Source organism: Bombus huntii, chromosome 5, assembly GCF_024542735.1.
Source record: "Bombus huntii isolate Logan2020A chromosome 5, iyBomHunt1.1, whole genome shotgun sequence".
Lineage (NCBI taxonomy): Eukaryota > Metazoa > Arthropoda > Insecta > Hymenoptera > Apidae > Bombus > Bombus huntii.
Window position 1 is genome coordinate 1,174,099 of NC_066242.1, and position 545,104 is coordinate 1,719,202.

The 545,104-nt window shown below is 35.0% G+C and overlaps 64 protein-coding genes, 4 long non-coding RNA genes and 1 pseudogene across 189 annotated transcripts; 29 read left to right on the plus strand and 40 right to left on the minus strand.

Annotated features, from left to right (window-relative positions):
• Positions 1-1,125: 1,125 nt before the first annotated feature.
• On the minus strand, positions 1,126-21,886 carry LOC126866089 (sodium-dependent dopamine transporter). Of its 2 annotated transcripts, none has more exons than XM_050619204.1 (12): positions 21,346-21,886; positions 16,542-16,715; positions 10,378-10,512; positions 8,982-9,294; positions 8,517-8,655; positions 8,109-8,243; positions 7,117-7,220; positions 6,400-6,637; positions 5,962-6,090; positions 5,605-5,805; positions 5,170-5,337; positions 1,126-4,969 (listed from the first exon to the last, which is right to left on the minus strand). In XM_050619204.1, exons 2-12 carry the CDS (start codon positions 16,702-16,704, stop codon positions 4,757-4,759), a joined length of 1,938 nt encoding a protein of 645 aa, XP_050475161.1. In that variant the 5' UTR covers positions 16,705-16,715; positions 21,346-21,886; the 3' UTR covers positions 1,126-4,756. The 2 variants fall into 2 exon arrangements, with proteins under 2 accessions (XP_050475161.1, XP_050475162.1); XM_050619205.1 differs by lacking the exon at positions 21,346-21,886 and adding an exon at positions 19,157-19,274.
• A 1,852-nt stretch (positions 21,887-23,738) lies between these two features.
• LOC126865729 (RING finger protein 10) lies at positions 23,739-28,176 on the plus strand. Of its 2 annotated transcripts, none has more exons than XM_050618575.1 (12): positions 23,739-24,140; positions 24,923-25,095; positions 25,173-25,399; positions 25,507-25,597; positions 25,685-25,869; positions 25,959-26,151; positions 26,240-26,374; positions 26,446-26,698; positions 26,790-27,041; positions 27,113-27,284; positions 27,343-27,680; positions 27,816-28,176. In XM_050618575.1, exons 1-12 carry the CDS (start codon positions 24,071-24,073, stop codon positions 27,908-27,910), a joined length of 2,184 nt encoding a protein of 727 aa, XP_050474532.1. In that variant the 5' UTR covers positions 23,739-24,070; the 3' UTR covers positions 27,911-28,176. The 2 variants fall into 2 exon arrangements, with proteins under 2 accessions (XP_050474532.1, XP_050474533.1); XM_050618576.1 differs by having other exon boundaries at positions 26,461-26,698.
• Positions 28,177-29,288: 1,112 nt separating this feature from the next.
• LOC126865731 (heat shock 70 kDa protein cognate 4) lies at positions 29,289-33,220 on the minus strand. The gene is made up of 3 exons (XM_050618577.1): positions 33,061-33,220; positions 32,731-32,946; positions 29,289-31,361 (listed from the first exon to the last, which is right to left on the minus strand). The coding sequence occupies exons 2-3, from the start codon at positions 32,933-32,935 to the stop codon at positions 29,626-29,628; spliced, it is 1,941 nt and encodes a 646-aa protein (XP_050474534.1). The 5' UTR covers positions 32,936-32,946; positions 33,061-33,220; the 3' UTR covers positions 29,289-29,625.
• Positions 33,221-33,502: 282 nt separating this feature from the next.
• On the plus strand, positions 33,503-39,989 carry LOC126865735 (synaptic vesicle 2-related protein). Of its 3 annotated transcripts, XM_050618584.1 has the most exons (10): positions 33,503-33,890; positions 34,473-34,857; positions 36,982-37,101; positions 37,193-37,232; positions 37,676-37,860; positions 37,951-38,147; positions 38,227-38,290; positions 38,380-38,505; positions 38,575-38,783; positions 38,854-39,989. In XM_050618584.1, the coding sequence occupies exons 3-10, from the start codon at positions 37,099-37,101 to the stop codon at positions 39,458-39,460; spliced, it is 1,431 nt and encodes a 476-aa protein (XP_050474541.1). In that variant the 5' UTR covers positions 33,503-33,890; positions 34,473-34,857; positions 36,982-37,098; the 3' UTR covers positions 39,461-39,989. The 3 variants fall into 3 exon arrangements, with proteins under 3 accessions (XP_050474541.1, XP_050474540.1, XP_050474542.1); XM_050618583.1 differs by lacking the exons at positions 33,503-33,890; positions 34,473-34,857 and having other exon boundaries at positions 36,746-37,101; XM_050618585.1 differs by lacking the exons at positions 33,503-33,890; positions 34,473-34,857 and having other exon boundaries at positions 36,747-37,101; positions 37,193-37,340.
• Positions 39,990-40,564: 575 nt separating this feature from the next.
• Positions 40,565-44,024, minus strand: LOC126865736 (UBX domain-containing protein 6). 5 transcript variants are annotated; one of them, XM_050618586.1, is made up of 7 exons: positions 43,877-44,024; positions 42,643-42,690; positions 42,340-42,512; positions 42,001-42,147; positions 41,516-41,921; positions 41,143-41,438; positions 40,565-41,038 (listed from the first exon to the last, which is right to left on the minus strand). In XM_050618586.1, the coding sequence occupies exons 3-7, from the start codon at positions 42,414-42,416 to the stop codon at positions 40,642-40,644; spliced, it is 1,323 nt and encodes a 440-aa protein (XP_050474543.1). In that variant the 5' UTR covers positions 42,417-42,512; positions 42,643-42,690; positions 43,877-44,024; the 3' UTR covers positions 40,565-40,641. The 5 variants fall into 5 exon arrangements, with proteins under 5 accessions (XP_050474543.1, XP_050474547.1, XP_050474545.1 ...); XM_050618590.1 differs by having other exon boundaries at positions 42,639-42,690; positions 43,877-44,020; XM_050618588.1 differs by lacking the exon at positions 43,877-44,024 and adding an exon at positions 43,246-43,501.
• A 90-nt stretch (positions 44,025-44,114) lies between these two features.
• Positions 44,115-46,511, plus strand: LOC126865734 (pre-mRNA-splicing factor CWC25 homolog). The gene is made up of 4 exons (XM_050618582.1): positions 44,115-44,332; positions 44,431-44,770; positions 45,168-45,328; positions 45,412-46,511. Exons 1-4 carry the CDS (start codon positions 44,315-44,317, stop codon positions 46,366-46,368), a joined length of 1,476 nt encoding a protein of 491 aa, XP_050474539.1. The 5' UTR covers positions 44,115-44,314; the 3' UTR covers positions 46,369-46,511.
• Positions 46,459-52,682, minus strand: LOC126865727 (probable phosphorylase b kinase regulatory subunit beta). 3 transcript variants are annotated; one of them, XM_050618569.1, is made up of 20 exons: positions 51,968-52,655; positions 51,767-51,885; positions 51,545-51,680; positions 51,273-51,480; positions 50,839-51,195; positions 50,575-50,772; positions 50,298-50,436; positions 49,948-50,228; positions 49,849-49,863; positions 49,033-49,263; positions 48,785-48,972; positions 48,590-48,705; positions 48,376-48,518; positions 48,183-48,315; positions 47,967-48,109; positions 47,693-47,895; positions 47,475-47,612; positions 47,158-47,398; positions 46,940-47,047; positions 46,459-46,861 (listed from the first exon to the last, which is right to left on the minus strand). In XM_050618569.1, the coding sequence occupies exons 1-20, from the start codon at positions 51,997-51,999 to the stop codon at positions 46,685-46,687; spliced, it is 3,306 nt and encodes a 1,101-aa protein (XP_050474526.1). In that variant the 5' UTR covers positions 52,000-52,655; the 3' UTR covers positions 46,459-46,684. The 3 variants fall into 3 exon arrangements, with proteins under 3 accessions (XP_050474526.1, XP_050474527.1, XP_050474528.1); XM_050618570.1 differs by lacking the exon at positions 49,849-49,863 and having other exon boundaries at positions 51,968-52,658; XM_050618571.1 differs by lacking the exons at positions 46,459-46,861; positions 46,940-47,047; positions 47,158-47,398; positions 47,475-47,612 and having other exon boundaries at positions 47,851-47,921; positions 51,968-52,682.
• Positions 52,683-53,167: 485 nt separating this feature from the next.
• On the plus strand, positions 53,168-56,175 carry LOC126865738 (arf-GAP domain and FG repeat-containing protein 1). 2 transcript variants are annotated; one of them, XM_050618592.1, is made up of 6 exons: positions 53,181-53,592; positions 54,542-55,077; positions 55,168-55,362; positions 55,443-55,619; positions 55,696-55,814; positions 55,900-56,175. In XM_050618592.1, exons 1-6 carry the CDS (start codon positions 53,426-53,428, stop codon positions 55,951-55,953), a joined length of 1,248 nt encoding a protein of 415 aa, XP_050474549.1. In that variant the 5' UTR covers positions 53,181-53,425; the 3' UTR covers positions 55,954-56,175. The 2 variants fall into 2 exon arrangements, with proteins under 2 accessions (XP_050474550.1, XP_050474549.1); XM_050618593.1 differs by lacking the exon at positions 55,443-55,619 and having other exon boundaries at positions 53,168-53,592.
• Positions 56,176-56,484: 309 nt separating this feature from the next.
• On the minus strand, positions 56,485-61,816 carry LOC126865739 (cytoplasmic protein NCK1). 3 transcript variants are annotated; one of them, XM_050618595.1, is made up of 4 exons: positions 61,406-61,814; positions 59,244-59,476; positions 57,468-58,405; positions 56,485-57,286 (listed from the first exon to the last, which is right to left on the minus strand). In XM_050618595.1, exons 2-4 carry the CDS (start codon positions 59,260-59,262, stop codon positions 57,065-57,067), a joined length of 1,179 nt encoding a protein of 392 aa, XP_050474552.1. In that variant the 5' UTR covers positions 59,263-59,476; positions 61,406-61,814; the 3' UTR covers positions 56,485-57,064. The 3 variants fall into 3 exon arrangements, with proteins under 3 accessions (XP_050474552.1, XP_050474554.1, XP_050474553.1); XM_050618597.1 differs by lacking the exon at positions 61,406-61,814 and adding an exon at positions 61,120-61,352; XM_050618596.1 differs by lacking the exon at positions 59,244-59,476 and having other exon boundaries at positions 61,406-61,816.
• A 205-nt stretch (positions 61,817-62,021) lies between these two features.
• LOC126865733 (uncharacterized) lies at positions 62,022-65,660 on the plus strand. 2 transcript variants are annotated; one of them, XM_050618581.1, is made up of 4 exons: positions 62,612-62,805; positions 62,883-63,733; positions 63,827-63,886; positions 63,990-65,660. In XM_050618581.1, exons 1-4 carry the CDS (start codon positions 62,757-62,759, stop codon positions 64,236-64,238), a joined length of 1,209 nt encoding a protein of 402 aa, XP_050474538.1. In that variant the 5' UTR covers positions 62,612-62,756; the 3' UTR covers positions 64,239-65,660. The 2 variants fall into 2 exon arrangements, with proteins under 2 accessions (XP_050474537.1, XP_050474538.1); XM_050618580.1 differs by having other exon boundaries at positions 62,022-63,733.
• A 226-nt stretch (positions 65,661-65,886) lies between these two features.
• LOC126865740 (E3 ubiquitin-protein ligase RNF25) lies at positions 65,887-69,888 on the minus strand. 3 transcript variants are annotated; one of them, XR_007689643.1, is made up of 7 exons: positions 69,560-69,887; positions 69,406-69,477; positions 68,586-68,826; positions 68,103-68,321; positions 67,707-68,018; positions 67,238-67,506; positions 65,887-67,179 (listed from the first exon to the last, which is right to left on the minus strand). XR_007689643.1 is itself a non-coding variant. In XM_050618599.1 (7 exons), the coding sequence occupies exons 1-6, from the start codon at positions 69,583-69,585 to the stop codon at positions 67,327-67,329; spliced, it is 1,050 nt and encodes a 349-aa protein (XP_050474556.1). In that variant the 5' UTR covers positions 69,586-69,888; the 3' UTR covers positions 65,887-67,179; positions 67,321-67,326. The 3 variants fall into 3 exon arrangements, 2 of the variants coding, with proteins under 2 accessions (XP_050474556.1, XP_050474555.1); XM_050618599.1 differs by having other exon boundaries at positions 67,321-67,506; positions 69,560-69,888; XM_050618598.1 differs by having other exon boundaries at positions 65,887-67,506.
• A 357-nt stretch (positions 69,889-70,245) lies between these two features.
• LOC126865741 (PRKR-interacting protein 1 homolog) lies at positions 70,246-71,608 on the plus strand. The gene is made up of 3 exons (XM_050618600.1): positions 70,246-70,605; positions 70,805-70,984; positions 71,103-71,608. Exons 1-3 carry the CDS (start codon positions 70,507-70,509, stop codon positions 71,421-71,423), a joined length of 600 nt encoding a protein of 199 aa, XP_050474557.1. The 5' UTR covers positions 70,246-70,506; the 3' UTR covers positions 71,424-71,608.
• LOC126865728 (HEAT repeat-containing protein 6) lies at positions 71,527-76,106 on the minus strand. 3 transcript variants are annotated; one of them, XM_050618573.1, is made up of 13 exons: positions 75,785-76,106; positions 75,367-75,615; positions 75,049-75,279; positions 74,721-74,975; positions 74,150-74,573; positions 73,790-74,082; positions 73,357-73,698; positions 73,037-73,284; positions 72,723-72,942; positions 72,572-72,649; positions 72,294-72,500; positions 72,059-72,175; positions 71,527-71,962 (listed from the first exon to the last, which is right to left on the minus strand). In XM_050618573.1, the coding sequence occupies exons 1-13, from the start codon at positions 75,956-75,958 to the stop codon at positions 71,792-71,794; spliced, it is 3,009 nt and encodes a 1,002-aa protein (XP_050474530.1). In that variant the 5' UTR covers positions 75,959-76,106; the 3' UTR covers positions 71,527-71,791. The 3 variants fall into 3 exon arrangements, with proteins under 3 accessions (XP_050474530.1, XP_050474529.1, XP_050474531.1); XM_050618572.1 differs by having other exon boundaries at positions 74,150-74,975; XM_050618574.1 differs by lacking the exons at positions 71,527-71,962; positions 72,059-72,175 and having other exon boundaries at positions 72,361-72,503; positions 74,150-74,975.
• A 116-nt stretch (positions 76,107-76,222) lies between these two features.
• On the plus strand, positions 76,223-77,461 carry LOC126865742 (60S ribosomal protein L14). 2 transcript variants are annotated; one of them, XM_050618601.1, is made up of 4 exons: positions 76,223-76,314; positions 76,645-76,746; positions 76,989-77,183; positions 77,270-77,461. In XM_050618601.1, the coding sequence occupies exons 1-4, from the start codon at positions 76,312-76,314 to the stop codon at positions 77,417-77,419; spliced, it is 450 nt and encodes a 149-aa protein (XP_050474558.1). In that variant the 5' UTR covers positions 76,223-76,311; the 3' UTR covers positions 77,420-77,461. The 2 variants fall into 2 exon arrangements, with proteins under 2 accessions (XP_050474558.1, XP_050474559.1); XM_050618602.1 differs by lacking the exon at positions 76,223-76,314 and adding an exon at positions 76,492-76,516.
• LOC126865732 (KIF-binding protein) lies at positions 77,406-79,700 on the minus strand. The gene has a single exon (XM_050618578.1). It carries the CDS (start codon positions 79,654-79,656, stop codon positions 77,878-77,880), a length of 1,779 nt encoding a protein of 592 aa, XP_050474535.1. The 5' UTR covers positions 79,657-79,700; the 3' UTR covers positions 77,406-77,877.
• Positions 79,701-81,789: 2,089 nt separating this feature from the next.
• LOC126866209 (achaete-scute complex protein T8) lies at positions 81,790-84,437 on the plus strand. 2 transcript variants are annotated; one of them, XM_050619538.1, is made up of 4 exons: positions 81,790-82,040; positions 82,710-82,878; positions 82,957-83,157; positions 83,217-84,437. In XM_050619538.1, exons 1-4 carry the CDS (start codon positions 81,999-82,001, stop codon positions 83,645-83,647), a joined length of 843 nt encoding a protein of 280 aa, XP_050475495.1. In that variant the 5' UTR covers positions 81,790-81,998; the 3' UTR covers positions 83,648-84,437. The 2 variants fall into 2 exon arrangements, with proteins under 2 accessions (XP_050475495.1, XP_050475496.1); XM_050619539.1 differs by having other exon boundaries at positions 81,799-82,040; positions 83,229-84,437.
• Positions 84,438-84,724: 287 nt separating this feature from the next.
• On the minus strand, positions 84,725-86,079 carry LOC126866206 (DNA repair protein XRCC4-like). The gene is made up of 2 exons (XM_050619534.1): positions 85,705-86,079; positions 84,725-85,587 (listed from the first exon to the last, which is right to left on the minus strand). The coding sequence occupies exons 1-2, from the start codon at positions 85,834-85,836 to the stop codon at positions 84,820-84,822; spliced, it is 900 nt and encodes a 299-aa protein (XP_050475491.1). The 5' UTR covers positions 85,837-86,079; the 3' UTR covers positions 84,725-84,819.
• LOC126866199 (RAB6A-GEF complex partner protein 2) lies at positions 85,902-88,254 on the plus strand. Of its 6 annotated transcripts, none has more exons than XM_050619522.1 (7): positions 85,902-86,047; positions 86,392-86,579; positions 86,644-86,765; positions 86,903-87,010; positions 87,104-87,253; positions 87,361-87,473; positions 87,555-88,254. In XM_050619522.1, exons 2-7 carry the CDS (start codon positions 86,458-86,460, stop codon positions 88,083-88,085), a joined length of 1,146 nt encoding a protein of 381 aa, XP_050475479.1. In that variant the 5' UTR covers positions 85,902-86,047; positions 86,392-86,457; the 3' UTR covers positions 88,086-88,254. The 6 variants fall into 6 exon arrangements, with proteins under 6 accessions (XP_050475479.1, XP_050475476.1, XP_050475475.1 ...); XM_050619519.1 differs by having other exon boundaries at positions 85,984-86,129; XM_050619518.1 differs by lacking the exon at positions 85,902-86,047 and adding an exon at positions 86,099-86,222.
• A 977-nt stretch (positions 88,255-89,231) lies between these two features.
• LOC126866177 (ribosome biogenesis protein BOP1 homolog) lies at positions 89,232-92,982 on the plus strand. Its single transcript, XM_050619437.1, has 8 exons — positions 89,232-89,779; positions 89,918-90,802; positions 90,865-91,540; positions 91,601-91,810; positions 91,889-92,166; positions 92,234-92,333; positions 92,413-92,608; positions 92,681-92,982. The coding sequence occupies exons 1-8, from the start codon at positions 89,669-89,671 to the stop codon at positions 92,832-92,834; spliced, it is 2,610 nt and encodes an 869-aa protein (XP_050475394.1). The 5' UTR covers positions 89,232-89,668; the 3' UTR covers positions 92,835-92,982.
• On the minus strand, positions 92,826-96,459 carry LOC126866185 (uncharacterized). Of its 2 annotated transcripts, none has more exons than XM_050619479.1 (3): positions 96,106-96,459; positions 95,458-95,781; positions 92,826-95,356 (listed from the first exon to the last, which is right to left on the minus strand). In XM_050619479.1, the coding sequence occupies exons 1-3, from the start codon at positions 96,258-96,260 to the stop codon at positions 93,886-93,888; spliced, it is 1,950 nt and encodes a 649-aa protein (XP_050475436.1). In that variant the 5' UTR covers positions 96,261-96,459; the 3' UTR covers positions 92,826-93,885. The 2 variants fall into 2 exon arrangements, with proteins under 2 accessions (XP_050475436.1, XP_050475437.1); XM_050619480.1 differs by lacking the exon at positions 96,106-96,459 and adding an exon at positions 95,973-96,099.
• Positions 96,460-96,609: 150 nt separating this feature from the next.
• Positions 96,610-99,136, minus strand: LOC126866194 (protein AATF). Of its 4 annotated transcripts, none has more exons than XM_050619508.1 (3): positions 98,954-99,136; positions 98,309-98,608; positions 96,610-98,243 (listed from the first exon to the last, which is right to left on the minus strand). In XM_050619508.1, exons 2-3 carry the CDS (start codon positions 98,518-98,520, stop codon positions 96,890-96,892), a joined length of 1,566 nt encoding a protein of 521 aa, XP_050475465.1. In that variant the 5' UTR covers positions 98,521-98,608; positions 98,954-99,136; the 3' UTR covers positions 96,610-96,889. The 4 variants fall into 4 exon arrangements, with proteins under 4 accessions (XP_050475465.1, XP_050475467.1, XP_050475466.1 ...); XM_050619510.1 differs by lacking the exon at positions 98,954-99,136 and adding an exon at positions 98,821-98,947; XM_050619509.1 differs by lacking the exon at positions 98,954-99,136 and adding an exon at positions 98,749-98,925.
• Positions 99,137-99,392: 256 nt separating this feature from the next.
• On the minus strand, positions 99,393-122,354 carry LOC126866189 (NGFI-A-binding protein homolog). Of its 11 annotated transcripts, XM_050619488.1 has the most exons (12): positions 121,952-122,344; positions 121,230-121,778; positions 106,780-106,881; positions 106,473-106,610; positions 105,933-106,243; positions 105,329-105,541; positions 105,012-105,262; positions 101,549-101,651; positions 100,448-100,518; positions 100,174-100,285; positions 100,050-100,106; positions 99,393-99,918 (listed from the first exon to the last, which is right to left on the minus strand). In XM_050619488.1, exons 2-12 carry the CDS (start codon positions 121,540-121,542, stop codon positions 99,811-99,813), a joined length of 1,779 nt encoding a protein of 592 aa, XP_050475445.1. In that variant the 5' UTR covers positions 121,543-121,778; positions 121,952-122,344; the 3' UTR covers positions 99,393-99,810. The 11 variants fall into 11 exon arrangements, 7 of the variants coding, with proteins under 7 accessions (XP_050475445.1, XP_050475449.1, XP_050475448.1 ...); XM_050619492.1 differs by having other exon boundaries at positions 100,448-100,515; positions 105,108-105,262; positions 121,230-122,344; XM_050619491.1 differs by having other exon boundaries at positions 105,108-105,262; positions 121,230-122,344.
• A 1,616-nt stretch (positions 122,355-123,970) lies between these two features.
• On the minus strand, positions 123,971-132,456 carry LOC126866170 (protein Daple). 3 transcript variants are annotated; one of them, XM_050619410.1, is made up of 24 exons: positions 132,260-132,454; positions 131,486-131,594; positions 131,262-131,350; positions 130,863-131,172; positions 130,678-130,791; positions 130,441-130,601; positions 130,279-130,360; positions 130,023-130,201; positions 129,648-129,901; positions 129,227-129,561; positions 128,865-129,146; positions 128,396-128,502; positions 128,129-128,320; positions 127,899-128,049; positions 127,606-127,788; positions 127,250-127,537; positions 126,977-127,177; positions 126,751-126,896; positions 126,580-126,672; positions 126,401-126,464; positions 126,211-126,319; positions 126,025-126,131; positions 125,738-125,935; positions 124,291-124,827 (listed from the first exon to the last, which is right to left on the minus strand). In XM_050619410.1, exons 2-24 carry the CDS (start codon positions 131,534-131,536, stop codon positions 124,762-124,764), a joined length of 3,762 nt encoding a protein of 1,253 aa, XP_050475367.1. In that variant the 5' UTR covers positions 131,537-131,594; positions 132,260-132,454; the 3' UTR covers positions 124,291-124,761. The 3 variants fall into 3 exon arrangements, 2 of the variants coding, with proteins under 2 accessions (XP_050475368.1, XP_050475367.1); XM_050619411.1 differs by lacking the exons at positions 124,291-124,827; positions 125,738-125,935 and adding an exon at positions 123,971-124,003 and having other exon boundaries at positions 132,260-132,456; XR_007689798.1 differs by lacking the exons at positions 124,291-124,827; positions 125,738-125,935; positions 126,025-126,131 and having other exon boundaries at positions 126,210-126,319; positions 126,401-126,459; positions 126,576-126,672; positions 132,260-132,456.
• A 347-nt stretch (positions 132,457-132,803) lies between these two features.
• LOC126866184 (mitochondrial intermediate peptidase) lies at positions 132,804-136,484 on the plus strand. 5 transcript variants are annotated; one of them, XM_050619478.1, is made up of 11 exons: positions 132,804-132,987; positions 133,283-133,526; positions 133,620-133,882; positions 133,982-134,168; positions 134,251-134,330; positions 134,415-134,603; positions 134,697-134,838; positions 134,916-135,254; positions 135,341-135,562; positions 135,647-135,877; positions 135,948-136,484. In XM_050619478.1, exons 2-11 carry the CDS (start codon positions 133,389-133,391, stop codon positions 136,143-136,145), a joined length of 1,989 nt encoding a protein of 662 aa, XP_050475435.1. In that variant the 5' UTR covers positions 132,804-132,987; positions 133,283-133,388; the 3' UTR covers positions 136,146-136,484. The 5 variants fall into 5 exon arrangements, with proteins under 5 accessions (XP_050475435.1, XP_050475432.1, XP_050475433.1 ...); XM_050619475.1 differs by having other exon boundaries at positions 132,804-132,967; positions 135,961-136,484; XM_050619476.1 differs by having other exon boundaries at positions 132,817-132,987; positions 133,316-133,526; positions 135,961-136,484.
• On the minus strand, positions 136,466-143,002 carry LOC126866178 (cullin-4B). 3 transcript variants are annotated; one of them, XM_050619438.1, is made up of 11 exons: positions 142,506-143,002; positions 141,331-141,694; positions 141,061-141,249; positions 140,828-140,974; positions 140,572-140,758; positions 140,310-140,502; positions 139,928-140,229; positions 139,591-139,821; positions 139,206-139,484; positions 138,972-139,124; positions 136,466-138,896 (listed from the first exon to the last, which is right to left on the minus strand). In XM_050619438.1, exons 1-11 carry the CDS (start codon positions 142,807-142,809, stop codon positions 138,801-138,803), a joined length of 2,445 nt encoding a protein of 814 aa, XP_050475395.1. In that variant the 5' UTR covers positions 142,810-143,002; the 3' UTR covers positions 136,466-138,800. The 3 variants fall into 3 exon arrangements, with proteins under 3 accessions (XP_050475395.1, XP_050475396.1, XP_050475397.1); XM_050619439.1 differs by having other exon boundaries at positions 142,253-142,647; XM_050619440.1 differs by lacking the exon at positions 142,506-143,002 and adding an exon at positions 142,066-142,241.
• Positions 143,003-143,763: 761 nt separating this feature from the next.
• Positions 143,764-145,574, minus strand: LOC126866212 (adenylate kinase). The gene is made up of 4 exons (XM_050619547.1): positions 145,262-145,574; positions 144,941-145,177; positions 144,617-144,784; positions 143,764-144,535 (listed from the first exon to the last, which is right to left on the minus strand). The coding sequence occupies exons 1-4, from the start codon at positions 145,376-145,378 to the stop codon at positions 144,299-144,301; spliced, it is 759 nt and encodes a 252-aa protein (XP_050475504.1). The 5' UTR covers positions 145,379-145,574; the 3' UTR covers positions 143,764-144,298.
• Positions 145,575-145,900: 326 nt separating this feature from the next.
• LOC126866172 (guanine nucleotide exchange factor DBS-like) lies at positions 145,901-159,582 on the minus strand. Of its 6 annotated transcripts, XM_050619419.1 has the most exons (18): positions 158,470-159,375; positions 158,022-158,374; positions 153,905-154,000; positions 153,707-153,821; positions 153,536-153,626; positions 153,218-153,448; positions 152,897-153,156; positions 152,579-152,813; positions 152,020-152,055; positions 151,362-151,556; positions 151,122-151,298; positions 150,871-151,056; positions 150,467-150,802; positions 150,060-150,377; positions 149,786-149,983; positions 149,497-149,705; positions 149,226-149,424; positions 145,901-149,137 (listed from the first exon to the last, which is right to left on the minus strand). In XM_050619419.1, exons 2-18 carry the CDS (start codon positions 158,092-158,094, stop codon positions 148,910-148,912), a joined length of 3,183 nt encoding a protein of 1,060 aa, XP_050475376.1. In that variant the 5' UTR covers positions 158,095-158,374; positions 158,470-159,375; the 3' UTR covers positions 145,901-148,909. The 6 variants fall into 6 exon arrangements, with proteins under 6 accessions (XP_050475376.1, XP_050475374.1, XP_050475377.1 ...); XM_050619417.1 differs by lacking the exons at positions 158,022-158,374; positions 158,470-159,375 and adding an exon at positions 159,398-159,582; XM_050619420.1 differs by lacking the exons at positions 158,022-158,374; positions 158,470-159,375 and adding an exon at positions 154,327-154,426.
• On the minus strand, positions 154,958-157,552 carry LOC126866198 (uncharacterized). Its single transcript, XM_050619517.1, has 3 exons — positions 157,186-157,552; positions 156,587-156,791; positions 154,958-156,404 (listed from the first exon to the last, which is right to left on the minus strand). The coding sequence occupies exons 2-3, from the start codon at positions 156,740-156,742 to the stop codon at positions 155,394-155,396; spliced, it is 1,167 nt and encodes a 388-aa protein (XP_050475474.1). The 5' UTR covers positions 156,743-156,791; positions 157,186-157,552; the 3' UTR covers positions 154,958-155,393.
• Positions 159,583-159,782: 200 nt separating the features above from the next.
• LOC126866171 (serine/arginine repetitive matrix protein 2) lies at positions 159,783-174,661 on the plus strand. Of its 5 annotated transcripts, XR_007689800.1 has the most exons (11): positions 159,783-159,923; positions 160,414-160,639; positions 166,513-166,648; positions 166,867-167,041; positions 167,137-167,426; positions 167,537-167,717; positions 168,822-169,868; positions 170,407-170,610; positions 170,688-170,796; positions 171,255-171,357; positions 172,280-172,352. XR_007689800.1 is itself a non-coding variant. In XM_050619415.1 (10 exons), the coding sequence occupies exons 2-10, from the start codon at positions 160,633-160,635 to the stop codon at positions 170,896-170,898; spliced, it is 2,178 nt and encodes a 725-aa protein (XP_050475372.1). In that variant the 5' UTR covers positions 159,783-159,923; positions 160,414-160,632; the 3' UTR covers positions 170,899-171,065. The 5 variants fall into 5 exon arrangements, 3 of the variants coding, with proteins under 3 accessions (XP_050475372.1, XP_050475370.1, XP_050475371.1); XM_050619415.1 differs by lacking the exons at positions 171,255-171,357; positions 172,280-172,352 and adding an exon at positions 170,870-171,065; XR_007689799.1 differs by lacking the exon at positions 159,783-159,923 and having other exon boundaries at positions 171,282-171,357; positions 172,280-172,422.
• A 234-nt stretch (positions 174,662-174,895) lies between these two features.
• LOC126866203 (leucine carboxyl methyltransferase 1) lies at positions 174,896-178,074 on the plus strand. The gene is made up of 4 exons (XM_050619532.1): positions 174,896-175,287; positions 175,896-176,079; positions 176,151-176,502; positions 176,593-178,074. Exons 1-4 carry the CDS (start codon positions 175,078-175,080, stop codon positions 176,795-176,797), a joined length of 951 nt encoding a protein of 316 aa, XP_050475489.1. The 5' UTR covers positions 174,896-175,077; the 3' UTR covers positions 176,798-178,074.
• A 1,126-nt stretch (positions 178,075-179,200) lies between these two features.
• On the minus strand, positions 179,201-182,562 carry LOC126866188 (very long-chain specific acyl-CoA dehydrogenase, mitochondrial). Of its 3 annotated transcripts, none has more exons than XM_050619486.1 (8): positions 182,283-182,562; positions 181,434-181,501; positions 181,140-181,358; positions 180,640-181,068; positions 180,301-180,564; positions 179,872-180,228; positions 179,586-179,801; positions 179,201-179,486 (listed from the first exon to the last, which is right to left on the minus strand). In XM_050619486.1, the coding sequence occupies exons 1-8, from the start codon at positions 182,287-182,289 to the stop codon at positions 179,358-179,360; spliced, it is 1,689 nt and encodes a 562-aa protein (XP_050475443.1). In that variant the 5' UTR covers positions 182,290-182,562; the 3' UTR covers positions 179,201-179,357. The 3 variants fall into 3 exon arrangements, with proteins under 3 accessions (XP_050475443.1, XP_050475442.1, XP_050475444.1); XM_050619485.1 differs by having other exon boundaries at positions 181,434-181,638; XM_050619487.1 differs by lacking the exon at positions 182,283-182,562 and adding an exon at positions 181,718-181,740 and having other exon boundaries at positions 181,434-181,638.
• Positions 182,563-182,875: 313 nt separating this feature from the next.
• LOC126866207 (mitochondrial nicotinamide adenine dinucleotide transporter SLC25A51) lies at positions 182,876-184,886 on the plus strand. The gene is made up of 3 exons (XM_050619535.1): positions 182,876-183,250; positions 183,384-183,643; positions 183,727-184,886. The coding sequence occupies exons 2-3, from the start codon at positions 183,497-183,499 to the stop codon at positions 184,438-184,440; spliced, it is 861 nt and encodes a 286-aa protein (XP_050475492.1). The 5' UTR covers positions 182,876-183,250; positions 183,384-183,496; the 3' UTR covers positions 184,441-184,886.
• Positions 184,887-185,232: 346 nt separating this feature from the next.
• On the plus strand, positions 185,233-191,252 carry LOC126866195 (gamma-1-syntrophin). 2 transcript variants are annotated; one of them, XM_050619512.1, is made up of 10 exons: positions 185,233-185,687; positions 186,415-186,519; positions 186,596-186,794; positions 187,108-187,233; positions 187,317-187,478; positions 187,551-187,735; positions 187,814-187,972; positions 188,036-188,260; positions 188,337-188,540; positions 188,598-191,252. In XM_050619512.1, the coding sequence occupies exons 1-10, from the start codon at positions 185,625-185,627 to the stop codon at positions 188,703-188,705; spliced, it is 1,536 nt and encodes a 511-aa protein (XP_050475469.1). In that variant the 5' UTR covers positions 185,233-185,624; the 3' UTR covers positions 188,706-191,252. The 2 variants fall into 2 exon arrangements, with proteins under 2 accessions (XP_050475469.1, XP_050475470.1); XM_050619513.1 differs by having other exon boundaries at positions 185,234-185,687; positions 186,599-186,794.
• Positions 191,253-192,300: 1,048 nt separating this feature from the next.
• LOC126866201 (cAMP-dependent protein kinase type I regulatory subunit) lies at positions 192,301-200,224 on the plus strand. 5 transcript variants are annotated; one of them, XM_050619527.1, is made up of 6 exons: positions 192,334-192,482; positions 197,181-197,337; positions 197,684-197,993; positions 198,089-198,355; positions 198,433-198,636; positions 198,761-200,224. In XM_050619527.1, exons 2-6 carry the CDS (start codon positions 197,326-197,328, stop codon positions 198,931-198,933), a joined length of 966 nt encoding a protein of 321 aa, XP_050475484.1. In that variant the 5' UTR covers positions 192,334-192,482; positions 197,181-197,325; the 3' UTR covers positions 198,934-200,224. The 5 variants fall into 5 exon arrangements, with proteins under 5 accessions (XP_050475481.1, XP_050475484.1, XP_050475486.1 ...); XM_050619528.1 differs by lacking the exon at positions 192,334-192,482 and adding an exon at positions 194,282-194,769 and having other exon boundaries at positions 197,277-197,337; XM_050619526.1 differs by lacking the exon at positions 192,334-192,482 and adding an exon at positions 194,283-194,769.
• LOC126866223 (uncharacterized) lies at positions 193,610-194,201 on the minus strand. Its single transcript, XR_007689814.1, has 2 exons — positions 194,107-194,201; positions 193,610-194,033 (listed from the first exon to the last, which is right to left on the minus strand). It is a non-coding gene; the product is annotated as an uncharacterized LOC126866223 (long non-coding RNA).
• A 393-nt stretch (positions 200,225-200,617) lies between the features above and the next one.
• On the minus strand, positions 200,618-206,073 carry LOC126866179 (leukocyte receptor cluster member 8 homolog). Of its 3 annotated transcripts, none has more exons than XM_050619442.1 (6): positions 205,688-206,027; positions 204,739-205,145; positions 203,463-204,640; positions 203,048-203,381; positions 202,745-202,952; positions 200,618-202,145 (listed from the first exon to the last, which is right to left on the minus strand). In XM_050619442.1, exons 1-6 carry the CDS (start codon positions 205,831-205,833, stop codon positions 201,983-201,985), a joined length of 2,436 nt encoding a protein of 811 aa, XP_050475399.1. In that variant the 5' UTR covers positions 205,834-206,027; the 3' UTR covers positions 200,618-201,982. The 3 variants fall into 3 exon arrangements, with proteins under 3 accessions (XP_050475399.1, XP_050475400.1, XP_050475398.1); XM_050619443.1 differs by having other exon boundaries at positions 201,971-202,952; positions 205,688-205,826; positions 205,909-206,073; XM_050619441.1 differs by having other exon boundaries at positions 201,971-202,952.
• Positions 206,074-212,493: 6,420 nt separating this feature from the next.
• LOC126866176 (uncharacterized) lies at positions 212,494-238,415 on the plus strand. Its single transcript, XM_050619435.1, has 5 exons — positions 212,494-212,652; positions 216,441-216,955; positions 227,756-228,868; positions 234,948-235,628; positions 236,654-238,415. Exons 2-5 carry the CDS (start codon positions 216,788-216,790, stop codon positions 237,455-237,457), a joined length of 2,766 nt encoding a protein of 921 aa, XP_050475392.1. The 5' UTR covers positions 212,494-212,652; positions 216,441-216,787; the 3' UTR covers positions 237,458-238,415.
• Positions 238,416-271,560: 33,145 nt separating this feature from the next.
• LOC126866221 (uncharacterized) lies at positions 271,561-272,436 on the plus strand. The gene is made up of 2 exons (XR_007689812.1): positions 271,561-272,001; positions 272,194-272,436. It is a non-coding gene; the product is annotated as an uncharacterized LOC126866221 (long non-coding RNA).
• A 69-nt stretch (positions 272,437-272,505) lies between these two features.
• Positions 272,506-281,423, plus strand: LOC126866220 (uncharacterized). Its single transcript, XR_007689811.1, has 2 exons — positions 272,506-272,697; positions 276,025-281,423. It is a non-coding gene; the product is annotated as an uncharacterized LOC126866220 (long non-coding RNA).
• LOC126866216 (uncharacterized) lies at positions 279,024-286,521 on the minus strand. The gene is made up of 2 exons (XM_050619551.1): positions 285,758-286,521; positions 279,024-283,772 (listed from the first exon to the last, which is right to left on the minus strand). Exons 1-2 carry the CDS (start codon positions 285,863-285,865, stop codon positions 283,479-283,481), a joined length of 402 nt encoding a protein of 133 aa, XP_050475508.1. The 5' UTR covers positions 285,866-286,521; the 3' UTR covers positions 279,024-283,478.
• A 6,019-nt stretch (positions 286,522-292,540) lies between these two features.
• LOC126866217 (zinc finger protein 224-like) lies at positions 292,541-295,208 on the minus strand. Its single transcript, XM_050619552.1, has 2 exons — positions 294,992-295,208; positions 292,541-293,264 (listed from the first exon to the last, which is right to left on the minus strand). The coding sequence occupies exons 1-2, from the start codon at positions 295,065-295,067 to the stop codon at positions 292,960-292,962; spliced, it is 381 nt and encodes a 126-aa protein (XP_050475509.1). The 5' UTR covers positions 295,068-295,208; the 3' UTR covers positions 292,541-292,959.
• A 607-nt stretch (positions 295,209-295,815) lies between these two features.
• LOC126865787 (zinc finger protein 596-like) lies at positions 295,816-298,230 on the minus strand. The gene is made up of 3 exons (XM_050618686.1): positions 298,185-298,230; positions 297,476-297,709; positions 295,816-296,225 (listed from the first exon to the last, which is right to left on the minus strand). The coding sequence occupies exons 1-3, from the start codon at positions 298,228-298,230 to the stop codon at positions 295,816-295,818; spliced, it is 690 nt and encodes a 229-aa protein (XP_050474643.1).
• Positions 298,231-299,336: 1,106 nt separating this feature from the next.
• On the minus strand, positions 299,337-300,801 carry LOC126866215 (protein suppressor of hairy wing-like). The gene has a single exon (XM_050619550.1). It carries the CDS (start codon positions 299,974-299,976, stop codon positions 299,569-299,571), a length of 408 nt encoding a protein of 135 aa, XP_050475507.1. The 5' UTR covers positions 299,977-300,801; the 3' UTR covers positions 299,337-299,568.
• Positions 300,802-300,806: 5 nt separating this feature from the next.
• LOC126865788 (zinc finger protein 782-like) lies at positions 300,807-336,461 on the minus strand. Its single transcript, XM_050618687.1, has 6 exons — positions 336,389-336,461; positions 335,039-335,290; positions 334,048-334,305; positions 330,854-331,087; positions 301,845-302,057; positions 300,807-301,177 (listed from the first exon to the last, which is right to left on the minus strand). Exons 1-6 carry the CDS (start codon positions 336,459-336,461, stop codon positions 300,807-300,809), a joined length of 1,401 nt encoding a protein of 466 aa, XP_050474644.1.
• A 14,937-nt stretch (positions 336,462-351,398) lies between these two features.
• On the minus strand, positions 351,399-354,882 carry LOC126865789 (zinc finger protein 615-like). The gene is made up of 2 exons (XM_050618688.1): positions 354,675-354,882; positions 351,399-351,640 (listed from the first exon to the last, which is right to left on the minus strand). Exons 1-2 carry the CDS (start codon positions 354,880-354,882, stop codon positions 351,399-351,401), a joined length of 450 nt encoding a protein of 149 aa, XP_050474645.1.
• Positions 354,883-357,508: 2,626 nt separating this feature from the next.
• Positions 357,509-366,013, minus strand: LOC126866208 (zinc finger protein 629-like). 2 transcript variants are annotated; one of them, XR_007689810.1, is made up of 5 exons: positions 361,752-366,013; positions 360,682-360,942; positions 358,979-360,287; positions 358,144-358,456; positions 357,509-357,803 (listed from the first exon to the last, which is right to left on the minus strand). XR_007689810.1 is itself a non-coding variant. In XM_050619536.1 (3 exons), exons 1-3 carry the CDS (start codon positions 361,882-361,884, stop codon positions 359,833-359,835), a joined length of 849 nt encoding a protein of 282 aa, XP_050475493.1. In that variant the 5' UTR covers positions 361,885-366,013; the 3' UTR covers positions 358,515-359,832. The 2 variants fall into 2 exon arrangements, 1 of the variants encoding a protein (XP_050475493.1); XM_050619536.1 differs by lacking the exons at positions 357,509-357,803; positions 358,144-358,456 and having other exon boundaries at positions 358,515-360,287.
• LOC126865790 (zinc finger protein 11-like) lies at positions 364,111-371,576 on the minus strand. Its single transcript, XM_050618689.1, has 7 exons — positions 371,300-371,576; positions 370,502-370,759; positions 369,934-370,095; positions 366,679-367,062; positions 365,935-366,158; positions 365,272-365,422; positions 364,111-364,385 (listed from the first exon to the last, which is right to left on the minus strand). Exons 1-7 carry the CDS (start codon positions 371,574-371,576, stop codon positions 364,111-364,113), a joined length of 1,731 nt encoding a protein of 576 aa, XP_050474646.1.
• Positions 371,577-373,050: 1,474 nt separating this feature from the next.
• On the minus strand, positions 373,051-375,043 carry LOC126865791 (zinc finger and BTB domain-containing protein 17-like). Its single transcript, XM_050618690.1, has 3 exons — positions 374,854-375,043; positions 374,251-374,481; positions 373,051-373,388 (listed from the first exon to the last, which is right to left on the minus strand). The coding sequence occupies exons 1-3, from the start codon at positions 375,041-375,043 to the stop codon at positions 373,051-373,053; spliced, it is 759 nt and encodes a 252-aa protein (XP_050474647.1).
• On the minus strand, positions 374,746-451,121 carry LOC126866181 (longitudinals lacking protein-like). 26 transcript variants are annotated; one of them, XM_050619452.1, is made up of 9 exons: positions 449,014-449,435; positions 448,114-448,312; positions 446,909-447,288; positions 446,594-446,837; positions 446,116-446,293; positions 438,748-438,888; positions 392,903-393,085; positions 392,098-392,248; positions 391,126-391,570 (listed from the first exon to the last, which is right to left on the minus strand). In XM_050619452.1, exons 1-9 carry the CDS (start codon positions 449,232-449,234, stop codon positions 391,141-391,143), a joined length of 2,127 nt encoding a protein of 708 aa, XP_050475409.1. In that variant the 5' UTR covers positions 449,235-449,435; the 3' UTR covers positions 391,126-391,140. The 26 variants fall into 26 exon arrangements, 22 of the variants coding, with proteins under 22 accessions (XP_050475424.1, XP_050475416.1, XP_050475425.1 ...); XM_050619451.1 differs by having other exon boundaries at positions 391,159-391,570; positions 392,009-392,248; positions 438,748-438,885; positions 449,014-449,445; XM_050619457.1 differs by lacking the exon at positions 449,014-449,435 and adding an exon at positions 450,955-451,121 and having other exon boundaries at positions 391,179-391,570; positions 392,009-392,248.
• LOC126866218 (longitudinals lacking protein, isoforms A/B/D/L-like) lies at positions 397,604-398,188 on the minus strand. Its single transcript, XM_050619553.1, has 2 exons — positions 398,031-398,188; positions 397,604-397,966 (listed from the first exon to the last, which is right to left on the minus strand). The coding sequence occupies exons 1-2, from the start codon at positions 398,038-398,040 to the stop codon at positions 397,668-397,670; spliced, it is 309 nt and encodes a 102-aa protein (XP_050475510.1). The 5' UTR covers positions 398,041-398,188; the 3' UTR covers positions 397,604-397,667.
• A 2,115-nt stretch (positions 451,122-453,236) lies between the features above and the next one.
• LOC126865792 (histone-lysine N-methyltransferase, H3 lysine-79 specific-like) lies at positions 453,237-456,183 on the minus strand (annotated as a pseudogene).
• A 3,199-nt stretch (positions 456,184-459,382) lies between these two features.
• On the plus strand, positions 459,383-477,689 carry LOC126866173 (protein bric-a-brac 2-like). 6 transcript variants are annotated; one of them, XM_050619427.1, is made up of 9 exons: positions 459,383-459,531; positions 462,041-462,185; positions 462,436-462,600; positions 473,620-473,883; positions 474,015-474,228; positions 474,513-474,668; positions 475,171-475,509; positions 475,632-476,082; positions 476,305-477,689. In XM_050619427.1, the coding sequence occupies exons 2-9, from the start codon at positions 462,048-462,050 to the stop codon at positions 476,507-476,509; spliced, it is 1,932 nt and encodes a 643-aa protein (XP_050475384.1). In that variant the 5' UTR covers positions 459,383-459,531; positions 462,041-462,047; the 3' UTR covers positions 476,510-477,689. The 6 variants fall into 6 exon arrangements, with proteins under 6 accessions (XP_050475384.1, XP_050475382.1, XP_050475380.1 ...); XM_050619425.1 differs by lacking the exon at positions 459,383-459,531 and adding an exon at positions 461,506-461,875; XM_050619423.1 differs by lacking the exons at positions 459,383-459,531; positions 462,041-462,185; positions 462,436-462,600 and adding an exon at positions 465,653-468,026.
• A 427-nt stretch (positions 477,690-478,116) lies between these two features.
• On the plus strand, positions 478,117-479,404 carry LOC126866214 (adenosine 5'-monophosphoramidase HINT3-like). Its single transcript, XM_050619549.1, has 4 exons — positions 478,117-478,479; positions 478,662-478,779; positions 478,867-479,060; positions 479,148-479,404. The coding sequence occupies exons 1-4, from the start codon at positions 478,405-478,407 to the stop codon at positions 479,202-479,204; spliced, it is 444 nt and encodes a 147-aa protein (XP_050475506.1). The 5' UTR covers positions 478,117-478,404; the 3' UTR covers positions 479,205-479,404.
• Positions 479,405-479,520: 116 nt separating this feature from the next.
• LOC126866197 (mitochondrial enolase superfamily member 1-like) lies at positions 479,521-481,958 on the minus strand. The gene is made up of 6 exons (XM_050619516.1): positions 481,396-481,958; positions 481,182-481,284; positions 480,977-481,092; positions 480,710-480,864; positions 480,016-480,599; positions 479,521-479,941 (listed from the first exon to the last, which is right to left on the minus strand). Exons 1-6 carry the CDS (start codon positions 481,474-481,476, stop codon positions 479,643-479,645), a joined length of 1,338 nt encoding a protein of 445 aa, XP_050475473.1. The 5' UTR covers positions 481,477-481,958; the 3' UTR covers positions 479,521-479,642.
• A 402-nt stretch (positions 481,959-482,360) lies between these two features.
• On the plus strand, positions 482,361-484,057 carry LOC126866204 (p21-activated protein kinase-interacting protein 1-like). Its single transcript, XM_050619533.1, has 4 exons — positions 482,361-482,535; positions 482,609-482,707; positions 482,821-482,983; positions 483,086-484,057. The coding sequence occupies exons 2-4, from the start codon at positions 482,630-482,632 to the stop codon at positions 483,763-483,765; spliced, it is 921 nt and encodes a 306-aa protein (XP_050475490.1). The 5' UTR covers positions 482,361-482,535; positions 482,609-482,629; the 3' UTR covers positions 483,766-484,057.
• A 50-nt stretch (positions 484,058-484,107) lies between these two features.
• LOC126866180 (neprilysin-4-like) lies at positions 484,108-492,346 on the minus strand. 6 transcript variants are annotated; one of them, XM_050619446.1, is made up of 17 exons: positions 492,198-492,346; positions 489,580-489,631; positions 488,100-488,170; positions 487,756-487,934; positions 487,291-487,536; positions 486,955-487,160; positions 486,683-486,859; positions 486,484-486,582; positions 486,248-486,392; positions 485,906-486,120; positions 485,639-485,815; positions 485,408-485,570; positions 485,259-485,307; positions 485,110-485,177; positions 484,850-484,992; positions 484,578-484,742; positions 484,108-484,399 (listed from the first exon to the last, which is right to left on the minus strand). In XM_050619446.1, the coding sequence occupies exons 2-17, from the start codon at positions 489,589-489,591 to the stop codon at positions 484,223-484,225; spliced, it is 2,292 nt and encodes a 763-aa protein (XP_050475403.1). In that variant the 5' UTR covers positions 489,592-489,631; positions 492,198-492,346; the 3' UTR covers positions 484,108-484,222. The 6 variants fall into 6 exon arrangements, 5 of the variants coding, with proteins under 5 accessions (XP_050475403.1, XP_050475401.1, XP_050475404.1 ...); XM_050619444.1 differs by lacking the exon at positions 492,198-492,346 and adding an exon at positions 490,276-491,717; XM_050619447.1 differs by lacking the exon at positions 492,198-492,346 and adding an exon at positions 488,244-488,660.
• LOC126866192 (dipeptidase 1-like) lies at positions 492,078-495,201 on the minus strand. 2 transcript variants are annotated; one of them, XM_050619505.1, is made up of 8 exons: positions 495,031-495,201; positions 494,644-494,770; positions 493,965-494,136; positions 493,444-493,881; positions 493,020-493,278; positions 492,670-492,754; positions 492,536-492,611; positions 492,078-492,466 (listed from the first exon to the last, which is right to left on the minus strand). In XM_050619505.1, exons 1-8 carry the CDS (start codon positions 495,178-495,180, stop codon positions 492,232-492,234), a joined length of 1,542 nt encoding a protein of 513 aa, XP_050475462.1. In that variant the 5' UTR covers positions 495,181-495,201; the 3' UTR covers positions 492,078-492,231. The 2 variants fall into 2 exon arrangements, with proteins under 2 accessions (XP_050475462.1, XP_050475463.1); XM_050619506.1 differs by having other exon boundaries at positions 494,644-494,885; positions 495,031-495,199.
• A 431-nt stretch (positions 495,202-495,632) lies between these two features.
• LOC126866213 (nucleolin-like) lies at positions 495,633-499,833 on the plus strand. Its single transcript, XM_050619548.1, has 5 exons — positions 495,633-495,886; positions 496,771-497,028; positions 497,132-497,272; positions 497,364-497,488; positions 497,595-499,833. The coding sequence occupies exons 1-5, from the start codon at positions 495,779-495,781 to the stop codon at positions 497,611-497,613; spliced, it is 651 nt and encodes a 216-aa protein (XP_050475505.1). The 5' UTR covers positions 495,633-495,778; the 3' UTR covers positions 497,614-499,833.
• Positions 499,344-503,511, minus strand: LOC126866186 (uncharacterized). Of its 3 annotated transcripts, none has more exons than XM_050619482.1 (6): positions 503,363-503,511; positions 503,157-503,169; positions 502,523-502,826; positions 502,148-502,443; positions 501,141-501,365; positions 499,344-501,080 (listed from the first exon to the last, which is right to left on the minus strand). In XM_050619482.1, the coding sequence occupies exons 2-6, from the start codon at positions 503,164-503,166 to the stop codon at positions 500,080-500,082; spliced, it is 1,836 nt and encodes a 611-aa protein (XP_050475439.1). In that variant the 5' UTR covers positions 503,167-503,169; positions 503,363-503,511; the 3' UTR covers positions 499,344-500,079. The 3 variants fall into 3 exon arrangements, with proteins under 3 accessions (XP_050475439.1, XP_050475438.1, XP_050475440.1); XM_050619481.1 differs by having other exon boundaries at positions 502,912-503,169; positions 503,363-503,498; XM_050619483.1 differs by lacking the exon at positions 503,157-503,169 and having other exon boundaries at positions 503,363-503,509.
• Positions 503,438-505,178, plus strand: LOC126866210 (18S rRNA aminocarboxypropyltransferase). 2 transcript variants are annotated; one of them, XM_050619541.1, is made up of 5 exons: positions 503,438-503,567; positions 504,056-504,165; positions 504,241-504,410; positions 504,487-504,874; positions 504,953-505,178. In XM_050619541.1, exons 3-5 carry the CDS (start codon positions 504,282-504,284, stop codon positions 505,108-505,110), a joined length of 675 nt encoding a protein of 224 aa, XP_050475498.1. In that variant the 5' UTR covers positions 503,438-503,567; positions 504,056-504,165; positions 504,241-504,281; the 3' UTR covers positions 505,111-505,178. The 2 variants fall into 2 exon arrangements, with proteins under 2 accessions (XP_050475498.1, XP_050475497.1); XM_050619540.1 differs by lacking the exon at positions 503,438-503,567 and having other exon boundaries at positions 503,800-504,165.
• A 137-nt stretch (positions 505,179-505,315) lies between these two features.
• LOC126866202 (F-box only protein 32) lies at positions 505,316-511,217 on the plus strand. Of its 2 annotated transcripts, none has more exons than XM_050619530.1 (7): positions 505,316-505,771; positions 508,208-508,254; positions 508,458-508,507; positions 508,925-509,111; positions 509,189-509,364; positions 509,431-509,681; positions 509,814-511,217. In XM_050619530.1, the coding sequence occupies exons 1-7, from the start codon at positions 505,650-505,652 to the stop codon at positions 510,010-510,012; spliced, it is 1,032 nt and encodes a 343-aa protein (XP_050475487.1). In that variant the 5' UTR covers positions 505,316-505,649; the 3' UTR covers positions 510,013-511,217. The 2 variants fall into 2 exon arrangements, with proteins under 2 accessions (XP_050475487.1, XP_050475488.1); XM_050619531.1 differs by lacking the exon at positions 505,316-505,771 and adding an exon at positions 506,374-506,746.
• A 582-nt stretch (positions 511,218-511,799) lies between these two features.
• Positions 511,800-512,292, minus strand: LOC126866222 (uncharacterized). Its single transcript, XR_007689813.1, has 2 exons — positions 512,157-512,292; positions 511,800-512,038 (listed from the first exon to the last, which is right to left on the minus strand). It is a non-coding gene; the product is annotated as an uncharacterized LOC126866222 (long non-coding RNA).
• Positions 512,293-512,368: 76 nt separating this feature from the next.
• LOC126866196 (histone deacetylase HDAC1) lies at positions 512,369-517,420 on the plus strand. Of its 2 annotated transcripts, none has more exons than XM_050619514.1 (9): positions 512,369-512,535; positions 513,504-513,616; positions 513,794-513,911; positions 513,991-514,364; positions 514,445-514,592; positions 514,669-514,954; positions 515,041-515,269; positions 515,399-515,489; positions 515,571-517,420. In XM_050619514.1, the coding sequence occupies exons 1-9, from the start codon at positions 512,487-512,489 to the stop codon at positions 515,639-515,641; spliced, it is 1,479 nt and encodes a 492-aa protein (XP_050475471.1). In that variant the 5' UTR covers positions 512,369-512,486; the 3' UTR covers positions 515,642-517,420. The 2 variants fall into 2 exon arrangements, with proteins under 2 accessions (XP_050475471.1, XP_050475472.1); XM_050619515.1 differs by lacking the exon at positions 512,369-512,535 and adding an exon at positions 513,054-513,376.
• Positions 517,421-517,492: 72 nt separating this feature from the next.
• On the plus strand, positions 517,493-521,465 carry LOC126866174 (putative sodium-coupled neutral amino acid transporter 10). Of its 6 annotated transcripts, none has more exons than XM_050619431.1 (7): positions 517,494-517,975; positions 518,235-518,407; positions 518,487-518,757; positions 518,825-518,961; positions 519,037-519,264; positions 519,346-519,553; positions 519,676-521,465. In XM_050619431.1, exons 3-7 carry the CDS (start codon positions 518,502-518,504, stop codon positions 521,184-521,186), a joined length of 2,340 nt encoding a protein of 779 aa, XP_050475388.1. In that variant the 5' UTR covers positions 517,494-517,975; positions 518,235-518,407; positions 518,487-518,501; the 3' UTR covers positions 521,187-521,465. The 6 variants fall into 6 exon arrangements, with proteins under 6 accessions (XP_050475386.1, XP_050475387.1, XP_050475388.1 ...); XM_050619432.1 differs by having other exon boundaries at positions 517,494-517,705; XM_050619434.1 differs by having other exon boundaries at positions 517,497-517,534.
• Positions 521,466-521,507: 42 nt separating this feature from the next.
• LOC126866190 (mini-chromosome maintenance complex-binding protein) lies at positions 521,508-529,580 on the plus strand. 5 transcript variants are annotated; one of them, XM_050619500.1, is made up of 11 exons: positions 521,508-521,923; positions 522,296-522,573; positions 522,834-523,184; positions 523,294-523,619; positions 523,702-523,881; positions 523,966-524,209; positions 524,289-524,462; positions 524,604-524,814; positions 525,668-525,800; positions 527,792-528,308; positions 528,500-529,580. In XM_050619500.1, exons 1-8 carry the CDS (start codon positions 521,899-521,901, stop codon positions 524,793-524,795), a joined length of 1,770 nt encoding a protein of 589 aa, XP_050475457.1. In that variant the 5' UTR covers positions 521,508-521,898; the 3' UTR covers positions 524,796-524,814; positions 525,668-525,800; positions 527,792-528,308; positions 528,500-529,580. The 5 variants fall into 5 exon arrangements, with proteins under 5 accessions (XP_050475457.1, XP_050475456.1, XP_050475453.1 ...); XM_050619499.1 differs by having other exon boundaries at positions 527,792-527,907; positions 528,152-529,580; XM_050619496.1 differs by having other exon boundaries at positions 527,792-529,580.
• Positions 524,803-528,079, minus strand: LOC126866211 (protein FAM166B-like). 4 transcript variants are annotated; one of them, XM_050619543.1, is made up of 5 exons: positions 527,935-528,079; positions 526,563-526,638; positions 526,279-526,414; positions 525,930-526,172; positions 524,803-525,766 (listed from the first exon to the last, which is right to left on the minus strand). In XM_050619543.1, the coding sequence occupies exons 1-5, from the start codon at positions 528,006-528,008 to the stop codon at positions 525,537-525,539; spliced, it is 759 nt and encodes a 252-aa protein (XP_050475500.1). In that variant the 5' UTR covers positions 528,009-528,079; the 3' UTR covers positions 524,803-525,536. The 4 variants fall into 4 exon arrangements, with proteins under 4 accessions (XP_050475500.1, XP_050475499.1, XP_050475501.1 ...); XM_050619542.1 differs by having other exon boundaries at positions 526,279-526,441; XM_050619544.1 differs by lacking the exon at positions 527,935-528,079 and adding an exon at positions 527,480-527,792 and having other exon boundaries at positions 526,279-526,441.
• Positions 529,071-536,902, minus strand: LOC126866191 (uncharacterized). Of its 3 annotated transcripts, none has more exons than XM_050619502.1 (9): positions 536,431-536,902; positions 535,609-535,735; positions 535,198-535,324; positions 534,982-535,061; positions 534,696-534,874; positions 534,422-534,627; positions 533,966-534,232; positions 530,008-530,283; positions 529,071-529,898 (listed from the first exon to the last, which is right to left on the minus strand). In XM_050619502.1, exons 1-9 carry the CDS (start codon positions 536,551-536,553, stop codon positions 529,673-529,675), a joined length of 1,611 nt encoding a protein of 536 aa, XP_050475459.1. In that variant the 5' UTR covers positions 536,554-536,902; the 3' UTR covers positions 529,071-529,672. The 3 variants fall into 3 exon arrangements, with proteins under 3 accessions (XP_050475459.1, XP_050475461.1, XP_050475460.1); XM_050619504.1 differs by having other exon boundaries at positions 530,008-530,280; positions 536,431-536,901; XM_050619503.1 differs by having other exon boundaries at positions 534,696-534,871; positions 536,431-536,900.
• Positions 536,903-538,497: 1,595 nt separating this feature from the next.
• Positions 538,498-541,347, minus strand: LOC126865913 (40S ribosomal protein S8). Its single transcript, XM_050618878.1, has 5 exons — positions 541,236-541,347; positions 540,660-540,790; positions 540,037-540,288; positions 539,830-539,959; positions 538,498-538,653 (listed from the first exon to the last, which is right to left on the minus strand). Exons 1-5 carry the CDS (start codon positions 541,237-541,239, stop codon positions 538,544-538,546), a joined length of 627 nt encoding a protein of 208 aa, XP_050474835.1. The 5' UTR covers positions 541,240-541,347; the 3' UTR covers positions 538,498-538,543.
• A 325-nt stretch (positions 541,348-541,672) lies between these two features.
• LOC126865910 (N-alpha-acetyltransferase 30-like) lies at positions 541,673-544,200 on the plus strand. Its single transcript, XM_050618872.1, has 3 exons — positions 541,673-542,243; positions 542,328-542,506; positions 542,728-544,200. The coding sequence occupies exons 1-3, from the start codon at positions 541,970-541,972 to the stop codon at positions 543,043-543,045; spliced, it is 771 nt and encodes a 256-aa protein (XP_050474829.1). The 5' UTR covers positions 541,673-541,969; the 3' UTR covers positions 543,046-544,200.
• Positions 544,201-545,104: the final 904 nt, after the last annotated feature.

Here is a 545,104-nt window from a genome sequence, read left to right on the forward strand (position 1 = left end):
GTATTCGTCGAGTAGTTTCGATATGAGCGTAAATCGGCCGAGCAGGCTACCTCGTTTTCGACGCAAGGAGCTGATTTTTTATGCGTTTGGCATTGTTATGGCGGGAATTAGACCTGGCGATACAATTAACGAGCTTACCTGGTCGTTTCGTTGATTGTGATGGAGTAACGTAGCACTGTGCTGTTGTCAAAGGGTCATTGGGTGTCAAAGCTGTGTACACTGCTTAACTTGAAGGCTTAGTGCACGTGAATCCGGCTCGAAGGAAATGTTCGACCGTATTCGTCGGGAGACGCAGTATAACGCGCGTACGAGAGTCGTAAGTCAACAGAAATTTATAAGGAGTAACTGAAGACTTGAAAGTTTAAAAAATTTTTAAGGAATATGTTTATAGATATGTGATGTCAGATTATTGATTAAATACAGGATAAACTTAAAATTATATGAGATCTATAAATATTTTCTTAACCAACGCAATAAGTATGACATTTTTAAACCAGATAAATATAACTTTTAATATAATATAATATATAAATTTAATATAATATATAAATTTTAAATACTTTGCTTTTTATTTAATAAGAGGTTCGTGCACATACATGGACCGACGATTCCGTGGAAAAGTACCAAGTAAAAGAAAAGAGGAGGAAGAGAAGTCTAAATAAAGAAAAAGATAAGTGAGAGATGGGAAGGAAACAAAAGACAAAGATTATGAAGGAAACGGGAATAAAATAAAAGTAGTTTCTTTTGTATTTAATTTGTACTTTACGATTTGTCCATCTGGACATTTGGCAAATTTTTCTAACTTTATTGCTAAACAACATGTAGATGGCTACCTCCAGCAGGATACCATCTTCGAATTTACTTTATTTCTTTAGTAAGGTCAGTGGGATGTTTTCTTTTTAGTCTTCTTTTTATATGGGTTTTGCTCGTTTCGACAGCCAGCTGTTGATACGTACTTTGTCCACAATTATATCTCAAAATGCGTTAGCATCCCACTAGACACAGTCTCTCATAACTACTTAAACTTATATTAGACTGATGTTAGTAAGATCGTATATGACGTGAAAATAATAAGGGGTTGAGAGAACGAACGAAAATTATTTTGTTTAGAAGGCAATCGTTGAGTCTCTTTTGTGAATATTTATTTATTTATTTATTGTATTAACAAGGCCCGAGCTGCTACCTATGGCTGTGGTTACAACTCGGATGCGATGTATAAAATATAACATACAATTATATACGGACAGGAAAGTTTGTCTTAAACGGAACATTCGAATAATTTTCTTGATTATCGAGAACCTAAAACATGTCGACGATACAATTCCTACGTTTTCGAAACACGAATACGAACGAATTGTCTTAAAACAATCTTTTTCAAAATCTTTATTTTACTAAACATCTTGAAATTATGTAGGTAATTTTTGTAGTTTATGACGATCTTTTCACGTTAATTTACAAATCGAAGAATATAAACGAAACATTTGTCGATCTATTCTTTACACAAAAGAATTACAAAGTTTTTAGGTCAATTTCACTTCGGAAAATTCTTCGAATCGTTTAGGACGTTTTCTCAAATGTTCATAGTTAAAGAAGACATTTGGAAATTTTATCTTTGACGGTTCCCCCTGTATATATGTGTATATATGTATATGCGTATAAATATACATACATACGTACCATTGTATCTAACAACAATAACTATGAACTATATGGTACATATATGTGTATCTGCACATAGAGAATATTTTCTAACAAGTTTACGACGATAATTTCTTAAATACTTAACATACTCAGTTATTTACCGTATCGTCGATTCTCGCCTTTATGAAGATAGACAAACGTAACTTTGTACAAATTAACATTTCTATATAAAGAGACAAAGTCTACAGAAAATTACTCTAAAGAATTATTCGATAGATATTTTTGTTTGGAATAGTAATGTTATGATAGAAGGGTTAAGTAATTGTATAATATTACATTATAACATCTTTATCTTTTTTTATAATACTGATCGAGCAAAGAAAATAAAAGGAAATAGTTTCATAAGAAATAATAATATTTCAAAAAATCAAAATAACGATAAATACCAACAATGTTTAGAAATTAACAATCATAAGCGATTGACCCGCGTATAAGGAAAAAGCACTCAGGAATGAGACACATTACGTATAGACTGCAGATATTAATGGATTTATGAGAAATGCGAGCTGGCAAAAATGCACAAAATACATATAATATTTAAATATCCAAATATAAAAATCCAAAAATAAAAATATAAAAATATCCAAATATAGAAATCCAAAAATAAAAATATAAAAATATCCAAATATAAAATATCTGAAGTAAAGTGCATTTCGAAGATGAAACAAATCCGTATTTAGTACCTATTCTTTTAGTTCTGTTCATAAAAAATATGAATTTATATAAATAATCGCAGTTTAATAATATATATTCTAGCGTAACGTAATTTGCTGCTGTCAGTTATATGTAACCCACTTTCCAAATAAATTATTGTTACTTTAATCATAAATTTATGGCATTTTACGTGTTTAATGGTCCAGATCTATACGAGTATTGGACTGTACTAAATATTGTATGGGTAAAAGCGCGGTTGCTTCTTAACGATGACACATTTTCTCGATAACGCTTGAAATTCACTATTCTTTAATGTAAAATTTTACACCTGATCGGTGATTATAATTCGCGTATAGTCTACACAGCATATACGTCCGGTCGAACCAGACGAAGTAAGAGCATTCGAATAATCAAATGGAGATAGTTGGATCTGCGAACAGATTACTTCTTTAACGCTTTATTTATGTAAAACGTGTGTTAATCCTTTATTAACAAATAAGGGGCTCAGAAGAAAAATGATACAAATGACAGCATCTTTTAATACTATAAATTTAATAACTACAGATTATAAATTAAAATGTATTAAAATGTATTATAATGATGCCGTACATATTTATAAAGCCTTGGAAATTTAATAAACAAAGTCCTTTATATAAATGAAGATACCACGTATCCCTTTTTAGATTTATTTTATTTTCAGAAAAAAAGTGTACTCGTATCATTTTTCCACTAAACCCCTTGGATAAGAATAAATTTGTATTCTATAGATTTTTCTCTGAAAACTTGTTAGCGATACGCTTTCCAGATTTATATTATTTACATCGTACATGTGTACCAGCTTAAAATTTAATTTTGGTTCATCAAATTTAAAGAGTATTTAAATTTATAGGAAAGTAGTATCGAAGTTTCATCGTGAAATTTTCACTTAACCTTATAGAATATCTTTCTATGCCCGCAGAATTAATATTGTCAATCAGAATACAACGAAAGTTAAGACGCGTTAAGATACTAGTTAAGATACTAGAAACTTTTTCTTCCAAAGGACGATAAAATTGGCAACTCCACGAATGAAATATACTCTATAAATTCTATTTAATCATTTAATCATTTCTCTTTCTTTATCAATTATGTATTTATGTTTATTTTATATATTTATATATTTTATATTTTATAGATTTAACGTTTATGTAACGAAGACTCTAACTTTTCTTCGTCTTTGTTTCTTCGAAACATTCTTAATCAAAGATTAAGTTTCATTGAATGTTAAAGCTACTCAAGAAATTTCCTTGCTTCAGATAATTACAGCCTTGAACTTACTAGATCTAGAATAATATTCATGATCTATTTAACGAATTTATCGAGGAAATTTCATGAAGCCTATAATATTTACAGATTGGGCTATGTTTTACATTTGCAATGTGTTCTTTTGAACACTTTAGGAAATTTCTAAATTTGTTTTAAAAATTATCTAGGTAAAAGTTACATATATGCTACAGATAACATAAAAAGTAAGTAGAATCGCGTTGTGACTGAACAAAATGCGTAAAGCATAATAGTGAATCAACCAAAAGATTATAATGAAAATAAAGAAGCTGTTCTTATTTCCTCCAATATTTTGAGTGCTTCTGCAAACCTAAGGAAGAATTTCTCGATTATTTGTGTATAACAAATATTGTCTAAGAGATTTAACGATTCGGCATTTTAACCGATTAAAATGCGTTTTGTCTTTTCAGATTTTTGTCCGTAACATATATGTATAATAATACATTGTGAGATTGATATATTTCAAAAAAAAGGTTGTCGAAGAAAATTATTCCTTCTGTGCACTCAATTTTATCATCTTCATGTTCATAATCAAATTTAAATTCTTCCTGCCTTCTACCTTTAAATTGTGTTTCGTTTGAAGTTTGTATGCTGCAAATAATATATATACGAAAATACGATAATCTCTACACGTATTCGGATACCAAAATACATTTACTACAGATATTCTATAGCGTTATTATTGGTAAGAAAAGAGTCAAGTGCATTAAAAGACTAGTGTGGGTATGAAACAATCGAAAACACGACGGAGCTTAACACGATTCACAGGAGACATCGGAATGTCTGTTTCGGAAATTTCTCGTAAATAAATCGCGTCCCGTTAAGGAAAGCTCCTTTTCTGTTGTCCAAGGAATTTCAAAAGTTCAACGCCACAAAAGTACGCCAAATTTGGAAACCTCGTCATTCAGAGAGTAAAGAATGAATACGAAAGGACTTTTATCGTAAAATCTAAGTGGGTGCGTTCGAAATCTTAGTGATTGAGTGGAAATAATTTTGAATAAAACTATATTTCCACGATAGAATATTAGCAAAGATATACTTGGAACCGGGCACCGTGCAAAATCACAACCGCACTGTCCTAGACTGGCTCCGGAGGTGGATCTCCGTTAACACCTTCTCTGGATTGGATCATCACTTCTGTTTGTTCTTTGGTCAAATCTTGTTGTTCCTTTGTTACGTTTAGATCCTGATCTGCGATAAAACTACGACGAACCGCACCGTTCACCACCGAGGATAGATCTGCGTTTCTTTGTTGAGTATCTCTCCAGGGAGTGGTCAGAATTTTCAATCTCTGTAATTTATTACGTACATCTATCTATCGTGCGTCTATAACTCTCTACGCTGCACAGATAAAACTTATATTGTCATTTACAACATGTCGATTATAGAAATCGTATGCAAATTATTTCTGTTATCCCGTATTAAACAATATCATTACGACAAAAACGCCAAAAGGAAATAAAATCAATTGTATTAAAATCATGATATTACCTGAATGAAACTGCCGGGCGTGACGACGATCTTATAAATTGCGATGCCGGGTATCATGGCAATTGAGGAAGTCGCAATTAACCAGCCTAATACATTTGCCCAGACAGGGTACACGTAATCCTCATAAGTCAGTGGTTCATAACCCATTAAACCGTAAACGATGATAAACTGTAACAATATAAAAAATTAATTTCTTGGCAAAGGACATGTAGAAAAGGAATAGAGAATTGTGACCTATTTAACTATTGATTGATTACATTTCTGAAAGGAATACGAGTAGTACAAATTTGAAAAAATTGAAAAAAATCTGTACTTAACAAAATATTAGGTACACGTGTATTATTTTACTAATTATGCGAAAGTTAGAAGGAAAGTATCATACTAATTACAATGTACGTTGTATACGATATAGAGCTATGTGTGTGGCAGATATACCATGAGAAATATCGGAGCAACGAATTTCCAGCAGACTCTCCAGTAGATTCCAGGTGAAAACCCAATCATATCTTTAATATCTGCGCAAAATCTATCTACCCCGTAGATCCAACTAACAGCGATCGCCTCCGCCAAAACTGCAAACAACATCGAGTAGCCAGCTGCGTATCGGTCCAATAAGTGGAAAAAGTAAAAGCCACCCTGTGTATAACAAATATCATTTTTTATGTAAAGATCAATTATGCCAAGAAGTTTTTTAACGATAAAAAAAAACACGATTAGATCGAAAATGATCCAAATGAAGTAGCAGAGTCAATTACAATTATTTCATGAAATGCGTTATAGTCATCGTCTTACCTGGGAACACGAGGCTAAACCAACGAGGAAGTATAGCGTGAAAAGCGAAGCGACGAAAATTTCGCGATTATTCCCGATAATTAGAAACTCATCGCTAAGAGCAGTTATTATCGCTTCAGAGCCCCCGAACTACAAGAAAAGATTTGATTATGCTCTCAAAAAGAGAATTGATTATACATATAATATAATTGAATCATTATATTGCACTGTAAGGTGTTCGCGATAGAATATTAAGATTAATTAAGTAATTAAAATTAACACAACTAACATTATCGAATACTAACATTATCACGAGGAATGATAATTTATGTAGTCACATTTTTCAAGTTAATTACATACTGTTCTCTCGTTGTCTTAATTGCACAGAACAATATTTCATTAAATCTGCTGTATTTTTTCTAACAATAATAAACAGAAGTTATATGAATAACGACATACCGAGCTATCCAACCCCAACGTAAGCAACATCATAAAAAAGATAAGCGCCCAAAACATCGATCCAGGCATAGTAGCGATAGCAGCAGGATAAACGATAAACACTAGACCAGGTCCTTCAGTCGCTACATCCTGAATGGACTTTCCACTTGCTCGAGCCATGTACCCTAGTACAGAAAAAATCACAAAACCAGCGACGAACGATGTTGCGCTGTTTATCAAACTGGTTAATAAAGCGTCCCTGGAAAACATGTAAGCGACAAATAAATTTTACATTTATCAGTACACAAATTTATTATTTTTTATGTATTCAATCGAAATCTATAGATATTTAGATACAAATGTACGATTTTTATTTATAAATATTGGATAATAAGATTGAGAATATTTTATGTAATTGAATGAAAATAACAATTTGTTCAATGAAAAGTGAAATTTCATTATTTTCTAATTCAGTTTTATTTCATGATAGCGCGTTCGAATGAAAAGTTTATGAAAAGTTAAGACTTTATTTTATTAAATCAAGATTAAGAAAAAAGAGGAAAGTATGTTTCCATATTAGGCTAATTTTCTATCCATTCGTTCTCAATGAGAAATATACTTATAGTAAATAAAGGAGCGAGACCGTTTAAACAATTTATTATACTCATTACTTGTAAAACTTCACTATCTAAAACTAGTTAAAAATGAAATATACTTAATTACACACATATTACTTACTTGTAAACGTTGTTGTGATATTTATTATAACTTGCATAAGCCAAAAGCACCCCAAAACCCGGTCCGAGAGAGAAGAACACCTGCGTTGCGGCATCCACCCACACCTAAATAGAGATTAAACATTCAGGAAAAATCGCCAGATAGTCTCAAACGATTGAGATCGAAATTTTATCCAAAATTCAAAAAAGGCAGTTTATCTTCTTTAATAAAGAAAGATTTATTTCTTCCGTCCCTTTCTTTCCAGAAGATTACGTTTGCGTCGTAAAAGTAATCGACAAATTTATTAACTTTTAAACATCTTCCTCCGTAAAAAAGAGAAAGGAAGATACAGAGACAACAATTCGCCGTAAATTCTGATATTTTAGAAGTCAACAAATTTTTCTCGGTCGTTGTGCAAAATTTACTCGAGCGATCTAGAAACGGTATTCAAGTCGCCAGAGAAAAATGCATTTCACTTGCGAGTCAAGAGGGTGAGAACGTGAGATTTCATGGCCGTGACTGGACCGAACTCTAATAGTCATTATGACAGGTACACAGAGTTTCCATTTTCAGCGTCGTCGGTTAAACTCGGCACGTTTCTCCCTTTCCCATTTTTCTCACTATCCGATTTTTTCGACCCTCTTACGCCGGTGCATTAGCTTGCTGACCCTCGGATTCTTATTCTTTTCCATGACCACTGTAAATAGCTACATATTTCATAACGCAGCGATCATCCCCTGAAAAGGCGATTCGCTAAATTCAAGAGGCGGAGCCGACAAACTCGCGATAAACCACAAAAGTGAAACTACGATATTGCGTAATAATTTCAAGGTACAATCGCTTGTATATCGTATAAATTGGTTTCAATATATTTTTTATTATTACATAAATTTGATAATATCTGTACGTACGTTTCGTTCGTTTTAACTAAATTATTTCTGACTTATATCTATAAGATGACTTTCAAAAGCTACTGTAATAGAATAATTGTGAAATAACGTTATTTTATTTACCTCAGCTTTTGTTATAGCAGAAAAATTCGGATTAAGGTAGTAGCGTATTCCTTCCAGACTTCCTGGCAACGTGACGCCTCGTATAAGTAGGATCAGTAAAACAGCATAAGGAAATAGAGCCGTAAACCAAACCACCTGTAACAAAAGAATAAAATTGTTTGATCGTTCTATTCGATGGAACGATAATCTTAGATTGTTGATAATAGCATAACGTTTTAATACAAAAAAGTTATGGTTAACCAACAGTAGTCATAAGAAAGAGTTATAACGTGAACAAAATATTAGAGTAATAGTAAAAAGATGAAGTAACATTTTTGTTCATACTGCTTTTACAGTTATTTTTACTGTAGAATTTATTTCTAGACGACTGGTGACGTGAAATCTAAATTTACACCATAAAAAGTTTACCTTGCCAGAAGTAGAAATGCCCTTCCACAAAGAGAAGTAACAAATCAGATAGACTACCAGCAGACATAACGCAATATCCCATTTAATTGTCCCAAGATCGTGTAAACCTTCGCTTTCGTGAAGCTCCAGAATAGCTCGACTGTCAAGAAAATTACCGAATTAGTTGCTCAAAAACATGCCTTCTTCCTTATTTCGTAATATTTGATTATTTAGATTTTTAAATATGATAAACGTATTATGAAATATGTAAGTATATGATATAGCCTTAAAAAATTGCCTGAAAACAAAGCAAATTGCTATACAGGCTCCGTTTTGTTACCAATTTTCCATAAAAAAATGTGTATGTATAAACATTCGCAGTCTATTCATAAATAACGAATATCAGTGATATATGTACAACAAAACACAAGCAATATAGAAAATCCACGCTTTTAACGCAAAACAAATATCCAGAATAAAACTTACTTGAAATATTCTTGAGCAGCGCTCGTGTACCACGTATTGTTGTAGCCTTGATTTGAATCTCTACCCAAATGTTCGGCTATTAGGGAGGAATTATTAGATTCTATCGAATCGAGCGAACCAAACATATTGTCGAATGTATAAGAAATATTAGCGTCAAACGCTCGACAATGTGGCGTATTCCATGGATTGTCACAAGTGGTCCAAGGTAAAAGGCTGGAGAATGAGGCGAAGAAATACCTCAATGCCCAAGCAATGATCACATTGTAATAAAAATCGACGTAGAATGCAATTAGTACCACTGCATACCCAATACCTATGCAAACATTCGGTTGTTATATTCAATTTTTGAACATATTTCGAACTTTTAATAAACTAGTAATAAACTAGATTTGGAGGTTTGGATAAATCAATTTCATGCAACGGTTTATAATTTATATTAATTTACTACGCTAGTACTTAACTATATTTAACTATATTTAACTATATCAATGACCGAAGGTAGAATGGACGCGATTCATTTAATTTTCAGAACGATAAGTCTCTTTCCATATATAGTTAAGCAGTAAAAAGGTAATTGGCGTTTCAGAAGGATTAAAAATCTCGGAGGACATGTCCTATGTTCTGATTCCTGAGCCGGAGAATATTCCATTATCCCGTGGGAAATGTGTCTTGAGCGGCGAATCAATTACGTCGTTCATCGATGCGGATCAGAAGGAAAAAGCGCGCAGAAGACAAGAGTCAAGAAGAATCCTGCATTCCCATCGATCATCACGACGATCCTAGGTGAAATCGTCACGATCCAGGAAATCGACGGAAATGGAAGCTCTTCTCAAGTGGTCTTCCATCCTCGGATTTTCCAGGATTTATACGCGTTACATAATGTACCGTATAGCGCGATGTAGAGCAAAAGAAAAGAAAATATACCGGCCGTGTCTAATGCATAGTTCCTCGTCGTAGAAGATGACGGTAAAGTGCTTTGAAACGTTTCCAGAACTGTCTTCTGAGAGTCAATCAGAAAAGTAATCGCACACAGTGATGCTATTACCTCCATTGTTGATCTTTTCGGTGCAGAGAATCAAGTGGAAGAGGAATTTTAACGCGATTATTTCTAAGCTCGATGATATTAGACGGGGTTTCTCGAAATATGCTGTGTTCAGTTATTTAGGTTTTGAATGCGTATTTCGTATAATTGATTGTTGTTTTATTATACGATATTATACAATGTAAATGGTAAGAAACAAACATTTCTGCGAGCTTTGATATATACTTTAAATTTCTGTTAGGAAATTTATAAAATTAAAGCGTTAAAAACGTGAGTCATCGAAGAACCGTCACATTATTATTATTATTCTCGATTTAGTAATTAGCACCAAGATAATTAAGAAAAGGATCTTACCTTTTAAAAGTGGCACCAGGCGACCCCAACAAGTGATCGCACCTTTTCGATTGAACTGACCCAGAGCAAGTTCCATGTAAAACAGCGGAATTCCTCCTACCACCAACATTATACAATACGGAACCAGAAAAGCCCCTGTAAGCATAAATATAGTATAACATAAATAATAAAATAATAACTTTCTCAATAATAATCAGATATAATAAAAATTTCTAAAACTGTAATTAATGGAGAGGAGAAATGTCTGAACGCTAAAAACTTTTAAATACTTTCACGTATGGTGGTATTTAGGTATGAATAAAATAACAGCGAGTTTTTTCATTAGAAAACGAGAAAATCATGTTCATATCTTTGATCAAATTGAGCGCGTTTAATTTATTTACAGGCACTGTGGGACACGTCCGGATTCTTATCATCTTTGATGACATCTGCCGCGTGACAAGAGACCGATATGAAGAGCGAGGAAAAAAGTGATGTGCGAGCCACTCGCATCATCGTGTTAGCTGCATAACTGAATTGCAGAATATTTAGAGCACCAGTGGCAGCAAGGTGCTTTTAGGTACGTAATTCGATAGCGAACTTTTGAAAATGTAGCAAGGCAATGGCTGAAATGGTGATTCTGATAAAGCTGATTTATCAAACGGTTAAACAAATACAAGTATCATGAATTCTTAATTAGCACTCGGTATTAGAACGAAATCAAGATTATATAAAAAAAGTAAAAATAGGGTAAACAATATATAGTAAATGCATAGCATATTCCAACAAATTTTAGTATGTATTTAGTATGTATTCATTATTTAAATTAACCATTATTTAAGTAAAACAATATATCTATAACAAGTATTTAAATAATATTTTTTTTTTTGCACATGTTTTGTAGATTCTAAAAGTCAGGAACATGCATGGACAATATCTTCTATGTTTTGGATACAAATTTCCTCAGATATGTTGAACATTCTTACTCGTTGCCCGTCTTCGTTTTTTCCCAATAAATTCTTCTTAGTAACCACGGAGACGTAATCGCATTAAATAAGGATATTCCCTTTTTCTTATGCCCTGCAGTGATGAATTTTTCTCATTTCTCGTTGACGAATAAATTCGACATAAGTGCTTTTGAATGTTCTTTGTCCATTTGTATAACGAAAATTAAAACTTATTGAAACTTTAATATTTAGTAAAAAATGGACTTGTCTGTTTTTGAGGGAAATAATATAAAGCTATTAGAACTTATTTTCGTAGATTATCAAAGATAAACTGAATACCACATAATGCAGACATTAACTACTTAAAAAGTATTATGTTTTAACAAATCATTTAGACAAAAATTCAGTAAAGTGCTTCGATAAGAATAAAATATTTTTAAGAAATATGTGTTTCTTCTAAATGCTAAATACCATGATGTTTCATCCATAATTAGAAAATCACTTATTAAGTATATTATTAAATATAAGAAACCATGTAATTCGATTAATTATCTGTGAACAATTTATTTTAATTGTAATGTTTTTAATTGTAAGTTTCCTTATGAAAACGTACGATCAAGCATTTTTCATATTCAAATCTCCTTATCCTTGTTAAAGATCGATGATGTGTTGATATTCGTCGATTATATTTCTAATGGTATGGTTAGGAGACTCATCATTATATTTAATATACCACGCTATGTAAACATGAACAACGTACACATAGATATACATATGCATGTGTAGAAAAATTCTTAGAAATCGATTGCAACATTAAATGTAAAATCTCAGAACTATTAAAAGCGACTAAACTTGTTTAAATAATTACAATGTGCTTTAATGTCGTAATAGCTTCATAACAAGTTCGTAATAAACTTGCTGTATTCATATTTACATACAAGTTAAGATAACGGTCTTTCATTAAAATTCCAACAGAATTCTTTAATAATCTATTAAGGAATTTTTGTGTCTTAATTTTGTATTTGTTTCTATTTAATAATCTTATGTTTATATTTCTTTACTATTTTTATTAATAAACGTTTGTATTTCAATTTCCTTGCAATATATATATTCATATAGCATCTCTAAAGAGAGTTCTTCCGTATGTCATGAACAAATGCCCGGCTTTGAATAACATTTCCGTTTAATTTTGGTCCTTTGAAAATATAACGATTTTCAAAGACCGACACTTTGCACTTGGGTTCAACTAGATTTTAGTAACTCATTAATGCTTGTAATACGAATGACTTGAGAAATTTAAGTGTATATAAGATATTTTCTCAAGCTTTAAGTTTATTTAAAGATTTAAGCACATTACATTCATTAATCAAGTATTAATGGTACATTAACAATATATAAACCACGCAGAAACCAAAATGATCCAACTCGGTCTTTTATTAATTTCTTAATTTCATTACGTAAGCATACGATCAACAGGCAATTCTCAAAGAACGAGTGCTTTATTCCTATAAGTTCATTCATCGCACATAGATGATATAAATATTAATAAATTCTAAGGCAAACTTAAAAAATAGTATTTGTAACATATTTGTATTTTTCAATTTATAGAGTTGATAGAAGTGACTTCTGAACGGTTTATATGAATGGTTTTCCGCATTCGAAAAATTTTCTGAAATGTTCAATCAACAACATCGGTACATTTTGCAACAAAGCTTTTTGAAATCGAAAATTTGACTTCGAGTAGGAAAAAATTATAAATATCAATGAATTTATTCCTACACAGTATCCAGTCTTCTTCCTTTTTTCTATTCGCTTCATTCGTGTCTAATTGAAAATATTTCATTACCGTTTTATAAGAATACACCAATTTAAAATAAATTTTTACTTTTCAATGAAATTAATTTAGATGTAAAATAGATTTGAGATATCTCTGTGCTTCATTAGCAAATAAGGAATATTCATCGATAAAATATACAAAAGGTAGAAATTCGATTAAAACGCAGTCACTGTAACCGCAGAGAATAAAAACTTTATTATGAATGCGTATCCAACGAGAAAATGCATTATTTAAACCGTCACGTTGGATTCATGGAACTATAAATAAGTGAATTAGAACATAAAGTACATTTCCATTTTGTACTTGACCATTTGAAAATTATACATAAAACATTTATTATAATAACAAAATCTTTCTTCAATTTCATCTTATCATTTTATGTATAACATTCATCTATCTTTAATCTAAATTTACTAAATGATCAGAGTTCTGCAATTTAAGGACAGGAGTATACATATGAGTCACGGTATTTCGTTAAAAAATATGAAACCTGCACAATCTCTAATGTTAATCATATATTGTATACACAACATAGTAATCATTGATGAAACATAAAATATAAGTCTTATATAACCATATATCTATTACGTGAGGAAGTGATTCCTTATAAAAAAAATTAACCAGAAATATGAAAAATAAAGTTTCCTTATACCCGGTTTAGCTTCCTAGAAAATCGATTTCGTAAATTATGTGTGTGTGAGTGTGTGATTTCGTTATACGTAATCTATCACGATACCAACTTTACACGTAGTAAAATTCAAATTGAAAAAGCCGTAATTTTCAAAATTCCATATTTTCTAAATTCGATAAGCACGAACAATTTTTAACCTTTTGCGTAAACATACAAAGTTCCAATTACAGCTTCTATGTATGAAACAATTTGACCATTGACTCATAGATGATGAAGCTAATCGTCGAACGTTCATGCCATTATTCACCATACACGTGTATCTAAAAGTGAGTCGAAGGTTTAACAACATATTATGTAAAACCAGATCCTGTTCTAAGCAAGGATAATTACTTTTTCAAATCTATAATAATCAATCCGGCGATATAAACGTACAAAATCGATTCGCAATGTTCAGTTCAATCCACGACCTATTTTATTTGAATCATGTTGTTTAAAGCTGTTTCGTTTACAACGAGGAAATGATGACAACAAAACCGTATGTGGAAAATTTGTAAATTTTCGCAAAGAAGAAGCGTGAAACACAGGGCAAAATCATGGGACATAATGGATCGTATACGGTGTCATGCAGCAGACAGAGGCGTCGCGAACGTCCATGATCAAAGGCCGGCCCGAATGGGAAATTATAATTAATTAAGGTAATTGGAAATTAGCGACCGATCTTGTCGGTACTAATGGTGCGCCCTACTCTCCTCTTAATTGAGTTAGCAGCCGCTTTTGAGGAGGCCCCGTATCGCTGATAGCTGGTCCTAATCGTATTCCTACGAAAGACTCTATAGAACAAAAGCTAATAACGTCGTCGCCGCCATCGTCATCGACCCCGCCGTCGTCGTCATCATTGTCATCGCTGAACTCGGTCTTCAAAGTCGCTGCGAGTTGCTTATGGAAATTGTTGTTAGAAGGTTTGTAAAAGAAAACTAAAGGGTTCGAACTTTGTATGTGATAAATAAAAGTAAAACAGGTTCGTAGAATATAATACAATACCATTATATTACGATTCATAATGTAACCTTGAAAGTGAAACTGTCGTCTTAAGATTTCAACGCGGTCTTTTTTCTAACATTTCCATTTATATTCATCAGACTTTTTCGATGATATTTAAAGATTGTGCTGAATATATTAAATTGCGAATAGCGATTACAAACTTTCTTACTCTTAGTAAATAACAAAAGTATGATAAAAATAAGTATTCTTACATGTGTATTTAAAAAAAAGATACGCAAAACATATGAAACATAGAGAGTATGCAAGATAAATAGTACAAAAATCTCCTACAGGTAAAACAATTTATTTTCCAGATCCCCCGCTTTATTAACAATTTTCTATAAAGCTATGGATTTGCATAGACATCCACAGTCTAGTGATAAGTTTAAAATACGGTTTTAATTCGTTACGGTATTTTAATTGTTACGTAATAATCTCGCTCACGTTTTAAAAAAAGAGAACGTTGTTTGAAAAAAAATCTTGGAACAAAAAGTCGCTCATATCAAGACACTTCAAATATTTTCCTAAATATCACGATCGCTTAAGCTTCTTTAAATGAAATCGATCATACAATTTTATTTGAAGAGAATATATAGGAGATGATTGACATGGAAACTAAATCGAAAACATGATGTAACTAGGGCTAAGAATTAAATCTACGTGGACGCTGTAATCTTCCGAGTCGGTGCGTGACTCTTAAATTGCTCTTTCGCTTTAATTTAGGCCAATTTTGAGTCCTGCAGCAGATGCTTTCACGGATAAGAAGCCTAGAGTGAAATCTAAATCTCAGGGTCATTTTCCACGAGGTAAATGCCAATTAGTCGACCGGTTAACGCGATGTTACCTTACTGCCGGAATGCATTACTTGATGCATCCCCTATTGCGCAACTACGAAATAACGCCTTGCAACGCTATCAGATAAAATAACAGGATGTTTGACAGGATTAATATCTTTGAAAATATTTTTCAATATCTTAAATGTTTCACGGATTTCGTAATCGTTATTTCACAACCCGAGTAGTACATAAATGTGGAGGAAAAATCAAATCTTGATTTTTCTTTTAATATATTTTAAATATAAAAATGTTATATACTATATACCTATGTCCTATTAACTGAATTTAATCTACGTTGTCTTGAGAATTACCGAGATTGCAAAATTTGTTTTTGATCGCTGAAAACGCGTTGATAATCGTCGATCAAGCGTGATGTGTAGTATTGACGATTAGAAACGATCTATTCGTTGTTAAGCATTATTCTGTTGCTATTCCTACGCATATCATTATCTAGAAATATCTGGTTTATCTGATATAAAGGAAACAAAGCATCACAGTTAAAAACACGCTTTTTGTGTCCATTTGTACTTCTTGCGATTATATACAGGGTAGTTGGTAACTGGTGGTACAAGCGGAAAGGCGGTGATTCTACGCGAAAAAAAAAGTCGAAAATATAGAATAAAAATTTTTTTCTTAATTTTTCCATCGAGACAACGATCTACAGTGAGATCCGTTATAACGAGACGCGATAAAGTGCACGCGTACCGACCGAAAATTCAAAGTCGACTTTCTCGAAAACAAAGCCTCGAACGAAAAATTGTTATTCTATATTTTCGACTTCTTTTTTCGCGTAGAATCACCCCCTTTCTGCTTGTACCACCAGTTACCAACCACCCTGTATATACGAATAGTAGCTACATAATTCGAAAAAGATAGAATGTTGCGATACTCACCACCGCCATTTTTGTAACATAGATAAGGAAATCTCCAAACATTGGCAAGGTCGACAGCAAATCCAATAACAGACAAGAGGAAGTCAACTTTGCCGGACCAAGTCTCCCTGCCATCAACGCCGCCATTCATCTTTGGATGATTTTTCACCACCCTTGACGACATGTCTCACCGTTCTGTAATAAACAAATTGATTCGTTAAAAATCATTTTTCCTGCAGAATTAAGGAAGCGAAGCAAACAACAAACAAAATTTGACGATTTCTGGCTTATCTACTGACTATTTCATACTTATAAATTTGTTAATCAACAAAATTTCAGCCAACATGTAATATTATCGAAATATAGGATTATTTGGAAAGCTATGTACATATTCGATGAGATTGGAAGAAAAATTATTTGAGAGGATCAGATGAAAAATGATCTGACAAGCGACAAAATCTGTAATTTGATGAAACTATGAGTGAAATTAAACGTTAATAAAAAGATATGTGCACGTCTCTAAACATTCAAATCACGTTACTTACTCAAAAACAGTTTTGAAATTCTCAACAAAATTAAAATTTTCTCAAACTTGGTCACACATTTCCCGAACAACCCGATACAGTGGTCGATGATTTAAATTGTGAGACAAAGAGACGCACTCCATGAAAATCCTGATACGAAATACAGCAACAAATCGAAATCCATCGAATAGACAGGGATATCTCGACCGAGTTGACAAGCACAATGGGTCCTCGTTCCGCGGCGATTTTTTCTAAAATGTCCATATCTAAAAGTTCGCTAATTCTCCGTCGATCGAAATCTAATTTGTCGTTTCTCTGAAGTTTAACCAATATCATCCATTACATTTTGTTCTACCCCGACTATCGGTCGTATTAAAAAAGAAAAAAAAAAGGGAAGCCGTAAATAAGAATTTTCGATTTTTAAAAGATAATTCTTATAAATATAGGCTAATGGAACTAGTTCATCGTCAGGAAAATGCATTGAATTACATGAAAATTTCTTTGAGTAAACGATATAATGTTTCGAAAGAAGTATAAAGTTTTATTTGGAGAAAAGGACATTTCGTATACACCAGTTTAATATTATGTTTTGTAAAAGATTAAAGATACGATGAGAAGGTGAGAGAGGGAAGGTGACAGAATGGATGTGGTAGAAGAAAAGAGGGTGGTGGATGGAGGAAACGCGTGCGGGCGCGTGCGGGCGCGGTCACGTGTAATTTGGCGACGACAAGTTATCGATAGCCCTTCAGGCGACAACGCTTAACCCCCGAGCGAGGCTCATTGTGCCCTGGTGACGGGTTCCGGATAAACAGCGTATATTTCAAAGGCGACCGCGGTGCCGGCTTCGAGGGGACTCTCGACGAGGGGTTTTCTGTCACACGCACTGATCCATGCTTGTCTATAGATCGACCCGATTAATTGATATTCGGCGGTTATTGCCGAACGACGATAGAACTCTCTTTCTCTCTTTCTCGCAGTTAGTATCTCCCACTTGGTGTCTCTGTAAACAGGTGCGACGAAAAATGATGCTTTTATTTCTACTGATTTTTAATCTAAATTGTTACGACTACTAAAGTTTCATTCAGATTAGTCTTTAGGTGGTTTAAAATCAAGTAGGCCGATCGCGAGTAATATATTAAATTCATCCTTAAGTTCACGAAAAATGTGAAATACCAAAGTCGTTAAATTTCAATTACATTCGTTCGCTTTTTAATTTTAGGCTGTAATCCTGTAAACGTTACATTTTATTCTTGTTCAATTTATTTGGATAAAAAGCCCATTGTGCTTCTCTGATCTGACACAACATTCGCAAAATGGTTTCATGAACAAAATGCAAAAACCAGTTGCAATATTGTACGTTCTAACTATTTATTGGAGATCTGAGTAATGAATACAAAATGAAATAAGTAACGGGAATAAAATTAGTATAACATTTGTGAAATATTTATGAGAAATATATTCTATAGGCTAAAACTACTATTTATAATATTACCATTCAATGAATAGTATTCATGAAATTATTATTAGCATAATAGGCTCCAACGTTAAAAGAAAACTAGAAAACAACAAGCCCAAGGAAAAGTCTGTAAAATAACTACGATTTGATTGAAAATTCCATGATTAGAGTTTTATTTAATACTACTGAAGTATTTAGTTTAAAACACAAAACTCATAGTAATAAAGAAAACTTTCTCTTTTAGAACATAAAAAAGCTGCAATATGTGTTCTAAACTAAAATTAAGACATGATAACTATTAAAAAAAATGTACTTAAAATTTTAATGAAAGAATCAATTTCAGCCATTAATTCGCCATTCATTTTTAAAATTTAATAAAACTCACATACCATTATCGCTAATCGATGGTTTTAATGATTATGAATCATAAATGTTATTTTTCACTATAATATTAAACGATTTATATACAGAGAATTATTTCAAACACATAACACTGAATAACAATTGTAATTGCGACGATAAAAACAATTGTTTCCCGCACCAGGTCATCCCACAGAGTCTAGCGTTACGCATAGAATTACACAGTAAGACGTTGAAGTCAAACTAGTTTTAATCACAGACGCGTGCAATCAAACATTATGAAACAAATATCTTACCGAGAAACAAATCTAAGGCACGTACACCGCTTCGAGATCTAGAAAAGACAGCCTTGTTCGGAAAAAAGCGAACGAAACATAACCGTCGCGTGTTCCTCAAGATTTAAACGGTGACACACGAATGCACTGAAGAAATAGAGGGAGATCGAACGTTGAAAGTGTGCAAATTCGAAGAAACGGAATGGCTAACTCCGGTGGGGCTAGAGCTTTTATCTTCTATTCAAGGTAACGTTGCAAGATTGTGTCTTTCTTTTCCTGTTCTTATTATATCATTAGATTGATCGCACAATTCCGTCATTTTTTTTTCATGAAAAATAATCAATTGTTTTAACTGAAATTTCTTCTAATTAATCTTCAGTATAACATTCATTGTTACTTATAGTTTCCTTTCTCTTATCTAACAGTTCATTTATTCCATCGTTGTTGAATTTTTAATTTTTATTACTAACATATTCTTTCAATAACTCGATATTAAACATTTTTCTTCTGTCAAAAGTTTTACAAAGATATGAATAAATTATCAATCTGTCTGGAAAATCCTATAAAACTGACTCTGTAACAAATTTTTCTCTCTAATACCCGTACAAGATGCAACGTTTAGGAAGCGCTTTGCTATGAAGCGACATAATCTGTTTAACAATTCTGCAATATTACATCATTGATTTACAGTTTACGTTTTAACGATTGAAATATATGTTTCATATAGAAAAAATCTAGAGACTGAACTTTTCTATCAAGCTAATATCATTCCTCAAATAATACTCAAGAAAACACTTTCGCGTTTCATATAAAGGAATATCAGCAATTAATCGATCATAGTTTCCTTCGTTCTTTATTTTTCATATTCATTTCACGTTATAGTTTTCTCAGTTTCACACGGCGCGGACTTATTTCGTTGTCTTCCCTTTTTTAAATTTCCCTTTCTCTTTATTATATACAAGTATAGCGAAATCATCTTGCAATCACTCTTTGAAAGGAATAATAGTCATAGCTAAGTTAAATTAGCAATTTTGTTATAAATTAGCGATTTTAATACTTTCATGCAGTAGGTAATAGGAAAATAGAATTTCATTCTTAAAATTTTGTTGTATGTATATATAAATACGCTTAATAGTATAACGCCACCATTTTGATCTTTGACATAACATTTTAATAGATCTCAAATATTAAACCATTTTTACTTCTACATTCTATTACAACTTCTAAGATTTTATGTCAATATATCAAGGAAAACATATCCTTTGGTATAGAATTCTTCGTAACATACCTATTTATTAAAAGCGAATTAGAGTTGAAATATGAGAGTATAAGAAATAATTGTTGAAACCACAAACGACCATGAAAAATATAAGTATTTACACATGGAACGTACACTTGTAACGTCAAACCCGTTCAAATAATTGTTCGAACTTATTCTGTTTATAAACTTTATCTTTACTAGATTATTTTCGTAACATTTATAAAATAAATAAAAATCTATTTTCAATCATTTTTTATACCTTAAGATACCATAGTAAATAATACTTAACTTAGTGATAGGTAATTTTAATATGTATGCACCTATAATAAATCATAAAGAAAATGTATTTCGATATTCTTCCTTAACAAACTTGTTGTTTGTTCCCGTTGTTCCCCAAACAACAGATAACAGATAGTAATATTCCTACGATAGTAATGAAAGGAATTTGCAGTTATGTCCAGAAGATATTTAAAAAAAGGTTACATACAATATTTAAAATAAAAGATACCTATACTGACCTTTCTACAATTGTTAAAATGTTATCTAAAATCCTGAGAAATATAGAAAAGAAATGAAAAATATCATTTAGTAAATAAATAATTAATACAAATGTTCAAATCGTCTTTCAATATAAATTTATCGTTTGTTTCTTTTTGTTATTAATAAAATCTTCTATAATCAGAGACAGTTATATCTGGTAACTTTGATTCAAATTTTCCCTCCTTATTATTCATATTCTTCTATTTCTTGATACTAGCTCCTTAATTAATTATGACCTTGTTTCTGTGAGAGTACAAATTATTTCCCAAAATGTCTGGATCTTAAAAGATAGATGCATGATTTTTATATCTTCTAATTCATAAGAAATTAACAAATAAGTCAAGTTCTTGAATACCAATAGAAATTATAATCGACGTTGAATACTTGAGATCGTGTACTTTTCACTTACCAAATAACCTCTCCGAAATGATTAACGAACGAGAACGACGATGCTGTGGCTCGACAAGACACTGCTACAGTGACCACAAGCTTCTTCAGTCCACACGACTCCCACGACGAGAACCCGCCACAGGGTCAAAAGTACCTCGAAACTCGTATCCGTCAGACCCATTACCGCGTCACTAACCGTCCACGAAATATTTTTTTTTACTTTGCGTGGAAGATCTTCCAGACGAATTGCAACTTCAAACTAAATTCAATGATTACTTGTACTTCGAATACAGAAAAAGTTCGCGTTTGTCTTTTTTTCCACTTATTTTACTTTGCAAACGTAACAAAAGAAATCATCGAATCATGAAAATTTCTAATTATTGCTTTTTATGTACATGTTTTGTTTCAAATTGTAATTAAATAGTTTACAAAAATCACAGCAGCAAAAATGGGTGGTCGATCGCTTTGCTGGCTGTCTCCGGAAGCAATTACCCATTGGTCACGATGACAGACCATCAGAAAGTTATGGTATAAATTAGAAAAGAGAACCTTGTCGCAAAGGTTCGAAAGAATGAATGAGGAAATTTGCCGGCAGCAGGACGTATATACGCGCTGAGGTCACGTGACACTGCGTAGTCCAAACCAGACACGAACTTACGTCTGCGCATGCACGGAATTTCGCGGCATCCAAAAAGGCCTCACGCGTCGGTCCTTTGAATAAAAAATTGTAATTAAAAATTTTATTTTACATGCTTTGAAAATAACAATTTAATTTTGAAATAAATTTAATGCAGTCATGTATGCGTGTTACATGTAAACCGCGTGTATATACCTAAGAAAATGTTATAACTTCCTAAATAAAAAATAATAAATATTTAACTGTTATATTTATCGAATTCATGTACAATATAGAAAATAAAAGACCTTCCTTCTTTTTATTCCTTATCCTAGAATGTTATTTTTGATTGCTTTAAAATTAACTTTAAAATCTAAATTGATTACTTTAAAACTATGTATGTGTATTTTGAATATACAAATTCATCGTATCTTAAATGTGCGCACCATGTATGATTCTACATATATAAATTTTTTTAGTAGATTAATAAATTTATACTGCACTATAGATGAAGATCACTACGTGATCGTAATTACAGAAATCAATATCACTCAGAAATAATAGAAAGTTAGTGTAATTATTTTTCTACATAAAGAATCAAAAATTAAAATATTAAATATACTTAAAATGTAAAATTTTTAGCAATAAAAGAAATTATATACAGTTATTCATATTATTATTCGGACATTACTATCTCTGTATTTGTTGCTTTGTGTAGGAGGGTATGATTTAAATATCGATTTGCTTATTCCACGAGAACAATTTCTTTTTAACGATAATGTTTAATTATACATCTTATATAACACAACAAATATAAAGATAATGGTGTGTCCGAATAATAATATAAGTAAACTGTAATAACTTCTTACGTAAATACTAAATACATATTACTTTTTCCTTCGTCGCTGTTACATTACCAAGTGAACGTGTAAAGAACAAGCTCGCCGCGACATCTTTTAGGGCAACTTTATAATACATATGTTGTCAAAAACTGGTTAAGAATAGGCTCTTATTTTCCAGTGATTGAACATTTGACAGAACGATTTCAGCTATAATTTCAATATATTACTAATTTATATAATTTTCTAGACCTTGATTAAAATTATGTTAAGTGAATGTAAATTAATTTTATTTACAACAAAATCAACATATTTTACATGTGTATTACTATATCGGTAATTCAACTGTTACTCTATAATTATAACAACATGTAGTTACTTATCAAAAAATAAATTAAAACTGTATTGTACGTATTGAATCGCCCAGTAAGTTCGTTCCGATTTTTAAGGAATTTGATCGACAAGAAAGATTATATTGAAAAGTTTTTCGCCAAAAAACCTGAGAGGTTCTGAAAGGGTGGAATATTTAAATTGCATGAAAGATGTAGAAAGGTTATGGAACAAAATAGCACCTATATAATTCAATAAATGTATATCGAATCGAAGTGTAAATCGGAACAAACTTTCTAAACGACCCAATATTTTATTTTTTCTAAAATACAATAACATTAAATGATTATTATCATATACTACATAGGTTGTATCATAGCTTGTATCATATACTACATAGGTATACAAGAGATATGATAGAATTTGGTCGAAAGTTTTTGTAAAACGGAAGTTAAATTATGTTATCCACCAATGTCATATCGAAAATTACGCACTCTATATACATACATCATTTTTAATGTGTATCTATAGAGATAAAAAAAGAATCAAAATCCACACTAATAATATTAGCTCATCATCAAAATGTTTGTAAATTATTCTAGTATTTGATGTGTATCACGTATTACTACTTGCGCAAGTCATCAGTTTCGTCGCCATCATAGCGACGAGATCGGGATCGCTTTTGGCCGTTGAGCCAGAAATTGGGATCATCATCGTTCACGACGAAAAGCAAAGCAGAGCTTTTGCTCTGTTAACACCTGTGTTTTTGGTCACCCTAGTACCGTCACATCGGCCGTGAACTATCGGCATCTCAAGAAATTTTTCTTCACCTTTGACGATAACGAAACATGGCTTATTGAAGAAGATGAAGGGCCTGCAGAAATACATTGTTTCTCCATACGGAGGAAACCGTAGCCTCAACAAACCTGGAATTCAGCACGAACGCTTTCGTGCCAGAAATGGAAAAAAATACGAAATTTCCACAATCCTCCGCAAAGGGGGTTCCTGCTGATGCTAAAAAAAACCAAGGTGCGTTATCTGAATGTTGATTGCTTCGATAACGACGTCACCATTTCGCTGACGTCTTAGTTGCTTACTTTTTACAAAAAAGACATTTATTTCTGATGTCCTATGACTTCTTTTAGAAATACTGATCTCTACTACTCATTATATCTATTTGTAACAATCTATTTTGATAAAATATTTTAATTATCTGTATAATCCATTGAATTCTTCGAAAATTCATAGACTGATACGTATAAAACATTCTTGTAATATATATACAAATTTAAATACTAATTAATTCTGTACAAGGTGTCCCACGCAACTAGGACAAGCTATAGTTCTGAAACAATAGAAGATAAAAAGGAATTTCATTAAGCAAAATTAAAAGATTTTGAATGATGTATAATCTAGTATAGATGTCTACTTCAAAAATAGTATATATATAATATTTAATTACTGTTGAGTAATTGAATATATATCTCCTAAACTAATGTCCTTTTATAAGAAGAGATTTAATACCTCTTTATGTAGAATTATGATCTAGATCAACTAACGTGATCAAAAATATATTATTCCATCTAGAACAGCAAACTTGACCTTCATATGTCCTCTACGCATCCTCCTGTAAAAAAACTAATCACATAAAATTATATTCTCTTCAAAACATTCAATTTTTATCTGAAACATTTTTCATTATATATATGTGTATATATATTTATATATATACATAGTTTATAATATATCTTGAAATTATACCAGTGTTTTATTGAAAAAACTTAAAAAATTATAAATTATTATTTATGTAGATATTATAAACAAACTTTTTCCAAGGAGCTCGCGCAGACGTGAATCAGCAGGTACTAGCAATTTTTCAAAATCTGAACAATCAAGGAAGTGTAATGTACAAAAAACAAAAAATTTTGATAAGAGACCAAAACCTAAAGGACAATATCATGGCAGTTCAAAGGAGGATACCAAGGTTACTTCCCATATTCGTTTGTATTTGGCATATTTAATTTATATATAAAACTAGATTCAAATTATTTAAATTTTTAGGTAGTGCAAGCAGAATTAGCTGAGCCTGGCTCAGTAGTGGTCCAAGGAAGTAAAAAGCAGAACTTGAATCATCTGCTGAATTTTCATTATGAACCACGTGAAATGCAAGGTGGTTCAGGTACATGGAATCATGGAAAATCGATAAAAGGTTTGCCTCGGAACAGTAATAGATGCCTTCCACCAGTGCAACGCCATAAATACAACAAAGAACAGTTTTTGCAAGCTAGGTAACATATTTTATATTAATTTGACATAAGGTTGGTAGGATATAAGGTATGACAATGATATAAGGTTAACATACTAACATAAATCTTATTATTTTACTATTCTTTAGTTGCCAGTTTGTTGTAAATGCCAATGGGAATTATACGTTATATTTAAGTGATCCTGATGTACTAGTTGACTGGAAATTGATAGAACAAATTGTAAGTTATAAATATGTTGGTAAAAGATTTTTTAAATGCTGTTTATTTTAATAATAATCATGATAATCATGAAATTTTATTGTTTAGAAACTTCACAGTTCTGAAAACTTATCATGCCCGATATGTTTGTATCCACCAGTTGCTGGAAAAATAACACGTTGTGGTCACGTCTATTGTTGGCCATGTATCCTTCATTATTTATCACTTTCTGATAAACCCTCGCGTAAATGTCCTATTTGTGATGAATCTGTTCAAAAATCTGATTTAAAAAGGTAATTTATTTGAATGTATAAATAATAATACACTTTTTAATTAAATTTTTGTGAAGGAATTAAAATTCTCTTTTTCTTTTCTATTTCAGTGTTAACGAAGTCACTCAAAGTACGTTAAATTTAGGAGATACTATCACTTTACGTTTGATGCGCCGTGAGAAAGGGTCACTGCTTGCAGTACCTGTTGGATCTGTAATTCACAATCCAACAAACTTTTTCCCACTATCAGAAACTATTAGCAATCAAGTGTATTCAAAACTCCTTATTGCAAGTACAGAAGATGTAAGTTCCTGAGTCTTCCAAAAATCAAAGTGTAAAAATTTAAAACTGTCAATGCTAATTATGATTCGTATCATGAATTATAATTCAGGTGATGAATATCATTGAATGTGAACGTACACAGTTGAAATTTGAACTATCAGATAATCCTGATTCTCCGGAAAATTGTTATATTGAACAGGCGCTTGATGAACTTTCGAAAAGAGAAGGGGAATTATTACAAAGGGTAAAATTAATTGAAATAGACTTTTTTACTTCCTAACTTAAAGCATTATAAGTAAAAGTTTTTGCGAATAGCAAAATTCTTTACAGGTAAAATCAGAAATTCCTCTAAATGAAACTTCAACATTGGCCTACAAATTACAAATAGAAAAAGCCGATATTGAGAAACATTTATCTCAATCAAGATCTCTAGACTATGAAGAAACAAATACTTCAACAAAAAGGAATAAAAAGGACGTGGATGAAGAAATATTAAAATCTGCGGAAAATTCGTCTAACGGCGTTCAATTAACCTCAGACATACCAAAATTCTTTTATTTTTATCAAGGTTCTTAATACTTTTTATTATTTTTATTTCTGTTTATAATTTTTAATTTATTTATGAAAAATTATATTTAATATACGTGTATGATTTTCAGCGGAAGATGGGCAGCATCTGTATCTTCATGCAATGAATGTAAAAATGTTAGAAATGCAATATGGCAGTCTTGAAAATTCCCCTCGTGTGATAATGGGAAAACTTCTCGAAAAAGAGGGAGGAAGTCTTACAGAAGATCTAAGACGTAGACTAAGATACTTATGTCACTTGCCATTAACTTGCCAATTCGAGGTAGCTGAAATTGAATTAAAGCCACCAATTGTGTCAGAGGAGGTTTTATCTTCATTTCAAGGTAATTTTTTCGTTGTATTTGCAATTCTTAATTTCTATTGATATCTCAATCTATGTTATGATTTGTTATAGATCAGTTGACACTGAGGCACAAACACAGGCAACAACGAGAACGTGACGAAAGAAAAAGAGAAAAACAAATTACCGAGGAAGAAAATAAGCGAATGGGAAGATATCCAACTCCTGCTGTACACATTGATTCACGGCGACATTTTCCTCGATGGCAGCCAGAATTGTTTTCTGAGTATATATACTTACATAATACACTATCGTATGCCATGATACATTCAATATGTTTGCAGGGAAAGTGTTCTGTCACCATTAGAATCTACGGCGGCTTCAAGCGTAGCTAGTAGTCCATCTTCCAACACATTTGATGAAATGGTTGCATCTAGACAAACTGATAATGTTGCTCACGAACAGGGACCATCATTTGCAGAAATGTTGCGAAATACTGGCACGCGTTTGAAATCGCAAACACTATGGCCATCGATTAACTCCACACATAAGAAACAGTATTCTAGTCTGACTGTTCAGACGCCCTCGAGAAACACCGAAGAAGAAGATTATATCTCAGTACCATCATACAGTCAGAATTTTGGTGATGCTTTAGCAGTCGCTTTACAACAAACCAAGTTAGGTAAGCCCTATATTGTAACTATAATTATATATATTATTTTATCATTTTATTTGAGATGTGAATCATCTAATTGTATCTTTTATTTATAAATAATTAATAAGCACAATTAAAATTTGATATTTATTTATTTTTTAGAAACAGAGAAAAATGGAGGTGAAAAGAAAAAGAAGAAAAAGAAGAAAGGGAAATCAACCATATTGTTTGCAACTACTGTGGCACATGAATCTTAATTTTTTTCATGATAATGCTTGCACTTTACGTTATTTTCGAATTTCGCGTTTCCATTATGTATTTTATTACCGCGTGTTATATTTCAGATTATTTCGGGTATATGTTAGGAAATTTATCAAGTTCTAGTATAAATCGTAACATATAATTATATATCATCCTCCATTTGTGAAACTTTCATCATTATATTATCGATTATTGAACAATTGTTTCCTGTAGCATTCGGGTCTGTTGTGCTTGCAAATAAAATTTAGTTTCATGGAAAGTATTCTGAGTCTTTTATTACAATGACTGTTACAATTCAAATTGATAAAAAGATAAACAAGAAACTCTTCCTATTTCTTATTCTATAAAGAACATGATGGTTGAATCATTTATTTGGCTGTATAGTTAATGTGTATGCTATGTACATATACATATAGAACAAATTTAAGTTTCAAAAAAACTTTCCACGATCTCTTTAAAATTTTTGAATAGAAGTGAACTTATTTGCTCAATAACTGCAGCTAAATAATTTTTACCTTTTTGAACTCATTTACATTTTAATTTTTCATGCTTCTCTGTATTCTCCTTCTTTATATTTTACTATACAATTTGTCTCCTTTTTTTTTGTACAAAAGACTAAAGAATTACGAAAAACTTCATAAAATTTAATTGTTACTACCGGTTTTATTCTTCTCACCAACTTTAGAGGTACGAAATGTTGAGTTTTTAAATTACTTAAAATAAAATATCGGTTTTGGGATGAACTATAAAATTGTTTGCTACTACAAAATATATTTAATATTGAGGTAGGACGACAGCCATATAAGTGACATTCTATGGAATTGGATATTCCAATGTATTTAAAATATCATGACTCAAGTTCATTTTAATACTTAGCCAACCGCGCGCGCCACAACGAGCTATACGTTTCTCACCGCAATGGACAAGCCAACCTATACGCTGTCTACCGCGCAATTTTCCAAGCAATGCGGATTAATATTTACTATTTCAAAAACACAGAAGTCTAAAAATTACTTAAGTGGTCAATTATATTTTGCGGTAATGATTTTAACGATTTCATATATTGTTTATACAAAATATCAAATTAAAAGTATATAACAATTATCTTTTGTAGTTTATGCAAAAAATATAGGTAAAATTAAAAATTCATAATTCATTTTAATATTTTTTTACAGTATGGGGTATCGTTTGATTATAACTTTATTTAATCATAACTGATAGTGTAACTTTTTAATTTATTTTAACACCACTAAATTGGTGTATTTTATTATATACTGTACTTTATAAAAGCAGCAAAAGTGGCGCAATTAATTGGGAACAATTCCAGGTAAACAATAATTGATAATAAAAAAAAAGGTAATAAATTATAAACAATTATGTAAGTTTCAGGGATTGTTTTATATTTTCATGGTTTTTTTGAACATAGAAAATCATCACAACTGATCTGCTATCGACATTATCGGATTACAAGTACAATAAAGTTATTTTTTACGCATTGTAATCTATTGAAAATTATTTGGCTAGTTTACAAAAACAGAATAAATAAATCTAAAATAATTTTTACGACGTAGTAGAAGAGAAAACTGAAACCTAGATAAATTAATACTCGGGAACGAAAGACCGCAGCTGTGAAATTCTATGTTCTTCGAATTGATGTTATCCTCTGCATAGGAATAAATCATGGAGAAGGCAGTGGCAAGTAAGTAACAATTTAGTCGACTTCTTCGATAGTAGGACCAGATGCACCACCACCAGGAGCACCACCTCCTGCTCCTGGGAAACCTCCAGGCATTCCACCAGGCATTCCTCCAGTACCCTGATACAACTTTGTAACAATAGGATTACATATAGCCTCTAATTCTTTCTGTTTATGTTCATATTCTTCTTTATCAGCCAATTGATTGGCATCAAGCCACTTAATGATATCGTTGCATTTATCCAATACAACTTGCTTGTCACTGGCGCTGATTTTATCCTTGAGTTTCTCATCTTCCACTGTGCTCTTCATGTTAAAGCAGTAAGACTCAAGACCATTCTTAGCAGCGATAGTTTCTTTCTGTTTTTCATCTTCGCTACGATATTTTTCAGCTTCGTTGACCATTCTTTCAATGTCTTCTTTGCTAAGACGACCTTTGTCGTTGGTAATGGTAATTTTGTTCTCTTTCCCAGTAGATTTATCCACTGCAGAGACATTCAGAATACCATTGGCATCAATGTCAAATGTGACTTCAATCTGAGGAACTCCTCGAGGGGCTGGTGGAATACCACTGAGCTCAAATTTACCTAATAAGTTGTTATCCTTCGTCATAGCACGTTCACCTTCATAAACTTGAATCAATACTCCTGGTTGATTATCAGCATATGTAGTGAAGGTTTGAGTCTGTTTTGTTGGAATAGTAGTATTTCTCTTGATAAGGGCAGTCATAACACCACCAGCAGTTTCGATACCAAGAGATAGAGGTGTTACATCAAGAAGCAGTAGATCTTGTACTTCTTCAGACTTGTCACCATGTAGAATAGCAGCTTGTACAGCAGCTCCATAAGCTACAGCTTCGTCAGGGTTGATAGACTTGTTCAATTCTTTCCCATTAAAGAAGTCCTGCAGTAACTTTTGGATCTTAGGAATACGCGTGGATCCACCAACCAAAACGATATCGTGAATCTGAGCTTTATCCATTTTGGCATCGCGTAATGACTTTTCCACTGGCTCGAGTGTTCCTCTGAAGAGATCAGCACAAAGCTCTTCAAATCGAGCTCTGGTGATTGAGGTATAAAAGTCAATTCCCTCATAGAGCGAATCAATTTCGATACTAGCTTGAGTAGACGAAGACAAAGTGCGTTTCGCACGTTCGCAAGCTGTCCTCAAACGACGAAGAGCACGTTTATTTGCAGTCAGATCTTTCTTGTATTTGCGTTTGAATTCTTGGACAAAGTGATTGACCATACGATTGTCGAAATCTTCGCCGCCAAGATGAGTGTCTCCTGCTGTTGACTTGACCTCAAAAATGCCATCTTCGATGGTCAAAATTGAGACATCAAAGGTGCCACCACCAAGGTCAAAGATTAGGACGTTGCGCTCGGTGGTAGTTTTTTTATCCAAGCCGTAAGCAATGGCGGCAGCGGTGGGTTCGTTGATGATACGTAAAACATTCAAACCCGAGATGGTGCCAGCGTCCTTGGTTGCCTGACGCTGCGAGTCGTTGAAGTAAGCAGGTACAGTGATCACGGCATTGCTGACACTCTTGCCAAGGTATGCCTCAGCAGTTTCCTTCATCTTTACCAGGACCATTGAACTCACTTCTTCAGGGAAGAAAGTCTTCGTCTCTCCTTTGTAATATACTTGAATTTTGGGTTTGCCACCATCGTTTACAACAGTGAAGGGCCAATGTTTCATATCAGCCTGAACAGTGGGATCCTCGAAACGGCGGCCTATGAGACGCTTGGCATCTGAAAATAAGTAGAAAATTAAATACTTCTTTGTCCTTTGTATTCTCAATTTAAAATTTAAGTTTTGAATATAAAATTTGACTAGAATTTCAATGTCGTTTAACAACATTTTTAACGTAGTAAGCGTTTGTGCTATTTTTTATTATATTAACAATGTGAGGACTGAAGACGCAAATTTGCTTCTTTCATTTTCCAACGGTTGGGGACCAGAGACGCGAATTCATGTCTTACATATTTCATGCGGTATCTTATAAAAATACTAACTACTGTTAAATGGAACAGTAAAAAAGGCAATGGATGCTATAAACAAATTATGAATGTGTTTTTACAATACATGCTTGAATAATACGAAAACGTTACCAATATATTAAATATAATATTAGTCGGTTTAAATCTTTTCAATCGATCCAAAAACACGCGGAAATTCGTATTATATATGCTCGTCTATATATAGGCTATATGCTTGTCAGAGCAGCCGGTCCCCAACGTTATTTTTAAGACTTCTATAAAATAAAAAATCACCTTTTATGTGAAAAATTTTTATTGAAATAATTTATCACGTTAATAAAATAAATAGAAAGATCTTGTAACATTTCGAATTTCTAATTCAATAAAAGTATCATATTTATTAAACAATAATCCGAAACAAAGATAACGTAATGGCGACCACTAACCGTTATGCCCGTACATCCTTGCACCTGCGCGTGCGTACACAACGCATATCCATTACATATTATAGATCGAGCTTCTTATCGTCTACCATATTAAAAATTCTCCACGCAAATTTATAAAATTTCAAAGTAGTGCTATTTTATCATTAATTAAAACGAACAATCCATTGTCATTTTACAACCATTCCCATTAAGTTACTACAATAATAATTCAAATACTCAGAAAAATGTTGGAAGTCAATTCATAAAAATTAAAATATTAATTAATACCGTTAAAAACTAGCTTAAAATTAATTCAGAAACTGTAGTAAAAAAAATACATCTTGAATAATGTTAAAAAAGAATCTTATCCACATAATATGGAAATTTTCATTAGTATTAATTTTATAAAATTTTCATTCGAAAAAATCTCTAAATGTTTCATAACACTTAATTACAAGATCCATAAATTAGTTTTTGTATTTTTACACACGTACTAATAAATCTATTTCAATTCCAATGGATATAAATAATTTGAAGAAAATGTTTACCAGATAATGGAATTTTACAAAAATGCATTCAAGATTTCAAAAAATGATTTGTATTTCATCAACAAAAAATACAAAAACATATGCGGAATAAATTTTTCACAGTAAAAGGAAAGATTTATGACTATCCATGAGATGTAATATGAAAAATATTTGATAAAATAGACTTACCGAAGATGGTGTTGTTAGGGTTCATGGCTACTTGGTTTTTGGCAGCATCACCAATTAACCGTTCAGTTTCGGTGAATGCAACATAGCTAGGTGTTGTACGATTTCCTTGATCATTGGCAATGATTTCCACCTTCCCGTGCTGGAATACACCAACGCAGGAGTAAGTGGTGCCGAGATCAATACCAACTGCAGGTGCTTTGGCCATCTTTGCTTTTTCTGTACAAGATATAAATGGAAATTAAATTTATGAACAAAACGTTGAAATGAATTTCCAATTAGATTAATGTCAAATATTGTAGAAGCAAATACGGATACAGTGGGTACACACACCTTTCTTCTTTACTCGCTTGTAAAAGTTCGCTTCGTAGGACAGTGAAGAGATTCTCCGTTTGACGATTCGCAACGTGAGTGAAGAATCCGTATCCGCATTTCGGTATATATTACTTTCCCAGAGGACGCTTCTGGAATGTTCTTCCTATTCAAGCACCTTCTATCAACCAATCAGAAATCAGATTCTGTTAGACTTGCGTCATTACTGGATACGCGCCACGAACTACGTATATCAATGGTAGAATTTTATGTGGTTATTGATTGATTCGAAAGAAGTTTACAAAACACAAAAATTATTTTAATTTCTTGTAACTATTTTTTAAACGATCAAAGTATAAATGAAATAATTTTTTAAACAATCTCCAGCTGGAACAACAGATAATACGGAAGTAGAGTACAAGGAAGTTGGAAAAAATTTAGTAACTAGTTCTAGAAAGTGTGTAGTTACACACACAAGTATATGTGAAGTTTATATCCATGCATGGTTGTGGTTTGCTTTGTTTTAAGATTCCTTAATTTCTGTGACAATTGTGTAACCTTTATAGATTATGTGTTCACTTCATGACCGTGTCACTTTTGACATATGTATGAAAATTAAGCTGATATTACAGACAATGAACATTATATTACATTATATTACATACAATTTAAATACAATGCGTATTCACTTTGTACAGTAACATATCTCTAATAACAATTATTTATAGAATATATATGTATGTATGTACATACATATTGTACATATGTCAACGTTAAAAGACGTCAATTTCAATGAATAATAATGCTGCATCATCACAATGACATAATAACAATGAATTTGATAAAAAATCGTAAGAAATATACATATATTCTATCACATATTCGTTCTTAAATTAAAATAAAATTATGCTACATTATAAATTTAATTCATTGTCAAATTAATAATAGCCATTAATTAATGATTAATGTAGCATAAAATCGGACAAATAGACTATTCTAGAATTTTATATCTATTGTATTATTATATTTCTTTGCTGTCACATCGATATATTGATTCAATTTAACAAACATTTCTCGATTTCCATTTATGTATATACTTGAAAATCTGTATTACATGTATAATGAACATGTAACACATACATATTCTTATACCAATTGTGACGCATGAACAATGTATCTGCTTATGAGTTTGTATATATACATATATATGTATACATATAAACATCATAAGCTTTAAATAACCATGAAAATATCACAAGGTTACATTAAAAAGAAAGTCATTTATATTTCACAACTTATTTTCATTTATTTGAAAATTATTCATATTTTGACTAAATAATCAATTTTTTAAACAAATTGATATATTAAATTTATTATATTTCATGGCAATAAAAGCAGTAAATTATGTATTCATAACGTATAATTTTTTACAGCTAACATTTGGCTTCTAAGAATACACGTAAATGATAATAATAAAGATAATAAAAAAGAATATGGAATATTTTACGATACTTTATAAGCTTTTAGATTTCCTGTACTAAGTATCATTTTATTTAAGAGAGATATATGTATATCATAAACCATATATAAACGTATGAAAAGATCATAGAATGTTAAAAACTTGTTCATCGATATCAATAAAGCTGAACATATTTATTCTTTTAATCATAGTAATTATTAGATAAAAGCGATATTCTCATTTTATTCTTATTTTCTGAGGTATCGTTTGAATTATATAATTTGTAGAATTTTCTTGAAACTTTTCTTGGAAATGAACGCAGCCCATGTGACAAAGCACAGTGCATGCAATCAATGACGGTAAGCATTGCGGTAGAGTTCGCGAATTGTAGAATCTTCCAGTACGTTCCCGTGTAGTCATGCTATATATACTCGTCCAATACGCTGTATAGTTGCTACTGTACGTTAATATATGTGTGTTATTTGATCGAGACATTTTCAAATGTACTCTTTATTGCTTATTAAAGCCATTTTTACGAAAGTATACTTTTTGATATGTTTTATATCGAAGATGTATACATCCCGCTAAATATATTTATGCATGCGATCAATGTGAATCATACTTAAAGTAATCTTATATCTGTATTTAATCGATCAAAACCTCGCCTTTTTAGTTATAGAATATTCTAGCTAACTTTTACAAGAACCGGAAAAAGGTTAATTTATACGATATTAATTTATATTATGAATGAATTTATATATATATATTATGGATGAATTCAATAGAAAGATTAATAACAATAAGAATTGTTACATTATAGTAAATAACATTGGTTTCGATATATTAATAGAATTAATGAAATCTCACTAATCTTATTTAATCCATTTTAATTTATTGCATAAGAAGAAGGATAGTAAAAATTTACAAAAAAGAGAATATTGAAATATCTATCTAGTTCATTCAACATACTTACATATGTAAATATGTACATACATATACGTATGTATGTATTTTCTTTTCATGAACGATAATCATCGCACTACGTCATCAAACTGTAACGGCAAACTGCGTTATTAATCTATGATATAATTTGCGTCTTTTTTTTCCCTTTAGTAAAACTAATTATAAAAGTATTTAAAATTTTTAAGATTTTCTTTAGTAATTCATAAAATTAATTTATATTTCGAAAAATATTTTTTCAAATTCATAATGAAATTTATTTTATCAAATAACATATATTATGTATTTTGTTATAGACTACTATAGATTATTAGAGAAACTAGAAATGAGGTTGGATCTTGATTGTTCATTACCATACATTGACATAACATGAATCCTTTCATAACTTAATACGTTGTAGCGTTTATAATCGTAAAATCTCGTTATCAACAAATGTCGTCATATTAGAAGATTATCGTTTATGGTATAGCCGTAGTAAAGCTTTCAAAAGTTTAACAAAGGAAAGAAGAGGCGACAGACGATACTGATAGGCACGGTTGTATATACAGATATAGAAACTCTCATAACGGGAGTAAGGCTCGTGATATTATGAGGTGTTTTAAAAATCGACCAATAGCCATAACACTGCAATCGATTTATTAAACTTTTACAGCTTTTGTATTTAAGGCCATCTTTCGGTAAAAACAATAACTATATACACTGAAGATAAAAAATATGAACTAATTTACTTTTCATAACGTTTCACAATTTATTTAAACTAAATACATATTATATTAAACTATATATATAGTATTTTATGTGATACTGTTTTTTGTGATTATGTGAATAAATGTAACATGCAATACTTTTTCATATCCTACCACCATTATTTTATTAAGATTTATCAATGATGGCACCATCATCTGTATCCACATTACTTATTATTCTATCATATTGTACATATTTCAATTATTCTAATTTGTTATCAACGTAATTCTTTTTATAAATAATCAGTTAGAGACAAGAGTTCGAAGAATTCAGGCCTGCTGTGCAGATTGGGAAATTTTATCTAAGTCTATTACAAAATTTGGATTTCGTGTTAAAATATTTAATTAAATAAGTCAAGTTTCTTTAATGTAAAAATATTTATTTTATTGAATTGAACATGTTTTTTAGTTATTTGAAATAAGTTGCAAGATCCCCACGACCAACGACCGATTTGCAAAGCACACCTCTCCATATTAAGAGTCTTGTCCCCACTATGGGAGTTTCCAGACTTATATATATACAATGAGAGAGGAAATTTTCTCTTTGGTACAATGTATGCGATATATGACCGTGGTGTATACTGTATACGATTGTTTAATTAGTGTAATTGACAGACTGTCAAATATAATCTCATCTTTAAGGAAATATTAATGAAGTAATCTGTAAATCAATTAATTGTACTAGTGACAGTTAAATATTTGATTATTTTGTATATGATATACAAACGATCATGTCTAATGCATCACAAATGTCTAACGAACCTTATCGTGAATTAGGAGAATTACGCGGTTCGGAATTGAATGTTAATTCAGGAAATGTGTCAAGATGTAGTAGAAATTTTGGAAATTGTATTGAACGCTCCTTGGAACTTTCTTCTGTTGTAGTTATTCCAGATGGTAAAGTATTTTTTTAAGAATATCTATATCGTAACATGTGTAAATTATTATAATGTATCTTTACAATATTACTGACAATTTTTATGTACAGGATAATCTGCTTAAACTTATCTATAAAGGAGCGGGTGACTGTAAGTTATGTAAATATCTTATTATGCATGGAAAATATAACATCAGATTTTTTAAAATGGGATTGCTTTCCTTTGCATGGGTCTTGAGATGATTCAGTTTCTTCTTGGGTATGAATAAAATGTTACTAACAATTTATTTCATTAAAGTATGTGATACATACTCTTTTATAACATAACTCTAATTAACAAGTTGATTTTTTAAATCTCCTACATGTATTAAGCCTATATATGTTATAATATGAAATATTTTATACATATATATATTATATGTAAATATTATATGTAGTATTTTTTTTTAACTTGAATAAGTAAATAATTAAACATGTAATACATGTATTACATACAAGTATTATATACAATAACTACTGACAATTTATTTCTAAAGCGATTTGTTTTATTGAAATTTAATATTTCTCTTAATATTGTGATAATTTCATTGGCAGATACATTTACTGTTGTTCAAGCTATCAATGCATTAGGATTTGGAAAATTTCAAGTTAAGTTATCTTTATTTACCGGTCTCTGTTGGATGGTAGATAGTATGGAAATAACAATATTAAGCATTTTAAGTCCATCCTTACATTGTGATTGGGGTATAACTAGATATCAACAAGCTTTAACAACCACGGTATAATAGAACCATTGTTCAATAATATAGTCATATGTAATAAAATTTTTCCAATGATTTTTATCTAATACATTATTGCATTTATTTCAGGTTGTTTTCCTTGGTATGATGCTAAGTTCTACGTTTTGGAGTAATTTAAGTGATAGATATGGTAGTAAACAATCTTTAACTTTATGTGCAATATTGCTACTTTATTATGCTCTTTTAAGTGCTTTTGCACCAAATTTTCTGTGGATTTTATTACTTAGGGGATTAGTTGGTTTTGCTATTGGTTGTGTACCACAATCGTAAGTATTTGGTAAGTCCTATAAATAAAAGTATTAATGTTCTTAGGGCAGATATGAATAACATCAGTTATTATTTCAGAGTAACATTGTATGCAGAATTTCTTCCTGCAAAACAAAGAGCAAAATGTGTCATTTTGTTAGATGTAAGTTCTACTCACTCAGTCATACTCTCTCATAAATAAATTTCATGTAAACATTTACATTGCTCATATGAAGTAATTATTTTTTATAGTGTTTTTGGGCACTTGGAGCCTGTTTTGAAGTGGCAATAGCATTGGTAATAATGCCAACCTTTGGTTGGAGATGGCTTCTCATTTTATCAACAATACCACTTCTTGTATTTGCTATTATTACTCCAGTAAATATTAAAAATCAAGCATTTATAACAAGTATTAAATGACATTTTTTACCTGATACTTTTTGTTAGTGGTTACCAGAGTCTACAGTATTTGATATAACGAGCGGAAGAATGGATAAAGCTGTTTCAACTTTAGAACGAGTAGCAAGAGAAAATAAAAAACCTTTACCTCCAGGAAGATTAGTTATGGATCGCTTTTATCAAATTAATCATGGCAAATTGAAAGATGTATTAAGCAAGGAAATGTGTAGGACATCTACCTTGCTTTGGCTTGTATGGTAAATACTACATGTGGTAAATATTATATCTTGATACATTATATAAATAATGGTAATGGCGTTATTTTAGGATGAGTACAGCATTTTGTTATTATGGTGTTGTATTAATGACTACAGAATTATTCCATACATCATCTGAACAATGTAGTTTGTGGGAAAACAAAAAGGAAGATACTTGTCAATTAGATTGTCGTTTAGAAAGGAGTGATTACATCGATCTTCTTTGGACAACGTTAGCTGAATTTCCAGGAATTTTTTCCACTATTTTTGCGATTGAAAAAATTGGTAGAAGAAAGACAATGGCGTTCCAATTAATAATGTTTGCTATGTTAATCTGTTTCTTAGGTAGAGCTTGTCTATTAAACAGAGCAGCATTAACACTAGCAATTTTTCTAGCTAGAGGTTTAATTGCCGGCGTGTTTCAAGCTGCATATGTGTACACTCCAGAAGTGTATCCGACTCATTTACGTAGTATCGGTGTTAGTACTTGTAGTGCAATGGCTAGAATTGGTGCAATGGTTACACCATACATAGCACAAGTATTTCTTCAATGGTCTATTACTGGAGCAATGGCAATTTATGCTGCAACAGCATTATGTGCTGCAATAGCTACTCTTGCTTTACCTGTTGAAACGAAAAATCATACATCTAATGACACAACTCAAGAGACGCGATAAAGTTTTAACCTTTTTTCATTTTTCTTCTTTTTACTACTGAAATATTTTAAGAGGGAAGATTTCATCAACATTATAACATTTTGCAATAGTCGTTAAACTAACAGTTTTCCGGTGATGAAAAACAAATTCGTTTCTATTTATTGGATATTCGTTTATTTTGTTTTTACAATGTTATAATTACATATATGCATAACTAGTATTACTTTTTGTTCCTGACTAATTTTGTTTTATAAATTACTTGAATGAATGGGATACACTATACATCATAAGTTATTTAACATATGTGTATTTACTTTTCTGTAACACTTTAGACAGTGATAGTAAGTTTTAAACTTATAAGAAATATACAAAGACTGATATATAAAATATTAAATATTAATATATAACAGAAGTGCCAAAATGCACAAACGTGCAGGATTAATGTACACACGCTAAACCATAACTTTTGTTATCTATTTTAGTATTACAACAATAACATAATTTATTTTCATAAATAACAAAGCATGTAAAGCTACAATATATATATATATCTAAAAAAAAGCACATTATTTCTATTTCATGATCTAAAATTGAAAATACAAAATTGTACCAAATTAATAAATTTATCACAATTTTACTAAGTACGAAATTTCTTTATAGTGTACCCAAATAAAATATAATATATTTACAAATGCTGGAAGAATCCTAATAAATTGTAGAATCTTGTACTTTTTTTATGCAATCAATTCTTAATATACAGATCTCCATATAATGTAGTAAACAAATTTCGAACTTTCAAATTTTAATTAAAATTATCAATAGCATTTAATATTTATTAATTTTAGAAAATTAATAATATACACTATTATCTGTAAAGCTTTTTTTGTTGAAAATGATTTTAGATAATATCCTTTTATCATTTAAAAAATGACACTTAAAATTAATAATCATATAAATTTTACTTACAAATATTGAAAAAATATGATAGAAAAGGAAATATGAAACATTTACCTTTCTTTCATCTGCATTATACAGGACTCTATTCTCATTGCATGAACCATTAAAATTTGGAATGAATATTTGTATTACAACCGCCTTTTATCGTTTCTACCATATTAAAAGAAGTAAGCCGCATAATGATACTTATATTTATCTTTTTCAGTATTTATAATTACAATTTTTAAAGATTAGATAATACAAATTTAAGCAGGTTGTATGATAGAAAGTAACTCTTCCTTTAAGTATCCTACAGATTCGTTGTGACTTGTTTCTTCTGATTTACTTTTCCAGGAAAACATCAATATTACAGCAGGGAATAATTCTAATTCAAGTAATGTTTTATCAAAAGAATCTTCACCAAATGTTGTTTGAGGAAGCTTTTTTAAGCTGAAAGGTCTCTCATTATTTATCAAATTCTCACTAACAAAATTAACAACATTTTGAAAACTTTCATGTATAGAAAATGTTCCTTGTAAAATAAGATTATCTGGAAATTTTATACGGATCAATGAAAATTTATATTTTCTGAGTCTCTGTTTTTCGTCTCTTTCTCTCATGGCTTTTGTTCTTAACATCTGATCTCTTTCAACTGCTTCAGTTCTATTAACATTGATAAGGAAAAATGTTTAACATAATTTATTTAATGAAGTCATATTATATTTAATCTGTATGTATTAATGCATACAGTACGTATATATAATTACCGAAGTTGTTGTTCTTTCTCTATATCTTCAGCAGTTAAATTGAAAAAGCTCGATGGCAATTCAGTTCTCTTGTTTGCTTGCATAGGTAACAATACTTGAAGATTTCTGTCTAGTTCCAGTGGAATGGGCTGTGCAGTTTTCAATGCTTCCAATAACATGGTAATGTTTTCAATATCACAATTATCTGCATTACGAATTAAGAAATCATCCTCCTTATCATTATTCAATAACTTCTTCTGATGAAAACCAGCAGCATTTAAAAACTCTAATGCACCTTCAATAGGAGCCACTTTATCCTTTAAAATATTAATAAAAAGTTTATATAAATTATTTTCTTCTTAAATAAATCTATTTAAAGAAACAAAAGTATTACTTGAAATATTCTATTTTGCATCCTAATCTTCTGATACTTTTCTTCCTCTGGATTATTTATAATATTTTCTAGATATTTTCCAAGTGTTTCAACACAAGCATCAATTCTATTCTTTTTACTATTGCAATTTTGTATAATTAAACATGATATTAAACCCATATCTTCTCCTTTCAATTGTTCATATAAAAATTCTTTTATTTTTACTTTCCATTGATCTTGTGATAATATTTCATCAGATAAATATGAACAACGATAGTATACATTGGTAACAGCTAACAAAGAATTATCCTTAACTGAATTTTCAGCTTTTTCTTCTGATTGCACATAATCTTTCTCTACATTTTGTTGTGCTTTTCTTTTTTGTTCTAATTCTCGTTTCACTTGTGCTTTAATAGCTGCATATGATCTATGAATAATATATTATTAAATATGTTATTATATTTAAAATTATAAATAAAAACTATTATTTTTTATGAAAAACATACGTGTTAAATCTTTTTATGTTAGATTCTTTTTCTTCCAGTCTTGCCAAAGCTGCTTGACCAGCTACTTTAGCTTCTTTTGTAGGTTCCACTCTTTTTCTTGGCTCTACTACAGAAGTAGATCCATCATTGCTAGTTGATTCTGTCAATCTACATAAAATAATTTTGCGTTATGAAAGATATAATATATTAATGATAATTAGCTTAGTATTGAGATATATTTGAAATTTAAAACATAAGATTCACTAGTATCTCAAATGACAATTAAAAAAACTACTGAAAATTTCTATCCTTTATGTTAAAATCAAATAGTTAATTAGAATGTATTATGATAAACATTACTTGTGTCCTTTTCCAGCATTCATAAATTTCACATCCAATTTTGCCTTGTGAAAAAGTGATTTAATTTTTTCTGTCATAATTGTTATTTGGTCTATTTCAAAAGGTTGTAAAAAGCAGATCAATCGTGTAACTTAAATTTTCTGCTCAAAACAATTCTGTTGGATTTATTTAACCTAGAAAAAATGAAAAATTCTATATATATTTATTACTAACGTATTAAAGATATATATATATATGTACAAAAATAATTCCATTTCGCTTACAATTACTTTATATTTGGTAAAATAATTTATACTTACTAACCAACAAATTATTCACCAGATGAACTGTCAAAATCTTTTGATACAGAGTCTGTGTTAACAACAATATTTTTTATTAGAATTAAGATAAGAATTTTTTAAATTTTCAATTTTTAGACATGATAACTTTTATATATATACTATAAATTAACAGCAAATAATTTCCTAATCATTTAATACCATTTGTTTATTACATATACTGAACATTATACTGAAGAAAATATTTCTTTTTTACCTCTTTTACCCTTGATCTTCAACAAAAATAAAAGAATTTTTACTTAATCTTGCAATGGCATACCATTGTCTTTCATAACCCCAATTTTTTTTGCAATTATATTGATTTTTATTAATGGAGGAGAAAACAATAAAACTCCTTTAACTTCTTTTTGAACATTTAATTTTATAAACTTAAAAGCAATATCTGTGAATATTTAAATAAATTTTTTACACTGTGTCTTTTACAAAAGTTTTTGTGATTTAAATGCACAAAAATCATATTGAACTTAAAAGACCTCAATGTTCTATTTGGTAATCATAAAAAGTGTGCTATTGCAAGATAAAAGTAAAGTAAATCCAGTAAAATTAATGACAAAAATTTATACTTAACAATATGCTTTTATTATTACGCGATTAAAAGCAACAGGAAGAACAGACATATAAATAGATACTGAGTACATTGCATAGTCATCGAAAAATATGTTCCGAGAATTATATATTTATTATTAAAATATGTTTAAAAAATTATATATGTATTATTAAAACATGTTTTGAAAATGATATATTTACTATTGTAAGCATATACATACACACAATCTGTTCTACACAATAACGTGAATACGTATACATATCAAAACGAAAATATGATTTTCTTACTTGGTTCCATAAATTGTTCGGAAATTCTTGGACCGTAAATATACCAAACGATGAAAATAAGGGCCACGGTACTAACAAATGTAAACAAGAAGACTTTCAACAATTGCAACTGAAAATCGTCAAATGCTACCAAATCAATAAATTCGTGAAAAAAATCGGAAAATTTTTGTTGAAGTTCATTGCTGATTATGCTGTTGATCGGGTGAAATATTAACTCAAACGTTGTTGAGCCCACTAAGTCATCGGTAAGCTTATTGATCGTTTCCACCAAATATTCTACCCAAGACCACGAATTTTCATGTACGCTACTCATCACATGTGATAAACTCTTAATTAAATTAAATAAACGCACACTTTTTGTTCACCTTTACTTTATTATGTCACATTACCCACGTCATTCTTTGATATTTTCAAGTGTCTAAATCATTCTGATTTCCAAGGTCAGATCCCAGAATATGATGAAACTCGACCACTGAGAAAACTTCTGAATAAGCGCAAAAAGTAATATTTGATTTACCATCTTACAAGAAGAATATTCACAACTCATGGCTTCAGTAATGCCATCTTTGTAGCCATAAAATTTCAATTGTTCGCTAGAGATGTTAGTGATGTTTTAAGATCATACGTAAATATTTAGTATTTACTCGTTTTATATTGTTGTATAATGTACAGCAATACTAATATTGTTTATCAATGTTGGTAAAAGTAGCAATAATATATTTGGAATATATATAATATAATTTGAATAATATAAAAGTATATCTCTTTCACACATACATCTCGTGTCTTATTATCTGCTAAAAATGGGTGGTGGAGATTTGGTAAGTTGAAATTAAATTTTAAGTTGGAGAAGCACGTATTATATTAAATAAATAGAAACATATTGTATCTAACAAAACTGCAAATTTTGTTAATATAGAATTTGAAGAAGTCATGGCATCCATCTACTATGAAAAATATAGAAAAAGTTTGGAAAGCAGAGCAACAACAAAGTCAAGAAAAAAAGAAAATAGCTGAATTAAAGAAAGAAATAGAAATGGAGAAAGATCGAGAGGATATGAAAAAATACGCAATGGAGCAAGGAGTAATAGAAAAGAAAGATGACAAAAAGCTGGATTGGATGTATAAAGGACCAAATCAATTAGTCAATAGAGAAGAATATTTACTTGGACGGCCAATTGATAAATCATTTGAACAAATGGTTCAAACAGAAAAGGATAATGAATTAAACCAAGCACCAAGAAATCATGTTGAACACGGTATTTTATATTTTAAATGTTTTTAATCCTTTAACCTATAACATTGAGTTAGACTCGTGGTACATCCTTCGGGCCAAACACAAGAAACATGAGTTTCTTGGTTGTATTCGCAAGTGCAGATATATTTTCTTGTAAAATATTAGAAAGATATCCTTAAAAATCTTGTTCAATGATCAATTGGTAATAATTATTTATCAAACATTTTGCAACATAAAATTAGTTGTACCTTGCACAACTTCGAGCGCTTAGCTAGACCGTGAAATGGCTCGACATCTGACTGACCCTGCCAATGATTATGGCACGCGCCGTTGGAACTTAGATCGTAGGGCTAGGGGTTAATTTGTATAAGAATAGCGCAATGTTAGAAGTTTTATACATAACTTATCTGCAATTTCAGAATGTATTCCCCCGTCATTACGTTTCTTTTCTGGTAATGAACAAGTGGACTTAGCAAGAAAAATGCAAGAAGACCCCTTGTATGCTATAAAGAAGAAGGAGATGGAAACAAGAAATCAACTGCTAAAAAATCCAGTTAAATTAAAGCAATTACGACAATTGGTATGTAAATGATAATATTGGCTTATTATAATATTTTATTAGAATATTTTATTATTTATTTATTAATATCAACTACTATTTAGTTGGAACAGCAGTCAAAGAAAAGTAAAAGTGAAAAGAAAAAGAAGAAGAACAAACAAGATATTGATAGTGATGATGAAGCACAACTTGACCTATTACTGACTACTAAATATAAACAGTTAAAGGATAAAATTAGTAATAAAGATTTAATAAAGTCAATGAAAAAGATGAAACATAAACAAAAGAAAAAGTCTAGAAAAGAAAATGAAACTTCCGATAGTGAATCAGAAAGTAGTAACGAAGGAAGTGAAAGTGATGAACATATAAAAAAGCACAAGAAAAAGAGAAGTAAAAGTAAAGAAAAAAATACTGAAGTTATAAAACATAGTAAAGAAAAATATCTAATACCTGATAAAGAAGAAGAAAGAAAGCATAAGTCATATGAAAAACTTGTTAAAGCATGCAGTTCAAACAATGATAATAATGATAGCTCAATTAAAAAAAGAAGAGATAGGTCATTCAATAGAGAGATAAGAAAACACAGAGAGAAAGATTTTCGTTCAAGCAGTCCTCAAAATAGGAGAAGCAGTATTCATAAAAATACATACAATACCGAGAATAAGTATAAAGATCTTTCAAAGACATCACATAAAAAAGAAACAACATATTCTAAATTATCTTCTGATACAAATAGAAAGTATTACAAAAAAGATAAGAATCGAGATAAATGGAATTTTAAAAAGAAACAGGATCTCACAGAAGAAGAAAAAGAACGACGTAGACAAGAAATGATAGCAAATGCAACATGGAGAGATGAAGAACGAGAACGTAATGTTAAAAAGTATCGCATAGAAGAAAAGAAAGAAATAGATAGTAGAAAAGTGTATAATCAAGATTTTGTTACAAAACAGTTAGCAGCTGCTGCAGAAATAAGTACTGTTGCTTCTAGAATTAAAGCCAATATAAATAATATACAACGATCTGGAAGAGCAATGGATACAAATTTTGCTAAAAGGTGAATTCAAATAATACAGTTTTATAAATTTCATTGAATTATTTATAAAAATTACTATAATCTAAATGTGATATATTAAAAAATGTATACTGTGTAACATATAATTATGTATTTTATTGATATATGAATACAGATTTTTCGACAGAATTACTATCTTTTATAATTTTCAGTATTTTATTTATATAAAGCAAATTCTCTTGACTAAGGGAATATGTATACACACATTAAGAAAATACCATATTTTTATATAAATATACTTCTGATTATATATAATGTATTTACAAACAATATTCGATTGCACTGAAGAATTACTTTTTCCATTATGTAATTTTACAAGTTTCTCTAGTTTCAATTGCGTCGTTGATGTCATTAATAGTTGCGAAACATCCTCCAGTAAGCATATTATTTACTACAGCTCTAGCAAGATATCCTGTAGTTATTGAATAGTGAGCAGAGAAAAACAACGATTCATCAACAGTTTTTTCCACGTTATTATCCTAAACAAATTTATGTTTAATATTGAATTTACATATATAATTGTAATATATGTAAAATTACAGTCAGAATGTATGTACCTTACAATACATGAGGAAACTATCTTCGACGAGTTTGTTAAGATTTAATTGTTTCTGAAAACTTAATTCTGGATTTCGAAGTAAAATTGTTGACACTATAGTGAGTAACTGTAAAAATAGGAGCTGTATATTTATACATATTGCATATTTTTTCGTGAATATAATAATGCTCTTGCATAAATCGAAAAATAAATCAAGTATAAGTAAAAAAAGAATACCTCTACAATAATTTGGCGATATTCTGGCAATTGTATATGGTGAAGTAAAGATTCCACGGACAAAGCAAACGTGAGTTCGGAACGAGTCATATTAGACAGCGTAGGTTGTTGAGGCAATTCTCGTCCATTAACACAAATACCATCCGGACAACGCATTAATACTTCCCAAACATGATTATAAAAATGTGCAGGTACTCTACATAAACAACCTTCGATTTTTCTACGTCCTAAAACTGTAATCCTAATACAACATAAAATTAATTTATGTATAATAGATAAATGTGTACTGTATGAGAAATAAATTAAATTATTTATACTTTTCATTGTTGGCCCAATCTTTAACCGTCAATACTTTTATAAGGAATTGACGAATTTCAAATGGACTATAGTTCTCAATTGGTTTAGGATTTTTAACAAACATTTGTAGGTAAAGTTTTATTGCTTCTAAGACCCATCTATAAATAAGAAGAATATTTAATAACACTTATTCTAAATATTCTAGATATTAATGTTAAAGATGACACATAAAACACACCCAATACGAATTTTTAGTATTCCTTTAAACATTTCTGGATTTGTTCCAATAAGTCGACCGCAGTACAATAATACTTCTTGTTGAAGTACTGCTTGAACTACATTATGTGGTTGAATTGTTGAATACATAACTGACTGGATTTCTACAGGTGTCATTGGTTTATCAAATACAGTTTCTTCTTGTCCAATTACTCCAACTGTTATCTGATATTAATGATGAATAAAAAATTCTTTATTTACACACTATAAATATCCAAACAATTTAACAAAGGTACCTGTTTTCCTTTAACAAGAACTCCTGTTATAAAAGGACTTATACTATCAACGGTATGATTCAATAAACTGCTACAGTAACGAACAACCATCCAATATCTAAGACACCCTGCCTGTTGATACAATGATCTTAATTGATCTCCAACTAAAATAAAATATTAATCAAAGTAAATATCACTATATACCTATAATCTTTAAATAACAATTTATATTAGTACCTGTCATTCCATTAATTTCATAGTTAATTCCTTCTCGTTTCAATAAAATACCATAAAGTTGACACAAAGTATATAAGCTTTTATTGTTACGAATTTCATTTAAGATATTATATAGTGGTTCATTCATATAATACTAAAACACGAAGCAATTAGAATAAATAAAAAAATATAGTTATTATTTATAGATACTTACAGAATAATCTTTTATATTTTCAGAATAAGTTAAAGCTTTAGGTACATCAGTTAAACTTTGATATCCAATATAATCATGTTTTAATTGCTTAAATTGGGTAAGTTCAAGATCTGTCTCTACAGTATTTATAAAGTCCAAATGTTCTACACAACATTAGATTTGCATTAATATTTACTAAATGATAGAGAATAAAATGTATAAATATTAATTATACCAATGCATGAAGATGAAATGAGATTCTGTAACCGACCAATTCGAACTTTTGTTTTGTTACAATATCCTTTTTTTAACATAGCAAAAAGATCAAGCATTTCCTTAAATTGTGGATCCCTAACAAAGAAATTTTTTATTTATGAGTGTGATATAAAAACTACAATTTCAACATATTAATTTAAAAATTAACAAGTACCTCATATGTTCTTCTCGTATCAAAAGACATATAGTAGGTCGACCTGAAAGTCGCCAATATTTGCCCACAAACTGAAGTTCAGTTTTTATGTCATCGATTAATAGAGCCATATCTCTATACAAGTAAAAATCTGACACCTCAAATATTAGAGGATAACAAAGTACTGTCATACCACATACTCTATAAACCTATAAAAAAAGTGATATTGAATTTTCTAAATCAATTTTTATTTTATACATTGAACATACCTTACTTGTACCCAAAGACCCAATTGGTCTTGCTGGTCGGCCTTGCAGATTTAGTTTATTATTCACTCCCAATTTTTCATAAACTTTTACTAATTGTGTAGATGATAATATTTGTACTGGTTCCACTTCGTGTGGTGTTTGTGTTTGTATACCGTATGTTGCCATCATAGCTTGTAATCGCATAGATTCAGCAATAAGAACGATTTGTACTACAAGATCAGTATGAGTTCCCTAACATAGAGAAATTTTGTAATAAGTCAATCATGCATTATTATAATATGACAAGAACGCTAAAATTATTAATATAATACATTTTTTCATTCCCTAATACATTCAAAATTAAAAAAGGAGTTCAATTAAATGAAAAGAGAACTAGAAGTTTTTAGAAAAATTTGTAAATTAGACAATGTAATGATGTAATAATGCATAAACTATGTATTGTACAGTTAAGAAATAATAATGAGAAAAAGAAGATGACAGAAACAAGCATCTTAAAAAACGACTAAGATAAATCATGCCTTAATCCAAGCTTCATGCATTATAATTAAAAAATATTTACATTAATAAAGTGTGTGTATATATATATATATATATATATAATAGAGGACTAATATAATAATCAGTTACTAATCTGAGCAAATAATAGACATTCAATATTACAATATGCTACATGATTCAAGCATGTATTATCATTTGTTTAATTTGAAAGCTCAAATACATATATTATTTAAATAACATTATAAAGCTACTATCAATCTGCAAATATTAAAACAAAATACTACAAAATACAGTATACTATTTGTATCATTTACTTACAATACTCGGTTTTGCCTGCATGAAACAAACATGTACAAAATAATTTATTACAACTAATTAATTTAGTAAATGTACTAATTAAATTGTACTCTGACTTACTTGAAAAGCTGAATATCTTCCAGCTTTTCGTGGTCTGTTGTATGAAGGAAGATAACGTCTAATTGGATCTAATTCATTAATATGTAATAAACCAGCAGTGAGTAGTTGAGCAATTATAAACATAGCTTGATTCCACAAATACATGGGTCCAGGTTCTGTATCTGTAGAACTTTTCTGTCCTCTTCCTTCAGCACTTGGTACTCGATATGTACTACCAGGATCATTTCTTTCTAGTTCTAACCTATCCTCAGGTACATAGTAATACATAGGTATTACAGGATCTATTTAATTAAACAGAATACAATAACATTTTATATCATTATAGCCAAATCTATTTTCTATCTACATACCTCCATTAATATCTTTGTACATTCGTTCTTTTAATAATTTTTGATATTCTTCCACTTGTTCTGGCAAAGTCTTAAAAACGCCGTCAATGATCATAAATATGTAAAATAATGGCCATTCACATTCTATATTATCAAATTCCTATAACAAAAAAATATCTTTTTAATACCATCCTAAAATTATTAAAAGAAGTTAATGTAATTATGTAGACAGAAATTATAAATTCATTTAAGCACATTCTGAAAATAATATATACTAACAATCAAATACATCAGAGACCTTGATTTCACCAGATTTGTAATATCGTCGATCTTTGCTTTCTATAACGGTTTTGTATCCATCTCTGCCAAACCTCTTAAATCCGTAATTGCCTTTTAATCTTCGAATTATATTTGCCTTTGTTTCATTATACAACACTTCTTCGTGAGTGGCAAATGCAGGAAAAGATATTGTTGGTAGTAAAGCTGTGTCTACACTCTAAATAGTACAATGTATTAAAATTTAAATTATAATACATTTTTACATAATATGTATATTTTTTACCTTAGAACTTGACTCTCTTGGAAGCATTGTTTCAAAAATACTACGATTTCGATTATGTGCATCAATATCAACATATATAACTGACCAAGAAGCTCCTTTTTCTCCAAATAAATTGCATCCATTAATAGCTTCAAGAGCACTTTTGGCTATACCAATTGAACTTGCATGTATTTCAGGTGTACCATCATTATATCTACTACCACGTTCCCACATGCCATAATCTGGTGTACGATATGCTCTTTCCACATAATATACAAGATTTTGTATAAATGCTACTTCATCTTGAGTATATATAATTTGCAATCCTGAAGAAATCATTTGTACTAAAAATATCAAATATAGTGAAACAATATCAATCTACAAAAAATAAAATAGGTATAATAATTATTTTAAATCACTCTATCTTATCATATTTCACTATGTACTATAATTACTTGCAAATGATTGTAATCGGCATCTTTAAAAATTTCATCACCAGTATCTAAATGAAATTTACAATGCAATGCAAAGCGATTACACTGATTACGTTTAAATAACTCTATTCTAGGTGATTGTTTCACCCAACATTCTAAAATCCCACGCATACATTTTACAGCTGATTGTCCAAGTTCATAAGATTTTCCACGATCATCATCTATACGTCTAAAAGACATAATATTATTTACCATAATATAATAATTACTAGACAAACTTAATCCTTTATTACCTATATGCTTGGTACAAACTCCATACAGCGGCCGCACAGTAAATACTTTCTCTCACACTTCCAACTACTTTATCATTTGAAACTTGTGGGAAAAGACCTGTTATACAACTTTGATAACGTAACAATTGTCTTTTAACTAAAAATTATATATAATCTACTTACTTTATTGCTACATGAGATAAATATAATACAATGGAATAATATGAAAATAAATATTCTTACCAATTCCATAATAGATATCAAGTTGTCTGACTGTATCTTCATAATTTGATATCTTGAGAAACATGTCAATATCTAAATCAATAATACTACCTTGTCGTACATTTCTGATCTGAGAAGCTCTATACAGTTAAAAACTGATTATAATATTTACTTAAGATTAATTATAGTTGAACAAATTAATTATATTCAAGAGAAGCAAACCTTTTTGTGGAGATTGTTACAAAAGATGTCATCTTATTCAGATTAATCAATTCAATGGGTTTTCAACTTGATTTTATTCTTTAATGACCATATGGCAACAATTGTTTCTAGTTACTTCAATAACATGATTATGTATTATTAAAAAATTCTTTAGTAGAATATAAAACAATTAAGGTGACAATTGAAATAATAAACAACTCTCCTCTAATCCTCGTGTACGCATACGCGCATTAACCTTGACTGTGTTCTTTTGAATAGTTAATTTTACTTACACTACAATCAAATCTTCTATGTAATTGGCACGTAGAAGTTATTTACTATCTCTGACTTAAAATAGAAATCAAGAAGTAGCTATAAGTAGGTTTATTCCTAATTCATTTTAAGGTTATCTGAGATGGAAAATTTTTGAATTATGTAATTGTATTTCCAAGTATTTAATAACATATTTCCAATTTTCTAATTGAAATTTATTAAAATAAAATATTTTAAAGGAGTTTTAATTAAGATTTTAATTGTAATTAAATTCTCTCAATAATTATATTGTTCCTTATCTATTATTAAATTAGAGATGGAAGTGTCTTTCTGCGCAAATATTTGGGATCATATTTATACGTTTTATTTCTGGACGAACATGATGTAAATATTTTAAAAATATGTAATATTATATGAAAATATTTGTATGCTATGAAAGATATATAATAATACAATACATTAAACTATATACATTTCCTTTTATTCCGTTTTTATAATATGGTTAATAATTGTAATATATATAGTAATAATACTGATAGCGATAGTGATCTATCTTCTATATAATATTTATAGTATATATTTAGTATCTTCATATATATACCTATTATACTAGTATAGCGATACTATGACTATATAATATAATTTGTGATATAATTTGAATTTTATTTTGAAATTTGTAAGAGAAATAAAAACACCTATAAAAGAATTAAATTAAAAAATTATTGTAAAATATTTTACTTGAAAACGAAAAATACAGTAGAAACTTGCATAAAAAGCATAAACGTAATGCTAGTTTAACTATAGCTTTATATACTATATAATTCGACAAACGTCATAATTAGACTTTGAATGTTTATATAAATGTGTACTTATATAGAAAATTAATTACAAAACAAAAGCATCTATAACAAAAACAAATGCAAAATTATTAATAAAATATTCTATTTGAAAAAGAAAAATGCGCGAGAGAAACTTACATGAAAATAAGGACTGCTAACGAGTGAAAATCAATCATAAAAAAAATCATTGTAAATATATTATTTTATTATTCCGCGTTTCATGTTTCTGAAACATTTTTAGAATGCGTTACGGAACACGCACGACTGTCGTGACAGAAAATTGAGTCAGTTCCGCAAGCAGAGCGCGAGAGTTGTGTCTTGTGTATCTCCCGTGTTCCGTTTATAGTTATAAAGTGCATTCTCGTATATGATGGCGTCCGCGAAAAGAAAGCAAGACGAGAAAAATTTGAAAATATTACGCGAGCTGGTCTCACAACCTGGTAATAAAGAATGTTTCGATTGCCATCAGCGAGGCCCAACTTACGTCAACATGACAATCGGTTCATTTGTCTGTACCTCTTGTTCTGGTATGCTGTAAGTACTCGTTACTTGTAAGAAGCCAATAAAGTGTACCAAGTTCTTCTTCCTTATAAAAAAATGACGTAACTGTTGTTTTACTTCATTATTTTATCATATTATGAATAGAACTGGCCAAAATGTACTTTACAAATGCTTTACATAATATTTAACGATCAAATAATTATAATTATCACTGGATAAATGTCAACATTTCGAATATATTAGGTAGGTTCAGTTTCGCATTTAATGAAAAATAAAATATATTCTTATTTGTAAATGCATCAGTAATAGGTTTTGTTGAAACACGTGTGATGAATGTATTTTACTATGATGAATAGGAGATTGTGGATCTTTGTTAAATGCTCGCATTTGCGGTCAGGAAGTTAATATATACTATCGGTATCAGTGTTTTCTTTGTGCGTAGTAGTTGTTATCAATGGTCAAAATGTGTTCTATTCATAAATAATATAGAATATCATTAGCTATTTTATAGAGTCCATAATATATATTATATTAATTAGTCTGACTGGCAATGGAAAGAATAGATAAATTATTAAATATTATAAATAATGTTTAATATACACAATAAATATTTTTTATTATAATAATATTCAGTATGAATATATTATTTATAAATTACATTGTTACAAGTTTCAGTGAAATTTTAGTGTTTTTATTCTATGCCAATTTAGATTATTTTTACCCATTATTAAATGCATAAGAATATCATACATTTTCTATACATAGAATAATAGAATTGGATAGAATCATAACATGATTTTATAAAAGAGGAATAGAAGATTTACTTAGTAGAAAGTAATTGTTAATACAAAAGAAATATAATATTTAAAGGATGACCTAATTATGTTATTTTAATGTTACAAATTATAATAATTTGATCAATTAGTATATATAAAATGTAATAGGAAGAAATTTATATTACTAATTTTTTTTTAAATTACAGGAGGGGCTTGACACCACCACATAGAGTAAAATCTATTTCTATGGCAACATTTACTCAAGAGGAAATAGATTTTATAAAGGAACGTGGTAATGAATATTGTAGAAGAATATGGTTAGGCTTGATGAACCAAAATTCATCACAGACTTTAGATACAAAAGATGAACAAAAGATGAAAGATCTAATGAGTGCAAAATATGAGCTTAAAAGATATTATTTGGATCCGTCCATGGCAAATCAGAACTCAAATCAAAAATCACAGTCATCTAATCAAACTAACATTCCAAGGGTTCCACATTCTGGAACATCTACTACAACATTATCTTCTACAACATCTACATCAGCTTCGAAAACAAACAATGTTGAATCAGTTAATTTTAATAACTTTTCAACAGATTTTGTAGCTGATTTCAGCAAAGTTCCTGATCCATTTATTACTACTACAACACCTGCAAATAAACTCAGTCAACCTATTGTACCTCAGTCATTCTTTGCCAATTTTGACAACAATCCTGTTTTTGATAGCCAAAAAGATACAAGTAAATTGAATCAATATTTTACATTTCTGTTTTTACAAATTAATACAATATCATTATTATATTAATAATTGATCTTTTGTGTGTGTCTAGATATTGAATCCTTAAGTCCATTTAGTCAGACTACAGGAAATATGACTAATTCAATGAATGCAAATGGTGCACATGTACCTCCATCAGAAGATCGTTATGCGGCACTGAAAGACTTAGATTCTCTAATGAAACAAATACAATTGAAAGATGATACTACAACAACATTAAATACATCCACATGGAATACTAATAATGGTATATGCATTTATATATATCATTAAATCTTTAATTTTTAAAATTAATTTTACAAAATTATTTTATTATTCTTATCATAGCTTCGAATTCACTCTGGAGTGTAGGAAATCAAACTACAAATGTAATTTCAAATCCATTTGCAACTGGTGATTTATGGCGACCATCTAATGTAGTTAATAATAATACACAATCAATTGATACCTCGCTATATAATCCTATTAATCCTTTTAAACCAGTACAATTTCCTATGAATAATGGTAAGTTCTTATTTAAAGAATGTAACATTCAATATATTTAACATGTGAAATAAATTAAAAAATATAAATATTTTAGATCCGCAGTGGGTAGGTATCGGACCATCTAGTAACAGAGATGTAATTCAGTTTAGTCAATTAATGACAAATAAAGTATGGCAACCAACTCTTCCAGCATATCATGCAAATCCATTCATGGTATGAATATAATATTTTCGTTTTAATTTTATAAATTATACTCATATATATATCTTTGTACATCTAAATATATAAGTCTTTTTAGGTTGGTTCTGGCGTGAGCAACATGACAAGAAATTCGAACAATCCTTTCTTATGATTATATAAGCATAAGTTTTTAATGGAATTACGAACAAATAATATAGACCTAAAATATGTTTAGTTTAGGGCAATTGTTTATATATGTGACCTTATTGGCAATTAGTGCCATTAACTTTTATCTACAGGAGCACCAATCTCTTATTCATATAACAAAAAAAAATAATACTTTTATTTATGAATATAATATACACGTTAAATAAAGATTAATATTTGTTACCAATCGTGTATTATGTCTAGTAAAGTCATCCCTTGATACAATTCAATTTAATTTCATTTCACTGTGTCTTGTTATAAATTATGTTTGTATATGTAAAATTTGTACATATATAAAAATCCGTTTAATTTTAATATAATAAAACATGTACATATTTTAAATATTAGGAACAAAATTTTTAAATATTTCTAAATTAAATCATGTTTATCGGTGAAAATATATCTACTATGTAAATACAGCAGAGAAAATTTAATTTTTAAAAATATGCCGTAATAATTATACGCATAATAAATAAAGGATTGAAAAACAACTACATTTTACCTGATGCACACTTAAATATAGTTTATTTACTTAAAAATTTCTAATAAATACAAAATCACAAATGAACACTTAGTCTTTGTCATAATTCAATACCAATAGATTCAGAGTAGAGATCCACTTAACCGGTCATAATTGCATGATAATTAACCGTTATTTGATCATTATATTTGCAGTCTACATTACGTGTAGTTGTAAATATATTATTAATTGTAATAACATGATCGGTCGTGTTTTACAATTACATATGGATATAAAGAGAAGCCTTGTGTCAACTAGTCAATTGTCATATAGCTGCCGTACAAATGTTTCGTTTCTCTTAGCTTTGTTTGCTAAATAGTATGGAAGCTCCAATGAATGATAAGAACTGTTGGTGGTAATTACTTAGAGTAATAAATTATTTATCAGTGTAAATGGACAAACAATCAAGAAACACTAATATACGAGTTCACCAATTATATTAATTGTTATGTATAAACATACGAGATGTGTGATATTGATATTACTAGGCAGGCATTGCGTATCTTAAAGATACATTCGAAAGCGCATGGACCGCTCTTTCATGGCACGAATTTACCTAGCAACCATTACTACTGGGGTTGCCTTTTGGCAATGGGCGCACCAAATACAATTTCTCACCCTGCTTGTTAGTATAAATAGGCGCTCGTTGATAATGGTCTACTAATTGGTCTAGTGTATGGAATTTTCTTTGACCAATACAATATAACGCTCCTTCCACATGTACCCTAAAGTGTTTGTTACGTCCTGGAGCTTTTAAAGATACTGAATAATCTCCCACCTATATAAATGTTATAATATTTTTATTTAATGTTTATTGCATAATTTAAATTAAACATTTTATTATATTTAAAAGATTATCATAATGTATTGTTTGTTATTATCAGCAAGATGATATTTCAAATAAACTAATTTAAATATATAAGAATCGTATTAATTAAATTATCTTTATTTGTACTTACATTAGTTTCACTATCTCTAATTAAAAAGTCACCATCATGACCATGTTGATTCAATAACGTGTCACATTGCGAACGTGAAATGCTACCATAGTACCAAGGTTTTCCAACAAGATGTGGTCTATCACCAGGATCTGGCCTTCTTTCAAGGGAGTCTCCTGTACTAATCTCACTACTTGTCATTCCTCTCTCACGATATGGTTGTGTCAAATATTCACTCAATTCTTGAAGATAATTACGTGGCACTAGACCTATTTGACCTTGACTGTTTCTTGCTTTATACCATTCAGGATCTGCTGGTGGACGGTCAAGGATTTCCAAACGATCACCTTTCTCAAAGGATAATTCTTGATCATTGTTGGAAGAAAATGAATAAAGTGCAACAACAATATCAAGAACATTTTCTGCCATTGCATACGTATGAAGTGTATCATCTGCATCTCCTTCTTCGTGAGTATAATTTGATGGAAACCATCCTGCTTGTGTACCACTTTGACCCCTCCACCAACCATCATTACTTTTTTCTAATATTAAGATTCTAGTGCCTTTGACGAGTGACAATTCATCTGCTTGTTGTGCTTGGTAATTGTACTTGACAACTGCTGTACCTATTGCTTCACTTGGATCAGCAGGTAAACGCCTAGCCATAATAGGAGATTCTACGGCTCTGGATGGTGAATTACTGGATGGTAGAGTTTTTGAGCCAGAGCCCTTTTTGACTTTCTTTTTAATACTGTCAAAAAGAGATGGCTTTTCCTTCTTGACATAGTTACTTGGCACATAGCCAGCTTGTCCTCTCGCACTTTGTACTCTCCACCAGTGTTTTGAATCATCGAGAAGCAAGTATCGTTCATTTTTCCGTAAATCTAACTCCTGAGCACCTTGTGCTCCATAGTCGTATTTGGCGACAACATAGCATACGTCGTCTTGACTTGTCTTGCCTGAAAATTGTCACAATAATGAATTTTTTAAATATTATATATTTTCAATTGAAATATAAAAATTTGATTATAATAATCCTAATTCAAATTTAAAGTTATTGTAAAAAAAGCTTTTAGAAAAATCAGATCACAGAATTAAAATTTGGATATTTATTTTAACACTTAAGTATAAAAATTAAATAAGACATAAATTGTTTATATATTAATATATATATACCACATAATATATTTATTAATAATAATAATAACAATTGAAAATGGGAAACATAATTACTTAGATTCAGAAGATAAAATATCTAATATATACAGAATCTACTAAATTAACTAATCCTTAGATTACAAAATACATTAATAGTGCAGATAACTGTTATCTCTTAATAATCTCCAATTATAATATACTAAAATATTAATTTTAGATAAACTATTTAAAGCAATTTGTTACAAAATAATGTGAAATGTAAAATAAAGAATACATTTGTGTTTGGAATTTATTTATATTATGCCTTTTATATATTTTTACAATTCCTTTTTATAAATTACTTTAATTTATTTAAAATACTACACATATAAGATTTTAATATCTGTCAGCAAGTATAATTTGTTAGTTGTATTGAAACTGAAAAACATTATATAACATATTTCATACATATATTTATGTAAAATGTTATTTAATTTTTTTTGGTAATTCATTATTATCATATGTTTTCAAATATAATGAATATATGTTTAGAAATATAGTTTAAAGGTATATCAATTAATTCTTTTTTAATAAACTATAGTAATATAGACATTTAAACAAATTTACATACAAAGCAAAGCATACAAGAATAAAACGTACCATGCTTCATGGCTGCCATGTGCGAAAATGGATATATACGTCTGAGTGTGGCGTGAGTAGCTGCTACTCACACACTATTTGCATAAATGTTAAATCTGCTTGTTCTGTGTCGGCAGCGTGAGTGCAGCAGGCATTCATTCTTTAGCTTTTTGTTTAGTGTTGATATACCTGCTGATTTCTTTGCTCAGAGTCCATCGTTCTCAAGGGTAGGGCAAGCAAGTGCATTACCAACACTTTAGAAAAAAATGAAACAATCATTAACTTGACATCATATATATTGTAAAATACAATATTTAGATATACTATCAGAAAAATATTATACTACATTATTACTTAATTTTATTGTAAGTTTACTTAAAAATATATATATATAATTTACCAAAAAAGGAAAAAAGACATTTATTTATTAAGTAGCATACTGAGAGTTATTTTATATTAGTATTATTTCTGTAATTTTGTTAATATAACTAATAGCTGCTAAATTAAATGCTCTCGATATATATTTTATAATTAGTAAATTTTATGTAATATACAAACACATATATTTTTGAGTTTTTCAAAGATATTATGTAAAATTTTATATATAAATAATAAACTAAAGTATTTATAAAGAACAGATATAAAATACATGCAATTATTTTCTTTGAATAAAGTCTACTTTGCTTTTTATATAAAAGTTATCAAATTATCGACTTTAAAAGTAATAAAGACAACTATAAATTAATATAAAGCAATGAAAATTATTAATTATATATTATATATATTATTAATGCAATATTATTTATAAATGTCAATATATATATAATTATATAATTACAGAATAGGAGATACAGAATATAAAATAAAAATGATAAAGATCAGTTTAAAGTTAAAACTTTTCTTAAACGAAATATATTCAAGAAATGTTAAACTATACTAAACTTCGATGCTAAAAATGTATATAAATTATATATGTACTTTAAATACAATCATAAATTAAATATATTTTAATATTATTGATATATACTTTTAATAATAGAATTTATATACAAAATGAAATATATAATAAAATATCTTTTAGAAAATATTGATAAAGAGAACATTAAACATTCATGCTAACTACAATGTATTATAAAGTAGAATATACCTAACAGAAACACGCAAAATATTGCATTATTATTAAAATCTTTTATGAAGAAAATATGATGCAAAAGATAATTAATAAATTTGGAAAAGAAAATCAAAATATCAAAAATAACTGCAAAACTTAAATTATTACAGATAAAGCTTATATGGAAAGATTAAAATATAAACAAATGTAATGTTATTTTAACCATAGCTTTCAACATCATAAAATTTGACAGTTGTTATAAGGAGATTGCAGATATTTATGCAAATTTTCATGGAAAATTGACAATAAAGTGAGCTATGGATTTGTTTATCTCTAGGCAATATTAAGCATATATTATTCATTTTGCATATTCTATATATTTCATGTTTTGCATATTCCTTCTTGAAAAACATATGGTAGTGTGTACAAAATTTATTTTATCAACTATATTACAAATTTTATGATGTAGTGTTAATGTTGTGTCATGTGAAACAATGAATATATGTTAAATTATAAATCAGTTTCAATTACTAAAGATCTAATTAACTATGTACTGCGAATTATAATCATAGTGTATAGTTAACAACGATTCCATTATTATAGAATATTATTGCATATTTTACATGTTTTTTGCATACAGGTGATACATTTTATATTTCTATATTTTGTATATTTCATTTACATATTCTAACATATCTGAAATGCATAAACATCCGCACTCTAGTTATAACCGATAGATTCGATAAAACAGGCGAATGTGCCGCCCATTGTGAAATATTTACATACGCAGCAGAACGCGTATACACAAGAATTGTGACAATTATTTTCTGATCCCCTTCACGCAAACCTTGAACGAGAATGTGGTAACTTTCGAAGCACAGTATATAGAATATCGTTCATTGCCTTCTTGCCTACCATACTACAAAAGCAATGTAGAAGCGTGTTGAATGCAAAGGGGCAACAACTAGCACGAGTTTCAATTCAGCCGTTCTCTTTATTATTTATGAAATACTATAAAATAATTTATCGCTCTATTACTGAGAAAAGAAAACAAATAAATGCAATAGCTTACCGATTTTTAAACTTGACATATTCCTGCATACAAGCTTCGAATTTTACGTCGTTATACAGCTTGTTTTCCCCCACCCCGGCACGCAGCCATGAACGGGAGCGACTAGAGTGTATAGGGGATTGAATCTTTATGGGGAATCGGGTCGAGGGGGGGGAGGGGGGACTTGGAAATTAGGGAAAGATAGAACGAATCGTAGAGAACTCCATCCACCAAGAAGTTTTCGTCACCGTTACGCTGTCAATAAGCATCGAACACAAAAATATAATATCAACACTTTTACCCACAATATTAATCTTCGCAAGTAAAATGCATAAGCAAAATCTTTGTGTGGATATTACAATATTTTTTGTTTGTTATATTTAGATTCATTTACACGACCCCTCCCGCAAAAGAACAGACCCACCCTTAATCCAAAGACGTTGAATGACCATGCGCGCTACTGAGTACTGAGATTATCGTCTCTGTGAAATTGTCTCTAAAACGATACTAGCGCCATGATATGAATAATCTTAATCGGCCTTAATATATCTTCACTTGTACAATCGATAGGTTACCTTCTGTAATTTTTAATTATTTTTATTATAATATTATTGTGGACTTTTAGAGAGTCTAAAATTAAAAAGCATATATAGTTGATACTACTTTTTAGATTCCATTTCTAACAACAATATTATAATACCATAATTTTCCATCATAAAGTTCATTCTCATGAAATACTTATGCTCTTTCCACAAATTGTATAAATTTTGAGATATCTATATTTGATGATAAGTATTTAAGTAAAGGATATATTTGCATGTGTACTATACACGTATGTAGTCGTATTCTTATATAAATATAATATGAAGTGACATTTAAACATATATATACAAATATACATAGTCTACAATTAACATATGTCATGTTCAGTATTCTTCATATTTACTAATATAATAACAAAAAGAATACCAAATACTTTCGCAAAATAAAGTATGTATGATATATATATTTTATCAAAATACGAGATGTTCCAAAGTTAACAGTGCTGGACTAATATATTTCGATTATAAAATTAGATTACAACCTACTCATAATATGTTGCATTTAATGAGAGAAAACTTAGAAAAAATACACTATTCACATTAAATTACGGTATAATTTGGAATAATGGACAATTTATCTGATTCATTTAAAGGAGAGTTAGATTCTGTTACATCAACAGATTCTCTGCAATTGATGGCCGATGAATTTCATATTAGACACTTATCAACACCAGATGTTTCAAATATAGAATTATCAAAACGTGTTGCATTATTAGAATTAGAAAATGAGCGACTTCGAATAGATTTAGAAAATATGCGTATTGAACTCAATGCCAGAATTGCTGCTAATGAAGGGCTTAAAGGAAAAATCACAGAATTGTATGTAGAAATGCAGTTAGTAGTTCAGGAAAAACAAAAATTACAAAATACTCTAACAGATGTAAAAAATCATTTAGATGCATCAGAAGCATCTGTAAAATGGTATCAATCTCAAGTACATGGTCTACAAGCAAGCAAGAAAACATTACAATTAGAAATTGATACTTATCAAGGAATTTTGCAGCAAAGACAGCAAACAATAGCAAACATAAATGCTAGATATAAGCAATTAAACATAGATTATACAGAACTTCTTCAAAAACATAGAAAAGAAAAGCAAGACTTGGAATATGAGGTACAAAACTTAAAGACACAAAATCAATCAAACAGTATTTTAGAATCATTAGATATCAATACATCAAGTTCTCCAGATGTCTCCACAAAGTTAGAATTAACAGAAGATGAATTAAGAGATACAAAAGCAGAGTTAAAAACATTAGAAAAACGACTTTTAGGTAATGAAGTTTCCAAAACATTGATGGAAAATGCTTTGGCTAAGCAACGTATATTAATTACAACTATGGAAGAAAATATACAGAAATGTGAAACTGAGAAAAATCAAACTGCTGATACATTGCGTAAAACGCAACTTGAAATTCAAAAGTTAAAATCTGAGAATGAAGCATTACAGACTACTCTGTTGTCTTCTAAACAGGAACAAAGTCAGATAGAAGATGCAATCTTTCAATTGCGATTACAGTTAACTAAAATGATTGCACAATATAAACTTTTAAAATCAAAAAATATAGAAGCAGAGGAAAAATTGAATTCAATGCAAGATGTAATAAATGAAAATAAACGTTTAAAAACATTATCATATGAAGCTAACACTGCTTTAATCAGGAAACTTAGACAAGAAAAACGAAAAGTTAAAAGTTTAGAAAATAAACTTCATGGAATTCAAATAAAGGGACATTTAACCACAATGGTATAAAATGTTATTTTATAATGTATATATAAGAGTAGAAGACTTTATTATGGAGGGATTACTTATAATTATCTTATAACTATTCTGTTTCAGAAAAACAAAATGGAAGTTTCTTTACATGAATGCCTAAAACAGGTTTTAATGAGAAATAAAGTAATTTTTTATATTAACTTTTTAACATAGACATTAATTGTTCATTCATAATCTTTTTATTTTTATCAAGAGATTTAGTATTAAAACTGGTTTTATCCTACAGGATTTGAAAGATCAATTGAAGGCACTAGCAAAAACTTCGGATGAAAGTATTGATGAAGGATATGGTGACAACAGTATTGTTAGTTCTGTTTCTATAGACATTCCCTCACCAAAATCTATCAGTCCAGTATTATTAGATGCAGCTTCCAATATTTTGCTGCAATGTAAGGACTTTTATAAACCAGTACAAACAGAACTTGAACAGTTAAAATTAAAACTTAATAAACTAAAGGAACAATATACTACATAGTATTAAATTATTTTCAATCATTTATGATTTTATTACATATCCAATGACTGGTATTCATAATATTGATTATAAATTAATTGTAAATATACTAACTTATTATTAATTTTATAATTTTATTGTTATAAGCATCCTAAGTTGAACATTTATTTGTATAAATTTTTTTTCAAAACTAACAATTTATACATTCCTAATCGAGATGAAAATGCTATGCACAATTTTAAATACAAAATACAATAAAAAAAGAATTATTTTTATTTGTTACTAAATTATATTAACTCAAGATTGAAACAAAGATATGAATGTATTAATATTACATACATATCGCTAAATTATTATATTGTTACTTTTATAATATATCCTATCTGTTAATTTTCATAAAATGAATGTAATAAAAGAGTCAGATTCTATTTTATAAACGTTGATTCCTTTCATTTGTAAGTAATATCTATTATAAATGTTATATATATTTTTTTATGATAAATATATATATAGTCACTTCACAGATATTTTTAAAATACTTTTTACATACCTTTTTCTTGATAAATAAGAATTATAATGAAATGACTTTTTTTAAGTAGAAAAAGTGAAAATTACTATTTTGGCAACATTTGTGATATGGTATATAACATGGGAAAATAAGAATTTTATGTAAATAATGTGCTTTGTTCTAATGCAGTGACATTGGATTAATGAAATAGAAATTGCAATATCTAATGAAGTCTTAGGATTTTATCAGAAGTTTTAGAAGCTATTAACTTTGCAACTAAGCAATAATAATATAGAAAATTATAGATTTCAGAAATAATAAAATAAATAAAGGGTCAATAATAGAAGACAAATATATACTTAAGACAAATATATGAAATATAGGATTTTATAGAACGAGAATTGAATGTTTTATTAAGTCTTTTATTAAGCTGTTTGTAACATATTTTGCATTAATTATTTCGAAAACACTATAAATATTATTATATTATAATTCATTTTATTTTTAATTAGCCATACATTAAAATTTTATTCATGGGAAATTTTTTTGTTTATTGCATTTAATATTTGCTTAATATTAGTGCAATTTATATATAAAAGATTTTTTCATTGAATATTTTTATTACATTTGTAAGAAACATATATCAAGATTACAAAGATTCTATAGTTATAAATACATACTGAACTTCCAATTTTTAATTTTTGGCATAAAAAGTTATGTACATACATATTTATAAAATAAGCGTACTGAAAATTGAATTACACTTTTCTTCTCTTAAAAATATCACAGGTAAATATAGTATCGATATAAAGAAAACAACAAAGTTTTACTTTGAATGTATTGAACTAAATATAAGTTCTTTGGTACTTGTATGTATAAATAAATATTATATAAAATAAGTTTAAAAATAAAGAAATATTATTCTTTCAATCTGATTTTAGAAATACATTTAATTCATTCATTTTCATCCTTTTTAAAGGAATGTAAGTTCAACAAGAAGATACAAAAATATTTACTTCTTTATTTCATATAACAAAAATTTTGTTGTAATGAAAATTAAAGATTTAGAAGAAACTTTTTGTATTATTCCAATTACACTCATATTGAACTAGGTAAAGTATTTTAATATATACAAAATATAATATAAAAAACAAATAGCTATATGGTATATAGATTTCATTACAATTTTCAATCAGACAGTTCTTTGTTCATTTTTGTTGAGACAAAGTGAAAATAAAGGTATTTTATATTGATTTACAGTATATTACTTTATATTATTTAAAATATAATTTACAAAAAATGCATAATATTATTGTTTTATGTTGTATTTTGTTTAAAAAAGAATAAAAATAATTAATCGTTTTTACGTAATTTTACATGTGCTGAAACATTTTATCGTTTATAAAAGCATTTTCTATTCTATTTTTAGAGATCATAATTACCTTAACAATATATAACTAATGTCAAATGTATTTTGCTAAATGTCATTGCTATAAAGAAGAATTTACATTATTATAATAAAATTAATATCTTAATTTATTTGAATTGGAATGATCTGATGTTTTCATTCTTTAAAATTTTTTCCTATTTTTTGTTATTACTCTTTTTCAAATATCACAATTACAAGGAAGATTTTTACATATTAACAAAACCTACTTTTGCACCCAACAAAGAAATATTTACAATAAATCTCTTTTTTAACAAGATGTTCAAAAATAAAATGAAGAAAACAAAATACAAATAAATTACAAAAATCAAAGACTTACATTTTTTCAATGTATATACTACATGACTGCAGAAAACATTTTGCGTTGTTCACATTATTTTTTGAATAGTGTTCTTTCAGAAGTAGTGGTTGATTTATACATTAAACCAAAGTTCTCAACTCTTGAGAGAAAGGTATATTTCACATGTTAAACTTGATATATAATAGCATTACATACTTTTTCTAAAGATTTACATTGCTTCTGAATATATGCATAGAGCAAAAGTGAAATTTTCGATTCCTTTAAAAGGAATGAACAGGTATTTCTTTAAACACTGATCCATGTCTGCTCTGTTATATAGTACAATCTATATTATTAATAAATTTTTATATTAATAAATTTTAATAAATGAGTATTGTAAATTATGAAATTTATGTAAAAATGATTAATTTGAAAGTGATACATGTTATTTTTATACTTCGAGACTGCTAAATTTTAAATGACTGGTATAAAATATTTTTAGTATAACATTTTGATTGGGTATCTTTTCTTTCTTTTGCTTGTTTGTAATATGCTACAGTACTTACAGCTCTGTATACATATTTATATTTAAAAAAAGAACTAACTTTTGTACGATTGTAGATCGTTTAAAAGAGCACCATGGCTTCAGGAGTCTTAATGGATTGGAAGTCTCAACATATCCCATTTTATACACCGCTATAACAGGAATGTTGCCGAACAATGAAACCTATAATTTTAGTACATAAAAGTGATTTGAAATTAAACAGTTATTATATAATACATACACAATTATGCTACTAATGCTGTTCATATTATTGTATACACTTAGCAAAATAGAAGACCAGACAGTAAATAATTTATCTCGAACCCATTGTCATCTGGGAGTAGATTCCGTGTGCCTAACTCTGTCAAATTGACGACGATAATGAGTTCGTCCACGACCTCTGTTTCGATGGCCATGGTTATTATGACCTTGGTAATTATGATGTAGTTGCCTTGATTGATAGTGAGCATGATTTTGTGTCTGTGAGGACTGTTTTGATTGTGGCATTTGCTGAAGGAAATATTTTATTATTAAAGTATTAAAATTAAAAAAACAAAAATTACAAATTATAAATATTAGAATCTTTAGATACATATTATCAATTATATATTTTTTCATTAACAAGTAAAAAATTTATGTAAAAGTTCTATATAATTACTATTTAGTTTGTCAATACAATCTTTATCATTATTTTTAACATATAAACATACCATATGATCAACAGGTTGCATATTTTGATTTGAATATGCATTTAAACTGGTTCCTGGAGGGTTGGGTCCTTCAGTAGTAGCACCTGGCTCATCTTCTGTTCTAACCAATGTTTTCACACCTTCGGCTTCTAAGTCAATTATACCACCCCTCCGTTGTTGCCTTAAGAATAATGCTGCCATTTGTTTTTGTAATTCTCTCAGCTCTGCAGTTACTGAAAAATCAATAGCAGCTTCAACATCAATTGGAGGTGGAGCAGACCATAGGCTTTCTACATCGCAATTGATGGATTCTCTACACACAGGGCATATGGCCTGAAACAATATGTTATGTTTAATGGTAACTAGGACTGTCACAAATTTGTTTAGTTCCATATTCATAACTACATATTAGTATACCTGGAATTTATTTGTTGCATCTTGTTGCCATTGTGGCAATTTTTCTTGTTCTTCTCTATAATATCGTTCTGCAGCAGCAACATGTGCTGCTAAACAGTGTGAATGAAAATAATGATAACATTCAGTTTTTGTAAATTCATCTCCTTCCCGAAAACCATACAGACATATGGCACACTGATCCGTTGGAAGATTACTTCTTGTAAGGTGTTCTCTTATTAACTGTTATAATAATATCGCATAGATACAAAACATAGCATATAGCCAATAAAATAATAGTTACAAAAGCACAATAATATAACATAATAATATCTAAAGGAGATAATAAATGAAACACTACAAAATCCTGAAGTAACTCTGATATAAATTGAATAGCAATATAATAAAATTTAAATATAACTCTTGTACATACATTTTACACAAGCTCAATGTATACTTCAACATATTTTATTATTCATAGAACACTTTCTAATATGTGATACATACCTCAATGAGTTCAAACATAACTGGTTGACCTATGAAATCCTTACATTTTGCTTCTGCATCTGATTGCATAAGCCTCACTGTATTTTCATCTAAACCTCTGGGATTTCTGAGACTAATAGTAGGTGATATATCAGGATATCCCACAGGTAACTGAACAATCAGTGTTACACAAACATATTGAGACTGTGAATCTTCACCAGTTGAGGGAAATAACACAGTTTCAATACATTCTGGTTCACCTCTGAAAAAACATTGATTTTTCACAATACATAAATTTCTAAATTCTCTAATATCAGTTAGTTTGTGGTTCAATGAGAATTTATTATAAAGATTAATAAATATAAGTAAATCATAGAGTATTAAAAATATCAAATTCTTTATTTTACAAATACTACATATATATATATAATATATATTATATATATATAATTAAAAATACTTCTAATAAATAATAACTAATATAATCAATATATGATATTGTATAAAATTATAACACTGACAGTGTTATTAAGGAATATCTGTTAAGCCTCCAATTTCATACATTTGTATGAAGATAAATATTCTTATATTATATTCTTTTATATTATTTATATTTTTTATATTACTTTACTTTATTGTTAAAATTTCTTCCTTTCCTATATAAGTACATATATAAATATTAAATTTAAAATGCTTTGTTAATGGAACAAATATTTAAATCATAAATAACATTTTCTAATGGTACATTACCTATAATTTATAATAATTGAAAGTCTCAAAATGACAATTGATTTAGTTCATTTATTAGGTTACAAACATTACATTCCCTAAAAAAACCTACCTGTCATTTTCTTTTATATTTAATTCATCGTCAAGCAATATCGCTTTTAGTGCTTCAATTTCGTCAGTTACTCTATAAAATAGTTTAATATATAATAAAAAAATGGAACATTCATTGAAAATACATTTACTATAAGACCTTGCTCAAAAATTACCTTTCATCTATTACGGGTTCTGACATTGTTCCTAAGATATATAATAATATGCTTTATTTTGTGAAAATTACTTCGAATTTGACAGCAGATCTTTTTTCAGTTTTCGGCGATTATAGGATTCTTGATAAGCGTCAATGTGCGTCAATATTGAAAGCCTTCTGCTACTATTACTGCTACCAACTGGATCGCTTCAGAATTATTGGTAACATATTACTACTGTCACTAAGAGAAAAATTTCACTAAAGAAAATAATTTAATTCTGCTGTAGTCACAGCTAAAAATTTTGTTAAACATTTTTACTTTTTTTATAACAAGTATTTTCAGTATAACAATATATAACATATCATTTACGTAATATATAAAAATATATCGTAATATATAAATATATATCATAAAATTTTGCCAAAATAAATATAATAAAAATTATTAATTATAGGTAGTTAAATCTTAAGAAGATAAACTTTACTTTAAATAAAATATGTGATTTATATGTGTACATGTAATTATTAAAAAGTAGCACTTAACGTTTTTTAGAATCATGTATAAAAATATAGCAAACAAAATTTTATGAATAAAGTACGAAAGTTAACATTTATAACAAAAATTATAATAAAAATAAAATTAAAAATAAAGTTGGAAGCATTATTAAAAATATAATGTATACATATATCAAAGATATAAATATACAAAAATATCTAAAATTTTTTTAAATATTTTTTAATACATATATTTATGATTTAAAGTTTTTCTTATAAGACTAATTATACGATTATACTTTTAAATTTGTGTATATCTGGAATCGATGTAATTAAATCGATTTTGTTTTCTGCATATTTCACTTTTATTATCATGTACATAACCTCTCTCTGTTACCATTTGACAAGAATTGTGAATTAGTTTAAAATTGGTTGAATTAAAATTCTTTTTTTTTTTGGTAATATATTATAATGTCAGAAAATAAAGAAAAAGAAGAAGAAAAACCTGTTGTTGCAAAGACAGCAATTGATTTGCAACGCTTAAAACTTCAAAAATTAATGAAAAATCCGGTAAATATATCGAAATATTAAAAAATCAATCTTAGTTGTCTTTTTTCTTTAATTCTAATCCTAACGAATATTAAAAACATGGGTGTCAGAAATATTTTATTTTTTCATATGTAGGATACCTAGAAAGATTAGGAAAAAAAGATTAGATGTATATAGGATATCTAGATTATCATCATAAAATGTTTATTTATTGCAATAGGAAAAGCCTATCATATTACCAGAACGGCCTAAAGCTAAAAGTACACCTACAGTACCAGAATTTGTTCGTAATGTAATGGGTAGCAGTGCTGGTGCTGGTAGTGGAGAATTTCACGTATACAGACATTTAAGGCGTAAAGAATATGCAAGGCAAAAATTTATTCAAGAAAAAGGTCACAAGGTAAAATAGAAATAATTATAAAATGTAAATTTATGTAACTGAAGCTATTTTCATAATTTACTTTCTTTACATTATTAACTTTTATAATTTTGTTATATGTTTGTAATGTTTTCACTAGGAGCTTTTAGATGAAGAATACCACAGAAAGATTGAAGAAAATAAAAGAATAGCTGAGGAAATAACTGCAAAGAAAAGAGCAAAAAGATTAAAGAAAAAACAGAAATGGAAACAAAATAAAAAGATGAAGACTGGAAATGTAGAACAGCATAACAAAAGTGCAAATGCTGATTCAGATGAAGAAAGTTTAGATGAAGAAGAGACAGGAGATAAAAATGATAATGAGGCCCAAAATATATCTAGTAATGAAGTTAAAGATACAAGTTCTATAAATTTAGATGAGAATCAGTCTAAACAATCGAATACTCTTGTAAATACATAAATAAGAATGAAGTTAATGGTGCAGGAAATATGTGTAAATATGAACAATTCAATTTCTTAGCAAAGATAAATAAGATTGAAATTAAGACGCCATGTAATAAAAATATATTATTATATATATAAATTTTATTTTTAAAAAAATTCAAAGAACATATTTGTTAAATAAATTTAATCTGCGCTTTAATATTCTGTATGTACATCTTTACACGTTTATATACATACATGCTTATATACTTACGTACATGTTTATATATTGTGTAAATAAACACGTATGTATGTTTTCGGCACAATTATTGTTAGAATTTCAAATATTGGATGCACATGAATATGTATTATTAATATACAATTAATTTATTATTTTGTTAATTGTTAAGTTAAGACAACACTATCTAGGTTGTCATATCTCTTAGTTCTTTCAAAAATACTTGCTAAGACTTGAGCAATCTTTCGTTCTTCCAATAAGGAAGCACTTCTCATATATTTTTCTAATTGAGATTTTGCCTTTATTAAATCTCCCATTTTTTCAGGCACAATGATCTCCTAAAATATGGAAAGGTTGTAAAAATGATATAATAATATTTAGATATTGATTCTGTACAATTTAATTTTTTATTGATTGATATATTAAAATCATACCTGGAACTGTTTCACATAATTCGAAACATCATCTACATGTTCGCTTATTTCTGTCCAAAGATTTTGCAAATCTGACACTTCTGTACAAGTAGCCACATGGCTAAGAGTAAGGCATAACTAAAAACATATATTGAAGATATTGATAGACTAATGTTTAATGAACTATGCTAGAATTTATTTAGTATTTAATATTATTTATTATTTAGTAATTACCTATAATTTTATATTTAATTACCTGTTGAATAAGAGCGTCACGGTGAGGATATTCGATGTAACTCGGTACATGCTGAGAATTTTCAAAAGCTAAGATAAGACTCTTCCATAAAGTTATAATATACTTTCCGTATGAGTTACAGGAATATAATGCCCATGCTGCATTAGTACGCACTTTAAAATTCGGACTATCACAAATTAAGTTACACAATACAGGAAACACCTGATCCTACTAAATCAATAAAATTGTATTTATTATGATAAAAAAATTAAAGAATTTACATTCTGTTCATTACATACCCGCCAAGATGGCTGTAATATATTATCTGGGTTGTTACTTAAAACTAATCCCAGAGCTCGACATGCATTCCAACGAACCTTTAATTAACATAACAATTAATAATGCAATAAAAGAGTTATTGATGCAATAACAATCTTTTAATTTATGTACCTTCATATCGTTTCCTACAGTAGCGCAATTTATAAGAGCCTCTAATCCTGATGATGTGTCTTTCAGTATATGTTTGTTAGGACATAAGTACAGAATACTTCCAAGAGCCCGAACAGCATTGCATTTTACTTTATCATTGTCCTTAGATGCTTTAATACTGACTTGATAAATTTGTGGTAATAACATTTCCAAAGGAATAGGTTCTACTTCTTCGTGATTTCTACAAGGACAGATTTTTTATTTTGACAGAAAAAATTAAGTTGTAAGCAAATATAAAAGATATTAATTAACTATTTAATATGTTTATAACTAACGTTTCTTTAGAGAGGCAATTGCATAAATTAGCTAATGCCCAGGCGCCCTTAATACGAACGCCAAGATTTTTATCATCAGCAGATAAACAAACTATATCAGCTAAATCCATTAAAAATCCAGTTTCTTCTTTCAATGCAGGTAATGTGACTAACATTCCCAATGCTCGCAATCCAGCAGCTCTTACAGCACTTTCTTTATCATGCACTGCGCCAAATAATATTGTAATGATTAGAACTGCTTTCTGTCTCTAAAAAAAAGTTTATATGAAATGTGTATGTATAATAAATTTTAGTAATACAATTTTTATATAAATACTCACTTGAAGTTGGGCAAATATAATAGAATTAATACTGCCTAGACAATCACATGCAGCTTCTCTTATTATTGTTTGTGGATGTTGAAGAAGGGACGTTATAGGATCAAATATAATATTCCAAAATACTGAAACATTTTTATCCTCTGAATCAATATTCATGAGACAACCAGCCATAATTTCTAGAGCCCGACAAGAGTGCAAGATTATTTGTGTTTCAGAATCTTGTATGATTCCTACTAAAGTCATTGTAATTAATTCTGTATGTGGAAACACAAGACTTCCAGTACTAAATGCCATTCTACCAATTAATTTTAGTGATTGAAGACGAACAGGTGTACTCATTGTCTAAATAATTGGATACATGATTATTTATTTTCAAAAAAATTCTATGCTTTATATCATTCATGTAAAATTTTAGCTTAAAATGTAAGTATACCTTATTTGATATATTTTCCAAACAAACATGAATTAAAAAACAAATATTTGTTTCTTTGAATAATTCATTATTGTATTCATTTATCAAATTATTTTTTAGATCTTCAATATCTATCTCTTCTTCTCCTTCTTCATCTTCTTCTGTATTGTCACTAACTGAAATATTCACAGGTTGATCTGATGCTATGTTTACAGCAGATTGCTTTACGAGTATTTCAAATATTTCTGGGGTTACTGGATCACAGGAAGCAATAGCTTCAAAAACTGACAGTGCAGCAACACGAACTGTTGGATCTATGTAAGACATAATAAATATAAAATTTTATTTTTGAATAAGAAGGTATATTAACAATAGAAATACCTTTGTGAAATATGTATGGTCTACAATTTCTCATTAATTTTGTAGCAAGTCCTGTTTTCAAACGTGTATATGGTGTGCCTTGAACTAAAGCAGCAGCACATTTTAAACCATGGGTTAAAACAGCTACATTTTTTTCACCATTTAAAATCAAACATAATGTGAAATGCAATTCTTTTATCATTAGGCATACTGTGCCAAAAAAGGTAATAAAAGATGTATGATGGACATCTTCTGCATGCATTAGAAAAGGTTTAGCATCTATCAATAATTCTGTTAGTGTACTTAGCATATGTTGCTTCACTTTAGATACACATTCCTTTAAAATACTTCTAGTCAATACTCTAGCATTGTTTCGTGATCCAGTGGCAACAATTTGTGGCCAAAATCCAAATATTTCACGACTTGGTGAATTTTCAACGAGTACCTGCAGTAACCGTACAGATTCTAATCTTACTTTAGAATCCATAAAGACAGAATTATTACTTTCAGTATCTGAGGTATCAGAATCACTTGAATATAAGCTAACTCCTTTGCATTCTGGTACAGTGTTATTTTTTACTTCAGTACCAACCTTTTTAATTGGTAGTTTTCTTACTTTTGCTTTGTGATTCTTCAAATTCTTACATTTAGGAATTATATGAATTCGTTCTGGAAGATTCATTACTGCAGGACGAAGTAGCTGTGGTTTTATGGGAGGATAGTCCTTGAGACCGTAAAATAAAAATGCTTGCACTACTCCCAAAATTTCTCCCATGAAATCAATGGAATGTGGCAACATTTCATTAACTGTTATTATTTGCAGAATATGTAAGCACGAACATAATATCTAAAAATTTAATTTACCAATAATGATAATGAAAACTACACAGTTTAATTTTTATTCCATATTTATTACTCACTTTTGTATGATAATATTTATTGTCATTTAAATATAAAGAAGAAGAAACAATATCTAGTGTGATATCTTTAATGATATATATCAATTCTTTTGCTATGAAAGTGCTATTATAGCTCATTAAAATTCCTTCTAAACAACTAATTGCACTATAGTGAATTTCAGACCATTGTACATGAGATAGATTTAAATACTTTTTTAGTAACTGATCATCTTCAATTAATAATTTCAAATACTGAAATAATATGTATTGTTATAAATATTATGCATTTGTAATATTTCATTTATAGATATAAAATAATTTTAAAAAATTTGTACCTACATGATTAATATTACCAAATTGTTTATTTGTTAATAAACTTTTTAAGGTTAAAAGCATATTATTATGCGTAATTGGTAAGGCAGATTTAAAAACTTCTATAATCCATTCGTTGCAATATATAAATGTTTGTTCTTGAAGCTCAATATTGTTTTGAGCTATATTGACTAATAGTTTACAAAAATTTTGTATCAAAACAGTTTCTGCAGGCGTAATGATAACACATAATTGTTCAATCAGCAATTGTACTGTCTAAAATGTTATTGAAAAGTAAAGCAGCAATTTTTATATTATGTTTTTATGTTTTGATTTAAACTAACAGTCAACTAATATAAGCTAAATTACTTGATACATATTTTAATAAATATTATATATTAAAAAAAATTAATTACAATGAATTAAATTGTTTGTTTAAACTTACATCATTATTTAAACTTGTCAAATATCGGTAATCAAGATTATTAAGATCATAAAGGTAATTGTTGATCAACTTTGTTTCACTATTTTTCTTCCTTTTTGTCAATACAAGTAGTTTTTCTACTATGCAATCAAATTTAGTGGTATAATCTGTAGAATCAACTTGTGTTAAAGCCATATTTGTATCTTTTTAAATATAACTATAAAACATTTTGTGATGAGAAATATTTATTTCGCACAAGAATTATGTCATCACAAACGAAATTATAAGATCTCGTGTCCTAGGAATTGAAGTAGTACAGTACCGACTCGATCACATATCGACTACATAGTATATATGAAAGTCAAAAATGCGATTTAATGCTGTAAATTTAGGAACTATATCCAATATGTATTCGGGGTTTACTTATGCTACATCTAGGGAATTTTATTGTAAGACAATTTTAATAGAGACAACTTACTTTCAACAGTTGATATCATCAATGCTTTATCCGGTTATGGATTATATTGGTCTTTCGTTTCCGGTAAACCATGGTAAGTGAAGTGTGGTTTTAAATTTGGCGTGCATTGCACGTATTTTTTATAGTATTTATATATAAAGGGTGTTGTTTTAATAAGAAAATCTTCTACGTACATTATATAGTTTAATTTACATTTATTTATTTTTGACAATGTATAAGAAATCTAAAAAATTATTTGATATAACCTTACATCTATCACAGTTTTCGGCCACATGGTAGTTGTATTTGTGTGTTGCAAATTATTGTTTATACCTATACAGACAATAACTGATATAAAATTCAGCTGTAATATGATAATTGTTCATTATTATTAAAATAATAGGATTGTTTCTTTGTTCAATAGCCGTTCCAAAGGTTTGTAGAATCTGGTCGCGTCGCTTATGTGAGCGATGGCCCGTACAAGGGTAAACTTGTTGCTATTGTAGACATCATCGATCAAAATCGGGTAAGATAATTTTATAAATATGTTATATCTTTTATTAAATGTTAAATTGAAATATTTAATATTGTACAAAATTGGGTTTTTGTTTTTTAAATAGTAATACAATGATGATCCAATATCTTGATAGGAATTGCCGACTGATATTTAATTGATGTCATTATGCTTTAACTGATGCCAAAATATTTAATTGTTTCCTTTTATAGATATAATAAATATTGTATATTAAAGTTTAGTTATGTTTCTAGGTTTTGGTTGATGGCCCTGCTTCAAATGTCCCACGTTCTGAGATGAGGTTAAATGAGCTCCACCTAACTAAATTCCGTATACGTTTCCCATATACTGGATCCACCCGTGTTGTACGTAAGGCATGGGAAGCTGCAAATATTAATGACCTTTGGAAAGAGACTATGTGGGCAAGAAAGGTCGAAGCTAAGAAGAAAGTAGGTTTAATATTTTATAAAGAATATGTTCTCATATGTAGCTACATTTTGCATAGTAACTAAGATACATTTTTATTCAATTTCAGCGTTTGGAACTTAGTGATTTTGACCGCTTTAAGCTAAGAAAAGCAAGACAGATCAGAAACAAAATAAGAACCGTTGCATTTTACAGATTGAAAAAGAAGGTTAAGAAAGTAAAGGCTACTGGTGCCAGTAAAAAAGTAGAGAAAAAATGATTTTTTATTATATGAAATAAATACAAAATTGTCTTATCATAATTACATTGATTGTTTTTGCATACCTTTTATCTACATGTTAAGAGAATAAATTAAAATTAACTAGGAAACTTTACTAGCAACAAAATTTATTCATTTATAATTTTTCATTGTTTAAAATATGCAATATAAATTTTAATCTGAAAGAAAAATGAAATAAATGTACACTACATTTTTATATCATTCGTATTTATATTATCATTCTATCATGATATTATGAAGGAATTGTTACAATTACGAAAACTGAGTATTAAAATTTGTCACAACAATAGAGGTGAAAGAGATGTGGAATTGAATCAAAATGCTCTGTAAGCAATTCACAATTTACACAAATAATGTTAAATTGAACAGCTTATTAAATTACGTGTGCATCAATTAAATATAGCTTTATTTAACAATTATTTCTTCTTGTAACATATTTACTTTGATTGATAATGATTTGATTTAAGTACCGATAAATTTACCAATTCTTTGCATAGATTTAATTCTACTTTCATCACCTCAGCTGCTTTAGGATATTTTTCACAATAATCAATTATAAATCTATATGCATTAATACTTTGTTGCGTATTTTGCAATTGAATGTTTTTGTCAGGAGATATAATTTTATTGTACAATCTGCCAAGGTGGAAGTAAGAAAATAAGGCTGGTTGCATTATTTCATCAGGAAATTCTTGTATATCAGAACTAGAGTTACGAATATGTAAGGAATTGAGAAACGCTTGAAAATTCTTTATGGAACTTTTTGCTAAGTGATTAATTTTTGTTAGCATTTGCGGTGCAGGTTTTTCATCGGACGATCGTAAGCGGTCGAGTTTTATATCAAGAATATCAGAGTATATTTCTCCTAATTCAATCCAAATTTGTCTGCAAGCAGATTCGTAATACTGAGGGTTTAACTCTTTGATAACATTTTCTAATATGTCTATTCTCCTTTTGTGCATTTTTGCTTGTCTATCTTCATGCTCTTCAAAGAATGCCAAATATTTATAAGTTACAGAAATATCTTGTATAATTGATGTATGATCAGATGCATGATTTTCTAAAGTATAATATGTTTTAGCTTGCTCTAACCATTTTTGAACATTTAGAAAGACTAATTTAGCATCTTCAAAATCTAATAAATATTTATCCGTAATCTGATTAGCAATTGACTCTATCTCTTTTTCTAGGACATTGAACCTTAGGTCATCAATTATCTTTGAAGAATCCCTATTCAACTGATCATTATTCTGTTCTGATTCTGTTTTGTGTAAAAGTCTTTCTTTTGATAACATCAGAAGCAAAATTCCATATTTGGCCCAACATCTGGCAACGTCTGCACTTCTGTGATTAAAATTTTCCCACTCAGCTGCAAGTGCTTCGCTTTCTCCATTATTTTTAGTTTTCTCTTCCAATATATTTTCATATTTTTGTAATATGTAAGTTGCAGCTGCTAAATGATGTCTTGCTTGAGTAAAACTAGTATTTTCCATAAGGTATTGCGACAATGTGGCTGCGTTCAGTGCCCAATCGATATAATCTAAATCTTGCATAATGTCATTTTGACCTAATTGTCTGCACAGGGTCATGTGACAATATATTGCAGACTGGCGATGATCTTTCAAGGAACGATATACCTGAGCTAAATAATATAACGTTAAAGTATGAACTTTCTCTAACACATCTTTAGGACTTAGTTCGCATTCAACTTGTTCAATGCCAAAATTCTGGGCCATATTAATGGGGTCTCTACATGAGTTATTAGTATCTATAAAGTCATTATAGATTTTCTTTGCTTGATTTAAAAAGTCTTTTGCTTTTGTAGGTTGATTCCATTGGGACCATATAATACCCAGCTGATTCAAAGCGCTTAATACTGGTAAAACAGCTTCTGGTTCTAGCTCTTTTTTTTCCAATAATTTTATACATTTCATGAATTGTTCTTCGCCTGTTTTTAATTCTTCCGTATCGGCATATAATAAACCAAGATTTAAGTGTACCACAGCAAGCATTATTATCTCCTCCTCTTTTTCTTCCTCTGGCATATCCATCAAAATGTTAGTCAGATCTACTTCCATCGAGTTTAATACTTCGATTGCCTGATATTTTATTTTATACGGTTCGTATTTCGTTTTGTGTTTTTCAAGATCATCCAATAATTTTCGAACATCCTTGAATTTTGCTCGTATGTTTGCAATTTTATCTTTCGACTCCATGCCGTACTGTCTCGAAAACGTAAATACAAAACATTCTCGAGCATGCTCATTAGCTGGCTACATAATGATCTGATACGTCACAACATGGCGATTTGAACATTTAAACGTAGTTGCATGAATTCACCTGAATATTTTGATATATTAAGTATGAGATCAATTATTTAAAAGTATTTAAACATATTGGTAGATATTGGTAGATATATTACTGCAACTTGTATGGAATATTACTTTCCGCTAATTAATCAACTTCATAGAAATAGTTGTTAACAGAAATATAGGACTATTAGAAGTTTTGTTATATTTTTTCTAAACTAAAAGTTAATAAAAAGAAACGATAATATTTTTTAAATTATATTTCTATTTACGAAAAATTTATCAATTTAATTCAATATTTAATTTAATAATTCAAAATAATGATAGATTTCAGAAAAGAAAAATATTTTGTAAAATAATATAATTTTTACAATCATTAGATCCTTATTTAAACATATTCATTCTGACAACAATGGACAATTGATAGATATTACGCAATTTGTCATTCTCTTAATTATTATAACGTTATCTCCAAAAAATCCACGATTATGGTATATTGTTCGTGGATTATGGCAATTCTCGTATGCCTGCCGCAAGTTCGTAATATTACATGTATATACACATTCTTTGATTTTCTCATATTTCTACAAACGTAATATTTTCATATTATTTCTGTCAAACACATAGTAATGTTCGACAACATTTCAAGTTCGTTATGAGACAATTTGCGTTATTTGATAAGATCTATCTACCATATACATGTATCACACTGTATACAATGTATACAATATATGTGTATACAATCACATGTATACAACATAAAAAGATATAAGAGCATCAACTTCCTGCAACAAGATTAAGGCTTTGATTAATACCGTAAAGCAAACGATAGCATTAATCATTTTATATTTAATTACGAAAACGTCATTTATCGGATATTCACTGTGTTGTGCAATCAAAAAATGTTTCTTTTTCCTTTATCAATAGTAATAACAATAATAATAATAATAATAAAATAATAAAAAGAAAGATCATTTGATAATTCAAGAAATACAATGCTAAGTTAAATAAAATTGCTTACGGGACTAATTTTAACAATCCTCAAGCTTCTTAAAAGTCTCACAAGTTGTATTAATCTCTGTATTTATTTATTACACAATTATGAATTGCGAATTTTTTTAACGACTTATTTTCCTAGAAAAGACATTTACATTTAAAACAACTTTTCTTCTTTAGATAAAAATGTTCAGCAAAAAATGTCCAAGTTACTATTTCAAAATTCTACAACGTTTTAAATTTAAAGTATACAGCGGACTTTTATTTCAATTTTTATATTTCAAAGAGGTAATATCATGTTACTACATATATTTTATGAACGAAAATGAATGGTAAAGATGAGCTAGTTGTCAAATGATGCGATTAAGAACTCCTGTGAGAAAAATTTAATATTTTCGATATCCGGCTGATCTTCCCCCCAGACACATAAATGCTTAATTTTTCTATAATGATACAGTTTCCAACGCATTCTCGAAAATGATCGTTATTCTTCGCAATCCGTTATACTTGCATCGTCTGTGTCATTAGTATTTCCATCGAGCGGGCGTCTATTATGTTTCGATGTTTACATTCCCACTTTTATTCCGATCATCCCAGTGGCTCTCATTTGTCTTGATAAGAAGAAACTCTCGTATTATTTGTCGAAATTAAATAAAAAATTGAATATAAGCTCAAGTATGGCTTTAAAAATGATTCTCGGCAATAAAATGTTACAGCCGTTTTTTACAACGAAGTCTTTTTAAAGTCGATAGTTTTATGCAGTTTTATACAATGAGCAATACGCGTCAGCCATCGCTATATTTGAGCTCGTTCTGGATAGTTTAACAGAAAAATGCTTCCAACCTAAATTCATTAAGTATTAAGTAAAGAATCTACAATAATACAAGAAAAACTTTTAAAAATATCTTTTCTCCGCAAGAATTTAAGCCTGAATCCTTAAAGTTTAGCACAGCTTTACTTAAGCAGCTTGTACCCTTGAACTGAAGATCTAATGACGATTCTCCATAAATTGAGAATCTCTGTTGGAACACCTGAATACTTAATAAATGGATAAAATTAACATTAATAACGACTGTCTGTGACCGATCCACATCTTATCCAACGACAAACGAGTTGGACAGTCGCGTGTGATATATGCCTTAGGAAAGTTTCTCGAAGAAGGTAGATCGACAGTACCTTTGGAACTTTCTTGTCCAAATTGTCCCAGGAGCGATCAGCCGGTATCTCTATTGATAACAGTTTGATTTTTCGGCATGGACTCGGAGGAATACGGCAACGAATTGTCGAGAAACGAGGTAAAATCCTTCAACCCCTTGCTGACATGAGTCCGAAGTCAGAAGTATTCCTACGAGGAGACGTATCATTATACGAAATTTTGAGAATTTTCGTTTGGAAAAACTATACTATATAGCATCTTGAAAGTTTCTGTACATATTCATTCATATTTAAAATTTTGACATTTTTTTGGCGATTAGTACTGGTTATTAGTTAATGTATTTAAACTTTTTTGTGGCGTGTTTTATCTCTTCACTTTGCGACTCATAAATGAATTGAAAGTTGTAATATATTTACTTGATTTTAAATCAAGCGGAAAGTATATGCGTAAAGAATAATTGAGCGAATTTTCAAACTAACTAGAAAATTTGTTTTTAAGATATTAACGATTGAAATACTCTTTCGAGAAAAGCGCGTTTAAACTCGAGAGCAAGAATTAAACGAATAAACGTTTTTAGATGATTAAACCAATCGATATATATAGTAGATAAGAATTTGCTACTTCAAAAAGCATTTTTAAAAAAGAAAGGTAACTTATGAAATTATACTTATAATTATAATTATAATTATACTGAGTGAGTCACTTAACTCTGCCATCTTAAGTTGAAAAACTATGAAAGTTGAAACATGCCCTATGATCTTCATCTTATAAAATGGAATACTTGAAAACAAATTCTTTTTGTTTTTAGTCAGAAAATGATAGCACTAATGAAGAATGCGCTCATTCGCCTATATTGTTGGATCTAGATAAAAATTCTAAGCAACAGCAAGAAATTTTAAGTCAAGAAGAAAGCTCACCGTCTAAAATTCCCAACGTCGACCAATATTTGCAGAATCAATTAATAAGACATGGGTCAGGTATAATTTATATCCATATTTAAAAATAATAATTATCAAAAAATAATTAAAGAATAACAATAAAATATTTATGTATAGAAAATACAAATATATCTCGACGACACTTTGTGAGAAGATCATGGCAGGATGAAAACTTCGAAGATCGTCAACAAAATAACGATCGAGTATTTGTGATAAGAGTTCCCGAGCCGGAAGTGATAAACACTCATCCTCATCTAGAAATTCTTCATGAAACGAACATAAAATCGATCCAAAGAGAACCATCGCAAACTGAGAAAGGTGGAGAAAATAATAAACAACCAAAAATTTAGATATTACTACTATTAAATTAATTTTAGTTTTATTCTCAGATTACAAAAAATCAGCTTGCGACCGTGAACGGACAAGAATGCGTGACATGAATCGTGCTTTCGAACTTCTACGATCGAAGCTTCCGATTTGTAAACCACCCGGCAAAAAGCTTTCAAAGATCGAATCACTTAGGCATGCGATTACGTACATACGACATCTCCAAAGTCTTTTAGAACCACAATACAGTTACCCTCCGAGCGTATCTGAGAGGAGCTACTATGCTAATAGTACACCAATTACTACAAATACTTCTTTGGATATGCAACATACACCTCGATGGGAATCGTTAGCTTATTGTCGTTACGATTATCACGCACCGTTCGTTAATCCCTCGTTGTCAACGTTATCTTCATCTATTCACTCTCGAGTACAACCGGAACAAAATGATCGACAATTTTTTTACGAAGCGCGACATTAATACACTCGCAATGAAATTGCCATAAATCTTCTTAGGATCTTTCAAGCAGAAATGATGTACGATTTCAATCTCTACAACAAGAAATGGATATTTAATTAAAAGTAATTAGTAAACCATAATTACCGTATTGAATACTTTATGTGCCCGGTATGAAGTTTCTAGTACGGTCTTTATAGGAGAGGGAATGAAATACGCTTATTTAATGCATCTCTACAGAAGACCTTTGCATAAATTATTGTATTAGTCCTAGAGTGCAAGCTCTCAGGACCATCTGGTTAGTGAGGACGCGGCACCTCGGCTCTAGTTTGCAACATGAGCCATATGCTATACTCTGCTGCTTCTGTGAGTTCAAGAAAGTCGAAAACGGAGAAAAAGAGGTCCAATTTATACTTGAAATGAAATTTTTCTACTATTCACTGAAATCCATGCATGACTTATGATGGGTGAAATTAACTCTGAGGGGTTATCATATATTAGCTCGTAAGAGCCGCTGAATTAAGTAGCCCGGTTTCTCATTTGCATTGAGTAAACGACGATAATTAATATTTAATTAAACATTTAAATATTTTGGATTTCTATATTCAGGAGGATTTTTGAAGAATATTTAGGGAAGATCTTTATGAAGTGAAAGTAATCGTACCACCGCGCATCGCTGGTAAATTAATCTTTTTCGAATAAATAATTTTTGGTAATTTTACGGAATTGAATAAAAAAAACAAGTTTCACATATTCCGGATTATTGAACTTGCTTTTACGTTTAGAGGATAATACAATATTTTATAAAATTTAATGAAGTAGTTTTTCCTTTTCTAATACTCCCTCTTTTAAAAGGTAGTAAAAGAAATTTATTCAATATGTACATTACAATTATGTAATTAATTACAAGATTCATATACATCAAAATCAATCTTACTTTTAAAAAATCATTGTATGTACTTACAGCAATATTATATGTTATGTAATATTTACGTTAATAGTCCATATATACTTTATACATTATTAAGTTAAAAACATTTTAATTTAACAATTAAAACAGTTAAACAATTAAAATAATTTAATGAATTAAGTTTCATTAAATTAAGAAATACTAATTCCAATTATTTATTGCACAATCTGTGTTTTAAAATATGTACAATTGTAAATAAAAGTTATAAATAGATCAACTTGCATTATTAAAAAAATAATTCTTCCTCAGATTCTTCTTCAACAAAATTCAGGCTTGACTTCTTAGGACTACAACTTTCTTCTTCATTCTTATTCATTTCTTTTACATACTCATCTGGAGTATGTACCTCATTTCTTGCACAATCTTTACTGGTGGATGCCTTAGGAATTATTTTATCAGTAATAATATGATTTGTTTTTTTACTTTCCTGGATACTTTTTGGGTTATTATAATTAGGTCTTTTGCTAACTTTGATAATTGTGGAAATATCTTTCACAGTTTCATCTTCTTTCTCAGATTCTTCATCTGTACATGCATCAAAAACTGATTCTTTAACATTTTCTTTCTTTTTTATAGCATCTTGTAATTCTTTAATTTTCTTTTTCTTCGAATTTAAAACTACTATAAACTTCTTATAAAGATCCTGTTCCATAGTAATTTTGATTTCTATTAATTTTTCTATTTTTGAATTTATTTCTTTATTTACATTTATTAAATTTTTATTTTCTTCTTCTAATACTGTCATCTTATCTTGAATGCTTTGACAAAATTTCAGCAATTGTTGAAAACTTTCCCTTACTTGGAAATCTGAAATAACACACAATTCAATTCTTCCAAGAGTCCATAAATTACTTTTCCACTCTAAAATTTTGTCTTGGAGGAAAAACTGAATTTTTGTATCTTTCCCACATAGTATTTTCTTCGTCTCTTCGATATACTCATCAGATGATTTAGATAATTCATTAGAAAAATCATTTATATTTTTGGTGCTCATCTACAATGTAATTTGCTTGTTAATCATTTTCAATTAAGAAATAACAAAACTTATATATTTTTTAGGATTTACATTAATTAAATTCAAATTTTGAATTTCTTTGATTTGTGAACTAACCTCACCACTTAAAGGCGACATTGTTGAATTTAACAGCATTACCTTAAAATGTAAATTAAACCATTCTACGTAAAGTGTATAATATTTGTTATCAATTTGATTAAAAATTTTACATGCCGTTATTTTTGTCATTGCAATTATATGTAATTGTTATTAAGTAGGTTATGTCATTTAAAGCAAAAAATCGGTTGGAATATTAAAAAAATAAATAACATTTTGTTAATAAGTTGTATCACTGTAACAAGCGCTTCTGATTACCAATAATATCAATAACTACATGTTGGATTATCAAGTGAAGATAAAGCATATGAACAGCAAGGAAAATAAAACATATCAAGGAGATGTAAGAACACGTATTTTGATTGTAAACTGACATTTAAGTTTTCTGTATTAGGCCGTGTAGACCGTGTGTAACGTGTGTAATAGTATGTATTGGTTCTTTTATGTTCATATAGTTTTAGACTTAGATTAATGTTTGGAATCTTGAACATCAAAATAGAATATGGATAAGTAAAGTGGTGAAATAATGTTTAAAATATTCATTTTATAAATTGAAAATATATGTATGAAATTTATTTTGAATTTCGTTTGATATAATTGAATAAAAAAATTGATTTATTATACAATTTTAATATGTAGTATAAAATATTATGAAACAAATTTTTAATATGAATTAATATATTCCAGAAAACAACAAGTAATATATTGTGAGATTTACTTAAATGTGTATTCATAATTTTTATAATAAAAATCATGATTGAGATAACAGCAAAACTAATTAGAGGACCTGTATATTTTTCTGGCGAAGTTATAGAATGTTTGGTCACATTTAGTAATCCATTAAATCCAATTCATCAAATATCTCAAAGTCATAGGTAATATGTAATTTATTTATTTATATTAAAGAGCTAAATTTTTACACATAAATTATAATTCTAGTGATATTTTTGAGAGTCTCGCATGGGCTAGTGCACAAGTTCATTGCCAATGTTCCACAAATAATAAAATTGTTTTCTCGGAGAAGCTGAACATGACAGCACAGTTAGCAGCTATTAATGCAAGTAAGTCTATGGTATTTTAAAATAATTATTTCTAATTGTTGCATGAAGAAATATAGAGTTTCTTTCTTTGATTTTAATTATTTTGAATGTAACTTTCTAATTCATTCAGTTTGTTTTTTATAATAAGTGTTTTGCAGATACAACCTTTGCACCATGGCAACAGGATAATGGTCATGTTGTTCTAAATACAAAGCCAAAAATTTTATTTTGTGATTTAAGATTATCTCCTGGTGAAAGTAAAACATGTGAGTATCTAATTGGAACTTGGACATATTATAGACCAAAAATATGATGAAAATTATATAAATAAATTTTTGTTTAATGTTTAAATTTTGCAGATATTTATCGGGAGACAATTCCAAGTGATGCACCTCCATCTTATAGAGGACATGCAGTAAAGTATTCATATAAAATCACAATTGGAACACAACGAGTAAACACAGCTATAAAGCTACTTAGAGTTCCATTCAGAGTACTTTCTTTAAGTGGTAGTATATTATCTAATTTTATAATTTTAATAATTTAGCACTACTTCTACTAAATCACTGTAGAAAAATTATGACTGAAGCTACTGCTTTTATTCATGAATTTGTAGAATTGCCTGAAGTAACTGCTTGTAATGATAGTGTTGACTTGAGTCCAAATAATCCATTTATGGAAACACAACACAGAGATACTCCATTAGATGTCGCGCTACAAACTCTTCAGGTTTATTAGTTTCTTTTTACATAAAAATTTATATTTGTTGTATAAATGCAGTATTAATTAATATTTTATTTTTACATTTAGAATTTAACAGCTAGACGCAGTCCAAATTTTTATAATATTACAAACGGACGTGGGCGTGTTGTGAGATTTTGTCTTTTTAAAAATTCATATAAACTTGGAGAAGACATAGTTGGAACGTTTGATTTCTCGAATGCTACCGTTTCTTGTGCACAAGTATCTGTTGCGTTGCAATCAGAGGAACATATTTCAGAGGAGTACAGACGAGGAAAGGCCTCAACACCAACTTTAGTCAGTTACAACAAACACCACGAAATGTGTATGGGTTTAAAATATTCCCATTTGGTATTACCCATACCATTACACGTAACACCAGATTTTACTACTGATTTAATGACACTAAAATGGAGACTACACTTTGAATTTGTTACGACTTCCAAATTAGTAGAAATGCCCAATAAAAGTACTGTTAACTGGCAAGGACCATTGATCTTGGATGTTGAAACGATGACATGGGATTTACCGGTTCATATTCATCCAACAACTACACCGCCTAATACTGCACAACAAACTAGATATAATACAGTGATATAACAAATTGTAAAATTTTGTTATATTGGAAATTCACATTTTCTTAATTATTGATATAATAATGTCGAAAAAATAATGTATAATTATATTATAAATAAAAAGCATAAATAGATGAAGTGCTTTATTTATGTAACATGAATTTATCAGAGTAAATCATTTTGACAACAAGTAATTCATATATTTTAAATATTCTATTTACACAATAGTAAAGAATTTTATAAATGTATGTCTTTTTTGTATGTCTATAAATCATTTATTTAACACTTAGCCAACCACGCGCGTTACAGTGAGCTATTCATTTCCACCGCTTTCTGACAAGCCAACCTATATGCTGTCCACCGCATATTTTTCCAAGTATCGAGGACTAATATTCACTACTTAAAAAACAAAGAAGTCCAAAATTATTTAAGCGATTAATTATATTTTGCGGTAATGATTTTATTTAACAATTTCACATATTGTTTATACAAAACATCAATTAGAAGTATATAACAATTATCTTTTGTAGTTTATGCAAAAAATATAGGTAAAATTAAAAACATTAAAGATGACAAAAGATAAATAACACGACTTGAACTTGAAATTAAAAATTCATAATGCATATTAATATTTTTTTATAGTGTGATATCGTTCGATTATAACATTATTTAGTCATAACTGATAGTGTAACTTTTTAACTAATTTTAACACCACTAAATTGGTGTATTTTATTATATATTTATAAAAGCGGAAAAAGTGGTGCAAGTAATGGGGAACAATTCCAGGTAAACAATAACTGATAATAACAACAAAAAAAAAAGGAAAACGCGTTGCTAAAGTCAAAAAGGGACATCTCCCCGTTCGGTCACGCAGCGATGTTTTTCACAGAGGAGAGATTTCCCTATTCGATTGACTAAGTGTTACATTCACAAACTGAAAATTTTATTAATTGCACTTTGGATTTTAATGTGTTTAATAAAAGATATTCAACTTTTTTGTAAGCAATTAATAAATGTGATTATTATCTATTAAAACTGTCTTATTAATTTATTCTTATCAAATGAATAAAATGGGGAGGAAGTAGTAATATCGTTTTATAAAAATCAATGACAAATTCATATATTAAATAGATATTTATTTCTCTTTAGGAATCCTTTGGTATACACGTACAATTGTAAGTACTTATTCCAGCTTATTCCTAATATATGACGTTTTGAGGGGACGATTATGTATAGGATACCAAGGGATGGAATTAACCCCACACAACCTTTAATTCGTAAATACTTTCCTGGGACAGTATTCTTAGCACAAATTTAGCTTAATGCCTCACTTCTCTATGCACATGTAGTCGACCTTTTCTAACGTATTGCGCTATTCAATCTTTCTTATTACTCTTGTTCTGCAAGGCATCTTCTTTAGCTCATTGCTACGGCTTCTGAATTTTCGAAACTATTGGCGGGAAGAGCGCCAAAATCCCCTCCCTTTGTCCGAAGAACTCATACATATTATTTTATAGTTCACACTCTCATATAACTAAATTTAAAGTACTCGACAACACGTGAAACATACATAACCTCATTATTACTTGTATACATGCGGAAAAGAAGATGAAGAATCAACGAAAAACTTCAAAGAGGAAGCTAAATAACGTAAAAACTGCAAATAATGTTAGAGAAGGAAAAACGGATTCACCGGAACCTATATTTGAAGAACAATCGGTAAATTTTTTCCATCGATATGTTCTAACCTATAAGAAAACATAACCAAATTAAACCAAATTAAATTATTGTTAAATATATGTACTTCGAAAATGTCATTTATTATTTATATTTCATGATACGAAAAATATTATTTAGGATTCAGGTACCGAAGATTTATTGTCTGCTGAAGTAAATAACGATGATGGAAGTTCAGATGAAGAAATAAATGAAAATGAAGATATTCCTGTATCAGACACTGAACAAGATCCAATTGTCTTTAAATCTGATGATGAAGAAGATGAATTAAGCTTTCAGACAGATTCAGATGATCTTGGTCTTGATGAAGATTATTCTGAAAGTGAAGAAGAAAATATTTCTCTTGATGAAAGCGAAGATGAAAATTTGGAAAAAAAAAGTGAAAATTCTGAAACTCCCTCAACATCTAAAGATAATGAATTTGCAAAAATAAAAAAAGGTGGATCTTCTATGTTTAATATTAATAATAGGAATATTTCTAATACACTACAGACTAAGAAACAAAGCAAAACTCTTATAAATAAAAATAAATCAGACGAATCAAATATTGGTAAAGATATACAAAAAGGTAAGGTACAAAATAAAGAAAATTTAAAATTAGATTTAGAAAAATGTAAAGAAAGGAGTACTAAGAAGAATACAGAATCTAGTATACATAATGAAAATGCAAATCATGATAAGTTAGTAACAGATCAACAAGTAGATGAATATGAATATGATAGTTCTGATGAAGAAGATATTCGTAACACAGTTGGAAACATACCAATGAAGTGGTATGATGAATATGATCATATTGGTTATGATTGGGATGGTAAAAAAATTATAAAACCTCAGAAAGGTGACCAGTTAGACAATTTTTTGAAAAGAATGGAAGATCCTGATTTTTGGAGAACAATTAAGGATCCTCAGACTGGGCAAGATGTTGTATTAAGTGAAGCAGATATAGATTTAATTACAAGGATACAAAAACGAAAAATTCCGGACATAACTTTTGATGAATATGCTGTAAGTATTTTTCTAATTTATTAGTGATTCAGGAATTACATTTTTATATTATTATCTTACAGCCATGGGTAGAGTGGTTCACTTCAGAGGTGATGAAGACACCATTACGTAAATTTCCTGAACATAAACGTTCATTCTTACCATCTAAATCAGAAGCTAAAAAAGTATCAAAATTAGTTCATGCACTTAAGATGGGTTGGATAAAATCAACAGCGGAATTAAAGAAAGAAAGGGAGAAGAAAAATGAACCACAATTTTACATGTTGTGGCAATCAGATGATCAAGCTGAAGAAATGCGTAGAATTCATAAACATATCCCACCACCAAAAAGGCATTTACCTGGACATGCAGAAAGCTATAATCCTCCCCCAGAATACTTATTCGATAAAAAGGAACTAAAAGAATGGAATAAATTACAGACAACACCATGGAAACGAAAATTACACTTCATTCCACAAAAATATAATGCTCTCCGCGAAGTACCTGCCTATCCTAAATACGTTAAAGAAAGATTTCAAAGATGCTTAGATTTGTACTTGTGCCCTAGAGCATTGAAAATGAGATTAACAATAGAACCAGAAGCTTTAGTGCCTCAATTGCCAAGTCCAAAGGATTTACAACCTTTCCCTACAACAATGTCTATGGTATTTAAAGGTCACACAGATATGGTAAGAAGTATTACAGCAGAACCAATGGGACAATATATAGCTTCTGGTGGTGATGATATGAACTTAAAAAGTAAGTATATCTTCTATGAAATATTATACATTATATATAACAATGTTCATTGTTTTACAGTATGGGAAATAGCAACAGGCAGGTGTGTAAAAACAGTACCATGTGGGGGGATAATTAGATCTGTGGCATGGTGTCCAAATCAATCTTTATCGCTTATAGCGGTAGCTGCAGATAAAAAGGTTCTATTAATAAATCCTGGTGTTGGAGATCATTTAATTACTAATAAAACAAATCAATTATTAGAAATAGTACCTCAAAGTGATGTTATAGGTATTGTAAAATATAATTTCTATACAATACTTCATAAAAATACTTCATAGAAAAAGTATACTTGTATCTTTGTTACAGTAAGTGAAAGAGTGAAAGCTGCTGTTCAGTGGGAACAAGCAGAAGATGAATATTGGACTAATGGAATTAGGGTAATTTTAAATCATTTCAAAACAGTAAAACAAGTAACTTGGCATGGTAAAGGTGATTATTTTGCCACTGTTATGCCAGATGGTCAAAACAGATCTGTCTTAATAAATCAATTATCAAAAAGAAGATCCCAATTACCTTTCACCAGGTCAAAAGGTTTAATACAGTGTGTCTTGTTTCATCCAATTAGGCCCTATTTATTTGTAGCAGTAAGTAGAAAATAATATAAATTAAACGTAAAATTCTAAATATATAATTGTAATAAAATAATTGTAGACTCAACGAAATGTTCGAATATACGATTTAATAAAACAGGAAATGATTAAAAAATTGCTATCAAATTCACAATGGATATCATCAATGACAATACATCCAGGTAAGACTGAACATTATATGAATAATGTAAGTACTTAAATCATTATTATTTCGTTTAATAATCGTACTTATATTTCCAGGAGGTGACAATATTTTAGTAGGCACATACGACCGCAAAATGCTTTGGTTTGATCTTGATTTAAGTACAAAACCTTATCAGACATTACGTTTACATGGTACAGGCGTTCGCAGTGTTGCATTTCATAAGCGATATCCACTTTTTGCATCTGGTGCTGATGACAGAGGTCTTATTGTTTCCCATGGAATGGTGTACAAGTAAGATAACTTGCATTTATAATTATTTGACCATTGTTCATTATGTACTATTTATTTCATAATGTATTTCAGTGATTTATTGCAAAACGCATTAATTGTACCACTTAAAAGATTATGCAATCATGAATCTTATAATGACTTTGGTATTTTGGACGTGATATTTCACCCTATTCAACCATGGGTATTTTCTGCAGGTGCAGATTCAACAATACGAATGTATACTTGAGTTGTATATGTATTTATAGTTTTAGTTAACAAATAATGCAATGAAACAAATATTATGTTACATAACATAGACATTTTTTATGAACAATTATTTAGAACTATAAAAATTAGAATAAATTCTTTCCCAAATGTTTTATTTTGTGCGTGAATTTGAAATGTAACTTTTGTATTCTAATCCTTTACAAAAAGTAAACATATAGGAACGTTTGTATCGTAACAGGATAAAATACGATAGTATAATTACGACAAAAAAATCATGAAAGATTATACAATAAATATTCTATAATCAAAATAATAAAAAATTGATCTATTCCTATACATCAAAATTTACATGATTTATAAAGGCTTGATATCTAAATGCATCTTAAATTAAAAATCTTTTAAATATATATAACGCACTTGCGAAAGATCTTAGACTAGTTTCTAGACGTATGTAGAAAGAAGTTTAAAAATTTTAAAAGAAAAGATCGTTTCCATTAGTAAAATTATCAATAAATGAGTTCGAAATGTACAAAAATTATAAGATGTAAAAAAGTTATGTAATCGAATATTTTATCAAGTTCGACTTTTTATGTAGAAAGTAATTTTCTGTTTAATAAACATCGAAATAGATCTTGAAATGTATATTGCTGAAGTCTCTAGTTTACTGAAAGTAAACTTATTTAAAAATTATTTGCACATGACGATGATAATAATTTCGTTTGTAAATGAGTAAAAAATAATCTTTTTAACGTTTGATTTGCACAACAGAATTTCATATTAATTTTGTATTTATAATTTTTATATTTTTGATTGAATTACTAATGATTATTTAAAAGGCCCGAATTCTGATTTATTATATATTCATAATTTACTAACAAATGTTAGGCTAATACGAAATATTCGATGATTTACAAATAAAGTGAATATGACATACAAAATATCCTAAAGGTATATAAATTAAGTTTCTCACTATCACCTTTTACAATATAATCAACAAATTTAAAAATTATATGCACGTATTCATATACATACATACATACATACATACATACATACACATTTGCGTACGTTTAAGAAGAGGGTGGTGAATGACCCAAACATTGCCACTCAGGCTCTCCACATTCGCAAATACGACCAGCGTGTCTGACTTGAAAAACTGTTACTATACCCCTGCTGTCGTCGAATCTACAAGTGATGTGTAAATCATGAATTAAGAAAGTATAAAATTGGCTACCCCATCGTTGTCTCAGATATACCGATCTAGGATCCTCGCGAAGTACATTTTCAATGGCTATTTTTTGGTCATTTATTTTAGTTCCTAAAATCTCGTTTAATTGAATCAAAGCACGATCGTTAAATACTACACATAGAGGTGTTCGAGGTCTCGATATCCACTCTGGAATTCTTATCTCCGAAGAAATATTAGCTCCAGATTCTCTGTTCTCAGCATTTCTCGATTCAGAAGAGAATACTAAATGTGTGTCTCCACTGTCTGGTAAGCTATTGTTTGACATTGTTCTTATTACTTGATTCGGTAAATGTTGTGAAGGAGTAAGAACTTGCGGTTCTAATCCTTCTTCTCCATCAGGAGCTTCGCGTACCCCCATCCTTACAGGAGAATTATCAATTCTCGAATTTAACGATCGTCGATGAATTAAATCTATATCTGTACCACAAATGGTGTTTGGTCCATCAGCTCCATCTAAAAGTCTAGACCGAGAAGCATGTGTTTCTGTGTAATTAGATCCCACGTTTCTTGATCCGTATGTTGGTTCGATGTTAGTACGACCATTTACGTTAATATTTTGTAATCTATTATTTATATCTACTAAACTTTCTGGTTGTTCCACGTTGGACGAAAGTACGTTATGTCCTATTATATTCAAACTTGTCCGTGGATCAGACAAAGTGTCGGAAAATGTATGAGCAGTTCTATGTATATCGGTTACATCTATGCTATGTTGTAGTGCACTATTATTGTGCAAACTGATATCATTTAATTCAGAAAAATGTCTCATACTGGAATAACTTTCAAAGTTTGAATTTCTTTGGAACTCTTCAGCTTGTAACCTTAAAGCAATTTCTTCGTCTCTAGAAACATCTGTCTCTTGATTTGTTTTATTAATAACTTTTCTATAATAAGATTCCGAAAGTAAACTTCTTGTTTCATCCCCAAGACTAACATTAGTACTGAATGTGTCACATGTTTGATTTCTGGCAGTTTCTTCTATGCACTCAAATGCATCATCTACATTAGATTCTTGTGATCTGTTACTTAATTTCTCAAAATATATAGGACTATCATATTGTGGTATATAAGGTTTTATATCTAGTACAGGTGATTGATCAACCATGTCTACACCTTCAAAATAAATTGTATGATTTTCTATTGTTGTAATTTTTACTAAACTCAAACCTATTGGACATGGACGGTGTGGAGAACGTGTAGAAAATACACCTGTTTTTGTACCATTTAATCTTGGTGGTGCAACTTTGGCACGAACATGTGTTGAATCATTCCTATGAAAGTAGAATAGAACCCTATTGAGAGAAAAATGATTTTATATTAATTATTTAGGGATAAATAAAACAAAAAAAATTGTTTACTATAAACTATTTGCTTTTTAAATAGATTATCTTACCACATATGTGAAAAATCTTGTAATCCTTCAAGTGCATGATCAGGATTAGTAAATATTGAATTATATAATAACAATTTTCCTGGTACTTTTCCACAGACTCCAGTTTGTCTAGGTGTACCACGTTTACTAGGAAACCAAGTAGATATTACTCCAATTGGTTTTAATTTTATGGTATCATCATCTGTACTAGTGCTAGGTTTGACATCATCTGGACCTATAACTTTTGCGTCAGGCATAGATGGTCTATTTCTGAATGATTCCAAAAGACGCTTTATGCTGTCAACATCTTTTTCATGTATATATCGAAGACTCTTTATTTGTTGTCTGTGGAAATTACAATTAATACAATAAACTGTCACATATTAGTAAAAATAAAATTTTAATAAGGTATAAAATATAATATGAATTTAATAAATTTTTAACTTTAACAAAAATTGTAGTATTTTTAATTGTATCGTTTATTTTACGTATGTGTAATAGTCATACACTCCATATATACACGAACACATACATACACATAGTTATATGTACACTACAAATATGTAAGTATGCAGAAAACAGCATGTTTGAGTAGAACTTGTTGATATCTCTTTGAGTAATTCTTTGAACTCGTAAAGATAGGATGGGACAGAAGAATGCAAATAATACCTTAAATTATTAATTTCTTTTCTGGCTATATTTAACTGACCAAGCAAATATTTAGTGCTAAAATCTGAATTTTGACAAGCAGAATCCATAACTGCTCCTTCGAGCGAAATCGCCGGTCGAATTAGGTAGAATGAAACGAAATAGACATCAACCATGGATCAACTAAATACAATAGTGAGACTACTGGTTCTAAAGCTTGACGTAGTTGATTAAGAAAAGAACGGATGTAGAGGAGACACACAGTGATGCATTTGCATTAAAAAATTGGACAAAATTATTTTTGTACGTAAATCACGTTTAATTGATGCAGTTTATTATTTTGACACGAAATAGATAGAGGGCGCAACTCTGCTACATGAAAAAATATGCAAAATATACCTGCAGATTATATAGATAGTCACGTTTACATTAAATATTTTATACTTAACTGCCTGATGTTCTCCTTAAAATATAATAAAAAAATGAATATGATCAATCTGTTTATAATGACTTTAAATCAATTAATATATTAAAGTTACTTTATTTACTAAACAAAATTATATGTATACAACATCTTGTTGATAAGGCTAAGAAAAATAATATTCCAATAAATATCATTAAGTATAAAATTTTAAGCACTCTTGCGTTATTATATACACAATAAACAAATTTTGTTTATTTATTTTATTGCATAATATTAACTATAATTATTTTTGCCTGTATTTCATTATCAAATTTCTGTAAATCTTATAAAATATTTTTGATTAAAATATATAAAATTAACATTTTATTAATTGTCCTAAACTTAACGACCAACTTGTACATTTGGTGGTTTAATTCTGCCAAATAAAGAACTATATAATTCATCCTTTGCATGATCTGTCCATGTATCACTTATTGTAATAGGAGCCATAAAATTTACTAACTTATTATGTACATTATAACGTATTCTTCTACCTTTAGTAGCTCTTGTATCTATTTTTCTTTTCATTTTTCGCCTCATATTCTGTAATTTTATCCATTGTTTACTAAGTTGTATAGGATCAGTGATATCAGATGATTTATATTCAATTAAATCTCTTAGAAGTTGATGATAGAAGTCATCATCATCATAAATTTCAGAATCATAGTCTTGAATTCTTCTACCATCACTATCTTCTGTTATTTGTTCCTTACCAACAATTTTATATTCAGAACGTTTCAATCGACTTTTTTTAAGCAACTTTTCCTTATCATTTAGAGCGAATTCAATTTGTTTTAGAGTTGTTTCACTCATACCTTTATTTAATTTACCACTAGTTATCCTTGTCTTTTCATTCCATTTTTGTACAACAGAATTTCTATATTCTATATATGATTTGTGATTATCGTTTAATATCTTTTCATAGTCTTTAAGTTTCAATTTTTTGCTAAATACATTCTTGTTAAAGCTTTCTTTATATTTGTCTGAAATTGTATCTTTATCTTCATTTTCATCCTCTGTATCCGAAAGAATTTCTTCATCCATTGGATCTTCTGTATTTGCTATTTCATCTGTGCTTTCTTCAGCTTTCCTTTTTTTATTGGACATAGATAAATTTTTTGTTTCAGGGTATTGTTTTAAAAAGAAAGTTTGCAACTGTAACATATTATTCAATAATATTTTCAACTTATTTTTTACTTCATCAGCTGTTTTTGTGTATTCTGCATCCATTTTAAAATTTTGATAAACATCATGCTGAGGCATTTGATTACTAGTAATTAAACATTTTTGTAATTTTATCCTCATTTCTAGCAAATTTTCCCAAAGCTTTAATTGATTTCTAACACAACTACCTTTTTCTATATCTGCTCTTATATTTATCTGCGATATTGTCTTGATATCTGTCCCCTGCTTTGTAGAAGGGATATCCTTACTATCTTCATTTTCAGAATCTTGTTCTAAATTCATTTTAGTGTCATAACTCATTTCCTCATTCGAATGATCATTTTCATCATCCTCCATATTGCTATCATCATCTTCCATATCTTCTTCATTATTACTGTTGCTGATATCATCACTTTCTTGCTCCATACTATTCATTTCTTCATCTTCACTTTCTGAAGTGCTTTGTACAACAGAGTCTTCATCATCATCATCCTCATATATATCTTTTCTTGAAACTTTTTTACCTTTATATCTATAATAGAGAAATAATGATCCTATTAAATAATTCTATAATAAAATTGAAGTAAAATTTCGTACCTTTCGTCCACTTGATCCAAGAGATCCACATTTCGTCTACGTATCTCCGAAATTTGGAAATTACTATCTGAATTATCACTTTCATCATAACGATCAACTAGTTTTGCTTTCGTGTCTTCCGCTTCATCGTCGGAATTAAAAGTTACTGGTGTTGTAGTAACTAATGAATTCACTTTGTCTGCTAAGGTTTTCTTCTGTGCTTTTAAAGCCATTGCTTCGATCAAACAAATCTGAATTAATTCAACTATAAATGATGAATTTTACCACGTGCACCTTTCTATACGGGTTGATGAACATAACCTATAATAACATAACCTATAATTGTTATATCATCGATTATAAAATTTCATTGAAGTCTGTATACAATATATTTATATTTTATTTCTAGTAATTGTTAATTAATAGCACACTGATAATATTATCCGGACTCATGTACATACTACTATGTACTATACATATGTACTGTACACATGGATAACGGATAACATTTCCAAGACTATACTACTACCAACATTGTACTCATAGAGATATAAGAATAGAGTGCGCGACGGAGTCATGTCAAATCATATCATATGTTACCGTGAAAGTAGATACGGTATACGAATAGAAAGAATACGAATTGTTTGATCAGACGTGCATACTTACGCCGTTCTTTGATCAGTGTTACGCTTCATATTTACTGTACGAATGTGCATGCTTATTAGACAAAGACACAAAAGACCTCTGTGAAGCCTTCCCTTTCTATTTCAATATCGCTTTTTTCAGTTCCTTCACGTACTATATCTTTACACTCGATCACACGATATATCTCTATGACTGTACTCAATAACAGACTGTATCGCAAATCGTATAGTAGTATGTACAACTGTACTAAACTGTATTATACAGTATTCTAGTATTCTATACTGAGGAATGGATATATCATTCGTAACAGTGACAAATATGAAGATGCTCAAGAATATAGAATTCGAAGGCTATATATTTTTGGAAATTTACAATAATACAAAGTAACTACTTTCATACGTATTTATTAACTTACATAAATCATATGATAATGTATAGATTGCTTTAAAAATACAATACATTGAATAAAAAAGGTTCATTGTATATTTACAAATTTTAGTGTTATACAATACGCAATTATATTTCAGTCAACACACGCTTTTGATTTAAAGAAATTAATAGTATATACAACATCTAAAAGTGTTTTTGTAGCTTAAAATAAGTACAAAGAATTTATTAAAATCAAATAATGACCAGCGCCGTATTTTTTAACATACTTCTGTTGGTTTTATGAAACCCATTGTAACATCTGTTAATTCTAATTTTAAAATAGTTTTTGATGCAAAAATTTTACTTGTGCAGCAACAACCAACATAAAAATTATGTTATAGGAAATAACATGACAATGGTCAAATACATATAATAATACTAATTCTAATACAGGCTGAAACATGTTTCTAAGAATGAGACAACTATGATAATACAATTTTTTAACAATATCACAGCGTTGGTTTTTCGTCTGTTGGTTCTTCTTTTATAGGATGATTACATTCCATTAATGCAGGATTTGCCACAGCAATTATATTATCTCCCCGTGAAGCTATTACCTATATTTGACCAAATTGAAAACCAAATTAGCATTTACTAGTTATTATTAATTTAACTTGATATCATTATATATATGTTTCTTCAGAAATTAGTAAATAATATGTATATCAATTTAAATAAAATTTACTACCTTAAGATTGAAATCACTTTCCTTATCTGTATTATCTGCTTCAACTTCATTAGTGTCCTGTAAATAGGACCATTTGTCAACTTGAAATAATTAGTACACATATATTCGCAAAACATTTGCTTACGTGTATCGATGAAGACTCTTCATTTGAAAATGAAAGTTGACTGTCAGAGTCGCTAATCTCCTCGATACTCGCACTGAACATACCATTGTTATTCTTCTTCCTCCAAACTGGACTAAAACAATGCAAATGTCTGAACATCAATATATACTTGCAAAATTAATTTCTTTGCAATTATAAGTCAATAAAATATATATGTGATATTCAAGATTGCAACCTATAAGTATTTTACAGTGCATTATCTACTTAATAATCCATTTGAGCTCAAAGTAATCACCTTGAAGATCTGTGTCTTCTAATTGTTGAGTTACCTATATCCATTTCAGGGCAACGTAGATCCAACTCCTCCTAGAACAGTGAACTGCTACAGACAGTACAAGTAACAAATATAGCGTAGGAAATGACAGCCAGAAAAAAGCTAATTATTATTATTACTATAGTTAATAACAATTACTCGATATAACTAATATAACAGGCATACACAACTCGTAAGGACACCAGGAACAAAGCATAGAGTCCTAACAAGTGTGGAAGAAAATATTGTATGAATTAATTGTGTTTTAGATAGTAATTTAATTTTTAATATGTTAATACATAAATTAAAAAAATTCTTATTAAAAAAAGCACCTTCTACTTAAGGAAAAACAGTTTCTGAGAAGAATTTTTTTATATGTATGTACATTTATAAAATATGTAACGTTTTTTAAATACCTGTTAATTAACAAACATAAGTATACAAACATTTAGTACAAAAGCCATGCATGTTATGCAAAAGCTATACTTGACCTTTTCTGCTTGTGCTTCGCGCGTATATCAACGTAGTGGTAGTTTACGTGTTGCAATTGTTTACGTGCTGGGTGCATAGTTAGTTGTTAGCGCTCATGCGAGTGCAGCAGCTCATTAATATGCCAATGATTCCAGATCAAATCATAACTATGGAATTCCATCAAGGATTTTGTAACGTTCTTTTTTAGGCTATATATATGATATTTTGTAATATTTAAAAAAATCGTCGATTTTATTTTTGTATAATCATTACTTAGTAATTTCTTTAATTACTGATCATAAAAATTATAAATTGATTCAACTTATCTAATAATTAATATAATGTACGTTACCAAGGAAATTATTTCATAATTTTTCTTATATTAAGTTGTGATTAAATTCTTTAATAAAACGTTTGTTTTAGTGTAATTCTAAATATAATGAAAATTTTTTGGTATCTAATTTTTATGATTATACTATATAATTGATGTATCACATAAGATATGTCGTATTCAATTTATATTAAAATCCGTGACTTTGTCCCAAGTTTATAATGATTCTGAACTGGAATCTGTATGTACATGGCTTATTATGATGATCGAGGTGAGCTAACCTGCGTCGCATCTTCATTCTCACCCTCAAGCTCGAGCTTTTGTCGTTTTGTACGATCAGGTTCGTTTTCTTCGCCATTTTCACGTGGCCTTGACACGGATAAGCTAAAGCATTTTAATTATGAATATCATACTTTAATTGGCTTAAAAACTACATGTAGATTTGGCTAACCTTCTATAACACTGTGTAACTTAAAAGTCATCCCTATTTATATACAGCGTGTCCTGTTACTGCCTCTATATAATTTAAGGAGTGATTCTTGACGTCGAAATGAGACGAAAATCAAGAATAAAAAATTGCGTTTTTGATTTTATTTTTTAGCTATTGACAATAAAAAGTCGGCCAGAATATCCTCGAGCAAACTTCCTTACACAAACGAAAGGAGGTCAGCCTAAGCAGCGGAGCACACAGAGATCCTCAATTCGATCGACATATGAGCTGCACCTCGTATGAGTCGTAGAAAAGAAAACTATGGTGTTCGGAGAAGTAAACAACCCCGCGCGACGCTTCGCAAAAGAAGTGGTAGTTTGAACATTCAACCTGCTTACTCATGAAAATCCATAAGAACATATCGAAAACTACACTATGAAATTTCCGAATGGAGAGTATTAATGTTACCTCTAATCCTTTACTTCCGCGAGTGTCCACAGCAAAATCACACACGCACCGCGATTGTCCCAGCCGCGGGTGTCCACAAAAATACAATAGATGTTCGTTATGTCCCCCGTTTTCTTGTAAACAGATCCTGACTCTTCTCTGAAAATTTTGCTGTATTGTGTTTTCATGTGCCCCAGTAGTAAAAATCGAGAGGATTTAAATCTGGTGACCAAGCAAACCAAAACACAGGTTTTCTTCGACCGATCTACCATCCTGTTTCCAAAACAACTGGTTAAGTGTTCTTGCAGTATACGCACTACGCGCACTGCATATACAATACACTCAAGTAAGACTCTAACGTAATATTTTCAGTTCTCTAAAAGTTCCCTTTCGAATGTCGGAATGATTTTGTTCTTCCGAAACTATTCTAGTTTCTTGCTTCAAAATAGCTAAAACATGGCAATGTAGTGATGTAGAGTTTATTCAGGAAGAAAAATTTACGATACTCATTACCAATGCTTTCATTTTCTTTGTATAACTCGGAATTATTCAGGAACAGTTATTGTTATGCCACGAGGCTTACCACAGTCTAACCGTCGCTCGCGGTCCTACAGTGTCGCAGGCAGATCGTCTTATCTGCCCGCCGGATCATATATAATGTATCGACGAGCGCATAGTTGTCGCCAAGCAGCGAGCTCTAGAAAGGTCGAATTTTTGTCCGTTACATTTTTCCACACAAGAAGAGGCATACGTGATCATAGGCGCGAGCGATGGCGTGACCCGAGCATAGTGGGGGTCGTTTTCCAAATGAGACAAAGAAATCATCGAAAGGCGATCAGTTCCTTCTGACGAGTCAAACGTGACACGTCGAGAAATCTGACGAGCAAAATCAAATAGTCTAACGAATTTATCTAGAGATATCGTGAAGTCTAATCAGCTTTCTGTAATATATTCATCATATTATTATAAAATATATTATTTTATGTTAACCTGTTAATACAGTGTTACATTCATTGAACCACTTCTGTTATCTTAACCGAAACAGGGGAACGACTATTTCGCGGCGTCGATTAACATAATCGTAGCGAGAATTTACGCCTCTCACTGACGCGTTTTCCTAGCGACCGCGTCTCTCCGCGAACAGTTGTAACAGTTATGATATTTAAGAAGTTCTTTTTGAAAGCAAGGGTACGATAGGAAGCGAAGAGGCTGCATATCAAATGTGTTTAAAAGAACCTATTTTATGCAATCTTCAAAATTTATATAGCTAGAGATTTATTAAATATGCTCATTGGAAAAGTGGGCTTTCTGTTTACCAAATGAGTTTCGGAAATATCTCAATTCTTCAAGCCTTATTGTCTTCAATTTTTATGACCGTAACGTGTTTTAAACGTAGAAAGAAAAAAATTAGAAGAATGCTCTAAGAAAGCTCTAGTATAGAAAAGAAGCATAACTATCGCATTTATTATTTATTTTGAAGCAAACATTGTGACTATATTCGTGGAATAATATAAGATATTAATTTGACATTTTGTAGGAAGTGTGGAAAAACCGACTATAAGTTTTTCGGTAAATATTCACTTTCCATCACAAAATGTCAAAATAATATTTGAAAATGTTGTATGCAGTGTAACAGTCTTTATATTGTAGCCACATTTGTTATGGAATGTATACATTTGCAGAACTTATATATACTTTTGCTACGTTGCGGCGGACGGGAATAATGCAAAAGTGCGACGTTTATACGCCGAAAAATATCCCAACAGGACTATATTCAGCGCACAGACATTTTACAATATAGCTCAACGAATATGGGATATCGGCACATTAAAACTTGTCCTATCTGGCATACGAATTCAGTACGACGACGCGGATCTGGGAGATAGAGCACTGCACCGTATTCAACAAAATCCCAATTTGAGTACGAGAACTATTACTGCTGAAAAAGGTGTCAGCAACAGCACCGTATGGCCAGTATTGAAGGAGGAAAATCTACACCCGTATAGCATCCAGAAAGATCAACAGCTAAGAATGGATGAGTAGGAAAGTCCAACGCGATTCTAATTTTCCCGCCAGAATATTATTTACTGACGAGGCAACGTTTAACAAATGCGCAATTACAAATATGCGTAATGGACATTTCTGATCATAGGACAATCGCGGTGCGTGTATGATTTTGCTGTGGACACTTGCAGAGGCAAAGGATTAGAGGAAACATTAATCCCCTCTACTCGGAAATTTCATAAGGTGACCTTTGATATGCTCTTATGGATTTCCACGAGTAAGCAGGTTTAATGATTAATCTACTATTTCTTTTGTGAAACGTTGCGCGGGGTTGTTTACATCTCCGAATACCACGGTTAACTTATAGGAGGTAAACTGTCGCTCATATGTCGACTGAATTGAGGATCACTGTGTGCCCCGCTGCTTAGGTCGACCTCCTTTCGTTCATGTAAGAAAGTTTGCAGGGATATTTTGTCCGATTTTTGATTCTCAATAACTAAAAATTGAAACCAAAAACGCAATTTTTGTATTCTTGCTTTTCGTCTCATTTCAGCGTTAAGAATCACTCCTTAAATTATATAGAAACGGTAGCCGAACATTCTGTATATTTATACCTTTTAAATTAATATAGAAAGGATCTGTAACTAGAATTCTGGTTTTAGGAAGATAAACTTTATACATATGTGTATATTCGAAGAAATTAACAAAAAAGGACAATCTTTTCCTAAGAAAATTCACGATACTTATAGTTCTATTACCTATTGCCTTTCGTAATTCTATTACCTACATTAATCTTCAATATTTTCATTCTAAATACTTGTAATAGAGTTAATAATATTTTTATAGAAACTAAAGATACTTACTAATGATTTTTTGAATAATGATACCCAGAATCTCTCACAACGCGTCGGGCCAAAGGAAAAAGTTCATCTCTTCTAGTAAGAAGGGCAGGTACGAACCTGCAAATTTGTGCAGCAGCTTCATTTACTGACACTTCGTGCAATGTCAATGGTTTCTCCGGTTTCCTCTTACAGTCAAACCTTCCATAAATTGCTGCATATTTCCGAATTTCTTCCATTCTACGTGGATCACTATCAGGCATAGCCATTACCATCTACAAATAATACGATTACATAAAATTTATGGATCATTTTAAGCACGTACAAAAAGTGATATTTACTTCTAAATTTTTGCAAATTTTTTTCTTAACATTATGAGGTTTTGGATCAACGGGTCGAATAGTAGCGGCAAGTCTTTCAGCTGCCTCTGCAAGTCTTTGTATTTGAGATTGCAAAAGGGTTGGTGTAGGTTGCGTTGGACTCGCAGGTGCACCACCACCGCCACTAGGACTTGGTGTTGTACCACTACCACAGGATGACTCACATGTCCCTACCTGAAAGTAATGGTATTTCTCCAATAACTCATTTACACAGGACGCTTCGAAGTTATTAAAATGTTATTGACCAATCGAGTATGGAGAAATATGCATGTCTTTTGTCTGAAAAATCTGCTATAATTGGTTTGTGTCTGATAATGATAAAGTTTTAAATATACAGATTTCAAACGTCCAGAGAAGACTAAATCCGATCCAATTCGTTATACATCGATACAAATTTTTATATTACAGTATTTTATGTATAAATTGAAGCAATCAAATATTTAAATAATTAAATATTTAAATATTTTAATAATATTAAGAACAAAATATATCTTTAATATATGCTGCATCTATTGTTCATAAAACTGGAATAAGAGTAGTAACATTTTTTTTATTTGAAGTATACCTGTAATATACCAGGACTGTGAGAAGTAGTATAAGGCAGAGGTGTATTGGGACTTGGACTTTGTCGAAATGTTGTTGAGGCCACTGGTGCTGTTACACTTGTAACGGATACAATAGGGCTAGTACTTCTACATGGTAATGGTGTTAGAGATACGTGCGACGAAACATATGGAGTAGGAGTTGCTGTTTGCGAAGTCGTTGTAAAACCTTGAAGATTTTGCACTTGCGGCCTAGGACTCACGCAGGGAAATCCTATGCCAGCAGGAGCTTTACACGTAGCCGTTGTCGGTACAACTGGTGTTTGGAAAAGTGCTATAACAGAATTTTGGTAACTCGATTAATTATTAAACTTTCCGATTTACCGTAACATTAATAATATCTATGTTTTGCAGAATGTAATATATTTTTATTTTTATGGTTTCTTTTTATACATATGTCCATATTTTTATAATCTTATCATTTTCAAATATTTTGTATAATTGTTTGATAAAATGATTTAGTCAAATGTACGAAAAAATTATTTGATATTAAGGTACTTTACAAGGATTTGTGAGCCATTCCTGGAGAGCTTTTTGAAGTCTTCTGACATGGAGAGGTTTGCTTGCCATACCAACGAGCGCCATAATTTCCAGAAATTCTTCTTCTCCAGCATCGCATAATTGTTGTACGTCGTCACCACCTAGAATAGTTTGTAAGAAATGGTTCGATCTCTTTAACACGAATTATTTTAAAAGGTTTCCACTATTATATGGTATTTTTTAATTCTTTCTTCAGAACGTCAAAGTTATCGAAAAGGATATTAAGGATTATCGAAAGGATACTAGATATTTAAAAAAGAATTTCTTTACCCATTTCTAAAAGCGTGTCGTAGTAGCTCAACAGAGACGCACGTTGCATCACTCTGTACAGTTGTAGTTCCGCTTCATTTTGAGGTACGGACGTCTGCACCACTAAATGATTCACGTAAAAATTCATTAAAAGGAAACGTTTGACTCGAGTAAAATTGAGACAATTCTGATTATTTATAATATCGAACAATAAAATTCTAATAATAATCTAATAAATCATTAAACCATCTCATCTGTGATTCAAAGTATCTTTAGAATGGCTAAAATTATTAGAATTTATAAATAAGACAAGTTTCAAATTTGGTCATCTAAAGGACATAGCTTACACCTGAAATCTTCAATCTCGATAGTTTTATGCTATAGTTGAATCAATAATTGTTCATTCTTTCCTATCGCCGATGATCCATACAAGCCTTTAATGTTATCATAAATAACAGAAGAAAAACAGTAATATACAACGGACAGAATATTAAGAATATTCTCTATGAAGTCTACAAAGAATATTTGACATAATTCATATTCTTTCAATTGGATGCCTGATGACTCGTCGAAAAATAATTTCCCTGTATCTGGATATATTAGAGGGGTGAATTGTTGGTCGACTGATCGATCATTTGGTTGTTGAGTCCGGTTCGGCGAGCTGAGCTCACCTTTGCGGAGGAGAGCTCGCCTCGGACAGTATGCGACAGACGGTCGAGCCGCCAGGGTGTCCGACTAGTTTCTTGCAAATTTCGAGGAACTGCGAGAAAAAGCGGCGTGCACACACGTACAGCGTATAAATTAATACCGGTACCGCTGGCATGGCATCGGACGCCGCTCTTGAAAGAGGGAAGGGAGAGGAACAGGAGAGAGAAAGAGTGGTGTATCCCTCCAGAAAGAAAACCTGTGGTCTGGGTGCGACGAAGAGGAAAGGATAGAAATTAAAACAAAGGGAAGAAAGATGAAACGGAAGATGAACCGAGTACGAAAGGTAGAATGAGGAGGAGGAGGAGGAGGAGGAAGAGGAGGAGGAGGGGGAGAGAAAAAGGGAGATATTTAAGGGATGAGAAGAGAGAGGGCAATGGAGAGAGGGAGAGAAAAAAAAGAGAGCGACAGGAAGCTAGAAGAAGAGAAGAAATGCAGAAGGAGATACGGAGCAATACGGTAGAGCCGGGCCCTGAAAAACCTGGCCGTCAGGTCTTATTACGAACCTAAGGCCCGGTCTCACGCTTATATACACCGACCGAGATACGAGTAAGTCCCTGACAGCAGCGGGGTGACTCGTTCCGCGAGATTTTTCTGACGTTGGCCCCTGCAGCCTCGGCTGAACCCACCAAAGGGATATGTGGATCTTTCTAATGAGGCGCCGATTTCTCACTCCCCCCGCGCGCCCTCTTACGTTCTTCGATGTGCTCACTTACAAAACGATCCGCGTAACGTGCGATGATAGTAAATTATACGGTAAAAGTTCATTTATTTCAATATCGGTATAGATAAATACATATCTACAATTTAGAGCTACACTTAATTATCCAATTGTCATAGTTCCGATTATGATGCAATATGGGAAATTTTGTTAATTATTATTTCAATTGGTGCAAAAGAATATGTTTCGAGAGTTTACATTGAAATAATGTACATTTTTTTATTCTTTCTAAAACTCCGAATCCTTTCTATATATCATTATATTTTCATATATAAGTCGAATAAGGTTTCATAAGGTAATGTAGAAGTTTCAACAGTTTGGTGTCTTTAACATGTTTAATTGAGATCATTTACCTTCTTTGGAACCTTAAATTTATATAAGAGAAAGAAGTCGGTTGTTATGGAAACTTGTTTGACTGAGAATCGAGAACGAAGCTAGAATTATAGGAAATATTTACATTAAAATGGTATAAAACTAAAAATTTATCGTTAAGATCTAATTATAGAATCATAAGATTATAAGATATCTCAGGATATAAAACGTCATCGCGCTATTTATTTATTATATTTTAATTCAGATTTCCTTTAAGTTTTCATTAACTTTTTCATCGTTCATGTAATTTTTGCCACTGCTTGTCTTTAGTTTTTAGCATTCCAACGTTCTGTTTGAATCTATATTGTTAAACGTCCTCTTTCAATCTTCTTTGTAATTAACTTCTTCGACAAGTACAATTATAACAAGATACCGATAGCTTTCGTACAAAATAAATGGTCAGACTTGCTTTACAGTTTCGAGTGTTTTATGGTCATTCGTTAATTAAACATGAGCGATTTTTGCAGCTGGGTTCGTTCAAACATTCATGAGTCTCTTGATTACACAGAAATCAAACAATAATGCCCATCAATGAGAGTAATTCATATATGATTTACTGTCCATAAAGTATCGAGAGTTATTCTTTAAAAAATCGAACAAATACAAAAAACCATAAAGTTCTGATGGTAACTCTCGTTTCTCTTCGTTCCTTTTCAGCTTCTTTTATTAAAGAGTACTCAGAAAATATACGTGTTTCATAACTTTAATTTATCGGGGCAAGTTGAATAAAAAAATCAATGACTTAAAAATAAATAATTGCGTCGATATTAATTATCTAGCATTAATTCATGAATTGCTATTTTACCTTCCTATATGGCATTTTTTGGAAAAACAGATAACATTACCTTGAAGGAACAAGTACTGGTCACCCATCCCCAAATTTTTAAAATGTTTACTTGTCTATCCTATTTCACTAGTCCTCTTCTATAATACACGAATCCTATTTCGTTATTAATTCGCTAATATAAAAAAAATTAATCTTCTTTGACAGATTTCGATGTCCGTAACTACATTTATCAAAGAATATTTTTTCCACATTGTCATGACGCCTCAGAAATCTTCCCATAGCATCGTAACGTAAATCGATATAAGACGAAACAGGTAAAAAATTCAGTTTCCTTTGATTTTCGACCCAGGTCATTCTCATTGTAATCAGGCAATGGTATAGTTCCTCTATCTAGGATCCTCTCACCTTGATCAAGTAGAGTAGCTATACCTCTGACCGACAGTCTAGGACTGGCAGTGCATTTACATAACAACTTTTTTGGCACAGGATAATCGTTTTTGTCGGTAGGAACACGTACGCGAGTCGGAGGCAGAGTCGTCACGGCATAGCATCCAATACTGCGCACCAGGGACGCGCTAAGAAAAACCTGATCCTACCGTGGCCTCCTCAGCCTCCCTGGGAACGATGCGTGCTTGTTGTCTCTTCGCCACCACCGACTTTTCTTCTTTATGCCCACTGTTCACCATCGTTTCGTTGCTTTTCAGCCGACAATTCGTGGATCACACTGTGTTGTTCTGCTATCTTTAGGATTCGCTTCGTCGCTTCTTCTTTTTCTGTTCCTTTGTTTCCCTTTTTATTGTTCCTGCTAGTTTATCATTCGAATTCACCTAGGAATCGTAATTAAATTCGATTCACTATTGGAGTGCTTGGAAGTCGAAATATGATATTAAAGATATTAGGAATATTTAAGAAAAGATTATCGATAGACTGAGGATATTTATGCAGATCCAAATTTTTACGAACATAGCTAAAGAAAGAGAAGTTATACAAGGATTTTTTACTTGATATATAAATATCATATTTTGGATATGTTATATTTTTTTTTGTGTTGTCAAATTTCCTATAAGTGCATGAAAACTCGCAGCCCACTTATAAAGACACGCGTACTGTCATTATGTCACTTGTTCTGAAGCTATAAACTTTTAGCGAGTTCATATTAATTTGAGATTAAAGAGTTTGTTACTCGTATCAATATTTTAAAATTAGTTTTTACTTCGATAAATAGATGAGCAAATGAATAGATATATAAATCCAGATAGACCAACCTACTTCATCTTAAAACAACTCTCGTTGATTTTCTCTTTTTCTAATCCCTTTGCACAATCGAATCAATAACGAAACCCATTCCTGTATATTGTATATTCAAGAAAGATCAGAAGACAATCTCGAAAGCCTTCATTGATCAGTGTGGCCATTGCAAAAGTGTATGATGTGGAAAAGAGGAAGAAGCGACGAGATTTCCTCTGGGAGCACCATCAAACGCTTCAAGAAGAATCGATAAATTCTCTAACGTAATGGATAAGGACTCGCAGGAGACGGAGAAACATGATGATACTGAGGAATGGGGAGGGATTAAGAAAATAACCCTTGGATGGAACATACAGTTTGAGCGAACAGAGGTGAGATTCTTGACGTGCATGCCCCATTATTCTATTATATCGTACATACATCATTATATCGTAAAGCATTGTAACATGATAAAATTGACTTTTAAAAATTAATCTGGAATAACAAAATTGGGATCTGTAAGTGTTAAATATTATGCAATAATTTTATTATTTGCAAAGTTCTTTATCCTAGAATTCTACAATATCTAAACTAGGTTTTATTATTTGTGAAATTCATTATCCTAGCATTCTACCATCTCTAGACTAGGTTAGATAAAATATTTGATCCTAATATAAATGTGATAAGTGCTTAAATAAACAATATAAATTTGTGAACTCTATGCGTTGATAGGGTAACATGTACCGTTTTTGATTATTAATATATCATTAATCTATATTCTTGTCATATATTGTTTCTATAAATCGACTAAAGCTTTTAAATGCTTTCCATTACTTCCCGTCATTGATTATTCCTTCTAATTAATTACGATTACAAATGATGCTAATAATCTCACATAATGATGAACTAACCGACAGTTGAGATCTCCCATTTTTTGATCTAAACGCCATCCCAAAAACTTCACTTTTGCTTGGTCGAGATCTACGCACAAAAGAAGAACGAGGAAGAGAAGCAACCGAAGAAAAAGAAAAAGAAGAAGAGAAAGAAGAAGAGAAACTAGGAGGGGCTAGGCAAAGAAAGAGGTAGAAGCGGGTTAGAAGCAGCCATCAGCAGATGAGGGGGGTGGTCCAGGGTAAAAGACGTTCGGTTGGACGTGGTAAAGAGAAGAGAGACGAGGGTGAGAGCGAACGAGTGCTATAGCTTCTTTGTTCGATAGCTCACGGTGCGGACGCTCTTCCGATGCTACGCAAAAACGAGTCTAGTTTCTTAGAAGCGGCCGTTCTCGCGCGGCACCACACCAATGCCAGTGGAAGAAGCAGTGGCGGCGGCGGCAGCGCGGCGCGGCGGCAGCAGCAGCAGCAGCAGTAGCAGCAGCGGTTAGTATTTCGCTTTTTACTGGCATTGTAATCAAGGAAGGGTTAGGTGGGTTTTTGTCTAGTGCCTCTGCCGCCGCTTGGACAAAACACCGGACAGATGGACTGAGTCGCCGTTTCGATCCCCCTACCTTACCTTTCTGTCCCTTTCTCATTCTTCCCTTCTCACTTTATCTAGTTCGTGCTAAAGCTTTTCCTCCTGTCTCTGTTCTTCTTCTTCTCGTTCTTCTTCTCCATAGTCTCTCCCCTTGGTTTCTTGGTTATCCCTCTTGGCTATCTCTATCTCACCGAACAGCCCCTCTTTTTATCTTTCTAATCTGCTAGTCTTCGTGCACCACCCTTTCTTCATTCTTCCTTCTTCTTCATCTTCGTTGGGTCTATATCTGCCAGTTTTACCTTACCGTTTTCGTTCCCTACAGTTGCCCTTCTCAGCTCCTCCCCCCGATACATACGAGCACCAGGCATCGAGCTTCTCTTCTAGGATACTATTTTACTTATCCCCACTTTTTACCTACCCTCTCCTACAGCCGACCAATGGTTAACTCCCCTTCGACGAGCAGGAAGGAAAAAACTAATTTGCTGGTCAACGATCAGGCAACCAGAGAGAGGGAGATGATGCCAGGGGAAAGGACATATAGAATATAGAAGATCTTTTAACGAGGGAAACGAACGATTTCTTCGGCTTAAGTGTTGTGTTTGGTTGTTAAATTACGTATGGATTTTTTATTTTTGACGTTGTCTTAGTTTTTAATTGGAAAAGTTCTTGTGACCGTTAATTGGGCTAATACATTAGTTATAAAAATATTTCTCTCTTGTCCAATAATTTAGCGAAATTTTTATGATTATTGGTTGCAGTAATAACTAACAATGACTTATCCACCAACTTGAACATATATAATCAGCACTCTATCGTATATAATTCGTTCAACCCATTCATTAGCAGAAGTTTCGACCATAGGCATTGAAAGGTCCCTGCGACATTTAAAAATGAGGGGTAGAGCACCATGTGTGTCGAAGGAGGCAGGATTAGAAAACATATTGTAAATCGGTATTTTCGGGGGTAGCAATACCTCGGTCGAATTGAGTTGATTGGTTGAGCATCGTTTTTAAGCTCGCAGGGTGGGGCCTGAATTCCATCCTTCTTGCAATGGCCAACCTCCGTCGCTTTTCCATCCCCTACTGTTTAAAACTTCTCTCCCTCCCTTAGGTGCATTTTAAAGTATGGTCGACTGATTTTGTGCCCGCATGCCGCGCCATCGAGAAAAAACTGGCAGTCCGTTAAAATTGCAAAACATCACGACACGTAATCTTTATTTGGTGGCGGCACGAAGCGGGATGAAATCTCCTCGTCGTTGCTGGGAACGGTTAAGCTGTCGAGTACGATATGCTATTTAACGTGTTTCATTGACATTATTAACCCTTCTACGGTGCGTTCAAAGTATTTAAATTGATTTGTATACTTTTATACAGTTATTATAAAAATATATTATATTAAAGTAAATATATTCGATGTATTCAGTAATACTATAAAACTAGATATATTTGATAATAAAGTTAACTGCTATGTAGTTTTAACTATTAATTAATATAACTTAATATAAAGTTTTTGTATTATATTGCAGAATCATTTGCAGAATCACTTTATCAAGTGTTAATAAAATTATTGTAATATCAAAGTTTATTATTCATAATCTAATAATATTAGTACACGATAGAATTTGGAAGAAGTTAATATTTCAGGAAAAGTATATCAAAACCAAAAATAAACATTCACCAAGGTTTGAATAATGTAAAAAGGAATGAAACGAAATATGAAAAAAGCGAATTATAAAAACAGCTGTGACGTATGCTCGCATCGTATGTGTTGAAAAAAGTAAAGAAACTCAAAATGAAATATGCAAAAAGTTAAATGATTAATGTAAATTAGTAGAATATGTTTTTAAAGGACTTTGTTTCAACATCATGTATTGCAGGAAAGATTTTGATATTAATAAAAGTAATTGCACTCAGCTATTAAGAATATATATATTGATAGCTAATTATCACAAAAAAATTTATACGATAAACACGAAATTTATTTTCTTTTCTTGCAACATAGGTAATTACAGATTCATCCAGTCGAACAACTTTATCGCTCGTAAATGTACCCGATACTTAAAAGACACTCAATATATTATGTAAATTAGCTAAACTCGATAAATATATTGGTTTAATAAATATACGATTTGTTTTTTAATCTATACATTTACATTCACAATATTCTTAATTTATTCTCATAAGCACTATTGAATCTCTGATATATTTATGATTATTTGAATATATTTAGCGCAGTGGTCATGACTAAAAATTAAAAAGAATACTAGAAGTACATATGCGTGCAAATATTAACTGTTTTTTAACAGACGTTTGATAGTGAAATGAATAAAATAACAATTGTATCTGACGATTCGAAAAATTCTGGTTTGATGCATTTCTTTGACTTGGCAGAAAGTAACCGGAACGGAAAAGAAGATACTTAATCTAAGTTTCTGTTCGGAGAAACGATGACGCGGCCGCGTAGTATGGCGCAAAAATAGACAATCCCGACCAAGAAATAAAATGCAGAAACTCACGGTGAACAAAATGAAAGAGTTCGGAGGTCGACCAAAAAGATCGGCGTCCACGTAGCGAAAACAGATTGGATAAAAAGTCGCGCGACAGGCTTCCACCGAATAAACAGGATAAATCTGGATTCCTTCGCAAATAGCGATGAGTTTAGCGATATACTTGCATGATAATCGTTTTTGCACCATATCCTTCTACCTGAATGCAACCCAACTAACTGAATCGACATTGTAAATGCAACTGACCGAACGTTTTAGTAATACATAATAAACAGCATCTATACCTAATTTGTTCTAATTATTGCACGTGGATAGACAAAATATTCAGAATATTCAAAGCAATTCATTTTAAAAAGATTGACAGGAATCTTTTTTAAACAGATCGACAAACTTATTATATTATAATCGATAAAAGTATAATTATTCATAACTATTTATTTAACTTGATAAGTAAAGAAGTATGAATGTTTTTCCGTGACTAAAATAATAGGAGAATAAATGAGTTGTTTAGCAAGCGTTTTTAGAGGATGGGAAGATATACTTAAAAGAATCAAATGGAAATCTGTTTAGAAATAGTTGTAATTATGGAAATGCAATATTTGTAGAAATGGATAAAAAATAATTGGGTTTGATTAATGACAAAAGATTATCTGTTTCATGTCTCATTAATACTTGTGATATTGTCTGTGAAAATTTTTATGAAAATAAGTAAAATATTTAATTTGGACTAACCGAATTTTTTGGGTAATAATTAAATATTTTAAATCAATGAATATTGTTAATATTTTCTAATATTATAATATCAATATACCATTAAAAGACCAATCTACAGATAAATGAAACAATGAAATTAATCTTTAATACAAATATAAAAGAATGTAAATATTAAAAAATAACGTCAATTTAATTAGAACATTCGCTTTCTATTTATTCAAAGATAATATAAAAAATGTCTAAATCTCGTAAACCTTGGGAGAAACGTTCCCACGGGCATCCTGTGAATATAGAATTTTTTAGTAAGTTTTTTCTTAGGCCCAGTGAAGACGAAGCAAAGGGTTATAAGCAAAACATCAAGGGCTAATTTTTTTTAAATGAGAGCGTTCGCCACTTTCTGGTCACATGCATACAACCTTCGCACGCAACATTTCAACTTCTGGTCTTTCTTTTACCTCACATTTACATTACTTTTTCGCTAGACAATGTAATGTTATCAATAAAAAATTAGGATACCATAGAGATTGTATCGTAATGAAAAATTGTGCGATTTTAGATAACTTTGAGTATGCTGAATTGAAATCATATCAAATGTTTGAATTAAAATTATGTTTATATTATCTCAGACTAGATCAAGTAAAAGAATTACTGCAAATGGCGAAACGATCATCATAATCTTCTGATCTAAAATAAGTGGTAAAACATATTATATCGTATTTCTGTAAAGTAAATTAACTCAAATAGTCAAATAATTTGTTCTAACAATCATAAAGTCGTACACATACGAAAAGATGTAATAATAACAGCAATAACAATGTTACTTCTTTCGGTAAAAAAGAACCAACCAAAAAAGTAGAAAAAAAGCAACTTTACGGTTTTCCCGTGTTCATCCAACTTCAACAACATTCCAGCCGCAACGTAACACGTCGTCCAACAAAAAGAAAGACGAGCAAACGAACCAAGTGTACGCGTTCGTATACATATATGTACGTTTCCCGCTACCCAGCCGCTCTTCTTCTCCCTTGGATCGCAAGGTTGAAGACTGATAAAAACTCAGCAGAAAAACTTCTCTATCATAGGGTTGGAGGGGGATACCAACGGGGCTGAGGGTGGAGGGAAAAGTGGTGGAAGCAAAAACAGCCTGAGAAAAGAAGAGATCAGATATAACGTCGAGGAACCCACGGGGAAGAAAGAGGGAGCACACGGTTCCAATAGAAGAGAGGAGGAAGAGACAAAGAATTCTTTCCGAGCTATTTGTTTTTTTTCGTTCGTTTTCTGCCTCGTTCTTCTGGGTCAGGCTTCTTCCGAGTTTTTTTTTATGCCGTCGGACTGATGGAAAGGGTGACGATATGCATATGTTTGAGGCGGAGGGCTGGACCAGTGAGTCCGGTTGTATCACTTGGGAGGATCAACGTATATTTGTATATATTTTATTCTAGTTAGGTTCTTCATGGGAGTGTTAGATCGACAGGTAAGGCAAGGACGCGACCGCGCATCGCTTTTTGGGATTAAATCTTTTAGAACAAGAAGGAATAAAAAAACGAAAGAGTATGGGGATAGGAGTACGAGAGAAAATAAGAGGGATTTAAGCGTACCCCTTACGGTGGTAGACTGAAGAATTTCTTGCCTGTTAATTTATTCGCGAACGAGATAAAGGTCGGATGGATTCCTTCCTTGTGGGAATATTCTGAATATGTACTTCGTTCTTATGAAGGACCGAATGGCTTACGAGTTTCGATAGATAAACCGTTTTCTAAGCGATTGATTGTCTTTGGATAGAAAGGAATATTTCTTAATCCTTGACTGCTATGGTGAAATGAAAATAACTTTCTAGCAAGGCTTTGAGGTATAATCGAATGTAAAACGTAAATGTGAATCTTTCTAGGCAAAAATGGGGCTCAGTCTAATTCAAAATTACCGAGCGTGTCGCACTTGAATACCATCTGTAAAACATCTTAAGTATTTCAAAAGCCCATATTAACATTTAAGAATTAAGTTCAACTTAAGAACGGAAATTTTTGTACGCTATATAACTAGATATGATACTAATTTTATCAGGTGTTCAACTAAATATGTCAATGACTGTATTATAGAGATAGTGAATTACAATATGGAAAATGATTAATGTATCGTTAAAGAAAAAAGGTTTCATATATTTTATATCATACTCGGTATAATAGGAATTCGTTTCTAGCATTTTAAATGTCGGATCAATATAAATATTAGCAACGTATACGCAGCTGCTTATTCTAACAAGCTCTTTCATTCCGTTTGTGTACTCTGCACGTCTTCTGAACGAGTTTTCTGTGCATACCTCTGTTCCCGACGTTAAAGAGATGCCTGAATGTAATCTGAATACGATCAAGAAATTGTGCGATCCGTGGGTGGATGCACTCGAATGCGGGTTAATTCGACAAACAGGAACGAGAACTAGAGCGATTTGTGAAGATACGGTGATATAAAAGAACATAACCCTTTTTTCTGTCCAATCCTTTGAAAATGAAAATTGTGTTGCTGAAAATTTAAATAAGAAAGGTAATAAAAAATTAGAAGGTAGAATTGAAAGTGTCATTTTAATGATTCTTATTTATGGCGAGTTTTAATCTTTCAATTTTCTAATACAAATTTAAGATTTAATATTTTAATAAGAAATGGAAGTAATAAATGCAAGTATGTATATCTTTTCATCTTTGATTACGAATATTAATTAAAAATAATAATCATCTTTTACAACACTGGGAATTATACAAAAATAATATTATTATCTCAAAAATAAAATTACTTAATCGATCTTAATTTTTCAATCATCTATTAATATTTATATCTGCTTGCTTGAATAAGGAACAATTAGGTGCAATTAAAACATCAAAGTTTTCTTTTACGATCGATATCAGAAATTATTAAATTTTATTTTCGCAATTGTTAATTGAAGGACACCATATATGCACGACATGGTATCAAAGGGATAAAATTAAATATGTTTTGTTTATGATACAAAGAAAGGAGATAATCGTAAAATAAGAAACCGGGCAGGTTTGGGAATGCGAGCTATGGCTGCTATCGTAAAGACGTTTAATTTGAAAAAAATTCTTGGCTCGATAAGTTCTAAGTAAGCGCGGGAATCCGGCAAACTTGCCGCAAAAAGTTGAAGATTTTTTGTTAAGTTGCATAGCGACAGAGCAGTGAGCAAGTGGCTGTTTTTACACGAGTTTCGGCCTCAAATTTATAGCGCGCCAAATTATCCCGGTGTTTCGAATAGGCCGCGACAGGCATGCTAATTCTAAGCAAACGGTCATTCAGTTCGTTTGAAATTAAAACACGAAAACGTAGCGTCGCGTTCCTCCCATTACTTCGATAGGACAGAAAACTAAATAGTAAAAAATATAGAAATAAAGAACAACTTAGGTTAAATCTAAAAACAAAAGACAGACTTAGCCTTTCTATTTCTCGAGAATTATAAGTCGTTCGTATGACGAAAAAAGGTAAGTATGTATGTACTGTGGGACCTCCAGTATGCGAAGACTTACTGTTTAAATGTTCTATTACTATTATGCGGACAATGCGTATTTCTTTCCTCCAATAGTGCTTTATTATCAAAATAAATGTGGACGTGTTGTACATCAATAGCAAAAATTAACAAAATTAATTAATAAAATAGTTAAAATTTATAAAAATTATTGTCTCATTAAAAAATTTAAACAATAAAAAATTCATACTATTACTATCACTATTACTATTACATTTACTATTGTAACAAAAGCCTAACTACATATTATAGTATAATAAAAAAGTTAAACGTTCTTTTCTTATCCAAAAATCTTTATGCCTTTCGATCATTGCTTTAGGTAATTTTGATTTTTTACTCTTTATGAGAATAACAAGTGTTCTAGAATTACAGACACATAAATAATTAAAAAATATTACATTTACATTATACCTTACTCTTTGCAATTGTTCTTGCATTATTCTTTTTGAAATATCAGATAGTAATTACGAGGGAATACAAATGTTTGTATTCCTATTTGTATGAATATTACACACATTATTATATATATATCGAATAACAATCCGAAGAGTTCGAAGATTTCTCGAAGATGAAAATTAAAACTTCCTTATGCAAACAATCATATCTTCCCATTAACTGAAATACTAGAAGTTCTTCAAAACGCAAGCATCGCAGAAGCAAATAAGGACCAATTCTTTCTCCTCTAATTTCATATTTAGGAATTACTAAGCAATTTCTAATGTGTAAGGCCGATTCGATTCGTATAATAATTCTCTTCGATGTTTCGACACGAGGCAAGATAAGGGAGGGAAAAAATGGAGCAAAAGAAGCAGAAATTGAGAAAAAGGCAGAGGAAGGTAAGAAAAAGAGGAAGAGAAAGGGAGTGGAAAAAGAAGGAGCAGCCATTTGCAGCCAGTGGACCAACTGCCGTCTTCGAGAGATATCCTCTCTCGCAATTTCAACTTTCGGAGAAACGTCAGGCAAAACCGCGAAACCAGCGCTTTTTTACCATTTAGTCTGCAATGGTCAACTCAGCGCTCGCGATCGCCTTCTATACTGTTATATCCTCCTCCGTTGGCTGTTTCGTCTTGTAAGAAACTGACAAAAACCGTTCTCGCAATAGTTGCTCACCAATGGCGGAAGAAAAAGCGTCTTTTTGCACGGCGCGACGCTTTTTGTCCGCTTCCTGAGTCATGCCTCTTCCTACCCAGAGTAGACAAAGCACATACACTATGCGCGTAACTGTGTATCTTTGCGCTCTGTATACGTGTATCTCACAGATCGTAAAAATGGAACTTTTTCAGCGAGGAAATTGAGATATATAATATCAGGTTAGGCAAGGGATAAATAATTGTAACAATCGAGATACTGTTGGGTTATTACGGCGATAGACGTTCGTTTTTGTAATATCCGTAATTATAATTAATAATAATCGTATTTTGAGGTGAGTTGCAGTAGATTATACAAAATTAATTTCTGAGATAATTTAGGGATTTTGCAATATGAATGATGAAGTTTGCTCTTGGTATGTATTAGGAAAATTAATTATAATAACTTGAGTGATACTAATATAAGTACTTACATGTGTAATATTTTTATCAGAGAAATAAGAAACAATTATCCTTTTTTATCAATAATTATTAATTGATTAATGCCTTTGAAAAATTCATTACTTCAAGAGTAACAAGTTTTTTTTTTAAAAGATGTAAGTAAATGGCGAAAAGAAATAAAAATTGAAATAGATAAAAATGCATGAATACTAATGAATATTTTTATTATTAAACGATGACGAAAAAGTCAAATTTACATGAATTATAAAGATTCAAAGGTGCAATGACTTATCGGCCATTTATTTAACAATAACATATTGTTTGAATAAGTTAATGCAATTTGCTTTGATAAATCAGTAAGAGTCAATTTTTAGAAAATCTTTGTTTTGGTATTTAAAGAAATATTAAGACTATGTTTACAAATTTGCTACTTATAATTAATATTTACCAAGCAATCATTCAGGCATGTCAAGCTATTGATACTAAACACTATAATACTGTAAGAATACTATTTACGACAGTGATTAGACTAACTGTGTACTTATATAAATAAAATAGTATTTGTGAAGTATCTCGGTACTCGAATTTAAAGAATTATAACATAATTACATAAATTACAAAGAAAGTACGGCATTAGAAGTTAATTGAAACCGATGCGATCATTTTCTTAATCATCAATTTTGTCCAAACATGTTACAAACAAGAATTTAAATTTACTATCATTTTTCTGTTTTAGAAGAAAAACAATTAAGAATGAACATTAACCTCTGTCAATATTTGCATGAAAACCTAAGCACATACCAATAAATCTATTTAAGTACATAAGCATATAATATCATAATCTCTGAAAAACTATGAAACATTTGACATTTAAACACATAAAAACCATAAATTTAATATAGCTAGAAACTTACGCGTGCCGTTGATGTTTCTACTGAGTATCTTGGGCACAGCAGCGGTGACACCGGAAACGGATGGAACAGTAGGGACAGTAGGGATAGTGGACAGCACGGCAGCAGGCTGCTGATGCTTAGTTGGCGGGCTCGCCACCACGACCACGGGATTCTGTATGGTGCAAGTGGCCGAAGTCAGAGCACCAGAACCACCGACACCAGTAACCGTGTTGGTCGGCGCCGATGCCACTGGAGAAGATGTACCAATACCGCAGCTTGTTGTTACCGCCGCTGTCGTCTCCTCCGGCGTAGGTCCAAGCACACGATTCTCCATTTTCAACTGTTAACTCCACTTTCCGTTCTTTCCTCCCCAAGAGGATCGCACCGAGGCGTTACCTCCCACGATACTCACTCACTGCACTCGAGCAACAATGTTTGACGCATTCAAAAGTATCAAAAGATGTATACATTTATGTTATTATTACATCTCCAGCACGAGGAACACGTCATAAGACAATGTTAGTGAGAATTGTTCGAACAAGTTGAATGATTATATTTTAACATTATCGACTGATAGGCCGGTGAAAGTGTAATAGAACGATTAAATAAAATAGCGAGGACACCGAACGATTAAGATAACGAAGATACCGGTAAAAGTGTAAAGAAAGATTATCAGCTAAATATGAAAAACATTTTTAATATCTAAAAAGTAAAAAAAAGAAAAAAAGGAATATAAGTTGTACTCTTATAAGCATCGATGGAATTGGTGGCACTTGGAACGCGTGTGAGTGTAATCGTGCAAATCAGTCTAATACAGTAACTTTCTATGGAACAGTTATTTGTTAGATATTCATCTCCTTCAGAAGCACCGATAGTCTTTTTTTAATGCAATTGCGTAAACTTATCGAATACGTGTGTGTATGTGTTCTTAAATTAGTATTATTGTTAACCGAGAGAAACAAATAAAATAAAGGAGATCGTGCTAACACTTCGAAAAGCAGCAGCGAGACACTTAGAACGATGACGCAGTGCACATTGCCGGCCATCGAGTGATTCCACTACGTGTCTGTGCTATGCCCCCTCTACTCAACTACACAACGTGCAATATTACCCCCACCACTGCCATATTCACGTGCGGTTATCCCTTCCTTCAACGATTCCCCCACCATCTTGAGACAATGAGAAACGATGGACACTACTGCGTTAACCAGAGTACGTAAATCTCAAATTCTTCCGCTTCCCAATTCCCACATTAAGGTCAATAATAAATACATTTGTCTTTTTGAGCATCCGATTTATATTTCACTTAAATTTAATGTTCTGTTTCGTTCAATAAATTGCAGGCTATCGGATGTGACAAGTAGAGTTAAGAGTTCGTAAAAGTATTAAAGTTGCGAATGATTATAAGTAAGAATAACGCGCGAATATTGGTTCCCGCGCGTTTGAAAGGTATATTATTTCTTTCATTGCTGAAGATAATTATAAAGAAAGTTGTCAGATAACAATTTAATAAGATATATCAACAGGTAAAGTGTTGAAAATTTGACATTTCATAATATTTTAAACTGTTGAATTACTTCTATTTTATAACAATCAGCATTAGAACTTAGAAACAACAAATACTCTCAACTTTTAATAAATCCATACCCACGGTGTATTGTATTGTGTTTTTAAAATAAATACACAGTATTCTTCTGAATTAAAATTTGTTGAAAGAACTCATTTTGTTCAACAAAAGCTTAACGCTAATAAAACATGGAATTATTGTCCATTAACTCAGTTTTTATTTCAATATTTACTATTATAATCTAATTAACCTGCTACTTACGCGAATTTTCATAGATTTTTCTTAAATTCCCAGGACGTTGAATGAATAATATTCGTGATAGTTTAAAAAATCTTCCAACGATCACCCCATCGGCTAGTTTTATCATTTTCTCTACATAGGTAACTACATGCTATCTGTATATGTAGAACATATATGCCCCTCCTTAGACTATGATGTCGATGCAAAAAATGTCTCCCTACCATCCCTACTATCTTCACTGTCCTGGTAAACGAGTGGTGGTAAAAGAGACAGAAAGAAGATGCGTTGTAAAAAGCTATCTTACCGCCCCTCGACCTATGCAGCCCCTAGAAGGAACGTACGACCTCTTTACTTCACCATTGGTCCGCACACAGTCAACATTTTTGCAAGTTATCTCTTACAATTCCTCGAATTATCCATAAAATTCGACTAAATTTTTGCTAATTTATTTGACGAGAAAAAGGGGGAAAATTCTGAAGGAATAGTGGTTCCACGTAGAGGTAAAAGTTAATGGATTCATAGTTTTTATTACTTTTTCGTTTTATATGATAGAATATAATAGAATAAAGTTAATATTTTGTAATTAGTTAAATAATATAACAACAATATACACAAGAAATGATATTAATAAATAAAAATAAGCGATAAAGGATAAAATTAAAGATTGGGAAAATGAATTATATTTACAATTAATTTTCTTATTAATATCAGATCTTGATATCATATTCCTAGATAACTAAAAGTGCTCTACTTTATCACTACTAAAAATAGAACAAAAAATAAAGAAATAGAAAAAGCATCAAAATATATCAATTATGTGTACAATTTATTTTCTTACCATTACCATTTCTCACGATGGCGGTAGATGATTCTTCATTTTTTGCTTGGCATCATAGTTCTTTTACTAGTCTAGTCTGCTACTCTTGCTTCTGCCAGCCTTATTTTTACACCCATCCACCCACTACTATTATCACCGCCCTCCCTGTTCCTCCCTCCCGCCATACTATTCCCACTCCATTGGCCTACCTTTACCGCGCCAGTGGAAATAGAGGGAAAGATTTTTATTCTCGTAAATGGAAAAACCAGGCTGGAGAGGGAGGTTTTGCCAGTCAACCGCTGCTGCGAGCGAAATTTTTTGCTTTGCCCCTCGTCGTCGACAAGCTCGTCGAAGGGTACGTTAGGAAAGACAGGGTTGAGGAGTCTGTTGAAGTTTATCTTGCAGATAGATTATATTGTTTGTTTGGATTCTTATCCAGTAAAGATTTGTTTATTGAATTATGCGCCAATTACACATTAAATGATCACATTAGTAATATAAAAACTTTAATATTTTTAACAATGAAATAGAAAAATTTTTGTTAAATAATGGTTAAAGTAATTAGTTATAATTAATAGTAGTTAAATAGTTATATAAAATGAAGAAATATATAGTAAATATCTTATCCTTCTAAATTCAATTTATAAATTCTACTATGCAGTATATATATGCTTCTCTATGTTTAATGCTCTATTTTTTTCTAACAATACGAGTTGAAAAAAAAATATTAACATGATTTATCGATCACCGACATAATTCCTTGGATACGCGTCATATGCAAATTTCTGAAGCCTGAGAAATAATTTAGGAAGGGTTTGAACAGACGGTGGTCAGCTTTTTTTAGTCGGAACCTCTTGTTCCCAACTCGGAAGAAAATAACAAAAAATATTGAGTTACGCGTTCCCCCGACGATGAAACTCGTGAGACTTTCAACCGTGAGACTGTATCAAGGTGCATCGTTCATTTAACCCATTAATTTCTTCAATATTAAAAACCTAGTGAATAAAAGACATAAAAAATTCTCTTCTTCATCGTTATAAAATATATTGATTAAATATATATTCTGTAACAATCAGAAATTTTTAATTTGTTTACTGGTTTTGTAAAGTTTTATATAGATTATAATATTCAATAACGTTTGCAATATAAAACTGTATCCAATTCAAAAAATACTTCTGAAGATGAAAGTTTTCTTTCTTATTAAAAGAAATATATAGAATGTACAGTATTGTGGAGAAAGAAGTAATTAAGTATGGTTAAAACAATGCAATTTTTTAACATTTATAATTCTACTATTTTACGTATTTTATAAATGCGAAGGGCAGTAAAATTAATACAATTAGTTAGCGACTGATGGTTAAAAACTAATTGTACATTGACAATATTTATCGAATATTTAGGTCACCTTAATGCTATACATAGTTGTTACACTGTTTTCAAAAGAGAATACTCTCGCTTTGTTACTTATAGATTGATATACACATATATAGCACATTATTGGTTATTCATCAACCCTTTATAAACGCGCGTCAATATAAATGCATAAGGTTATGCTAATAACCTTAACCTTAAATAATAATAATAAAAGGTTATAATAATAATAAAACGTATTAAAATTACCAAATATTTAAAATAAATATCGAATTTCAAAATAAATTGATAACTTATATTACCCTCATACAAAACTTTCTAGGAACTCGCGAACACTTATATGCGTAAATTAGTACTATATGTCTTTTAAAACATTGGACCATTTATACGGATTTATGCAAAACATTCATTGAATTAAAAAGTAAAAAATCGATAAAGTACAAAATACGATTTTTTTTCGTGGCAAGTACACAAATAGATGGAAGCAGCGTAAGATCATACACAACCATATTCGTACCACACTTGATTACCTACTTTTGAATCTTTGTCTACAGGAGTTTCTATAATTGTTTCTTCTTGCCCTACATCCTTCATTCCACTATTGTTAAGATTGTTTGATTCGTTTATAACTGCTGATACTTTATTGTATATCAGAACCGGTCGTGGTTCTACTTGCACCTCCGATCGCGAAGTTTGTTCCAATAATATAGACCGTCTATCATCTCCCTGTTCCTGTAATATTTATTTCAGATATCCGAAAAATATTCCACTAGAATTAAAAGATAAAAAGATCATAGAACTGTAAATTAATAAATTCATACTGGTACGGTAGTTGATGGTGGTGGAGAATCATCAGTGTAATACACTGTTCTTCTAGTCCCTGGATGACCAAGAGACAATGTATCTGATCCAAGAGCTCTAGTTGATCCTTTAATTGATTTCATAGATTTGTTTTATTAATATTCTTTTATTTTTAACTTATACGTTTCCAATAAGATCATATTTACCTGCTAAACGGTGATCTTCTGTACTAGCGTCAGAGTCATTTCCACCAGATTCTGATTCATAAGGTTTTCCTTCTGAGTTCTTGAGATCTTCCGCCCAAGATCGCCGATTCTAATTTATGCAGAGTTTAAACATAAAATTTATAACATTCATTTGTTTTTGTATTAGATGCTTTTGTATCAATTTGCTTACCTTATTGAGAAACTCAGATCCAACTTTTCGAACTCTTCGAACGAAGTTAGCACCAAATCCTTTTCTTCAATACACATGTAAAGAAGGTATATTACAAATTAAGAAAGTGTACAATTAAAAATATATATTTTAAATTTTTCATAATAAATAAAATTGTATACAAAAGTAAATGGACTTACTTTTTTGGAGTACAACTATCTAACTTTCTATAATGTTCCATTATTTTGTCTTCCAATTTTTCTTTTTGTCTATATAAATGATTCACTTTGTCTCTGTAATAAAAATTATCGCATTAACATATTAGCTATCATAGGAATATTATTTAAATATTGTCATTTTAAAGTACTAACGTATATATTTTTTCTTCCATGTGATAATGTTCTTTATCTTCAAGAGAATGAGTCAAAAGTTCATGATATTGGCTAAACAACAAAGTAATATGATCCATCAACGATCGTCTATCATTATCTAAGCCGGAATTCATATGCAATAACACCTAAAAGGAAATGTGTAAGATAGCAATAAATATATATTAAATGCATTATTAAATAACCCAACATAAACATTTGTTAGTACCTCACATCGTTGATTTAATTTATTAATTTGAAGTTCTAAATTAGAACATCTTTCATCTCTACTGCTAAGCTCGCCTTGCATTTCTGTTAACTTAAGGCTTAGTCGATTCGTTTCAATTTTGTTTTTCCTATAATCCTCTTGTAAATTTCTATACTCCATTTTCAATTTTTCTGTAGCAGTATACAGATTTCTAAAATCATCCTAAAATAATTAAAAAAGTAAATTCGTAATTCAATACAATAATAGTACCTGCCTTTAACATTTGTTTACTACCTTCAGCTTTGAATGTTCTCCTCTCAAGTTATTCAAACTCTTTGCATCATTCACCAATGATTCCTTTTCAGTTTGTAATGTCTTATTTTTTCCTTTCAATCCTTCATAAGATTCGCGTAACATTCTAACTTCATTTTTTACGTCTCGTAAATTTGACTTGAGAGCATCGTGTTCGTGAAAAAGATTTTCATATTCGTTATTTAATTGTTCGTGCAAAGATTGTAAAGTGACTTGATCATGAACCAGTTGGGTGTATATTTGTTGATGAGCACTGCGTTCTTTCAACAACTAGAATAAAAAATGTAATTCTCAATATTCAAAAACATATTTAAAAAAAATTAATTTCAAATACTTACTTCTTCTTTTTCAACAACAAGTTGTGAATTTGCAAGTTGCAAGGCTGTATGTTGTGCTGCTAAAGAATTATTTTGAGACTGTAATGTTGTTATCTGTACTTGAAGTTTCGCATTTTCAGACAGGAGATTTTCCGATGCTACTTGTGCAGCAGCCAATTTCACATTTAAATGTTCCTGTTCTTTCTAGAAGTAAAAGTAAAAAATTATATTGTATATCATTATGTTTTGTAAAATTATGAAAAATATCTTTTTACTTTAATTACCTATACTTTATCTGTACGGCTTCAACATACCTTGAGTGCTTCTACTGTTGCTTCTAGTGTATTATGAATATTATTAGTTGCATTATTCTCGGAATTTGTAGTTTCAGATACTGACTTTTCACAACAGCAGGAATTATTTGATTTTCTTATATAATCGACGACTTCCGGAATTTGCGCGATTCTGTAATTATTAATTAATAATTGACATTTAGTAGCTTCTTTCATATTAAACTTTGTTCAAGAATTTGAAATTTCATTACTTTTTAACAATATTATCCAATGGCAATGACAACAACATGTTATCACTGAGTCCAAGTTTTTCTAGAACTGTATATAATTGTTGAGTATTCAATTTTTCAGCTACTAAATTCGATTGCAGAATTTCTAACGTTTCCCTATCAATAGCTGCTCGTGAATCAAGCTCCTTACTAGATCTTTCAATTTCTTGTAATCTAAAAATAAATAATTTTGCAAAAGATATTCCTATATTAAATAAGCATATATATTTCATGTGAAATACTTTATACCTTGAAATTTGTGTAACAGAATCATGAAGTTCCTGTTCAAGTTGCATTACTTTCCTTTCTAGAACTTCAATACTATTTGTTGCTTTATCTAATGCAACATCTTTTTCCTGAAATTTATTTCGTTAGGTAAAATTTAATTCAATACTTTAAAAAATTAAAATTATAGAATAACTTTTAACAGAAAAATTAGAACATTGTAATTTAGAATATAAACTGAAATATTATAGAATAATATAATCAAAGATAAAGCCACTCAAATTGACTCTCGTGGACAAAGACACTTGTTGCTCCCGCGGACAAATGATGTTGACAATTTTTAAAACAAAACGGTGACAACAGTGATAAGGGAACTGAGCTTATACATGCGTAACTTTAATTTAAAGTAGTAGTTTTAAAAAACTATAGATTAAGAATAAAAAATCACAGAACAATTAATCACACCAGTAAAAATATCTTATAAAATTCATACTTCTATTGTTTCTCGATATCGATGCACATCGCGCTGTGCTATATCTTTCTCTCGTTCTACTGCCACAAGTTTTGATTCAAAATCAAGACACTTGGAATTAATTTCTTTTACGTTATTTTCTATAATTTTTAATTCTTCAACTTTTTGATTGACAAGCTCTAAACTACGTTCTAAATCATCTGCTCGTCTTTGTACGCTTTCCAATAAAGACTGAACTCGTTGTTTTTCTTTCACTGCTGTGTCGCAATTTTTTTCCAGTTCTATCATTTTTGTATGTTGAGTCTAAAAATTGATAAACAAAAAAAAAAAAACGTTAAATATTAAAATATCAAGATACCATACATAGAATTTTTATGATATACTTGGAACTCCTGTTGTTGTTTCTCGGATGACGTCCTTTGATTTTGTAATGAGTTCTGTAATTTTTTGTTTTCTTCGAGTGCTTGCTTCCAAACCAATTCTAAATCCGAATTTTGTTGTGTTAATCTTTCAATATTATCATTTAACGATTCGATCTTCAATTGCAGCTTCTTCTTTTCTTTTTCTAATTCCAACACGCGAGATGAATTTTCATGAAAGGAACTTTCTTTTAAGGAGTCTATTAAATTAACCAATCGACGATTTTCTAATTCAAGTTTCAAAGCCCGTGTTTGTGCATTATTTGTCAATTGTTCAGACAGCCTATTATCAGTATGTGCTAAATAATATACAAATCTACATTATATTTATATACGATCGATAAATAAGGTGTTAATGTATATTAAAAATAATTTTCCTTATTACCTGGTTCTTCAGAATCACTTATAGAACTATCTAAGGCAGCTTCATTTGCAGCAGCTTTCGTTAATTTATGTAATTGAGTGTTTTCTTCAATTAATTCTTGATATTTTTCTTTATCAGCCGCACGTTCCAATGCCATGTCATTCACTAATTGTTTAAATTTAAGAATTTCAGACTCGAGTTCCAGTACTTTATCTGCCCTCCTTCTCGATGAATTTAACTGATCCTCTAGCATTTCCCTAGTCTCTATCAAAACTCTAAAATAAATGAGATAGGGTGATATTTCATATAAAGAAAATATAATGAAATTATATTCGAAATATATGTACAATATATACTATATACTTATATATACTAAACGAAATATATCTAAAATACCTATTATCTTCACGTAGCTCCTCTATGCGTGTTTTATAAAATTCTATATCTGTAAGTTTTTCTTTATATCTTACTACTTCTAATTCCAATCGATCGGCACGATCTGCTCTTTCCATTACCGCATCTAATTCGTCTCTATAAGACTTTGCTGTGCGTGCTTCATGCATTAATTCTTGGTTCTGAACAAGAATAAAAATTTATATATTATTAATACTTACTAAAAAAATTAATATGTACAGGAAATATGATGCTTTACCTCTTGTCTTAATTTGGTTAATAACATCTTATGGCACTCGAGTTCTTCTTTACATTCCAACAATGCTTCTGTTTTTTCTTCTCTGCAAATATATCACAAAAAAAAATAGATTAAGCATAAAAATAACTAAAAATATATATACATAAAAGAGATAATATATACAATTCTTGTCGGTGTTTTCTAACTCTCGATTTGCAGTCAGCCAATTCAACTGCATAGTGATGATTATCATCACGTTCTGATTTAACAACAGGGTTAGATTGTTGCACTTTGTTTATTTCTTCAGCTCCCAAACCTCCGTTTATAACAACATCCCTCCATTTCTGTTATATCAGTAATATTTTATACATTCATAATAAAACATTTTGTTAAAAGATAATATTGATAAAATAAAATTACCTGACGATATAAATCTAGTTCTTGACTAAGCACTCTCATTTTTGCAAATAAATATCTTATATCTAAATTATCCAATGAATCTTCATTAATAACTATGTTTTGATGATCTGTGACCTAGTAAAGTATTGTTAAATTTTGTTATCACACTTAGTGTAGACAATGATATAAAAATCTAGAAAACATACCTGTTTAATACATTCTACTATTGCAAGTTGAGTCTGAACATTTAATGCTTTAATATTAGTGATAAATTTTTCTTTGTTAGGACACTGTACAGCACAACCAAGGAGTAATAATAATAACAATTTCATTTCACCAATAAATGATTGCGGCTCCTTGCCTAAACTTATTATATCTGGTAACTTCAGGATTAAATGACTTAATTCTTCTTCATAAAATTGTTTCATATTATCTACTACGACTTGCAAGTTTTTCATGCGAGTTATTATATTTCCTTTTGAAGGTATTACTGCATTATACAGTGGTTCTGGATCTCTATGAGATATAAAACATGTAAGAATACTAAATATAGATTTTTGTAAGAAAAAAAGTCAAGACAAATTTAAATACATAGAAATACTTACATTTGCAAATATACATTATGTAATAATACACCATCCACCAAATCATTGTAATTGCTTAATAAGTTAGGATCCTCTAAGCAACTGGCGAACTGTTATATAAAAAAGTATATTTCATTAACTAATTCTCATTAATAGGATTAATAATAATAGTCAAAAATCTTTTAAAACTAATATCATGAATCATAGAAAATAAATCATAAAATTCTAGGAAATAAAAAACTTACCCATGTTACTAAAGGTCCACGCAATAGATCATTAATTTCAGAAGATGCCATTCTTACACGCTTTCACGTTAATTATTAAGACAGTACTTAATAAATAACACTACCATTTCTTCGTATAGAAAGATAAAAATATGTAATGTTAGTTTGCAAAATAGTTGAATATGAGGTAGAAAAAAATATTAAATTTTTTAATACAGAATATGTACTCGAGAATGCATTTAATTCTTTCGTAGATGAAATATCTATGTATAATACTTTTTAATTTTACGTCTCCCTAAATTTTAAACTTGGTGAAGTGTAATAAATTATATAATATTAATTTCTTTAGAAGAATTGTACATTATATATGACAGAATATACTAATATATGCAGACAAATTTAAAAAGATCATAGTTTTATAAATCTAAATATTTTTTCAAGTTTGCAATTTAGGTAAAAAATAAATTATCGACATATAATTAATTGTGCATCTGTGTATATACATTAATATAATTGAAGGATTTTGTTATTCCAAGTAACAAATTATTAGCCTCATAATTAATTTCAAACGACGCTAATTAATTTAATATTTCAATAACTTTATCATACAAGATTTCATCTATTCCTCGATATTTATTCAGTAGTCACACTTTATGTATATTTTACTATAGATGCAACTTAAAAGGGAATATAACCACATAATTCTATATGCACATTCGATATAAAATATATCGTTTCAATTTTACAACAGAATTATTTAATATATTATCGATATTTATATTATCGATATCGAACCTTATGAAACATCGTGTGATTTTTACAAACACTAAATTAAAACGATCAAGTATTTATGTATTAACTGATATTAGGTTACGGTTACACTGGTGCGTATTCGAATGACTAGCTCCTCGTTCATATACATACTTCGACCGTATATGAACAACAAAATGGATGGATATTTGGACGATCAGTTTTGTGGTACATACTATATATATAAAATGGACATAGATTCGTAGATTCTTACTATCTCATGGACAATTCTTTTCGTGGACAGTCCTATTAAAAGTGATAGATTAGAGCGGGAAGAATGAAATCTTTATTTTAAAAGAGGAGTATATCATAATTTGTTTCAAGATCTGTTGAATCAACCGAATCGATTCCAAGAATATTTTAGATTGAATATAGAAACATTTTTTTATATTCTATGTGGGTGGAACTAAAGAAAAATTTAATAAATAATCGGACAAAAAAATTAAATTGATTTGAATAACGTATACGGATAAATACGGATGACATTGGACGACCAATGGCGAGCAGTATAATGTACAACCATTGATTTTAACGCGTTTGATTCGTTGATGAACGAATATAAGCTACACTGGTTACTAGAGTGTATTCGGACTTTCAGACTGACTCGGATAACTATAGTTCGGTGTGATATAAATAACGTAACCGTGGTAGGGCTCTGGCTCTGTTTGTAGCCTTAATTATAATAAAATCATCGTACGTATAACCTCTTGCATGTATGTTATTGTTCTTTAATAGAAATTTAATTGTAACCTTATCTTATTCTAAATTTTGAAAATATCTGTCATTTTATTAATACATGCAAATAAAAACAAGTCAAACTATCAAACTAATTACATATATGTAACATATAATAACTAAGGCATATATGTATATTCGTGAAACAAAGTTATAACGATTTTTTAATAATAATTCTTTTTATTTTTTTATATTTTTATATTTTTCTTTACATTAGCATACTGCTTTTTATTTTTTGGATAAACGTCCCAATTTCACGTTTTATCATTACAGCATGCCAACTGATTATTTGAATGTTGTTTGAAGGTTTCAACTTTCATTATTTTTGAATGAACATTATAATTTCTACCAGTATAAGATATTTAGTAGATTATGAAAGATGATTCAAGTATTAAGAAAACAATTTTCAAGAAATTGTAAAAGACACAGAAATGTTAATACATGGTCATCTCTAGCAACAGCATTCAATTCCATTAGTAAAGAAAAATATGGTTTTGATTTCTTAAAAAAGGAAACTGTGAGTAATTTTTATTTCTTATGATATCTATAGCTATTTTAAACAATATATTAAAAGTTTTAAAATTCTTCTGTATTGCTATTGTATATATAGGGACTATTTGGAATACCTGAGTTAAAGACATCAGAAGGATTTAATATTTTAAAAGACCAAGCAATATCTCAAACAGATGCACTTATAACAGAATCTATAAGTCAAAATAGAAAACGAAAAATGGTGGAAATTTTTGATGATATGTCTGATACGTTATGTAAAGTTGCAGATTTAGCAGAGTTCATTAGAGTTGCACATCCAGAAAAGCAGTTTGTTACAGCTGCAGAGAATACTTGTCTATTTGTTAGTGGTATTGTAGAGAAGTAATTACCTTTTTGTAAAAACTATATAATCAATCAATATTTATATTATTTTTAAACACTATCTTTAAATAATATGAAAATTACTTAAAAATTTGTCAGGTTAAATACTCATCGTGAATTGTATAATGCATTAAAACATGTTGTGTACAATGGAGATACTCAAGAAACATCTCTAGTGGATAAACATGTTGCAACATTATTCTTGTCTGATTTTGAATTATGTGCTATTCATTTACCAGAGTCTATAAGAGAAAAAGTTGTACAGTTGAATTATTATACGTTACAAGTATATATTATAATATTACATTGTATTACATTATGTTTGTCAACTTTTTATATGTTTGTCAACTTTTATTTTTTGAACATAGGTAGGCCAGAAATTTATGGCAGGTACTAGTAATCCAAGAGCAGTAGATGCTAATTTTGTTCCACTTAATGTAAGGCAATAGTAAGTATTGCAATTAAATAATTTTGAAAATAACAACGTATTTCTTTCATATGAGATTTGAATATTTTTTTAAATGTTTCACAGTTTCACACAGAAAGATAATAAAATACATGTTCAAGGACTTTATGTAGATTCTCCTAATAATCTTGTTAGAGAAACAGCATATCGTATATTTCTATATCCTGATGAAGAACAAGAATATCTTCTACAAGAACTTTTGAACTCCAGACACATTTTGGCTAAACTATGTGGTTTCCCATCCTATGCTCACCGGTAGTTTCAAACATTTGTTGATACAAATGAAATTAATTAAAACTAGCTAACATTAGCTATATTTATTATGTATTAAAAGTGAATAATTTATAGAGCTGTTAAAGGAAGTACTGTAGAAAGACCTGAAGTAATATATGAATTCCTTAATATTTTAAATAATAATCTAAAACTTAGAGCAATGCAAGATTTTAATGAGATGCAAAAGATGAAAGACGCTGAATCGCCTGTAAAACAGGTTTACCAAATTTATTAAATTATGAAAATAAATTACACTATCTTCTGTTTTTAAACATTTTTATTTTTCGTATGTAGAAAATAATGCCGTGGGATACAGCATATTTCACAACAAAAGCAAAAAGGACTTGGTTGAATATGTCCATTACTGAATTTGCTCCATATTTTTCACTTGGTGCTTGCATGGATGGCATTAACATATTAATACAAGCATTGTATGGCATTCGATTGGAGTATGTACCAGTTTTATGTGGTGAAGTTTGGGCAAGCAATGTACATAAAATTGCTGTAATAGACGAAAATGAAGAGGTTTTGGGTTATATATACTGTGATTTCTTTGAAAGAGAAGGGAAACCTAATCAAGACTGTCACTTTACGATTAGAGGTGGAAGGCAACTTCCAGATGGATCTTATCAAGTATAGCTTAAACAAATAAGAAATATATAAAATATAAAATATTAATTTAACAAAATTTTAATCACTATTCAAATATTTGATTTCAGAATCCGATAGTAGTATTAATGTTATCATTGCCAGTTCCAACATGGTCAAAACCATGTTTACTTACTCCTGCCTCTGTAGAAAATTTATTCCATGAAATGGGCCATGCATTACATTCTATGTTAGGTAGGACAAAATACCAACATGTAACTGGAACCAGATGCAGCACAGATTTTGCAGAGGTTCCAAGTGTTTTAATGGAATATTTTGCAAGTGATCCAAGAGTAAGTTATATTCTTGCAACTTAAATAATTATTAAATGAATTTTATTTTTTTGATCATATGACATGTATTATGATATCTATTAGGTTGTATCCACGTTTGCTAAACACTTCCAAACTTTGGAACAAATACCAATAACATTATTAGATAAATTATATGCCTCAAAGAACATATTTTGTGCTTCTGAATTACAAAATCAAATATATTATAGCATGTTAGATCAAGTTTATCACAGTGCCCCATTAGAAAAGCCATCAACCGAAATTTTAAAAGAAATACAGGGTAAATACTATGAACTTCCTTATGTCGAAAATACAGTACGTATTTTTTGCCATTTTTAATTTCTATAATAAAAGAATCTTCATTTATTTATGTTATAAATTGAAGATTTTATTTGCAGGCATGGCAATTAAGATTTTCTCATCTAGTTGGATATGGTGCGAAATATTACTCCTATTTAGTATCTCGAGCAATTGCTTCTTGGATATGGCAAACATACTTTCAAGCAGATCCCTTCAATCGAACGGCAGGCGATCGATATCGAAAGGAATGTTTAGTACATGGAGGTGGAAAACCGCCTTCTAAATTAGTATCTGACTTCTTGAATAAGGAAGCTAGTGCTAGTAACTTCGCAAAATCTTTGCTTTTCGAAATCGACATAAAAATGGAGCATGTAGAAAAATTAAGAGGATAAGAAGGCCGATCGAAAATAACATTTAGAAAGGTATCTTTTCAAAAAATAAAATATTTATAAACTATTTTTATAAAAGTAAAATAAGATTTTGTAATAAAATGCTTATGAAGTATGATACATTTAAAATAAATATTTCGATCATAATTCTAAAAACATAAATAATTTTATAATATGATATATTATCTTGTAAATAAAATGTAAATAATCAATGTATCATGCAAAAAACATAATTTGAGTTTTTTTCTTTTATTTTATTACAAGTATGGAATCTTACCCTATTTACAATCTTGATAAATCTACGTACGATTACACAAAAATAAGTTTTTCAACGTAATACAGAGGAAACGCAGTATAAGGTAGCTTATAAGAACATTCAATATTTATACAATTTATTGTTTAATATTGTTCAATTTCAAAACAATCGTTGACAATTTTGCTTTAAATAGTAAAAAAAGCCTTTTAGGATATTGTTAAAAAATATTGAATAAAATAAGAAAATTCTAATATAACAATAATAATTTTTTTTCTCTGTTTCTTAAAATGACTTCTGGTATGAGTTTACCATGTACTGCGTTTGAGATGATTTTAATTTATATTAAAACTCTCCATCAGGACTTCCATTAAAATTAGCTAAAGATTCATTAACATTCTTTTTCATGTTTATACAAAATTCCATTAATAAGCTATTTCGTAATTACATCGACGTAAAACGACTGAACAAGCCACTGGATGATTCAAATCTTATTGATAGTATTAATAATATTTCTTCTTCAATCGATCTCTACATTACGAAATTCTGTTTACTTTTTTTCTGGAAGTGTTTTCTTATATAATTCATGGAATATAATTAGATATTTGTATTCACAAAAAAGCACTGGACCTTTTTTTTTTACAATAATCTGTCTTCGTTTTCAGATTACACTAAAAGAGACAGTAAGAAATTCTGTATTCGATTTAATATATGTATAGTTACAGTAATTTCATTTATATTTTATCTTCCTAGAAATTTTATTTTGCACAGCATTTACATGAATTATAAATTATTTCTTTAACAAGCATTTGTGAAATAACCTTGTAATACAGAGTTACTAAAGAATAATAATAATTAATTTACATAACAATGAAGCTTATATTGAAAATCATATAAGTTATTAGGAGGACAGCATATATTTTTAAGTTTTTTGATACTCTTCATAGAGCATAGTTATAAAGTACAACACAGCATAGTATTGAAATATGTAAATTTTAAATAAAATTAAGAAATCGCATGTTTTTAATTAATTTGAACATCATACTATGAGTAAAGCAAGTTGGCAACTAGTCATAAATAATTTGTATCACATTAATTTTCAACTTTTATATAAAGATAGGAAACACATACATTTTTATAAACTTGTATTTTTATCAAGCTACACTTAACTCAAAAGATATGTAAAAAGTAATTAACTATCATATTATTGTATTCTTGTCGAAATAGTTATCATAATTTTATGGTGAAAATTGTAAAGTTAGTGGCAGAGCATTTATTATTTTATAATAATATGAAACACTTTTTACTGCTTCCTTTTTATATTATTCAAAACAGGAAAAATTATCTATTGGTACAGAAAATTGTATTTAAAAATATCAATTCTAGTAATATGCACTTTATAAATAAAACATGTACTATGCTTGCAGAGTATTTCATATTATTATCAAATTTTTATTATAAATTTACACATACATATTGCTTTACTATTGTTTTGACAAAAATGGACATCATTTGTACAAATTATGCATTTTCCCCTTATTTATAAACTCTGTATTATAAGGTAATGTACAAAAATTTGTTATAGAAATTCATAATATTATGTTCTTAATAAGATTTCTTCAAACATTTTGGCGTTCATTTTTTCAATATGCACATACTGTAGTGTTTTATGTCTTTCTTTTCGACATTTCTAAAATTCTATAATGAAGTATTTTTTATTCAATACACGAACCTTTATTTTATAATGTATTTCCCACTTGTTTAAAATTATTTCAATGACCAATACGTTCGACATTCCACAGTACATAATATCTTTCATTTGCTATAAATTACGCATTTTTATTCACTTTCGATCATCGTATTTTTAATTCTTAGAATATTCTTATTATGTTATTTTCTTAAATCCGTATGCTGTTAAAAATTGTTCTGCATATAAAACGGTTGATATATTTTTTAAATGCTGTATCAGTTAAGATATTTTGCACATGGTCCTTTTTTAGCGAAATCCAGAAACAAAAGAAGAATAACAATGGTAAAGCACTAGTTGAAAGAGGATCTTAATTGTCCAGTATTCATTACGCACTATAAAACCAAATTAATAGAGTCCACTCTAAATTTTTTTATCAACTGACCACATGATGCAACATTGTACCAACATTCAATCAGTTTTAAGTTTTCCATTTTTTCCTTATTTAATATGTCACATTCACAATAGGCAAACACCAAAACAAATTGGTTTTTTGCTATGAAACACAGTGACCACCCAGCCTAAAATGACTTTGGCATTTGGTTCAGGTTATGCAACGTAATTGTACTCGTTTGCATTATCTTTATCTCGTTCCATGTAATCCCTATCTATGAGAGATTCAATTCTTTTCTTCAAATCTGCAGGCTGAAAATAATTTTCACACATAATTAAACGTACACAGATATTTAGAATATATCATTTTATGAGTTAATGACATACCTTTACAGGAAACTTGAGCTGATTGTACAGTTCACTAATCAACAGATTGTGCGAAAGTGTTTTTCTCATTTTCATAATTCTAACAATAGCTGCATCTATCTGATATTGTCTATCTTGATAGACTCTTTCCTCTGTAGCTTTTTGTTCCTCGTTCTGAAGAAGGATAAATAAGTAAGCAATATATTGTTGAAATTTACATTACACGAAAAAAGTAATCAAAGAACTATTCTATACCGTTTCTTTCATTTGTATTTGATTTATTTTAATCCTGAATAATTTATTTGTAAAGTCTGCGTTAAAAACAAATCTATCATTATCTGCAACATCTCTTCCTCTTGGATTTTTTTGTAACACTCTGGCTTTGCCACAAGCTAAGGATTGTAGAGTTCTCCTAAGTTCACCATCTTCTATATTTGTTGCTGCTTTTATATCTTCCAAAGACAAGTTATCAGCATCATTAAATAAGATTAACACCAATGCTTGAAACAAAGAAACTTGGAGTTCCTTATTACCCTGTTTTGACATTTAAGCAAAATGTTTTTATGGAATATATATTATTTAATATATACTATTTAATGTGACTATGTAATAAACATTTATTACAATACATAAACAATACCTGATTAAACCAAGCTTTTAATACACAATGCCCCAAAGTAGGTTGCCATTGTAATTTTCTACCGCTATGTTTTCCCAAATAGAATTTATTAAATACATCTTGATACTGAACCATTTCTGGGGGTAATGTTACTTCCATTACAGGATATGTTGGCCAATAACCCATTGTAAGTATTGAAACAGTTAAATCCAAATTACTAGCAGATAATTCGCTTTGCAAATTTCCTGCATACTAATCCACAGTATAAAATTGTACAATTAATTAATAAATACGTAATACATACTCAATATGCATTTTAAGTTGACAATATATAATTGAATATAAATATAATACTTACCTGTTTAAAAGCAATATTAATATCTTTACTAAGTTCCATATCTTTAAACATCCCTTCCAATTTACTGGTAAAGCCACCACCACATTCTTGTTTCAATTTAGATAACATGGATTTTTCAGCATCAACAGAAGCTGATTTACCAACTAACAAACGTTTGGCCAAATCTTTTTTATAGAATGCCTCGAATACATCTTTTCCATGTATAAATCTGAACAATACCATGATTTTATCTAATAATCTTTCTAATTCTTCTTCTGTCGCTTCTTTATTACCCGCCCTTAACTTGCAATCAACAAATTTCGCTGTAGGTACAGAGATAAATTAATTAACGATAGATAACACAAACAATAAATACTATTGTTTCATTAAGGAGGCTATATACCTATTAATTCAGCAGGTTTGTTCGCACGTTGATTAATAAAGGCTTCAAAAGCTTCTTTTAAACTATTTGCAAATTTTTCATTCTTATGAAAACATGTATTAACTATATTGTCCATTTTATCTTTGAAATCTAAGAGTTCCTGAACCATAGTTTTATCTTTCTCTGGATCTATAACTATGGTTTTACCTTTTTTCTGTGAACAAAAACAAAAAGTGTATCTACTCAATTTTCATAGAGTAACATTTAAAAATTCGTAAAATACCTTAATATAAGAATTAAAATTTAGACAAAGTTCTACAAGGCCGTTTTTCACTCGACTATATAAATTATAAAGTAAAGATAAATCATTAATTCTATTTTCATCCAGCAAACCACTTAATCCTTTTTGTAAAATGCTAGTAATATGTTCAGATAATAACTGCTTTTCCACTGTGTGTATCAAAGACCACCTATAACAAATGAACAATGACATCATAGTTACAATATCAAATATCAATATATTAAAAGTAAATACTTACTTTGTAGATGCATCGAGGTAATGTAACAAACGTTCGTTTTCCTCTTGAAGCCGTTTGTCTACGTGTGCTAAGTACTCAGGAACATCGTGTTCATTCATCAGTCGTTGACCTTCAGCAGCATATAGTCTTTCAGTAGCAACCAAAAATCTATAAAAATCAAAATATAATCAATAATGAAAAATATAGCGTACATATTATTTCAATTTGTGTTGATATTAAACAGAAATTCATACTTAGTTTCAAAGGCATCTTGGTAGATTTGTAGATCTGATAGCATTCTTAATAAAGACTTAAGAAGTGTTCTATCCACTGTATCACCTTGACGCTCTTTTTCAATAAGCATAAGTAATCCTTCCACTGTACGTGTTTGAACTAAGTTATTCAGAACAATATACACTCTAAACAAATGTAAACCCATATCCCTAAAACAACAGAAATATTAGGTAATGTGCATAAAGAATGTTTCTAATCATTTTTAATATTCAAAAAATTTGTAAACATACCAAATAGATAAAATACTTGGATTTTGTAATACATATGTTCTATCCAAATATAGAAAAATACTTCTGATCATAATCATTTGTCTGCAATGTGATTGCCAACATTCATTCATTTTTTTTAAGAATATATGCCTGTCCATTGATTCTGCTAAAAACTGTTCTATATTTGCTTGTACATGAGCTTCTGTTAACCTTGTTAACTTTGTATATAATGTAGATGCCATCTTATGATTACACATATTTTCAACTGCCTGATAAAGCTCTTCTAATGAATAACGAATACTTTTGCTGGTCTGGATTGCAATTACAGCTTCTTGCAACTTCTCCCATGTTTGCTCTTGGTAATTTTCAGGCAATTTTGGTTTATCTACAATGTACAAATAAAATGTACAATTTTTAATATATCTTTATATACAAATATTGTTCTTAAAAATGTTGTTATATATACAATGTATATAAATAATTTATATACATATATACATTACTAATATACAATAATTCATATATATATAATTTTCTTTGATAAAATTTAATGAAATTCTGTAATAAAATTAACATGTATGTTACAAATCTTATATCCAGTTAATCACACATATAGTGAAATTAATACAGTACAAATGTTTAATTATTAATTTAATATATTTTTATAAATATCACACACTGATCTTCCTTAGAAATAATTTATTTTAAAGGAAGAAAAAATAAAAAAGCCGAGAAATAAAATAAGATTATAATTACATTCTGATATTTCACTACTTTGTCATTGTTCAAATATTCTGTTCATAATTGTTTCTAATTAGTCATCTACAATAATCTATAAAATTAAAGACGCAAATGTATGAGATGATATTTTTAATTAATTACACAACCATTGGTAATCTGAAACTTCTAGTAAAAGCATAAAAAAACAAATAACGCGCCTTACAAACGTTTATCCATTTCGGTTTTTCATGATGTCAAGTTAGGTTATGTCAGTTTAGTTTTATTAATCGCATTTATGACTAATTTGGTCTCGGCTACGTAACGTGGGCTGAAAGAGTGTCACAAAAGTACTAATGTCGTATTAAAAATAATGTCGCAATTCACGAAGGCATATTGCCAACCATAAATTACACCACGAATCTTCACGAATGGTAGCAGCTGATTTTGAGGTTAGGATGTCCCATGGTCTTGCTTACTTTTGAAGTTTTTGATGACGAGCTTTCTAGCTGTACCAGGTTTCGCGTTTGCCAAACTTGGTGAAATCTTGTTGACGCCGTTTGGATTCCCAACGGTTAAAGCCGAGAAATTGGCCCTTTTTTGAGTATCAGTTGTGGTTGCAGCCGTATCCGTCATGTTTTCAATCTCGTTGATCTCCGTGACCGCAACGGCGGACAGCTTGCTGCGTTTTGCAGCACCAAAGTTTAACACCGCTGCGTGATCAGCGGCCGTCCTCTTCACCTGTGCTGTGGCTAGAACCTGAGTCCCCCCGAGCCTAGACATATGCGTGCATCACTCGGCCACCGGCCCTCAGCACACGGAAAACACAGTTTTCCACTGAGAAACTGAAAGAATTCTCCCTCTCCGTTCTACCTCTTTATCCCTCTGTTCGACAAGCGGAAAAACTTATTTATCCCGTCCCAAACCCTGCTTCTGACGAAACTCACGAACAATTGGCAATCTGTGCACATGCGCGATACATTTACGCGGCGCTCTCCATTCGCTTACCGCGCATTTTTAACCGTTACAATTTCCTTTATACTTTTTCATATACATTTTATTGCATAAAGTTACATTTTACATTTTTTTCGAAAGAAATCACATCAAATACTTCAGTATATTAGAAATTTTATTCTATATTCAGATATACATTCATTTCTTAAGGTGGGAATAGTGTACTAATATATATTTGAGTTACTTTGAATTATATGGAAAATAGGCTTTCAAAATATACATTGCATCTGATTTTATAGCCATCTTGGAAAGTTACCCATATCTAATTGTAAGAATACATAGGCGTCTTTATGTTTCCAGTGTATTAATAATGTATTTTAAAATTTGTTATTTTCTGTTCATATATTTTTTTATTTAAATAAAATGCCTCTACTCAAAATATATAAAAACATTTGTGCGTACAAAATTTATACGCATAATTTTATATATATATATATATATAAATAATATATATATATATAATATATATATATATATAAATAAATGAAACACTTCGTTAAAACTGTTTAATATTTTAAAATGCAGTGTTTTTTTTTATCATTCATGTTAACAAATCATGTTCTTATTAAAATCTTACATAAGAAATCACATTGAAGTAAATTTCTTTAAAAATTTTGTGTTATTTATATTTACATCACTTATATTTAAATATCTTAATTATTGGATAGATTTTTTCTCTTGTACTAAAAAAAGTTCCAAAACATAATCTTCGATTATAAAAAGTCTAAGGAATGATATATATATTTTATGCAGAGAATGTTACAAGTCTTACGAAATGTATGTCTCAAAGAAATACAGTAAAAAGAAATGAAAATATACTCTATAACAGTATTTAAGTAAGTAAATCATGTCTTCCATTATATATACATATGTTATTCTCTTATGCACTTAAATGGTTTTACATATCAAAGTATTATATCAAACTTGTTCTATTATTAAAATGTGTGCATTTGACTTATTAGCTTGTAATAGTTCTTTTTAAAACATATACATTATTTGCAATTTAACCAATGCAGTATGCACTTTTATTTTCTCTTCTTTTGTTTAATGTTTCATTTAATGTACTCTATATTAGTTGTTCAAAAAATACACATTGTACTGACTATAAGTAGCGTAAATTATTTTTAAATGGGAAATCATATACCTAGATTACTAACTTCAGTTAAAAGTCATTTTGATACTAAAGCTTTTTTCAATTAACTACATATTGCCTTTAGTTTACAAGAGAAAAACGAGGTATATTTCTTTATTCAACATTTTAAAAGAGCCAACTGAAGAAACCTTTTTTTTTCTCTTCTTTAGTTGTTTTTAGGAAAATGTGGTCAATGTCTTTAAAAACGTTTTTAGGAGATTGAGCTGCATTAACATAATAATGAACCCCTTGTAAAGTATAATAATCAATCAAAGGTTGAGTTTGTGTATGATATGTTGCTAATCGTTTCTTCAATGTTTCTGCATTATCATCAGATCTTTTAATTAATGGCTCTCCAGTAATCTATTAACAAAATATTGTTTAATATATTTTTTAATTTCATATGTAAGTTGTAATTTAATAAAAATAATCATTATTAGTTACATCATCTTTCATATGTTCTTTAGGAGGAGAAAATTCTTCATGGTACGATCTGCCACTTGCAGGATGTATTAAACGACCTGTGATTCTCTTTATCAACAAATTATCATCAATTCCAAATTCTACCACAGCATCTAACTTGGTTTGTCTCTTCTTTAACATTTCATCAAGCTGTTGTAATAGAAAAGAAATGAATTTTAATAAAAAATATCAAAATCTTACCTCAATGTCATTTCAAGGTTATCGATAATCTTCTCAAGTTGAACAAAAACAAATTGTTATTAACTTCAGTCCATTAAGATATCACTATGAAGATATCAAGCTTACTTTTTCAGCTTGTGGTACACTTCTAGGAAAACCATCCAACAAAAAACCACGTTTACATTCAGGTTTATCTAGATTACTATCAATCATATTAACTACAAGATCATCACTGACTAATTTACCATCATCTATTACTTTTTTAATTTCTGTTCCAATAGCGGATCCAGAATTAATTTCTGCTCGAAGCATGTCACCTGTAGATAGATGACATACACAGTATCGTTCTTTCAATAGCGGTGCCTAAAATACAATCAGTATTCGATTAAACAATTAAATGTTTTAAAACTATTACATCCAAATTTGCGTAAAAAGAATTAATTTCACCTGTGTACCCTTACCGCAACCAGGTGGTCCTAATAAAACTGCATTAATTCCTCTACTCGGTACATCTTTTGAAACTTCTGAAATTTCCTTTGGCACTGCTTCTGCACGCGGAGCCATTTTTTTGTTATCGCTAACTTTTTTAGTAAAATTGTCAGAAATTTACGAAAACGATTATATTAAAGATTACTATCAAGAATATAAATCACTGTTATACACAACGTGTCCAACAAATATGCACCATAAATTCCTCTGATTCTTCCAAAAGAATGTAGCGCAATGATTCGTCCTTTGTACTATGTATATACATACAACACTTACCTCATCTATCGTTCTAAATTCAAATTAATATCGATTTAAATCAAATTAAATCGATTGTACAAATTTAAATTTAAATTTCGATTTCAAACATTCTAAAATTAATTTTAATCGTGTTCATTAACGGATAGAGAGTCTTAATAATCCCTACAACATTTACTAAAGAATATGAATCTGACAAAATATAAGATAGTATTTTATACACATAGCCATATTCAAAGTATGTATATTTATACATTTCTATCGTAAAATTAGAAAATAAAGCTATAGGTTTAATAAACTTAAGTATAGACTTACGTGGATAAATTATTTTTGGAATTCATATATGTTTTTATCTTATTATATTATTTTAATAAACACACAGACAATACATTAAACAAAATACAATATTAAATACACTAGTTTTAACCTAGTCTCGAATTTTAAATACTTATTACAAACTATGACTTTTATGGCTGTTAATTTAAACATAATATCATTATTATCATTATTATTACAATTAATATTGATTGAACTAATATTAATTGATCAGAACTTCATTGTTTCAACAAAAAACTGTTACCTAAATTCTTTTTTACTAAAATTTTTGTATGGCAAGCTTATTCTTCAATGCTTAATTATATTATACATTGATGAAATATTAATATTTAAGTTAATCTCGCGTAAAAATAAATTATATTAAAATTACCTGAAAGGAACAACAAAAAGAACCCTTTATTAGAAGCTTATAGACAATATTTCAATCAGGATTGATATTTCTTTTTTGAATTAAATTAGATCTCAATTTTGTAAACAAAACTAACATCTCTAATAATATTCCTAATAATTATAGCCTATTTCTATTAATATATTGTATAGAATAAACATTTTCCTTTCTGTAAAATCATCCAGTTTTCTTTTCTAAAAAAAAATACAATAATAACATTGCTTTATTTGTTTCAAAAATTATTATTACATCCACATGCATTCATAATAGAACCATTCCACATTCCACATATAATTATTGTCTATGTATTAATGTAATATTATCTACAAAAATTCTGATAACCTAAATATTTGTTTCTTTTCTATATTAAGTACATATTGGAACACAAAAATCCAATAAAAAAACATACAAAAAATTAAAATTTGGTTATTTTTTGCAAGCAGAATAATTAATCAGATTTAAAATCATTTCCGTAACTATTTACCACATTCAAATTTTATTATCACAATGTTGCTATATCTGAATATACATAAAATCTTACGTTTTTTTAAAATGCAAAAGAAGTAAATCAAAGGTTAAATATCAAATAAAATAATTTAATTGATGAATTATTGAATCCTATAACTAGTTAATATTAGGACGGCGTAAAGGTGGGTGAGAATGATAAATAATAAACTAAAAATTAATAGTTAACGATTATAAATTAATAATGTTTTCATTGCCTTGCTATCCCAAGAAAAGATGCACAATTTTCTTTGGTCTAAAATCAACATTTTCTATTAATAAAACATTAACAATGTAGCTATTAATCTTATTTCCAAATTATTTAAATATCATATTTATTATGATATCCATATATTATAACACGAATTTATTTCAATAATAGCCATACTACTAAAATAAATTATTTGTACTCAATATATATATATCTATATATCTTATAATCACAATAGAATTTTGTTATATATAAATAACATATAAATTATAGTTAATTAACATTTTCCAAGCAATGTAAATCATGATCCCAATCATAAAAAGAATGTAATAATTGCACATTTAACTATAAAAGAAAGATATTAATTCATAACAATTTCTTATTTAGTTCTTCTATATCCATATAAATTTTCAGTACAAATTATATTATACCTATTCCATTATCATTAAATATTTAAGAAATTGATGAATTATCAATCCTGCAAAAATTGGAATTGCTTTTTTACTGGAATATTCTTCTAAAGTTTATTACAGTATTATATTATATATTGCACAATGCTTGGTGTTAATTTTCATGCTCTTGAGAACTTGTGTATATATTACTTAATAATCTATAATCGTTCATTTCTTTTTCATTAAATATTTTAAATAAGATATTTTTTACGTACTAAAATAGTACTAATATCAAGCTGTTTGGTCACAAAGACTTATTAACAGTATATTCTCTATTTTACCTACACTAATGTTTCAACAAAGTACTTCTGCTAAATTCTTATAATTCAATCGCAGAAGTATTAAACAAATACTCGTACACTCGTTATAATTTTAAAGACTTCATAATCACTCTTGAATAATTTGCAAATATTCTAAATTCGTTTTTTAGTTTCGAAAACTATGTTCTATTAAATTATTTGTAAAAATAAATAAACTATATCAATGATAATATAATACTATTATAATAAATATGTAAATAATAATTTTATTACATAATTTTACTGAAAAATATTTTATAAATATAACACAGATATATTTGATTTCTTTTTGTAACTGTACACAAGCTTTGTTATTTAAAAAATGTTACGAGCGTTGCTAATAGATTACAAAAAATAAAAATATTCCAAATCTAATATGAACTTTGGAATATTTGCATATAGTTAAATATTATACAGGTCACAAGTATAGATAAATTTCATAAATTGTAATTTTATATAACTTTTATGGAAGTAGTAACTGTGTGATTGAAATGATTGCATTTCATTGTAGTTATTTTCTTTGCAATATTAGAAAATGCAAAGTTGAATACAAATCCGTATAATTTACTTTACTATAACTGTATTATATGTATATGTAAATATGCATATGTGCGTGCATAAATTTTTTAATCCGCTATCCAAATACATTTTATACAATTCTATAAATATTATTCTTTTTGTAAGAATAAATCTAGTTAATATTATTTTTCTGTAGTAAATGCAAATTTTATTTGCTTGCGTAAAGCGCTTCCACCAACAAATTCTTTCGTAATATACTTTATGTAGTAAAAAAGTTTATGCATTTTTTCATTCCCTGGTTTTTCGTTATTTATACCTTTTTATGAAGGATTAACTAATTAGGTTAATATCTTAGATTCTCCTCATCTAATTTTCCATTTCAAAAGTTATATATGTGGCTCTAATTATTCACAGATTAATCATATAGATCAAGCATATATTGCTATATCATACGGTCTGAAATAAGTTTCGTTATATTGTATGTATATTATGCAAAATTTCTGAATTCTTGTCTATATCTTTGTATGCATTATAAAATCTGCCAATATATGATTGTTAATTTTATACTTCAACAAGTGATATTCTTTGAATACATGCATGAATCTAACACACTAGGAAAATCTAGTGTGTTAGACGCCTGTTTCATATGGTTTCTTGGCTGTTAACTGATTGTGAGCTACGTGAACTCTTCCGATTCATTGGTTCCAAGTAAGCTGCTGGTGCCCACCCTTCTATTCCAGTACTTATTAATTTTACAAACCACCAACCAGCACATCCGACTTTAAGAAGCTCTAGATTGTCTCCCTCGCGCATTGTAACTTCTGATTGACCAACTGCACAATAATCAGCTAATGCTACATATCTTCCACCCTAATTGAATACAAAATTGATAGCATATTAGCTTTCTAATTATTTAAGCATCTAACTATTTAATTACACTATTTGAAATGAAACTTACAGGAGCAGGACCAGGATTTTCACTGAAAGCATCTTCATCATCAGTATTACTGTTTTCTGAACTCCATGCAATATCATCTTCAGTTGACTGTGAAATATCTGTAATATGCGATATAACACTGCTACCATCAACTGAAAGAGTTCGTAACGATCCTGAAACGCTGCCTTGAGCTTCCCATGAAATCGTTTGCCGCAAAGGTCTACAAATATTTTGTGCAAAATTATTATAATCATTAAAGTTTTTAATGTGTCCTATAAATAATAATATATACTTGTGATTGGTTTTTCCAAGAGCAGAATTTTGTTTCCCTTTAAGCTCAGCCAATTGAGACATTAAAACGCCTTTAATTTGACGCACCCAAGACTGTTTGACATCAACTGTAGATGCTTGTATAGTATGCACTTCAGCTCGACCTTGTAGCCAAATTTCGAAACGTCTTGCATCACCTTTTACCGATTCTGTTAATCCAATTTGTGACATCTATAAAAAATAAGATTATGCTCTTTAGATATAATATAAATAAAGTGAATAAAAAATATGAAATAGATATTAAAAATTACCTTTAGATATCTTTTGAAATGGTATGTAGCTTTATTATGAGCTTGTGGTTTACTATGTTTACAAAATATAAATGCCTTTTCGTATAAGAATATATGTCGCTGTGATGGTTTTAACCTGAGAAGCCGTTCTCGTTTACTGCTACTCCATACACTGAAAGAACCTTGCAATAAGAGTTCACCTTGTGCATTTAGATCGCCCTAAAAAGGATATGCATTTTTAGTATTACATCATTGAATGGCATAAACAATTACTTTTAAATAATATTATGCCTACACCAAATCCAGTAATTGCAGTCTGATGCATGCTGTCATTAACGCATTTTAATACAACAAGCATACAATCTAATGCTTCTTGTAATTCAGTACAACACGATGGTTCGTCGCTATATTTTAAAAGATCTTTCAACAACAATTGGTATTTTGTTATACGTTGAACAGGCTTTAGAAGGTATGCAGCAAGGTGTAATTTGTGACCAAGCTTTTGTTGACAAGCTGCAAGAAACTGTGGTTCATTTTGTATCTGTTCTCGTAATTTTTCAGATCTCGGAATGTTTTGACAATAATAACTATATAATCTGAAGAACATCTCGCGCTAAAAAGATAAATGCATCTCATATTAAAAAATATGTATGTTAATATTGTATTAATTGATTAAAATTGCGTATATGTATAGATATTTACCCTTTGTACAAAACATAACGCGACAAGTTCGGTATTTGAAATACAATTTTCTAAATCTTTTAAAAATGTTTCTCCATGAAAAATGTATATATCTTCTAAGTTTCCAAATAAAATATCTCCTTTGCCGACTAATGCTGCTGGTACTAAATGAGCCATTGCTTCATTTATTAATTCCATTTTGTATCCTTTAATTATAGTACCTAACTCAGCAACATAAATTCGTTCAGTTTCAACTAGTTCCGCTAAAACATGTCCACGCTTTAAACGTAAAGCTTCTGTGTCTTTAGATTCACTTTCTGGAGATGAAGATTCCCCTTCTATAGGACTCATCTCCATCTAAAGAAATATAATCAAGAAATAAAAAAAATTGAAAATATGTCAAATTAAGTAAAATAAGAATTTACCTTCGGCATAGTGTTAGCTTTTTTAAGAATTCTTCCAGGTTTAACAATTTGAGGCAGTGATTGCAATGGTTTAACTGGTTCAGGTGTTACAGTTTGAACTGGTCTTGCTGGTTTAATTAATTGCTGTTTTAGTGTCATTATTCTTTTATCACACATCAAAGATACATCTTCTATTCTTTGCAAAACCTAATAATTTATTTTATAAGCACAACAATTTTATAAATATAATTTTATTTACATAATATACATACTTGAGTAATAAGAGCCTTAGTTTCAGGCATTACAGAGTCTTGAAAAATACATCTGGGATGGTGAAATTCTTCAGCAGCTTCTATTAATTCTTGTAATTCTTGAAGTGCTTGATCAGGTGGAGTCGTATTGTTTTGTGAGGCAAGTAATTCTATACCACGTGTACACCATGTGTTTGCCTATTATGTATATATATTTAGAAATAGACATCGTTTCAGATAATTTTAAATATAAACAATTACCTTATCTATACGTTCCATGAGTTCCCTACATTTAGTTAACATATGTAATCGTCTTTCTAATCTTTGACTTAGAATAGTACAAATCCTCTGTAGTTCCACGCACTTTGGTTCTACAACATCTGTAGGACATTGATGCCTCCCAGATAATAGTTGTTGACCAGCAGATATCACCTCCTCTGCTCGTTCTATATCTCCCTATAAATGTATGTAATTTTATTCATGTTTAAAAATATGAAAATAACATTAATAAGAAAACTACAAACAGTCATCAAATGTTTTCATCAATTGTCACTGTTTTGTCTAGAAAAAGTATTAAAAAAAAAGTACTATCTTACGTGCAGTGTAAAGTGAGAAATAATAATGACATTCATTCTCAAAGTCCATCATGCCAGTATAAGGCATGAATTAAATCCCTATTTTTTTTCGTTTTTGATAAGTAATTTTTAAGCTTTAAATGTGCGTGAGTATGCAGTTGACATAACTAAACGCTTGATAGGGATTTAATTCACAAACCCATAAATTGTTATACTTAATAATTATTTTATTGTATTTCAAGATACAGTAAATAGAATTAAAAAATTGAAATAATTATTATCGTCGTATTTAAATATGTAAATCTATCACAAAATATATGTATTTTGTTGAGTGGATTGCTTACCAAGACCCAAATCCACATGGTATGCAACAAATAGGACTATCGACAAAATGAGGAAAGCGATGCAAAATAACATTTGTGCATGATGTGCATTATATGTATGTGTATCTACATATAAATATTATTCAAACCAGAATTTTCATTAAAATTTTTTAACAATTTTGTAGTGGATATTAATTTATATACATATCTCAATTTTTAAATATCTAAAATAAATGTATTAAAATAAATGCTTTATAATACTGGTTCGAATATTATACCTTGCTGCCTTAAGTGCATTGTGAACATTCTCAAACTTAAAATATTGATATTAATATTAATATTTGTTTTTCTTTCATCATATAATTTTATTAGTTATATAGAGTTGAAAGTGATATAAACAATTATTTTATATAGAAGTATTTTTAAATATTATTGACCCAGATTTGTAAATATATTTATTTAGACAGATTAGCTCTATTTTATTGCTTGTGTACTTTTGTTGTTTTGCATAGATTAGAATATATGTTTGTTTAATATGTAATAAAAATGCATGTATATATGTATAAATAAAGGTACATACTCTACATATTCTTTGAAATGCTGATGTGTCACAAACTAACTGCTCAACCCTTGCTTGAGTTTCTCCTACTTCTGTCATTTCTTCTATAGTTTTTAGATGTTGATCTAATATTGCTTGTAACTCTCTAAAGTCAGCTTCAAATTGTCTTAATGCTAAGCAGTGTCTCAAACGAGAACTATGATGTGTCCAAAACAGGTCAAAAGTGCGTTCTGTTTCTTCTAACTGAACAAGCAATCTAAAAACAAATAATAACTTTTAATTCTTGTTCTCAATAAAGAAAAATTGTTGTAATTAGTGTTGAACTAAATTATCTTCTACCTTTCTATTGCTGCAACATTTCCTAATCTATCAGCTGTTCCCTTGCCAGTTAATTGTCTTACACTATCCAATAGTGCTTCACCATGTCTTGCAGCACTAAGAATTTCTTCTTTTAATTCATTGTATTCTACTTGTTGTTGAGATAGTAAAGATGTAGTTGCAACTGTATTATTAGGAAATTCAATTTCGGCTAAACGCCGAGTGAAAGAATCCAATGCGAGAGATACGTCTTGAGTCATTGATGAAAATTTTTCTAAACTCTAAAAAATTTTTAATATAGAGAAGTAGTTATTTTTATATTATTTTTATTATTCTACTTACAATTCTATTTTGTATCCAAGTGTGATGACAATATGGCAAGGTACCACCCAGTTGTTCAGTTAACTGATCTTTATCTATAAGTTCATGAAGTTCAGCAACATTTGCTAAAAATATAACTCTAAATTTGAAATCTTCTCTAAATAGCTTGTTTGATACTTCTGAAATAGCTTTTTGTAAAAATCCAGCTGGACGCAGAACATATGCTACATGAACTAAACCAGGAAAAAAGCCCTAAAATATAAGATAATTACTAACAGAACTATCAAAACTTTTCCTTATATTATCATTGTATGTTTTATTATATATATATATGCTCACAGAGATCTTTAATAACACAGTTTTCACAGAGTTCCACTTATCATTTCTTCTATCAATAATTAAATGGAATCCAAGATCTGCTTCTTGTAATCTAAAAATTATCAGATATTTTAAATGATTTTTCCAACATGTAACTGTACATATTAATAACACTGAAAGTTGAAATCTCACGTTGGCACAGAAGTAAGATACAGCATGAGACGTTGGTAATCCAAGTCAGATAAATTATGAAAATTACCATTATCTGGAAAAGTAATTATAGGACATCCTTCTCGAGTTTTTCCTCCTATATATGTGGAACATGTTATTTTAAAAATGCAATGATTAAATAATATATTCTTCAACGACATTAATCAAATTTTATCTCACCTGCTATAATAGCATACTGTGATTGAAGAAGGTCTGCAACATCTCGGATTGCCAAATCTCCATTTTCAATCTCACCTGTCATGCTCTCTACATCTTCTAAAAAATGTAAAATCAAGTGAATTACATATTTTAAAATGTAAATATATACAATATATGTAATATTAAATAATGTTATGACTGATTGAATAATACTATGAATCAAAGTACTTATATTTCCATTTTATAATATATAAATATTTATACATCATTACAACACATATATCTCATGGTGTATTTACATAATATTGAACATACAATTACACAATAAATTTGTAAATAAATTGTATTAATAATTTTTAATAAAAATAACTTCAACTACATAGCTCTATAGTTATTTAAAATAAGTATTTAGTAAAATTATATACAATTGTATTGATAATCACTTATGCAATATTTGCTATATGTCAAAGTGAGATCTCAGAGTGCACTTATATGACCTTGCTGATTCCAACTAAATGAAGTAGTTTCCTGCTGTATCTACAATATTTCAGCTATAACTGTAAAGCAAGAGGCTCTCAAACTATAAATTGACATTATTATAATTATAAAGACATATATACTTCTATAAAAAAACAAATCTTTCTAGAATAAAAAATATGTTAATATAATTATGATTAAGTATAGCATTATTATTATTAATAAATTATTAATAATAAATATTGTAAAATAAATATATACATAGAACACAGTTTGTTATGAATTAAATTTTCATGTTATTATTTTAAATAGCAAAGTTTAACATTTACTTGTACAGTTTCCCCTTTTCGCAATTTTTTAAAATGTATAATTTTAATATACTGTTTTCAAATTTTATATAATATTAATAGTTTAATGTATAAAATGTTAATATTTTTTTAAAGTGATTACTGATTTTCTACCCTTTTGATTTATATATTAGAATTCAGCCCTGATAGGACATACTTACAATAACTACATTTTTGTATTACTCTTATTTGTAATATGTGATTGTTCCACAACTATGCAGATAGGGTATAATAAGAAAAAAACCATAAATTGAAAAAATACAAATTATTTATTATCTAAAATATTATATATATGTGTATAATTATATATATATAATTATATTAATTATATATACATACTTGGTTTACAGATTAATCAATATGACACAACCACACATCAAATCATGATTCTTCCCTTTGTTTGTTTAAATAAAATAAATATTTAATAACTAATAAGCGGATTTTTATGAATTAATAAAAAGACCGTTAATGTATTATTTCTTGAACACTCAATCTACCTCAGGCATATTCTTTAATTGTAATAATATAAGCATATGAAGAAAATATACCTGTTTTATTGGGTAATTTATACAGTCATTTTATAAAATTTTATTTTATTTCATATGTATATTTTCAAATATATTATCTTTTTAATTGTATTTAGATATTAAATGTAAGAGACATTTTATTTTTGAACATCATCTATTTTAGACAGGTAATGCTGATTTATTGACTAGAAGTCCACTTGTAGTTATCTGATAACTCACGCCATCTTGTAGTTTGCTAATTGGTGTTAAAAAATAAGTATCACTTTGTCCTGTTTGGCTAGCAATTAATAAAGGTAATATGGCATTGCCTTCTGTTATCAGATCTGCTGATTTGGATGTTCCATCATCAATTGTATTTTTTTTCTCCAAGTCAGTTTTACTACATCCTTGATTCTGTATATTCTGATTCCTGATCATGAATTCTAACTTAGAAAATTTTACTTGTGGGAATTGAACTTTCATAAATCTTCTAAATGTTGAATACCCCATTATTTTTATATCAGGAGACATTTTTCTACAATACTGTATATATGAATTGTACACTACTTTGCGTGTAATGTTTGATGGAAGATGTAATTGTGCATTTTTTGCAACTTTCGTCTTTTGTTTTGTTTCTTGCAATTCAATAAAATTTTTTAAGAATTCTGTAGCAATTTTATAAATATCTAAGGAAAACGTATTGTGAGGAATTTTTCCATGATTTCCATGAACTCGTGGGGTAACACCATGGGTCATTAAGTGTTTCCTAATTCGTTTTATTTGATAATGTGTACAGTTTTCTAGGTATAAAAAAGCATCCAAACATACTCTTCTACCCTGATATACATATTGTGCACGTAATCTACGTCGCTCTGTATGTCGTACCGTTTCATATGGATTGGTCAAACAGGCCATGGTAACGCCCATTAAATACATATCATGTTCAGCCTTTGTTAATTCTGCAATATTTAATCTATGACGATATACTGTTTCAGGATTTAAACCTTTAAAGCACTGATCATCCTGACATTCACATCCTCTTTTAAATCTTTGTAGCACTTGAGTTAGATTATCTTCTAACTTTGTGGATTCATAATTTGATTCTCCTTCATTTTTATGTTTCTTCACTTTCATTTTTGTTACGTTTTTCTTTGGCTTGAAGGTACTACTTGTTGCATCCATATGTATTTTCTGTAATATAAAAGTTTTTTTATATATTATGGAAAATGTTGTTAATAGATCATTAATAGATAACTTCATGTCTTAACATTATACTGGTATAAAATTAAAAGATATGACGATTAATTGATATTGATATATACTACCATAAAAATATTCTTTTTTATATTGTTTTAACACAGATGTTTACTTACCTTTTCTCTTATTTGTGTATATGTCAACTCATCATTAACCATACATTGACAAGTGGATACTTCTACCTTTTGATTTTTATTACGTAAAGTATCTTGCAATGTTACAATATCTGGTTGCATTTCAATCTCATTTTTTTCACATAAATTAGTATCCATATTCCACTTAATATTATACAATGAGGTATCTTTTAACTCTTTATATGTTCTGGTAAACAGTAATATTTCAATGATAAAATTATACAAACAAAAATAAAAAAAAATCGATGATAGAAATCAAGTATTGTCTGTTTAAAAAATACTTTACAATAAAAATTTCGGATAGAAAGATTCTAAACAAGTGATCAGCTGATTAATGTCAGTTATATGTTTGTGTCAATTATAAAATTTGTTTAAATTTATTTAGCAAAAAATAAATCAGAAATTATAAAGTAAATGATAAAGAAAATTATAACGAATAACATAAATGACGAAACGAAGAGACGAATTTATTATTTTGATTTTTATTTAGAAAACTACATCCGACATCGACAAGGTTGAGAATCACTACACATAATGGCTTTCCATCTTTATGGGTATGTGGCAAGTCAAATTTTACTTACCTTTTTTTAATTTGACCTCGCGATTATTTTCACAGTCAATTATAAATATCTTTCAAAAAATACCACATTTGAAATGTATGCTGTCACGGTATAATTTTTTCGCAAATTTTAACAATACCGGGTAACATTATAAAGCACTACGTTTAATGATATGGCGAATCTAGTTCTTAATATATCGTGGAGGGGATAACAGTGCTAGTCCCGTATAAATGGAACAATTTCCATGTTATATTCGTATAAATTGCTAAAGTTGTCAAAATAATTTCAAATAATCAACATTTGTTTAAATTCTTTTTAACTTTGATGAACAAAGAAAAATCTATAATTCTGCTAATTTGTTTAATAAATAGTTATGTCATATATTATTTAAAAAACATTGTTTCAAATTTACTTAAATTTGGATTCGATTTTCATAAGAATCATTAAGTCATGATATATTTAAATATACATATTCAAATAATGAAAAAAGAAATTTTAAAACGTATTACGTATATACATATACATATGTAAGAACATATTCATATATTCATTGTAATATGAATTTGAGATATGAAATTGACAAATATTCATAGCAAGTTGTCCATTAAATTGTATTAGAAATTTATAATTATAATATTGATTTTGTGTTTATGTAATATGACTATCACTAACATGTAAACAAATCGGGTTGTCTCATAAATCAATAATCTGTTTATAGTTCGAATAAAATTATAAAAGGAAAATATAATTATCGCGCAGATCGTTTGTACTTCGAATTTTTGGAATATTTCTTTTAGTGACATTTTTATGCATTAAATTAATTTAGGAAGTAGTAGAATAAAGTGTCTGATCCAAACCTGCACATTTCGTCGAGCAGTGTTGATGACAGGGGCAGTTGCAGCCGTGTGTTGACTTTCGTCGAAGAATCATACTGTGCTTTTTTATTTCACTAAATAATCGTTTTTTACGTGTTACAAAATATCACGCGATATTATCGATAAAATCAACACTTCACGCAACAATTTGATTTATCGTCAATATTACAAGTCTACTCTATTACTGATATATATGAAATATCCTAATTTTTTCGTGTGCATTAATTTGGTGGAATTTCATTATAGTCGATTTTTATTTTCCACTCGGATATTATAGTCTATATTTCCAATTAGTCTTACGCACTCAATGCCTCGAAATAACTGCAACGCGATCACTTTATCCAAGAATAAAATGAATTAATTAGTAAATCTGTTAATAATATATAATATATTGATGTAAAAATTCTAATTATAAGATAAAGATGATTACATTGATTCGGTGCTTTTAAAACTTTATTGAATGCATCTCGCAACTTGTAATCCTGCAGTTTTATGACTTTTCACCATAAAACACCTACAACGGACGACGACCTCTATCGTAACTTAACAGAGTATGCGACGCCATAATGTTCCACAGTAGAAGTAAAGACAAGACGAAACAACCAATCACGAAAGACTTGATTCCTAAAGTGGGGTAACTGCACGTGACTTGCAGCATGTCAGTCAAAAGTGTCCGATTAAACGTGGATTACGCTAAAATTCTATATAATTCTACTATGTTATTACTTTATCATTGAATTGAAAACAGGCTGGATTATAAAAGGGTCGCGTGATAGATTTTTAACATATCTTTTCAATTGCAGCATCTATGTTATAAGAAATAAATAATATGAATGCGTATGTATGCAATAATTCCTTCATTGTACGATATAATCCTAATGAAAGTTTTGACGTATAATAATTAAACCAAATAACGTATAAAACGTCTGCTCTTTAAATATACTATAATTTTTAATTTATATCATGCAAGATAAGTAAATAAGAATGATTATCCATCATTAAAAAAAAAGTTTATACATTTAACGCATTTATGACAAAAATTAAAACAATACATAATATACTAAACTTAAGATAAGACTTACTACGCAAACTTACAATTATAATATAATTTAACAAAAGACAATAAGGAAACTATGAAACATTAAGTTTAAATGTATTCAAACTAACAATATTATTAGAAAGCGAATGTATGAAAATATGCAAGGAACGCCCAAAAAATCAATCGAAAACAGTGCAGAATTGAAAATAAGTGCATGCGGTGGAGGAAGTAACAGAAAGAGTAGTGGAGAATAACTAAAATTTGAACCTGACAAGACAATAAATTATACTGAAATTATACAAAATTCTCGAAAACTTACCAGCTTCCAAGATTTCGAGATCCAGGTTTCCACTTCGACTATGACTGATACTACTGCTACAAGCATTATAACTGGACCTATGAGACTCTTCCATTGCGCGGGAGGCACTGCGTTTGAACTGTTCCAAAAAACTGTCTATTTGATTTTCGATGCTGGTCGGCGAGCTGGCCATCTTTTTGCGCGCCACTCCTCAGTGAACGTCAACGTGCTGGAGATGGGAATGGAAGTTGATCTCATGGGTGCGCGGTTTTTCAACCGCGACGATAAATTCGGTCTAAGGTGTTCGAGCTACATTTTACGGTGTCAAACTATCTACACCATTAGATTAGAAGAATTAGAACGCACAAGCGAACAAATCGCTAGAATTTTGTCGACTGTTGTATCTCCTCCCGCTACACGAAGCATGTTTGTTTGTCGTCGAGAAACGCCCGGAACTGAAACGACGCATCGCTTACTGCAATGTTTTCGCGATAGGTGTCGCGAATGGTTGTGAAATTCGCGCATATAACGTACTAATACAAAAGAGGTATGTGATGTGATATGTATCATGTAACTATCTGTATCTCATTTGTGGTACTGCACTTGTTTATTACAACTTTGATTTTTATTCGGTTTGTACGATTTTATAAGATAAATGACCGAGTAAGTGCTCCTTTACTTAATCTCTTTCTTCTGTATATTATTTTATGCATATTTTTGTTTATTTAATGTTCACGAAGTATATAAACAAATTTAAGATGAAGTTTTAAAGTACTTAATTAAAAAAGGTTCAAACTATGTTTATTGAATATATGAAAAATTAATATTTTATTATTTAGAACAAGTTACACATCGCTTCAGAACTTGGAGTTCACTGTCATTTATTAACATTTCTATCATTAATGATAAACTAATAAACAATTGACAGAAGTTTACAAATTAAAAAATAAAAGATTTCTGTTATTATATGTACATATGCTTGTATATACACCATATAAAAGTATGTATATATATATATATATATTTTGTTCGCGTAGTAGTGCTTGCTGAATCTTCAGTCGATAATACAGAGTGAGGATAAACGGTTTTAAAGGAGGGGAGAGCGACGTGACATGGAAGGAGAGTCGCAAGTCGTCACTCGTTTTGTAGCATTGATGAAGTGCGTACTGTACGGCTTCTTGTTAGTCGTGCGGGCATCGGCAAGTGTTGAGTGTGTAAAATCGGTCCGTTAAAAAAGAAATACGAATTTTTCAATCATGGGTGGTAAGTCTAAGTTTAACAATATATGTATCTCGATCGTTTCTTTTTTCACATACTTTGCCTTAAGGTTACAGTCATTGAAAGCTCAATTGGGATGTGTGATAACGTAGCCGGTAACCGGTCTTGACCCAATGACCTTCATATGAATTATATCTTCCATAGACAACGAACAATAACCTCCTAAAACATAAATGTGGATGCATAAAAACGTGTACATTTTTATTTCATTATGACTGTCTAATTTACTATTTATGTTAGGAACAATTATTTCATTAATTATAACAACTCAAAACGCATGTGTCTCGTTTTATTTTGCGAAAATCGGTCCAATTCGCGCTCAGTTTCACGATGTTTCCTTTGGACGCATGCGCGATATCTCTTTTTTACTTTTTGATAGATTGGCGCGAATTTAATATTCTATACTCTGTGTTATGTATAGTGTTCTCACATAAATTATTCTTCGCATAATTATATTTTAAAATTAATTGTTTAAAGTTACATTATAACGAACTGAATTATCGCCATTCCTTTTTCTTTTCCAATAAAACGTGTGATTCTATTCTTATGAACATGATCGAGCGGCCATATTTAAAAACCTAACATGACACACCTTTTAAAATTAGAAGTATAAAATAAAAATATCTGATGAATTGCAATGATTTCATTTCTTATAATTACACAATAAATTGCGTTTATATAATTATGTTTAAAACATTGTATTTAAAAAATAAAATTAATTTGTAGATTTATTTAGATATATGTATACTGTATTTATTTGAAGCATAAGTACGTTTACAACACAGGTTCCTTCTTTTTTATTGTTTTGTGCATTAGAAACAAGATACCTTCTACATAAAATAAGATAACAGTCGGTGGTATTCCTGTAGGTTATTTTTAGCCGTCAGGGGAAGAAATTGCGGCTCTTTGCCAAAATCCCCTATCTCTTTATATTTATTTCGAACCCGGTAAAATTCGACTTCATGAAAAATTTGCTTCTGTAATTTTGTCTATTTGTCTTATATATTACTTACTTAACTTATCTATATGTATTATATATTTGCATTATATATTTGCATTCAATATTTTTTTAATAGATATGTACATACCGAAAAGACTCACGTTTTATTATCTCCATTTCATATTGTAAATATTTATTTTCATTTGAAATTACTCCTAATTCGTATTACTTAATTGATGATTTCTGTAATCGAGAATTACTTAATATTATTACGACGATGATATTAATGCGTTTATCGATCGACATGCTACGATGATGTAACAGGGAGCCGCAATGTATTTACGAAGAATTTTCATTCATGAAGAATAAAAAGAAAAGATAATATATTAAACGAAAATTGTGACATTAAGCAAGTAGTTTCACTCGGTACTTCTTTTCTTACTTAATATTTATCTTCTCAATAAAAATCGATTATGTCACAAAGTAACTTTTAGTCATTTAAAAAATCAGAATCGAATTACCATATTGTATGATTTGTGTATTGTAATATTGCAGTTAAAATTCTTTTACTCCAAATAAAAATGTGCACCGCTACAACTAATACAGTTACGCTAAAACGAAAGTTCATTGCACGACAATTGACGCGAAATAGCCGTGCACTATTTTTATATAGATTCAGTCTTGACCTTCGTCTAGACGGGACCCGGAATTCTAGATTGCAAGGTTCGTCTAGATGTCTAGACGCACTCTACAATTCCCACTGTACCTCTTTATAGAACGGATTTCTAATTAAATACGATCTTTCTTGTTACTTTTTCCTTCCCCTTAATTCTAAGCTCCACCTATCCGGGATAGTTATGAAACATAAAGGTGACTAGTCCCTAGTGGTCAATCTTCGTCTTTCAATTATGATATCGAAAGGGAGAAATGAAAGAATGGTTTGATAATGACAACATTAAACCTAACTAGGTAACAAGTAATTAGAAAAATGAATAGTTCAAAGCGAGAACTGTCTAAAATGATCTGCTCAGATCTCTATACCATGAACTACTCGGCATAGAATTTCACGATGTTACATCCGCATAACTGCCCGTAGCAAATAAGTTGATAAAATTAGATCCAGACAATGGACGCTCCGTCAGTACTCTACGGTTGCTAAAATTCCATCAGTAACTCAATTTTTACACTTCTATTTATAAATTCTTGAAGTTTTTCGTTAATATAATGTGTACAGGATAGAGGAAATGAAAAAACACTCATTGTTTTTTAACGAAAAATACTAAAGAGAGCGAGAAAATTTCTTAATACATATATGCTACAAAGTTAGAATTTTTGCAATGCTGAATAAGAAAGAGTTTCAGAAAAGTCATAGTAATTTCAATTTTGAAAGTTTTAGAATTTAGAAATCTTAGAATTGCTTCAATTCTAATAGTAACTAGAACATTTTTCGATATATCTAGTATAAATTCAAAAAACTTTGATATCTTAATTGTAATGGAATCTCATGCTGATATTGTGATTGAAGATACGTGTAATCGAGAAAACTATCTGGATGCACATTATTCCGAAATAAGGAACGATAATAATGGATTATTCGCGTCGTAGGAGAAGGTGTCGATTCGTATACGTCTGTCTGAAGTATAATCATGTAAAGAAATCTGGTCAGGCTTGGGAGACAAGTGCTTGACCTAAGGCAAAGTATATGAATGCATTTTGTACAAACACGAGGCTGGGTTGCTATTATAAGCTAGCCGGCTTGTATAAATATAAACCTGTGTGGCAGAACGATGCCGGCAGTTTGCCTCTCGGGTTTCGTCTGCATATTACAATATATGAGAAGACGAGCACCGCCTTTCTCATAGCCAAGATAAATGTTTTGTGTCTTTTAACACGCCCTGTGATAATGTCGGCACATCAGGAAACAAATAGAGAGACACTGTTGCCAAAATCGTGACACACCAGGTTAATATGATTCTTCCGGCCATCGACTATTGGCCAACTTGGATCCACACGTAATTAAGTGACGAAATAAATACGACGAACTGCCGTAATTCTCACAAAATATTCTTAGAAAAGACGAATCGAGTTTTCGCGTTTATCTAAAGAAATTTATTTATTTCTTTTTGGATAGATGTGATGAAATATCGAGCGTTACATTCATATTAACAAACTTGATATTCTCATGTTGTTGTGTAAGAACAATAAGCGAATATTAGAGACGAGAAACCTATTTAATGCAAAAGTATTTTTTACTGTATTTTAAGTGTTCATTCTAGGATATCGAACAATTCAAATTATTTCTATTGGTGATTATGACAATGATTGAAATTGCATTCAATTTTTATAATTTATCTAGATTATTGATTTAGTATTTCATGATCACCAGCATAAATAGTGCTAGGTAATGTAAAAGTGTATAGAAAGATTCGATGCGATTCAATGCGTTATCTTTCGCAATACACCGGCAGCAGAAATCCCAGCTTTTCTCTTATATGTATTCTCTTTCTCAATTCTCCTTATTATTTTTTTTACGTCTATGATTCACGCAATTTCTTTGCATTCGTTGCATTTAATTTCACTAAAGCCTTTAGTGTCATCTGCTTTCATATAAATTCTTTGAACCTGACGACAGATAAAGAATGTTAACAATGATATTCTGTAAGAGAAACCACAAATCAGATCATGAAATCATACTGATATTATCGGAATAATTCTGAAATGATATCAAACACTCAACATACATAGTTGATAATCAAATGTTAATTTCGTAAGTGATGTAAGTTAACATTGATCACCGCTAGAAGTACAAAAACACTAAGTACTATAACTTTGATGTGGAAATAAACTTTACCTACCCTTGCTTCATTTTTTATGAAACATTAGAAATGGACAAATATTTGTAATTCTACATTATCGGTAATTTCATTGAATTCCACGTTAGATGTTGAATATATAAAATCCATATAGTGATAACGAAAATCGTTTTCTTCATATATCCATGTAATTGCGTAATTAGATTGTAATTTAAATAGTGAAATTATCAGCACCTAAATCATGATATAATTAGATATGCAAATAGTATTCGCCGGTAAATTGTATGATAATAATTACTATATATTAATATATAATATTAATATGTAATATATATAATATTAATTGTTGTATATTAATATATAATATATATAATATTAATTATTATATATTATATATTAATGGACACTGTATCTAATTATCAATAACTAGACAATTATTGAACACCTTTAATTTGTTACACTAAATAGTGGTATTTTGCTGAAGTATCATTTCCGTGATTATAATGATAACCTCGTGAAATGCACCTAGCGCAGGAAACCTAATATCTCATTCAATGTCAATACATATAACGCAGCCTTTCCAGAAACGCGAACGGTATATTTTCAAGGCTTATGAGAGAGGGACTATATACATGAAATAATTCTAGAATTATTACGTATATGATGTAGTTCCACTTTGTGTTTCGTAAAACATGCTGCGTAATAAAGTTCGAAAAATTGATCGAGTTTAGTCAGATATCCTGTGCTGATTCTTGCGCTATGGGATGGATACTTCCGGAGAATGATTATAAGTGCTTATTTATAACTCCATTAAGGCATTTATTCCAGTAATTTATGTTAACAATTCACAGGGTTCTTTTACATACTATTTAATGTTAATTTAATCTAAATGATGATTTTTTGTAGCGAAAACTAAATTCATTACTATTTTAGTCTTGATATTTTGTTTTACCGATGTAACGGTGTTCTATAATGTTACAATTAAAAAGAAATGGGTCTATTAACTAATATTCACTCATTTATTGTATGGGATTAGGATTTATGTATTAGATGATGTTATGTAAATTAGAAATACTTATTTTCAATATTATTTGAGAACTACTTGAAGAGTAGATAATCAGTTATCGTAAGGGAGCATAGTAAGATGTTTTATCTTTTACATGTATATGATATATTCTAATGTAGTTTCTTGATCATATCCTATCGAACAAACCTATCGCTAGAGTACAAGTAGTATTCAGATAAATAGCTAAAAATAATATTTTTATTTTGGAACTAAATTTCTCGAGATTCAACAACTAGCCGGAGAGAACGACGTGATGACATTTACGAAATAGAAATAGAAAGGGTTATAAATAAAGCAGCATCGTTGGATTTCTTATTGGTGAAAAACAAGTTGAACGCATTTAAGTTCGCTTGCTTGGATCAAATGAATTTCTAGCATGTGCGTCTTCTTCTATTTTTATCACTTTAGAAAATATTTATGGATGCATTGAACGCGCACTTTTGTAACTTTTCGAATTAATTCGAAAATATATTTTTTGAAGAATATAATACACTTATAAAAATATAAATGTATAACATACATATATAAATGTAAAAAATTGGGAGATTATTTTCGGAACATTTCGAAATTACAATTTAGAATTTGTAATAGTTGTATATTATTTGTATTACTATTACAGTTAGTTTTTGCGTTAGACAATTGTTAGAATTGTGTAATCAGATTTATGTAATCATTAGGAAGATAACAAACACAACAGAATAACACCAACAAATTTCAGAATGTTATCTTTGATGAGGTATATATACTAGATGAATATATTTTTACTTGTAATGTTTATTAATGATGTAATGTCGAAGACAATTAAAAATTCAATGCTTCAACCACTTATAAACTGATGACATTTGTGACATCTATGACCACTTATTTTCACACATAAAACATGTCTTATCAATTTATGTGCATAATACTGCACACACGAACATTGCAATTTGTTTACACAATTGCAAAGAAATATTAACTACTATTTTTTTTTCTTTAATTATAATCGTTCTATTATTTTTCTACAATCATTCTGATAATAATCTATTTTAATTTCAAGGATACGCCTGGGTTACATTAGCTACCAACGACGCTTATTCTTTGGGAGCCTTAGTTTTGGCACACTCCTTGCATCAAGTTGGTACCAAGCACGAATTGGCCGTTTTGATTACTCCTGGAGTAACACAAACCATGAGGTAAACTCATTTCTGAATGGCTTATATTAGTATACTTGAATGTTTGCGTATTCTTCAATTTTCGAAAATCGTTCAAAGAATGAAAAGATAGCGTTAAAAAATTTTTTTTTTATTTAAATTGCACATTAGATGCAGTTGATAATTGTTGCTTAAGATAAACGACTATTAACATTTTTGTATCAACATACAGCTAAAATATTCTTTTTAATTGTATTTAGGGAAAAATTATCAGCAATCTTTTCTTTTGTAATGGAAGTAAATGTACTTGATTCAAAGGATGAAGCTAATTTAGCACTTTTAGCTAGACCAGAATTGGGTGTTACATTTACCAAATTGCATTGCTGGAGATTGACTCAATATGAAAAATGTGTGTTCCTTGATGCAGACACACTTGTAAGTTTGCAAAATGATTCATATTAATGAAGACATGATTATTTGGATTTTAAAAGAATTTCGTGCTTTTATTTTCTATATCGCGCGTATGTTAGGTCATCAGAAATTGTGATGAATTATTTGAAAGAGAAGAACTGTCTGCTGCTCCTGACGTTGGTTGGCCTGATTGTTTCAATTCTGGTGTATTTGTATACAGACCATCCCAACAAACTTTTGCTTCTATTACTGCATTTGCTGCTGCTAAAGGTTCATTTGATGGCGGAGATCAAGGATTATTAAATATGTACTTTAGTGATTGGGCTAAAAAAGATATTTCTAAACATTTACCGTTTATCTATAATATGTGTTCTACTGCTACATACTCTTATCTTCCTGCATTCAAGCAGTAAGAAAATCTGTTTACTCTATTATAATTCTCTTACTTCTTTACATACACATGTATAACTTTTCATGTGAGTAATACATAAGTAGAAGATAAATTTTGTTATTTGATAGGTTTGGACATGATGTTAGAATAATACATTTTATTGGTATTACAAAACCATGGTTACAGTATTTTGACACCTTGACTGGTATTGTTCAACCACCTATGGATTCTTCACACTTGCAACCATTATTGCAATTATGGTGGAACATATTTTGTGAAAAAGTTCATCCTCAATTATCACCTATTATGGTAAGTTTGACTGACCATTTTTTAAATTAATCTACTACACTGATGACTTCAATATAATTTAGAATATAATTTGTAATTAACCTTCTTTATTCTTTTCTGAATCTCACTATAGCCTTAAATATTAAGAAAACAGGTAAGGTTTAGATAATGTGCTTTTATTTTTGTTAAAATACCATATAAAATATGTAAGAATTTTTTAAATATATCTAGAAATAGAATATATAACATTTCAAAAGCACAATCATAAACATGCTTGATAAAACATAGCTAAAACTGTATATATATTGCACATAACAAATAATGTATATAAAAATTACTGTATTATAATCAGAATATTTCAAAAGATCTTTGAAAGGTTTAATCTCCTAATCTTTATTAATTCTTTTGTCAAAAAATTTGTATTAATAAAATTGAATGTGCATGTTGTTATTTTAAATAATAATATTAGCAGTGCTAATAAAAGCTACTCGATTATAAGTTATTTACAAAATTTTTATTACAAATATATTATTATATATATGTACATACATGTGTTGCAGTGGAATTCTCTGACATGATTTGTTTTTTGTTGCATTTAAAATATATTTGACTTTTTATTTATTTTTCATTTTCAATATTAATATTAATAGCTGAATTGATATAAAATATGTATAAGTTGCAAAAAGGACCAGTAAAATTTTTCGTCACATTTTTATAAATGTTTAAAATATTACAGCTATTAATGTTTAATCTTCATTTTTATATATATTTTTTTAGTAGATCAGTGTCCATTTTTTCTCTTCTATTATTATGTTTGTAACATACATTTAATATATTTTTATCATCATATAATATTATTTAATGTCTATTATAGTTGTAATTAGTACTGTATTAAATTTATACTAAAATATAAATTATTTTTAATCTATAAGTATATATTTTTTATAAACCTAATATATCTAAATACAATAGTTCAATGTTTAAGCTTATAAAATATTCTATATGATTAATTAGTTTTTAGTATTTATTATAATATTAAGTACAAGAAAAATGGACACTGTCAAATTAGTTTTCTACTAACCAATTGAATGTGCATTTTTCTGTTTTGGCATGATGCTTGCATAGGCTACCAGCACATTGGCACCAATTTGGCACAAATTTATTCCTATGCCTTCTGAATCCTTTTTTCCAAGAAGTCCCACTTACATGGACATGCAAAACAAAATACAGAATGACATATATTTAGAACCACCAGACTTCTCAGAATTCCAAGATCCATGGGAAAATTATTATGTACCAAATGATTCAGTTATCTATAAAGCAGAAAATAATAAAAGACAACAGTATTATTTCAAAATCAATAGTTCTTCACCTATATCTATATTAAATGAAAGTTCAAAATCTATATGTCAGAGCCAGTCATCACCAGAATGTAACAGGGAATTCTATCATAATCAACAATGTAGTGAAAATATGTCTTCTTCACATATGCAAAATCACCATAATCAAGTACAGTCTAATCAATTCATGAATGAAATTGAGCAACAACATTTGTTTCCTAATTCCAATGATACATCCACTTTAAATGTAGAATCTAATCATCAACAAACTCAAGACAATATAGAAAAATATATTTCTGTGCATAATATGCAATATCATCATTCTAGCGAATCCCATTATCAATCTACTAACAACCAATATATTTCCCAAAGTACTTGCAATGATAGTAATAGATTAGTATCAGAAGAAATAATGCAACATCAGCATATTGAGTATAAACATTCCTCTAATAATAGTAACAAATCATTTTCAGAAGAAATAAAACATCAACATAATGAAGCTTATGTTGATCATCATTGTAGTTATTGTCAAATGTTTGATAATTTAAATAATAAACAACTTGTTCAACATTATGGACAAGAAAACCAAACTTGTAAATCTTTAGATGTCAATATTAATCATGACCAAGCTATGCCAAATAACATAGCTTATCAGAATAATCTCTCAAATAAGCAAAATACTGAACGAAATGAAAATATAAACGTTACAGACAAACGGACAAGCACACTAATATCTACTAGTCCTCATCCTGATTCCAAACCTTGTACAGATTTCCACAATGTAGCAACGCAATCTGATTTACACATAATGGATGATCCAAATAGTTCAAATGTAAGTAACTGTTCCCATATATTTTTCTTTATATTAAAGTTAAAAGTACTCTCTTATTATATTTTAAAATATTTGCATTATAATTTTGAATATATTGCTTGTATATTTAGTATTTTTTGGGACATTACTTGCAGCTTTAATAAAATTGTTTAGTATAAAGTTTTTGTTATTTAATATTTCTAACAATGCTGATAAATATTTTCTGCTCTTTACATTTCTAGTTACTTCTACATTATCCCATAATTATTAATCAAAGTGATATTTGTTAAAAATTATTCAAAAGGTATAGTTTCCTAGAAATATAATATGTTACTATTATCATTGTGTTATCAATTTGCACTAGATTTGTATGTTATATTGTTTTATGTTTGTGGTATATGTATTTATATCATATCACTATCACATGTAAGCAAGGTAACTTTACAAAATAATTTATATGAATGTATATTCATATAATTCTAATCTATATTCCTATATTACTTCATTTTACTATCATGTTACTAGTTATTAAATAAGAAGATCTCTTCTGATTTCATAGGCTGGCCTAGCTGGTGCCTTGGCTCAAATGACATTAGGTGAACCCAGAAGCGCTGAACAAATTGCATTAGAAGAACATATGCGAAAACAAAGTTGGGAACAAGGTCAAATAGATTATATGGGTCGCGATAGTTTTGACAATATATGGAAAAAAATTTGTGAAACACTTGCTCTTGCGCCTCCACGGTTACCGTCCCCTCCTAAAGTAATTAATTAAGTAATACATAATGAATTGATAAAATTATGATTTGCACATGAACATATCTATATCATGATTTGCAGGAAATGCAAAAACCTGAAAAAGCTACAACTGACAAGACTGATGAATCTGTTAAAACCACTGAAGCTATTCAATCTACTGAATCTGTAGATGAAGTGGATAAAGAAACTGGTATGTATTACAAAATGTGTATAAAATTATTTTTTATAAATATTTTGTGATTATAAAAATTATTCAACTGCAGGTGATATAAAAATGAAACAAAAGTCTTAAGTTAGAAATAATATTTTTATTATACGATAATTACGATTACATATTGAAGCTGAAAGAATTTGAAATTTGATTTTACAATTAAGAATCTTTAATAATAATGGAAACTGTGTACAAAATAGAAAATTAAAGTGCTCATAATGCAAAGCTATTAACTGTTTTTATAAAAATGCTTTGCGATTTTATTTGCCTCCCACCCTTTTTTAATACAGCATGTGGCATTCAAACTCATATTTGGAAGTAAAGACTTGAATTTTATAGGAATTTAATTTAAACAAAATATCAAATTGTATTTAATAATATACTAGAGAATTTTTATATAATTTAAACAAGTGAAAAAATATATGTTTTTTATACAGTTTATCAAGTTTAAGTGTTTGAAACAGGAACAGAGGACAGCAACTAACAGATCCTGGCGCCATAGCATTGCTACGTCTTGTAATGTCGTTTTGCTTTAATGGGGTAAATATTTTGAGAACTCGCATCATCGATTCGCGATTTTTAAGTAAATTAAAAAAGTTTGTGGTACACAACTAAACTGATACACAGTATATGTTAAAACTTGCCTTATTAAAAATCATTTTACAATAATACTGTAATATTACATATATAATAATACATGCTGTAATAAATTGTATCATATCATTAAGATATTAATATTACATATCACTTTGATTTCTATAATTTATAAATCAAAGAAATATAAAATACATTAATATTAATTCTCTTTTATCAATATATCTGCATTGATAGATTATTTTAAATTCTTTAGAGTAGTTTATAAAAAACGCTATTGTATTTATGTAACTTATTTATATGTACTTAAAACCAAAAGCACCTCGAGCATATTTCATGCTTAATACAAATTTAATACTGCACTAAAACATAAAATAGTTATTACCATATGCATGATATCTTTACATCATCTTCTTTTTTAACATTACATTTCTGATGCTTGTGTAATGTAAAAATACTAATTCTATATTCCATGTGCTTTAAATTAATCTTAAATATTCACATTCCATATATATATTATACTAAATAATATTTCATAAGAGCACTTTTGCAATAACAGTTTCAATCGCAATCATTATATTCTTTATATTAGGATTAGAATTTTATCTAAGTATATTTTACATATGTATTTACATAAAGTATTATTTGTATATATTTTTAATATGCATTGCTTATTATTTTTATGTTCATATAGAAATTATCCAAACTTATTTTTTAAAATAGTAAAATTTAGATATAAGAATTATTAAATAAGAAATGTATTCAATTACATTTCTATAATCTATTTTATATATATATAATAGAAAGATAATAGAAAAAAAATATTTATTTATATGAGTATGTAATATGATTATTTTTTCTTATTTAGCTCAGGCAACTACCTGTAATACGGAAGAACAATCTGTAGTTAATGATGTTCCTATAACAAATGTACCTAAATTATCGGGAGATGAAGAGAGTGAAGATATTTCCCAAAAATTTTCAACAAAATCAGGAAGTGCAATACCTGATATATTTATGGATTCTTCTACAAATTTATCAATGCAAACATCTCATAAAAAAGTTGCAGAACTCAATACAACTTCAAGTACAAGTTCATTATTAAAAGAAATTCCACAACAGACAACTGTATCTATAGAACCATCTAACTTAGTTCAATCTTCTTCCATTGAAGAACAAAAAGTAATTACCTCACAAAAAGAAATTAAAAGCGAGTTAGAAAATGTAAAAATTCTTGAAATTACAGTAGATACCCAAGAAATAAAACAACCAGACCTTAGAGATGAAAAACATGCAAAAGAATTCCTAACTGCTTCTGAAATTCTAACAGTTAGCCCTGTTCCTATCCAAGTTGCAGAATCTGTATTACAAGTGGAACCAAAAGAATCTATGTCAGATTCTCAGATAATGCCGCAAGAAATTCTTTCCTCTACAATTACACCTGTTCATTTAACGGAAACAGAAGATAAGGTACATATAAATGGTTCGACATCTTCAATTAATTTTACACAAAATAAAGAAAAATTAAATTTGGATAATTCCACAACTGCAATGAGTATCGATACTGCCAATAAATTAAGCCAATTAGAAGAAACTCCACAGAGCTTATTGTCAATAGAGCAAGTTGAAACTCAACTTACTGAAACACCTATATTATCTTCAGAAAATTTAAATATACCAGAGAAATCAGTGCAGGAACAAACAATAGAATTAGAACAACAAAGTAAAGAAGGTGAACCTGACAGAGGTGAATCTAAGGGGAATATAAAACAAATAACAGAATCAACTGAAACTCCATCAGAGCATGAAGTAACTGAATCAGCACCATCAGACAAAACTCCAGTTAGGCCATTAAGAACAAAAGAATTAAATGCACCTTCAACAAGTATTCAAAAAACTGCACAGCCAGATCCAACAGATCAAGAGAAAATAGTGAAAAAGATTGGAAGAAAATCTACAGAAAAGTCAGTGTCAGAAGTGGAACCTATGGAAGCAACTGATGGTGATGGTGAAAAAAAAGTAGCCAAAAAAGTAATAAAAAAGATTACAAAGAAAACAAAAACAAAATCAGAAGAAGGACCAGATGATAGTGCAGTAGACAGTAGTTCTTCAAGTAAACAGAAAAAGCCTGTAAAAGTTGTTAAAAAAGGTATAAAATCGTCACAAACACCTGTTACTGATATCACTGTTCCTGAGACAGTATCATCTAGTACTTCTGATGCACCAGTTCCACCTAAAAGAAAAACAAAACCCACAGCTTCAAAACCAGCTATTAAAAAATCCGATGTAGAGCAGTAATTATATCAAAAAGCAGACAATAATTATTTACATATTCTATATAAAAGTTTAAAAACTGTAAACTATGAAAAGAATGAAAAATGATACTCGCTAGTCCTTTCTAATTTTTTATATTTTTAATATATCTCAAACTGTATCACTCATAGCTTTGCTACTTTTTTAAATATTTTGGAATTTTGTTAGATAACATTATATTCCAACATGTTTTCTGCTTCATAATTTATATAATCTGATTACATGCCTCTTTTTTAATGATGTGTCAGTAGTAAATAAAACTTTTCTAAATTATACTCCTATCTATTTGTTTATATATGTTGGAATGAAATTAATATCATTTAAAGTATAATCTTCTGTAATTATTAATAACATCTATTATTTTAATATGTATCTTAACTAATTTTGTACTCAATTATTAGCTTCAATTTATTTAGTAACATATATATGAGTAGCTGTGATTGATTATCTTTAAAATACATATTATTTTAACAAAGATGTAAAAGGATATCTTTACATTTTATAGAACTATTGGTCAAGAAATGTTGCAAAAGATAATTACATATTTATACATTTTATATATATTAATTTGTATCTTCGTATACTTATATACAGAAACATATATAATATGCAATCGTACTATCATTATATACATTTTTAATTTAAAAAAATGTCAGACATTGTGTTTGAATACATTCATTAAGATCAAAAGATACATAAGTCTTATTTATTACCCATTTACAGATAATCCATTTCAATTTGTAAACAAAATTTAGTAATTTTACAATTACATTTGCGTACCTACATATATGTTTCCTTATATTAATTAAATTATCCTTTACTGTATTTATTTAATATTTATGATACATAAATAATTACCCATACTATTGAAATTATACTGTTCTCACTTAATATCTAATAAATAAAGATGGTAGAAAAGGAAGAGTATTTTATTCAATATTAGTTATAATTATTGATTTCGTTTTTTGTACAAAATATTTTCAGGAAACATTATGTGGAAATTGTATTGATTAATTTAGCTCATGTATAATTAATGGTATTAATGGATATTGTAAATAAAATAAGTCATACACAATAGTAAGCTATAATGAGATACATTAATATTTTCTACAGATATGTACAATATCTATTAAGGTATAAGTTGATGGTTAGGGGATACCCCTACTGTCAGATAACCCGCACAGCAGGCGCAAGCTTGCGCCGCAAGTAGATGCGAATCTACGGCAATCTCTACACAGTCTTAAGCAGTATGGTCGCTTGTGCAGTTTTCTATGAGTGACAAGTAACGGTTTCTACATAAAGAAAACGTCGAATAATGATTTATCATAACTGAAGTGAACCAAAATTGGTGTAATGATCAAAGATATGGCTGATGATGAGGCCATACAGGCCACTAATGACGATGCAAGTGAGTGTAAAAGATATGCGGTTCAACTTGGTTACTGGTCCGATCCATTTATTAACTTTTTCGTAAAACAACCTGGTCGGAAAGCTCCGGAAATCAATCGTGGTTATTACGCAAGAGTAAAGGGGATTGAAGTGTTCGTTGATAAATTCCTTAAGGTATTTAATTCCGCTTTCTTTGAATTTCACTATTGCAATTTCAAAATTCGCATAACCTAGAACATAATAGAAACAATCCGGGATACAGCTGATTTGAGTAGCAAAGGACATACAATGCCGGAAACCTTGACCTGGCCGAGGCCCTGTCCTAATTTCCAAAGTTCTCTTTTTACCATGAAACATTAAAATAGGTTAATCTAGTGCAGACAACGCATCTTTTTCTATAAAAATAACGAACAATTGAAAATTGTGTTTATAATTATTAAACGATCTTTCGTCTCTTTTTAGTTAATAAAAGATAGAAATACTTTTATTTTTCTTCTTTAACTACTATAATTAATTAGAATCGTAGGCAATCTATGTATATGCAGCTATGTACACAATCATTATAATCGTTTATTAACTTTTATAATCATTAATTTACGCGGAATAAAGAATGTGAATGTCATGATAGGATGAATATTTTAGTTTCATTATTTATATATATATATAATAATATATATCTCAATTTTATATTATAAAATAAACATAAATTATTAATATAAATGTATACACCTAAATAAGTTTACCTATAACACACAGATAACATTACTTTATGATAAATGTAGCTATCTGGTGAAAAGGGGCAAGTTATAAACTTGGGTGCTGGATTTGATACTCTCTATTGGAGACTTAAAGAAGCAGGAAAGTGTCCAGCAAATTTTATTGAACTTGATTTTCCTAACATTACTGCTCGAAAATGTTATCACATCAAAAAACATAAACAATTAATAGATATGTTAAATACAGAAGGTAGAGTATATTTAATTTTGTAATTTTTGTCTTTATATATAGATTCTTTTTAGTTAGAGTTCACTTTGCAGATGGAGAAATTAGGTTTTCAACAACAGATCTACATGCTGCCAATTATCACTTGGTGGGAATAGATCTGCGACACATATCTGAACTTGTTAATAAGTTAACACAAGCAGAAGTTAATTTTAATCTTCCAACCATGTTCCTTGCAGAATGTGTCTTAGTATATATAGACACAAGTGCAGTTTCTGCATTATTAAAATGGCTTGCTGGAAAGTTTCCAAATAGTATTTTTGTTAATTACGAGCAAGTGAACATGAAGGATAAATTTGGTCAAGTTATGTTGTCCAATCTACGTAGTCGTGGATGTTTGTTGGCAGGTGTAGAAGATTGTGAATCTTTGGAAACTCAACAAAGACGGTACTCTAATTTTGTTATATTTCCTTTGTGTATTACCTTAAAAGTAATAACCATTTTATCAAAAATACAACTTAAAAATGTACATTTCAGCTTTACAATAAACAGTTGGGAAGGCTCTAATGCATGGACAATGGTAGAGGTCTATGATTCACTGCCTCTAGATGACCGTAGTCGAATCGAACATATAGAAATGTTGGATGAACGAGAACTTTTAGTTCAGTTATTGCAGCATTATTGTATCTCAGTTGCTTGGAATGGACAAATATTTAAAAACTTGTCTATAGCACAGGGTTAGCTTTTCTAACTCTTCTAAGTTACTCCAGGTAGTGATACTGTGTCATTAAAAATCTATAAGCTTGTAAGTACATATGTGGTAACTAATGATACAAAATCATTGATTTTTAAGTTAATAAGTTTTGATCTTAAATTTTTAATATAGAATAATACATAGCTTGATTTATAGTAGTGTATTTTTTTTATTATGTATAGATATCTCTTTCATATATATTTGAAGTATTATAAAAAACAATTCATATAAAGTTATATAAAATTGATGATTTATTCAAATAATTAATTTTATCATGTTAAATTTAAAACAAATATATTCTACTTCTATTGTGATTTGTGTGCTATAAATATCGTGAAAATAATATTAAAATGGTATTAATGAAAGATTAAAGCCCTTTCATATCTTTTTGAGCAGCTAAATATAAGATAGCATAAAAAATATAAAACTAATTTTCAGTCATGTGATGTTTATTTTATTGCTATGAATTCCATGTATTTCCTATAAAATTAGTATTTTAATTAGAGCTAATCTCAATCATTAACAAACTTTATTTCCCTATCATTTACTACTTTGTACTTGGAAGTTCTTATAATTATATTTATAAATTTCATATTAAAAAGAATCATAATTACAGATAATATTTTAAATTATTAATTAGTTCACTACATATGCAGTTTCTTATGAAGGTAATTTATGTGGAGTAACAACATGCAACGAAAGAAGGATTTTACTTAAACATAAAATACTAGAACAGCACATGTTTTGGAAAGTAATTTTTGAGTATATTGTTTTACAAATGCCCTAATTTAAACGATAATTTACATGTACAGAAAGAATTAATTAAAATACAATTACTATTCACATTTATAAAATATTATCACTTAGGATATTAAGATATAACACATTTTTGTGTATTAAAAAATATATACAGAAAATTGTATTTCCATTGTTATTATTTTCGTAGAAACATGATAGATAGACGGATCATAAAGTCGTAAAAATATTTCTCAGGAAACAAATTATCAATACATTAATTAGACAATATTTGAGTCAGTTTTATTCCAATGAATTCAAGTTGACTCATTACATTGTCGACAACTTAATAAAATACAAACAATGTTATTTTCTTATAAAGGAATATCAGGGTTGTGATATAAAAACTAAAAGTAATGTGGAAGAGTGGAGAATTTATCAGATGATAATGGTATTAAAAAATTATTATATTGATCATAAAATCGTTCTTCGTTTATACACTTTAATATATTGATTCTTATTTGACTTTATTAGTGCTTCTTTTTATTTGTGATAGTATATTTACTAATATTCTTATAAAGGCTTATTAGACCATAAGGTATAGTACATAGGGGAAACACACAAATACATATATTAACAGATTGTGAGTTTGTGTTATAGAATTCATATGTTTTTAAAGATAAGATTGCATACCTGGAGTAACACAAACACTAAGAAATAATCTAATATTCTATTTTTCTGAAAAGTTATGGATCACAGTTGTATCTGTCAGTAATGATAAATTCTTTCCAATTTCATGTTCTAAACATTCAATAATAAAATCATACCTCATCATAATAGTTTCATACCACTTTATTTACGTTTGAATGGCATTTATTATACATGTTAAATATTTTAAATAGCTTAAAGTTTGAGACTCAAATTGGTTTATCACTAATTATCATGAATTGGAGAAAAACACTGCCAATGTATAGTTGAAATGCAATACATTTATTATCAAGTTCTAAACAGTTGTAAACTTTTAGATGCTGAAAGATCAAGTATTAAATATTATTTCATTACTGATTTTTATACAATCAAAAACGTTGAATATATGTGTAATTAATGATAGTTTCCGTTTTGTAAATTCTAAAGAAAAAATTGATAATTTGAATCTCAAACTTAAGTGTAATACTTCTTATAATACGAAATACACAAATTTTGTTTTTGCATGTACTTCACCTAACGATTAATGTTATTAATGTCTTATATGGATGCTGTAAAAGTTAAATGATACAATGGCTATATTCTCTATGTGCTTCCATATTATAGACAGATAAAGAAATGATCAGAAAGTATATTCTTACCTTTGTGTAATGTTGTGATATTGTTAAATTGTGCATTTATATTACGATTAAAAGAAGATAATCAAGAGTTAATGTTAATTATAAATTAAAATACTATGGTACTTTTTTTCTTATATTTAATATCGCATTTAATGAAAACGTAAATAGGAGGAATGTTATCAAACATTTTTAAATGTATGATACAGAAAAATTCTACTTGCATTTAATTTATTATAAAAAAACCTCCACACACAAACTTACTGTACATTACTCTATTTCTTAAGCATTCAATTCACTATTTTGTGAGATTTAATGAAAAATAAACAGCATCTTCTTTCATGTGTATATTCTTTATAACAGTTTATTTACAATATCTCTTTTGTGTAAAAATATCAAAAAAATTTCAGTATTGTTACAGATTTAATATTTCTAATATTATATAAGTTGTTAATTATTGTACATTAATTATTCAATGTCTGAACGTATCATTAAAAACATAGTGGGTTTAGTTGAACACATCCACCGGCATCACACATGTTCTTTGAAATTTTGGTTAAATTAGTAAATACATTTAATTGTTTATCAAATTTCAAATTAGAATTCGCACGACGGGATGCCTATAATATAATAGTTAATTTAATAAAAATAAACTATAAAATATATATATATATAAAATAAATAAAATTGAGTATATATCAATAAGATTATATGCTTACCACAGAACACCAAGTTTCTGCCATAAGAAGTTCATGCTCCATACTTGGAAGTTTTTTGTTTGCAGATGTAGTTGCTCTGCTTAATACAATAGCCATAGTGTATATATCAAATGCTGCTTGAGCTAATCTGTTAAGAACAAATTGTTGCTCCACAATATTATTTGGTCCATATCTGACAATGGCACTTTCTATACTTTGACCAAAAGTTTCTATGCTCTGCAAAAATCAATCAATATCAATTAAATATTAATATATTTATGTCATAGTACTATGAATTAATATAAACCTTAGCACACAATGCAGCACTTTTGTCTAAATTAGGATGAACTAAGTGCATAAGATTACGCGTTGATGACAACCCAATTGTTCGCATAGCTCTTTTGCTTAGTTCTTCAAAGATCAATCCCAAATTGATGGTAGGAATTTTAAATGCTGACATTATTTGTCGCAAATGTATGCCTGCAGATTGAAGCCCAGAAAGTACAACAAAAATACGGAGGACATCATTGGTTCCTTCAAAAATTCTAAAGACACGTAAATCTCGCAGAACTCGTTCGAGACCAGTATCTTTCATATATCCCATTCCACCGAGTATTTGAATAGCTTCGTCACAAACCCACCATGCAGCTTCCGATGCAAAACACTGAAACAATTGTTTTGAACTAAAAAAATAAACAAATTATTAAATTTTATTTTTTTTGTACTAGAATCTCACTTTAGAAATTGCAGCTTCCAAATAATAATCCTGACTTCCATTATCCATGTTTCCCGCAATTGAATATGCAAGACTCTCAGCTACATAGTGTAACATCGCCATATGTCCTAATTTTTCCTGTATACTTCCGTAATAATCTATCGTGTGTCCAAATTGTACTCGTTGTGTTGCATGTTCCACTGCTTTTTTGATACAATAACGCATAGTTCCGGAAAGAGCAGCAGCCATACCAAATCGACCATTATTTAAAACATTCATTGCAACCTGATAAAATACAAAGTGTTTAATAAATATTGTTTAAACAATTTGTAAAAAAATTTTATTAAAATCTACTTATACCGAGAAACCTTGTCCTTCGCTCCTTATAACATTCTCTGCTGGTATTTTAACGTTTTCAAAATTTACTTCTGCTGTATTACTACATTTAATACCCATCTTTTTTTCTGGTGGCCCGCTTGTTACCCCACCAAAGGATTTTTCAACAATAAATGCTGTAACTTTATCCTTAGTTTCACCAGTTTTTGGATCTTTCATAGGGACTTGTGCAAAAACTGTCATTATTTCTGCTAAACCACCATTTGATATCCAAATTTTATTGCCATTTAAGACATAATGTGAGCCATCTGTTGACTTTATTGCACGAGAACGAATTGAGCCAGCATCTGAACCACTGCTTGGTTCTGTGAGGCAAAATGCTGCATAATCTCCACTGCAAACTCTTGGAAGATATTTTTCTTTTTGTTCTGGGGTACCATATAAAAGTATAGCCTATATGGATTAAATTAAATTATTTAAATTATTATTTTTATATGGGTTATCATAAATAAATAAATATATACCTTGAACCCTATACTTTGATGTGCACCTAACACAATACTAATACCTAAGTCGTGATATCCACATATTTCAACACATCTACTATATTGCGTATTAGTTAATCCTAGTCCACCATATTTCTGAGGAACTTGGAGACCAAACACTCCAAGCTCCCACATTGTCTGTAAAATTTTTCCATCTATCGATGCATTTTCATCATTCTTCATTGGATCATTTACTTTCTAAAAGAATAAAAATTTAAATTAAATTGATAAATTTCTGAGAGGTTTCTCACATTTTTGTTAGAACCTTGTTACCTCAAAAAATTTTTCTATGGGATCTATTATTAATTTTAATGTGTCAAGTTGTTCTTCATTCAAAACATCTGGAAATGGAAATGTTTGAGTAGTCTCTAATTGACCAAGGAAAATATTCTTAACAAAAGATTGAGATTTTGAATCTATATTTTTTTCCTGCTTTTCTTCGGGTGCATTTTTTACAGCAGCTTGTGTTGCAAAACATCTAAAATACATCATATTAGATAAGTAAATATCAAATAATTTATTACTTAGATTAAATTTTAAATTAAGGATTCAATTACATAATTTTTTTGTCACTTTTATATCACAGATAGATATATATATATACATATTATTAACTTTTTTTATATATAATGTATTGATAATATTTATTGCATTTTTAAAAATTATTTATATAAATATATTATAGTTGCATATAATAATGAAATTGATGATTATTGATTGAATTTGTCCGTTATTCATCAAATTGTATGAATAACAACTGTTTTTAATTTTTATGTATCTAAGTATCATCTTATCAAGTCAAAATATTCATTCCGTTTACATATATATATATCATATTTATCCAAAGTCCAATTAGTTAACATATTTTACATAAATATAAATAGTTGAAATACAAATTTATAAATTCGTATATAATAACTTAATAATAATTTAATTAACATACACAAAATAATTTTTGCCAATTATTTTAGAAAGTGTCAGAAAATGTGAAATATATAGAATATGCAGAGCAGTCTGCTATCTTCTGACAGATAATTGTTGGATACTTTTATATGACACATACCTTTAACAATAGCATAAAAATGCTAATGTATTATTATATTTCAAAGAAGAACAATTTACCTGGCATTCGAGTTAATGATTTTAATAAAATTTGAGGGTTTTAGTCCAATATAATTTGTAATTCGGAGCATTTTCAAAATTCACGTTAATACACAAATTTTACGAAATATTTATTTCCAATATAATAAAATGAACTTAGAAATTATTTTTACACCCTAAAATAAAATTTAAGACAAAACAGAAAAGAAGTAATCAACTTTTATGAAATTAGGACAAAGTTTAATTCTATGCTACTACCATTACGAAAAATTGAACTCATGTACAATATAAGAAATGGATCTTATATACATGTGGATACGACACGCACACATACACATAGATATATTTACATGTTTTTATGTTCAGAAATTTTAATATCTATAATCTATCAATAATAAAATAATATTAAACAATTTTGTTTACATGCTTAATATCAATTTTTAATATCAATGTTTAATATCAATTAGAAATATCTAAACAGATGTTTTACATGATTCATATTTTTATTTTAATATTTTATTAAGAAAAATTAATTTTTGTTAATCTAATATTTTGTCACATTTCCATTGCAAATTGCAATAGAAATTCCCCTACTCTTTCTCTCTCTCTCTCTCTCTCTCTCGCCTTCTCTCTCTCTCTCTCTCCCTTTCTACGGTCATGTTTTACAAATAAATAAAAATGTAATTAATATTCTGTGAATAACATTTTTCCGATTATGTGTATCAAGAAATGTATTTTGAAGTTTGATATTTTGTAACTTTGATTGATTCACATATGTATATAACTAATTGGTGTCGTATCTGGTTATGCAAAGAAAAAGAAAATTAAAGATTAAAATCTTGACATAAGCCGACGTTTGAATAATCAGTACTGTTCGTAGTACTTAAGAAAGAAATGCGAGTTGGAAATTTGGTGAACCAAAAAGCATATTTATGTCGGATTTATGGTACATATAAAGCGACATGGGCTGAATATGAATTGCATAAAATGTGAGTTATATATTTACAAAATTGTACATATATTGAGCGTATAAATGTTACAGGGTGTATAAAAATTACATAATATGAATAATAATGAAATGTTTTACATATTGAAATCATATTATTTACCTATTAATTACAGGTAAACGATTTATTTAATTCGAACGATGTAAGGAGGAAATGATATAAAAGATATAATTATGATTGGTTGCTACTAAATTATAGTCTGAACAAATTATTACGCAAAGTATTAATATGAGTAACATTGCTTCACAAAATGTCTCACTAAGATCATTATTAACACTTAATAATAATGATTGTAAAGAATTTGTTTGTGGATGGGGTGCTGCAGTAATTAATGTATCTATTACTTTTCCTATTAATAAGATTATATTTAGACAGGTATGTGTAAAATAAATTATTTTGTAATATTTTAAACATCAGAATATACATATTAAATAAATAAATTTCTGTTATTGTAACAGATTTTGGAAGATGTTCCAGCCAATACTGCGTTTCGTCAGATATCTAAAGAGGGAATAAGATTATTATACCGTGGGATCTTACCACCTCTTTGTCAGAAAACTCTTTCGGTTAGTGTAATGTTTAGTATGTATGAAGGTTGTAAAGAACGTTTGTGCACATTAACAAATAATGATATATTAAGTAGAATAATAGCAGCGCATTTTGCTGGTACTGTTGAGGCTATACTTATGCCCCTTGAAAGAGTACAAACATTGCTCCAGGATTGGCGGTATCATGATAAATTTAAAAATACTTCGCATGCATTTAAATATTTATTAAAAAATTATGGTATATCAGAATGTTATCGTGGATTAGTACCAATTATATATAGAAATAGTTGTTCCAATTTCATGTTCTTTATTCTCAAAGAACAATCAAAAGCATACATTGGTGAACAAGAGTCATTATTTACAAGTTTTATTAATGGTGCTTTAATTGGTGGTTTCACAAGTACTGTATTTTATCCTATAAATGTAATAAAAATACATATGCAGTCAAAAATAGGTGGTAATTTTGAGAAATTTATGACAGTTATTCGTGAAGTATATGTCGCAAGAGATAGAAGAGTAATATCATTTTACAAAGGTGTGCATTTAAATTGTATGCGATCATTTATAAGTTGGGGAGTTATAAATGCATCTTATGATTTTCTAAAAACAATCATGTTTTCATAATAAATTTATGTGAAAAGTATTTAAATTTATTTAAAGAGGAATGCTTATATGTTGTTTCATGCGTAATTTCGCAGATAGTGTTTTTTGATTAAGTCTATTAATTGCACATTTTTTCTTACAATAAAGCATTGTGCAGGAGAAATAAAATTTTTGCTATTGTTATAAAAATGTGAAATAATTTTTTATTTTAACAGATGAAAGCAAATTATAATTAATAAACTAATTATATAAAGTAACTTGTATAAAGAAAATATAAGTTATAAAGGAAGTTGTGTAGATTAATTTTATTATTCATTGTTAATAAAAAGTGAACGCTCTTCTGTTTAATTATGCGTTCATAAATAAAACCCCAATGGCACAATAAACGGCGATTCGATATAACTGTGTATTATTCTACTGTTAGAATACTTATACCTTAATAAAAATCTTATATTTTCTATGCTGCATGTGTAATGCATTTTTTATTTCGAATTCTTAAAGAATGGAATTCGATGTATTTTATTGTACAATTATGATTAATAAATAATATAGCAAATTTCGATAATGTGCAGTGATTAGAAAACATAATATTACTTATCTGCATTTGAATATCATTCTTATCGCTATCCTATGTCAATACATTTTTTATATATTACATATGTTAAAATTTTATCACTGAATTTATCAAATCACATATAAATAACTAATATAACGAAATATAAATAATATACTAAAATATTCTGTTTTCGTATTTCCCGCGATTTGAAACAAACGAGGTACCATCGATGCGCGTTGCAGTGTATAAATCGATGCGCCTCAGCCGCGGGCTTTTAGCTACTTTTAGCCCACTCCAATTTTTCTGCGTCCCGGTTAACGGGGTTTTTACTTCACCGAACGTTTTAAAACGTCACGATGGTATGGTTTGAAAAATCACGATTTTCGATAAATTTGTCACATTTTAAAATATCGTGAGTTCTTGATTACATATCTCCTGCGAGTACTTTGGTGAATTTTTTTTGATAAGAACAATAAGAATATGATCTTGGCTTTTCATTGTTCGAGTAGTACTTGCAATTGTGTCGAACGATTCGTCTAAAGCTATGTTACTTGTTATATCAACAATTTACGAAACTTTGTTAACCCCGGAAATTTGTGTTTGGCAATACGGGGGCTTGTATGTATGAGCTGCATAATTATATTAAATAATGAGAATCAACGCAACGAAAATGAGTACTCCGATCGAGGAGAAGATTGATCAGAAGCTGAAGGTAAGCAATTAATATACTTAGTTATTTTAAACATAATTTAGTGTTTTTCTGATAATTTTTTAAAATCCAAACATTGTTAATGTGAAAGAGGATATTGCAGTACATACTTATTCCACAGTCAAATTTTATCGTTAATTTTTGGATTATTATTATTTTAAAATAACGAAATATAAATATGAAATAGATGAATCATAAAAAAATTGTAATTTTTCAGAAATTTTAGGAATTATTTATGTTATAAATGTAATAGTATAATATTAAAAAATTATATTGTTCCATATTCTTTTTTATTTCAACTGTATAGTCATTTGAATATCAAGATATATAAAAAAGTTTGGTACTATAAGTTAAAAATAAACAATTGTAAATTGTTTGGGAATATCTATATAATAGAATGCATATTTACAAAGTAATTGAATGATACAGTTAATTAATTAATATACAAGGATATTTGTAATTCAAATGGAAACTGGGATTGATTTTCTAAATTTATCAATGATGAGTTTAATATTTTATTATACTCCTATAATATATATAACTGCTTATAATGGATTTTTATGTATATATCATTTGTACATATGAAATATATGATTTGAAGGATTTGTATATAAAAATTTAATTTAATATATACAACTCTTTTAATATATATTTATATAATTCAAGATAATTACTTCGTTTAATGTTCATTCAAATAAATCAGATTTCAATATTTATGTTCTTTGAAAAGGTGAGGACAGGGATGGTGAGTGTTAGTGATGGAAAAAGTAAGTCAGTACCAATGCGTTTACATTTGTCTATGGAAGTTTTAAAGCTACAAAGGGAAGATTTAGAGGTAAAGTTTAATATCATCATATTATGTCATTACTATCTTATTTGTATGATTTATAAAAAGTAATACTGATTTTCAGCAGACAGCAAATCATAATAAACCACCATTAGATGCTAAAGAGAGAATGGTGCAAATCACTAGACAAAAAGTTGGAGGATTAGGATTAAGCATAAAGGGAGGAGCAGAGCATAAACTTCCTGTACTCATATCTAGAATTTATAAAGGTCAGGCAGCTGATGAATGTGGTCAACTATTTGTAGGAGATGCAATTATTAAAGGTAAGTTCAGTAATCATTAAATATAAATTATTAAATAATTTTTAAATATTTTTTTATCATAATTAATGGATGTAAATGATATGAACTTTGATATTTCTTTATGAAAAGATATTTCATCAATAAGAATTGTATTTCTGTATATAGGTAGTCCTGAATGCTTATTCTATTTGTGTCAGACCTGTCAATATTGGTTTCTTCCTTTGAAATATTGTTCCATGTTAGCTATTCACCTATGGTGTTACAAAGTAAAACCCACATTTAAAATATCAGTGGAAATTATATCATTTAAAGTTATAATTTTATTTTTTTATAGTAAATGGAGAATATATAACTGCATGTAATCATGATGATGCTGTTAACATTTTGAGAAATGCAGGTGATATAGTAGTTTTGACAGTAAAACATTATCGTGCAGCAAAGCCATTTTTACAAAAAAATGGTAAATATGATTTATTCAATTCTATGATATAAACTATTTTCTTTTGCATTTCACTGTATTATTTGCATTAATATAATTTTTAGAAAAAGAAGAGAAATTAGATAATGTTGCAAATGGAGGTTCAGAAGATGAATGGTTATCACCTAACAGACAAAGTGGTAGTCCTAGATGTGGTCATAGTAGACAAAGTTCAAATGCATCAGCCACTTCAATGCAATATAAGAAATGGATAGATGTTATAACAGGTTGAAATAATGTTTTATGATATGTTTCTTCTTTATTTATTTAAGGGAGCTAATAATTTTTTGTAATTCCAGTTCCATTAATGATGGCTTATGTGACAAGATACATCTTTGGAACAGATAAGTTAAGAAGAAATGCGTTCGAAGTAAGAGGATTAAATGGTGCACGTACTGGTGTAATACACTGTGATGATAGTGCTATTCTGAGTCAATGGTTAAAGTATATAACTGATAATATTACAGGATTAACACATTTACAGGTGAAAAACATAATATTCCAAGTTCATTTATTTATAATTTCCATATACTTGTTTATAATTTACATAATTATTTTTCAGATGAAATTATATAATCGTAATTTTGGAGTCGGTGAACGTATAGAATACATGGGCTGGGTTAATGAAGCAGTAAGCAATAGTAATCAGCCATGGCAGAGTTATAGACCGAGATTTTTAGCACTGAAAGGACCCGATTTGTTATTATTTGAAACGCCCCCTGTAAGTATTAATAAAGTATTAACAGTGTATATTGTACAACTAAATACTATGATTTATTTCTAGTGTAATATAGGAGATTGGTCACGATGTGCATTAACTTTTAAAGTATATCAAACAATGTTTCGTGTAATGCGAGAGTCCGAAAATGTAGATGAAAGACAGCACTGCTTTTTAGCACAAAGTCCGGGTAAACCTCCACGATATCTAAGCGTTGAAACTAGACAAGAACTCTTAAGAGTTGAGGCAGCATGGCATACTGCAGTGTGTTCAGCTGTTACACATTTGAAAGTTAGTAATAAGCTTTTATGTATTTCGTTAGATATTATTTATAGAATTTTCTATTATAATATATTTTCTCTTATAGAGTAAAACCTTTCCTGTTACTTTTAATGGAAGGAGCGCAGGATTAACCTTAGAATGGACTCAAGGTTTCACACTTTCTTATGAAGATATTGGAGAGACTGTATGGCGTTATAAATTTTCACAATTAAGAGGATCTAGCGACGATGGAAAAAGTAGACTGAAGTTACATTTTCAAGAGTTGGATAGTATCGCTATTGAGACAAAGGTATTTATTTGTTATAAGTAAAAATAATTTATTTCCTCATGTTCTTTTTCTTTGTAGGAATTGGAATGTTCTCAGTTGCAGAATTTATTGTTCTGTATGCATGCATTCTTAACTGCAAAGGTTGCTGCAGTTGATCCAACATTTTTAACATCAACAACTCCGTAAGAATCGAAGTAAGTATTATTGCCAAATAAATCACAGAGGAAAATAGATCACTATTCAACATTCATATATTTGCATAAACATACAGAAATATTCTAGTTAATAAATTAGATCAAAGATATGTCAAGTACTAGTCAATTTTTGAGAAAGATATTTATCATTTTTGAAAAAATTATATAAATGTTTTACTTTACTGCCTCTAGTTTTATTTGTATGGAATATTGGTGAACTTTTATAGTTAGCAATATTAATTTCCTCGAGTTATTTTATTTATATATATTATGTATTTTATGTTATTTTATGTATACGTGTTATTATGTACCTTGCTATTAATTAAGCACTGCTATTTATTTTTTATACTTCATAGATTAGGTCGATTATAAAATACAGATATTATTGTTTTACTTTTAGGAACGTTTTATATGACATTGTTTTAATATAGCAGTCATATTTTGCATTTATTACGAAAAAAATGTCAGAATTTAAAAAAAACTCGCGCTCGTTCATGATTTTTAAGTTCCAGTGATAAGGCAATCTCTCTTGAGCAATAAGTTGTACATTCAAATTTCCTTTCATGTATATCGGGTGCCTTAAAAACCATGAACAAGATGTAATTAATAAGTTTAAAAAGTTGATAAGTTAAGCATCGAAGTTGAATAGTTCTCTAGAACAGCAAATCTTATGCATTTAATACCAACAAGTATGTATTACATTAGAAAATTTCATTTTATATTAAAAACCGATATTTAAGATTACATTAGTCTGATATTAATTTCAAATCAGTATTATTCGAGCGAATTAAAATCATGGTGTAATAATCTGATAGCAATAAGTAGTAACAATAGACCATGGTGGCCATCTATTAAAAAATTTTATTTATAAATATATAAATGATGGAGGATAGATTACGAATTGTAGAAGCTTATCATTGAATGAGCTTTGTAAGTAATTAAATTGCTAATTATCTCTTTTTAAATTTTAGCAGTGCATTTTTATATGGATCTTGATTTGTGCATACAACATTAATTTAAAAAAGATAGTTTCAATATTTTAAGCTTCGTTTGTTGAATATTTTTTATTTTTTCTACATGAGAATTCTATTGTATGAGAGTTTCTTATTACATCGCAAAACTTCATTTTCCTTCATCACATTTAAAAGCTATAATGTTACCAAGTACATTAAAGTAACTTTTGGAACAAGTATCACACCTTGTGCAATTAATCTATCAATTTACAAATCTATTTAGAGCAATAAATGTATAATGAATGAAGAAACAAAACAAATGCTGTTTAGATTACAAACTGCACTTTGTATTATCCATGATACACGATTTTTATAGTTAAGATATTATGAGAATTTTATCATAACCGTCTCAAAAAACTAATAAAACTATGTGTGCTTACAACTATATGTATAAGTATATTCTATTTAACAATTAGTTATTCGACTTTCTTAGTTAATTTACTATTTTAAAAAAGACATATTTTTAGCACCTACATAGAAATGGATTTTAATAATAAGAAAGTTGTTGAAAATTTCATTTTTATTGCACATTTTAAAGGTTTCTAGTTACTTGTAGAAAGTGCCTATATTAATATATATAATACAATAGCAATTATACAAAAGAGCATTATTATTTAAAATTAATCTTGTTTATTTTATTGTTATTATATTATCAGAGCGTTACCATGGTCAGAATTTTAGATACTATAGTGGTTTATCATTAAAAGGCACTCTAGAAAGATCACATTATTATATTCAAGTGTTTCATAATGTGTTTTGTAATTTGGAGTTTTTTTTATCTTTTATGCTATGTTATGTTTTTCATGTTCATTTAAGAAACGACCATATGCATATAATATTGAACAATAATACAATTTAGGGATTAAGTAAAACTTATTGCTGAATTTAATTACAGAAGCATTGCGGTGAGTTTTGATAATTTTTAATGCTGTTAGAGAAAGAGACGAAATAGTCCAAAGAAACGAGAATACAGGGAAGTATTGTTTGTAGGCAATCACTTGTTAGACTCGCAATTTAATAAAAGTGTAATATCTGAAAAAAACAGAAAAGTATTTCCAATACGAGTCAATGCATCCTTAAAACAATTGTAATTATTCCTAAGCAACTGTAATTACTAAGTGCAGAATATGTTGCAATATTCTATGATACTCCTGTTTTTTATTGTACACATGCATCGCGTGCATTCTATAGTTAAATTTAGATTATTATTAAAAAAAAACTGCACAACTAGATTAAATAGATGAAATAAGCAAGACATGAAATTAAACTGCGAGAATTAAGCATAATGTATTTATTTGTTATGAATCATTGTTTTAAAAACTACATTTTCAAATGAGATCATTGGAGAATCCCCCATGTGAAAATTTGTAGTTTTTTAAAGATCATAATAAGTATTTATTTATGTATAAATGTATAGAGTATGTTAAATATATGCGATGTTGTAAATTTTAAGTTGAAATAACACAAGATCTGTATCATGATTTTTTTAAATTATTTATTACAATAAAGTATTGTATTGTATTTAATGAGCTTGCACAATATTATAATATTTTAGAGGATTCTACAATGCATTGGCATTTGCATAAGTATTTGAAATCATTCTGTGCTAGACACAAATATCAGTGTATATAGAGAAACATGGCCATACATTTTCTAAATGATAAGACTTCAGTTTGAAACTGTTAATTCTGAAATCCCATTTCTCCTCAGTTTTCATTAAATGCCAGAAAAAATCTTTTTCAAAATGACATCATTGATATGGGATTACAGAAATATAACTGCTAAGAGCAGAAAAAACATTCTTATCTTATATTTTAAAATATAGTTTATATGTTATAATGTCTATCCACCTATTGACAATATGTTTTAAAATATATTATTGTTAGAAGTTAAAAATATAAACTTGAAATATTTTCTAAATTCCTATCACCCAATCATACTACATGCTGTTAATTACAGTTTGTTTTTTAAATATTCAAATAAGTTTTTTTCAGAATTTTTATTCCAATCAAATTTAATAATGTCGAATTTCTACTTTTTGTACAATCAAGTTTCATTAACTATTTTTTTATATTTAACTTTTAGACTATATGCTTTACTCATATGAGATTGAAAATTTTTTGTATCAAATTTCAACAAAAGATCAATTTATTTATTTCTAAGTTTTACATATATTAATTAGGTAGTGATCGTATTTATTTAAATCTTATTCCAAACGATTACAGACATATTTTTATCAGAACAAGAATGAAACAACAGAAAATGTATCTTTAATTTTCGGATGTATCTGAAATATCAGCAGTCATAGTTATTTCTTGTACTTTTGTATTTTTCAAGGGGAACCAATAAATTCGAATTCATATTTAGCGGCAGTCATTCTTTATTGAATTAAAACCCCGAAAAAACACGATTGTCTACTATGCATCGTACAATGAATAATATAGATAAATAACCATGTGAAAGATATTTTAAAATTCTTTATATAAAAAAGATTGAATTATCAAATGAAAACTGATATATTCGCAATATTTATGTCAAGAACGGAATTGTTGAATAGGTATTTGCTATAAAGTGTCAACTTGTGCATCAATATGGCGGCGAATCTCGAGGAAGAGCAAAGTTTAAGAGAGTGCGAGGAATACGTACAGAGACACAATATTCAACAAGTTTTAAAAGACTGTATAGTGCAGCTGTGTGTGGGGCGTCCTGAAAATCCCATATCATTCTTGAGAGAATACTTTCAAAAACTGGAACGGGTACGTATTGAATCATGTTCTGCTAAAATAACCTCAGATTCATTATTCTTTACTGGTTTCATCACTACTAATAAACTACTGATGTTGTTCACTAGTTTTTTTTATGTATTTTCTTTTATTGTTCAGATAACTATTCATATTGTGATTATACACAGCTGAAAAAAAATATCAATTAAAATGCTAAGCTGCATGTGTGCAGTAAGGATCTGTCAAAGGACAGATAAGAGAATAAATGGATCTGTACAAGGACAGATAAGACAAAATAATATCTACACAAATCAATATTAATTACTTGATTTTATTAATACAGAATTGCCAATGTTAATGGCACTTTCATAAATAAAGTCTGTAGTATTATCAAAAAGTTATCTTGATCAATACAAATAGAATGGTACGCACATAGCATATACATAACTCTTTAAATGTCACTTTATATTCTAGGAGGTTTACAAATAACATTTGCTGGGATATTGTTCTATATAATTAGTCATTAGAACAATTAATATCAGTATTTTAAAAAATAAAAGAATTATGTTCAATTAATGAATCTATTCATTACGTAATGCAAATCCATTTTATATAATAGGTATTTAGTCGTTACATATTTGGAAACAATATTATAATCATTAAATTTCTTTTCTTATGCCATTTAATCATTAGCACTTGCATTTAATTTTACATACTTGTTGATTTTCTATATTGATTTATCTATTTTTCTAAAATACTGGATTCTAACATCAATGTTTTTTGGAGAAAGATTCTATGTTGAATGCACACATAATTTTTAACATTGTAATAAATGCCGGAGACTGTGAAGTATTTTTAATTAAACAAGCAACCGTTCAAAAGTTTGCCGTTACGTATGACTTAAAATATGATATAAAATTCGAATCGTTTATCGTTCGCGATCATAATACTTAATTTTGAGATTTACGTAAAAAATATTATATAAACATCTCCTTTTTAAGCCTTAACTGCTGTGATGTGATTTAGATCGCTAGTAAATAGCGATAAATAATCAGCGAAGGAAGGGCTCTACAAACGACTGACCTTGTATTATAAGGGTATCAAAGGTAGTTAGTGAGAAGTAAAACGCTCTGATAGGAAAATGAAAAACGTATATATAGTATGTTTGTCAATGATTTGATTCGCATCAGACTAATAAGTTAATTTGAATTACATACTTGGCGCCAAATGTATTTATTTAAACGCGTCCACTTCGCTAGTTTCTTTCGGTGGGGGATACTAGCCAGTGGTGGGGATAGCGTTCAATATTACCAGTCATAAGAACCTTAATTCCGTTACTTTTGTCAACAATTATTTCTAGCATTTGTACGGTTGATATTATCATTTTCTTTAGTTTGTCTTTTCATTTGCAATAAAAAACGGAATGTCTTTACGCAGCCGTATCTTACATAGCAGTCCTGAATAATACACATATCTTTCCTTGGAGTTCTACAGCATTATCCTTGACATTAAGATTTTCGTATCTCCGTAAACAACGGCAGGACATTTAGCTGAGTTCCCTCCTTTTACTGCGTCGCAGCAGCGCTACATAGCAGAAAATGATCGATAACGTTTTCCATTTCTGAGTGAATTACGCGATCATTAAACAAATATGTACATCCACCGTGGAAATATGAGTCACAAAATAAGATGCTCGTCATCGGTTCCTATCCCCGCGGATGTATACACGTATCGAAAGAGACGAGGTATGTGCAATTGTAGGGGCTGCTCTAAATATAGCACATGCTCGAAATATAACGAAGCGCGCAACCTTAGCCAACAACGATGAAAGCGGTGTAACGCGTTGTCCTAGAAAATGTGCGAAGCGCGCTACGACAATGCGTTTTAAACAGGCAACGCCGGAAGTATTGTTGTTGTTATCCATTGAATCCTCATCTGTCAATGAGTTACCCATATCAATCTGATTCTGAATCAACGAAAATTCGACGCACATCATATGGTATATCTACCATCTGGCACGCGGCGTCGACTTTATATCAACTACAACGAAAGATCGTGTCGCATTAATCGAATTTGGCGAGACCTTAGAAAATTCCGAAGCGGCGCGCGGTAGACGTGGTAGCGCGCGATCAGCAACGATTGTGGCCGTGATTTGTGCATTACTCTCTTTCGCTTGCCAACCACTAAGAGAAACTTTACTTTTGTGATACAATTATTTGGCTGTGAGACGACGAGTGTTAAAGAATATACGCGTAATCGGGTAAAAATTACGTGTGCACGTGTATTGAATATCAAGTAATATCGACAAATAATGTACGAGGTACGGTCGCGAATATCCGATTTTTTATAAGATTTATGCGTAGTGATGAATTCTGAAACACTTCGAATCGCATCAAATATGCACATATGCACACTTCGAATCATTTCGTATGATTCGATACTTCAACTTTTAAAAGTGTTGGTAAATCTTGAATCGTGAGTCTTGATAGATCTTGAGTCCTTAAAGTTTGGATATGCCTTGAGAGTTTTGATAGGCATTGAAGAACTGCAAAGACTGGAAATTTTCGCGAGTATTCGATGTTTTATATCTTCGATAAATTATATTTACAATTTCTTATATTATATTTTATTTATAATATTTAAAATTTATGAAATATTATATAAGATATCGAATGTCCAGTAAGTTCCCAAAATTTATTGAAACTTTGAAGAGTCTGATCTAATGGAATTATAGCGTATCACGATTCGAAACTTACCAAAATTTGTATCAGTTTTAAGCATCGAATTATATTCGAAGTGGTTCTAATTTTTATAGTATAGAAAACTTCAAATTGCTTCAAAAATGAGATTCAAATATCCATCATTATTCATGCGTGCATTTTATGCGTTCTAATATCTCTCCATATAACTTCTTGATTCTTAAATGTATTATTTACTGAGCAAGAGGCAATCTAAAGTTTATGCTTCGGATATTCACTGAAGTTAAATCGCTTTGCTATAATGATTATTAAGAGTCTTTACTGCGCACAATGGAATTGACTGATATAATATTTTGCAATTTCTATTATGTAATTATTGCAAAGAAATAAATGTGAGATATCCATGGAATTTCATCACAGCTTATTAAAAATAATCGGATGGCATATTTGTGAACCTTTTTTCTTTATAATATAACACACGTGATATTTTATTGTTCGAACGTCAAATGGATGCCATTCCAGCACGTGCTAGGATCACTGACCAACTAATCTTCATTATTTTATTGTTCTTTCGTGTGCGATAATACACTGTTAATTTGGAATTCATGTACATTCATAAAGGAGTATTTTAAATATAACATGTACACACACACACACACACACACACACACACACACACACACACACACACACACACACACACACACACACACACACACACACACACACACACGTGCGCTATTTCTTTCTTTAGAATATTTGTCTTATTTTTAATTGCATTTTATATTAAATCTTTTTATTAATAACAGTTTTGTTTGTTTAAGCTATAACATTTTATATTAACTATTTTTTATTAGAAAAATTTTGTTCGTTTAATGTAACTTATGATCAATAAAAAATAAAATATAGTGAAATAAATGAATGTGCAAATAGATGCTATTATGAATTAATGTTGACGAATTTGATATGTATTATATGAATATAATAGAGGCGATTGATATAAAGAAAAAGAATAATAATATAATAAATCATACTTCATCTTTGAAGAGAAAGATTTCTTATAACCAATTAGAACAATAATTTCGCTAATAATATTTATTTGGTATAAGTTGGCATTTTTTTATTGCAAAGACGTAATCATTCTAAATATTATGATTTAACGAACTAAACTAAGTATTGCGAAAAGACGAATGATTCTCAATTTATTTTTCTGTTTCTAGTCAATTTTGATATTCAAAAAATCTTTCTTCTTAATTGCTATTAAATTTTAATAAAACATATGTATAACGGTAAAATTAATACGACTCTAAATAGTATAAAAATCGTGTGGTGTCGGCAATTGGTACAATGTTTTCGTCTTATATTGCGCATTTACGAGGAGGCACTCATCTGCAAAAACATCAAGTGACCTATGGCATTATTTGTTTACCTTTTTATCGATGTTCGTCGTCCATAGGCGGTATAATAATATTTTATCCAAAGGCTTATATAATTTTACAATAATCGGTTTACTTTTGGTAGATAGGGAGCGATACCTAAGTACAGACGTATTCAATTATGGGAATTTGTAATCTTCTCTATTTCTTACAGAATTCATTTTAAAAAGTACCAAGTGTTGGCTTCTTTATCTCTCTGATATATCCCGTTGCCCTTTGTCATTGTAATGAAATAATTTTTGGATCGATAGATTTGATGTTGTTTATCATTACAAAGACATGTAAATGATAAAAATAAAATACATTATTAATCATTTGCCACATAAGGTGTTTGTATTAACTACAGAAAGAGTGAAAAAAAGAAGAACCTTGTTGACATATGAAAGTAGTTGCTGTGGAAAAAATGACTTTACATAACATTTGCTGTGATCCAGCCAGTACAAGTTACCCATGTTTTTAACATATACATACGTATATACCTAGGAAATTAAGAGTACATGATTTCATTAAAGGAAGGGCACAGTAACGTGTGTTGCGCATGTCTAAGCAAAATTGACTTATAAAAGCGGCTTGTTTTTCTTACGTGACTCTTTCAGGGTTGTGTCGTTCGTTTTGGAATAAATAAATAACGCAAGCGAAAACAAGTTTTTTTTTGTTGGTTTTAAAAAAGAGCATCGATCGATTGCATATAGGATCGAAGATAGTAATTGCAAAACACCTAGGAGATCATCAGCTTTCGACATGGTGCAACAGGCAAGTAGAGCAAAATACGTGAATAGTGTTGAATCTTATGATCGATAATGTTCTTTAATTACCCGTAAATGTAAACAAATAAAATAGGTACAAAAATGAAACCATCGCTTGATCGAGTAATCAAGTATTTTCACCTTCTCTGAATATCACTCAAGAGTAAATTTATATTACATTTCTTTTTTCCCCTGTTGGATCGAGTTTCGAGAATCACCAAGCTCAAAAGATGGTTTCTCCGGTAACCTAATTCCTGTTAGCAAAAGCCTAGATACATAGGTTGCGTAACTGAACGTAATGTCATTGGTTATCATCTCGATGAAATTGATCGACTTTCGCTTTTTGATTTCAGGAGCAGGCTCACGATGCTAAGCAACAGATTGCGACCAGTCCAGAGGATACTGAGGACATACCTGCTGGACAGCAAGGTCCTCAAGTTCCGAGGCGAAGAGGAGGCATCTCCGCGGAACCGGTCTCTGAAGAAGATGCGACAAGTTATGTTAAAAAAGTTGTGCCCAAGGATTACAAAACAATGGCTGCCTTGAGTAAAGCCATCGCAAAAAATGTCCTCTTCGCTCATCTCGACGAGAACGAACGTTCTGATATATTTGACGCCATGTTTCCTGTCACGTTTTTGCCCGGAGAGGCAATTATTCGTCAAGGTACTAAAAATAGTATTAGGTTTAATTATCAGTCGCCGAGAAAATCGTTAAGCGAAACTAGCTTACGTCGAATATTTTTTGTTATACATTAATAGGCGACGAAGGTGACAACTTTTATGTAATCGATCAAGGAGAGGTCGAAATCTTTGTCAATGGTGAACTAGCCACGACCATAGGAGAAGGTGGAAGTTTCGGTGAACTTGCGTTGATATATGGGACTCCACGTGCTGCGACTGTTCGAGCAAAGACGGATGTTAAGTTATGGGGTATCGATAGAGATTCATATCGCAGAATTCTCATGGGCTCTACAATAAGGAAACGAAAGATGTATGAGGAGTTCCTTTCCAGAGTTTCAATTTTGGGTAACTAACGTTTCATGTTTCATAAGAACGTGCCAGAATCACTGATTCTTATTGTATAAAATTCCTATTATTTTTAGAATCTTTGGATAAGTGGGAACGGCTCACAGTAGCCGATGCTTTAGAACCGGTGGCATTTGACGATGGTGAGACAATAGTTCGGCAGGGTGAACCGGGTGAAGATTTTTACATAATCGTCGAAGGCACAGCTGTTGTTTTACAGCAACGTTCAGAGGGTGAAGAATTAGCGGAAGTCGGTCGTTTAGGACCATCTGATTATTTCGGTACGTTCTCGTTCTTTCGAATGATCATTAATAGTTATGCAATTTAATGATAATAGAGTAGAGAGAAAAGTAGAGAGATGAGTGAAAAAAAATTGTCTCAACAACAATGTCCTATTTATTATAGGTGAAATTGCATTGCTATTGGACAGGCCGAGAGCAGCGACTGTCGTGGCGCGAGGCCCTTTAAAATGTGTGAAACTCGACCGAGCAAGATTCGAGCGAGTTTTAGGTCCGTGCGCGGATATTTTGAAACGCAACATCACTCAGTATAACAGTTTCGTGTCCCTATCCGTATAAATTGTCGTACCAGTGACATTATCAGCCATCCTGGTTTCTTTTCATGAAAGTACGTTTCAATATTAACATTTTTTATTTGAGTAATAGCGTAAGTAATAACCGTACTGTTTCGGCTAACGATACTTGTGTTAAGAATTATATATGTTGAATTATGCACGACTATCTGTTAAAATTGTATGATGTGGCATGAAAACAACTTGATATCATTTTATACAATGTTGTATTTTTTGAGTCTAAATTTTAATAGATTTGGAATTGAAGATCTAAAGTATTTTATTCTCTTTATAAATCAATAAGATAGTTGTATTATTATTAGATAGTTAAATAAATATAGCACGAGCAATTCTTTTAAAACTTTGTGCGTAGTGTTATTTTTTTGTCATTGTATTTGTTACATAAGTAATTTTTATGCTCATTTTATCAATCTATGCAATTAACACATGCTTCTGCAACGACATATATAATTCTTAAAACACAAACTAAATAATTAGAAATGTCGTGATACATCAAGTTATTACGCACTTTGTAATTCGCAATGCTGCGATATAGAGGTCGAATTTTAGCCACTTTTACACGAACATATTTTCCGAGAATGTACGAAATCCGTGAAAACATTTGAAAAAATTCGATAAATCTATGCTCCATTTCACAAAATTTTTCGACGATGTTTGATGGAATGAATAAAACAAAATGTTGTTTTCGTTATTGAATTTTCGGTTTCAATTTCCATTGCGATACTGTTTTTATTTATTTTGTCGGACTTAAAATGAATTTAATAGTTTTTACGATATGTGAGATAGCTAGGATTATTATATGCATTTCACGACGTGGTTAATTTATACACATGCTTGTGTATGATTTGAAAAAAATATATATATCTATACAAAAAAACATTTAATTTAAATATTTGTGTAACAATGAATTAAAAAACTAAAACTTAGCTGTAACATCGCACAATTTTATTGGCGACTTGTGCACAAAAACCGAACCGATCGAAAAAACTTCGCATTAAATAACTGCATTGGTTGCTCATACTATATTGCATTGTAAACGGATATTGTAATCAATAAAAAGAACATGTTTTAATTGTCAGGAAACTAACTTATAAAAATATATTTTATATGCAATTTCCGTATTTACAATGTAACAAATAATTGCAACAAATCTGTATTTTTTCTAATGAAATATTTACTTTGGCGTTTATATAATTTTCTCTGAGCATTTCCGTTCTTGTATCACATAATAAAAGTTTTACTTTTCCGTGTAATTGAAATAAATTTTATATATATTATTTCATTTTTATGGTGAAATAAATATTACGTTATTGTGATAAATATAATTGTGATATAAATTGCGTGATAGCACGCAATATTGATATAACTTCATTGTCTCTGTGTAGAAATTTAATAAATACACAGAGAACAGTTACACCAAAGAGATCTTACTTTTTAGTCATCAGATAAATCCTTTTGAGATAAAAGAACACATCAAAAGATTTGAATGACTGAAGAGGATTCATTGTGCATCGTGTAAAATATGATTACTTCCATTTATGATTGGAAACAGATTTACATATTGACTGCCATATTAATATCTTCATAATTTTTAACGACATCGAGGAAAAAGGTTACAGAATTTAGTAAGTAATTATTTGTGGTTTAGTAATTGAAACATGAAATACACATATAATATATTTTGTATTTATTAGTAGTAAAATCACGATTTGCATTTAATTTAAATCTATTAGGTCTCTAACATAACATTAGATTAAGAAGTAATATAATATCCGAAAATTAAATAATTTATTACGTACAACACTATATTCGCACGTGATCGTACAATGAAAAATGTCCGTCTTTTCTCATTTAATATATCCTTGCATCTCGACACTTGAGAATTGATAATAGACTATTAAAGAAAAAAAACATTGTCCTGCGATAAATATTTAAAAAGATAAAAATAATCACTCTTCACACGCGAGAATGGCATGATTTGCCAATATGCATTTGTCCCGTTAGAAGTTCCTATAATTCGATTGTTGAACACGTTAAGTCGAGTATTTTCTCTTTCCCTTTGTACAGATGTTTCGTGTGGCTATTACCACCGAGCCGTTCTTGAACCGCCGAACCGAACTTGAGATCTTTCCGACTTCCTTTCTCTTCCTTCTTCGTCGACGAGTTGTCGAGCATGCCAATATCCTTTTAAACTCAATACATTTCTTACCAGAAAGCCCTTCATAGCGATTGCGTATATTTAATACGTTCATTAATTCCAATTCCTTACTATTTTCTATCATAGAAACAATCACTGTATTTCTATTCACGCGTGCTTGTGAATCCCCAATACGAAATGTCGAAGTTTCCCTCTCGAAGTGGCGACAAGATGTAGATTCTTGCGTAGAGCAAAAGATTTGGCTAGTGGTTAAAAAATCCCAACTCCTTTCAGCGGACAGTATTTAGAAAAAGATGCTTAGAATCGTCAGACACAAGAGTAAGAACACGTATAATATATAACATGAACTAATTTTGGAGAATCGATCGATCACGATCGAAGGAATTTGAAGTTTTGACCAAACGAGAAGTGTTTGTTTCCTGAAGATAATTTGCTATCGTCTCCTCTCTCTTTCTGTAATTTACTACAAGCCTCGGCTTCATACCGAGTTTTATTGAGGTAGTTGCAGACGACTTTAAAACGGTCATCCTAATTCTTTTGTACAATTCATCAGCCTGTATGTGGATTCTTCGCTTGCGCCGGGGCTGAGATTGAGACACGTATATGTACAAATTATTGCGGGGAAAACTTTCATTTACAAATTGTTGCTCGACTGTGTGGCGTCGATCAACGAAGAGAACAATGATTAGGGGATGGTAAGAATCAGTAGCAGATCAATGTGTAGTTAAATATATGCACATGCATATGCATATGTATGTGAAGTGTACATATGCATATAATCGGGAAACATATGCATATACACACACAGATTTGTGCCTATGAATGTGCACGACAATGGTTTTCGTTTATATATCTTCCACCAAAAAAATGGCTTTTTTTACCAAGCACCTACAGAACCACTGCTTGTCTTGCAGTCGATTAGATGTTGTTCAGGATCAGCATAAACCAACCCCAATTCATTGACAAATTCATAAAACTTGTCCAAAGATTCAAAGGCCAATTCTGCTACGACGAAATCAACCGCCAAATTTTGCCGGTAGCTAAACAGCAGAAGAAATGTATCGTTAGATAATCGTGCAATGGACATATACACAAAGTATATATACACACACATATAATATACATAATACAATGAAAATAAACAACAACAAAACTAGTCATTTTTCAGCTACGATGTCCTGTAACAGAAATCTATGTATAATTATAATTGTTAAAAAAATTATTTGCAATCTTTCACTTCCTTTGTTCCTTTATATACATGAAATAATGTTGGTCCTTACGAAAACTAAAAATAAATTATTTCTTACTTTTTGTACCTTCGTATATATATATTTCCGTTAAATTTATTTATAGAAATATATTTGAAGATCGTTTAAAAAATTAAAAAAATTCGTTTTTTGGTCATAAAAAATTGCAAAAAAATTGTCAAATAAGATTATAATACTTTAAAGTTAAATGCTATCTAACAGTTTACCAATTGAATGTACCTGTTAATATGAAATTAGTTATATTTTTATCCATTATATTTCTTAGCGTTATCATGATTAATTTTTGTAAAAATGTTGTATAGAAAAATATTGTTTGAAGATAATTTGTCAAGTAGATATAAATGATTACTTCTAAAGAGTCTAGTACGTACGACTTTATCATGCTCTTCAATGCATTCTTGCGTTCCCTTGCAACAAACCAATCCATTAAAAAGGCTGCCATCCTCGGAGCAGAAGTGTATAGTTTGAAAAAGGCATGGAAGTTTTTCAACCACCAAGCTGAACGCACTTTGAGCGCATGTTTTATACACTCATCATTTTTGTCTTCTACTGATAAAGCTGCTAAAATCGTCGTTAAATCTGTAACAAAAGTATTAATTTTCTTATTCTTATGTAAAAAGAATATTACACTGGTAATGTTACATAATTATACGCATAATGAAATAATTAAAAACCTTGAGTATTTTTTGTGAAAATATAATACAATATTCTGTATGCAATAAATTCACATCGATTTTCTCCGCCGACGTCTTGATATAGCATTCGTAACTGAGTCTGGCACTGGTTGAATTCTTCGTGATCTCCTTTCTCTAGGGCAACACGGGCGTGTGTTTCATACACGTGGACTGTAAATGCATCTCGAATACCTTGGACGGTAAGATCTTGACGAATAGATTTAAGTTGATCACAAGCATATCTATAGTCCTGATCAGCCACCCAGCGTTTCTTGACATGTGCCAAAGAATTTTGGAGTACACTTACCGGTCGAACGGCGGCGGGAGCTGGAGCCTATAATATAAAAGTAAGAAGTATTTTGATAAATTCTACAAACCGATTTCAAATGAATTTAATCGGTGACAGAAATCTTACAGATGTTAAACGTAAATAAGGTTTCTCTATGTCCTTGCATACTCCGACAATGTGAAGTCCAGTAAAATCAAAGTCTGTAGATGAGTCATCTTTAACACCATTGTTGGCTGTCCTGGAAATAGTATCGTTAAATCTTGCAGCACGTTGTTGTAATTTCTCCTTCGATCCTAATTCCTCAGTGTTTCCTGTAGCTAAACCAAATTCTGAATAGAAATGTGATTTCATCTGTTTACTCTTCTTTGTTTTCTTGCTGCTGTGACTCAGTTTGTTTTTAGTAGATTTTTTCGTTTTTAGCGATTTATAATCGTGTTCCCGATCACTAACGTTCGACGACGATGATGTACTACGCCTGTACTTTCGTGATGGTGGGCTACGTGTATTCGAACGCGACCTTGACTTCGATCTTGACCTCGACCTCGACCTGGACTTTGATCTCGATCTGGATCTTGATCTTGATCTAGTCCTCGACCTCGACCTTGACCGTTTGTAATTCACAGAGAGACGCGCGCCAAGCCGAGCCCCAAGAGAAGTGGAGAGACCTGGCTTGCGCAAGCCTCCCTGTGCATTCATCAGCGGATTTGGCAAATTATTTAATTTCAAGGCCGGTTTTTGAGGCTTTATCGTCATAGTCATACGTTCACTATGAATGCTAGGCAATGGTTCTTGGTCCCAGTCTTTTACCCAAAGCGAGCCGTCGTTCGCTGCACGCGTTATCTTTCCTTTTAATATAATCTCAACTTGATCCTTGTCTACTGCCGTTTTGCATTTTTCGTAACACCTGTTTACATAGTTCTTCAAACTGTCAGGCCAATCACCGACTGGGCTGGGATTTGTCACGATAGAGGGTGTACCTACCGCTGGTGTACCAGCACTAGGAATTGTATTATTAACAGTTGTGATAGCAGGTGTAGTAGGAGCAGGGGATTCTTCAGTTGGTGGAGGAGGAGCCACTATTTCACACTGTGCAGGAGGTAAAGGTGGTAATTCGGTCTTTAGATTGGGACCCGGTACGAAATTCGTTGTTGGACTGTTTGCCTGAAAGCTATTGTTGAATTGAGCTGCTAAATTTTTATTCCGCTTACGTTTTCTCTTCGCAGCTCCACTATTGCCAGATGGAGAGAGAAAAGCCAAACCATTCTTTTTGTTATATACGTTGAAACGAATTTGATTATTGTATTCTGAAAAAAAAAAAAAAAGATGAAAACAAGTATTATTTTATATATATTAAATAAAAGTACATTTTCCCTGATACTTTCTATTTAAGAAAAAAACTTACGAGACATATCATTGTGCATGCCATTCCAAGTACCATATGGAAAAGCATTGTACATATACCCTGGATGAGGCTGCATAGATGGTTGTATTTGATTATTGTGTTGTTGAGATGTCTGTACTGATGGGGGTGGTCCAGGAGGTAAAGGAGGAAGTTCAGAGTCATCATCCAAAGACATGGGGGTTCCAGGTACTGGCGGTTGCTGATGTAACTGTTTTCCTTGATTGTTGTCCTGCTGTGGCTGTTGCTGCTGCTGTTGCTGTTGTTGCTGCTGTTGTTGGTGCTGCTGCTGCTGCTGTTGCATCTGCTGTGGAGTAAAAGGTTGTCCATATCCTGGCATCATTGCATGATAGTAGCTAAACGTTTGTCCTTGATGAGGTACACCTTGATATCCTGGTCCATATAACTGCCTATAAAAAACATAAATACGCTTATCAATATATGCAACTGAAGTGCTTAATATTGCAAAAGGTTTATTATTAGCTTTGTCATAACTTCAAAAATTTCCAAATATTAAAATAAAAAGTATCATACAAAAAGTTTTAAAACTTTTATTTAGTATCTACTTGTATTGTGGTGTATTTTATTTACTAAAATAAATAATTTATTATTATTCCAAATTACTTATATTATGTATGTTAATCTAAAATTAGGTCATTACAAAGCGTCTTTTATTCACGTTAATATGTATTATATTACAATACTTATTTCCTAGATGTTCCTTATCCATTCATTATTCGATCGATAGCTGTTTTATGTTAGTTCAAATGCAAATGAAAACAGAAATATCAAAAGAATTGTAAATTAAGAAGATTATATGAAATCATCGAACATTACGTGCATAATACGTTGTTCCTAAACGTGCATATAAGATACTTCGTATTGAAATATCGCGTTATTTTCATTAGTAGAACAATAAATTTGTGGTTAAATCGATGTAGTTGATAATTACCCTGAATATGGGGGAAACATGTTGTGGATATTGCTTGGCGAGGGATATTGCCATGCCATATTCGCCATTGAGCCTATTCCAAGTTGTGGCTGTTGCTGAAATGGCTGCTGTTTCTTCTGCGATGCTGTAGCCTCGCCTTCTGACATACCGAAGAACAAAATCAGAATTGCTTAAACAATTGTACACTTTACGTTCCACTGCCGTAAACACGTTTGCATTACCACGGTTTCTATTGACCAGGGAAAAAAGTTAAAATATTCTCGAGTAACGTTTATCGAAAAGACGCGATTTAGGTTTGATTTATTCACTTTGACAAACTAAAGTAGTGCTGAGATGACGTGAAACGTCTTCAGCCTTTACCAGGTGGCAGCACTATCATTCGAATTCTACGCGCGAATTTTCTCAAGTATACTATAACGGTGTACAAGTATCGTTATAAATTTATTTATTGCGTTTGTATATTTTTTAATATGGAATTATCTTGAATTATAAAAAGATGTGTTACATATATTACATATTGCTGGTTTGTTCAAAGAATGTAGCAGGTAAAGAAGTAAATTTTTTAGGAAATCTATTTGAAATACTAGATTTTTACTACTAGAATTAGAATTCTACTACTATTAGAATAATAGAATTCATCTATGTGTATTCTATCTATCTAATCTAATACATCTATGTGTATTTGTTTACTCTTTAAGTTAGATTTCGAATTATTTACTATTAAATAATTGTTGAATTGTCAAATTGTTCTTGTTAAATAGCATAATTTTATTAAGTAATTATTTCCGTCCTAAAAAAGTACCTCAATTTTAGAGTTAATCTCAAATATGATGATTTTTGAGATATTACTTTTCAAGCAAACCAATGATATATTAGTCCGTTTAATCATTAGATTTTAATGTAAGTGAATGAAATAGAATGTGCAATGCAGAAATTTTCAAAATTACTTTATTCATAGAAATATTCAATAATGATATTTTTAAGGGTAGCCAATTCTCAAACATAATGCACTTGCAAAATTATGAATTTGTTTCTTGTTGTTCATAACCTATATTTTCTTTTATTCTCAAGAAAGCGTGTGGGGGTGTGCATTGCGTGCAAAATGGTCATATTGTACGACGATTTGCTTTGATCTCTCTTTCATTCACCGTCGTGAAGAATTTATAGGAAACAATTGTCGATTGGCTGTTATTTAATGCGGTAGTATAACGTAACGAAACACCTAGGTAGTTTTGCAACGAAATGGTAGAAATGGAATATGGCCTAGCACGAATGTAACCTTATATTCGAAGGATATCGAATGAAGTTGTATGTAGATGTGTTGTTTTTTTCCATGCCGGAACACGACATTTTGAAACATATAAGTAGAAACTGCAGTCCGTTTGATCTCTTAATCCATGGTTAATTATTCTATGATTGAATTTTGTTGCCCCGTTTCACCTGTTTTATCTTTTCTTTCTTTTACGAGCGTGCAATCGATACGAACAATATTCTACGTTTTAATGCTGATCTAATTAACCTATCGATATAAAAATCTTTTTTATCCCAAATACAAATAAATAGTATGCATCATAAGGATCGTAAAGATTTTCTTTTCTTTATGTCACCGCGATTTTGTTATTTAAGGTATTTCCTAAGTCCTTAATCAAGATATAAATAAATGAAAAAGTTAAAAAAAATAAAATTATCGTCATTTCTTCGTATACATTTTTATGCAAAATAAATACTTGCGACTAACATTCGACAAGATGCACTGTGTTACCGTTTTACGAGGCTCATTTCTTGATATTTTTTGGCGCTTCATTGACGTCACCGCAAAGAAATATATTTTCGAAATAGAAAATATCTTGTTACAAATGAATCGATTATGATGCAATAAAGGTGATTGTTTCATCTTGTTTTGTAGATGAAATATCGGATAGTTAATTGATAGATATTTATAGAGGCATGTAGTTCGCCTTGAACGGGTTCTGGACCTTTCTTTCAAAAATATTGTCCAACAAAAAATTTAAAAAGGAATAAAAAAAAAAAACAAAGTCTATGCATAATATTCACAAAGAAAAATTCAATATCCAGAGATAACAGATAAATATCCCCTTAGCTATAATAGAATTTAAATCCTTTTAAGATATATCTTTTTCTTCCTCAAGACGCGTTAAGTATTAAGAAAAATAAAAGAATCATTTATTTCGGCTACAGGATAAAATAGATCTACGACCGTCGTGAAAAACGTAAAACCCGCGACAACATTCTTTTTCCCCTTGAAAATTCATTCCACATGCTGGAAATCAAACTCAACTATCGTTGCTGATTGCATCAGCATTTTCCACTTTCGTTTTTCCATAAACTGCAACCATGTGTAGTGTAGGCTTCGCGAAATCTTATCATACTAGGACAGATTGGTAAGTAATACTATTAGAAAGACTATATATAAAGGAAAAAAGGGAATCATTAAAATCACGTAATTGTTACTTGCATTATCCGTTACTATACAAATATTGGATAGCGTTGTTGTAATCTTAAGCGTTATTCCTTTATATCTACCTAGTTTTACTGCGGTTATGATCATGGTTGCATGTAGAAATGATTTCAAAGTAATATTTATTTGATAAAACGTTTTGCTCAGATACATTAATTTTCGTAACGAAATTATGAAAAGATAGAATTACGCTTCTTTGTGCTCTCGAGAAAAAGCTTCTTACGTGCATTTCCGGTGAGAAGAACATCATCTACTGCTTACGCGAGATTGATTTATTAAATTTCTATAAACTTATAACTTATAATACTTGACAGTGTTTGAATTAAAGGTAATCAAAAAATTGTATTTTCTTCACGTTGTACGTGAAAAATAGTTCGAAGGGAAACAAGCATGGTTTAACATGTAGTCGTGTATGTGTTGTGCTAGATATCGCGATTTTCAAGGTTTGAGTAATAAAATCGATGGATGTTGATCTTGACGTTTACGAGTTATAAAATTCTGTGTTAAAAGAACGTTCGAAAACTCGTTTGAATTTCAGTTATAACCAACAGTAATCTTTTAGGGAATTTATTTTGGTGATTTTTTCTCACTACTTTCCTTCGTTTCATCTGTTTTCGTTTCCTGTGTAGACTTTCCTTCTTCCTTCTTATCGTCCTTTGATTCTTTCACTTTTCCCTTTTTCTTTGGTTTTTTAGTCATTTTGGGTTTATCGATAGGAGGAACTACTTTCGATTTTCTACGAATTACCTTTAATAACAATTATACAAAGGCGTTTTTATAGGTGTAATAATTGATATCGTGTAAAGGTATTTTTCATTAAATGGATGAAAAATTTAATAACATGGTTATTATGTTATATTTTCTTTTACCATGCGTTGCAATAACTGTTTAGTTGTTATCTTTGTTCTGCACCTTTTGTCCCATATTTCCTTTTCTTGCCACCAGATTCGCTGATATTCATTCGTTAACAATTGTTCTATACAAGGACGTTTTTCCCTGCAATATTACAGAAAATATGCCTTGATTATTTATTAAAGTATCAAGAGCGTCCCAATTTAATAAGGAATTTAATAACTGATCAATTACTAATAATCATTAAATTAAATTTCAATTTAATTGAATAACGTACTTTTCGTAAGACGGGGTAAATACTTTAGACGATGTGAATTGGGAAGAAACGATATTATCTGGAATTTTGCAAGGAATCACGGGTGACCACGTCTTCACCTTTGTATCTCCAAACATACTCATTATTCCGAGATAAAAAATTTGATTTTCAAGTTTAAACCTGATGATAATACAAACTTCTTTCCATTAACCTTTGAATAAATAATTAAAAACGAAACGCGATGAAACGACAAACTGTTGAAAAAAAATTATGTGAAACAAACGAATGTTGCACAAATATGAAAAACTTGAGCTGGAAGTTAAAATATCATCGAACTAAAATATCGATACTACGATAGAGGTGAATTTTACCGCAGACTTTATAATGTTTAATTTTTCCCTGTAGTTCAATATGTATTTATCCGTGGAAGAAATAAAATTGACAAGCAAAAAATATTTCAATATTTGTAGAAACTTTTTCTATTATCTATTATTTATATATTTCTATTATGTATTGTATAAAAGATTTTTTATGACGCACGATGATATTTTTATTGCGACCATACTAATCGCAGAGGTCCCAAAATTATTATATACTTTTTTTATCATATACTTTTTTTAGTGGCATCGCCTACTATATAATGTACTAATTTTTTATTAATTGTATGTTTGCAATAAACGTTTTATAATTTTCACATATATTTCCAGATTGATTTCAAATCCTATCGCTATAATTGATAGCGACAATGTCAATGAAATGTCGAAATGTTTTTTATAATACATATAATATGTTCATAGAAATTTTCTATACTAACTATTCACATATTTTTGTGAGTCACTCACACACTGTACGTAATGAAAATAATCTTCTTTTTATTATCTTCTAATTACATAATTATAGAAATTTTTGTATTATAGTTAAGGGATAATCCGATTAACGGCATCAAATTATAACGAATGTTACTCTTATCGAATGTTATGAGTGCAATGAGTTTTATCAGAAGATAACTTATCAAGATTATTAAAACGAGTTGATATATTTTTACGGAAGAAATGAGATCGATAAATTACAGTACGTGTCGCTACACCTTGTCACGTGCCACGTACAATTAGAATGTCACAGATTTCAATAAGAATAACAGTATGAGGGAACATTACGATAAATTAGAATTTCAACGATTCAATGTGAATATCAACGGACAAGGCTAATAATGGGTGAAACGGGAACCGATATAATATTGTGTTTACTCGATAATCAACCTGGAAAACGTTTCTGACTCGTGCTAATAAGTTCAGCATTAGCATCAAGCGAACATGTGTCCCACAAACCTTAACTACACAGGTTTGAATTGCAATTATCGACCTGTATAAAGTAGAGAGTCATTTGTTTCTCTATCGAGTTAATTAATATGTGTCGTGTCTAAATATTTCTTTATAGAGTAGACAGGATATTTCAACGACTGAATTAATATTTTAGTATTTTAGAAATAGTATTTCAGTGTTAATTTTTGCGTACGATTCTTTCTATTTCGATTGCGAGTAATTATGATAGGGCCTATCGAACGTGTAGAGAGTTGACTTCTTCTGAGATCACAGCAACCAAATTATACCTACAGTAACCTAATTAAATATATGCGTAATCCTAAGGTTTTACGTGCAACATACATTTCTTTTTGTAGCACCGAAATTTTTTAGCTTCAATGGTACTAATTAAAACTGATCAATTGGATAATCGTCCAATGATTGTATCAAAATCTTAATTCAAAAAGGGAACTGACGATAAGACGATTCGTGGTTTGGTCGATTCCTTTCTCACCGATGGAAAACATAAAAGAAAGCGGACGTTGTCCTATTCTCTTAATTATCACGACCGTGATAAGGTATTTTCTAAAACAAACGCGAATTGCGGAGTATGACGTTGTCGCTTTCACTCTAAATCCGTCGCCCTACGCATCTGCCAGGCGAGAATCGTAAATTTAACTAGTACGTTAACTTTATCTCCGGCCGTTTAACAATTCCTTGATATCCCAACGAACTCATCAGTATTTCTCGATGCAAAGTAGCAATCAAATCTTATCTGAAATAGAATCGTTCTCAACGAAACACGAATGAATAGATTCCCACTTTCTTTTATGGATAAAATGTCAAGAAATTACATCGACAGATGTAGACAGATAAAATTACCGTTAAAAGCGTTTTAGTGTCGAAAATAATAGTTACTGTTCAGAATTTATAACTTTTTAAATTGCACGTTGGTCTCATATAAAACTATGACTATGTGTAATTTGCATCATTATTTAACATTTATCCCTCTATTGGTATTTTGCTTTTCGGGAACCTCGAACGACACTCGACTGTCCAAAATTCTGAAGGAAATTAAAATACGTTTGGATGTCTACAATATTTCAGTATTACAATAGATATTTAAGAAAAGGTTTAAGAAACTTTACTCTTGCAATTATTTTCTTATATAACAAGAAGACGAAGTTTTAGGGATTTATACGCGTGAGCTGAAACTCAAAATAAACTCATGCTTTCTAAACGAACTTTTAAAAATTATATTTATTTAAGGTATACGAGTCTCAGAAATTGTTATGTACATACAATAAGATCTTCTTATTGTTCAGAATCCAGCTCGTATCTTCTTGTCGCACTTGTCTTATTGTAAGCAATAGACATATGTCAGTGCATAGTATTTTAAAAAGTAAAGGCGAGTGTGTAATTTATTTATTTATATGGAAGTTATCTAAATAAATGAAATTTATATATATGAAACACGTTGCTGTAAAGGATTTCATAAAAGATTTCGGTGTGACATCACAGAGGAATTAATTTCCTACAACATGTTAAGATATCTCTTTTTCGATTATTCGTTTAAAAAAAAATATATAATCGAACTCGGAGAATAAAATATCTCAGCAGATAAATTACAATCAGCCAAATGAAATATTTCAGCGAGAGAGCAAGGTTATACAATTAGTACAACGATGTCATTTCATCTAATCATCAATTCGAAAATTCGAATGTCCACGTTGGTGGTCGGTGGCTTGTGGTAGCACGATGGGAAACGCAAGTATACCTATACTTCAAGGAGGGAGTAGAGCACCGATATGGGAGGAGTTCCTTCGAGTTCTCTCTCCGTTGAGAGACTGCAAGGAGCAGAGGTGGCCTCTGCTCACCTGAGGATTTCAGGTGGCAGTCGCCCTGCTGAGTTGTTCAGCGACGGGTATCTCGTAAACACTCTGTGATCCACAGAATTGCCGCGAGTTCTCAGTTGAGTTCTCGTTCCATTCTGCATAACAATTTTATCATGCCGGATTCTTGCGTTCGTTCTAATAAGTACGATACTGAATCATTCGAGGTACACGCGTTTTTCACGGTTAGTTTCACCTATTATCGATGATTTCCACTTGATAGCTTCTAACTCTTTTGGAAGCATTATTTGTCCACTTCCTTTCGAAGCACATCATTGTCTAGCAGCAAAATAATTCGTTGATATTTCTATTTTGAACGTTCCACCGTAACGATTATCTAGTCGGACTATAAGGAATCATTTAGGGGAGATATTAAGAAAATATTGGAAATGATCGATCGAGTAATTCGTTCGATAATTCACTTAATTCGCTAACCGTAGCTGTTGAAATTCGGACGTAAAAAAATTAGATGCGGATACGAAACACGATGTTTATATCGAGTCAAAAGAAAGTGAACCACTTCGAGAAAGAGTGATTTATCACGCGACAGAGAATTATATCTTATATTCGATTGAGAAGTCTGTTCGTACAATCTCAATAAGGTAATTCGTGTTCAGCAACGCGCGTTGATTAGGTTTTACACTTTAACGGACTCGCCAAACCTCTTTCGATTGTCGAAATGTCAGATTGGCACGCATCTTTGTGCACGTTGAAGTTCAAACGAATGTCCGTCGTTTATATCTTATCGTTGGTGTAAAATTATGGTTGAATTGAACAAAGTGGCTAATAAAATTAAATAAACTAAAAAGTAACGTGTTTTTAGTGCGAAGCCGGTGAAGTGCGGGAAATAATAAATCGTTGACTAAATCGACAAATATGTTTCAATGTGCAACAAAATCGTAATAACCTTGAGACAAGTGTGTATAATAAATTTTCAAGCATCGGCAAACTATTGTATCCTGAATAAAATAGTGCAGCGAGAAATAAACAAAAAAAAAAAAAAAAAAAAACGAGGTTGTATTGTGTGCAAAAAAACTCTGGGCGAAATTTACGAGTTAATGGAGTATTTCACAAAGTCCTCGTAAAAATCGATTTATTTTTGCAATGATACCGTAATAAACGATGATATCGTGAACATGGATCAAAGGACGTCGAGGTATTGGTTGATACGCACAAATTTTTATTGCAACAATGAAAAAGCTTGTATCCGTGATAATTAAATCGACGTTTATACAAATTCGTATTTTTATGAACATAATTAAAGGAAGAAAATGTAGAATGTGATTTGTTTCATCTTTTAAGTACCAGGTGAAAGCTACAGATTCAAAACACGATAAGTTTTTTATAGGAGAGCAATTTTAAAATTCAATATTTTGTCAGCCAATAAGACATCAAAATTACCTTTACATTTGGTTAAAAACATTTAATTTAAGAAGTAATTCGTAAATTATAACTGATATATCGTTGTTCAAAATTATTCTCTGTCAGCTTTTTTAACCCTGCCTTTTTTCTTAGCCATTTTCGATTCAATTGTATTTTTCTGATATTAGAAAATATTTAAGTGCAAAAGAAATTGTTATTGACGCATATGTTCCCTCGTTTCAATCTTAAGACAAACATTTTTTTAAAACATGCAAGATCCTGTTTTGTCCCTTAAAATGAAAAATTCAACGATTGCAAAAGGATTAACAGATGTAACAAAGAAACGTTAATAATCATTTCCTGTTCTTTATCAAAAGACAAGGTGTCGTGTTATACTAATCTGAGTTATGTTTCGGGTGTAGTAGGACATTCGTTTTAACTTATCTCTCTATCGTTAAAAATTTGCATTATCCATGTATCTACCAGAAAATCGTGTAGTGTGTCAAAACTATTTCGCCGTATCTAACGAGTAAAACGCAGACCGTTATTTCGATAAGAAAATCAGCAATAATTTCTCAGGTTATTATCGAATATCGAAGTTTATTAACATACTAATGTATCATTCATGAATGATTGATTTTTCGAATTTTTTAGGTCGTTCAAATATGTAGATGATTTACCATGAAACTGAACGATTTTAATTTGTACAGTGAAATCTAGCCATCTCAAAACATTTGATATTTATTGCATTTGATAGTAATATTTGCAAAGAATGAAGATGAATTGCTCTGTATCTATGTTATTCTCAAAAGTTCTGTATCGCGTATGCAAAATATGTATATTTCCCATAAATTCGAAATTACAAAATCGTATTTCCACAAAGTGTATTCGATAGATTTTTTCAATTTTCTGGATTAAACAAACGTGAAAGCGGTATCTCCGCTTGCCAAAGGTACCGATATGAACCGGCACTGTTATCGCGATAATAATTAAACAAAATATCAAGGCTAGCGGATCATTCTTCTAAATCACTCGGCAATGACAAGCAACTCGAATCGTCTATAAATCTGTCTCTCGATACCGTTCATTTGACAGGCGAGCATTTGTTTATTCCTATGCGATGGCGCAAACGCAGCAGTTGGCTGGATATTAAAACGAGAATCCAAAACTAAAGTAATCCAAAGGTTAAAAAATTTAACAATTTGAAAGTTAAGAGTCTTAGGTTCCCAGAGTCTGCAAGTCCAGGAATTTATATCTATAAATGTAAAAATCTGAGAATCTAAAAATCGTCAGATTCATAACTCCAAAAACATAAGGACCCGCGAGCCCAAAAATTATAATACTCAAAAGTTTGAAAATGCAGTTTAAAAATTCGATGATTCTTCGATGCAAAAGTCCCCAGAATATTAACACGCGAAAGTTTCAAAATTCAACAAGTCTATGAACTTAAGAGTCTACAAATTTCTAGCCCCGATAGTTCAGTGATTGAAAAACCCAAGAATAAAAAGGTGCAAAAATTCGGATGTTCAAAAATTTAAGACAACTTCAAAACGCACGAATTTCATTCTCTTCGTTAACTGAAAAGAAATCAATATTTTCATACTACGAGTTAGCAGTAAATAGATAAGAGTTGTTCTTAACACTGAGCTGTTTATATGATGGATGTAAGTAGCACGTTCATCTTAATGTTACGATATTAATGGTACAAGCGTATTTTTATTTACAATCGATAAACGCGTTCAAAATGGTTGCAGCGGTACTGGAATCGCAAGCAGCTCGAGCAACTTCGTTCAATCACACGTATGACAATGACAAGCCGTTCAACGTGTTGCACGCTTCGCTCGGGGTGTTATCTTATATAGGGTATCAATTCCATAGCCACAAAGTAATTTCACAGTACAGTAGCATGAACCGTGGTCCACGCAAAACCGCTAGCTTAATAAGCTGTAATAAAGGAGCTCGTCAATTTCTGCTGTTATAATACGAGGCGATACATCGCACTTCTAAAATCACTGGACAATTTGTTTCTTTGTACGTGGATAACAACTTTTAGACGAGTGACATATTTATTGTCATCTGTGATATGTACAGGATCTGCCAAAGATAGATGTGCATATTTTTAAGATCCATTTCTTTGCTAAACGATATAATAAATCTTGAAATTGAAGTTCTTGTTTCAGATATATACTTGGATCTTAAAATACTTCCTTTTGTTAGATATCGAATTAAATGGAATGTATTTTCAATTTTACTTTCCTATGTTAAAAATAAAATTGAACGGGAGATGCCGATGTTCTTGAATTTCTCGTCTTTAAATTGTATAGAATAGTTTTCGATAGGTTTCCAAAATAGAATCTAAATTCGGTAAGAGAACAATTTTCTAAAATCGATAGCGATAGATATTTTGCAGAAAGTTTCGAAGATAAGAGATCGGTCGAAAGTTCAAGAAAAAGAGGCAGACTGTTAACTCCTTAGAAAGTTCCTGTATGAAAAATGATGCACGAGTAAAAAGTTACACGGAGAAAGATAAACTTGACGAAAGCTGCTAGATAATCGAATTACTTCGGAAGCTTCATCTACAAGTTTTAGAATTCTTCTGTTTCTCTTGTAGCTACGCTGGCTACGTTGGACATCGATGGTTGGAATTGTCTCTATGATAATTCATTTCTATTTATAACGAAACACCGAGGGACTCTGATAAGCTAGCGCCGATCCGTTTTCATCATGTGGACACGTGTTTTATGGAAATCAGTGTACTTGAATGCAACACGCACGTATAAATCCGACGAAATGAAATCGGGCCTTGACTGATGTGTATAACTATTTAAACGAAGGACATATTTGGCAAATAAAGCGTGATATTATGAAGAGAAGTTGAAACACGTGGTGATTCTTCGAACTGGTTTATAGCGACTGAAGAGTACTGCAAATAGTGTGTCATCGCTATCAAGTTGGAGCATGATGGGAGAGGTGATCAGGGTTTCTGGGAGGGCACCGGATGTCGGGGAATTCCTCAAGGAGGCGATGCTGTCCCAAAGGTTCGCCGATGTAGCTCTCTGTTGTACTGGCGGACAAAGATTTCTGGCGCATCGTTTGGTTCTCTCTGCGGCCAGCCCTTATTTGCAGGTTGGTGCTCTGTTTTTTATCCTTTGCAAATTTACCAGGTAAATGGAATGGTTACTTTTATGCAAAATGGACATTTATAACGATGGTAGAAAAAAATTAAACTAAGTATTAAATTAAGTATTTGTGTGCATCGGTTTACTTTTATACAATGAGTTACAAAAGAATATTTATACTCTCGCAATTGTTAAATTTCAATAATAAAATGTTTTCATCTTACGACTTACTGTATAGATGAGAAAATCCACCGATCGAAACACGCAAAAGTGTAACGTCCTATTTTAAATTATTTAATTTCGACCTTTAACGAGTCGTTTTTTAATTTGCAATCGTTAAATACCGCAAAATATCGCGAATCTCAGTTGTTTGGGACCTTAAGTCAGGGACTTGGACGTTAATTTAGTTTGATGATTTAAAATGATCATTTTAAAATTTTGTAAATCTATGAAAAATTAAGAGGAGTGAATGAATATTGCTTTCTTTATTATTGCCAATTTGAAAAAAATTACGATTAAGTTTTTGACCCGCACTGGTTTATTAATTAAAATACTTGGTCGTGTATGCCTTTATTTTGGGCATACGTATGAAATACAGGATAAAAATAGAAAATCTATTCAGGCCTTGTTTTATAAAAGTTTTTGTTTCACGATAATTTGATGCTAATAAGCGACTACATAGTAGCACCATCTAGTCACATTAAATTCATCCGTAATAAGAAACATCAATCATTCGTATACGTGTGTACAATCGTGTGCCAACCGTTAAAAAACGAAGAAAGAAACGCGTATACGTAATACTACCGATCGAAGAAAATATGACATATGACTTCCTGTTGTCCGTGCATCAAACAGTGAAAATATCATTCCAAATATGTCGTTACAACCGAGTACGTATTTACAATGTAACTAATAGAAGCAAATCGACCATAACGTGAGTTAATTTCTGTTTAAAGATATTTAAGAAACGTGCCAATCATTAATCATAATACATCCCAATTCGATAATAATAAACGAGTAGATACGAATAGAGGATAGTGAATGAAGGTAAATAGCGAAAGCGAATTAAAATTAATTTTTTCCCATCATCTTACCAATTAAAAAATTTCTTTTCATTTGATTAATAATGATTTGACTTCTACTGTATTTTTCCTGCCACTACCATTCATTTAAACGCTTCAAATGGTCTAATATTCGAAAGACAGAATTTAAGGCATTTGCGTTTAACCATCGTTAAAATTACAGAGTACGAGATCAGCGATTAGTTGACGAGATTATCGATGCAACAAAACGTGTAGAACGCAATAAACTAGATTGCGGATGACATTAAAAAGCATATCACATTTATTCTCGTAAAACGTGTAGAATCGATAGTGAGTTTTTAGTATGCTGCATATTATTTCCGTTACAATTTGTATTCCACGAAATACGACAAATACACCACGCTTTTTAATAATCTTTTAATTATATAACAACTTTCTACTTAAGTTTTATTTCTTTTATTGCATTTTACGAAATTGTGCATTTGCGTAGACATCCTCGTTCTATTGATAACATATGTTTTTCACAGTAGAGAGGAGCCGACAATTAACCGATAGAAATGCTAGAAAATAGAAAACGAGTGTTGCCAGGTGTTTTATCAAAAAGATACAGATTGATTATAAACCAGTTCGTCCGAATGCGATTCCATTATTACTGTACATACAGTATGTGTATGTATTTTTGCAACGACTCGAGAATAATTAATAAAACGATATCTAAACACGGTACAGGCGACCAGAAAATCTATAGAACGCTTATTAATCAAACGTTAAGCAGAAGATAATTAACAAGCATTTGGATGTTAACAAGACCAGATAAAACAATTGAATTACGACGGGATAAAATCGATTTATTTGTACGTCATAAAGATGAAGATTACAGTTCCTATCGTATTAATTTAACGAGCACGCATTAAAATAATTGCCTCGATAAGTGGCGATTCGAAACATAGATAGAAATTAATTTCCGTGGTGGAAAAGCTAATCCATCTATCATTTTTCGTATTACCGCGATATTAAGTGATTTTAATATAGTAAAATCGAGTTGAAATTGAAGGATGGATGATATCGCGCTATTAAATTTTAATACCAATGTATACCAACGCTTCTGGGCATAATTAAATCAATATATTAGCTTATTATAAATTGCTATCCTTTTCTTTAAAGTTTAAATTATATTTAATAAATCTTCAATAACAGATTTATTTCATTTCCTATAATAATACAAGAAGTGTTACAGAAATTTCGATCGCTTCGTTTTTCTTTCTCAATATCTTGTATTTCATCGAACTTTAATCTATCTATGTCACGTTACATAATCCCCATAGCTCTATTCCACATGTTTGTAAAGTTTCTCCTCGTCGACGGAGGTACAATTTTCTGGTAATCGTTTTCAGTTCGATTGCTCGCCGGTAAACGCCAGAGGACGTGCCTTAAAAATTACATCTTGCAAATCTCGACTGTGAAAGGTTCCCGACGCACGCGCGATACCATTTCGTCTCGTTTTTCTTTTCTTTTATTTCATTTTCTTTTTCTTTTCTCTTCGACGTAAAAACACGCCCTCGTGATAACGAATATCGTTGTCTGGACGCCGCTAATTTCGAATTTCACGTTTAACCGGTCGATAATGAATACTATTTACGGAATCTGTTTTCTTCCATTACCATCTTTGTCGTCCGACTGATTGCCATATTACACACCTTGTTACGACTTCTGTTACGTCGATGACAAACCTTAGATAATTAAACATTTCGTTTTACACTAGATTTGAAGTTTTCTCCACGCCGCTATGGACACCGTTCAATGTCACGCTTCCTGACTCGATCCATTTCCAGACAGGCAACGCCAAAATCTGCTGGAACGTGTTTCACGTTTGAAATAATTGACCAGACGGTATGGGAACGTGGCGGGATTGGTGACAGTTTAGATGGAATCTAATGCACAGCTGCATGGACAGCAAGTTATTTCGCAATCAACAACGAGGAAAACGATGTTACTTAATTTATAAAAGACTACACGATTATGTATCTCTTATCGTCTTTTCATCAAGATGGATGTTAAAAAAAAAAAAAAAAAGAAAACGAGAATAATTCTGTCGTTAACGTTTGACATTAATATTAGAAATTTTGATATGAAATAAGCGAAGTACTCGTTTGATTTAAGAAGCTTGTTTCAATCGTGAAGAACCTTTATTTGAAACTACGAGTAATTAGTACTCATAATTTCCATCAGTTAATTGCAGTGTAACGTTTTGAGGTACGTCTTGAAAGAAATAGCTCGATGACATTTATAGGCGTGCGCTCATCTTGAAAATACGGCTCGATATTCGTGGGTCAGCGCACCCTAATGATTTCATTTACCGTTTCGGTCTCCTGAAAAGAGCACGAGAGAGCTTCTAGCACGTAGGACGCACTGTATGCGTTATGCGAGTTGATGCATGCTAAACGCCGTCGCTTGATCCTCCAGATAGAAGCTTACAGGACCATTAAAATACTTGCACGCAGCTATTTTATAGCAGTTGATTCACTATATTCCCAAGATAGTACAACGTTCTCGCCTCTAGGGTGGATTGTCATAAACAACTTTTACGTACACGTGTGTGTTTTCGCTTGAAAAGAATGACGATGCCTCGTGTACGTAGCATACCGCTCTAATTTTATGTACAATCTTTTGTGAATATTAGATGAACTTGATCTTTTCGTAACTATGACTTATGATAAATATATACACCTTATACACGAATTGAGATCACTAGACTCGTTGTTTATACCACATACATATTCCACTGTTAAGAGGTCCATTTCTAAGATTTCCAAATTTCCTTTTGGAATATACACTTATTTAGTTATTTATTTTGAGACTATTATGTTCATTTTACCCTTCTTTCTTCTTCAGTCTCATTCTTTCTATTCTTTCTTCCTTTTACGTTTCTACTTCACCTTTACTCTCTCCTTAAAAGATGTAAAAATTTCTTATGTTCACAGAAGCACAATGTGTATTTACGCTTCTTCACTAGAAATATTTCTTACAATATAATATTCACGTCTAACAAAGTATCGGGGTATTTCTTCTCTATCAATTTGTCAACGGCGAAATTCGTGAATATATATTCTAGCAAATTCAAATTGATTTACACTGCTCCCATTAGAGAAGAAGGACAAGAAGTTAGAAATTTTTATCCAAGCACGTAGTCGCATAGATATGTTCTTAAGAACAGCTGTAGTTTTCATGAAATTTATCTTTTTTCGCAAAGATATATAAACACAAATATTTGCTTGAAAATCAATGAAAGGTAAAGAAATAATTGGAGATAAATAATATAGCTGTCTTAGATTCGACAAATCGACTTGCTTGTAATTCGTCAGGCGTGAATTAGTAATTGATTTTTCAATCGTCGAAAATATCGATGCGTTAGAACGCGTGAGTTTATTTTCGATTGGGGCCGAAAATTTAAAATTAAAATCAGATGGCCGTGCCAGGTGGTCGCTTAACGTCCCGTACAACTAATGGCGTTTGTGCAAAGCATCTTAACGGTATATATTGTAATACGTGACATGAATTCGTGACAAAACGTTCTTCTATTAGAGTAGCATGTGTCCAAGTATACATTTCGATTTTTATGTAAATTACCGCCTATCCGTTTGATAAAACGATGCTAAACGACTATACGGGTTTTGTATAAAAATAGATGTCACACACTGACAGGAGAATACTTGCTGCGTCGAATATCTAAATCACCATTCCCTAAAGATATGCTCGTATTTCTAGGTTTTCGTATTTGTTTGTATGTAATCGTCCGTTACACCATTTTCTACCGAAGAGGTGCTTTCTAAAAAGAACAAACATTCGCTGCGGAATTCCGTAAAACTCGAGTGATTAAGTAACAAACTGAAAGTAAAACAATTTAATTTCTTATTAGGTATATAAAAATAGTTCGTAAATATTATTGTGTAAAATTGTGATTGATTTCTAATCGTAACGACCGCGATGCGACGACGCGACGTCGGCAATTAGGTACTTTATAATAAATCTTGCCTCGATTTTCAGGTTTCATATTTTTTATGTACTATGCTAATATACAACTGCATTCAGTACAATAATTTATCATAGAAGAGCACTTAAGATTAAGCGCGGATAATAAAATGATCCAGAAACTGCACTTTGCTACATGTAGCAAATATACTTTCAACTGGTTAACTCGACGACTATTAAGATGAATATACGAGATTATGTTATTACATTCTCCCGGCCTTACTCGTATCATTTTTTAATAACAAAGTCATCGATCTGAATTTGATCTGAAATTCCGCGCTGTTTTCGACGCTTCTCTTTTAAAGGAGAACGTAATCGTACGTGTTCTACGTGTGTATCGTACGTATCTCGACTCTATTTGAGATTCAAATTACTTGTTTTTGGGCTCGGGAATATTTATCGCAAATCACGACTGTTTAAAATTTAAATTATTTTATAGCTTTTTAAACTTTAATATATTAGATTGTCCGAGAAGTGGCTTTCTTTTACAGACACGTGTTTTGCAACAACGCATCTTTATACAAACATCAAACCTAATCTGTCGAACATTGTGATCTTTATTTCGATAGAACAAAAAAGGGATCATACGTAATTCGATAAAATAATATAAAACGGAAAATGTTGTGCACCCATTATTTCCTTATAAAACGAAAGAAACTTTTCGGACGACCTAATATTACGAACAGACGTTAAAATATTTCAATTCTTTCATTTAGTAAAAGATACTATTATTTTTCGTTACCGTTTTGTAGATACTTTTTATACTATCGAAATAATATTGAATCTGTCGTATTATTATTGTAGTGTATTAACAAAAAGTTAAGTATAGCAAACGATACATAATATCCATATTTATCTACGGGATTTTGTTAGAAATTTCCGAACATTTATGAGTTTATGCAATAATGTGTTCTAATATTTAAAATGATTCAGATTTATCTATTAGAATTTCCCTTGATTTCGCCTGTACCACGAAGTTAAATTGACGGTATACTGTATAAACTACAAGCACTGTCAAGATTTCTTATCACAATAGTATTACGAATAGGTTCAATTTCCTTTCTAATGTTGCACACTTATTAGTAAAATAAACGTGGTTGGTATTTTGCTATGTTCAAAGAGTATTCTTAATTGTTTCTAGTAATAATTATCCACAAATCAAACATCTCAGACCCACACGGTTGGAAACGCTAATCTTGAAGATTCTTCTTCTTCTTCTACTTCTTCTCGAAGATACATATCTCTATCTGTATATCGTGCTTGAAACATTGTTACAATATAGATAACGTAACGATAAGGTTTATGATTGTGCATTTCATTAAATCGCCTACACAGCAACCTCGGTTTGTTACACACGAAAGAAAGTATCTGATCTGAACGTGACAAGTCTATAACGTGTAAGTACTTAAGTACCAAGTACTAATCCTCGGTAATTATTTAGAAAGCTGCCGCCATTGATGATTCCTTAATAAATACGTTGTTGGCTGCGTGATTCTACACAGCTTTTCCTATACATGTAACCGCCGCTCGGTCTTAGTTTCCGAGATATTTGCAAAAGACCGTCGGTACCATTACAATGAATTCTGCCTATAATTGCGCGTGCGTGACCATAGTATACCTTAACATTGATTGTCGGCCAGATAAAATAACCTTAACACGAACGGTTGACCTAAACCTAATTTTTTTCTTCTGTTTATATTTTAGCCCATATTAACGCACAACGCTGTCACGTACAATTATTGGCAGAATTTGCTATAGTGGTAGCGACAGTTTTTTACAAATATGTCGAAGACTAAAATAGTTCGGCGATAATACTATCGATTTCTATAGCATATTAAAAAGTCATCGAAATACAAAAAGATTGCAGCTTTCTAAGTAATTACCTTATTCTGTACGGTGAACAGACAGAGAATCTCATCGAAAGAGCTGGTTTAATCTAATCGAAAGTGGAGCAATGTCATGAATAAAATCTACATTCCTGGATCTGTTGATATCCAGTTAATTTCCACTAATTACCGTATCTGATCGTATCGTTAGCGTAGCGTTCGAAACGTTAGAAATGCAGCGAAATTGGTGACTAGATCAAATACACTTACGGTTCACAAAGACGAGTAACACGTACTTGTTTCTCTCATATTTGTTATATTATATGAGCCGTTTAATGCAGAAGTGATGTAGGCAAAAAATGTTAAGTCCTATTAAACTGGACAATGAGGAATAAAGTAAGAATTCTGTAAAGGATCGAGTGGGTAATTTTCACTTATTTTGCTATCAATCGAGAAACTAACGAAGATACTCCTGTACCGCATAAAGCGGAATGCAAGTTGCGTTTTCGAGATGTGCTGTTAAGCCAAATAGACAAAAAATTTTTTATTGTATGAAATCTTGGAGGTATCTCGTTATTACTTTCGTTCGTTTTATTTAATAGGATTTTTATAGCAATTTATATACCGAAGTAAAATCTTACCGCATTTCTTGAAACGTTTCTACAAAATAGCTAGATCTATGGATGATTTACTATTTACAGTGATAAAAATAATTTTGACGAACACGTATTATTCTAATTATTTAGAGGAATTTTTCGAGTTGAACAAAAGTCTAATTTTGTATTACAACGAATCCATAGTTTCGTTCTCCTGAAAAACAGCAACACTTTTCTAAATCATAATTCATTACACATACAAATAATAAGAAAATTCCATACACTGTATTATTTTTCACATACTCTTATATACCCCTATAAAATAGAGAATAAATATTACAGAAAACGTTAAAAAGTGAGTTGGACTTATAACTCTATCCGGCAATATGTCATTGTCACAAAAATCTTCTCTGGTAGTCCTCGTTTTAATAGTTCTTATTTATAGCAAGTCGGAGGAAACGTGTTAGCTCGTCGTTTTAATTGCGACGCAGATTAATGGAACAATTATTTTTAAAATATTCGTGGAATTCCCAGGTGTTTCGCTCGTATTATTCAGACAAAAACGAATTAGTCAGCGACAGAATCGAATAATAACAAAAAAAAGAAGAGGATGAAAGGAGAACAGGATCACGGGTTAGTCAATTTTGTATCCGTTTGAAAATTGTGGGATTCCTTGGAGTACGAAATCGATCGTCGATCTTTCTCCATCCGTGTGCTTGTCCCTTCGTCGTTCGAGCCGACGCATCGACTGGTTACGCATCAAAGAAAAGTCTGCCGCGGTTCTCTAATGACTGCCATTACTTACGTCGTGTTATCGTTCGCAGTTCTATCTTGATAGAAAATTGGTGTAATAATTATGCGTCTCGTGGTACGTTCAAAGAAAGCTGTTGATATCTGGTGATTTATCTCTTAAAGTTATTCTACCGTGAAGAACGGGTGTTAAAGGCCCTGGGAAGTTTACGTTAATTTTTCTTACTACAAATTGCTGCAATATTTGCCAATGAACCTATTTCTGATGCTATATTTATATCCGAATAAAATATCTCACGATGCAATTTCGTTTATACATTCGGCAATAGATAGATAGATATACTTTTTCCCCCTTTTTTCGTGAGTTTTAACATCGTATCAATTACTGTACATAAGTATGGCCGTAGAACTTTTTATGTAGCAGTAAACCTTTAATACAGGATAGAAAATATCTGATACAATCAATCTCAATTACTTTTGTTATTAGAAGAGCAATTAAAGTTTCTTGTTTTGCATGTTGCTTTCTTAATATGTATTTAATGAAGCATTTAATGTGATATGTGTATACGACCATGAGTTACCTACGTTTAGTTTAACCAGTTATTTCAGCCATTGATTTTTATGAATTCTAAAATATCTGTAATACGTATCTTATAGAAAATATGTTGTACATTCATTCGCATTGTAATATGCGTTTTCTTATATAAATTGAGCCATTCTCGCTAAATAAACGGAAAGAAAATTTTTGTATTAATAAGTCAAATAACGAAATTTTTTCCTTTTCACTTAGAAAAGTAAAAATGGCATGAAAATAATATGTCTGTTTTTAAAAATGTAACATGTACTTAATAGAATTAATCCATTCGCGTTTAAAGTTGTTTCGCGGACTGATTTTTGTTCGAATTAGTAGTTGAGATAGATATTTGCAATTTCGCATTACAAACGACCGCACACAATTTACAACAAAATCAATAAGCTGGTTTGATACTAAAATATCGGTGATGGTAATATTCAGTCGCGAACGAAAAGCTGGTGAGCGTCAATTGCATAGAATTATGCGTAAGTTTCCAGCTTAAGCCATAAATAAAACCATTTTAAATCAGTAACTGTGAAAACGTTGCAAAAAAAATCTTGTAACTCAATGAACGCAAACGCAATGAGAGTAAAAATTGTGTAATGTTTTTATCAAGCCACATGTCAGTAATTTGTTAGTAGCGCCGTTATACTGGGCACCATACGAAACTTTAGCCATGTTACATCTCTTCTATAATAGTATAAATATATTTTATCGCTCTAAATTATTACTTTTTAATATTCGATTATTCCTGTTTCAAAGTAATTTATGGAAACACCGGAAGCTCTTTAGCAACCATTGTAAACTATAGCGACTATAGTATATATGGTGAATAAGTTCTATAAAGGTTAGTATGTAAATCGCTGTATAGCGTTAGTATGTTCTCTGTTAATTCGGAATGCATGATAGTTCTGCGTTTTTTTATCCTCAAGATTTATGATCCCAGATAACGTCCACGTCGTTGAACGTTTTGCATTGCACGTAGACGTAGATCGCGATCCAGGCAAACCATTTGGAGAACTCGCGTTGATTCCATTTATGCGTCCGGTTGCATAGAAGGAAGCATAGTGGCACGTTTTAACCGTCTTGAACGAGAATATCGATACTGATTTCGCTCTCGTTTCAAGAAAACACTCGTTTCGTTAGAAGAAAGACGAAGTTTCGGAGAACGGTTTTCACAGAAGTCGTATCAGTGAATGAAATTACGAGGTGAAGTTGGTATCTCGATGGAAATTCATTGAAATATTTTTAGTAACAACTAGAATCTCTTTATATGAAATTCTAATTGTAAGTATTTCAAGTTCGAAATACAGCGTTTTTAAGTAATTTCAAGCGAATTTATGTTAGGTGAGAGTAGAAATTATATTTTCAAGTAACCTTATTTTTCTATGAAATTTATATCTATCTATGATCTTTATACATAATGTCTCTCAGTCTCTCTCTTTCTCTCTTTTAATGGAATTAATCCACGAGAGATTAGAATTTTAATTAACCTTTTGATAGAAAATTATTTTATTAATCACCGATCAAAGTGGAACGTGATGTTTACTGAAAAGAGAAAGAAAAAACTTTGATCAGTGTTTCGCACTAACTATATTGAATACTTAAATGAAACTTATAATACAAATTAATTAAAATAAACTAAGAGATAAATTTAATAATTCATTGGGGTTAGGTATCGTTGTAAGATCTTAACGGCCACCTAAATTTATTCCAAATAACAAACAAGATTATTAAAACGGAATTATTAAAACTGTACGAAAATAACTAGGATACCAAATCATCCGTGACCTTTTGCCAGAGCCGAAAGAGGTCTCCGCGACGCACACGCGGAATTTAAATTCTCGATCTGGAGAACGGTGTAACGCGTCGTGTCACAGTGAACCTCGACAAGTTGGCCAGCAAAAATTTCACATTCGTTCACATTCACGTTGCCCATAAATATCTTTGGCCCTCTTTGAATAACCCAGCTCGTCGTTCTGTTTTCAGGAAGTGTTGCTGGCGCACAGTAGAACGTCGATGCATTGCGAGCCCATCACAGTGATTCTGGCCGGGGTAGAGGCACCAGAATTGGCGGCGATCCTTGGTTTCGTGTACACAGGAAGCACGACGGTACCTCGTCCTCGTCTGAATGCGTTTCTACACGCGGCCGAAGCCCTCCACATTAGACTTCCGCCGGTGCCTGTCGTGATGACCTGCACGCAGGCTGACTGCAAGCAGGAAGACATCAAGGACGTGAAGATCAGTCCAAAGTACCTCCAGTGCGACCAGTATCCGCGCTGTGACCGCTGGTGCCGTCCACGTAGGAATCAAGATGGTGATTCCGCGGGCAAGGAGGAATCCTATCCGGCGATCGAGTCCTTGCAAACCGCAAGAGAAATCAGACCGCTTCCTGAATCGATGAACTTTGCCGGATCGAGATACGGACCAAGACCAAGTAGATATTGCTCTACAACGTGGCCCGTTGCTCCTTTCCCGAGTGCGACTCAAGAAAAGACTATTCACGGTCTAGATCAACGTATGGATAAGGACAAGTTGAATCAGACAGATGTCAGCCGGTATCAACCGATCAGCGTGGTTCCTAGGATCGATAGGATTAGCGACGTAGCCAGTGCACACTCGGAAAATCCATTTGACGGTTGCGATTCTTCGGAAAAAGCTCGTCACCAGGAATTTTGCTTTTCCAGGAGCTTGTACGATCTTCGTAGCATGCAATTGGATCCACTCGAGACGAGAATGAAAGGTGACCACGATCGTTTCCAGGCTACGAACGAAGAAGATACCTCCGGGAGAAATTTATCCACATATGGTAGCTGTTTCGAGCAAGAGAGGATTCCTGCTGATCGTCTCAGTGTAATTCGTTCTCGAATCGATCCCTGTCAGGGCAAAACCGTAGCTCTACAGTTGCCTGCAAGTAGCAGATCGTACGAAAATTTGGACGTTGGTGAAGATTTGACTTGTCGTGATCACTGTTTCGTCTGGAAATCGCCGAGAAGACAAGTGGCTAATAGAGTCATAGCCTCGCCGTGGAAGCAAACTGTCAGGCCTTACCATTTGCCCAAGTTGCAGCCGATAGTCCTTCAGCCCCACGTCGACGATGCCGTAAGTTTTTCACGCAGCCTTCCGTATGATAATTTTGCTCTTTATATGTTACCTTAGACGAATAGACGTTGCGAAAAGTTCTTAGAGAAGATTGCGAGTTTGTTAGGCAAGGAAAATCGTGTAGCAAGAGACGTTAATTGCGAGTATCTAGCATGTAACCGATACTTAGGCGAACTACACGATAATTCTTTGTAACTGAAGAAATGCCAGGTACCTGGGAATCTATCTGTCTATCGTGGCGTTAACATAAACAGTCGTATTCTCACCCACGATTGATACAGTATGTTTGAACAGCAATGTAACTGTACAAAGTACAATTACTTGGAAAGCAAGTGGTAATTTTCGTTGTGGAGATACTTGAGGAGCATTTAAATGGCTGCCGTGGCATCCATTAGCGTGATACAAATTGAATAAGTATTCTGGAAACATCTCGTATAGCTGGGAGGTAGACACGAAGCGGGATTTCTGTTTCAAGGTGCCCATTACATTCAGCTGTGGTATTCCTTTCAGAAGATTATTTATCTCGTAAACTAATCGCTCTCTGAATATCCGATTGCACGATCTGGATGCGTTCCAGTTATAGAAAAAATAAACGGGAATTTGTAATATCTGCGACCATAGATGTTTTTGAGTATCTACTAAACGAATCTAGGCCGTGAACAATTATCGACCAATTATTTCCTCGAATCGCGACCGAGTTTGGAAGAAAGTAAAGGGCAAGACGCTCGATATAGCCAATCTTCGATCGTCGTATCTTCAGTTTCATTATTCTTCAGACTCGCGATAATTTGAAAAGCTATCTTTCAACTGGACGATCAACTACGAAATTTCTAAGCTGATTAATCGAGTTCTTCGGTCAAATACAATAAATATCGAGTCTACTTATTTTTATGGTAGGGTAATTACAAAGCAATTACAGTTAAGGCAATCGATCAGGCTCTCTGTCGTTGTGTTTTACTACGATTATAGAGATCGAATCTAATTTTCTTCTTTTTTCTTTAGTTTAGAAGATATAACAGTTTTGAGATTTTTCCTCCGGCCGACTGTTCCGTCTCCGTTGGAACATATTTCCTTTCACCGCTTTCATGAAAATTGGAGCAATGCCTCTGATATACAGAGAAGATCGAGAAAATATTATGGAAAATTCGGCACGATCCAGTAACTCGAGGAGTTTTTCGTAACACATCGGATTTTCAATTGCACAAGCCTCGATGAATTTGTTCGGTCGATTATCGACCAGATACAATTACCGATTCCGTTCTGTGCCTTCATATTGTTACATCACGTCGCATACACGGATCTCGGCAGATCGGGTTACTAATCTTGCTCGGTAGCAATCGCTATCCTTTCGTACAGAAAGTGACTTGTTTACCATGGCTTTTGATCGAGAACGAGAGACTAGGCGATCTCATCTTTCGAGATTCCTTGCCATATGGAATCTACCACAGAGGCGGTATTACTACACAAAGTGGTTACTTTGAATTATAACAATACTTCTTCGTTTATTGTTTTAATAGATATATCGTATATTTCAAGATATTTTAAAGCATTAGAATTTGTATGCAAATTAATTTCAGATGTATTAAGTATTTTGTATGGTTATATAGGGAGTAAGCGATTAAGTTAATAATTTTAATTTTTTTTTCAAGCTTTCGAGGACTTTCAGATGATATTTCACCGAATAATCGATTCCACCGCATTCCTGAATATTTTTCACTTTGCTCAACTTGCCCGTTTTAGAGCATACTTTTCTTATTGTTAAATTATATCGTCGGTATCGGCATTAAATATATAGAAGTAGTATTATGTCCATCAGATACGATACACCATCGCTAGATTTGACACAAAAAATAAAATTCACCGGACAGGAAATGGAAATGATTCGATCCAATGATTGGACAGAGGTAAAATCTTAACGAGTCACGAGACTTATCTTCGTTTACGAGATTGGAAATGTCAGTAGTCCGGTTTAGCTAAGTTGTGTAGCGAAAGATTAACGAGTGAAAATATTTGCATTATTCTTCCGCCATGACTGTTGTGTGTTACCGGCAGCATAAGTCGCTTCAAAGGCTAATTAAGCAAAACCTGTGTAGGCATATCGAACGCGTGAAATATTCTAACTCTTCTCCAGACTTTCCGTAATTATTTTCCAGAATTATCGCGAACCCGTGCCGTTAATTTTGCAAATTAAACAGTCCATTAAAGAAATGGGATTCCTCGTAGTTTCGTCGTAAAATCAGCTAGCCATTTAATTTACTTTTATCTCTCTTTTACGCTCTATCCCCCTTATCCCCTTTCCTTCGATTTGCAAATCTTTACTGTGAAATCACTCGTTCGGCATTCCGCTCTTTTGCTTCTCTTCCTCCATCTCCCTCTCGCGTTTGATGATCTCTCGAACATGCTCGGGTCATTGCATAACATTCACCCGTCTGTACTGCTCGAGATCGTCCCCGTTTCAGGTATAAAACACTTATGGAAAGTCCGCGAACAGTTCGTACGCCTTAGACGTTTTAAATATATTCAGCCATTTGTCTCTTCGCGACTGTATTAAATTTTAGCTTTATTGAATGTTCCCCGGAGTCCGATTTCTTCCCTAATGTGTTTTCCAGTCCAACTAAATAATACACTGCGTTCCAAAGTATCGGGCCGCTGTTTTAATTGTTAGCATATTTTCTCGGTCGTTAACGGTGGAAAGAAGATTACGTCGTACGTTTCTTAGAAAGTGCGAAATCAATCCGAGCAATCTTTAATGTAGATATAAGTTTCCTTTTCATAAAGATTCTACATCTTTTTAATTTAACCAAAGTTAACCATGGTAGGCAAACGATCCTCTAAAGATTCTTTAAAGATCCTTTGACGATTAAATGTAAACTAATTCCCGTTCGAATCGTTTTACTCGCAAGATACTTAACGATACCCGAGCCTACACTTTTGGACGATACTATATATTCTATATGATCGGTTCAACTTTATTGCAAGCATCTAGGCGAGCACGTTACCATCCTTAATACCAGACCAGTGTCTGGCAATTGAATTTGCAACAAACGCACACGCGATCCTACGATCAGAGCAAACTGTTCTCAGTGAATTAGATATGCGCATGCCGAGCATATAAAATATTGGTTATTCCAAATCATTTAGTTAAAATGTTAATCCACTCGGCAGTTCTGCCGATCCGCGCAGATCCTGTTTCTCGTTTCATGACTGAAATCGTTATCTACCGTATCAATCGTAAAGAAAGGATGTTTCATCGCTGGCGTGCAAGTAGAGCAGAAATTGTTTTGAACTGTCAAGCAATCGTCTGGCATTTGAATCGATTCATATCGACAAAATGAAACTAGGCCTCCGTTAAACGTTACCGAATAATTAACTATATTGTTCGTCAATTCGATCGAACATGTTAAATTTGTCAGAAACAGTTTCGAATCACCTTGAGTGGGTTAAGAATGCTGCTGCTTTGCATGTTCATCCATACAGTTACATCGCTGCGATAAAGCACAATCGACGAAACTTGTTATCTTGATGTAGAATACAGGAAGAAAAAGTAACGAGGAATATAAATTATTATGATATTCCAGCTTGTTCCGACAGTTTAATTCGTAGAATGTTTCGAAAAAGGAAAAATACGCCATTGAACGATGATCGTATCGTTTCATTAAGATAACTAGAAAATTCTATCGTTTTTGTTTTTTGAAGTGGTAAAAGTAAATCGTTTCAATTGGAATTTGTATTAGAGCTCGATATATTGCTCTCGTTATTTATGATTGTTATCCATTTTGTTTCGTAATTTATTTATTTCGTTGCTGCTGGATTTTTCATTTTTATTAATAAAATATTTTTTTTGTATTTCTACTGTTCGATTCTTGGCGTTGAATATCTTCTCCGTCAAGATGTTTCTAACGAAGTTTTAAACGAACTGTCAACTAATCAACCGTGTAAAAAAGGTGAAAGGATTTCATTTTTCTCTTTGTCTCTCGTACAAAATGTAGCGTCTAAGACTCACTTTGTTGTAGAACAGTCTATCGATCAAATTTCCAGCAGCAGTTGATCTCTCTTCAAGTAATTTTTATGTTTCCAAAACCGTAAAATTACTCGATACCGATCAATCTCACAGGAATATGAAAAGAGAACTACATGGTACATTTGAAGACATAACACGATCCAATTTTTTACGAAACAGATGTATACCTTGGCATATTTTTCCCTTTACGAACCATTCATTCATTTTCAGACGCTTATGAAATACATTTTGGAAAACGTCCGCGACAAATTATAAAGGGAACAGTTTGAATTTCATAGTGGTCGTCTCGCAAACCACCCTATACAGCCGATCGCTTCTTGTTTCTAGAGGAAACAAGAAAGACGCAAGAAGAGCTGAGGGAACAAGCAGGACCCACTTTATTCTTCGTCGACCTTTCACCACAAATGAAAGCACGCGGTTCAACCGTGCGCGTCCCGATATGCCAGCCGTTCATTTTGCTTTCTTCAGCTGAAATATGCAGAGGAATCAGTGCTCCTCCGGGTGTGCACTTCTGCTGGCTCATTTAGCGGACCATGGTAATTCGATGGTGCCAGGTGATAAGACGTGTCCACGACACCAGCTGCCTCCTCTTGCTTGGCCAATGTCATTCTTATTAATGAAACTATCAGTTACACGTACCACTTGCTCTTTTTCCTTTTTTCTTCTTCGTTCTGTTTCCCTCTGTTTGTATCCTTTTTCATCTTTTCCCCCCCTCTTTTTCTGTCTTCGTGCACTTTTTACTTCGCATCTTCGTTTCTTTTTCGAAGAGTAGCCCAGAAGGTGGTGCCAGACCAGCTGGTGGCACCAGCCGGCTGCGAGAATCGCTTTTACGCGTTATTACACGCAATCTGGAGAGGAACGTTTTCTCTTTCGACACGTGCACTGATATGCTCCAGATTTTTTCCGATTACTTTACAACCTTGCGCAACCTGGCCCCGTCTCTACCTTCATGCAGAATCGCTTCTTTCTACTTCTTCTTTCTTTTTTTCTTGTACTTCTCGCTGCAACGAGGCGCACCTTTCTTTTAAAAGAGCGTGTCGCTGATATAGGTACATGATTTCGTCGATGCGAAGATTGGCACTTGAATTATTGGTAGAAACGGATTAACAATCTCGAGTATCGTGCAATGCAAAATAAGTGGGACGCTTTTCATCGGAAAGCACACGCCGGTATTTAACTTTGCCCAAACTTTTTCCGTTATTGCGCTTTTATACAGACCGTATACTCCAATGTGATCGATGATGTAAGTTACTTTTCGCGTCACAGCATAACGTCGTCAGAAAATACAGAAACATAGAGCGATGAAAGGCTGATAAAAGATGACCAATTTTGGTTGCGTTCGCAAACAAAATATTTACGTGGAATATTAACGTATACAATGCGATAAAAAAAGTTGTAGAAGTTAACTGTAAATATAAATACGAAAATGACATATGAAAATTTATGGTTATCCTATTATCCTTCGTTACCATATGTGTTTGAGAATTTTTAAAATTCAGATTTTAAATACATGTTGATCGTCGGCGGCTGGAATATGAATAAATTAAATCTATAATTTTTTGCCATTTTAACTTACTATTGCATGAACGTTCTAATTACAATCAAATAGCCGTTGATCCTGTATTTCACTTGTACGAGTATGCGTGTGCTAATCGCACATATTCTTTTACAAAGGTACGAATGATCAATGATCGTCGGTTACACGAGGTGCCGTAACTTGAGAACAACAATTAGAAAACCACGAATCGACGATTAATGTAGAGCCAACACTTCTTCAAGCCAGATCAGCTTAATTGCTTCCGATGATTTTCTCTAATGATAATTGGTGGTTTATATGGACGGTTGGTACGAGCAAGAACTCCGTATGAGCTCTTTACGGTCGAGTAACCCATGGAGGATGAATTATACACATTACGTGTATATGCATAATGTGTAATTAAGACGATCGTGTTAAATAGAGAGGCAAAAAAGTGGTCTGGCCTGATAAAGTCAAATAGTAGAGATTTAAGGCGTGAAATTGAGGAAGGAAATAGCGGTTTCGATGTGATCTTGTTGCAGAAAACCAGGGAAAATCTACGTGTGCCAGAAGTCACGCGATCTCCAGCGATCTCTACCAACCCTAATCGACAGCTGGCCAAAAGTTCGACGCCTGCGGACCATTATTATGGTATCGAAGTTCCTACCACCCACGAAGTTACGTACAATAACGATAAGAAGTTACTGGAAGCGAAGCCTACTTTGGGACCAAGGCCTCAAGAATTATATTCATCTCAAATTGCATCATTGACGATCGGTCAAATCACTCCATCGTTGAATAACGATGCCAGAAACAACGAGACTATCGTACAATCTGAAAATAACGTAATTTCTACGACAACGAGATCGTTGTCAAGTACCTCAGAGAGTAGTCGTATGAATATCAATAGAAAGGGTAGTTATTTCGGTCAAGCGTTACCTCAGTCGCCGCAGAAGCTGGAAATTTCTCATCCTGTTAGCAGATTGTGCGATACGATCGAGTCGATCGGTAAAATCGATCGTTTCGCCAACGTGGAAGCCGACAAGCTGGAGAACGAGACGAGGATCGAGGATAAACTCGCTGAAAGAGTTATTATCAACAGTGATAATAATAATAACGATGCTGTAGTTAATCAGGACGGTGTTCAACGCGGCAAAGGAGCGCAGGAGAATCATAGGTGCGATCAGTGTGGCAAGACTTTCGTTACCAAAGCTTCCCTGAAGGTACTGATCGACTGGCTGCTTGATATCTTTTCTGCTTTTTTCATTTTAATCTAATAACTTGCATATTACCGATGTTACGGCTGATTAACCACCGTTGCTATATGACATTGTTGCAAAATTACGCGATGTAGAATTTTTTTTACGATTCTCTATCCTGCATTACTAAAATTACGAATGATAATATCACTGGTTATAATAAGATAGTGTAATAAAGTTCCATAATTTATAATTTCTCTACAATTTCATATCTTGTCTAACTAAGCTTGCTGCTCATCCTCGTAACACGTTGTAATAAAATTCCGCGATTTATAGTTTCCTCGTTATATCTTATTTTACATTGTTAAAGGTAGCGCTTCAGCTAGATACCCTAGCAAAATTTCATAATTTCATAATTTCAAAATTATTAGGCTGATTGAAAAATTCTATCCTTGTTATTTGAACTGAAATTTTGATTAATTAGGCTTCGATACGGTAATCATTGTTATCCCTGACTGTTCTTCATCCAGCTGTTACTTAATCGATCTCGTACCACTGGTACTGTAGAATGTCATTTTCTTTTCATTTTCAAAGTTCTCAACAATAACTAATTTTTTCCAACAACATTACGCTTCTTCGTCTACATACATACAAACGTACATTTATGCATATACCTGCGGTTTATAGAAACCAACAAATAACGTCCAACTTAATAGACACTAAAACATCGAGTAATTCAGCTGTCATTAGAAAAGTCGCAAGGAAAATTCATTATTTCCTTTTTCTAATTACAATTCCAAGTACGCGTGGCAAAAACTTTTCAATCAATTTAATAGTTACTGAAATCTGTACTGACCAGCTACCACTAATAAAAGATATAATTAACGAAAATTCATTATTTCCTTCTTGGAATTACGAACGTAGACGCATGTTACAAAATTCGTCCATTCGATCTGATTGTCACTAGAACCTTTAGCAACCAACCGCGACTAATAAAAGATATAATTTAAAAAGATATTCACTGTTCTTTTCTGTAATGGGAAATTTAGGTGCACGTTAGAACGCACTCAGGAGAGAAGCCATTCCGTTGTACCGACTGCGGCAAACAATTCTCCCAACTACGAAATTACAAGTACCACCGAAGCGTTCACGAGGGCACCAGGGAATTCGCAGCCACCTGTCCAGAATGCGGCAAATACTTTAACGACCGCGGCTACCTGAGCTCCCATATGAAGATTCATCGTAACCGTAAGGAGTATGGCTGTGCGGAATGTGGCAAGAGTTTCAATCAGCGGGTCGCCTACAACATGCACGTTAGAATCCACACTGGAGTGAAACCTCATCAGTGTGAACAGTGTGGAAAAGCATTTTCCAGGAAGATGTTGTTGAAGCAGCATCTTAGAACCCACTCGGGAGAACGGCCATATCAGTGTCAGGTCTGCCAGAAAGCCTTCGCTGATAGATCGAACATGACGTTACATACGAGATTACATTCCGGTTTAAAGCCTTATCAATGCACGCTGTGTTCGAAGGCGTTCACGAAGAAGCATCACCTAAAGACTCATCTGAATTACCATACAGGAACTAAACCGTATTCCTGTCCGAACTGTGGCTTGAGATTTTCTCAAAGTAGCAACATGAGGACTCATTTCAAGAAATGTACCGTTAATAATCCGATAGAAGCAAAGGATTCGCAGATAGAAGGTACTGTGATAAATTCTTCGAAGGTTATACAAGCGAGAATAGTATCAAGGACACCTACAGACACGTTAACACCTCCCAATTCGGACCAGGAATTAAGCATTCTAACGCCGATTTCGAAAAGCAACGGTATAGAAGGGATTGGCACGTAGTGATGAAGTTATAGGGAGGTCTATTAGCCTGTCCACACGAGTGTAGAGTATTCGAAGAGGTATTACTATCGTAGCTAAACAAATACGACAGATACTCGTCGTCTCAATGAAATCAATATACGCACGTGTCGAATTAAATACTTGGTGAAGACACCGTGATGTGACGGCTATGAATCAGACTGGTGACGTGAAATTTACACGTCCTGTATTTTATGCGATTGACGTGGAGAATTCGTTGTAAGTTTTTTTAGTCGACGAAATAGCCTCTTTGCGCGGAGATGCTTTTTGTCGGGCTGATTTTCAAGACAAGTGGTTAAAACGATAATGCACGAGGTAATTCGACGGATAAATCGATCAGGTTGCTGCTGCCCGCAAATCGTAATCGAACGATAGAAAGTATTAGATTCATTTGAAAGTAGCACTGCCAGTTGGTAATCCGAGAGCTACCATAACAGTACGAACAGCCGCCTTTTCCTAGAAATTGTCGTTTTACGGTAGGACGTATCGATTCAACCCACAAACCGATACGTCATTCTTGAATCCTTTTTTTGTTTCCTTTTCTCTTTTCTCTTATTCTTTTCTTTCTTCTTCTGTCTTTTAACTTGAGATAGGTCCGTTGAAAAGATCATCCATGGCATTAATTCGCAATCTGATAGAGATGAAAAAATTGGTTGCCTTTCGTTGCCTGTATATTTACTACTTGAGCAAGGTAATACATATACACAGAAATAACCTTGTTGCATGTGTTCCAATGCACGATGTATGACGAATATCGATTTAAGAAATTTGTAAGCTTCTCGAGAAGCAAGTTCAATGGCGAGAATCTGATTTTGTACATTAACCTGTAATAAATCAACCCCTATATTTGCTGCCTTTTTATACTTGTAATATAAATGCAAAGATGTATATTTACAATGTAAAAAATATAACAATATTAAATCTGAGCCTGTAAATGGCGAACCGAATTAGAAGATCAAATTTTTATTTTTATTTCAATATACCTAAGAAATATTCAAAAATTCTTCACAAATTCCACACCTTACTAATCTCGATAATACGATCGAACATTCATCGACCTTTGCGGCAAACTCCTTCAAAAATTTCCTACTCTTCATACTTTTTCTCTAAGTATTTGTATTCTAAGTATTTTAAGTACTCTAAGTATTCCTGAGTATTTGTTTAATGTTATTTTCAACAAAAAATATTCTGTTTCCACTACTAATCAAAAGTTCTAACTACTTTTATTTCTTGGAATCGTCTTGCATGACCATTGGACTTCGGAACTTTCTAGCTTCAATGTTTAACAATGTATCATGATCCCTTGGATAAGAAGATCCTTTGAAAAAATCTAATGAATCACTGGCGCAATTAAGCTCGTAATTAGAATGACTGGCTGTTTAGAAGTAAATTCTCGATTGTATCCTCCTGTCCAAGAGATACGTTGACTTTCTCGTGCCTCATCGAAAATGTACTGCATCTATAACTTACATACTTCCTCTTCAACTACAAACTGAAGTATCTCTTCTGACCAGTCAACAGATCGTATCGCCTCGAAGATAGCTGTTTTTCTCTACTCTCTCTCGAACCGCGGAAGCTTTACAATAATGGTTACCTGTATGCACGCTTGAAGAATCAACAGGTTCTGTACAGAACAAGGTCTATGTGCGCTTCCATATTCGTTGAAAGCTCCGTTAAACGTTATATTACAGCCAGGTACATGCTACTTTTTAAAATTTATAGACGACTCGGAATTCCTACTTTGTCCCGTTTTAAGAGTCGGGTAACGTTTATTGGACTCTCAAGGCCACGTTTTGTGAGAAAATATTTACGAACAGCATGAAAATCAATTATATCTAAAGGGGACAATTGTGAATTAATCAGCGAGAGATCGGGCAAGGATTTCCCATGTTTGATCTAAGTGTTTACCTTTATTTAGAGTTACGAGAATACGTCCCAATTGAAATTTAAGCTTCGTGTATGTCATTCGAACTCTTTGCTGCGTTTTTAGCTGTATGTAAATCTTCAAGACTAGACTTATATACTAAATCTTATTCAACGTTTTTCGAAGAGATAAAGAAGATTATTAACGTAGATTTTCTTGTATAATGTTCTCTAATGATTCTAATATCGAGACAGTTTATAGTTTCACTTACAAGAAAAACAACGTCGTTCTCGCAGGTTTCTAAAAGATTTTAATTAACTCTAATTTATTCTAAAGTGTATCCCAGAACAACAAAGACGAAATTTGAAATTCTTATCAAGATCCTTTCCTGCTTTGATTAGCCAATCTTCGACGTTCGAATAGGTTGCTTTCCCTTTAGAAGTATAATAAAACGATATTCTGGTAGGAATAATATTTAACCAGCCTGGAATTCGAAGTGGATCACGTGTCCACCATATGAACGAAGAATTTATGTTCTTAAAAATATAAAAATGTCTTAAAAGTCTCCGCGTAAAATCATATTCAATCAGTCCAAGAAACCTGCGGTCATCGGATCGCCATGGCCAGATCAATTTGTGCCAAAGTCGGTACATATTTTCTAACGTACTCTACATTCAATCTCAAATGTAAATGCTTGATAAACGTGCCAGCATCAGGCGAGTTAATATTTGCTCATAGACGAATGTCTTTGCCTTGGATGGAAGTAATGGTGGATTTCTATGAAAAAGAAGAAAAAATTCTACATACATATCGGTATATATATGAGAGGGAGGACCAACGATATATTGTCAATTTGTCTGGCTTTCACCAAGATTCGTATTATCGTTCGAACGTTCGTGACTAATGGTTATTAATTATTAAACGATCGCGATTAGTCCTGCGAATTTTCTGACTTGAATCCCCTTCGAATATTCAATGATATTCTTAATTGCCATGATATAACGATTGCCAGCTGAATTCCGTTAGACTGACGTTTTTAGGTAAATGTATAATTAGAGAAGATCGATAAATATCGTAGACACGCTGGAAATTAAGAAACGAACATCACCTGCTGGATAGAGTTTCGCCTTATTATGTTATATAAAACGTAAGCGATAGACCAAATTACTCGACGATTGTTCTTAACGACTTTTTATAACGAGCATACAGGAAAAGAGAAGATACTTTCATCGAAAGTCATTTCTTCGTCGTATTCTTGGTTCGTTATATTTTGTAGGATTTACTTTCATACATTCTCGGTGTCTGAAGCGTAAAAATATCATAGATATAGATGCGTTCAACGTTTCTGCGATTGTACAATCGGTGAAAGGAATAGAAACACGTTAATTAATGTATCAATGTATTTTTACGACCCATAGAATTATTCGCCTGTATATCCTAGTGCGTAATCGTGCCTTATCGACTTCAAGAAAATAAGTTCATCGTGCATTGCTGCTAACACGTTTGCTTTGAAAAATGAACGCAATTTTTTATGTAATCCCTCCAACATGCATTCCTCGTGAAATGAAAAAAATGTTCGAATGAATTATATCTAATAATTCTCAGACTAAGAATTATTTACCAAGAAATACATTCTACGTTCTATGTTCTTCGGTTCGTGATGACCACGATGACTCGACTAATTCGAACATGTAAATAAAACACATTCCCAACAGGAGATACACGGAAGCAGAGGATTAAAGATGGGCTATCTTCGGGTTATTTCGCGAAAGCACCGCGATAATTCTCCTGAAAATTAATTACGATTCCTCTTAGCACGCGAGGAAATCGATGAGTCACCGTGGCGGCGCGGCACCGCGGCGTTCCTCCAGTAGTCCAGTGGCCGTTTTTAAGGTCGACGTTCTCGCGTTGGTTCGTGATCCGATCGTCAAATGGCACACGCTTGCGATTCGCAATGCTCTCGAGGATCTGTTCATTTATCTTTGTAAATACGCGGCGTGCCGCGATCTCGTTGCCGTGGCATGGTGTTCCGCGATGGCCGCGCATTCGTTTCACCTTTAAGGAATCGCGCACTGACCTCCTGAACTCGATGATCAGAGAGAAAACTCGATAAAACCTGACAGACCAGTTTTAGATCGAAAACTTCAAACTACGTCTTCTACGTGAATCGACGATAATTGGGGCTTTACGTGAACGACAACGAATCTGAGAAAAGCTTGCTCTATATCCGCCGGATGATCGATCGTTCTCGGTTACGCCGTGAAATTCGTTCGACAAAAAGAGATTGGTTAACGAATTGGCTCTGAATTGGTCCAGTTTTTTCTCTACCTTCGCTTTTACAGCACCATTTGCGGCATGTTAGATAGTGACTCATGGAAATATGTGAAATTTCACTAGTACCGTGATAAGAAACGACTTGATCGAAATTTAAGTTTTATTTTATTCCGCCGAAATGCTCGCGTCTCTTTTGCCTGCAGAGTGCGTTAATACAACAGAGGTAAAATTCGATCGCAATACGACTACAGTTGCACAATATCGAAAGACAAGGCTGTCGGTTTGTCAAGCTTTACGAATTGATCGTCAAATAGAAGCAAGTTATTTTCCACAGCCATAGGGCTTCGTTAAATTGGCCATTCACTTCGTCAATCTCGATCACCGAGACAATAATTTGAGTTCATTACTCATGTCCATCTTTACCTCTCGCTGAGCATTAATATTCACTCGACGTCAAATCACAGAATCGTGTTGGAACCAACTTAATCTCTCTCGCATCGTTTGATCTCCTTTTCTCTTAGAAAGTTCGCTTCCCTCCCTTTCTCGATAGCGAATTTTAAACAGGCCGTGGATTTGTCGATCAATCGATTTATTCGATCAATTTTGAGTGGAAAAAGAGGGAGCAAAAAAGGAATAGAGATAATGCAAAGATTTCATCACCTAAAATGAATATTATGACACGAAGGATGACAAGGCGAATGGTCTATTTACGTCTCGCACGATTATAGCACTGTGCAAGACTCTTAGACCACCTACAAAACGGAGATACATATTCTATTTTTATGGATGAATATAAATATTTATACAGCATAATTTAATTTATAATTTATTACAGCGTAAAGAAGTTATGTTAAAATATATCGTTAATTTTTTAAGAAAAATTTGATATAATTAATACGCTCGCGTTCTGTTGACAGATCCTTTCGAACAACTTGTCAAACTATTTGGTGTTTCCTTTAGTTCTGTAATCTTCTCTTCTGTGGCTTGTCCAGTTTTATATCTAATCTAAGAGTCTATTTATTAAAGTAAAGTATTCGTGAAAAAGATTAATGTGTTCGGAAAAGCTACAAACAAGTAACGTTATGAAAAGAACATTTAAAGATTCGTATTTATATAATAGCATATGGAAATGCTTTAAAAATAAGACTGGTTTCCATTACGAGATCGCTATCGTAAATGGCCTAAAACTTCTACATCGTGTTGAATATCGAGCGATAATAAAACGAGTAGCCTACACACCCACGAGACGTTGCACAATGCTAATGGATCAAGTTCATGCAGTCGTTGAATATAATCGAACCGGCCCCGTTTCGCGTATGCTGCTACTTGTCATACGAACAGGTCTGGGGATCAGGCACACGAATTTCGGGCTTAACAACTGCCAGTCACGCGCCCGTTTCTCTCCGTCACCACATTCCGCGCATGTAAATCTTCGCTCCGATTTAGCACCTTATGCTTCCTTTAATTTAGTTACAAATCTAACACCAACTCGTGATCGTATAAACTGAAAATATTCCTCTTTAAATCTCACTGTATATAGGTAGGTATTATCCGGGACCAAAGTGTCAGAGGAATGTAGCATGAGTGTGTGAGAGTTTCTTCTTTCATTGATATTCTATAATGACATTTTTATTATCAAAACGGTTGTTTCTTGCTTCAGTGCGGAATTTTTATTTTCCTTGTCTTATTTATTACTTTACCACTACTTTGAGTTGTACAATATACGTGTATGTATCATGATACTCGCGTATTGCATGGCACATGGACATCTGTTTGTCGGCATCAAGACGCTTGTGTCCTAATGCCTCAGTGTATACTCGCATAGTGGCCAACGCTAATTTTTGGCACAGTTGAAATTCGTCGATTCGAGAATTTCGCGTAAAAATTGTTCATTATAAAGATATCTTTTACGAGGTTGAAGAACATGAAGTTTCTCCGAAACTATAATGTTCTCCTTTGAGTTACGTTTCCGCAATTTTAACGACGATACAAACTATTGTATAGGAAGAATATGGACCGTTTATAATAAAAGTGTCGTAAATTTATCTTTGGAAAAAATATAGAAATTTAGAAACCTAGTGTGTTTGTAACAATATGTATTTGAGCTACTCATAATCAGATGTCGAGCCGATCAACTTTATTTCCTAATTGTGTCTTAACTTTAATATCAAAATATACGCGACTAGCTTTTTTCTTTCAAGTAATTTTTCAGGAACTAAGCGGCTAATCTCGATAGAATTGTTAAATTTCTACTCTTTCATTTGTAGCTTGAAAGACTTCTACCAATATTAATTATACTATATTTTATATTAATAAAGGAATACAGTGAACCTGTCCCTAACACGTGGCAACTGGGAATGTTTATGTATTTATAGAAAATTCAAATACGTAAAAATATATAGAATGCGTACAATATCCTGAAATATGTAAAATATTCAAAGTACAGCATTTGTTACAGTTTTTAATAGGTGAAACGAATTTTTATCTGAATTCAATCTTTTTAGATGTGCCCGTAAGAATACAAATTTGCATAAAAATCCACAGTCTAGCGATAAAAAATTAGCTTCCCAGATAGAACATAAGCTAGTACAACCTGACTAAAAATTCCTAATTGTAACAGTAATTTCACGATATTGGCACATTTTCACTTCGATTAACATCGCGCGATTGGCATCCCCTTGTGGATGGTAGCCTTGAGAATCGAAGGAAAGCACGTTTGTCGTCGATAATTTTATCCTGTTCGCGTAACAAATATCTCCGTGAACGCAGACCAAATATTATGTTAAAACCAGTTCGCCGTGGTTACTCAAGGGAACCTGCTTGCCCCGGATTGTCCGTGAGTCTGTCTGTCCGAAGGAAAAAATCGAATCGATTTGCATATCGAGTACGAAGTAGCATGTTCCGATCTCTCCTTCGCAATTTCATGTTTTATAGCACCTTCGCTATAATCTTTCATATTAGAATCTTTCTGCGATATTCCAACTTGCTCGATCGCTTGTTTCTGTCTTCATCGTTATCAGTGATTAATTAGATACTCCTCGAAATGAAATCGACCATCGTGATAATCTTTCGACCATTTCACTGTGAACGGCCATTTATTCGCGTGTTCTCGCTTATTTCACTAAAATTTCTGATCACGTTCTTAACTCGTTCTGTTAAGATCACGATAAATATAGCGTGCTTACTACTTGACAACACAATTGCGAAACGATCGAATCTACCTTTTTAAATATTTTTCCTGATTTCTTTTTTTTTTAAATACCAATTCCTCGCTCGTTGAGTTTGATGATTGAACAATGGATATAGCAACCTGTATAATCTAATTATGTTTGTTAGGTATTATTACTGGCAGAAATTAAGTGATCGGGAACCGTGGATTACCTCTTTAATGATTCTATTGATGAAGTATAACGTAACATTTGCTCAGGCAAGTCAAACAACATCTTCGTGAACAGCTGAAGAAGCAATCCCCTGTTATATCGCTTAGGGCGAGCACACTGCGTACAAGTAAATTACGGTAAGAGGTTGCTGGTTGATCCTCTTATCGAGTGATTGCCAGTATTCCATCCGTTACATCGTAGTATTTGCCGTTTTATGTTCTTTACCTTTATTACTTCTATGCCAGTCTAGATATTTTACTTGTATCTATTACCAGAGAGAAAGCTTCGGGGTATTTAATATGTTTCCAAACCATTGAACATACCGAAATATATATAATACATATATTCGTTTATAATTCTGAAATAGTGAAATAATTCTTTTTACCGAGGAAATATCGTTTTGGAAAAGTAAAATCATTCAAAATAAAATGCAGAAAAATTTGTATCCAATTTAGATCTAGGTTTATCGATTTTTTATTCACTATATATTTTTTATTCTTTATTTTTATTTTACGGTTGTTTCACGACAATGAATGATTTCATATTCAAATTTTAGATTCTTAGAAACTTTAGAATTCGATAAAAAATCATAATATATTTCGTAGATCTACGCACGATTTTATAGGAAAATCTGTCTCGTGCCAATACGTTTATTAGCTATGGTATTAATAATATCGATTCTACTAAATTTTCTTCAATCGTGAACCTATCGAATTTCCAATATCACTGTGCAATATATACACGTATATTCACAGAGCGCGGAAAGACGTAAAAAGAGAATGCAAAAGGAAGAAGGAAGAATTAATCGCCCGAGAGGAATATTAATGGCTGTCCATCGAAAGTTTGGTGACAGTCGACAGACAAATTATACCAATCCAGTGAGACAAGTTCACTTTCCACTCTCCTTGTACAGCGATTTAAACGAAACAAAAGCTTGACAGTCGATATATCAAATCTATCGATCTATTCTCCTATAGCACTAGATACTTGCAGTATAATTTGTAACAAGGAGAGATCTAATCGATTTTCTGTGGCGATTCACTTTCCATAATCGCTTGAAATTATTTTACTTCCACGATTCATTGACAGTAGAAGCTAATGTACCAGTCTAATATATATATGTTAAGTATTCCTTTTCTATCCGTTTTCACGCTAACCGGCCGACGACTTTCATTGAAACGCGGCAACGAGACCGACGCGACGTGTCGAGAAGCTAATGTCAGAGCCCCGTTAATCACACGTTGTGCAACATCGTAAATCGGTATCGCCCAATGACCGCCGCCCCGTACGTTTTCTTTGCTTTGCACTTCAATAAATGTCAACGATAAAAAGAAGTGGTAGCGCGATGTCCACCTTTCTATGTACGAAGCAGATGGGCAGCCAATAGACGCCATTCTAATGTTTCTAACGCTTGTTTAGTGAATGAAAGAGGAACTTGAGCAACGTAAGTTTACGGAGATATGGTGTTAGATCGGTAAACAAACGGAGGAATTTTAGAAGCCAAAACGGGAGATTCCTTCTCTCAGCGATCATATTTATTGGAATTGTAGATTTTCGAACCTTTTGATTTTTATGGAATTTGTAGAAACTAACATTTATTCTCTATCTAATGGTATTCTATGCAGATACTAATAAAATTCAGAGGAAGCATAATTTAAAAATCTGCCAATGCTGGGCGAATACTGACACCTGTGCGATAACATTTCTGAAAAATGCTCCAATTTCTTTAATCCATAGTATTTTATTTCCAGATTCGTAAATTTTACTAATTCGAAAAATTTGTAAAAGATTAGAATACTTCCTATATGACCATGTGTTCTTCGATTACTACCTATATACCTTATATTCCTCGAAAATACACCACTATCTTTAACACTAGGTTTACGGGTGTTTCGTATATATCTATCTCTACGAGCACCTGTCAAATTGATGGATAAACGAAAATACACATTTTTCTTTAAAAAATCGATTTATTCAAATTAAGTCTGAAAGGAACAATATTAGGCTTCACGTTTAAATAAATTATTAATAAATGAAATGTCTTCTTTTTAAATTATCACTAAAAAAATAACGATAACATTAACACTAGGTTTGCGGGGCCCGCCAATTTGACGGATTTCGAACTTTGAAATGAAATATCTCAAAAACCATTAATTTTAACCATATTTCCGAAATATAGAACAGGTTTATATGTAATAGCCAGGATTGTTATAAGCCATATGAAAATATTTCGGTAGATGAGCAATTATTTCCAACGAAAGCCCCATAAATTTGGCATTAAACTTTGATTAGCAGTTGACGTCCAAACAAAGTATATCTTGAATGGTTTCCCTTATATGGGGAAAGATGAAACTCGATGCTCAATACCGTTGAGCGAGTTTGTAACATTAAAATTAGCCAAAGCATATTCACAACGAGGCAGAAATATAACGACAGACAATTTCTTTACAAGCATTCCGCTAGCTAAAAAATTGCTAGCACAAAAAACAACTTTGGTTGGGACCATCCGGTCGAACAAAAGAGAACTGGCAAAACCAGCGAAGGAAAAAAAGGACAAGATCACTTTGTTTTCCTCAGATTTATACAAATCAAAAAACTGCACACTTACTGTGTATAAAAGTAAACCTAAAGTAAAAGTCCTCCTTCTAAGCACCAAATATACAGGTGTACGAATAGAAGATAATTATAAACGTGTTCCAGAAACCATTGCTTTTTACAATAAAACAAAGTTTGGTGTGGACATCGTTGACCAAATGGCACGCAAATATAGTGTGAAAGTAGGGAGTTTCCGATGGCCCCTTCAAGTCTTTTTCAATATTTTGGATTTGGCAGCGATAAACGGGTGGATATTATATAAAGAGTGCATCAGATCGAAATTATTCAGAAAGGAATTCATATTTTGTTTAGCCGAGGAATTAGCTGGAGAAAACAAGAAGAACATTTGCCAAAGATCAGGCGCTTCATTTCTGTCACCTTCAAACTCAGAAGTGCGAAAAAGTTGCCAAGTGGGTTATTGAAAAAAAAAAAAATAGAAGTAATAATTATTGTATATATTGCAAAAAGATCGTATGCGGAAAATGCATAAACAACATTCAGTATATTTGCAAAAAATGTGCTCAATAGATATGATTACCCTGTACCGTTAATGTTATTGTTATTTTTTTAGTGACAATTTAAAAAAAGACTTTTTATCTATTAATAATTTATTTAAACGCGAAGCCTAATATTGTTCCTTTCAGACTTAATTTGAATAAATCGATTTTTAGAAAAAAATGCGTATTTTCGTTTACGGGTCCCGTAGAGATAGGTATACTACATACAGATTTCAAAAATTAGGAAGCCTAGGAAAAAAAATTATGTGTATAAATTCTTTAGATGAAACGATTAATTTACGATGCAAAATGGTTAGAATTGGTGCTATGGTTTTTGAGATATTTCATTTCGAAGTTCGAAATCCGTCAAATTGGCGGGTCCCGTAAACCTAGTGTTAATTATTATCGCCTTATTTCTAGAATTATAAAGAGTCGGATATTTTCTATCCAACCTTATTCTTTGCTCCATTATCTGCGCTCACTATTGCTTTATTTCCAGCTCCGTAAATGTCTCGATTTAAAGGAAATTTTACTACCTACCTGAAAATATTGTCTATGGTCTATTTAAAAGATACTCTAAACTAAAGAGAGCCAATCAAATTATCAAACTGTATCCCGTTCGCTATAATTAGCATCTTTTTCTTATAATTCGATCTGGACGATCAAAGCCTTGGATAATTTACAACCGATGACTTTCACCGCAAAAACTCGGCGTCGAGGAACTGTCGCGTTATAAAAAGCGTTTATACTCGGCACGGTTCTTCGATATCGTAATTTAGTGACCGAAGCTTATTAGCACGTGGTTAAGTCACGCATCGCATTCCCTGGTGCATATTTTCTCTCAGGAAACAGGTTCACCGTTCTCTTCCGTATGGAGAACAGAGAAGATGCCTGTACATGCTATGCAGCCACGTTTGACCTCGGATTATAATCTCCCTTGAGAAAGATCCACGCACGTTGGATCTGACACCCAGAAAACGAAGAGCTGCGAGGACACAGACAACTAGGAAAAGATGACTACCCTAGCACGCATTTTATTATGGATTTTGTTTGCTAAAGCGGAAAGATAGCGGCATGTTGAAAGATTAGAATGAAATACGTTCCTCGGAACCTTATAAATGTCCCAAGGTATATAAAGGAATTTGATCTTTCTTTTGGTTTATGTTTTTGTCTGAAATTTTGGAACTCTTTCCTGATTCGATGCGAAAATCGTATCTTGAATATCAGTTGTCGGATCTATCTTATCATTATTCTTATCAATTTTCTTATTAATTTTCTTACTTTTTCGTTATTCGCGTCTTTTCCGAGGAGAATATTTGCAGAGAAATTTTCTTAGCCTCTGACTGCAGAGAGCAATCCGAATTTTTATTGCATTATCACAGTATAAATTTACAAATTGTATGATTTAAGAGCCGTCAATTATAAAAAAAACCCGTAACAAATTCATAAACATCATTCAATAAGATATTTATATTAGCATTGATTTTGTGTGATACAGTGGTTGAAGAATTTCATATCTGGGAAATTAAGTATGCTTCTTTTATGGTAATGACAGAAATACGAACAACAGAGGCCTGTTCCACAATACAGCTAATGTTATTAGTAACAATTTACAAGTCACGAGTTATTAATATTCATAAATTCTCTTACGTGAGTAGCGGTAATAATTTTGGTGATTAAAGAAATAAAATTTTACAAGCAAATTTTACAAATCACAAGTCATTTGATCGTACTGGATTTACTAGACGAGAAATTACAGAATTGTAGATGAGAAATAAGTAGGCTACAACTTGTAATTTGTCAATTCACAAATATCATTGGTTGATAAATTGTTGTGTAAGAGAGCCGTGTAATTAAGAGTTACATTTCAATTTCAATCAATTAAACCTGGATTTTGATCTTGTTTCTGAAACTTTAAGTGAACTGGACATGATATTAGCAGCAAAAACAGAAATAACGCAATATGCGATAAACATAGAAGTTTTTGCTAATTCTTCTGAATTATAGTGCGGTAATCAGGTCGGTACAGGAAAGATGTATTCGTTAAGGAAGAATTATGCTCGGGAAAAGCGTCGAACAGTGAAATAAATCATCGATAACCAGGAAGAATATTTATCGCGATTAATAAACGCGTTTACTTCTACTCTCTATTCTGTACCTTTAAGTAGGGTCGTATCATCAATTAAGTTAGCCTGGGCGGCACGTGAACTGGGTTAAGAACAGCTCCATGAAGAAACGAACTTTCCTACGTAGCCGATCGTAATTTGTTTCACGAACAGAACCGGCAACTTTTTATCAATCGATTTGCCTCGAAGCACGCAGGAAAGCTCGGACCATGTAGAAGAGAACGTTCACGTCGCTGGTTGTCCATGATAATATTAGGTCAAACGATCTTATAAGTCACCACGCGAAGTCACTCTTTCCCATGCTTGATTTTATGTGACTTCAAAGAACGAGAAATTGTACAGAAAAAGATATTGCACAGCCCTAACATGGACAGGGATATGCGATCCTCTTGTATCCACGACATCGGTTATTCCCCAAGAGTGCATGACTTCGACGAGATAATCTTACCATCTGGCCGAGAAGACTCGAATAATTTTATTGTATACGTTACAAATCACACTGGTTTGCGTATAAATAAGAACTTACTTTAATTCGTCATCGAATGACTGGTTTATTCGAAAAATGTTCAAGAAGCTGTATATTGTCGCGTGTAACACGCATGCCTTCGAGTCGTTAATGCCACTACTAGTCGGATAAGATTGGCGTATTTTTTGTAATAAAGTTATGCAAATTGGAAATGACTCGGAATTATTCTAGTAAGATGCAGAAAACTTTCATTACTTTGCAATGTCATTTGCATACTCAGCTTATTCAATAGCTCTAGCAGTTTCAGGGATATCAAACGATTTTAATGAGATAATTTTCTCAAAGGGAAAGAAGAAGAAGAAGAAGTAGAAGATTGATGTATTCTTGCCAACAAAGTAGCGTTAAACGTAAATGATTCTGCGATGGTCGAGAAATTCATTTAACGTGTTTCTCTCGCACAGTTAATTTATTTCGCTTGCAGCTAATTTTTATTTAGAAGTGCAAGAAGAAATATATATTTCGAGTAAACTACATGCCCGGACGCGTCACTTTGACGAGAAAAATAAAACGTAGCGGCATATATATCTTTTATAAATTTCTGCACTCAAGCTTTCTCTAATTTATAATTTCATTTGCATGCCGGATATATTTCAACAACATCTAATAAACGTACTTTTCCCAGTAATTCTCAAAATTTCGATAATTCTCCGTATTTATAATAATTATTCGTTAACACACCTTTTACTCTTGTTTTATCTGCGAATAAGCAAAAATTTCAGTTACCATCAGCTACGGTGTACAGTGTTAGAGCCGGATGTCGTCTCACCTTGACGTAATCAAAATTTATGAGCAAAAAAAGGTCGATCTCGTTCATTCTGTCGGCGATGAGATCACGGTGATTTTATTTCATTATCGACCAGGATCAGGCTGAAAATATGCATTAAATACTTATTACTAAACCAATCAACCGAACCACTTCTTCACGATCATCGTCAACGAGGGACAACTAATTGTCTGATAATGATCTAGTTACCATTAACGCGCGCTAATCGCTTAATGGTCATTGCATGGAGCCGGTTTCATTCTTTCTCGTTATAACATTTCAATAATAGGTCATAAATTTCTGACAGTTTATTCTGGTTAACATCGGATACTAAAAGACATTCCTTGAGCATAATTTATAATAAAGCGAAGATCACTTTATATTTTAGAGGTATGAACGAAATTCTCGCGAGGAGACCGTTGAATATCTACAAGATTTGTTCACCTTTTTCAAGATATAATTACGATCATTTTACATATTGGAAACATAAACGAGTGCATATCGACGAGAGAAATATCGCAGTTCCGCAAGATTTGTTCAGCTTTTTAAGATAATATTACGATTACATATTTTATTACATGTTTAGAAATCTAAACGAATACAGGGAATATAGAGTGTTTATGAGTTTCGTTCACCTTCTAATACGAATTCTGATAGTCAAGATTGTATTAATATCGTGACTAAACTTCGCATGAATAGTTCCTTAACACGTAATGATAGTATTTAGCAATGCAGATACCGTTTCATTAAACGAGCAAGCTCTATGTATCGAATGTTTCAATAAAAACTAAACTTAATTATAATAAGCTGAAAATAACAGAACAAAACAGCTCTGTTTAAATAGCGAGGTAGATTTCTCGATTGTTACATATTTTCGTAATTGAATACTCGGAAAAATGGTGGCTAAATGCAATTTTCCTGCTGCATAATCGACGTTAGAGAAGACAGAGAAGATTGAACGATTCTAACTTCTGACACACTTAAGCAACAAATTAAGAAATGAATCGAGCAACGATAGCAACCAATTACAGATGCAATTAACATCAAAATGGAATGTCGAGGCTCGGGGGGGTGCACTTCGAGAGGACGAGAAGCAAGTTGCCGACTTTCCATCGTCTGTCGCGTAAAACCGTCTCGTCCCCATGACTCAAAATGTCAAGGTGTTCCCAGAGTGAAAGGACACCCGTATTTATGCCCTTTTTTCGCCACGATTTACCACCACGGAATAATTAATAAATTATTTCCGCCAGCAGCCGGCTGCTCTTCACCCATAACGAATTGATTGCCACTACCAGCTATTGTTCAATCAATACAGCCTGTCACCGATTTTACTACCAATCAGAAAAGTATTACAGCATTTGTTTCTCCTTTGTCCTCATTTTGATTGAAATATTAGCTTGATAAATCATAAAATATCTACATGAATGTTTGTGGAATTAACGAGTCCTTGTCATTAGAAGTCACTAGAAATGTCCTCTCCTTTTTACTGAAATAATTTTAAGCGTCGAAGTTTTCGAGTGCTTCTAATTCCATGGTCAAAAATTGTACAACGAATGAACCATTGTATGTTATGAGTGAATCTTGAATATCGGATTTAATTCGAATTTAGAAATATACAGGATGAGTTATCTACGAGTTTAAGCCGAAATATTTTCGATACTCTGTTAATTACATCGAGAAATGTTTTAGATGAAAGTTGAATGTTTCAAAGGGATCATATTTTGCTGTTATTATCTTCTACGTAAGTAGGTGGGCACGTAAAGGTTACTTAAGATTTTCAATCTTTTTTTTTTTAAGTAGAATCATATACTTTGTTATACTTTAATCGGTGCAGTTAAAAATTCTCTATAAAATATGATTAATTTACTGGCGTGAAAAATTTTCACTTTTGCGAATCAGGCTTATCCGACCAATAGCAGTAACAATGGCACTTTCATTCAACTTGGTCCAGCTGTTTTACTAAATTGTACTGGACAAGACGTCCCGGACGCACTCGGTGGCTAATTAAACGTAAACGCGTCGGCCGTTTAACGTTCACGATTCAAGGTGTAATAGAGCCACTTGATAAATGTGATGTTCCTAGAAGATCGTAAGATCGTAAAGATCGCCGTCCAGTTTCCTAGAGCACACTCATGCGAGTTAATTGTTTCAGGCTATTAAGACCTCTGTTTTATTGAACGTTCGTTGTACCAGCCTCTAGCTGAAGAGATCATGGGAAAGGGTACCAAAAGGAAAGGCCACAAACTGAAAATGTAACACCCTGTAAATTGTGGCTACGTTTTAATTAAGCTGGCCGAACAGCGTCATGTCTTAAATGTAGATTATGGGATCACAGATTTAGAATGAAAGGTGAAGATTCTATGGAATTTCGTTCCTCGGGGATATACATACATAGAAAGATTCTGAGATAAATGAATACGGGGAACGCACGCTACAAACTAATTTCAGATCTTGGGAACGTTCTGTGCATGTGTTGGGAAGTATACGTATTGCTTTTCATATTTTCTTTCTCAAATGTCTTGTCTTCGATATTCTTATTACTTTTCAAATGATGCTTTATATACAGGGTGGTTAGTAACTGGTGGTTACTAACAAGCGGAAAGAGGGTGATTCTACGCGAAAAAAGAAGTCGAAAATACAGAATAAAAATTTTTCGTTCGAGGCTTTGTTTTCGAGAAAATCGACTTTGAATTTTCGCTCGGTACGCGTGCGGTACGTTATAACGGATCTCACTGTAGATCGTTGTCTCGATGGAAAAATTAAAAAAAGAAAAAAAGATTGAAAAAATAATTTTTATTCTACATTTTCGACTTCTTTTTTCGCGCAGAATCACCCCCTTTCCGCTTGTACCACCAGTTACCAACCACCCTGTATATTCTATCCTTTTATTCTAGCAACCTTTGCTGTGTGAACATATACACGGTAATTTTAACGTACAAACCTGAGTCTGCGACTATTATACATACGATAATTTCGAAAACATTTGAAAAAAATCGTATATCGTCCTCAAACAGTTATAAAGTGTTCGACTTGTAATTTGTTTCAGCAAATTATGTAGTAAATAGTATAAAGTAAAGCAAACGAGGCGCGGTGTTATGTTCCATCTAATTCGAACACAAAAGACGCGCGTCTACACGATAAAAGTTATTTACTCATTTTTGTTCCTATCTCAATTCTATTTCAATTTTATCCTTAACTATGTCTGTTCTTTGATTCCAAATCTAATCTTATTCTCGCCTTTATCTCGCCTTCGTTCATTTCTCAATAAAGTTACTCTTCATTTTCCTACTTTACTTCCATATGACGTTTTGCTCGTAAGAAATTTAATCGTAATTGTTGATTAGCACGATTTCCGTCTTCTATTTGTCCAATTATACCAAACGATATCTGTTACCGAACAACGCTTCATGAATGAATATAGACATTGAATAGTAGCCTGGTTTCGTTCTTCTAATGAATACGCGTTAAAGGCATCCATATGCATGCGAGATGCATATCTAAATACACGTATCCCTATTATATTAGCATTGAAAATGCTATCAATTCCATGCACGGGACACTTTGCTAGCAACTGTCGACTCGATTAGCCATTGTAATTGATTCCGTGAAGACTATTGTTCGGCAAAATTGTCAAAACGACTACACTATAGTGAGATCATCGTCCTCGCTGAAAATAACACCGTTTCATTATTCGGGATCGTTTCGTTTCTTTTTACGATTAATTCAAGAAACATCGCTTGAAATATTATTACGCATTACAACTTAAAAAATGCAGAAAATGTATTAGCATCGTCATGATTAGTATTAATTATGCTATCAATAATACTATAATAACAGTGTAATAGATAATAGTAATACAATATAACTGTATAATATTATTATAATATTATACTATATACTGGTATACTATAATAACACACTAGTATAGTACACTAGTACTGTTATAGCAATAGTATGCCATTACTAGTATAATATACTAGTACTATAACAACAATAGTGTGCTACTACTAGTATAGCATGCCAGTACTATTACAGTATAGTATACTATATACTAGTATAGCATACTAGTACTGTTATAGTATAGTACACTATATACTAGTATACTATAGTAGTAGTGTAGTATATAATAATAGTATACTATAGTAGTAGTATAGTATATAATAATAATATACTATATACTGCTATTATACACAATTATACAGGGATTAATCCGTCTTGACTGGATGTTAAACGACTGAGAAACGAACAAGCGTCAAATTAAATTCGAAATGCTTCTGGCATTTCTGGTAATACAAGAATTTCAAGTTACGAGGTGTGTTCCTCGCTCGCAAGAAGAGGCCTTTAACTTCTCATCGTATCACCGGAGGCCACTTGATGATACGTTTGCACGCTGCAATCGATCCGGTGAACTTCCACGTTACACTGATACACGCACAAAAAGAACTTGTAACGTAGTGTATATTAATTGCGTATTATTGTGTATGAATCGTAGCGAAGAATTAGAGCGAGGATTTTCACAAAGCTTACGAGCATGTAACTTCGATAGAGGGATCGATTTGTTGATCGATCAGCGGACAGCTTGCTGATATATCAATGAATCATATTCATTCTGATTTTTTATGATGTTTGAAACACTGATTGGAGGTGGCTTGATTTAACGGTATTAAGATTACATAAGAGCAAATGATTACATCTCACGCGTACTTGACAGATCGACTACGCCCTCCGTGTTTCTTAGTCATGTTTGATCCAATTAATTAAAAGTTAGGGTGATTTGACAATTGGAGAGTTGAACAAAGTTTAGAAAAGGTTAATCATCGGATGAACCGCCAAGTTAGACATATAGAATAATGGAGACATGGATTTTACTTGTAATCTTTTCTCAGCCAATTTATATAATCGAGTTGTAGTTTTTAATATTTTCAGAGAAAATTCCAAGGATTATAATTAATTGCAAAACCTATAATTTCACGAAGTTTAAAGATTGCTTCAGTTCCGATATTTTCCTTCAAACTATTGACAGCCTTGCTTCCTGATCTTAGAACAGATTTCATTCGCTATGCACGCGATTTTAGTAATTAAATGTACACCGTAGAAATGAAAGAGAAAAAAGGAGAAAATTTGCTATCTACGTAACAGAATTTTGGTCGATAAAGTTGTGTTTGTCAAGAATGACAGGATTTCACTTACGATTAGAAACTATTGCGCATTTTCTAAGACGTATTTACATACAAGGAAGTTTCTTCGAACGATCCGACGATTTTGTTTTTATTTGGAAACGATTAACCGTTCCTAATAAACGGAAACGATCGTCTCCTTTTTACACTCGTGCCCCTCCACTCCTTCGCCATGTGCAACTCTGTAATTTTCATCGTTAATAATTCTTAATTTTAGTAATTATGGAAAATATAGGATCGCTCAATTCGAGGTCATTAAATGGTCTGCAGCTCTACATAAGGCCACAAAAAGAGAACGGTTTCATGATTTCTCTCTAAGGTAAATATCATCGACTCTTATAACTTAAGTGATTATTTTTAAAACTTTTCACGCTTTTCGATTATCCTTTTCGAAATTGTTATTAAGCTCGTCAAGTTATCGATTTTCAAGTTTTCCTAGGTTCTTTTTATAATTAAAAAAAAATCACAAAATCGCGTACAATTCACGTTTCCTACAACTTCAAGCTTCCTCGTAATTTAACAGTAATTAGTAATTCTTTCAAGTAATTTCACCCGTTAATTAATTACAGTTTTTGACAGACGCAACAAATCCTATTTCCCAAGCTAATATCCTGAAAACGCATTCGAATCGATTGCGTGCAACTTCTCCAATAACGAAGACTTCATCGCCCCTGGCTTTCATACTTTCCAGCTATGCACGTACGTTGGAAAAACTAGCTGTGCTTGAATCGAACAACAGTGCATAAGAAATCGCGTCTATTCTGTGGATGACAATGAATTAATGCGACCGTTTTAAGAGCAATCGTTCATCCGGCGGCAATCCACGCAAAACGAATCGGTCATTCTAAAGTTACGAATGGAAAGTTGGAACATTTCACCGTTTCCACACATATTGTTAACACTTGATTTATGTAGATTCCGTACGATCGTGTTCGATGTAATTCGGCGACTGGTTGGTCGATAAAATCTTACGATAACAAGATTGTAATAATTAGAATTCTATTTGAAGACAAACGACGATGGTCTGTAAATTGCCATTCTAAATGCAATAGAGCTAACGCGAGAGAATCGTTCGAAGAAGCCGCAACAGAGAAACCAGTGCTATTGTAGCGTCATCGTCATAATCATCGTCGTCGGTTCGTTCAATTGCCAATGCACGGACGCAACTGCCTACACGTGCAATTCCATGAATCCTATTCGCGGCGAAAAATCTTCACGAGGTGCGCACAGGAAACAGCTCGTGCCGCGAGATTAAAGGGTGAACAAGCAACGCCGATCATATCTGGCCGCGCGTTTCATTTCACTGCTGTCTCGACCACTACACGTAACTGTAAAACCTATTCTTCTTCTCGTTAACGTCTGAGCTAACTGCAAGTACAATCCAGAAAGATCTAATTTCATTTAGTTAATTCATCTCTTTTTTTACAACGCTACGTTTTTATTAATCCTGAGAACTTAGGCTCTTTCTTTAGGCGATTCTATCTCGTTTCTTGCCGCGTGATCGGTGATCCACGACAACCGGGGGCAGGGCATCTATTTGTTATTTGATTTCACCAAAGAAATGTACAGATGTTTATTTATGATACGATCGCCAACACACTTTTTCGTATTTCTACGATTTGTGTGATTCTCTACTTTCGTATTTTAATATTTTAATGTTCAACGGGGAAAAAAATAAAATTGAACTGTCGTTGATCATTAATTCGATTATTAATTTAATTATCAATTTGCTCCAATTAATCACGATGCCTACTTATGTCATCGAGAACATTTTTTTGTGAGCGTCGTTGTCGCAATCTGATTATCACATTACCAGTTATAATGAGCATTTCTTTGCAGCAGACATCCCCGTAAACTAGGAAGACTAAGTAGAATAACGTGAACAAGTCGCTTGGTTCATGAAGCGAGAGACGCCGCTAACTTGCTACGGCCTCTGCTTACCATAAGAAGCATTGACCCACTCGTAAATGCTCGTTAAAGTTAAACCTTCCAACGATCTATCTTTGACTTTGACAAGCATCCTGGAGAATAAATAGGTTGCTTGCTGAATAAATCATGTCATATTCAAACGATGAGATTCCTAAATAAGGTTAAATTATAATTATCAATACCCGTTTACAATAGTAATATACGTACGTTCAAAAACGAAGATACTGCGATAGATTCGTGGTAATTAAAGTATCTTCATTGGAATAAATAGTAACATTTCCTATTATAATATCGAATACAGCGTTCTTTCGCGTAGATGCGCGAAGAAAACGTCGTTCCTACGTTTTGTCTGCACCGAGGTTCCATTTATGGACTTCCTTGAAAGTCTTCAAAGTAGACTTCATCTTGTCGCGGTAGGTTTCTTCGTCGAGTTTTTCAAAGGATATATACTTCACCTTATCTTTATTGTATGATTTATGTATACGTATCGCTGTAGATCGAAGTATGTTCTACTCTATTAGTCATGTCACATTGCATCCTACTATTTTTCATCCACAATTGCACATTACACGATACTTTTCCCTAAATTATACCATACTTTATTCGTAATTAACGATAACACGATTGCGATCGAGATCGATGATTATCAGGTGTCCAGCGAGGTTCTCTCGAATCTTCCGAGAATATAGAAAAATACACTTAAAATCTTTCTGCAGTATCGATTGGCTATTGAAAATTGTAATTGGCAAATCATCCGGATGAAACGACTCTGTCGTTCGATACAGTGAACCTAAGATACCTCGTTCTACCCTCTTCTTCCAATTTTACCAATTTATCCAGAAATACGGGATTTTCTCGTTACTTCTGACACCACTTTCTTCGTATACTTCTCAGGACATAGTTTTCAAAATTATCGTTCAATCGTGATTCCGAGTTAAGTTAAAAAATTTGACAAGGATTTTGTTTCTTGCTAGTCCTTCGATTCATTTTACTTTTTGTTCGTCGTCGTGTTCTTTTCTGTCTAAAGGAAAGTGCTATCGTTTCGTCTATTTTCACTTAACGAAGTATAGTATTAAAACAAATATGGAGCTTGTTCTAAGAATTCTAAGAGATTTTTGCGATGTATAGAATAAATAATACATCCTCATGCAAAGTTAGAGGCCGTAAATATAATTCTAGGGCGTGGCGTTGGTTGTAATACAATCGACATTACCATTTGTTCGGACACCCAATGATCTGTTACGCAGCTTCTTAGCATTTTACATAATTTATTCGACTCCTACGAGAAGAAAAAAAGAGTCACGACTATATGACAACTACGGCACAATGCGCCACCTCGGCAAAATAATTGATGTCAAACGAGACTTAATAAATGCTCTATTTAAATGATAATATACCACTGGGAAATTTCCGTATGATCGATATTATTTAATAAACAGTATTACCTCGTAGAAAGTATTATCTCGAATACAACAACGATATATAGCTACTGTAGTATAGTACGTTAATAATATCGTCTGTTACAAAACATTAGAATACACGCAAGTTTTACAACAAAAATATTCGGATATTATTTTTTTATATTCGATATTCGGTTTATTTTTGAAAAATTGTGTACTTCGATAACGAAAGTATGGACGAGTCAAGCTTCAATTATTTTCATTCCTTATAATCGGTATAGCTACATATGTATAACAGTATATTTTAGTTTATTTCATTTAAGTATTAAGTGTATTTTATACTTTTAATCCGATTAAATTAATTTTTGAAAGCCGATATACTTTGCAACTTTTCAATGCAAATACTCTACTGAATACAATACTGAAAAATGTAATAATTTAATTTAATGTCATTTATATTATAGTTATACTAAATGTAATATAATTTATTTTAGTTTCAATGTGAGATATTAATTACAAATTGTACCAATAACTATAAATTGTATTAATTATAATTGTATTTTAAGCGCAGAATAAAGTACATTTTACACTGAAAGCTAAGAATAAGTCATTTTATTTCGACATGAGCATACAGAGTGGATAATTATAAGTGAATTAAGCACCTATTAAGTAACTATTCCGATAGTTATTCTGAAAATTACAATTATTCAATATTAACACGATTTACATGATCTAGAAATACCTAATATCGCATGATTTAATGCAACTTATCTGCAAGAAAAATTGTCCTTCCTGCCAATACTGAAAAATGTAATAATTTAATTTAATGTCATTTATATTATAGTTATACTAAACGTAATATAATTTATTTTAGTTTCAATGTGAGTTATTAATTATAAATTGTACGTATTTTAAGCGCAGAATAAAGTACATATTACACTGAAAGCTAAGAACAAGTCATTTTATTTCGACATGAGCATACAGAGTGGATAATTATAAGTGAATTAAGCACCTATTAAGTAACTATTCCGATAGTTATTCTGAAAATTACAATTATTCAATATTAACACGATTTACATGATCTAGAAATACCTAATATCGCATGATTTAATACAACTTATCTGCAAGAAAAATTGTCCTTCCTGCTCTTTCTTCGTGTTCAATGGTGTGTACAAATATATCTTTCATTTTATATTCCAAAAACATTATCGTGCAGGATTTTAACTAATATTATATAACCATGTTATAATGGTATGTTCATGTAGATGAAAATTATCTTGTAATTCTTTCGTATTTTTATCTCACGTGCGTTTAGAAGATTAGAAAACGACAATGGAATAAAATGTACGGCACGATTAACGAGAAACACGATAACGTTATCAATTCACTAGATATTGATGCAAACGAAATATCAATACGTAAGGAGTATGCACGGAGTCATTACGAAAATGTTTATCCGGCAGCGATTGTTACTGCAATCTCACCTTCACTTCGATTTCTATACTCGTATGGTGGTTTTTCTCTAGCGAATAGCACGAAGATCCTCTTTATTAGCGTTTTGAAACGATCGTTGTGCAAGAACAATCCTAGCAAACTATGTAGATCGACTTATAAATCACGCGTTTCAATTGAAGACGTATGATAAAATAAACCTTGTTACTTATTTCTTCTGATTAATTTACAGAAGATTAATTCTTTAAGTCCAAAGGAAATTCGTTAAGGAAAAGGTAGCTACGTTTTCACTCAAGTACATATATTTCAGAGTTCTAAAAGCAACGAGATGCCATTAGACGCTTTATTATTATCCGATATTAGATAGAAAGTAAAAAAGCTATTTTTTTTTACAAATATGCAAATAAAATTGTGGCTGATACGATTACAAAACGATGGTATGAAAAGGAAAAGGTGCGTGGGGTGAGAGTTAATCCGCAATACATTTAGAGATAAAAAAGGAAAAGTCTATGTTTACATTTGCGTTAAATAAAACTAAACGTTGCAGTGGTATAAATTGGCGGTAGTGAAAATAAGAAACTGAAAACCAGTTTTACTTGTACCTTATGTAAGCGAGAATAGTTCGTAGATCATAAAAATCTCAATCTGGTAATACATCCTTTGTTTTTTTATTGCCAGAGGTATGGTTAAGTGTATTATCAATGGGTCATGAACTTAAGAATTTCTCGGCAAATGTTGGTAAAATGAATTTGTCGGACGAACGTAACCAAAAATATTGAGAACAAACAGAGCAAAATTTCTCCGCCCTACATTCTCATTACTGTAATCTGGACATTAAGCAGAGGAAATAAATAAAAAATCTGTGCTCCAAAGCATCTGCTTGAGAGCAGGTGGCTCGACACACCATGCATGTTGAGCAATTTAGTAAATAATGTAACACGTCATTTTCCACTCGTTTGCGATATATTTATTATTACTCGATTATTTTGATGATTCTTTAATACCCTACGTTTTCCTGTGTCTTTTTATACACTATACCAATCACGAATAAAATTGCAGACAGTCCTGTCTATTTTTCATTACAATGTTAAAGAATAACAATTAGCCGACAATCCTCCGACGCTAATGGCAATTTTCTACGAGGATTAAGTAAGATGCGGGATCCTGTTTGTAAGTAAAAGTAAAACCATCAGTTCGGCAGTTCTTATTTATCGACTTTGTTCTTATTTATTAAAGTGATTGTTAGTTCGATTCAACTATCTTTTCACTTGTTGTTTGATGGTAAAAAAGTTTTATTCATTATTTTATTATATAGTTTTAGCCAGATGTGGACAAAATACGACAAGAAACTTGATAGATGTAAATATGTGTATAATATAAAGAAATAAATAGAATTTTGTTTTACTAATATTGCTTTTACATTTTAATTTCCTCATTTTTCATTAAAGCACAAAAGTATTTTTATTTTTTGTCCCGTGTATCTGACATTATACGCAAGTTCCTTTGAAAATACCGATCTCGGGAAACATTAAAATGATTCTTACGCCCTCTGTGATTTGTACTTGGCAACTTGCTGAACATTGCGTCTCATGTTCTGTAATGCCAACCATTCAAAGGTTTTTTACGCCCTCTACAATTTATAACATGATGCCATCGCAGATATTGGTGAAGAGAATTCTACAATACCAGTAGCCAGTAACAAATATTAAATTTCTTTAAATATAAACGAAATCTATTCATTATATAGTTCTCCTCTATTGCCACTGATATATTATATTTATGATAGATGAACAAAAAGAAAATTTAATAATTTTATTTTTACTAGGCATGTTATTTTAAATAATATAAATTATCTTAAGAGCTACTACACATATCTTTAAAACTGTAATATATACATATATTTCTCGTAATATAATTTTACGTATTGTAATATATGCATGTAAATATTGTCATGCATAGATATCTGAATATGACGTTGCAGTCAGAGTGTAACAAATAGCATTCTTTTTATGTGGTTGCGCAAAACCGAAGGACAGTGTTTAGCTAAAAATAGGCGCATACTGGTATCTTGTATTTCTCTCGATTAACTTATTGAATCAGCGCCAATCTTAGGTTTCCTTTTTCTCTACCGCGATTAACACTACTGCCTTAAGAGACATGCAAAGTCATAAAGATACGCAATGTTGTACTTATTATATTTCAGGAGTATTTCATTTAAAATCAAAATCTATCAAAAAAAAATTATATAACTTATCTTGAACATCATTTCAAATGAAGCGAATGCTATATGGTTACATACCTGTCAGTGGTTCTCATTGACACCCAAAGTCGATATGTATATCAATACGGTGATAAAACACTAAACGCATTATTGTGGGCAAAATATGTACATAAATAGATTGTAGATACATAATGTTAAAAATTTAAATATCGATCGAATCGACTCCTTATATACTTGTAGAGTTAACTAATGAAATATCATTGAATTCATTGTAATTTGATCATGCGAAAGGCAATATTATTTCGTGATTGTCTTACAATGCAACGTTGCATATATTTCAAATATTATAAAAAAATACCATAACTTATTTATTTTTGTTGTTGTCATCAATGTTGTTATCAATTTGTGCAGTCTATAAACTTTATGTAAGTTACGAAATATACATGAAATTTTACATTTAAATACCTGAGAAATTATTTATCATTAAATTTTATAATACTACATCAAATAGTTATCCAATAGAGGAACATAAAATCACTACAGATTGAAGAGATCTTTAAATTAGACGGTAGACTTAAGGGTTCAGTTACTTACATATACACCACGACCGCGACTAGAAAGTGTATGTAGTAGTCACTAAAAGTCTTGGGGTAGGGCAGTGGAAATTTCCACTGTACCCGCTGAGACGGTCAATACTCTCTTCGTGCTGTAACGTGTGCTACACAAGGACCACTCGAACTAGAGGAAGTTTCAAATGAGAAGAACATAAGTACATACATGCTTGCGTATTTAGATATCAATGATAATTATATAAGACCTAGTAGATGAATTACTCTATCTAGTTACAATATAATTATCATATTTAACCTAGAAATATGCAAAACTTGCCATTCAGTGATTTATCACATTGTTACGTATTTCCTATCAATTAGTAGCAAGTACATTACGCCACTAAAAGAAAAGAACTATTTATTATAGATAGGAGTATCCAATCGATAGTAGCACCATCTCGACGAGATATCTCGAATTGAAACGAAATTGAAATCTATAAATTTGACTAGTTATCGATATTAATTTTCACACAGAAATCGAGATCGAAAACAGAGAAACTAAACTCTTTTTCCGTTGAATAATTTAATAGTCGTGTCTCTTACATCTAGAATCTATGACAAACGAATGTGATTGTAATCGTGCATGTCGTGTATGTCGTATGTCATTTTGTTTTCATAAATTGGTAAAAATATAGGACCTGTATTTGAACTTTTAATACATAACATTGTTACATTTGTTCACAGGAAGCATCATAAATGTGGAAATTTACTGAATGGAAAGTACCACGTTGTTAATTGTGGCATAAAGGTCACGGGTTAATAACCAGGCAAGCAGGCGCCAGCTACTCCCGATCTATTAATCACTGTAATCATTCATTCTATATGCCAAGGGACAAATATATTTAAATAAATCGTTAATACTTCGATCAGCAACACATCTGAAATGCAACAGTTGAGCCTTTATCTTGCCAATAGAAATAAAATTAAACTTATAACATCGTTTAACAAAACTGACGATCAGCACGTATCTTTTTTATTAATTGCAAAATGTAACGAAATGGACGCGTGAAATGACCTGTAGATAGAAGATTTCTCTTTTTCTACATAGCACAACATTCAGCGTGTATACGTGGAGGTAAGTATGTGCTACGTACGTATGTAGACGTAGGTACTTGTGGCAAAGAAACGGCAGCTAGCCAACGGTCACGTGACACATTCTGAATGCAGCGAGAATCTTTAAATACCTATCTATCTATGCACAAATGCTTATATCTCCCATGAATGCGGGCAAAGAGGAAATTATTCTTCCCATTGTTGATCACGTTTAGATACGAATAACACAACCGATATTTAATACCACCATTTCCTACAACCGTTACACATGCACATACAATGGCCATATTTTGATATAGATTTCTTTATTTAGAAACAAAAAGATTGCGCTTTATCTACGTGAACAATGAACATACCTAACTCAATGTGTAACGCAATACTCCTTTATAATTATATAGTTAGATAAAATAAATAATATTTCCTGCATAAACGAATTATGAGTATTCATGTATTAATATACTTTGCAAATCAGCATTTTCGCATAAAAGTATGTGTCAAAAATATGAATCAAATCAAAAAGTGGAATATAAACATACAAATATTTAATTTCGTTTACTATACATCGCATGTGTGTTAAAAATTATTGTCTAAAATAATTGAGAACAAATTAAACAAATACATATTTACATTTAACAATCTAACCTATGCTATGGAGCAAATGCAAAATCAAACAGTTGAATAGATCGAATGAAATTAGACCGTAAACTGTAACAATTCGCATTATAATTAATCATTGTATACATTTACGATAAACATTACCGCCACTGCGGTAAAAAATTTATAATACAGGTAGATTCTAGTTAAAAACTACCGAATGTTGTTAACAATGTATCGTATATTTTTATATATTGCCATATATGTTAAATGTACTTACACTATTTATCAAATTTTGCGATTTTTTCACAAATGTTTAAATATACATGGTTTTGTGCACAAAGCTACGAAAAATTCATAAGCGAACAGAAGCCACAACTATTGCGAACGAGTGCGGAAAGAACTCGAAAGTACAAGTCTGCACGATAAAACGTGCAGAAGGGTTTCTTTCCTTTCCAGCACAAAGATCATCGTGTTTTATCGTTCGAGCGACACCCTAAGTCCTCGGTCGGTAATCAACGAATACTTCAAAGTCGAAGAGTTCAAAATCATTCATAGATGTCATCAAGCTAATTGCTTTCAGCTGACAATATAATGTCATAATAGACGTCGACAATATAGTCGACTTATGATAAAAAATTAACGAAAAAGAAAAGAAACATTCAAATCCAGTAAAGACTATAAGAGAATGACCTTAAAAAATTGACAAGCGATAACGAAGCAACAGTTAGTTGATAAATAAAATGTTAAGGTTTCTAAGAATCTTAGGACATGCTCGAAACCGAAACGACAAATAATAATATTAGTAACATATAATAATAATAAGCGTTTATCTTTTTAATTTACAGCATTTAATTTTCATAGAATATCACTATCTATAGTTAACAATTTTCTAAAGAAAAGTTTTGCTTACTTATGATTACTAAAACAGTCGGTTAACACGAAAATGTACAAACATATCTTCGATTAAAAAGATAATTAGTGAATAACAAATGTGTCAACCAATAAACGCAATTATTCGCCATGTTCTAATAATATCTTTGTTGTTATGAAATATAACTAGACATACAGAGTGTATCATCTAATACGTCTACTTTATTCGATAAAAGATATTGGTATTCGTTTGATATGGTGGTTAAATAAAATAAATGATGCAATTTGCAGGAATGTTTTTAATTAAGAACTAATCACCTATTGCAAGGACATCATTCTCTCTCTCTCTCTCTCTCTCTCTCTCTCTTTCTCTCTCTCTCCAATTAGGTATTAATATAAAAATTTAGTCTTTTTTTATCCACATATGATCGATATAAACAGACGCTAAACCATGTGATAAAAATGGACGTTTAAAACAACGTAAGCTGTTTGAAATTTATATAAATAATGATAAATGAAGACTGATCCAATATCATAGAAGAAGGCTACGACGTAGTCACAGGCACGGGCGCCAGGATGGCGCAACAACTTTGACTAAGATCGATAACATGAAAAAGAGATATATCAGTCCTATACCCTACCGTTATCTTCCAACATTTATGACCATCCGTTCCAATATTTTAATAAAATGACTTAAACTGCACTTGTACTAATCCGATCAAACAATCATCTCCATTAGAAAATTTGAAACTTTTTGTCTCGTTTCTTTGCTCAGGAGAGACCTCCTACGAGCGCTCAATCGCTCTTCCACCAAAGAAACCTTACACTAATGACTCAAAGAGTTAAATCTGCTTAGCATGCTACAACGCGTCTTTCTTTATGTATAAATTACTCACTTTCTATAAGTTACTCCTTAGGCAAGTTTTCAAATCCTCTCTCTGTATTTATTAGCTTTAAATGCTAACATTTTTATTCATTATTTTTCTCATTTTATACGGTAATATAATTATAGTTTTTCTAAATAGATATCAACGATGAAATTAGCATCGATTAAACACACGGTGTCTTATCTTTGAAGACGCGCAAAAATGTCGTCAATTAGATATTTTGTATTCTAAGGAAAATAAGGGGAATGATGTATCGGTTGTCCGTTATTGTCTTTCATGGCAAATGGATTTAGCTGAAAAGAAGGCCACGACGTAGTAGGCCAACGTGGTATTGATTTCGGTCGGTCGGAGTTCTCTGCATCCGCGCTTTCAGTGTCATTTGAGTACGACGTAGAATGTAGATATATTAGAAAGGTACATCGGAAAGGAATTAAACCACGTTTCTTGTTCGATCTAATTTCAAATGAAAATGATGGCAAGGTGGGCGGCAAGCAAGGTGAATGACAAGCAAGTAAATAAGTTCGATGTAATCGCAATATTTCGTCGTAGTTAATATTAATCTATTACTGAATAGAGAAAAAAGAAAAAGAAGAAATGTAACGTAATCGAAAACCGATACTTGTATCAAGTATACGTCGCAAGCTATTTTTTTACCACATACCATTCTGTATTTGTGTAGGTTTGCGTGGACATATCATGTACGCATATGGCCATAGAAAAATACATAGTACATATATAGGTATATGAAAAGCTTTGAAATTTGAAAATCCCGCTTTATCTGTAAATCGGTAATCGACATTTAGACCAAACTTACCAGCATTTGTCAATTAACTGCTATTCGATTAATTTCAACAGGTAAATAATTCACTATAAATTGTAAATGATCCGTATGATTCAGCATGAATGAACAGTTAGTGATCCGACAATTCTAAGAAGATGAATGGTTAGAAAACGATTTGAAACGAATGAAATGCTGCGCTCGTGCTGTGATTTTCAAGTTTTAAACGGCTACATAACTGGTCGGTAACCGGTCGATGGCAAGACCTTACACCGACATCTGTATGGAGGGTAGAAAACCGATACAGAAACATGGCTAAGACTGGTTTCCCTTGAAAAAGCGAATCGGTCTCGGCAGACGGCAGTAGGGAATTTCCCCAGCCAGATAATATTGTCCTTGTTGAGAATCCAAGATCTTGTACCAAGGTCAAGTCGATTTCGCGCGATTAAGTTGTTCCCTGTTGCCTTGTTGAACCATTTGATCGAATTATCAGTTCAGCAGAATTTTCTATGCTCGCGATCAAAATCGTTATATACGTGAAATCCCCTGATAAGATCGCGGGATTATTTTGACGCCAATTTCACAATAGACGTTAGTCGTGTCAATTATATTTATTGCATCTAAGTCCAAACTGCGTTAGGTTGTTCACGATTGACAGTCATGCTAGTTCTTAGTCCGGCTGGTAGCGGAAACGGTCGACACATCAAACATAAAAAGAAGATTAAAAAGGAAACACCCAACAGATCTCACAAAGGACAAACACTCACCTCACTAAAGAAATAAATCAATCAAATTCGAAGATGGTATCTCACTGGGGGTAGCCATCCACATGTTATATTATTATACTACTAAGCTATAATATTTTACCAAATGTCCTACTGGACAAATTGTAAAATGTAAATAAATAAATAAAAAAAAAATGCTAGTTCTTAGTCATTAAAAACCATTTCATTTCTAGCGAAGCGTGGCGAAAGCGTGATACGCAAATGTACGACCAAATTTTTTTTTTCTTTTTTTTAATTATGTAATTCGTCCAGCTGGACATTTGCTAAATTTTTCTAGCTTAATTGCTAACGAACATGTGGATGGCTACCCCAGCGTGATACCATCTTCGAGTGCACGACCAAATTTGTCGTCCCTCGAGGGATATCGTTATCATCTGTTCAAATCCGAATCGATCGTTTAAAGCTTCCACCAAAATATTTCTGGTATTCCTTTTTTAATAGTTGTGTATTGTAGAATTCAATAATTTTAAAAGATCCGATTTAGATTACGTTATCGAAATCCACTAAATCTACCAGATTCTTTAAAAAGGTATTAATAATAATCCAGTTAACAGGAAGCGTATTTGTATGCGGCGATAGAGCTGTCAAATAGCAACGTGTTGCGTTACGTACGAATTCAATCAGGGCACGTAATAAAAAGCAGATGGAATTGTCACGTCAACTACGCACGTCTATATCATTAGCAACTACGCGAGTAAAGAACTTATACATGTACAGTCACGATGAAGAATCATAATGATGATATTTTCGATTCACTGCTTGTTATCTAAATACGGCTATTTCTAAATCTGCTGAATTATTTAGCAAACTAGTGCAAATTGCAATAAAGGATACGTTTTAAAACTGCTTTCCGTTTTAAAAGCGCATACAGTTTAGAGACGTCTCTGAGCATGCACTGTATCGATATACTGACCGCCAGTCGCAAAGATTTAAAATTTGCGGACGGATTGTCTTAATCTAAATTGAAATTATTAATACGATTAATTGCAGGAAAAGCAGTCCAAATTTAGCAGCACGCACGACGAAGATAAAAGCTGCATTTATCATGTTTGTTAATTACATCTGCGTATGTATAACGTATACGTAGTTACGTATGAAGTTGGATTAGGATAGGTCAAAGAGAACCAACATAATGTATAAATTATACAAGAAAGTTAAGTGGACAGCTGTCTTGATAACTGACATGCGTCATAAAGAATAGCCGATTCCTCGTTCCAACGATAAATTAATCTTTAATCTTCATAAAAATGAATTTTAATGACTTCCAATACACTTTTTTAATATGAAGGGTTATATTGCCAGTAAAAGACTGCAAATATTTTGCATTACATTAACAACTGATGTAATTGATTAGCGGCGTAATCATGTCCGAATCGAGGCAAGAAACGGCGATGTAAGAAAGAAAATCGATCTTCCATGGGGCGGAATCGCTGTAGCTACGTAAGTACGTGAATGTTGTCAGTGTTTAATCACAAGGATAAATGATAAGGAACTGCCGGTGCTATACGCACTAAATCTGTAGCGGAAAGAGGTTGTATGTTAAAACGTTAACGTTGAAAATAAATGAGAAATAACAAACTAAATCTCTGCTTCGCTATTTCCTTTAATTTTATTCGAACTGCGCGTTACATCTTGTACTAACAATAAGTCTTGTCTTTCCGCAGAAGTATACGATGTATACAACGAAAGACTTGTTAGAAATTCGGGCAGAATGACAGTACGCACTGATTCGCTTTTAAACTCCTTCTATTCTTTCATTCGTAGCCTGGCTCCTTTATACATCCGCTCGCTCTTACCGTGGGAGGTTTCTAGGTATTACAATGTTCGCCTATAGGTATGCCAATGCTCAGGTTTATCGTGTGTATCACAACTGCATGCTTTGGCAGTGATCGTGACAGCGTGCTTGCAAAAATGTTCACGTGGGTGTCGAGACGGCGCGTCACGGCACCCCTAGGCGCCGCTCGCTGCGACGACCTACGTCGCTATTACGCCGAAAATAACAAGGTAGGCTGGTTGACATATAAGTACAGACGCTATGTCGATCGAACGTACTCACACACAATTCACGTTCACCGTGCGTGAAATCGCGAAACTTCCTCCTTCGAGATTATAATGCAATTAATTCTCAAACGGTAAAATAACCTTTTAACCCTAACGTTACTCGCATCCCTATAGACATACGTTTGTATCCAGTAATTCACAGAAATCTGTGTCAACCTGTTCGAAGTTGAGCACTCTAGCCTGCTACGTGCCAATTTTACTTACCTTTCTGCTAATAATTTTGGCTGTAGGTACGTATATCGTACTTATTAGTACTATATCGTAAATACTAAGATTCATGTGCGATGACTAATTAAACATTGTGGGAATTAAAAAGACAGATGACGCATTGCATAACATTTAATTCGATTTGCTATGAAAAAAGTACATATATATACATTGTGGGAATTAAAAGGATAAATAACAAATTGCGTAACGTTTAATTCGATTTATTATGAAAAAAGTATATATATACATCGAAGCGGTATTTTGTTGATGTATTATCGTGCAGTGACGTTCGTCGGTAAACGGTTGTTATTATTAATAACTGAAGGTATTCGTCTGTGTTATTACCAACTATGTCGATAAGTTCAGAAACAAGTCGTGCCGTTTTAGCAGGTACAAATGACACTCCTCGTCGCGATAAATAGCGAAACGCCGGGGATGTTTTCCGATAATCTGAAGTACATCGAATATATATGGTTTGATTTAACAATGTTATGAATTGTACGAGGATGACAGATAGCGACGTTCCAATGCGAGAAAAAATTAAAGAAATATTTTTTTTATTTGGATGTATTTTACAATCAATTGTCATTGAGAATTATGAGTAAATTATTTTGGCGTGGTACTATGACGTGAATAATAAGTGATTATCGTGTGTTTGATTCTAGCTGAATCTAATGCTTAAATCTAGAGGACATGGATAGAAGACTGAAAAGGAAACACCCAGCAGACCTCACAAAGAACACAACCTAACAAATACGAAGACGGTATCCCGCTGGGGGTAGCCACCCACATGATAATCAAACAGCTAAAGAATTCTACCAAATATCCAAATTGGACAAATTGTGAATGTAAAGAATTAAATAAAAAAAAAATCTACAGGGTAATGTCTTTTTAGCCTGCGGATCTGATCCGTCGTGTAAAGTAATTGAGTAGATACCCACTGTTAAAGAAGAAATATCCAAAAGAGTTAATTTTTTTTGTTTTATTTATTTGTTAAAATTACAATCAATTCTCGCGTTGAGAATTTTCAGTAATTTTTCTGGCGTGGCGCAGTGACATGGCTGTTTATTTACAATAAGTTAATACTTATTATAGATAGGTATAATTTATAAGTATTATAAGTAAGTGCATATGCTTAATTTGGATAACTAAATGAATCTAGCGTTTAGGTCTTGCCTCTTCAGCCTGCGAATCTGGTCCGTCGTGTCAAGTAGTCCAGTGATTAGGGGGTTTCGGTGTTTGTTGACTCTTTTGCTATATCTGTCGCTGTATTTTGCTATTTCCTCTTTGATAACCTGTCACCAGGTCACCATTAACAACACAATAATTCCTAGCAAGGACTCAGTCAGATACCTGGGCATGACCCTGGACAGGAGGCTAACTTGGAAAAATCACATCACAGACAAAACAAAGCAACTGAAGGACAAGCTCAAGAAATCCAACCTAAGCACACAGAACAAAATTACCCTCTATAAAACCGTAATAAAACCTGTCTGGACCTACGGAATCCAACTATGGGGAACAGCAAGTAATTCCAACATTGAAATACTTCAACGCTTCCAATCGAAAACGCTAAGATCCTTAATAGATGCACCTTGGTATGTTACCAACGAAACAATACATCGCGACCTCAAGATGCCCACAGTCAAAGAGGAAATAGCAAAATATAGCGACAGATATAGCAAAAGAGTCAACAAACACCGAAACCCCCTAATCACTGGACTACTTGATACGACGGACCAGATTCGCAGGCTGAAGAGACACTACCCGCTAGACCTAAACGACAGATTCAACTAGTTATTTAAATTCAGTAACATCTACTTATTTACAATACTTAAGTACAAATTATACTTATCTATAACAAGTATTAACTTATCATAAATAATTAGCCATGTTACTGCGCCACGCCAGAAAAATTACTGAAAATTCTCAACGCGAGAATTGATTGTAATTCTAATAAATAATAAAAAAAAAAATTTCCTCTTTGACTGTGGGTATCTTGAGGTCGCGATGTATTAGTTCGTTGGTGACATACCAGGGTGCATTTATAATGGATCTTAGCGTTTTCGATTGGAAGCGTTGAAGTATTTCAATGTTGGAGTTACTTGCTGTTCCCCATAGTTGGATTCCGTAGGTTCAGACAGGTTTTATTACGGTTTTATAGAGGGTAATTTTATTCTGTGTAATACAATATAATATACGAAACAGATTGATAGAATGTCCAATCGAAATATTTACACTATAGGCTCCTTGCTCGATCGAGAAGGATTTCTTTAGACTTAAGCATAAAATCGATACCTGTAAATATATACGCCTACAGCCTAGTCCAAACTGACAGACAATTGTTAGCAGCCAATCAGTGGAATAACGTTGTCCATGGAAAATCTGCGGAGAAACGAACGTATGTACGACGTATAGATTGTCTATAGACAATCGCCTATCGGTCTGGATTAGGTTTAAGAGGACCTTGCAACGCTTCGGCAACTTTTTAAAACAGACTTTTATTTATGTTGCTTCCTTATCTCGTGAATGATTGTACGATTAATCACAAAGCAATTCTCGATCGATCGGATTGGAAATTCGTGCAAATCTATCGTATGACGGTTACTCGAAAGAACGCGAGGTCTAGGAATCAGTTAATCAGAGAAACGCAAGGTTTAGGAAACAATTATCCAAGCGATATCGCGTTATCTTGCCTTTGTATAACGATCAATTATTTCGAGCGTTCATGCTCACACGTATGTAGATAACGAGTTGAAAAGATTAAGCAGAAGGAAAACCATAAGAAAAAAGCAATTGTTGCCGCGAGTAAAGTTTAAAAAAGTATAATTTTTTTGAGCCGATGACCCGGCTTGATCGCGTGAGCCTTCTCGTGTACGAAGAGAAGTCGATCGCGGTTCATGAATTTCCCAGCCATGTTGCATGTTAACGAATCAACGTGAGAGGAGTTGTGTTCTAAGAATAATTCACAACGAGTTAGAAATAGTATCGCCGTACAAACGTATTGATCGGCGACCCTATTCCGTACCAGCCAGAAAGTCCATCGACCTGAATTCTTTTCCGAACCGCGTTCTACCTGTGCTTCTGAACTCGTCAACCGCATTCGGAGTTCAACGAGTTCTTCCACCATGGTCGTTTCGGAACAGCGCGGTGCGACTCGGCGTGCCGTCGATCGTTCTACAAATAGCAAGGTCTCGAGCTTCGTCTCCCTAAATAGATCGCATTTAAAGCAAAGTCGTTTGTATGCAAAGCGACTCGGTTAAATACTGTTGAATCGAGATTGTTCACGCGTCGAACCTACCTTTTTATCGCAATCGCATCAATAGGATTTCATCAACAGCATGACTGTTCGACTGTTCGCGGAGAGACGCGATTGCGAAGAAGCGCGCCAACGAGAGTCGTAAATTCCCGTTACGATTTGATAATCGACACCACGAAATGATCGATCCCCTATTTCGGTTAGGATAATAGAGGTGGTTGAATTGATGCTAACACCTGGTTAATAAATTAAAACACGCACTTTATTTCAAACAACTTCGAATACAAGTCTGCGAGTGCATCGCGTGTACAAAGATTTGATCGCAAGTTAAAATGTTTTTTTTTTTTTATTTATTAAAGTTTACAATCAATTCTCGCATTGAGAATTTTCAGTAATTTTTCTGGCATGGCGCAGTGACAAGGCTAATTATTTATAATAAGTTAATACTTATTATAGATAAGTATAATTTGTAAGTTAAAATGTTGACGGGCCAGAAAACGTAAAGTAGCTCAAACTTCTGTGACGATGATGCAGCGGAGGAAAACTGGCGATGTGTGTGTCTAAGGACACGAGATAAGCGGACTCGTTGATGACAATGTTTCTTTAGGAAAGTGAGGGCGACGGACATAGCTGCTACCTGATTAAGCTACAAGGTTGGAAGAGGGGGAAAGATACTACCTGCCCCTGAGAGAAGGTTACTAACGGGAGGCATCTACGCGAGAAAAACCAGATTTCCCGTACCTTCACGTTCTAATGCAGTAAAGATATTCAAACATTTGGCGGTCATCTTGCCCAGGGGTTAGAGTCTGCTTTGTGTAGCAAGTCACGGGACGTAACAATGACTCTTCGATCAAGGACAAGGTGCTAACAATCGTCCCATGTACCTGTCCATCCTGAAGCGCACTATACGCGTAAGGTTGCCAGTCGAGAAATCGTTATTTAACCTATGCGAAAAGAAGACTAAAAAGGAAACACCCAACAGATCTCACAAAGGACATAACCTAACATACAAACACTCAGCACATTAAAGAAATAAATTTTTATTTATTTTATTTATTAAAATTACAATCAATTCTCGCGTTGAGAATTTTTAGTAATTTTTCTGGCGTGGCGCAGTGACATGGCTGATTATTTATAATAAGTTAATACTTATTATAGATAAGTATAATTTATAAGTAAGTATTATAAATAAGTGAATATTACTTAATTTAGATAACTAATTGAATCTAGCGTTTAGGTCTAGCGGGTAGTGCCTCTTCAGCCTGCGAATCTGGTCCGTCGTATCAAGTAGTCCAATGATTAGGGGGTTTCGGTGTTTGTTGACTCTTTTGCTATATCTGTCGCTATATTTTGCTATTTCCTCTTTGACTGTGGGTATCTTGAGGTAGCGATGTATTGTTTCGTTGATAACATACCAAGGTGCATCTATTAAGGATCTTAGCGTTTTCGATTGGAAGCACTGAAGTATTTCAATGTTGGAGTTACTTGCTGTTCCCCATAGTTGGATTCCGTAGGTCCAGACAGGTTTTATTACGGTCTTGTAGAGGGTAATTTTATTCTGTATGTTTAGTTTGGAGCGTCGGCCCGTGAGCCAATAGAATTTTTTTAGTTTGTCCTTTAGTTGCTTCGTATTATCTGAGATGATTAAAGAAATAAATCTATCAAATTCGAAGATGGTATCCCACTGGGGGTAGCCATCCACATGTTATATTGCTATATCACTGAGCTATAATATTTTACCAAATGTCCTACTGGACAAATTGTAAAATGTAAATAAATAAATAAATAAATAAATAAAAAAAAACCTATGCGAATGATAGGAATCGCTTTGATCGGGAATGAAGAAACAGAGAGGGGAGAACGGAATGAAATGTAGTCGGTCGATAGACGTTGGATGCGAGCTTTCTAAGCTGTCCGGCTGAATGAGCCCACAACATGTACATACTTACTTACACTTTGCCAATGGGAATGAGACGAGATAATGCATGGTGGGTGTCATCCGGTGACTACCTACACGCTGCTTAACTTCCTTCCTGCATCTCTGTACTCGACGTTCTTGTCCAAATCCTCTAGTTATTCCTAGATAGAACTGCATTTTCTAAATATGAAAGAAACCGAAACGGAGTTGATCGTGCCATGGGGTAAATTGCAGCTATAAATGGAACAAAAGCATCGAACTACTATGCACGTGATATTGTTTTTCACGTGTTTCGCGCGTAGTTACGCCAAGTATTTTTCTGTTGCGCTGGTACAATTTTCGCGCTAATAAACCAAACAGTGACACACCACCGTACGCGGCGGCTCCTCACGCTGTGGAAATTTCCATTCGTGAAAACCAGTGGCGTAGTCAACCGCTTATTCCGCACTGAAACTCCTTCCACTTGCATTCAACTTCCGTACTCATATTTCGACATATCCAAAATGTTTGGTGTCCAGCCTGCGTATAAATGCCAATGGTAGGCATCTTCGATTCATTCGTAGGGTAAATTCGAATCATTCTCTATGTCACCATTATCTATTATTTCAATGATTTTATCGAGAATGATAGCCATAAATCACGCGTTGATAAATTAATGCTTTTTTCATCGCATAGTAAGCTATTTTTTCGTTTCTACATTAGTATGTGGAAGATAACGAGAATATCCATGTATTGCAACATCATGATCCAATGATTCCAACAACTTTGACATATTGGATATGTAAAAATTATCGACTACGGTCGTTTCCATAATAATTATTTTTAGCTTCACTGGCTAAATATTTTTTAATGCCGTTCTTTACTCTTGACCTCGTTAAATTTATTTAGAGATATCAGTTGATCGAAACACGAGTTTCATTTCATACTTACTAGAATTAAGTTGCCTTCAAATTTGAGCATAAAGCACATAAAAGATCAATCCGAATATTGCAGCGGACTATGGTAAACAGCAGATGGTTTCAACGATTGGCTGTGAATTTCAGTTGCGCAATGTCGATCGTGTGTTATCTCATTTTTAATTTCTGATAATAACAGGCTAAACGGTATAACAATTTTGACAATGCAAATCTCGTTGAAGTTTTCTACGTACGATTCATTGTTATTCATGTGTTACGTCAAAGTAACGATTGCAAGCGACTACGATGACGTTAGCTGCCGCAGAATAAACTAAAAATACGACTATTTCCTCTAGGCTTTTTCAAATAATATCACGAAAAGAACGAGTTTGCCGCAATTATCAAAAGAAACTCGTGGAAGTATTCTTACAAGCGGCTCGTGTATGATTGAGTTACATTCACACAGTGTTATTTTAACGCAAAGTATCATTTTAGTTAGATTTTATTTTTGAGAACTCCAAGTATATCTATCTAACGAGCTGACTGCTTGTGCATTCAAATTAAACATAAAACGAATAAAGTATGTACATAGTTATGCTATCATTAACGATATTAATAGCCGCATAAACGAAAAAACTTAGTGTGGAGGTCGATTGCAATCGAAAAATCAACGTACTCACGCAACATTTATGTAAATGTGTTACAGATACGGCAAAGGTGATTCTATTTAAAGTATAACGAACTCGAAGAACGTCCTTTTGGTACTATTTTAGTTAAGACGATATATCGATTAGTTTACCAACACAATGCATTTAAATATCAACCGGTAATATGAATTTATATTTTTTTTCTTTAGAACGAACGATTTATTTCACAATATACATACTTCAGCCTATAGGTGCTATCTGCAACAGGCGGTTACGTCGACAATTCCGTCTTCCAAATTTTCCTCGACTATACGTTTAGCTTACCTTATTTTCGATGCTGAAAATCGTTCGACGAAACTTTGATTGCAAATTGGGTTTCGACAAGTTTGTCAAATCAATCTTAAAACTTAATATCGTTCTTATATCTGCCATACTTTTAAGATCGAATGCCCGATGCCTGATACAATCGGTCTGTCGTTCGTCGATCGTATCAATGCGATCGTTTCTATTCTTATCGATATTATTGGTAAATCATACTTGAAAAATTCTATATAATCATGAGTCATAACGATTGCTCATTCGTAACTCGAATATCAAATGCTATTTTGCACGTGTCATCGTCGTATTAAGCAACTAATTGTCGTCATATTGAAATTGTTGCGTGACTCAGTATGAAAAAATTACGCGAGCATCCTAAGAAGCTGTGGGAACTTTCGCTTTCACAGGTTTACCTTTGGAAAAAAATACTTCAGGAAATTAAGAAATACTCTGTTAATACTTTGAAACTCATTTATTGAACATGACATAAAAATCACGATATATGATAATGATGAACCGAGTCTATTGTAAGCTTTCAAACTTTAGATATATTATTCATCTTGAATGTTCGCCTGTAATATCTTACTCGAATGTCTTAACAAACGCTAACGGACTCGTTATTTTATACATGTATAATTATATTCATGGAATGTGCACCCGTCATTTCGCTTTCTTTTCCATTTTGTACGTCCATGTACGTATATACGTCCAGAAAAGAAAAATAGGAAAAGAAAAAAAAAAGATTGATAACAGGTTTTTGACAAAAAATTCCAAACGTTCGCTTAGTATCGTATATTTTGTTATTTCTTCTTTTTTCAATCTTGAAATATTGAGAAATTAAGAAGCTCGATAATGTACCCGACATTTCATTCTTGGTGAAGTTACGTTGAAGAACGAGCGTTACGGGCTTTTCAATAACAAAAGCTGCTATTTTATAAAAAGAAAAAAAAATAAATACACAACATAAGACCGAAAAATAGCGAGAGAATGATAGAGGTTTGTGGTGGCAAAGAACGAACAGGTTGCCGCGGAAAAAGCAACAGCCGCTCGTGAAGTCTATCATGTATGTATATAGATGTTATATTTTTATGCGATCCTGGGGATTTTGGCAGTGATATTCAATCGTCATGGTTGAGGAGAAAGTCATTGAGGGATCAACGATACTATGTATATCGACGAATAATGTCGTTTTGAATCGCCAAAGCGACAATTCTACTTCTACACTGCAAAAATATTAGACAAAATATGAAACGGCGAGCATATTCTACTTATAATACAAAAGCGTTATTCAGGCCGTTTTATTATACGTAAAGTATACCTAAGTAAATACGTAAAAGGTACGTAATAGGTTTCAACATAAAGCTCACCATGCATATCTCTAAACGCGATAGAAATTATTTTCTGATATTTACGTTCGATTCTATCGCTCAATCCAAGCCGAAACTATCAATTTGTACTTTCGTATGAAATTGCTCCTGACCGTTTCCCCATGACTCGTACCTCCATCTCCTCAGCCACGCGCTAAAAATCAGCTCAAAATGTCCCGAGTGAGGTATAACGAATAACCATAACGTAGTTGCAATAGTTATACAAAAAATAGTCAAATTGTCGAATAATGTATATGTATATATGCACACAACAGGCGCGCGACGAGCGCGTGTGCGTGTGTCGATGTATACGTATGTACATATTCAAATATATATAAATATATTTGTATATATTCATATAGCTTTATAGTTGCGCGAACATTGTGACCGTAGAATGAAAGTGGATCGAGCTGGAACAGATAAACTATAAGATACATACAGCTAAGTGTTTTATAAATCGAATTAAAAAGTAATAAACGTTATGTAAATATTTCGAATCAAGGGGAAAAATATTATATACAAAAAGATAGGAGGTCAAAGCTTCCAATCCACGTTTACTCCGCGGTCCGAGGCCGCCGTAATAAATAGATCGTATTATCTCGTCAATCTCTAAATTCTAATAACACCATTGTTCCTAATCAGTACAAATCAATCAACGAAATGATGGAACGAAATTTCGCCAAGGTTCGTGCAACGTTCTCGATCCTTCGCGCGTCCCAACACTTCGTCAAGCACCACGTTTTAACATCAGATCGGTAATTCTATTGTTTTTCTGTTCTCTAAAGCAGTCTTACATATAACGGCAATTTTTCTGAATTAGTCCTTTCATTCTTATCGGATCTGATCTTTTCCTTAGTTCGTTCGTTCTTTCCTTCCCCGTTCATCCCGTATATTCACTGAAAAGAAAAAGGAACAAAAAAAAAAAAGAAAAGAAAAAAAGGAAAGGAAACAAAGAGAAGAAAAACTGTCGGACAATCGTCTTGAAAATTAGGCGACGTGCTTCTCATATCAAATTTGATAATCTTTTAGAATTTAATGTTGAACGATATCTATATAGAAAATAAATTATCCCGAGAACATGCTCGATCGAAAATTAAGGAAAAATCGTTTGACCCTTCGTTCTCGTTCGGATCAACATTGTTATTGAACGAGGAAAGAACTCGTCGCTGTCGCTATCAAAGGACGCGCATTGATTGACGGAGAATCGAAGCGTTCGTACGAATTTTCGTAGTAACAATAACATTTCCCCAACTTCTACCTCCATTTTTTTATTTTTTTGTTTTTCTTTTATATGATTGTTGCAAAATAATTCTACCTTATAGCTTACGGTATCACAGAGTTACACGCGGTATCATATAATTGCTCCCACTTCGTAATTTCGCAAAACGATAAGGAAAGCGCGTGATCATCTTATTCGAAAAATTGAAAATTGCGGTAATATATAGATGGACGCAGACGATGTCACCGTATTACGCATATAAAAAACAAACTTCTGTTTATCTTACACGTAATTAAATACTGTTCAATTATTATGAAACGGAACGATACGTTGCTGTAACTTTGCTCGAATTATATCGTCGTTAAAGTTCCGTATGAACTTTAATTTTTTTAAGAAACAGCAGGACGTTTCAATCATACCGTTCTTTGGTTTTCAATACCTTCCATCGTGTATGAGACGGTCGAATAAAAACAAAGGTAAAGAGGAGAAGGATAGGAAAAAAACGTGAATTTAGTATTTGTAGAATTGCACATAAAAGTATCTCTAGGATTTCATTCGATGTCTTGGAAAGACGTCGTTCTGCGTCCAATTTTCGAGGACACTTTCGTTTCTATATTCCAGGATTATCCGTATCAAACAGATTGCTCAACATATAGCAAGTAACAGGCTCGACCATTTATCTCGACGCAACTAATATATCATTATACTATAAAGAAATTTAACAAACGCTTCGTAACGACTAATCAAAACAGCAAAATCCAGTACCTCGGGCGCGGGACAAAGGAAAACCGCTATGATACACTTGGATACATACTGCGAGGATTCTTTAAAAAATCTATCCTTTTTGCGATATAAACTAGCAAATAAGTCTCGTATGTATTGCAAATACGTTCACCTCGAAACGATACCACAGGGAGTTCAACCTCAAAAAATCAGAAACGGATCAATCGGGAAGAAAGTTTGAAATAAGCAATTTTCGTGCGGGACCAACGTTTTATAAATAAAAAAAAAAATATGTATTCGTGCATCGTTTCGAAGACAAAGTATTTGCTCGCGTGTTCGTTAAGTTTTATGCGAGACGAAGTTTAACGAAAGCGTCAAATAAATATTTACGCATATAAGTACGCATATATGTGTATATATATATACACATATACGATTAAAATAAGTAAGTCTTTTCTTAGGCTCCGTTCTCTCACTAGCTCACCTATATTGTACGTGTATATAATGCGCATTCGTATACCCTTTCGCAGTTTTCGCATATACGCACGCACATTCCCTTTGGAGGCAGCAAGTAATCTTAACGATGAAAACAAGCGTTTCCGGTTGTCGTATGCGAGAACCTCTACGGGAACTCCTTTGACTCGGACGCGACTTACGCCACGTCATAGTCAGCCCATTTTTCTGCTTGCCCTAATATTTTAAAAACATATTTACCACAGTTACCATTTGATTGGCTAGACGTTACACGAATGATAAAAGGAAAGTAAGAATCTTGTAAGTAAATTCCAAAGAAGTGGGAAGAAGCTCGAACGAAATACAACTTTGTTTTAGCTACATCTTTAATAGAAAGGGAGGAAGACAAAAAGAGAAAGAAAGAAAATAGAGGAAGGAGAAAGAGAGAGAGAAAGAGAGAGAGAAAGAGAGAGAGAGAGAGAGAGAGAGAGAGAGAGAGAAAAGGAACAGAGCGTGAACAATTTTGGTCATTTTAGTAAGAAGCGAAGGTCGTGTAACGCTTGAGCTGTTTCTGAGATTTTATACGCGCAATAATATATGTACAATGAAGGAACTAGCTTTTAGGTCTGGACATTAAGATCCTATACCGACCCCGACTGGCCACGAACTATGCAATTATACGCGTACGAAACGAACGCGAGATGAACGCGAAATGAACGCGAAATGAATGCGAAATAAACGCAGTCCAACGTACGCGCCAACGTAGATAACGTAGATAACGACGAATTCCATTGTGATTATGTACCTCTTTCACTGGATCCTTCTTGTTGCTCGTTCCCGGTGCTTGTGGTCCTTCGCTCCTTCTTATTAGATGCCACTGTTGCAAGAATCGATCATCATCGTCGTCACTGGCAATCGAATCGCGGGAAACTTTTTCTTCTTACGGCTCGTTCCATTCTATTCCCGTTGCTGTCGTTGTCACTTTTGTTGCTGTCGTGCTGTTTTACCACGCCGAAGGCGGCGGATCCGGACAGGATCGTACCACCCCCTCGTGGATCGTTGCGGACGTGGTAACGGGTGCAGAGGTACGTCGGATCTCGATCGGTTTCGAGCCGGAAATCGGTGGCCGGCCCAAAACCGCCTGACTGTTTCACGACAAGTTTCGCTGATCTTCAGCGGTATCGTCGGCCTTTTTCAACGACCTTTTCAACTTGTCCACCAGCCGATTGTGGAACTTGTTCAGAGAGTTAGAGCTGCCGGTTTTCGGCGGAGACGAACCGGTACTCTTGCTCGGACTTTGCAACGAGCTTTGAGACGCCCTCGAGGACGTTCTCGAGAAATGTCGAGAAGTAAGGGGCACGGAACGGTGAGCCGGCGATGTCAGAAAGTCTGACCCTGGCGAGGTAGACAACGATGGACCCTCGGATTTTGAACATTCCGAAACCTGCGAACAAAACGAATCGTTTCTTAATTCTTTACTTAAGTTCTCATGGAAATCGTTAAAAATGTATCGATCGGATGATATCGATTCTAAACGCGCGCCAACTTCATTGCATAGCTACTACTTTCACTTTCTATCTGGTCCTATCTTCTGCGGTCGACTCGGTTCACAACATTCTTATATTCTACACTATACTTTGCAATTTCACGCTACGCGTATACGCTTTCGAATTTTCCGAAACAAAAACAACGGAGAAATTCACCCAATAATCTTCTCGAAAGCGCGTCTTTCCTGATGGAAAGTCCTCGTTGATAATCTCGCGTTCGAAAAGTTCCAGGATGAAAACTAGACCGAGAAACTCGAAGAGCAGGTACGAGGAGTCGACGATATCGATAGGAATACGGCACGGGTAAGCACAAGTAGATACTTGGGCAGATAGATAGAATCGTAGAGGCAACGCGTACCCGATTGTCGCCCATACTGGATATACGGCAAACGATCGACGTATTGTTTCTGCCGTGTACTTCGCGGAGCGAATTTAGCATTGCATTGCGTTGCAGACAAGGCCGAATGCCCTCGATGCAACGTTACGATGGAACAGTGGTTCGCAATCAAGCACGCCGCATCGAGTAATCGATGTTGCACGTGCGCACGTGCGCCACAACCTCGGACACGACGAATTTCTCGCCGCAGATTCACGTACTTTGGTTACGCGCGATTACGTAATTTCTTATCACGAGAGCAATTGGCTCGATTCTTGGCTTCGCGCGTGGCTCTACGTCCGATACGAATTAGCATCCGATCAAACGGTCCTTGCTATACCGCAAAGACGCTAACACATGGCCAGCTGAGTTTCGGTGATTCGAGTATTTCGAAAGCTTTACGAAATTCACTACAACGTCGTGTAAATCGAAAGTTAACACGGGTCGTTGAAACTCGGCTAAATGCTCGATCGAGTCCAACATACATACACACGTAATTATCGGTTAACGCGTTCACAGCCCCGTGCGATTTATAGCAAGGTCTCACGCTTACACTTCTCGAACTTTGCCCGACCACAACGACTACGACGATATCGCCGCGATTCAAAACGACACGTATCGGCGAAACACGAATGTGTTTTTAAACGAAAAGATTTGGTTCGAAGGAACGCTAATCGATGGTGTAAAATTTAGAAGGATATAAAGCGATAAAGATAAGACCTGCGATGAAACTTGAGAAGAATTTCGCCTTTGACGCCGGAAGTCTAGCTAAATAGCCTTATCGATGATAGATCGAGTTGTGATTTCGCGATTCGATCAAAGCGATACTATCGAAAAGATTATCGCACGCGATGCGTTACGAAATTAGGCACAAACGTTGCGCAACCATGTATCACGCCGTAGCTAAGATATGCCTACGAATGTCGCGTCGCGAACGCGCGGAAAGAACTATTTCCTCGCGAAAAAGCGCACGAGCAAGCGTGTTTTCCGTTCTGTTTTCTTCGTCAGCATTACCAGAATGCCGACAATGCGACTACCTCGCGCACGAAGTGTAAATAGGTATGTGCCACAATAAACGCCGGAATGTTTCGTATCCGTCGTCGAGTCACTTTCGTCGCGCGTAATCGACCATTCGCTGCCTGACCGTGAAATTATTTCCGACCGCCGCTGTACGTATTTACGTATCTATATGACACGCTTGAGAAATATTCGTGATCGAAATTCGTGCGATCTATGAAATGCATTTCGGATACGGCACGCGTTAACAACGTGCTTGAGTTAACAACGATATTCTCGAGTCTTTGAATATCGTTTCCACGCGATATCGTTATCTGAAAAAGCGCGACGAATGCTCGAAACTTACCGTAACGACATGGAAAATCGAATACACATCGTGCGAACAAAATTTCGCGCCAACTTCGAGTTACCGGAACGCGTGACTCGATCCGTTTGTATCGATTCTGTAGGTTCGGTTTCAGGCGGATTTGTAACAGATAAACCACTCACCTTTCTACTGCGACAGGCCTGAGGATTGGAACACTCGGAAGATCGACGACTGCGGTTGGTCTTGTAAATGTCCCACTCGTTTTTCATAACGGGCATCATAAACGCCATCTCGATAGCCGGCACTCGTGACCGAGCACACACTCTCTTTCTTTCTATTCCGCGGAAAGTTGTCTTCCTTTTCTTTCACCTAGCACTATACCTAGCAGTTGTCTTTCTCGTTCCGTTTTTCTGGAAAGTTCAAACCAGACGGTTCCTGTCGTCGCTAAACGTCGATAGTTTTTCCAAGAAATTCCGTTGAACCACTGCGTGCTCTCCCTTCACCAGATTGACAAGACAGTTTCTCTTTGTAGCGGGAATTGACGAGTCAGTTTTCGGAACGCGTGTGCGAAACGTTTGTCGCGATTCGAATCCGCTTTTTCGTTTAGGTTTTTCGTCTCAAAATCGAGTCGATCCTAAATTCGCGCAGTGTTCGTTTCGATCAGATTCTCTGACTCCAATAAAGCGATTAGACGCCGTCGTCGACGACAACAATGACTCGTCACTGAGGTTGTTGTGGTTGCTAGTACCGCTGCCAACTGATTCTCCCAATCGCTGTTGCTACTATTTCGACTGGAAAACTGCATACACGTCGTACGCTTTCACGGATAGCTGGTCGTTTTTTATGGTAGTTCGGCGTGCTGCCTTTTCAACAACGTTCTCGATCACGCGCGTCCGGTCGATGCGGTAGTCTGCTACGGAATGAGCACGCTGCTGCTCGTGTGGGTAGGTGTAAAAGGTTACCATGGTGGGGATCAGCGGCCGACCCTATTGGTCCATTCTGAGGCGGGACTCCTACGTCACAGGTTACCATTGATTTTCCAATGTTGATACACACGGCAGCATGACGTCCCGGATTGATTTTCTGGCAGGGGTTCCTGCTGGATCGCACGTATACGTTGCTCCGATCCCGGTATATATCTACGTCAACGCGTAGGAATGTCTCCTTCCCTCGGAAAAGGATTCGCTTCAACCTAACGAGCGCCCAGCTTCCTCTCTGGCCTGTCCTCGACCCTTTCGCTTCTTCCTGCAAAAATCTGTTTTCTTCCGCTCTCTCAAGGTCGCCTTACGGCAAATCGCATCGCGTTCAAACGCAGATACCAAATACGTATGTACACGTGCGATGCACGTTCATCCATTGCGATCCGTTTCTTATTCGCGATATAATTAGGAATTGCCAGCTTCTATTTTTGAGCTATTATATCCTTCGAAATTTTTCATTCGATACGGAATACTACTGGCCGTTAGCGCTGGCGCTGACGCTGGCGTTCGGAAACCTTGAGACGTAATTTCATCCTAGTAGCGAAATGACGTACAACAAACCGCTAATAATCGTTGAACGTTAATAATTGGCTGGCACATAGTGATGCAATATTAAAATAAATTGCGCGGTACGCGATAGGTATATATTAGAAAACCAATTCTACCCAATTTGCGATCATTTTTTTACCGATCGATCGATGCGCGATGACACATGACAAATGTACCACCCGATCAAACCAGAAAAATGTATTCTACGCTGGTAAATTGCATGTAAAATTGAGAGAAATACGTTTTATATCTTGATCAACGGTTAGTATCGAGTGCACGTATCTACAGTCGGTATCGTATCATCCGTCGGTCACTAGATGTAACAGTAAAAATAATGGTAACTTATCGCAAGAGTATTATATATGTGTTACAATACAAGCTTTTCCAATGTTTAGCATTATTTCCATGGTTGCGAACTTTTATTGAACTAAAAAACAGTAGAATAAAGGAAATATAAACTGTAATAATAGAAATATGGTAGATCTAGATATCGCATATACAGTCAATAATTTGCAAACGCGATCTCGTTTGTCAGCAATTTGATCCAACGTGGTACGTAACGACCTGAATTTCTACATTTTTGAAACTATGACGACTCCAACAGTTATAAATAATACGGAGACGTAAAATGATCATGCATTATCATTTTTGTAAAAAGTAAATTTATTTCGTTCGCAAAGGTACAGGGATCTTGGTTTAAATAAACGCAATTCGTTTGTTTCGTGCTGTTGTTGAGTGACCGAAAGAAAGTATAGGTACGCGATATATTCGATAACTATGCTGCTTCCGTTTGCCTCTATAAAAGACAACAGGATTGTCTTTGTTCTAACATTTCGTAAATTCTTCTTCTTTCCTTAACTATAAGTAGATAGTACGTAGCTTCGTGTACGTAGCATCGGACAATAAAGGAACTGTAAGACCTGGCTTATTGTTAGTTTCAACAGAATCGTCGATACTATTACAACGATACTACGGTAAAAAACACTGTTTTTTTTTTTTTATCATTCCTTGGAAATTCATTAAAGTAACATCATCAAGAAAACTTTCGCGAATAGATACTTTGAGGACTTGCGTAATCTTGTACTTGTAGTGTTAGTATCGCCGCGATCAGACCTTCGGAAGCTCTCACACAAGTGGTATCGTTTTCCCACTCGGTACTCAGAAAGTAAGCAATTTCTATATTATCATATTACGATAAAATAGTTATGTTTTTTTCTTTCCTTCGTACGCGTATTATAAAAGAAGCGTTTACCAACAGATACGTTTCGTACGGCGTGTTATAATCGCTTTAATCGCCAAACTGTTACGAACTTGTTTTTTTTCAACGCTATACTTCTTCGACGTGGCTAAATGATATTTTATTATATTGCACGATCGCAATATCGTTACTCCGTAAAATCGCTACATTCTTTTCTTTCAATGAAAATACATCTTCGAATATCATCTTATGATTTAACGACAGTGATATCAAGATACCATCTTCTGTCATTTCCCGTGGATCTTTCATAAAACATAAAAACTAGGGGGTGTATCTTTGGCACGGTTAAGAGGTATTTGCAATTGTTTTCCGAAACACCTTTCCGTTCGCATAGTTCGGTGATCTATAAGCTAATACGCAAGAAGCACCAAATTACAAAAACTTGAGACGGATTCGTTTAGGGCCACCTGGCTCTTCCTCTATACGCGTAACATTCCAGTCTCTCTCTGTGCAAATATATTTATCTCGTCTACGTTTAGTGTACAGTTACGACTTACTCGCTAGCAAATACTATATTAATATCTCTTTTTTGGCACAGACTTGACAATCACACCGATCACAAACATCAAAAGTACTGTAACTTTGAATAAATAACTTTGCGTTCCTTAGATACCGTTGAATATTTAACAGGATAATTTTCGAATATCCAATCGTTTAATGCCAAGTCGGATGATTCCAAGTCATTGTTAGTTTAAGTACTTGAGCTATTTATACACACGATGCGCATAAAAATAATATATTTTCGTATTGAACACTCTTTAAAATGGCATTATTTCCTTAATAATTTACCGTGACAAATGAATTTCATATTTAATTCTCGAATCATACCGATGGATAACCGTTCTGTTTCTCAGTTTTCTTATTTCTGTTAAATGCCCCGTGTACCTGTAACCCTCTGCACTCCGAATTTTATTTCAGTTTCGTTAGCAGCAGTTGGTAACGCTTTTAAGCGCTTTATTTGAAATTTACTTTAACTAAAAAAATAAGACAATTTAAATAAACGAAGGAAGAAACAAATTCACTTAAATACCACTTTTATTCACACTATTGCTATATTTTGTAATTTTTAAGTATACGATATATCTTGAAACAATTTCCAGGAAGCAAACCTGGTTTTCATTATCACGTTTCATTAAAGAAACGTGGACACGAAAGAATGTCGGGTGGAACTCGACAAAGTAGCTTCTGAGATAAAAACTGATATCGAGTCACACTCGATATAGGAGTGCAAAGGGTTAATTAATAATTTTACGAAAAAATTCTTCCTCTTTTCCTCCGCAATATTGCAATCTCAATGAGGCGTAAAACAATTACAAGTAGCATTGCACGGCAGAACTTACAAAATAACGCTTTACACTATGCTTTAAGGCATAACGTTACGAGTCACGTGTTAACAGGACTGTTAACGAGAAAATATTGCATTTGGGTAACTTGTACATGTTGCACCTTAGAAAAATATCTCAAACAATTCGAATAAAAATATTGCAACGATATGTCTCCTTTAAACTAAGAAATAGTCGAACAAACGAACGAACGATTTCATAAACAAAACAGATAAATAAACGATATATCGGGTTGGCAACTAAGTGATTGCGGATTTTGTCGATATCGGCTAATGACAGAATCCGCGCTCACTTAGTTGCCAACCCGATACGAATAAATAAATAAATAAATAATCGAATAATCAGACTATCGCGCGAAATATAAAACGACAAGCAAGCGTATAGATTATAGGGAGAGTACTATTTCAATTTCGCAATTCAAACGTGCAATTCGAATAGAGGTGGATCCTCTGATGATCCCGCAGGTGATGTCGATGCTTGAATCGCTTCTTACACCAGGCGCATTGAAATCTTGGCCCAACGCCGCATTCCAGCCGTAAATGCCTGGTTAGGTTGCACTTGTGGGAATAAGTACGACCGCATTTCGGACACAAAAACGGTGGCCCATCTTCCAAATCCTTCAGCATCTTCCAAACTGCAACATTTTGTTAAGCACACGATGAAACGTTTGTCACGCATTTGATACAACGATTGGCAAGACGTGGCGGAAGTAGAGAAACAAGCGTTTTACGGCAAAATAATATTAATGTCGGGAAAGAATACAACGAATTCGAGGACCTTACATCGAGCCATGCTATGGCAAAATAAACGTGTTCCTTTCCTCTCGATCGCAACAAAATTTAGATAATCGTGTGAAGATGATTGGCACACTCGCGCACAATTACCTGTACGTTCGTTCTAAACAATATTCTCGATCAATCGCAAACAACAGTTTTCGCATGCAACTATCGACATTTCTATGGAAGAACAATTTCATCGTGAAATAGATCCGTTTCTCTGACTATTATACACGGTTTCTCAACGGTGTTAACATTTATTAAATGAACATTTAGAACGATGAGAATCGTCACGGTCTGCTATTCGTTTTCATGATACGAAAATTAATGACGCAATAAGACATACGTAACAAGAGATCGATAATAAATCGATCAGAGATACGATAACTTTTCGTAAATACAAAATATTTATTTTCTTTATCGTACAATTGTGAGTATTCATCGATGCCCATAGTTATCTATGTATGTAAGTACATGCGTGTATACTCGAACAAACTTCTCCCTTGTTTCCTTTGATATATTTTATATATACATATATATGTGTGTGTATATATATATGTATATATACAATAATGGTTTATCGATTTCATTTCGACTCATCTTACCTATATTTCATCTTTGTCTCGTTTACTCTTTACTTTATTGTCCTGTCCGTACTACGTTTACCACGTAGAGCAGATATTATAATTTGATGGAATTCAACAGAAAAATGGCAACAAGTCAGTCTACTCTGGTCAGTCGAATATTAATACAATGGTGAGTAACCTTCGAGATCACCGTTGAATTCAAACTATACATATTTAACGTTTCTGTAAATTAATGGAAATGTACTTAAGGTTTCTGATGAGTTCTCATATGAAGAAGCAAGTTGTGCTTGTGTTTCGACTTCTTGTGACATATGGGACACTCGAATTGCGGCTCGACACCGCACTCGAATCTAATGTGCCTGTTCAAGGAGTGAGGCCTCGTGTAAGCGTTTCCACAACGCGAGCAAGAGTAGCTGCAAGTATCGCGAACATTCGCGTGATTTCCTGCCAACGATGGCTCGTCTAATCCATTCTCCGACATCTTCCCCGACGCAACAACGTCGTTCAGGCAATTTCCAGAACGTTGTATCTTGTTGGAATACTCGTTACTGTCGGAACCTGGCTTCTCCGTCACTTGACTTTCCGCCATCAGACGAAGATACAAGCTCTGGTATCGATAATACCATTCGATCGCTGCACTTGGTGAGTACTTGCGTTCTAGAAAATAGATAACAGAATCAATATCGTTCTGCGTTGTCTGCTATTCGTTTCGTCGACGATTCTCTTACATCGATAGTCGTTCGAAAGAGATGAAACGTGAATTACGCGAAAGTGGATTTACACTGAAAGCACGAATCGTGGTACGTTCAACCGATCACCGTGAAAACGATTACCCGCGGCTTTAAATCACCAGCTCGATCCTGTCGTTTCCAGTTATCAAGTCTGCGATCAAATTTTCGAAACTCCTGAACGTAAGACGCGTTCCGAGTGCTATTTAGACATGGAGACTCAACGAGACAACGAGATCGCTTACGCCCTTGTATTTCTGTTTGATGTCCAAATATCGTCGAACGCGGCTTATCTTCAAGATTCTGTTACGTTTGCTGACGTTTTGGATGGCGCGTGTTATTAAGCAAATGTAAAACCCGTCTCATAAAATTAGTTACGAATATGAAGTTGATTTTTCTGGCAATTGACACAGACACATATACGAGGTTTAGGTTCACCGCAAACAAGGCTTCGTGTTATGATTAAGTAGCACGTTAAGTTTTTATACAAGCAGCCACACTTTACTTGCAACATTTATAAACTTCACCGAGATTTTCCACCTTTCTCTTTTCTTCCTTCTAATTCGCTTTATTTCATGAAAACGGAGAGCATGGTCGCCGATTCGGATACAACGTTGAACAAGCGATTCGACGACAACAGGCCGATAGGAAAGAGAGGAACAGCAACTTGCAATTTATTGGCATTGTTATACTTGAAATTGATTAAGATGGTATTATCGATGTCATTAAAGAATATAATGACAATTGTAATTCACCATATTTATTCATTCTTATCACGGCTTCCTAGTATTTATACGTTCAGGTATAGCAATTTATCGTTACGTACTTACACGCTATTAAGTAGAAACCGATTATGACTTAGTTCAGTTTTAGTCGACGAGATCTGATCGATCTGTGTTTGTGAAAGAAACCGGCGATAAGAAAAGTAATATTTTTAAAGCGGTACAACGAACGTATTCTAAAGCAGTCTTGTTGCGATTAACATAGTTTCATCGGCTTGAGATACTATCCCCGTCGATATAAAAAGACAATTTGAGAATCGCATCGAGTATTTTCGCAATAGTATATTCTCGAGGAACATTTTTGTTTCGCCGGTTAAAATATCGATATAAAAATATTCTAAAAATCATTCGTGGAACAAAGATCACTAAAGTTTATGCGGTTTAATGGGGCTTCGGTATCTTGTGTCGCCCCTGATAATGTTCGTTTAACTTATACTGGTGATAGAATTTTTTCGGACACAATTTGCAAGAAAACTTTTTTTCTTTGTTACCACATTCAACCCTCTGATGCCTTAATAAACTGTCTCTCCACTTGTACCTCTTGCCACAACCGAAACAAATATTCATCAAGTTGCCATCATTGCGCAAATATTTCATTTCATCTTTTTGCGGTAAATTCATGCTGGCCGCGTAAGGTTGAAACCCCGATGGCAAACCGTACGGCAGTTGCAACGAGAAGTAGCCATCTGAAATTCAAGAAACAAATAAACCGTTTAGACAGCATTGCCGAATTGTTACACGAGAGTGAATAATAGTGAAAGAATCTTAGAAGCGTAATTCGAGCACTTTTTCAACCTGTTCAAAGTTCTTACGATCAACCATGTCGATAATACTAGACGCTACGGAATTGTCAAACGATATCGATCGATACGCGCGGTGCAAGCTGAACGACGCGATTCTATAGTTTTTCGTCGATCTTACAATCGGTTCGTTAAAATGCCGCTTGAAAAATTCTGTACTAAACGAAGCGTTGAACAGGAGCAATAACATAAGATAAAACATTGAAACAACTTTATTCAACGAAAGTGAAATGCAACAGATCGTACGTAGGTACAATAATCATCGATCGATCGTTCGAAGAGGGAGCATTCGAATGGCAAATAGGTAGAAAGAACGGAAAGAATTCCAAAAACCAATTCCAATTGCAATTCCAATTTGTAGAGTTCGCGGCTACAATATTACACAGACTGGTGATTTTCTTAAGGGGGTATTCTGGTCTAGAAATTTGAAAAAATCGAAAATCTTTTTCTCATATTTCCAAAGTTTAGACATTCGAGAATATGCCCTTAAAAGGATTTTTCAAAATTTCAATTGTTTTATGAGTTACAGTCATTTTTCTGACGCAGCATCTGCTTAAACACGTTTTTCTCGAAACTACTTTTTTCGAGTTGGCCTGCACGATATCTCAAGTTCTAACGAACCGATTCATTTTAAATTTGGTCTGAATATTCCTTATATACTCCTCTATCGTCCGGACCACGCTCAGTTCAAAATCTTTAATATTACTATTTTTTAAACGTTCGGAATTGTGAAAAAAACGTGCGAAATAAGAAATTTTTTTTCAAACGGCCGTCATTTTGTGAGAAAATGTTATATTGACTTTTCCAAGGTTCAGACGATAGCGGCATCCATACTAATTAAGAATCCGTTCGCATTTTTTGTTTCGGACGACCAGAAGGGTTGATATCATGCACGCCACGATACCCCATTTTTTTGGCAGCACCCACTTTGCCAGCTCGTAACTTTTTAAATATTGAGTTTTTTTTTCAGTGAATTATATCAATCTAATCTCGAAATATCAATAAACAAATGCTAAAAAGAAGGATAGCAAAAATACTTTCTGTTTCGCTTGTACAGAGCTTCAAAGATCGCCCGAAACTCATGCCTCTAGACCAGAATACCCCCTTAAGTCGCTACTCTCTATTTGTGTTCTCGTACAGACACCTATATACTCCCATTGCTTGACTTGAAAAGCGGCAAGTGTACGAACGAGTCTAGTCCCTCCGTTACGTAAACCTACATGGCAAGCCATTTATATTTTCGCGTTTACAAATACCAGTTGGCGTCAACTCCAGAATTTAGTAATTAACGTTTATTCGACAAAACTTCATCCGACGTAGCTTTGCGACGAATTTTTCCAAATAGTTGAGAAGAACATTCGCATCACACGCGTGTAATTTGTCGACAGTCGTTATGGCACACGTTAAATTACTGTGGTTCGCGCGCACATATAGTTGTGCGTGTAACCATGTGTCAGTGGAATAACTTTATCAAGTTCCATGTAACGTGGCAGACACGAAATGAAAACATTATTGACGATATAAAAATGTTTATAGACACGCGCGATATATTTGGCTGCTGGTCAAATCGCTCGATGGAAAAAGATTCGAATGCAAAAAGAGAAACTTAGCACCTGGCGGATTTATAGGTCGTGGTAAGCATCGACGTGATTCCGTAGTTCGTATCGGTACTTGAACTTTTTGTCGCATAGATGACAGGAAAATTTCTTCTCCTTGTTCCCGCAGTCGACTCTCTGATGTCTCCTCAAGCTATCCTGCCATTTGTATCTTTTCCCACAATGAAGGCACACGAATCGTGGTCCAGGAGCAGTAACGCACGAGTTGGATTCGTAACGTGGATGCATACCGCTCGCGAGACTCGTCGATCCTCCGATTTCCGAGATGTACGATTTGTTAAGGAAGTACGAAGGTTCCTCGTCTTCTCCGATGTTACGAGCCTTTCTCTTCAGCACCCATAACGCGCTGTAATCTCTCGTATCTTCGATACCTGCGGGAAAAACGTTCAGTGGCAGCGATCACGTTTCATGCGCGATAATTATTGCGAATCATGTAAACTAAAGGCAATGTAATATACTTTCGAATGTTTCCAGTGTTTGTTCTATGTTTAATTGACGCATAAATATAGATACAAATACAAATTGCATGGAAATAAACAAGCGTGAACATTTCCGTTAGGTCGCATAAATTTCGCAGAATGTTAATCGAACAAAGTCGTGAGAAACATTTCTCTTTCTCGTTTTGAGAAAAAAAGAAAACAAAAAAGGAAATGTATCGATCAAATGCGATTCGACAGTTTCTTTCGATAACTCAAAATTCCATATAAAATGGAGAAAATTCACATTCTCTCGCGCCATCAGAAACGAACAATCACGAAACGACAAAGGTTCCGAATAGTCTCAAAGTGAGAAGAAAATTGTCTGCACGCTTTTTTTTTTTATTAAACGGTCGGTTTATCGGTAGCTGTAGACGCGTTGTCTTTGTCGCCGCAAACGAGTCTCTGATGCCTCCTCAACGTGTCCAGTCTTTTGTAACCTTTGCCGCACTGATTGCAATAAAACTTTTGTCGATGTAGCCATTCGACTTCCTCTTGCAGCTTCTCCAACGACGCGTCGCATTTGGCTTGGTGCCGTTTAAGACTGTCCATTCGCGTGTACGCTCTGTCGCAACCGTCGCATCGAAATTGTTGATGAGATTTCACGTTTTTCCGGAGCACGCTCGATTCCATGGAATTCAAGATGGACGAGTCACAGAGCAAATAGTTCATCGCTAACTGTCCGTGAAACGAGATCTCACAAACCTCGGCGTCGTCCTCTTGCTCTTTTTCCGAGTAGCTCTCCGACTTCTCACCTGCAAAGAACACCATTTCTTCGTTATAAATGGGAGATCGCAAGTACCTTGTTGCGCTAGTTTTCCTCAAAAAGGGTAGAAGCATGCATGTGTTTCGTTATAGTCAAATTACCTTCCATTCGCCTTGCCTTTCAGCAAAAGCTTGACATACGTGACTATTCGCTGATTATAACGCGAATATCACTAACTTCGTTAGCGATCGGAAAAACGACTATAAACGAGCGTTCTTTACCGAGAGAGAGAGAGAGAGAGATGGGAGAGCAGGAGAAAGAAAGAGAGAGAGAGAGAAAGAGAGAGATAGAGAGAGATAGAGAGAGAGAGAGAGAGAGAATTCATCGAACAGATGAGCGGAGATTAAAGAGTGTCGTTTGAAAAACGTTTTATTCAATTTCGAACATACCAAGAAACATTAGCTTCATGGACGCGCTTAATTTCGCGGTTATTTACTGTGATACATTTACAGCATCCTCGATATACATATACACACGTACATAGAGCATGAAAGTGAAATTCTTTCTGACAAAAACCATATCACAAAGCAAAATATTACAATTATCGTACTGTGATATTACGCTAATTGCTTCGTCTTCGATGATTATTAGAGTATTTGACACCGTGGATTTTCAACCATTTACACCGATAGGATAGAGTTTTACCACTCTATAGAAAATAAACAACACTGTTGTGGCGCGATACAAGAGTATTTTTTCTAAATAGATGAAAATCCAGACTATCATAGTCACGTTCTTTAATGTAAGTTGTCTCGTATTTCTTCCTCTTTTTGTGCAATATTATGTAATATTTTCAACAAGAAATACTTGTAAAGGTAGCGCGACTTCACGGTTTGTATAATGTAGAATGTATAACAAGGTACATAACACAGTGGCACTTATTCGAAAAGATGAAAACGTTGAATTGGTACAGAGCGTATATGTTGTTTCCTTTTCTCTTCCCCCCTCAATCTTCTTTATAACGAGCTAATCCATAACTGTGGTAACGATTGATAAAGATAAGAAAGATCGTACGCGTAACATGATCAACGTATAAATTTTATATACTTCGCTTCGAGCGAATCACGAAAGTGGGAAATAGCCAGAAGAAAGAAAAACCAAGGTAAAAATTTGTTAAAGTGGAAACTCAGTATTTTTGATGCACGGCGTTCTCCTATGATGTTTGCGATTTTAAAAAGAGAGTCGAATGCGCCGATTTCACGTGAGAGATCAGCGAGAGCGGCTTCGCGAACTTCTTGCCGCAAAAGCGGCAGTACATTCTGTCTCCTTTTACTCTGCAATAATTCTTCTCGTGTCTTCGAAGACTGTCGAGCCTCGAGAAGCTTTTGCCGCATTCCTCGCAGATCACGCTCTTTGCAGCCTTCTTTCGTTCCGCCAAATCGTAACTGCTGGCAACGAACTCGAACAGTGTCTGCGGCTCCTCGTACTCGTTCTCCTGCTTCACGAACCAATCGCTCAAGTCCGCTCGTTTCCCTGCGAAGAACGAACGGTTCGCGTTAGCAAATATAATTACGTGGGTTTTATCGTTAGTCGGTTGATCGTATGAAACACAGGACAGTACATGCATCGGAAAAGATACAAATTTTCACTACTGCTTCGGTGGCAGTAATCACGTAAATATACTAATTTCATCGTGTTTCCGCGATATTGCGGGAAACGACATGGCATAGAATCGATTTCGACCGATGTGAAACACACCTTTCTCTTTTTTGACGTAGGTCGCTTATTCGTCACTTATTCGTCGCTTATTCGTCGCTTATTCGTCGCGTTCATGCCTTATCCCACATTCAAAGAACAGCAGACAGAACGTGTTGTTGCGGAGCCAGATGTGTTTATTGATCGAACGTAACAAAATTGAGAAATATGCTATGCCCGCGTCAGGTAGCTTAATTATCTTTATTCGAGATTCGATTAGAGTAAGGCTATAATAAAAGTTTCAAATTTCTACCCACGCAGAACACACTCATAACATTTGATAGCAGTACTTGAACCATTCGTTTGATACATTCGTTTGAGTTTCTCTCTAACCTCCGCGAAGCTCCGGCAAAACGCGTGAAACGCAGAGTTTATTCGTCTTGTTGCTAGTCGATGACAACTGCTTTGTACGAAACGAAGGACGTTCAACGAGCTTTCCTAAAAGCAAATCGTTCGTTGTTTCTAATTAGACATCGATCAAATTCGTCGCAGGGGAAATATAGCTTGATCGAATCGATGACAACGTGTGAAAGCAAAGCTCAAACATAAGCGGAGACAGATTACATTAACATAGAAGATTAGTGGTTATAAAGAAGATCATTCGATAAGGAGCGAAAGCAAACATTATGCCACCACTTTATAATAAAGCTCTTTTCCATCAGGAGCCCGGAATAATGTCACTGATTTCTTACATGTATACTATACACTAGTATAGTATTAGTATACTGCACTGTTAGTTGATGCGGTACAAATAAATTACAATCGTCGATTATATTCTAGTTACAAGAATAAACACATCGAGTAAAGTTACGCAAAAGTGTAAAAAGATAGATGGATTAAGTGAAAAGAGAAAGGAAGTGATATTACTATATTACTGACTACTCAAATATAAAGCCCACTGTCCCTTCGCTTACTAACTTGGCGAAGTAGCGTAGCATATACGTATAGAGTGTTTGATGCGACTAAGAACGCGGAACGTTCGATGAAGATGATGATATTTGCTCTCGACGGGTTAAAAATGCGTAGGATCGTCGACAAGTTAAGGAGCGGTGTGTTTGGTATTGTAGTGATTTGTCAATTCGTATCTCCGGTAAAACTCCCTTCGACATATTCTGCAGTGATGTTTGGGTAATTTCCCGCATTCGAGTCTTTGATGTCTGCGGAGATTAGCCATCCACGAGTATCCTTTGCCACACTCTCCACACATGTAACGTTGCAAGGAGGTATGCCCGCGAGTCAAGCGTGGTTTAATCGTTTCCGGAATCAGTTTGATATCCTTGGATTCAAAAGCAGCAAACTCGTTCATCAGGTTGGAATCGTCTGGAATACGAGAAACATCGATTACTGCGAATTCGTCGTAACCTATCGAGAAGGATAACGTGGGAGAAAGTGGCAAGAGTCTAGAGAAATTGGACACATCTATATTTGCTGATATTTATACGCGCATAATTTACAAGCAATTCAAGTATGAATAATTTTATTGAATCGATGGATTTCACGAAAAATACAGCAAATACATCGCTGTACGAGCGATATACGGAGACGATGTACAATGAAAATGGAAAGAAAAGTAAACTTAAATACAAACTTAAAAGTTACTTCGAACTGAGAGAGAGCATCTGTACAGGTAAACTTTTCTAAATCAAGTCTGAATGATGAGCCAGCAAATGTTCTTTCAGTCTGTCGCGCCTGTAAAACTTTCTCGAGCAAAAATGACACTTGTTTCTCGCTTCCTTGTTGCCACATTGCAGCTGATGTCGACGTAAACTGTACATCCAGGTATACTCTCTGCCGCAAAGCGCACAGGTGAAAAGCTGTTGTGGCTGTAGTTGATGCTGTTGCTGTTGCTGCTGTTGCTGTTGTTGTTGCAGCGGTTGTTTCTTGTTCGGATCGAGCACGGGACACGGATAGTAGTACGCATCGTTGTAGTTCCTTTCTTTCAGCAACAGATCGTCCATGGAACTGCTTCGATAATCGTTCAAAGTGCTCCAGACGCTCTTCGATAGAACACCTGTCGAAGTAACACATTGGTGAACAAGCAGCATTAGATCAAAAGAGGAAGTACCTCGGGACAGAGGAATGGTTTCGCGAAACAGGGTTAGATAAAAGTATGCGGTCAAATTAGGCGAATTCGGACAGATCGAGTAGGTGATCGAAGGAATCGCATTTGATTTGGTGCGATGAAAGGAACACGAGCTACGAGAATCAATATCATTGTCAGTGACAGAAATGCTGGAAAACGGTGCCGTTCCATTATATGTACGTCAATATAATTATGTTTTAATCGTTCAGATTCGTTTATTTGTCGATACATATAAAACGCTATGGTGAGATATAAAGCATTACGATTGAAACATTTGTTTGGTATCCGTTCCGTTGAAACAAAGTATACGGAATGTAATGGACATGATAGTATTTCCGTACATTATGCATCTTCAGCGTACACCTCGGTTCTTTCTCATACAATTACATCCCGTTACCTTTCCCGTTACGTATCCAAAATGTTATTTACATGGTGGATTAAATAGCAAATCTATTTTGTATAAAGAAAGATCTCATTCAACACGATTTATTTCGAGTGAAAAGAGAACCATCAAACGATTACGAAATTTTCGATCGGAATCGAATTTAAAATGAATCTAATCATAAGATACATGTATGCGCGTATAAAATTCAAACTAACAACTCAAGATCAAAGATTTACACGCCTCCCACGTGATGTAATTCACAGAAGGGAAGGATTGTCGTTCGAAAGAAAAGGATAGAGCTGCAAAGATTAAAGACGAACGCTTTTAGATATTCGTAGAAAAGATTTGTTTAGCGCATTGATCGCAATCGATGCGTCGCGACTACTGTGGGAATCGCGGTCGAGCAGCTACTCCCGTTCTTTGGCGAATACCGGCGAGTCATCGGTTTTGTCCACAATGTGTCGCAGTCTTCTTCGGCATCCGATGATGTGCGAATTCAAGACGAATCTGTGCTTGAATCTTCTATCGCATATCGGGCAAACTTCGCAAGGTACAACGCCGCACTCGAGTCGTTTGTGACGACTCAAAGACGTGGTGGCCTTGTAAGTTTTCCCGCACCTGTTGCAAGCGTACTTCGACCCGCTATCCTTTCCATTTTTTCGTCTTCGATTTCTGTTCGGGTTGTAAGGCATGCCCGGGTAACGTACCCACAATGGTTCGCTATTGTCCTGCGGTTGTTGTATTATATCCTGTGATAACAGCATTGTCGCCAAAAGCCCTGAAATGAAATGATTTATTCGTTAGATGTCAAGCTTAGGCGTCCTTATCCGTTATAGTTTCGTCCTTAGCGAGATGAGCAAGAAAAAATATTTTCCCTTGATTCGAGAATTAAACGAGCTTTAAGTGTGCCATGTACCTGGGAAGTTGGATTTTTCACCACGGGTGTTTGTAGTCGGTGCAGCTTTGGATGTAAGGAGAACGATCAAATGAGTCGGGGGAAGAAGGACATGATAAAGAAGAGCGGGAATGTCCTTAAAAAAGCAAGCAAAAGAATAAACGTGTTATTTAAAGTTGAGAAGGTAATACGTAAAAGAACATGGTATCTTGCATCCGTAAAAAGTCTTTTTACATAATACTAATTGTAAGCAAGAGAAACGCGATCGTTATGTAGAGGAAAACATGTATTTATTTAACTGTGTAAAAACTATACAACGCCGCAGCTCTGTTGTTGCTTTCGCGTTACGATTCCTTCGTAACGTGTCCATTGGGTCTTCTTGCCTTGCTTCAAAATTTTATCGTCGCTTTGCAGAAGTTAGCTGTCGAATTATAGTTTTCACAGGCTTAAATTTTATGTATTCGCTTCTCCGTGTTTTCTGTTAGTACGACGAATGTAATATACAAGGCAGCGTTTTATATCGTTCCGTAGTATTCCCGCTTTCTTCTACACGAAGCCAAATGATGCGTTAGCTTGAACCTATGAGTGAACTTTTTCCCACAAATTTGACAGCTTTGTCTTGGCTCGACTCCGCATTCGAGCCTTTGATGCCTTCGTAGCGAAGTTTCCAGCTGATAACCCTTTCCACATCTGGTGCACTTGTGAATCACCGGTCGCCTCTTATATCGTAGATTTTCGATGTTCTTCACCGTCAGCCTTGGTACTGGAAAATAGAGAAAAGACGAAACGGCTGTCAGTAAGAGGAGAACGCGTTTCATTCGATATTTATACGCGAAAAAAAGGAAAGAGGATCGTTACACGTCCTACGAGCGTAGTTATGTAATATATGTTAGGTTCACCGTTTAGTACGTGAATTCTAATATCGTAGAATGGAAACAAAGGCGAACGACAGCAGTGACAAGGAGGGGCACAGCGCAAGAACGAAAAAGAAAACTTGAATAATTTACTTACGAGAAACCGCGTTTTCTGGCGCAAGCCAAAATACTTTGTGCGTATACACGTGCAGCGTATACCTGAAATTTGGCCGAATTTTCCTCTCAGGAAGTGAAGAGAGGTAACACATTCCATTTCTTTCGTTTAATTGTATAATACTTACGAGACACGGGGGAAACGCGCGAGGATTTCGTTTACGAATTTTCGTTTCCTTGCTTCGCTAGTTTCCTTCGATTACCTTACGAATTTAATGAGAAGCAACCTCTTATATACACACAAACTACTCGTGGAACTTCGTTTGCAACGCTTAACATTTATTTCATGAAATAAAATTATCAAGATTTGATAATAAGTAAATTTCGTAACAACACACGTTCACAGTATATTAGAATCGTGTGCTATGGTTGTTACTTCTCTGATTTGTTGCATTCGTATTAATCATCAGTGACTAGCTAGATTCAAACTTGTTTCGTAGGTCATATATTAAGATAATGTATGAGTCTGGCATGTGACTGCCAACGATGTTTGTGCTTGAACTTCCGGCCGCAAATAGGACATTCAAAGGTAGGATCCTTGCCGCACTCAACTCGCAGGTGCTTCTTCAACGAGTCTCGCCAAAGGTATCGCTTGCCGCACTGGAAGCACCACCACAATTTCTTCGCTGCAAAGAAAAATTCAGAAATTACTTGAACGGCCGTGCATAGAAATCTTTCTGGCAGAAACACGCCACGTTTCGCATAAAACAATTAAAAGCTATCGGTAACACAAACTGATGGCTTTCATGTAATCTGTGATCCGTCGGTGACGAAATTTCGGCGGCCGAATAAGTGAAAAATGCGATCGCCTGTGACGATGAGCGTTTCATTAACAGACAAGGAACAAGATTACAAAAAGATACGAAACTTTTCGGATACGTTCCTGTCTTTCATTCGTTTTAACACAATATGCGAAAAGAGGAGTCGCACTTATAGGTATTATGCGGATTTATTATCGTCGATAGTTACTGCTGCTGCATTATCTTCCGAGAAAACAGAAGAATCGGATAATCGTTGAGGATCGTTCGTTATAAATTAATATGATGCATGGATTTCGCGTGAGATTGCCATCGATGTTTATGCTTGAACTTCCTGCCACAAATTGGACACTTGAAAGTAGGTTCTTTGCCACATTCCACTCGGATATGATTCTTCAAGGAACCGCGCCATTGATAACGTTTGCCACATTGAAAGCAGATCCACCCCATCTGAGAGTGAGCTGCAAAAGAAGAAGCGTAAAGCGGATTGGTTAGTCTTCGATTTTTAAACTTTTGTCAGAAGGTAAATAAGTTCTCGGATTTTACTACTTTCCCCGTTACTTCATCGTTAGTACTAACGAGTAACAATAACGAAACGATTACACCTTAGACAATACAACATTAACACGTTGCTCTTGTACCGTGCTCGAAATTACTCGTCGGATCGTTCGATCGAGCAATTTAATGCAAAACACTTCCTAATCGCTTATCAAACGACGAGGTCTATTCTCAATAACTTTGCGCAGAAATTAGACGTTTCATCGTTAAATTTTTAACGAACCTTTATTCATTTTCTAACAAGTTCGCTTACAATCTGCTGGAAGCCCTCAATTTCCTAAACTTTGTATAGTAGTGGTAAGATTTTCCAATTAATTTGTACAAAATTGATATTTTGAAATATTCCGATGAAAAATATGGAATAGATGATCAAATATCGAAAAAAAGTGAAATAGGTCAGCATCACACATCGTCTATAAAAAAAAAATGAAATAGGTCAGCATCACACATCATCGTCCATAAGAAAGAAATGCGCGGTGAGACGTGAGAATTGGACTTCATTTCCAACGCATTATTAAAATCCTTGACTATGCAAATTCGAGGTAAGGTGCGACTGCAATCTGTGCTTGTACTTGAATCTCCTTCCGCAAAGGACGCAGTTGAATTTCGGTTCCTTTCCGCAAAGGCGGAGATGCGTATACATGGAAGATTTTTTCGAGTAGATCTTGCCGCATACTCTGCACGGATATACAGTTTCCCGAGCGGCCAGCTCACCTGGAACACAAACGATTAGTCGTGCGTGGATGCAGAAGGCAAAGTGTTTCGCGTTCACCGACCAGATCGGGCAATCCACCCCATTACACTGATTGGCTACGATGCATACCTGATTCCACAAGATTACTTAAATTAACCGCAAGTATCGTCGATTCGTTTATTTCGCGGGAGAACACTCGAAATTCAAGCGTTTGCGTTACATTTGCGTAAAGCGGAAAGGAACATTAACCGGTAACAAATTTTCGGGTAAATTTATGGGATAGAGTCGGAAGAAACCTTAGCATAGTGAGCAGGCGACTGTTACAAAAATTTACATCAACATCTATTCTTAGCGAAATATCTTATCCCTGTTTATTGCTCAACTTCCTGTTTCTTTACGTATTGCTCTAGTTTTGGAACTAGCAGCAAATCGCATAGTTTTCGTTAGCATAGTACACGTATAGCACAGTGGTACATCCAGGAAATCTAGCAAAATACGAAATTTTTCGGATGCTATTAAAATATCATTTTCTACTTGTTTCTTTTTTCTCTCAGAGTCTTTTTCTCGTCAGTCTCATTTTCTTCGCGTGCAAATTATCGTGCAAAATGCGTTCGGCACTCAATACGTTGGACAAATCAAATATACGATATTCGATTTTAAAACGCAGCTCGCAGCACAGGCAGATCGACGTAATTGTGGATAGACTTGTGATGCTTCGCGAGATGATGTTTGTGTTTAAATTTTCTTCCGCAGACTTTGCAAGAGAATCGTGGCTCGATACCGCATTCCATGCGCTTGTGTAAATTCAACGATTCTTTCCATTTGTACGTTTTTCCACAGTTGTTACAGAGATAGCTCGAACGAAACACGAAAATCGGTAAACCTGAAATCACAAAAACATACATTTTTATTAGAACTAAGAATCGACCGCTGTTTGTTCGATCAACACACTTATACACTTTCCATATTTTATGAAAAACTACTCTGTTAACAGCACGTTCAATGCACGTTCAATGAACAATATCTTTTATTATTACATCCAAGGATCGTTTACACATATTTCTATATGTATACCGTATACACATATAATATGACAGTGTATCGCTGAAAAATTATCGTGCGACAGATAATGCCGATATCTATTTTGTGATAATTGCGGACGCGATATAGAGCCGATCGACAAGGTTCTATTACTTGAAGATTTTGTATCGTTTCTTTGCTTCCTCATCAGATCACGTTGCCAGTATGGAAATGAAAGGAAAAGAAAAGAAAAACGAAGAAACGCGTCGATTTCGATTAGTATCTTTTCAACCAAACGAGTTCCGATTGATCACGATGATGACGTCTCTTTAAATGTTCTTTCAGATGGTGCTTATGCTTGAATCTTCTGCTGCAAAAGATACAGCCAAACTGCGGCTCTCTTCCACATTCCAGTCGACGATGTGTATTGAACGAATCCCTCCACCTGTATGACCTGCCGCATTTGACACAGACGTGCTCCTTGAACAATCCTAAAAATTAACACACCGAATTTGTACTACCATTTCGATCAGTCCTTCGAACGACGTGCTTAACTATTTATAGAGGGAACAACTGGGTACTTGATATTCTAAAGTGTATTCGCAGATCTTTCTTGATTGCGGGACGACGCTCGAAACGATATACAGAGTTGTACGCTAGATCTTAGTACACCTGCGAAACGAACGAGACATTTGCCTTTCTCTTTTCTTACAGAGAATCCCTTTTAACCGATTCTTCCCTTTACATTTTACGCCATAGATCGAAACGATATTCGTCGTGACTAATTCGCTACTAATTCGTATTACGCGTTTCTTTAAATTATTTATTGCGACTAAATTTTACATAACGTACATAAATACAATTTCATGTATAAAACATACATATTTAAACGATGGAAACATGGAGCGTAGTACAAGTTTTGTCTAAAAGAGTTACCGCCATTACGCACGATACGTGTTATCGTAATACGAAAAGTTAAACGAGCGTAGCTACGGAACAGCTATGTTTTAACATTTTAACCGACACATTTTCATGTCGAAACTTGACAATGCTATTGCGCGGCACCGTTGCTCGAACCGAGGTAAATATTTTTCCCGTTCGAAATAATCCAATGATGAACGTTGATCAAATGTTTCTTTAACATCCATTTGTGGCGAATTTTCGTGCCGCAAACGGGGCAAGAGTGTTGCGGGTCCTTCCCGCATTCTTCTCTTTCATGTCTAACCAACGATTGCATCCATCTGTATTCCTTGCCGCAATTCGAACAGAAGTGTCTCCCAAGTCTCTTGTAATAGTCTGAACCGCAGTAAGCTGAAAGAACAATGCAGTTTCTGTAATTATGTAGGTTCAGGTATACGCCTATTCGAATAGCTTCTTAGCGTTTTCCTATTACGCTTATCCTTACGCTCCTTTGAACGTAAAATGAAAGAAAAGCATCGCCCTAATGTGAAAATGTATCGAGCGCAATAATTCAAAACACTGAAACTTTCGATGAAATCGCTTTATTAAAATTGCGAGCTGTTTTCAATTAATCGGTCCATCACCATTTTTTGCGTTAAAATAGTTGCTTGCTAAAAGCTCAAATATTATTCAGATGTAATCATTAGCAATCAGATTCCGCGTTGCTCCATTCTTGAAACGTTCGGTCCGTGTTAATTCCAGTTGAGGCTTGGTTTTCTGTCTCGGTGTAAGTAGTTCTTGTTTCATTTGGCAGTCGCTGCGTAGTCTTTTCAATCGATTACTCGTACTACAACGTTTCCACGCTATTGTAACAATCGAAACCCTACTATACGTTTCATTTATTTTAAATCGCATATTCTCAGAGTAATAATCGTTCGAGTCTTATAAAACGGTGATAGGCGGTGTGTTCTCTAAACAGGTGAATCTGTAACGCGTGGACCACTATACGCAATAGAAATATTTATTTACACTGTGAACGTATGAAAATACGTAAACTGACATTAAGATAGATACAGATATAAACACGATGATTCGCTCTCTCGGTCCGATGTTAATAAATTAGGAGATTCGTTATTAATTTTTGATAATAAACAGTCGAAGGATTCGAGCTGGAATCACATTTTTGTACAATTCTTTACAACATCAGATATTCTATAAACGCGATTTCGAACGAATTCCGCGATTCACAAATTTAAGAACCGAAATTCGGAATTGGGAATTTAGAATTCAGAATCTATAGTCAACTGAAGCAATATTATGGAAAAGTGTTCTTTTTATGTTTATCAGTGAGATGTATCGATGATTTGAAATCGACAATGTCAGTCTTATAAACGTGCAAATCGATACTGTGTATGAACTTACAGTATCGAGATACGCTAACGCAGACGATGAAACGCATTCTAATATCTTACTCTTCTTGTCAAGTTCGGAATGTTTAAAAAAGCTATCGGAAAGACGCGATATAAAAACGTTTTCTTTTCTTTTTTACCGAAAGGGAGAATATTACCGTCCGAAATATTCCGATCGGTTTGCAAAGGGACGCAGGAGCTCGAGATTCTCGACGTTCATGGTTTCGGAAAGGTTTCCCAATTCTAACCATCTCACTCTGCTTTGTGAACGTTATTTTCGTGACGTAACAAGTAATCTCTGCGTTTGAATTTTCTGCCGCAGAGGGTACACTTGTGCCTAGGTAACTTTCCGCAGCCTTCTCGAAGATGTCTGGTCAAGGAGTCCGTCCATGTGTAACGTTTGCCACACTTGTAACAGGTAAACGGAGTGTCGTAGTTGACACGATTGTGGTCCCTCTTCGAGTCTGAAACAGATCAGAAAGAGAACGAGAGATTAACGAGATTAACGGAGTTTCGTTGGCCGTTCAGTATCCTTTATCTCGCGCGCGAGTCGTTTATTTTATCTCACGTTGGAAGTCGTGTCTCGTTGCAAGAAGCAACGGTATTCCAACGATACGTTCGCCACGAAAAAGGTCATGCTTATCATTCGTCGGCAATCTTCGAGGCGCATTAAGGACCGCGTTAAGAAGCAAACCTGAAGGAGGGATCAAGAAGGAAGCGAACAAAAAAAAAAAAATATTGTATGTACGTACACTCTTCTTTATTGCTCTTCCAGCTCGTGTTACGTATAGATACTACCTGAAAAATAACTGAATAATTTCGATAAATGACGCAACATTTGTGCGTGTATTAATAATATTAACAACGTTCAAAGGCTATCGACGTTAACGAAAAAAAAAATTAATCGTAGAACGGTTCTTTCGATATTCGATTCGCTTCCTGAAGGATCTTTATCACGGAATTATCTACCACACACTGAGTACGTTTATTTCGCTTCCACGCCGTACTCGCAGTTTTTACACTTTCTACTCTTCGATGCTTGCCGCATTTTTCTCCTAAGTGTCGATGATACGAAGTCTTCCGAGAATAGGTTCTACCGCATACGCTGCATCGGTAGAGAGTGTTGTTCGCCATACCGGCATGCCCTACAGCCGCCACCCAGCCTGAAATCGTAGTTTCAGCTGTTAGATACGTCAACGTTTCCCTCGTATTACCATCTACAACCTTACTACCTTCAAACTCTCCTGTATCTCAACTTGGCTTCAAATATATCTGTACATATATCTACGCTTTTAACGTTTCCCTTATTGACCGCGATTTTGATCTTTTTAACATGTTGTTAAACTAAAACAGCGGAAAGATGATACCTTGCCATGTGTTCCGTCGTTTCATCCACTCGAGAAGCAAAGTGAATGTAATCGAAGTTGAAGCAAGAAGCAGTCACCGGCCAATTAACGGCGATCGTTAAAGTTAAAAGCGATTAAAAGTAGTTGGCGATGCATGGAAAATTGTCTTTATTCTGCGGTGCGTGAAGAGTTCAAATAGTCTCGGTTAAACGTCGAATACAGAAAATACTCTACGAGATCAATATACACTGTACACATACATAGAGAGTTACTTTCTTTCGTTATCAGCGAAAACGTGGGAAACGACGAGTAAATACATGTCGGAGATGGAAGGACAGCGGGGAAAACCCCAATACCCTGGTCCAGATTTTTATTATAGCTACACTTAAGCAATAAAAAAAAAAAAAAAAAGAAATAGTTCTAATGTTTCAACCTGGCTTTATGACGATGGGTTCGGGCTCAAGGTGACATAGTGGATCACTAGACGTAGCCACGATCACGGAAGGGACGTGTTCCTGACAGAAGTATGGACTGATTATATGGCTCTCCTTAAAAACAAAGATTTGAGATGTACGTTATTCCTCGCATTACTACTATATCCATCATTCTTTTGCCAGAAAATCTCAAGACTACGGATTCTTTAATTAGTGAACACTCGGCTCCAAAATCGGAGTAAAATGGAAACGACTCACCCGGATGACTTGATCCATCAGTTGATGCTCCCGCTACGTAGAAGTCGATTCGACGCTCGTTATTGAAATTATATTCAGGGCGCTGCTTTGTAAAGGATTTTCCTCCATAGTCAGATTGACAGCTGCGCATCGTGCAGCGGAATCGGAGCCCGCGGTTTCAGGGTTAAAACGCGGTGGCGAAAAATGGTTAGGTTCCACACTCGATTTTTGCGCTAGCGACTGAATTAACTCGCTCACGATGGTCGTAAGCTCTTGCAGTGTTATAACCAGCACTGATCACACTTCTGATGTCGGAGTCTGGTTTGAATTTTGGGGGGCGTTCGATGAACCTTTACTTACTTTACTATCGCGAATGTAGCTAATGTTTATTGGTACAAATGTGTAGCCACTACAAGAGGCTATGAGTAATAGCGGCGATAGGAAGGTCGTGATGACGGTGACAACGAATTCAGGTTCGATAACGAATCCACGGTCCACGGGATGACGAGTGCCAACCTAGTACACGATTCGGATAACTTTCTCGATAACTCAATCAGCAATTCGCCCAACGACTAACTAATTAACTAAGACGTAATCCAAATGAAACTGCTCTTATATATCTGTCTATCCTTCCCTTATATGTCTGCCCTTATAAACTGTCCCCGCGTCAATCTTTGTTTTTAAGGAGAGCCATATTATCATTCCATACCTCTGTCAGGTACACGTCCCTCCCGTGACTGTGGCTACGTCTAGTGACCCGCTATGTCACCCCGAGCCTGAACCCATCGTCACAAAACCAGGTTGGAACATTAGAACTATTTTTTATTTTTTTTTGTATTGCTTAAGTGTAGCTATAGTCAAAGTCTGGACTAGGGTATTGGGGGTTTTTCCAACATTCCAGACGGAAAGTCTCGCTGTCCTTCCATCTCCGACATATATAATAACTTGACGCTACATTCGGATTATAAGGTATCGTTACTCGATTATACTTGAGCTCGGAGAATTCAAAAACGATCGGGTCACATGATGCATCCATGGACTGTCCAGATGTGTCGCTGAAAATTCGAACGTTGCTTAAACGCTTTTGGACAATAACGGCACAAGTATTGCGGCATTTTGCCACACTCCTCTCGCAAGTGACGATTCAGCGTGCTTTTGTTCGTGTAGGACCTGTTGCACTTGAAACAGGGGTACGGCTTCTGGAAATCATCCCGAGCAACGTTTCCCGGAAATCTCGGCTGACCTGAAATCAAAATCCAGAGCTGATCAATCACATATAGAGAGCGTTTCTCGCGATTTAAAAAGAGCTGTAACATCTTCGATGGTAGTTTAATCGATCTCAAATACGTTCCGATCCGATACGAGCCCGTAACCATAGGAAATCTGATGGTATATTTCAAAATCGGTTGCATTCTCTAATGCCGCGAAGAAATTGAAAACAAAGAAACTGAAATGGTCTCCTTCTTGTTTTGTCATCTTCGGTTTCGTGGAAACAGATACGAGAAAGTAAATGATAATAAAGGCGATTGCTCTAGAACCACTTGGCAATAAAAAGAAAAAGTCAGCAATTCGCACGACTGTCGATCTTCCGTGAAGATTCTTGCTCTTCCTTGTGTCTTACATTGGTCTTCCAGTTGGCGAAAACACTCAAGTAGTTCGAACGCAAAAATATCTGAACGGCTACGGACGAATTCGAAAGATCTGAGACATGGTTTACCCTTGCAATTACAGTTTTATTTTCGCGTACTTCGATAATCATAATAAGATTATAATAAACTACAATAACACTTTGAGAAACTAGTTTATATATAACCAAGGCCTCAGCAAGCATCGTTCTCACGATTTTTGTTCATATATTGTACATCAATTATTCAACATATCACAGAACATTTCTCGTAGAATGAAATTTTTTAAATCAATCGAACTTTCTTCAGAGCCGGTCGACAGTGTCGCACATCGTACGGCTGTTGTTTCGTATTTTCCAGGAAATCGAATTTTTTTCATCTCTTCTTCTACTTCCGTCGAAAAAAATAGTATTATTAAAACGAAAGGAAGCGCCGCGGGTAAAAAAAAGTATTTCAAACGAAAACGAAAATCTTGCATGTATCAAGCTTAATCTGTTTCTGCTATTTAATTATATGTCGATCATTGATAGAAGGGTAGCGTAGCGAGTTACATAAAGAAACAAGAAATATTGCGTAAAACTATACATGTAAGAAAGAAGGATCGCGTGAAATTCGATTCTCTTCAGGAGAAGTTCGAAGAAACCGACGACGAGGAAGGATAGGTATAAGTTTGGTCGACGATGATCTCTTCATGGGTGCATCGACCTTTTACGATCCTAGCAGGAAAATACGGCCGTGAATCGTCGAATTGTGTCGTTGAAAGTTAGCTTTTTGCTTGAATCCTTTCTCGCAGATACTGCAGATGTACTGAGGCGGTTTACCGCATTCGTCGTGGAGATGACGTTTTAGGCTGCTTTTGTTCTTATACAATCTACCGCACTTGTGGCAAGAAAACGGTTTCGGCAAGAAATCTTGAGCCCGCAGTGACGGATACATGTTCCTTGAGCAACTACCTGTAATTTAGAGGTCAAAAGAGCTTCGATTATTCGAACTAATCTCGTTTGAGCTAAATTAAAAACGCGTTCCTTCAAAATTCTCTTTCGTTCTTTTCATCTCACTTTTCGCTAAATCAACGACGCGCGTCTCGATATATATGCATACATAGAAACGAGTTTACGTGTGTGTTTTCAAACGAATGATTGCAATACTCCAGCATCGAAAAAATGATCGATACGTTTCGAATATTAAAAATGTGCTAGTGCGCCCCAACTGAACTAACGAAACTGAAATGTGAAGGTTGATCTTGATCTTTGATAGTTGCGTATCTTCGGATGATGATCGGATGTGAAATGAGTTATCAGCTATGTGTGCTTGTTCCATTATTTCGGAAGCTTTATTATCCAGAATGTTAAACATGCTTGCGAATAAAATAAAAATTTATCAATTTCCGGAAATTAGACGGAAAAGGTGGAATTTCACCTTCCTCGTTCTCCAAGAACAGAAATATACGTTTCATTTGACTTTGTACGACTTCCACTCGAAGTCTTTCTCTTGTAGATATAATAGATACACAATTTTCCTGCACTCATCACGTATGTGACGGTGCAACGTCGTGGCATCGTCTCGAGTGCAAGATCTTCCGCAGAAGTAGCCAACATGGTCTTCGTTTTGGAGATTACGCTCTTTCAACAATTGTCAGTCTCTTCTTCACTTTGCGTTCTGTAATAGAGAGAAAAAAAAAGTAAAGTTGTTCCATAACATGATCAATCGCTTTCCACCGCAATGTATCTGATTGATCCGATAAAAATGGTAACAGTGGGATAACTACAGACAATAGAAATCTGCTTCCAAAGTTGATGCAGAAACTATCAAGAAAATGTCTTCTTCAGAAGAGTATATACTCTTGTCGCGATAATACTCTTGTCGATTCGTTGAATAATTATGTCGCAACGGGTATCGTTCTGTTTGCAGGAAACTCGAAACGATTACAATAATTCTTGAAGAAAGAATGGCAATCTTATCTGAGATTTTTTACGAGGGAGCTTTGCAACGAAAATTATCCTATCGTTTCTAGAATCGATTAAATAAAGAACAAATAAAGAATTTCGATGGAAAGGTCGAAATTCAACGAAACATTTACAAAATTATTTCTATGAATTTGTTCAAACGACAATCTTTTCCTGGGCTATGTTGTAGATTGTTGTGGAAAAAAAGTCGGATTGCGATCATAAAATAAAAGACTCTCTTATCCCCGTGAAAATCTCAGACAAATAAGCAACACGAGCAAACTCGAGTCAACGTTGTTGCCGAAAATATTTCATCATTTTTACTCCATTATCGTGAAATCTATTTTGCGATACGCCGACGAGTTCCATATTTATTCGATTAAGCGAGATATGTTTGTTGTACAAGCGTATCAAACGACAAATTTTACTCGAGTTCTATTTCGTGTTCGTACCGTGCAGGAGAACAACGTATGATCCGTGCGTACGATCTAACCTGAAAAAAAAAAAAAAAAAATTGGTAGAAATTAGAAGCATTGTTATGTGACTGTCCGCCAGATTATCCTTTCTAATTTTATCCAGTCTTTGTAAAAATGCATAGACCGTTGCAGCGAGTCGAGTTGAGACAGGGTAAAATTTTATTTCGTAATATTACATAAAACATAAAAACATTGAACTCCTCTATTTGAAGACTAACATAGCGGCTCCGTTCAAAGGAATCACTTGGTGAATGGAATTCAAATGTTTAACCAAATGATGTTTGTGCATGAATCGGTATCCGCAAATTTTACAAGTAAACTGCGGCAATTTCCCGCACTCCACGCGCCTGTGTTTAAACAGAGACTCCTTCCACTTGTACGATTTGCCACAAGTCTCGCAGAAAAATCTCGTTTCGTTAAATTGGCTTGCGATTTCTGTTCCCTGATGCCGTCCCGATCGTTGGCGTCGATGACTTCGTGGTTGCCACATCGACTCTGCAAAACCATGCAAACGGTAATAGAAGCGTTAATCGAATTAAAATATAATTCAATCACTGAAATGATTACGAACATGGATCTGACAAATGAGAGTATCCTTAAAGAATGTTATACACATAGATTATTCGTTCGAAACAAGGATTGGTGCCGACCACCTCAAATGAATCGAACGCAAAAGTGCCGCGGAAAGTTCCGTGAAGAATGTTTGATTTATTTCGTGAAGTAAATAAACGAGGATGCTTTTCATTGGATAAATTACAAAAATAACAGATCCCAGATTTTCCGATTGACGAAACCGAGATCCTAGTTGACGCGAAATCCTAGTAACAGAGAATTAACAATTCGAAAAGTCCGAGTTTCTTAAATCTTTGCGGCGGCAGCTTCTCAAGTGCTGCGTCACGTGATGTCTGTGTTTAAACATTTTCCTGCACTGCGGACACGGTACGTTCGGCATTTTTCCACACTCGTACCGCAGATGTCGATCGAGCGAACTCTTTTGACTGTACACCTTGCCGCAAGTACATACGTGCTTCTTCGCGTTTATGGTAATCGAGGGCAGCTCTGGAAAGTTGTCGAACGCAAGCCCCACACCTTTTACGTGAAACAAGCCCGTGTCATCTGAAATCAGAAATATCGCCTTCCGTTAGTCACTTTCGTATCTCGTACGTATTTACGGTTCAACGTTTGTTTCTCACGAGCTCGGTCGAAACACACTGTGTCTTCTTTCTTCTTTTTCAAGACCTTGGATATACATATGTACATACACGAGGATGTCGGATCTCCTGATTTTATTTGCATTGTCTTTTAACAATTCTTCGATAAATTAATCGTAATTGAACGGATAGAAAACATTCGTATCATAGTCTTGTATGTTTATTAAAACTACAGAGAAACAGTGACGAGCTGCAAGCTGGCGCGCAAAGTTACAAAAAATATAGTAAATATTTTTGTACAGTCAACGAAGTCTCATATGGAATAAGAAATAGATAACGACGTTCTCTTTATTGTGTACAATTTGGTGTCTTGACGTGACGTAACCACAAATGAAGTTTATTACTTTTAAAGGTGCACTTTTCACATCGATATTCCTCTCCGCATTCGCTACGTTGATGACACATCATCGAGAACTGGTACTTGAAACGCCTCCCGCAATCACAGATTAGACGACCTGAAAAAAAAAGCGGAACCGTGTCACTAGAGGGAGATAAATAGATTTGAAAATTGGGCGGTTAGACGATGCGATTGCATCGCCAACGAAACACCATATCTGTATTGTTTTTCATTTCCATTTCCACTTTCATTTCCTTTTCCATTCCCATTTTCATTTAGTAGTTAGCTTGAACAAAAAACGAAAAACGTTAATTGGTTTGAGCGGTCGCAAAGAGATAAGACAACGAGATGTTTAGTTTATCAACGGTTACGCAGACAAAAACAGTACGACAATGTACGAGAGTCTAATTGTAAGAGACAAATCGTTACTGAATAATTAAATTCTTTATTGTTCGTCGAGTATCCTCGCTAACACAATGGTTATCAGTGATACACTCACAATGGTAATTATATTTTTAAATTCGCAAAAAATCATAAATCATAAAGAATATATCGTATATATGTAACATTTGTATACGCAACATACGATGTTTATTGAAGTCGCCTGAGCGTCGTCATATTATTACGTGTGTATACTTTACACATGTTACGTGGATGAATAATGTTTTCTCCTCCTACTTGTCGCTATCATCCTCAGCAATTCTGAAAGCTCTCCACAAACAGAGAAAAATGTATCGAACGCTTACGTGCTAATTATTATCGTCATCGATCTTCTTAAAAGCAAGAGGTATTCTTTCATTCGGGCTTCGCGTTTAAGCTTTCTAATTTCCGTTTCTCGCTGTTCCTCGTTTGTCTCTCGCTTGTCTCTCGGAAAAATCATCGATATTTATTTTACATATTACAACATACGCGCATTACACGTATAACCATAACTTTTTATTTAGACTTTAAACGAATCCTTCTACATGGGTATCGGTTGCGTGTACAGACATGCCCCATATTCCGTATGTGTATCGGACAGTTTGCACACGCGCACGTTAATCACGTTATCATACATATAAAGTATGTAATTTGAAAATAATTTGATAGGCATTTCGCGTACAATCACCCGCCGGCATAAACGGCAACTCGAATATCGCGTAAATAGCCTTGTTTATATTGGCACAAGTGTTGTAACGTCGACAAGGGAAAGGGATGTTTATCAAATTTATCCGATGAGGATAATTACCGTTTACCTAACGGCTCGACGAATATATTCGATGAAACCTCTTCCCTCGCACCGTATTATTCATTTCTTTTGACTCTTCTTTGTACGCCACTCCATCTTTCAAAGAAAAAATCAGAAACGATACCTGATTTACACTATTTGCACTATAAATTGCTTCGCATTTAAACGCGCCGCGTATCTAAATCTATGTTTTACCATGTTAAACGCTTGTAATAAACGTATACCTCTCACTTCCTACGATGTTTATAATCAGTCTTTGCGCTTCTATTACGCTTTTATTCGTATTTATATGCGTGCAAAGATTCCAATGCAAACGGAAGATAGCAAATCATAGTTTTCTAAACCACGTTAGTCATAGACCTCGCTTTAGTCCACCTAACTAAACAGGTTTTCCTACATTTCGCTCTGATCAATCTTGGAAGACGCGCGTTCTATTTCTCTCGAATCGCTGATAAAGTCGTCAACGAGACGTCAACGCGAATTTCTTGTTCGAAACTTCTTCTCATTTGTGTATCATCGAACAACGTTAGCTGTCATTGGGAACGAAGGAATGAAACGCCTAACGATCGGAGTCATTAAAGCAATCTTATACTTTGGCTTAAGTATATAAAACGAAAATAGCACGAGTTTCTGCGAATTCGCAAAGACTAGGACTCGGATTCTATGATTCTTTCCCTTCGAATAGAAAAATGGATATGAAACACGACATCGATAACAATAACGTTCGTATTTTGAGGCACATGAAGTTGGACTCGAACGCGACACGCGGGAGCCTTTTTCAAAAATTACTTTGAATTCTTTATCGCAAAGAAGCTCGTACGAAGAAACTGAAGAAGAGGCTGAGCTCGGCACGAATGTGCTTCGAAGCGTTCAAGATGGTTGAGAACAAGAACGAGAACAAGAACGAGAACAAGAACGAGAACAAGAACGAGAACAAGAACGAGAACAAGAACGAGAACAAGAACGAGAACGAGCGCGTGGAAGCTGAGAGGTTCGCACAGGTTGTCTCGGAAATCTCGTCGAGTTTTCTCATCGAACGATCGAATAGAAGGAAAGTTCGTGAAACGACATCCGTAAATCAGTTTCGTATCGGACAAAAGATGGATAAATCGAGCGAAGGAATAGCGGAGAAACATGATAGACGACGACTACGTAAAAGAGAGACCCAGAAATAGATCGTCGTCGATGATTTATATCTAGCTTCTATGTTAGCTGTAATCGAACAATTTGTCAAATTCAAGATAGACGTTTCCTAATAGATAGGATCAGGCAAAAAGCTGGAGAATCTCGCCGCGCTACTTCGAACAGGGCAAAGCGCAGAGCAGGAACAACATACGACGGGTAGAGAAGAGGAAATAGAGAAAGTGAAAAGTTTGGCAAACTTTATGCCAATAGGTACATACAACAAGATAAATACGAGATTCAACGTCTCTATAGAACATTATCCATACGCTTCTTCGCTGAGTTGCGATTGACCGGTAAACGAATCGTCATCGAATTTCGATTTGACTAGAATCTTACTTGAAATAATTCTTTGTCGAATCTTTGGTCCTTGATCGAGAATTCTCGTCAACGTAAGGTAATAAAAAAAAAAAAAAAAAAAGGAAAGAAAAAACACGGTTAAATTTATTCAGTAAATAACCTTCTCGTTAGTTTATACCAACTATTATAAAATCGACGATAGATCAGCTGTGTGAAAACTGTCGGACGATCACGAACCGTTCCTTTCATGCATTGATCGTGCATCTACGTAATCTTTAATATTATCACAGAGTGCAATGAAAAGTCGAACTCGATGGATCCGTCATTCCGGCCAAGTCGCATGGAAAGACACGTTTCTTTTTTCCATCGTACTACGTACGACTTACGTCCTCGCCATAAAGTTACTATTCAATATGTATAATATATGTATATGTATATGTATATATGTATAATATATTATGTATATAATAATATTTTTTTGATTTAAATAGATTCTCTATCTTGGATATTATTCTACGTTAGGTAACGGCCTGCTTAGGCCCGATTTTAAACTAGATGATACTAACTCAAACAAAAGAAATCAACGCAAGTTATCGAACGAATTGACCAGATTCGTTCGATCGCTTCGCTGATTCTCAAACTACTTACAATCTCCGATTCAATCGACAAAAATAATATAACTTCGATCTTATGCGACAACAACGAACGTTGTAAAGCTTGCTCTACATCGCCCTTTTGTCGCGTTAAACGAGTAAAAGGGCAACGACGTTATGCGAAGTCACGCTTTCCATTTCACATTGAATTAGTGGATAGTGTGGAAGAATAATCGTTCTTCCCTTAAGGCTCTTAAGGGCACGATTATTTCGTCTCTGTCCCCTCATCGTCAATTTCGGTGAGCCTACATACACCGTTTGTTTTTGACTAGAATTTCCGAACGTTACTTCAACTAGACTACGCTAAAGAACTAGAATACTACAATACTAGCGGGATATTACTAGCGTCGGAGACATTTCGTTGCATCGAGAATTTCAATCCTTCCGACTAATTGCAAGAATCGAGATGTAACTCGGGAAATCGGTAACGACCGATGAACTCAGTTTCCAACTATGACCATCGAACAAACCCTATCTGTGTATTTCGATTCGACCAATGGACGACGGAATCCTTGTCGCGAAATATCCACTTCTATATCCGCGATAGCTCGTGTAAAAACTCTTGCTTTCCTTATAATTAGTACAAAAATAATTGGGCGATTTAGCAATTTATCGAAGGCTCGAAAAGATTCCGGAAAAGCTTCTTTTTCTCTCGATACTCGTTCAAACTTAATCTCCAACGTCTGACAAAACCACGAAACGAATCACGCGTTTCTTTCCAAATTTTTCTCACATTCTTCTCGAGCCTTCCAAAATATTCAACAATGTTCTTTACGGCTTTTTTTTCTGTTTTTTTCTTCTTTTTTTCCTCATTTTATATATCGTTAAACGGGATCCAACAACGACTTCATGCCACGATAAAGACGGATCGTTAATTCCTCTATTTAAAACCGTCTTCTCGCTCTAATATGCTCTACCCGATCTACCGAATACGAAGCAAAAATAAAAGAAATTCTTCCGATTTATATGACGGAAATGTATTGTCATTATTGTGTATTACGGCTGTTTTCGGTTGCGTGAATAAGGAACACATGCTTATTACCATTCGGATAGTACACCAAAAGACAACAGTAGTTGCATCGAAACAGGACGTAGTAGTAAAACTACGTCGATGCAAGGGAACGATAAAGAAAAGATTAAAAACGATAGGATACGATACGAGTATCGTACGTATAGAAAGAAAGCATAGACGACTAATTGTTGAAACCGTTCTAAGCGCGTATTTTCCAAAGTATATCTAAAAATAGAGAAAAAAAAAAAAAACACGACAAGATTGTGGCCGGTGAAGAGAGAAAGAACAGAGCGGTGAAAAATAAAAATACCAAAGATCTAAGATGACAGATAGCCCGAAGATTTTTCGAATTCGAGGTTCCCTCGAGAACCGAAACTCCTCGTTCGCCCTCGCGGATTAGCTTTAGGATTAGATCCGGAGGTTGTAAGAATTTTCCTTCAGGCCCTTTGATTAACGGCTGTGCCGGCAGATTGGGAGGCCACGTGGCGGTGGTTGATATGCGCCTTCAAATTCCTCTCATACTTGGAACTAAAGGCGCAATGGGGGCAATTAAAGGAAGGCGCCATGCCACATTCGTAGAGTAAGTGCCTCTTGAGTATGTAAGCATTTTTGTAGCTCTTGCCACAACGTGAACAATTATGTCGACGATCGATCCCGGACACGGAGACTGTACCGATCGGCCGGTTGTTGTTTCTCCCAGGATGACGAGAGGGGCAATGAAGCCTTGCGCGTCGTTGAGGCGTCAACGGGGCCGGTACCTCGTTCGCGGAGGATCGCGAAACGCGTCTCGTCCCCTCAGAACTCCAACCAAGACTCGCGAAGAAACCTGAAATCAATCGAAACAAACGTTTCGAACGGTCCATTAGTGGCTGCCCTATCGTATAGACTGTCGACGGTATGTTCGTTGCACGATTGCTGTTTACAACGGCGAGGGCCATGCGATAAAAAGAAAAACATTCAAGTTTTCAAGCTTAGCAACAACGAGCATGTCAAGGGGAACAGGATCAACGGGGGGAATGATTACGTTCTCGTAGATGTTCTTCTTGCACGGGCTACTCTCTATATACGCATCCTGGTCTTCGATGATACGATACGCTTCCAGGGCAAATTGCGCCAAGGTGTTTCCCGGCAAAGGAAAAAAAGGAACAGGACTTTCAGCCGTCTCCGATGAAACTACTCTTCTTTCGTACCTCGAGCATTTCTCTTCTGCTTACTCCGCATTAGCTCCATTCTTTTTGCCCATACCTTGTCCGTGCTTCCGTTCATGTACCGCACATGTTTCGTATACGGATCGTCTATGTTTCCACGTGACCTCTGGTATTCGCTCCAATCCAATTACTGTCCTGAAACACTCAAGCAACGTATCGATTAATAAACACGTGTATGTATATACGGGTTCGTTGGTTTTCGCTGATGTTGACGCCTTTGAGAAACAAGCGACAAGTTGCAGCTAGTCCTTGGGATAATCGTAGTTTCTCGTATGATTTCTTTGTCGGTGGTTCCTTCTTCTCGGAAGATCATCTCCTAGGCGGATGGAACAACCGGCCCGGTCACCTGTGGAAAACGAAAGCAATCAGTATGAGGAAATTACGCGTTTCTCACCATGTTCTGCTCTTCCTGGATACGTCGAACAGTACGTCACCACGATATCGAAATCGTTGCCGCCAAACCAACCCACGAACACGTGCGTCATACGTCGTGGTAGCGACGAAATGAGCGAAACATGGAACTCGAAGCATTTGCCTTTCTAGACTTTATTTTGCTCTAAATCGAATACAAGGCTCTCTACAAATTGACAAAAAAAAAAAAAAGGAGGGAAACAAGCATTTTGGAATGTTCGACAAATCGAAACGATACGTGTACAAAAAAGAACAAAATGAAAAAAAAGCACAGTGTGTAGAAAATAGGAAATGAACGATCGGCCAGTGAATGGAGTCACGCGATTCGATACAGGCGACGACATAGAGATACGCATCATATCCGTATACATCGTTGGAATCTTGTGGCAAACGGAAGGGCAACGAAGAAGAGTCACGATTTTCCGATCCACCGACCGATTGTTCTATAAATTTCACAAGCAAGCGATTTTTTTCGCATAGTAAAACGAAGCGGGTAAACGGCGATGCGTTACCGGCTTCCGCTTTATCGTGGCTACGTTGCGACGTCCGTTTCCGCTTTTCACGACCGATTTCAATCTCGGTACAGCGCACGTTCGATTGTTCGTGTGCCGTACACCGTAGGTGTACGTGCGTTTACATGCATGCGGATTTGTCGCGAGAGAACAAGCAAAAAAATTATCTAGAAAGAATATTCGTTATCATCATAGCGTATTCGTTAATAATTATTGCTCTCTAAATAATATTAATATAAAATGGAGACAAAAATGTGTAATAATAAATCATCGTTCGTTGGCAAATACATGGCGACAAAGAAATTACGATTACAAATATGTTTTGCGTTCGAGGCGCTGAGCGGAAGTTATAGTTGCGTTATTTATTTTTACGTGCTCTCTGTTCTTTCTCTTGCATACACGCTCATACATACAATCGTACGTGAATTTGCTCTCTTGCTCTCATTTCCTCCCTGTGCTGTCTCTCTGATATTAACGGTTGCTTTCGCTCGCACGCTCATTTTCTCTCTCTCTTTCTCTCTCTCATTCTCTCTCTCTCTCTCTCTCTCTCTCTCTCTGTCACTAACCATACAGTCCGGTAGCGGTGCTTGTACTAATTATAAGAATATCGTAGTTGATGTCGAGCGCGAGATTCCCTTGGTGCGGCGCAATGAATTTCATTCGCGGCACTGTATAATACTTTTGTCATAGTTTGGAGAATTGTTTCGATTCGATGTACGTTCATGTGAAAGAGAAACGGTACAGAACCAAGGGATGTCTCGATCTCGATATTTTCCACGCGGCCTCGCTCCACGTGCGGTAAATTCGCTATTATTTATTACAAATAATTGTACTGTGTAATTAAACGCGAACGAACGAAAGAAATGTAAAGGAACGCGAGTATAACCGTTACTAAAATGCTATACTCGTTACTAAAACAAAAACAAATATATAGTGATAAAAAGGAAAAACAAAAGAACAAGGAGAAACGTATAAGAATAAATAGAAACCGAAGTAAAATAAAGACATGGGAATCACATTGCGGTTGTTAGGAATCGAGGAAAAAAGGAACAAATGTGTAACGCGTAAAGGATGGTAGTCACTATGTATGTATATGGATCGACAACGAAGATGAGTACGTCTTAGCGGATACATTGGCAGTATAAAGGCGAGTGATCGAGATTAAATTCTGTTTCCTTCGGCGTAAATAAATAATTTCTAAAAAAATATCACTGGTCTCAAAAGGGTCGGCGAGTGTCACTCGTAAATGGTACATTAACTCGCTGTATTTTTCGACAGATTCGTCCTTCTAACCTTATTTGCATAATTAAAAGCATTTCTCTCAAAAGGAAGTCAATGCTTCTCTACCGACCCACATCTTCAATCACATCTTTAAATATACCTTTTTTTTAGAGATACTATATTTTCTAAAGATACATCTTTTTTTAAAACAGCAAGTTAGGGGATGAATCCATCGAAATTACGCGTCAACTGGTTTCTCTGTGCGTGACACCCGGCCGATAATACCGTAGAAATTCGTTCACAGCTGGATGCGCCCAGCGCCTCTTGATTTCTTTTCTTTTTTTTTTCCTCCTTCTTCTATCCTAAAATCTAAGTGTTACATGAAGGCACTTAACACAAGGCTCTCTCGGTTCAAAAGCTATACACACTTCCCTCGGTATTATCATGTCTCGTGACGCTTTTCGTTCGCTTCGCTCTCGTTACGCCATTCCTGCTTTCATTATCGCTCCTTCCATTCTTTCTTTTCCTTTCCTGTTCTTTTACACAGTCCTCGAACGTACGTTGCGCAAACATACCAAGAAAACGTATCAACTAATTCCGCTAAGTCGATTAGCGCGCAATCACTCACATCGTTTCTATTCTCACATTTTCTTTTTTTTTTTTTTTTTCTCGTCAATAATCACAAGACCGTGGTCCGCCAAGAAATAATCGTGGCGATTTTCGGAGAAACTTGACAAACGTAACGTGTCTTTTGAAAGATAGGTGTAACGCGAACGAGTACATCGCAGTGCCTGACTGCTGTTCATAAACTTTTACTTATGGTATAGATTCCTTTACAAGTGATCGGTAGCAGGACGTTGTCAATACGATCCTGGTATAAGGATAATCGACAATATCCTTCTTCCTTCACTTTCTACACTAAACGCTTCGTTTCATCCCCTCTTATCTCGCGTTCGCGTTCCACCCCGCTATCTATAATGTAATACATTCACACGTGTAACTGTCTTTCGAGTGGAGAGCCGAATTAAATATTTTCAAGCATTCGATTAGACTCGAAGAACACTGGGTAATTAACGATAAAAGTACGGATCGTCGCGTTGCGAGCAAATTTTTAAACATAAGATAAATATAAAATTTTCTTTTAGACAAAGAGCCCGCGAAACGAATATGCGAGCAATTTTCTGTTATACAGAACACGCAGTCTCGTAATTCGTTTCGTTTGTCTCTTTTTAAACCCGTGTTCTGAGTTTACGCAAGTTTTCGACGTTGCCTGTCCATAAGTATCTTTTATATAATTCTCTTCTCTATCTTCTTAAGATCTAAACGCGTTTCAATTTTGGACGCGATGCGCCAAATAGATGTTTCAACTGTTTCTCGCGGGTTCACAGGCCTTCCCTTTTTACCTATCTTTCCCTGAAATTTTTCATTGCAGAAAATTAACAATTATTTTCTCTCCTCTTTCCTACCATGCACGTCTGTACGATAGAACGCCATACGTTTACCTCGCTAATACCTTTCGTCTCTCTCTCTCTCTCTCTCTCTTTCTCTCTCTGCCTCTCTTTCATTGGCATTGTTTCATGTTCGTGCACACCACATTCGTACGCGTCACGCGTAACAAGAGCAACCGATTCGTCGGAGCTAGTACGGCTGAAGAATGTTCACGAATTTAGACAGATATTTCGCCCAAATGGAAACGAATAATAAAGTTTTCGATGGGGCGTCGCCAGATTGAACAGGCAACTTTTTGGCTCTTATTTTCTTTTCTACAAACTTTCTCTCTAACCACTTAGTTTCTCTTTAAAAAGCGAATGCTTTGCAATCGAATCTTATCTCTGAAATTCTGTTGTCCGAGGTATAATAATAGGAATACAATAAGTTATACAAAAAATAAAGCACTATACATCATAAATTTCTGGATAATATGGTTGGTCGCGCTCTTCCTAAATTGCCCTATCCCATATACCTAACTGTATGAATTTTTTCGATCTATGTTTGCCGAAACTGTTCTTCTTCTTACGATTAGTTTATTTTCTCGCAATAAGTGCCGCGAAAAAAAGAAAAGTTTCTGCCCTCGAAACATCATACGAATACCAATTACGCCTAACATATAATAAAAACTATATAACGTAAATATTTTCTTCACTTTTCTTTGTCTTATCTTTTTATTCACCGGTTTATCTTTAATAATATAAATGTCGTATGATCGAGGAATTCCTTCGCATCAAAGCGTTAAGCAATTTCTTAACAGAATTCCTATCGGCAAACAAAATCTTGATAAATTTTGCAACATCGATCGTACGGAATTTCCGTGAAATTTTCGATAATAGACGCGATCCATCGCGAGGTAAATACATATAATCAAAACTCTGTGGAAGAGGCGAACGACAATTACCACTGGTAATTCGAACCATTAAAAACATTCTCTTGTTTTAAATACATTTTAATGCCGAACTATAACATAAAAATATCAAAATATTTTTTTCTTTTAAGCTGGACGTTATTAAATTCCATTCATTCGATACCATATAAAAATACTTCCGATTTCAACAGTTACTAATAAATGGAGCCCATATTTTTTAAACGATCGTACCCCGTCCAAGTACGGTTTTTCTACTCTTCTACGCCTTTCGAAACTTTAACGATTTCAAACTCTCTGGTGGTAAAAGGACCAAATAAAAATTGTTAAAAATTATCAACGTCGCGTTTCATTTCACCGTCCCTTGTATAAATACTATCTCGATATCTCAAATGTCGAAAATCATCGACTTTTACAATAGGATCATATTTTTCAATTGCTTTTGGTTAGAGTGTTCCCAATCCCAAACCGACACCCAAAATAAAGAAAATTCAAGGTATTCTAACTTTGCTTACCTGCGTAATGAAAACTTAATTATAAAAACAAAAAAGAAAAAATAAGTAAACAATTATAATAAACCCAATTATAATGCGTAAGACACGAGTTAGATAGACCTGATTAAAAGCAGTAATAATTAGCACGAAGGATAACTTGTAAAGAAGCTAATCATTTACTACGACGACTCCCTTGTGTATCCATATGATGTGTTCGTGTATATGTGCGTGTATCTCTCTTTCTCTCTTTCTTCCCTGTGTGACGATGCGTATGTAAGTGTATGTGTATGTATTGTTTACGTACATGAGCACACACAATGCTTCTGTCTATTTATTTCAAAAATTTTATCCCCTCTTTTCTATCTACCCTTCCTTTCCCACTTTTTAATCGCGATATCTTTATATTACTATATATACGTTTTTTTCAGCTTTTTTTTTTAAATGCTTTGAAACTGACGGCGATCCCGAATTACATGGTTCTCGCGACATTCATTGTTCTTAGGATTGCAAACGTTTCACTTTTGCCCTCTTCATCGTCTTTTCCCATATTACTTTGCTTTTTCGTCAGTCACGATCGACGCTTGCAATAGTTGAGCAAAACGATTCCAGGAAATTTCAGCCGTGGAAAATGCCATGCTAATAAACCATTTAATATTTGCGTTTCCTTCTTGACAATCGCTTGAAAGGCACATGTAAATGAACGGATTTACGTATGCTGTTATCCCAATCATCCCGCTGTCGTTTTTCAGCTTGATCGATCGATTAACTTACGGAAAGTGTTCAGCAAGAGCTTTCGATACGCGCGTTTCACCATCGAGCGAAAAACGAGAAAAGCCGAGTGCAAAACGTTTCGAGAGAGAAGATGAAACAAATGAAACAGGAGCAAGTCCAGGTATACAGGTATATAATCGATAAGAACACACGATAGAGATAATCGAACGCAAGATTCTATGTTTTAGAATTTAGAAAGATTACTAGCGTGGTCGTGTTCAAGCTGACATTGGAAACGAGCGAATAAATCGATTATCCGCAAATTTTGTCACGATGATACGAATAAGTACCCCCCCCCCAAAAAAAGGTAGAAAACGTGACGTATACTTGCATATAGACGGATTCGTTTTTAGGTTTTGCAGGGGAAATGGTGAAAAACGGCGCGTATCATCCGCTCGATATTTTGTTCTATGCCCGTTGCTCTTATTCTTCGCGTCAAACGGTCTCTAGCGTTTGTTTCTTTTCATTTCTCTTTTTTTCTTCTTCTTTATCGCGATCGTTAGTACCACTTTTATCCAGATCGAAAATCCTCCACGCGATCTTTACCCTTTCACGCAGACGCACACTCACTCTTTCACTCTTTATTTCCATTCGTCTTGCTCACAGTTTACCAGCTTCCTACCAGAAACTTCGCTCTATTATTTGTTAATATTCGTCCGGCTTGGCCGACCACAGATTCTCGCACGGAGAACGCTAAGGCGTCTCTTCGTTTTTTTTTTTTCTTCTTCTTCTTAGATACAAAAAAAAGAAAGTAGTCATTAAATTCTACGATCTACCTAATAGTACGTCTTACATGTCTAATAATCTAGTAATCTCCGTCAATGACGGCGGTCGCGTCGGTTGGCTCGTCGGTATAGAAATTACCGGCCTCTATGATTTCTACCATTTCTCCCGACTGCATATATTCCTGCGAACGTTTGATACCAGCTCCGCTCTCGTTCGTTTCGACCGCCGTCACGCATCAAGGCCTCGCGAGGCAGTAATATTATCGATTAATAATTATTCAGTAACTATGCATCAAGTCGATCCATAAACGTATCTATCGTCTTCTCTTACCGTCTTTTCGTCGTCGTCGCTCCTACTACTTCTACTCAAGCCTACTCTTGTTTCTAATCCTCTTTTCGGATTTTTTTTTCGCGACGAAGCGCTCATCTGCTCCCGTTCCTCGAACGTAAGCTCTCTTTCTCTCTCTCTCTTTCTCTCACATACACGCACACACACACACACATACACACACACGCACACACTTTCGAAACAATAGCTGTTTGTTCGCTTAGCATACAGTACACGCATTGACGAACGAGTTGTCGATCGATCAAATAGAATATAGGTTGGCGAAGAGAAATGCTATGACTGGTACGATATCGGAAGAAAAAAAATACGGGTCGAAAATAAGGAATGGCTTAGTTATTGCACTCGTACGGAGGAGAGTCGATCCTGGCCTGCTACGTGTCGCTTGATTCGAAAGCGTATAAGGGATTGGCGCGAACGTCTCTCCGTTTGTGTTTAAACCGCGATCGCTGTTGTCGAGACTCGGGATTATTTTCGACGAGGAATCCGTGCGGCTGTTCTGCATCGAACGGACCTCACGGTACGAGGATCGATTCGTGACACGGGGATGCTGTGCGCGAAAGATCGATCGAAAACTCGTTCGAGGAAACCGCGAAGCGAATACGCTCAACGAGAAAAAAATAGAATTAAATCTACCGCTTCGTTCGCGTCAGACGTTGCGCTTACTTACACTGTATGTAATATGAGTTACGAGTATAGTATAGTATAGTAATATAATAAAGTATAGCATAGTATAGTTTAGTTTAGTTTAGCTTGTCTCATAAATATTGTCTACAGTATGGAAAGTCGGGCAGCCGTGGCGCGCGTATTTGGCGTAGGAATACGGGACTCGATGCCAGGTAATCGCCGAGAACACGGGCACGTTTTCTGGTCCGCCCCACCGTTACCGTGTGTGTGTGTGTGGGCCGAGGATAGTCGAACAAACCAACTGCTCGAGGAACATTTGCGACGGTACACTTGTCACGATCAAGCGTTACCCGGGATCGATAACGATAGATGCGAAAAGATACGACCGATCGATGAAGAACGATCGGGAACGTTACTTACGGTTATTCGTCAAGTGGAAGAACGTTGTAGAAAAGATTGGACGATGGGGGGATAGAAGGAGAACGACGGTTGCGTCGCGACGGGCCCGCGCTCGGCAAACGCGATGCGTCGTTCCATCGAACCGGTTAACGTGCTTCTAGGTTTGTCGGCAGTGCATAACAAAATATCGTACGAAGAAACGCGAATGATCTTAACCTCGAGAATCACTTAATTAAAAAGCAATAATATTATACGCGTTATATAATATAAATATATGTATATACTTAAATGCATCGTATAGGAATCTACTAGGTTCGTGTATCTGGCAGTCTGATGATCACAATGCTATAGGAATACCCCGCTGAACTTAAAATATATGTAACCTTGTGTGTACGTGTATCTGCATATAAGTATACAGGCACGCGGGAAGCGCGCTAACGTCTGTGTGTGTGTGTGTGTGTGTGTGCGTGTGTGTGTGCGCGCGCGTGTGTGTGTGTGTGTCTGTGTCTATATGCGTATTGCGTACGCGTACATGATTGCACGCATATACGCTTTTAAAGTCCCGTGTATGGAAGGAAGCATTAGTGAGAAGCAAAAGACGCGCGATTCGATCGTATAGAAAAGATCGAATCGGTGCTTAATACTGTACCCTCTGTAGTTTGCCGCTTCAAAGCGGTAGCGAGGGATGTAATAAAATGGCTGCCTTCGTCGAAAAGGCCGAAAAGATAAACGCGAGTCGGAATGACAGATCCGTGTCTCCTCACATCGTATCGGACAGGTTCTGCTTTGAAGGGTTATCGTGTAAGTGTTTTCGATTCGAGCTCGCTGATGCGACGCTCGATACGTATGTCGGATCGTGTAAACTTAGCGCTTAAAAAAGTTTGGTGTACGTGGCGTGTGTCGAATCTAACTTTGACACGAAGCACGAGAACCAGATCGAAGAACGATCCCGCGATACGATGAAGCAATTATTCAGTGAAATTTGGAAAATGCTTTCCCTCGCGATTTTGGTGTCCCTGGTGAGCCACGCGCGCACGGCTTAGCTCGTTTAAAAATATGGAACCAGTGTGACCAGAATGGTTGCTATTGGAAGAGCTCCGGTTTACCGGGCGGTCCTAATCCGACTCGGGGCGGGCTGTTCTCTACCGGGACGATTCTGCTTAATGATTCTCATTCGACTCGGTCCTCCTCTATGTTTGCTCTAAGTCGTTTTGGCTAGCTCCTCTAGAATCCGTCGAACACGTCGTACGAACGTACTTGACGCGTGTCGGGCGATCGATCGTTCGAAAACTCGATCGCTGATCGTGTCGATCGTGTTTCGAAAAAACGCGTCGATCGTGTTTTGAAAAAAACGCGTCGATCGTGTTTTAAGAAAACGCGTGTCGATTCCGGATGGAGGAATACCGCGACGCGATATCGACAAACATTTCTTGTCGATTGGAGAAACGCAGTTGTCTCCGAAGACATCGCCCCGAGTGGGAGATTGACGCGGTCTCTCGTTAATGCGCGGTACATCTCGCTACGCGAAAATAATATTATTCAATCGATTAATTAATTAATCAATATACGTAATAATAATTAATAATTAATAATAATAAACCTTAGAAAAACGTTAAAAAAAATAGAATGAAGAATCGAGATAAGGAGGCTAGGCAGTTTGCCGTTTTCGGAGGCTACCGCGGTTGCCCGCGAATAGCTGAACCAGCCGCGTCGTCTTCGCGTCTCACCGCTCTCGATCGGTTTCGACCGCGATCCTTGCTGAATTAGCCTCGTTCCGTTCTTCTCTCTCTCTCTCTCTCTCTCTCTCTCCCTCTCTCTCTTTGTCGCCTCTTTCTCTCCACGCGCGCCTCTGTATACGTACGTTCTCGTTGCGATCGTTATTGGAACGTGAACCAAGCGCGAAAGAAGACGGCGATGCTCGTTTTTCCTAACATCGTTCTCAACGTTGCCCGCGATGTGTGCCACTCGACCGAATATATAGTCGTTTCTGTAGCCTCTTTCGCGCTCGGACGACGACGTCGACGGTTTCCGTGTTCACCACCCTCGTTAGACAAGCTCCTGCTTGTAAATTTTCTCTTTGTGCATTCGTTCCATATGCCGCGCGATGTGCATCTTTTGCTTCGCTCTGTACACACAGTGAGGACACTGGAATTGAGGCTCTTTGCCACACTCCCACTTCTGATGATTTCTCAGGCTACTCTTCAGCTTGTATACCCTGCCACAGGCCGGGCAATTGAAGCCTTCGGGATTCGAGGAGCTAGAACCAAGCCCTTTGCCCAATCCTCCGCCGGACCGCCACATGATCGAAGGCACGCTCCATCTGTGCCAAGCAGCCGCCCACTTTAGTCCAGTGATGCTCAGGTCTTCGGCTGGAACATAGGATTCACGACTTTATTAGTATGCTGTTCGTACGACCGCACGAGAATCGGACGGTCATTAAATCCTGGAACGCGATCATTCGTTCGTTCGTTCGCTTGTTCATCTTTTTGGAGATACGGGTATCGACCAGTACCGAAGCCCGATCTCTTCGTTCTTTGTTGCGTCGCAAATGCGAACTTACGTGTATCAAGCTTAGACGCTAAGCCAACTTGAATCGACACAACCCGACACGACTCGCGATCGTTCCACGCTAATTTTGTTAGGGTAATAGACGCCTAGGCGCTGCGAAAATCATCTTCAACCTAGAACAGCGATACCACGAGGACACCTTTTCATTTCCCTTTCTTCCTACCTTTCGTTTTTCGATCCTCTTTGCGTTCCCACCCGTGTTCTACTCGCATACTATCGCCATTCCAAGCAGAAGATCGATTTCGCGAGTATCCTGAAAAACGATCGCGTTTTGTTCGATAGCTTCGAGAAGGAATCGTCCGAATCGTCGTGACTAGAGGAAGATCGCGATCGTGTATGTCTGATCCGTGCGATTCGTTCTCGAGCATGATCATCTCCACGCGATCGAAATGCGTAAATTATTATGACAAGGGAGAAGAGAGTAATGCACGTTTGTCGTATCCCTACGTTCGAGCCCCAAGCAGCTAGCTATAAATTTCGCATACGAAGAAGGAGCGGTATTTGTGCGTAACGAAAGAAACAGAACGTACATACAATTTCAACCAAAAAGAGGTATAACGAAGCGAGTGATCCGTGCCTTTCCGAGTCCAATAGTCTGTTCCTTTCGACGCACAAGCGATAAAAGACGTGTTTCTATGTACAAGTTTCGAGAAGAGTTAGTGCACATGCTACTCCCCTAATATCGACAAGAAGAAAAAGAAATCAAAAATTCAAGAGAGAAATGCAATTGCGAGAAACGCGTCTGATTATGACGGGAAGGATCGCAACGATGTGGTAGTCGTACGACGAACTGTGGGCCAAATACAGTCGAAACACGCTTTCGTATTTTTCCCTTTCTTTCTTTCTCTTTCTTCCGCGTTTCTAACGATTTCCGACTCTATTTCCCACAATTGGATACGTCGGTACATCGATGCGATCGTCGCTTTCTACAACAATGTACAAGTATTTCTGTATTTAAAACAGGGTTCAGAGAGATACAAGGAGAACCGGTGAAAAATTGAGATATAGAAACAGCGAGAGAGAGAGAGAGAGAGAGAGAGAGAGAGAGAGAGACAGAGAGAGAGAGAGAAGAGAGAGACGGGGGGGACAGAAAAAAAGAGAGGGCAAGAGATAGGAAAATAGAGAGAGAAAGAAAAATGAGCACAATGCGAAAAGGAAAGTAGAGTCTGGCAAACATGGGTGAGAAATACTCCTTTCGCTGGGAAAAAAAAAAAAAAAATTATGGAAGATCAGGTATATATCGCAATGGATCGGAGCGGTAAAATCGTTGATCTGTCAAGCTGAAACAGGTACGAACGGTTAATTGTTGTACGAAAAGAAAAATTTTGTAGCTGCATTCGATCGTGAGAAGTACGGAGGAAAAAAAAAAAGTAAAATCAGCGCGTGTAATGACAAGGTAGATGTTTGGAGAACGTTCTGGTACTTTTCGTCTTCTAACACATTTATTTAATCAAACGTACGAAATACGATAGGGCTTGCTTAAAACGTTAATACTAGGTCGCAAGATCATAAAGCAACACTGCGACTCGTGATTGTCGCGCTTAAATATCAGTCTTAACAAAAGTTCGCTTACGAACCCTTTTATGTTCCTACCACGTCCATAGAAAATACTCTTACTCGTATTGTTTTTAAGATCTAATATTTAAGACTAATTCTTTTTCGTGTACTTTCTTTCTGCTCGTGAGATTTAGAAACTCGTAGTTATTGTCGTGGTGAGCCATTACGATTACATCTACGCGCATCGATAAGGCACTGGAGATCGAGTACATGATGCGATCGACAAACTATTTCTATGAAAAGCATAAATATCTCGGTTTTACAAAAAAAAAAAAAAAAAAAAAAAAAAAAATAATGAAAAGGGGAAAGAAAAAGAACAGAAAAAGAGGAAAAGAATATCGCAAAACGTATTAAAAATATAAAAATGTTAACCACACATAAATCCGATGTACATATCTCTAATAAATATCAGTCGGTGTCTTAAGCTCGAAATACAAGACTCACGATTACGATTGCTCGATGCACGCTTTTAAGAATAAAGTACGACATTTCTTTTTTTCTTTGCTTCACTTTTCTTTCAAGAGTAAAGCTAATTTTGCTTATTTTAACAACCTGAGACGCATATTTCATTAGTACAACCTTTCTCGCTAAATAAATAAATATATGTAAATAGTACATATATATGCATGAGGATAGTGTAAAAAAAAAAGATAAAAAAAGATTCATCGATAAAATTTATCGTTAAAACACAGGTCAAAATGTCGATACTTTTTTGTCTTAATTTCAATTTTCGAGAAGCAAACTAAACTCCACTAAAATCAATTCTTGAATTTTATCGAACACCCCTAGAAGCTGCTTTCGCGATTCGTTTTCGTTTCGTTGCTCGTAATATTTTGGTACAATAAAAAAAAAAAAAAAAAGAAAAAGAAAAGCAAATACGCACAATACGCGAATGTTACCAAGCTTTACGGGAGAAATTTATATTTTAAATCGATAATAATTTTTCCGAAAGCTGGCACCAAGTAGGAGGGAAAAAGTAAATGGCAGACGTGAGAGATCGATCGCAACGAATTTTGGACAATTATAGCATAGAGCAAAATTCGAATGTTGATCGTTCGAGTTCTTGGCAAATGGAAATCGAAACGTTTGCCCATTTAGTCGATTTCGAGCTTCGGCGAGTAAGCTAGCAAATAGGCCTCCATGTCTCCAATTTTGTCCAGGTGTTGTCGGCGAATATGTCGCAACCAGTGAGCCTTCCGTTTACATCGCTGAGGACAGAACGGACATTGAAATTGAGGTTCCTTGCCGCATTCCCAATGAACGTGCCGCTGTAACGAATCCTTCCTCATGTACGATCTTCCGCATCTACTACAGCCAAATTGTCCTGGTGGCTTCTTGCCAACGTAGTTGTAGGCCTTTGGTATCTTCAACTCGGCGAATGGTAGCCCCTGTTCCTGGATCTTCCATGCTTGAACGGGCAGATCGGCGTTCTCCTCGATAGCTTTGTTCCCGGTCGTGTCATCTGGAATCGGGAAAAGAAAAAAAGAACTTTAGATCTATCCTGTGTTTCGCGCCACGTCTCTGCACCACTGTAACCGAGCACACATTTAGTACAATACATACTGTGTTCGAAGCAACCTGATAATCGCTGCGTTTCGATCGGCTTAGTCTCAACAAGCCAGCTTGTAACCTGGCGAAACGTAGCCTTCCTTGCGTAATATGCGCATATAACGTGCAATGTTCATCGAATACGAGGGAAACTTTTATTCCCTTTGCGTAACTTTACGCGCGTTAGCTTGCGTTGCCACCGATCGAATGCACACAATCGATGTCACGTTGTACCACGTCGGATTATTTTTTAGCAAACGATCGTTCGCAAACAAATAGAATAGGAGAACGTACTTCTCTGGAGAGTCGGTAAACAATCCAATTTTCGATTATCTACGTCTAATGGAGGAATAAATCGCACAACGGACGTACGAATACAGCACGAAACAGACGGAGAAATGACCTTCTTAGGATTAGTTACAATAAATACAACACTACTTTTGTCCACACTTTTTCATCACTCTTCAACTTTACATCGTTTGAAGGGCATGCCAAGCATACGATACAATAGTTTACACGAATTCGATGACGAAGACGAGATCGAAGAGATCGTGGAATTACGTTGCAATTTTCGATACACACACTCTTTCCGCTACTTCCAGACGTTTACTTGTACTTTATATTCGACGATAAAGCAATCTTCTCACTATCATTGGTTTTTAGAACGCAGTTGACTCGTTTCTTCTGACCAGCTTCAGGATGTTGCGTGGCAAGATGTCGAAGAACGTTTCCCTTTTGATGAGACCGATAATCACAAAAGGCGCAACGAAATTTCTTGTCTGTGCCGCACGTGCTTCGATGATTGCAGCAAGATTTCGACGATTTAAAATATTTGAAGCATTTTGGACACTGGTATGGCGTCACTTGGACCACTGCGAGTTTCCAGCGAACCGCGCCACCTGAAAAATCAAATATGGATATACTACTATTCCTCTCTCGGCTCGTATTAGCTACTAGTGATCTACACGATTGACTCGTTCATCAAAACGATATATACTGTACCGCACACGATCGAACCACTGTTCAATGTTTATTCCTGAACGAAGACAATACGTACATATCTATATATTATTTCATTACAAAATATATCCACACCTACACGACGAAGAAAGGAGGAACAAATGATACATCGAGAGAACATGATGAAAAGTTAAATTATCAAAGAAAGCATGATTCGTATATATTGTCATTTATTCGAGGCGTACATTGCACTGTTGTAGGAAAGAGCAACTATAACGCTTCAATTTTATCGTCTTTCCTACAATACTTTAAGAGTAACAACAACAACAACAACGATATACTGATTCGTAACAAAATTAAATCTGGAACGATTTTGTATCTTGCGTTTTGCAGCATACGTTTCTACAAGCTTTATCCGCGCGCAAGTACTGTAAGAGAAGAAATCACTGCATAAACTTAACTCACGGGCTTGCAAACTTATATTCGATTCTTTGGTGAGATTACATAATCTCATAAGAATAAGGCAGCGCAAATATCTAATAGAAGAAAATGGCCAATTAACGATCAGCGATTCGTTGGAATTTTCTGTTCAAACCGGATGGCATTCGTAATAACCGATTTGTACCGATTACGAAGCACGTGGATATTGTTCCTGCGTGCTTTCTTGCCCTTTTCTTTCTTTCCGCTTCTTTTTCTGTCTCCTGGTCGAATTATTACATACCGTTTCTCAATGATAGATCAAACACGACGATCGATTAAACTGGGATACAACGTGAAACAAAATGTAAGAGCGTTGTTGGCATCTTTCGAAAGGCAGCATATAGAGTTGAAAGTTTGCAAGATTGTTTTGTTAATCCAATGTCTGTAAATCCAATGAGAATCTCATAACATTGGAAGAATATTATGCAACCTCTTTTGATGTTCCAGCAATCTGTCTCGTCTGTAAAACTTTTTTGGGCATAGGTCGCAATTATATTTCGGCTCCTCGACGTGCAGTTTCCAATGTGCCGTCAAGTTATGCTTATATTTGAACCAACCATGACATATTTTACACTGATATTTCGGTGCTTGTCCACACTCAACTCGTAAATGCCGCTTCAAGCAAGACATTCTCATATAGGAACGATTGCAATTTGTACATTTGTACGTTAACTGTCCACGTGTCATTCGACTGGATTGGAAGATGCTTCGGTTTCTTGAATTGGTTGCTAGTACCGGTTGCTGTACCTCGATCGTATTTTCATTCTTTGGATAAAGTTGCAGCCAATAACCTGAAACGGAAAGGAACGATGTAGATAATGTTCCGGCTGATCGTTGATATCACGAACTTTCGACACAAAATACAGAATAACACCTTCGCCTAGGAAACAACCAAATGAAACTTACACAAGGAAGTTGCGACAGAAACGGTGTTGATTGGAAGTTGTTGGCTAGCGAGTTAGAAATAAAAACAAACAAAATATATAACGTGTCGTGTAAAAAATAAGAAGCACGTTGGAAAATGTAATTTTTATTCATTTTAAGGAAATGATCAAATTCCGCAAATGAATAACCGAAACAGAGCAAATTCTTGCAAATTTCAATGCGTCTTAAAGTTCATATCTATGAAAGAACAAACATAAAATAAGCTCTATCTCATAACACTTATCGCTGATGTCGTTAACGACAATAATATAATACAAACGAAACTTTCCGCTTCCTTGTCAATTATGAATCATGCAAACACATTCATCGTCATATTCTTTCTTCGTCTTTGTTATAGCGTTGAATTGTAACCTTTGATAGAAAGTAATTGCAACCATATATTATTCGATATTCTTCAAATACTAGTAACGATATTCGATGTTCATACAGTTTCGATTAAAATGGAAACCAATAAAACGAACAAAAATCGTAAATGTGAAATCTCGAATTGGCAATTCGAGAGCAGTTAAGACGTCTTAAAACGTAAACTCGTGATCAGTGGTAACGAATGAAAGAATAGGCGTGGAAACCGTTAACGGCCGTAACTTCTCTTTTCACGCATCCGGTTCTCCAGTTTCGCCTGTCAAGCCGACCTCTCTTCGCGTTCAAAGTTGCTCGATTTCTTCACGTCCGCCACGTGAACGTTATAGTGTCTCAATAAACTGTGTTTGTGCTTGAATTTCGCGTGGCATATTACACACTCGAACTGAGCCTCCTTTCCGCACTCGAGTCTCTTGTGCCGCTGCAACGATATCACCCTCCTGTACTGTCTGCCGCAGGTGTCGCAAGGATACGTCTCGAAACCGATGGGTAGCCGGTACCAACACGCTGAAAACAGAAATCCTTGGTTAGCCGAATGTCTGTTGGGAAATTATCTTCTCGACAGCGGCAGATTCGGTGCTTCGTCACCGAAATATTTTCTTCCGTCATAGACCGGAGGACGGTTGAATTTTCGTTTCGCTTGCTAATCGTTAACGTAAAAAAAACGCTAAAACATGGAGGTATAGGAGAGTAGAATAACACTTACGCTCTTTAGAAAATAACCCGCAACAAAGATTATTTTTTTTATTAATAATATTAATAATAATAATAATTAATAATAATAATAATAATAATAATAATAATAATAATAATAATAATAATGTTAATAATAAAATTAACTGGAGATAATCGTAATAGATATTCGTAATCCGACAGATAAATCTTTCCAAAAAGAGAGTTTAAAGTGCTAAATATCGGAACGAGTATTCGAGAGAGACGACTTGCATTCTTTCCTCGTTAATGCATTGTTCATCTGTAACAGAACTGAAACAAGGAACATCAAAGACACGAGTAACATGCGAAAGGTACCCGTCTCCTTGAAATGTTCAGCGGTTATAAAAGTCGGATACATTGCGGAATTAGTCGCGATTGGTTGGTCGATTGGTCCCCGTATAAAGCACGCCAAACGCAAAGTCATCTCGAACTTAACAACGGAAAGTACAAGGGGAAATTGGGTAGAACGAGTATATCCTAGGTTAATTCGCCAAGCAGGTCGATGCGAGCATCCGTAAATACTGATATCAAAAATACTGGACTTCGTTTAGAAAAGTTCTCCCAACGAATCCTTTTCTTTTTCCCATTCTTTGCAAATGTATGTATACTTCTCCACCTCTGCCACTTTCTATCATACGCATGTACGAATGTTTATATAAAAATGGGAAAACGTTACTACTTATAAGGCTAGGAATATATACTTGTACGTAGAAGGACAAACGAGTCGATCTCGATAAAACGAAGGAATGTTCAAGTGAGGGAATGTTCGAGTAGTTTACATCTTCCGACGAAAGCGTTTTTCCGCCTGAATAAAAGTCACAAACCGCGTGGGTAATTCATAGAAAGAATAGCGCAGAGATCGACCCTTTTGTTTGCTTGAGCAAATTTAGTCGATCCTTTCGCTGAATTAAGATTAAGAGGAGCAAGTTTCTCCGCATTGGTAAATTCGTCTAAAAAGTATAATAATTCCTAAAGATTATAATGTCGATTGTCCCGTCTGCGATTTTTCGTAACGTGTTTAATCCTAACGAGTTTACGCAGTATCAAATTGGACGTCCGTTAATGATAACGATTATCGTTATTATATTGTTATTTAAGTATTTCGCTGATACTGAGCGATTACGATTGCTTGTCAAACCAGGCATTCTAAATGCGATTACGATTCACAGAGATTCGTAGCGATCTGAAAAGAAAAAAAAAATATATGGTATGACGTTATGATTCCTACGACTCATCGTCATCTATATCTTTCACTTTGCCACTAGATTTCATTTCGTTTGTTGCACGCGCTATAGTCAAAGTATACATTGCACAAAGGTATCAAAGCTATCGCGCGTCGTATTCGAACGAAGGGCAAAGTTGAAAGATTTGGTACTTTTATTATCGTCTATCGTAAATCTAAGTGTTTTCAGGTAACCGATTTTCCGGAGATAAATGCTCGCGATAAATACACGATCGCTTTACGCCTAAGATTACTTTTATACATATCGAGCGCACATGCGCTTATACATGTACGTGTATACATACATATATCTATATATATATTTTCCTTTTTCAGTTTTGTCAAAGGCACTATCATCGCTTATCCCTATTACATCGAAGTAATATATAATTTCATGTGTACTATCTCTTCAGTTCCATTTACCTTACGTACCTTGTAATGTTTTAACATGAAAGTATTTAACTTAGTATCTAAACACAAAAATGTCTAAAATATATATGAAAGTACAAGAAAATGTACGTACACGACTCTAAGATAACAAATTCCAAAAGTGGTAACACGATCGTCAATGTAATTTCGACGTTGATCGGTCGATGAGAGAAAGCGGCTATCCTAATCTTTTACGTGCGAGATAAATGTCGTTTGACAATGTTATTTTCACTTTACGATATCGTAAGAGCCGAAAGTACCACGAGTAGTCGTACGTTTTTAAAATAAATTATTACTTGACATTTCGTGGATAACGTATTAAAGTTTGCGCCGATTGTAGTACGATCTTCGTAAGTACTCGATATACATAAAATAAACGATAAAGTAAACACCAGTTCGACCTTCGTTTGGCAATGGAAAATGCGGGGAAACGAAAAAAAAAAAAAAAAGGAAGAAAGAAAGAAGAAAGAAACGAAAGGCACAATCGGTAATTCTAAGAAACGGTTTTTACAGGATAAAAGTAAAAAGAAACTTTAAATAACGATAGATAAATTGAAATTATGTACAGGTATAGAATCAAAATATAATAAATCCTTGTATTGAGGTAACAAACTCGGGATAAAGAAAATCGAACGATTCCTTTTACTATTTACGTCGTCAGCTATTTACAACGCCTGAATGCAATTAACTCTAGATGAGAAACAAAACGAAGGAAAAAAGGGAAATAGTGCAAAATTAACCCGATAAGGTACGAGAAGGAAGATAGGTCGAATCGAAACAAGTGAAGCAGAAAAGTGCACGTGTACGTGTTCCGATTTCTAGGACGATCGTGTAAATCCAACAAAATTCGTAACTTCGATTTAGATTCTAGGCGCTTTCGTCGTAGTCGATTTTTTGATGGTGACGCTTGTAGTGTACCGTCAAATTGCCACGTTGCCTGGCCTTGTAAGGGCATATAGGGCACTGAAAACCCGGCGGCTTGCCTCCGCATTCGACCATTTCATGACGACGCATCGTGCTTTTCCATCTATAACCCTTTCCGCAAAATTGGCACCGAAACTTTCGTTGTTGCTCGTGCGGAACGCCCATATATACAACACTAAGATCACAAGGCTGCGGCAATACCTCGAACGAGTCAGGAAATACCACCTCACGGGTAGACGTACGCGTACCATCACCATTGTCGTTTCCGCTATCGTAGCTGTTACTGTCCCAAGTGTTGCTGGCGCGTCTGCTCGCCAAAACTACACCGCCTCTCGTCGTGGTTGCAGTGGTTGATGTCGAAGGGCGACCTCTCTTACTGGTTTGCTGTTGCTGTGGTTGTTGCTGATGGTGCTGGTGCTGCTGCTGCTGCTGCTTGCAATCCGATCGTAATAACGACAGCAATGCAACCATTCCTGCAACAGGTCCCGACGCCAAGCGAGACGCGAGATCGTGGTAAAAGGTTATTCGACTAAGTTAAAAGAAAATCAACGAGAAACAAAAACGCAAATTATGACGGACGGTCGTAGGTGACGAGAAGGATAGTGTGGTAAAATGGATATCAAGGATGTCGAGTTTCTTCTCGTTCGATGCACGAATAGTTATGCGGCAAGAGAGATCAGTGAGATTAAACCCGTAACCAACCCAACACATAACGTATCAGCCAATAGCCCCGAGAAATAAGTGCGCCCAGTGGTAAAATTTTGTCGTGTTTACGTGAATAGGCGTGAGGTTTTCGAGGGAGAGAAAAAAGACGGAGAGACAGGTTTGCTCGTCACAACTACGTAGCAAATCTATATAGAATGACGGTGAGCTTACGTTTGCCCGATATTTACTTAATATAGATCGTTGCTTGATCGTAACGATCCGCGCTCGATCGTGTCTCTCCATCTCTTCCTCAACCTCGTTCATTGATGAAAAGATGCCAATTTCCAACCCTCCACAATAAAATAATCAAACAGAATGCTTCGCTCATCGTAAAATAATCTGCTTTCGTACATATATATTGGAAACTATATCTGTTAATGTACAATATGAAATATGTACTTTGTTGTAATCAATGAGTTTATACATTGTATACGTATATGTACGTGTATCTCCTTTTGAAACACGTACGAGTATTCTTGGGAGAGAAGATAAAGACAGGCGAATCGTTTTAATTTTGAAATGCAAGCAATCGCTACACATTTACGTAGTCTACGCTTGGAAAGTAACCTTTTTTCGACCACTGGGACGATTCGGTGACGTTACAACCGCTAAGCGACGCTTACACAAAATGTGCTACGCGATTTCCTGAAACAAAAACATGCATCGACAAGTTTAACGGCAGCTGTGATAAATCCGTGTTCAATGAATATATCTCAGAAGGAACGATACTTATCGTTGTTCCAAATGCAAAAATCTTATCGATGCAATTTACCTGTAAAATCAAACGAACGATTAGCAATTTCTTTAAACGTTACGGTGTTGTCACACGTGATACAAAACTAATGGCAAGGATAACGAATATACAAAATAAATAATTAGACAGTTGTAAAGAACGCACACGTAATTATCCATGCGCTTTATTCTTATAATATTGGAATTATAAGGGTCGATTATAGTCAGGAAGCGATACGAATATTTTTTATTCGCATCGATCATATAACATTTTTGTACGCGCGAGAATTCTTTTTATCTTCTATCGGAGTATTGACGCGTTTTTCGTGATACATCCTGGACAGAGAAAATAGACATCACGCGATTCTAACTTATTTATTTACATAGCTGTTGAGCAATTTCCTATGCTTGTGTGCCACGTGAGAGTCCAAATTGAATTTCCGCTTTGAGCTGAAGCGACAGTAGGGACAGTGGAATTGTGGAAGCATGCCGCATTCGAGTTTCAAGTGCCGGTACAGAGAAGAGGCGTTCGAATAGACCTTCTGGCACTTTCCACAAGGGTACTTCCTTCGCGGCTTATTCGTTGTCCTAGTCGAACAGTGTAGCCAGAAATCTGTGAAAAACCATTGCGTCAGCCAGATTATATATCCGCTGTGAAAGAGAGGTGACATTTAGATTTAAAAAAAGAAAAACACTTTCGCGATTTTCGATTTTTTACGGGAGGTGATCGAGTAAATTTGCGAATAACGAGACAGCTAAAACAGAAAAATAAAGATTAGAGATAAAGGTTAAAAGAATGTGAGACGCGTTCAACGCGAAAAAGAATATTAAATGTCACACCTACTACGATAAGCTAAATAAATTGATTGGCTCCAATCCACATAAATAATCAAAAGGAAAGAGATACGAAAGAGCGAGACATCCCCGTGAGAAGTGATCTGAAAAAAGAATGGAAAATCATCTTGACAACTGCCACTACGCGGCACAGCGTACTTGTTGTTCGTCCGTAAAGAGAGCTTAGTATCGATGTAATCGTAACGCAGTAGCCTTTTGTATCAGAATATAATGCAACATTTATTTCTATAAAAAGATATCCGAAGTAACAAGAGAAATGGACACGCAGGAACGGTGCGCGCGGCTGCGTCCATTTAGTTATTTTACAAGTGTCGCAAATATCAACGGGTCTTGGGATACGAGGCGAATCAATTGTTAACATTGTAAAGCATTTTGTAGTGAATCTGTCGGATGAATTCGCCGTTTCCGGATGTTAGGAGAACAGGCCAACATTCCGGGCTCTCTCGCACGTGCCGATGCAAGGACTTCCTCCATTTGTACGATTTCGAGCAGGCCAAACAGGTGTTCCATTCTGAAAAAGAAACGCGTTCGTTTCGTCAGTGATACGCTCGAACAGATTTCACCGCAAAATACGCATGGACGTGCTCTAAAATCTCGCGGCTGGTGCTGAGGTCGATCGTTCCTTTACAGAAACCAAACCAATCGCGCGATTGCGATTACGTTCTATTAGGTGTGTTTCGTGTGCAGAGTGGCTCGATGCAGGCAGAATTAGAGCCAAGAGCCAAGAGATTCGAGCGAGTTCGTTACAAACACCGATCGTTTTTCCGTTATAAACAACGACGTTATCGTGTCCAACGTCGCAATCCTTCGGACGATATGTCAGCCTCTTGCTCGAACGTGTACCGGCAATTTGTATTTGTCCTTAATCGATCGATTCAAAAATTCTCTTTTCGTCTTCGCTCGGCAGCTAATTTCTGCTATTTATTTACAAAGATGTGTGTGCATGCTATCGAGAAAAATTTACATTATATTACAAACGATCTCCCTTTCTCTCTCTCTCTCTCTCTCTCTCTCTCTCGTCAAGAAAAAGAGAAAGACGCGCAATGAGAGATATGCACGCGAAAAGGATTACCTCTTACAGAGGAACGATTACCAGCAACGCGAATATCCAATCTGATGACAAAGTTTATCGGTACAATAGTATCGAATTAAACTGGCGACGTTTCTTTGAATCAGCGAAAGTGTCCAGTCGCGTTGCAGTAGCTGCGCGGTTTCACATCTAGCAGTTTCAATGATCGAATACATTTGTATTTGCTGAACTCGCGCGTCCCATCGCGATCTCATCTCTCGAACAACTTTCCGTTTCAATCGTGTTTTTTGCGCATGTTCCGACGAACTACACACTAGGAATCTGGTCCTTTTCGGACAATAGAGACACTGCGTATGCACCTATAATGTACACGTACCCAAAATTCTTGCACGCGTGTGATCGATTCCCGGTTAGACTTAGATAATCTGCAAGAAAAAAGAAAGAAATCACAAACTTCGGTTAGTCCAAGTCGAAGAACCAGTTGAACGATCGTTCTTTTCGGCAAACGCTCGGAGTAAATACCTGTTACCGTAATCATTATCGACAAATACATCTACGACTGTCCTGCCGTTCATCGATGGGTCAAAGAGAGCATTATCGCGCGCGTATGTGTTGTGTGCGTGCAGCTGTCTAACAACTGACGGCATCTTTGACCGGATCAACCCTATATCGACGAAAGAAAAATAACGACCACGGTGGCTCCGCGGCAAAGTGGAAAGCGCAGTGTAATTCGGTTGCGTATAATTCGGTTCAGGCCCTACGCACATCTCGATAATTTCACATTAATTGTACTGCACCTCGTCGGCGAGATCAAACGAGAAACGAGTGGTTGTTTCGATGACACTTTATTGACTGCTCTTTACCTCGAAATGTACGTCCGCGCGATACAAGTATTGGGTTGGCAACTAAGTGATTGCGAATTTTGCCAATACCACGTAATAATAAAATCCCCAATCACTTATTTGCCAACACAATATATACGTTAACCCCTTAACCTACGACTTACGTTCGAGAATTTTGGTCCGAAAAGGTAAACAAGCTATTATACATTATATTATATATTATATTTGGCTCGATCATCGTGTTACGGGCTATGCCTGTAGCTGTAGGTTAAGGGGTTAACTACGTTATACTTTGATCGGAAACGTTTTAATTGAAACGATTGAGTCGAACCGATGTCACGCTTCTTCCTTGTTGTCGGATTTAGTGATTCGATCGATAAAACTGTCGTGGCGCTCAACGAACGCGTAACGTTTTTCATATATATATATATATATATATATATATATATGACGTCATATATGCATTACGGTCGCTGTGCTGATCCGACCGAGTAGCGATCATCGCGAATGACGTTCGTTCAGTTCGTTGTAGCTTTGTCGTTGTAGACGAAAGAAGATACGGTATGGAAGAAAAAATGTTTATTCTCGAGGGACGATCCAGTCCGTTCGGAGATTAGGTCGCTTCAAATTCTAGCCACACAGCCGTGTTCCTTCTTCAGATGGTTGACCAGATTGAACTTCATAGGCATGATGCTGTGGCAAAAGGGACACGTGTACAAAACTCTGCCGCATTCCTCTCGGACGTGCCGATTTAGAGCCATTCTCGATCTGTACGTTTTCTTGCATTCGCAGCACGTGTGGAAACCTGAAAGGAAGGAAGAGAGATATCTTTGAGTATAACACGTTTCGTTCAATGCCACTTTTCACGAATAAGCTGTCGCTCCACAAAAGCATCAGCAAAGCGTACTACTTCCTTTCTTTCTCCCTTCGCTTTAGCTTCCTCTTTCGTCGAGCCGTTTCGTTTTCGTGCACTTTCTTCTTTCGGTTCGATTCGAACTCTTTTTTGTTAATTTCGACGATATCGTCGAACCAAGTTCTCAACAACAACCAAGTTTTCAACAGTAGGATTCCGATATGTTCTCCTACATCCCACGAATCGACATTCACGATCGACACTCAACGTATACATACATAGATGACACAGCGTATCTAAATATCAACGTTCACATAGATTTCTACGTTTTTATCATCTTTATATATATATAATTGTAGTTATATATATAGATGTTGCATTTATTAAGGAACATACATATTCTATTCGTTGAACGAGTAATAAATAACGATCGTTACGAATGAATATAGCAGGATATGCACGCTCCGTCGCACTTTTATTCGTGGAGAAATATTTGCAGATCATCGAAAAGCAAAGTTCGCTCCGACCAACGAGAACTCGGAAGTAAGATTGTTGTTTGGTCAAAAACATTGATCCATCAACATCGTACGGATAAATTATCTCGGAAATCGAACAACCTCGTCATCCGGCGCGGTGTCAATGTAACTTTCGACCCTGAGCCCTCAGGAGACTCGATCGGTGCACTCGTCGCCTTTTAACGCGACAATCTTGCCCGTGTTTTACTTGCAAATGACGAACAAGACTGTTCCTAAGATTCATCACGCAAGGACAGTGAGGACAGCGGTAAGGCTTCTTCCCACACTCCTCTCGCTCGTGGCGCACCAAGCTTTTCTTCCACTTGAACGCCTTGTCGCAGGAACCACAAGGATAGACGATAGCTGAAACACGTAAAACGAATTACTCGTTATTACGGATCCTGGCAGAAATCGTGTCGTCCTTTGCTTCTGTCGTCAAACGATCTCTCCAGTCTCTCTATTCATAATCTGTTCCCTTAATATGACCGTCGAGGAAAAAGGGGGAAAAAGAGAGAGAGAGAGAGAGAAAGAGAAAAAGAAAAGAGAAAGGTCGATACAAGGAGAAAAGCTCTCGTCGTCGCATCGGTTGCCTAAAAAATACAGTTTCTCCGATCGTTTACGATACTCTTCTGTTTCTTTATTTTTGGTATTACGAAAATACATGCATTTACGAGTAGCGGGGATTAGGTGTCAAGTTGGCGACGACGGCGTCATTCGTGCGATCCAGTGCTCGACGCGGAGCAACGCAGTTCGAGCCGATGCTTTATCCTTAATTATATAATTTTAATTTTTCTTAAGTCTAAGCGGTGTAAAATCAGTCACGCGTTTGCATAACGAACAGCTGGCGAAAATTACAGTGTGTATTGTGTGTGTGTGCTGTGTGTGTGTATGTGTGTTTGGTTGTCCTCGGAACGTGGCTTGTGTACCGTTTCCGAGAATAAATACGAGACGTATTGGAGGAACGAGTGAAACGATGTAAATATTATATATATAACGATCGAAGCAACATTAGATGGAAAATAAGGTTTTCGTATTTGGAACACAGTCGAGACTAGCGATGATGTACAAGAAGAAGATTTAATCCTCTCGATAAAGTTTAGTACGTAAGGTCGATCAACGGGACGATTTCCGTACAACAGGAAACACCACGCAAACTGCGCATTTTTCATCATTTTTCGAAGAAAGAACAAAATGAACGGCGATTACGATCGGCCGACGAACGCATGCGATCTTTGAATCAGGATCAAATGTAAAAACCTGCCAGACGTTCCTAGCATTCCCGATGAGATAGTCCGTGTTCTTCTTTGTTGAAAACGAAGTGCGTGCGCTGATCGAATCGTAACCACGTCCGCTATTTACTTCTTGCCGCCGATCGATTTCGATCGATTAATCGTAGATCGTAAGTTGCAACGCGAAGAAACGATTATAGATGGTTATACGTAGCGTTGTTCGAGAGGTCCGAAGAAAACGAATCGTGGAGATTGAGGTGTCGTTGGTAGTCGGGAAAGCGCGAAAGATGTGGAAAGCACGGAAGACTCGAAAAGCAAATTACGGACGTGACTCTGATACGAATCGGTGATGCGAAGCGAGAACAAACAATAAGAATCAAAGTATGCGCGTTCCGCTATACACCGGTTGTTTCGTCGTCGATTCGAAAACCGTTTCCGCTAGAGGAGCAGGTAGGCACCAGGATGCTTCGACGCGAATTAAGGCAATCGGATACCGCGTAGGGGAGACGCGGATCGGAAAACGCTCGAAGCGGAAGGTTCAGGTGTTCGGTGACGTGACCTTGAAGTGTTGTTCGGCCTGATGGGCGTGTAGAATGAAGGCCTTGAACGCAGCGAATGGACACAAGGGACACTTGAACTGAGGTGGTTCGCACTTGTGCTTCAAATAGTTGCTCCACATCTTGTAGAACTTGCTGCACATTGTGCACGTATAGCCGAGAACCTGGTCGCCCATGTACATCTTCCGGTAGGCTGAAAGCAGAGGGACCAAGTTAGTAATAGCCGAGTTACGGAGACGTACGGAGGAAAGAAAGAGGGCCGGCTTCTTCGATCGAATCGCGTCCCCTATCAAATCTGAAAGATGGTAATCCGCGATTCGTCACGGTAATGGTGACGGTAACGGGCGTCGTTGCGTCGATCGTCGCGCAAATTATTCTTCGCGAATGACTCGATTCGATCGGTAGAATGAATCTGTGGGCATAGATAGGAAACCGGAGGTTAGAAATCGTCAACATAGAACGCATTTCTGCGGAATCGGTTTATTACAGAAATCAAGTAATCGTGGCTCGAACGCAAGCGTGATTGCAAAATTCGGATAAATCAATCACTGCGAAGCTTAAGTCACTATGTGCAACCAATTACCAAAATCAAGGACTGCTGTCCCACGTCTTTCGCATTGTTACTCGATCGTTGTTATCTCGCTCTAGGTCGCCTGTTATCGCCTCGTCGTCACGTACAAACTCGAGACCACTCATCGGAAGCTTCGACTTAATAAAAAAAACCGTTATACGTAGTACTTGTTGCAGAACGAGTAGATGCTTCGTTGCATCTATCGCAGTCATTCGTGCTCAATCTATCCGTAGGATCGAGAAAGATTGAATAACAATACTTACAAGTTGCTTTCTTACGTATGGAAATATTTTTGTACATAAATATTTACGCGTGCAAAAAGTAAAAAAAGAACTATGTTTGTAAATAGTATGATACACAGTGGCTTATCGCAGGTATTCGGGCTGCCTTGAAACATTAGCGGTCTTAACGTGTAATCACCCACAAATCGGACGTCGTTGTCGACGTCTGACATGGAAGAAAATTTATTTCGTGTAATAGGACGAAAAATCCATAACTCGAAGAGATAAACAGTCGGGGTTGGATTACATTTGTACGGTCGAGGCGATAAGAATTTTCTTAAAAATATCCTTCGTAACGAGCAAGCATCGGGTATGTTGTTCAATTCGTGCATCGATCTTCGTAGACAGGCGAACGAACAAACTATCAATTGCAAACGTTGCTGTGATGTCTCTTTTTGTGATTCTCCATACACCATTTGTGAGGACTTTCATAGGGGCAGGCATCGCACGCCAATTTCGGTTTGGCATTGACGCATTCGAACTTTAGGTGTCTCCAGAGCGACCTGTGAACCGCGTACGCCTTGCCGCACTCCACGCAAACGAAATTTCTCTCTCGAATATCCGAATTGCCAGCTTGACGATGTTGTTGTTGTAGTTGTTGTTGTCGTTGCTGCTGCTGTTGTTGCCAATCGTTCCTTCGAGCGAGTTGGTTTTCTGGCTCGAACGCAAAGATGGTTTTGTAAGGCCATAATAACGCTGAAACAACAACAGCACATATTGGTTAATGCGATCGATCGATCACGAACCTCGCGAAATGATACGTAACAATTTCTCATCGAACACACAGATAACACGCATCGTTGACATTCGAGAAATTTCCTTTCTCACTGTTACGTTGACACGACTTCATTCCATACGAAGAAGCCTGGAAATAACCTTCGCCATATACTTGAATTCCATCGCGCATTTTTCAACTCACTATTAAAAGAAACGCGAGAAACAAAACAAACATTGTTGGGATCGATGTACATACGTACATACTACACATACGTAGTTGCTTTTCAGCAAACGCTGATACGTTCAAGGGGACGACCATGTTTATGGTACGCTGGTAAAACCTATAGAATCGTTTATTGTGTCCACGGACGAGTTAACAAAGAACATTTGTCACTTATTTCGATAAACGATGTTATAATATTTATAACGTTGATAAAAATCAATTCACGCGAGAATTTTGTTGATCGCGTTTAACTCGAATCCTTCTTCTCGAACAACGAATACAATTAGCGAACACAAACGGAAACCGTAAAGCGAAAAACGAAGGTTTAACGGCACGCGTTAATTAATAATGCGCGCTTATCATATTATTCGCTCTTCATACGATACGACAACGATCACGACAGCATAATCGACGGTCTCTATAAACGAAGAAATCAAACGACGATAAACGTTTGCTTCGGGCGTAATACTGATTCCTTACAAAATCATTCTAAAACTCTCTAAAACTATCTAAAACTCTGTGAAACTCTGTGAATCTCTCTGAAACTCTCTATAACATACGAGAGTGTGAGACTATACTGATTTTCGTTATAGATACAAATACTTTTGCTTATGAATAATATTACGATACGTGTATAGTCACCGATACGACGATGTACATGCAAAGTACATCTTGCGTACGAATCACGTAACCGCCGGAAATTTTTATTTTCTTTCGTGCTACGACATAGTCTATAGTTGGTAAATCGACTTTGATAGGCCTTTCGAATTCCACGATGGAAAAAATAAACAAGTAGCCGCGAACGGTTTACGACTATTGCTTCGGTTCGTTCGAGTCACTCGTACGATGGAAAGTCTTCATATGCCTTCTCACGCAGAATGAATAATTGCTACGAAAGTTGCATAGGTCGCAACGAAACTTTAACACGCCGGTATCGTGAACATTTCGCACGTGTCTCTCCATGTTCGCCTTATATGTGCTCTTGTACGGGCAGAAGGAACAAGCGAATTGCGAATTTCTGGGATTCATCTTGCATCCAAATTGCACGTGCCTCCTCAACAAGTTCTTCAAGGGAAAGACCTTCTTGCAGAAACCGCACATGTGCCTCTTGTGACTGTTCAACAGGGACTGTGTCACAGCGGAAATCTTAAACTTATCGAATTCCGGAGGAAGTTGGAGACCATCGACGGAGCCGTAGTCAGTCACGTAACCTTGTACGTTCCAAACGCCTGAAACAAAGCAAAAGAACAAGGATGAAGCAGAGTTCGTGAATATGCCTCGAGGACGTCGTTGTTCTCTTCGGATCGAGCGAACTCGTACGACGCCGCATCGAAATCTCGTTCAACGAATAAAACGCACCACGAGCATCCTTCGATCGCCTCTCAAACTCTCAACGAAGTGTCGTACACCGTAATTCCTGCTTGTGATGTAAAGCTTACGCTTAACCAAGGGCCAAGGAATAACCAGAATTCAGCATACGTGCACTAACGTTATGAAAGAGAAGAAGATTGCGGACCGCTGTAACGTTCGTTTAATCTTGCAACGATACTCGTAGCGAAGCTTACAGAGAGAAACACGTTAAAATGTAGGATCGTTGGACGTGCACATGTTTATTAAATAATTGAAAAATAATATACTTGTTAAATAATTGAAAGAGAAGAGTGAAAAGGAAAGAGTTTCGTATCGATGTACCATTGTTGACGCAGTCATTCCACCTCAATGATCTTACGGTCGTTCGAATTCGAACGTTTCTCAATTCTCAACGTCCGCCTTGGCGAAAAGAAGATCCTTCGGAATTCTTCTGGAAGCGCGCGATCGGTCGGAGAAGCGACGGAAAAGACGACGAACAAAGGTAAAATTACGCTAAGCCGGAAGTCGCGAATGCACGTGTCTCATGTGCCTGAAGAGTATGTCCTTCCTGCTGGTTCTGTAGTCGCACAATTTGCAGCAGAACATCGGTGGTAATCCGCAACCAGTGCTCAAGTGACGCTGAAGGCTTGCCTTCCAGGTGTAACCTTTGCCGCATTTCGGACAGACAAAGACAGGTTTGCCGGACTGGTCCGGCGTCAGCGAGTCGTCCAACTGTTGGCCCGACAAGCCACCCCCTAAAAACCAAAAGCGTTCGGGTTAGAAATGATGCCCCTTCCTCGTTTTCTCATCAAATCCAATCAACATCGAAGTGGTTGCAACGCTTCGAAATGAGAGCGCGACCGTCTGAAAAAAAATGCGATACGATCACGTAAGCTTCGATCTATGCACGGCGTCTCACCGATTTCAAATTCACCGAATGGCAGAGAAAAGGAAATGGATGGCGAACGGTGGACGCCGAATACCAGTGAAACGTGACGATAACTAATCGCATTCGCTAAGGGAGGACATCGAGTCCGTACTAACCATTACGTGAAAGTACGAAAATGTTCATAAACGATACGTTTATTACAGATCATGACAGCGTCAACAACAACAACAACAACAATTTATTCATAAAATTCGTTCGATTTCAAATCACATCGTTTGAATTTTCTCTCACAAAGGAGATACACACCGATCTCGAATTCGTAACAAAAAGTAACAGGGACATCGTGGAACGCTAATAGATCTCCTGCATTGACTCGCAAGCTGTGTGTTCGCGCAGCACATGGTACTTAAGTAGAGTGGGTATTCTAGCTCTGTGCGTGCAATAAGGGCAAGGATAAAGTGGTTCCATTTGGCAGAAAAAATTCATATGTTTCCGCAAACTCCTCCAGTCGCTGTACTTCTTTGCACACTTCAAACAGAGAAGTTCGTCCTTGCAACGCTTCCAAATATCGAGTGGCAGCTGATCGCAAAAAAACGGACCTTTGGCTGAAACAGCATCGGAAAGTTGCATCAGTGAAGTGACCTTTCGCTTGAAAAGAAAGAAAGGAAAAGAAAAAGAAAACGAGGGTCGTCAGAAGGTATGCGACATCGACATCTTTCGATGTCAGGGACGACACAGATGCGGATTTTCAAATTGTATATTGTAAATAAGTGGAATGAAGAAAGACGCGAATGAAAAAGTACCCGGCAATGATTTCACATAATTCCTTTCTCTTATTTCCTTCCTTTTCCCTTTCTTTGTACTGCTCGATGATTACAGGAAAAGACGTTTAGAAGCATGTGTTCCGAATTTCTCGTAAAGGAGCGTTACACTTTGATGCGCCAGTGTGAAAGGAAAGCGTCATACGAGATATGTAAACCGTGTATATTTATTATTCTCATGCAACGCCTTATACAACAACAAATTTTTCTTTTTCGGATTGTGTTTGTCGATATCATGGTGTCGAGATAAAGTAAAAGTCGATGCAGACTTGGACCTCATTGGATACATCAATTTAGATACATGAGCGTTTTGCCACTTACTATTACTCGTCTTTAACGTCATTACTGAGAAAAATAATAGCAAACGTGGGACAAACAATTCTCACAGCCCAATCATTACCAAACACGAGTTAACGGAAATAATTAACAATTTTTAGCTGCTTTAATTTAACACAATTTGACAATGACGATACAACCTAGTGTAAACCACCATTTCCTGTTTCAACTTCCAATTCTGCTATATATCGTTATAAAATTCCCTCAATATATATTTCGAATATATACCCTAACTTTTTTTTGAAGCACAGTCTTAAAAATTTAATATTAACATAATAATATGATAATATAATAATAATAATAATGATAATAATCGTGTTGTAAGCAATATTCGTAGTAATAGTACCAGTAGCAGTAATTATAGCAATAATAGAAGTAATAGTGATAATAGTAATAATAACAATAATAATAATAATAAAAGTAATAATCATAGTAAAAAAGAATAAAATAATTCAACACCATCAAAGTGTATCTAATCCAAAGTTACACTTTAGAAAGATACACAATATTCGTCCGTGTATCACTTGACGAACCAAAGTACGTAGAATGAATACATGGCGTTCCCCTAGCTCAAGTGTACGAATACCGAACCGGTAGTTCGATAATCTTTTGAACGAGGCTACATATGACACACTGATAACTATAAGAAAATCAAAATCAATGACGAGAAGACTTCGTGTTCGTGTCAAGCTGTGCTTTCGTACCCGTAAAACATTTCCAAATTACAACGAAGCGTATCACTGTTTTGTACCTTGATACATCATTGATCTAACTATAAAACATTTGTCAAAGAAAAGGTACATAACCATCGCGAACATCGTGATAATAGCATGCTTATGATCTCAAACCTTTAGAAAAAATCTTTTTTTGCGTCTCATTTATATATTATACATGTATATGTATATATATATATATTTTTTTTTTTAATAGTCGATAGTTTATCAAAAGAATGTATACTATTTAAGCCGTGGACAGATACTTATATTCATAAACAACGGACATGCGACGTGTTGAACAGTTTCTACGAAGATTTTCTGAGTTTCTCTCTTTCTTTTATGTACGTGCACAGAACAATTTCAAATACTGAAATCACAGCAACGACTACATGTTGTTTTCACTTAAATTCTACTTTATAGACTAAATTACGTAACACAATGAAAAATCGTAATTCGTAAGCGATCTTGAAAACCAGCAAGTTCTTAGAGAACATTCTTCTTGGACAAAAAAAAAAAAAAAAGAAAAAAAAGAAAAAAAGAAAAGTTTCTTTCCGATAGAAACGTTTTATGTTTTCTTAGGCGATTTCTTAGGGTTGCCTTGACGTGAAAATATCACATTCAGGAACCTGATCATCGATCTGAAAAAATCAGTTGGCAAAATATTCTGTCAGAAAACGATGATCTACCGACTATTTGATACTCCTAAACGTAATCGATAATTTAATGCTTGTTTCTGAAACGGGTGTCTTCATACTCCCGAATCTTCGGACTTTTTTTGCTTCCGCACGGCACATGTTCATCGGTTGACACTCTTAGGGAAATTAATCATCGTTGTTACTGTCGTGGAAGGTTTTTAAATGTCTGATCAGACTGCAACGTTGTGTGAACATGCTGTGGCAAACGAAACAGCAAAATTTCCTTTTCACGCCGCACGCGTATTGGATGTGACGATCGAGATTCCCTTTGGTGGCGTAGGATCTTTTGCAACGCGTACACTTCCATTTGCCCCCGTTATTCCTTCTTTTACCGCAAACTGTCCTACGATGACGATTAAGGGTGAATATGTGAGTGTATCCTTTGCCGCAGTTCGAGCATATGTAAGGCTTGTCCGTTTCTGGTACCCAATGTTGAGAAGCCCGGTATCCAATCTCCTCGAAGATATCCTTCGAATTCAGGCTTAATGGATCGGCGGCATCGTTGTGGACATCGACCGGCGCCGGACACTTTAGGTACATTTCGTCACCCAGTACTTCTGACAAAAAAAAAACAAATAAATTTCACACGTTAAGGCGAGAGGAAACGTGAAAATTTGAAGGAGAGAAGAAAGTTTATCGAACCGAAGAGTAGTCGACAGTGAGAGAATAATGTACCGAAAGAAAACAAGTTTAAGCATTCTTCGCGATTAGAGAGGTACGTGTCCCGAATACAAAAATTACAGATATGAAAGGTGTTATGGAAAATAAAAGAAGATTAATTAGGGAATGACGTTTCTTCCTTGACTTTCTTATTCTCATTTTCACCCTCGCTCTTGCTTTCACTCGCGCTCTCACTCCCACTTTCACTGCAACTACGAGAAGGGAAGAAGAGACAAAGAAGAGACCAGTAACGATTTTGCTTATTCTTTTCGCACGTACATTTCAAACAACGGTGAGAAACGGTAACGATCGAACGGTCAATTAAAGATCTTCAAGACGAGATTGATCGGTAATAATTATTGTATACATACTTGTACATCGAAATGAGACGCAGGACGAATATCCTCGATAGGTGTCGGCATCGATTAGGACGAGCAAGAACATATTGTGATCGATTTCTATTTCTTCCGTGTTACATAAAGAAAATAAATTATCGGAGAATATAAACTCGAGGGTATTCTACAAACATAGAAGGCGAACGCTAAGTTTGCAAACGGGAACTTTTTCTTTTTAAATTATTGTGTACGTGCACGTGTGGTTTACACGTTCAATCTTCGAGTGGGAGACGAGCGGTTGTTACGAAAAATGCTTGAAAATTGTCGGAAAATTGTATTATTATATTTATTATCTCTGTTAGACACTTGATGTCACATCAAACTATTATCGACGTTCTAGGAGACAAGTTAAAACGGACTTTGATAATATACCATTAAAAACAAACAACACCGACTACGTTAAATGCGTTCAGCCAAAATCTGTTAAGAGACTCGAACCATCAAACACGGTGCAATTTGCAGGCGTTTATGCGTATTTCGATAATCCTTAGCGCAATATCTTCGAATTCGAGGATGCAGTTCGGTGGTCACTTGTCATGGTTGTCTCTTCGATGATGTAACGTCACCAGGTCGGTCTTTGAGCCAATCTTCGATCGTAATGTTGAGCCAGATTCACGATAATGCCATCTTCTTCGCGTGAATACGGTTTCTTCACTGACGGATTAAGGCATCTTCCGAATGCAGGACGACTTTGCTATCGACGAACAAATTCACTCGCTCACTCTCTCACTCTCATTCTCTCTCTCTCCCTCTCTCTCTCTCTCTCTCTCTTCCTCTGTCTGACTGACTGAAACCGAATGGTTGAACGCGAACAATCGACGGATGGATTAGCTTCGCAAGACCTAGAGGAACATAAAGAGTAAAGTTGTGTTAATCGCGAAACAGAAATATCGGAACAATCAACGTAGCACCATCGGGGACCAGAGTTTCATTGCTAACTTGGAAGAATCGATTCATCGATCCATCGATCCTCCCAAGGACAATGTTTCTCACTCCCTGCTCGTTGATGCCGCTGTCGCGAAAAAATTCTAGCAGTTATAACAAAAGGATATGGAAGGAAACGGACGTTCTTGGAACGTGGGCAAAGGCAAACACAAGGAACAACCTACGTTCCGAAGGATTCGAATGGAGGTGGATCTTGTGGATACGCGGGATTGTTGCTATGGAAAGGAAGAGACGAGAATTTTCTAAGTGATTTGAACGGCACTCCCGTAAATTGTAAGATTGACTGCCATTTAAAACTAGAATCGAATGTTGTAGCTGCTCTACAACAGAAAACAATGAATCTTTAGTATTATAGCATGTACAGATTGTTGCGTCGCGAATATTTAGCGGTTCGCGACATTGAAAGTGAACTGCATGATAGCGTGCAAGTACAATTTAGCGATTGAATTTCGACGTGCTCTGTTCGAGGGTTTGAATAATGTAATTTTTAGGTTTCGCCTCCTTGACAACGTCGATCTTATGAATCGCGGTCACGTGTCGTTGCAGGCTCGTCTTCTGAGTGAAACTGTAGCTGCAGTAGTAACAGGGAAACTGCCGTTTTCCTCCGCATTCCCATTTCATGTGCCTCCTCAAGTTGCACAGCATCGTGTATGCTCGACCGCATTGCTGACAGATGAACGGAGACCTCACGAAATCTGTCAAATGCAAAGAAAAATACTACCGTCAGAAAGTTTCATCGAACAGGCGGGCAACCGGACAATTCGTATATCGAGAAGCTATCGATTTTCTGACATGGATGGAAGTTTCTAATCGACCAGTAAACGTGTCACGAGTGCTCCGTCTTCGAGTGAATTCCCAGCCATCGATAGAAGCGGAGCATTTGTTCGTCGATTACTACAACGAAACGTCCAAATTAATTGCCAGTCTCTGTCAAAAGATAGACAGACGGAGAGAAAGGGTGAGGAAAAAGTTTGCCAACCGCGATTCGATCGTTTACATCTGTTCTTCGAAGACCAAGAGAAATCTGTATCGTGAAACTGGCATTAATTTTCGTTGGCGCGTTGTGTCCGTGAAATGTGAACTATACAGAAACCGGGAAACGGTTATTGTAAAACGGTTTTTTAGTTGGGACGCGCGTGCCTTTAAGTTCAAACGAATAGTTACGATTACGGTTTTCACTTTTCCTACGTGTCAAATGAATCAACGACCAAACGAACACGACTGGTGGATAATCGTTTATTTAATTCTACATGGAGAGAGCCACTGAAAACGTTAGGAGAGCGCGAAACGCGTCTTCGAGTGAATCTTCGTGGATCGTGTTTATCGTCTGTTTTATTTGTGCAGCTTGAAAGTAGTTCTTCTTCGGGAAGTGAAACGAAGATCTGCGTTCTTCACTGATGACCGGCAAACGATATCTTCCAATCGATGAAGTATCAGTGACAATGACCTAATTGTGGAGACCTGAAAAAAAGAAAACGTTCGAAATTTTATGAAAACGCTCGAACTTTATTACATGGCCCACAAAGTCCGACGAATTCGATCGCGCGAACAAATTTTGCTTCGAATCCGAACGAAAGAATGCGGCGTGGCTGTGGTTGCCGAATCACGTGAACGAGTGACGCCGTTGACGAATGTGCACGATACGTGGGAAGCAATGGTAGATAAAGACAAAGCTTCTCGCGAACGTTCGCTTGTCTTCAACCGATTTATTGTTTTTCTTTTGCCGTTTAATCAGACAAACGTTACATGAACTAAGATTCTTGACAAGAATCGCGTTGCTTGTATCAAAAAGGTATCTTACTATGAAAGTAACGGTAACGAACGAAGACGTTGAGAAATATACGGCATTTAACCGTACGCGGATCTCATCCACGTCTTGCGCGGCGGGACAAAGATGTTGTGCGCGTTTAGCATATGTTGTCTTAGCTTTCCATTCTGCGTGTATCTCGCCGGGCATAGGTTACAGGCAAAATGCTTCTGCCCACCGCATTCGAATCTCAAATGTTTCACCAGATTGTGCCTCATTTGATACGACCTGCCGCATTGGTGACAGGTGAACGCTTCCACGTTCCTCAAGCATCCGTTTCTGGATCCCCAAGCGGTGATTTGCGTCTCTGTAAAATAATGAAAAGAAAGCGTCAAGTAGGATCTATCGGGGTGCTTTTGAAGTCCTTGAACTTTTAAAAAAAACAGTCAACGTAAGGTGCCCTCTCTCTCTCTCTCTCTCTCTACAAAGTAGCTAGCAGTCTCCTGTCTCTCGGTCGCTGCTCTCGCCAGAAACGGCTCTCTTACTTGGACGATTAAAGAAAATCAAGCTGTCTCGTGCGCAACGTTTATTTTAATATCGTTCGTATAATAAGGACCTTACAGTATATCTGTCTTTGGTTGTTTACCTCGTCTTATCGTTATAATTTTGTATATATACCCCCGCGGACATTCGTTGAAACCTCTAGAAACGACGAATAGACGTGCAAAGAATCGCGTTAGTTATATTATTCGACAACGATCGATTCGCGCCTATTCGATTTCATTTCTATCACTGAGCAAATATTCGTTTAGGAACGGAAAACTTTGGCGGAAGATAGATGTTGTGTCTTTGCAAAAGGTGTCGACGCAGCCCGATATTCTGCGTGTACCTCGCCGGACAAACGTGACACGTGAAGTTTCTCTGTCCGCCGCATTCGAATTTCATGTGTGTGGTTAAATTTCTCTTCATCTTATACGTTCTTCCGCATCGTGGACAATTGACAGGCGCCTCTGCCGCGTTTACGGACCTCGTGCGTGTGACGTTACTCTGGAACACGAGTCTCCGTCTGAATCCTAGAAATAAACGGGAGATCCTATTAGAGAGAAATAATCGATATTTCGCGGAGTACACAATTTACGTGGATTGGACACCAAAACAGAAGAATGATTTCACTGTCACATTTAGAAACTCCCTTCGAAGAAAGGCTCTCGTGTTATCGTAAGGAAAAATCGGTGTACACCGATCGAGAAATGTCGATTGGACGGCAGCAGTTCGATAAACATTAATAAAAGAAACTGGTTTTCGTTGAATGTAGAGGAACGCATCGACTCAGAAATCGTACACGTTTATTCCATTCGTATAATTACACTTTATCTTTGGACGCGTTGCACACCTTTTAACGAAGCTACGGCTTAATCAACAACGAATCGGTTCTCGTGAGAGGATCGTGTATGCTTCTAGTACATTTTACTTATACAGGCCCTAATCGGAAAACAGGCGATTCAACGGCGCAGGTAAATTTGCGGAATTAATCGAAATTGCTACGTTTTTCGTACCGCGAATTTGAATTTGTAATTTTAATGTTAAATAAGAAAACTGACGGATACGAAGCGTTCGCGATATTCGCGATACGCTTTTCGCTATATTTCTTTGATAGTTGGTCACCTATTTGAAAAGTAGAGTTTTTCGTACGAGCGTTCATCTATCGACAAAAGAAAAGGAAACGAGGTTCGACGACGACGTTCAATGCTTCGTTCTAACGTGTCGTTCGAGGTTGGCCTTTTGAGAAAATCTATTCTTGCAAATGGGACAACTAAACTTGGGTTCGACACCGCACTCGTAGTTTTGATGCCTCCAGAGCGACGTGAACAACTTGTAGCTACGATTGCAGTTGGGGCAAGTGTGCTTTTTCTTCCTTCTTCTCTCCTGTTCGTTCAATCTCTCCCTAACGATCTTTTCGCTCATTGCCGTTCGTTTGTTACACTCGAAGGTTCTGTGACGTTTCAACGAGGCCATCAACGCAAACTTTCGATTGCAATCGGTGCACAGGTATTTCCTCGGGCCATATCGGCGCATCTTGTCCTGATCGCCCTTAAATGTCATGGACCGCAGGTGCCTGGTGTACAGGGCGGTATTAACCGGTGTCAATGTCGGCAACGCCAGTACCGTCCAATTGGAGGAGCTGTATTTCTGTGTGTCTGGAAACGAACAAACGAAATAAAAGACTTTTAGCATTCTCGTTGATACGCATAAGCGGAGAGCGGCGTGCGATCGTAGATCCGCACACGTTTTATCGTTATCGATCTGAGATCTCAGATCGGCAAATACAATTTCCTAGTATATGTCGTAGTATATGTTGCTCCGTTCAAAAGACAGAAACTTCTGCAAATGTAAAATACAGAGGATCTTTATTTACAGGATATCGTGCAATGTGGTGTCTACAATGATGTAAATAAACGATAAATTCCACACGTATTTAAAATACGGTTGAACGCGAAGGAAAATTTGGCCGCGCGCTACACAAACGATCTTATAAATTTTGTGGAAACTCGTGATAGGAGGCGAACATGGTTCCCTGAATGTGCACGTTACCCTCGACATCGGCAAGGGCGTCCACCTGTTGCAATCTATAACGAGGATTCTGATCGAGAAAATGCTGATGTCTGGCCAGTATGTGCTTCATCAGGCTATCCTTGTATCGTGTTCTATGTGGGCAGAAAGCGCATTTGAACTTTGGGTCGATGCCGCATTCGAAATCGTGATGCCTCTTCAGATGATGCTTATGCTTGTACGTTTTGCCGCAGGTGGCACAGGTATGCTTGAATACCGAAATCGCAGGATACTGGGACTCCACTGAAACAGACACGAAATTTCATCGATTAGTCGAAATCGATGGTTCCCGAGCGAAACAGTTGGCCAACTTAAGTCGTCGGACGATCTGAAACGGCTTGTTGCTCGAACGATCCGACAAACAAGAAAACAAGGAACGTGAATAGGAGATAGCGTCTCTCGGAGGGGATGATTAACGCACCAAATACAGACAACAATCGTTTTGGTATAGAACGTGACAGATTTTTATTTGATTCGTGCCACTTTTTCTCTCGACGGTCGACGACGAAAGTCACGCAAAGCTGGTCCAGCTAAACGGAAAACCTTGCGACGTTCGGTAGCGTGAAAATTCGTATCCTCGTCGTTTGTTCCTCGTTCCTCCGTTTATTTATTCTTTCCTCTTTCTCCATCTCGTTTTATTAATTCACGCTCAACATCGAGAAGCATACGAATCGAGAACGGACCGATCGCTTTCGAACATTATCGAATGTATTATACACATATATGTTTGTATTTGTGTGCGTGCGTGACTGCTTGTCTCGTGTGTCTGCATGTATATAAGAAAGAACAGATACGCCAGCATTTTCGTTTCTAACGAAATTATCAGCGAATTATGCAGCGCTGTTTACGCGATGTTCCATTCGTACGTTTGATCGATCGACGGGTAATCGCGAAATCGCTGCTAGTCGTTGTTCAGGGATTTCTCTGCTGCCTGATATTCGCTGTTCGCGGCGTAAACCCAGACCTGGCGTGCTTCATCATGTGCACCTGTAGATACGACCTGTAGGTAGCTCGATAGGGACAGAAGGTGCATTGATGCATTGGTTGTTTACCGCATTCGTTTATCACGTGTCTGCGCAGGTTCTTCATTTGGTGATAACGGCGATCGCAATTGTCGCAGGCGAATCGCCCTTGTCCGCGCGACCTCCTTCGGTCCTTGGGCAATCGACTCACGTAGAACCTCATTTTCGCGTAATCTGCAACCAGGAAGAAATCATTCGGTTAAAATTCCAAGTTACAGATCGCGATCGTCGTTCCTTCGATCGTCGTTGGACGGATTATTTGCGCGAATGGAACGAACGTCCTTTCATCGATCAACGCGAGTATGACGTACGTACGTTACATATGCCTCTAAGCGTACGCACTAGCCGTACTTACGAGCAAAACGAAAAGGAGACTAGGGGCTAAGGAAAAGAATTAAACGTTGTAATTTGTCCGAAATGTAAGACAAACGGGATACGTTTTCGTTACATGCAGATGGTATCGAACACGATTGGACGAATCGTCGTAGTTTTGGATCGCAGATCCTTGACAACAAAAAAAAAAAAAAAGAAAAAGAAAAAAAGGAGGACGAGAACGTCGTGCTGCCACGTCGACAGCCTCGAAGTCAATTTTTCGAGTGTCGAGCGGCGAGCATCGAGCAACGTTGCGACGATGCATCCCCGAATCGATCCATAACAACTGCGAATAGCCATCAGGTTAAGTATGTCAGGCGAAGTATATTTTCGAAAAATTCAAATTACATTTCACCTACGACCGTGGCGGCGAATGATACAACGATCGCTATTGTCGGAGCCGATATTTGTACGGTAAACTTGATATTTGTATTTGTATGGGTTACACTCTTCTAGGTCTTTTCTAACGCGACCATCGCATCGTTCGATCACGAGTAGAGGAGACTCGAACGAATACGCATCATATGCTTCGATATACTGCTCCTATACTTGCTGCGACGTTGTCGGTATAGGCATTTGTATCTTCTGATTTTCACAGGTTTCCACGCTCGGTCATGAAGCGACGTCTCGAGGATCTTTGAACCTGACGGTTTCTCGTCCGATTCGCCGTCGTTTTTCGCTTCGCTCGCCTTTCCGCGACACGAAACTGCACTCTGGAATCGTCGATCGTCAAATTAAAGGAGAATCGTGCATTGGGTAACCGAGATACGAGGCAAATGGGCGAAAGAGGAAGAGAAAAGGGGGGAAAACAGCTGAGAAATTTTGCAAAGTTAAAAAGGAAGAAAAGAGAAGGCAGAAGGGAAACGAATTCAAAGATTCGCCAAGAGAAATTAGGTATCTGTCATGTCGAGTTACCTCGCGCCGGAATTTCGTACGATTCGATTTTCATCCGTAAATTTGATGGAAATTTCAACGGAAAGATGCCTTCGATTCAGATTCGAGAGTATGTCGATCGATAAGAACGGGAAGAACGAAACGTCGTCACCTTACCGAAGAACGGAACATCCTGTTTTAACGATGAACATCGACTTTGGTGAAAAATAAGAAATTTCGAAGAAATACCCGAATTTTTAAGTTTTCTCTTTTATTGGTAAGAAATATTTATGTATGCACGTAGAGCGCGTAAGTGGTACAGTCGATATCTAATTGCAGTCTAATTGGGTTGATGAACTTTCAAAGAACGTGAACGCAATGTACATAGCTATAACACCGGTGGAATTTTCTTTATTTCGTTCGTTTATTGTCGATCGCGTATATGTATAGTAAGCGTAAGTGAATTAAACGTAAACGATCGTTCGTTTCTCAACAAAAGATTTACCAGCGCCCGTTAACCTACTTGATCCTTGTCTAATTTCGTTTACAAACCGATATAGATTTTATACATTGCGCGTGGCAATCGACGTCTCAGCCAACTTTCTCCGCGGTTTGCACAAAATCCACAAACTTGCATCCGCAAGTTGCGAATAAACCGTAGAGTTTCAAAGGTACGCGTACATTTTATCAAATTATGTCCTCCGTCGCGTTACACCGATGCACGAATTTGTCTGTACATTGTAGAAATGGACGCACAAAGAGCACGCGATCTACTCAATCGACCGTCTTCTTTTCTTTCTCATAATCGCTCGACGAACAAATTCTTACGAGTAACGACACACTGTAAATACGTAATAGTGCGTAATAGTGCGCATGTCGTTACACGGTATGAAAATAGAGCTACTATGAAAAGTAAAAAAGTCTCGCCGCTAATCGCGTTTAAGGTCGTGCAAGGTTTTTAACGCAAAACTCGTTCTCAGTTTGATCACTGCAGTTCACCAGCGAAGTTAAAAGACACGAGTTTCGAGGGGAAAGGGGACTATCGCGCAGACCGGGAAAAGATCGACCGTCGTCGATGTAGTCTTGAAGAGATGTCGATCGACGTGTCTCGAGTAGAAAGCAAAATAGTCGTTGACGAAGTAGATTAGTTTCCAGCGTCCATGGAGGATGACAGCTTATTCCCATTCGGCATCGCGTAGAATTCGCTCAAAAGTTTCATATGCCTGCCGTTCAAGTGGGTGTTCAGGCTGGACTTGTGCTTCGTTCTGTAAGGACAGAGGGGACAGTGGAACTTGGGTTCCACGCCACATTCGTGCTTCAAATGCCTCGCCAGGCTGGAGTAGTAATTGTATACCTTGCCACAGTTCTTGCACGGATAGGTGACTTTCTGGCAGTTCAGGTAGCCCACAGAACGCGACTCTGAAAAATTCGAAAGACAGAAGAGACGGATATTAGAAACGGTCGACGAAAATACCGAGGAATTCGTTCGTGAGGATGGCACTTTCGCGATATTCATACGGCAGCCGTGCCATTCATGTCGTAGCGAGCTTCGTTGCAAGTATCGAAGCTCGTATCCGTAGATTTCGCGAGCGAGCGGTTTCGTTCGAACGGTTTCGATCGTTGTTCGAGAATTCATCCGGGAAAATACGTAGCGCAAAATAGCTACGACTATTTTGAGCCACGTGCCTCTTTGATCGTTTTGCTGGAAAAACTATACACTGGCTTTCGAGAATTCGTTGGCAGAGGCACGACAGGCTAAAGTACCGCGAGGGACTACGAGGCAGGGTCTCATGCAGTCTTTGTCAAGTCGTTTCCTAAAAAGAAACAATACGATCACGTTACCTCTATGGTAACTGGGTCCAACTCTTTTTTCTCCCCTGTTTCTCTTCTTCTGGCGTTCCACGACACGATTCCTTCGTAAACCGATCGGATTTTACGCAGACGGTTAACTTTCAGTTACCACAGTTACAACGCAGGTCAATTACAGGTACATGATCGATACGTGATAAATCAGTCATACTTTATTACGTTACTCACTGCTATTAGACATATTTTTCATTGTATCTGTTATATTAGTGTTGTGTTGTTATTGTTATTATTATTTTTGTACAAATAAATAAATTAATATATATATATATATATATATATGTATATATATATATATATAGGAAATCAATGTGAGAACGAGTTGTGAAAAAATTAGTCGCTGCAAGGCGTATGGTAATTCCAGGATTTCGAATCGTTTCGCGTGTATTTCTGCATTAAAACTGGAATTCCCAGTTTACTGTAACGATGAAGAACAGACTTGGATATGCAGTACATGTCAGCTGCCTTCCTGAGAGACAACCCACTGGCCACTGCTTCGACAGCTGATCTGATTCGTTCGAGTTCGAACTTGCATTTCGTGTATCTTCCTCCGAAAGATCTCGTCCCTCTGTCACTGTAATAGCCTCGCCCTGTAACACGAATTAATCGCAGTTGTAACAGAAACGCAAAAGTGCGTTCCACCGTGATTACGGAGAATTATCTGGCTTGTCCCTGTGCCGTTCGATTCCCATAGAAGGGATCGGAGAAGAGAAGACGCAGGAAGGAAAAACGGTGATAAACGTACCGATGGCAGCGATCGAAAGACGCGTGGAGAACGCAATACCGAAAAACACGATCGGCTGTAACGTACCTTTGGTAAAATTTCGATCTATCGGCGGTGCTTGTTACGGCGGCAAGGATGAAAACAAACGTTGGAAATTGCGATTTCAAGACGATCCGATACAAAGAAAACGTCCATAAGCTTAGTTTTATTGTATACAGGAAAAGATGGTGAAACAGCCACGAACCACGCGAACGAATCGAACATCTATATATCCGCGTGTATTCTCTTCATGTGAGACTTGAGATTCCATTTTCGATTGCTTCTGTAACTACAGTAAGGGCAACACTCGGCCTTTTTCTGGCCGCAGGACGCCTTTACATGTTCCACCAAATGATGCTTCCAACGATACGATTTAGAACATTTCGAGCACTTGTATCTGCCTCCGAGGGGATCCGTGCTTTTGTTCCTGCATATTCGGGTAGGCTTGCGATCAGACCCGAAATAATTAGCCTCGTAAGAGCACCTTTCCGATCGTAACTCGCTCGCTTCGGTTACCGTAGTAGGCTCGAATACCTGATACTCCTCCCAAAGGACCAGTTCACCTGAAACACAATATTCAATTTGTCATTGACAGCGTTCGACACTGACAGGTTCTACCGCCTTTGCACCGTCGACGATCGTCTAACGAAAATCTAAGTGTAGCCGAATAATCGTTCGCTCAATGGGGAAACAGTGACGGTCAATGGATAAGGGGACCAAGCGACAAATATGAAAAACATGAGAGGGTTAAGATTACAATTCCTCTGGAAACATTGGATAAATATATCAAGCGGAATCAACTTTATTTTCTCTCTTCCTTTTCCTTTTCTTTCCCTCTACTGTTCAAGTACGACATTTACAAATCACAATATGACAGAAGCTTACACACAAAGCGTTTTGCGTCGATCAGTTTGCAGATCTGCTCCTCAATTCACTTTATTTGTCGTCTATTATTAACATCGATATCGAACAACTAAAACATAATCGTCGTGCAAAATTTCGTTTCGTTCCGTTTGATTTCCGACGGTGTTTCGTTCGAACGATCGACTCAGACGACTGCGTCGGTGTCGTTGCAATGCATACGACTGACGTGCTTTTTCAAGTTAGATTTCTTGTATGTACGAAAACTGCAATATGGACAACACTGCTGTTTGTCCTTGCCGCAAAATATTTTTTGATGTTCCACCAAATGACCCTTCCTCTTGTAGCTTTTCAAGCATTTGAAGCAAGAGTATTTATACTCTTGCCTATCTTCTTTCAAACCGCCTGTCGCGTATTCCATACTTTCCATCTCATCGTCGTCTTCGTCCTCGCAGGTTTCTTCCGTTATCACGCAATCGTCTGTATATCCCTTGACACTCTCGTTTTCAAGATTAATCCGTGCAGTTGCGACGTAAACGTCGGTCACGTCGAGTAACTCCATGCGTTCGCCAATTCCTTCTCTGATCTTGAAAGCGGCCACGGAATCTGAAACAAAATATCACGCGCGTTTACACGGGACTGCGTTTACACGAGAAACCGTACGTTCCGCAACATGAGAATCTACACAGGGATATATCAAAGAAGCATATTATATCAACAGTCGTGTTACAGAAATTTCCGTTGGTATTTGCGTTTGCACTTTCGTTACAAACGAGTCTACTTCAACGACCGGTCAACGTTCATCCCTTAAACACATGTAAACATCGTTAGAAACTGGTTACTCGGTAAAAAGCAAACGAGGATTCTACGATCGTTTGTCCAGTGTTGATCGACTGCGAGCAAATCATCGACGTCGGTTGATTTCGGTCGGATTGTGGCACCAGCATTTTTTCAACGATCGTCAAAGTTGAATCGTCGTTAAAACGAAAAGAAAAGAAAAGAAGAAAAGAAAAATAACAAGTGAAAGATAACGAAACGGGACGAATCTTCGAAGAATTTTTTCAGATGGTTGGATCTGTACACAGGTATTTATTTAAAAAGCAATCGACTGCCGGACATCGTTACACAGGAACACTTAACCATCACTGCGCAGCATTCTTGCTCGATCTAATAGATTTACGGATCTATCGAATCGAATGGATAAGATAGGCTAGATGTTCATGCATCGTAAACGAACGATTCGCGTACATTATTCCTTCTAAACTATCGATAACAAGTACGATTCATCTTCCGCGTTCATACGATTACACAAAGAATGAGATGAAAGGTGACTGACGTTCACTACTTGATTAGCGTGAATACTTATATGGAATTGAATCCGTTACGTCGACACGATCTCGATCGATCGTAGCTTGTCACACACGAGAGCGAACGGTTTCTTCCTGCTCCTCCTCCTCCTCCTCCTCCTCCTCCTCCTCCTCCTTCTCCTCCTCCTTCTTCCTCTTCTTTCTTCTTCTCGTTCTTCACCTTCCCCCCTCTTTTGTCTCTCTTTAATACTCGGATTTCAATAAAAACGGATAAGAAAGAGAAAGAAATTATCGTACTGTGTTTCGTCTTTCATCCCTCTTCCAGAGCAAATGTTACGTAGACGATGAATTCGTCGAACGCGTCCGCGCATTTCTCGTACGACACGCGTCAAAGTTAATTTCTCGAGATGTAGAAGCATGTTCGTTCGAACAAGGAATCGCGACGTTCAAACATCGTATCGTTGCAGCCGTGAATTCTTGTTCGAGACACGCCACAGAGAGAGGAAATTGAGCGTACAACGTCGTAATTACAATTCTACCACTTGAAACGCGATACTCGCAAAGTTTCGAACGGTTTTTATAGGAAAAGACGGCTGCCAATGCATGCTTGTCCATACTACGATCGCTTCGATATCAAATAGGTAGGAAATCGGTTGCTAGAATTTACTGCGCTATCGTTACTTTTCTCGATATGGTAAAAATCGTGACAATACGTACGAAAAGTTGTAGATTGCACGATCCGACGAATCTATGTCGCTAGATTCGACCGACGAAGGTAGAAAAAAGAGAGAGAGAGAGAGAGAGAAAGAAAAATAGGTAATGAAAGAAACGACAAAGTGGAAGAAAAAGAAAAAAAAAGAAAAAAAACAGCCTGTAGACTAGATTGGATTTATCAAAGAGCGGCTACGGTTATTTCGTGAGTCGCGCTACTGCATACCGATATACGGATAATCCTTTTTCGCAAATCGACACACGACACTAACTTTCAACACTCTCTAACGATTACAAATATTTGATCGTCGGTGACAATAACATTTCGAAGATGTTTTGGCTTCGCATAAAATTCGGCCGATCCACAATGTGTACGTTATGCAACGAGTTAAAGGAAAATTGTTGTTCAAACGTTCGAGTGTTGAAATATCGACTCGACAAGGACAAACCAATACGTATGCGTAGTGACGGATTTACAAACACCAATGAAACCGTACGAAAGAAACATCGTTCCGAACAGCATGGTTTCCCGCGTGGAAAACGAGTTCCATCGCAAAATCCAAAGACTTTGGCTTCGTACAAATATCGCTGAACGAAAAGAGTCGTAGACGATAAATGACGTTCAGCGAAACAGCTGTCTACTTGATGTTGTGCACCGAGAGCAGGTGCTTGAGAAACGAGGCCTCGATCCTCGATCTGTAAGGGCAATACTGGCAGGAGAAGTGAGTCTCAAACGTAACCATTCCGCAGCCCATCTTCAGATGTTTCCGTAGATTCGACGCCCAGGAGTACATTTGTCCGCAACGCGGACAAACGTGCAGCCGCGGCCTCACGATCGGGAATAAAGGAGCATCTGGAAAGAAATCTCGGTTATTAAAGAACGACGAGCGAACGGCGTGACGCGATGCGATACGATGCGATGCGATGCGACGTGGCGCAAACCGAAAAGGATTATTTAGGAGGGCAGGTTCCAGAAGAAAGAAAAGAAAGAAAAGATGGGGGGATCGCAGTGGCTAGCTTCTAGACATCGAAGCGCATGCCTTGCCAGGTTAATAGAACACAACGGAATACGACGACAGTCCCGTCTAGTCGCCGATAATCGTACGCGCTCTTCGAGCAGAAACCTGCGAAGCTGATTCTATTCGACGGCGATCGGCACGAATAGTCGCTTCGGGATTTCCTCGAAAAGGGCATGTTTCCGGTTTCGAGCAGCTAAAAAACGACGATGCTAACACACCTGTACTTTCGTACTCGTGCACGCGCATATACTTACGTTCTGTTTTCGTGGCCTGGATCGTTTCGTTCGGCTGCCATTGCCTGAAAATATTTGTAAAACGGTCGAGAGAATGTTAGCGTCAAGGGTTAGGTTTTCGCATGGAGTAAAAGTACACTTTATTATCGGCCAGCAGATCGGTCGCACAGTAATCCATTCGCTAATGCATGTGTATCCGATGTTTACAAAGTAAATGCCTCTTCAAATTTCCCTTAAAGTTGGACTTGTAATCGCAGATAGTGCAGCAGAAGTTTGGTGGCTTGCCGCAAGCCATTCTTTGATGCAGTCTCAAGCTGGAGGGCCAAGAGAATGGTCGACCGCACCACTCGCACGTGTGCATCATGTTACCTGAAACAAAAATCTTAGTCAGCGCATTGGCAAAGGCGTGGGCTTCCCAAAGACCGTTCGCAACCGACTTTCCATTCTTCTCCTCTTCCTCGATGTCCGCTAATCTAGCTTTTCCAACGTAGAAAATCCACGTTGCAAAAGCACCACGCGATACGATAGTACGTCGCGACACACCCGGTTTCATCAACGTAGACACTGGAATCGAATACACGTGAAACGAACGTACGAAACACTTTCTCCATCTGCCAACAATTTATTGTTCATACAGCAGATTTTTTTGGCCAGGTAAATGCAAATTTGCCGGGTTGCAGGAGCGATTGCGAATAAATACGACGATCGTGGTTGGCGAATCGGTGATTTCATCGTTCTCCAAAGTGTATTCGAAGTATGTGCTTTCGTAAGCTGCCCTTATACTTGGTCCTGTGCGGACAATACGGGCAACATTCCTTTGGATCTTTGCCACACTCCTTTCTCAAGTGATTCTTCATGTTTCTCAGCCAACGATAACCTTTGTTGCAGTTTGGGCACCTGAAGCAACCTGGCTTCTTGTCCAGGCAACTGCTCGATTCCTGAGGTAGCTTCAAGCTCGGGTTATTGGAGTATAGCACCAGCTTGTGATGGCCGACAGTTCTGCTTTGGTAACGGTATCCGGACCAGGACGGCTCTGGAAAAAGAACGGGTGTATTTTATTATTAGAAAGAATTCTCGTCTGGCCGCGTATTTTCGTATGTCGATAATAATACTAAAAAGAAGAAGACAGTGGCGATAAATCGCTGTTAGAACAGAACGTGTTCAAGTATTTTACAAACGTCGCTTTTTATTCTTCGTTATATTCGTTTGGCACATGGCTTTATACAGGATCACGACACTTAGGCGTACAATATGGTACGTAGGATGGGTAAAGTCTCATTTTCACTCGATAGCAGAGGAGTAATTCTATCTGCAAACGAAGGTTCCGCAATGTGAAACATCTCTCTAGCTGCTCTCTATTCTATCGCGTTACAAGATTCGATTCACGCGACTCTATGCGAGAACGGGCGATCGTCGTTCTTTATCCTATATGCATTGGCGTTCACCGAACGGAATGGTAACGTACGAGAAAATATAAACGCGTACGAAGCGTACGAGGCTTACGAAACGAGAAACGAGGGTGCAAGAAACAGATGGAGGAAGGAGGGAGAGAGGAAAGCCTCCTAGATGCTACTCGAGAACACGTTCTTGCCAGGATGATTGGTTCGAATATGTTGATAGAGATTGCCACGCTGTTTGGTTCTGTGGGCGCAATAGGGACATTTGAATTGCGGCTCCTTGCCACACTCGTGCCTGGTGTGTCTGACCAGTGTGGCGCGATGCTGATACCCTTTGCCGCACGTCTCGCACCGATACGGAAACTCGACCCGCTTCGCCATCCAAAGGGTCGCCAGGTCCTTGATCAGAGGCATCATCGGGTAGTTGCAATTCCTTTGAAAGTTCTTCGGCATAGTCATGCACGGGATCGGTATGTCTGCAAGTCACAGGAAGAAGAAAACGAGGGGCGTTAGTTGGCGAGCATAAACGAGCGACTCTTCGAATTGGGAAATACTTTGTCAGATAAGAAATCCAACTACGATCAAGAACATTTCGTTTAATTGCGTTTCGTTTAATTACGGCACAATAGTTTTCAATCAACATCAAAACTACATCGAGTCAAAACGTTTAAGATTGCACGAGAAATACGTGTTCGTTATTGTTCTTTATTTTCCGTTTTATCAGCTAGCAACGAAAGGGACCTTTATCTATCGACAAGTACACAGACAAAAGTACGAAAATATTGCCGGTAGAAGTTTGAAAAGGAAAAATGGCTATTCAATTTCCGCTCGTGTTATACACTTCGAGCACCGCATGGCGGAGCCTCGGGTGACGATGTTCGATGTGCCGGTGGATCTGGTCGATGGTATCGCCCACGGTATCGCAATAGGGACACATCTTCTTCGACTCGAATCCACATACTCGTATCATATGCGTACGAAGATCGGTCAAACGATCGAACTTTTCGGTACACTTTGGACAGAAATTCGAGCCCCGGAACGATGACGAACGATCGTTTACTCTCGAGTAGAGATTTTCCATCGGTCCGGCGTGGATCCTTCCGCGTCGACGCGTCACGTCCTTCCCAATGTTAAACAACGCGCTTCGACGCGAACCTGAAATCGAACGTGTGCCAATTAGAAATTTCCTTCCGTGTTTTCCTTCTTTCGTATCTTTCGATCGTCTCGTCAACGACCTACGATCGATCGTCCAACGATTATCGTCTTACTATCAAGGCGATTTAGAGGGAAATCGAAGTAGCGGGAACGCGAAAGCGTTAATTCAAATGTTTGTCTGTTATCTTGTAAGTTATTTACGCAATAACTTGAAACATTGTACTGTGTGATTTATTGTTTCTAACACTCTTCCTCGATTCTATGCTCTTACGATACAATAAGGTTAGTCGATAGTCGATAGTCGAGGGTGGACAGAAACGAAGGGACAACAGAGAACACGTTCGCTAGAAAACCGATCGACGACGGTCCAGGTGTATCCTTTCTCGTCGTTGTCTCGCTATTCTCTCTCCGTCCACTTTCTCTTACTTTTCAAACACGTTCTAAACATTCGCTACGCAACTTCGGTTAGACGCGTGCTTGTTGAGCGAGCACGGTCCTGCGGCATTCTCTGCAGAAGCGAACAATTGCATTTGTCGCGCGAAATCTTATCTTAGAAACGTTACGCGCGAAACTCGAACCGATTTCTCTTCTGCTGGCGACTAAAAGGCAGAAAGAACTAGCGTTAGAGGAGGAACGATATTCGACGATCGTTTCGTCGTCTCGTTTGTTTCTCGTCGTTCGCCCGGCGAGTAGTACGAGTACAAAAGTCGCGGAAAAAGGAACTTGTTGCCCGTGATTGGCAAATCGGAATTGATCGGAGCAGAGTTCGATCTCAATTCAGATCGATCACGTATACGTTTTGACCACGATGACACTGACGAATGTGTCTATAAACGTGACCGCGTTGTTTCATTCGCGCAGCACAGTAAGGGCACTGAACTCTCGGCTCTTGTCCGCACTCGAACTTGGTGTGCCTTTTTAAATGCCATGCGTGTATGTAGCTCTTGGAGCATCTAGAGCACGTGTGCCTCTCAATGTCTCGAATAGCGGTGGCCCTACGCCTCCTCGAGCCGAGCGGCTTCTCTTCCTCGTAATCGAAATCCTTCGCTTCTTCCATCACCACCGAGCAAAGATTCTCCAGATCGGTTTCTATCTTGATCCTCTTGATGTCTAAAAAAAGAAAAGTAAAAAGGAAACGCAATTAGTCGCAGTCTCGGGACGTGTTCGCATGACCGGTCAGATACACGAAGAAAACAAAAATGATGGAAGCGGTTATCGTTACGAAGAGGATCGGGTTACCGCGAGTTATTTTTCCCGCCACCTTGTCCCCGAGAAGACCGCAAGCTGACCTTTTATCAGTGTCTTTGAGCGAGCAAACACGCAAAGGCAGAGCTTCCGTGTTCGGAGCTTCTCGGCCCAGGGACGAGAATAGCCGTCGATTAACCGTCGATTAACTCGTTAACCGGCGAAGCGGAGGAAAGTTGAAAGAACGACCAAAGCGACCGCAAGTGGCTGCGTCGTTTTAGCGAATTCGATTTCCACGGCAAAGAGAAGCGAACGTTGGTCGTCGCGCGTTCAAGCGAAAGGAAAAACTCTCTCGCGAACGATCGCCAACAGGTGGTACTTGTTCGAGTCCAGTAGCACCGTAACAATGCTTTATTCGCATTTCACATGTACATTCGTGAAAAACCGCACACACACACACACACACACGTTACGACGGCCAGTATTCCCGTCTTTCGATGTTATATGTGTGTATATATAACGATGACGCAGATCGTGACGACGAGGCGACAACGACAACGCTATACCTTCGTTACAAGACGTTCGTTGTCGGTTAGAATGCGAAAAGAAAACGTGGGCATTCGGGAGAACGAGAAACGGAAGAACGTCGACGACGATGATGGACTGGACGGGGAACAGCTGTTACGAAGAGCTGGTCATCAAGGCGAATCGATAATGTAGATGCGTTGACCCGAGTGTTTTCTACGTATGTGCTCGTTCACGTGTGCCCTTTGCTTGCTGCGAGTACCGCAGTACGGACATTTGAATCTGGGCGCGACGCCGCACTCGTAACGAAGGTGACGATTCAGACTTTTCACCACGGTGTAACCATTCCCGCACTTTGGGCACACGTAGTTCTTTTTCTTGCTGCCTCTGCGTCGAGGAGATCCGTAGACATCGTCCGACGCGTGGAACTTGCTCGCTTCCTCATACGAACCGGCTCCGTAATTTCCGTACAATAGTCGAAACGAACGATCCACTGAAAGCAAAAAAGCGCTACGATTAGAATTATACGAGAATCGATGGTGCGACGCCCACGACGATCGTAACGATCGTCGCGACTACCGATCGCGATGCGACAATTAGAAGAGAACCGGAAACTCATAATCCGCTAATCCCGTGCACTCCTCCTTCGGGAACCACTCCGTTACCATTTAAATATTCGCCATTCTCGTAAATGCTCTGTTTCTCTCTTCCAGAGAAATATACGATAAGGATGGTGCGGAAGGACGTGGAAGGAAAGTTGTAATTGAATAAAGTGTTTATTACTTTACTTATGAATACAATATATCTCATGACGATTAAAATTTAAGGTCGATCACGCAAACCCTTTCCTCCGGATGTTTCTTGCGGATATGACTATAGATCTGTGACGTTTGTTTGCTCCTCAGTTTGCAGTAAGGGCACTTGAATCTAGGTTCGTGTCCGCACTCGTACTTGTAATGCCGATTACGGTTACTTTTCAACGTGAAGCTGTGCAAACACTTCGGACAGTAATAGAGCAAGCGATCTTTGCCCACGTTGTTGCCCGGCTTTACCATGCTCATCAGCGAGTCCAACACGCTCAGATCTGCAAAGAAGAAACAAAGTACGGTGAACGTCCGTTCAAAGTGTTTGGACATGCGACTATAATACAACTCGCGCGCCAATTCGCGTTCTTCTCCTCACGTTCGCCGATCGAAGGAATCGATCTGTCGACCGAACGAGGGAACACGATCGACGACGTTTTCGGAGCTGGTCTGGAATATGTACAGACGCATCCATGACCTACGATGAGTTCGTTAGTACATATGTATCGCGTGAAAAAAAAGCAAAATACGTAGCACCGAACCAAAGGATTCTCCTGATCTAGCAAAGCGACGCGAGATAGAAACGAGAAAGAAAGACAAACATAAAAAAAAAGAGAAACAGTAAGGAAGAAGTAAAGAAAACAGAGAGAAGAAAAACCGAAAGATGAAAAAAGAGAGAGACAAACAAACACGGGTGGTAAACGATCAAAGAATTACATCACACAGTGCACGCTCGGTAATCGAGCGCAGACAGAATCGCTGGAGTGTTTGAACATCGATTTATTATTCGTATCTTACAATTCCACAGTGACGACGATATATGATCACAAAACATCGTGGAAAATGGGGAATAGTAATTGTTTCGACATCGAACGTAGTCAATATTTATTCGTAGTCAAGTCCCGAAGGAAACGATCGGTCGTACGAAACCGATCAAACGGGGAAAGGACAACTTGTTCGTACGATGAATGGAGAAACGCGTCTAGCCCGGCTCTGATCGGGCGTGTATAGTTATTAATAAACGCACTTAACGCTACAACATCGTTAATTATATCACAGCAACAAAAACAGTCGGCCACTAACGTCTAGGTGTAGGTAGAAGAAAACGAGAATCAAAGAAAACATTTCGGTCGCGGTGCGAACGGCTACGCTTTCGCCGTAAGCACGTGGTTGCACCAAACGTTCGTATCCTGCTGTCTCCGCGCATCGATTTCAAAAGCTTAAAAGCTCGGCATTATCTTTCATCGTGATTCTCATTCGGTTCGATAAACGAGAAACAAAAGTGAAAGAACACAACGTTTGCCCCGACCGCTTCACCCTGTACCATTCAGTCTTAAAGCGGAAAGCGTACCGGCAAATCGAAAGGTACACTTTCCTCTGTTCCTCCCCTTTTCACCCTTCGAACATCCAACGATACGCCGGACGCACAATTACCCGAAACAACTTTTAAACGTTATTTGACGAACGCGCGTTTTCTGTTGCTCCGGTTTCTTTGCTTTTCTTTTTCGCTTTTCCTCGTCATTTCTTCACCTTATAGCTGGCTCGATTTCACCAACGGATGAAACTTTTACGTTAAAGTCCATTTCTTTTCCTGCTATGAACGTTAAGGATGCCGTTATTATCGTTATTCTTACTATCTTTTCCATCGACTCATTCCTCCTTTCTTCTCGCGCACACGCACACTTTCTCATTCGCTCTCTCGCTCTCTCTCTCTCTCTCTCTCTCTCTCTCACTCACTCTCTCACACACACACACACACACTCTCTTTCTCAATCTTTTTTCCATAGAAAACATACAATTTTATCTAGTAGGACGTCTAGAAATCGAAGAACTTTTCGTGTGACAGCTCGTGTGCATCGTGGAACTTTAAATGCAATTGTACTTGAAACATGTTTACGTTCGATTTCTCGGGCAAACCGGTTACCGGCTAATGATTACCTCGTCAACGACGTGAACCATTCGTAGAAAACACGAGCAATTTCAACGTGCGGTAAATTAACCGACGGTCGCGTTCGATATCCTAAAATTCGAGATTCGTTTGAGCATCGTCTCGTTTCACGACTAAATCTCGTAAACGATCGTTCCCTAATTTTATAAAACATTTAAAAATTTGATAACAACGGAAAATATATGTATCATATGTTAAATGTATGTACTGTATAATATTCATATACGCGTGATGTATATCAATGAACGTGGCTGTGTGTCAACATGTGTGTGTAGGTATATACGCGTATATTACATGTATTACATGCATGTAACGTATACGCAAATGCGTGTACGTTATTTCTCTAATTATAAGAGGCGACAATCGCAAAAGGCGGCGTTCGCGCGGAACTACCTTCTACGTTTCCGATGCGAACAGCAAGCTTTCGAGACAGTCCGCCGACGACAGAAACATCTCGAAAGGGACGGAGATCGGATCTGCCGTAAACACGGGAAACTATTACGCGAAAAGCGGTCGATTATCTTAGGATCGAACACTCGCACCTCGCGTCGCCTTCTCTCGGCCTTCACTTTATACGACATCGTTCGTTAACGAACGAGCAACAGGAACACGTACTAAACCTCCCGATTCGTGTCTTCTTGACAGCCTCGGACGATCCTTTTCACAGTTGATCCTTCATTTCTCCAGGTGCACCACGTAAACGGGCTGACCTACGTGCCTGGTTCTAATGTGGGACATCACGTTGGACGTTTGTTTGCTACGGAATTCGCAGTAAGGGCACTGGAATCTCGGCGGTTGGCCGCACTCGAACTTGAGATGCCTGGTCATGTTGCCTTTGATGGTAAAGGATCTTCCGCACTTGGGGCAGCCGAATGGCTTTGTGAAGCATTCCGCCAGCGATCCCTTTGCGTACGTGTTCTTCTCCCTCCCTTGAGAATAGTAATTCGGCAATGATCTCGGCGCAGTCGCACCACAGGAATCAGTCTGACCAATCTCCCTGTTGCTTTCCTCGTTCTCAAATGCTTTGCAAGATTGTAAAACGAAGTTTAAATCCAACTGTGGGACCGCGGCATAGAAACCTGAAACTTCAAGATCGGCTGGTTAGTGGAATCGGCGAAATATCGGACGAACGATTTGGGAAGACAGCGGGATCGCTGGATCCGAGAATCGATCGCCGTCGGTTAGAGCCGTACTCTCCTTTAGAGATGTAGCGATCGTATTGGATTGGGTCGAACTAAATCGGTCCGGGGGTGGTTGGATCGGATCGGTTTGGTTCGGTTGGCTTTCATTTAAATTGCGACATGCTTCGTATCGACGACGTTGAGCATTGGAAATGGAAAAATAAAAGAAGGATACCTTAAAAAGTTGCGGATGATCTTCTAGATGAAAACGTCGAGCCAGTCTCGAGCATTTTCCAGACCCCCCGCCCCTCTCTCTATCTCTCACCCCTTTCTTTCTTTCTTTCAGTCTTTTCTTTCGTTCTTTTTTTTTTTTTTTTTTTTTTTGTCTTTCTTTGCGAATATCAAAGCAGACGAATGGAAATCGCACGATTTTAACGGACATTATTTCTAATTATTTTCAATCGTTTAATTTAATACGTACTAGGGAAAATTGCATCTTAGACTAGGTTAACGGTAATTAAATCTATCGAATAGAAATCGTTGTGTACCATTCCATCTTCGGCCGATGGCCACATCCCCGATGGTTCGGTTAGCCATTCTCGTGCACGAAAGTATGCAGACGACGGGTTGCCATTTGATAATCGTGTACGTTGTCGTATAAATTTGCATATACCATAAAAAGAAATATTAAACTACAAAGGATCGTTCGTGCGTATCTGTCATTTGTGTGCAAATCTGCATGCATTTTAACCGAAATATTTACACGCAAGTGTCGTTCGAAGACTATATTTCAAATCGATGCTTCGCGTCAATAGCTTGAGAAATATTTTTGCTCCGCGAATACCTTCGCGCGGTAAGGAAATACGTTTCCATAGAAAGCGAGTATAAAGTGGAAAGACTACACGTGTCGATTACATCGAACGAGATCGGGCGCAAAATGGATGGATCGTCGGTAGTAGTGGTTTCGTCGAATCTTCAACGTCGAGTTCAAAGCTTCATGTCGAAGATAAACACTTCCTCTTCCGGATGCTTTTTTCTGATGTGAGCGTAGACCGGCGATGTTTGCTTACTGCGAAGACCACAGTACGGACACTGAAATCTTGGTTCGTGGCCGCACTCGTAATTCACGTGTCGATCTTTGTTTCTCTTCAAGGTGAAACCGCGACCGCATTTTTGACACTGAAACGGCTTCGTCTTGTCGGAAACGTTTATCTTTGCGCTCCTCCGTCTCGCGGTTTTGCTCGATTCCAAACAACGTTTCCCGATAGTTTCCAATCGGCTCTTCAAGTCTAGGTTTTGTCCGAGCGCAGGCGGTAGAATATGGGGGAATCCTGAAACACGGAGACATAAATACTGAACAGCATACTCTCGACCGCTGTACAGAAGAGGCTGTACAGCTTACGGAGTTTGGCCACCCCGTCGAACGGACGTTCCGTTCGAATGCGTCGCTCTTCAAGGGCTCCGCTCGACGGCAAACTCCCTACCGACCCTTATACTATTTAGCTCCGGGTAGCTCCGTGTTCGCCGCGAGAAATAATATACCCTCTTCTCCACCAGCAAATCGACCACTTTGTCGTTGCGAGCACAGAGCTGCGTCGGAACTCTGCTCGGAATGAGCAGCCATCGAGCAGCCACGCAATTGGGGGAAAGGTACGCATTCCACGGAACCTACGTTTCATCACGCGCACTTCTTCTCGATTCTCTCTTCGAAACGCCTAGCGAAGCGCGCTCGCAATTCAAAGTAACAATTTACAGATACGCTTTTCTCGATAGCTTCGGACAAAATCGGTGTTCGCGCGATGCAACAACAAATGAGACTCCTCGCGTGCACGTGGTCGCTGCTAGCACATGGATCCCGTGGAACCATCTTCCCACCAAGCATCCATCATACTTTACAACCAGCCATAGAAAGATCGCTCGTTAGTTGAAGAATATCGAGCAGACGATTGAAATATTGGAGCTCGGTAGGTGTTTGTCACGCGCCAAGATGCACGGCGATCGAACCAATGGATCTCGTGTACAAGGGGAGGAATAAATATTGTTTTTCTTTTCTTTTCTTTTCTTTCTTCACTCTTTCTTTTTTTTTCTTCCTTCGATTCACCACGATGCTTTATTGCGAGCAACAATCGAAAGAACGACAATTGAAGTGGAAATATTAAAGTTAAAATCGAAAGAAAGCACTGAACTTTCGGTCCCAGAACGTTTGCGCGAGTTGAGGATGATGTACGCGTAAGTGACGGATCATGTGAGACTTTTGGTAGTTTTTCATGGAGCAGTGAGGACATTCGAAGCGCGGAGGCTGTCTGCACTGGTTCCGCAAGTGCGACAGCATCGATTTCTTCCATTTGTAGAGATTGCGACAACTGGGACACTCGTACATTCCGTCTCGTCTGATGATCGTAAATTCTCTGCCAGAACGACCGTGGAACCGCTCGATTTCCGTGCTCCCTTTTTCTCTTTCTGAAACAAGCACGCAAACAAAAAGAACGTTATTATCGGTGTACCGTTATTTCGATTCGTTACCTGAACGTACTTTTTTTGTATAGAAACAGCGTAGAAAGAAATCCCAAGTAAAAAGTCCGCACATCTCGTGCAATTCGACTGCCGAATCTAAATCTTCTCTAGGCTTTTCTTCTTTCTTTTTCTTTCTAGCGCAATCCTCGTAAACTCTACTACCATTTTCCACAAACCTGTGTCTCATACCGGCTCCGTCCAGTCGGCCGCTGCTTGTCGACGTTTTCTAGTCAAATCAAGTTTGCGAGAACGAAAGTTAACGCGCTTACATACGACTATGGAATGGTATAACAAGTACGTCATAGTCGATGGCAGTCGATAGAAAAATAGCAAAGTTCAAAATTGGCATCAATTATTTATTCACGTTAAAACTGTTTTAACGCATATTGCAGCTCTCCGAAGTAGAATGTCAAAATTCTTACCATCGGACACACACACGTGCGAGGAGAAACAGTCGATATCGAGAAAATACAGCAAGTTAACGTTCACGCATGCACCTAGACATTGGAAAACGCAATCTCGGAGGGATGATCGGAAATGAAGAGGAAACGGATAGGATTGGACGAGACGAAATGAGACTAGATGAGATGAGACGAAACGAGATAAGACGAGACGAAACGAGACGTGTCGAGACGAGATAACATCGAAAGCTAAAGAAAACGAGAGAGAAATTGATCGAACGATTGGTTGGAACGACGAAAGAAGGATCTGCGAGCTAATCGGTTCGATGCTCCTGATGGTAGAGTCTTGCATTTGTGGCGATATCGATGCAATAAAGTTTGTATTTCGGATGAAGTGTGCGTATATGCGTCCACACGTTGGTACGTTGACGAAGATGATTCTTGCAGTAAGGACACTCGAATCTCCGAGATGTCCCGCATTCGTACTTATAATGTCGTATCATGTGACTTCGATGTTTGTAGGTACGAGAACAATTCGGGCACGGATGTCGATTTCGTTCGTAGAGCTGAGTAGAAGTCCGAGGTCTCATGTTCCACGTACGTCTGCCGGAATCTGCAAAAGAGGACAAATTTTCCAACGGTTAGTTGCGAAAGATCGACGAACGATAACGTTCAACGCTCGATATACCGCTGACGGTGGACTCAGCATCGAGACAAGACGAAATCGAAATTCTGCTCGGTGAAAGAGACACGGAAGGGCAGAACGACGAGAAGTTCTCCGACGGTTCGAACGTTCGTACGTCGAGCGAAATGGATAACATGAAAAGTTCTGTTACTCTAACGCTAATATGAAAGGAAACGAAAGAGTGGACCGCAGCAGCAGATGTCGCTCTTCACTTCACTTTCCTTTACGCTTCTTCGTCCTTCATCGTCGTACATGATGGTCGTGCGATCAACGAGTGAGATGTACAATACAGAAACGCAGAAACGTGACGATCGAAGGTGGATAAAGCGAGCCGTTGCTATCGCTATGGAATCCTTTATTTTCTATACAGAGTGACTACGAGTAGAAATGTACAGAATATGATGGAGAAAATCGGTTCCAGCTACGGAATCGATGTTGCGCATTCTTCGCTATATTCGCATCCGTCGCGTATCGCTACGATTTGAAGCGTATCGGCAATGTTCGGTTACTAAAGCGTAGGAAGGAGATGCCCTTCCCATTTCGATAATCAGGAGAATTGTCGCGAGCAAATATCGGACGGCTTTCAGCCCTGCTGAGTATCCAGAGCGTAAATCGGCCGATCGCTGTGATTGCTCTTAATATGCGAGTACACGTGCGACCTGTGTTTGCCAGTGTACATGCAATGCGGACATTGGAAGCGCGGCGCCTTACCACATTCGTATTTCAAATGTCTGTGAAGTCCTCGATACCATTTGTAGGTCTTCTGACACTTGGGACAGTCAAAGTTACCTCGGGATGTGGTGTCCACTGCTGGAAGCATACCGGTGTTGTAGCATCTTCGTCTCCGATCCGGAGCCAGAACGGTCACGTAAGGCAATGTCGACAGGTTGAACATCACTGGAAATTACACGGTAGTTTTCTCGGTAAGTGATATTAACAGGCAAACGTTAGCTCGACGACACATATAACAGCAGTATTTTCTCCCCTCCCACCCCACCCCCGCTTTTCTCTCATGCTGCGACAAAGAGTTGGCCGTTCATCGAAAAATGTCGATCGCGGCAACTCTAGTCTGCGATAAGAAAGTAGACGCAAAACTTAGGCGTTTAAAAGCAACCGTTGCGGATCGATGTAGGAAATACAGTGTCGATATAACACGGTGCAAAAATTCCGACAACTCTCCTGTAACACGATTTTGATGCAACACGGAACGTATTAACCGTGTGTTACAGGCGAGTTGACTGTATATCGCGCACACTTTCCCATGTCTGCCGCTCTTTGGAAGAAGATAAGTAGGAAAAACGGTCGGAAGTGTTGCTTTCCGCTTTATTCTTCTTGACAAATGTATAAAAAAAGAAGCAAGATGTTTGGATGAAAAGATCTTTCTCGCTAAAAAAGAAACGATTCAGCGTGGAAAAAGGGGTTGCTCGAAGTTTGCCACCGTTGCGGGATGACCGTTCGACGTCGCCAGAAGCAAACGATTCGACGACAAAGGATCTGGTTCCGTCTGCGATCGGCGATACACCTGAAATCAAATTTAGCAACACGGTTAGCCAGACGCATGAGCGCATTTCGTGTCTCTGTTTTCTCTTTTCCTCCCTTCGCTGTGTCTGACACTCTCGAATGTAAATAAAAAGACTCGAGAGACTGGGCTTGACAACTTTATTTCGCTTGGTGTGACACATCGGTGGAGCGGAGCCGCGTATTAGAAGAAATCTCTCAATCGTGAGTTCAGTAGAGCCGTTTAAAGCACAGCGCTTGGTCAGGGTGATATTTCCTGATGTGGGCGTAAATGTTCTGGGTAAACTTGGAAAGCTTGTCGCAGTAGGGACACTGATATTTCGGCGCCATACCACACTCGTGACGCAGATGCCGCGACATGTTTTTCTTTAGGGTGAAACCACGATTGCAACGTGGACAATAGTGATTCTTGTGCACGGAGTACACTTTCGGCCGCCTCCTCGGACGTGGTCGAATATGCTGCCAAACACCTGAAATATCGAAGAAACGTGTTAGCAGGAAACAGCACGATGTACGAGCCGTTTTCGAAGCACTTTCCGGTCCAGGAGCATGTGCGAGTGCATCGTTCCGTGTCGTCGTGACATAGAGAAAGTAAAAGAAAATCAAGGCTCGAAGGAAAATCCATTTTTACGTCTGGATCGGCAAGAGAGGACGTTCAACGAGGATCTTCATGGTCGAGATTGGAAAAAAGAAAAAAAGATAGGGGAAAATCCTCGTTGAAACGTCGATCAAGCAAAGCTGGCTAGTATGGGACGATGTACCGAAGGAACAATGCGACCAGAGACTGATGCAGAAAGACATATATATATATATATATTTTTTTTTACATTGGAGAACATGTGAAAAATTGTACACGATTTTACGTCACTAATATAGCCTCGATTCGTTTCTGTTTGTGCCTCTATTTTAATTGGTTTAAATTTCGTCTTGTCTGGTCTCGTCCCGTCTTAGTATTGTCTATCGTATCTACCTTGAAACATTCGTTTTCAATCGCTTTTTGGAATGCGCTTCGTTCCTTAGCCAATACAAGAAATATCGGTTTTACATGTTTCTACGAGGATTCATCGAAGAGAAGAGTTTGATGGCGTGAGCTTTGTATCCGACGTGTCTCGATCTGACGTGTCTATAAATGTTGGACGAGCACGAGGCTTTCATTTCACAATAAGGACACTGATAGCGATGTCCTTGGCCACAAAAGTACCGCAGGTGTCTGGTTATGGTGGTCTTCTGGGTGAAACGACATCCACAGTTGAGACATTCGAATCTTTTACGCTCGTTCGGATGATATTTATACCTATCCAAGAAGCTTTTCATCCCCGACGAATAGTTAACAAAGTCCATGCTGTTCCATTTGAAAAACTGCTCCCTTTGATAGTCACCTGGAAACACCAAGATACACGATGGTTAATCCACGTCAAAGCCACGCAGCCATGAGCTTTATACCGTGCAATGGGCAACGTTCCTGAAGAAATGCGCGCGCGAGACAGAGAACGAAGGGGGAGAACGAGGGAGAGAGAGAGAGAGAGGCAGACAGAGAAGGAAAAAGAGAGGAAAGAGAGTTTGGAACGATGAGAAAGTGGAAATTTGTGGAAATTTGGTTCCAGAGGATACCAAGTAATTGTTACGAATATAAAAGGCGAAAAAAAGGAGACGAAGGTAAGGGCAACTTACGAGATAACCGATTACGCGTAGCACGGTGGAAACGTAGGAGAAGAGAAAAACAACGGAAACTGAAAATTCATCGAGCTTTTAATCGTTTCAAACACGTTTATACATGATGGTTACGAGATCCTTTACAATTATCACCGACGATGTCATTCAGCTTTGAAACGAATGCTCGAACGACTAGAGAGAGGAGGATGACGGCTCCAACTTTTGTGCCATGTCCTATTCGGGCAAAGGGACAAAGTATTTCTTTCTGAAAAGACGTTCAGAAACGGCATCGCCACGACGCGACGCGACGCGACGCGGCGCGGCGAGACGGGACGAGACGAGACGAGACGAGACGAGACAAGACGAACTATACGATAGTGCGAAGTGAGGTATCGCGTGGATTAAGTACGATTTTGGAAATACCGATTAGAAATCGATGTACCGTGGCAACTGATATTCGCGGCAATCAATCGCTCAAAACAGTTTATTGTAATAAACTTCCTTTCCTTCGTGGTAACGACTTATGTGATATTTGACGTTAGATGTATACGTGTAACACTTGTTGCAATAAGGACACTGTATCCCTCGAATACCGCACAAATGACGAACGTGGTAATTCAGATCTTTCCGCCTTTTAAACGTCTTCCCACATTGATTGCAGTCCAAATTGGTGCCATAGAGAAAAGCTGCGACGCTTTTCACGCTACGAATCTTGCGTTTCTGATCGCACGCGTGCTTCAAGTGGAAGACCAAGTCCCTTTGCTTGGGAAACATCTTGCCGCACTGCGAACACTTTGTCGCGTTCGTCTTCGAACGGGACGACGTGTCGTTCCACTCTGAAAATTAAAACACAAATACGATATATAGCCAAGTTCGAGCTATAACGCATCCGCGCGCAGGGAGATCCACGATTTCTATGCCGAAATACGTACACGTGCACGTCCACGTAGACGTGTACGCGTTAAGAAAATCAGCAATTCAAATTCATTCCATGGAAGCGTAGATAGATACATATCTACAAAGCGTTACATAGTTACGCGTAAATGAAAGTAGGGCACCAAGGAAACATTATAATGCTCGTAGATTCTAACTATAGATCCTGATCATAGGGACCAATCGTTTCGTGACTCGAACGTATACCAACGACAGTTTCGTCGAGTTGCTTTCTCGCGCAAGTGCACATGCACGCGTATGCACATCCGCATAAGCACGACGCACGTACCATAGGCGCTCGCACGTACCACAAATACGCGAATACGCGATACGCGCACGCACGCACACACGCACACGTACACGCGCACACAGGCACACGAAATATCAGATCGACGGAAATCATCTCTCTTCGAATACGCGTATGGAGCCTTGCTACCGTCATCCGTGTGACTTGATCACGCATAGTATCGCTATCTCGAATAAAATACGTGTAGTGGAGAAAAAAAAAATCTGGCAGTGGAGTTGGATTCGTGTCGATTTGATCTGCTATTCCAATGATTCTAAACTATAATACTTCACCGGCAGCATTTCACACCGTTCAAAACATTTTATTCACACCGACTGGCAATTTAGGATGCCATCGTCTGATGTGCCTGTAAACATTCGAGGATGAATTGTCCTTCTTATGGCAATAAGGACACGCATATCTAGGAATCTGGCCACACTTGTGTCTAATCAGGTCCCACATCCTTCGGAATCCTGCGTTGCATTTTGAACAGATGTAACTGGAGACCGCGGCCTGCGTCCTCGCGTTTGGCCACTCCAATATCCGTACATCTGAAAAGAATCAGGACAATTAGTCCTGCGTCATGTCACTCGCTACCGTTTGCCAAAACTATATGCAATATCGTCTCGAATAGGCCCTGCGAACAGATCTAACGTGGCTATCGACAAGCGTGTCTAATCGCTATGGCGATTAGAATAAACGTAACAAAGTAACACGGACAAGAAAGAAAAAGTCGAGCCGCTGCGCTGTAACGAAACTGCTCTCCTCTCTCGGCTTTCTGTCGTCTCGACGTCGTTTAACACGCGTCCTCGATTTACCAACAGTTTACACCCATCGCGTTGCGAACCTCGTCCAACCTTATCACGCGTTCAAACACGCGTCTGCTGTTTATGTGTGTGTATGTGTGTTTCTGTATGTACTTGAATCTGTGAAAAGGGAAGAGGGACAGCGATCGGAACACCAACGACTGTCTGGAATGATTGAAATTAACATTATACTCGCAAATGTATATATCATATACCACGGGTTAAAGATATGACGATTTTATTGAGGTAAACGATACATCGTGTATCATTCTCTCGCGCGTATCTACTACGCAAACACTCGATCTGTTCGTCCATCTGAATACTTGCAATTTTAATCGATCTCGATAATCCTAAATCTCTACTATCTTTGTTCTTTTCTCTCTTTTCTCTTATTTTCCGCTTCGCTTGCTTTCTCTCCTTCCTATTCTCCACCTTCTTCTTTCTCTTCTCTGTTCCCTCTCCCTCTTCCTTCCGTCCTTTTCATCTTCTTCTATCATAGAAAGTTCATAGAAACTTGCCACCTACGAAAATACCGGAATACGCGTGCACGCGTTGCCAGTAGCCTAGTCTCCGAAACAGCGGAGAGTTGTACGCGACACGAGGGAAACTTGTTGTTTACTTCGATGCGAATCGCGCCGGACGTTACGCCGTTATCCTTGTGTTTTCAAACGCGGCATAGACCGATAGATCGACAAACTTGACGCGGCCAAATGACACCGATTGGATCGGAACAGATCGCTATATTACGACTGGGAATCAGCGCCTTTGTCGAGCTAAGGCAACCGCGAATTTAATCTGCGGATTAAATGGAAATCGCGAGATCGACGAGATAAACTCGAACGTAAATTTGACGAAAGAGGAAAGATCGTTTTTAATTTCGATGAACGATCACAGGCATTCCGTCGTGTCGCATTCTGATGTGTTTGTAAATATTCGACGAACATTTGTCCCTCTTGTTACAATAAGGACACTTGAATCTCGGTTCCTTTCCGCAGTCGTATTTCATGTGCGTCTTCAATGTTTTCTTATAGGTGTAACCTGCGTTACATATAGGACAATGATAGGACATTTTGCCAGAGTCCCAGAATACACCGTCTTCGTGCTTGATGGCAGCTCGTCTCCCCCTGTACTCCATGTCCGCTCTCAAATTATCCAGAACGGCGGTGTTATCGTAAGATGGTAGGGGCCGTCCTACGAACAAGAAAACAGAGCCAACGGTTAGCAAGCAGCGAAACCGGTGTCGGTACCGAACGGAAAGGAACAAGGAAATAAATACAACAGAGAAACGAATTAACCGATACGCTTAGTAGGTCGACAGAAACAAACCCCTAAGAATTGCTGCAATACGCGAACCAATGTCTAATCCTGTTGTTAAATGTCGAGCAGTCGCTGAAACGAGTAGCATCGAGTAAAATGAGATAGCTGAAAGACGGGATAGAACGAGAACAGTGATTCTCACGGGACAAGGAACACATCTATTTTCGTAATCTTGTACACACAACTGCTCGCGCTTTTCGCTCGATTCCAATTCATCCCGAATCACACGCCTACGAAAGAACGCTTCCATGCTTTTGTCCTTTCTTTCCTGTCCTTCTCTCCTTCCTTCCTTCCTTCCTTCCTTCCTTCCTGCTTTCTTCCAAGGATCGATACATCGATTCAGTAGAGCTTGTACGCTTGAATTCTACTACCCTTGTGGTAGGTCCTGATATGCCTGTAGGTATTCGAGGATTTTCTGTCCCTTTTGCCACAGTACGGGCACTGAAAGCGTGGTTCCTTGCCGCATTCGTATCTAAAATGTGTCAGCATGTTCGCCTTCTTACTGAACGAACTGCAGCATCTCGGGCAAAAGTATCTCTGAACTTGATCGGTTTGCCCCGGCCGCGACTCCTCGACGTACCCTGCAAAAGACAAGCAAATCACAGGCCGAGTCAGTAGGCTTGTCTACGGTTCGTGCGACGAATTTCAGAGAATACGATTTCGATCTGAAACTGCGACAGCGAGACGCTTTCAATCGTTTTCAAAGGTCTCTTCGTTGTCGGGTGAACGCGTGTTTCTACGTAGACGCAATCGTTAAATTCTGTCAAATAATTAACACGCTTCCGGTGATCGAACGAAATAAACGAATTTTATTGGCGGATGGTGGTTAAAGAAAGAAAAAAATTGATCGATTACAGAGATCTTATGGTGACAGAGAAGGATAGCAATCTTTGGTGAAAAGTCGCAGCACAAGCCGTTGAAAACAACGCACGCACGTGCTGTGCCGCGCGTCCGTCTCTCCTCGTTGAAACGACGCAGCGCAAAGTCGTTGTCGTTAGAGCGTCCACGTCTCCGCGTTTCCTCTTCCCTTTTTATCATCGTCGTCCTTCGAAAACAACAACATCTGCTCTTCGTTGATCAACGAAAAAGCAGCCGGTGTGGCTTAAACAAAGGCAATTGTTTGTGGACCCTTCGTACGTGTTTGTAGACATTCGAGCTATATTTTGACCCGTAATCGCAGTACGTACACCGAAAACGAGTCTCGTGGAGGTTGCAATGGGACCGGTAGTGACGCATCATACGGTCTTTCGACAGGAAACTGTGTGTGCAACGAGGGCAGTGGAACCAAGCATGATGATTTGCCGGCTGTCTACCTGCAAGCACGGATTTCATATCAACATTCAAATATTTCGCCACACGATCAACGATTCGAAGGATATCAAAATTTCTCCCCTCCTCTCTCTCTCTCTCTCTCTCTCTCTCTTCCTCACCCTTGCTCGCGCGCCATTTGTTTTATTTCAGCACCAAAAAATTCAATATCACTCGATTATTAACAACAGAAAATTGACTGTATCGTGATCTACCCAGCCGTGTGTACACAGTTAAAATCGAACGAATAAAGCACAAGCGCAGAAAATCGCAAGCCGGTGACTCGGTCGAGCTTGCAAGATGTAGCGAGTGGCAAAATTTCCAATTAGACTGTACTTGTTCGTGAGTACCCGTGCTACTACGTAGGGAAGGAGAATGAAAACTGTGAAGATGGAATCGGAACAAGAGCTTAGAAAATATTGAAAACGGACGAAAACAGAGATGCAAAAAAAGAAAAAGACATACGTAAAACATAAAAAAAAAAACGACAGTTGTCTTTGCGACATTTCCCTTTCTTTTCTTATCTCTTCTCTTCTTCCTTTTTTTCGTCTAATCTTCCTCACTGTAATTATTCGCAATTCCTACGCTAACTTATTCGCGCCAGTCCTTTGGTAAGTAAAAACGTTCCTAGGCTCCTTGAGAATAAACTATGGGCAATTGTACAAAGACTATCAAAAAACAGGCTTTACGTCGAAGCGCAGCCACGCAAATGTACAATACAAGATCTAGTCGGACATTACAACGACGGTACATTGCCACGGTTTGGTACCGACATCGAAATCTTGCTGTTATAATAGCAACGATGATGACGACGATGATGATGATGATAATAACAATAGTAATAATATTAATAACAATATGATTCTGTTCGCAATTCGCAAGCATACATCGTTGGTTTTTATTCACCGCGTCGGCGGTTTATTATCTGTGCTCGATCGGAATTTCAATAAACCTTGGTACATGCATTCTACGTGGTTCGGGGCTCGTTAAAATCGAACAGGTTCCTACGTTTCGTTCTCATCTCTCGCTCCGATCGTTTCCATGTCTCTTCTTCCGTCTCTTCTTGCCGAACAACTCGGCCGGTTCGGTCGATCGAATTATGCGCGCGTTGCAGCCTGCTCGAACCGTGTTCCGCCGTCGTAACCGGAAAAGCGCGCACGCGCGTGCAACACGAAATGAACATGGTATACGGTCGGTTTGCGGCAATCGATATATTCGGTATAAATAGGAGGTGATTAGGTTGAATCGACGATTGGAAATCGAAGCAATAGGTCGCAGCGTCGCCAGGACGATTCAGTAAAGCTTGACGAATCTTAGCTCCATGTTGTGATGCTTGGCCCTAATGTGCCTATACACAGCCTGAGTATACTTGCTGCGCATATCGCAGTGCGGGCACTTGAAACGCGGCAGATCGACGCATTCGAGTCTGTAGTGACGACTCATGCCGCCGGAAGTGTGAAATGTACGGGCGCATCTTGGACATGGAAAGCCGCGCCGGTTAAGGGACGTCTGTAGCCTCAGCATGTGCCGAGAATTTCGAACGACACCGTGGAACTTTCCCAAGACAATTGGCCTGAAGTCTGTAAGCAGAAAAAGAGACGAGAATGGACCGTTAGAGAGAAGTGAAAGCAGCAAGTCGTATTTCCTCTGACTCGTTCGACCAATTGGGAACGGGTGACGAAAATTAAATATAACTGCGGGCCAGCGAAAATTCAATTTCACGACGAGCCGTCGTTCGTCTCGCGATCTTTAAAGGGATCGGAAGGATGATACGTTGCGTACGTTCTCGCACACGTATTTTTCCAAAGGAGAGACAAGCTTGGTTGTGTGTTTGTTGTGTCCTACGTGTTTTCATTTATTTACAGGAATACATAGAGTCCATCGTTTGAAGCATTGGCACTCGCCCCATACGCTAGCAGTCGTGCGTTCCGATTGCAATCTTCTTCGTGCGATCGCAGTGAGAATATGTTCGATCGTTTGCCACTCGCGCGAGACAGGGCACGCGTCCAATAATCGACGAGGGCATCCAAATGAAAAAAGAACAGTTTAAAATCGAGGTTTGCTTCCGTTGGAACGAACAACGCGATCCCTGGCACGGCGTGGTTGATTTTTTGGAAACCATTCGATGCAGATGATTCGCCATGGCCTCGAAGCCGATACGATGAATTCTTCTCGCGCGTCGATAAATCAGCGTTCGCTCCGTTTTCCGTGATAAGAATTTCTCGTGATCGAGTCCGTTGTCGCAAACCTGACGAACGAACCTCTCGTTCGGTCGCCATTCTGCTATATCTGAAACGAAACAAACCGAAAGGCTCGTTAATCGAACGAACGTTCGTGGAACTTGGAGTAACCGGCGAAAGCAAAGAAAACCAAAGGAGACGAGACGAAACGAAAAGTTGGACGTTGTTGCTGTTGTTGGATCGTCGTTGCTAAAAATTCGAGAGGAAACATTGTACGAGATCAAAGTAGGAGAAACGAGTCTGTTCTTCTTCAGCAATTTTATTCGTTCGAACGACAATTGGAAAATATTGGCCGTCTATGACGCGTGATCGAACAACACGATCTGGATCGTGCATTTGATTGCACGTGTTCGAAAGAAATATAGAGGAAGAGGAGGTTTTAACGCTTGGATACATTTTGCTGTATCCGATGTTGGTTGGCTTGGTAAGCCGCGAGCAACGGTTCAATAGAGTTTAACGAGGGTGACAGGTTCTTCGGGATGCATACACCTGATATGTTGATAAACGTTGGATGTCTTCTTGCTGCACATGGTGCAGTAAGGACACTTATACCTCGGCGCCTTGCCACACTCGTACCTAAAGTGACCCAACATAGTGTCTCGCCTGCCATAGCCGTTGTTACAGTTGGGACAGTGAAATTTCCCGGTGAACGCGTTGTACAGCTTGTCCCGTTTCCTCGCGTACTTCCTCGAATGCGCGACACGGAGGAGATCGTCGAGTCGGTCACCTACAAAACATCGTATCACGGTCAAGTTCGTAAGCTAGCCCTAATTCCCGCGAACAGCTTTCTCCAACATCGCCTTACAATTGGCACGCAAACGAGAGGGAAACACAGGGGATCATGCAAAGTAGGATATAGCATATAGGAGTAGAGTACACATCGACCAATACGAACAATATCAAAGCCGATGTCGCTCTTTCAAACTGAATACAGAATATAGAACCGAACACGTTTATTCTCGCTTTTCCCACAAAAGTTTCTTTATTCTTCCAAGCTTTCAGATGTCTTTCGATTAACGGGCTCTTCTATTTAACGATTTTATCGATCAACGATTCCACGAACGAAACCGGATCACTACGCGTCGTTTCGACGTCGCGAACCGATCCTGGTCGATTTGGCGATTTGAAAGTTGCGATTCCATTCGGACGATTCGAAGGCGAACCGTTTCGTTTACGAAGAAGTAACGCACAGAGGTAACCGTTGATCAACGACGTTCGTATCGGTATCGTTTCGAGAAACGGCGGCCAACACATCGACACGCGTCATACATCGCGTCGGTAGAAGAATGGTCCTAAAACAACGTGTTACAGATGACCGGCTTGGATGGGTGCTTGTGCCGTATGTGATCCTGGATGTTGAACTTTTTCTTGCTCAACTTGCCACAATAAGGACACTCGAAGCGCGGCGGTTTGCCGCAATCGTACTTGAAGTGGGCCGTCACCGCGCTCTTGGTCGTGTAACTCTTTCGACAACGTGGACAAGGGAATCGGGTTTTACTTTTTCTCGAGCTTCGTTCCGGGTACTTGTCCTCGATCCAAGGTAGCGGCAACATTTGTAGGAATGCTGAAAACAAAAACGGAATAGATCGGTTAGTTGTGATTTGTGAAAATCTCGCTCGAGACGCTCCTCGTCGATTCGAACAAGGCTTGCTTTTCTTTTCCACGCTTTTTGTCCGCGGACGAATGATGTATGATCGTGCGTCCGATTTCTCGTGAAAACTCGCGAATCGTTTCACGCGATGGTAGTCGTTCGATCGAACGATCGAGCCGCTACGGAAGAACCGCGTGTGCGAAGGATCGTCGGTGAACAAGAAGATTTACAGGTAAAGATGAATGAAACTGAATGGTTTCTATGTGGGGGAAAACTCGGAAATTGTGCTTGCAGGCTCACACACATACACGCGCGCCTCACGATAACGTTCAACTATCTCGTCGAGTTATAGACACACAACAAATAAAGCGATTGCAGGCATCTTCAAGCTGTATGTACGAGAACAAAATTCATCGAGGAGTTGGCAAAACACGCGGTCGACGATTCGACAGCCGCCAAAACACCGTCCTTGCCGTTCTCTTCCACGTGCTTAACCGATTTCGTCGATTTCCAACCTGTAAAGCGTAAGTAAAGTAATTGAACGCGTGTTTAATCGTTACACCTCGTCCACGCTGCATGAGATATATTTTTCACGTGGGAATCGAAGGATAATGGTTGGTCTACGCAAAACACTAGTTATTTCTTTATCACAATCAAACTCTTTATTGTTAGCAAATTGTCTTAGTTAGAGAAAGAGGAAGAAATAAGTTTATTGCTGGTCATATTGAAGTACAACGACTTCGAGCTTCGATCCTGGATGCTTCAGGCGTATGTGTTTATAAACGTTGTTGGACTGCTTGCTCCTCATTTCGCAATAGGGACACTGAAACCTCGGTGGGCTGCCACACTCGAACTTATAGTGGCGCAACATGTGATGCAAGTGCCGGTAAGTCCTCTCGCACTTTGGACAATTATACCTGATGCATCATCGTAACGTTACAGAAAAATCGCGAATTATCGCGTTTGCACGCGACTCGAATGCCGGGAATCGTCATCGAAACGCGGCAAATGTACGCGATATCGCGACCAAACAAGCAATCAGACTAACCTATTGCTATCATTGCTTCCGTGCTTCTTTCCCAGTCGACGACAACGCTGTTGTTGCGGTTCCAACTGCACACAGTGATCCACGTGATACTGGAAGATCGATGGATCCGGTAAATACATCGCACCTGAAATCACAAGCAGAGTGGATTCTGATGTAACGCGTTTATTCTTGTTGCCGTAACATTGTCGTCGATTGTGAAGGATATAAAGAGGAACGAGGGAAAGGCGGAGAGACGATGAGAAGAGGAGAGACGGAGGAGGAGAAGGTGGAGGAGAAGGTGGAGGAGAAAGAAGAGGAGGAGGAGACGGACAGAAAAAAAATAATTGACAGAAAACTCACAGCAATATTTCTTTTGTTTCTGTTGGCACAATTGGAATTTTAGAAAATCGAAAAACTCCCGATTTCTCCAACGGATGAACGTTTATTGTATACATGCTACTTGAGCTTACAGATTCTTCGTTTCCAATATTCCACGGAAATTGGTGGGAATTTCGCGAATGCGCATGGACGGGCTCGCTAAACGAGATGACGAATTCTTTTTGCGATCGGATTGCTCGAAATAACGTTATTTATCGCGCGATTTGCAAAATACGTCTCCTTTTCTGTATCGCGTACGTTCGATGGCAGTTCGTTTGTATGCAGAAAGAACATTTCCATATGGATTAATTTTTTCGTGCGTAAAACTGTCTATTGGTAGCGATGTCGATGAGAAAGACGCACATTCCTCGATGTTTGGTCCTAATGTGTCTATACACGTTCGAGACCTCTTTCGAACGCATGTCACAGTAGGGACACTTGAACCTCGGTCCTTGGCCACATCCGTACCGCACGTGTCTTCGGAGGTTCGTTTCCCTAGTGAATCCGCTTGGACAGTTAGGACAGCAGAATTTCTTCGACTTGTTCCGCCAGATGCCGAAATCACGACTGACTGAAACAAAAAACGCAGCAAAATACTCGCGCACAGTCTACGAGCTAGTTCGAGTCGCATAGATCGTCAACGACAGAATTCGCGTATGCAACAACTGCGGCAGATGAAGGAAGAGACGGTCGACAACGACGAAAACAACGACGAAAACAACGACGCCGACGTACCGAAAGATCGATAACCGATCGAATACTGGAAACGTTCGAATCGCGCGTCACAGAAAAATCAGCGAACGATTTTAACCGCGCGTTGCGATTTCCATTGGCCGTATCGCTGGGCAAAGTGACCTGAAACGAATCGCTTTGCATCGTAGAAACACGAAACGACGCTGACAAAGGGTCGGAACGCGTGGTTCAAATAAACGCTATATATATGCGATACGATGGAAACGAATAAAATTTTATTCAAATCAATTTCTGCTTGATATTTTCAAAGATAATTTCATTCCCAGTATGTTCGTAATCACGTACTTATGCATGCACAAAGGCAAGCGCATGCTCGCTCACACGTATGTCAGTCTGTGTATAGTATTTAAGTTAGAAGAAGATAATTGGGGAGAAATCAGAGAATGGGAAACTCGGTCTTGAAAAAATGTTGGCGAAACGAAGCAACCAACGAAGCAGCTGCTACAACTTGCTTCATAGCCGACTCATTTTGTACGAGTTGTATGAGTTGTGTGCCATCAATTCGTGAAGATCGATGACGAAAACTTTCAAATTCGCGTGTTTTCTTCTGATGTGCGTGTATATATCCGACGTCTTTTTACTTCTCTGTTGACAGTAGGGACACTGAAATCGTGGCTCTTGTCTACATTCGTAACGCAAATGTCTGGTCAGACTCGGTTTCTGGGTGAAGGCACTCGTGCAATTTGGACATGGAAACCTCTTTGTCTTGGTAAACGGATCCGACCTTCTCGTTCTCGTCTGAACGACGACGCGAGCATGGATACCTAGAAGGAGGAAAATTTCACATTAATTTAATTCCATTTATTTATGGCGTATACGCAAGGCTAATTCCCATCAGAGTATAAATAGCGTACACAATGCATAAAGGATGCCAGCACAATAATAGAAAGAGAAAAGGAATCGAAAAATAAGGGAACGAATATAAATGTCCTGAACAGCGAGAGACGATGGAAGAAAGAAAAAGGAGGGGAAGACAAAGAAAAAAAAGAAGGAGAGGACGTGTTTCACACGATCTCGCGAATTAGCGATCTGAGTTTGTTTTGAGCCCTTTGGCTCGGATAAAGGAGTGAACGGTGAACTTTGCTTGAAATAAAGACTCGCGAGTACTTTGAATTTTGATTTACTTTATTGAACGTAACTTCGATCTGCGCTCATGTGTAGTGCTTGTGGTTCTCGAGAAAACTGTGTACTAGGCACCTGAGCGAAACTACCCTTGAGACAGACGATAGTGAGATAAAACGTTCAGTCGCATAGTTATCAAAATACGTTAACTTTATGACAAACCATTTCAAACAGACAATTGAATTTCAATTTGAACCCAAACTCGTCGGCTCCGTTGCGATCCGAAAGTATCGCGATAGCGGAAGGTTCGGCGTGGAACCACAACAAGTGGAAAACGAGAAATAAACATGGAAGGACATGATTCCGAACCGTGTGAAAAACTTCGATTCGTTGTTAGTGTCTGCGTGTAGCCGATATAAATGCCGGAACCCTGAAGCAACAAGGGGAAAAGGCCACGATTGCATGCAAAGCGTCGGCAAGGAGCGAACCTCGATTCTCGTCATGGATGATTTTACGATGTTTCGTCGGAATCGCGAGTCGACAAAAGGTATCGGATCGGATCGTTTGACAACACGGCCGCGCATTCTTTTCTCGTCGAATCTCAAGCTCGGTCATAGCTTCTCTCGTTGACGTTCGCTGCTCGTCGCAAAACGATTCATCTAACAATTTCCCACGCTTGGCAAATATCGATCACATAAACGTCGTTGTTCTTGTGCTTGATCCTGATGTGCTTTCGTATATCAGCCTTAACTTTGCACACGTAGTCGCAATAAGGACACTTGAATCTCGGTTGTCGGCCGCATTGATAGCGCAAATGACTGGTCAAGTTTCTCTTCCAAGCGAACACGCTTCGACAGTTGGGATTCGGGCAGGCGTACTTGCTGGCTTTCACCAGGCAATTCGTGCGTTGCTGACCCCTCAATGACGTAGATCCATTGTGCCCTGAAAAAGAACGAATCGTCCGCGATCAAACGCTTCTTGGAAGATGGCATCGAGTATGTGTAATAAACGTGCGAGAAAAATCAATGAAAACGTGGCCCTATAAATCCGTTCCGATACCATCCATCGGATCGCGATCGTATTTCATGGTCCGTGAAAGAGCGAAAAAAAGCATGTGCATAATCGTTGTGTACGCCTATAATTACCTGCTATTACCTGCAATGAAAGAAGGGAGAGACAGCGGGAAAACAGCGATAGGAAAGTAACGTATACTCGTGATGGAACCGTGCGATTTACGTAACGTGTTTTAGTCGTAAAAACTAGCACGCAACTTGGAAAAGGCGAATTATGCTTTATTCGAATGAAAATACAGGTTTCGGGTTGCGTGGAGGTCGACTAGTTGGAAGACGAGGCGGTGAACAAGTCGACCACGTAGACGACCAAACCGTGATGTCTTCTTGGTATGTGCTTGCTCACGTCTCCTTTAACTTTACAACGATACTCGCAATACGGACACTTGAATCGTGGCTGCACGCCGCACTCGTATCTCAGATGTCTGTTCAAGTTTCCCTTCCAATTAAACGATTTGGCGCAATTAGGACTCGGACAAATGTAAATCGCGTTGCGCAGTTTCGTCGATCTGCATTTCGTCGATCTACCAACTTCCCTGTACGGCCACCAACTTTGCTCGGAATCTGAAACAAACGAACAGACGAAATTTTCTCATTGCGATAAATCGGTTGTTGGCTCGTTCGCTACCTCGATTCATCGTCAGTATCGTTTCGATACTTGGAGTGTGCGCAGAAAGAACGCAACTTTTCGGTTCGTCATATACTCAGTTTATTAAGAAGAATTAATGCGAGATGACAAAACACGGTTCGACCGATAGAATCGCAAAGAATCGATCGAATAAAAAAATTCTAGGCGCTGAGAACGTAGATGCTGCAATCCTTGTGAACTCTCTTGATGTGCCTGCATATGTTGGCCTTCCATTTACCACGGTACACGCAGTAAGGACACTTGAAGCGCGGTTCTTGTCCACACTCGTTACGCAAATGTCTCTTCAGCGTGCATTTCCAAACGAAAACGCTCGGACAATTAGGACAGGGAAATTGCTTGTAAGTCGCGTCGTTGAACCGTACTCGTCGCTTCTTGTAGCAAGCGTTCGCGTGATATCGAGAATCTGAAAGCAGAACAAAATACTCGCGGTCAATTATCCGGATCGCTAAAAGTCCGAGAAGCGACGCGAAGGAGCTGCGCGTTTACTCGTTTAAGTTGGATCGAAACGTCCGGTCGATCAACGTCCACGCTGCGTATTCGACGATCCTCGCGCGCTCCTTCTTCTTTACGAGGCGCGAGGAACAACGCGCGAAAACAGGTCGCGTGAATTTCGCACACGTCGTTGCACCTTTACTCTATTCGCATACATTGTAAGACGAAATTCCAAACGTTATACTCGCTGAGATACTCTTAGTCCTCTTAGTGGAAGATAGCCTCTTTCCCCTCGTGAATACGCGTTTCTGTCCGATTCGATTCTTTTGCGCCTGTGCCCGAACGCGTCCGATCGGCATGCTTCGAACGGTTGACGACGCTTCAACGAACATGATGACGAGCCTCGATTCCTATCGAATACACCACAGGTTTACAACAACAGCCTGTTTTTCGTTCGACGCTGTAAGAATGAGGCGACTCACCGCGTCGCAACTCGCACGCCTCCCAAGTCGACAGTATAACGCGACAATGATAAATGAACAAAGTTTTATTGTGAGACATTTTTACTCTTCGAGTACAAGAAAACAATTATTTGCATCTTGCGCAATGTTAGTTTCTACCGATGTCGATGCAACGTACGACGCTACCTTCGTGTTTTCTACGTACGTGCCTATAGACGTCCGATGTCCATCTAGAACGAAAGTCGCAAGACGGACATTTGAAACGTGGATTTTGTCGGCACTCGTAACGCAGATGTCTGGTTAGGGAGCCGCGGTGAGTGAAAGAACTGCCGCAAGCGTTAGAGCAGAAGAACCTTTTATTAGCAGCGGAGAGTCGTTGGGCGGTCGATTTGCGCTGTCTCCAAGTTGCGCAAACCAAACGCGAGACGACGCCTGGAAAAGAAGATTCACCACTGAACGTAAACAGCTATCGTTTGTAAAGCGTGTTTTCGTTAACTCGCTCTAACGTAGATAACAACCATGAAGGATATAAAGAACGCGAAGACCGCAGAGCAGAGCGGGACAGAGAAGAGAAAAGGGCAGGACAGGGCAGGGCAGAACTGACAATGAGCGTAAAGCGAAACAGGGCGGAGAGAAGCAGCGTAGAGCAGAGGCGAAGCAAAGTAGAGCAAAGAGGAAGAGCAAAGAATCACGTTGCGTCTCGATATCGCGTGGAAAGGATAGGAGATGAAATAAACGACGACAAACTACCAACCGTTTTTCGATCAACGTATGTCTTTATTTATAGTTACTGGTATAATTCGTAAATGGTAAAAAAAAAAAAAAAGAGTGGCGTTATAAAAAGGGAATTCAAAAATTCCCCTAATCAAGTGTAGCGCATAAGGAGCAAAGTAGAAAATGGCAGCTGCTACTTCGGTGAAGCGTCGTTGAATGTACGAGGAACGAATGTGGTTAAGTCTCTTCCTTACGAGCGATCTTTAGAACGTCGATCGCGTATACCTGACAGTTTTTGTGTCTTCTTCTCACGTGCTCATAAATGTTGGCCGATTTCTTGCATCGATATTCGCAGTGGGGACATTTAAACCGGGGTTCTTGGCCACACTCGTAGGTCAGGTGCCGATTCAACGAGTATTTCTGGCTGTAGGCACAGGTACAGTTCGGACAGGGAAACCTCTTCGTCTTAAAGTTATTGTCTAAATCGGTTTGGTTCGACGATCGGGACCAGAGTTTGCCGATACTTTGGCCTTGGTCGTCTTCGATACCAACGTTGATCCCGAACACGCTGAACGGGCCCGTAGTATCTGGAACGAAACGGGTCTGGCTGATTGCGAGTTTATACGTGCGTTTCGTTCGTGGAAACGATCTACGAGTGCGCATTGAGAGAATCCATCTCTTCGCGAAAACCGAACGATAAGATCAGGAAATTTGCAAAAATTAGACAATCGACGATCATTGACTAGTACAGAGATCGTAAGTAACATATGTATCATCCGTGAAGACGATGAAAATGACAATAGGTCTGGTGTAACGAACTTACAAACCGGTAGAAGCTGCCACGCGCGATCCACCATCCAAAACAAACGTTCAGTTTGTCGTACGATACAGAAAAATTGGCTGTCGTTTGATCGCATAGCGGATCAACTTGCGCTACTTTAAATGCTATCGAAAAATACAAAAGTTTATGCCACATTGCGCAACGGGCAATCTCAACGCAGTCGATTTATTTTCTACGGGACTGTGTCTCTTCAGTTTTCGCAGGGAAGAGAAACAGAAAGAAAAGAAAACGAAGTAGGAGCTGACAATAAGAGTAGAAAGAATTCGACTGGATCATCGGAGTCAATCTGATGACAGTTTGTCAAGCTTCGTTTCGTTGATCGTTCGAAAATTCAGTTGTTACTAGCTTCGTTATTCTGTTGGTCACCGCGAATATCCAGAACGTACACCACCTGATCAGGATGCATTCTACGTATGTGAGACCTGACGTTCGAAGAATGCCTCGTACGATACGGACAATAAGGGCAATTGAATCTCGGCAACTGGCCGCACTGAAATTTTAGGTGATTATACAAATTATTTTTTCGCGTGAAAACGTTACCGCACTTATGGCAAGGATAATTTTCGCTTCGTTCGTTTCGATAGTGATCGTAGATGCAACGAGGTCCATCACGGTAACACGTACAATTCGATACCGGACATTGAACACCTGTGAACAGAAAAGGTCAACCAAATGACTTTCGACTATGTCGACTTTTCGTCTCCATCTTAAACGAGAAAAAATTTCATACTTTCCAATCGACGCGACCTATGTATTCTTTTCGCTTCGCGATTCCGTAACATTAATAATATCGCTGTAAACAGTTGACTACTTTTAACAAAAATCATTATATACAAAAGACAAATTAAATCGTAACATAGCGAAACAAATGACAGGAGAAAGAGAGAAAGAGAGAAAGAGAGAAAGAGAGAGAGAGAGAGAGAGAGGCAGACAGACAGATAGACAGAGAGAGGGAGAGAGAGACAGAGAGAGAAAGAGAAAGAGAAGGGGTTCCAGCAAATATTAGCTTTTATCAAGCACAAAAATACAATGGAACAAGCATCGTAAATGGTAAAAACTTAGTTCGTAAATGTTTGTCAAATGTGAATCAATGGCAAGTTGATTCGCATAAGAGTAATTCCTCTGAAGCTAAGGAACTCGCATCGTTAAGAAGCGAAAGATACAAATAGATAAATATATTTACCCCTGAAAATAAGAGAACGGGTATGCGCTACGAAAATCATAGAAGTTGACCAGTTTTGCTTATATCTACAACGTAAACTTCGTTGCCAGGGTGAATTCTGCGCACGTGGGCTCGCACATTCGAAGGATGTTTCGTTCTATACACGCAATAAGGGCAATTAAAACGCGGCAATTGTCCGCACTCGAACTTCAAATGATATTGAAGATTGTGCTTTCTGCTGAATACGCTGTGACAATTTCCGCAAGGAAACTTTTGCCCGTGCTGGTCGTTCGTTCGCGAAAACGTGCCTCCTCTGGTCAGCGAGTACGACCAACAAACGTTCTTCTGCCTCTGGTGCGGTATTAAGTAGTTTGCCTCTGAAAAAAGCATAAATATCGTTCTTTCATTCTCGGTTTATGATATCACGTTCACGTAACTGCATGAAACATTAGCAGGAACGATATTCGTCGTATCGAGTCACTTTTCGTATAAAATGACGGGTTCGATCATCGTTTCTCTAACAATAAATTTCGATGTACATACACATCAATTACGTTTAATCATAATACACGATAGGCAGACGAGGGAGCATGCACATAAGGAGTTTTCAAAGGACGAGTGTTCGGCTGAGAGCTATTTTATTCAAGATTCGTCCGGCTATCGCTATCGTTTAATGTTGCGCGTTCATTAGATCGACAACGTAGACTTCTTTATCCGGATGCTTTCTACGCACATGAGCTCTAACGTTCGATGTGTGTTTAGTCCTGTAAGCACAATATGGACAGTTGAATCGCGGTAATTGTCCACACGCGTACTTCAAATGGTGCTGCAGATTGTATCGCCAGTTGAAAGGCCTGCCACATTTTGGGCAAATGTGCAGCACTTTGTGTCGAGCCCGAGGATGAGTAGTCGCCTTACAATTTGCCACCGCTCGATTCCACCCATAATTCTCGATCGGACTTGGTACCTCTTCTGGAAAATGCAGACGTTCTTACGGTTAATTCTCGTAAACGCTCAACGTTTTTCAATTCCAAACATCTAACAACTAAGCCGCTCGCGACGCTTGCCGCTCGGAGAATCGCTCCCGTTTCACGAACATACTTGCTTCACCGAAGCGCTACTACAGATCACAATATATAACAACTAAATGAACGCAATTTGTTGGAGATTTGGAAAAAAAAATGCAACGTATGAATGAGTCGAGTGGTTGCGATTTTCTGCTTCATACTATTATCTTTCGCATTCATTACAGGGCATTTCGTACATGTTGAAATGACATTCTGCGCATAAGTTTAGATCCATGGATCGACGAGACGACTTTACTTCGTTTCGCTACCGTCTCCAGATCCAAAAATGTCCATCCTTTCGATATGACGGCACAAGCTGAAGGCAAAACAATAAAATGAGAAGGGAAAGAAGAAAGGGACAACAGAACACGACTGTTAATGCTCCGGGCAAAGAAAAAAGTACAAAATTGTGCGGATCAAACGGAATCTCTATTAAAGATGATAGAATTGAAAACCGATCTTTATAAAATTCGTCTTCGTAACTCCATTGGTGCTACATGTTTCATTTGGAAATACATTGTACATTTAAAAATACTTTTATGAATATAAATACATATAAATCTAATACGCTGGGATTAAAAGTAATCCTATCGGTATGGTACAAGTTTGCACTCGTGTATACTTTAATCAAGTTCAACAATTTGAACGACATTTAATTTGCAAATGTTCGGAAATTAAACCAACCTGTTTCGTATATGTCGTAATACGATGCAAGAACAAGCAATGTATTAGATTATACAATCAGATAACGATAATAATAGTAAGATGCGTCTGAGGACACGTAAGGAATTCTACGAGTTTTCCAAGCATCCATTGCCGACAACTATCGAAAAGCTGCCATTCTCGTCATGTCATTGTCGTCATTATCGTCGTTATCGTCGTCTGGGTCATCATAATCATCACTATTGTATTTATGCTCTGAGAACACAGGCAAGCTGGAAACTTGAACAGCTTGAAACTGGTGCCGCGTAAGTATATTTATGCTCCCAAAATTTTACAAACGTCGATAGCGTAAACGTTACGACCAGGATGCTTTCTACGCACGTGAGCACGCACATTAGACACGTGTTTCGTTCTATATACACAATAAGGGCAGTTAAATCGCGGTAACTGGCCGCACTCGAATTTGGAATGATAGTAGAGATTATTCTTATGGCTGAAAACACTTGGGCAAGTCGGACAAGGAAACTTTTTCTTCTCCACATATCGGTTTACCGAAATTCTGGTTCTCTGATAAGGTCGACGTCTTCTCCGGTCAGACAAAACATACGTAAAATCTGCTGATTGGAGATACTCTGAAACAGAAACAACACAAGAATCTCGTCAAATATTGCGTTCGTCTGATCAACGGTCGGTTTTTCAATGCGGTTCGATAAGTAATTTCAAGTTCGCTTGCAGGGACATACCTCGGGGAACGTTTTGTTTGTCACCAAACCAGTCATCAACTAGGTACAGTTGATAATCACGAAAGGAAAAGATGGGAATTGGAGATATATATATATTATTACAAATATATATGAATATACATATATCTCTTTGCCAATAAACGTAAGTAACAAATAAGATACCATTTCATATATTTATGAAAAACTTGCTCGGTGTTTGCAAGTGTGTTGCAAATACGATGTGTCGAACGTACATGGCACTTTCTGTTCCTCTAAACCGTATCACGATAAGTTAAACGTTCCATTCGTGGAATCGGTCGATACTGTACGCTTCTTGGTCGATTACTCATCGAGACAAATTTTCATATTTTGTCGAAGACGAAATTTCTCATTCGATACTGGCTACTCTCGCGTACGTGTACGTATCCGGCTCCAATCATCTGTTTTCCAAGATTCTTCTTCCCAGAAGGTAGCTTCTACCGACAAAGCGTAACGCGCGACGAGGTGTTTGGAACTCCTAGAAAAAAAAAGGAAAGAAAATCGCGATCAATTCTGAAACGTCGCAAGTCTAACGTAGCAAAAGTGCGACGTTAAAATAGGAAAAGACTGTTCCAATCGTACTCCTAAACGCGACATCTTTACGCGTTCCCACGTCTTTCCTTTTTTCCCCTTGTCAGAAGTAAATCGAATTCTTTCGGAACCATCGTGAATAACGTAATTGTTTTCGGTATTAATCCGAACAGGCTGACGCAATGCCTGTTGAAACGAATCGATTCGATACTAGTTTATTTATGGCGTACGATTTGAACACTTTTCTTTTAAAGGAGCATCGATCAGTACCGTTCTACGAGACAACGACGACGATGCCGATGATGACGACGACAATATCCAAAACGAGGATGTTATAAAACCATAAAGAAAATTTCATTTGAGAATGCATTCGTTCGTCGCGTTCATCGCGTCTAATCGATTCAGATTTTACGATTCTTGGCTTCTTGCCAAGTTTCTTCTTCCTTTCTCCGTATCCTTCCGCACACGAATTTTCGAACCTTAGGCGAGCGTAATCTCAAGCAACGTGCTGTTGCAACTGGCAAAGATCTACGGTGTACACTTCTCTTCCTGGATGACATTTGCGAACGTGTCGTCGAGCATTCGAGATGTGCCTGGCGCAATAGTTGCAATACGGACAATTGAATCGTGGCTTCTGACCGCACTCGAATTTTTGATGATAGGTCAGCCCGCCTTTTCTACTGAAGACGCTGGTGCAATTGCCACAAGGGAACTTCCGTGCGATCATTCTCGAGGAATCGGAGGGCGAAACGATCGTAGCGTTCCTCGAGAAGCCGTGGGTTGGTCGTTGAAGAAGAAGGTTTTGCGAGTGTACTGCCGCGTCCGTGAACACACAGTAATTTATACCTGGAACAGAAACAAAAACGCGACACCCGTGTCAGAGTAGTTCATACTATCAGGAGCTCTGCGTACACAAAGAGGAACTAGAGGAAAATAAGAATCGGAGCTGATGTCAAACCTTCTTCGGTCGTCGATCTCCAGGGTGTCAATGACACGCCAGGATGCGAGATGTTCGATTTCCGCGACGCAACATCTTCCATGAAGAAAAGGATGAAATAATAAAAAATGGACCGCTCCTATATGATCATAATTACATAACAGCTTGATATTTTATTTTTTACACAATGAAATTATTGAGTCCTCGCAGAAACAGCGCTATTCGAAAGTGGTGTATAGTAGAAGAAGAAGGGCGGAAAGTTGACGGTACATAATAGACGATAATCGCGAAATGACGCGAAAATGCTACACAAAAGAACACCTAATGTACCTACTTTTGCACGTATGTACAACGACTTATAAGACAGGTTCGACTATTATGGTAGCAGAATAACGTGACGAGAGATGGCACGTCTTGCAATAGTCAAATTCAAAACGCGTTTGTTAAATGGTTTACTCGATTTTTTCAGAGTTTTCATCTTCCGTTGCAGTGCCACGGGTCGCGTTACGCGACAAATTGATAACGTTGACTTTGCATCCTTGATGCTTTCGACGTACATGCGCACGTATATTCGAAGATTTCTTTGACGCGTAATCGCAATACGGACAACCGAATCTTGGTAATTGGCCACACTCGAACTTTAAGTGCGAATATAAATTGTTCTTCCGGTTGAAAGTACTCCCACACTTTGGACAAGGAAATCGGTCTTTCTTGCGGTCCTGAAATTCCGCTGGTCTTGACATCACGTTGCACGGTATCTTGAAGCCACCCAGATGTTCCAGATCTGTAAGAAAATGTTTGGAACTCGTCAGAGTCCGCTCTAGAGCAACGAACACGTTCCATTTATGGACGCCTGATTTCATATGGATGGATAGGATACCAAGGAAAGGATAGATTGAAAATAAAACACCAATAAGCATCGTACGATACAGGAATTGAACGATGTTACTCGATCGTTTCCGAGCTTCTCTCTTTACGCGCGTGCGTTATGTTCCAGTAAATGACAACTTTATTGCGACTATATACAAAAATATATAAAAATTGAACTTAAACGTAGAAAGGATATTGTAACTCTCCCCCTGTCCCTTTCTCATCCTTATTTTCTAATTTTCTCAGATCTCTTGTCGTCTCTTAACGAGTGTCGATATTCAAAGCTCGAGCTTGCAAGTGCAACTTACAAACAACTACACACAACTTGATTTAAGATCGATCACGTAAATGATAGAACCAAAATGAATGGACCGGATGTGCGCGCGGACGTTGGACGTTTTCTTTGAACGATACTCGCAATGAGGACACTTGAACCTCGGCAACTGACCGCACTCGTACTTGAGATGCTTCTGCAAGTTGTTCTTCCGGTTGAAAACGCTGCTGCAATTTGGACAGGGAAACCTGACGTTGCGAACGTGTTGCACAGCGAAGGACGTGGAAGCATCTCGTTCATCCACTAGAGCTTCAAAGGTAAGCGGCTCGTCTGCGAACAGAAGAAACAAATTGCAAAGAAGTAGGTTGATGTACCTTGAACGATTCACGAACGAATGTACCGTGGATTTGTCAATCGATCGAGAAACGTCGGATTTAACGAAACGAAACATTAAACGAGGAAATAACGTAGAGTCGGATTCTTCGAATGAGCTTTCAAATCGATGCACGCCGACATCGATTGGCCATGATACTTCACGTGTTTCTATACGTGATCGAGATCGTCATTATGATCGATGACTATACACGGCAGGTTATTCACAGAATCTTAACGACCACATACGCGAAACGTAATCAATTCCGGACGCTTTGCATCTGAGAAAGTTACTCGTACGATTCTGCAGCCGAACCTTTTCGCTTCCATACCTTGGTAGCTTGGTAGCTGAAAGCACAAATGCTCGTTATGCCGAATAAACGTCTCTCGTTTAAGATTAACACTATGCCTAAAGTGATCGTCGTTTCAGGTTAATATCAAGTTTCGAGCGAGCGACAGAAGTGACATTTTTCAATGTTCAAATAATTTCTTTATTGATGAAACGTGCACGTGGATCACGGTAGACCAGCGATTTTCAACCTTTTTCATCTCACGGCACACGTAAAGCAATTGCTAAAATTCTGCGACGTGTCGACGATTGTGATAGATGTGGTTCAAGACAGGGAATTCGCATCAGGTGGCTATTGTTCTTTCGGCTGTTATGATATCTTCGTTTGACGATGTAAGGGATAAGAGGTCAGTAGCCCTGAATGAATAATAAATAAAAAGAAAGTAGTTGAGCATCGAAGCTTTTAAAAATACTCGCGGCGAACTAGTTGAAAATCGCTGTGGTAGACGATACATTCTCAACGCTCGACGTAGACGTCGAGTACGACACACGCATGGCGAACGAAAATGCTGAATTGTTGCGTTGTTCGCAAAACTAATCAAACTTGCATTTCCCCCGCGATTACGTCGTCACTTCCTTTCTCTCTTCCTTTCTCTCTTCCTTTCTCTCTCCCTTTCTCTCTTCCTTTCTCTCTCTCTCTCTCTCTCTCTCTCTCTCTCTCTCCCCATCGCGCTCTCACTGTTATAGTTGTTATGTCTAGATGGGAGAACGAGAATAAAAAGAACGAGAATGAGGGAAGAAGAGAGGTAAAGGAAGAAAGGTAAAAAGAAATAGGGACGAAATCTGAAGAGTATTAGAAGTAATATTGTATAAAAAGTATTCGGTTCAACGTATATCTTATGTTGCATCGTTACGATCCATATTTCCACGAAAGAATGAAGAATTCTTTCCAAGTTTTGACCATGTAACGACCGGTAGAAAAATCTCGACGTTGTCACTTTTACCGAAAGCTTTCAGCACATATTAGTAACATTGTTCTATCGCAGTGTAACCAGAGGAGAAGATCGTGAAATGAAAGATATAGCTGAGAAGAGTACGAACGAAGCTGGTAAATAAAAAAAGACTATATCGCTGGATAATCGCTCAAACGGCCAGGTTTGGTAGTCGATAAATATCCTGAACATAGACCGCGTTGCCCTCGTGCTTCCGTCGTATATGCTTCTGTACGTTGGATGTCTTCTTCGAGATCAAATCACAGTACGGACATTTGAAGCGCGGTGGTTGGCCGCACTCGTATCTCAAGTGTGTAAGGAGACTTCGTTTCTGGCCGAAAACGCTCGTGCAATTGCCGCAAGGGTACCTCTGGTTACTGTTCGGTACGAAACTCCTGTAAAGTCTGCCGCGCTGTCCTGCGCTCAATAACATTCTTGACGCGGCAAATTGTCTGAAACCTGGAAAAATTCAGTGATCGGTATCAGTACAATGTGGCAATGGATAAAGCACGAAAAGCGTTTTTGCTGTTTAAAAATTAGAGGGCCGAAACTTTCGATAATTGGAGGAAGAAAGCGCGTACCTTATATTTTCTCGTAAATGGAAAATGAGGATTGCGACGAGTAACGATACGTCGCCGCGCGTATCGCGTTCGAGTTTTCGCAAACGGCGGAAAAAGAATCGAAGACATTGCTATTTCTGAACGACAATCATGCTAACGAAAAATAACGAACAAATAAAAATCCCACAAAACGTAAATAACATGAGACTCGTTGGGATGCGACAGTTATTTTGAAAAGGTACTTTATTCAGAGTAGGTCGGTAACAAACATTAAACAAGCTGAATCGACAACAGCGATCCGTCTTTGAACAATAGTGAAAATCATTGAAAAGCATTCTGCGTTAACACGTCAGGGACTTTCAATGAAAGATCAAAATATGAATGCCATTTTCGGCCTCGGCAGCGGCGGCGGCGGCGGCATCGTCGTCGTTCTAATCTTAACCAACAGTTTCAGACGACTCTACGAAAAAATGATCGCGTTAGCTTTATTCTCGCCCTTATCGTTCGAAGAAAATTATGCGTTCGGAGGAAAATGCGTTAATAATACTTGGAATAACTGTAACTAGAGTAGAGATAGAGTAACATTTCTAAATAAATTGCAGAGATATGTATCAACTGTTTAGTAGTGTCCTTGCTTCGACTCCTTATTCTTTTAATTTTCTTCTCCGTCTCTTGTTTTCGTTCTTTTTACTTGAGTTATAATCGTCCCGATTCGGTTGTTAATAACGGACTCTCGACAATTGCTTATACAAGTCGATAATTTGTAGCTTTTCGTCCTTATGCATTCGTCGCACGTGAACATACATATTCGAAGAGAATTTCGCCTTCTTCGTGCAATATGGACACTGATATCGCGGCTCCTTACCACATTGGAAGTGACAGTGTGTTTTCATGTCCGAAAGTCTAGTGTAGCCACTGTTACATCGTGGACAATAAAATTTTTTCCTTGGTAAGGAACTTTGAACGGAGACACTGTCAGGCCAGTGTGTCCTGGAAACCGAAGATACCAGCTCTTGACGACAGCCACTTTCCATGTAGAGAAACGACTCATCCTTCGGGTCGTTGGCAAGATTTCTTCTTGGCTGATAACCTTCGGTCCGCATCGATCCCCTTGCTATCATTTCAGCCCGGATAAACGACGAGTGTAACTGGCCGTACATCGGATCTAGAAAAAGAATCGAATTTTTGTTGCAAGTTAATAGAAACAAAACGGAACCAACGAACTGACGACATCGCAGAGAAACACATTTTCATCCATGCTCTGAGCATCTAAGCGCACGCGTGCGCCTTCAAGCTACTTCCTTTCTAATCGAACCAGTCAATTTTGTACACATTCTGAGCAATTTGTATTTTATTTCCCTCCTCGTATCGTATGTATCGTTAACGGTGAATTACCGAAACAGAAGGAAATATATATAGGAAAGGACGATGGAAAGAAAGACGAGAACTAGAAATCAAGCATATGTATTCTATTAGACTAGCTATTCTTTTGCATTAAAGTTACGAGGGCTATTCTACGACGATGGATCGCAGGAGTTCGGTTACTTGATTTATTTATTAAAATCAATTTACACAGAATCACGCGTTCGAGCACAAATTCCACGTTATTCGTTCCACGAACGTCAAAGAGACAAGCCGTAACCTACCGACCAAATTATATTGATAGTTAATAAATAACGACATTATGATAAAATACGACAATAGATCAAGAGATTAAGACAATATACGAACGAAAATATTTTATTCAAATATATTCAAATATTTTATATTTTATTCAAATATTTTATGCAAATAAATATTCAAATTTTCGCAAAGATAAACATATATTGTTATAAAGTAATAATAATAATAAGAAAAACATTCGATGAAACTGTTATATCTCATTTAATATAATCGTGGAATAATCTTCAATATTTTATAATAAAATAATAATAATAATAACATTTATAATAATTGTAGTGGAAGTAGTAGTAGTAACAACAATAACAAACAAATAAGAGTTTTATAATAATATTGTAAAAAGGTACGTCGTGTCTACAATGTATGAGTAGCAATTTGATATCTAGCACTTTTAACGATTGCTTTATTGTTCTCGAAATGTTCGGTCATATAAATGAAGTATACTACATGACACTTTTGTATAAACAAGAAATAAATAAGTAAGAATAAGGAAATAAAACAAGTATATACTAAAGAATAAATTAATCGTTGTCAGAAATTTCACTAACTACTATCAGAATTTAACAAATCCTCTTGATCTTCATTATCGTTGGTACATACAATTTTTTTCGCGTGTTTCTGTGCACACGTTCTTAGGTGTCTTGCCGGCACAACCGTACCTGTTAATTTTTTCTGGCACATACTACACTTAACACTTCTCTGGCACATGTGACGCTCATGGTAATTCAAAGCTTTTTTGTGTTTAAAACGAGCACCGCATTTCATACAGACAAACGGATTCGCGTCTCTTTCCGTGTGACACTTGGCAATCTTATTTTTAAGACAATTATTTTTCTCGTGTCTTGCCAAATTTGCTGGGCGAATAAATTTCTTGTCGCAATACCTGCAATTTATCGGTATCGACGATAATTGATTTAAAGGTTGCATCCATCCTTCATTAGTACTTAAATCATTAATCGAACCACTCGTTTCGCTAGAATCTCCTTCACAGTTTTCATCATTACGATTCCTGTCGTTTTCCTTATTCCACGGGACTGTTTTACTCCTTTTACTAGTATTTTCATTTCCATCGTTATCGTCATTTCTTTCGTGTTCGTTGCCAGTACTACTATCGCCATCATTGCCCCATTTATCCAGATCTACTTGCATCAAGTCGTCCTCTGAGCCCCAACTATCGTTACGTTCAGACTTTACGATGACTCCACTAGGTTGCTGCTCTTTCCGGCGTGTTAAACTGCTGGTAATTCCTCGCTTCTCGACACACCCTGTAACACAATCGATCAAATAAGTATCTCTATCCCGTTGGATCCTGAAAACGATTAAAGCTTCTACGAAAATCAAACAACGAAGTAACTAAATGGTAACTAAAGGACAACTAAAGGGGTAACTAAAGGATAACTAAAAGGTTAACTAAAGGATAACTAAAAGGTTAACTAAAAGACAACTAAAACGAAAAAACCCATTGTAGTCGTGTACGTTGTTAAGTAAATGAAAAGGAAAAAAACAGGAAGGGAAAAGAAACGAGAAAGAAGTAAACTGGCCAGACTGTTCGCTGTCCCACCGATCACCTAAGTTTCTCTTTTTATTAGCATAATACAATTTCCAAAAATTAGCGAAAGCTTCTAAAGTAAAAGTTACGATCGCTTTTACATTTTCTATCGACTTCCCTTTATTAACATAAAGTAAACTCGAACACCTAGAAAAACAACCTTCGAGTCGCGTGTGTCGCGTGTGAATATTCTCGAAAATCTTCCGATCTTTTCCTCTTTTCTTTCGTTTCTTCGTAGAGTATTTCGTTTCTTTCTAGGAAATTCCAATGTTCGGAGCAAGGGTGATGCGATTCGGTGAATGGTAGAAACTCGTTGTCCAAGCACTCCGACACGAACACACCTGTTGCGACGCACAACTTACTAACAACCAGTCGGATGGCAACTGATCGGTTGTTTATCGCGAGCCTTGAACGTTGTTAGCGTCCAAGGTGGAGGAGTACAATAAAGGTAAAGAGCGAGGTTTAGTTCACCTTATTTATTACGCTCGATACTCTGATTACACTGGTTAAATTACTATATTCCACGTTCTACTCTGAATCCACTGTCCGTAAGTGTACTGATTATCCTGTTAAATATACTGTTCACTGAGTGAGTACTGGTAAGTGTTGACTCTTAGAATACTGATGCAAGAGTCTGTCCTGTCCGTAAGTTACGGAATATACTGTTAAATATACTGTTCACTGGTACGTGTTGCCTCTTCGAATCCTGCTGCAAGAGTGAGTCTTGGGGCTGTTGCTGTTGTAGCGGAAGGTTCGTCGTGGGGGTGTCCCAGGTCTGTTCCTACCTGGTCCTTGGGTAAAGCCGTATGTTTCTGAATGGGCTGGCTGCCTTAGTGACGGTTCGCGCGGGTGACCTTACATTTGGGGAAACCCGCGTGTCCCGTCTTCCTGAGATATCGCATAAAAATATAGGTATTTTACGGTAGGTCCTAAAGTATCTGGACTGTACAATAGGCCCACTGTTTATGATGGGTCCGCATTACGGTACCCTTGACGGTCGTCCTGCCCGAGGCTCGCGTCCAGTGGTCATACCGTAGCGGTAATTATCAGGCGACCCCTCCAAATCTCGAACAACACCTGAAATATCGAGCAGCGCATCAGCTGACGCGCACTAACTCATGACAGAACAGAGATAATCCAAATAAAAGAAGTAACGAAGTAACGAAGATGTAGACGAGTCATGTTAATGGATTAATACAGATTCGTCTCCTTTTTTCTTATAGTATTTCCCTTCTTAACGAATATTTATAGACGAACAGGTTCGCGACATTTCGCATCGTTTACACTGTACGCAAAGAAAGAATACGGGCAAACAGCTTCTAGACAGTATACAATATAATCGTAATTTTTCTGCGATGGCAATGTTTGCTTTACGTACGCCGATTAACGGGTTTGGAAATTGCAAGGAGGCCGTTGACGATGTTTTCGCAAGCTGCTACTATGAAGAAAGGTTTTCCCGCAGATGGGACATTTCTGCGTTCTACCACAGTCGTGCCTAACGTGGAAAATCAGATGAGATTGTTTTGCGTAACAGGCACCGCATTGGCCGCAGGAAAATGGCCGGCTCTTTTGCAACTGATGACACGTTGATATAGGATTCCAATAGCAGAAACTCTTCTGATGACTCCTCAAATGACCGGAAAAAGTGAAACCCTTGCCGCAGTATTTGCAATTGTATTTTCTTTTCGAGTCGTCTCCACATATCGAGTCCGCGAAAAGCTCTGCAACATTATTAATAATCAATCAGTTGTATTTTCTCATTAACTGCAGTTCAAACTGCAGAAATTCCTAGCGAATGCGCACCGTTCTTAACTAGAACCGTCAACGCTAATAAAGAACAACTCTCCAATAAAGGATTTTTTTACGAACGATCAAATTTCCCGCCCCAAACATCACCCGTTGCTGTCATGAACGATCGATAGTACAAAACTAAAAACATCCCGGAACGACCCGCTGCTTTTTTTATTCTTTTTATTTGTCAATATTCTTTTTCTTTTTTTTTTTTTTTTTTTTTTTTTTATACATTCAAGAATCAAAAAGAATATAGTAGCAAGAGATGGGAAAGAGAGATAGAGTAGGGTGTGCGTGTATACGTGTCTATGGTGTGTTAAGAGGATAAGAATCTGTGAAACTTGTTAAACAAGGATAAGAATTAGAGAAGACGCATCCAATACTGTTTTATTTGTTTACATGTACAAGCGAATATTCGATAAAATTCTTAACAAATACTTAACAAATAGCGATTACACGTATGATCGGCCCACGGACGAATAAATCGACGAACTGAAAGAAGATGAAACTCGAAGGGACGTGCGAGATTAAAATATGTCCTGACTAAAATCACGATCGAATGTAATGAAACGAAAAGGAATGAAACGAAACTTGCAATTTCGATGTTTACGACGATCACAAGATCAAAGGAAAAATCATCGATTCTTGCTGAATCAGGCACGCATAGGAAATGAAATAAAAAAGAAAACAATAGAAACACACGACGTGTGTTATATCGTTGCTGTTTTTTAATCGCAAAAGATTTCAGATGCTCCTAGATGGGTGTATTACGTAAAAGTAAAGAAACGCGACTCTTAGTAAGATTTGAATAAAACTTAATCTAAGTACTATAACTATGACACTTAAAAGCTACGGTAGTCGCAGCTATCGTGTTTGCTAATAGCGGAGCGAACGATGAAGACAGTCTATCGTTCAAACTTCTGTTCTGATTCGAGGATGTGATCATCCCATAAATTCCTTCCGCCTTTTTATTATGGTATTTAGAACAAAATTTGAAACATACCTGTAAATATACTGTGAAAATATCTTCTATAAAGTACCTTCTCTCCACCTTTTTGCTAAACACATTATTACGCCGTTGCCGTAAAACTTTTGTAGCTTCTCGCTAAAATATTTCTCGAGGTAATTTTTTACGTTAGAACTGTCAAATCTTTTACAAGCCAAGATATGTTGTAACGAACGAAATAAGCGCTAATTTGAGGGGGTAATATCCGGAGAATGCGAAGGATGTGATAAAGTTTCCCAACCAAATTATTCTCGTCATTTTTCTCACATTCCTTGCCACATACAACCTGGCATTATCGCAATGATACGTGGTGAAAATAACTTCGAAAATGACTTTGTCAAGTACATGGGAAGAAATTATAGAACTAGAGTATGATTACGACAAACTTTTCTCTAAATACCACGATAACAACGGAACGAACTTATGGAATCACCTAATGTTTACGGTGTCGGTAGAAGTACACGTGGCTTTGTCTTTGGCTGCGATGATATTATTCCTTGTTTCGAATAAAATCCACGCACGCAGATATATCTGCCTCCTTGGAAGACATTTCTGGAAGCCACGGATGTCTCTATTAGCCACAGATCTTCGTGATTTTTTCGCTTTCCTTATTAGAATCCCTCCTCTCCTAAAGCTTTCGTTTCTACTTTATTCTATAAATGTTCGTTCGCGTTCCTTTCTTTCACTGCAACTTCATTTTTCGTATTCTTGTGTCGCTTCTTTTCTGTTGTTAGAATTGTCTAGAAATCTTTGAATTATTCTAAATTTCCACTATTATTACGACAGAGAGGAACCGGATAGATTACCTTTAACCACTGTGATCAAATTTCGAACAACGAGGTAAACATTGTGTACGGAGGCAGTTGAAAGCAAAAAGAAACCTGCTGTCAACGTTCGTAATAGTACATAATAGTCAAACATCCGACGAGAGAATTTCGGAGGACAAGGGATTAACGACAAGTGGACTCTATATACTTGACAAACATCGAACGATAGATAATTAATAGGTAAAATAATAAATAACGATATGTGTTATGATACTCGAGCAAGTGTCCGGTAAAGCGTAAGAACAAAAGTGTCATCGAGAAGAAAATGGTCGACTAAGACGACACGAACAGAAACTATTTTTCCAATTTGTAACAAGGATTGAACGTCAAAGAAGATTTTTAATTCATTCGGATCTCATCTAACCGAAACAGCACTAATAATTCGTCAACTTTTAAAGGTCCTAGATAATTCTACCGCGTTACCGGAAGGATAATCCAACGAATATCTCACTACATATAAAGTTGTAGCTAAGCGCGAAGTGAAAACAAGAACGCGAGGAACATAGAAAATGACCCTTTGTCATCGAAAATAAAATACCCTACTTTTTCTTTACTCTTTGTTGAAAGTCAAAATTCTCCCACAAGTTCTCTTCGGCCGCTGCTCAAAGACACAAGAGAAACCCTTGGTTAAGAAAACTCGTTGCAAACAAGTAATTCCGATGATGTAGTAATTATTTTCATCACATTCCTGATCGCTCTAAAACGCACACTTAACCGGAAAATATGAACATAAAAATATAACCATTCGAGTCCCAGGGATCTTTGAAAAAACAGGGTCGAATATTTGTTATTTTTATGAAATACTGGGACTGGGACGTACTGGGACTTCCCGACACAAAATCTAAACAGTGCAATCGCAGTTGAAGCTCAAACGGATAAATGTGGAAGCTACGGGTGTATCGAACGAACCAAGATGACGAACAAAGGAAGCTATTCAAAATCTCGGTATCACGAAGCGCGTGTTGTACGTGTTCGCACTCGTAGCGAAGTGCGTTGCTCGCTTGCCGGCTTCAATCGAGTGACGAGCTGGTTAACGCGTAGGGAAATTCCCTCTCTCCATGCCTTTCGATCATAGCGATATCTATGATCAGTATCGTTCGATCGAAAGCATAATCCGATATTCCGACTGATTGTGAGCAGGTCGACCCTTAGCGTCATCGTGACAATTTCTGCTTCGAAAATAATCGTTTTGAAAATAATAAATCGCGAGCACCGTCACAGCTTGCTATCTAACATAAAACGATGTTGCATAAAGTCGTTTTTAAAAAGTCTTCGTTATAATTAATTCGAGAAGAACACCTATAAAACGAATAATTGTAGATAATATAGCTTAAAATTACAGCTGTAGCAGCAACTACATCAAAGAGGAAAAAGTATCGCATAAGGAGAATGAAATTGATTGGTTGCCACAAATATAGGTATCCATTTTGATATTCACATGGAACACAAACATAGAAATTCTCTATACGTTGTAATAAATCCTTTTGAAAAACTTGATCGTGTGACTTTGCCATACGTGGAATGTCTCGGGATAAATACGATCTTATAATCCCTGTATACACGCGTTAATTGTAAAATAGATGATATATACCGGCAGAAAGTCTAAATATGTTGCAAAATATCTGACAAATTATATAACGATATTGGGGACTTTTGGTTTGGTTCGGGGCGAAGGTAACACGCGGACGGAGAGCTCTGGGGGAAAAGGAGAAGGAAATATAAAGTGACGCGAAGAAGGGAAAATAAAGGGTGAGAATACGAGGAGAAAGTGAAAGAAAAGCGAAAAGAAGTCTGGAACGAGAGAGAGGTACGAATTAGAAAACTAGAGGAGAAGAGTTTAGGAAGGCAAAAGCGCGGCAAATAAAGTAAGGCAAGGAAACAAAAGATGACGTTAAACAGAGGAAGACCAAGGAACACGGGTAAGGAGGGAGATGAGGATGACTTCAAAAACACATTGGATAGGTACAGCTTGTCAGGAAACCAGGAGACACCAACCAGGAAGAGAGGAATGGAGATAATAATGGAAAAAATAGAGAGGATGGAAAGAGGATTTGAGGCGATGATAAGAAAAATAAAAGGGACATTTGAAAAATAAGTGGAGGGAATGAATGAAAGTCATTGACATATGCAGACGATATTGTGCTGGTGGCGGATAGAGAAGAGGAGCTAAAGGAGATGTTGAAAAGACTTAAAAAATTTTTTAAGGAAGCCGATTTGGAGCTGAGCACGGAAAAGACCAAAATAGTAGTCTTTAAAAAAAGAAGGAACAAAAGGAGGCAAAGAAAATGGAAGTGGGGAGAGCAAGAATTAGAAGAGGTGGACGAGATAAGATACCTAGGGTATATACTGCAGAAAAACGGAAGTGATAAGAAGCACATACAAAATAGGAAAAAGAGAGCAACAATTGCAATGAAGAAAACATGAAACGTGGGAGGAAGAATATTCAAACAGGACTACAAAAGGAGAATGAAGATGTTTGGGACACTGGTAGAGAGCGTGGCGCTATTTGGAGCAGAGGTATGGAGCTGGAACATGGAAGAAAGACTGGACAGAGTTCAAAGGGGATATGTGAAATGGATATTAGGCTTAGATATGACAACACTAAATTATATACTGGTAGAGGAATGGAAATTAATAGAAATGAAAGAGAAAGCATTAAAAAGAGCAGCAAGGTACGAAGAGAAAGCCCTAGAATCAAAAAAGGAATTAGTAAAGGAGTGCATAAAGGAAAGAGAAAGAGAGAGAATGGGGGAGTGGTCAGGAAGGGAAAAGAGCAAGAAAGAGAAAGAAGGGACTAGAAGAGGTGAGAAAAGAAGGGACGCAGATAGAAACAGGAGAGGAGCAAGAAAGGATGACAAATTATAGAAGAAAGAAGGAAGAGAGAAACAGAAGAGAGGGGGAAAGGATAAGGGAATCCAAGTATAATATACACTACAGAAACATAGCCAAAGAGAAATTACCAAAGTACTTAGAAGGGAGGATGAAGTGGAAGGACAGAAGAATACGGGCAAGATTCAGATGCGGAAACGAGACCAAAGCAAGGGAATAATGGAAATAAGAGGGGGAAAAAGATGCAGACTATGCAGAAGGAAAGAAGAAGACCTAAGACATTTAATAGAAGAATGTGAAATAACGAGAGAACCAAAGGACATAGGAAAAACGTTAAACGAGACTGGAGAAGGTTTAGCAGAACTTAAAGCAATAATAGAGGCGGGAAGGGCAAACGACAAGAAGGAGGCATAGCAAAGAGGCCAGAGATCAAAGTTGCAATAGTTTTTTAGGCATTAGTTGATAATTTATAGTTCCTAATGTTTAGTTTTTAGGGGTAGAATAAGCAAGGTAGTGCAATAGAATAGAATGGAAAAGAGGGGAGGTAGACATATAAGAAGAGAATTAGATGTAAGAGATGTAAAACCGAAAGTTCGTCCAAAGCCGAAAGGCACGGACTAAACAATAATAAATATAACGATATTGATAAGAATTTATGAAAACCGGTGAAGAGCCATGAAATAATCTACAAACAGACCTAATATTTAGCATTTGATTTTGATTGACAATTGATTAAGAATGCCTAAATCCTCGTCTTTATGCCTAAAACTATGTATAGACAGTGTAAGGCAGATCCATGACACTGCTTTATCCAATAGCTGCTTCGCTCAAGTTGCTTCCCGCCGTTACATAGAATGCACGAGGCAGGGTGAGCCTCAGTTACATTCTCGAAAGAAATCATTCAAGAAAGTCATTCAAAGCGTCCAGGCGAAGCAAATGGGGATTTGCGAGACATCTTTTATCTCGCCAAGAATTCGAAAATCGATGGCTCACCCCGAGGTAGCCTCACTCTCAGGTAAGTTTGGGAACGAGGCAGCCTCGCCCTCATGTAAGCTTAGGGACGAGGCAGATATACGGTATATATCTCACGAGGCAACCTCACCATTACAAAAATTTAGAGACGAGGCAGGTATACAGTATAGTCAGTCTCGCATTCTCTTTGCATAGCCTTAGATTTCATTTTGTCTCAATATTATGTGGATGGACATCTCTTCCTGAAGCTACAATATGGACAGTGAAATTCTGCTGTCTAAAGATCATGATCAGTTTGTATCACGATCACAGTTGATTTTAATATCAGTGCCCTTGTGGAATAGAATATTACGCTCGCGAAGCCAATCCTCCAAATATCCTTTCGCAGATAAGTATTTCTTGCTCAAGAGTTCGATGACAATTAAAATCCAGGTGAAATTAAGCGCAGTAGTAGGCGGAAACAGCGACGGCCGTTAAGCCTATGAACGTTATACGAAGTTTAAACAATTTTCATACTTGCACAATTAAATTCATCTTATTATTTACGTGGAAATATCTCGCTTTTCTTTTCGTTTTACTCTCTTTTATTCCATGTATATTACGTAGTATTATATATATGTTACATATAATAAATACATAAGGATATAGATCCAAAGGAAACTTTTTCAGAGATTTCTTTTTATTTAAATTTCATAACAATTTGTAAAATTCGCAGAGCAATAATATATATTTATATTTAATGCTCAACGACAGCGACATCGATGATGACGATAACGGTAACGATAATGATAACATTAATGGTAATGATAACGCTGGCAATAATGATAACGATAACAATATATTGTTCATTCTCTCGTTGTATAAATCCATGTTCAAAATTATATATTTCATTAATATATATATAATTATATATATATATATATATATATATATATATATATATATATATATATATCTAATAAAATTATGTATTATTCAAACAATCTTTGTACACGATGAAAAATATCTTTCTAATGTGCACCATGCCAGTAGTGAAAATATAACATTTCATAAATATGTATATCTTCGATCAATTGAATACGTATTGTACTAACCTCACTACAAGAGATTGATTTTTCTAGTCGAATTGTTCGTGTACCACATTCTTATATGTATATGTATGTCACATCCAAGAGTAACAGTGCACACAAGATGTATTCAATACCGTATGAAGTACGTTCGGTAAAATTGCCAGCAATTAATAACTTCTTCTTGAACTATTGGATATACGTTTGATCTGATATTCAACAAATATGAAACGTCCACTTAAGTGGGTTACGTACGTACACACTTGCATGCACTTGTAACTTACACATGTATTGTTCTGATAAATATCTAAAAAAAAAAAAAAAGAAAAAATAACAAACAAAAGATAGGAATATTATTTATTTGGCATTATTTGTAATCAAATTATTTGGCAGTTTATAACATGCGCGCACCCATGCTATATAAATTTATCAATTTGTACAGTTTAAATAACGATTCTTCGTTAACACATTCGCACCGGATGCCTCATATTTGAATTGGGTTCTCTTACTAGCACCCGAATGACGCACGTGTGAGTTATAAAACGTAATAAACATTTCAAATTCTCCCCAGAAGTGTCATGACAATAATTCGATGAATTATAAAAAAAAAGCTATATGTATATTTAATATGTTTACAAGTTCTTTTAAGAGAAGTACATTGTGTTATAGCGATAAGATCCGAATTCGATGCTTGGGCTTTGCTCCATAATGCAATTGCAGGCAGCAGATAATTCTGGCTATGTCGTTGAAGGAAAACAACATCGTTTGATTGTTCGATGTCACTTCGATATGTTCCGTTTATTAATAGCATTAGAATAGGGCCGTGATAACCGATGAGTCAAAATGTCCCTGTATTAGTCGAACGAGGGTCTAAAATTTCAATACACGCTTGGTCACTGTTAAATAATTTACGACTCTGCTTACAATGTTTTTTTGTAAAGCATCCATTGACGAAAAATTTATAGCATCTTTTAGATATAATTTAATTTTGCAAAATTCTACGAGTTTTTCCCCGGCACTTGCAAATGAAACGATGCGAATGTGTTAATTTCATAAATTTCTCTCGAATGAAATTCAGTTTGACCTAAGTACACCAGCTTATACGTTCTTAACTAAGATTAACAGAAATATCAACTAGCAACAAAATTAAGACGCACTATGTGCATCTCCAATTTACTTTTTCAGTGAAATCAAACGATTCGAAATTTATTTCGATAGATGCAGATTAGAAGGTGACGTGACCCAGGATCCGAATGGCTTGATATTTATGTATACTTAATTACAGTATAATTACCAGTTATTTTATTTAATCTCGCGTATTAATAACATTACGCGAGACGCAATCTCCTTGCGTTAATCGATCAACGAGAAATTTTATCATCAATAAATATTATACACTCGAAACTAGTAAAAACTCTTCTCGCTATTAACAATTGACATTTTTGTACATACGATTTAAACTTTATCACAAAAGTTACCTTTGGTTCGCCTTTGGACAATAGGATATTTCCAAAATAATAATTACAAAAAGAAAACGTACGATAATTGATACATTATGCTTTAAATCAAAGAACTAAGAGCAAATAATCTATAGATTGAAAACGGAGGTAAACATGGAAAAGCAGGAGCTAAAACTAGAAAAAAAGAGTAAGAATAATGTAGACGCCGTTCGCCAACTTTAATACATATTTACGTGGTCTAGCAACGTGAACTCGCATCGTAAAAGACGAATAAATTAAAAAAAAAAAAAAAAAAAAAAAAACACCGACATACGGATAATCGATTGCTCGAAGAAAACGATGAAAGTCGAATAACTGGAACACTACGATAGATGCGTAAATCCGTGCGATCGAGCATCTTTGAAGTAAGATTGTCGGTGAAAAGTGGAAGCTACTTAGTGACCGATCCACCATGAATATTGAGGATGTGCTGCTTCAGGTGATCCGGTCGACAGAAGTATTTTCCGCAGAGAGTGCACGTGAAAGTATACCTGGATCCGAGTCTTCCGCACTCGTACCTGGAGTGTCGCGTCAGAGAGGATCGTGACCTATATTCACGTCCACACATGACACACCGAAATCTCAGCTCGCTGGCAGAGACACCCTCCATCATAGGGCTTGCTGTAAGCATACACGGAGGCTTTTTACATATGGGTTATCCTCCTCTATCTTTAACGGGAGAGTCGAAATTCACGTTCATCCCTGACGAATTACACCTCGTTTTGCACTCCCTTCCTTCCTCTCTCTCTCTCTCTCCCGCGCGTCTTCTCGCTCTCTCGGACTTTCACCCTTCGTCCCTCTTTAATCATTCGTCTTGTTTCTCCCGATTTCCCTCTGCATGGTAGTGCAAAAAAAGTGAACGACAATGGCTATTTCGAAGCGGGTTTCGTCTCTCGACAACGAACAATGGGAAAATGAAAGCTCGAGCTAAGCATGTGGACGATATACGACCAAGGTTTAAGAAGCTCGCTCTAAAAAGAAGACTGCGCGCTCTATTACAAAAATCTTTCTTACCATTTTGATCGAACGTTAAATCACCACACTGTAACGTGACTCGATACTCGAAGTATGATGTAAAATACCGAAGTTGCGATCATTCGCAACTGGCAAAATATAGTAACCGTATCACAACGCAGTAGCTGCATTTACCGCATCGGTTCATAATTGTAACCAATAAACGAAAAGAAACAAATCAAAGAGAAACAAAACATTAATGAACGTTTGTTTGGAGAATAACGACGCATAATATGAAGTTAGATAACGTGGTATTAGAAGTTTGCTGGAATTTTGCTTCAGAAATTTGGAGAAGTACCGAGATCAAGCAAAAACAAAAAAAGAAAGGCAACCACGGTCTCGCAAAGCGCTTAATTGCTGTTTATATGCAGTCTTCTTTACTTTGAGCCGTTGTTATTTACATGCTGCTCCAAAATGAATCGCATTTATTAGTGTGTTTCCATTTTTACAACCGTAATACTTCATTAATTAAACCCAACGTAAAAAATGCCTCCTTGTATAGTTTCACCCAACGTATGCCCATAACAACACACGTATATGCCTAAACCTAAAACAATCTATCGTAATTGCATTTCGCCAGGTCGTTTCTTTTTCTCAATTCGATTGATGTATTATTCCGCATCACAATAATGATTATGAAAGCTTAAATTCGCGGCAGACCATGAATCAGCATGCAGTATACATTTTCAGATATCATCGTAAATGAACACACGTTTTCTTCCATAATTCTATCAATTAAGCGTAACATCGATCTTTTATAAAACATATTTTTTATTACACACTTGTGCGAGCAACACACATTTCTGTAACAGTTAATATACAAAAGAATAATCGATTCGTTTCGATAAATGTAACAATCTCTTAAGTAATTCAAGTTTCTTTCGTTAGTTAAGTCATTGGAACTATTATATAGATTAATATTTTCAAATATATTGGTGAAAAAAGACCGTATTGTTATTCCTACCACTGTGCAAATTACTTTAAAGCTATTCTCAGGTAACTCACTATAAGAAACTCCTATGAACTGGTGATAGTTTTCTTCTTGGCATTTAAGCTGTACGCACGCGCACGCATGACACGCGTACATACATACACATCCATACATACGTACATACATGTACATACATACGTATACACACACGCACACACATGTTAAGTTAATCATTACTTCAAGACTAATGTAGTAGAAAATGGAGGAAATGAAACATCGGCTTTCAAATCTAAGTCATAGATCCAAATGAAGAGACCGTTGTTGCGAACATTGACAGAAGGAAACCCACCTGGTACAGCCTTAACGACGAAAAATAACAGTTCGCAAATTTCGTTGTACAATACAGAGTTTTGTAGATATCTGCAACTCCATTTGAATAGTAGAAGAGCTTCGATTCCTATTTTATCCTTCCTCCTTCCTTCTCTTCTTTTTTCATTTGCGAAAAATATGTGACGACGTAGTCCAGTGTCTGCATCGATACGTTACAACTTACGTGGCAACCTTTGAATATAATACCGTGGCAATAAATCATCCAAGATAGCTCTCTCTTGCAGAAGAGATCAATTGGTTACATCTCGTGATCATATACTGCGTGATGGAACCCTAATAGATTTTGTCTGAACTCGTTCGTGTGTTACATTAAAAAAAAAATTTGTAACGCTATTCAATAAAATCTAATTGTACATATACGCGAGGTGATAAACGAAGGCATCCCATACTTAATTCTTTACGAAAACTTTGAATAATGTTACGAGTGATGTATTAGAAAGAGAAACATGGAAAAACATTACGTAAAATTTTGAACGAAATCATCGTTAAATAATGACATATTTACAAAATGGCCCGCGAGTTTCAAAGAAAAATAATTTAACCACGTTTTCCGATTAGAAACTCTTTTTAATATCACGCTTAAAGTGTAAAATAACTTTAAAGTTAAAAAGAGAATAGAGGATAGGAGAAGGATAATGAAAAGAAGCGATGAAAAACAATTATTCTTTATGACAAATAATTTATTGCATATCTTCTTATGCTCCACTTCACTGGACGACACAGCTGGAATACGTGCAATCGAAGAATGCAAACTGTGCAGAATATTCCTCCTAAACGCCGTATATTCTGACCACTTATGAACACACGTTTGAATAAACAGAATTTGAAAAATCGAATCGACCACCTTTTCGTTAAATGTTAATTCGAAAAGCTCGACAGTATTGAACGAATCCATTAGAATATTCGTATTTCAATATTTTTATCGTAATCGTAATTTATATCGTAGACGCATTTCGATTAAGAGTTCTCGTCGCGGATATGCGTTATTCAAAACCATTTTAACGATACAATCCCTGCCTGCTGGTATTTCGTCAATATAGTTCCGTTTTTCACGCGATCAATATATTGATTTATAGTAGCAAACACGAACATTGAAATTTAAATGTATTTTATACAGTCATGAACTGTCAAACGAGTACACAGTTTATTCTACCAGATAAACGTGTTGTCGGAACACATTAATTGGTACAATATCTTACTGCAATTACTTTCGTACAGAATTACTTAACAATTATTACGTCGATTGCTCGCGGGACAAGAATCACGATTTACTTTCCAAAAGAAAATGACACGCGCTGTCAGTTTTTAGTCTCATTTACAATAACAGTGGTTAGAATCGTTCTCCTTTTCCTCATACACAAATGTAACAAAGAAAGTTAGTCTTATGATTTCTAATTGGTTAGAAACATCAGATAAAATTACATTTTATCCCGCAATTAAAGTTTAAATCATTGCTTTATAGTCATCGTCCTGTTATCTGCGACCTACTTGCTGTCTTTCAAGTAACATTATCGAGACTTACAAATCATCGTTTAACATGTCACGAGCCAAAATGGCTTGAACTTTATCTAACTTGACCGACGTGATCAACTCGGCAAATATTACAACGAAAAGAACATAACAAAAAAGCTTGAAAAAAATACAAAATAACCTTTCACGACATCGGAAGTACAAGAAACTCGATAACAGACACGTCGATTAAGTTTATTTCTAAGGAAATAGACGTATTTATATTTACGACAAATATAACAATAACGTATACGTATTCGAATTGAATTAAATAATCATCTCTAAAACAATCGCGGATCCGCGTGATTGAGAGAACGAGCAACGTAAAACATATTCTGCATCGCAACATAGTTGATTTCTCTGGTTTCTGATAAAACGTGCATAACGAGATAAGTAAGAAACAAGAGAAGGGAAATGTATTGTGGAACAATTCTCCTTCACTTAGTTTCTCCTTGAGAGTCCCGGAAAATTACAACGGAGAACTGTTGATTCGAGATGGGAAACCTTCTTCTGCAGTAAGGTACCATATGATGACCAGTCCGCTTCTGATGTACCCGCATGGAGTCCAGCCGAGTGAAACGACGACAGCAAGTTCTGCAGGCAAACTGCTTCTCTACTCCACATTCATATTTCCGGTGCCTGACCAAAGAGTAATGGACGGCGTAACGTCGACCACATCGCGAGCAACAATACCCAAGAATCGACTCTGAAACACCGTGGTCCTTACCACAATCACGCCAACACTCGTACCACTCTACTATCCCTCTCATCTGTCTGGATGTCCTGTCCCGTCAAAACACATACAGAATGGTTCAGCTAAAAATCACCTGCTCTATTTATCGTATGAAAAATATTCTCAAGATAAAGTTGCACTATTTCAAAGGGTAAAATGTAACGCTGGAATAATTTTTCTCTCAAGTTCGTTTCTTTCTTTGCTTACGGAAATTCAAGGTCATCGGTACATTTTTTCAATGAAACCCTGTACTTTTATCCACTAATTGATGCGTTTTTATCTCCTATACAAAGGTGCCATACCTGAAAAAATGCATAGTTTAGAAGATATTTAATCCTTAATTTTGCAAAATTGCGCATACGAAAAACAAGAAAACAACGTAATATTGATACGTGTTTTCCTTATCTGTCGTACACTAAATTTGATGAAATTAAAATGAAAATCTTATAGATTATGCATTTTCCCACGTAAATAGATACTTTAATACTTTTGTACATGGAATAGAAAACCGCGTCAATTGATAGATGAAGAAAGTATTATTTAAAAACATGTCGACGACCTTGATATCTTCTAAAGGCAACAAAATGACCTTAAAAAGAATTCTTCCCACCGTTGCACGTGTGCCTTGAAATAATGTAATTTTATTCTCAAGTTTTTTCTTACAATGAACAGGTATTGAGATGATCCCATTTAGCTAACTCATCTTGTATACGTAAGTCCTAGGTCCATAACGATAAAACGACACGTTCTACAACATTTCATTCTACAATACATCGCTACTCCAATAATGATCACTGCGCAGCAAACATTATCAGAGGAACAATGATTGTACAATATGTACATGATACACATTGACGTTTCCCTGCTTCGTCTCGGCTTCTCGCATTTTGTTCCGTGCAGTCTGGTACTGTCTACTCTAAAATGCGATTCCGACGTATCAAGAAACGCTCGCTTCTTCAATAATTAATCTATCACGAACAAAAACGATTAATTCCAAAATTAGACTAAAAAAATTAGGTCGTCTTATCAAAGACGAGCGCAAAACAGCAAACACAATTTACTATCCTGCTACTAATCATCTAATAGAACTTTTACATTTGCAACATTCTAGCAAATCTTACACTATTAACGATAATTTATAACAAACGTGTCTCCCATCCTCTCCCTCTTTCCCTTCCTTTTTTACCAGTGCGAATAATGTATTCAATCCTTAATCGCAAATGCTTACGTCGTAGTACGTGACTAATAAATTTCCGGATAAATCTTAAATAGAATATCGTTTTTTGACTTGCAATTTTTCCGATAGATACTTGTTAACATTTAAAGTTCAAAATGACAACAATATCTCTGCGGTACCCGCAACGAGAAATTTCGAATCAAATTGAACAACAATGTTTCCTTCAAGTATCTCAAGTAGAAAACTTAGTAAATGATTATTTTCCGTTAAATTTGTTGGAAATCCCTACGTATTTCATGATTATACTTGACAGATAACGTACATTACGGGACAAAACATGCTCTTTAATATAGCCACACAGCTGGCTACCAAAATCGTTCGAGAGTCAATAAATAATTCGTTCATAACTATGTCGCTGATTACGTTGAATTAATGTGCAACTTTTTATATCAGAAAAAACAATCACGGATGGATGAAAGTACAATCGATCGGCCTTTCGTCATCTGGCGCCTTAGAGTACAAAAGGTAAAGGATTGAACGCACATCCATCTTGTGATTTTTCTTCTAAATTTCTCTTCGCACGATTAAGTGCTTCGATACCTATTAAATTTTCTTGCGTTTTCTCAGACGCACAAAACAACACATCCAGAACTCCAACCACACAGAAAATCGAACGAGCAAAAACGATAACATCTTGCACCACAAGCGAATACGAATGCGACCACGAGAAACGACTTGTATTGCCCCAACACCTTTTCTTATCGCTTTAGCTTTACCAATATTATTCTTGTATCGAGGAAAAGACAGTATTCGTCACACTTACATATGTGTCGCAAGCAACATACCAATATATGAAAGAATGAAGGATCGATTACGGTATGACAAATAAAAGAAGACAAATTAAAAGCCTACTAAATCCTAATTTTATCTGGACTAAAAACAGATAACGAGATGTAATTTCTCCAGCGAAGACGTAAATATTGATTGTAATCCTCGGAATAATAATTAATTGCAAAGAAAGATAATATAAATTTATAACGTAACCAAGTTTATAACGTAATCGCAAGTATATATATATATATATATATATATCGTACTACAATAAAAATGATTGTTTGAATACACTTGTTTACAACGGATCAGGAATTAACAATTCAAGTAATAAGTATTCAAGCAATCATTTTTACGAAAAGTACTACTATATTAAAGCATACTGAAACGTAAGGCATCTTGCGTGACGATACAACACGCAAGATTAAATACTTAACCTGTGTGAACTTTCATCGATCGCTTCTGAACACATCACACGCGCGTTTACCGTACACTGCACATCTTAATTTCTTCTCTTGCACTTGTTTTCACACGACACGAATTTTCCACAGCTCCAAATCCGTCAAGTGCTTGTTACAAATTTTTACTTCGTCTTCGAATACCAAATTACCAAGCAGACAAACGAAAGTCTGAAAATTTACAGTCATAAAGAATAAGATCAAGGCTGTGTAGTGCGTTTGTACCGACAAAGTGCAACAAGATCACGGGATGAAATCACTACAGAAAATTATTGTAGTGATAAGCATAGATCGAGTTACACACACACATACACATTATACAAGGTACATACGTTGCGTCAACACTTCAAATTATTCAGAGTTGAAAGAGCAACATTAATGTACTTATAAATATTCAATACCTTAAACTCGGTGGTAATGAATATCAATTAGCATAAATAGAAATCGCCATCAATCGAGAATACATAAACAATAGAAGATATACAAAGCCAACGATCATTAGTGTTCTGAACGAAAATAATGCGTATGAAATCGTCATATCATGAACAATAATGAACATAATCAAATAACCTAAAATGCTAAGAACAAGACATTTACATAATGTGAGCAGTAAAAGAATCACATAAAAGCTTGATTGCAAAAATATAGCCATATGTAGGGAAAGGAAGAAACACGATGTATAAATATATAGTATGAAATAACAAATATGAATCTAACTGCAGTTAGACTTAATTTAATGAGGAAAGGGAAACATTATTAAAATTATCATACCACCTTTTTGTCAATGCACATAGCAATTTTCCCACGAAGAAGTTGAGAAATCTTTCCGATGATTTCAACATCCGATATGCTTTAACGTGAACACTGGAAAACTCGATGACACGTTTGTCTCATTCGCTTTTCTCTCGCCGAGAAAGATATCAAATTCGATATCTTTCAATGATCAAGAAACTGTAACTGCTTTTTAAAACAGTGCACAGCTGAATTGAACACCGCGCAACTGAAATTGCAATTCGGTTAATTAAAAAAGAAAAATTACTTCTAAACCCAAAACTTCTACAATATCAAGTTTCGCAAGTAAAATTAATTCTACTTGCTTAGCTGTTTCTATTTCCAAAAAATTTCAAATGGAAAATTTTCGGAAATAAAAGCAAACAGCAAAACGTTTTTTCGTCTTCTTACATCGAATAAACCTTTCATCAAACTAGTCCTTGACCTCGCCTCCTCTTCTTGAGTCGAAAAACATGAGCACAGCACCAACACATATCACAGCTGAATAAATAAAAAGAGTCAGAAAAATGATCTCATACAAATTTCTGATCACATGTATAGGAATAATTAAAAGGAATGATTAAATTGATTCATTAAGACAGATACAGTTATTCAATATATCAGAGACAACAAAATAATATTATGTGAAAAATTGAATTGCGGGTATATCTTTTGAATATATCAAATAAGCATACCCATCAAAGGAACTGTCATAAAATAACTAACACATCGCTACAAAATGCTGTAACTATGTGTACATCACATCAGAAACGTAAATTTTTATCTCGCATCATTACGATATAGTACAATAGTAGAATATACCAACTCATGATGGTACTGAGATATATAGGCTTTAGTCTTCTTACCACAAATTAAATTGAATCGAGCAACAGCAAAATGAAAACCTTGTTACGTATAAAAATTATACGTATGTAGAAATTTTATATCATAAACAATTGAAATGTATGAGCGGTATGCACGAAGATATAAATACAGAAACAGTAATTGTCACATGACATAGAAATATACGTACTAATATCAATGAAATATTACCTTCTTTATATTATCGTGCTATCATATGACTAGACATTAATACCTTTACCATAACATTACCTGTTCAACCTATACAATATTTTCCTCTGGTGTTTCTTTATTCGTCTTCGTTAGATTCGTTTGTGGAAACACAACACACGGCATGGCGGTAATGGTCAACGCACAAATCGGGAAAATAAAGCCGACTTGTTACGAGCCAAATTTTACCATGCACTAAATTCGTTTTTCACGCGTATTTCCGCGAGGTATCGCTCATTATAAAATGCAATGAAGCAATACCGTCAATTTCGTCGAAATTTTAAGAACCGAAGCATTTTCGTAGCAAAAGGCCAAACGAAAATACATTTCATGAAGCCGACCAATGCACAAGAAGAGTACATTGGTTTTTCTTTCCTCTTCTTCCGTAGCATTAGCACTATCAGAATTTGAACGAGCATTTACCGTCTCGATCGAGAAATCGCTCGATCGTGACCAAAAAAACTTCTCGTCTCTCGCTGCTTCGATCTTCCTTTTAATTTATTTATTCTCTTCGCAAAATGGCCTAAACACTTGGAAGGTAAAACGATAGCAACAACGTACATCGTAAAATCACATGGCATAGTACAACGAAATTCGAATGCCATAAAATATAACATCATAAAAAGTATTAACAATTGTATACAAATAAATGTTCCCATACGCAGTATAGATATATGATAATAGTACATATATCGAGTGGAAAACATTGTGTAATAGATGTATGTTTAAATGTTACGTATACATGTAGGTATGTGTGAATGTACGTATGCATGTACATGCAGACATACACGCGCATGTACCTGCTACGTATTTATATGTATATATAAACTCACGTCTGTATATACATATAACGCACGCAAGTAAATACACGATATACGTTCGTATCATGTACATACACAACATACATGCGCACATGTAAAATATGCATTTTAAATCAGGTTAATTAAATACTTGATGTTTATATGCGTTACGAACAAAGAAGCAAGTTATGTACACATGGGTTAGTTTAAAAAAAAATCAAAATGTAATGGAACGTGTGCAAGCGCGTACGCCTCGTACTATAGTATACCTCGCATATTATCGTAGAAATGCAAGAAAGGAAGACATATGTTCGCAAAATGAGCACCACCACCGTTTATACGTGTGTGTATATATACATAACTACCCACGAGAAAAATACGTTGATCTGCAGGCAAATCACAAGATTTTTCACGCAACGAGTACGCATCGCGCTCGCTCACCTCCGTAAAGTTAAAGAGTCGTAATTACACTACCGAAGGAAGCGTAGCATGCAAGACGAATTACGCAAAAAATGGCACAACGCAATGGATTGAGAACTATCGAGTGTACGCATACACGGATGGATAAAGAAAAAGTACGTTGAGTCACACATCGTATTATATGTATTGTACGTATACCTGTGTATGCATGCATGTTTTATGTACGCTACGTGTATACATATACATATACACATGTATACGCACGCAGCATACAAATGCATACAGCAGACACATACAAATACGCACACACTATCGATACGCGTGGAAAAGATTGGACACGCGTGAAACGCGCGTTCACACGACACGTGACTTCAACGCTGCATGTGTATCACATGCTTTTATGCGAATACGTGCGCAGCGCGTATCACGCGTGCCACGGCTACCAAAAGAACACGTGCTTTTTTTGTTTTGATTTTTAGATCGTTGATATTACAGTGACCTACAGATTTGAATATGCGGAAAGAACACACGTATATCGTGTTCCAATAGAAGGAAAAACATATCCCATCGCCGTATTCACGAGACGTTTATCTTCGTCACGAGAACGAGTAACTTTATATTCGATAACCTTCCAAACATACGCCGTGCGCTTCCAATGCGAGGATCGTGCAACCGGAGAACACGTCCGCCAATCGACGACGCACTGCCAACCGGTGCGCTCATTGTGCCGTTAAAAATACGATGTAGAAGCAACCGTGTGTATAATAACGCGACAAAAAAAACACGACAATGATAGTAAAAAAATGAGTGAGATGTGCATATATCGGGTCCTTCCGTTCATGCAAGTGAAAAAAAAAAAAAGAAAAATAATGTTGAGATTCTTCGATACTGCTAATTACGTACTCATTTCTCCCGACGTATCCGGTTAACCGCAAAATTAAAGAAATTTTAATACACACGCGCACAGCGATTGACTTTACGTCGCAGTGAAGAAATGTACACGAGAGAAACGCAATTTGACTTCATCTCGTGTGCATCATTATTACGCGCGGTGGATACACGAATACGCATCAATTCCTTCTTTCGTCCGATTGTTTTTCCTTACACATTATACTACCACATATCTCCGTGGACTTTTTTTTTATCTTACGGCCAACAAAAAAAACACGTAAACAACTACAAATGGGTATTTTCTTTTCCTTTAGGATACGAGGGTTTGATTTCGGTTTCGACAGCAGAGGTAAACACGCGATATCTCTTGTGCGAAAAAACGCCTCTCGAAAGCTTTCGTACGTTTGCGTCCTATATTACAAAATAAAGCAAAATAGAAACGAAGCTAGTGTCATTGGGCCAGTCAACATTGCGTGTTTACCTTTACCGTCTCTACCGAAATATATATATATATTTGTTTCCACAACATTTACAGAAAAGATACTCTACGCACTGCAAATAACGTGGCGCAACGCCGGCTCTACTTTTCGCTTTACCTACGCACGCGTTAACGTGGAGAATGGAATATATCATTGAGCCAAGATAGCAGCTTGAAACAATCAAACTGTGATAGCTCGTTTCGTATTTCCCCAAAAATACCGGCAGTCCAAGTACGCAAAGGTACGTGTTGCGACAGATGGTTGAACCATCTAGGTCAAATTAAATATAATGGCGTGCTATTTGGTTAGGGTAGAATCGAACGCAATATCGGGTGCAAAAAACACGTTCCATGCTATGCGCAATTTACATCAATATATATTTATATATAATTATTATGAATAACATAACATATCTGTTTGCGCCGTTTGCATCTGCTCCCAAGAACCTTCCACCCACCATCATTATCCCTATTATCCACTCACTCACTCATTCTATTCACTCATACCTATTCTTAGCTTTTATCCTTGCTCTTCTGTATAAATATATATCCCCATAAATATATATTGTGCTAAACTACTGTTAAAATTGGTTGATAATAGTAGATCCCTCATGTACAAAATACGATCTTTAAAAGGAAATAATTTTATTAAAAAAAAATAGATAGGAGGTTTGCGAAGAGAATATTTGTAAGAAAAAGAGAATATCATTAAAGAGAACTAGAAGAATTTTATACATTCTGACCACCGAAAGCCTTCACATTTTTGTGATAAAATCTTCCAAAAAAAAAAAAACAATGTCTTACTTTGAGTACTTCCAACCTTTCACTTTAAGTTATTTCCGACCTTACAATATGACTTTTTATATCTTGTAACTGTAAAAAATTTCTATTCGTGTAAGGCTAGTGTTGTTTCAAGAATATGTTAAATACGATGAATCTTATAAGTCACCGACAACCTTTAAGGCAACAGCTACTGCGTTAACTAATATTTCGTTAAAACCTGTTGTACGATATTGTTTATACTTTTCCAGATAAAGGAAATATTGAACGGCGCAAACAGAAATTGTAAAACAGCAAGAGTCAATCACGGAACGTGTTAAAACACAGTAGAAAATGTGAAACTTATATTCAACTAAAAGCTCCTTCAAAATTTTAATACGATTCGACGCGAACAATCGATTCAAGGTAACAAGTCTCTGACGACAAAACCAACGACCTTCCCCATCAATGCGAGTACTTCTCAAATCTTTTTTCACCAATTAACTTTCCGTACGCGAGAACATATAAAAAATGTGCGAGTCGTATTCCATTTGACAAACAATCCTGTCATGTCGTAAGAACGATTGATTTCGAACTAATAGAAAACGAATGCCAAGTTTTTTCGAAATCAAGAACTAGCATTGACAGAGAGGCCGCTCCTCTCTCTCCGAAGTTACCTTGCTTCCCGCGTAGGATCACCTTTCTAGGCGACCATGTACGCTTCTCGCCTAACGCCTCCTTCGACGATAATAAAAAAAAAAGAAAAAAGCGGCAAGAGGAAATCCTTACCGTGTTCGCGTGAAAAACGTTGCCCTTTCTGTTCTTTTTCTGCTACGTATATCGAAATTTGTTACCACTAATCGAAATCCTCAATGATCTCTCCAAAAATATCTCTCCTTTTTCGTTTCATTCTGTTCTAAAAAAAGTTTCTTTCATACTGAAACTACGGCTCGTATCCCGAAAAATTTGTTCAACAAGAAATGGCGAAAGAAGTTTTCGCACCAAAGGGTCCGCCAGTTTAATTTTCTCATTTCTCAATGTCCTACTATGCGCCCATCTTTATATACGAAGCAGCTTTGCGCTGCATCTGCCACCAGCAGCTGCATAGTTACTACAGCAGATGCACCAGCCGGAGGAAATAACAGCTGCACATATCTTTTTCCCTTTCCCTCTTTTTCTACTCAGCTTTTTTCCCTCCTGTCCCTTTCTCTTTCCTACTCTCGTATACATATTCGAAAATTATCTAACGAGTTGTGCTTTGTCGATCTCAAACAATAGAAGTTATCGTCATATATCTGTAATTCGTACATACGAATAAATAAATAAATAATAAATCTAATAATTCTAATAAATAATCTAGTAATTCTAATAAATCTAAATCTTCTAATAAATCGGGATTGTATAAATTCTTAACATCACGACTATATACTCCTGTAGATTTATTGAGCTCCGAAGTAACCTATCATCGTGAGAATCCGAGTACATATTTTACTTCCACGAAGCTACGGCAACATAAACGTTATACCGCGCAGACAATCGACCTAACATACTTCGACCATTCTAAGAATCAGGTCTATTGCCTGTTCTATTATTACAATGTTATGCTATATTATACAGAAACGATACGAACATGCAATTGATACTTTCAGAAAATACGTATTTATTTTATTTATTTTAAGCCTTGTTAAATAATTTATATATGATACTCAAATTCTATTCACGAAAATATGGTGTACACTTTTGACGTATCTTATTATGTACTAATTCTTAAAACAAAAAAAGTGCACTAAATACACATATATACATATTGGGCGTCGTTCGTAAGAAATGTAAGAGTATTTTTTCCACTCGCTGTATCAAAGGCTTACTCCACAAGTTCTCACGTATACTCTGACCGCAATACAAGCTTAGACAGTCGTGAAAGGTTCGTATTTATCGGAGTAATATGTAATTCCAACCATTATGATGAATATATGAAACTGCACATACGATACGTATTCGCGAATAAGTGGAGTACTAAAAATCTCCTAAGTTATAACAATATGAAATTCAAATTAATCCTTTCACTTAGGATATTAATTATGAGCAATTTATACGAGATTGTGTTTAAATTGATCTTTGCTAGAAGAACCTCGCCAAGTTATCTATGTATATGGAACATAGTTTTTCTGAATATATTGTAAAAGGGAACGTATATTATACGTAATAATGATTAACATCAAGCCAATACTTTGAAGTTCCAGCATCGTTATCGCCCTACACCACTCGGTTTCGATGTGACCACTTCAGTAGCCATTTCGACCAGTACATGTGCTCTAAAGTTTTAAGATGAATTGTCGCGATATAATAAATTCTTCTTTAATTAGACAGTTTGATCAGCTACAAAAATTCTAGTTATTGCACTCAAAATTTATAATTTCATCATCTTACATCAACTGAGATATAATAGAATTGTCATATTATACGAACTTCGTTTCAACTGAATGAAATTACAAGTCAATTTTTTATCCTAGAACACCATCCACAAGTTACGAGTTTTAACAATGGAGCTTTAAATAAAAAATAGATAGAAAACCGCACAACAAAAATTTAGTATTGTCCCTTGGCATGATAGCATTTAGAACGCTCGATTGGGCAAAGTGTATAGTACTCTTGCGTTTTCTACATACTTTATGAAATCTGCATGATATCTCTGGTGGAATCTTTTTGTCCCTGAACTTTGAATTTTTTTGAAGACGATGCTGCTTCAAATTCATGGAAACCCTTTGTGGTTGATCCGCACGTTTCTTAGTACTTAATACAGAAGAGGTTGGTTGACGTCGAACTTGATTGCGTTATACGAATATTCACGTGTGTCCGAACCAAAGATGCAACGATATGAAAAGAGCTGATCTAATCGAACAATAAAATGGTTAAGACCATATATAGTTATATAATGCCCATCTTAAAATAAATATGATCAAATGTAGAAATAATACTTTTATGCAAAGTGCAAAGGATACATTTATATTCTCATACTTAACCGGTACGGAAAAGGTACACCAAATTTAAGACTTTGAAGAGATACTTTGGAGAGACTGCCTATCCGCATCGAATTCCGCGCGTAATTCTATACGATTTTCAATAGATAGATACTTAAAAACGAGAACACACCTAACTTCTGAATATAAATATCACTTTTATTACTTTCTGAACTAGGGCACGCAAACACCTTTATTACGCGGATCTTTTACCTATTGTTATCTCACACATACGCGCGCGCGCGCACACACACATACACGCGCACACACGTACCCTTTTCCTAACCTATTCCTTTGATAGTATTATTTTCTCGTATAGAATATACGTAACCACGATAATTTACTAACGAGAAAGTAAGGCACAGTACCGATCATATTAGAGAGGGTATATATACATACATACCTGTATGTATATAAATAGCAACTACTTGTTCGTTACGCGCGCGGTTTGAAAGAAGCGAGGAGTTTCGTATTTCCTTTGGTCGGTGGTCGCGGAGGAGAGTTCCTCCGTACGTTCCAAGTTTTCCTCGCAGAGGAGAGAGAGGTCGTGCAATATCGCGTTGCGAGGCCAACGATAAAGACTAGCCGCAGAATAAAATGAGGGGAACAAGGAAAAGATGTAACGGAAACTGTTATAAACATGAATGTGTGCCAGCATATCTTGCACCACCGACCAAACCATAAGATAGTTCGAAACGACAGAAGATGCAATAGAAGTAAAACGATGGTGGCGAATCCTATGTTAACCTCGTAACGTGGTATCGCGATAGAAATAAAAAAGGTTGAAAAAGATACAAGGAACTTTGAAATTAACAAGGAGCTACATGCCCTGTATAGGAAATGAAAAAGCTCTTTCAGAGACCGTGCTACTCTTGAACGGACCCCGGCTGCTAGGTTGAACCACGTTATTCGACAGTGAAAAAAAAATGTAAGTCCTGTCATACCTGCGCAATAGGCACTTTTTGCAATTGAACGCCTAACATAACTCGTATCATTTTTATTCTATAGAAAAATCTATCCAAATCCAAAATATGTTTTTATACGAAACCACTTTCGATTCATGGTTTGTCCAATAATCGACGAAACTGTACAAGCAAATTACGAATAATTCGTAAATACATTGACAAAATATCCATTTATTCATTTGTTCCTACATATGATTTCCATTATATTTTACAAATGCAAAGGTTTAGTTTTCCATCAATATCAACGCGTAAGTAAGAGAAAGTTGCGTCAAACGCGAGTGCCTATTGTTACAGCGGGCAGGATCTAAAAAAAATGATATGGGTGAGCCTACCTTGAGAGTCGCGATGGGCCTGCGCGGCCTCCTGTGCTGCTAGAAAGACTTCATCTGTCGTTCCGGGAGCTCCTGCCACCGAGCCCACAACTCCTCCCGCGTTACTTCGGTCACCGGTAACGTGCCACGCACCTATACCTGCTAACGAAACAAAACAACCGTACTCATAAAATCTTTTTTCATCATGTCAATAGTACACACCAAATACTTTTTATATATAAAACACGAGATGAAATTAAGTACGGAGACAAAAAGGATAACTATATAATCGCTATGAATTGTGAGTTATCATATCGAAAAATCAACAAAATACTAGGAACAAAGGATAACTTTATTATTCTTAGCTTTTTCTCATATTCAAACAAGAACATTGAAAATACTTCTGGAATTATCCGAAGTAGTGAAATACAGGGTATCAGTGATATCAGAAATCTCATACACATCCTCTTATAGAATAAGTACACTCGGCAGTGTCACATATAGTGTAAAGTAGCACAACAAACCCCCTAACACTCCCAGTTTCCCTCTATTGTTGCGAGAATGATGTTGCGCAAATAACATTTTACATTCGTATTAACACGTTGGTCGCCATATCGCCCATATCTGGGTGACGCTCTTCTTGTTCGGGTTAATTAAATATATAATATTATGTATAGCATATACAACATAAAAATATTAAAAACATATTATACCATATTCTTCATTAATTTATATTCTTGATAAAATATATTATGCTATGTCGCATGATATTCGTTAAAACATTCCAAACACATTTGGGGCGATTTTGAACACTTCGAACAATATGTTGTAGTTTTTTTTACGTTTTTTCTCGCTTCTTGGCGTCCGACAGTTTGCCTCTTCTTCTCGTAACATAGGGCGCACATCCTTCTTATAGGCTTGCCCTGCTGATTTTTACGAATCTCCAAATGGTGGAACACCTTGTTCCATGGTTGTTGTTGATGGTTGTCGGGCACAGTATTTTCTGAGGACACATCGGACCATTCGGAAACGAGAATTTCCCGAAATTTTCTTATCTTTATTTTTTTTGTTTGTAGCTGTTTGGTACACAATACGAGCATTTACTATAGTTGTTCCTAAGAGTAAATTTAGTGCTAATTTCCGCTACCACTCGATGCTTTTCCGTACCGTAGTGGCATATAAGACCATCGGGTCACTTCTGTCGATACCAGTTTTTTCATTATTGTACACTATTCTCCTCACTTTCAAATATATTTTCACGTTGTCTACTGAACATTTTGAGGATGAAAAAATCACTGATGTGCGTCTCACAAGAAGTATGCTTCTCGACTAAATGAAAAATCTGGGAAATCTGCCATGAGATCCCTCGGAATACTCTAGCCGGCTCTATACTCTAGCTTATCGCTTTCTCCATTTCGGAACTAAATCTTTTCTTTACAATGGATCGAAGGCGATAAGCAATGAATTCGTGTTTACGTTCTGCATACTGACGGTCGGATTTGGGCCCCGCGGGAAACTTAAACAAATTACGCTGGACGACCAACGTGTTAAACTCATTGCGGTCGTTGTGCTCATGCACGCACACTCACACACACACGCACGCACACACGCGTGCATACATACATACGAGAATGTACGACGAATTCTTGATATATCTCAAATACTTTTTCCATAATTAACCCCTTAACCCACAACCACGAGCATAGCCCATAGTACGATGATCGGGTCAAACGTAAATATTATGGGCATAGCCTGTAGTAGATGATCGGACCAAACGTAAATATTACGGACATAACATATAGATGATCGGGCCAAATATAAATAATAGCGGCGGCGCCCTCATAAAGGTATAAATATTTGTGAAATATTTGATAAATAATTACAACCTGATGCAATAATTATGGTAGATATAAATACTACAAAAAGTTTATTTGTACAAAAATCAGTAATACAAAATTAATAATCTGCAATGGTGTGATACACTTCGAAACATTCTAGTATATGTAAGGGAACTTTGCACTTCTTACACTCCCACGTTGTTTCTCTACGTTTTTTATATTTTTGGCAAACTCTACAAGGTTTTGACGGTCTTAATTTTGATGATGTTGGGTCAATGTGTTTTGGAAAATGAGCCCAATGCCTCGCGTGCAGTCTCTCTGGCATGATCTCATCACAAAATCTTTCTCTTGAAAACATCTTGTAGGGATGCTCCTCTAGAATTTATGAAAATAAATTTCGATGTGCGAATGTGACCAAAAATAACTTGAAACTGATCACGATACAAAGAGATAATAAGAATATATCACGAGCCTTGTCTGTGCTATTTATGGTGGGGCAAATTACAAACCGCGACCGTCGTACCACGAGCGATGCCCATAATATTTACGATTGGCCCGACCATCGTACTACACAAGTCGTGCGAATGGCTGGAAGGCTGCGCGAGCTTGTTTACTTTTTCGGCCAAAAATTCTCCAACGTAAATCGTAGGTTAAAGGGTTAAACGACTACGATAACACTTAGGACAAAGTAATACTGATCGTTTTTAAGCTATTTCACAGTCTGGCATTTTGTACACTCCTTATCGTACTTCAGTTCCCACAGTAATAGTGATTAATATAAATTTTAATGACTACTCTATAACAAAGATAACACGACTACAAAATATAATGAACAATTAACGAGATTTCAATATACTGCTTAGATATTATCGGTACCCTTGATATCCTCACAACGAAGCTCAGTTTTTGAAAATTGTTTAAATGTACCGATAAAGAAAAGGAATTACGTCTAAACGTACATACATATGCCATTCTAATATGCATAATATACGACAATAATGAAAGAACTAAGCACGTGATTCTTTCAGTACATGACGATATTTTTAAGAAGGCAGTAATAGAAAATCCAGAGTCAAATAAATGAAATGTAAAGGCCATATTTTCTTATCTCACAAAATTGATTAAATACCAAAGAGACAATAATTTGAAAAAAATAAACATTTTTGCTCACGCGACATGAAGCATCCCATACATTTGTGTTACTTTGAAAAAACCTGCGATATGTGTAAGGACGTTTTCTAACAATAATTCTGTCTGTCTCTCTCTCTCGGTCTCTCTGATAATTCCAAGAAATTGCAAGAAAACACGCATAAGTACTATCAATGAAAAACATAAGAAAATAAAAAATCATTTATGGTGGTGTATTAGAATAAAAATGAACAGTCTTTATAGAAAAATGAAAGAAAATTGAATAAGTGCCCAAAAATCTGAATACAAGCCGCACACTTATTCAGTCAAGTTATTAAACAGAATAATAAATACGATTCAAGATTTTGCCAAACGAAGAAAAGAACAATGCGAATGAAAGAAGACATCGATGAGACGATACTAATGCAACGATTGAACTTCATTTTTCAATTTTGTTCGGTGAAACTTTCACCGATGTAATTCTGAAGTTTCTTTGATTAAAAGAATAACAAATACGTTAAATAGGTAAATGTAAATTAAAATATATCGTATTTGACCTTATTTTAACACGTTGACGCCGACGTGCACCATCAGCGAGTCACACGTATCTGTCCCGTGGGGCGGCGTGCATCGCGATGAGTCACACATGTATTTCACAAAATATATAGTACAAAATAGGTTTATATTATTTTATCTCAACATTATAAGCAGCATACAATAGTAAAAACATAACAATTCAATATTATAAACTTAACATAATCATTTCCTTCTTTCATGCAATTTTTTAAAACATGTTAGACAGAGTGTCGGCTGGCCCTTACAAAGATCACAATATGTTGTTACTTTTTTGGCTCTTTTCGCGGCATACGCACTACCTTTTATTTTAGAAATGTGTTTATAACATTGTTTACACCGCCGTCTCGTTTTGCTCGCGGGCCCTTGGTACGACTGCAGAAAATGTAACTGTTTTTTGGACAGTACTTCATTTTCACTTGGCATTTCTTCTCTGTTGAGATTCACTGTACCTAAAAGGTGATCAATAATTTCTTCGCGAAATTTTAAGATTTTAATACTTTTAGTGCCCCATTTTCTATGTACACACCACGCATTTACGAGGCAAGCCCAGCATATTAATTCTATTACAATTTTTTTATACTATTTTACGGTTCTGCGCAAACAACTATAATAGGATGGCATCTGATCGAATAGATCAACCCCCTTTTTAGTATCATTATAAAAAAAGTGGCTGACTTTAATTTACTATTTTTCCCCTGAACAATAACGCACCTGTGATTTTTGGAAGTAGCTACCACACATACTGGCCTTTTGTCAGTCCATTTTAAACATTTAACGTAACCTAACACTATTTTCGTCGTGCATGTTCCTTACGCGCGCCGTTGTTCTCCAACGAACATGCATGACTATTCCTTTTTCCTGTGCAGAATTGAAAAATTTTTTGATTCGCGCTATGAACGTTTCTTATAGAAAAATGTTCACAGAATTGCGTGCGATGGTCAGAATTCGCGTCAGACCTCTACTTTTTCAGAAAAATTGAGAGGAGTACAAAATTAGGGTCAAAGCTGGTCTCGTCAGCCTTACTTAACACGTTGACGCCGGCGCGATCCATCGGCGGGTCACGCGTGTCTGTTTCGTGAGGCGGCGTGCCCCATTGGCAGGTCACACGTGTCTGTCCAGAGGGGCGGCCGATGGGTCACACATGTATTTCACAAAATAGATAGTGACCCAGCGCTGCCCCACGCAGCAGACAGTGAATTCGGGCGCCGCCCCACGAAGCAGACAGTGAATTCTGAATGAATGAAAACCATGAATATCGGCGCCGGCGTCAACGTATTAACATTTATAGATATATGCAAACAGATATTTCCAAACTATCGTATATCAATGCATTAGTTGAAATCCACGGAATCGTATAGCTTTTGTAATTTTGCTATAAATTGAGATCAAAGTTGAAGAATTGCAGTCGTGTCTAATGCGATCCTGCGCCGCCCAACGAAGCAAACCGTGCATTCGGGCTCCGGCTCACAGAGAAAACAATGCATATCGGCGATGACGTCAACGTGTTAATCAAAATAATTTCAAAAATGCGATAGAAGTTTAATTAAAAAGAAGTCAAAAAATAAAAATGTGTTACCATTGAATTAGTAATTGCCTCATTGACATTTACAATCGGATCAAAGGTTACGCCACTCCACTATCGAGCTTCGCAGTATATCGAAGGGAACCCTCCCCCGAATGGTAAGGATGACTAGCGAGCACTTGTAGTTCGTTTCGGGCACTTATCCAATTTTTAATATAATGTGTGTGTATGTGTTTATATGTGTATATATAATCTAAAATAAATATATATATATATATATTTATAACCAGACACGGAAATGAAAATACAAGAAAACAGAGCAGAATAGAATCGAACGGTTCACTGTCGATCAATGGCATATTATTATTCACTGACAAATCTCGATGCTATCGGACATTATATAAACTACACACGTAAAAGCATACACCACACTAAGGCTGTCTAGGCTGGATCAGGTTACTAGGTTGTTGTCTCCATCTCCTTCTGACGACGTTCAACTTTTTCAAATAGAATTGCAGGGTTGAACGATTAATGCCGTACATCTCTGATGCCTGAGTGGTGCTAACTCCCTGTTGTAATATTGCATCCAGGGACATTTTAACCGAGTCTAAACTATACTTTCTGCCCTGTTTTTTTTCCAGCGATTTAAGCAACGCGCCTACGTCAACATCTGTGCGCGGCCGCCTCATATTCGGCCCTTTTTTACATTCGAGGAAATGAGACGCCCAGAGGGCACCGCCATCACCACCCATCAAATTCCCTCTCGACCGAGACCGCGCTCCCGCCCCCCCACCTGCAACGAGGAAACCCAAGCTAGTGTCGGCCGATCATTACACGACCCGTTTAACATTTAACAAACAAAAAACGAAACGTTCGCATAACTGAATTTCAAGTCATTAATGAACGAGTCCCTTCCTCTAATTTAATTTTACATTTTAAATTCTTAAACCCATGTTAGTGTGATACATTTACATATATATATGTCGGAATGGCGTTGAGGATAGGGTTGTCGGTGTTTGATGAGTCTTCATTGAAAGTAGCCATCGTTGCGGTGTGACGAAGATACGATTTATTGACACAAGTATGGATAACACAGGTTCGACAATCTACCACGGCGGTTAGACGTCCGCGACACTAGTGACAATGGTCTCAGGTTCGATAACGAATCCGCGGTCGACGGGATGATAAATGAACGTACTCACAAAATCTAAGTCGGACGCGTAATATTCACCGGTCGTAAGGGGTTACTCTTTTCATCGATGAGATCGCGAGCGAGAATGAATTTCCCGTCCCGATGATGCCACAGAGGAAAACTATAATGGGGTGTGTCTAAGGACACGAGATCATCGGATTCGTCGAGAAAAGCCTTCGTTTAGGAAGTAAGGGAAATTGGCGTTGCTGCTAATTGGTCAATCTCCATATCGGTGGTTAGAAAAAGATGCTAGCCGCCCTCGAGGGAAAGTTGCTAGTGGGAGACGCCGCTCGTTGAAAATGGATCTCCCTTATTTTCCCGTAGTTGGGACAAAGACTATTTGTCTATTTGAAGGACTTTAGCTAGCTAAATCTTAAGATCTATAAGGAGCCCTCGGGCTAGCTGAACGTGTACTGCGGAGACGCATCGACATCTGGCAATCATCTTACTCGAAGAGTAGGGTCTGCGTGTGGCGAGCTACGGGACAGAGACCGTTGGAATGTTTACTGTCGAGTGTTACAACTATTTCCTTTTTAAGGAGAGCTATAGAATTACTCCATGCCTTTGTTAGACAAGGCGTTCATCCCTTGACCGTGGCTACGTTGGGCGACAGACTGTCGCCTCAAGCCAAAGCTCACCGTCACTAATGTCGAACAATTACAATTGGATTGAATAACTACAATAGTTTAGTTACAGTTATAGTAGACTTTAGATTGCAATGTTGCGGGGCTATCCGAAGGTTCCGGTGTCCTTTCATCTCCGACATATATATATATATATAAATAAATAAATCCTATCCTTTTATCAAGCTTATTTCACTCAGATGGAGAGAGCAGCTATGCTTCGATTCAAAGTTTCTTTGAATCGAAGTTTTGCTGCTGGACTACATACATGCATAACGTCTGCACAACATGGTATCATTTCTCGCATAATTTCGTATGGGGAACTCGCCGTACGTGAAACTATGTAAGTATATATCTGGACAACAAACGAGAATTCGAAACGTATGCGCACAAAATTTGAAATCGACTCGCATATCGCGTAAATTCGTCAAAATACCCTGTATTTCGCTACTACGTTATAACGAAAGAAGAATAAATAAAATATAAAAATAATACAATTGTTCAACTTACCAGGATGCTGGGAGGGGTCGTGGGATGGGCCGGCTCTATTGTTATCTTGTTCCATCTCGTTCAAATCATTCATGTCGTCATCCAGCGTCAGATCTTCGACGCTTTCTTCTGGATCTTCGAGATATTCAGACTTTGGTTCAATGAGATTATCACTTGGTTCGGGCTTTTCTAGCGGCAACTAAGGGAAAAAATCATTTTATAAGAAACAGTATTTCTCTTTGTATCATTTATCTATTTAAGTATTGTCAAAATACATAAAACATTATGTGAATTATTAGAATCATGTATCGCACCGTTTCCACTCTATAAGATCAAGTAGATATGACATCAAATAGTAGGATTAAGTACGATATCATTTGCTCTACCAACAAGCGAAAGAAACAGTATCAGTAGACAACAGCTTCCATTAGGCGTTGGTGAACAATTAATATACGATCTCATACGGTAAAAATTCAACGTCGAATTTCACAAGGCTCACCTGTAACATTTCATCGGCAGGTTTCGTCAGCTGCGTCATTAAGGCTGACCTGCCAATGGAATCTGTGGGGTCTGCATGTGATTTTTCATCTGCTACGGGTGCAATTCCAAGCGCAGGGACGCCCATTTGTTGAGGCATGTCACTTGAATTCGAAGCTTCGTGATTTTCTACTGAATTATCATCACCTATACTTTTTCGTCTAAATCTTTTTCTTTTCCTTGATGTGGGACTTTGGGAACCTTCCCTGTAAAAATAATGAGAATAATGATTTTATATTCTCAACGAATGACAAATGAAAAATTCCAACGTTCTTACCTAGAGGACAAACCCTTCGGTATTTGAGGACTGGCAGAGTCTTCAGGTAAATCCCCCAGGGAACCTTGCGACACGCCCTGCCTAGGAACTTTGTTCTTTTCTATCGTAAGACCGGAAGACGAAATTGGAATGTCGGGCTGTGATGTTTGCGGAACGACCTTTTGTTGCCTAGAATCCGTCTTACTGCTACCACTTGTTTTACTTTCCGATAGACCTTTAATTTGCAGAGACTCGGCAGCTTTAAGGAGTGCTGCCAATTGGTCTTGGGAGATATTTACTTCTCCCCTGTACATATAGTCCATCATTGCTTTTAATTCTTTAAACTTAACATCTTTGAGTATAAAGACAGGGTGCTTGTCATAATGTTCACTGAGGAGCCCCTATAACGGAAATATTTCCATTAAACCTCTGAATTGCACAAATTTTATCAAATACTTTGACTTAAATATTAATAGATAATAATAATAAACAAGTAGATGTCACATTAGCAAATTAACAGTCGAAATTAATGTAGAAAAGTCAAATAATACTAAATAATTGAATTCAATTTCCTAATTCAAAGATGTATTGCTCCTTTATACACCCCTCCTCCCACATCAGGGTAAAATCCCAGGGCAAGTGCCCTGGAAATCAGCCATCTTGCTTTCTCTGTATTGATTACCAGGAGGAACCAGGAGGGGGTTTGGGCTTTCAGTCTCCCTGCCTCTCTGGCTTCTGCCCAGGCCACATTCAACAAGAGCAGCCATCTTGTTTCAATTTGAGGTTCCCCCCTTTTAGCTTGAATTCCAAAATTTCTTACAATTCGAAGTACGATGAATAAATGAAAAAGATACATCAATACCAAAAAAAGGCCTAAATTTTAAATAACCAATGTCTTTGATACTCTCGATCTGATCTCGATCGAATTTTTTTTCTATTTATCAGCAAACTAAATAGCAGTTATACTTCGTATATGAGAATCAATACATAAGGTGTTCAATCTCTTAACAAGAAAAAATTCAAGACCATGAAACAATCTTAAATTTCAATTCAACCAAGCCTTATTAACCAAGTACGAGTATTGGATGTAATACAATGTAATTGACAAAATACAAACAATAATAATAATAATAATTTAAATAATAATAATAAAATTAATCGCGTAATGGCAATAATAATGAGATATAAACGATATTGAAAGTAAAATATTCGCAAGATTCACTCACCTCAAAATAAGGACTGCACGCAGACAGAACTACCTTATGGGCTTTCAGGTATTTCCCCTCAGCTGCCAATGTGCAGTCGACAAGCGTCCCGCTTTCGAGAAGCGTGTCGAAGTTCTGGATCAATGTACTCTGATGATTATTCCATCTAAGGCAGAACTGCTGGTCGTCTTCCATTCTTTCTGGCTTCGTTCCCTCGTTACTGAACAAGGAAGGAAATATTCAGGATAATGATGAACCAAATAAATCCGTTTGTCCGTTCAAGATGATCGACCGTGCTTAATGCTATCTAATTATGTTGTGTTGAATTAACACGAACATCGAGGCGGATGATTTGGAAATAAAAGGCGAGACCAATGATATCTATTACTCCGGTTGATATGTGTAACCACGATAAAAGCTCCGCGAGGAAGCAGCAAAGCTTCCAAAATGGCCGTACGGTGCAAGCGCGTCGGTCGAATTGGTCTTCTGGCCTTTTCCTTTGTGCGTGTTCTCATAACGGTAATGGACGATTTGGTGGGGATGATGCAGAAGGACGCGCAAGCACTACGCATGCGCAGCTGCGCCCGACCTGCGCATTTAACTTGCGCACTAGTTCGAGGCCCCTGGAATTCAGGGACGTCTGCTGGATATTCAGTACCCTAACGATAATATCAAATTTCGAAAAAAACTCCGCATTAAGCCAGTTGTAATGAAAATAACTAATGATACGATGATCGACATAACAAACTGTATATCAGAAGATACTGTTAGAATAAAACTTGGAAAATAAAAAAGGCTATATTATCCCCAATATAAATACATAAATGCCCTAGTATTAGTATCAAAATATTTTGCGAGCGGCGCTGGTTTGTAATTTTTCTATCTTTATTCGTCATGGGACAGCATATCAAAATTGCATACCATATAAATATATAAACATCACTTGGAACAGTAAAGCACACAAAGTTTGATAGGACCACTGAAGAATCACGATAAAGTTTATCTCTCAGGTAAAAAGGGTAACACAATTTATATACATCCCCGAGGTTTACATCACTAACGCGCAATAAAATGGAAAATCGATTGCTCTCTTCACATGCGCAACGCGTAAATCTCTCAATGGAGGGGATAACATAATGCATAACATAAGTATACAGATACTTGCGCGTAAAGATTAATACGAAATAAAGGGAAGTGCATTCACCACGGCTTACGTCCGATTGCGTAATCTATTTATATTGTTATCTCGTATTGAATGTTACGTCAGATGACGTCGAGCAACATGTGCGAAACAAAAACAAATTGGCGACAGATAATTTTTCAATCGCGAATCGACTACCAACCGGCGAAAATGAACCATACACTTTCCTCATACCGCCACCAGAAACTAGAAGAGGAGAGGAGAGGAAACGTGGTTCGCAATATGGCCGCCCGCGAGGTCGCGCCCGGACAAAATGGCGATAGAGGAAAAGTTCACAAGAAGAAACAAGATTTCAGATCGATATCCGCTATTCGAATTTCCCGTTAAAGCATCGTCTGGACGAAAACATCAAAATCGCAAACACTTGCTCCACTGGGAAATTTGTTTTGACCGGTAACTAAGCAAAAACGATGTTTTCTTAAAAGTACGGAGAGGATCCGCCCGCGCCATGTCACCCCACAAGAAGATTTCCCGAAATTTTCTAAAGATTTTCACCGAAATCGAAAATAAATAATTGACTACTTGTTATAACACTCACCTAATATGGAATATAAAACAATCTAATATCACAGCAACGGGATGGGTGATAAGTGAAAATAAACTGCGTAAGCGTCCGAACTCGGCGTGCGCCTCAAGCGCTGCCCTTTACAACAATGGCGTAGCCGACTGCCTACTTGGTTGCCTCTATGCCGGCCGTCAGAGAGCGCAGGCTTCTCCGGAAGAGGGAACAAGAGAAGAAAAAACGCGAACGAAACTAACGAGCATGCGCTCTACTCTTACAACCTATCACGATCTTTGCCGTGATTGGAAACTACAGCCAGAGGACGCTAACCGACAGAATACTTGCTTTTTTTATTTTCACTTAACAGTTTACACAAACATTAGACGTTTGACATAATGTTCAAGCTACCAGGAAAAAATATCACAGATTACAATTCTGTTCTGACAGACATGTTCCTTTTTATTTGAAAAGTCAATGGAAAAATGTTTGACACAATAATACAACAAAATTGTTTTATATTAAAACAAACATCACGGAAATCACACACACTGTTTAAATCTGCAGTGCATAATTTATGTATGACATTATGCAGTTATATCATTTGATATAAAGCAGCAAGAAAGAAATATATGTCAGTTGCGAATGACTGATCGATAGAAAACGAGATGTGAACGAGATGTTTGAATTAGAAAATTTGCTTAATATATTCAAGTATAATGATTTATTCATCATTAGAACGATAGGAATGACGCGTAATTAAAATTCATGAATGAATGATAAAAATCATAAAGTATTTTGTGTGTACGTCATCCGGCCCTGGACCACAACCTAGCACGCGTAACGTAATGGCCGACTTTATACACTTGACCGAGGCAAAATGGCGAAAACCGTACAAAAATACATGAAAAATGATAGCGATTGCATTCGAATTAGCAGATAGTTCATATAAATCGCAAACGAAATATTCCCATCATGATATTCCAAACACCACACACACACTCTTCCAAGATCACGCGTGTATGACGAAGATACTTAGGTACTGCCCATCGGTTTAACAGCGCGACCTGATTTTTTATCAACTTTTTAGGACGATAAACTTGCCCGAAATTGAATATACAATTGAAACATAAATCAACGGATATGTATACAAATTACTCACCTATATTGGCACAATCTAAATATCACAAGAGGAAAACTTGGAAAAAAACTACACGTCTTGTCCTCAGCGTACACTATCCGAGCGCCGTGGCTTCTTTTTACACAATGGCCGTACTTCTACGCGTAACGATCGACCCGCTCTGCGAGGGGATAGCCGGGATGCTCGGAAACAGTGTGCTTCTTATGGGGAGACGCGGCGCAGAGAATTCAACTCAGTGTTGTGCGCATCAAGCTACGAATAGTGGGGTAAAGAGAACGGCCGGTTAACACAGGACCGTCGAAAGACTCTTAGAACCTTGTGATCACTTTCGTATAAAAAAAGATTGATAAATATAAGCGAAAAAGCTTATCGATCAAATAATTGTTGATTCTTTTTTTATAGAAGAATAAATTTGAAAATACATGCTCTATGCCGAAATTTTCCATAGATATGATATATAAACGTATAGGAACAGCGAAGTCCTGTAGTAACAACCGTTTGCAACGTTACAATATACGATACGCGTTGAGATTTGACGCAGTGATCATCATTTTCTATTAGATAAACGATTTTCAAAAAATAATGATTAGAGTTAGGATAAAGAAATTGACAAGTTGTAAAGAAGAAAGTTGATACAATCCTGATTTTTGCCGGTTGAACATTATAGCAATTCGTGGTGGTGGAAGGGGTTTGCGTGAAGGTAGTGGGGAGAAAGGCAGATTTCCGTTCAGGGGCGCGTTTACGGCGGCGTAGCGCAGCCGGCGGGAGAGGCGAAAGGCGACGCGGGAGAAGTGGAAAGCCGGGAAGAGTGAGCCGACGAAGGGAAGAATCGGGGTCCACAACAAAATCGCTTAATCGCTTTGCGCCACCGTCCGCAACGGAACACGGGTCGTCCGCCGCCATCACGGTGCCCCCTAGTGTGCATTTATGTCTTTCTCTTTTTCCATCTTTCTCCGTGATTCGCTACGCCACTTCGTGTCGCGACGTTTTCACGGGCAAACGGAGAGTGACAACTGGCAGTCGTCAGCGCAGTACGTGCTTTACGCGACGACTGACAATAGTCCGTGTGTCATCGCGTGAACACGCGTTTTCTGAAAATTCTTCGTAAGACATCTTTCTGCGCGGAGTTCTCTATACCAAGTGTCATAACTATAGCAAAAGTGAGTGTCTTCTGCGAACCTTGGCACGGAGTTGCCAAACATCAGCCAAACTTTAGTTCCAGTGGTGATATTATTCGCGGGCCAGGTCATGGTAAGGTAAGAGCAATTATAAATTTCTATACTACGACCTTTTTTAGCCTGTTCACTCTTATTCATTACATCTCACGATCGCATCTTAATTATTCCTTTTGTTCGAGAACAAACGCATAAATATACACATTAAAATTCTACTAGTTTCATGTCGCTACTTGTTATTCCGACATATCGCGTGTATACATGCGTTACTGAAATGTATTGAAAGATATATTGGCTCTGCGAATAAGAATCTGTAAACGATAGCCGTATAGAGAATTGGGTGTGAAAATTCTGTCGATCTTCCATAAGCGACATTTTATATCGGATATATGGCTCGCGCGTATTGTTTTGACTTTCATCCGCTTCACCTATAGTCCCAAACAGCTGGTCAATTCGGTGTGCGTACTTGTATAGGTGTGCGTGGCAATGATCCACGACGTTTAACGACCTGTCGCATTCGGAAAGACGAATTACACGTCCCTCCACGCGCGCCTCGTGTCTTCTCTCCATGAGGATTTGGAACAGTTGCCGCGTGCACGTTCGAATCGCTGTCGCCGATTACGGTAGGTCACGTGCACGATAACTGTCCAATAATCAACGATTACGTATGCGCAGGAAACACTTATTTAATGTTTGCGCGTACTCTGTAGCCATATACGAAGGAAAACACAACTAGTATCATGTCTTGGTGCAAAATTACTCGTAAAACGTAAATCGTGCACCAATAATTACTTTTCGCAAATCTTTCGCACGAACATTCTTTCCCTATTTCCCTCTGTTCCTGTTTCATTTTTCATCTTTCATTAATTTTATTTTTCGCTTACAGAAAATATTAGGCGTATATTTTCTATGATAGGATACTCTTGGGTAAAGAATATACAGCAGTATTTATTATCCATAATATACCGCACTGTGAGCTTGAAACGATGGTCACATTTCTACGATAATTGTATTCTATAACAACGATACGTTTTTCGTTGACTGTTTCCAATAGATCAAAATAGGCTACGATAAAGGTACGGGGTGAAAGGAAACGTAACTTTACGCATTTATACGAGCAGAAATTATTTAATAAATCATTGATAAAACAATTGGAAGAATCGTTAATAAGCATGTATAATCATTAGTAAGGTGCACTGTATGCATCTGAGATTTTCTCCGTGATCGTGCGGCAAGCAACGGTTTACCCATACATTGTACCAGCGGTACCGATGATAAAGAGAAATGCTGCCTAGAAAGCAGGTCTTGACTGAATCTAGGCCACCCTGATGGCGCGTACACATTCTCCACAATTTTACTGTTCCTTCTCTCGGCCTTGCCGCGTTCGTATCTACCGGGAGAACCGCGTATATTTTCTCTTCTCTTCTCATCTATTTCTTCTTCTCGTCGCCTTTCAATCTCTCCCATCCTCCTGCTAATCTCCCTCTCTCTCTCTCTCTCTTACTCCCCCCCCCCTTTCTCCATTTTTTTCTTATAACGATCCAAGACTCGAGTTTCAGACGCCGTACGCGACTATAACTATAAGGGATAATGTTAGTAAGTGCATTTATAAACTTGTAAAATTCAAGCTTACGTTTAACAAACAGCAAATACGCACGAAGAGTCATTTAGTTTTTTAATATGCGGTGTATACTTGCAGCGACAATAAGGTTTCTCGATAAAGGGCTAAAGATCAAGAGCAAAGGGAAGTACAAGAGTTATAATTTCAAGTCGTACTATCTCTAAAAGAAAACTACGATGAGATCAACTATTTTCTCAAGAGCCCCAAGCGGAATCGCGTGTATATGACTGACAGTGGGGCGATCGAGAGCGACCTAGAAAGGTTTCAAAAGACATTTTCCCGTTCACCCACGTATAAAGTATAAAGCTGCCCTCTCACCGCAAAAGCATAGAGCCACATAACGTGAAATCTCGTATAATAATTGAGATAGTAAAAGAGAAAGAGAGAGAGGAAGCAGAGAGACGAACGGAAAAAATTCTGTACAAGTGTTAAGAACACAGGCATAGAGATAGATGTAATGTTGATATAAAAGATAGAGACAGAAATAATGAAAGGTGATGGACGCAAAGAAACAGGAAAAAAAGAGAACTCAGGTGAATGTATGTTCCTCCGGATAGAATATACTGTATATACATGTATATGTACGTACAGACGAACATATACTCGTATTCGTACGCGTTTGTGTGCATCGCTGTACGCGCGCGCATAGGAACAACGGAAAGTACGGAGCATAATACGGAGAAAACGCTGGTAAAAGGAAAGAGGCCCCTCTGCCTGCCTTTCCAATCGAATCGAACGCCCCTCTCGCCTTTGTCATTTTCTCTTTGTCCTCGTTTTGGGCTCGCCGTTCTCTCGAAGAGCTCTCTCCCCTTTTTCCTCTCTTTTTCCTTCCGTCTCTCTTTTCCTTTCGTGTCGCTGCTTTACTCCTTTTCGGTCTCTTTATCTTCTACGATACCTGCATATAGCCAAATTCACGCGAAACAACCAACAACTTGGCCATTCTTTCCATTCGATGGCTACTTTTGTTTTCCATTCTGCTTCTCCTTCTCCTTCTCCTTCTCCTTCTCCTCTTCCTCTTGCTTCTCCTTCTCTTCCTTCTTCTTCTCCTTCTTCTTCCTCGTGTTTGTCTTTCTCCTCCGTTTTGCATTCCTTCTCTTTTTGATCCGTGGCAAGCAGCTTTGTCGCATCGAGAAGGAGACGAGCGCGAGAAGATGGAATAGAGACGAACGAAGGTAGAAGGAGATGACAAGACAAGAAATTTCTCTTGCTTCGCTCGGCTTTGTCCAGTTTCTCTCTTCACCCTCTGGCTTCTCACAAAGCATCCTGTCTACCACCCTAACCTCTCTTTTCTTTCTTTCCTGCGTTTCGATCTGCCTCTACCCATCTTTTCCTTTTCCTCTCCGCCTCCTTGCCGTATTCCCCTTCTTCGATAACCTTCTTCGTCGCCACCACTTCCAGCTCTACATCCACTTCCACCTCCACTTTACCTCTTTTTCCTTCTCTACAGTCTTGCTCGTTCGTCGTCGTCGCCGTCGTTGCGTCGTTGTCGTTGTCGTTGTTATTGTTGTCGTTGTTGTCGCTACTGTCACAGTCACCGTCACTGCCACTACCAGCGTGATGACGCGCTAGCGCTGCCGTTGTCTCCTCTTTCGTTGCCTCTTATCCTACTGCTCAAAACTGATCTTTTCCACTGGCAACCCTCTTGCTTCTCTCCCTCTATTCTATATCCTTCGTTCCTCATTCTGCTGTCCTTATGTACACACGTATATATATTCTGTTGCTTTAAAATTAAGCAAGAAGAAAAGAAGAAGATGGTAGAGAAAGAAAAAGCGAGAGGGAGAAAGAGAACTGTGTTTATCGATTATTTCGCGTTTTTGCTCACGAGTTATTTACATGAAAGTCTATACAGACCGATTAAACTTTTACGTAAGTACGCAAGCGTTAAATGTTTTTTAAACAGCTTTATTGCTAACGTCACAATAATAACTGTTATTTAAACGAACGAAAGAATGCAAAAGGGCTGACATCTCTGCGTGAATGGAAATAATATTATCATTATTATTATTCGCGTATCGATGTAACTTCAAAGCTTTTGAACTAGAAAACATATAAAAGCAGAAATTTCAAATCATCCCTATCTATATTTGTCCGCGTCCTAAACGCAGAGTCACGTCATAAACTTCCTGTTTCATTGGAAAACAGTTTAAACGTGCAGTATACATGCGTCCGAAAAATATCGTATCGCTCGATCGTTAATCGCGTTTAAACGATCGTTCGTACAGCCGATTCCGCGTCTGACTCATTGTCAATTGTATGCTATCCTTTCTCTTGCTCCTTCAGCCTTCCTCCTTCTCTTTTCCTCTTCTTTCCCTTATTCTTTTTTCGCTCTCCTGTCCTCGCGCTCTCCTGCCTCATCGTTCATTTTGTCCCTCTCTCTATTGCTGTCTCAAAAAAGCAGTTTTGCCTCTTCTCCTTCTTTCTCTGGCAAACCTTTTCCCTGCTGCTCTTCCTCATTCTCTATCTCCCCTTAGATTCTCGCTCGCGTTCCCCTTATCTCCGGAGTTTCTCATTGTCTGAAAGGGCCATCTGTCCCCCGGCTTTTTCATCCTCCGCTTTCATCCCTCCGCTGTACACGAGCACACAAAGAGACTCTCTTATCCGCTGTTCACCACCCTCTCTTCACCCTTTCTCCAACTCCCTTCTTCTTCGTTGCTTCCGTTCGGCCGACTACTCCTGCGCATCCTCGTTACTCCTTTCTCTTTCCTCGAAACTTTACCAGGTTTCTTCGTCGGCTAACCAGTATCTATTGATAATTATCGCGAGACAGACAAACAACGTTCAGGTTAAAATAGCAGGCACGTTGGAAATGTAAATTGGAAATTTTGCAATGGAAACGGCATCGATATGTCAAAGGACAGAAAATATCGCGACGAAAGAAGAATGTTTTTCGTTTGTGACGCGATGATGGTTCCTCGACGGTGGAAGAATCGAGCGAACAAGAAAAAAATTGTGCACCCTCGTTGTAAGGAAGAAGAGATCCCTCTGGGCAAGCCACGTGCGACCTTGGACAAGTCCACGTCACCCTCTTACGTTGCACCCTTCGAAGGGACGCAACCCTGATCACGTGGATCCCGGGGGTGGTTTCTAACCCTCGTTCATCCTTGTTCTGTGAGAGGAAAATGGAAAGAGAAGATGTACAGCGATACGTAAGAACGCGCAAAGCCTCGATCGAAAAACAGTTTGCAAGGAAAAACCTAACGATTAGAAGAGACGCACGATTCGTCTAATATGCAAATTTCCTTTGGTAGAGTCAGCTTTCGTCGAACAGATATTTTTTCAGATTAGAAACGTTAAAGGACGATGAAAAGCAGCTCGTGCATATCGGGCATTTTTCTTTTCTCTTTTCTTGCGCATCTCCACGTGTCAATTCTTCCGCTCTCATTCGGTTCCAGTGAAATTGGCGTTTCCGGGTCTGTCTACTCCCTCCATGTCTCCGCAGCTCGTTCTTCCTCCTCTCTCTTTACCTTTTCTTCGAAAACGGCATCGGAGGGTAATGGCGGGGATGTAAAAGCGGTAGGAAGAACGGAGACAACGTAGCCAGCACTATATATACGACTGCTCTTTCAAGTGGTAGGGCGAAGGGGAACAGGTGAGAGGCCGAGAGAGCCCGGTTCTCTCGGAAAGGTGAACGGAGAGAAACGAAGAAACGAAGGGCATTTGGAATGCGGTACTGTTATGCCTTACGGTACAGACAGGACGGAAATTAGGACTGCTTCGACTCGTTGACCACTGCTCGTTATTTACTTCGTTCGTACATCGATTCTCTCTTTATCTCTTCTTGCTTTCGTTCGTTCTATTCGCACAAGAGTCGGTGAGAGAACGACGCCAATGTCCACTCGATACTAGCGAAACTCGGTATTTTATAATGCGTTACGTTTATAATACGTGAAAAGCTAGGTTTTCTGTCTGCGAGATACACCGATTGTAAATGTTACGATAATTCGACAATTTGACGATAAGTCGACATCGCTTCGAACACAAAAACGAACAGGAGCCGCGCGTTATATGGAAAATATAGAAATCTCTAGGGTGTTAGTGGAATGTTGGAAAAGAAAAATTGGTGCTTCCATAGATACGAGAGGTATGAACGTGAAAACGCGCGTTGTTCCTCTTCTCCTGCGTCCTTTCCTGCTCATCAAAACTAGACTTTGTCTAACGCGACTCGTTCGATTTCTCACTATCGATAAGGATAAATGCTATTTTCCTATTCTCGAACACCGCATTCGGTGGAAAAAAGGCAATGCTTTACCTGGCTGCGTTAACGTACCTGTAAAATCCCGTCCCAAACGAGCATCCATAGGATCAGTTTGAAAATGAAAGAACGTTAAAACGTTTCTAACGAAGGTAGAAAATTGGCAAAGTTGGAAATGATGGCGAGACGTTTGTCGTGTTTCTCAAGGTACAGCAGGGTCATGGTGTAACGCGAAAGAAGATTGGAAATCCGAAAGCGGTAGGCGAGACGTTCGGACATCGGTAACGAATGGCGGTAACGTGGAAAATGTTGGAAATGACGATATGCTTAGGGAAAAGGCAGGTGGGGCGCGAAGAAAAAGAAAGGATGGTAGTGCGGAGAATTCGCCGGTGGCGATGAAAATTTTATTAGTGACGCGTTTTATCGGCCGCTGCTTTTCTACGGAGAAAGAAAGACGAGAATATGGAAGCGAGAAGAGAAGGAAACTGTTCTGGAAGATTTCAGAGTGTTCCCCCTAGAAACGCAGTTCTGACTGGAAGACTAGCCAGGAGGGGAGAAGCCGTTTCCGCTTACGTTTTCCCGGAGAAAGAGCTGGTTGGTCGTCTCGAGAATGACGGTACGACGGTACAGACGCGGACGGTACGATGGGTACGATGGTACGACGAAAGGAAAAAGTCCGAGAAGAGCCGAGGAAGAACGTCGATAACGTTGGAAAAACGTAAAACGCGCACCGACCAGGAGGAAAAGGAAACGCCGCGTGTAGTATAAGGAGAGGAAGAGAGGAGAAAGAGAGAGGGTAGAAGCTTGCCATCGAGCGAACCGAGAAAACGGAGTGCCCGAGCGGTGGAGAGAGAGAGAGCGGAAGAGAGGATAGGATAGGAGAGTTGTGCAGATAGGATAGAAGAGGAGAGGAGAGGAGAGGAGAGGAGAGGAGAGGAGAAAAAGAGAGAAGGGTGGCGGAGACCGTGGAAGAAAAGGGGCCACGAGAAAATAGCGTCTTCGCCTCGTGGGGAGGGAACGAGGGAACGAGTAAATGGAGCCAACGCGCGGTGAAAGAGGGAACGAGAGACGAGGAGGGTCGAGAAAGGAACGACGAAACGACCGAGGGACGAGGAGGGCCAGAGAAAAGAAAAGAAGGAGATGGAACGAGAACGATACGAGGGTAGAAGAAGAGGGGAGCAGGCGCTCGTCTACTCCACGAATGGCAGAGAGACAGACGGGGAAAAAGAAAGAGGATGGGATCCGAGGGAGGCGAGGTGAAATTGGACACAAAAAGCTCGAAGAAAAATTGAGATGAATCGTGGAAGGGAAGATGGAAGGGAGGATTCTCTGAAAGGGAGAGACCAACGCAGTGTCCTTCTTCGAGACCGCGAAAGAAAGCGCGAACACACGAGGGATGAACGTTCACCGATACGATATATTTATCGCCAATTTTAATAATCGCTAAGCGAGATTCGATCGGCTGCTCTCTGTGTATTTCTGTTCGCGTGCGTGTCTCCATCTGCGACACCCAATATAAGAAGGTAGTTGGCGTTGCTGTTTTTGTTGATCGGTGTTGTTGCTGGTTTCGTTACTGTGACCGCTGCTGGTGCCGCAAATACGTCGATCGTGTAAGTGAACGACGCTGTTGTGCTCTGTCTAACTCTGTGCTTATCTTCTTTCCATCACCGTACCTTTGCTACACCTTCTCGCGAGTGACGCGCGCGCTCTCGTTTACCGTGTCCCGCTCGAGTAGTTTAGCTTCTCTTTACCCTCGTTGCTTCTTTCACGGTCAACGTTTACGCGAAACGGCCGAGTAACTACTCTTTTCTTACGATTTTCCATTTCGTATTCAGCCTGGCTACGAAAATTATATCACGCGGTAATAAAATAACGTTCCTCTGAATGAAAATGTAATTACATACATACGGTCGATATGGCGATAGCGAGAAGGTGCGCAAGTAAAGTATCGTCGATGAAAGTATGCGCGAAAGATCGACCGGCGAGAAAGCGTATTGATCGATTCGATCAGCCGCGAACGGTTGCGATCGATTTCGATCTCTTCCCCACTCTATTTTCGATCCATCCTTTATTTTCCAAACCATCGGCAAGCGTTCAGACATATCGACGATACAGCATAGCACGGCACAGCACGCTTTCCGAACGAGACTGTGCGAGCGCGCGGTCTCACTCCGTTTCTTCGACTCGCATTACATCCGGTTTTCTCTTCATTCGCTCCGCCACTTTGATCGTCTTCCTTCTCTCCTCCTTCCGTCCCTTCTTTCTTTCTTTCTTTCTTTCTTCCTTCCTTTCTTCTTTCTTTCCTTCTTTTCTTCTCTTCTCTTCTTCTCTTCTTCTCTCCTCCCTCCCTCCCTCCCTCCCTCCCTTCCTTCCTTCCTTCCTTCTTTTCTTATTCCCTTCTCCCTCTTGATCGTATCACGCTCCTCGAATGGTTTCGGTCGGATCATGGGATTACGAGAAAACGATGATTTTATAGTACGTTTGAGAATAAATGTCGATCGCGCGAAAGTTTACCACGGTTCGTGGCCAAAGGAAACGATCAAACGATTGCCGATTACGACCAGTGTTTGTTCGTTATCGCTGATTATCGACTCATTTTCGAACGTTACGCGTACCGGTTAACCGAATTTTTAGATATCGTTACGCGTATTCGCGACGCGACTGGCTATCGTATCATCGTGTACGGACGAGTTGGCGCTTAACTTGTCGGGAAACGCGGAAGCAAGAGTATAAGCACGCGCAGAAAACGTTGTTAACGACCAGCGAGCGGAGAAAAAAAAGCGATCAGTAAGTACGCTAGCTACGTTTATTTGTCAACGACTTGTATCTACCACATCCGTGAAAAGAGTTTGAGGCTCTGGATCGTAGAATGGAATGTCCGCTGACGATATTATACCTACGTCTTTGGTAAACGCTGAATTTTAATCGACGCGAATGAATTGTATTTGCGAAAGAGCCGAAAACGCAATCCGAGTTACTGTTATCGCGAATGAAATGAGTCGTGTTGGACTGAGACGAGCGGCGTGGTTTCTATGCCATATCAACGCGCGAAGAGAAATCGGTGAACGAAGAATCAGGGGGGAATGAAAGGAGGCGCGAAACGAGTGGAAAGCTTAAAGTTCTCGCGTTATCGGCGCACGTCTAAGCAACTGATAAAAGTCCGTATTCCTACGGATAGATAACGCGGAATGGTCCGTATAAAGAGTCACATAGATAGAGACAGATAAAGCACGGTCCACGGAACAGGTGAATGTTACAAGACAGACCAACGCCCGGCCTTCTTCGTAGCTTTTACAGTGTCGCGTATTCGCACCGATACGTATCGTTTATTTTCTCCGCGAACATCTTCACCGTGTATTACCGGCATTTTTCTCCGTCTTACCGTTCACCGTCTTACCGTCTCTTCCTCCTTTCCGTCAAACGAGCGAACGTTGCTGACGTTATCGCGACGAAGCTTCGTGTCGTTCGTCGTACGTCGTTCGTCGCTCGTCGTTCGTCGATGCTTTATTCTCGATCCTCGATCCTCTACACGCGAGCCTCGATTCTCCATTCTAGATCATCGTTTCCATCGTTGTTCACGTTGTCGTCGTTGGTCAAACCGCGAAAGTGTTTCTCCATATCGTTGCACCGCGAAAACAGCGACTGGTTGTGCACTGTCCGCTGCCGCTACCAACAGTTGGCTTCTTCTCTTTCCGATCGGTCTTTATTTTCCTTGACTCATCCGCCTCCGTTCCCTTCGACCACTCGCGCTCCATTCGTTCCACTCTTCGATCCTCTTACCGATCTCTATCTATCTTTCTTATTCTCTTCTCCACCGGTTTCTCGCTATCTCTTTATTTTCTCAGCCACCGCAAATACGATCTCGACCGAACGATCTCCGCGCCGCCGATACTGTGCCGGAAAGGAGAACGAATATTTCATGGAGACGGATCGTTATTGGGGCGTGCACTACAGGTACTGTCCCCTTTTACGGATCGATTTGAAGGAAGGAAGAAGAGCATCGTTACGACATATGCAACAGCTCGACCCATCGCTTGCGATTTACGATAAATCGACGAAACAATTGGTTCACGATCAAAAAACTAACAAGTGATCGTTCCTTTACTGTTTTTGTTGCAGCGGCGGCATGGCCGGGCAGCACTACTGCCTGCGCTGGAATAACTATCAGTCGAACATGACGTCCGTTTTCCACCAACTACTTCAGACGGAAGCTTTCGTCGATGTTACCTTAGCATGCAACGAAGCTTCTTTAAAGGCACACAAGGTAAGCGAATCACGACCGACGGTCGGTCTAATCCAAATTAGATTCGTATGATCGATAATCCTCCTACCGATTCTTCCTCGCCAATCCTCGCTCGATTGTAATCGATATACATACCTATGGCGCACGACGTTGCGGGCCGCTCGTCGCGTCACGTCGTGTCGTTTCATTTCACCATGGCTCCAGGTCGATGCACCGATTTTCCTCTACCTACCTTATTGATCGTTCGATACAACTCCTTCTGTTTGCGCAGGTGGTACTATCGGCGTGCAGTTCCTACTTTCAAAAGCTTCTACTTTCAAATCCCTGCAAACATCCGACAATCATTATGCCCCAAGATGTGTGCTTCAATGATCTCAAGTTCATTATAGAATTCGTCTATAGAGGAGAGATCGACGTTTCGCAAGCGGAACTTCAGGTAAGAACCACTGCACTTTGTTATACTCTGATCAACTATATATCTTAACCCTGGACATGTTTTACCGTTCTATTTTTCTTTCTTCTGTTTTCTGTGTCTCCTTCCTTTTTCTCATTTTATCCGTTAAAACAATGGCGTTGCGATCACGCAACAGTGCGCGAAATTACGTTAGACGATCAAAGGCAATTCCGACTTCGCAGTTTCGATCGCGTATACGCACTTTGTAAAGGGACGAATAAAAATCGGAAAACAGAGATTTAGCGGCACGAACAAACGTTGACTATACTTTGCGTCGCGCGAATAACCGCGCCATACCGTGCAACCATGTCATAAGCCCTTCTAACGTCGCATTGTTTAGACCTCTTGACTCGACGTCAAGACGTCTATAAACGACGAGACGTTCGAAACTTTCTCTTTCCCCTCTACATTGTTTCGTATCTCTGGTATACGAGCACGACCTTTACAGACCTTTTTATCGACGACGGCGACAGTTGAGCCACGCGCCAAGCATCGGCTCTACACATCCGTCGGAAGTTAACCCATTGCCATCGACACCAACTTTGAATAGTTTCGCGATACGGATTCCTAACTTACCGATCAGGATTCGTTTCCTCTTCTCGTTTTTGCTGCAGTCATCTGCAAACCGGTTGTCGATAGTGTAGATTTTCTGCATTTTTCAAATGGCGCGATTGCATCTTTCTGCACGCGTTAACTACGGACCTCTCTATCGGTCGTTCGTATATCGTGTATTCTTTCTGCATTTCCCGTTTCTCGTTTCCTATTTCCCGATTCATGTTTCGTCGTTCTTTATTTCCCATTTCCCATTCTTTATTCCTATTAAGACCTGTTATAAATAGCTGTAATGTTATCATAATCTCAGAAATAGCGCGTGTCCCGTTCATCGTACTTTGATCTTATATTTTATTCGTAATTTCAGACTTCCGTTAAAGTTGAATCACCGTTCGATGAATTTAAGAACGTTATTTGCCGATACCGATTATTAATTTGCTAATAGTACCGATACTCGTCAATGATACAATCAGTTTCGAGAGCTTCCCCTTCGGCTATTATTATCAAGTCTCTTTGTATTTGTTCCTAATGTACGATCAAGATAGTTGGCTAAACGTTTAAATCGAACTGGCACGCCGTGCGTCGACAAGTCAAATTTAAATTGTCGGAAAAAAGGTCACGTATCGCATCGTCACTTGTCACGAAGTAAGCAACTTCCCACCTTTTACAAGAAGACTGAAAAAATACAACGATCCCCAATTACTAGGGGAAGTAGTTTGCTGTTCTTCGTGCTTTTCATCGTCTTAGATCTCCGTGGTGGCACAATTCGTAGCCCATGCACTGTTCGGTAGCGAAAATATCTTGCATGAGATCTATCTACTGTATTTTCACTAGTGTCTCCGTCGTGTCCGTGTTACTCTTAACCTCCTTTTCCTGATACCTGATTATTTGTTGTTCTTGCTACATGTGTATTAGAGAGTTTCGTGTTGGCCTTTCATTGCTTTTTCGTTCGCTCGATATTCTTTTATCGTTATTATTATTTTTTGTTTGCTAAAGTTTCTCGCCTCCAAAATCCGACACCACCGTGTTAGTATTGTTTTCTCAGATATAAAAATTATACTAGATTCTAACCTCACTTGTGGAAAATATTATAACCGAAGGAAAATTCACGATCGGATAAATTATAATTCTAACAACTGATCCAAGATGGGTATTATTACATTAACGGGTGGTCAGAAGTATCGAGCACGGTCTTTCGACCACCGTATGTATTACATGGGAAGGAACCCATGGTTTCTACGAGACTGTTGATTCTTATCATAAGTAGAATACGATACCACGAAACAAACATCTGGCCTCGAATTCAAAGGACAAGGTTAATTTTACGTCATATCTTTTTCACAGATCTGCACCGACCCGGAGGTGTAGAAAATGTCTATGATAGTCAAGATAAAATTACTTCTCACCCTATATATACGTACGCGTGTACCTACCAGCACGCATTAGATCGCCAATTGCTTTGGGTTTTGTATCGATGAACGAACAAGTTTGAATTATCGTCGCTGATTCTCCATTTTCGAATGTAATTGACGACAGAATCGAATTAGAAAGGATCGGTAGAAAAGCGAGATGGATAACGCACACGTACTACTTACATATATTTAGGGGGCGAGTATCGCAGGCACAAAGCTAGTATTCTCTACTGACCTCGTTTTCGACTAGTCGTCGAGGATCTTCGTACCTACAGGTTCCGTAACGAAATCAAAAACGGAAGGGGCATGTCGGAGAATTATATTGATATTGTTCCTGTCGTTGCCTTCAACTTGACGCGACTTAAATTTAAGTTGCTACGGTACCGGATTAAGCTTTTGAAAGTTTGCAATTCTTAGCAATAAATAATTGCTGCTATGCTAGATCGATCCAAGAAGAAATTGTTAATATTGCGTTTGAAGACAATTTGACTATATATGTTTTGATCGGAGATCGAATCGACGACTTTCAATGTTTAACGGGTACCGAGATCCGGAACAGATCGTAAATAGAACGATCGCATTATTGCGGCACTACTAGCGTAGAATGCGATTATTGAACGAAAGCATTGAAAACAGCGTCGTGATGAACATTTTGAACATCTATGCGTGATGTGCGTCTCGATTGCTACTAGACTTATCTACTCTCTGTCGTCGCGTTTTCGGTAAGCCTGTGCGCATAGTCGAAATTATTGGTAATTACAACTAATAATCTTTTTCTGTTCCGGAGCGGGAAAAGGGATCGGAAGGGTGCAAGACGACGCACCAAAGTAAGCAACGTACGCGTGATTCGCACCACAGGGTTCGTGATCGTGCTTTCTTTATTCCTCTTAATAGATGCAAACTAGAAGAAAAGCGAAGAGAGGAGAAGAAATGAGAAGGAGTGCAAGAAGAGAAAGGCAGAGAAGAGTGACGGAGAAGAAGATGCTGCGAAGGGGTAGAAGGGCAAGCGGCAATGTCGAACGGGGAGAAACAAGAGAATTCGCGCTTCTTCCGTCGCGTCGACTTTAGACACGCGGTTTTCTACAGTGGCGTACATGCGTGCGCATACTTGGACGTTATTCATGCATACGTGTACAGTGTACAGTAAACTCGCGTGTGCGTAGGGACGCGCCTGGAGCCGCCGCAGATTCCCTTTGTCCGCGCAAGCACTGCAATTCATGTCTCGTGTCCTCTTTCTTCCTTTCTATCTTTCTTTGTTTCGGTCCTTCTGTCCTTTCCTACGCTGTTCGCTCTCCCGAAATCAAGCTCTCTTTCCTCGACCATGCAACTCATCGTCTCGATCGTGAATCGAGTTACGTCGAATCGAATGGAATAAAGTCGAGTCTGCCCGATACAGGGCCGGCCTCGAAGGACCCTCGCTATTTCACGCTGGGCCTATTTAACAAATTTCATCGGAAGTGAAGACGATTTGATCTTCGTCGAGTGTTTCTTCGACATTTTCAACATGCCATCCAATTAATTAACTTGTAGTTTTCTTGAAAACACAAATATACACGTATATATAAACTTGAACGAAAACAAGCTACAAATCTTCTTTCTCGACACGGTTTTTCCTTCTTTCGTATACGCAAAAGTCTATCATAATGTATATTACTTAACACTATCGTATTTTCTTATTTGCGTCTCAAAGCCGATTAAAAATATAAATTCGTTCGTAGTTCAATTATAACGCATGGAAAACAGGATCCTAACTTTAGGTATACATCACTGCAGCGCTCATCCCCTTCCCCTCTCCCTCTCTTTGTCTATGTCATGTATGCACGCATATATGTACATATAGTCACGACCAGCGTGTTCACGCGAGTATATAACGCTAGCTTTGTCGTACCGATGGTAGAGCCACGATTCCATCCTTTTTTATTCTCTCGCGAACCTTGCATCCGTCTCCGTTCTGCCGTGGCCAAACGCGTTTCAGCTCTTCGTCTTCTATATTCCGTCTCGTTCATTCGGGCACAGACTGTATTTCTGTTTTTGTTCGGCCGGAGAAAGTCTTACTCGCTCCCACGGGAACTGCTCGTCGATGTTCGTCGCTTAACCGTCAGAGGCGAGCGCGCGCTTCTCTCAAACACCGCAGACTTGCCTCTCCGCCGATCCCCGTTCCCACCTCTCGTACTCGATGCTCTCTATCACCCTTCCACCGAACGGACTTGTGTCGGCCCGCTCCCCTCACCGTGCGCCGCTTTCCTCCAACGAGCCTGCCACCCGCCGGTTTTCAACCCCTTTCCCCGCTCTCTCGGGGACTGGTCAGGTGCGCTGGCTCGCTCGCTCGCTCCACGCGTATGCTCAATCGCTCTCTGTCCACTGCCGAGCACGCATCCCCCACAAGTCTGTTCCTCGTTGTACGCGCTCGAGCGCGGCCTGAATCCATCCTTGTTCGTCGCGTCGGCGAATTTCGCGGCGTCCTCCGCCGCCACCGCCGCCGCCGCCGCCACCACCACCGCCACCATCTCTTCCTCCTCCTTCTCCTCTTCCTCCTCGGTTCTGGCTCTGGCTCTGGCTCTGCTGCTGCCGTTGCCGCTGCCTCTGCCACTGCCTCTGCCTCTGCCTCTGCCTCCTCCCGCTCTTCGCCGCGTCCTCTTCATCTCCTCGCTCCTCCGAATGCCGTGCGCCCTCAGCACGGAGCGCCGAATGCCATTTCACTTTCGTTGGGCTTCGCCGCGTAGGAGATCGGGCCCTGCCAGGAATTATCCTCTCGTTCTACGTGGTCGTAACCTCCTCGTACACGGTTTCGTCTGGCTTTTTCACGACGTCGACTCTACTAACGCTGATATCACCTCGTTTTCTCGTCGTGACTTCTGCGCCGCTTTTTCTTCTTCTTCTTCTTCCTCCTCCTCCCCCTGCTCCTCCTCCTCCCCCTCCTCCTTCTGCAACTCCTCCTCCTCTTCCTTTCCTTTTTATTTTTCCCCTTTTTCTTCTTCTCATTCTTCACCTTCTCCGCCTCTTCCTCCTCCACCTCTTCTTCTTCCTTCTCTTTCATCTCCTCATCCTATTACCCTTTCTCCTGTATCTTTTTCTTTTCCACTTCCTTCGTCTTTCTCTTCTATCTCTTTCTCCTTCTCTTCTTCCTTCACTACCTGTTCCTCATTCTCTAGCTTATCGTCCACTTTCTCTTCCTCCTCTCCTTCTTCCGTTCTTTCTTCTTTCTGTTCGTTCTCTATTTATCTTTCGCTTTGTTTCTTCTTTTCTTTCTTTCTCTTCTTTCTTCCCTGTCATAGTTACTCGTTCCATCGTTTATTCTCCATCCATTCGTCCAATTTTTCCCATTTTTCTCTCTTTCCTCGCTTCGTTTTCCATTTCATCCTGTTTTGTCTTTACCGTCCTCCTTCTGTGTACATCTTTACATTTTCAACGAGGGATCGTTCGTCTACGGAATATCGCAGTCAGGTAAGTGATAAACGATACAAGTTCCTTTGCATCAGGATAGGAGAATGTCTCGGCAGACGCGTCGCGTTATTGCTACTTGCCATAGAATGGGTATTGCTGCGATAAAGTTTTCGCAACACACAAAGAAAGTGACAGAGGCGGATGGTGAGGGGAACAAAGGAAGAGAGAGAGAGAGAGAGCAGAGGAAAGAGAAAAGGAGGCGAAAGTTTTATATGGATACACGACACCTACTATTACCCGCCGAATCTTGGACGACCGTATCGTGCACGTGAACTATCGTGGTTCGAAATATTTTAGTATACATAGCAGTGCGTATGAAGCATAACGAATCTGCAAATTATTAACTAAATCTATACCATGATAAATTATAACGTGATAATCTACCAATACGAACAAACGTCGTGATTATCTATTAGTGTTTGTCTGTTTTTCCGAATGAAGTAAAGATGCAACGACTCGGCGCAAAGTGTTTACCAAGTGTGCGACATTTGGATAATTTACTTTGGAATAAATATATGAATTACGATGCACGCAGCATCGATCAAACGAGTGAAGTGTCGTGTGTGCAGTGGAAACAACATGTCGCGCATAATCGTCACCCTCGATGATTTAATCAAACGGCATCGCTTGTTCGGATAATTTTGCTAAATTAAGGTACGTTCATAGAAAGTCTACGAGTTTCGAATAGTGAAATGTTGAAATGTTTGAATCAACGAATTCGTGTCAAGTGCATCGAGTCCCGTTTTTTTTCCGTCAAAGATATAGTGCCTATGTGATTTGTGAGTTATAAAATTAACTCATTCGGTTCTGGATGAGTAAACCTATTGATTTTCTGCGAATGATGAATAATTGTAGAGTATGATAATGATCGAGTTAATGCGTTTACATGCTGCATGCATCTATGCATACATGCAACGTGCGCATAATATAAGAATCCTGTGAAATGTGTACGAAATTACACCATTCGCATTATCAGGCTTCTCCGCTTCACATTTGTAAACATTCGACGAGAGCCTGATCTTACTCGCTTAAATCTTTATCATTTAAATAATCATAAACTAACGCACGCTTTTGTTAACTGCTAGTCAAATTCTCAAACGCAAATCGACGCGTAAACGATGATCTTTCGAATAATTTTCGCGGCATAATGTAAAAAATATGGTGTCGCAAACGCGGAAGACGAGGGACGAAATTATTGCGAAGGGAAAAAATAACGTAGAATATCGCGTGAAGAGACATAGGTTAAGATGTAAATTTTGAGTTTTCTATTAAAAATAATAAGAATTCCACGATCCGGCATCTACTTGTTGTCGCTACTTGTTCGAAAAGCACGTGGTGGCGAGAGTCACACTCCCATTCAGAAAGGAGGTTATGTAGCGTGGAGAAGAAGAGAGGAAGGTTATGCTCGTGACGCCCGTTACATTATCAATTCCGTTATGACGCCGTATTCGTAATAGCGGAGACGACCCTAGGACTATCTTCGGGGATTCCCCCGTACGTTCTCCTCTTTGCTTATCTTCTCTCGTTTCTCTCTTTCATGTTATTTTCCCTCTCTCTCAGTTTTTCTGCTCTTCTTCTCCAACCGGGAAGTCTCTTCGTACCAGTATGGTTGTGTAACGCGTACCTTCCGCCGTCTCTTACGAACCAAGCCCCCAGCCACCCCTTCGCGTCCTTCCTATTCTCGTGAAACGTTTCCACGGTCGATCATTTTGCGGATTTACACCTGTTGAACTTCTCTTGTCGTCCCCTTATTTCTTTTCACGAAAGAACACGAATCCACATCCTTCCATTTCCGTGTAAGAATCTTTCGCCAACGCTTCCTTATCCCTCTCACCTTTTATCCACTTTAGCTTGATTCCACTTTACTAATTTACATTTAAAAGATACATACACGCTATCGTCTACCGGTTTGGAAAACAAATTCTTTTAAGCCTATTTTTTGAAAGATTTCTCTTTCAAGGCACGAACGAATCGAACGTTTGTTCGGTTTGATTCTATCGGAAGGAAATACGTTTCTCGCAGCGTCTTACTCGTTGATTACCGGCTTCAGTGGCGCGCCGTTCTTGGAACGATCCTGGAAAATCTTGTCATCGTTGTCGCTCGCGAAAATCACGAAACGAAGGTAGTATAGGAGGAATCCTTTTTTCCTTGTCTCGTGTCAATTAGTCTGGGATAATTGGTCGGGCGATGCCCTTGAACCCTAAGTATTGATTGGTGAGGTTGGATTCTGCCGGTGCCTTTCCCTCTTGCCTCCGAACCGATGGCACCACCCCTATGCATCCACCGCCGAACCAACCAACTACCCACCCACTCTCCCTAACCCCTACACCAGCACACGTACAACTCTACCCATCGCCCAGCGTTCGTGGTTCTCCAAATTGCCGTCGCCGTCGCCGTCGCCCTCGTCCTCGTCCTCACCCTCACCCTCACCCTTACCCTCACCCTTATCCTCACCCTCTCCCTCACCCTCTCCCTCACCCTCACCCTCACCCTCACCCTCACCCTCACCCTCACCCTCACCCTCATCCTCAACCTCACCTTCACCCTCACTCTCGCCCTCGCCCTCATCCTCGCTCTCGTCGTCGTCATCGTCGTCGTCGTCGTCGTCGTCGTCGTCGTCGTCGTCGTCGTCGTCGTCATCGCCGCTGCTTTTATCGTTTGTTAAAGCATCGCACCTTTTTAAACGCTTCTTTCCTTCTTTATTCGTTTAATTAAACCGCGAACAAATGCATCTTTTGCGTTCGCTTGCAATACAATAACCGAATCTTTGTACTTACATAGGCTATCGGTTTGCAACTTTGACATCGGCAATTTTAAATCGTCGAGTTACGGGAAAGCGACTCTAGCATCGAAAGATTATTTGGAGAGACCGCTTCTAAAATTGTCCTGTCACAATCGTTGCGAGTGCAAGTTGCATTTTCATGTCAAGATGATGCTAGTGTCGGTAATCGCCGTACATACATCCGACGTAAAAGTTCGATTACCTTTCAATCGATAGCATGAATTCTCATATCTCGTCAAGCCTGAGAACATTCGTGAATATTTCAACCGGATTATACATATCCTTGCTTTCTGAAGCTTTCTTTGCATTTAGCGAATGAGATAAAGTGTGAAAGAATGATGATGATGATGATGATGATGATGATGATGATGATGATGATGGTGGTGGTGGTGATGATGGTGATGATGACGACGACAACGGCGACGACGATGATGATAATGATGATAACGATGAAAGAAGAAAGAGATCAAGACCCACAGAATGAACCTCAAGATATATGCATGTATAGGTGGAAACGGCTGGAAGTCATATCGGTGCCCATGCCGTCGCGAATGTTGAGAAGAGGATCAGAGTTTGGGGTGGTCGATACGGCCCTGGGGCCGCGACAGCCGCGTCGGAGGCCTCCCCATTCTTCCTGCGGGCGTTTTTGCCTCTGTCCCCCTCTTTCTCTCCGTCGCTCACTCAATCGCTGGTTCACTCCCTCCCCCTTCTCTTTCCTTTCCCATCTCCTCCTCCGCGTCCTCTCCACTTTTGTACCTCTCGCTTTCTCGTTACACTACTCTCCTTCTCTTCCTGACACTGGCAAACGTAGTCCTACCTAGCGCCACCCAGTTTTCCACCCACGCTCCACGTTTCCAGCCGCCGCCAACACCCCCGACACAGTCTGCCTAAACCCCCACCTGAACCACCGTTTCCATCGTCTAACTCTTCCTCTGCTTTCTCACCCCCTCCTAGTCGCGTCGTTACCGCCGCTGCTGCCGCCGCCGCCGCCGCCGCCGCCGCCACCACCACCGCCACCACCACCACCACCACCACCACTACCATCACCATCACCACCATCGCCACCAGCACCATCGCCGCCACCGCCGCGTTGCCATCGCCGCCGCCGCTACCATAGCCGCGCTCTCATGCTGCTTGTCTCTTTGCCGACCCCGCCTAATCGCACCACCCCTGCCTTGATTAAAGAAGAGAAAACCTCAACTTCAACGCGAACCTCGGTCTCGTTCGTTCGTTGGCCCGCTTGTTCATCGTTCCTTTTCTTTCGTACTTCCTATTTCCTATAAGGAATCTTTTTTTCATTGACTTTCTTTTCCTATTTTATATTCGTCTATCCATGTCCATGTTGCATTATATATATTGTAGTATCGTGGAAATTAAGATATAAATTTTTCCCCGATTACTTACAATCTATTAATAATGAATAGAATATACAGGTATTAATTGGATAGAAAACGATGTTTGTTTAACTGAAACTAAATGCGATACTCGTATCTATCTCAAATAACTTTACAGTTATTTGGCAACTCTCTTCACAACGAATCTAACACACACACTCTCTCTCTCTCTCTCTCTCTCTCTCTCTCTCTCTCTCTCTCACTAGCAACTCTAACAACTCTACAACACTGACAACTCCATCAATTCTCTCAACTCTACTCTTCGATGTCTCGATCAACTCTGACTCTCGCAACACACTCACTTTTCTACTTGCATACTCTGACCTCTCGGTCATCCCTCCTTGAAACACGAAACCGTCCTTCTGCTCTAACGTTGTTTGTTGTTTTTCTCATATCTCTGTAAGAATTAGGTGACTTTAGTCACATAGGCGCTCTCAAATGTAAACGAACCACAGCAGGACGACGTGCACGGGTTTTTCTATTATCAACCGATCTGTAATCCAAATTACTTTACGATATTACAATTTATATATATATAGTTTCTATTGTTCGCTGCTTGCAATTTAAATTCATTGTCATTGCCACGTGGACTTATATATACTTAACTTACAAATAGTATACTTATACTTACTTATATACTAGTATAGTATAGTATACTTAACTTACAAATTATTATTCCCTTTACTCTTTACTCTTCTCTTTTACCCCCTTTCTTCTATTTAGGTTTTCCCTCTGTCTCCTCTTTTCCTCCACTTTCTTTTTCCCGTTTATTCCTCGCCTCTCCTTTCTTCCTCGTTTAGTTGCCTAGTTCCCTTACTAGCGGTTCAAGGTTAAAGAGACCGGTGAGGTGAATGTCGTTCTTGCGAGGAGCCCGTCGCGCTGCTCGATACGGGTCGACGCACCGTGCCGGTGAATCGTCGTCGTACGCCGAAACTGGATCGCGAATACTGATTTTAGACCGAGCCACCGCAAGCGGCAATCGCAAGATGAAACGTACCCACTGAAACGAGCCGTAAGGATGACGAGTTGTTACTCAGAATATGCGAACCCAGTCTAGCCAATCTGTTTTTCCTTTTTTTCTTTTCCTTTCGTTCTTGCGCTCTTCTTTTTCTTCTTTCTTTATTCTTTTTCGAAGTACGATTCATCTAGATCGACTACCTTTTGCTTCATTCCCAATCTAATAGACGAATCTGCCTACGTTTACTGTATTCGTCGTGCAAGCAAAATACACCCGAAACTTCTTTGAAATTGATCGCGACGATTTCGTCGTTCGGACTTTCATCTAATCGTCAGTCTAAGCGAATATTTAGTTGTATTCTCGGCGATCTTATAAAAAGGAATCTGCGATTTCAAAGACAAATCGAGTATATGGTGGTCGAATAAACCTGTTTACAATTGTATGCTATCTATGTTACAGTCACTGTTAAAAACAGCCGATCAGCTAAAGATCAAAGGACTGTGCGAGGTACCTGAAAGCAGAGACGGGCCACCATCGGTAAGTCTGAGTTCGCCGCCAAGAGAACCCGGTACTCCTAGAATAAATTTCACCAAGTTGAAGAGACATCATCCAAGGTATAAGAGGCCCAGAACCACGTTCGAGCCTCGCGCTACGGATTCGAGGCATTACGATCGATACAAAGAAGAGGAATCGAACGAAAACTACGATTGGGAGAACAAAGAGGTAAGCGGCGATGTCGATGAACGCGCGAAGCTTTGGAAAAACCAAAGAACGTAAGAACGCGACAGCCGTCTTGAAAGCGACGAGGCGATCTCGTCACGGTCGTCGCTAAATTCGTACCGGATATTTCGCAGAATCACATAGACTGGCAACCCGAAGATGAGGAGTGCACGGAGGCAACCGCGGGAGCAGTAGTCTTGGAAACTTGCCAACGCAGCAGTAACAATAGTACCACTACTGGCACCACCAATAATAACAATAACAACAACAACAACAACAACAACAATAACAATAACAACGCTAGCAGCAACGGCAACGGTAACAATACGAGCAACAACAATAACAACGGTAAGTAGTCGATAATGAGATACGGGCCCCACACCTGGATCCTTTTGCTTCCACGTAAAAACGTAACATCGTTTACCACACATCTGTGTCAACAGTATAGTACATATGTATGTGCTTATTACTGTAGATTGTGTTAAGCTCTTTTTTCTTTCTCCTTCTTTGTTAATTTGCAACTAAATTATACGAAAGAATAGCGAAATATTCGTGGCGGATTTTAGGTGTGGGGCGACTTACAGATTTACGGCAACGCACTGGGCAGACCGTTTTCACTTGAAATAAAAAAGGTGACATGTTTTGTCATACAGGCCTCGGTCATTACGGTCATCATCCGGATCCCGGAGAGGTTGACCTACCTCCAGAAACTCAACCTACACCACCAAGTGCCACATTGGTCGGTACTACGATTACACATTTAAGGGACTCGGATCATCATTCCACAGGTGCGGTTGCTATTAATATTTATATCGACATTCTATCGACATTCACGGTCGCTCTATCAGTACCCCATGATCGTCCGTGTATCGATGTTGTATCGTTTTTTCCACTATGTCGAACTCGGCGTGAATCGTACATGGGGGGAAATAAAACCGTAGTTGGTTATTAGACAGGGAGGGAATTAAAATAATCGGTCTAATCGAGCTTAACTAGTTGCGATTAGATTTACGTTGCTCGGTTCGCAACAGCCCACGCTACCTCGTTTAGTCCATGCGTTCAACTTTGCTTTCGGTGGCGCGCTCCTTTCTCTGGCACAAAGTTGCGATGCGCGACGTCGACGATACCGATATCGTCTACGGTCTAGATCATAGAATCCGGGTAAACGAAATTAGAAGAAACACAGCGATTCGTTATTCCGGCACGATATTGCGGCTCGATGTCACGCAGACTCTTTCAACCGAAGGAGGCATTCATTGCAACTGTATTGTTTTTCGCATCTGTTCGCAGAGATCCAAAATTGTGACAGTGTAAAGATCAAGTTTGAAACATTGCACACGATGGATTCGTCGGACACGATCGATATCGATAGCCACATGTCGGATCGAGCGAGCGTCAGTTCAAAGAACGCGGCCGATAGCGACAACATGATGATGATCACACCGGAGTTGCTTGGATTAATGCCTTCTGGAAGTTCGGTTCACTCGGATTCCGGTGAAAATAACTCAAGGGGTCACCCCGGACAATCCAGCTCTCATCATCATGGTTCGAAATCGTGGACGCAAGAGGATATGGATGCCGCTTTGGAAGCCTTACGAAATCACGATATGAGCCTTACGAAAGCCTCCGGTAATTCAAAAGCACGCACCACTTTTTTTCGCTCGGCTAGTACACGCGAGCCTACGGTTAGTCCGTTAACAAGCTTTCTCAGCGTTCTCTTATTTAATCCAGTGGTGTCGCGATCGTTTTAGCAACGTTCGGTATACCCTCGACGACTTTATGGCAAAGAGCACATCGACTGGGCATCGACACTCCAAAAAAAGACGGACCTACTAAGTCGTGGAGTGACGAGAGTTTAAACAGCGCGTTAGAAGCGTTACGGACTGGAACGATATCGGCGAACAAAGCTTCAAAGGCGTTTGGTATACCGTCGAGTACCTTGTACAAAATCGCGAGAAGAGAAGGTATCAGGCTGGCTGCGCCATTCAACGCAAGTCCCACGACGTGGTCGCCCGCCGATCTAGATCGCGCCCTCGAAGCGATACGTTCTGGTCAAACGTCAGTACAGAGAGCTTCCACGGAATTCGGTATACCGACGGGAACATTATATGGTCGATGCAAAAGAGAAGGCATTGAACTCAGTAGGAGTAATCCTACACCGTGGAGCGAGGATGCTATGACCGAAGCTCTAGAAGCTGTCAGGTAAATTACCGTTTCTTCGTATCGTCCTTATAATACATATTATCCTTTCAAACGACACGTTTCATTCTACTACTTTTCCTTTTTCTCTTTTTCTATTTTATCGTGACGCCAACAACCTGTGACCGCCACTTCTCTAAGCATGTATCATCTATAAGATCGGTGGTTTCGTAAAAGACGCACGAGAAATTCAGTGGTTTCTTCCATTTATTCACGATTTTTCAGGTTAGGCCATATGAGCATCAACCAAGCGGCTATTCACTACAACTTGCCCTACTCTTCCTTATACGGTCGCTTCAAAAGAGGAAAATACGAAGAACCAGCGGTGGGTGAAATATCGCAAGACGGTAGCAGTCCTCACTTTCATCAAAGTCCGAGTCAAAATCATTCGTCCGCTGTACCCGATCAAATGCCGTACCAAGGCAGCTGAAACTTGCCTCTTTATTAGATTTGTTTCAGTTTATTTCGAATTTTTCAATTTCTTGCTGCGATTTTGCAATTTATACTCGACGTATCGTTCTTTGAACGAGAGCAAACGACAAACGATAACGAGAGTCGCCGACCAAAAACGCGTTTTAAATGTGTGAGAACGATTGGCGAACGAAATTTAAAGTCGGGAGCAGAAACTTGTGACATCATCATTAGTCGAAATGTGACTAAAATAGTAGATACGAGACATGATCATCTTTTGAGAAAGAATGGCCGTGAAGGGTTTGCAGTATTACAGATGGATTGTCGTAAGCAAATATTATGTATATTGTATGACTGTTATGTCGAATCGGAAACGTAGATTAATTATAATTTATAAGAATTATTTATAAAAAAGAAAAAGTGCTGTACAGTCGGGATAATACCGATGAACCTACCGTAGTGTGTAAGTTGCCGATGCGATGGGCCAATAGAAGACATTCAAGAGAAGATATAAAATATTCTAAGAACTAATGTCTTTTATGTTAGCAATTTTGATGAAAAATTCTCTGTTAGCTCGATCTTCATTTTCTTTTCTTTGTTGGTCGGCTACATTATTTTTATAACTTTGTTGAATAAACTTTTTACAAAATTATTCACTACTTACTACGCGATCAAACGCTATATATAAAAGTAATAAAAAGATTTTGTTGAAAAACTAAAATAGATTCAAACTAAAAGATAAACAGGTGCGTCGTTGCATTTCAAATCGTTCTAAGATTCAATTATTTTCTTACGTCTCACCAACAATTTGTTCGCTGAGACGATGAAATATTGTATACGTGTTTCTAATGGTTTTCTTCGCATTTATATTTACATTGCAAAGTTTCAAATTTCAACTCTACGTATACAACTCTATTTACATCAGGAGGAAGTAAAAATATTTTCGATATCTTTTCAAAGATACGGAATCAACAGAACTGAAGAAAAAATTGCGTGGAAATTTCAGCAGATCGATTTCTGAGAACAAAGATACTTTTTACGTTCGAATAAACTGCCACATGCAAGGAATATATTACATCCATTACTCATGCTCACGACTATTATATGAAAACATATATTACTTATAAATATAAATAAATAAATATATATATATGTACAGTTTATATATTTTAAATTAAAAAGTAATGCGACAAAATAAATGTTGTATTTAATGCCCATTATATTGCTCTTTTATTTTAATGATCACCGATCAATAGTGTGATTCAATTATCGATAAATATTATCAATAATAATAGTTTGAAGTCTCAGTTATCTATATATTTATTTCATATTTTGCTTGACATATAAACAATAACATTGAGGTTCATTAGCAATGTATAATACATATTATTTTCTATCTTTTTTCTAATTTGACAGGTTTATTCATAATCCTTTAATTCATTTAACATGATATATTTATAAAAGCTTTTAAAATATATTTAAATACGATAGAACTTAAAAGATGTACTGATATGCTATATCTATTTCTATTTATGTTCCTAACAGCATACAACACTTCGGAACAAGTACATATATATCTATGTAAATAAGTACGGGACGATACTCCCGTTAGTTACGTCGAAGCCAAAAAAACTACCGATAACACCAAGTCTTTACTTATGTTCTATCATCGGAAATTGCTATTTTTTCTGTACCAGAGTTGAAACAGAAGCGTGTGTTGTGTGTATGTTATATGCAATATGAAAACAAGAATGTGTCATATATATAGCATGTATATAGCGAGAGACTCATACTATACATATGTCATGTATAAGCGCATACATCGAGTAGTCAAGTAACATCGCTTCTTTTAATTTGCCAAAGAAACAATTTTTTCCTGGGGAAACTATTTAACGTGATTATATCTTTGTCGGCATGGAAACTGATATAAATAATTGTATCTTTTGCGATATCATAAATAACAGAACATCAAGCGAGAAGATATACGAGGTATGAAAAAGTTAACCTTTGTTGTTTAACATAATATAACGTAGCATAACTAAACGTGCAAGTGAGCTTAATATCGGTATATATAATTTTATTCCTGATATATAATGACGTCTACATTTAGAAAAAAATATTTTTACATTATCTTATAGTTGTTAAATTTGGAGCGTTAAATATCATTTTAGGATGATTATGTGACGTGTATTAAAGATATTAATCCAGCTTCGACCCATCATTATTTAATACTGCCAAATAAACATATACGCAATGCAAAAGAACTTCAACCAGAAGATGCTTCGCTTTGTAAGTCTGACCAAATAGAAATACTTGTGTTAAATGTTAAATTTAAGCTTTGTATATTAGAGTTGCTTATACAATGACAATTTTTAGATGACAGAATCCTTTCTACAGTGGATATAATAGCAGAAAAACAAGGTTTGGATCTTGCAGTTACACGTACTGGTTTTCATTGGCCACCATTTAATACAATACATCATTTGCATTTACACGTTATTTCCCCTATATGTAATATAGGCTTATTTAAAAGATTTATGTTCAAACCCAACTCATATTGGTTTGTAAGCGTACGTATAATACATATTCTGAAATTTCATTCCATGTATCTCGTTGGTTCTAGCTGATGTAAAAGTAATTGTTATTATGTTTTATAGACGGAATATGTGAAGTCTTACTTTAAAGACAAAAATAATCCTAGTACATCAAGCTAAAATAAGCATAAAGGCAAGATCAATAGCTGTGATATCTTTTTTTGGAGCTTTATATGATTATAACATTCTAACAACTAAATTCACTACAGACATTACCTTATGTGTTGTACACTGTAAATGTATAAACATGGTTTATATATGTAAATTACTTCCATTGTTGTTAAATGTAAGGAAAAATAACTAAAGGAAATTTAAATGGGTTTAAGGTGTGGATTTTTGATAATGATAAAAAAAATCATCCTAAACTCGTTCTTAAAATTATCATGATCATTAAATAAAAAATAAAACCTTGAAATAATATTGAATCAAAACAATGTAAGAATAATAAATCAGTTTATTTTATTAAGTATTTAAAGTGCTGATGCCCATTTCAATTCATTTATATTAAAATATAGCTTACTATACACATTTAAGTTGACATCAATTTTTGTATTTATTCTAATTCAATGATTTGTAGAAAAGCCCCTGTTCGTACATGTCCTTCCATTTTGCCCCATTTGGATATGAATAGTTCTTAATACATTCTTCATTAAGTTTGGTTGAATAGCCTGGACTCATGGGTGGCATATACGAAGCATTTTGAACACATACAGGATGTTCAAAGTGCTCGTGTTGTTGATCGACGTATTCTATCACACGGTTTTCGGTAGATGCACTCAAACATATAAAATCCCACATCTGGAGATGCTGAACCATTTCGCATAAACCTACACCTCCAGCATGTGGACACACTGGAACTAACATAATAAAAATTATGATAAAATGGTCAACCTAGTATCTTCAGAAAGTAGTTATTATTTATGCAACCTACCACCCATCTTTTTTGCCATCAAATAAACAGCTAATATTTCATTGATTCCTCCTATTCTAGCCGAATCAATTTGACAATAATCGATTGCTCTCGCTTGTAATAATTGCTTAAACATCACGCGATTAGCGCACATTTCACCGGTGGCGACACCGATGCCATACGGTCTTAATTCGTTTGCGATTTTCGCATGCCCTAATATATCATCAGGAGACGTTGGTTCTTCAATCCAAATTGGTTTGAATTTTACCAATTGTTTCATCCACTCGATCGACTCGTTGATATCCCATATTTGATTAGCATCTAGCATCAATTTATTTTCGTGTCCTATCGCGTCGCGTACCAATCGGCATCTTCTTACGTCGTCTGTTATATTTTGACCAACTTTTACCTTGAAAGATGTAAAGCCAAGAGCTAAAAATTTATTACAAAGCTCTTTAACTTTAGCATCGTTATATCCAAGCCATCCCACTTGCGTTGTGTACGCCGGGTATCCATTTTTTCGTAGCATTTCTTCGCGTTCTTCTTTTCCTTTTTGATTCTCTTTCAGTAATTTCACTGCTTCTTCTTTCGTAATAACATCGGTACTATAGAAGAGAATGTCATAAAAATTCGTTTCAGTTTTCAATAACAATATAGTGATTTCTTCGTTTCAAAGCTGTTCTCATTTCGTAAAATGCACATGTATGCAACTTACATGTATCTGAAATCAATCGTAGAGACTAATTGTTCAGGGGACAAATCCGTAAGTAATTTCCAAACAGGTTTATTTTCTATTCTAGCCCACAGATCCCACAATGCATTTATTATAGCAGCCGTAGCGAGGTGAATAACGCCTTTTTCTGGTCCGATCTATTACATTTCATACATTTATATTAAACACATTGAATTTCCTAGCGTGCTTCTATATTTCCCACATGTAATAGTAACTCTCTTATGTGATCACGTATTTGTAATACGTTACCCATCTTAATTGCGATTCGCTCGTTAGTTTTCTCCAAAAAGATCCAAAGTGTGTAAAAATTTCATTGACATTTTGTCCTTTCACTAAATACGACATTGATTTGCAAGCTTGTACGACTATGAACATTTCAAAGAAAAGTTTGATAATATCATTTTACTCCATAAACAATAATTAGTCGTTTTAGAAGATAAATAAATATCTGTACCAATTTCTGTGCCTCTACCCAAAGTAAATGTTAATCCATATCCTTCGATTCCTTTGTTAGTCTTGATCACAACGTACGCGCAAGAATAATCAGGATCAGTGTGCTGTAATTGAATATTATATTACAACCAGGGTTTACAAATTAAATTTTAACATGAAATGCGAAATACGCGCAACATTCCATCGAAAGGTAGATTAAAGCATATACCACGTACCATAGCATCACTTCCGTCAGCTAATAACGATGTTGGGAACCTTACATCTTTCACTTCCACTTCTGTTATCACAATCTCCATCGCTTATGTGAAGATCGTCTGAATTTTCAATTTTTTTTTAACAATGGGTTACCGCGGTGTTTCTAATGAAATAGTTTCATGCAACGTTTCCCTGAATATCAGTAGGACAATATGGATTCCGTCAGATATTACATCTCTTTTATCATATGCATTACGTAAACATAATCTCTGATAAATTCGATACGTACAAAAGAAAGAAAGAAGTGGAATTACAAATAAGAAATTTTGAAATTATGAATATTATTAAAACACGATGTACAGAAAAATGATTGTTCTTTGCAGGTATCACAGAATGTTATGATATAATATATATAATGTTAAAATAAATATTCTGCAGTCGGTACTATCGTGCAGTTACTCGTTACAAATAAAACTTCTAACTTTTCAACGCGTGTTGTCTAATTTCCACCATCCGGAATCCAACACAACGTGTGTGTCCTTTTGTGTTCCTTATTGAATATATTTCTACAAAAAGACATTATAACATTAGTCGTATTTTCTTTTTCTAATCGTTTCCCTGCATATACGCGAAAAGCATACATGTACCCAGATCCACAGTACGACTTAATTAATTAATTTATTTGTTAATTTAATACCATATTTGTGGCACCTCTGTTTTAAATATTGCCTAAATATTATGTGATCACGAAATGGTATCAAAGATTCATCGAAATTTATTTCCATGTTATATATTTGTTGTTATATTTTACATAAACGATTGAAAACATCTGTCTCTTTATTGTCTTATCGCAACCTTACACAGATCTCCGGCTGCCAGCATATTGGTGAAATAGGACATCGCGCGCTAAATAAAAAGGAAGGCAAAACAGGCTTGGCGCTCAACGTATTCGTTGCCTCGTCTACGCTGCTCTACAGTTAAATTCGCCGCGCTAGAGTTTACCTTATTATCATACAAGATATTCACGCTGGAGGGAGCCACAGGCCTACACCAATTCATAATACCTGTAATTTTATAGGATCTTGTATATGCTAGCGCGTGCTATCTTCAGCATTTAGCAGCATGGTGCAGTACTAATCCGGGAACAACCAGATTATAATGTGAGTTATACTCTCATTTCCTCTTTCATATTACCTACAACTGCAATTACAACTACAATTTTGTTATCATCAGCAACAGAAATTGAATTTCAACATGCCGGATCTATTCGAAATAATCGTAGGGACATACGAACAGTATTTACTCGGTTATAAAATAAGTAATACTGATAACGTAAGTAAACAAGTTCCTTTCCGTTGTTATATTTTAGGTTATGTTCGGTGCATGGAACTTACTTCAGTTGAATATAATTTCACATTTTACTGATAAATTTGATGAACTTTCAGGAATACAACATGGTAAAAAGTTTCGCAACACATAGCCATGTCAGTAGCATACGTAGCGTTGCGAGTAACAAAAATATTTTAGCATCTGGTGGAGCTGATGATTCTGTTTATTTATACGATTTACATAACAGAGTAGAATTTGGTAGATTAATGCACCATAATGGTAGGTGTGATCATATACGATCGTTATTCGCATGTCATGTTAAAATGGGGGATGAAATCATCTATTTCGATAAGTTTTATATATTTTTATGTGTTTATGCAGATACCGTCAATTGCATTGCGTTTACCCCTGATGGATCTCATCTGTTTTCGTGCAGTAGCGATGGAACTATAGCTGCAATTCGATGTGGAAATTGGCAAACAGAAAAACATTGGCAAAAATCGCATAAAGGTTCAGCTGTTAATACTTTGGCTATTCACCCAACAGGAAAAATAGCACTGTCTACTGGAGCAGATGGAATTCTGCGAACTTGGAATCTAGTTAAAGGAAGGCAAGCATATGCCACAAATCTAGTCCCAAGATTGAGATCAGATGGTAGAAATGTAAACATTCTTAAATGGAGTCCTAATGGCGAAAAGTATTTATTAGCTGTAAATCAGAGAATAGATGTATATTCTGTAAAATCAGCGGGGATCGATAATGAAATAAAATTCGACTCAAAAATTATTTGCGTAGAATTTTTGAATGATGATTTAATTGCCGCTGGTTTAGAAAATGGTCAAATCAAGTTTTATGATCTTGAAAAATCTGTGGAAATTGTAGAAGTAGTTGCACATGATAAACGAGTGAAATGTATGGCTTTTAAAGATAATTTATTAGTTACAGCTTCGAGTAATGGGGAAATTAAACTATGGAGGTATCGCAGACGTAGATTGGATATGTTACAAAAAGTTAATTGCGATGTTAGAATTACCTGTTTATCTCTTGCAATGTTGTGTTAGAATTAGTTTTTAGCACTAAACCTACCGACACTTTGTGTATAGCTATTCCTACCGTGTCCGGTCAAAGTGTTTATGAAAAGTCAGAAATTATGAAGCGATATGATAGCGTTTAAAGACACTTAAATTTGTGTAGATGTTTGAGAACGGTCAATTTGACCAGCAGGGGTAGGTTTAGTGTTAAGTTAAATATACTATAAGAGGCGATATTTTCTATTAGAGAACAACATCCACTTTTATGGACGTTATTCCAATATAATGTTTCTGAATTCATTTCACTGATATTCTATTTTGACATTGTCGTTTGTTAATTTTTTCGTCCTGGGAATAAGTTCAAGTACACGATTTTCTGTTTATGTAATTTTACTATGAATATTATACAATGTTCTTTTTAAAGAATAACATAATCTCGTATGTTCAGTAATGTTCGGATACGTGCGTGCTGTGTAATTATAAATAATTACCAAAGAATACATTTGCGAGACGGATTCATGGGACTTTCAACCGGACAATTCCATGCTTTCGCAAAATCCACGTTATTCGATAAAGTTCCGATGACTCTGAAATGATTTGGTGCATGAACTCCTTGTATCAATTTAGATTTTAGCGCTCCATTCGTATAACTACCGCACCAGACCTACGAAAATGTATGGAAGTGTATATATTCATATCGGCAGCGTATACATATATTGTAAATATGTACATGTTTCTCATGAATTCATTTATTTTACATGTTCAACGATATCTTCGGTTTAGGAATTATCACGATTTTTCAATAAAAGTTGTATCATTTCTTATCAATGGCGACTACTTACTTGTGCGAAACCTATAAAAAATAATTGTTCTTGGCTATAATTAGCGAGGCCAGGTAGAGCTAGTCGATTAGTATTTCTTGTTCGAAATCGTTGATACGCTTTGTAGGCCTCTCGTATACCACCGTTATCAGCTATATTCTCTCCCTGTGTATTCACGCCATTTACCTAGACAGAGTATCGTACGCTTTGTTGAATTACAGATCAAAGACTTACACACGCCATCTTCACCTTGGCTTAATTTGCATTAGGGTTAAAAAGACGGTAATACTCACCGTGAAGTTATTATTATTGCCTAGCTCTGGCAGATGGTAGTTACCGTACTGTTTGATTATACACTCAACTTTCTCATGATAACGTTGTAACGTTTCGTTGCTCCACCACTGCTGAAGATTCCCGTTTTCGTCATATCTACGACCTTGCATATAAACAGATCGGCTCGTAGAAATTGTATTTGATCTATACGAAGTTTACTTAATTTTCTGCAATTTATTACGATACATATTGATACAGTGCATCGACATCGATATACTACCTTGATCATCGAATCCATGAGTTAGTTCATGACCCATGATTGCGCCCATGGCACCGTAATTGATAGACCTGCGGAATATGTTTGGTATTTCAATTTCGTATTTAAAATTTGTTTAATTCATTCGTTGATTATCAATGATCTATACGTACTGTAAACCATTGCCGTAAAACGGAGGATGCAAAATACCAGCTGGAAATGCTATGTGTGAGAAAAGTGAGGCATTAGATCGCAACAGGAACACGAAATGATAAAATAATATTTATAAAATATGATATCCATATAATATTCAAATACTTACTGACTGAGTTTAATATCGCGCTATAAAACGCATTTACTGTTGTTCCAGTCGATATCCATCGATTTTTGTCCGGTTTCTCACGCAAACTATTTAAATTTTTCTTGACTGTTGCGTCAGTTAGCATCAAAAATGTATCGAACAATCGCCCAGGCACAACATTTTTCTGCAACAAAATTTCATCTTGGATTTCCAGATTTCGCACTGACCGAGATACAAGCTAAGACACCTCACCCCCTCGTAAAATTTATCCAATTTTGTTGAATTAGTAATCCAGTCTGGAATTCCTACGAACGGTCTTATCGCGTGCAGCTTTCTATGAGCCCGAGCTCTTGTCTCAGCATCCATCCAATCTAGTTCGGCAACCATTTGTTCAAATGCTGCCTTAATGTCGAGCAACATTTCTAGAGCCTGAAAACCGTCTATTTGTTTCTCTCTACATACTTATCGTAATTGTACATATAGCGATCGCTAAATAAAAGAAGATCATGTCGTACGAACCTTTTGTCGAGCATTATCGTCAAAGTGTTTTCGTGCGTAAATATAACTGAGAGCCATACCAAAATTTACGTTTACATTTCCAGTACAAATTTTCCATCTCGATGTCTCTTCTTTCAAACCGAAAACTTTCTGCGAGAATTTGAAACCAAGATCACGAAATCGCTGTGACGTTAATGGAGCAATAGCCGAATAGACGTTCCACCATACGAATCGCGCTAAAACATTTCAACAGTTGATTATCGATAACTCTTGATACGATCCAAATGATAAGTGGCGACGTGTAAAGTTTCGCAGTAAAATGGTTGATATATGTATGTATATAGTATATATGTATGTACTTACCTATCGTGGCGGATGGAGTAGTCGCTAACAGTTTAGGTAGTTTCTGTAAATACTGCAGATCCATTACGATCACACGCTCCGATTCAGTATTTATTGTCACGTTTGTATCGTCGAACACCGCTTCCAAATATCTGGTCCAGTTCCACTGAAACGGGTTGATTAAAAGTCTCTCTCTTTCTCTCTCTCTCTTTCTCTTTAATATCGTTCATAAGCTTTTCCAGCTTCAATTCAGTCACCTGTTGTACGTGCAAATCTGTCATCTGTTGAAATTCATTGATAGTTACATCGTAAATAAGATGATTTACGTTGCGTCTTTGTTCTGCAGTCGCCATGATCTGAACAAATGTAAAACAATTGGTGGATTTACTCGCTCGGAATATGCGCTCGAATAGGAATATAATTTTAATAACGCAATAAGCCTCGGTGAATACTAACGCGCGCGATATTCGTGCTAAAGTTTAAGATTTCGTTGGCAAATTCGCTGCTTCTATTCCCTGCGCCAGCCAGTTCTATCATGCTTTCTATATACTTCTTATATTCCATTAATTCCGATTGAAATCGTGAAGAATCGAGCAAATAACGCTCGCTAAATCCTGGTGACGTTTGTTCTATCTAAAACTGTCCGAATTAGTTGACGAAGCCGAAATTGATATCGTCGTATGGTTGTAGAATTTAGTCAAACGAATTGCTCTACCTGTTACACTTACCATCATCATATTTTTCGTCGTGTCTCGTATATCCTCGCTAATATAAAAATTTAGAAATATATTCAAACCTAGAACTCTCTGTATCCTCCCGACAATACCGGGAAGATCAAAAGGTAAAGTTTCGTTTTGTAAAGGTGGATCTTTTGGTAATCCGAGCTTGTTGAACGTTTCATAGACGGGTTTCAACCCCAGAGCTTCGACGCTCGCTAAAACGACGATAACTCGTATTATTTTACGCGTGTCTGACAATTCCAGTTCCGTGCGTTCCCTCGTTTTACGTTTATCGATGTTCCTTCTGTTAGTTATTTCGAATTAGGTTAAATCGGTTATTCTTACTTAAATTCATACAAGTCCTGTACAGAGTTCTAGCCAACTTGACCGATCTCAAATCGTTTCCATCGTCCGATTCTTCGAGCAATATCCTTAGATCCTTCAGCAGTCGTTCCTTCAGAAGACTCAATTGATCCCAGGATGTTTGACTCTGCGGTATAGGATTCTTCGAAATCCAACCGCCGCAGGCGAATTTGTAGAAATCTCGACAAGGATCTACAGATCTGTTCATCGCCTCTATTATCCTGGCGGCTGGAACGTCCAACAACTTTTGTTTCGCGTCAATGTAGTAATTGCTCATCGCGAATAAACGTAGGATCGACGCAAGCATAAATTGTTATTTTTCTTATATAAGGGTAATTGAAATTGAAATGGGATATTTCTGTGTTTCGATTACATCGCCAGGCTAACTCGGGTGGGGATAGGGAAAAGTATAGAAAAGGAACAGAGGAAACCTTGATTTTACGGTACCTGTCCTCACGCATTCCTCGCTCTGGCACATCTCATCGTAGACTTCCTTGCGGAAAATAACCGTCTGCAAGGCCAGCGTTAGTAGCAACGCAACCACGATTACCGTTAATATACCAACGATTATGATCAATTTCCATCTATTTTTGTCCAATTCCTTTTCGTTCCTCGGCCGATATTGCCTGTTCGAATCAAAATTAGGTAAAACGTCGACAACATGTGATTCCACATTCTTGATTTCATCGAAATATCGAATAAACGTATTTTCTAATTCGATCGAAACAAAAAACGCGTATCTTAAGATTTCAAATTTGATCTTTCGTAGTTAATTGTAATTTGCTAATTACCACGAGAATATCGATTTTTGTTTCATCTCAATCGCGCCATTCCTTTCGTCGTTTGCGTCCGGATCGTTTACCTATAAAAACGAAAATAATAATAGTGGCGAGGATCGATGCTCTTTTACCTCGCTCCAGAATCACTGAAATTACTTTGACATTATTTTTGCCGTTTTTACTCTACATTCGTGACAGAGATCCGACAACGATAGTTCTTCTTCCATTCGTAGAGTGGTTAAGGACACGGAACAGTTACGCGTAGATGGTATCGTGGCCGATACCTTTTTAATGTTTAAAAGTTAAGCAGTTGTTTATTCTACTCTTGCGAGATCCAATCGGCGCAGCGAATGAATTTTAATTGGTTTTCGTCGACGATGCATTGGCAGCGTAAATAAACTCGAACAGGTCGTGCAATCCGTCTAATCCGATCGGCTGTGTCACGTACTACAAGAACAAATCTAAGCCGCTGTAGAGTCATGCTCTCTCTTCTTGTGTTCCGATTCGTTGCACGCAACTGAATTGTCGAAAACGACGATTGTCAAATTGAATGCTCTATTTGGAAAACGAAAGCTATGAAAAAAGAAATTGAAAAGAAAGAATAGTATTACCACGTGTGATCAGATTGGTATGTAACAAACGGATGACGCGATTGCCAAGAAGAAGTTAATAAATTCGATTCAATTGAAACGCTATTAACGTTTGAAAAATTACTAATTGATGAGAAAGATGTACATACAAGCGTACGATGTTGGAGAAACCAATTAAAAAAAGACGCAATACAAAGTAGCATAGCAGATAATTAAACAGCAAACAGATAGTTGTATTCTCAGTCGACTTATGTGTACTACGGATAGAATGAATGTCTAGATGTACACTACAAGATAGCAGAAACACATGTAAAGTAGTTGGTTTAATGCAACTATGACCTTCCAGAGAAAATCTAATCGCTTAGATGTGCAATTACGTAGATGAAAATTCGATCGTGACTTTAATCTTGCAAGGGGACCTTGCGCGTTTATTCGAATTTCACGTTTGATTTCTCATTCTTGCGCTGATCCGAGGATTTTTTCGTTTGTGCTACTTAAAAGAGACGGTACGAGTGTCGAGTAACGATGCGAACATAATCGCCGTATCGTGATATTTCCTTCTAAATAAATGGACGCATCGCGACGCTTGTCTCGATCAAGCGTTCTACTTAGATTTCCTTATTCGCTTATCGAATTATTTATGCAACTAACGACGTAATTAAGGAAAAACCATGCGTCGCGATAAGACGCTTTTCCAGTTTTTCAGTATTCGGCTATTCGGTCGAAGACGAACGATGATGTCGCTTGCAATTATAATGTATAGTAAATACATGTACGATAATATATAAATGTTGGAAGATACACAGATGTTTCTTCTCAAATTTCTCAATGACACGAGAGAACGTAACTGCTACGATGCTAATGACGAAGAATCCCAAGTTTGCTGAAATTTGTTGCCTTACCTTGTATTTCATCGTTCGCCCGTCTATTTCTTCCTTTGCCGGTCGAATTTATCTGAAACGAAGAACGATCGAATAATAGGATCGTCTGGTGACAAACGTACCATATATATATATATTATACGATGTTACGGGTACCCATCCGGGGTTATCGAGATTGATCGTGCATCACGATATAATCGTATCCGATACATTTTTCCACGTTTTGTCGTTTGTCTGGAAATATTACACCGAATATTACACACCAAACATGTACTTGGATTCGAATGTTCATTTATGTAAAAGTGGCGATCGTGTTGAAAATCGTAGAAAAAGAGGAAACTAGAGAAGAGGACGAATGGGGAGAGATTTATGCGCGTTTCGCAATATGACAAGTGTATATATTGCTCTCCCTGATTAGAAATAAGCCATGGCTATTTTTACGGAAACCTTCGCTTTCATCTGTGGTATACACAGTTCATCGAACTTGAAAATTGAAGTTGAGTGCGTAAGTCGTAGTAGAGAAAGGGAAATGACCGAATAGGTGTTTACAAAAAAAAAAAAAAAAAAACATTTTACGATCACAATCATATTCATGATCTATGATCTCGAGTTCATTGCGAAGGCTATTTCTTGTCTGGTTTCTTCGAACTTGTGTTCGTCGATCGAACTATGTACTTAATGTGCTTCTAAAGCAGCGTACGATCGCAAAAGACTCACCTCGATTTTGTTTCTTTTCCCGTTTCCGTTTTGCATACGAATATCAAGCCTTAATACGTTCTCTATGTTTCCTTGCTGCGGGTATCTTCGTTAATTCATAAGCGATCACACGAGATTGAAATCGAAGGAGAAAATAAAAATAGTGAAAACTGTTGGAGAGCGAGTGACCAAAGAAACGCATACACAATAAACCAATTTCCTATGGTATATGAAATTCAGTCAATTGAAAAATTCGCCCAACAGCCATTGGTCCTCGTTCTTCTTTCTTTTCCTTACGTTTGATTGTGTTTCGATCCCGGTTTCGACGCTTCGACGATTGCGAATTTTATTCAATATTCGGACATTCCAAAATTCGAAGCTCGGAGAAGAATGCTGCTCGAAACCGCTATTAAACTAAACTGAGCTTTCGGCGTACGAACCAGCGAGTATACTCTTCGACTCCCCTACCACTTCCGCGCGACGAAACCATGTTGTCTAGGAATGGATTTTTTCCACTTTGAATCGAGCCGTGATCGATCATTCGAACGCAGACTTCCACAGTGGGCTAAATGCATCAAAAAATCGACAAGAGATCGATTTCAAAAACTCTGCATGAGATGTATAATTTCTGCTACGATATATTCGTGTATTCATGAAACGTTGTGCTCTGTACGAGAGTTGAGAATCGCAGTGGCTCGTGTTTTTACTTAACTATATCTTGAGACATATTTTACTTATAAATTATTTCGATTCAGTGTCATTTGCGTGGAAAAATCATTTTTTCTGACTTTTTAAACAAATACTAAGCTTGATTCTGCCGAACTCTAGCAGCTGGAGTATTACGTGAACGCGTACATTTCTGTAGTTGTGGGATCAATGCGTAACAGCGTATTGATTTCGCGCTTCTATATGACCTCGAGTGTTTTGAAAAACCAAGAAAACTCGCTTGCTGTCAATAGTCGACAATTGATAGTTGATAGTCTGCGATCGATAGTTAGTAATTGATATCCGTCGTAAAACTACAGCACGAATACTTTGTTCCTATCAATCGTGTTACCACCTTGTCATTTTTCGTCTCTTTTGCTACTATCTCCTTCATTCTCGCCTTCTCTTCTTTTGGTTGTTTTCTCTCTCTCTCTCTCTCCCTCGTTCGCAACAAGGTTTCGATCCAATTACGATTTATCTCGATCTTTTCGATTTACCCGACAAACACGTCACGTGTAATCAATCATTGTTGGTTGTTTTTCATTTTTGCCTCTTCTCTATCTTCTTCTCCTACGTTCGAAGGAAACAATTCCTACTTTCAATCTCAAAAGTAAATAATACACCGCTTTAATGTGTACCGACAGCCGTCCATGTGTAGCCACATGGCATGTTAAATTCGCAGAAAGACTGATTAATTATAACCACGTCGACTGCACGGAAGATCTATCGGAGTGTCGCGCCTATCGCTACAACTCAATTGCGAACTTTGTAATTGTGCGACGTAATTATCATATTACGTCGAGTAAATCTCGACGCTATTCGTACGAAAAATATGTATACTTATATACATGCGGGAACAACCGTTGATTCTACACACGTTTTGTCGCGACGTTTATCACAAGCGGCCGAGTCGATTACGAAACGATCACAATTAATTATAATTTATTTTCTATTCATTGCACTACGTTTAAACGGGCCGGCCGCTACTCTTTCACTGTAGTAAAATATATTAGTTGTAACACGATAATATCACGAGTTATAGCTATACTGTATATATGATACTATGTTAAGATAGTAGGCTAATTAACGAAAAGCAAGGAATAGAGAGGAAACGAACATTCGTACGATCCGTGGCTACTTTATTAAAAAATGTAAAACGGAGTAATCCAGGTACAAAGAGAGGAAATGATAAGGAGCACACGGTTCGACGTTCTGAAAGATCGAAGATAAACGATTACCGATGCCGTAGGAACGTTGTATATCGAATCGTTTCTAGGCGTCTTGATATCTACAGTATGCAGTATCCTCTATCAACTCCTGTGGAATCAATTCTTCCGCTGGAGATTGATGGGACATGATTGTCGCATGATTTTCCACTTCTTTCAACACTCTTAATAAATTTCCGCCCACCAATTTCTTGATGTCCAAAGCTGACCATCTTCTATCTCTGGTCAATTCAGCCAGTAGCAAAGGATAACCAGAAACGTCTGGCAGTTCAATCGGCGGACTAAAGATATATGAAAGCTTATTTATCGACATTTTATTTTAAAATAAGCTGCTGATCGTTTGTACTCACTTCGATATACCATCGTAACCGGCTCCAAGACCCACGTGGTTAACGCCAGCTATTCGTCTGATATGATTGATGTGAGCTGTAAAGACAAGTAACATTTTTTAACATTTCTCAAATAGAATTCGATGCAGGCGTACCTATCACGTCATACATAGAAGCTTTATCGCCGCAGCTCAAATGCGCGCTGTCAAAGCTTACCATAACCAGACCTCCATTCACCGACTGAAACAAGAGAAAAAACACGATAACGCTAACGTTCTTGTTTTTTTTTTCACGTATGTGTACGAGTCATCGATTAACACAAACAATTAATGCTATTGATGGAAAATAAGACAAGGAATAATCATAAATTGTACATACACGTACACGAATAATATAAGATAAGTATAATAAGAAAGATAAGTAAATAAAATAATATAAGAGAAAATATAAAATAGAAATTAAGGCTCCAGTGGAAAAATTGTTTCGTTCGACGTTCTTTTCTCACCAAATTACGGAGTATGTCGTCTGGAACGTTGCTGGACGAATTACAGAGAGCTCTGGCCGCGCTATGAGAGAATATCACTGGTGCTTTACTCATCGCCAGTGCATGTCTCATGGTCCTTACCGAAACATGAGACAAATCTACAAGCATTCCTAATCGATTCAATTCTTTTACTACCGCTCTGCCGAATACCGATAATCCATCGCTGTGAAAATCCAATCGCGCATCCGAATTTGAATCTTCTACCGAACACGAATCAGCCCTGCGGACAATTACAATGGCTTATCATCATCTGCTTATGTATACGAACGCTGACACGCATTGATTGATACGATTGATACTTCTCTTATCCTATTTGTATTATTCGTATATCAAAATAGAGATGCCGACTTGACGTAGAATGCGAGAATGAGAAATGTAAACTTACCATGGAGTATTGCATTTATGTGTCAGGGTCATATAGCGAGCTCCCAGTTGATGAAAACTTCTTAGCACAGCCATGGATGTCCCAATACTGTGACCACCTTCAATTCCTACCAAACTCCCAATCACGTCATCCTTGTGCGCTTTTTCAAGCTCTTTGCTACTCGTTACCATTCTTATTTTCTTTGGATACCTTGAAGTTAGCCTACGTACTACGTCTATCTGTTCCAGGGTGAGTTGCACCGCGTCAAGAAATTGTGCTTCGCACGGAACATAAACGGACCAGAATTGCCCGCCCACGATACCTTGTCGTAACCGCACCAAATCGGTTTGCCACTGAGAGCCCCAACTTATGTTTCGCGACAAGTTCTCGTCGAAAGGAAAGTCTTTCAACTTTGTGTTTCCCCGATGTTTTCGCAGATTCCATGCGAAATCATTGTGCCTGAATCAGAAATAATGATCGCTTGAATTCACAAACTCTTATACTGCTTGGATCAAAAGCTTTTTTACAAAATACTTTCTTACCCATCGATCAAAGGTACTTCTGACAGCATTCGTCTTACAACTTGAAGTCTAGCTTCCAATAAATGCGAGCTTCGTAGTTCCAAAGCTAAAGGTAATCCAACGCCTGCGACCAAAGCGCATCCAAGGAAAAAGAAACCAATCATCACTATCCATTTCCTTAACACGTTCCGTCCTGTGTATCATACCATGCACACATCTTTCGGTTATGTCATTATTTCATTCTCGACGAATGCGGACGAAATATAAATAAAAACGAAATAACTTTCTATTGTGCAATTATCTTTCTTCCTATCTGCCGACCACAGTGACGAATAAATAGATGACTCTTATTAACGCGTTTTGGACAACGCGATTTTATCATCGCGATAACATCGCCAATACGTGGAAAGAGTGAAAACCATATCGAATTCCGATCTCTGTGAAATTCGAGCAAAAATTAACCATTTTTACGATTCTGCCCTACCATTGTTTCATCGCTAGAGAAGTTACACGGTTACGCAGCATTAAATAAACTCACTGACGTGCGAAATTACAAAAGAAACTGAAGTAGTTAACTATCTATCACCACAGCAGACATAAGCTGTCCCAACTGTTTTCTAAACCACTTTATTCCATCCGTAAAATCCTCGCCTCTATTCCTACGATTAACGGTATACAAAAATTTGTCGTTCACACTTACTGTTTTCCCTTGGTAGATCTTTATTCTTATCGAAAGAGGTAGAAACAACTGAATCCTTTGTATGGTGTACTGCATCACCGTTTGGCAGTTTTCTCATTAACTCGGGAGACGATAATTGTAAGCAAGTCTGCAAAGTAAGTTGCAAGCAAATATCACTTTACTTATCAAAAACGAACAATCAACCTAGTCACCGTTCGAAGTAGTTCACCATTGTGTCAATAAAATTCGGTCAACGACCCAACCTATATATTTGATGAAAAGACATACACATTATTCTATACAAGTTAGCAGCCTTAAATATATCGATTGAAAAACCATCACTAATGAATATAATAACACTTAGCAAATAACTAAGCAAATTAGAATTAGACTATTTTACCTAATTACCTCTAATATATCAACTTCTTTTCTTCTCGGTGGTGGTGACCGATAAACCATACCATCTTTATTCATACCATACAGCTCAAACATCTTTATTTTCTTCCCACGATTGCTTGTTCCCTCTGTACATTGAGTTCTTCCCTCCGTAAATATCATAGGGAGCGTCCTATGCTCTAAAATATTAACGCATGCGCCAACTCTCATATCGATCCGACTCGAAAAACATTTTGAATTTAGACGAATTCACACAATACATGCTATTAAAAAATAATCGGCATTAAAAACAACTACATAACTGCTTAATTATATTACAACTAAATTAACTATTTATGTGACTAGACATACTTTTAAATCATTGTGAATCGTATGTATTCATTTCTTCTGTTTCTCGTCATCCTTTCTCTCACATATTTTCTCTTATCTTTTACTTCTTTTCCACAATGCCACCTTTTACTTTGTATTACCGCAATCTGCAAGTATAATAGAAAAATTGTGTAAATCATTAAAATGGTTACCTAAAAAATTCCGTGTCTGGCGGTTCTATGGACGCGCAGGAAATTACAAAGCACGCGTCGCTTCCAGGCTGCGCAGGAGGATATGCGTAAATGTCAGTTCCGACCGCTATATACCGCCATATTGTTTGCGACAAATCGTGATCGTGCTCTGGTCTATCTTGTACGTGGTCTCGTGAAGTTTTTCTCTTGTTCGGTGAGCCCCATTGGGAAAATTTGCAAACATTTCGCGAAAAAGCAACATGAAGAAAACGAAGGACGTATCAGACGAGGATGAATATTCCGCAGATGATCCGGAAGAAGTAGAAGGAGCCTCTGAAGAAGAGTGGACTCCTGAAGCCGGAGCTGAAGTAAGCCCACGCTACTAATACTTTCTTCTTCTTTGCTGTTATCGCAATCAAATTTGTAACTGTTTTTTAACTAACCCTACTTTCTCGCTTTTCTCTTATGCTTTCTGCCAATTTCTTCATATGTTAAAACGTTTATTTGTGCTTAGTTATTCGTAAATAAACTTCTGTCAGTCGGCTAGTTGCTCTTACTTTAATACATTATATTTTTCATCCAAGTAAGAACAAGAGACGCAAATGTTTCTAGATATAACATTCAACTTATCATTTCTAATGCTTGCGCCTTATTTAATATCCTCCTAATCTGATACCTTCCGTTATTGTCAGAAAAAATGATCATTTTTAATCAATCAATTCTCCTGAATAGATAACGAGAAAACACAAGTCGATTTAGTTATGTATATATATATAGTAGTGATGTGTCGTTGCTGTGTCAAACACGCTACACAATATACCGTACTTTACCAAATCTATTACTGCTAATGAAATGTCTAGTAAAAAGTACATTTTATCATGAAATGATTCTTAATATTTATTATCAGCGAGAAACTTATAATTAAACCCTACTTTTCATTATATGCTTAGAAGATCAGTTATTCTTGGAAATGCTATTACAGTTGGCGAGTTATCATCGCCGGCCGGTCGGTGGCGCCGGGCGCTATATACATTTTTCAAAACAATGCAACTCTACTATCTACGCCTTTCATTATTTAACCGCTTTCTCTCTTATAATGGAATAATTGTTATTCATTTCTGTTATATATCATTATATAATTGTTTGTATATTTATATTATCACGAGAAAAATTATTTCAAATAACAATAAAAATTGAACATTTAATGTACAAAAGATACTTTATTTTTATATTTTATAATTTTAATATTTAGAGTGGTGCTAAAAAGAGGCCACAAAGGGAAGCTGCTAAAAAACGGCAACACTCAGAAGAAGAAGAAGATGAAGAAGAAGAAGAGGATGAGGAAGATGACGATGAAGAGGATGACGAATCTGATTCAGATACAGGAAAGAAACCTAAAAGAAAAAGGCGGTCTAAGAAAGAAGAAGATGAAAAGGAAGATGAAGATGAAGAAGACTCCGATGATAATAGCTTCAATGAATCGTCAGGAGAAACACCAAAAGATTTTACCGTTAGTTATATTTATTATTTATTTTACCGTTAGTTTATAAAATTCTATACATTTGTCTACTTGCATAATGAGAATACAATGTTGTTTGTATTGGTTATCCTAGTCTGGTGCATTCGTTGTGGCAAAAGCTGACATTGGTGGAAATACGGATCCAACATTGTGGAGGATAGATGGGAAGGCATTACTTCAAAAGTTTTTACCATTCAAAGAAGATGGGAAAACATTATATAAAAGCACATCGACGGTAGATTATTAACATAATTATTAATTCCATTATGAAATCAACACCACCTCTTTTTCCTTTGTGCCTAATAAGTATTATATGTATTTTATAGTATTCTGGATGGTCAGTAAATAACAAAGATAAATACTTAGCAGCCCAAGTAACTTTCAAAGTGCAAAGTAGAACAGAAACCATTGTTGAACTTCACCTTGATCAGCATCAACAAGAAGTTGTAAAGTATGTAGTTTCCTTCTACTTTCTTTTGTACTTCTATACTATTATTTTGTTATAATTATAGAATAATGCACAGCAATAACTGATCTTTTATTTCTTATTTTTTCAGAGAAGAAAAAGAAGACTAAATATAGATCATGTTTGATCATATTTGTTTATATACATTTTAAGGTATGCTAAGGAAGAATACATTTACAATCACAGGTACACATCAACATTACAGACATATTACGTAAATACGTGGATGCAGTTTACAAAATGATATCCTAGCAGATTCGTGTTTAAAAATAAGATTGAGTGGACCATGGATCTCAGTTCTTTACTAAGGGTAGCTTTACATATAATTGACAATTTTATGAGCTATTTCTGTATGTCTCAATTGATAAGAGCTATCAATTTCAAACATTATTTGTTTCCGTAAAAAATATGATATCCACTCATATTTCGTATTTTATAAATTCGACGTAAGTCTAAAATTTCTTGTTTAGACTGCATGTTACTTTTGAAATATTATTGTATTGCTTACAATATTTGTGATAATCTTGATATACAAATTTCGGCGTAGTTTTAATTGCAAAATTTATTCGATCCTCTGTTGCACTTTAAATAATTCAATGTCCCAGTTATAAGAACACCTTCAGTAACTAGATTTCGTGTTATGTTTAGTCGTTGAAATAAAAAACTTTAGATATAGAAAATAAATCAGTGTCAGTTACCGTTGTGGTCTTACGTTCCTATTGCCGTATAAATTCATATTGGAAAATCATATTATAAATGCTTTTAATTATCTTTAATTACACCTCGAAAATTTCATGGCTATAAATAATATGTATGATGAACTTCTGTTAGTGGCAACAGTGTGAATAAGAAATTAATTATATGTACTGTCATCAATCATGTTCAGTGGTATGTCATGTTCGATCTAGCTTTATGGATAAAAATTATGTTTTACGTATATAAAAGAAAGAAAAAAGAGAGAGAGTGCGCGAGAGAGAGAGAGAGTAAAAATTAATCGTGTCAAATATTTATTCAATATTCCTATATTATTTGTACATTTCATATTTTCTACAAAGCTCCTACCCTGTTTATATAATTTGTATACATTAAATTTATTGGAATGTAGGCACATAATAAGGAATACAATTTTCGTTATGAGTTTAATAAATTTTAAACCATTAAATGATACATTAGATAAAGAAAAAATGTGTGTATATATATTATATTTATATATACACACGTATATAAATAAGTCCTGTTGTAACTTCCATTTTAATTTGTACTTTAAATATTTTGATTAATAATACGTAAATATAATTTTTGTAATTATGTCTAACTTAATTACAAAGGCTATGTGTTGAAATGTAGTTAATGTTAGCAAAGAGCCCCAATAAAACTATGTTTAGTTCGTATTACGAGCAACTTACAATAACAAAAGTATATGTTATAATACTTGAGCATTAAAAACAATTAACGAACTTATAAAATTATAACTCTATAGAAATAATTATACACGATAACTTTTTCTATTATAAAAAGATTTCAAGAAGAAGTTTATTTCTTTCGTCTATACATATATATATATATTCTTGAATAGACGAAAATTCGAATATTTATTCAATTAAGAGCATAAGATTGTAAATTCTTCAAGCAAAGTGAAATTATCTTCTTTTCTAATTTTCTTTTTTCCAAACATTCGCTGATATAGTACTAACTTGTGTGATAAGTTGTAAATTATTTTGAAGCTAATTTATATCTTTGAAAAAATATGTCTGTGTGTGTGGCATATGTTTATCAAAAAGCTTTGAATTTGAGTTTTTATTCTTGTCATTGTTGCTATTATTACTGCAATTACCACTACTATTATGGCTGCTACTATTACTGATATAATCATTATTATTTTCCTTTTTTATGGTAATATATTCGGAGCACGTTATTATTGCGAAAGTATATGAGATTAGAATTTTAATTTTTTTTCACTAAAGAATATGTAGTGTTTGATTGGCACAATTTTAAAATTTAATTAAGACTTAAATGTCATAAAAATCATTTCAATCCTACTTGAATGTATACACGTACATTATGTATGATTGAACAAGGATAAAAAGAAACGATTTATATATCAATATAAAATTACAATTAAACTCTCGGCATCAAGCAAAATTGTAATATGATTTAAATATAGTAACAAAAATAATAACAAAATAGCAATAATTTTCAAACATAACGAAACATTAAAACTATTTCATAGTAATGGAACCAATATGTTATTTGTAAATATATAAGATAATGAATATTGATATTTCATCCATATTTACTAAGTAATAAAAGTTTTAAATTATATAACAATATTTACATCTTTATTTGAAACTAAAAACAGAATAAAATATAATTACTATAAGCAAAAATGCATTCTTGTTGCATTGATATCTATTATAATATTTATCACCTGAAATAATTTCATGAATCACTTTAAGTGATGAGCAAAATACTTTTGAAAATATACAATTGAAATTGCTTCAAAAGTTTTAGATATCCTAACATCATAATGAATATGAAAACAACATGTTTTCATAAAATCCATAAATCAATTTAGGTCAAAAACCAGGTTCTAATCGTACAGATAACACATTATTTAACATTTCTCGAATTTCTGCCATTTCTCTCCTGCTCTTTGTTACCATAGTTTCCAAATTTTTATTTTCTTGAATAATTTTCTCCATTTTCTTCCAATATTTTTTAGTACCAGAATGACAGCAACAGGTTGTTTTTTCGCCTTTATCTGTACACACTTGTTCTACAAGCTTGGTTTCCTCAACATAGTATTCATTCTTATTTCCCTGTTTATTTTTACTTAAACTATCTTCTGCTGATTTATACATTCCTTCAAGTAACTTCTCTGCACATTCATTTACGTCATAATTTTTAGTTTCATTTTTTAATCTTGGAAATTTCGTGGAAACGCTTTCTTGGTTACAAACTTCATGTACATTTTTATTTGTGTTACATTTCATTCCCATGCATTGCGCCGTATCAGACTGGCTGAAATTTACATTGCAATAGTTTACCGCATCTGTATCGCTTATTCTAGACTGTCGCTTCAAAGTTTTTCTCCTTCGAGCAAGTACAGTATCGTCAACATGCTCAGTAGTTTGCACAAAGCCATCGCTGTGTCTTCGTTTATTTACCATTGATATTTTTCCGTCTTTCATATCATAAAATCCATCACTGGCCCTTCGAATATCAGATACATTTTCTGAAACTGTGTTTGGAAAAATATCATCTTTGTAGTCAGTATTTTTATTCAAATTTTCATTTTGCTGGTCTTCGCTTTCTTCAAAAACTTTTACTGATAAAGAAACATCGGTGTCATTAAGTTCCGTACTGTCGTTAAAAAATAATCGTTTTGGTAATATTTTTTTCTGGATAGGTGTTTGCTCATATACTTCATTATTATTATCAGCTAAATCATTAGATACTTCTGAATTTTCTACGGCGTTAGAATCATTGCTTGGAATACTTTCGAACGACCTTTTTTCGTTAGAAGGATCAATTTCGATTAGATCACCATCATGACCAAATGCAAATGATTTTTGTCCTGAAAATGTTCAATGTTCAATACTACAAATAAAAAACGTATATAAAATACAATTCTTACCAATAATCATACGTTTATTACGCATGTCGGGACTTTTTGAACGTGGTCGTTCCAAAAATTGTCTGCTATCAGGAGACAACACAGAAAGTGTACCACCACAATGTAGAGGACTGTATTGTTCATACGAATTATACATTGCATATGGATCGTGTTCATGACTCTCATGCTCTCGTAAACGCTGCATAATCTTTTGCACAATTTCCGATGGCGCTACATACGGTGAGCCTATCACATAAGGAGAATAATGATTTCACATCCCTTAGTAATTAAATATCATTATACATTAATAATAAATAAATATAGTACAATACTAAAAGTAGCTGTAAACAAGAAGCAATGACAATTTATGAAAATACAACACAGTACGCAAATTATAAAAACTATGCAACTTTATTTTTCTTTATTAAACATACTACCAGTCTAAATACTTGATGATCAATTTGTCATATTTAAGAAATGCCCTGCAAACTAAATAAATGATTATAATCACACCACATCTATAATACAAAAACAATTACATACTTATTTCAGGCATTAGATATTTTCACAATGGTAATATAACTATTTCATGCAAATTCTGTTTCCTTGCTATATATGATAAAAACAAACATATTTTAAACACACTCATAAATGTAAATAGTTTAAAACACATCAAGACAAATATTTTGCTTGTACTGAAAAGTAATTCTTTTATTGCTTTAAACAAAAATTGTTTAAGAATCAAGAAAATTTCAGAAAAAATCTAACTGCCACAAAACTTACAAAATTAATTGGTCCAGAATGTCTGCGATGTGGATGAAGTCTAGACACAGATAATGTGTCATCGCTTCCTATAACATTACTATTTGTGTAACACAAATTTATTTTTAACATAATTAATAATTTAACTATAAAATTTATTTAAACTGTCCCACATTAAGGTGCAACAACTTTTGAATTACTATTTATTTTTCTCTTAATTCCATTACATGTTTCTATTAAGTGTCAGTTTTTGATAAGCAGCTCACCTGTCAAACCTCTATATCCGAGAGATACAGAATCAAAGGATTCACTAGTTTCCTGTTGTTGTTTCATAAAATCATTAATAGCTATGCCTTTTAATTTCGATGGCTGAAGAAATCTTTTCGGTATACGAGAAAAGGAACCATTTTCTTGTGGACTGCTCGAACAACCACCAAATCCAAGACCTAGCAAAATTGCTTCTGGATCTGCTTTTCTTAGCTCTAACAAGCTTTCTACACTACTACAATGACTACTATCAGATTGTAGGCTTGGATCCCGAACCAATTTATGAGGCAATGAGCTGTATGAAGTAAATATAATTGTAAGTATAATGTTTTTGAATTTATTATACATTTCTTGTACTATGCCTTTTATTATACCTATGTAATCCTGTTGTATTATTTGATGTTGTATTAGGAACATTAATAGGTGCAGACACTGTCATAGTTAATTGTTTTGTTCTCATAGAATATGGAATGTCCTTAGGCTCTGTTAGTGCCAATGAAATATTAGGTTTCTTACTGCTTGATTCTCCTTGATTATCATTTTTCATTGAAAAATTAGACTTTATAGGTGATGGTATTGAATCTATCCATTGCTGAACAGGTCCAGTTTGACGTCTCATCTCCCAAATTCCACGTAACCAATCCGTTACCTTTACAATTGTTTCTTTCCTTGTGTTTTCTTATAAAATATAGATACATAATAAAATTATAAAAGTATTAGAAATTCAATGATGGACATAATATAAAATTTAAAATAAATTTACTTATGATAGAATTAACTGTAAATTGAATTAATATTAGCCACCGTAAAATGCAAGAAGTTTGTTGTATATGTGTAAAATTCAATGACATCCATATGTTGCACAATAAATATTAAAAACAATTTCTTTAAAAGGATTTAAACGATAATTTTAATAGTTAATGATAATTTAAATATTTAGATGCAGCGTATATGCACACGAAAATGTTATAAAATAACAAACGATTTATTTTCCTCGACAATATGTACCTGGATCCATATCCTTTAAGCAGCGTAAACAGTATATAAATAGTATATAATAATAGTATATAAAAAGTGAAAATATTCGATTGCACAGATACGCATTAACTAGTCATTATTTTTATATGTATATGATTGCGAAATAATAATTTTAATAATGCGTATTGATAAACTATAAAACCTATAGGTGTAAAATATTACAAACCAACACTTACCTTAAATTTAAGAGAAATACAAGAATAAAGAAGACATTTCTCTTCTAATCAAATCGTATTTAAACACATGTTTGAAGAATCTCTATTCATTGAATGATTTGTGTCCCGCGGAGCGATTGAGAATAGAACAGCCACTTGTTAACCACTCTAACAGGGTTTCAGGGCCGTCTAATGCAGTGGTACTTTTATAAATTTTAACATTTAAGTAAGTAAATATAACTAATTGTCATACATCTAGCTTTTATGCTTTTATTAAATAACAATTGTATTATATATAAATTTAATTTGACATTTATAATCATAAATATTATGTATATTAATATTCGATCGCAACACTGCGTATAAACAGATTGGTACATGAAGTAAGCGATGTTATAAAAGAAATATATACATGTCAAGTAAAACAACCAGTATTGAGTAAATTATTATGTTATAGCAAGTACTTTCAGATGGTATAATATTTATTTGAGTAAAAACAAATTAGTTTGCGCGCATGTGCACATATATTCTCATATATATGTATATGTACATATGTGTATATATAGTTTCTTATAGATGTACACATTGAGTGACAATGACAAAATAACAAGTAACCTTTGAATTAGGGAGATCAGTTTAACGTGCGTGTACATATATTTACACAATTTATTGTACTGGAAAATATTTTGAAGTTTTGTAAATGTCATCTCATAGAAAGAAAAATAGAAAACGAATACTAACAAGACGACCGCGACATGTAATTGGGAAAGAAGAAAAATATCGTCAAGAAAGGGATAAGTCGGATAAGGAAGATGAAGTATCAGGTTAGAATAAAGTAGTTTGGTTATATACAGATTCATAAGAAACTCCGAGATAGACCCGACTGTTTTAATTTCCAGAGAAAGAAGAAGAAGAATGGTCCCTTCCTTTTCCCGTCGCTATGTGGGATCTCGAACACTGCGACCCTAAAAAATGTTCCGGTAAAAAATTGGTTAGACATGGCTTAGTAAAAATATTAAGGTTAGGAGCTCGATTCTCAGGATTAGTTCTTACTCCAATTGGTGAAAAGGTATAAAAAATATCTTTGTTGCAATATAGAAGATAAATTGACTTCTAATACTCGAAATTGGAATATCATGTTGCAGTGTGTGAGTCCCACAGATCGCGATATCATACAAGATTATGGTTGTGCGGTCGTCGACTGCAGTTGGGCACGTTTGGACGATACTCCATTTAATAGAATGAAAACTCCCAATCCTCGTCTTTTACCATTTCTAGTTGCTGCGAATCCGATAAATTATGGCAGACCATGTCAATTAAGTTGTGTAGAAGCTATAGCTGCTACTTTGATTATAACAGGTTTTCCCGAAGAAGCAAATTTTTTTCTTGGAAAATTCTCCTGGGGCCACTCGTTTTTACAATTGAATGGCGAATTATTAAAGAAATATTCGCTTTGTACAAATGCAAAAGAAATTATATCTGTCCAAGAAAAATTTCTCATAGATGCAAGGAAAGAAAAGTTAAACAGACATGGTAATTCTTGTAATCTTTTTGATTATTAACCTATCACTTCTTATTAATGTGTATTTATAATTTGTGTTTATTCAATAGTTGTGTCAGATTTTCCACCAACCGATTCGGAAACTGAAGAGGAAGAAGAAGAAGAAGAAGAAGTAGGGGAAAAAGAAGAGGAAGGGAAAGAAGAAACTGTACCTGTAAATATTATTTCCAAAATAGACGAGCTAGTAAAGGACACGAAAATAGTATAAAAATGACTCAAATACAGTTGTATATACATATGTATTTTCTTTATATAATAAAAACATATTGGTTATGACACACGTTTGTAAAATTTCACCTTTACAGATAGCTAACAAAAAATAACCAATCGATATATTCCTTGTAACTACTAAAAGTAACCGAAAGAAAGAAAATAAATCAAACGAGATGACAAATCGAAATGAATAACGCGTGAATGTCAAACTTCTTCAAGACAAAATTGCGCATGCGTAACATATACATTTTAAAATGGCCGAACGTGTGGTTCAGAGTTGTTCAGAGTGCATTGGTTTGTCATGTCAGTTGCACAGCTGATACCAAAGTGACGTCAGTAAAACAAAGCCATGCGCGGTCGATCGCAGCCGCGAAGTAAACCGAGCAGACCGAACTGTCTTGTGAGCAAACATTGAGCGTCCGTGGTCCAGTGAGGTGCGTTCCTTAATATATTTGATCGTTAGTCGAAGGATCGCTCGTGGTTTGCACACGTAAGCAGAGCAAGCATCTCGCACAATTATATATCTTGCGAACGATGCCATTCATATCGAAGGATTGGCGCAGTCCTGGCGAAGAATGGGTAAAAACTGTCGAAGGTTGGGAAAAGAAGAAAATCCTCGAATGCGCCAACAATAAAACACTTTCTCTTTTACTTCGGTGAGTACTGCCATCACTGATTCTTATCCTTTCCCTTTTGTTTTTTTTTCATTCTCGCTGAGAATGTATTTTTTCTTTGCAAATAATACCAAAGAAACACAACCAATCGTTTCTATCCGAATCTTCCATCTGTCTCACAGCTGTTACATCGATCGAATGACAGTTCTCAGTTTGTTTACTCTTGCAAACTTGACATACACTAGTAGCTGTGTGTCTATCGCTAAATAGCCACCAAAATTAAGTTAATATGAATGGAATTAATAAATAAGAGAAAGAGATACCACGTGAAAATAGAATTTTTCCATTTTTTAAGAAATGCTTATATATTATACTGAATACTAGTTATCGCACGCGCTTTTTTAGTTATGGAGTTACAATTCTTAACTTTTAAACATTACTTTATGATACGATTGATTCCTGTTTAATACATATCGTTTTCGATCTGCGTATCACATTTTTATCGCGATTTCCATTAATTCAATGTTTCATAAGTACCCTTCCTTGATTTGTTAGAGAAGTTTCTATCTTGTCTTATTCATTTTATATCGGTATAAACAGAAGCCCAAAAATAGCCTATCCATGTTGTTCTTCATGCATTCTTGGTTCATTCTAAAACAGCACGATTTTCTTTGCATAAGAAAAAGAAAAAAATACTTTATAATATATATATATAATTTCGAGCGTATCTTTTTATTATGTCTTGTTCATTTTTTACAATAATAAAGGATTGAATTTTCTACTTAATAATATGTATTTCTTACTCCTTATTCACTATATTGCATACGCAGAAATGCGCGTGCGTGTGTACGTGTGTGTGCCTAACCGTTGTAGTGCATAGTGCACGCTCTGAACGTCTTCCCTCTTTGCTTGCCGTATGTACGTATATACTTCGTACGATACGATGAGTTTGGACTTGGACGCGTCTCGCGTTCATACTGGAACTAAGTCGGTGTCGCGAGACCGTGAAAGCTTATGGCAAAGCGTACAACAAAGAGAGAGAAAGAGAGAGAGAAAGCTGCATCGTGCATAGTCACGCTTTCGCGCGCTTCACAAAAAAAGAAAATAATTCTCTTTTTTCGTATAAAATCTTGGTTTTCTGCCATAAAACATGTTCGTTATCAAAGACGTTGCCTTGATGAAGTTTTATGCAGTCCAGTGTAAAGCATAGCAGAAAAACTATTATTTGCTTTACGAAATTTGTCGAACGTTGAGCCAGTATTTAAGTAGTTATCTTATCCTTGGATAAGAAAATTCCCGAAATAACAGAGAGAAAATCGTGTTGTCGTTCATGCATGTGTTTGAAGTAGGTTATAACCTAGCTAATACGACCTGTATCAATTCTGTAAATCTTCTTCGTCACCATGTTGTTCTGATACATTCAATTCGCGACAGTGCAATACTTTTTAACAAGTATTTTTCATTAGCATATACCTAGTGAAGCATAACAGTTCGTTTATACGATAATAGGCCATGTATTAAGGCGTGGATTTTTAGAAAGCATTGGAACAGCTACGTAAAGATCGCGAACGCATAAATATACCTGAGTATGTGTCTAGACAGAATGGTGAGATTCGAAACTTTAGATATTCTTGTACAATGTGCAATGTGCAACAAGCAACAGCACAAGTAATATTTATTGTATACAGGCGTAGTACTTAGTTACTACGCGATTCGTTTCACGCGCGAATGGAGCATTACCAACAGTTATATAATGTTACGGATTATTGGCGCGGGGTTTCTCTCCCCGCGACGCGTAAGCACATTACCGCAAGGTCTCCCTCGATGATCATGTTCGTCGTGAATCGACAACTGGATCATTTCACCCGTCTCGCTCGTTTCAAGATAAGGACCTATGTATTTATATTACGAATCTTTAAAAGAAAATTTCTTGCTTGAGTTTCAATAGTATCTTTCACACCAGGCGATAGTTTGGGTAAAAAGTTGTTCACCCTGGGAACAATATAAATTGTTTTTACCGATTTTCATTTTGCGATGATCATTATGTATAGATAATTTGTATATTCATAACGTTTGGAAAAGCACGTTGCGTTTTGACTTGAAAAATGAACCAAGTGGAAAAAAGACACGAGAAAGAAATTAATGAAATAGATTTTGAAGAGAAAGTCGCATTTTTCCACAGAAGTCTGATAAGTGTATCCGTTAATTTCGCATTTTCTTATTTTTTTTCTCAGTGGCTAGTATTGAACGAATTTAAAAGATATTTAAATGATAAACGGTATTTTAACACGTATCTTTTACATCTGTAAAACGACAGATCGTTACAAACTTGTTATGCGTTTGTGCTTACGTGACATGAATACATAAGTATATATACTCAATATATATATATTGAATTCGTGAGAATCGCGTTTACGAATTGTCGAGTAATTTTAGTGTAAGGAGCAGAATTATATTAATGGTTCGTTTTTTTCGCAGCGGCGATAAGGATGTGCTCGACAAAAAGGAGAAGGATAAAAAGAAAGGTGAGCAGAATATTTGTAAAAGCTATCGAAACTGTCGATTCGTACCTTTTCAATATGTACATATTCCCTTTTTTTAGCGTGTTTCATGCGCTATCAAAAACGGCTGAAAGTAGAACGTTACTCGATTGTCGATTGGAAGGCAAAGTATATGATCGTCCTTTGAATTTTTCTTCGGTTAATTCTTCTTTTTCACGTAATTTTAGAAAACGCCGTCCAGCCGCATTGCCGCATCACGCTGAAATGCACTCGTGAGGTGAGTGACTTGTTCCATCCATGCTTATATTTAACCTTAGCCTCGTGAAAGAGGAGAGAAATGGGATTTGGTCGTTAAGGTTAAGAAAGAAAGAATCGAAGGAAAAGAGGAAAAGGAAGGAAAGGAAAGAAAAAGAGAAAGGAGAAGAGAAGAAGAAAAAGAAAGAGGAAGAGAAAAAGAATAAGAGAGAAGAGATATGAAATGAAAGAAAAAAAAAATAAAAGGATAAAGGTAGCAACGAAACGAAAATAACGGGAAAGTAAAAGAAGAACGATTGTACTCTTCTTCCATTCGATTCCAAACGGTATATTGTTAGGGTTGAATCGCGAGCATGGGCTAGGGTACGCGCACATTTAAATAAGATTAAACGAAGGAAAAAGAAACGATTGCGACTGTGCGTTCTATTTAAATTCGTAGATCGCTGGTTTCAACGGTTTAAGCGATGCGCTGAAAAGCTTGGACTTTTTATCAGCGGTGCACGATTGCCGACGTTTTAATTACATTGTGCAACTTTTGGATCTTCTGGTCAGTCACAGGATGGGCGGTCTTAGTGGATGCGCTCAACGAGTTCTCTTCAATATGTTGGAAGAAGTCGCATTGGAAGGTAAAGATTTAAGCTACTAAATTGATCGCGATCATATTAACTCTCTTATACCTCTGTTCTTACGATATGTTCGGCAGTATCGTTGTCGCAGCAACAAACCGGAAAACTTCGTCGGTTGATCGAAAGAGTTCGGGCTTTCAGCGCGGGTTGTTGTTGGGGCGGTAGACCTTTGGGTTCTGTAGTTTTATGGGAGAAACACAAAGCCGCTCTAGAACGAATATTGCAAATTGCTTCGTCCATCACTATAACTCAGGTAGAAAAGCGTAACTAGGGTAAAGAGAGACGAGACGTTCGTTTGATCATTATTGCTGTTTTTTAGCCGGACGAGGAACAGCAGCCGCAATGGTCGGATTTGCCAGCGGAATGCCGCCGGGAGGTTCTCCTTCGACTCAGTGATCCACGAGACATAGAAGCGTCCTCGGAAGCTTGCGAACATCTAGCTGTTCTAGCACAGGAACAGAGAATCTGGCGGGAGCTTGCCCAGTATCACTTCACGCCTCAACAAATAGCCTCCACTAGACAGCATAATCCTGGAAAAGACTGGAAGACTATTTTTACTATCGCACGAAGGTACATCGTACATATAGATACTATTACATTTCTTAAATAATACAAATATTCATTTGGTATTCTTATGCTTAATCCGTTACCACCTATGTCTTGTTGTTCGCAAAATCAATGGACTTATTATGTGACTTATAGGTCGTTTGGTCTGCGAGAAGAATACGCAGAGATAATACAGTTGTGCCGCAATTGCCGCTGCCTGTTTTGGCGGTCGCTCGGACATCCCTGTATCGCCGATCAGGATCCAGCCTTTCAGGAGAAACTAGCGGATGTCGATCGAGCATCTCTTCATGTTCCGATTCCTCCGCAGACCTTTCTCAAATTCTTTTCCCTATGAAACAAACAGGCAGATAGAGAAGAGGAAACAAGGGATCTACGCATCTATTTTTCTAGCCTTCTTTGGCAAAGGAATAAACGATCAGAAAGGTATACGCGCATTGCGTAACAACCTTCGATGCCCTTCGTTTTCTTGTTTTCGCCTTGTCTTGTTCCCGATGAATGCGTTCGGAAATGCGTTGCTTAAATCCCCCGATCACCAACCCCTAAATTTTCGACTCCTTTCAATCTCGATCGCTCCAACTTACTTCGATCAGTTCTTTCAAAGACATCGACATAATAACAATAATAATAATAATAAAAAGAAGAAAGAGAAAATATCGTGACCATCTCGTTCTCTCTTTGATATCTCATATCGTTACCTAACGAATGTTATCATATGCTTTTCGATTTTTCCGACGCCAAACAAAATGAACGAAGTGTAATAACATGGCACAAATTCGTGTGTATCGTGAATCGTAGAATTAGCTGTGTGTGTTCGTTCTTTATCTACTTGTAATCGTACAACAATATGACACTCACTACCCTTCTCAAAATGGAAAAAACTTTTTCATTCGACTTTTAAAGAAAAGTTGAAGCAAAATAAAAATTTTGTGTCAACTTTATTTTAAGTGAACGAATATTTTATGTTTATCCATCGAAGCGTCTTTACATAAATTACGTTGATTAAATGTAACGAACATTGATCTTATTGCAAAATTTCTGTGAAAGACACATAATTATCAGCGATGGTACTACATACTTATTCAAACGTTACTTATTGAGAACGTATTTATGATATATGTATGTGTGAAATTTATTTTGGAACGGTATTGTTTATTACAACGAAGTTAAATACGTTACAGTTCCCGATAGTTTTATCGATATTTCTCTCATCCATTTAAATCGATATTTATTTTTTAATTACTTTTGTAATATTACTTATTACCAATTTTGCGTCTATTTTGTACACTTACATATTTTATATAGCCTTTTTTGTTTTGTATATCAGCATCATCGTCATCACAATCGTTATAACCATCGTAGAATAAAGAAATGTCAAATTATTTTATACATAATGTCATCCCTTGACGCTAACTTTCAGTGGAAAATATTAATCTTTACATTTGTTACTTTCTGCGAACATTTCTTTTATATGGGTTGCTTTAATATAATAGGTTTTATTCTTAAAATGAAATATAATAATAGAAATACGTTGTAAATTTATCTTGAATTGATACTTTTTTCCCTCTTGAAGAAAGGAGAAGGGGTCTATATGCTAGTTGTAACGAATACAAACAATATTTCCATTAGTTACAATTAGTATGCATTTATTACACACATGTTCATTTAACTGTAGTATTGCTGAATGTTTAAGCGTTTCACGACTATATAGATATTAAAATTGATTAAGCGATTCATTTGGAATGCTGAAATCTATACTGCCAAAATCAGTACTGCTGCATTTATCCCTATCAATGCATTTCTTGGTACAGTTCCCTTAAGTACTATATACACAATTAATTTCTTTTTTTGATATGTTACTTCTCTTTACTTAATACAATTGCATTACAATCAATCAATGTATGTATGTATATCTTCCCGAAGTAGTTGTATCATAAAATATGTATACATTGTTTGACAAGTAAGAATACTAAAAATACAGCATGAAAGCTGTGCTTATCAATCCGATATTTTAGCAAATTGTTGTTATAACTTTAAAAATTTTCTTTATCGATTTCTGTAATTTTTTTTATACCGACACAACATTTTTTTTACGTAAAGGATGTAAAGCAATGTTGTGCCAGATGCTCCAAAATAAAAAATTTATTTCTGTATATATATGTGTTAAATTTGTTTATATACGAATGTACATATATATGTACGTTCATACATATAACAACTACGTATACATATAAAATATATTTAATTATAAATATAGATAAAAAATTTGATATTTCATTTCTTCTTAAATTTATTTTATTAATTATATAAGTAAATTGTAAGAAAAGTAATTATAATCTACTTCGTGATGCTGCTCTTTTTTCCTACAATAAAATAAAGAAATCCTAGAGTTATACATATAATTGCTTGCATTTCAATATACGACACTTAAGTTTACACATGTTATACTTATATATAGACAAACATATGAATCTTATTTACATATGCATATATACGCAGTGGCGATTTTTCATTTTTGCTATATTGGTAGAAGTGTAAGTATATAAACTTAGTCATTTAGTGAACTGAGTTTTAATAATTCTAGAATAATTTAAACCACAATGTATCTATTCTCAACTTCATTCGTTTTATGGTTAAGTTCATTTTTCGATGAAAACGCCACCTATACAACAAAGCTAACTACAGAATATTACGCACGCGTAGTTCAGAAATTTAGTGACGCTCGTCCTGTCGGTGGGTATCGCGACGCTCCGCGCTTTACGTTTAATTCATATCAGGTATTTTACAATTAAGGAGAAAAAATCGGTCAAGATGACGACGTTGCCACATAGCAAGAAGCGTGTCTGCTACTACTATGATAGTGAGTAAAAAAGTTAAAAAATGTTGATATACTTAGTATCCCGCGAAAATATCGTACATGCATAGAGAGATTGTCAAAATGTGTTTGTGCTATCCGCGCTTGTATCGTCTATCATGCATTTATTTCACATTTACTTACTTTTTCTAACACGCTTTTCATTTTAATATATTTATTTAATCATTGAGAAAACGTATTTCTTATACAATGTTCGCTTTTTGTTATCTTTCCTACGATTGCCTGCACGGTTTCAGACGCGTTAAGGCGAAAGATTCATAGCTATTACTCCATGTTACCTTACTCCAACCAAGAAAGAGCGTCCGCTTTTCACGATCCGTACAATCATTCAATTATCATTTGATAATATACTTTCGTGTCATATTATATATATATATTTTTTTCTTTTTCTCTTTCTAAATTATTTTTTAATTATTTTCTAATATTAACGTTTCAATTCAATAACAGTCATTAAATTTTAATAATATATAGCCAATATAAGAGGATAGGAATTATAAATATTATTAATATCATAATTATCTTTTATATCTATATATTGGTTATATTCTCTATATTTATTTCACATATTATTATTAATATTTTTTAAGTGAGAATGTTAATTTTCCAAAGAAACAGATTAATTGAAGGTTATAATTTAAGAATATTTAAAAAAAATATTAGCACTTTTGCAATCGTATAAAATTATAGACCTGCTTAATACTTTTACTAAATTTGAAGAAGATAATACAGTTTGAGTCGAGTAGGTAAACGGTAATACCTTTTCCGTGCAAATTATGCGAAAAATTCTCAAGCGTACCTCGGTCGCCTGTACCAGAGGAAACGATATGTATGTATGCACATGTAAAATCAAAACTATTTTAAGTTAATGAAATTGTTGCAAATATTTAACATAATTCTTTTCCTAAAACTTATATCAAACAATAAAATAAATAAAGAAATAAATTATATTTTAGGTGATATTGGAAATTATTATTATGGACAAGGACATCCTATGAAGCCACATCGTATAAGGATGACACATAATTTACTTTTGAATTATGGTCTCTATAGGAAGATGGAAATATATGTAAGAATTATTCATTGAATGATATTCTTCTGTTTATAATTTTTAGTATTTATATGTTTGCTAATTTATAAAAATGTACAAAAATACAAATATTATGTTGCATGGATATTTAAAATAAATATTTTCATTACCATTTCTTTTCTATTTCTTTAATTTTATTCTCTTTCTTTTGTTTAGCGTCCACATAAAGCTACAGCAGATGAAATGACAAAATTTCATAGCGATGACTATATTAGGTTTTTGAGATCAATAAGACCTGATAATATGTCAGAGTATAATAAACAAATGCAACGATGTAAGATTATAGATCTAATATATATAAATATATATGTTTGATAATTGTGATTACATTTAGTATTTCCTTTTTCCTTTAGTTAATGTAGGAGAAGATTGCCCTGTCTTTGATGGTTTATATGAATTTTGTCAATTATCAGCTGGAGGTTCTGTTGCTGCCGCTGTGAAACTTAACAAACAGGCCTCAGAAATTTGCATAAATTGGGGTGGTGGTTTGCATCATGCCAAAAAAAGTGAAGCATCTGGATTTTGTTATGTAAATGACATTGTATTAGGAATACTGGAATTGCTCAAATATCATCAAAGAGTACTATATATTGATATTGATGTTCATCATGGAGATGGTGTAGAAGAAGCTTTTTATACCACCGATAGAGTTATGACAGTTTCTTTTCATAAATATGGTGAATATTTTCCTGGTACTGGTGATCTGCGTGATATTGGTGCTGGGAAGGTAAAAACTTTGTTAACAGTATACGTTTGATATGTTTCTATTTTTAAATTTTATATTAACTTGAAACCTTGTTTTCACAGGGAAAGTATTATGCAGTCAATATACCACTAAGAGACGGTATGGATGACGAAAGCTATGAGTCAATATTTGTACCTATTATTTCTAAAGTGATGGAAACTTTCCAGCCTTCTGCTGTGGTCCTACAATGTGGTGCTGATTCATTAACTGGTATACATAAATATCATTTAGTAAAATAAAATGAAGGAAATAAAATAAAAATTAAATTGATACATGTTATTTGTAGGAGATCGGTTAGGCTGTTTCAATTTAACAGTGAGGGGTCATGGGAAATGTGTTGAATTTGTAAAAAAATATAATCTACCCTTCTTAATGGTTGGTGGTGGTGGATATACAATCAGAAATGTATCTAGATGTTGGACATACGAAACTTCGGTTGCTCTTGGTTCTGAAATTGCAAATGAGTTACCCTATAATGATTACTTTGAATATTTTGGTCCTGATTTTAAGCTGCACATTAGTCCTTCAAACATGGCAAATCAAAATACTCCTGAATATCTTGAGAAAATTAAGTATGTTTTATCTCAAGGATAATAATTAACCGCTTCTTTTCCTTTTTTTATTGTAGTTAATTCCACATATTCTATATTTTTTACAGAACCAGACTGTTTGAAAATTTAAGAATGTTACCGCATGCCCCAGGTGTGCAGGTTCAACCAATTCCAGAAGATGGTGCAGTCATTGAAGATTCAGAGGCTGAAGAAAAGGTAAATCCAGACGAAAGATTACCACAACGAGATTTAGATAAAAGAATACAACACGAAAATGAATATAGCGACAGTGAGGATGAAGGTGAAGGGGGGCGAAGAGATAATAGGTCATTTAAGGTAACATCCATTATTATTCATAAATATAGATATTTTATTATTTCACATTTTCGTTTCACCTCGCAGGGGTAATGTTTCATTTGTGTTAAATATTTTTGTATTTAAGTCACAATTCTTTCTATTTAATAGGGTTCCAGAAAACGACCACGTCTAGAAAAAGGACAAGAAGGTATAGAAAGTGATCTAAAAAAAGAAGAAGACATAAAATCAGAACCAAAAGGTATGTAATTTTAATATCTTTGTATATTTTTAATGTACTTTTGTTTTTACTTTTATCATAATAAAAAAAAATATTTTATAGAAAATGAGAAAGATGAGAAAACGAATGTTACAAATGAGGAAACGAAGAAAGATGGTGGATCGAATCCCTGATAAATGGTATTTGTTTCCAAAAAGAAATTGAAAAAAGTTTTTATTTAAATTAATCATAAATCAGTATAGGTAAATTAAGTGAACAAATATGTAGTGCATAATAGATGTCTGTTGTCTCGAACTGGACATACCATTGTAAACAATATGATTTCTTTTATTCTTTGATTCAAAACCATACAAATACTTTAATAGTAATATATATATATATATATATATACATATATCCTATATATATCCAATATACATATACATATATGTATATATGTGTATATATATATATATATATATATATATATATATATATATATATATATATATATATATATATATATATATATATATATATATATATATATATATATATATATATATATATATAAACGCACATATATATGTGTGTGTGTATATATATATATACATACACACACACATACATATATCTTTATTAAATTCGAGGCAAGAGACATTATTATCACTTATGTACATCTACGAGCATACAATTGACATGATAGACCCTCAGTAATTTCAGTTATCTCATTAAATTTATAAACATTAGCCGAAATTCTCAAAGTTATAAGCCATTAAGCAATCACTCCTTGAAATATTTTTTAAATCGTGCGATGAATGATATCTTGAGTAATCGGTCAGTCTTATGATCTGATTAAAGCCGTCATGTTCACTTACTGTTAGAATCAATACATGTGACTAATGAAATAAGACAAATGGATATCTTAAATGTACAAAGAAGATTAAATTTTTTATAAAAGTTAAAGTTTTCACTAAGATCAGAAGATATAGGCAGCTTATCAAGATATCTAATTTTTGTAATTGACACATTTCGATAAATCGAAAGTTTAAAAGTATACAAATCACCATAATATGTTTTGGATGAATACGTTTCTTTGTCTTCTTATCCATTGCTCACAGCATGATCATCATTAAATAATTTAATGTGCGATTTTTATAATTGAAAGGGAATGAGATTGTATACAACGGGCTAGTATTATGGACTAACAAATTTTTTACTTCCTATTCTCTCTTGTACATACAAATCCGATTTAAACAATGTCCTACATGCAATACTATACATATAATAGTGACATAACGATATTCCTTTTGATATGTAAAATATTTTATTTTATATGTGAAAAATTAAAGTCAGCAAAAAAGAAAGTATGAAAAGAATAGAACAGTCAATGAACACACTGAATTGGAGCAGAATTGTAGAATCTTAAACTAAGAAGAGATAATACTAAAAATTAAACACTTGTGACTAAGTCGACTTCTGTCTATATGTCGAGGCTGCAGAAGCATTCTCGTTCAAAGAAAAAAGTTAGAAAAAGAAGAAAAGCGTCGTTCTAATATAAATATTAAAATTATTATCTTTCAATCATGTTAATTTCACATTTGCACGATAAATGCATTAATTTTTTATACATAAAGTGAACTTCTGTGCGAGTCGAAAATTCTTGCAAAAATGGATTAGATTCGACTAGTTGCATGGTGTCAGATAAATAAAAAAGAAATAAGTCGATTTATCTAATTGTAATTAAACATATACTTTTATTGTAATTAAACATATACCTTTACTGTAATTAATTATTTACAACACAAAGATAAATTCGATATAATATTTGCGTACATCTAAGTCGATTAATTAAAATAGATCAAGTATAATATAAGTATATATGTATAAAGTTATATGCTATATACTATATCAGAATACAAATAACAAATGTTTTTAAATATTTATAATAAAAAATAAAGAAATCTATTGTGCGTATTGTTAAAATTACTTTTCCGTGTGATAAACACAGATTAATAGAGCATGCTTGATAGAACTTGTCGAGTCAAAATGGTGGTAGTTTTGAGTGGTCAACAGAACGCTCGGTGGTATTTTCCAACTGTCACTATAAAAAATTGTGTTTTATCAAAAGCGTGACCTTCGTATCACGATTTTGATACGTCCAACATGATAATAAATTACATTATTTGTTTTACATGTAATACTGTTGGTTATATATTGCTGGTTAACGGAATGATAAATCTAACCTCATAATCAGGGTATTTTATATTTTAAAAGCATTTGAAAAGAATGCGTGAATAATTATTATTTATACGCATTATAGAGTCTTTGAGTATCCATTAAATATTATAACATTTCTATTTGTTGAAAATATTGATTTGAAAAAGAAAAGTTTAATGCTAGACAAAACATAGATTCTGACGACTAAGGATATAGAAACTGCGTAGGTTTACTAAAAAAATATAAAAACCACCAAAATGATTTCTCAAATGCCACATGTTATGACTCTTGCAAACAGCATCATTGGAGTAAGCGTTCTTGCAATGCCATTTTGTTTCAAGCAATGCGGTATTGTTTTAGCTATTGTAGTCTTGATATTGAGTAGTACTTTGTCTAGACTTGCTTGTCATTTTCTTATTAAATCAGCTGTGATGTCTAGAAGACGAAATTTTGAACTTTTGGCTTTCCATGCGTTTGGTCATATGGGCAAATTTTTAGTGGAATTATTTATCATTGGTTTTCTTGTGGGAACATGTATTGCTTTCTTTGTTATTATGGGTGATTTAGGACCACAAATTGTGAGAAAAGTGATAGATAAGAAACCAGAGGATATTAGGACTAGTTTACTTATAACAACAAGCATTTTCATAGTTTTACCCTTGGGATTGCTTAGGAATATTGACAGTTTGTCTACTCTTTGTACTGCTACCATTATCTTTTATCTTTGTCTTGTATTAAAGGTAAATAATTTGCAATTGATATTATTTGTTATAAAAACAATTCAATGTTAATTCATTACATTTTTTATCTTTTTCATAGATAATAACAGAATCTATGCAGCATATTTTTGCTGGAGATTGGTATGAACACGTATATTATTGGAGACCATCTGGTATACTTCAATGCATACCTATCTTTTCTATGGCTTTATTTTGTCAAACCCAACTATTTGAAATCTATGAAACTATACCAAATGTATCTTTAGAGAAAATGAACGAAGTTGTACGAGGTGCATTAAATATATGTACTATTGTATATCTTTGTGTTGGATTCTTTGGTTATATTGCATTTTGCACACAGCCATTTACAGGTATTTGTTGTTTTAAATTAAACATCCTTTCTTCATATATCTTACTTATCCATTATTAAATTTACAGGCAATATATTAATGAGCTTTGAACCCAGTTTGTCATCTGAAATGATTAAAATGGGATTTGTGTTTTCAATTGCATTTAGTTTTCCTCTAGTCATATTTCCATGCCGTGCAAGTCTAAACTCTCTTTTATTTCGCAGGGTTTGTATTAATTATAGCAGTATATTATAATAATGAGGTAATAAATTTAAATATTTCATATATAACTTCTTACAGGTGTATGCTCATGAACCCTCTATAAATTATTTGCCAGAAACAAGATTTAGATGTCTTACTATCATAATTGTAACTGTTTCTCTGATAACTGGCATTCTAATACCAAATATTGAATTTGTTCTTGGTTTAGTAGGATCTACCATTGGTGTAATGATTTGCTTGATATTTCCAGCAATATTCTTCATATCCATTAGTAGCAAACATACTAATGAGAGATTATTAGCTCAAGTGAGATGATTAAGCAAATACAAAAATTATATTATTTTCTAATTATTTCTCTTTAATATTTCCTTGTCGATGCATTTCTAGGTAATCATGTTTGTTGGTATCTGTATTATGATTCTGAGCACATATGCAAATTTGTATGCGTTAGAAGAATCTACTAATATAAAGATATTAACACCAACAAACAATCCTGCTAATCAAATAAATAATATACCATTAAACTTAAATAAGGATAATATTAATGCAATAGCAAATGTTCCTAATAATCCTGAAGTTCTTCCAAATATTAAGGGTACTATATAGTTATTATTAGCTTAAAATTGAAATATATAGTGATATCAGTAACAATAGTAATGGCAGTGATGATAGTAGTAGCAATAATATTGTGATAATAATTACATTCATAATTTTCAGAGGAAATGAGTCAGTTATCAGGCTTAAATGTTCCTGAGAATTCTTTAAATCTGCAAGCAAATGATATGCGACAAGAACCGCCAATACCAGTTGAACGTATTGTTATTACAGAAAAGTCAATAGTAGAAACACAAAAGTCTATTGACAATATATTAGTTACTTTTGCTCCAGTTATTAAAAAAATAGTTGATCAAATAAAAAGGGTAGATACAGATTTTCATAAAGAATCAAACAATTTAGTAAAAAATGATATTATAATAACAACAAAAGTTGCCACTGAAGATAAGGAAGAAATTAATCTCATGAAGAAGAAAGAAAGTTTTATAGATAAAAGAAAACACTATAGTCTTATAAATTCTGATGCAATTAAAAAAGAAGATTCAGAACTAGCTGCTTACGCAGAGGCTGCCAACATGTTAGTTGCAGAAAGACATGAAAAACTTAGAAAAACTTTAGAAAAACACAAACAAGAACAACTGCAAATGGTGGAAGAGCAGAAAGAAATATTAAAAGATCTTAAAGAACAAAAACAAGAAATTGAGAGGCAGAAGCAAAAAGATACAGAGGAATATAAAAAAGGTAAAAATGATTTAAAGGTTCTTAGTGGAAAATCTGTCATACAAGCAAAAATGAATTCTACAATCATAAGTAATAGTAACGAAAATGAATCCTCCAAAAACCAAAGGGAAAATATCAATAATAAAACTTTTAAGTCAGCTCTTTCTAACAATGAAAACATGAATAAAAGGCAAAATATTCAATTGGATACATACCAAATGCTATTTGACAACAAGTTAAATAATAAAAAGCTTAAGGAAGTAGGAGTGAGTCCTAATAATTCAAAAAAATTACTTAAAGGACCTATCTTGAATGCTTTGACAAAACGAGTATTACAAAGATCTATTTCCACTGATGACTTAAGACTAAACAATAGTAAAACTGACTATAATAAAAATAATTTTAGCAATATAATTTCTAATTTACAAGGAAAGTCAAATGTAAAGTTAGAAAATTTACAGTATCAATATTCCTTACCAATCGCATTAAAAATGCGAAATCAAACAAATGTAGAGAATTCGTTAGAAGAACATAAGTCCGAGGGAACCGTTCAACTAATTCGTAGAGATATTTTAGAGAATCATGAACGTGAAAAGCGAGAAATTAATATAAGAATAGAAGAAACTAATACCAAAGTCACAAGTGATATCTCAAATGAATCTGAATATCTAATAAAAAATTTCACCACTAAGGATAATCGCGAAGAATGTTTTAAAGGAAATGAAAAAGTTGAGGGAAATTTAATAAATGAATTAAAGAACAAAACAAACCAGAATTCTTCCGAAAATGATACAGCTAAAACATCATTGATTAAAACTAATATATATTTGTCAGAACAAGAATTTGGAAACGCAGTTTCAATCGATTCGAACATTCCCATAAGAGGAGAATATGTTAAATTGAAACAGAGGGATTTAAAATTCGTGAATATCGGTGAAGATTATAATATCTAAATTTTTGGAGACCTGATTAGATATAATTCGATTAGATATAAAATATGCAGCAGAATTTAATTTTTTTAATGCTAATTAGCAGTTAGTACAATCTTACTTTGTTATTGTTCCATTTTGTTCTATTCATAAAGTACATATCCAAAACAGATGAAACGGATAATTTCAATATTGCTAAATGTTATTTATATTATATAGCCACATTGCATATTATTGTACATATCATTATTCTCCTATGTAATCAGTGAATAATTGAAATTATAAATATATTTTTACATTGAATCACATGATATTTTCCACTTATATTAACATTAATTACTTCCATTGCTAGAAATATTGTAAATATTGAAGTTTTTTGTTGTATGTAATTTTGATATTTATAATTTCTATCATAACTTGTTGATTTGTATATCAAGCTATCGTTTCGGCGAGTTGATAATAATCTATTATCAGAGCTATTATTAAAAATGGGTAAGGAGATCGTCAATGCTTATATGGACGAAATTTTACTAAAAAATGGACACTAAGAGTAAGGGGCTCTTGTGCCGAACGGCTACACTATCAGCACTCATCGTCTTCGGTGCTCTTGGCGGGAGAAATGCGCCGGTATACGGCGTGGGGGGAATTGTGCGATCGTGCGACATTGCCTCATGTGGCATATGGACGTATCTAGCACTCGTCTGAATCGTACCGTACTATTGCGTACCGGTGAGAAATGGAACTCTACAGTGTAAAAAGACGCAAGTGCTATTGTTAAATTTGTATTTACTTACATTATATGTACTTACATATTTCGTTTATCGACCTATTTTCGATAGAGTTTGATTTTGAATATTTGTCAGCACACTATATTTTTGCGCAAGTTTATTTTTATTTACTTATGTATATTTTGTTGTTTTCGAAGATTATTCGGGATTTGTTTGTGATACATTGCAATAAAACTTTGATACTACGCTAGTACTTGCATAGCCTCATAATGATTTGTGAGTAAATGTTTCTTTATTTGTATTAAGAAATATTTATTATGTATGTGCTAGTATATTTAGTAAATTAGTCTCGAATGAAGTTATTTGAAGAATACAGAACATAATAGCATTTACTTCGTCTTTTAGCTTTGGCTAAAATAACGGATTGGACACCAGAGTATTTTATCGCAAATAAATCGAATTGTAATGCGATCTTGGAAAATCTAGATGCTTTAAAAGAAATTCCCTTACTAAATAATGCCCCTGTTCATGCATTCAGGGATGGTCAATTGGTCAGATTTAAAGGAATGATTCAAGATATGCACAATCCTGAATATTACTTACAAGTGTATGAAGTCAAAAATACTCAAACTGAAACATACCAGATAAAATGTGGGATGTATACAGATTCTGCAAAATGTTGGGTGATTATTTGATTAAAGTTTCATTTCATAAGGCCTTTCCACACATTTTGTTTTGTCCATATTCAAATTATATGTGTATTTAAGATTGATATGGGGCCGATAGTAAATATGGCAGTTTCAGGTGTGGGATGTGAAAAGAACAGCTTATCTCATGTATAAAACTGCCTACATCATTTTATTTTTAACACGAATATTTCAAAATGAATAGATATTTAATACTTTGTTTACTTAAAACATTATGATTTGTTTATGTTTCTTAGCCACACGAAACGATTTTGTTGGAATCGGAAAAGAATCAAAATTCAGAAAGACATACATGTATTGTGATATCAACTCCTGGTTTAAATGATTGGGCAAAGGAAACATATGAACAGTCACATTATTCAAGTATAAGATCCATTAATAATCATAAAAGGAGTTTAGACAAGGATAATAGTGAGACTACAAACTATTTGGAATTAATACAAAAAAAAGGAAGAATGTCACCAATCGATAATAATGAAAAAATGGAAACAATGAAGAGTAATACAAGGCAACAAAATGCATTTTCAAAGGAATATATATTAAATTTTCCATTTCCTATGGATGATGGTAAAGCTTGCATTGTAAAGGTTATTAATGAATTTTGAACATTTATTTTTTTATATAATATTAATGATTTTTAAATAGTATATAAATGTTTAAAATTGTTTAACATATCTTTTAATATATAAATTACAGATATACGAAGATATGACTTTAAAACTGAATCAAGTTATTGAAATAATAGGTTTTATATCTCTGGATCCTCTTTTAAATATTGCTCACGATTCAGATGAAACTATGACAGAAGCTGAGATAACTGTGCACCATCCACCAGTATCTCTTGTTCCACGATTACATGCTATAAAAATAATCCATTCAACTAAACAAGATATGACGATTGTTCCTCAAGTGATATCTAATGCAGAATTAATAAGAAGCGATCTTCACTTAATACTAAGTCAACTTTTATTTGGGGATCATCTGGCTGCAGATTACTTAATTTGTCATTTACTTTCATCAGTGTAAACTTATTTAATGTTTTTATTTCTTTATGAAGGAAAGAATTACTCATAAGTCATTTTTTAAAGCATTATTTCATTTTAGTTACATGAAAAGGGATTACTTCTGTCTTGGTACTTATCCGCTAAATATAACACACTTTTCTGTGACTAAATGCAAGGAATTTCCAAAGTATTTATATAAATTTTTAACTCTATTCATCAAGAAAAGTTACTTGTTAGAAATCACATTAGAAAATTTAAACAATTTGACATTGTTGCCAAAGTAAGTAAATACTTTATCAAATATAAACCCTTTTCCTGACAGAGTTTTACACTATATAATTTAAGATACTTGCGTTGTTATCAGGAAAGATTACGAGTGTAATAGGCTAACCAGCGGAGTACTCCAACTTAGCGACAATACACATCTCGTAATAGATGAAACAGGACTAACTACTGGTCAAATTACACAGGCCGGACGAGAAAATTACAATGCGATTTGCGACTTGATTAACTTTCAAAAAGTTACATATGATTTTGAATTTTATAAAATAGAATACGAAACGGATATTCCAGTCTTAATTTTATCAGAAGCTAAATCTTTTATCCCTGTATGAAAGAATTTTTACTAAAAGCATTTCATATTCATTCATATTTTTATGAACAATAAGTAATATACGTTCATTCTAGTGTCAAACCCAAGTCCTACTAAAAGTAGATTCAGAATCAGAAAGCGTTTATCCTCAAATAATAAAAATCGCTGAACAGTATTTGAAAGATGAAAATAGATTGATAAATATTCGACAGTATTTAGAAACTATTCGAGATACGAAATTTGAACTTAACGATGAAGATGTTATAAAGGTATTTATAAGATATTATTTTAAATCATATAATTTATTCCAGCAATTTTTCATATTTTGTTTTATAATATATTTCATATATGTACATGTGTACAATAAATATATATCATAATATAACATATATGATTATTTTTTCTTGTAGGAAATTCAGAATGATTTCATACAATGGAACCAGAAAAACAAAAACGCTGATCATTTACACTTATTAATGGTGTTGGCTAGATTATTATCTTTATCATATGGATCGAATACTTTAACTATAGAATATTGGAAAAAGGCATTCCAAATGGAAATAGAAAGATTAAATAGATTACCGGGGAAAAAAGAAACTTAACTGTTAATTAAAAGTAAAGGTAAACATATTCGTTTATTATATTTTTACATACGGAAATTTATTGTTCTTTTGTACATCTTAATAAATAATTTTTTCAATATCAAATTTTTTAATACTCGAACCTAATAATTTATCAAAGTATGGCACACATGTAATAGATTGAAAGATTTGCATTGCGTGTACACCTGTGTGTGTCCTACAAGTAACATTCGAACATCTACTGTACATAATAATTTACACGTTTGCTAAATTCCATTTCAAATGTGAGATAATGCTTCTTTATGCTTTGTAAATGGAAATAGCATTATTTTTTACTTTCTCCATAACTTATTCTTAAAAAATATTTCTAGTTAAAAAATATTTTCAAGAATTCCTTGATTCAAATGTTGATTAATTTATTTTTAAAAAATACAAGTAAAATATCTCGATCTGCTTTTGATCGAAATATTAAGGAAATTAGAATTAAAAAAGATTGTAGATGCACTTATGTTTCCTTCTTCTTATAATAAAGAAAAGAAAAATGCAAGAAAGGAACGAAAGTCGAGATAAAAATTATTAATAATTTTATTTGGATTTTCGTCCGTTACCTGCGTCTTAAAAATGAAAATAGATTAAAAAGGTAAATTATATTTCATGAAATAGTTCTAATCAGATGGAAGTTATATAGTTAAGTTAAAGAAGATTGTTAATTTATATGTATATTAAATGTTGTGTTATTAAAAATTTGATGAATTCCAAAAATCAGGCTCCGGCGAGATCAATTTCATTGAAACGGGACACATTTAATGCTTTCTGTACCGTATTAGTGTCTCTTAATTTACCGAGTCTATGTTCGCGTTCTTTTCGAACTAATTCCAATCCCTTCTTCGCAGCCTGTGCATATCTTTTCGAAAGTGCAACTTCTCCCTTAAAGCCTGGAATATGACCGGTATAGCCTACAATCGGTGGTCTTTCAGGAGAAACTTCATAATCTGTAAGAATAACGTTCTTATCTTTCATTTCAAGGTGATTAAGATGTTTCATCTAATGTTTACGACTGATCTCATACTTTATGAGATCCTTTACAAGGAGGTTTACAATGAAGTTGAAAAGAAAATTTACAATGAAGTTCATATGGAAGTACATGTTACGTACGAAACGTGGTTAATCGATTTTTATCGTGATTAAAATCGTGATCATGATCAATTGGTATATCTATATCATCGGCTCGCGGTCGAAATAAAAAGTGTCTAGAGATAGTGCTTTTTTCGACCTTAGGTTGCATAAGATCTCTATGAGCTCTTAATTTAATTTGATTTTCGCGCCATTCTCTGGCACCTTCTTCCACGGCTCTCATAAACGATAAACCATAACTACTATTAAACCCAGGAATGTATCCTACAAGTAAACGATTAAGTATATTAATTTACTTTTATAAAACGATATAATATGATAAAATAGTATCTCAATCTATAATACAGTTACCGGTCTATAATATACTTACCAGTATATCCCAAAATGTACGGTGGTGCTTTGAAGAAATGCGTTTCTCTTTTCCAATCTGTGCTGGTATCTTTCTCGTAAATAATCGTCGTGTTTTCATTTGTGTTCTTCTCGGAGATGGGTCTGTAAGGTCCTGTCTTGAGAATTTTCTTTTGAAGTAATTCCTGCATGATGCAATACGCTCGTGGAAACTTTAATTAACTTTATAAAGATTTTGTTTTGTTGCTTTTCTCTTTTTCTCTCAATGCAGAATCAAATGCTTATGTATTACTTGTATGCTCTTACCTTCATAATTTCTTGAGTGCACGCACCGAATCGTTTTCCAACTCGAAATTTAAGGGTGGGACAGTGTCCGGTATAGCTGAAAGTATGATTGAACAAAGTATAATGTATTCATAATAAAATTATCAGGCGCAGAAGGTATATATAAATAAATGAATATATAGAAATTTTATTCCACGTAACAACGAACTTGTTGCGGTTGATCATTAGGCACGCAATGCGCATATGTGCCATCAAAATCATTAAATTTAAGTTGACCCGAGCCAAGCCTATCCGTCCTATTTGTCCTTGCGGTGATCGGCGAAACGTGACAACAATCGTATCAGAAACATTGTATGTACAATACACGTATGTTACATGTACTTAGTTACAATTGTTGTATTTCTCTTCTTTGAACGTCACATTTCAAATCATCGATCAAACGAGCTATCTTTTCCTCATCGATAGATTGATTGTTTATCGTTTCACGTAAAAATTCTATATATATAAATGCAAGTATGTGATGTAAATCGGCTCGAATAGGTTGATCAATGGATCGATCCGCGTAAAAGTAAATAAATTATTTGGTAGTAGGATAAGCAGTGCTTAAGCGAAGTGTTTTATTTGATACATGTGCATTAAGATCGGTAATTGCTTATCGCATACAAGTCCACTTATTGGATACTTGATTGCTTCTGTAATAGTATTTCCTTTAGTAAAGTACCTGTCATTGATATTCTAGCTTACTATTATAATTGATATGCAACGATCGAAGCATGGCACTAATATCGAAACATTTTTCACAATAGACAATTTTCAGGTATTGTTCTTGTTATCATGTATCATATTTTGGTTACAATTGTCAATAGAACGATAGACGGGTAGAGATATTTCGCGAGAAAGGGATGAGGTGATATGCACGTTGTGGTTTAATTACCTACCGTGGACGATTATCCTGGAAAACCAAAGTTACGTTCAATTTCTTTCCTGAAGCTTGTTCTTCCTTTTATCTAATGCATCGAAGCAGCGATATAAATAGTTCTTTTATTCTAAAGCACAACGTTAAAGTTCCTCTTTTGTAAAACCATTGCAACCGGGTTCAAGCTTAACAGCGCGTTTGTTTGTATGTATCTTGAAAAGCCGTGCTGTAACGTGCGTGTTGCGCAACCAAAAATAAACGGTGCTACCAGGAAATATTTAGCGTAAATGGTAAACGTTGCAAATTCAATTAATGCTGTTCGATGGTGATGCAGGTGTTTGCCGCAGGTGGAAATTCGATACCATCTTGAAACGGGGGACCAAAGAGAAAAAGATGATTCTTAAATTACGCGATACGTCATCGGATATAACATCGGTATTATTCTCACAGGTATGCATATGACTCGTCGGATCTTACCCAGGCAAGTGAGCGGCATAACTCTCTCTAAAAAATTGTTTTCTCTGTTCTTCGGATACTGAATCGAAGACCATTTTCCGACCAAGCTTTTTAAACGTAATGTGTTCAAATTATCGTGTTAGATCAACGCCTCCATCGCTTCCATTGCTTTCATCCCTTTCTTTCGGCATTCACACTTTTCGATCGAAACTTTTTATAACGTAGAATTTCTTTGCAGTTCATTTGTAATAAAATCTAAACGCGAACGAAAATGCAATCAGTAATACGAAAGTCGCGCTACTCGTACAGAAGGAACGTATATGCATGTATACGTATATATATATTAAAAGCTGTATACTGCATATCGCAGAGTGTGCTATGCACGTTATAATTGAGTAAAAGTCCTTTCTTATATGATAATTCTTGGTTACTTGAATATAGTTAGTGTTTCTAATTTATTATAATATAATTTTGTTTCTGAACATTATACACCAAGCAACGATATATGTTACAAATGTATCGTTTAGTTATCGTTATTTAGTTACTGCGTTAGTTACTTCTTTACTCTGTTATGATTTCAAGGAAGGAAGAAAGAAAAGAAAGGATTGGAAGGATTTTCAAAGCTATGTTTTCATCGAATAGATCCTCGACAGCTTTGTCTTTAGTATAATTCAAAAAATTGTTTTATAAACCACGATAATCAAAGTTCACGAAATAAATTTGAATCTTTGTTGAAACGAATGAAAACTGCCCAACGATAAGATTTTACAATATATATATTAGCAAAGAAACACACTGTGAAACCTCTATTTTACAATCGTAAACGAAAAGCGTTTCGCGTGTTACCGTTTTCCTTTCGCGTTTCATCGATAACTGGATACGATTTAGTACCAGGCAATGGTTTCCTAGGAGTAACACAACTCCGTTACCTTCAAGAAGATCGATACGCGCAGGAGGTGGGGAAAAGTAAAAGAAAGACCATTTGACTCTGCCATGATCGATCGGTTAAGAAATGTCGAGAAAGTAAAAGATCTCGCAATCGTCGCGCAGCAAATTATCACCAATTTTAATATGAAAATGATTTAGCAATAGATCGAAGACTGTATCGGGAATGAGCCGTTATTTAGCTTATAAAAATTATAGACTGCGTGACAGGCTACGCCATCAAATCATTTAAATGATTTATTTTTTGTCACATAATTTGTACAAACATCGATAGAAAATGTCGATAGAATTCCCGTCCAATACAATTATTTAGCAATTTACAAACTGTGCAATCTTACTAAATTGAAAAGAAACAAGAATACAAGTACACGATTTATTAAAAGTAGCTCTTTTTAAATTTTGTGTATTAAGAATTATATGTACATATGTTGTAACAGTATAACTCTCACGCAAAATATACGAGCTATGTACACATACACGCACGCACATACACATATGTATATATACACACATGAATATATTTATTCATGTGAATTAAATAATACTCTGTGATTTTAGTTCGTTGTCGCATATCTTACTGCTATCGTACACTCGTTAGCTCTACGCGCTTACTTCGCTCGTATACTTAGAGTGGAACTTTGTTACTTAAAATTACATACGTTGGAAATACATATGTACAGATCGATCTCATAGAAATCAATCAAGTTTAATAATCAAAGTTTCGTCACCAATCTTTTAGTTGTTTTCAACGCATTTCTTTCAACTCTTTACACATAAAGACGGAATAGATAGATATTGGTCGAGTGTTTATGAATTAATCTTCGGTCAAAATTTCAAGGAGAAGTCGTTTTAAGCTGTCGAGACCAGTTAGAAAACCACAGTCCGGGCCTTGGTACACCATAGGAGTAGGAGACGAGTTACAGGCCACGGTAGAACCATGAACAAAAGTCGTGTGTGCAAAGTCGATCATTCTTACATCGACCCGTGCTTCCTGAGACTTCTGTTTCATCTTCTTCGATCGATAAGGATACGAGGTATATCTATGAAGTAAATTTAAATATCATTTGTTTCCGTTTAATAATTGTAAACGCTGTCGATTTGGCAGCTTGATAAATTCATACATATCGAATATTTAATCATTCTTAATACCTGTTTGACATATTGGCACATTCAAGTTCCCCTTCTATTCTCTCGTCCCTCTTGTAAATGTGAAATAACCGATGTCCGCGTCTTTGCCACTGTGATCCAGAATCCGACGTAATTTCTGTATCGGAACTAGTATCTTGCGTCTCATTGTCCGAGCTTTGTCCAAAATAAAATTCATCGTTTCTGGTGCCGTAAAGCATCCACTGTTCGTATCTCGGAGAATGAAGCACCCTGTCGATCAAGCTGTCCGCAGATTCGACGAAAACTGTCTCCTCGCTGCTGGGATTGTCAGTGGATCATCGCATAGAACGTATTAACTTAATTATTGCTTGATTCATTTGTCTCTCTTCAAATATTGTCTAATATTGAAATTATTAAAATATATAATATGGGCCGCGCAAAAAATTCGCAATTTCTCAATATTGAACACGCGATCTTCATATATGTAAATACACTATACACGTAATATTTATTTTTCATCGTAAATTTTTACCCTACAATTATTATTAAGTTTATAGTAAGTGCAATAAAACCGAATGATCGGTTAACCTTCCTTGATCAATGGAATTAATACAACAAACGTCGCATATCATGTCCTATTATTTTTTCCATCTTTTGTACAATTATTACTCAATTTTCATCAAGTAAAATCATAAAAATATACGTAATAAATGCGTAATATACATCGGCTATTTAATCATGTCGAAAGAAACTAAAAGTAATTAAAACACAAGTTAACTAAACAGGATAGCACGAAATCTTGTTCTTCACATTGACTTTGGAAATACTTTGAATAATAATAATAATAGAAATAAAAGAAATCTTAATTATATGAATAATCTAAAATTTCATTCTGTTTTAGGAACTTTACTTAATGATTAGACAATTTGTAGATTCAATTCTATTTATCGAGGAAATACAACGAAGTTTTGACACAGCCCCATCATTAGATCTCACATGGTACAATGTATATGACCTCTTACCATCTATTAATAACCCTTTTACTGCCCCAACCGTAGCGGGCATGCAGGCCCTGTGGGTCATATATTGTCGAGTAAAAGAGAATGTTTATATCTTAATATACAGGATGCAAAGTAAATGGTAATACCTTTCAGGAAATTTCTTTTTTATTTTATGGTAAAATCAGAAATTTTTCGTTTATTTTACTGTGCGTTCTATGTGTGAATACCTTGGGATGCTACTACATCTTATAAGAGAATTTACGACTTCCAAATCTAATATCTTAATTTTATGTCATTTAATTTGCATTTTTTTATAAAAGCATCCAAGTATATTATTTTTACAATTTGTTAATTGTTAAATAAATAAAGTTAATTTCGTAAGAAAATAATGATAATATAGTTTTGGAAATTTCATTATTTAACCTTTCTATAATAACGTATCTATAACTGGTAATTCGTCTCCTTCAGTTTATACCATAAAATAAAAGGAACAATGTGCGTGTGTACGTACTATATATATAGTAGCTCTTTTTTACACATATACATACATATTTTAAACTTGAAAAGATAAATTAAACGTGCAATTTGTATAAATTTAGTTTTCATGTAACAAAATTCACCACTTACTGAACGTCTTGTATATTTGATTTCGTTTACTACAAAATGTGAAGCTAAATCAACTTAAATTATGGAAATATACTCATGAACTGTTGAAAAGTGAACACACACGCACGTATATGTGCTACGTATACATATATGCGGGCTGAGAATGTAACGGTAAAATAAGTTACAACACTATCGAAAAATAAAAATAAAAGATCGATCAAATAAAACTAAATAAGAAGATTCTTGATGTTATCAATTCTGAACAACGACTAATCGTATCATCGGTTCATCGATCAACGAAATTGACTACGATAATATGTATTTAAACTATTCTCGGCTATGTCTAGCCATCTAATGTGTCTGAAAATTACACACATAGTTTTCTTACGACACTTTATCATATTCCTCGATAATTATATGAAAAATGTAACATATAAAATACAGAAGACAAGTGAACATGTACATTGTAGATGCAAGTTATTAAAGATATCAAAACGCGATGCATCATAATCAGTCCTAAAATGCATCTGAGAGTTTGTTTAAAAGTGAATTGGATTTAAAACGCAGAGAATGATTCAGTTCAGGTTAAGAAGTCTATTTCATTAATACGCTACACATCTTATGAAATATTCTTTGTATACATATACGTATACGTATACACATACATATATATATGCAATACAATGTAAATATCCCTTTAACTCCTTTGATTTTAATGTTTAAATATTTGCTCCTAATAACTTTTGTAGAGCTTTTACTCTACTCTTGAGCAACAATATACCTACGAAAGGATTTTGAAATCCACCATTTTCAGCTCTGATCCTCCCCTAGTAAGAAACTGATCGGGCTCGATTAGGAACTGGTATTGCCGCGCTTTATTATAGTTCGGCCGTAATAAAGAGCAGTTTTCTAAAAAGTGATGGTACACAGAAATATACATGCTTAAATAACGAAAATATCACACTGTCAGTTTGTTAGTGTAACAATACCATAAAAGGTAGTTTATGATTTCTACTCTTCACTGATAAGTTCCTCCAATTTTTCCAAGATACATAGAATTTGGATCAATTCTAAGGTATCTAAGCATTCAATTTATTAATTTCAGCGACTCGAATACAAATTGGTCTTACGCCAGCTTCAATGATTAATAGAAATACATTAAAAAACAGAGCATCAGTCGTATGTAAATACATACTAGTAGTAAGAAATGAATGAGAATTCACCAAAAAGTCTCTTTTATATTATTAAGATACTTTATAGATACTTTTACGTATATGCATGTAATGATCTAATTGTTCACACAGAAACTACTTTTAACGTTACACTACATACGATAGACTTAATCGTTGAAAACATCAAATATTAATACACTAAGGCACTGAACGTGCGATATTTTCTCTAAACCGATTTTTAACAACATGTAATTGAAATAAACAATTCGAATACATTAGAATCGTCATAATAACTAACCCTCCAATTTTCTGATGGAGTATGTTATACCTTCAATTTTAGAATATATTTACAGAATTACTAACATCCTGTTATATGCAGGTTACTTTAAATTTAATGAAATACAATTGATCTCCTTTGATTACTTCGAGAATGGTACAAGTTTTAATGCACTATTTATTTAAAGGAGGAAAAGTAGCGCAAAAAAGGGAAAGAGAGAAGGAAAGAAAAGAAGAAAAAAGAAGAAAAGGAAAGTAATATACAAGTATGACGTGATTCAGACGAAATATCAAAAGATGTATCGAATGAAATACGCGCGTAATCCGATATCTTATAATTACATACTTCACCAGATAACGCGCATGTTTCGACTTCTACTTAATACATACATATATCGGAGGGTTAAACGTATTAAATCAGAATGTTTATGTTCTATGTTCAATTATTATCTAATTATAATATTCGAAACAAAAAAAGAAAGAATCTATTATATTCCTAGTGTTGTAATACACCAAAACAATACATAAAAACAGCAAATATGCTAATAAATCAATAAATGAATGAATAAATTACTCAATAAATAAATAAATAAATAAAAGCGTATAAAGAAATATTGCACCTGAAAATTACTCTGCCATCAAATCTTAACAGCATCACAACGTTAGGAATTTAATTTAGTTCGTTCCATATTGAATCGCCTTTTATTGCAAATAGATTTCAAGAAAATCGTAATCAAATCGTGTGTCATATGTATCGAAGTACACTCACGTTAATTTCAAGTCTATGTATTGTCTGAAAAAGTTTTATTGTACGCATTAAGAAATAATAATTTACGAATATTAATATTTATAGCAAATCAAGATGGAACGAGCAATAATTTTTTATTCATAAATATCAACGACAATGTATACACGCTAATGAGCAAAAAAGAGTCGATCACAAACCTTGTAGGGTAAAAACTGGCGATACGTTTGGTCTCTTCAGCAAATCCCCTGCGCAAAGTACTCGTTTGGCTGATTTCCTTTTCCATAGTAACATTACAATCTGGGGAACTGTTATTTATATCCCCGTCGTAACAACCATCAGACGTATGAGGATCATCGTTAACGAAGGTAGAACTGATTGAGTCTTCATTCATCTGTAATGCAGACGATGAATGGCCGAATCCCGAAAAATCCTTTTGATAACCTTCGTAAACGACTAACAATGAACTGAAACAAATTTAAAAGAGAATATTTCTAATATATTAAATATCATATATTAAAATATCACATTTTCGATTGATTTTTAAATTATAAAATTTCAAATATCCGAACGATTTGTGTGATTGAATTCATATATATTTGTATGTAAAATAAAGTTCTTGAAAATATTCCAGTAGTATATTTGAGAAAATTTACCACGAATAAAATCTGTAGCTGCTTTGCCTTTCAATCGCACGCCGTAATTGTTCTAATCGTGATACCACTTTTTCGATGACTAACGTTCGTAAATAAAAGCCATTATGAAAGAATCTATACAACGCTGCTTTAAAACCTTCTTCATTTAACTCCCTGCCCCAGTATTTATCTCTTTTTACATAATGATTGGTATCAGCTTGATAAACCTGTAATATACATTATTTATATTAGTATTTGATATTGTACAGATTTTAAGGTAAATACTACAACAAACCTGCATTCCACATAGTCTAACACCTAACGAGGCTGATGTACTAGCAGCACACTTTGCAATTTGTTTACTACGTTTTTCGGCAGATGCATCATCACCATGTTGCCTGGTCCCCATTTTCAGATCCAATATACACGGATGGATGTATTGTGATGTTATATTTTCCAGTAAAAGAAAATCTGCTTTTGTATAGAAAAATAGAAAGAAAAAAAGTAATTTACAAAGGGCACATCTTTTACACTGCATCATTCTTTTCTCTGAAATTTGACAAATTGCATATTGTACATACACTGTCTGTTTGATGCATTTTCCAAATGCATTTCTGGTTTTAATACCCCTCCTAATGTGTTGTCACGATGAATTTTCATTCTACAACAAAAAGATTATGATACATAAAATTTATTTTCATTTTTTTTTGTTGCCTCAACAACCTAAAAGTATTCTATGCATTCATTTATATAATGCAACTTCAATACAATTTATTAAAAATCATTCAAACACAAACCTTAATACATCTTCTCTCTTTCTTTTACTTGAATTGTGTCCCTGTCTATTATTATCTTGTTCTCTAAAGCTTGGGCTATAACGTTTGTCTAATGTAACCTCACTGCTGTTAGAAGCTTGTAAAACACCTGAAACATTGAAAAAATAACATTAAATTATTAAAACTCCTACTTTCTACTACTGATTACCACTATATGTCAGGTAAAAATATATGTCTACAGAACTATCTTAATTCATTTTAAATTGTTTCAATTTTATACTTTTATCATAAAGATTTAATTGTACAATTCATTTGGTTTAGACAAACATATTTCTTATCTCTAAACACAAATTTATATAATGCAAAAAGTTTAATATTTTAATTAAATATAATATAGAATTATAAAGATAGGAAACAATAAAGTTATTTTACCTTTAAATTTTGGAACAAAAATTTGAATGTCTTGTGGAATGTTTTGATAAAAGTCAAGTTCTCTGCAGTTTAATGGTTTACAAATAGTATTCTGATTGAGTAATAGCAATCTGGTATGTCCACCAACCTATAAAAAAGTTATTGCTTTATTATGGGATTAAATGTTGTCCATAATATACAATTAGTTTCTAAATGTATGCAATAAAACTAGTAAAATACCATATGCATTGATTAAATATTCGTGTAACTTGTAAGATTATATGTAATTTGAAAAATATGTAATAAAATTTTATAATTAAACTACAAGTCACTATAAATAATGCAGCTGTTAATTTACTTCCATTCTTTTAATATTATTACTGTTCTTCCTGCAAATAAAATGAAATGAAAACAAAAACAATGTGATGTTTCATTACAAATTACATTTACACAGACATATACATATATCTCTAAACATAAATTTATATAATGCAAAAAGTTTAATATTTTAATTAAATATAATATAGAATTATGAAGATAGGAAACAATACATATATATATATATATATATATATATATATATATATATATATATATATATATATATATATATATATATATATATATATATATATATATATATACACACACACCAACTAAACAGTTTGATGTGATTTACCATAAAATCAAGCAAAATCAAAAATTGTTCACGCCAAGAATCAACACTATGTATAGTGCGACTGAAAAGTGAAACAATAAAAAACAAATGACGAAAAGAATATTTCAGACGTTATTTTATTCAAAGAAAATAGTACACACCAATGAGATAAATTATCATCTTACCTGATTCTTAAGCGGTAGTAACGCAACTTCATCATTCTCCTGCAGAAAGGAGGAACTACTATTTGTATTGTGGCACTGCGATTTTGTTTCTCCCATACCCCAGGTATCTGACAAATATACCATACCCGCTAACTATAGTTCAAGAAATGAAACTCAACACCAAAACAAATTATTCACACGATCTTTATTTCTGTGTACTTTGTCGATATGTTTCCCACCCATTCAATATTACTGACTAACTTGCTCTCAATACATTTTTCTTGAATGCGTCACCATGTTGAAAGAACGGTAAAATATTATTATCAACAATTACAAAATAAACTTTTAAATACCCGTAATGTTCTGTTACAATCAATTTTTCATGAGTAACAATATAAACACAAAAAAAAATATTACTGTAAACCGTAAACGACACTACAAGATCAGCTGTGCAATGACTACGATTGAAGATGCAAATTCCTTTGTCGAAGGGCATGTGGAAATTAGGAAAGTTCTAGGAAAACTGCTCCATCTAGCGGAGAAAGAGTTAAACAGGAACAAATGTTAGAAAGAGTTCACTTCAGATCGGTCATGACAACCTCACTTCATTTGTAAGCACAGATATATATGTATATATTTCTATGTTTGTAAAAGCAAAGTTTGCAGCGCTCTGTATAGCGCAATCACGGTTTTATACACAGGTCTGAACCACCACTGGAAGGGAGGAGGCTTTTAATGTCAAGAGTTGTCCTTTACAAATCGAACGTCGCAATCGAGAAGTTAGAATTTTGTATCTAACGTCACTCTTGATGAAAACATTCAAGATAAAGAATATGAACTAAACCATTGAGTTTACTCCATGACTAGACTAAGCTTTTTTCCATAATTTTTCACCATTTATTTAAAGTAAATACATTTACAATATTTCATTTTAATTAAAAATGAATATTAATTATGCACCTTTATTAAATATGTACATATTATTATTTGCAACAAAAAATTTAATAAAATTACAACTTTCAAATCAAATATCTACACATATGTATTTAACACTTTTATATTTGACGTACATTATATGGCGTATATGAAATATATAACATTTATCAGAAAGTAAATTTGTTTTTAGTTTTTCTAATTCATTAAATATTGTAACTATTAACACTATCTGTAATATACATATGTAAATACTATCATTCACAAAATATTGTTCATGATTGAAACGTTTCAAATATTATATTATTGTTAAATTTTGTGCTGAAGAAATAAAATTATAGTATAATTTTAGGGTTTATAAAGGTTATTAATAACGAAAAGAATATTTATGTTATATAATATTTATTAGATATTAATTAAATATAAAATAATAATAATAAAATTATAATAATCATACATATAAGACAAAAATTGATTTGTATTATCAGTGAGAAAATTCCTTCTCTGCTATTATTATTATTATGGTGCCGCTTTTTTTTATATCCTCTGCTACTTCGTTCGCCATGAATCAAATATGTAACCACATTAAGGAGAAAGAGAGAGGTAAAGACAATCGAGTCCGAGTTATTTCTATACGATGGCGTTACATGACGAATCCTAACTTTTCGATTGAAGCGCCATATTGCAGATAAATTGACCAACATTGTCCAATTACCGAGATCTTTACCCTCACCACGGGAGTTTCGAGATCTGTATATATCGTGAGCACATCGTATTCGAGAAGTTAATCAATACACAAAGTATATATATAAGAAGTAGCGATCTTGTGCATGGAGGCACATGTAAGGAACTCAATTATCATTTGACATGTACAGCGTCAATTTTGAAGTGGTGTAGAAAAATATTTTTAATTTTTGTACAGTTAATAGCTTGCGAAGTTTTATTTCGAATACTTCAGACTTTAAAAGCAATGTATAATTATTCTATTAACTACAATCGATTAACAGTTTTTTCTAGCTCGGCATATGTATTACATTTGCAAACCATATATAATATATTAAATACCATAGTCGGTATGATATTATAATTAAATAGTTTGATAAAAATTTAAATATGTACGAGGAATATACTGGTTATTTACTATTACTTGTATCATTTCTTACATAAAGATTATTTTATTTTCTTGTTGTAGTTATACATTTTATTTAGCTTTCTTGCTTTTAATTTTTCTCATATAAAATTCAAGTTCTTTTCCTTCAAGTATATAACCATCCGCTCGACCGCATTGTCCAGGTCTACTTGATATACAAGCTGAAATCAAAATTTAAATTTGATGACTCAAAATTCATAAGTGTTTCCTTTGTTTTAGTATTTAAGCAACATATGATGCGCGTGTTACTAAACGCAAAGAATGTAACATTTCCTTATACAAAGTTATTTGTGATGTTTCACGCAGTGAGGCCAACTTATATGAATCTGGTAGAAGTCAAAAGACTTCTTATTACTATTCACTATTATGAAAATAAAGCAAAATTAAGTGGTTTTATACACAATGCATGAGGTACGTATTTTTATTCCGAAAATCTAAACGTTTTGGAGATTTCAAAGTCATTGCTACTTTTAAATTGTATCAATCAAATCGATTGAATCAACTAATTGATACACGTTTTATTACTTTCTACAAAAAGTATTAACACTTTTACATCCGGTGACACGAACGTGTTGTGCAGGCTAAATGTTAGTGTCTGGTGATACAACGTTGATGTCCAACACAAGGTAAACCTTTACGTAAAGTTTATGAACTTGAAATTTGTTACCAAAAATCGACGGTTATTGCTTAAGGATATTAATAAATTTATACGGATGACAATGTTAAGGCATTTTGGTCGAAAACTGTCCAAAGTTATTCAAAAGATATTTTAACTAGGGACTTATCATATGAAAGATAAGAAAAACAAGCACAAGAGTATTGCATTATGTCTTTTCTCGTTTTTCTTTATCTTTCAAAGTTCTACATAACTAAAGATAAAATATCTATTGAACTAATTTCAGACACAATCCAACATTTTTTTATAGGAAATAACAAAACGTGTCAATTGAGATGCAAAGCAAAGTATAGCTCAATTTAGAAAAATAAAAATGCCTTTGAAATGTTTGAATCATATAACTATAGCCATTGAATTGCGTGAAACATTTTGTATGGATATAAATAGAGAGTAAATCTTAATAATTACATTACAAAGCAATAATGTAAACAAATTTAAACTAGCAATATTAGAGATGATAAAATTGAGCTAAATTTCGTTTTGGGACACAACGAATTTGTCATTTTTTTTGTATATTATAAAGTATTTCACAATGTGAACTACTTTTGTGTCTCGAAACGAAGTTCAACCTACATTTGCGATATTCGCATATGCGTGCTGAAAAATTAATTTATACAATATATTGTACGGAATAATTTGTTTGTTAAAATATTTTGCTTACCAAGGACGCGTCCTGTAGCAAACTGTTCTTCTAAAGCAGGCTCGACTTTAGCAAATCGCTGTCTCGCTTTGTACTTAGATTCTGCTTTTTTTGAGCGTTTTTTATTTAAAACTTCTTCTTCAGCTTCAGTCTATTTTGAACATTTATTAATTTGTCAGATCATTAATTGTTAATGACATAAATAAAAAAAAGTGTCTACTCACTTACCAATTTAGCACCTCGTTTACGACCCAATGGTAAAACATAATGAGCTTCATACCATTGTCTGAAAGGTGTTGCATCTATGGTAACAATTGCATTCTTTACAAGAGTTTTAGTTCTCACCAATTCATTGTTTGATGCATTATAAACTACATCAATAATACGTGTTTTTCTTGTAGTACATTCAGAACCCCATGAAAAATTTCCTGTATCTAAACGAAGGGCTCTATATTTTTTGTTACCACCTCTTGTACGTACCTAATTTACATATGAATATAGATGATTATGATTGTTTAGTAACAAATAAATAATATATAATATACTAATTCCAATCAGTACGCTGTGGGATATAAATCAGCACAATATTCAGAGTAGGTAAAGATCGTCATCACTTTATGTTTCTATATTGCTACACTAATTGTCAAAAGAAAAGGAAACCATATATCTTTATACAGAAACACCTTTATACTTTTTAAAAGTGAATATATTGCATAATAGATAATATATATCAGTAGATTTATTATGCTTTGTTTCTGATAAATTATGAAATTCATAAAACAGCTATCTTTTGCTTCTGACAACGATAAATAAAATATAGAATTTCATGATAAAGGATTGTTTAATAATACCGTATGAATACGTTGAGTTCCAAGTTTTGTGTTTGCAGCTGGACGTCCTAATTCGAATTTCCTCTTCTTGCGGAGTGGTTTTCTTTTACCACCAGTTGCTCGTCTCTTATGCCAATGATCACGAGAGATACCTGTAATACCAAATAAATATTTATATATATAGTAAAATACATAAGGAACATTTTATATATATAGAGATACTACTGACAACATAACATAATATAGTTCCAACTTAATAAACAACACAAGAATGAAAAACGTTAAAGACATATATGTATACTTATCTTAAACACAATAAACTTAAAATCAGTAAATGAAAACTATGATAAATATATAATTAAGCAAAAATAAAGTAGATTATAAAGAAAAGTTGATTAAAATAGTGAAATTACAAAAGCTGGCGATATATCAAACATTTTTAACCATTTAAGTTATATTTATGAAAGTAATATATATCCAAATAAAAGAAATTGGTGTTTTTATAAATGATTAATGGTTATTCAATAATAATTTTAATGTCAAAGATACTGATTCAAATCGATAAAAACAAAACCCATATCTAGCCAAACAACTTACCCATCGTGGTACATCAAAAAGAACCTTAAACGTTCCTGATATTAGTAGATAGTAGTAGACTTCTATCCACTTCCGGCGTTTTCAAGAACACGGGCGCCCTCTTGGAACATCGAAACGAGATATGTATGAAATGTATAAATAATAAATAAATAACAAGAAAAAGAGTATATCGATATTAATTTCGTCATTTTATTCTTAATTTTTAAATGACACTATTTTTGTCATCTAATCCGTACTTATTTAGAATCAATCAGATTTTATTTATATTAACATGAACTTTGTAAAAATTATTGCTATGAATATTTCATAAGTGAAAATGGAAGTGTGCAGAATTTAATATTTAAATAGTATTGATTACATTTTTTATTTATGATTAAAGGTAATGAAAATGATGGCACAATAGTACATATGATATGGTTGCTATTCGCGCATTGTTTATGTTTGTGTCGTTAGTGGTCATCGCAGAAAATTCAATATGGTGTCCGTCGATTGAAGAGCTAAATTGGCGTTCTGTATATGGAAATAACATTAAAAATAAAGAAATCGTTTAACTCGGCGTAATTATGAAAATTCGTTTGAAAAGCTAGTGTGTCATTTGGAAATACTGATGTCATAGGGATATATTGTATAAAAAAGTAGAAATTGTCATCTTTAAAACCCTGTACTGAAATTGTATGCTTTGAGAAAAGAAATTCAGATATATAGAAAATAAAAATATTAACAAAAAATTAAAGATGGAAAAGCTTAAAACGAAGAGTGTAGTGGATGGAAATGAATCAGAGGGTGATCAAAGTAGCATTGAAGAAAAGAATGAAAATTCTTTAACAGATATTGCTACTTTGGACATTACATCTCGACTTAGTCTGAAAACAACTGAAATATATGAAGAATCACATAGAAATGGAATACCTCTAGTTAATGGTATTTGTAATTCTTCTGAAAGAATTACCAGCATAGTTAATCTTCCACAATCTGAATCTATGGAAACTAGTCATTTAAACCAACATGGTACAAGAAATTAACATTCAATTTTTAACAATCAATTGTCCTTTATAAATTCCTTTATATTGATTACTAATTATGCATGTTCAGGTACATTAGCAGAAACAGTGTCATTGGAAAGTAGGGATAATAACATTCAATATGTTAGTTATACAAGTGAACTCCAAATGCCTGATATTATGAAATTAATACAAAAAGACTTGAGCGAACCATATTCTATTTATACATACAGATATTTCATTTATAACTGGCCAAAATTATGTTTCTTGGTATGTATATTTATGAAATAATCAAATGTATTGAAACATTGCTGGTAGGAACATATATTTCATAATATTGTGTATCTTTGTATAATTCTATTTAAGAAGTTGTCAACATGGTATTAAAAAGTATCGACAAGTAGAAAGAGCTGTTAGCCAGCTTTGGTCGAATTTCTTTGTCTTGCAGGTATGTAGAATTTACAAAAAATTCTTGCTTTTTGTTCGTCAAGGCAATACATGGTGAGGAATGTGTTGGTGCCATTGTCTGCAAGCTGGACATCCACAGAAAAGTAATAAAACGTGGGTACATTGCAATGTTAGCTGTTGATGTGAAATATCGAAAGCAAAAGATTGGTTCAAACCTAGTAAGAAGAGCGATTCAAGCTATGGTGGAAGATAATGCTGGCGAAGTAGTTTTAGAAACAGAAATTACTAATCGTCCAGCACTACGTTTGTACGAAAATCTTGGTTTTGTGCGTGATAAGCGATTATTTCGATATTATTTAAACGGTGTAGATGCTCTTCGATTGAAGCTATGGCTTAGATGAAATTCATCTATATCTTGACATTTCAATAAAGACCTATTTAACTCTAACACATTGAAGAGATATGACGTCAAAGTTCAGTAAAGTTCAGGAATATAGGACATTAATGCCAAGGGGATTGTATCTGAAAATGTATAAACAAAACAATAACATATGTATCTGGAAAAATAAGTATACGTAGCGCATGTAATTTAATGTTATGTTCAATTATCAATTTCCTTATTACAGTATATTTATAACATTATCACGTTATATCATTTATGCACTAGTATATAACAAATATATGTACGACTAATATGGAAGATACAGTATAACAAATCAATTCATATGTCATTGGTCATTAGTGATTTTAATTGTGTAGTTGATCGTTGATTATCGAAATTTATTATCCTTTTTGGCATTAACGTTCATTGAAGTAGCATGCAATTACAGCTTAAAAATTTTACAGTGAGAAAAGATAATGAAGGTGAAAGGATGAAAAATGTGAAATGATGTCTGAAAACAAACAATATGTTTTTTTGTATCACTTACGAGAAATCTAATACCATGTGGTAACAAAGTGAATTGAGAAGATATAATAAAATGATGAGAATCTTTGGAAGTTGATACATCAATGAATGAATTTAATGTAAATTGTGGAAAATTGACAGAAATTTGTTATCTCTTATGATGCTCAAGTGTGAACTGAACAATACAATGGATATTATTTCCGAATATTCCCGCATCTCTTTTTATTGTATGAGATATTATATCTTTCTATGATAAAATGCAATGAAAAAATGCAATGATAAAATGCAATGTTTTGCTAATATTAATTTTGATTGACACCAACAAAATATTTGCAGCTAAATATTTCTGCGTATAATAAATATAATAACATGAATGTGTATATGTATATATATACAGTATGTATTATGCATGCACACGACATACATAATATATGTAAACATGAGTGCAAAGAATGAAGGGAAAAATTACAATTTGCCAAATGAAAATATTCCGAAAGAACTAAGGACGTTTGTTGCGATTAACGTGTAACAAGATTTATTACTGTCTCCCCTACATGTTACAGCTTTGTACAAAATAAATGCGAGGCACAGATCATAATATAACTATTAAAAAAGAATGTAAAAATGTTAATAAAAATATCTAAATGTTTTTACAGTCAACTATTATCATTTCCTATAAAAAGCATTTTATACATATATTTTAACGTGCATATGCATGAAAGAGAATAATTTATTATTAACAATAAGAGGTATTCATGAATTGGTCCGTAAGATTATTTGCTTCTTGCTGTGGTGTCCTTCATTAAGCGTTTCATGCACAGAATAAAGTGACATCGTGATATATCCAGAGAGGAAATTTTTTTTTGATTTTCGTGTCCTACGTTTTGGGACTCCCTTGCCATTTTTGTGTCACATGCGACATTACCAATTCAGTATAAGAGTGGTTTGAATTAAGACTAAAGTCGTCTATAAAATTATAAATAAAGTATAGAACGGGATGTCCTATAATCACAAACGAAGTATATGAATATTTGCACGATACTTTACTACATATTATCAAAAAAAAGCCAATCCAGAATTTAGGAATCAATCATATTTTCATTAACAGCTTAATAAGTTTTCTAATTATATAAAAATATAATCGCGGTTGCAGCCGATTACTTTATATTATTTGCCATATAATACATAATTATAACACGTAGTGGTCGTCTATTTATGTCAGAATGTTAAGAATTTAAGAACATAGTAGTTACCGTTCAAAATTACTGTTTTGATCAACCGTTAATTCAATCTGTATAAATGCAATACACTATAGATGCTTAGAATTCTTTCTTTGCACTAAAATAATAATTTACGAATTCATAGTTATATAATGCCTAAATTGTTGGATACGAAAAAGTATTTCATGTTATGCCTATTCTCTTCTTTATTGACGACCACACCATCTTGTTTTTACTTTTAACCATAGATAAGTGTTAATTATGCCTACTAGCCCTAGCCACACTAACAGTCTGTCATGGAGTAACGAGTACTTAAAAGCTATCTGTAACAAT

Coding starts and splice junctions, on each gene's coding strand:
- LOC126866089 (XM_050619204.1), bottom strand. CDS start 16,704: ATGTCGTCAAGGGTGGTGAAAAATCATCCAAAGATGAATGGCGGCGTT. Junction 8,656..8,981: donor GCTGCTCAAGAATATTTCAA/GTAAGTTTTATT, acceptor TTTTCTTGACAG/TCGAGCTATTCTGGAGCTTC. Junction 7,221..8,108: donor CTGCTATAACAAAAGCTGAG/GTAAATAAAATA, acceptor ATCTCTATTTAG/GTGTGGGTGGATGCCGCAAC.
- LOC126865729 (XM_050618575.1), top strand. CDS start 24,071: ATGGAAAAAAATACGAAATTTCCACAATCCTCCGCAAAGGGGGTTCCT. Junction 25,598..25,684: donor GGAAATTGATAGAACAAATT/GTAAGTTATAAA, acceptor TTTATTGTTTAG/AAACTTCACAGTTCTGAAAA. Junction 25,870..25,958: donor CAAAAATCTGATTTAAAAAG/GTAATTTATTTG, acceptor TTTCTATTTCAG/TGTTAACGAAGTCACTCAAA.
- LOC126865731 (XM_050618577.1), bottom strand. CDS start 32,935: ATGGCCAAAGCACCTGCAGTTGGTATTGATCTCGGCACCACTTACTCC. Junction 31,362..32,730: donor CCCTAACAACACCATCTTCG/GTAAGTCTATTT, acceptor ACTTATTTTCAG/ATGCCAAGCGTCTCATAGGC.
- LOC126865735 (XM_050618584.1), top strand. Junction 38,148..38,226: donor ATTGGTTGTGTACCACAATC/GTAAGTATTTGG, acceptor TTATTATTTCAG/AGTAACATTGTATGCAGAAT. Junction 38,784..38,853: donor ACCTTGCTTTGGCTTGTATG/GTAAATACTACA, acceptor GCGTTATTTTAG/GATGAGTACAGCATTTTGTT.
- LOC126865736 (XM_050618586.1), bottom strand. CDS start 42,416: ATGACAGAAAAAATTAAATCACTTTTTCACAAGGCAAAATTGGATGTG. Junction 42,148..42,339: donor AATGCTGGAAAAGGACACAA/GTAATGTTTATC, acceptor TATTTTATGTAG/ATTGACAGAATCAACTAGCA. Junction 41,439..41,515: donor TGCAAAATAGAATATTTCAA/GTAATACTTTTG, acceptor AATATTTTAAAG/GATAAAGTGGCTCCTATTGA.
- LOC126865734 (XM_050618582.1), top strand. Junction 44,771..45,167: donor AAGAAATCATGTTGAACACG/GTATTTTATATT, acceptor CTGCAATTTCAG/AATGTATTCCCCCGTCATTA. Junction 45,329..45,411: donor TAAAGCAATTACGACAATTG/GTATGTAAATGA, acceptor ACTACTATTTAG/TTGGAACAGCAGTCAAAGAA.
- LOC126865727 (XM_050618569.1), bottom strand. CDS start 51,999: ATGACATCTTTTGTAACAATCTCCACAAAAAG. Junction 51,681..51,766: donor TGATATCTATTATGGAATTG/GTAAGAATATTT, acceptor TATAATTTTTAG/TTAAAAGACAATTGTTACGT. Junction 51,196..51,272: donor CCGATTACAATCATTTGCAA/GTAATTATAGTA, acceptor TATTTTTTGTAG/ATTGATATTGTTTCACTATA.
- LOC126865738 (XM_050618592.1), top strand. CDS start 53,426: ATGATGGCGTCCGCGAAAAGAAAGCAAGACGAGAAAAATTTGAAAATA. Junction 55,078..55,167: donor TGATAGCCAAAAAGATACAA/GTAAATTGAATC, acceptor GTGTGTGTCTAG/ATATTGAATCCTTAAGTCCA. Junction 55,620..55,695: donor ACAATTTCCTATGAATAATG/GTAAGTTCTTAT, acceptor TAAATATTTTAG/ATCCGCAGTGGGTAGGTATC.
- LOC126865739 (XM_050618596.1), bottom strand. Junction 57,287..57,467: donor TTAGAGATAGTGAAACTAAT/GTAAGTACAAAT, acceptor ACATTTATATAG/GTGGGAGATTATTCAGTATC.
- LOC126865733 (XM_050618580.1), top strand. CDS start 62,552: ATGGACAATTTATCTGATTCATTTAAAGGAGAGTTAGATTCTGTTACA. Junction 63,734..63,826: donor AGGGACATTTAACCACAATG/GTATAAAATGTT, acceptor ATTCTGTTTCAG/AAAAACAAAATGGAAGTTTC. Junction 63,887..63,989: donor AGGTTTTAATGAGAAATAAA/GTAATTTTTTAT, acceptor TTTATCCTACAG/GATTTGAAAGATCAATTGAA.
- LOC126865740 (XM_050618599.1), bottom strand. CDS start 69,585: ATGTCAGAACCCGTAATAGATGAAAG. Junction 68,019..68,102: donor ATGCAACAAATAAATTCCAG/GTATACTAATAT, acceptor ATATTGTTTCAG/GCCATATGCCCTGTGTGTAG. Junction 67,507..67,706: donor TGCAACCTGTTGATCATATG/GTATGTTTATAT, acceptor TATTTCCTTCAG/CAAATGCCACAATCAAAACA.
- LOC126865741 (XM_050618600.1), top strand. CDS start 70,507: ATGTCAGAAAATAAAGAAAAAGAAGAAGAAAAACCTGTTGTTGCAAAG. Junction 70,606..70,804: donor AAAAATTAATGAAAAATCCG/GTAAATATATCG, acceptor TTATTGCAATAG/GAAAAGCCTATCATATTACC. Junction 70,985..71,102: donor TTCAAGAAAAAGGTCACAAG/GTAAAATAGAAA, acceptor TGTTTTCACTAG/GAGCTTTTAGATGAAGAATA.
- LOC126865728 (XM_050618572.1), bottom strand. CDS start 75,958: ATGGCTTTAACACAAGTTGATTCTACAGATTATACCACTAAATTTGAT. Junction 73,285..73,356: donor TTATATTTGCCCAACTTCAA/GTGAGTATTTAT, acceptor ACTTTTTTTTAG/AGACAGAAAGCAGTTCTAAT. Junction 71,963..72,058: donor ATTATGTGAAACAGTTCCAG/GTATGATTTTAA, acceptor TCCATATTTTAG/GAGATCATTGTGCCTGAAAA.
- LOC126865742 (XM_050618601.1), top strand. Junction 76,747..76,988: donor ACATCATCGATCAAAATCGG/GTAAGATAATTT, acceptor TTATGTTTCTAG/GTTTTGGTTGATGGCCCTGC. Junction 77,184..77,269: donor AGGTCGAAGCTAAGAAGAAA/GTAGGTTTAATA, acceptor ATTCAATTTCAG/CGTTTGGAACTTAGTGATTT.
- LOC126865732 (XM_050618578.1), bottom strand. CDS start 79,656: ATGGAGTCGAAAGATAAAATTGCAAACATACGAGCAAAATTCAAGGAT.
- LOC126866209 (XM_050619538.1), top strand. CDS start 81,999: ATGGACTCGGAGGAATACGGCAACGAATTGTCGAGAAACGAG. Junction 82,041..82,709: donor ACGAATTGTCGAGAAACGAG/GTAAAATCCTTC, acceptor TTTTGTTTTTAG/TCAGAAAATGATAGCACTAA. Junction 82,879..82,956: donor ATTAATAAGACATGGGTCAG/GTATAATTTATA, acceptor ATTTATGTATAG/AAAATACAAATATATCTCGA.
- LOC126866206 (XM_050619534.1), bottom strand. CDS start 85,836: ATGACAAAAATAACGGCATGTAAAATTTTTAATCAAATTGATAACAAA. Junction 85,588..85,704: donor TGTCGCCTTTAAGTGGTGAG/GTTAGTTCACAA, acceptor ATTACATTGTAG/ATGAGCACCAAAAATATAAA.
- LOC126866199 (XM_050619522.1), top strand. CDS start 86,458: ATGATTGAGATAACAGCAAAACTAATTAGAGGACCTGTATATTTTTCT. Junction 86,580..86,643: donor CAAATATCTCAAAGTCATAG/GTAATATGTAAT, acceptor TTATAATTCTAG/TGATATTTTTGAGAGTCTCG. Junction 86,766..86,902: donor GTTAGCAGCTATTAATGCAA/GTAAGTCTATGG, acceptor AGTGTTTTGCAG/ATACAACCTTTGCACCATGG.
- LOC126866177 (XM_050619437.1), top strand. CDS start 89,669: ATGAAGAATCAACGAAAAACTTCAAAGAGGAAGCTAAATAACGTAAAA. Junction 91,811..91,888: donor ACCTCAAAGTGATGTTATAG/GTATTGTAAAAT, acceptor TCTTTGTTACAG/TAAGTGAAAGAGTGAAAGCT. Junction 92,609..92,680: donor TCCCATGGAATGGTGTACAA/GTAAGATAACTT, acceptor AATGTATTTCAG/TGATTTATTGCAAAACGCAT.
- LOC126866185 (XM_050619479.1), bottom strand. CDS start 96,260: ATGGTTGATGTCTATTTCGTTTCATTCTACCTAATTCGACCGGCGATT. Junction 95,782..96,105: donor AAAGAAATTAATAATTTAAG/GTATTATTTGCA, acceptor TAATTTCCACAG/ACAACAAATAAAGAGTCTTC. Junction 95,357..95,457: donor CAAGATTTTTCACATATGTG/GTAAGATAATCT, acceptor TTCTCTCAATAG/GGTTCTATTCTACTTTCATA.
- LOC126866194 (XM_050619508.1), bottom strand. CDS start 98,520: ATGGCTTTAAAAGCACAGAAGAAAACCTTAGCAGACAAAGTGAATTCA. Junction 98,244..98,308: donor TTGGATCAAGTGGACGAAAG/GTACGAAATTTT, acceptor TCTCTATTATAG/ATATAAAGGTAAAAAAGTTT.
- LOC126866189 (XM_050619488.1), bottom strand. CDS start 121,542: ATGGAGAATCGTGTGCTTGGACCTACGCCGGAGGAGACGACAGCGGCG. Junction 106,882..121,229: donor TAGAAACATCAACGGCACGC/GTAAGTTTCTAG, acceptor TGAATCATTTAG/TGGTGCAGACGTCCGTACCT. Junction 106,611..106,779: donor CGACACGCTTTTAGAAATGG/GTAAAGAAATTC, acceptor AAACTATTCTAG/GTGGTGACGACGTACAACAA.
- LOC126866170 (XM_050619410.1), bottom strand. CDS start 131,536: ATGGCATCTTCTGAAATTAATGATCTATTGCGTGGACCTTTAGTAACA. Junction 128,321..128,395: donor TCTGTTACACAAATTTCAAG/GTATAAAGTATT, acceptor ATTTATTTTTAG/ATTACAAGAAATTGAAAGAT. Junction 127,178..127,249: donor GAGAACATTCAAAGCTGAAG/GTAGTAAACAAA, acceptor TAATTATTTTAG/GATGATTTTAGAAATCTGTA.
- LOC126866184 (XM_050619475.1), top strand. CDS start 133,389: ATGATTCAAGTATTAAGAAAACAATTTTCAAGAAATTGTAAAAGACAC. Junction 135,255..135,340: donor TTCCAGATGGATCTTATCAA/GTATAGCTTAAA, acceptor ATTTGATTTCAG/AATCCGATAGTAGTATTAAT. Junction 135,878..135,960: donor TTCCTTATGTCGAAAATACA/GTACGTATTTTT, acceptor TTTTATTTGCAG/GCATGGCAATTAAGATTTTC.
- LOC126866178 (XM_050619438.1), bottom strand. CDS start 142,809: ATGTCTAGGCTCGGGGGGACTCAGGTTCTAGCCACAGCACAGGTGAAG. Junction 140,230..140,309: donor CAAACCTGCTGAATTAATAG/GTATATAGCCTC, acceptor CTGTACCTACAG/CGAAATTTGTTGATTGCAAG. Junction 139,485..139,590: donor TAAAAGCTTGGTTTAATCAG/GTATTGTTTATG, acceptor ATGTCAAAACAG/GGTAATAAGGAACTCCAAGT.
- LOC126866212 (XM_050619547.1), bottom strand. CDS start 145,378: ATGGCTCCGCGTGCAGAAGCAGTGCCAAAGGAAATTTCAGAAGTTTCA. Junction 145,178..145,261: donor GTTGCGGTAAGGGTACACAG/GTGAAATTAATT, acceptor ATTGTATTTTAG/GCACCGCTATTGAAAGAACG. Junction 144,536..144,616: donor AAGAACATATGAAAGATGAT/GTAACTAATAAT, acceptor TTTTGTTAATAG/ATTACTGGAGAGCCATTAAT.
- LOC126866198 (XM_050619517.1), bottom strand. CDS start 156,742: ATGGATACTAATTTATGTGAAAAAAATGAGATTGAAATGCAACCAGAT. Junction 156,405..156,586: donor ATACACAAATAAGAGAAAAG/GTAAGTAAACAT, acceptor TTTATATTACAG/AAAATACATATGGATGCAAC.
- LOC126866172 (XM_050619416.1), bottom strand. CDS start 159,569: ATGGCCAGCTCGCCGACCAGCATCGAAAATCAAATAGACAGTTTTTTG. Junction 149,706..149,785: donor ATTTCAAAAGATATCTAAAG/GTAATTTTTAAT, acceptor TATTTTTTATAG/ATGTCACAAATTGGATTAAC. Junction 149,138..149,225: donor AAAATCCTGGTCCTGCTCCT/GTAAGTTTCATT, acceptor GTATTCAATTAG/GGTGGAAGATATGTAGCATT.
- LOC126866171 (XM_050619413.1), top strand. Junction 167,042..167,136: donor TCCTTGATGCAGACACACTT/GTAAGTTTGCAA, acceptor CGCGTATGTTAG/GTCATCAGAAATTGTGATGA. Junction 167,427..167,536: donor TATCTTCCTGCATTCAAGCA/GTAAGAAAATCT, acceptor GTTATTTGATAG/GTTTGGACATGATGTTAGAA.
- LOC126866203 (XM_050619532.1), top strand. CDS start 175,078: ATGATCAAAGATATGGCTGATGATGAGGCCATACAGGCCACTAATGAC. Junction 176,080..176,150: donor AGATATGTTAAATACAGAAG/GTAGAGTATATT, acceptor TTCACTTTGCAG/ATGGAGAAATTAGGTTTTCA. Junction 176,503..176,592: donor TTGGAAACTCAACAAAGACG/GTACTCTAATTT, acceptor TGTACATTTCAG/CTTTACAATAAACAGTTGGG.
- LOC126866188 (XM_050619485.1), bottom strand. CDS start 182,353: ATGCTCCGAATTACAAATTATATTGGACTAAAACCCTCAAATTTTATT. Junction 181,069..181,139: donor ATCAAAGTATAGGGTTCAAG/GTATATATTTAT, acceptor TAATCCATATAG/GCTATACTTTTATATGGTAC. Junction 180,229..180,300: donor TGGAAGCTGCAATTTCTAAA/GTGAGATTCTAG, acceptor CAATTGTTTCAG/TGTTTTGCATCGGAAGCTGC.
- LOC126866207 (XM_050619535.1), top strand. CDS start 183,497: ATGAGTAACATTGCTTCACAAAATGTCTCACTAAGATCATTATTAACA. Junction 183,644..183,726: donor ATAAGATTATATTTAGACAG/GTATGTGTAAAA, acceptor TTATTGTAACAG/ATTTTGGAAGATGTTCCAGC.
- LOC126866195 (XM_050619512.1), top strand. CDS start 185,625: ATGAGAATCAACGCAACGAAAATGAGTACTCCGATCGAGGAGAAGATT. Junction 185,688..186,414: donor AGATTGATCAGAAGCTGAAG/GTAAGCAATTAA, acceptor TTCTTTGAAAAG/GTGAGGACAGGGATGGTGAG. Junction 187,736..187,813: donor CAGGATTAACACATTTACAG/GTGAAAAACATA, acceptor ATTATTTTTCAG/ATGAAATTATATAATCGTAA.
- LOC126866201 (XM_050619524.1), top strand. CDS start 192,318: ATGGCGGCGAATCTCGAGGAAGAGCAAAGTTTAAGAGAGTGCGAGGAA. Junction 192,483..197,683: donor ACTTTCAAAAACTGGAACGG/GTACGTATTGAA, acceptor TTTTGATTTCAG/GAGCAGGCTCACGATGCTAA. Junction 197,994..198,088: donor AGAGGCAATTATTCGTCAAG/GTACTAAAAATA, acceptor ATACATTAATAG/GCGACGAAGGTGACAACTTT.
- LOC126866179 (XM_050619441.1), bottom strand. CDS start 205,833: ATGTCAGAAGGCGAGGCTACAGCATCGCAGAAGAAACAGCAGCCATTT. Junction 204,641..204,738: donor CATGCACAATGATATGTCTC/GTAAGTTTTTTT, acceptor TTTTTTTTTCAG/AATACAATAATCAAATTCGT. Junction 203,382..203,462: donor CTTATTTACGTTTAACATCT/GTAAGATTTCTG, acceptor TTTATATTATAG/GCTCCAGCTCCCGCCGCCGT.
- LOC126866176 (XM_050619435.1), top strand. CDS start 216,788: ATGATGGGAGAGGTGATCAGGGTTTCTGGGAGGGCACCGGATGTCGGG. Junction 216,956..227,755: donor CGGCCAGCCCTTATTTGCAG/GTTGGTGCTCTG, acceptor TTCTGTTTTCAG/GAAGTGTTGCTGGCGCACAG. Junction 228,869..234,947: donor AGCCCCACGTCGACGATGCC/GTAAGTTTTTCA, acceptor ATCTTGTTGCAG/AAAACCAGGGAAAATCTACG.
- LOC126866216 (XM_050619551.1), bottom strand. CDS start 285,865: ATGGCGTTTATGATGCCCGTTATGAAAAACGAGTGGGACATTTACAAG. Junction 283,773..285,757: donor AGGCCTGTCGCAGTAGAAAG/GTGAGTGGTTTA, acceptor TTTTGTTCGCAG/GTTTCGGAATGTTCAAAATC.
- LOC126866217 (XM_050619552.1), bottom strand. CDS start 295,067: ATGCGACAAAAAGTTCAAGTACCGATACGAACTACGGAATCACGTCGA. Junction 293,265..294,991: donor ACGACCTATAAATCCGCCAG/GTGCTAAGTTTC, acceptor CTTGAATTTCAG/ATGGCTACTTCTCGTTGCAA.
- LOC126865787 (XM_050618686.1), bottom strand. CDS start 298,230: ATGGTTCAAGTACTGCTATCAAATGTTATGAGTGTGTTCTGCGTGG. Junction 297,710..298,184: donor TATGAGTGTGTTCTGCGTGG/GTAGAAATTTGA, acceptor CGTTCTTCGCAG/GGAAACGAGCGGACTTGAGC. Junction 296,226..297,475: donor AATGTACTGCCGCTTTTGCG/GCAAGAAGTTCG, acceptor TGTTCTTTGCAG/GTGAGAAGTCGGAGAGCTAC.
- LOC126866215 (XM_050619550.1), bottom strand. CDS start 299,976: ATGCTGCTTGTTCACCAATGTGTTACTTCGACAGGTGTTCTATCGAAG.
- LOC126865788 (XM_050618687.1), bottom strand. CDS start 336,461: ATGTCTTGCTTGAAGCGGCATTTACGAGTTGAGTGTGGACAAGCACCG. Junction 334,306..335,038: donor CGTTCTAAAAACCAATGATA/GTGAGAAGATTG, acceptor TCCCGATTCCAG/ATGACACGACCGGGAACAAA. Junction 331,088..334,047: donor TCCGTTCTGTCCTCAGCGAT/GTAAACGGAAGG, acceptor CCTATGTTCCAG/CCGAAGACCTGAGCATCACT.
- LOC126865789 (XM_050618688.1), bottom strand. CDS start 354,882: ATGTACCTAAAGTGTCCGGCGCCGGTCGATGTCCACAACGATGCCGCC. Junction 351,641..354,674: donor TCATCGTAGGACAGTTTGCG/GTAAAAGAAGGA, acceptor TTTGGTTTTTAG/GGGGTGGCTTGTCGGGCCAA.
- LOC126866208 (XM_050619536.1), bottom strand. CDS start 361,884: ATGAGGTTCTACGTGAGTCGATTGCCCAAGGACCGAAGGAGGTCGCGC. Junction 360,943..361,751: donor ACACGTGATAAACGAATGCG/GTAAACAACCAA, acceptor TGTCTGTTTCAG/TGGAGTCCCAGTATCCTGCG. Junction 360,288..360,681: donor CGCCCTTGCCGATGTCGAGG/GTAACGTGCACA, acceptor GTTCGTTTCCAG/ACACACAGAAATACAGCTCC.
- LOC126865790 (XM_050618689.1), bottom strand. CDS start 371,576: ATGCCGAAGAACTTTCAAAGGAATTGCAACTACCCGATGATGCCTCTG. Junction 365,423..365,934: donor AGCATCATTTGGTGGAACAT/GTAAAGGCGTCC, acceptor TTCGTGTTACAG/GGCGAGGCTATTACAGTGAC. Junction 364,386..365,271: donor GACATGTACTGCATATCCAA/GTCTGTTCTTCA, acceptor CGAATTTTTCAG/AGTCGCGTTCTGTGGGCTAC.
- LOC126865791 (XM_050618690.1), bottom strand. CDS start 375,043: ATGGTAAAGCCGGGCAACAACGTGGGCAAAGATCGCTTGCTCTATTAC. Junction 374,482..374,853: donor ACAGATCTATAGTCATATCC/GCAAGAAACATC, acceptor TTTTGCTTTCAG/TGGATCGTTCGTTTCGACTA. Junction 373,389..374,250: donor ATTCAAATGTCCGTACTGCG/GTACTCGCAGCA, acceptor TTCTTTTTTTAG/ACATCAAGAGGATCAAGATA.
- LOC126866181 (XM_050619450.1), bottom strand. CDS start 449,234: ATGCATTATGTTATCCCCTCCATTGAGAGATTTACGCGTTGCGCATGT. Junction 447,289..448,113: donor CGTGCAGTCCTTATTTTGAG/GTGAGTGAATCT, acceptor TTTCCGTTATAG/GGGCTCCTCAGTGAACATTA. Junction 392,249..392,902: donor CTTCGAGTGTCCTTATTGTG/GCAAGTTGAGCA, acceptor GATGTTTTGTAG/GTGACCGACTCGACGATCTC.
- LOC126866173 (XM_050619423.1), top strand. CDS start 466,395: ATGTATGCACGCATATATGTACATATAGTCACGACCAGCGTGTTCACG. Junction 468,027..473,619: donor CTACGGAATATCGCAGTCAG/GTAAGTGATAAA, acceptor TCTATGTTACAG/TCACTGTTAAAAACAGCCGA. Junction 476,083..476,304: donor GAAGCTCTAGAAGCTGTCAG/GTAAATTACCGT, acceptor ACGATTTTTCAG/GTTAGGCCATATGAGCATCA.
- LOC126866214 (XM_050619549.1), top strand. CDS start 478,405: ATGGAAACTGATATAAATAATTGTATCTTTTGCGATATCATAAATAAC. Junction 478,480..478,661: donor CAAGCGAGAAGATATACGAG/GTATGAAAAAGT, acceptor ATATCATTTTAG/GATGATTATGTGACGTGTAT. Junction 479,061..479,147: donor ACTCATATTGGTTTGTAAGC/GTACGTATAATA, acceptor TATGTTTTATAG/ACGGAATATGTGAAGTCTTA.
- LOC126866197 (XM_050619516.1), bottom strand. CDS start 481,476: ATGGAGATTGTGATAACAGAAGTGGAAGTGAAAGATGTAAGGTTCCCA. Junction 481,285..481,395: donor CTGACGGAAGTGATGCTATG/GTACGTGGTATA, acceptor ATTCAATTACAG/CACACTGATCCTGATTATTC. Junction 479,942..480,015: donor GATGGCAAAAAAGATGGGTG/GTAGGTTGCATA, acceptor TTATTATGTTAG/TTCCAGTGTGTCCACATGCT.
- LOC126866204 (XM_050619533.1), top strand. CDS start 482,630: ATGCCGGATCTATTCGAAATAATCGTAGGGACATACGAACAGTATTTA. Junction 482,708..482,820: donor AAATAAGTAATACTGATAAC/GTAAGTAAACAA, acceptor ATGAACTTTCAG/GAATACAACATGGTAAAAAG. Junction 482,984..483,085: donor TAGATTAATGCACCATAATG/GTAGGTGTGATC, acceptor GTGTTTATGCAG/ATACCGTCAATTGCATTGCG.
- LOC126866180 (XM_050619446.1), bottom strand. Junction 487,161..487,290: donor CAGGACTTGTATGAATTTAA/GTAAGAATAACC, acceptor TCGTCGTTTTAG/CGAGCGTCGAAGCTCTGGGG. Junction 485,178..485,258: donor TTTTACGGCAATGGTTTACA/GTACGTATAGAT, acceptor CATATTCCGCAG/GTCTATCAATTACGGTGCCA.
- LOC126866192 (XM_050619505.1), bottom strand. CDS start 495,180: ATGATATTTACGGAGGGAAGAACTCAATGTACAGAGGGAACAAGCAAT. Junction 492,755..493,019: donor ACGACATACTCCGTAATTTG/GTGAGAAAAGAA, acceptor CTCTTGTTTCAG/TCGGTGAATGGAGGTCTGGT. Junction 492,612..492,669: donor TTCTATGTATGACGTGATAG/GTACGCCTGCAT, acceptor TTGTCTTTACAG/CTCACATCAATCATATCAGA.
- LOC126866213 (XM_050619548.1), top strand. CDS start 495,779: ATGAAGAAAACGAAGGACGTATCAGACGAGGATGAATATTCCGCAGAT. Junction 495,887..496,770: donor CTCCTGAAGCCGGAGCTGAA/GTAAGCCCACGC, acceptor TTTAATATTTAG/AGTGGTGCTAAAAAGAGGCC. Junction 497,029..497,131: donor AAACACCAAAAGATTTTACC/GTTAGTTATATT, acceptor TGGTTATCCTAG/TCTGGTGCATTCGTTGTGGC.
- LOC126866186 (XM_050619481.1), bottom strand. CDS start 502,999: ATGTCATTGAATTTTACACATATACAACAAACTTCTTGCATTTTACGG. Junction 502,444..502,522: donor AATACAACAGGATTACATAG/GTATAATAAAAG, acceptor TACTTCATACAG/CTCATTGCCTCATAAATTGG. Junction 501,081..501,140: donor TAATAAACGTATGATTATTG/GTAAGAATTGTA, acceptor GAACATTTTCAG/GACAAAAATCATTTGCATTT.
- LOC126866210 (XM_050619540.1), top strand. CDS start 504,042: ATGTCATCTCATAGAAAGAAAAATAGAAAACGAATACTAACAAGACGA. Junction 504,166..504,240: donor TAAGGAAGATGAAGTATCAG/GTTAGAATAAAG, acceptor TTTAATTTCCAG/AGAAAGAAGAAGAAGAATGG. Junction 504,875..504,952: donor AGAAAAGTTAAACAGACATG/GTAATTCTTGTA, acceptor TTTATTCAATAG/TTGTGTCAGATTTTCCACCA.
- LOC126866202 (XM_050619530.1), top strand. CDS start 505,650: ATGCCATTCATATCGAAGGATTGGCGCAGTCCTGGCGAAGAATGGGTA. Junction 505,772..508,207: donor ACACTTTCTCTTTTACTTCG/GTGAGTACTGCC, acceptor TTTTTTTCGCAG/CGGCGATAAGGATGTGCTCG. Junction 509,112..509,188: donor GGAAGAAGTCGCATTGGAAG/GTAAAGATTTAA, acceptor TATGTTCGGCAG/TATCGTTGTCGCAGCAACAA.
- LOC126866196 (XM_050619514.1), top strand. CDS start 512,487: ATGACGACGTTGCCACATAGCAAGAAGCGTGTCTGCTACTACTATGAT. Junction 512,536..513,503: donor TGTCTGCTACTACTATGATA/GTGAGTAAAAAA, acceptor ATTATATTTTAG/GTGATATTGGAAATTATTAT. Junction 515,270..515,398: donor GAGATAATAGGTCATTTAAG/GTAACATCCATT, acceptor TCTATTTAATAG/GGTTCCAGAAAACGACCACG.
- LOC126866174 (XM_050619429.1), top strand. CDS start 517,925: ATGATTTCTCAAATGCCACATGTTATGACTCTTGCAAACAGCATCATT. Junction 519,265..519,345: donor ATGAGAGATTATTAGCTCAA/GTGAGATGATTA, acceptor ATGCATTTCTAG/GTAATCATGTTTGTTGGTAT. Junction 519,554..519,675: donor AGTTCTTCCAAATATTAAGG/GTACTATATAGT, acceptor CATAATTTTCAG/AGGAAATGAGTCAGTTATCA.
- LOC126866190 (XM_050619496.1), top strand. CDS start 521,899: ATGGAACTCTACAGTGTAAAAAGAC. Junction 521,924..522,295: donor ACTCTACAGTGTAAAAAGAC/GCAAGTGCTATT, acceptor TTCGTCTTTTAG/CTTTGGCTAAAATAACGGAT. Junction 524,210..524,288: donor AAGCTAAATCTTTTATCCCT/GTATGAAAGAAT, acceptor CGTTCATTCTAG/TGTCAAACCCAAGTCCTACT.
- LOC126866211 (XM_050619542.1), bottom strand. CDS start 528,008: ATGGTCTTCGATTCAGTATCCGAAGAACAGAGAAAACAATTTTTTAGA. Junction 526,442..526,562: donor GCACTCAAGAAATTATGAAG/GTAAGAGCATAC, acceptor TGCATCATGCAG/GAATTACTTCAAAAGAAAAT. Junction 526,173..526,278: donor GTACATTTTGGGATATACTG/GTAAGTATATTA, acceptor GTTTACTTGTAG/GATACATTCCTGGGTTTAAT.
- LOC126866191 (XM_050619502.1), bottom strand. CDS start 536,553: ATGGTATATTTGTCAGATACCTGGGGTATGGGAGAAACAAAATCGCAG. Junction 535,736..536,430: donor TACTACCGCTTAAGAATCAG/GTAAGATGATAA, acceptor ACTTTTTTATAG/GTTGGTGGACATACCAGATT. Junction 534,233..534,421: donor AGCTACAGATTTTATTCGTG/GTAAATTTTCTC, acceptor AATTTGTTTCAG/TTCATTGTTAGTCGTTTACG.
- LOC126865913 (XM_050618878.1), bottom strand. Junction 539,960..540,036: donor GTAAACGAGGTGCTAAATTG/GTAAGTGAGTAG, acceptor TGTTCAAAATAG/ACTGAAGCTGAAGAAGAAGT. Junction 538,654..539,829: donor TGCTACAGGACGCGTCCTTG/GTAAGCAAAATA, acceptor TTTTGATTTCAG/CTTGTATATCAAGTAGACCT.
- LOC126865910 (XM_050618872.1), top strand. CDS start 541,970: ATGGAAAAGCTTAAAACGAAGAGTGTAGTGGATGGAAATGAATCAGAG. Junction 542,244..542,327: donor TAGTCATTTAAACCAACATG/GTACAAGAAATT, acceptor ATGCATGTTCAG/GTACATTAGCAGAAACAGTG. Junction 542,507..542,727: donor GGCCAAAATTATGTTTCTTG/GTATGTATATTT, acceptor TTGTTCGTCAAG/GCAATACATGGTGAGGAATG.